At 42.8% G+C, this 545776-nt stretch overlaps 2 protein-coding genes and 1 long non-coding RNA gene across 3 annotated transcripts; 1 reads left to right on the plus strand and 2 right to left on the minus strand.

Annotated features, from left to right (window-relative positions):
• Nucleotides 1-13246: 13246 nt before the first annotated feature.
• LOC131422970 (uncharacterized) lies at nucleotides 13247-31645 on the minus strand. Its single transcript, XR_009224162.1, has 2 exons — nucleotides 31515-31645; nucleotides 13247-13388 (listed from the first exon to the last, which is right to left on the minus strand). It is a non-coding gene; the product is annotated as an uncharacterized LOC131422970 (long non-coding RNA).
• Nucleotides 31646-214646: 183001 nt separating this feature from the next.
• On the minus strand, nucleotides 214647-486317 carry SHISA9 (shisa family member 9). Its single transcript, XM_058570027.1, has 4 exons — nucleotides 485740-486317; nucleotides 472758-472885; nucleotides 243492-243647; nucleotides 214647-217157 (listed from the first exon to the last, which is right to left on the minus strand). Exons 1-4 carry the CDS (start codon nucleotides 486300-486302, stop codon nucleotides 216778-216780), a joined length of 1227 nt encoding a protein of 408 aa, XP_058426010.1. The 5' UTR covers nucleotides 486303-486317; the 3' UTR covers nucleotides 214647-216777.
• On the plus strand, nucleotides 300548-301568 carry LOC131422635 (inositol oxygenase-like). The gene is given in 3 exon segments (XM_058570028.1): nucleotides 300548-300782; nucleotides 300785-301194; nucleotides 301347-301568. Coding segments are annotated over 3 exon segments (855 nt in total). The 5' UTR covers nucleotides 300548-300559.
• Nucleotides 486318-545776: the final 59459 nt, after the last annotated feature.

Consider the following 545776-nt stretch of genomic DNA (forward strand, 5'->3'; position numbering starts at 1 on the left):
TGGCATTCATTGTTTTTAAATCCCACTTTTAAAATATAGCATTCTATTGTAAGCATTTCTCCATGTCATTATTTAGTCTTTGAAAACCTGGTTTTTAATGGCTGCATGATATTCTACCATATGGATGTGCCTCAATTTACTTAACCATTTCCCTCTAAGTTCCTGTTTCCTTGAATTTTATCGAGAGCATACCAGATGCTTTTTAAAATTTTCTTCTCTTTCTCAGTAAATCTTTTGAAAATGTGCACACTTTCTATGCATTTTGAGTGCAATGTTCCATGTTTTTTATGATAGGAAGTTGTTTCGTAGACCCCAGGTGGTTAGCTTGTTATTCTTCTTCTATTTTCTCAAAAGTGAAGAGCAGTTCAGGCAGGCTTGGTATTTGCTGAGAGACAGGTTGGGTGGATTTTCCCCTATGTCCTTAACTGTCTACCTGGGTCCAACTGGACCTCCATCCCTTAAACCTTTTGATGGATGGCTGATTAAAGTACCCCGCTGCCAACCATATTTCTGAAGCCTGGTGGCTATATTTTGAGAGTGGCAGAAGAACAATTTCTGCCCCACTGATGTTGCAGTGGGAATTTATTCAAGGATTATTTAACATAGTATGTAGTCCTTGCTTTGTCACAAGCAGCGCATTAAACACTACCCACAGTACATCCTTTCTACTTCTCCTTCTCTCTCCCCGACTCCTTCCACTTTAGTTCTCACATCTTGCATCCCAGATGGCAATAAGCAACTGCTGTTCACTCTCTCTCTTTGCACCCCGCACCATGTCACAATTCCGGCCATCAAGTGAATATAATAAGAAAGGCATTATTGAGGGGGGATGGGAGTCAATGAATTAGGAGTCATGACCTCATCAGAATGTACCTTCTACGTATCGGAGCCCCATGTGTCTCAGATATCAGGGGTCAGGGAAAATCTATTACCTGTTCCCTTCCTGATCTTGCTGTTCTGCCTCAGGTGGCCAAGAGTGAATTCTTCATGGAAATTTCTTCTGGAGTCTGGCCAGTGCTATTGCAACCACGCATCTTGGGGTGGTTTGAAATTATTTTAACGGAAAAGAGGTGCTGTAAAAATCAGGTGTCTCTAGATTTCCACCCTCATTCCCCAGAAGTCTGTTATAGCTTTGTGAGCTAAGAGAATGACACTGGGGGCATTGCCTTTTCTCCTCCAAATGATGATGACTGTCAATTCCTCAACATTTCATTGTTTAAAAAGTACTTTATATGCATTATTTCAGCTCATTCATCCTGTTTCTGAGCACCTATTATATGCCAAGCACTGGGGACACTGAGTGAATGACATCTTTTTTTATTTTTTCTCCTTTTTTTTCTTTCTTTTTTTTGCTTAAAACTCTTCAATGGCTTCACGTAACACTTAGAATCAAATGTCAATTCCATACCCCCACGACAGGAGCTGGCTCTTTTTGTCTCTCCGTCCTTAACTTCTCTTACTCTCTCCATTCTCCATTTCTCTCCAGCCACAGAGGGCTCTGGCTGTTTCTCAAATATACTCCTTCCCGTCTCACAATCTGTTATTCCTTTCGCCTGAAATTCTCTTTCTTCATAGTCATATAACTTGCTGCTTCTTGTCATTCAAATCTCAGCTTAAATGTCACCTCTTAGAGAGGTTAAAACATTCTGCTTTGAATTATCTAATATTGGAAACAAAAGCATTCTGCCCTAACCACATCATTGCTTGTGCTATTTGTGATCAACCAATTAATTTATCAATAATTAGTAAGTGCCCACTATGAGTGCACTGTGCTAGGCCCTGTGTACCCAGTGGTGAATTGCTGAACATTGGTTCTGACTTTTTGGAGTCTACATTCTTTTGGGATTTGATAGTTTTCAACTAGACCAGACCTTGGCAGAGGATGGACAAAAGAGGTGAGACGAGATGATGTCAGCCTAGGAAGACAGCTGTCAGGCTCTGAAATCCCTGCCAGGAACTCTCATGTACTTCTCCCATCTGATTTCTAATCTGATCATTTATGAGCTCAGATTCTGAAGGAAAAATGATTAATTTTCAAAGTGACCCAAAGGCTCTGCAAGAGCACCATTAACCTTAGCTATTTAGGAACCTGGCCCGCCTCCCAGCTCCAGTGCCAGGAGTGATTCACCCTATTTGAGTGAGGACACAGAGGCCCGAGCACGCCGGCCCCGGTGTTTGCCCACAGAACCTCTGTTTGACTTTTGCTTTTCCCCTCCTTGTGAGGAAATTGACTAGGGCTCGTTGTCATGGTGACGCAGGATGCTGAGAACGTTGCAAAGGGGAGGTTTCCTCTGTTCTTCCTTCTTGATGGAGGAGAGGTGAGATGGGGAGGGCCAAGAGTGGGTTCTGGAATCTAAAACAGGTAGATACCTCAATTCCATAGGCCACTAGCTCTGGTTTAAAATCCCAACCCTGCCACGAACAAGCTATTTGATCCCAGCAGGTTGCTTAATCCTGGTTAGCCTCAGTTTCCTGAAATTGAGTATCATGAGCTTTGTTTTAGAAGGTCTCTGAAAAATAAATGAAATTATTTCTGCTTAGGATAGTAGCTGGTACATAGCAAGGCAATCAATGTTTGCAATGATTACTTTTATGTCTACTGCCATCATCATCATTGCCACCATCATCATCATGGTCATCACCAATAGATCCCAGTAGCATCTTTGTAGAGGAAAGAGTCAAGGCAAAGAACAAAGAGAACCAAGTTAAAATCCTGATTCCACCATTTATCAGCAAATCTATTCATGTATCTGTCTCAGTTTCCTTATCTATAAAATGGAGACAATGAAATCTATTTTTCAGGCTTATTTTTAAGTTTCAGTGAACTTAAGTGAAAGTATCTAGTACATAGGTGCTTAACACAAATCATTTGAACCTGAATTTGAATATAGATCTTGCAGCAATATAGCCGTTGGGTTTAGGATGTCTTTCATGGCTAAAACTTGAAAGGGGCTTAATAATTAAAGAAAAAATAAAAACAACGTTCCCCTTCTCCAGATAGTGAAAACCAGAGAACATCTTACAACCTGTTTGAAATAACAGTTAAGCCTTTGTTAACTTCTCTGACAGTCTGATATTATCATCGTCACAATAGAGTGTTGAGTAGTCAATTGGCTGATCAACAGGCTTGCGGAGCACCTTTGTGTTTTAAGTGTTGTGCTTGGCACTCTATAGGAGGAAGGAAGACACAGAAAGCTTGAGTTAATCAACACATAGATTGCACCACGAAGAAATGGAACAAGGAATAGGAAGATCCTGTAGTTCCCAGAGGAAAGCTTCAGACTCAGTTTTTCCCGAAGACCCCCAGGTTCTGGCCAGTATATGTCTTCTTAGCCACATTTCCTACTGTTCTTCACAAACACTCAAAGCCCCCGCAGGTTGATTGTGTTGTGCACTTTCACATCCCAGTAACTCTGTTCCTGCTGTGGCTTCTGCCTGGATCAGTCTGTCCAAAACCTTCTCTGTCTCTTCATCTTGGCAAACTCAGCAAAGCTTCACATCCACCAAGGGTACCCTCTTTGACCTTCCATCCTGTGTGCCTACCATACTTCTGTCTATTTTCTATTCAGTTGAATCATATGAAGTTGCCATTTTGTAGGTTAAAAGTGGTTGAATATAATCATTTTCATCTGGTTTGATCAAATTCCTAGTATTCTATGTATGACTCTGTGCACTGGTTCCAACCCCAGCTCCACCACCTCCCTGCACTGTGATCTTGGGAAAGTTACTTAACCACTCTGTGCCTCATTTTCCCCATTTGTGAAGTGGAGATAATATAACCTATCTCACAGCATTCATGGGGGATTAAATGAGACTGTATATATAAAATTTAATAGAATCTCAGGCATATAATCAATGATAAATGAGTTAACTGTTGTGTTATAATCATTGCTTTATTTTACTGGGCTCCTCTTTTAGACTATAAGCTCATTGAGGTTATGTACTGAATATTATTTGACCTTGTTCTTCTATTGCCAATAAAAGCATCAATGATAAGTGACTAATAGATGTTTATTGAATAAATAGAGACCTAGGTTTGAGTTCCAGTTCAGGTATACACTAGCTGTGTGATCTTGGGCAAGCCACTCAACCTCTATGAACCTCTCTTTTTTTTCATCTGTAAAATGAGAATGATAATTTTAAAATGACTTTTCTATCTCCCAACATTTCTCTAGCTACCAAATGGCATTCATTAATTCTACAAATATTTTTTAGTGTCTGTTTTGCATGTGCCTGGGAGTATGCATACTGCTAAAATATTTTGGGGGTGAAGATTCCTTGTCAGCTGTAAAACTCTAATCACATGTAAGGGGTTACTTATAGAAACAATCAGCCATTGGACAGGAGAAAAAAGATGTCTTATTGTGAAACTTCCCAGATGATAGAAAAAAATTAAGCATTTATACTGTTTATGAGACTTGAGGTCTGACAGTAGGTCAATAACAGTCCATAATTAGATTTTTAAAATTGTCCTCAAATACACATGTCACATTCTTTGACATAAAATTAGAAATAATTTCTTTTTCTACAACTGGAGGAAGTTTGATGTCCTTAGGCCATGTGTATTTAACTCAGAGGGAAGAAAGGTAGGGAAATAAAGCCGTTAGGGGTTTAAGTGGGAAGAGAGGGCAGAGATGGCTGCTGGGGTCAAGTTTGCTGGCTAACAAGCCTCCCTGGTGGCCCATCATCTTTCTAAAACACCAGATGGAATGGTTGGAATGGACACTATGGTTTGTTACTTTGGATACGAGTCAAATTCAGGTACTGACCTTGTTAGAAGGTCTCTGACCTTGTTGAGTAAGATCAGTTGCTTTAAAAGGGATTCTCCTCCTTCATTCCAGACTATCCCCACCATCCCACGCTCCCAAGAGTATCTCCATTGCCCCAACCCAGACCGTCCCAGCCCAAATGCATATGCAAGCAACGGAGAAGGGGATAGGAGGCATTCATTCAGAAAAGAGATCAGGAAGATGGGCAAGCAATCATTTAGCCTGGTGCAGAACCAGGAAGTAAACATCTCCAGGAGAAAAGGGGTGTGGAGAGAATTACTGTGAGTCCCCGCTGAGTGCCTACTATGTGCCTGGCACTGGAGTAGATGATTTACACACATCCTGCTAAAAAAGGATTGTTCTGGAAAATCATTCTTCTTATATTATAAATGGGCAAATTCAAAGCGTAAATGATGTGGAGTAAAAATGAGTTGGCAGTAAGTCTAAACTTACTTCAAAATAAAAATTAAAAAAAACAACAAAAAACGAGTTGATAGATGTTAATCTGCTCCCTGGATGTTGACTCTTGGTTGCAAGTGATAGAAATCCAATGAGTCTCAGAAAAGTGGAATACTAGGGTGACCCACAGAAGCCAATAGGGCAATGTGACTGGGCCTCAGGTCTAATTGGAACCTGGGTCTTGAATACCCTCAAGATGATCTCTTCTCCCAATCTACCTCTTCTCTGAGTGGTTATTCCATTTTCTTTCTCTCTCTCCCCAGACTGGCTTTCTCCAATTCTTACCAACACCTCTCAAGCTTTCTATAGTCCTGAAGGCACATAGGACTTCCTTCTCAGTTCCAGGTCCTCGAATATCAGAGAAGGAATCTGATTGGATTAGATGCCCATTCATGGACCATCTGGCATCACCTCTATCCAGGAGTGGGGTAATATATTTCTAATATGGAAGCTTCTAGGATAACCCTCTGCATGGAGTGGAGAGGGGTGACAAAGGATGTCTAGGTGGATACTCAGCACGGGGGTGAAGAGGTTATATGGCAGAAGAACAAGGAGTTAAGTGTTGTTACTGCAGCATAACTTGACTGATACACCTGCAGTTGTACAACCAAGAGGCAACATTACCCAACTAGCAATTGCTAGTCTCTGAGGCCTGGCTGTAAGTGTGCTGGGCATCTGATTTGGATGTGGACTGGAGCAATATGAGAGGGAGAGGGATGGAGGTCAATAGTTATGCATGTATAATCTATGTCTTGTTCTAGTGCTTTATATACATACATCTCATGCAGTTCTTATCCCCATTTTGGTGACATGGAAACTGAGGCTCAGAGATTGAGGGGTCTTGCTCAAAATCACAATTTTAATAAGTAGTAAAAACAAATTCTAAAAGCTGTGCAGTTTCCCAAACCTTTATGATGCTGAAATCAAGCTCATCTGTGACTGGTTTTCTCTCCTCGCTGGTTATCTTTTCAGACTTAGAAAAAGTTCTCAGAATAAAGTTAGGCAGCAAATATCTGGTTTCCTTCCAATTTCTGTAAAGCCTTTGGTTCCACTTTGGCCTCAGGGGTGCTTGCCAACATCTCTGAGTCAGTCAAACCATCCCTTAAAAAATAAAAAATGCAACCAACTCAGCCCTAAATGATTCATAGGACCCAACATGCATATTTATAGGCTACATCCAAGAGTGAAATCCACTTGAGGCTCTCTTGTTCACACTCCCACGCATCTGCACGCCTGTATCAGGCACTTGGAAGAACCAAAGACCCTGACACTTATTCACCCACACGTGTCTGTGATGGAGTCTGAACTCTCAATGAACCACCACCAACCCACGGAGCCAAACTCTAAGTGGCCATCTGTGGAAGCGGAGTTCTGAAATGAGAATTCTGCTCTTGGCCCCCAGTAAACATTCTTCTAGTCAGTTTTTCTGCGAGTTACATCTCAAGCTTGAGGCACCACCACTCTCTTCCCTTGGAGGTAAGGGAGCGAGGGCATTGGCATTAGAGTTGGACAGGTATAGGTTTGAGGATCTGCTCCTACTGTCTCGGACCTTGGACGTCCTCTTAATCTCTTTGAGAACTTAATGTCCCCTGTTTAAAATGGAGCTGTTAATAATCTGCACCACGGAACTGTTGTCGTGAGAAATCATGTGGACAGAGGTTAAGGAAACCCACAAGGCATAGCAAATGCCCCTGGGGTAGTAACAGAAGGCAACTGACACTGTCCCAAAACCTGAAAGGGTAAGAGGAAGAGGTGGTTACTGGCATCCAGAGAAGGCAGTTGTATGGAGAGGGCTTCAAAATAGGAACTGTGGTCTTCAGCAGGGTGATGCAGACAGCTCACCCATGGTGACCTGGCAGGGAGGCAGCCAGAGGACTAAATACCTTGACCATACTCTACTCATTCCCTCCAACTTCTGCTGGTGCCTCCCGTTGGTTGAATCCATCTGGAAGCTGGAGGTTGAGAGAATATGTGCAGTCTATACAAGTTAGCATTCCAGCACCCAGAGCAGGATGGAGAGGGGTGGAGAGTGAACTTGGAAGGGCCAATAGAAGACATCCAACTCAAGTACCAAAAGGAGGGAGGGATGCACGTAGAGTGCTTCATCACAGTGTTTGGCATGTGATATGTGTTTAATAAAGAGTGGCCCTGATTATTTAATCAAAGCATGTAGAATTGGAGATCTACCATATTGCGATTTTTTTCTGTTTCAGTTTTGACATTCAATTTTATAGAAATTTGGGGAAGATAGTTTCCATTCTCAGTGTTATTTGCCTTGCAGATTTGCAGATCCTCATCATCCCAGTGATAATCTCTGGCACATTCTACCTTTCTTCTTAGGGAAAGCATTCATTGATTCATTGGTTTATTCATAATGATTTACTCAGCACCTTCTGTATGCCAGGCACGGTACGGTGACCTGAGCCCACGTTGGTGGGCACACACCTGGTCTCAGTGTTTACTGGCTGGCGGAGGGCAGAGACACATAAGCCGTCAATTACAAAACAGTGTGTGAGTTGTGAGACGGGGAAGGACAGACGGCTGGGGGAAGCATGGAGGATGCACCTCCACAGCACAACTGGAGCTCCAGCCTGACACTGTCACTGCTAAACCTTTGAAAAGTGAACATTCAGGGATTAGCAAAGAGGAGAAGCTTTTCAGAAAGGAAGATCAGTCGTTAAACGCAGAGGTTTGAGGATTAGCAAAGGCAGTCGTCAGCTCCAATTTTGGTGTCTTTCCAACTCTTTGGTGTCTTTCCAACTTTGTGGCGGGGCGTGTGTTTAAATGAATAAGTTTAGGGTCGTTTCTAATTGCTTATAGAAAAAAGGCTCTTGTTTATGTGCTGAGCACATTCTTTCCCAATAATTAGCTTGACAAAGCTGAAAAAAGAGTAGTTTCTGACCCTTCCTAGGCAATTAAACATAAGTGTTTTATCCTGTCTACAACGCTTCCACTGCCTTCTGAGTTTGCTGCCAAGGAGTGGTGTGCAAGGAATGCACCCACATATAGTTCCTTTTCCAGCAAGGAAATCACTGTGGCATCAGGAGCTAGAGTCGTGATGGCTGCTTTGCACTATTCTCAGCCTCTTATCTCTGCCTGTCTACAAAAGAAGGCAACTGGCATGAGAGTCTGACATGGTTTGCTCCAGAAGATACTTGGCATAGTGTGGTGGAAAGAGCACAGCTCAAAAATGGCAAGACCCTAGAATGCCCCCTCCTGGGAATGCCTGGGAGTAACAGAGGAGAAATGGAAATGCCAATTGTCCTGAGAGAGATTCTCAAGATTCTGAATGATGGGCATGGTGCAGAGAGCAGGGGGATACGACAGAGTGGGGATTGTTTTGAGCATCCTTCTCTCCCTATTCCTCAAGCTCTGAGACAGAGCAACCAGCTGTTTCTCATGTTCCAGAAAGGCTGAGAGGGACTGAGGCCTGGAGCAGCCAAGGCTCTGACCAGATGGGATAGAGTGCTTCTCAGGGGGTGCTAGCACAGACTGATAATGACAGCCCACATAGACATCCCTTAGCACAATGTTACTCTAGAAACCCCAGAACTTAGCCACAACTCTTTGAGAAAGGAGAGGAGAAAAACCCTGAAATAGTCCAAGATTTAGTTTTCTCTGCTTGGTGGAATTGAAACTCAAAACAAAAATTAAGTGTATTACAGAAAAAGAAAGAAAGTTTCCTTTCTTGCCATCATTCCTTCTCTGCCACACATACACCAAGCAAAGCACAGGTCCAGGAGTCAGAGGAGCAGGGCATAGGGCTCTAGTCTTAATTGCCAGTTAACAGCTGTGAGAACCTATTTTACAGATGAGGAAACTGAGAGACAGAGAGGTTAAGTAACATGTGGCCAGTAAGTGACTGAGGCAGGATGCTAATTCAGGTCAGGCTGGCCTCTGAACCATCTTGTTTTCATAGACATGACTCTGTCCTCTGGGAGGAATATATTTGCATTCCTGAAATGGAGGGTTCCAAGTGACATATGATGCAGGTGATTGTCAATTACCTGGTGGAATATAGATTATTATTATTAGCAAGTATTTCAATGACATCTCCTAGAGTCAATTCATTGGCTCTTAACAAGAGAAAAATTGCAGCAACAAATTCTGAGGGCCTTATATCAGTGCCAGCAAAACCAAGGGAGCATGTGATTGGATAAATAATGGTCCCCAAAATGTTCAAGTACTAATAACCAGAATTTGTGACTATGTTACTTTACTTGGCAAAGGGACTTTGCAGATGTGTTTGAATTAAGGCTATTAAGATGGGGAGATTATCGTGGATTATCAGGTGGACCCAATGTAATTAGAAGAGTCCTTAAAAAGGGGAGGGAGGAGGGTCAGAGACCAATTCCAAGATGGAGATGTGACAAAGGAAACAGAAGTAGGAGTGATGCAGGGCCAAGAGCCAAAGAATTGGAGCAGCTGCTAGAAGCTGGAAAAAGCAGGGAACTGAATTCTTCCAGAAGGAGGCCTTACCAACTCCTTGATTTTAGCCCAGTGAAACTAAACCTCTAGAGCTGTAAAATCATAAATTTGTGTTGTCTTAAGCCACTACCGTAAATTACCTTTATGGCAATTTGTCACAGCGGCAACAGGAAACTATCACAGGGCGTTACCTATGGAAACGTTGGATGCCCTGATGGTGCATCAGAATCACCTAGGCAGCCTGTTAAACGCATAGCCCCCAGCACCACCCGAGACTTTAAGATTCATTAGATCTGAGTCCAGCCAGTGAGTCTGCATTTTTAACACCCTCCCCTCCCCAAATCCCCAGGTGGTTCTGATTCAAGAGGACTGAGAAATACTCAAGTAGAGAGAGGAAGACTAAGAGGATGTGGAAGGTTGTTTTTCAGAAAACAGGTGATGATTTTTGGAATATGTGTGGCAGAATCACTAAACCATAAGTAAGTTATTTATAAAATGCTAGACATCCCTTTCAGGGATGATCTAGTTCAATGCTTGCATTTTACACACCTAGGAATGGATACAACAAGAGGTACAGGGTTTCTGGAGAGTAAACTGTAGAGTCTGAGTCTGGACCAGACTCCAGTGCTGCAGGATAATTCCATTTGACCAAAGCAAGAGGGCAACCTTGGTTCTTTCTAGAGTGTGATTTCTTGTTTTGGGAAGACCACATTTATTTGAAAGTGTATGTTTTTTCATAGGTCTACAGACAGCTCAAGCCAGATTGAAAGCCCATATGCTCATATGTAATTTTATGGACTGTATATTTACATATTATCTTTTCCTTTTTTCTTACATTCTTATTTATTTTCTATCTATCATCTATCAGGCCGGCCCGGTGGCTTAGCGGTTAAGTGCGCGCGCTCCGATGCTGGTGGCCCGGGTTCGGATCCCGGGCGTGCACCGACGCACCGCTTCTCTGGCCACGCTGAGGCCGCGTCCCACATACAGCAACTAGAAGGATGTGCAACTACGACATACAACTATCTACTGGGGCTTTGGGGGAAAAATAAATAAATAAAAAATCTTTATCTATCTATCTATATCTATCTATCATCTATCATCTGTCTATCTATCATCTATCTATCTATCTATCTATCTATCTATCTATCGATTTCCCTGGCTTTTAAGAAAGTTTTCTATTAATTGAATTTCATGAATTCTTATAGGTCACCTTGGGTTCCCAGTGAAATGAAAAGAGGGGTGTATTTTTTAAATTCTTTGAGCAGTTTCTCCAAAACTGGGATAAAAGACATTAAAATCAGCCATGAACATAAAATAACTGTAGGGGGTCCTCCCTGAAATTCTCTGCAGTAGGACCAGGAGCCGACAAAATTCTCAAACAAATTATAGCACAAACACTGGTAGACCAGAACCCTAAACTGGGGCGCTGTCCTCAGAGATTCCTGCAGGAGTTTATATTTCTGGAAAAAAAAAATAACTTGAGAATGTGTGTGCATGCATGTGTGTCTGTGTGTGCTCATGCACATGTGTGTGGTACATGTGTGCTTGTGTGTGCATGAGTTGGAGAGCTAAAAGGATAATGAGAGCCTTCAGGTGAAGAATTAAATATATTTGTCCCTACAAGGTAAAACTTTCAAGGGCTTAACCCAGGAGAGTTCTCTAACATTGCTCTCTAACTCCACGAAGAAGCCCCAAGACTCTCAGCATTGACAGGAGAACTTTGGTGACAGTCCCTAGAACAGAACCACAAGGAACAGGAAAATGCCCCTAAGTGACTCAGGATTCCTTTTATGTGTTTTAAAATATACACAGACAGTAGATTCTGTCAAGATCCTGACATGTTCCCCCTGGCAGGTTCCCTTTTTAGTTAAAGAAACGGCCTGATGGAAGAGGGACAGAAATAATTTCAGATGAAAATGCTGAGATGGCCCCCAAATGAAAGAGGATCCATGATCAGAATACAGTGGGTCCCCAGATAACAAGATGGGGAGAAAACTCAGAAAGTCTGATCTTTTCAATGCAGATTCCAGTTTGCATTGGGAAGTCTTTCCCCTCCTCTTTTATTTTGGAAGAAGGAAATGAGAAAGGGAGAAAGAAAGGGAGGGGGGAGTGTGGGAAAAAGAGGGTTTGTAATGAATTTCACGTGAGGACAGGCTGGGACCCCTTCTGCAACCTCATCTCCTTCCACGCTCTCTTTCACTTTATGGTCCAAGCACATCATAGTCCCCTGAACTTGTGTGTTATTTCAAACACCTGTGATTTTACTTGGACTGCTCTGTCTGCCTTAGAATGCCTTTTCTCTCCTTTTTGTATGGCAAAATCCTTCTCCTTCTCTTAAATCACTTCCTCTAAGAGAATCTTTCTAATTACTTTTTCCCGGTCTGTGGAAGGTGCCCTCCCCTGTGGTCTGATGGTGTCCTGTTCTTATCTCTATCATGACACTAGTTATACTGGATTGAAATAATCGCTTCTGATTCTGTTTTCCAATTGGACTGTGGGCTCCTTGAGGACAGGAGGATCTCGTACTCATTTTTGATTCTCTAGTGACCATCCCACCACCTGACACACAGTAGGTATTCAATAAATGTTTGCTAAGACTCCTGCAATAATCTCCAGTGGAGCATGTGAGGAGAAAGATTAAAGGAAAAAATCCAGAGGTACTTGTGGCTGAGTGACAAACAAGCACAGAACAAGCAAAGAACAAGGTGGCTAAGTGGGATGGCAGGGAGGGTCTGTACAGTTCTGACTCCTGGGTTTCTCCTTTCAAACACTGGGAAATTCAACAACCATAACATGAGGTTAAAAAAACTAGATGAGATTAACAGGAGATTAGTGTGGCAAAAGAAAAGATTAGTGAACTTGAAGACATAGCAATAGAAACTATCCAAAATTAAATAAAGAGATAAAACAGAATTTTAAAATATTAACAGAGCATCAGTGAGCCGTGGGATGAATTCGAACCGTCAAATATAAGCTTAATTGGATTCCCCAAAGGAGGGGAGCAGAAAAATGCTTCAATAAGGGTTACAGAGCCAAGATTTCAGAGCTAGTTTAAATAGGAAAATCTACTGAAAGCAAATTGGAATAAGCAATGGTAGGAGACATTGCTTCAATCGTTCGTATGTATAGGCCAGCAGGTATATGTTTTATAGATCAATGAGCCCATTTAAAGAGTCAAGAGCAGGGCATAGAAGCATAGCACTCAGATTCCTTTTACTTTTTAGGAAGAGTTTGATCCATATCTGCTCCCATCAAATTGGACAACTCCCTCTTGAGCATCTCATTCTGCAGAAATAGGACATTTTCATTCATTGCTTAGGTCACTCACCTGACACTTTCTTCACTTGTCTTTGATGCTCTGTTTGTTACACTGAGAAGCGCAGACAACAGTTCAGCCCTTCTTTATCCTCTCCTGGTTTTTTGATGTAATACCAACTGACACATATCAGATATCCTGTGTAAGGAATATCCTAGAAATTACAATGACCTTTTGCTCCTCTGTGGCTGTATTCTCTAAGGCTGCGTGTTATTCAGGGTAGGCTAGGCTTTCTTGTAATAGAAAAAAAAAAGCCTTAAATTCCAATGGATTGACACATAAAAGCTGATTTATTGTTCATTCAAAATCCGCTGCAGGTCAGTCAGCTCACTGGGGTAGTCCCTTCCAAGATCATTCGGGGATCCAATCTGCTTTCTTCTTGTGGCCATCACTAGGTGCATTCAGGGCTGCCACTGCAAGGGAAGAGAAAGATGGAGCATTGGGCAGAAACTGTTACTACCTTAGCTTGCAGGTAACACACACCACTCTACTCTTGGTCTATTGACCAGGATTAGTCACTTAAAGGGGGCTGGAGAACAAGATATAGATGAGCACTAATAATTTCAAACAAAGCAGTGTTCCTACATTAAATACATAGAATACAAGTATTTTGGATGTTAATAACTTAGAATTCTAAAGTTTTTAAAGATTATATGGTATAGCGGTGCTTGTGATGACCATGTACCTCCCTTTAGCCCTCTGATTTCAGCACTGTTGTAGTGGACAGTTCTCTGCCCCATTGTCAGTGTCCCATATTAAGAGTCATGAAGTCTCTCCATTCTGCTTTTCCCAAAGCTGGAGATGGCTTAGCAACTGATCAACTCAGAAGTACACGAAGGTTAAAGTCCCTTAGGGTAACTTCTAAATAATGAGGGATATGAGTCAGTGGATAAATGCCTAAGCTTTTTTATCCTCCAGCAGGACAATTCTGTGATGCATTCTACAAGAATCTTTAGGGGGTCCTCAGCAAGACTAAACCCCAATTGTCTAGAGCAGTAATGACTTCATTAATACACTCTTGACTGGTTTTCTTCTCTGTCCTGCCTCTTTTTTCCCACTCCCTCACTTCTGTTTTCTGAAATCTCTCAATAAACTAACTATACTCTAGTCCTTATCCTAGTGTCATCTTTTGGGGGAAACACAAATATGGTAAACACAAATATATGGTAAAATAAATTTGAAAAATATTGGGTTAGCTGTAGTTAAACATGTTTTCTGTGTTACAGGAGTTTCAGAGCTTGAACATGCTAATGTTAATTATGACTCTTCAAGAGGAGAATATAGAAATTTGAGCTTCCCAAACCCAGATTGTAAACTTTTATCTCCAAGGCAACTTGCAGAATTAGCACTCCATAAAACACATGTTAAGGATGCTTGATCTAAAGTTTTTACAACTTTTATTATTTTTGAATAAAGAAAAATATTAAAAATTTTAAAAGGTGTAGAAGAATAGATAGGGGAAAGAAAAAGATTTTAAAATGTATAAAAATATGAATATCTCATTTTGTAACACCAATAAGAAAAGAAATATTGGTTACAACGTTGGTACCTGGCCTCAAGAAGGAAATGTCCAGTGGCAGGTCCCAAGAAGCGGCATTAAATGGCCAGATATTCCTTGGAAAACTTCCTGCAACTTCTGCTGGAGGATGGAACCATGTGCTCTTTAGTTGAAAAGAGCAAACTCTTCTCTCCTCCCCCACCCCCCTTAATTACTGTGCTGGATGGTGAAATTAAACTCAGCAGGTAGGCAGCTCCTATACAGATTTCTGGAGCTATCTCATGCTCTGGTTAATTGTGTCAGCCTGTGGAGGCTGATTAGCATAATTAATCTTACCCTGTGATTACCCTGAGGAGGAAGAAGTTCTGAATGCACAGGTGGGATGTGCTGAAAGAGCCACTGTGCCTATCTCTAAGTGACAAAGAAGCATGGGCTGGAAAAGGTATGAGAACCAGAGCTAAAGTCATTTGGGTGAGCATGGAACTGGTCTTCATGGGATAGGAGAAAAGAGGAGAGGAGAGGCAGTTTGCACAGGTTGAGACCCATGGGCCAGGATGTGTCCACATATCTTTATATTTTTGCAGAGTTTCAGATGTACTCTCTGCTAGGAGCTCTCTGAGGACCAGGTCTTTGTCTTCTACATTTCCTAGCGTTCTCTCATCATTTGGTGCGGGGATGGACCTTCTATAAGTTTTGGGTCAAGTAAGATATTTAGGATAAGATGGGAAAAGCAAATAAAAAAGAATAGGATGGAATTTGAGGAAGAAAAGAAAGTATTATATTGGAAAAATGGAGGAAGATAGCAGGTTGGGTAGATGGATGGGTAAGCAGATGGAAAGATAGACTGATGTGTGGCACTGACCATGTGCCGGGCTCTGTGCTATAAAGCAGCTCCAAATCTGCTTTATATATAGGATCTTGTTTAATCATCACAACTCACTACACCCATTGGCTCTCAACTTAAAGATGCATGAGAATCACCAATAATGCTTGTTAAAATGCATATTGGTCAGTTGCACCTAACAAGATTTTAGTTCTATAATCTTCAAATAGGAGCTAGGAATCTGCACTGTTAATAAGTAGTCCAGGTGGTTCCCATGCAGTTGGTCCTAGGACCTCACTTTGAGAAATGCTCTTTACTGAATGAATGAATGAATGAACATAACCTTCGAGGCAGTTATTCTACTAATCACTTTAGAAAAGTAAAGAGTGAGGAGCAGAGCAAGTGAGTAGCTTGTTCAAGCTCTCACAGGTAAGAATTGAGGGTATATATGTCCCATATTTGCCCTCCCTACTGTAGGAGACATTTAGGGGAAGTTATAAAAGAGATCCTCCATGCTCTTCAGCCCATTTTATTAGTGTGGAAAAGGAGGCAGAGGCCAAGGAGGATGTACCCAATTTGAATAATTCCTTCCTTCATTCATTCAACCAACATTTTAAGCATGTACCCTGTGCCAGACATTGAGATTGTGATAATGAACAAAAAAAGACATGATTCCAGCCTTTTTGGAGTTTATGGTCTAGAACAGATAGACACGAATGAGAATAATCTCACAAATACAACCTTCTAAACTGCTCCAAATATTTTTTTACAAATACAATGTTTATGGTGTTACAAGAAGATGTAATAAGGGGCCCTGACCAGGCCTTGAGAGTCAAGGAAGGATTCCTATTTGAGTTGGTGTCTTCAGTATGAGTATGAGTTAACCAACTGAACAGAGTAGGAGGGAGAGCACTCCAGGCAGTGGAAAAAGCAGTTACAAAACTCTGGGAGGAGAGGGAGCAGAGGGCTTGAAAATCTGAGAGGATGCGAATTAGGCTGGAGTATCTTTAGAGCTACATTTCTCGGGAACCAGAGTATGGTCTGGGTAATCAGACAAGGCACATCTCTAGCTAAGAAGGATGGAGACACACTATGGTTTGGGGGTGGGGAAAGGCAAAACTATCTTAAGGCAGGTCTATATGTCAGAGAAACTAAATCGGAAGGAGAATCTGACAGGTCAGAAGCTGGTCTGGAACGTAAGGAGGGTCTAGGAGAAGAAGTTTGGGACTAAGCTTGTGAATGAAGTGAGGGTGTTAGGGATCTGTTTATTTGATGCCAGTTGCAAAATCCAGGGGCTTAAAGGAGCCCTGTGGGATTAAACAAGGCTTTTGAGGGGCACATCATAAAGGAGGACAGAAAGACAAATTCCCGCCAGTCCCATTGTCCATTATAATGCAAACATCTGCTTTTCTCCCCCACCTCAGAGCCTGACAGCCATTTTGGCTAGTTAATCAATACACGAATACTGAACATCCACAATGTGTCAAGCGATATGCTGGGCAGTGGTTATACCGCAGTGAACAGAAGAACTAGCTCAGTTCCCGCCTCCATGAAGTTTACAGAGAAATGGGAGAGACTCTCATTAAGTAAATAATTACAGATGTGATCAGTGTGATGAATAAATAGGACAAGATAATGAGAATTTCACCAGGAACCTCACCTAGCCTGAGAAGTCAGTGGTTGGGAGAAGAAGGGGGTGCTTTGAGGACATGACGTTTAAACTAAGACCTAAAGAATGAGGGATGATTAGGTGGGTGAAAAGTGGCTGGTGGGGTGGGGTAGGATGAGTGCATGTAGGGAATGCACAACTGCATAGCCCCTGTGATGGTAGGTACTGCAAACAACACAAGCAACTGACAGAGGGTGTGTGTGGCTCCAGAGAAAAGGTCCGTTGAGAGAATAAACCAAACAGGTCATGAAGGTTTGGACCATGAGGGGGCTTGCAGCCATGGCTCACTGAGTGACTTTCTTCCAAGAGAAATGGGTGAATATTGACAGATTCACACCAGAAAATGGCAAGAGCTGGTATTTTTATTCTCTAGCGTGCTACATCTCAGCAGAGCATAGGAAAGGCATTCCTGTTCCAACCAGAGGCTGTGCCTCACCTCAAGGGAATGGAAAGTATCCAACAGCTATAAGAAGGAAGAAAATGCACAAGCGTCTGGACTCTCATGCGGCTGTGTGACTCTGAGCAACTCACATCCCCTTCGTCTTTTCCTACAGCCACCAAGCCACTGGGCCCTGTATCAGTATTTGTTGACTCATTGGAGATAAATATACTTGCTTTCCAGCCACAACCTTTCTCTAGAGTGGAGCTATTTTTTCCCCTTTAAAAGGCCTCTTGAAATACTAGAACATCATTTAAAAATGAAATCTTGCTGTAGATTGATATGTTCCAGTATTCCACGAGAAGGGGAATAAAACCACATCCTTTTAAAACCTGAGGGAAGAACAGGGAGAATAAAACTCTCTCAGTCTAACGGTAGGACTGAGGTGGGTTTTGTTGTGATATTAGTTGCTGTTACATTTCTCAGTTCTTTTGAAGGGAAATAAACTACTCTCAAGATTAGCGATGTGTATAAGCGGAGAATTTCTGGAGCATTCACACGTGCAATGTGTGTTGCAAGTCTTCCTTTCTGAATCGTTTTTGCTTTTCAGTTGAGGGATTCTTCTAGTGGAGACAAAAGAACCGAGTATTAGGCGAATAGGGAAGAAAGCAGGAAACACAGCTGGTGACCCATGATTCCACGTGGGAGTAGAAGAAGTGAAATGAGACAAGCTTCACATTGTGCTGCCCCCTTGGCTCCATCCAGCAGTGCAATCACTGGAATCTATCAGTAGAGAACCATTCTCCAAATAAAGGGGCGGGACACTTGTTCAGTTTAAAGGTCAAATAGCAAATCATTTTGGCTTTTGAGGCCATGCAGTTTCTGTGGTTGTAGAGTGAAAGCAGCCATAGGTAATACATGAATGGGTTCGCCTGTGTTTCAATAACACCACTTATAAATACAGGTGGTGGGCCATGTTTGCCCCGTGACCTGTAGTTTGCTGATTCCTACTCTAAATCACCTCAGTGGCGTCACCTTCTTTCTCAAGAGGCAGAGAGAAAGCAGAAAGGACTGGGGGAGGTCAGCCATATGTGGGCTTGAACCTGGCTCTATCTTTAAAGGCTTCTGATCTTGAGATAAATGACTCCAGCTTCTTCAGTCTCTGTGGTGGGCATTTGTTGTAGTTGCTGCCTAGCCTCCCCTCCTCCTTCTTGAGATAACAAGATCACAGGTTTTTATGGGCTGGGGATCTACCTCTCCACCACTGTCAACCCAAGTGGTTCTGGTGAAGAGGACTCCATTCCTGGATCCAGAGGTGAATCATGTGACCTGGGACATAGCTACCAGGTCACCCCATCCTCCTGGCATCAGCGATTGGTTCAAGATGGACACATGACCATCAGGCCAATCAGAGTTAAGGGGATATATTCTAACACCTTTGCTTGAGTTTGGAGGGCAGCATGCTGAAATAACCAAACCTAGATAACCTGGAAGCAATTACTCAGGATCTGCAAATGCAGCCAACACAGAGGACAGCAGAGCCAACAGAGAGAGACTGAGTCCTGATGTCACCATTTGAGTCCTGGATCCAATTGGACTTGAAGCCAAATCTATGGGTGGATTTTTCAGTTTCATGAGCAAATAAATTAATTTCTTTTGCTTAAGCTAATTTGAATTGGATTTTTAGTCCCTCGTCTCCAAAAATATTCTAATCCATAATCTCCTAATCCACCTCAATTTCCTCATCTGTAAAATGGTAAGAGAGATACCTAGACAATACAGTGTGTTCTGATGAGGAAATACATGCGAAGCTGTACATAAAGCATGTATCACAGAGCGCTAAAGGTAATTTGGTGCCTGCAGTGACTGCTGTGGTTTCCCATGAAATCTCTTTCTTAGGACCAAGGCATTTATTCCCCAAGCTGTCAAGAGTTTTAGCTTCTGGGGACTCATAGCTTAGTCTCTGCCCTGGACTTGCCATTGTTTATACCTCCGCCAGGGGTAGCCCACATCCAATAAATGGTCAGCAGGGGCGTGCAAATGCCCAGTCCCTGTGTGTCAATTTGGGACAATCCTGAGGGGGCATCCTAGCTCCACAGCTCCCCATAGTACCACCAGAGGCCTCTGTTGTTCTGCTCAATCCTTGTCTCTTACTCTCTCACGGATGCTGTTCCTAAGGTCACCCCCTCAATCAACCTGGCCAAAGATGGTGGCTTTTTACTTTCATGCCCCACACCCCACTAGAGATCCCGTCCTTGCTGGACAAAATCTTGTGCCCTGGACTTTTCCTTTGGCCTCCAGATCTACCAGAAATGACCTGCACCATGTACATCACCATTTGAAAGATGATTCCTGGGGTTATTCTGTGCTTTAGAGCAGTGGTCCTCAACCAGGGGCAATTAGGCCCCCCCGAAGACATTGGGCAATGTCTGGAAACATTTTTGGTTGTCACAGCTCAGGGGAGGGGATGCCACTGGCATCTAGTGGGTGAAAGCCAGAGATGCTGCTGAATATCCTACAGTGCACAGGACAGCCCCCCCACAGCAGATAATTAGTTCTCTGTCCCCAAATGTTAATAGTGCTGAGGCATAGAAACGCTGCTATAAAGTTAATAGCTAACAGCAGCATTCTCTTTGATAAAAGGTTATGTTTTAGAATGCGGCTTCCATTATCCTTTATAAAAAAATCTTTGATCACCTGGATCCATAAATATCAACGTTAGAAGGAGACTACCCACATATCTGAGAGTTTATGAAAGTCTTTATCTAGATGTAGGACTTCATAAATTTTTTAGGTCCTTATTTTTCTCAACTGTAAAATGGAGATAGGAATAGAACCTACCTAGGACTTTTGTGAGGACTGAAGGATATTTTATGCATGAATCCCTTAGCAGAGTGCCCAGTACCTAGTAGGTGCTCAATTTCAACCACCTTATTATTATTATTATTATTCTTGTTAGTCACTGTGAAAATTTTCCAGTTGCTCTACTAAGGGGATGTGGATCGGCGGTTTGGGGAATAAAGGAGGCAATTTCAGCTTGGACCAAAACAAAATATAGATGAAGTCCCAAGAAGGAGGCTTTAGCCTGAGACAAGGAAGTCTGGTTCAGACTCCAGTTACAGAGTCGAACTGTATATCTAAAGCCTCTGAGCACTTAGACCAAGATGGAGAGACCCGAGGGGGGAAAATACAGCCTGCCCTGGTTTTGCGGGGTTGTGAGTTTTGGGCTAATCTTGGACGAAGCTTGGCAACCATCCATGAAGAAGCCATGGTGAGAAGGATGAAATCTTCCAAGTGCAATTCTAAAACTTTGCAGTCCTCTACTAGGTCAGGGAAGGCTTTGGTAAATTCTTCCTGCAAATGGGGTGATTATTATTTACAGCTCCCCTTTATTAAACCCTCACTAAATGCCAGGCAGTACACTAGCTGGAAAGCTTCTGCTATTCCTCACAATCACTCTCTAAAGGAAGTTAACAGAGTTAATAGAATTATGCCCATTTTACAGACAAGGTAACGGAGGCATGGAAAGTTTAAATGAGGAAACTGCTATGTAATTCTCACAACACACGTATAGTGGAGTGAGCAGAAAGGAGTATGTACTTTGAGTCTGGGAGAACTTAGACTTTTCTTTCTATTAATTAGCGTTCCTTTAGGGCATAAGGTAACTAGGAAAATAAAAATAAAAAAAGAACAACCCTGTCAACTAAATAGTGAAGTAATTAGATGAAAGTCAATATTAACAAGCTTCTGTGATTCCAGGGACCCTAAGGCAAGGATTCAGAAGCCTCTGCTACTTAGCAATTTTGTAGACTTGTGGCCTGTGGGGAAGGGATGTGACATAGGAATCGATTCTTGGCCAGCTGATTAGTTGCTCAATATTTCCTGAGCAGCCAACAGTCCTGTCCCAGCCAGAACCATGAGGATGCTGCAAACAGTAACAGGTTAAATACAGAATCTGCTGAGAAAGCTCTTTTTTAAGGAAATAGAGCCCCCTGCCCTATACATATACACAATTTGCAAAGAGCGTTTTCTCTACTTCTCGACCTTGGCTAACCAAAGCACCAAGCCAAGTAGAGGATCATCACTCTCAGCATAGTTGACATTAAATTCCCTCATTTCTGCAACTGGAGAGGGTAATGGAGCTCAAGGGCAGGTCTTCAGAGAGTAAGCCAAGCTGTCCAACCAGAACGGGCCCAGGAATCTCCCTAGACTCTTCTCTCTATTTCAAGACATTTAAGCAGTCTATCTCCAAGTACTATTGGTTCTACCTCTACTTTCCTTCTACTGCCCACCTAGTCCTCTCCCTCCCCTTACCAAAAGAGTTAGTTCCCATCCTCAATTTCCTAGAAATGTTGCAACATCTTCCTAACTGGTCACCCAACTCTGTGCTCATTCTTCCTGATCCATCTACCCTTTACAAGAAAGCCGCGGTGAACAATCTGCAGTTTTGATTATACCATCGTCCTGTTTAGATGGTCCCAATACAATAGGGTAAAATGAAGCTCCTTAACATGACATAATATGCTCTGAAATCTAGGCCTTACCTATCTTTCCAGCCTCATGTCTCACCCCCTCTTCCTCCAGGCCCCCATTATATTGAGTGATTTTCAGTTCCTCAAATTTCTTTACATTTATACATGCTGTTTCTTCTGTCTGAATTACCTTTTCCTTCCTTCTCCAAGCTGAATAAGATTAAACAAGGTTTAGTTTTACTCATTTTTTAAAGACTCAAATTAAGGGTTAAAAATCCCCTGGATCGAGTCAGGCACTAATCCCTCTGCATTTCTGTGGCCTCCTCTTCTTACCTCTTGTGGTGATTTAATCCTATGTCCACAAATTCTTTGACACGCTTCCCTTTGAAATGAAGAACCTAATTCCCCATCCCTTAAATGTGGACCAAATATAGTGACTTGCTTCTAACAAATACCATGTGGCAGCATTGATGGAGTATGACTTCTGAGGCTAGATCATAATAGATATCTCTGCCCCCTCCTTGCCCCTTCTTGGACCACTCACTCTGGAGGAGGCTGGCTACCATGTTGTGAGGACACTCAAGAGCCTGTGGAGAGGCCCATATGGAAAGTAATTGAGGACTCCAGGCAACCACAGCAACATGTGGGTGTGCCATCTTAGAAGTGGATCTTCCAATGCCAGTCAAACCTTCAGAAGACTGCAGGCCAAGCAGGTATCTTGACTACACCCTCATAAGAGATCCTGAGCTAAGCTATGCCTGAATTCCTGACCCACAGAAATTGTAGAATAATACATTGTGATCTTAAGTCTCTAAATTTTGGGGTCATTTGTCATGCAGCAATAGATAACTAATACATCTCTAGAGCCCAACTGCCTGGTTCAAATCCTGGCTCTGCCTCCAGCTAGCTCTGTGACTTTCAGCAAGTTACTTCATTTCTCTGTGCCTCAGTTTCCTCATATGTTAAATGAAGGGAATGGTGTTAACTGTTTCCTAGAGTTATTATGAGAATTGAGATAACACATATAAACTACTTAGCTCAATTCCCTGCACAAAGTGCTTAATAAATGCTTGATATTATCATAGCACCATTACATTCTACTGTAATTGTGGTTGAGATGTCTCTTCCACTAGAGTGCGGGGTACTCGAGGGCGATGTCTAAATCTCATTCTTTTTTGTCACCTTCTACCTAACACATGGATCTGCACCCTATGTGAATGGTAATAATCAAACGAATGCCTTTCAAATTTCTTTTGGAATCAGGAACCAGTATAGCATTGCAGCTAGGAATTTGGAATCTCAATAGGTTCCAGTCAGGGCTCTACTTAAAGCTACCTCTTGTAGCTGTGTGACGTTAGGCAAGTTATTTAACTTTGCCAAGGTTCTTGTTGCTCATCTGTAAAATGAGGATTATATTAAGATTAATCTCAGCATTTGTTTGGATTATCAATTGCTGCATGGAAAACTATGTCAATACAGAGGTATATTAGTCAGGGTTCTCCAGAGAAACAGAACAAATAGGAGATATAGATAGATGTAGATATAGATATATAGAAAGAGGTTTATTATGAGGGATTGGCTTATGTAATTATGGACACTGAGAAGTCCCACAATCTACTGTCTGCCAGCCAGGGGCCCAGGAGAGCCAGTGGTGTAATTCATTCTGAGTTTGAATGCCCAAGCGCCAATGTCCAATGGCAGCAGAAGATGGATGGCCCAGCTCAAGGAGAGAGAACAAATTCACGCTTTCTTTGCCTTTTTGTTTTATTTGGGTCTCAATGGATTGGATGATGCCCACTCCCATTGGTGAGAGCAATCTTCTTTACTCAGTCTACCAATTCAAATGCTAATCTCTTCTGACAACCCTTACACAGACACACCCAGAAATAATGTTTTACCAGCTATCTGGAAATCCCTTAGCCTAGTCATGTTGACACATAAAATTAACTATCACAAGAGGCTTAAAAGCCATTTTCTTGTGCATCTACAATCTAGTCAGAGATCAGTAGGGAAGGCTTCTCTATGGCTACTCCCCTTTGGGCCAAGGATCTCCTTCTAAGATGGGTCATCCTCATGGTTTCCAAGTTGATGCTGTCTGTTGGAAAAGTTCAACTGAGATGAAAGGCTGGGGACCTTGGTTTCTCCCCATGTAGACATCTTTAGGTGTCCTAGGTTTCCTCACTGCATGATGGCTGGGTTCAAAAGTGACTGTCTCAAGAGAGAAAGCCAGGCAGAGCTGTATCTCCCATTATGATGCAGCCATGGAAGTCACATAGCATTATTCACCATACTCTATTATCCTAGACAGTCACGCAAGCCACCCAGGTTCAAGGGAAGGGGACATAGACTTCACTTCTTGTTAGGAGTGGCAAAATTCTGTAGGGCATGTGGAACAGGAAAATCCAAACTATCATGGCATTATTGTGAGAATTAAATAAGATAATGAATATAAAGTGCTAAGCTTGGTATCTGGCACAGAGTATATATTTGATAAATATTTGTTAGGTGAATGATAGATGATAAATTCCACTTTTCCTAACGGACTAGACGATGTGCTATTTATCTCTATATCACCTGTGTCCAGCACATGGCAAGACACATAGTAGGTGTTCAATAAATGTTTGTTGGATAAATGAACACATCAATAGTCCTGGAACATAGTAGGTACTCAACAATTATTTGTTGAATGGGTAAATACTTTGTCAGCAATGTGAATTTACAGTTCTTTAGAGATTCACTAAACCTGGAGGGTCAACTCTCTTGGGTTCAGCCACCAGGAGAGTGCCTCAGCTAGTCTTTGAGGACATTAAGGACTGCCTAAGAGAGACAAGTGTGCCCAGGTTGAGAGAGCTGTCATAACTCCAGGCTTGGGTTTTCATTAACATTAATGCTACCTCAGCAAGGGCACGTCCTTCATTTGCCAAATATTTTTGGAAAAATCAAAGTTGCCCTGTTGCTCTTTTGTTTATTGGGTAAATGACATAGTGAGAAATGGGTTACTGCCTGAGAGAGCAAAAGACACAAATGGAAAGCTAAGGGTGGCCTAAAAGGAGCAATGAAGACGGGATGGATGTGTTCATGCCACATTGAGGAGCTGATTGGGAGAGAGTGATGGTTCTGGAAAGCAAGTCCAGTTTCTCTGAATGTGGAATGGGATTTACTTCAACTCTAATCACGGTCTGCATCATTATAAATCCAGACCAACTGCAGTCAACCTAAGATAACTCATACCAATGAGAAGATAGTTAATGCCCATAATATGGACCTCACTTACCTTGGGCCACATCATTGCTAGACCCATTAGTTCTCATGAGCTTCTCTTGTTCTCAGATACCTTCCTGATAAGCCCTGTTACATTCTTTTAAGTATCCAACAAGTCTATTGGAACCTATACCATATGACAGACACTGCACTTGTCCCCAAAATAGAAATTACTGGAAATTCATGGGCTTTGGAGGAAACAGTTATTCTTGCATGCCAGCCCTGATCCTGGCATTTACCAACTGTCTGACACTGGACAACTCACATAACTTTTAAAATTGAGCTTTCTCATCTGTAAAATGGGACTAATATGATGGATCTTGGGGACTTGTACAGATTAGAGAAGTGAGCATAAAGTTTTCAGCATACAGTAAGCAATCAATAAATGCTAAGTCTTCATATTATTATTATTGTGACCCTAATGGTACCATTCTTCGCCTCAAGGCACTCACAGAGGTGACACATTTTGAGGTTGTTTATGTGCGTTCTGTTTATGTAACAATAGACACCATCTCCAAGAGGGCAGGGTCTATACCTCTCCTTTGGCATCTTCCATGAATCCAGTGTTGCTGGGTATGCAGTAGACATTCAATTATTGCCCACTGAATATGCAAACATATATGTCTAGGGATCATATTAATAATCATATGGAGCTTGATACTGATGGTAAGGATATCTAAGGACACAAACTTGTTTCTTTCTCCATACTCATTATCTTAAGGTAGAGTAGCTTCCAATGGCGAGATATCAGCACCATGCCTTTCTTTTGCTTCTTTGCTTCTAAGTTAATTGTGTTAGAACACCTCCAGTAAGGTCTCCAGACATGATATGTAGAGAAAATCACAGCCTAATATTAGCAAACACCAGGCTGGAAAAGGTGAAGAAGAATGCACATTTCCCTCTCCTCTGAAATATAAACTTTTTCTATCTGATACATAAACTCCAATGATTTCAGATTTTGATGTATGGCCTGGGGCACCAAATAATCTGGTTATGGCTTATTTGGAAAAACAAAGGAGATAAGGCCCTCTGAAAAAAAGAGAATGAAAAATCAATAGGCTAGGACATCTCCAGGCAAAGGGTGAAGGTTCTACACTAATTTATCTTGTTTCCCTTGATAATACTCCCTTTATATCCTACTCCCCTTGTCATATGTCTGGCGACATGACCATGGTGGAAGGAGGGTGGAATTGAGTGAGGGAGAGTGAAGCTTTGTTTTGCGAAGTCTTTGTAAAATCCTCTCTCCCTGAGGCATGCCTAGACCAAGACTGCTTGACTCATAAGGCAAGGGCGTACGCTAAGAATATCTAAGATCCTTCCAGTCAAAGAGTCTCCATAATTTTTATATCCCATGACCCCAAAAGAACCACAATTGTTGGAAGGAGAGGGTGAGCCATAATAGAATAAGTGTCCTCAAGAGGTTTTTCTTATTATTCCCTGTGTTTCCTTCAGATATGCTTCTTCAACAGGCTGACTGTCAGGATGAGTACATCAAAGTTGGAATATGTCTTTATTATCCATTACTGTATCCTCCGTGCCCAGCACAGAATATAAAATATGATAGGTGCTCAGTAGGTTATTTCATCCATTCATGGAACAAATATTTATTGACCTTCTAATGGCATGACATTGTCCTTGACATAAATGAAGGAAAGAATGAAGGAAGGAAGGAAAGAAGGAAGGAAGGAAGGAAGGAAGAAAGGAAGGAAGGAAGGAAGGAAGGATGAAAGGAAGGAAGGGAGATGACAAGCGAGGAATTTTTCCTAAGGTCTTGCCTATAGGGGCCCTAGTCGTATTTCCTATTTCTCATATGGAACCATTACTTCATTAAATTTTCTTCTTGTTTCTCAGGTAAATTACTTGGACTTTCAGTTCCTGTTTAGGGGCTGTCCTAAGCATAAAGGGTGGCAATAGGAAGTTTTGGAAACTGTTTATTGGTAGCTGAGTAACCAATACAAAGAAACTCAGTTCAAGACGAATCAATATTATAGATGTTAAAATGTTCTGCGTTGAATAAAAAGGACAAGGGAGAACAAACAGCAGCTGGAAGGGTGAAAGGCCAGACAGAACTGGTATCTGTATAGAGAATCAGCCAAAGGGAGGTATTTAGAAGTATGTGCAGGGTCCTTCTTTTTATGTGATGACATGGGGCAGGTAGGTGGCTGCGAGAGTTAGATAACCATATAATTAGAAGGAACAAAGTCCCCACAAGGACGCTTTCATTTCTGACACCAATTGCAAGTTCAAGGGGTCCCCAAAGCCACTCTTAGTTTTGATAATCTGCTAGAAGGATTCATGGACCTCACTGAAAGCTGTTATATTCATGGTTACAGTTTATTGTGAGGAAAAGATACAGATTAAAACCAGTCAAGAGAGGACGTGCATGGGCAGAGTCTATGAAAAGTTTCAAATGTGGAGCTTCAATTGTCTTCTCTCCATGGAGCAAGGGACAGTGTGACTTTCCCAGGACTGATGTGTGACCAAATGCACAGAATATTGTCAACCAATGAAGCTCGCTTGAACTTCTAGGGTTTTTATTAGGGTTTGATCACATAATGCTCATGGGACAGATGTTCTGGAGTTAGAACTGATAATGCGGAGCTTGCCATTAGTCTTCAGTTCCCTCATAGGTGGAACTGATATTCTATGGCACAAAGCCTCCCTTATAAATCACACTTTTAGACCATCTGGTGGCCAGGGTCCCCAGGCAAAGGCACTTCTATTAAGACTGACATTTCAAAAGTCTAGGGATTATATCCAGTAGCCAAGGACAAAGGGTAGACCTCTCCTTGGGTAAGATTAATTCTTCACTGCACAGTGGTCTTAAAGAATAGACATTAGCATCCCGGAATTGCTCCAGTGAATCATTCATTCATTCACTTCTCTCTGCAAAATACTGTGCTGGGCTCTGTAGGGGACATGATTCTCACATTGACTCAGATGTGACCAATAATGGGAGACATGGAGCAGGTGGAAGATGGAAAAGTGACCTAGCTAGCTAGAGAGGGTAACACTAGAGAGGGAAACAGTAAACTTCAAGTGCACAGTCTAAGGGGAATGGTACTCTCAGTTCTTACTCCAGAAGAGTGAGAACGAGAAAGTCCAACCATGTGACCAGGGGGTGGTGACAAATCATTCACATCCATAGGAAACAGGAAAAGAGGAGTCACTGGCCAGATGTTTATCCCATTTTCTTTTCTTTTCTTTCCCCCCCCCCCCATTTTATTTTCTGCCTAGCACTTCTACATCTGAAATTATCTTCTTTACTTATTTTTTTTTTCTTTAGTATTTGTCTCTCAGTAGAATAAGAGAAGATGTTTGTTTGTCTTTCTCACCACTCTATTCCCAGTTCCTGAAAGAGTGCCTAGCACAAGGTAGGCACTCATTATTCATTTGTTAAATGAGTTTTATCCCAATCCCATGCCACAAGAAGGATCTCTGAACTTTCTACCTATGGGGCTTAGGTTTCCCCCGCTAAATCAAAGAGAAACTCACAACCACCAACAGGGTGTCTAGCTCCATATCAACACCCGTTCCTTCTTCCAGCAGGGGAGTGATGCACTGTATTAAGGGAAACAAGAGGCTACTGGAGGTGTGGTTCATTTGTCCATTTAGACCCGCTTGAAAGCTGAGGGGTAATTGTAGATGCAAACCTGCCACCTTTAACTGTAAAAACTCCATATTGAGTTTATAAAGAATCGGGCATTTAGCTTCATGTTTTTACATCAACACATGAAGGCATTTTGCAAGGGGTTGAATGAACATAATTATCAATTTCCACATGTGTATTACAATTCAGCTGGGGTCAGGCAAATGCTCCTGTTGACACAGGCTGTTGACAATGGCAATGAGCACTTCCACTCACTGCTCTCACCCGTGTGCAAATTTGTGTCACTTGCTTATGACGCCATTTTATTGATTTCCACATAAATCCCTGGTGAATGCAAAAGGCTGAAGCTGCACTTGAAATCAATCCAATTGGGGATGGGGGACAAAACGGAATTTGACTTTGCTTTCTGTAGAGGAAATTAGAAGTACATTTTGATGGTGAGGTGTATAAATTGGTACGGAATGACTTGGGGGCAATGCAGAGGTGGGCTTCTTTTAGTTACTGGGACATAAGAAATTCAGACAAAGGCTGGGGCCGGAGATGATACAAAATATTGAATAGCAGAAGAATCTTTTGTTTTGGAGAGGAAACGTGTACTAAATTATGTATATAAAATGAATTTGGATAAATTGTTGATAAAGGTATAATTATGTAGTTACATATATTTGGAAATATTCTGGTGTAGAAATTGAATGGACTAAAATAGCAGAGTTAGAACATTATTTGGGCAGTAAGGTAGAAAAGAGATAGCTGATTACATTTTTCTGGTAGCGATAATGAGGTGAGCCAAGATCACAGGTGGAATTCAACCAAGTGGAGTGGAGAGTGCTACTAGGGGTGAAAAAATAGGTTAAACTCCAAATCGCCTGGCTCTGACAACTCCTTTCCCTCAGGTTAATGCCTTTGTAATGAAGAAAGCCACATGTCTAGAAGTATAGAGTAATCAGGGGCAGGACAACGTGGGTCCAACAGCTCCAATTTGGAAGAAGGTCTAAAGTGGAGTATCAAAGACGCATTCTCCCTCCTTCTGTCCATTCCTACTGATCCACATCCAACGTCTAATGTCACTTAATGGACTACCAGGCACAGTGTGGCTTCTTTTCCTTGAGGCAGTGTCTACAAGGGCATCAGAGAAACTCTGCCTGCATTTGAATCCCAATTCCATCACTTACTACCTGTGTGACTTTGGGTTAAGTTACTTTCTGACTCTTTTGTCCTCTTCTGTAAAATAAGGATGATAACCCACATCTAGAGTTATTGTGAGAGTTCAATGAGTTTGTACAATGCCTGGCATGTAGCAAGCAGTCATCAAACATTTTGTATTATGATATGTAATAATTTTTTTTACGTGAGCCAACACCACAGCATGGCCACTGACAGATGAGTGATGTACATCTGCGCCTGGGAACCGAACCTAGGCTGCCGAAGCAGAGCATGCCGAACTGAACCACTAGGACACAGGGGCTGGCCCATGATATTTAACACTTTAAAGGGAGGACCCACGAATGTGAGTCTGGGTGGAAAGCGTCAGTGAAGGCAAAATCCCTTCCCAGTGCCTCTCATACTTTGCCAATCTCTTGGTCCTTTTTCCTCTTGCCTGAATCTTTGCCCTCCATTTTCTCCTTAGTTGTTTACATTGAAAAAGTTTCTCCTTCAATTCCAGAAACAAGCAAGCAAACAAACAAACACTTATAGGGAAAGAGGGTGTACAATGGTTTTGGAAACTTCAACTTTTATTAACCGTGCATGGGTGGTCAAACACGTCCTGTAGGGGGAGCCATTCCCCTTCCCTCTTGTCTTCTTAGAACCAGGCTCTAAAAGAGAAAGTTCTGCCCTCTCAAAAGGATGAAGTAGATATGGTTGCCATCTTGTTACCTCTCATTGGTACTCCTTGAAGGGGGAAGAGTTTCTTATCTGATTTATGAGATGAGAGGATTATAACATAAGTTGGACCAGCCTTCTCTATTGGAAAGAATTAATGTGCTAAAGGCACCTCTGTACTCTTGATGAGTGAGGTGAGCTATGGTCTTTCATGCAGCCAGTTGGACAACAACCAGTCAGACCTAAACCTTCCCCTACGTGGCCCTTATATAATTTAGCAATTGGCATAAAACAAAGTACCTTAAAGCGTAGGCTTAAAACAACAACCATTTCTGATTTTTTTACATGTCTATGGACTATCTGAGTAGTTTTGCTAGTTTGGGTGGGCTCATTCATGCATCTTCAGTCAGCTGGAGGATTAGCTAGGGGCTGGCTGGTCTATGACGGCCTTGCTCTGCTCCACGTGTCTCTCATCCTCCAACAGGCTAGCCCAGGCTTGCTCTTGAGATGGAGGCAAAAATCTGAGTGAGTAAAGATTTTATTTATTTATTTATTTTCCCCCCAAAGCCCAGTAGATAGTTGCATGTCATAGCTGCACATCCTTCTAGTTGCTGTATGTGGGACACGGCCCCAGCATGGCTGGAGAAGCAGTGCGTCGGTGCGTGCCCGGAATCTGAACTCGGGCTGCCAGCAGCGGAGCGCGCGCACTTAACTGCTAAGCCATGGGGCCGGCCCAATCTGAGTGAGTAAACCTAGTTGTACAAGAGGACAAGAACAGACCCCCACATATTTCAAGCCTCTGATTGCATGAAGCTTGCTATAATCTTATCTTACAAAACAAGTCACCCATCTGAGCCAGAAAACTACAGAATGACAGGCGAAGTGTGTGGACACAGGTAGACCAGTCATTGGGGCCATTAATGCAATCAATTACCCCAGTCCCAAAGTCTGCAATATGGGAGTTGGGATATACACAGGTTGCAAAGGTGAGAACAAACAGTCTTACCTGGGGAGGCTAGGACAGCTTTATAATGGAGGAGATTCTTGAGCCAACCTTTAGAAGAAGAGCATGTATTCTCTAAGAAGAAGGGAGTGAGCAATCCGGGAGGAGAGCACAGCTCACGCGGAAGCTCAGTGGCTGACACAGCTTGGTGCGTTGGAAGAAATGGCAGTAGCTCAGCTGACTAAGTACAGAGGTGCCTCCTGAAAGGTGAGGTTGAGCTAAATAGCTTAGGTTTTACCTTACTGGAAACCACCGGAGGTTTTTATACTGTTGAATGGTGTGATCTGCCTTTTTTTAGAAAGCTCACCCTGTCCAAGGGCTAGGGAGAGGAGGAAGAGCCTTACACTCACCTGATCTATAAGTCAGGACACTTTTGTTGTTAAATAACGCTCTTTCCTCCACCCACTCCACTTTGTTTAGTTCTATTGTTCCTGTCGGGAACACAGCTTAGTGATTTAATTCACAAACTTGGAAGCCAGCTCTTTTCATAGTCGTCAGACAATAACATACCCGGACTCTCGCCACTAGAAAAAAAAGGAAAAAAAGAACACCAGAAATAATGGCTGGAATAAGAAGTGAGGCCCCAGTTCGAGGCTCTTTCTTGCATTTTCATCCTGAAGCATCTATAATTAGACTGGGGAGAAATGATTCCTTTAATTCATGTTATTTCGTGCAAGATCGTTAGCAGTATTCAGTCCTATCTTTATTACTCCTGTGCACGCTACCTCTGTAACAGTTGAGAGCAACAATGGGGCTTTACTTATCTTCAGGAAGCCAGCCCATTCTTTTGATGAAGGAAAAATGGCCCCAGCCCCAGGTTGCCATAGACACTGGAGAAGGCTGTCACCAGAGCCACAGCACACCTATTTCCTGGTGACATGCAGAATTAGAGGTACTGGGGAGTCAAAGGGAAAACTAGCCTGATGAAACAAAGGGTCCCTTCAGCTCCTCCTGACACACTGTTTGCAGAAGCACCTCCCTCCCCCGTGCCCCTTCTCCCTCTCCCTGCCTCCCTGAAACCAGGTGAATGATTTGAATTCCAAGGATGGAGGCAGTAATCTCCACGCTTGGCTCAAATTCATGTACAAAGCAAAGACCTTCCTTAAACCAGGTGAGTGGCTTCCTGCGGTTTCAAACTTCTTGACGTGCCTATAAGCCCTGAGAGATTTGTCACCTGCCTATGTCTCCACACTCCTCAGTCACTCAGCTACTGCCATACTGTCTCCTTTGAGTTCATAAATATGAAAAGCATTTTCCCACCTAGGGCACCTCTGTCCTGTCCCCCTTCCGAAATTCTCTCTCTCTTTCTCTTTGTGTGGATGGCTCATTCTTGCTCCCCAGGTCTCAGTTGGAAGGTTACTTTCCACGGAGACCATGCCAGACCATTATATCTAGAATAGTTCCCCGACCTTGGTTATTCTCTATCATATCATCTGGTCCTTGCCTGGTAATTTTCACAATCTATAATTATCTTTTTTTTTACTGTTTGTTTACTTGTGGCTGGTCTCCCCCACTAGGGTGCAAGTCACATAAAGGCAGGTGCCTGATTGATGTACGTGCTTATCTCTGCCTGGTTTCTTCCCAAAGCAGACGCTGAGGCACGGATTCGAACGTTTTATTTGGGAGATGAAGGAAGTGCAGCTGGGAGGTGGGAGTGAGACAAGGAAGGGAAGGCAGCCAATGAAGGGCTGTGTTAACAAGTTACCATAGACTGATGGCTTATAACCAACTGGAATTTACTGCTCACAGTTCTGGAGTCTGGAGGTTTGAGATCAGGGTGCTAGCCTGGTCAGGTTCTGGTGAGAGCCCTCTTTCAGGTTGTAGATGGTTGACTTCTCCTTGTGTCCTTATATGGTGGAAGGGGAAGTGAGCTCCTGGGGTCTCTTTTATAAGGGCATTAATCCCATTCATGAAGCCTCCACCCTTATGATCTAATCACTTCCCAAATCTCCCAAATACCATCACATTGGAGATTAAGTTTTAACATACGAATTTTGGGGGACACAAACATTCAGTCCAGAGCAGGTGTGTTATCAAGTGAGTTACCATTGGGACGACTAGGGTATAATCCTCCTGGGGATCTCTAGGAGCCAGAGTAGAACACACACCTCAGAGTTGCCCCACCTGAGGAGCGACAGAGCTGGGGTAGTTACACACCAGCTCCCATCAGTCCTTGAGGGCTGTTCCCAGGGAGCAGGAAGTCTCCAGCACTGTCAGCCTGCCATGTCCATGGGCAGAGCAGGCCCTGGTGGCCAGAGAAAATCTTCAAGTGAAGAGTTGTGGATGCTAGTGCTGAGAGTTGGGTTGTGTGTACCACACTGATAAGGTGTAAGAGGAAATGGAGGGGACACTGATAGCATCTGTTACAGTGCTCTATAGTCATCTTTTGAATGAATGCATATTTGCTATGCCTTTTGCTGTGGCTACTATCTGACCCTCAAGAAATGTTCAACCTAACAGGGCAGACAACTAGCACACATCAAAGAAGAAAAAGCACACATTTGGGGCTCAGGCAGAGCTGGGTTCAAATCCAGCTGCATGACCTTAAACAAATTCCATGACCTCTCTGAGTCTCAGTTTCCTCACCTGTAAAATGAGGATAATAATTCCTACCTCACAGGATTATTGTAAAATCATAGAGATGGTGTAAACCAAGTTCATAAGTGTGTCTGGTGTATAATAGGTGACCAATAAATCTCATTCTCTTCACCATGAAATAGCAGCAAGTTCTACATGGCAGTGTGTGGTTAAGGGCTAGATTGGACAACAAAACTAGGAGACCCATGAAAGCCAGAGTGGTCATGAATGGCTTCTATCGGAGGTAGATATGTTTTGAAGAATGGGTGGGGTTAGCATGGATCAATGCAAGATGGGAGACCCTGGCTAAGAATAATATCCACCTCTATTTATCAGTGGCTCATCATGTCTTAGATGGGGTGGGAGGCACTTTGTGTATGTAATTCCTCATCTGCCTACAATATAACCCTGTGAGGTAGGTATTATTAACCCCCTGCCCTCAACCCTGAAGATGAAAAAACTAAAGGATAAGTTACTTATCCGAGGCCACTCAAGAAGTATGTAGCTGAATATGGACTCAAAGTAAGAATTGTCTTTGGAGAGATTTGTAGGCAACCATGTGGTTATTCCCAGAATGTGCCACAACATAAAGGTGGGGGTAGGACATGTGGGTGAGAGCAACTGAACAAGAGTGACAAAAGCCACGTGAAAATAAGGGGCTGGCCAAAAATACTACGGAAGAAAGTCAAGTGTAGGCTTTTTATGATTAAAAGGATGCAAGAGTCAACACGCTGTATTTTTTAAATTGAGGTGAAACTTACATACAATGGAGTACACACATATTGATGCTACAACCCAATGAATTTGCATCTCTGTATACACCCATGTAACCACCACCCAGATCAAGATACAGACTGTTCCAACACTCCAGAAGTTTCCCTCATGCGGCTTTCTAGTCAATAGCTCCTCCCTATCCCCAAGAAATCACTCTTCTAACTTTCATCACCAAAGATTAAATTTTTAAAGTAACATCTCTTTAGTGGTTAAAAGGAATACATGCTTGTTGTAGAAAGTTCCTATAATGACAAAAAGATAGAAAAGAATAAGTTAAATCACCCGTAATCCTACAGCCCGGAAGTAATCACCTTGAACATTTTGGTCTATTCCTTGCTGTTTTTATTGCACATTTTTTATTTTAACTTGAGACCATACCATATATTCAATTTTATATTCTGTTTTTTTAATTAATCTTTAGGACATAAGCATTCTCCCAGGTTAATTACAAATTCTTTGTAAACTTCATTTTACGTGGTTTCAAATATTCCATTGAGGAATTCAGCAAAAAGTACTGACCAATTTCCTAGATGTTGGCTATTTTAGTTTGTTTCCAATGTTTCGCAGTAATGAATGTCTTTTTCCAGAAAGCTGTCTGGGTTTCAGACTGTTTATTAGAATGGGAGTGGAAATACTGTGTTAAAATAATACATATTCTTCAAACCCTTGATACATCTTGTCAATCAGCTTTCCGGAACAGATCAATCTGCATTCCTCTCATCTGGGTACACAAAGGGCACCCATGTGCTTCACACTCACCAGCATTAAGCACCATTTTTTTTTTTTTTTAAACTTGAAGGACTATCTGGGAAAGCTCAGAAAAGCTCTCGAACTAAAAGCTCTCTCTAGTGTCCGCTCTGAAGAACAATACTGGTTTATTTTTTCTCTCTTATTCTGTTATGTTGAAATATTCTGAATAGGTGACCTCAGAAATCACTTTGGCTCAACATCTGGAACCATCAATGAACAATGAGTAGGGAGCACATACAGGGGACATTCGTGGGCTGCCTTGGAGCAGGGTCGCAGATGGCCTCCCGTTATATAACCTCCTTCAGAAGAGTACATTCTGTTTACCTCTTGCTTCATCACAGGCATGGAGAAGGAAGAAGTTGACAGACCCCGTCTGTGACTTGGGCAGCTTCAGAGGGTGCCTTTGTGAGGATGGGAGCAGTGTGAGAGCTGATAATTACAGTGTAGATCACAGCTGAGAGGCATAAGGATCAGGACCAACCTAACATTTAGGTCAGACTTGATAATGGCCTTTGAAGGCATGTTCCACTAGTTAAAATTACCCTCCCATCTCCAGGAAATCTGGCCTTTTGCACTGGAATAAAAGTCCAGGGTATGTGTGTGTGCTCTCTATAGGACACTTCCAAACTTGCTTCCAGGAAAACCACTCCAGTGAATATTCTTCTCCACTATGAGCAGGAAAACCCACTTCTCACAGACTTTCAAAAAGCCCAAAGGAGTAATTCCAATGATGGGGGTATCTGGGATCAAGAGGTTCATGTGATTGGATGGTCTCCATCTAAGCCACCTTGGAAGTACGATTTCCTTGTCTGAGGTTAGATACCCCTGGGCCTGTGCTTATTGAATATAGCTTTCCTCTCCAGGGTCTCCTCCAAGTGACTTTGGATCACAGGACAGCCACCATCACCCAATTACTTTTGCACCTCTATTCTCAAATCTCCCATGTTAAAATGATGGACACACAATGATTTTTGTTGTGAATATGTGTGTATGTATATGTGTCTTTTCCAGGATACATTGTTACATGCTGTAATGTTTATCTACAACAATAGTTAATGACATTTCTGTGACAGTCTTTCAATATCTAGGGGGGGAAAGAAAAAGAAAATATTTTTGCATGTAAACAGTATGCAACTGGTGAGTTTACACTCTCTGAGTCTCCTGAACCCTCACATTCTTGGTTCCTTTGTGTTTATTCTATGATTTGCTGTTTATAATGCATGTCCACCTAACCCCACCCAGAGAAAACGATTCCAATTTCCCTGGAGATTAGACTGGAACTAAAAAGGCAAACGCCTGGATGCTGGACAGCCCAGGAGGCCCAGATTTACCCATAGATGCAGCATCTGTACAGGTTGGCAGGTGCCCTTCCTTCCCCCACCCGCTCCATGTTGCTGGGTTAGCTGCCCCACCTTGTAGCCATGCCATGAGGCCAGGGACTGGGCAACAAGGCACCAACTTTTCTACCCGTCTCTGTCATTCCTCCCAGAGCTCCCCCACCTCCATGGGACACAGTGAACGTGTAGGGTGCAAGTCCCCAAACCACTTCTGGACTTAGGAACCCACCTATTGCTCCTGCGGGTTCTCATTAAATGTATCCAGAAACATCCCCTCTCCTCCAATCCAGATACTCTCTTAATGGATTTTTGAGAATAAAAATCTGAAAGGGGTGTGGTGGTGTCTTCAACTTTTGGCCGAAAACACTCAAGCCAAAGGCACACATATGCCAGGCTGCCTTCTTCAAACGGGGGTGGGGAGAAAACACAAAATATAACACAAAATATGGATGGATTCTATCCTTTCTGATTCCCCCACAGCCACACACACACACACACACACACACACACACACACACTTAATCTCAACTCTACTGTCTTGCCATACATATATGTTCTCTTGTTTAACTCCTATTTATCCTTCAAACCCCAGCTCAGAATCTCATTCTCTGGGACACCTTATTGTCCCACCCCACTGATTCAAAACAAATCGCCTCCCCCTTCTGCTGGCCTTGTTTTACTTGCCTCGCTGAACTCATGACACCAAATTATATTTTTGGTTTTTACAGACTATGAGTGACTTGTGGACAAAGACCAATTTGTTCCCCCATATTTGCCCTCCTAGGGTTTAATTCAGCGCCAAGCACACAGTAGGTGCTCAGTAAATGTTTTAAATTATATTAAATGTTACAGTAAAACTGATCCGTAGTTTGTAGAAATAACAATACTTACAATGACCACTTACCATATGCTAAGCATGATTCTAAGTGTCTCTTTTGCACCCACTAAATCCTTACTGGTCTGCGAGATAATATTATTATCCTTCATTTTACAGATGAGGAAATAAAGGCCCAGAGAGGTTCAGCAACTTGGCCGATGTCAGACAGCTGGTAGGTGGTGGAGTTAGGATTTGAGTCCAAGTCATCTGGTTTCAAGTAGAATCCATGAGTTTATCCTGCCACTCTTTTATATTGTCCCCTGAATAATCACATAGCCTTGTGAATTAAGACCAAAGGGTTCAATTATAGGAAAAGAGTAGTGAATTAAATGATTTCAAATTGACCTAAGAATAACTCTTTCCACTGTCGCTAATACTTATGCCAATATATGTTCATTCATTTCTTCCGTCCTTCACTCCTTCTACAAATATTTATTGACTGCCTACCGTGTTCCAGGGACTGTTTTAGAAACTGGCTTTCAGAAATAGCAGGAAAGGACATAGCCTTTATCTCCAAAAGCTTAGAATATAAATTCATTTCAATTCAACTCTCTTTCAACAACATCTTCTGAGAACCCCCTTTGTGTCAAGATTATGCTTGATAATAGAAATACAAAAATGAATCAGGAAGAAGCTGAGTTCCCTGAAGAACTCATAAGTGGTAGGGGAGACAGACACATTGGCAATAATTAAAATGGAAAAGGGGTGAAAAAAACCAGAAATCTGTGTGAGGGAGACTGAGCCCAATTCTAGGACTCTATGGAAGGCTTTCTGGAAGAGATACAGTTGCATTAGAACCTTGAGGGATCCACCAATGTCAACCAGGTGGAGACAGCTGGGACAGCCCCAGCAAAGGCACAGAGATGAGGAATAATTCTGCATATCTATCTACAAGCAGTTTGGTGCTGCTAGAACAAAGTGAGAAGCAACAACAGGAGATGAAGTTGGACCATAGGAACATGGATAACAGAACGTGCTGGAGAAATAAAGAAAATGTTTCCATATGACCTATGAGTACTTCCATTTCCTAGATCATATGTAACAGAAACGAAAAGGAAACAAAGTGGTCTTCCTGAAGGGGAGGGGAGGTGATCTTCCTTCTAAGATGGTCGTGTAAAACATAGATCTTGAAAGATAGCTATTAGATGGACAATTATTGCTTCTCCAGGCCAAGAATTACCTCTCAAAGAAGTAACTGGACTTCCAGGCTGGAATCCTTCTTGTATGGGAAGAAAACTGCCCTTAAACAAGATTGATGTTCATATTATTCCATAAGCAACAGAAAATAATGTCAAGGGGGAGAAAAATGAATAAAGACAGGCCTGAGAAGAATAATGAAGGGGCATTAGTGGGTGGTTTATGATGCACGGCATTTTGTTAATGTTAAGCTTTCCCAGGTGTGTCATATAGGTCACAGAACAAGGCAATGCATGGAAGTTTTATTTTCTTGTGTGAAACAACGAAACCCTATGAAGTAAATAAAAATATAAGGGCTTGGGTACATGAGGAGTTGATTATCAGGGCATAAAATTGATCAAAGGGATTATGTCCCACCATGTAGCAACAAAAATAACCACTACCACTTATATTTGTTTGCTGCTTTAAGATCATCGGGTGCTTTCACAATGCATTATTTCCTGGTCTTCTCTCAGCTCTGGGAAGCAGAAATTATGCCATCCCCATTTTACAGATAATGGACAATAAGATGGATGGGTCTTGCTCAAGATCTTTCAGCCCATAAGGAGCCAAATTGGAATTCAAACTCAAGTGCACTGACTCTAGAATTCATTTTGTCTGTATAACACCCTCCCCCAAACACCACCTCGTAGCAAACACTCTTTAAAGAAGGTTAGTTAGAACTCCTTCATCTCCCTAGTTCCAAAGTCACATTTAACCATCAACCTTGATAAAATCTCTTCAACACAGGTGAAGGTCATATATTTGGAACAGCTGGAATTCAAATAATATTGTTTTCTACTCTTCTCTAGTGAACGTCCCCAGAAGAAATGGCTTGTTGTCTCAAAAAAAAAAAAATGTGTAATGAAAAATCGTCTCACAGGCAGCCTTAAGACTGTCTGCTCTTGCCTTCGGGTGAGTTATAACTCCAGAGAAGCAAAGCAGACTCTCAAAACTGGAAGAGAGGTGGGTAAATTCAGCTGCCCAACATAGTTTTATTTTATTTGCAGAGTGTGTTATTCTGAGCCCTTTCTTTCTTTCATTTTTAACTTCTTATTTTGAAATAGTTATAGATTCACTGGAAGTTGCAAAAATAGTACAGAAAGTCCCATGTACCCTTCACCCAGCTTCCCCCAGTGGTAACATCTAACAGATCTATAGTACACTATCATTTCAGAGCTTTTTAATTTTTTTTCTGAATTAGTTACCAAAACTAAATAAAAAAAACAAGGAAAAAGCAGCATCAAAACTAGGAGATCTGAAAGTTAGAGTTCTGGTCTTTCTTGGAAACCTGGAAGATCTCTGGTAACGTGCTTCTGCATGGGCACTATTGATGGCTAGGTGGTGGCTGCCCCTTCTCAACAGGCAAGCACCCTTCATGTCTATGAAACTTCATTCACTGGCATTATCTACCTGGCCTCTGGAGGCAGCTGAGTTTTAAATACATTCTTTAGAAGGTGAATGACCTTGGGGCAGCACCTCCCTTAAGGTATGGAATTATACGGCCTCAGACCCAAACATTACAGCTCCGGGGCAGAACACCTCTGAAACTGGGGTTCTTAAACTGGGGTCCACAGATCCCTATTGTTGAGATTTGGTGATCCAAGGAACCTAGGGACATTTTTGTGCCCCTGTGACTCTAGAAGGTTTAAGCATTTTCAGTTTAGAAGGATGTGTGATTGTTGCTTACATTTCGTCTTCTATGATTCAGCTCATGCCTCCCCCACAGACAGATATGGAGTTCCAAGCACATCTCACATATATATTTTTTCAACTTTTATCTTTGCTTAGGTCACTGTGAAATAAAATTTATTCCTTCTCTGCCATCTACTGTTCCTCTCCACTCCTTTCCCAATCCCTACCACTTGGTCTCATTATTGCTGTTGTGAGTTGCATTAATCCCAGGCCTTGGAACATGCCCATACCCCTTCTTTACACAAAATATATGCAGGTTTTAGGCTAATGAAAAAGATGTTTGGAAAGGAAATTCGAAGCAGAAAAAGGGTGACTATGAATAGAAAAATTAGGAGACATGAGAAGAGATAGTTCAGTCTTGACATTTTCAAATCTGGGTGTCTTGTAGTTGCTGTTTTGAAGCCAGACAATGGCAAAGGCCTTCTTTCTCCTTTTCCTCCTCCAGTAAAGAAGCTTAAACTCTATCCCTGATCCCCAGTGCAGCAGGAAACTGGATAGACAGAATGGAATGACTGACACCTCTCCCCCACAGCCAAAGAGAAGAAGAGAGGAACACTACCGGAGAAAGTGAAAGCCTTAAAGGGATAAGGGTTCCATAGATTAGGAACAGGAAGTAGAGGAGATATAAATGAGAGAGGTTTCCATCTAAGGAAAGGGATCCTCAAGTATCTAAAATGAACCCCACTCCCACCCCACCCCCCCACACAATATTAAGAAGCCATCTCCAAACTCATAAATTCTGTGGGGGCATTTGATAGGGTTGTAAGGGAGGAAGGCATATTCCTCTACCCTCTAGGTTCTTGTGGCTGGTCTAAGAATGAAACTGACATGAGACAGAATAACAGGAGAAAACCAAATAAATTTAATAACAGGTATACATGGGAGAAACACAGGAAAACTAAGTGACTTGCTAAAATGGCCAAAGCCACCACCTTAAATACAATCTTCAGCTAAAGACAAAAGAGGATATTGGGTGTAGTGGTTTGAGACTTCAAAGGGGAGGAAGGCAATTCACACGCAGATGGAAAAGCGAATGTTTGGTAAACAAATGTTTGCCATGCCTTGCAGAGACAATGGGACACGGAGAGGACTTTGATGAAATGGGCCTTGCTCAGTTCCTCCCTGTCCACCACACTAGTTCATGTTATATTATAGCTATCTATGGTGATAGCTCCCTCCTGGAACAGGCTTTCTATCTTAAATTCTTTTAGGCAGTTAAGGGGAAGGTCAAAGTTTCTTCCTGAGTCTTTTGTTCTTAAAAATAATCAAGCCAAAGAGACAAATTTTGGGGTGGCAAATTTTGATCCCCCACAGGGTAATAGTGAAACTGGACTATTTACCAGATCTCCAGTCCTCCAATAAGAGAGAAGACTGTGACCCTCCCAGAACACACATCCTCATCTGCTGTGCCTGCCTAAGTATTAACTCAGCCCTTAATAGCATTTCATCTAATCATAGCCCCAGCTGCCCATGCTGGTAAATCGCTGAGATCACTGCCCTTCTAATGGAAAGTTTGGAAGGTCAAAAAAAGCAGAGTTGACTCCCAGCTGGGCTTTTGAAAGCTGACCTTTTATTTCCTCCATGGCTCTGCAGCAGAAGCAAATCCTCATTTCCCAAGAAGGTCCCTGTAATTGGGTTTAACACAATGGCTGCAGCGGAGACGCTTGATGAGCTGGAGACTCAGACTCAAAATCAAAGAATTAAAGATTTGAGAGCTCAAGGGTCCCCAAAAGCCATTTGGTGCAGTCTCTTGCCTTTGGTTTTGACCATTCTTTTATGAAGATGTAACAAGTCCTCCACCTTGGCCCCCACATTCTGGGCATGTCACACCTGAAAGACAGGCTTTCCTGGACAGACAATTCTAGAATCACTTCAGGTAACCTTTTAAGTGTTTACTTTATCAAATAAAAATGTCCCAAGAACTGTGCCTACATTTCCTTTGCCTTCTTGTTAAGGTCAGCTCCTCTAGTTTTCTCATTAGTGGAGATGGAAGTGATGGAAGGCACCTCATTTTGTGAAGGAATGAAGACAGTAATTAAGTTGCCATGTAGTCTTTTCCTCTCTGGGCTAACCAATCCCAAGTATTTTTAACCTTTTCACATGGGCCCTTTTTTCTGACCTTTTAATGAATTTTCACTGCTTACCTCTGATCCTTCTCCAGAGGTTACATATTCTTCACAGTGTGCCAAAACTTTTCAATAGTAATAATGAAATGATTACTATTTTCCCCACAGTTGTAATAGCAGACTCTAGTTTTCTGGAAAATATGTAGTAACGATTATATGCCTAATTTTCTTTTCTTTTCTTTTTTTATAATTTTATTTATTTATTTATTTCCCCCAAAGCCCCAGTAGATAGTTGTATGTCACAGCTGCACATCCTTCTAGTTGCTGTATGTGGGACGCGGCCTCAGCATGGCCGGAGAAGCAGTGCGTCGGTGTGTGCCCGGGATCCGAACCCGGGCCGCCAGCAGCGGAACGCACGCACTTAACCACTAAGCCACGGGGCCAGCCCAATATGCCTAATTTTCAGCTACATTTCTGCAATGACATTCCCACCAAATGCATCAGCAATGCTCTCTTCTTTTACAACTTAATGTTTCATCTACAAAATAAAATGATTATTTAAGGTTTTTTTTCAAATAGTTATTGAGGCCATACTAGGTAGGTGAGAGTGTGTTATGTGCTGTAACAGATAGAAAATAGGTAGCTATTTTGAGATTCTTGTAATATAAGCACCATAATGATGAGCATCAGGAACTGAAATCCATTGAGCACCGACTCTGTGCCCAGTCCATACTCGATCTCTTAATCTTTCTAGAATCTCTGCAAAATGAGCAATATTGTTACCAAACCTCTTAGTCTCAAGTTCTTGTGCCCAATGCCCAGCAAGCCAAACACTGAGACATCAGTGCTTGCAGATGAGAAAGATTTATTCGAATTGGCCAAAACAAATAGGTGGGAGCCTGGGTTCGCTCAAATCCACCTCTCTTAGAACAGAAAGCAGGAGGGTTTTATAAGCTAAGGGACTTGGCAGGAGGGGCTTCAGGGAAACAAAGGGGTCACTCCTGATGAGCCTCTGGGCAATCTGACTTCTGAGCTTCAACAGCTGCTGAGGGCCAGCCATCTGGTGATCACAACCTCCCCGAAGGCATTCTCTTTCACCTGCAAAACAAGCTCACAAATCCTCGAGACACCTGAGTCACCCCTCAAGTTAAACAGGAAAAACAACAAACTGGTTTAATATCTACAGCACCCCTCAGATACCGGGCTTCAATATCATTGCTAATTTCCAGATGAGCAAACTAAGGCTCAGAGAATTTCAATGACTTGCCCAAGTTCTCACGATTAAGTGGTAGAAAATTTCTATAACCCCAGTCTTGCCTTGCCTTAAATCCAAAACATTGAATTTTCAGTGCTTTGGTTGTTTTTGCTATGCTCACATTTATGACCTTAGATCCTTTCCCCTATAAGTCAAGGGTCACCTTGAACAGACACAGCTGATATTAGTACCTGTTATATGTGATAAATGCCATTATCCCCAAGAAGTCAAGGGGGAGTTTACAGGAGAGCATTTAAACCTATCAGGATCTTCCCAATGGAATCGCTGTGACCCTGTTCTTTATGGTTTGAGAAGCAGTACAAAATGGAGAGTAAACACATGGACCCTGGGACCAGGCCGGTTTTCTTCTCAGCTTCTCCACTGACTGACTGTGCAGGCTTGGACAAAATGCTTCACTTCTCTCTGCTTCCATTTTCTCATCTGTAAAATAGAAATATTGACAGTGTCTATCTCATTGTGCTGTTGGGTGTATTAATATGTCTAAAGTGCTTAGAACTGAGCTTAGAATAGATAAGTATTGAGTAATTAGTAACCATCACGATCACAGAAATCTCTTCTCCCCAGGGTGTAGCAGCCAGTAATGTCCATCTTTTAATGTCCATCTTTTCTGGAGCCAAATCATCTTTATGGTAACCATGGCAAACAGCCCCTCAAGACGTTTCCATGACATTATTTTTTTCTTAAGCAAAAACTTGAAAATCTCTTTTCAGAACCAAAGATATCTAATTTTTGCAGGCCAAAGGGAATCTAGCTTTCCGTCAGAGCCATAAAAGGCTTTAAGCAAGGATATGGGGGATTAGACAGGATGTCCGAAAGCAATTAACTACACAAATGGATGAGACAAAAATCAGATCTATCTGAAATACAAGGTCATTATGTTTAAGGTAACTGTAGAAACTTCAGCCGGAATAGGAAATGGGAGAGAATTCTAAAGTGTTTTGCTTACCTGAGTAACTTATTCTTCTCTTTTCTTAAATATAAAATTTATACTGAAGTATAACATATGCATGGGAAAGGACACAAATCTTAAATGAACTTTTACGAAGTGAGCACACAGGTGTAACCAGGGCCCGGATCAGGAGACAGAGCATTGCCAGAACCTCTCTTACCTTATTCCGCTATTAAATTTTCTTCACACAGCCCTAAATAGGAATGACAATTTCAAATATTTAAAAATAAACCATTTTGCTTGAACTGTCAGAAGCTATGGGATGAACTAATCTTTTTTTCTCAGATTTTGGCCAAGGTTGAGTCCGCCAAAAATAATTTTTCAAAGAGTTTGGATAGTTTCTATATTAGCTGCTCATTGAAAACTACCTTTTCGCAGTTATATTCCAGTGAACCCAAAATTGTAAAAAAAAAAAAAAAATTCCCATGGGAATAGACATCATTTTCCACCAAGTTGGGCTCAATCATGCACAGTTGTCTGTCTGATGTTTTGTTATCTAACTGGTGTGTGTGTTTTATCGTCTCTTCTCAACCACATTTCAGATTCCTTAAAAGGAGAGTTCTCGTTGAACTTTTTTGAAGTCTTGGCAGTTCTGAATACTCATGACATATAGTTATCTCACTATATTTACTGAAGAAATGATTCAAAGAATGGGTGCATCTATCCTGTCGGGCAGTATGTACTGTTAAAATAATAGAAGTTCTACTACACAAAACAAAGCAAAACCTTGATACGTTCCTGAAAGCTGGTGTTTTCATTAATTAGCATAACAGATCAAGTAAATAGGGAAGAAATGATGTTTGAAAAAGAATAGATTACCTACAGGGCTGAAATCTTGTCATACAATACATTTGCAGTGTTAGTGTATTTTTCATTTTAAAGAGGGATTATTAATTAAGCCCAAAGGCATTCTCTGTTCACAGTGTTTTCTGAAATGCACCAGTCTCTTTCCAAACAAAGGAGAACAAAGAATCCAACAAAGAATCCAACTACTTTGTAATAAGAAGATTGACTAGTAGACTGGTTGAATTTTCCTGAGTTACTTAGCTAAAGTTCTGCTAAACACCTGGAAAGCCAATCCCCCTTAACTTGCTCGCTCATTCATTCACTCATTTATTCCTCATTCCAATGAGAATTAGTGAGTACCTACTGTGTACCAGGCATAGCTTGTCTAACAAGCTGCCAAAAATCAGGCAATATGTGGTCTGGAACCAAAGCACATAGAGGCTCTCTATCCTGGGGATATGAGGTGAAGTCAGGGGCAAATTCTTCCTCCAAGCTCTGCTCAAATGCTACCACCTTGTAGGGTAGCAAAATTTGTCACCCTGAAATGTGTCTCTTTGGCTTAAGGATTATTTTAGGCTGATTATTTTAAGAAATAAAAGACTCAGGCAGTTTTTCTTTTTTATCTCCCCCTTAACCGCCCAAAAGAATTTAGATAGAGGATGTGTTCCAGGAAGAGAGCTATCACCATAGATAACTACAGTGGAGTATGAAGTAGATGTAGTAGACAGGGAGGAACCTAGCAAAGTCTGTTAAAATTCCTCTCTGTGTCACATTGTTTCTGCACGGCCCAGGAAACACTTGTTTACCAAACATGCGCTCTTTTCATCTTTCTGTGAATTGTCTTCCTTCCCCTTGAAATCCCACACCTCTACCCACTTCTCCTTAGCTCAGGATGGCATAGAAGCCTCAATTGCCTGACTGTCTTTGGGCCTCGTATTCTTATGGAGTCTCTGTACGTATGAAATTAAAGTTGATTTTCTTCTGTTAATCTGTTTCATGTTAATTTAATTCTTAGACCAGCCAGAAGAACCAGAAGAGTAGAGAAGAAAGTTTTTCCTCCTCGACATCCTCCATGAATCCATCCATCTGTTCCCCCTGCATTCCCAAAGTTTTTACCCAATATCTCCATTTTCACTTATTTCCTTTTGTGTTATGTTGTCACTTTGGATGCAGTGAAACACAATGGTAAGAGCATTTTAGAATTTTAGAATTCTACATTTTGAATTTTAGAGCCAGATTGAGATTTGCGTTCTAGCTTTACCCCTGACTTGCTCTGTGTCCTTGAACATAGGAGTGAATCTCTCTGGACCTCCGTTTCTTCATCTGTGAAGCAGGGATAATAAAAACTTGCCCTGAGATCTAATAAATGTAATGTGTTTCATGCACATAGACATGATAGCAATTATAACTAACACATACAGCACTAACTGAATTTCTCTGAGTACTTTCAGTATATTAACTCATTTAATTCTCACAATAACCCTGTGAAGTAGGCACTTCGGTTATTTCAGATGAGAAACTGAGATACAGAGAGGTTAAGGAACTCTCTCAGTGTCTCACAGTGAGTTAAGTTGTGTGTCTGAGTTTTGAATTGAGGGAGGTGTATTGCCTTCAGCCTTCATGACCTTACCACTCTGCTATACTGACTTTTCCAGAAGAACATGGTAGAAATTAACGGTAGCGATTATTATCCTTATAACAAACACAATTTTAATCATCTTTTCCTGCCACTCTGTTAATAACATCTTGAAACAAAAACCATGCCATATTCATGCATCTGCCTTCCTACGTCTATGCTTAGTGCATAGTAGGGCCACAATGTGCATTTGTTCAATTGAATTGAAATACCTTTCCTAAAAACAAAACAAAGCAAAAGAAAACAAACAAATACAAATCTAAGGGATACACTACGTTAAATTATAATTCTGTCAATTTTTTTGGATAAACGTTTGTTCCATGACCCTTGAGACTTGTGCAAAATGCAAATTTTGGAACACGTTAGAAAGTCACCCTCCATTTCAATCATTTCACAGCTCATCAGCTTCCAATTCTCTTCTTCCTCTCTCAACCCCTCACCATAAGCCGTTCTTAGAAAATAATCCTCACCTTCTATTCCAGATTTGCAATTTCTATTCATTTGCAGCCTTGCAAATAGTCACCTGTACCCTGGCCCGGGGGAACAAGCATCTATGCTAAGAGATTTAAAGAGAACACAGATGTCCTACATCTTCTGAACCTGGAAGTACAGAAAAGAGGAATGAGGACAGACTAACCAGCTTTTTCAATTGTTCATACAGCTTTTCGTCTTTCAGAGACTATGAGATAGAAATTTATAACATGAGACTTTACAAGCCTGGGCATAACATAAAGACAAGTTATTTTTATTTTGATATTTGAATTGAGTACCTATTTCCTTACAAGTCTTAATTCCCTAACAGGTCTTTGACCTGAACTCACTGTTAGAAGTCTAGGTCAATCCAGAACCAGTTGTTTAAGCCAACTGACTTTCAGATTGACCAATCAGTGGGGAAAATCATGCCTACTACAAATTGGGTCACTGGGTATGGTGTTGGAAAACAAAAAAAACAAAAAAATAGTGAACTGAATGCTGTTTTTTCCCCCCCTTTCTTGCTTCAAGCTGTTGTTTTGCTGCTGGTTATTCAGCTTGATAAGGCCTTGGTAAAAATAAGCTGGATATTAGAAAATATAACCAAGAAATCATCTCATATTTGAATTGGACGGATATTTATAGGTGATCAACTTCAGCCCCTCCCTAAATCAGAAATCTCTTCTGGCCATTCAATTATTTCTGCCATTTGACATCTTCTGGGTGTTTCCTCAGTTCCAGGTATTATGACAGGCAATGTGGCTAAAGAAGTGAGCAACTGAGTTCTTGTCCCAAAGAAGCTTACCATGTACATGTGGAAAGAGGCAGTTAAATAGGCAACTACTGTGAAATCTTGGGGGGTCAAGTTCAGGATGCTGAATTCAGGCTGGACCATGAAGGTGGTCTGGGCAGGTTTCCTTAGGTAGAGACAACTGAGGTGGGTCTTGAAGGATGTGTAGGAGTTTTCCCTTATCCAGCTGAAGAGGTTTCCCAAACAGCCTCTGCTCAACCATTTCTCATGAGGAGAAACTCCCTCCTTCTCCAGAGGTTAACCATGTTGGTACAGTAGTTGGAAGACTCGAGCCCAAATACGCCTTCCTTTAACACCTCTCTTGTCTCTAGTTCTGTGTTTTGGAAAAATTCTTTTCGTTCTACAGGGTCCCATCAGATGCTTGAAGACAGCCCTTATGCCCCCTGTAACTCCCTCTTATCAAAATAAGCATCTTTTAATCACTCCTCAAATAACTTAATATCCAGTTCCTTCATCTTTCTAATCTCCCTTTGCTGGTAAAAATAAAATTAAATATTTACTGAGTCTTTTCCAGGGCCTATCCCAGCACTTTTCACTTATTATCTCCCTCCTCACAACAAATTCTTTGAGAGACTATTTTTACCGCATTTTACAAATGAGAAAACGAAGACTCAAGAAAAGTTACCTGCTCAAAGTACACACCAGAGCCCTAGCTTTTAGCAGTTAATAATACTGCCTCCCAGATTCCCACTGATTTCATTAAAATGATCAGAGACAAAGACTTGAGATGCCCTTTGCCACCTTTTAGCCGAGGAAAAGCATTATCTCAAAGAAGTAGGATGCCCTGGAACCAATTAGGATATAGAAGTGAAACCTCTTTCTATAGTTGTATTTGGCTTGGCTGACCACGTTCTGAGTAGGGAGGACAATGTTTTTGTTGGAAGAAGTGTGACATAACTATCACAAGTTCGTGGAATCCACTGTCTAAATTGTGAAGCCTATGTCATATACCCTATAAACACAGTACATCATATGCTGAACGCCCCCCACCACATCCACGCAAAGACCCTGACACTGTGGGAATCTGCAGGGCCCATGCCTACATCCCTGTCTTCCTATCTTTACGTGTTTTTATGAGGTTCTTCACCTTCTGCCCTTCATTCTAGAAAATTAAAATGATCATTTACATATTTGATGAGAAATCATACCATAGACCATGGGCGATTTTGCCCATCAGGGGACATTTGGCAATGTCTGGAGACATTTTTGGTTATCACAACTCAGGGTGGGGGTGTGGATGCTACTGGCATCCAGTGGGTAGAGTCCGGGTATGCTGCTAAACATCATGCAGTGCACAGGACAGCCCCCATAGTGCCGAGGCTGAAAAGCCTGCAGTAGCTACGTTAGCTCATTTGTCTCTCATTTTCCATCCCTTTTTCCTCTTCCCATATTTCTCTTTTTTCCTTCTTCCCTTTTGTTTTCCCTTTCCCATTGTCTGTTCCCTCTCTCTCTAATCCTCTCTTCTATTCAACTTCTTTCCCCACTCAATGACAGATAAAATAATACACTGCTTTTCCTCACTGAGCAAACTTTACATCTAAAAACCCAAATGGTAATGTTGCCAAAGGCAAACAACATGGTAGCCTTTAGGATGCCAGGACTTGTGAAAGTGGGGTGCCCCATAAATATTTCTTCCTCTGAGATACAGACCTGCTGGAGTTTGCAAACCATCACATCACTAAAAGGCAGCATGAATCTTGTGCCTTGGCAGATAAGAATCCAGGTATCTGGAAAGACTCAATGTTCCCCACTTCCAAAGGTCATCTTCTGAACTGGTCAGATACAGTACCATAGAGGATCATCATTAGGTTATTAAGGACTGTATTAACCAGCTAGGGCTGCCATAAAATACCACAAACTGGGTGGCTTAAACGACAGAAATTTATTTTCTCACAGTTCTGGAGGCTGGAAGTCTGAGATCGAAGTGTCTGCAGGGTTAGTTCTTCTGAGGCCTCTCTCTTTGGCTTATGGGTGGCCGTCTTCTCCCTGTGTCCTCACGTCATCTTTCTTCTGTGCTTGTCTGTGCCCTAATCTCCTTGTCTGTCTTTTACTTTTTATTTTCTCCAGCTTTGTTGAGGTATACTTGACAAATAAAAATTGTATATATTTAAGGCATACGAAGTTTTGATATATGCATACACTTTGAAATGATTACCAAGCTAATTAACATATCCATCACCTCTTCTTATAAGGACACCAGTTATATTGGATTAGGGCTCACCCTAATGACCTCATTTAATCTTAATTACCTCTTTAAAGGCCCTTTCTTCAAACATAGTCACATTTTGAAATGCTGGGTATTAGGACTTCAAGATAAGAATTTTAGTGGAGGAACATAATTCAGCCACTAACAAGGACATTGCCACTACTCTTTACCCCTTGCTAAATTGCAAATACCCCCATTATATGCTAATATCCTCTTCACCTGCAAACTATCTTAATTCATGCATAATAAAAACACATTCAATTAGTCACCAAGTCATTTTAATTATAACTCCAAAATACCTTTGAAATGAGACCTGTCATGGGTTGAGTTGTGTCCCTACCAAATTCGTGTGTTGAAGTCCTAACCTCAGTGCCTCAGAATGTGACTTCATTTGGAAATAAGGTCATTGCAGGTATAATTAATTAAGGTTAGGTGACACAGGAGTAGGGTGGGCCCCTAATCCAATATGACTAGTGTCCTTATAAAAAGGGGAAATTTGGACTCAGACACAGATGTACACAGAGGGAAGACAATGTCAAGATATACAGGAGAACGCCTCCTGAAGATGAAAGCAGAGATCAGGGTGATGCAGCAGTAGCTAAGGAATGTGTGATTACTAGCAAACCACCAAAAGCTAAGAGAGAGGCATAGGAGAGAACAGTCTCCCTTACAGCCCTCAGAAAGAACCGACCCGGCTGACACCTCGACCTTGGATTTTTACCTCCAGAACTAGAAGACAATACACTTCTGTTGTTTAAGCAATCCAGCTTGTTGTACTTTGTTACAGCAGCCCTAGCAAACTAATACAGATCCCCTCCTCTATGTGCCCATAACCACAGCTAAAATTGAGGTCTTCATCATTTCCCACAAGGTCTATTGCAATCAGCTTTAGGCCCTGTTGCCACTGCAAGACTTACACCCTCTCGTTCCATCCATTCTCCACCCACCTGCCTATGATATTTCTACAATTCAGGCATCCCCTTGTATGAAATCTTCACCATTATCCTCAGGACGTGAGCCAAGATCATGAGACCAGCACACAGAATCAAGGCCCTCCATTAATAAAATCACTTCTCTTCCTGGAGCATCATCTATCCAATTTTTGGATCTCCTAAGTTTCTTCTTAGGGTCAGGATTCATCTGGGCATGAAATGGAAAGGATGACCCACTCTCAGGAAACTAAGTTACCTTCAGGAAGCTATCCAACAGGATTGGAGATCACCAGGGTCTCCCAAGTTGACTTCTCTTTCCTCTCAGAGTGTGTGATTTTGGGGATAAGAAACCTTCCAATTGTTTTGAGCTCTCGGTCACTGTACTTGACAATCCAGCCCTTGTTATCTCCTTGGTGGTCCATCCAAGAGGCTCCCCACTGATGGGATCCAGCCAAGGGTATAGCTCAGTCATACAAGTGTTTTATGACTGCATTTCTTTTTTTTCCTTGCTGGTGATGCTAAGCATGAATAATCGGTTTCATCACGCTGGGTTATGAGGACGCTCTTCCACAGAAAATTACCCACAGCAAATAAAAACAATTCCATATGGCAGCCCCATTCACTGCAAGACTGGTTAAACCTTGACCACACAGTTTGTGCTGGCGTTTCATCTTTCTTATTGTCTTGGCTGTTTGCCAGCATCGTGGTGTTCTGTGTCCTCAGTGACAAATTCAATCCAGAAACTTCCTTGCAAGGTTCTCTTTATCCTTAGATTCCTAGTAGTTCTTTCTGTTTTGTCCTCAGGGCAGAGTTTAAACCTCAAATACACTTCTTCTCCTGGAAATCATTCAATGTCCAACAAATATTTATTAAACTCCTACAATGCTATGTACCAAGCATTCCATAGAACTCCAGAAATGCTATATTTCTATAAAAGATGAGGCTTTTGACTCATTATTGAGTGGGTTTTTGCCTTCAATGCTTTTTCTAGTTGCGAGTATGAGTTGTTCTGGAATAATGCCCTGTTTGCATCTCCTACGGCTAGATCAATGCTTACAGTCTGTCACCAGTCTGCTTTTTACCTCATCTCCTGCTGCAGCTCTACTTATCTTCTCTCAAGTCCCTCTTCACACTCTAGCCACATTGCATTTCAGTCCTGACCTATCCGTGCTCTCCCATCTCTATGCATTTACTTCTCCTCTACCCTGGACCTGAAATGGAACTTCCCATCTTCAAGATCCAACTCAAGCCACATCTCCTCCACAAGGCTTTGTCTATCCTTTTTTAGTTCTTCCACCTCTCAATTCGAATTATTCATCCCCTACAATTCTTTGAGCTTTATTTTTTGTAATTTTATTTATTTATTTTTTCCCCAAAAGCCCCAGTAGATAGTTGTATGTCATAGCTGCACATTCTTCTAGTTGCTGTATGTGGGACACGGCCTCAGCATGGCCAGAGAAGCAGTTCGTCTGTGCGCTCCCGAGATCCGAACCCGGGCCACCAGCAGCGGAGCCCGCGCACTTAACCTCTAAGCCGTGGGGCCGGCCCTGAGCTTTATTTTTTGGTTAAACTGAGATCGCATCTTAAACTATTTTGCATTATAGTAACCTGTTTACACTTCTGCCTCTATCAGAGAGGGAGAAGAGGGAGTCAGAAAGTCAAATCTTGGCTCAACCTTTGATGTGCTCCTTAGCTTCTCTTTCTTCTTTTGTAAAAAGCAGGATAATAATAGTACTTGCCTTTGAACAAATATTTCATTTCTTTCCCTTTGTCATGTGACTCTGGCTGATGAGTTTGGACAAAAGGGACATGTGACGTTTCTAGGCTTGAGTGTCAAATTGATGAAATGAGATGCTCCAGAGCTCTTTTCCCTCTGCAGTGCCAACCAGCAAAGTTCCAGATGCCAATCAGTATTTTCCAGATAATACCTGCTCTGCTGCCTGGTCTCAGAGCAGCAGAGTTTCCAGCTAACTGCAATAGACATGTCGCATGAGCATGAAATATACCTTTGTTTATAAGCCTGTGAGATTTTGGGGTTGCCTGTTACCGCAGCATAGCCTACACTATCCTGACTGATGTACAGGGTTATGATGAGAATGATAAGAATTAAATATGATAATGTAAGTCAAATCCTTGGTGATGCTTGGCAGATAGGAAGTGCTCAATCCTTGCTAACACCATTTATAAAACACACAGTGAAGTAGAGATGATGTCAATTCTAAATCATCTACATCCAGCCATTCAATTTCAGTGTTATATTTTGATGTGGTCTGAAAGTTTCCACAAGTGAAGAAGCTTTATTAGGTTAACTCTGCGGCACTTGATTCCTCCTAATATATTGTTCTGTCTGAAATTCAGCCCTCTAGCCTGTCTTGACCTTATTTACTAGAACATCAATAGAAATATTCATTAAGTGGCCATGGTCTTAAGAGAATGTCAAGAATCTCTATGGTGCCCTTCAGGAGAGGGGTCATTTTCTTCCATCACCTTGGGGGCAGAAGGAACGTACAGAGATAGTGCGTCCCAGGGGGACTTGGTCTCCTAGATACAGAGGCTCCTTGGTGCAGTGGTGAGGAGAATGGTTTTGGAGTCAGAGAGATCTGTGTTCAAAACTGACTCTACTACTTTCCAGCTCTGTGAACCTGTCACCGAACAAAATTGGGATTCTCTGCTCAATGGACACAAACAAACCAATTAATTATGGCACCAGCCTCTGGGGGGAGAAATCAGCTTTTATTCTGCAAGATCCATCTGCAGGGAGACAGGGGGCATGTGCTCTCAGATCTATCTCCCTGATTCAGGGTTTGCGACAAAATTTAAGAGACTAGGGAGAAGAGGCTGGCATGTGGAAATGCTGGTGGGACAGGTTTTGATTGGTGGCCTTTGGGCACTTATGAGAGGGTTTTAAACATTTATGATGGGGTTTTAAACATTTATGATGAGGTTCTAAATATTTATGATGGGGTTCTAAACATTTTTGCCTGAAGTGGGGAAGGAATTTTAACACTGGATCTTCCTGAATGAGGGACCCCTCACTTCTGATAAGAACCTGACTTTCAAGTTCTGGTTGTGTCCTGGTCCTTGGGTTCCTTGGGAAGGAGGATCTTTTGTTCTGAGGTTGTTTCAGGTCATGATTTCTTCTTTTGCACATGCCCTGGCCACACGACTTTGTAATTTTTCTGAAAGACAATCCCTTAATCACTTTGTTGATGAGAGATGAGACTGTTCTAACTGGCTCTAAATGGACCTGTGGTTACAAATCTAGGGGAGCTGACTAACCTCTTGACACTACAGATTTCCTTGCATAAAATGGAAAAAGGAACAGTGCCTACCTCACAGAGTTGTTGTGAGAATTAAATGAGATAACATATATAAAACACCTGGCAAAGTGCCTCGTGTGTAGTAAGTTCCCAATAAATGGAAGCTATTATTATTACAGCAAGTTGCAGCTCAGACTACATTTTCTGCCAAATACTCCACAGAATCCATTGAACTGTGAAGTTCCTATTATAACAGGAAGGAGAAAAAGAAAGAAAACAGTGACCTTTGATGTTGGCTTGGGAAAGAGGAGATAACTCTTCTGTAGTCTGTTTCCCACCCATTAGCTTCCTCTTACAGAATGGCTGTTGGGAAGGAAGCACAAGTAACTTGACCTTGAACTGTGCTTAAGAACTCCATCTCCATCTATAGGATCAGCAAAACAACAATACAACTCTAACTTCCTAGTTTCTTCTTGATCTTTGAGTTGCTTAAGAATTCTGGGAGGAAACAAATGAGTAAATAAACAAAAACAACAACTCTCAAATTGTTTCTTTCCAAGGTGATATTAATCCAGAATGGAAATCAGGAAAATAGAAAGCTAAAACTTTTTCCTGTTAACGTAAATGAGTGGTTCTCTTGGAAGGGAGAGTTTATATGGATGTGATGAAGTTCTTACTTCCTTCTGGTGGCCTGAGACAGGAGTTTCCTACAACCTGGAGGGATAAGGAAGAGACTCAGTTCCAAGAGAATGCGTCACAGCCTCAAGGCTCACAGAATTCGGAGAAACGTTTACTTATGATTATCAGTTTATTACAAAAGATATTATAAAGGATAGAGGTGAATAGTCAGATGAAGAGGTACATAGGGTGAGGTCCAGAAGGGTCACGACCACAGGAGATTCTGTCACCATTGAACTCGGGTTCACCACCCTCCTGGCATATGGATGTATTCATTGACAGCGAAGCTCATCAAATCTTGTTGTTCAAGAGTTTTTAGGGCCGGCCCAGCGGCTTAGCCGTTAAGTGTGCGCGCTCTGCTGCTGGCAGCCCAGGTTCGAATTCTGGGCGCTCACCGACGCACCGCTTCTCTGGCCATGCTGAGGCCACGTCCCACATACAGCAACTAGAAGGATGTGCACCTATGACATACATCTACTGGGCCTTTGGGGGAAAAAAGGAGGAGGATTGGCAATAGATCTTAGCTCAGAGCTGATCTTCCTCAGCAAAAAGAGGAGGATTAGCATGGATGTTAGCTCAGGGCTGATCTTCCTCACAAAAAAAAAAAAAAAAGAGTTTTTATATAGAAAGCTTAATCTGTAAGGCCCTCCCCTCCCTCTTCCCAGTGGACAGTGGTTGGGGTTTAAAATTCCAACCTTCTAATCACTTGGTCTTTCTGTTGACCAGCTCCAGCCTGAGGCTATCTAGAGGCCCCACCCTAGTGACCTCATTAACATAAACTCAGATGTGCTCAAAAGAGGTTCCTATGAACCACAAAAGACACACCCATCACTCAGGAAGTTCTAAGGGTTTTAGGAGCTCTGTGCCAGGAACTGGGGACTAAGACCAAATACATTTCTTATACCACAGCCCCTGCCTAAGGCAAGAGATTACCAGTAAGGGACTTATTCTGAAAGGGATAGTGTTGCTGGTACCCAGGTATACATGATTTCATTATTTCCTGTTTTCTGATTGTCCCAGTTGGTCCTTTCCTCTCCCAATCTTACTGCATCTAAGCATCAGCCCATTGCTAGTGTTGCCTTGGAGGGCTAGGTCTGTGGGGTTGATGCACAGGAGACAGAAAAGCCTTAAAGACAGTGATGATATGGCCAGAGGTAACCAAAAAGGGGGTGGCACTGGAGTAGCAAATGAGAGGGGACTGTCTACAACAAAGTCATTAAATTCAGGAACACTTTGATTCACTTAACGTATGCTTATTGAGTGCCAGCTATGTGCTGAGCACTGTGACAGATTGCTTTCCAGTGAAATATGCAGGAAGGGAGGTGATTTTCTATAATTACACAGAATGGGGGATGTGTGATAAGTAACATACTAAGATGGCCCCAAGATTCCCGTCCTCTCCTGGAAGTCCTCTATATAATCCCTTCCCTTTGAGAGTGAGTGGGACCAGTGAATATGACTGGATATAACTCCCTAGATTAGGTTACTAATCAGTTGACTTCAAGTGAATCAAAAGAGAGATCTTCTGGGTGGGCCTGACCTAATCAGATGAGCACTGAGAAGGGACAGGAGTCTTCTCGTAAAAAGAGTCACAGCATGAGAAGGACTCAATCTGCCCTTGCTGGCATAAAGTTGAGGAGACGGACATGTGAGGAGTGTAGGGCTCCTGTTGTAGCTGAGGGCAGCTCTTAGTTGAAAGGCAACAAGTAAACAGGGACCTGAGTCCTACAGTTGCAAAGAACTGAATCCAGCCAACAATCTGAATGAACTTGGAAGTGACTTCATTCCCACAGCCTCCAGAATGGAGCATGGCACAGCCAACACCTTGATTTCAGCCTCATAAGACCCTGAACAGAGGTCTCAGCCGTATCATGCCTGGACTTTGTTATTAGCTCCTAGATTGGTGGTAATTTGTCATGCAGAACCAATACAGGGGAAATGAATTATTTTATTTGGCTATTAAATGAAAGACTGCTCCCAGGAAACTGAAAGACTTAGGGATGATATGAGCAAATGATGTGTCTCACTTGGATATTGAAAACAGGTCCAGAGGATATAAAACAATATTTAACTGTGAATATCTTTGAGGGGTGGGGTAGATTATGGGTACTATTTCTTCTTTTTGGTTTTCTCTTTATTTGAACGTTTCACTTTTATGATAATAAAGATAATAACAAAAATAAAGAAAATGATTTCCAGATAAACACAAGGTCTCAGATGGCTAGAGGCTGGTGGTCCTTCTGCAAAATGAGTAGACAATAATTTCTGTTCTGCTTGGAAGATCAAAGTCTTCATTCCTCTCAGGCAAACATTTGGATACCTGACCCCTGAGCTCAGGGATGCTGTTCCGAGAAGATACCCAGAGCAAGCCCTGTGCGTCACTGACTCATAAAGCTTACAGCTGATCGAGGCCACTCCTCTCATTTTATAGGTAAAGGAACTGATTCCCAGAGACATTGGGGAGGCTGTGCCACTGACGTGTGGTAAAGTTAGGCTAGGAATCCAAGTTCTCTAACATCACATCCAGTGCTCTTTTCTTTCTACTCCAAAGTTGCCACACTGGACTGACATATTATCAGGCCTAAGAGACTGGTGTACAGTGAGATGGAACAATCTATCAACTCAGTCTCTGGACTGTGAAACTTCTTGAAGTTTCAAAGGTGGGAATGTAGGGGATCAGAATTTTCCACCCCAAAATGTGTCTCTGTGGCTTGATTATTTTTAAGGAAAAAAACTCAGGAAGAAACTTTGACCTTCCCCCAATTGCCTAAAAGAATTTAAGATAGAAGGCCTGTTCTAGGAAGGCACTATCACGATAAATAACTATAGTGTAATATGAACTAGTGTGGTAGACAGGGAGAACCTGGCAAGGTCCATTTGATCAAAGTCTTCCCCATGTCTCATCATCTCTGGAAGGTGAGTTACTCGGTTTCCCTGGGTTTCTCCCATGTGTACGTGTTATTAAACTTTGACTTTCTCTTGTTGTTCTGTCTCATGTCGATTTAATTCTTAGACCAGCCAGAAGGAGCTAGAGGAATAGTTCTTTCTCCCCTACAGTGTCCAGCACTCCTTCCTCTTTACTCAAAATTTCCCACAGGAACATTCGATTTTAGAGCAGGAAGGAGTGAGGCCCTCATTAGACAGATGAGGAAGTAGAGACACAGAATTGGTGAAATGATATCACTAAGCTCTCTCTCCAGACAGTGGAAATTACAGGGTTAGAATTCAGATGTCACTGTGTCATCCAATTGTCTTATATCAACCATGTCAAATGTCATTTTTCTCCAGTCTATTTGAATGTTGGTGGCATTAAGAAACAACATTTTTTTAATGTCATTTTTTAATCTAATGCTTGTAGCAGGGAGAGGAACGTATTTGCCACTTACCTTGTGCCTTAGCCTGGGGGCATAAGTCACCCCCACATACACGTGCCTTTGGTGCCTCCCTCACTTCTGTGCTGGCTCTAGGGGAGCATCTGCAAAAGGCATTTGAGTGTGACATCAAGGGCCACACTTTACTAGGGGGTCCTTCAGAGCCCTCTCTCCTGAGCCCTCCTTTTCCCGTGGCCACAGAAGGAAGGGAAACAAAGCAGCTCCAGTTGGCGGTGGCTCTGCGATCTCAGTCCTATACTAGAGGATAGAGGGAGCAGAAGCCCCATGTTGGGTATAGGGCCCCACATAGGCACACCCCATGTTTGTCACCAGGCGTTTAGCTTTTCCTCTGCATCCTGCCCATCTGACATTTCTTCCAGTGTAACTGGAAAGGATTTGCTCCAACCTGGGATGTCCCCAAGGCATCTGATGAAGTGGAAAATGTGGCCCCTGAGAGGTTTTATGAGATTTCAGACAAGAGTTGTGCAGCAGAATGGCCTGGAAGAAAGGGGAGAGAAATAATATTTGCCGATACCTACTGCATGTCATGCATTGTGCTAGGTCTTTTCCATACAACAAAATACTATAAATTAAAATTTACTGAGTGTTTACTGTGCTCAAGTGGATGAAGTTCATGGCTCAGTCAATTAGAGCCCGAGGATGATATATCAGAATGACACAGAATGCAGAAAGTGCTTGTTGTCAGAAATGACACAGAGAAGAAATGGCGCTGCCTCCAGGAGATCCGAATGCAGTGGACCCTCTCCTACCTGGCATGGGCAAGGGATGAAGACTCTTAGCCAATTACATATTCTCTTTGGAGGGAAAGGCTCACTTCCAAGTGCTCTCTAGGTTTGCATTAATCAGTGCCAGTTTAATCACTGTTGAAATTGATGTGAAAATCTACTCTCTCCTTGCCCAATGTGTGGGAAGAGTAGCAGTTGGATCACTGCTTTCCCCTGAAGCAAATTTTAGCTGATTGGCTTGGAGTAGCCATAATACCATCTTCTCCCGAGTGGAATCAATTCTAGGTGAGAGGATTTCAGTGTTTGTCATCTGCAGAATCTCAGCTGTTTCCAAACAAGGCTGATTATGATACATCCTGATGCTAGAGAGGAGACGAGTGTGTGCTGGGGCCAGGGACACTTCACCACTTGTGTATTTCTTGGGGTAATTCCAATTTCTTGAGACCTCCAGTTTCTCTTTCTCCCTCCCTCTCTCTGTTGCAGCCGTACTGAACTTTCATTAGATTCTCTAATGAAACTCTCTCTCACCTCTGTACATTTCAAACAGCTGTTTCTTCCACATGGAACACTTCTCCTACCCTCCAGAATATCCCTACTTCCACAAACCATCTGTGCTAAGAACGAGATGCTTCCGGTCTCAGGTTAAATGTTGCTTCCTCAGGGAAGTCATTTCTGGCTCCTCCACCCCCTAAGATCAGGTTAGATCCTGTTGCGTCTTCCTTTCTCTCCTCCAGGCTTCTCTCCTCGGCTGAAAGCTCTGTGAAGGGAGGGTCACATCTACCTGTTTAGCATTATATCCTACTTGACCAGCACAGTGCTAAGTACACAATGGACCTAGAGTAAATATCTGCTGGGTGAACAACTTTTGCATCATGTTCTTATCAACAACAGTGAGCTTAGTGTAGATTTCAGTAAACATTCAAAGGATGAGATTGAATGTGAAGAGCAGAGCCCTAGCAAGCTATGGCTTATGCGCCAAATGCAGCCTGCCACTTGGTTTTGTTGGAACTGGTTTTACTGCAACACAGTCATGTCCATTTGTTTACAGATCATCTATGGCTGATCTTGTGCTGCAAAAGCAGAGTGAGTAGTTGCCAGAAAGACTGTATGGCCCACAAAGCCAAAAATATTTACTATGGCCAACCCCTGGTCTAGATTCTTTCCTTTCAATTCCAAGAAGAGATGTAAGTAAATAACTACTCCAAAATACCTCCTCTCCTTTTGATTTTTCAATCCTTTCTTATAACCACATTTAGTTTTCCCATTAATCTTTAAAACTCCAGAGTTCCATGCATTACACACTAAAAATGGCTAAGGTTTAAAAATTAAAATTGTTTATGAGAAAATAATTGCATCTTGGGCCTAAAGTCATTCAAAAACATTTCACAGTTTTGAGATTTCTTCCATTCTCTGCTTCTTCTCTGCCTAATTAAATTTTACCAACTACCAAAGCACAGATCAAATTTTCCTCTTCCAGGAGGCCCTGCTGTTCATTCCAGCTCTCAGAATGTCTTCTTTCTCTGAGGTTATTCCTACAAAACTTAATACGTGAGCCCTTTATTTGGGGCTCCCTGGTGACAGCTCTTCTGTTGTCTCATGCCATTATTTAATGTATATTAATTTTATTTTCCCAATTAGATGCTACACTCCTGAGGGTGAGATCATTAAGTACAAAGCTTGAACTAAAAATGTTATCAAATGTAATCCACGTCTTCACAATCCAGTTTGTACACATGGGTTTATAGAAGATTGAATACCCACATTTCACTAGTTTTGCTTCAACTCCTCACAAAGAACCACCAGGTCCCTGTAGAGTGTCCCTAGTTTATGTCTGAGAATTTCCCAAGAGTTGTCTCATTTGTGCTCATTAACCATGCTGTTAGCTCGGCCACTGTGTGGTATGCAACATGTTCTTTCTCCCCTGCTCTGCCCTTTGCTGTTGATTCTGCCTCTTGGGCTGGCTGAGGGTGTCTCAGTGTGACCATGCCAACTGTACTATTTCTTTTGTTCCCAAGGTTAGATTGTGACTTGCAGGTCTTAAGATGCTTGAGCCATATTGTATGGCTCTGAAATCATGCAGAAGGTGAATAGAATTAGCCCACTCATGTGCTGCTTTACCATCTGGGCCACAGAGCTTCTCTGCTTGGTCCCACATCACCAGAGCTCCTGTAGCTTCTGCTCACTCCATGGGTCCAGGCAGGAGTCTCTGGGTCTGGTTGAGGGATCCAACAGACCTCTTGTGATGCTGTTTATTTCCTCTGTGATAATGAGTCTCCAAAGACGCCCCATCCCTAAGAAACTCACTTGCTGGTATTTATGCCCTTAAGTTGTCTCATCCCACAGTGAATCTGTGCTGGCCCTGTATAACTAATAGAATGCACCAGAAGTGATGCTGTGGGACTTCCAAAGCCAAGTTCTAAGAGGCTTTGCAACTTCCACTGTGGTGTCTTTCAACACTTGCTCTGGAGGAAGTCAGCTATCATGTAACTAGGTTGAGTATCCTGAGACTGCCATATTGTGAGGAAGCCCAAGAAAGTCATATGGAGGGAAAGCAGTGCTGGTCAGCCTGCAAATCTTCTAGCCACCTTAGCCCAGGCGCCAGGCATGTGAGTGAAGTAGTCATCTTGGACATTCCAGTTTCAGCAGATGCCATACGGTAAAGAATAGAGACCCCAGACACACAGGCCCCTGGTTGAGTCATTCCAGCCCTCTCCATCCATTCCAATTACCCCTGGCATCGTGGAACATGGACATGCAGGGTAGCACAAGCTATCCTTCCATGTGCTTTCAAATTCTTGACCCATGGAATCATGAACATATTAAAATGGTAGTTCTTTTATGCCGCTAAGTTTGGGCTATTTTGCTATGCATCAGTAAGTAACTGGAACACCTCTTTCCACTTCCTCCTTGAAAGATCATGCTAATAAACATGTGTAGGTCAATCACTCTAACAGCAAATTAGACATGCCTCAACAAGCCATATTCTCAGAGATGAATATAATCTAATTTAGGGCTAGAGCCTGTATGCCCAAACGTGTCATGTATCTGTTGAATGAAGGAGTAAAGGAAAAAAGAAGGAAAAATTTAAAGAAGGTAGGGAGGGAGGAAGAAGATAAAAGGTTCATGGTTTCAGCAAGAAAAATACAAGATGGGGTTTATGTAGGGCATCATATGGCATTAACCTTCCAAGGTGATTTTCAAAGTTCCTCCAGCTTTACTGTGCCAAAGTTTAAGCACCCTCTATTTGACTCTAGTGTTTGGTGGATAAGTCATAGTGACCATGTTACAGGGCAACTGGACCCACCCTCCTTGCTTTGCTCCTTGGAATTAATCAGCCCATAATTGTCTCCACTCAGTGAAGCTGCAATAGGCTGTTCCTTAAGCAGGGGTGGCCACGCATCTTCCCACCATCCATGCACAGGTTGTCTTTGCAAGGGCTATCTACTGAAGTAGCCTGTGATGGTGAGGCCTGCCCAATGTGTGTGATGCATGTGACTATGCCATTCAGTCAACCTGCTTCTGGTTTAAGAAAAATGGATACAGTAGTAGTCAGTGGGTTGAAAGAGACTGACAGAGAAGACTTGCAGAAAGAAATGAAGACATTATGATAGAAAACCAATCGAGAATTAACTGAGCAAGTAGCTGGTCATTCAGCCTTCTGCTGTTTCTGGCTACTTCTTGGTTCCAATTCAGTTCTTACGAGTGACTCCTCTGCCCTTTAATGGACAGAGCCAGTCTCTGATTTTCTTCTTTGTAACTTAAAACCTTCCAAATAACACAAGTGAGAAGAAGAGAAAGTTGGCTTCCATTTTCACTTTATAAGTGCCTCCACCTCTGAATTCGCCCGAGTGACAAAACATCATAAAACATGAAACATGTACCCTTCTCTCCTTCGGGTGCCAAACATCCTTCAACACATTGTCACGATCCTGTGCTGATGTTAACAGTCCTCTAACTTCCCGAAATGTCTGCATCTATCCACGTCTTCTCCAGTTGCCACAGAGTGATAGAAGCAGTGATTTATTCAAAAGGAGCTTTCGGCAAGCAGAAAGTTATAGCCCTCATAATTTTCCCCGTGGCTGCCCTAAATTTGAGATAAACAGCCTTTCTCCATCTCAGTTAACATTGGATTTTGATTTAAACATTTTCTTTACTTCCAGCACTAACTTACGGGAATTTATCCCAAAATCTTAGGTTTCCAAGTGGTTTTCACAGGAATAAACCTGTGAATCAAAGTGCTTCTGGGCATCCCAGGTCCTCCCATCATGAAACGTGATGTCACATGATGGTTAAGATGTGGACCCCAGAGGCGGGCTGCTATGGTTGAATACCAGCTCTACTGCTTATCTTCTGTATGATCTGGGGTAAGGTAATTAAGCTTTTAAGTCTTTTTTTCCCTTCTAAGAGTGGAGTGACAATTGTATTCACTTTGTGATGTTGAAAGAATTAAATAAACTCATGCATAAAAATATGAGACTCTACTGTAAGCCTATCATAAAGTACCAGATACTATCCTTATCATATATAAATATTTCTAATAGCCTTCATCTAGCTTGTTCTTAACTTTGTGTGAATTTCCTTTTATTTTTTCATGTTTTGAGATTTTATTCACGTATAATAAATCTACAAAAGGGTGCACAGGTCATAAGAGTACAGCCCAATGAATTTTCACGGACTGATCGCAGTTGTGTAACCAGCCCCAGATCAAGAAACAGAACATCACCAGGACCCAAGAAGCATCCACCCTCATGTCCCCTTCTGGTCACTACTTCCCAAGGAGAACTGCTATTCTGACTTCCAATACCATAGATGAATTTTGCCTACTTTTGAATTCTATATAAATACAGTCTTCCCGTATGTACCCTTTTGTGTCTGGCTTATTTTGCTCAATATTATATTTGTGTGATTCACACATGTTGTTGCATGTATAATATCCCATTATATATAATAGCCCACAATGTGGATATACCACAGTTTATTTATCTTTTCTACTGCTGATGAGAATTTGGGTAGCTTCCAGTTCGGGGATGTTCTGAATAGTGCTACAAACATTCTTGTACATTTCTTTTGGTGGACATATGCACACATTACTATTGGCAATGGAAAGGGTAGTTCATAGAGGATGTCTATATGTGGTTTTAGTAGACAATGCCAAACAATTTTTCAAAGCCATGGTGCCACTTTATACTCCCAACAGTTGTATATAAGAGCCCCAGGTGCTCCTCATCATCACTAGTATTTCTGTCTTTTCTATTTAAAGCAGATATGTTGATTTTGCTTTTGAAAATTAGTCTGGCAAAGAACAATAAAAAGAACACTACAGTTTTAAAAAATCTAATTTGAGCCCCTAATTCTGATAAATAAATGGCAAGCAACAGGATATATTGGAGCATATGAGGAAGCCATTTGGAGTAAAACTAATTCAGTGTGAGCTTGTCTTTCCAAAAGGGCTTGTGGCCTTTGAACATGCATTATATATCTGCTTTGAGCAATTAACATGTCCCAAAGACAAGAACAAATGCCTTTAAGATAAGGATGCAACTTCCCCCACATTGGCATTTCCTTAGGGAAAAGCATTTCTCCCTAGGCTAAGATCTGATTGCTGCACTCATTCTGTGACCACCCAACTCGAGACAACAGACCTGCTACCTGCTGTGCCCATCAATCACTGTGCTGGCTGGGCAATCTCATTGCTATTGTATAAGGGACATTGCAATCATGTGTTAAATGCTCTTTGGCAGTGTATAACTGCTCTGTACACCCCACTTCTTTAGTGCCCTTCCTTCCTCGGAGAAGGAAGGCCCCAGGCTATATGGTCCTCAAATTTGGCTCATAATAAGCTCATCCCAATTTTGATTTATAGATTGATTAATGATTATTTGTCGACAATTCTTTAAATACCCACTTCCTAGATGTATGACGTAATGAGTCATTCTACTTCTCTGAGCCAATTTCCTTGTGTTTAAAATGAGGTAATAATGTCCCCAGGGAATTCAAAGCCCTTGTTTCAAGGAATGCTGTGTGGGCATTTGTGTACTCCTACTCCATCCTGTTTTCAAGTCCATTTTCTCCCTGTTTGCTAGAACTTACTCATCCACTGGGGCTGTACACCAGTAACAAATTGTAATCGTTAGGTTGAGGTAGTAATTTCTCTGGTTGGAAAGTCAGGGCTTAATGGGCCATGCTGCTGCCTCCACAGGACTTTTGAATACAAGATTACCACACAGAGAGGTGGCATAGGGTTTGTTTTCCTCCTGTTTACTAAATTAAGAAGTGAAAACAGAACCTGGTGATAATTTAAAACTGTACACATATTTTAGGACGCCAGAGTCTATCTCATTTGTTGGCCAAGTGTGATATCTCAGCCGTGAGGATGCAAAATTTAAATCATGGGGGAAAAGCCACAAAAAGGACTTATCAAGATGATCTGTAAATGTTGGGACTCAGAGAACAGATTAATCTGGTCACAGAAATCACCTGTTGGCTCTGCAATTGCCTTCAGCTCCAGCCATTGCTACAGTTCTAGGATGACCTCAGACAATGTGATAAAATGATTCAGGTGCAGCCTAGGGAAGTCTTGCTGCCTCTTTTTCTCGGTATCCCACTAAATATATCCTAGTAGATACCCAGAGTAGCAACTAGTTGATTCAGACATCTGGTAAACCAATTTCTGCCCACATGTATACTCGCAGACTCCCAAAACAACAATGCACATTTAACTAGAAACTCAGCATCAAAGACCCTTTCATTCACTCTACAAGCCAAGGGTCTTCAATGTTTTCAAGAGAGAAATTTCTTGTTTTTAGAGCTGTAAGGAGCCTCAGAAATAGTTCCATCTGCTTGTTTTACAAATGATAAAAACTGATGACAAGAGGGGATACATGACTTACGCAAGGTTAAATTTAGTGACAGGCCTTGTCTGTCCAAATTTCCAGATTTTAGTTCGTGGAATTTTTTTCAAATTCCATGAGGAAATTTGGAGGTGGGCGTGTAACTGAGAGTAAAGACCCTTGTTTTGATTACATGGGGCTCTCTTTCTGCTGAAAAATGTTACAAACTGCTCCTCATCCTTGAGAGTCAATTTCATTGTCTCCTTTGTGAAAATTTCCCTGAGCTTTCACTTGATCCAGATGAAATTAATCCCTTCTTTTTGCGTGTGCCTAGAGTAATTTTGTATATTTCTCTATTATACCACTTCATTCATTCATCCGTTATGTATTGATTCATGTATGTATGTATGAATGCATTCTCCAAGCATATCACATTTTATTGGAGTTTGTTATATGATTGTCCCTCTCCTCCTTGAATCCGAGAGCTGCCTGAAGTCAGGGATCACAAGAGGTTCATCTTTGCATCTTGCAGAATGGTTATCACAGTGAGACAAAGACAGACAGAGGCAAAGAGAGAGATGCAGGGAGAGAAAGAGAAAGAGAAGAGGGGAGGGAGACAGAGAATGTAGGGAAGGGGAAGGAAGAGAGAGGAAAGAAAAGAGAGAGGAGAGAATGTAGATGTTATGAACATCTGTTGTTTTTGCCTTCTGAGTATCCATATTCCCTTCTTCTCTCTCCAGCATCTCTATTTTTATCTGAGAAACCAGCCTTCTCTACTCCCAGCCCATGTAACTCATGTGGGGCTGACCTCACAGTCTCTAACTCCAGGGATGGGCACACAAGTCAGGCTGTCCGATCTGCATGTTCTACTCTTTGACCATAAGGATGGGCAAGTCAGACTAGTATAACTCAATTCTGGGACTTCTTTTAGAACTACCGAAAAGGGAAACTGTCTTTCCTCTGGGTTCAAGGGAGTGGGTCTGAGTATGCTAGCAGCAATTTTGTCACCATGAGGAGAAGAATCTGCCAGTGACAAAAACATATTCAGACAGAAGCAGAGATGGATAAAGACAGATTCCTGATGCTGTGATTTGAGCCCCTTTATCCAGCTGTGCCTGAAGCTGACATCTTTATGAATCTAGTTACATGAGCCAATATATTTCCTTCTTCCTGCTAAAAAAGTCCAGTTTGAACTAGATTTTTTTTATCTGTAACCAACAGAGCTCCGATTAAGAGTTATAAGAGAGAGAAAAAAGATAAAAGAAGAGGAGAAGCTTTGAGCACCATTGAATTCTACTGGTAGGTCCCCTCCACCGATTGGGTATTCCTGGTCTAACACTTCAACAGAGCTAGTGAGTGGACCTTCCTGTTAGGCAGGAGGGAAAGACCACGGTGGAAGACCCATGGTGAAAGTATGTCTGGAAAATGGCCTCCTTCTCAGCCCTCTGCAAATTACTCTACCTACCTCTACACTTAGGAATCGCATAACCGTGGGCAAATCTCTTTCTTATATACAGCAACTTTAACCATAAAATGAGGGTTTGGCCTATATTTTCAAAGCCCCTTCTATCTCTGACACTCCAGGAGCCTCAACTGGTTCTCCCGAAGCTCCTACTTTGTCTCATTCCCAAAGGTCTCTCTGAAGCCCACTATAGGGCATCTTGGGAGAGCAACCATCTTGGTTTTCTCAAGGTTGAGAGGGATCCTGGGACATGGGACTGTTAGTGCTAAAACTCGGAACATCCCAGGAAACGGGGACAAGTTTGTCACCCCAGACTGACATCCTCTTCTCAGCTATCACAGCCCAAGGGTAAGGCTTCCTCTGACAGATCATATATTAAAGAGCCTAAAATGACTGTGACTGTCTCCAAGCATTTCAGAGCTTTGCAACAGTGAGTGCCTTGTAAAAACATTGTTTTATTTTTAAGTATCATGATGATAAAAGTCAATCATGGTATTTGTAGAAAAGTAGATAGAAATATATAGATAGATAGATAGATAGATAGATAGATAGATAGATAGATGATTGATGATAGGTGATAGGTGATAGACGATAGATAGATAGATAGATAGACAGATAGATAGATAGATGATAGATAAATAGATAGATAGATAGCAGGTCAAATATTTCAACATGTGCTGACAGTTTGATGAGTTTTCCCAGGATGGATATCACTTCTCATTGAGTAGAGGATAAGCTGCTTTATAATTGATAACCCAGAAAATGATTTAATGGAGTCCATTTGTAGATCTCTTAGAAACTTGCCGTTTTCTGCACTTAGAGCAGGGAAGAGGCCCTGTGGGTGCTACGGTGAAACTTCTCCGAAAGATAGAGAATATGGTGTACAAGAGGAGACTTAGGCAGAAAGGATTAACTGGGATTCCCCTCTCAAAATTTTTTTCACACTTGATGACCCTATCATAGATGATAATAACAGCTACAATTTATTGACCACTATATATACTAAGAAGTTTGGATACTGTGACAGTCAGCTCGATGTCTCCCCGTGTGAGTTTTCTTCTTCTTCCTGGCAAAGAACCCCTGCGTTTTAGGGGGGCTTGTAGCCTTCCAGAATAAAGTCTACATGATCCAATTTCTCTTGAGGATATGGGCAGCCACTTTTCTAAGTTCCAGCCAATGAAATGTGAGCAGCAGTGTCATGTGCAACTTATGGGTTGTATCCTTAAAGAAAAGGGGTGTGTCCTTATTCCCCTTACCTTGCCTTCACTCATCTTGCTGCTTGGAATTCAGACGTGCTGTCAAGCCATCTTTGCTGATGCAAACTAGAACAGCCTAGGGATGGTAGAGCAATAGGAGGGAGGAGCCTGGATCCCTGAATGACCTCATGGAGCAGAGATGCCATACTAGCCTGGACGGATTGCTTTGGGTCTCATCTTCTTTATATTTAAGTCATTATTATTCTGAGCTGCTGATACACATGGGTGAACTAACTAATTCACACACATTATTTCATCTGACCATTGCTATAGCTGTTTCTGAAGGAGAGCAGTTAAGTACTCTGCCCTTGACCACGTACCTCTGCTAGTGGCTGAGCTTCTGGTAGAGTCTAGTCCTGATTCACACAAAGTTTGGGCTCCTAATCACCATGCTCTACTGCCATTTCCACTTTTCCTTTAATGTAGTGCCTTCTGGCTTTCAGTATTCTATAACTATTATCTCAATTGAGGCAGGAATTATTACTGTCCTTATTAGCCAGGTCAGTTAGATAACTTGACTAAAATCATCTAGTGAATTGGTGATGGATCGAGGATGAAAATCCCAGTCTCCAGACTTGAACCTTTTCCCTCTTCACTTGTCTCCACCAATATGGCTCTTCTAGAACTCCATCAGCCTCTCCTAATTTTTTTTTCTTAACACTCTAAGCAACTCGTTCAAGTTTTAGGTTCAAGAATACCCATGACAGTTGTTTTCTTTGAATTAAGGTTTGACAGAAAAAAATGAATTTTTTAATCAAACGTAAATTAAGTTATGGTCAATTTCAGTCTCTTCTCCCACAGATAGTATCTTTCTCACTGGGTTTATTCATAATTTTTATCAGTGAAAGGAATTTACTTTAAACACCAGCTCTTTGAGCAAACAAATGATCTAATTCAGGCACAACCTGATAGGCTTTGTTTATTAAGATTTAACAACGGTACATGATTCTTATCATCAATTTAGCATCCTTGAAACAGCTGCTTTTTTCCCCAGTGCTAAAGTTTCTGACAAACGCTCTATTTTTCTTGCATATTTTCTGAACTGTAGGTTCTAATTCTGTGTTCCAGTTAATTAGCACCGTCTGTAATTTTAGACAACCCATATCTGTTAAGGCACCCAAAATTCCATCTTTGTTTCCAAAGGTGGCTGTTTGTTGTACCAGAAGGTGCTTAGCTGCCGAAATAAACAGATGATGTACCACTGATGAAAAGCGCTGCTGCCTCATTGGGCAGATGCCTCTTGGTGATGGTGACTAAATATAGCATGCCGATTTTAGGGCAAAGACGTAATTTTAAAGAGTAATAATAAAACTATGGATTGGAAAGATGGCACTTTGATTTCCTGGTGACCGGGATTATAGAGACAGTCACCCTTTTCAGGGATGGAAATGTTTAACCCCTGAAAACCAAAGCCTTATCATGAACAGATTTCATACTGGAAAAACCAACTTTAAAGGTGTGTCCACCCAGAGGAAGAAAAGTGTGGGTCAAATGCTTGTTTTGGTCCTTTGATTATAGTAATGAAAACACATTCGGGAGACAAAAAAGAAAGTATTGTGGGAGGTACCATCTTAAACAATACTAATACTACTGGAAATATAATAGCTGCTGCCATATTTCAAAGCTCATTATGTGTCACACGCTGTGCTGAGCACTTTATATTACAGGTTCATTTAATCCTCGCAACATGCCTGTGATCAGAGGAGGACGTATTTAATGGGAAGCATGCAAAGCTTAAGTTTAAGGGCCCTCTCACTTGCATGGACCTTTCTAAGGCCCTAGCAATGTGTTCACACGATCACATATTTTCTTGAAAATTTTCAAAAGTCAAATGTTTTAACTGCAATGGTTTGAGGCTGCTAATTCTTTCTACTGGACATTCTCCTTTGTTCCACGTTCCCTCATGTTGCTTGGTGCTAGAGATGCTGAGAGCATTTGGGGATTTGGGATTTGGGATTTGGGATCCAGCTATGGTAATGCATTAGGGTAGGGTTTAGTGGGATATGCTTATGTGGTTCTCAGTCATTTCTGTGTATAGTTAAGTTACTCAAGCTGCCCTAGGATAGGGATGGCTTCCCGGAATACTCCTGCCCCCACTGTGCTGACTCACCTGCTATCTTGATACAGCAGGGCCAGAGGTGTCCTTGCAGTGGGAATGGAAGAAATGAAGGTAACAGAGGAGAAATTAGGTTTGAAGTGTTTGGAGCCAGAAGCTAGTCTTTGGGAAATTCTTCTACAGCATACAACTCGTATATGAAACAAACTCATTAGAGCTTTTCCCAAATTAGATAAAAATCCTAAAAACTTACATGACATTACTAATAATGAGTTGTGAAGCTGAAAGAAAATTTTCTAAGCCATCAATAATAATAATTTTTTATCAACCATGCTAGAAAAAAGTCAGAATTATTTATTCTCTCTACAGAAAATATACATATATATTTTTTTGGTGAGGAAGATTGGCCCTGGGCTAACATCTGTCACCAATCTTCCTCTTTCTGCTTGAGGAAGATTGTCCCTGCGCTAACATCTGTGCCAATCTTCCTCTATTTTGTATATGGGACGCTGCCACAGCATGGCTTGATGAGCGGTATGTAGGTCCATGCCCGGGATCTGAACCTGTGAACCCTGGGCCATCAAAGCAGAGTATGCAAACTTAACCACTACACCACTGGGCCAGCTCCTGCAGAAAATATTTTTCTAAAGTTATTGTCATAGGAAGACAGAGTATGCAGCCTGAATATAAAGAATAAAACTTTATAGAGGTTTATTAGTCAGTTATTAATAGACTTACTAGTCAGTTATTAATAGATTTATTAGTCAGTTATTAATAAAAACTACTATTTAAAAATTTTGTGATGTTTGGGCATTTATCAGCTTTTAAAATTTGGAATCTGTTATGGCTTTCTTTTTCATTCTAAATAAATATTCCTTTTTGACACCTAATTTTTGTATTTTTAATTTTTTATCCTTTTACTTAAAGATTGTATGGAACAGTGTAACCTTCAGATCTCAGAAAAATGTAAAAGTGGCTTAAGCAATAGAGATTTTTATTTCTCATATAATAAAACATCTAGAGATAGAAGGTTTCAGACAGAGTAGATTCAGCGTCTAAACACTAGGCTCTGTATGGTTTTTCTGTGATTTTATTGGTTTTCCCCTTATGATTGCAAGATGGCTGCAGTAGCACCAACCATCAAAAAATCATACAAGAATGTCTAAAATAATGAAGAAAGGAAGATGGGCTCACTCTCTTCTCAAGTCTCTTTCTTGTTGTTAGGGAGGGAGATCTTTCTCCAATATTCTCCAGCAGATTTCCCTTTATATATCATAGTCCAGAAATGATGACACGGCCTAACCCTAAAGCAGTCATTGACAAATGGGAATAGAATTATTATGATCAATCTAGAAATCAAAATTCATCCCCTAGGACAAGACACATTGCCTTGAATGCCTGAAGGTAAACACCACTCTATTGTCAACAAAGATAGAATGACTATTGGTTAGGCAACGATTTGTATTAATAATAGCATCATTGTCCCCTTTTTGTACATAAAGAAATTAGGGCTTAGCGATACAAAGTGATGTGTGCAAAGTCACACCATAGAAAGTGGTGAAGTTAGAAAACCCGTACGTGTTTGACTCTGAAACCCAAATGATGCCTTACACTGTGTCATATATCCTTCCCAACCCACAAGGCCACGCCTCTGGCGTGTACTAGGAAGTTGTGGGACTTTGGGGAGCAGGCCAAGTGCTGAGGAAGGAGTATAGAGCAGTAGAATGCTGCAAGAAAGTCTCACAGGATGAGGGAGGAAGAGGGGTACTCCGAGTCTGAGTCTGGAGAGCAAATTTTAATAGGGACCATTATAGTTACCCAAGATACATTTTATTGTTATTGTTGGGTGAACAGGGAATTTCAGGTGGTGGGGGATGACATACATAAAATAATAGTGGAAAGTGCCTGAGTTGAGGGTAAGGAAAGACTGGGTTTGAATCACAGCTCTACCATTTACGAGATGTGCTTCCTGGTTGAATTATCGGCTCTTGCAATATCTTGCGTTTTCAAAGAAGAGATATCTAGCTCTGGCTTGATGGGGTCAAAGAAAAGGCAGAGGAACCACTGGCTTCATGCCCCTTCCTTTTCAGGAGAGGAAACAGGCCAATAGAGGTCAAATGATTTGCCCAAGAATGTCCACCCAGTTGGTACCAAAGCCCTCATCTACAAAATTAGGTTACTTATCTCTCAACCCATCTTTTCAAGAGCACCATTTTAGACCTCAAACTGCGAAACCATCATTCTGTCCTTTGTTACTTGGAAAACCTACCCAGAAGATGAGTTAATGTTAATAGCATGCTTCTTTTCTTGTGGGAGCGTGTGTATGATGATTCTTAGCTGCACCATCTAATACTGTGATTAACTGCTGCTTTTGAATTACTGTCTCCATTTCCAACACAGTGTTTGGAAAATGTCAAACCAAATAGTGATCAGGGATAATGTTCCACATGGGATTAGCATGATTGCTACTCAGAGTGCATTCTGCAGGGGATGGGCTCTCTCTTCTGGTCCTACAGAGTCACTCATTCATCCATCCATCCATTCATTCATTCCACAGAGATGTACCACATGCCAAATACACTGCTCTGAACTCAATTTAAGATTGCAATCAGAAAGAAAAGAGTTATTTTTTAAAATTAGGTCCTGAAAAGCAGTTCAAATTTATTTCTAGTTTATTTCTGGTCACATAGTAGGGATATGAGAGAATGGACATAGGACAGGTAAGTTTTGATAAGGGGAATGAGGAAAACCTCATGGAGCTCTATGGGTCAGAGTCTTTCTTAGTCTGCTCAGGCTGCTGTAACATATACCACACATGGGGTGGCTTGAACAACAGACATTTATTTACTCACAGTTCTGGAGTCTGGACAGCACAAGATCAAGGTGCTGGCCAATTTGGTTTCTGATGAGAGCTCTCTTCCTGGCTTAAAGTTATTCTTCTTCTTGCTGTGTCCTCACATGGTGAAGAGAGAGTGATCTCTGGTGTCTCTTCCTCTTCTTATAAGAGCGCCAGTCTTATTGGCTTAAGACCCCACCCTTATGACCTCCTTTAACCTTCATCACCTCCTCACAGGCCCTATCTCCAAATACAGTCACATTGGGCATTAGGCCTCAACATGTGAAGGGGGAGGGCACAAACATTCAGTCCCTAACAGGGTCTTTTTTTTTTTTTTTTTTTTTTTTTTTTTGGTTTATAACATTGTATAAATTTCAGGTGTACATCATTATACTTCTATTTCTGCATAGATTACATCATGTTCACCACCCAAATACTAATTACAACCCATCACCACACACATGTACCAAATTACCCCTTTCACCCTCCTCCCTCCCCCCTTCCCCTCTGGTAACCTCCCATCCAATCTCTGTCCCTATGTGTTTGTTTATTGTTGTTATTATCTACTACTTAATGAAGGAAATCATACGGTATTTGACCTTCTCCCTCTGACTTATTTCACTTTGCATTATACCCTCAATGTCCATCCATGATGTCACAAATGGCTGGATTTCATCGTTTCTTATGGCTGAGTAGTATTCCATTGTGTATATATACCACATCTTCTTCATCCATTCGTCCCTTGATGGGCACTTAGGTTGCTTCCAAGTCTTGGCTATTGTGAATAACGCTGCAATGAACACAGGGGTGCATGTATCTTTGCAAATTGGTGTTTTCAAGTTCTTTGGATAAATACCCAGCAGTGGAATAGCTGGATCATATGGTAGTTCTATCCTTGCTTTTTTGAGGAATCTCCATACTGTTTTCCATAGTGGCTGCACCAGTTTGCACTCCCACCAGCAGTGTATGAGAGTTCCCTTCTCTCCACATCCTCTCCAACACATATTGTTTCCTGTCTTGTTAATTATAGCCATTCTGACGGGCGTGAGGTGATATCTCATTGTAGTTTTAATTTGCATTTCCCTGATAGTTAGTGATTTTGAACATCTTTTCATGTGTCTGTTGGCCATCTGTATATCTTCTTTGGAGAAATGTCTGTTCAGGTCTTTTGCCCATTTTTTAATTGGGTTGGTAGTTTTTTTGTTGTTGAGATGCATGAGTTCTTTATATATTTTGGAGATTAAGCCCTTATCAGATGTATGGTTTGCAAATATCTTCTCCCAATTGTTAGGTTGTCTTTTCGTTTTGTTGATGGTTTCCTTTGCTGTGCAGAAGCTTTTTAGTTTGATGTAGTCCCATTTGTTTATTTTTTCTATTGTTTCTCTTGCCCGGTCAGATGTGGTGTTTGAAAAGATGTTGCTAAGACCGATGTGGAAGAGCGTACTGCCTATGTTTTCTTCTAGAAGTTTCACAGTTTCAGGTCTTACATTCAAGTCTTTAATCCATTTGGAGTTAATTTTTGTGCATGGTGTAAGGTAAGGGTCTACTTTCATTTTTTTGCATGTGGCTATCCAGTTTTCCCAACACCATTTGTTGAAGAGACTTTCTTTTCCCCATTGTATGTTCTTGGCTCCTTTGTCAAAGATTAGCTGTCCATAGATGTGTGGGTTTATTTCTGGGCTTTCGATTCTATTCCATTGATCTGTGTGTCTGTTTTTGTGCCAGTACCATGCTGTTTTGGTTACTATAGCTTTGTAGTATATTTTGAAATCAGGGAGTGGGATACCTCCAGCTTTGTTCTTTTTTCTCAGGATTCCTTTAGCTATTCGGGGTCTTTTGTTGTTCCATATAAATTTTAGGATTCTTTGTTCTATTTCTGTGAAAAATGTTGTTGGAACTTTGATAGGGATTGCATTGAATCTATAGATGGCTTTAGGAAGTATGGACATCTTAACTATGTTAATTCTTCCAATCCAAGAGCACGGAATATCTTTCCATTTCTTTGTGTCTTCTTCAATTTCTTTCAGAAATGTTTTATAGTTTTCGGTGTACAGATCTTTCACCTCTTTGGTTAAGTTTATTCCTAGGTATTTTATTCTTTTTGTTGCAATTGTAAATGGGATGGTATTCTTAATTTCTCTTTCTGCTACTTCGTTGTTAGTGTACAGAAATGCAACTGATTTTTGTATGTTGATTTTGTATCCTGCAACTTTACCATATTCGTTTATTACTTCTAAAAGTTTTCTGGTGGATTCTTTAGGGTTTTCTATATATAAAATCATGTCATCTGCAAATAGTGACAGTTTCACTTCTTCCTTTCCAATTTGGATCCCTTTTATTTCTTTCTCTTGCCTGATTGCTCTGGCTAGGACTTCCAATACTATGTTAAATAGGAGTGGTGACAGTGGGCATCCTTGTCTGGTTCCTGTTCTTAGAGGGATAGCTTTCAGTTTTTCACCATTGAGGATGATATTAGCTGTGGGTTTCTCATATATGGTCTTTATTATGTTGAGGTACTTTCCTTCTATACCCATTTTATTCAGAGTTTTTATCATAAATGGATGCTGTATCTTGTCAAATGCTTTCTCTGCATCAATTGAGATGATCATGTGATTTTTCTTCTTCATTTTATTAATGTGGTGTATTACGTTGATTGATTTGCGAATGTTAAACCATCCCTGCATGCCTGGAATAAATCCCACTTGATCATGGTGTATAATCTTTTTAATGTATTGTTGTATGCGATTTGCTAGTATTTTGTTGAGGATTTTCGCATCGATGTTCATCAGTGATATTGGCCTGTAATTTTCTTTTTTTTTTCTGTTGTCCTTGTCTGGTTTTGGTATCAGGGTAATGTCAGCTTCGTGGAATGAGTTAGGGAGCTTCCCACCCTCCTCAATTTTTTGGAAGAGTTTGAGAAGGATAGGTATTAAGTCTTCTTTGAACGTTTGGTAGAATTCACCAGGGAAGCCGTCTGGTCCTGGACTTTTATTTTTGGGGAGGTTTTTGATTACTGTTTCGATCTCCTTACTGGTGATTGGTTTATTCAAATTCTCTACTTCTTCTTGATCCAGTTTTGGAAGGTTGTATGATTCTAAGAATTTATCCATTTCTTCCAGATTGTCGAATTGGTTGGCATATAGCTTTTCATAGTATTCTCTTATAATCTTTTGTATTTCTGAGGTGTCTGTTGTAACCTCTACTCTTTCATTTCTGATTTTACTTATTTGTGCCTTCTCTCTTTTTTTCTTGGTGAGTCTAGCTAAAGGTTTGTCTATTTTGTTGATCTTTTCAAAGAACCAGCTCTTGGTTTTATTAATTTTTTCTATTGTTTTTTTAGTCTCTATTTCATTTATTTCTGCTCTGATTTTTATTATTTCCCTTCTTCTGCTGATTTTGGGCTTTGTTTGTTCTTCTTTTTCCAGTTCCTTTAGGTGCATTGTTAGATTGTTTATTTGAGATCTTTCTTGTTTGTTGAGATAGGCCTGTATCGCTATAAACTTCCCTCTTAGAACCGCTTTTGCTGTATCCCATAAATTCTGGCATGTCGTATTTTCATTTTCATTTGTCTCCAGGTATTTTTTGATTTCTTCTTTGATTTCTTCGTCAACCCAGTTGTTGTTCAGTAGCATTTTGTTTAATCTCCATGTATTTGTGGCTTTTCTGATTTTCTTCCTATAGTTGATTTCTAGTTTCATACTGTTGTGGTCAGAAAAGATGGTTGGTATTATTTCAATCTTCTTAAATTTATGGAGACTTGTTTTGTGGCCTAATATGTGATCAATCCTGGAGAATGTCCCATGTGCATTTGAAAAGAACGTGTATTCTTCGGTTTTTGGATGGAATGCTCTGTATATATCTACTAGGTCCATCTGTTCTAGTGTGTCATTTAAGGCCAATGTTTCCTTATTGATCTTCTGTTTGGATGATCTATCCGTTGATGTAAGTGGAGTGTTAAAGTCCCCTACTATTATTGTGTTACTGTCTATTTCTGTTTTTATGTCTGTTAATAATTGCCTTATATATTTAGGTGCACCTACATTGGGTGCATAGATATTTACAAGTGTTATATCCTCTTGTTGGATTGTTCCCTTGATCATTATGTAATGCCCTTCTTTGTCTCTTTTTACAGTTTTTGTTTTAAAGTCTATTTTGTCTGATATGAGTACTGCTACCCCAGCTTTCTTTTCATTGCCATTTGCGTGGAGTATCTTTTTCCATCCCTTCACTTTCAGTTTGTGAGTGTCTTTAGGTCTGAAGTGTGTCTCTTGTATGCAGCATATATATGGGTCTTGTTTTTTTATCCAGTCAGCCACCCTATGCCTTTTAATTGGAGCATTTAGTCCATTGACGTTTAAAGTAGCTATTGATAAGTATGTACTTACTGCCATTTTTTAACTTTTTTTTTTTTCTCAGTGTTTTAGTAGTCCTTCTCTGTTCCTTACTTCTTCTATACAGAATTGATGGTCACTTTAGTTTGACCTCTGTCTGAAAGCTGTACTCTTTAACTCCCCTCCTCCCTCCTTTTATGTTTTTGATATCATATCTCACCTCTTTTTTGTACATTTGTATCCATTACGTTCTAATCATGGAAATAAATAATTTTTCCTATTTATGGTCTTCTCTTTTCCCCTTAAATCAGTCCCTTTAACATTTCTTGTAGCACTGGTTTCTTGGTGACAAACTCCTTTAATTTTTGCTTATCTGGGAAAATTTTGATCTCTCCTTCCATTTTGAATGATAACCTTGCTGGGTAGAGTATTCTTGGCTGTAAGTTTTTTCCTTTTAGCACTTTAAATATATCTTGCCACTAACAGGGTCTTTATAGGGAATTGAGATAGTACATATGGGCCTTGCTCAGTCTTTCCGCTATAGTGTGGTGGGAAGGGTATGGCTCTGGGGCCAGATTGGCAGTTTGAATCCTGGCTTCTCCATTGTCTAGCTGTATGACATCAGGCAAGTTCCTTAACCTAACTGTGCCTTACTTTTCTCATTTATAAAATGAAGCTGATATCCATATCTAACTCATAAGGTTTTTATGAAGATTAAAGAAGTGAATGCAGGTTAAAAGCTTAGAAGAGTATCTGCCACAGAGGCACTCCACAAATGCTCTTTAATCCTTGGGAATTTCATTACCCTGACAACTTACAGCAATGTTTCCCAAAGTGTGGTCAAACTCTCCAGATCTGGGCCTGGAAATATGCATTTTAGCACATTCCTTAAGTGACTTGGATGCAGGCTTAAGTTGGAGAATCACCAGCTCACCGGCCAGGAGAGAAGTTGGTTAAATTTGTCTGGTTCATCCACACTCTCTTCATTTGGTTCTCAAATACAAAAAGTTTCTTTCTTCCATGGGTTGAAAGAAGTCAGTGTCAATAAGAGAGTGGCCCCCTCACTGCTCTGGACCACTGACATCCAGCCTCCTAGGCTGTGTCCTGCCACACCTGGCTCATTTGGGGTCAGTGCGATCTAACAGCTGGTTGCCAGCATGAAATGGAAACAGGCAAACTGATATGTTTAGACATGGAGTGAGGATTGTTGAATGAATTTTTCACTTGTTACCTGATGGAGGCAGCATTGTGGGGACCCTGGCAGCAACTGTCTCCCTTATTTGAGATGATGCCATTGAGGGGCAAGGAGAGCTGTGGCTGAAGCCCCTCTGCTAGATTCAGTGGGGGATGTCTGGATGTGGCCTCCATGAGCACACTGGGTTTTTTTGAAAAAAAGTAGTGATTTTATGTTATGATGATTTGGCTCTGTCCAAAACCCAGAAATAGCAAAATTAAAACCTCCAAATCGATAACTAGTATTTAGTAAGAGTTTATGGTGCATATAAGAACAGTTTTCAGACTGGGAGCTTTCAAATTTAAAACTGATCTGAAGCTCAGGGGCATGATATTACAGGATGGCTTATAAAGTGAAAATGAGGAAGTTGTTTAACCTTTAGAATCATTGGTTATTATAACGGGAGCCTCCAGATGGCAGGGGATTGGTTAAAAGTGATTATCTTATTCCCTCACATAGGAGAGATGTTGTTTAAGGGCACAAACTTGCAACTAGTAGATAAATAAGTCCTGGGGATCTAAAACATAGAATAGTGACTATAGACAACAATATTATAATATAAACATCAAACTTGCTAAGAGAGAGAACTTAATTATTCCCACCAAAAAAAGAAATGATAATCACGTGACACAATAGAGGTGTTAACTGATGCTACAATAGCAATCATATTGCAGTATATACGTGTACCAAATCAGCATGTTGTGCACCTTAAACTTACACAATGTTCTATGTCAAATATATTTCAATAAAAAATAAATATGAAAAAGTGATTATCTTATATCATTTTTAGGAAGATGACTTAAGTTTCTTTTGATTGATGAAATAAGCTAGATTTAGTTTGGCTTAAATGGTTTTGTCTGCTTAGGGAATTTTCAAGTCCGGTCTCCATTGTGTATTTAATTCGAACAGCCCTAAAAGGAAGGAAGACTTTGGTCTCAGTTTGGTCCCCCAGAAGCAGACCCAGAGGCAAGGATTTGAATGGAAAAAGTTAACTTGAGAGGCGGTTACTGGACACACCGGGTTGGGGAGGGAGAGCAGAGGGAAGTATGACAGGGGAGAGAAGAAAGCCAATTAGTGGCCGTTATCAAGCAAGCTACTAAGGTGGGTCATTGTGCCTCCATTCTCTGGGCGCTCATTTAATAGGTGCCTCAGAGTGATTCTACTGAGGAGGAGGGAGATGGGGCATCTACTTCCCAGTTTCCTGTCCCTCATTGGTTGAAGATTGATCTAGGGAGCATTTACTTTCCAGCATTTCTGGCCTGTCTCACTTGAGGGCCAGTCTTGCTCTCGTGGGCTGGAGAAGTAGCAGGTATCCACAGTTGGACAGTTGGGGTATGTAGAGGTGAGTTCTCACACAGGTAGGCAGGTTACTGACAGTGTCTGCTATGCTCCGAAGTATTGGCAGAATGACTGCCCCTGTGCCAGGTGCCTTAGAGGGGTGAAAATGATAACAGCCAACATGGATTGAGAATTTGCTGTGTTCACTGCAAATATCCTCTACATCCTTGCTACTCAAAGTGTGGTCCATGGACCAGCAGAGTCAGTATCACCTGGAGGCTTACTAGAAATTCAGAATCTCCGGGCCCAGCCCAGGACTGAATCAGAGCCTGAATTTTAGCCGGTTCCCCAGGTGTTTCAGATGTACACAGGCACCCTCCTCATTTCCACGCTGGAGAATCATGGCCACACCTCGCCGGCCTGTTGTGCAGCATGGAAGAAGTGGGGAGCTCCAATGTAAGGCCAACAAGCCACACGCCCATGGAAGGAACCAGAAACAATAGTGTCAGGAGTGACGTGGCAACTGGTCAGGAGGTTATGGATGAGAACATAGATGGACTGGTCTTAGAAGACATGTGAAGCATTCCTGGGGACTCAGAGAAATATTTGCGGGAGACCTTGGGGGAGGGTAAGGTTATGTGGTTCTTTGTTGGGGACAAAGAACCATTGCAATTTAGGTGTTGGTGTTAATTTGGCTCTGTCTGTGCTTAAACCAGGCAAAGCCTGGGCCCTTTAGAATACATCTGTGTATGTCTCTGTACTAGACAGTTAGCACTTAGAAGGAAGGACCCAGATCTTGTATCACTTTGTATTCCCAGCATCTGGTGCACAAAAATGGTGCTCAACTGATGCTTGCTGAAAGGCCCAGTCAACTCCATTCATTAATTTATTCATTCACTCATTTAACAAACAATTAGTGGGTGTCCATTATAGCCCAGGCACTGTGTTAGAATAAACCACATTAGTAGCTGCCCTTGTGAAGCATATAAACCAGCAGAGGATGGACAAGCTCATAAAGTTAATATATAATTGCAAATTTTGAAAAATGCTATGTATATGGTATGTAATGATATGGATTAATGGGGAGTGGGTACGCCTTCAGACAGGGTATCAGAAAAAACCCCTTTGAGGACTGAGGTTTAAGCCAAGAACTGAAGAATGAGAAGGATTGAGCCAAGGGAAGGTGGAAAAACATTCCAAGCAGACATCACAGCATGTGCAAAGTCCCTGAGGCAAGAATTAATGGAGTGGCTACATGACGTATAAGAATTATAAACCACACCCCAGATTTCTGCTCACAGAACAACTATCCTATTTAGGCGACAGAAAACCTGAAAGAGGAGTTGAGTCAAGTCTGTGTAAGAGAAACCAGGTATGTGTGTACCTTCTGGATTGATTTAGTTTGACTCCAAATAAAAGGGGAGCCATCCATTTGGAAAATCCAGGTACCATGGAGTTTGAGATTCTATGTGACATTAGCATCTGGAGCCTCAACATAAAATCCTGTCTTATAAATCCTTCTCATTTGTTACACTTTCCCCCACTCTTGTTCATAGGAGATGATAAGCATGAGTCACAGGATTCAGGATGTGTCATAGTGTTACATTTCAGGGCCGTGTTCCAAATAGAAAAGAATTATTATTTTTTTTTCTGAATATAATGAAGAAGTTCTAGCTCTGCTGTTACTATTTATGCGACCTTGAACATGTTACCTAAACTTCCCACACCTGGTTTCTTCCTCTCTAAAACGTTCATAGTGAGGCCCACCCCACATAGATCACACAGTGTTTAGGAGAATTGGTTCAGTTTAGTTCAATAAGCATTTATCGATCACCTAACAGGCAATCACTCATTTGACAAATATTGATTGATTCCCTCTTTATGTATTCCAGGCACTGAGTTAGGCTCTGGAGATATAAAAATAAGCAAGATAGGACTATCCCAGCTTCCAAGAGCTTAGGGTCTACCAGGAAAGACAGAGGCTTAAAGTGTAGTGGATGTGAATTTAAAACCTAAAGGTGAGGATGCAAGAAATAGTAAAGATATTTATTTTCTGTAAATCAAATGAAGTACCATTCCCTGCCCCCATCATGTCTGGTTGGCAGGGAATTCAGCCTCAGGCATTATTAGGGCTCACTCCCTCAATGTGGGGCTTTGCAAAGGACCTTAATTTCAGCCTCCTGAGACTCTGATCAGAGAACATAGTTATGCTCCTGACCCCTAGAAACTGTGAGATAATACATTTGTGTTGTTTGGAGCCACTAGATTTGTGGTAACTTGTTGCACAGCAATAGAAAATGAATACACAGGTGTCTCCAACCTTCCTTTGGTTTCCTCTGGTTTCTGTCCAGCACCCTATTGTGCAAGCATTCACAGGTCCTGCTGTTGTTTCCATGACACTTAAGAAACAGGTATTCTTGCTGACTGGGAGCTCAGGCATTGGGGCTTAGCCCCTCTTCAGTGCAACAGACCTCCAAGTCCTTGTGCTGAGCACAGGTCCTCATTGTTCATCCTCGCTGTGGGGGAATCTCTTTTTCTCACAGGTAGACCCCAAAGCCACACTTGTCTCTTACCGTTCCCCTTCTGAGATGACCCCAGCATGGCTTAGGATTTCACAAGATACAGAAAAAAACAGATTCTGATTTTGCTTTAAAATGACATGGAAGCAAAAGGTCCTATAGACTCCTCAGAATTAGTGTGGGGGAGAGAGGGAGTGTGGAAAGCAAAACATTGCTGTCTCTCGTTTGTTTTGATCCTTCTACAGCAGTGAAAACAAAACGCAAATAAATATCTCAATATATTTTCCTACCCTACCGGTGATGACAATATTCTGTGACAAGTGCTGTGACAGGAGAAGCACATGGTGCAGCAGGGACTTGTAGCAAGGGCCACCAGCATTTTCTGGTGAGCCTTAAGGAAGATTTACTGGTGGAAGTGGCATTAGACTGAGAACTCAAGAAGGAGAAGGAGTAGCCAGGTGAAAGGGTAGTGAGGTGGGGGTGTGGAGGGAGAGAATGTGTTATTGGCTCAAAGCCAAGCGAGACATCACATTTGAAGAGTGGAAACGCTGAGCATGTAGTGGAAAGAGAAGCGGATGCAGAGTGGGGGGAGATATGGCTGAATACATAAGGAGGGGCCAGGCCAGGAAAGATCATACAAACCCAGTTAAAGAAATTACATTATTTCTGTATCAGTCAGCTTTTGCTGTAATAATTCTGCGTAACAAAGACTTCCCAAACTCACCGGGCTATAAAAACAAGCATTTAGGGTTTGCTTACAGGTCTCTGGAGAGGCTGTGATGTTTCTGGGCTTGGCTGGGATCAGCTAGGTTTGAATCTAGGCTGGGTGTTGGGTCTGCTCCACCTGGCTCCTCATTTTCATTGGACCAATGGCTACGTGCGACATGTTTTTCTCATGGCAGATGGCAGATATGCAAGAAGGTGAGAGGAAACATAATGTTTCTTAAGGTCTCAACTGGCACAACAACAGTTCCATTCAAGTTCTATTGGCCAAGCCAAGTCACATGGCCAACCCAACATCAGTGGGGCGAGGAAGGTCACTTTGCCCACAGTGGGACGCACTGCAGAGGCCCACGGCAAAGGGCATGGACGTACAACTTCTAACTCAGGGAGGGAGGAAAGAAGTGGGAATGATAACCCAACTTATCATAGCATCCTGGGGATAAGAGAAACCTATGCCAGGGTTTCAGGGAGAGCTGTGAACAAAATGATCAGATCAGCAAAACACTATGCTAATACGAGCAGCCACCACTTTCAAGAATCCTGAGGGGTACAGCTCTCCCTCCGTGATTCTTGGTCACACTTGGTTACCTGAGCCCTGAACAAATTGGAATACCCAATTTGGATGGCCAACACAGTCCCTTTCTGCCATCTCCTCCTGCTCTAAATCTCTACAAATGACCAAAACAATATTATTAATAGGAGAAGTTCCTAACATCGTTGGAAAACAAATGAGAAGTGACATTAGTGGAACAGAAAAAATGAGAAATTCCTGTGAGGAAGTAGACGGGATCTGACTGAAGGAGGCAAAGTTGGTGGGAGGCTTGGGGACAGCACTGGCTACATAACTTGCAGGGCCCAGTGCAGAGTGAAAATGCTGGGCCCTCGTTAAAAAATTATTAAGAATTTCAAGATGGTGACACCAGAGCATTAAAACAAGCCCGGGCCCTTCTAAGTATGGGGTCCTTTGCAACTGCACAGGTCATTTGCTCATGAAGCTGCCCACTTGGGGCATTTCAATCCCCCTGATGGTGGATATAGTGAGCAGGAGGGGGTCGGGAGCAACCATTATGGGAATTGGTTTGGAATCAGGTTTGGAACTGGGGTAACTGAGGGGTTCAGAGACCATCTTCTCCCAGGCCTGAAACCCTCCACTTGTTCCAATCAGTGGGCAGAGTTGGTTCTCCCAGGCTGGGGCATTGTATTCATTTGTTAGCACTGCTGTAACCATGAACCACAAACTGGGTGACTTAAAAAACAGAAATTTATTGTCTTACAGTTCTGGAGCCAGAAGTGTGAAATCATGGTGTCAGCAGGCTTGGTTCCTTCTGAGGGCTGCGAGGAAAGGATCTGTTCCATGCGTCTTCTCTAGCTTCTGGTTTGTTGTCAATCTCTGGTGTTCCTCGGTTTATAGAAGCATTACCCCAATCTCTGCCTTCAGCTTCACATGACATTCTCCTTGTGTTATGTCTCTGTGTCCAAATTGCCACTTTTTATAAGACACCACTCCTACTGGATTAGGGGCCCATCATACTCCAGTATGACCTCATCTTAATTGATTACATCTGCAATGACTGTATCTCCAAATAAGATCACATTCTAAAGCGTGGAGGGTTAGGACTCCAACATATGAACTTGACAGGGACACAACTCAACCGATAACCTGTATGGTGGGTGGTTGAGCCAGAGGTGCAGGGTCATGCCCTGACATAGACTACTTCACTCCTAGGAGACTAGCAGGAGACTAGCACACCTCACATGGCAGCCCACTGCTCCTCTTCCCCGCAGTCACAGGCAGCAGATGGCCGTAAACAGACACCAGCAAACCTGGATCATCAAGCACTTGGGGCCAATCAAATGTCAGGTAATGTGATAGTTGCTTTTGAAGAACATCATTTGATTAAACTGCATCACTTATCCGAAACAGATGGACTTTTCATAGTCCTCTGACAGTCCCTGAGTTATTACCTTAATTACCCAACAGGTGCAGTCATTTCTTGAGCTACCTTATCTGCAGTCAGGTTACAGAGCTCAAAACCTTGTGACTTGGCTCACTGGGTTATCAGAGATCAGAAGTTGTCCACCTTGGCTCCACACTAGAGTCACCTGGGGAGTGTTGAAAATACTGATGCCTGAGTCTCACCGTTTAATTGGTCTGGGGTGCAACCTGGGCAAGAGATTTTCCTTTTTAAATCTCTCAGGTGATTACAGTGTGCAGCTAAGGTTGAGAACCACCAGCTTGGAACTCTCCCCGAAGCCAGCCATCTGCGTGACTGTAATGATGCTTATTGATCGCAGACGGCGTTGCATGGGCTTGTTGGGGGTTGTTTGTTGTTTGAGGCTTTCAAATTAAATGCTTCAATATCTGTAGGCTTTAACTCTGTAGCACCATGGGCTCTATTTTCTTTTCTTTAGCCTAACTTCTTTCAGTAGCTAAGGAGACAAATATTTGCTGTATGGAGCTTTACTTTTGCTTACAAAGATAGCACCTCAGCTGGAAACTGAGGCTGGCAGCAGCAGAGTGAATTGGAACTAAAACTGAATTGAGTAGATAATAGGCTTGCATTTAGTGCAATTTTTTATAAAGAGCAATAATGGGGGACATAGCATCTTTTCTCCGAGGATGCAGGTTGATCTTGCTTACTCTATTCAGCGGAAAATGTTGGTGTACGGCTTCTGTGAATCTCTAACAATCTCTCTCCCTCTCCCTCTCCTCTCTCAGCTTCTCTTCCTTTTCCTTTCTCTCTCATTGACTTTCTTTCTATCCTCTTTTATTCTCATTGTCTTTCTCCTCTCTTATGTCGTGTCTCATATCGTCTCTCTCTTTCTTCCCTTCTCTCCTCAAAATTCTTGGTTTCCCAGATTGTCATGGTTAGGTGGAGGGAGGGGGTAGATTCAACAGCCAAAGTGCTATGAGAATCAAGATATGCTATATGCATACCCTGAAATCTCCTGGGATATCTCATATTGCCTCTTGCAAAAGCTGTGAGGAGAAACTGTACAGCCAGGAGAAGTGACCTAGGTCTTTGTGTCTGTTTCCATCAGCCTGTGAAGTCTTTCTCTCTCAGAGTCTTCTCTTTCCAATCTGCTGTGGCCTTCTGTTTGCTGGTCCCAGAAACTACCTGGGGAAGCTGGCTACACAAATATGGGAAATAATAATAGTGAATGATGATAACAGGCTTCTTACGTGCCAAGCACCCTTCTAAGCATGGTTGACAGATAAGGACAGATGCACAGAGACTGGAGGTGATTTCAAGCCCAGGATGTCTGCTCCAGAGTCTGTGCTCTTAAAACTTGACTTTCCATTGCAAGCATTTCAGAAGGAGGCAGTGGGAGAGGGAGCAAGATCGCAGACAGAGAAGGATAGAGAGACAGAAAGAAGAAAGCAGAAAGACAAAAGACAGAGACACAGAGGGACATAGAGAGTCAGCCACCAGAGAACCAGAGACAGAATGGGACCACAAAAACCACCACCACAACGGAGACGAGAGAGAAAGACCCGGTGAACACACTTCATACTGCTCTCTGAATTGGGTAGAACAATTCCACGTCTGGGGTCTCATTTAGATAAGAGACTCCAACTGTATGAAATGTGGGTTTGGTTCAGGTTCGGTTCAGATGTGGTTTGGAGAATATTCCGATGTCATGGTTCACTGGTTTTAGAAAATGTCTGTTTGCTTCTGGTTCACCTGGTGTCTTTTGAAAGGAGAGAGAAAAAATTTCCTTTAGTTTTAGGCTCAGTCCAGAAAAAACAAATAAAAAGTAAAAAATAATATTTAACTTCTATTTAATTCAGTCTTCAGCAAACCAAGGCAAAGCATTCTGATTTTTTTTCCCAAGGTTTATCATTTTCACTTGCCAATTGGGATCTTCAAAGACCTTTTTCTTTTCTTTTTAATTTATTTTTTTATTGCAGTAACATTAGTTTGTAACATTGTGTAAATTTCAGGTATACATCATTATACTTCTATTTCTGCATTGATTACATCATGTTCACCACCCAAATACTAATTACAATCCATCACCACACACATGTGCCTAATCATCCTTTTCCCCCTCCTCCCTCCCCTCCTCCCCTCTGGTAACCACCAATCCATCTCTGTCTCTATGTGTTTGTTTGTTGTTGTTTTTATCTTCTACTTATGAGTGAGATCATACGGTATTTGACCTTCTCTCTCTGACTTATTTCGCTTAGCATAATACCCTCAATGTCCATCCATGTTGTCACAAATGCCTGGATTTCGTCATTTCTTATGGCTGAGTAGTATTCCATTGTGTATATATACCACATCTTCTTCATCCATTCGTCCCTTGATGGGCACTTAGGTTGCTTCAAAGTCTTGGCTATTGTGAATAACGCTTCAATGCACAGGGGTGCATGTATCTTTATGCATTGGTGTTTTCATGTTCGTTGGATAAATACGCAGCAGTGGAACAGCTGGATCATATGGTAGTTCTATCCTTAATTTTTTGAGGAATCTCCATACTGTTTTCCATAGCGGCTGCACCAGTTTGCACTCCCAGAAGCAGTGTATGAGAGTTCCCTTCTCTCCACATCCTCTCCAACACCTGTTGTTTCCTGACTTGTTAATTATAGCCATTCTGATGTGAGTGAGGTGATATCTCATTGTAGTTTTGATTTGCATTTCCCTGATAGGTAACGACGTTGAACATCTTTTCATGTGCCTGTTGGCCATCTGTATATCTTCTTTGGAGAAATGTCTGTTCAGGTATTTTGCCCTTTTTTTAATTGGGTTGTTCGTGTTTTTGTTGTTGAGATATATGAGTTCTTTATGTATTTTGGAGATTAACCCCTTATCAGATATATGGTTTGCAAATATCTTCTCCTAACTGTTAGGTTGTCTTTTCATTTTGTTGATGATTTCCTTTGCTGTGCAGAAGCTTTTCAGTTTGATGTAGTCCCATTTGTTTATTTTTTCTATTGTTTCTCTTGCCTGGTCCGACATGGTGCTTGAAAATATGTTGCTGACACCAATGCGGAAGAGCGTACTTCCTATGTTTTCTTCTAGAAGTTTCATGGTTTCAGGTCTTACATGCAAGTCTTTAATTCATTTTGAGTTAATTTTTGTGTATGTGTAAGACAATGGTCTACTTTCATTCTTTTGCATGTGGCTGTCCAGGTTTCCCAACACCATTTGTTGAAGAGACTTTCCTTTCTCCATTGTATGTTCTTGGATCCTTTGTCGAAAATTAGCTGTCCATAGATGTGTGGGTTTATTTCTGGGCTCTTGATTCTGTTCCATTGATCTGTGTGTCTGTTTTTGTGCCAGTACCATGCTGTTTTGGTTACTATAGCTTTGTAGTATATTTTGAAATCAGGGAGTGGGATACCTCCAGCTTTGTTCTTTTTTCTCAGGATTCCTTTAGCTATTCGGGGTGTTTTGTTGTTCCATATAAATTTTAGGATTCTTTTCTCTATCTGTGTGAAAAATGTTGTTGGAACTTTGATAGGGATTGCATTGAATCTATAGATTGCTTTAGGAAGCATGGACATTTTAACTATGTTAATTCTTCCAATCCAAGAGCAGGGAATATCTTTCCATTTCTTTGTGTCTTCTTCAATTTCTTTCAGCAATGTTTTATAGTTTTCAGTGTACAGACCTTTCATCTCTTTGGTTAAGTTTATTCCTAGGTATTTTATTCTTTTTGTTGCAATTGTAAATGGGATTGTATTCTTAATTTCTCTTTCTGCTACTTCGTTGTTAGTGTACAGAAATGCAACTGATTTTTGTATGTTGATTTTGTATCCTGCAACTTTACCATATTCATTTATTAATTCTAAAAGTTTTTTTGGTGGATTCTGTAGGGTTTTCTATATATAAGATCACGTCATCTGCAAATAGTGACAGTTTCACTTCTTCCTTTCCAATTTGGATCCATGTTATTTCTTTTTCTTGCCTGATTGCTCTGGTTGTGATTTCCAATACTATGTTAAACAGGAGTGGTGAGAGTGGGCATCCTTGTCTGGTTCCTATTCTTAGAGGGATAGCTTTCAGTTTTTCACCATTGAGGATGATATTAGCTCTGGGTTTGTCATATATGACCTTTATTATGTTGAGGTACTTTCCTTCTATACCCATTTTATTCAGAGTTTTTATCGTAAATGGATGCTCTATCTTGTTAAATGCTTTCTCTGCATCTATTGAAATGATCATGTGATTTTTATTCTTCATTTTATTAATGTGGTGTATTACATTTATTGATTTGTGGATGTTGAACCATCCCGGCATCCCTGGAATAAATCCCACCTGATCATGGTGTATAATCTTTTTAATGTATTGTTGTATGTGATTTGCTAGTATTTTGTTGAGGATTTTTGCATTGACATTCATCAGTGATGTTGGCCTGTAATTTTCTTCTTTTGTATTGTCCTTGTCTGGTTTCGGTATTAGGGTAAAGTTGGCTTTGTAGAATGAGTTAGGGAGCTTCTTCTCCTCTTCAATTTTCTGGAAAAGTTTGAGAAGGATAGGTATTAAGTCTTCTTTGAATGTTTGGTAGCAAAGACCTCTTTAAATCAAGTGCCTAACTCAGTATTTTCCTTAGAAGTAAGAGGGGATGATGATGCTTGATTGAGGCGCATTTCTGTGATTTGATCATCCAAAAGCACCCATCCTAGGAAGCGGGTCAGCTCTTTGGGGGCAGATGGAACTCATCAGTGATTACAGCCAGTGGAGATACTGCATTGTGATTTTTATTCCAATCCTAGTCTCCCCATCAAATCAGTTTTGTTTCTTCAATTTCTCAATGCAGTGAGTGTTTTGACATTACAGACCAAAGACCTGTCCTCTGTGGTACATTGGTGGGACCCTGGGTCATTGAGGGGAACTGTTTCACTTCCAAGTGATCTTGGAATGCTGCCATCTATTCATTTTTATGCAGTAGTCACTCAGCTATTAGGTGGAGACCTAATTTATTTCAATAAAAGGTCTACATCCTTCAGGAGGTGAATAGATAAATAAACTGTGGTACATCCAGACAATGGAATATTATGCAGCATTAAAAAGAAATGAGCTGTCAAGCCGTGAAAAGACGTAGACGAACCTTAAATGCATATGACTAAGTGAAAGAAGCCAATCTGAAAAGGCTACATAATATATGATTCCAACTACACGACATTCTTTAAATTTTGCTGCGAACCTAAAACTGCTCTAAAAAATAAAATATATTAAAAATTTTTAAAAAGGTCTATGTATTAAAGACTTAATAATCTCATTTGTTAGGATGCTATTAGACATGGAAACTCCCTTTCCTCCTCTTCTTTTCCACCCTCTCTGGCATTAGTTCCTATCTTTCATTTGTATGGGGTTCTCTCTCCAATCCAAATTTATTCGTTATGGAACACCTACCATGTGTCAAGTTTTTCTGTTTTACAAAGGAGACTTAGCTTCTGAAAGGCTAGCAATATTGCTGAAGCCCAGAGAGCTAGCACGTGATGGAGCCAGGATTTTCAAACACAAGATATTCCAAATTCTGGGCCTTCCCACTGCCTCCCCATCCTGAGAGTTTGCTGAAGGTTTGGCAATCATTCCCATGCAGGTTTCTGTAGGTTCCTATTTGACTCCCGGGATTGAATGCTCCTCATTCTCCTGTTCCATATTGCCATTCACAAAGACTATCCCAGGACTGGTAAGTGGAAGCCACCGGGACTCAAATTTCAACTAATAGGAATTGCTTTGCAGGGTGTAGAGCTCCCCAGGGCAGAATGGGATGCCTCAGGCAGTGTGGACCTCCCCATCACCACAGATATTCAAGTAGACAATGGACAAACAGAAAGACCAAGGATTCTTAAACTGGGGCTCACGAGTGGGCTGAACTGGGAGTCTGAAATTGCCAAATTTGGAGTGTTGGAGATATATATACCTTTTTTTTGGAGATTATCAAACCCAAGTTTTCAAAATTGGGTTTGACCCAGTGGTTGAGAACTGTTGAGATCAAGGGTGGAGGAGAGAATGAAATGAAGTTATGTCTCAAACTTAACCATCTAAGACTCTCCTGTTGAGTCATGTTCATGAGCAAAAATGGGTCATCAAGAATAATACTAATGCAGGCATTAGCTGAAAAATTTGGGTCTTCCCCTGTATTCCAGCATAGGGCTCAGGACTGTCTTGGGGTCAGAGCAAAATATTAACTGTAAATAGGCACAAGGGATCTTACTGAAATGATGGAAATGTTCTAAAAGTGTTTATTCATTTCCTAGGGCTACTGTAACAAAGCCACACAAACTGAGTGGCTTAAAACAATGGAAACAACATAAATTCATTCTCTCACAGTTCTCGAGGTTAGAAGTCCAAAATCAAGGTGTTGGCAGGGCTGTGCTCCCTCAGAAGCCTTCTAGGGGAGGATCCTTCCTTGCTCCTTCCAATTTCTGGTAGTCCCAGGAATTCCTTGGCTCATGGCAGAGTAATTCTGTTGTCACAGGGCATTTCGTCTCTGTCTAAGTTTCCCTCCTTTTATAAAGACATCATTGAATAATGACCACTGGATGTGATCCAAGGACATATGGGATTAGGGACCACCCTATTCTAGTATGACCTCATCTTAAACTTAACTAATTATATCTACAACAACCCTATTTCCAAATAAGGTCACATTCTGAGGTACTTGGGGTTAGGACTTGAACACGCCTTCTTTGGGGGACATAAATCAATCCACAAGGAAATGAACCATAGTGCTGCTTACAAACCTGTGTAAATTTACAGAAATAGATGAATTTTATAATATGTAAATTATACCTCAATCAAGTAATTTTTAAAAGTGGCAAGGAGATTTTTCAAACCATTGCTGGGACCCTGAAATTTATATAGACAGCACTGAATTTTAACATACCATCTGAAAATTTCAAAGCCATATTTAGTGAACCAGCTATTCCACTTCTCATATATAGCTCAGAGCTCACTCACCTGAGCTTAGATATAAAAAAATTAGAAACAATCTAAATCTCCATCAATAGGGAAAGGTAAATAAATTTAAGTATAGCCAACCATGGAATACTTTGCAAAAATTACAAAGAATGAAATAGTTTGATATTTAGTTACATGGAAAGGAACCTAAGACATAATGTTGTGGGGAGAAAAAAAGGCAAATAACAGACTGATACAGAAGGCATGATACCATTTATATAAAACACAAAAATCAACATCAAAGAAAATTATGCTACACGTTTTCTGAGGATATACTTATAATAAAAATAAGATTGAGCAGTTTACTATGTGCCAGGCACTGTTCTAACAGACTGACACATATTAACTTATTAAATCTCAAAACAAGTACTATTATTATACCCTATTTCATGGAAAGGAGGCTGAGGCACAGAGAGGTTAAGTCACTCCTCCAAAGCTACTGAGCGATGGAATCAAAATTTGTATCCAGGCTTGTCTGAATTCAAAGGGCTATTTCTTCTCCTGCTGTTTCATGTGTTCTAGAAGAATACACATAAAAGTAATGAGTAGTTACCTCCAGGGGTGAGGTGGAGGGGAGTCCGTGACTCTAGACAGTAATCAATGGGATTTTAGCCTCTATTTTTTCTTGACAATTGTAGGAAATAATACAGAGAGGTCCTGTGTACCACTTAGTTTCCCGTAATGATAATATCTTGCAAAACTGCAGTAAAATATCATAACCAAGATATTGACATGGATGTAATCCACTGATATTGTTCATATTTACCCACTTTTACTTGTGTTCATTTGTGTGTGTGTATTTAGCTCTATGCGCTTTTTTTAAGACTGTTTTTTGAGCAATTTTAGGTTCACAGCAAAACTGAGAGGAAGGTGCAGATTTTCCCGTACAGCCACACATGCACGGTCTTCATTATCAACATCCCCCACCAGAGTGGTACCCTTGTTACAATTGATGAACCTAGACTGATGCATCTTTATCACCCAAAGTCCATAGTTTACATTACAGTTTACACTTGGTGTTCCCTAAAAATCCTCTGAGCTCTGCATATTCGCCTTCCCCTCCCCCACCACATACCTGGTAACCACTGATCTTTTTATTATTTCCATAGTTTTGCTTTTTCCCGCATGTAATATAGTTTTCTTCTAGTAGTTTTACAGTTTCAGATCTTTCATTTAAGTCTTTAGTTCATTTTGAGTTGATTTTTACATATGGTTTGAGATCAGGGTCCAATTTCATTTTTCTGCATGTGGATATCCAGTTTTCCCAACACCATTTATGGAAGGGACTGTCCTTTCTCCATTGTGTGTTCGTGACACCTTTGTCAAAGATCAATTGACTGTAAATGCATGGATTTATTTCTGGGCTCTCTATTCTGTTCCATTGGTCTAAATGTCGGTTTTTAAGCCAGTACCATACTGTTTTGATTTGTTTGATTTGATTGTAGCATATTTTAAAATTACGTAGTGTGATGCCTCCAGCTTTGTTCTTCTTTCTCAAGATTGCTTTGGCTATTTGGGGTCCCTTGTGGCTCCATGTGAATTTTAGAATTGTTTTTACTGTTTCTGTGAAAAATGCCATTGGAATTTTGATAAGATTTGCATCAAATCTGTAGATCTCCTTGGGTACTATGGACATTTAAAAACTCTTAATTATTCCAACCCACAAACACAGGATATCTTTCCATTTATTTGTGTCTTCTTCAATTTCTTTCATCAATGTTTTATAGTTTTCAGTATCAAGCCTTTTACCTCCTTGATTAAATGTATTCCTAAGTATTTTATTCTTTTTGATGCTATTTTAAATGGGGTTGTTTTCTTCTTTTTCAGATACTTTACTGTTAGTGTATAAAATGTAACCGATTGTGTATGTTGATTTTGTATCCTGCAACTTTATTAAATTCCTTTATTAGCTTCTAACAGTTTTTTGGTGACATCTTGAGGGTTTTCTCTATATAAGATCATGTCATCTGTAAGCAGAGACAATTTTACCTCTTTCTTTTCTATTTGGATGCCATTTATTTCTTTTTCTTGCCTAACTGCTCTGGCTATGACTTCTAGTACTATGTTGAGTAGAAGAGGGGAGAGTAATGTCTTTGTCTTGTTCTTGATCTTAGAGGAAAAGCTTTCAGCTTTTCACCATTAAGTATGATGTTAGCTGTGGGCTTGTCATTATGGTCTTTATTATGTTGAGGTACATTCCTTCTATACCTAATCTGCTGAAAGTTTTATCATGAACCGATCTTGAATTTTGTCAAATGCTTTTTCTGCATCTTTTGAGGTAATTATATGATTTTTGTCCTTCATTCTGTCAATGTGGTGTATCACATTTATTGATTTGCATATGTTGAACCATCCTTGCATCCTAGGGAGAAATCCCACTTGATCATGGTGTATGATCCTTTTAATGTGCTGGTGAATTTGGTACTGTTGAGGAATTTTGCACCTATATTTATCAGGGATATTGGCTTGTAATTTTCTGTGCTTGTAGATTCTTATCTGGCTTTGATATCAGAGTAATGGTGACATCATAAAATGAGTTTGGGAGTGTTCCCTCCTCTTTAATTTTTTGGAAGAGTTTGAGAAAGATTGACATTAATTCTTCTTTAAATGTTTGGTAGAATTTACCCATGAAGCTATCCAGTCCTGGACTTTTCTTTGTTGGGAGGTTTTTGATTAGTGATTCAATCTCCTTATTAGTAATTGATCTGTTTAGATTCTCTGTTTCATCATGATTAAGACTTGGTAGGTTATATGTTTCTAAGAATTTATCCATTTCTTCTAGATTGTCCAATTTGTTGGTGTATAATTGTGCTTAGTAGTCTCTTATGATCCTTTGTATTTCTGGGGTACCAGTTGTAATATCTCCTCTTTTATTTTTTATTTTATTTATTTTAGTTTTCTGTCTTTTTTTCTTAGTCTAGCTAAAGTTTTGTCAATTTTATCATTACAAAAAAAAACAACTCTTGGTTTCATTGATCTTTTCTATTGTTTTTCTAGTTTGTATTTCATTTATTTCTTCTCTGACATTTACTATTTCCTTCCTTATCCTAACTTCACTTAGTTTGTTCTTCTTTTTCTACTTCCTTGAGGTGTAAAATTAGGTTATTTATTTGAGATCTTTCTTTTTTCTTAATGTAGGCTTTTATTGTTATAAATTTCCATCTTAGAACCGCTTTGGCTGTCTCCCATAAGTTTTGGTATGTTGTGTTTCCATTTTCATTTGTCTCAAGATATTTTTACATTTTCCTTTTGATTTGTTCTTTGACTCACTGATTGTTCAAGAGTGTGCTGTTTAGTGTCCACGTACTTGTGAATTTTCCAGTTTTCCTCCTGTTATTTCTAGCTTCATACTATTGTCATTGGAAAAGATACTTGGTGTGATTTCAATCTTCTTAAATTTATTAAGACTATTTTGTGACCTATCATATAATCTATTATTGAGAATGTTCTGTGTGTGCTTGAGAAGAATGTGTATTCTGCTGCTGTTGGATGGAGTGTTATGTATATGTTTGTTGGGTTCATTTACTCTAAAGGTTAGTCCAAGCCCAATATTTCCTTATTGATTATCTGTCTGGATGATCTATCCATTGTTGAAAGTGGGGTATTAAAGGCCATTGGTATTATGGCATTGCTGCCTATTTCTGCCTTCAGAAATTTGCTTATTATATTTAGTATTTGCTTAATATATTTAGGTGCTCTGATGTTGGGTGCATATATGTTGACAATGATTACATCCTCTTGATGAATTGTCCCTTTATCATTATACAATGACCTTCTTGGTCTCTTGTGACAATTTTTGACTTAAAGTCTATTTTGTCTGATATAAATATGGCCACCTCTACACTCTTGGTTATCATTTGCATGGAATATTTTTTTTCCATTCCTTAACTTTAAGCCTATATGTGTCCTTAAATCTAAAGTGAGTCTCTTTTACACAAGATATATTTGGGTCTTGTTTTTTTATCCATTCAGCTACTTTATGTCTTTTGATTGGAATATTTAATCCATTTACATTTAAAGTAATTATTGATAGGCAATAACTTATTATTGCCATCTTGTTAATTATTTTCTGATTATTTTGTAGTTCCTTTCCCAACCCTTCCAGTAAAGTCATCTCAAACATAATTAAACATTCAATGTTTACAATATAACTACTTGTCATTGATAGGTCGTGACCTAGTTAGAATATGTAAGTTCACTGCTGAGTCAAGCAGTATACTTTGATTATTTTTTCAGTTATGTAACTTTATGTTTTCCTGGAGTTGATAATTGTCTCAATTTTTCATTTGCTTAGTTTTCTATGTATAAATTACTTCATACTTTCCACAGAACTCTAGAAATCCATTTAACACTATTTTTCTCACCATCAAATGATTCAGTTATTCTATTGATTCCACTGTTTTCTTGGAGATACTCTATTCCTATCTCTCAAATCTCTCTGTTTTCCTGCTTCAATCTGTTTTAGTTGCTCTGTAGGCCTACTTCCCAGCTGTCACCTAGGGACTTCCCTTCAAAACCATTTTTGAAATTACCTTTGCCTCTATTCTCTGTTGGATCCCTTCCTTAGGAATTTTATTATATTTTTCTGTATTTGGTTTACTTCTTCTATTTGGTGGAACACCTTGTCCAACAGCTTTCTAAGAACTTGCGAATTTGAAAAAAGAAAGAAAGAAAGAAAAAGTTCTCCCTTGTACTTGATCTATAGTTTGAAAGAGTATAGATTTTTTGTAGGAAATCATTATTAATCAGAATTTTGAAATCCTTGCTCTGTTGTTTCCTAGTTTCTAATGCAATTTAAAAAAAAAAAAAACCTCTAATACCATACTAATTTCCAATTCTTTATACATTATCTGCTTTTTTTCTTTTTTAAAGCATTTTAATTTTTTTCTTTGCTCCCTTTGTTTTAAAACTTAATGATGATATGTCTTAGTTTGGCAATATTTTTTCTTCTGGGCACTGGGTTAGGAAGAGAGTGTTTTTCAAACCTGGGAAATTTTCTTGTCTTTTTTCTTTGATAATTTTCCTTCCTCTATAATCCCTGTTCTATTTTTTGAGAACTCTTTTTAGTGAAATATTAGATGTCTTGGGTTGACGCTTAAATTAAAAATATGTTTATAAGTGTCTGTGTGTGTCTTTATCTTTAGATCTTACTTTCTTTGAGATGGCCTTCATTTTATCTTGCAACTCTTATGCTTATTTAGTTCTTTAAAATGATTGGTTATGATGTTTTAATTTAAAAGGGCTCTTTCATACACTCTGATAGTTCTCTTATATGGTATGCTGTTTCATAGGTGTTTCATGAATTATAATATAATGTAATATTAGCAATCATGATAGCTAATATTAATTGAGTCAGGGACTATTTTTTAAGAACTTTACAAAATTAGCTATCTAATCCCCGGAACCACGTTGATTGAGGTAAAGGAGTGGTTCTCCAAAATAACAGAAAGGCATTGATAATAGAAGAAAAGGAAATGGATGTGGAACATCAAAGGTGACAGATCCCATGACAGAATGATTCAAAGCATTAAATGTCTCCCGGGACCCAGGCACTATTGTAGGCACAGGGGCTGTGAACATGGAGAGGGGAATCAGGCACCATCCTTGCTGTGCTCACATCTTTAATATAGTTGGAAGCTAATGTCATTTGCCACTTGTCAGCCCCTGATGAATTCCTCCCCCAGTGCCTTGAAACAGCCAGAAGCTCTGCAGGGAAGGCAGGCTGGAGCAGGAGAAAGGAAGGGAGGGGACCTAGGAGTTTCTCCTTCTTTGTGAAAAACTCTGATGGGAAAATTGTCAGCTGTACTCCTACTCTCTCTGAAAGTCAGTGTGATGTTGCATCCATCTTAATCACCATCAGAGAGAGCAGGCATTTTAATAAGCAGCATTATTCATGAAAACTTTGTTCTCCTTTCCCACTTCCTTCCAAAATAAGATAGACATGAACTTAGAATGAACTCTTCATTTGTCTCCTTCTTGCTTCTTCTTCATATTCAAACCTACTACCTTCTCCTCATGGCCCCCATTCTCTGAACATCTTCTGTGGAATAGGTGAGGAGCAGCTGACCACCTGGGGAGAGGGAAGGTGTGGCTGGAGGTGCCTGGGTCCCTAGAGGGTAGGGCTCGCTGGACCTGCCACAGGGAATTGAGACATGAAGGAGATGGGATCCCTGCTGTGGTGGAACTGAGAGCTCATTCACTCAATCAGTTGCTTATTTAACAAGTATTAATTGGTCACTTAATGTGTGCTTTGCTGATAATAGAATCAGAGATGATTTCCATCCCCAGAGGAACTATCAATTCTTTTAACAAATATTTTTGAGCGTGAGACAGACCCCAGACAGCATCATTAGAATGCATATGGTCCCAGTAATTCATTGCATTGTAGGAACAGTTATTGATCGCCCATATGTTTCAGGTATTATAATAGATACCAGGCTTATGGAGACATAGTATAGAGTCCAAAACCTTGTGCTGCTCAGAGTCTAGAAGAGGAAAAAGTTGGGAAAAGAAATCCATAAAACACATTATGTATTACAGTAAGTGAAATGGATAACAGGCCCATCCCGCAGCTTCACCATGTGGTTCAGGGAGCTGACCCCACTCTACCCTCAGGGATGCGCATGTGAACAAGGGCTGGCCAAGGAGAGCATTGCATCCTCCTGGACCCAGCGATTGTTTCAGAGACAGGTGCAGGACTCAGGCAGGATTAATAACACAACTCAGAAACTTTGATGGGACAATTTGCAGTAGGCACTCTATTTATGCTAGGGTTTCTCAGTGTGTACAGTCATCCTGTTACCACATGGAGAGAGTCTGCCTAAGAATAAAATCAATGCCGAGTAAAGTGGAGCAAAGAGGTGGAAAGAGACCAAGCCCTCATGACGTTATTTGCATGTCTGGGCCCAGGCATACCTAAAGTAGCCATGTCAGGATAATCCCTAAACTGTTCCAGTGTGTGGGTCATTAAATCTTCTCCTTGACCCAAACCAGTTTGAGTGATGTCCTTAAGTAAGATAAGACCTGAGACATCATTTATCCCAACTCTGCAGGCTTTGCAGAATCAGGAAGTGTCACATGTCAGATGTCCCCAATTTCCACAATGAGGATTTTTCTTTATATACAGAAAAAAACTGACAAAACCAAGGCTCAGAGAAGTTAATTATTTTTCCCAAGGTCACACAGCAACCATGTGACAGAATTGAGATTTGGCTTCAGGCTTGCCTGATTCCAAAGAAAAAGCTCTTAATCATCAGGGTGGAGGCCCCACGAAATTTCCACTCAGAAAAGGTATTCTTAACTGTCAGTCACTGGAAGTTTTATGCAGAAATTCTGTGTGTGTGTGTGTGTGTGTGTGTGTGTGTGTATCTAATGCTCACAAAATTTCTATGAACTGGACAACTTTATGCTCACTTTATAAATGAGGAAACTGAGGCTCAGAGAGGTAACTTGGATGAGATCACGTTACCATTAAGAGCCAAATTGTGCATTAAAACCTAAAACCCTCCAGTTCCAAAGGCCCGTTCATGCTCTTTCCAGCAATTCAGTTTCCCAGACTTATTCCACAGTGGCTACAAGGGATCTATTTATATCTCCAAGAATATGTAATCCATGGTGCACATCTGCAGTCCATCTCGCCACCGTTCCATAAGTCTTCACCTAGTGCACATTCCAGACCCCAGGGGAAAGAAAGGTGCTGAATTCTTTGGGTCAAAATGGCATTTTAAAAAGATACGCTTCCTATCTTCACCTTCAACAGTCACAGAGATATCATTGTGTAGTTTACTTTCAATCTGACTTAAAAAATAGCACACACATGGCGAAACTCAAACAATACAAAGATATTTACAATGAAACCTGGGTCTCCCTCCCACCTGAGATCCCAGGATCTCTCTACAGAGGCAGCCGCCACCAATGATTCATATGGTTATTCCAGAAACTATCTGTATACACCAACACCCATAGCTCATAAGTTCCACGCATCTAGAGCAATGGATCTTAACTGGGGATGCTTTTGCACCCCCCTCCCCAGGGGACATGTGGCAATGTCTGGAGACATTTTTTATTGTCACAACTTGAGAGTGGCAGGGATTGCTACTGACATCTAATGAGTAGAGGCCAGGGATGCTGCTAAACATCCTACAGTGCACAGGACAGCCCCCACAACACAGAATTATTTGGCCCAAAATGTCAGTAGTGCTGAAGTTGAGAAACCCTCATCTAAAGGAATCATTTTCTGACTTGCTTTTAACACTTAGCAACATTCGTTGGACATCTCTCCATACCAGCTTATGCTGATATTTTTCAGTGTTTTAAACAGCTTCATGGTATTCTATTATATAGATAGGCCATAATTCATTTAATTAGTCTGCTCTTGATAAACGTTTAGGTTATTTACAGTATGGGGCAGTTGCAAACAATGCAGCAAGGGGAAAGCTGGTCTAAATGTGTCTTTGCACACAGATTAATGTATCTGTTATGATATATTCACAGGGGGTCAATTGCTGAGCCAAAAGGAAAACATTTTTTCTTCATTGTGACAGGTATTTCCAAATTGCTCCTCAAAGAAGCTGCAGTGGTTTATCCACCCACATGGGAGTGAATGCGAGTGTTTATTTCCTCACACTCTCACCCAAACCAGGTTTTACCAAACATTTTAATTTTTGTCCATCTGATAGATAAATAATTGGATCTTATTGCTATTTAAAATAGCATTTCATTAATTACAAGCATGGTTGAACATCTTGGATGTGCCTAAGTTCTCTGAAGTTCCTAGAAATGGCCCCCTGTTGCTACGGGAACAGAAGATGTGCCCTTTCAGAAGGAGGATTTATTTTAACACCTCTTTCCCCAACTCTGAGAGTCTGACTGATTCCCTGGCAGAGCCCTCAGAAAGTGTGAAGACGATGTTAACACACTTATGTTGGCTTGAAGCCTATATATTAGAGCCAGGTGGGGAATCCCAAGCCAGACCACCTACTCCCCGATGTATCCGAGGCCATTCTAGTCCTTACCTCTATGAACAGAGGTGGTTTATCTAGAGAGCCCAGCAGACTTGAAAGCTGCAGAAAATTGGAAGCTGGACTGTGGCTGTGAATAAGCAGATTAATTTGTTTTAGGCTGATTAAAAACTAAATTTCTGTTTCTAGGAGTGGAGCTGAGAGAATATTCCTTATTCTGTAAATGATGAGGTCTCTATATCAAGAAGGAAGATAACCAAAGGGAAAGTAAATCACAAGAAAGCTTTAATGTCCCTTCCATCCTCCCAGGAGGCAGAGGAGAGGGAAGGATTATAACATCTCACCACCCAGCAAGGGCACGATGCACACCAGTGGTGGACTACCTGGTGAGCCCCCAAGAGCTGGATTGTGCCTTGAATGGTTAAGGAATAAGGAGCTCTTCTTCCAGCGTGGACGACAATAGCAGCCCATGAGCAGTGTACCTGTGCTGTTGCTCAGGCTGCCCAGGGGACAGAAAGCTATGGGCTGGCTTTTTTACATGGCAAGCTGAGTATCGAGATCAACTAGGTGTTCAGGGGGATGAGCTGCCCAGGGTCACTCACCAATTCTTTTGCAGTTGTGTTGCCAATATCAATCATTCATTTATATTTCAAACACTAACATTTGCTCTTAATTTTAATGCCTTATAAACTTAAAGAGAGGGGAGGGCAAAGAGGACTGTCCCAATAAATCTATTGTTATGACTAGATCCCAAATCATGCCATCAATCTCTCTGAAATATTGCCTGTGGTATATTTTATAACTGCCCAAATATTCACTGCCCCTCCCTAAGAGAGGGTTATACATTTTTGCCCACTAATATCGGGCTTGGCCATATGGCTTGTTTTGGCAAGTGGAATGTGAACTAGAATGATATGGGCCAACTATGAGCAATGGTTTGAAGAGTCATTGTGTGGTATTTCATCTCCTCTTTACAACACTATCAGCAGATAATGTTCATGGACTTCTTTCATCAGCCAGGATACTTGTTTTGAGTGCTATAGCTTTTTTTTTTTTTTTTTTTGGTGAGGAAGATTGGCCCTGAGCTAACATCTGTGCCCATCTTCCTCTATTTTATATGTGGGTCGCCACCACAGCATGGCTTGATAAGTGGTGCGTAGGTCCATGCCCGGAATTCGAACTTGAGAACCCTGGGCCACTGAAGCAGAGTGCACAAACTTAACCACTACATCAACGGACCAGCCCACTGATTCTTATAACTTTTGAAATCAAGACCTGTCAGTCCTCTAACTTTGTTCTTCTTCAAGATTGTTGTGGTTACTTGGGATCCTTTGCATTTCCATGTGACTTTTAGGATCAGCTTCCAACTGCTGTAAAAAGGGGGGCTAGGATTTTCACAGGCATTGTGCTGAATCTGCAGATGAGTTTGGGGAGCATTGCCATCTTAACAATATAAAATCTTCTCCATGGACACAGGATATCTTTCCATTTATTTAGGTCTCCTTCAGGTGCTTGCAGTGATGTTTTGTAGTTTTCAGTGTACAAGTCTTCCACTTCTTTCATTAAATTTCCTGTGTATTTTATTATTTTTGATGCTATCATTAATAAAACTTTCTTAATTTCCTTTCTGGATTGTTCCTTGCTAGTGTTTAGAAATACAGCTGATTTTGGGAAGCTGATATTGTATTGTGTTACCTTGCTGAAATAATTTAATTTATTAGCTTTAATAGTCTTTTTTTCCCTTGGGATTTTCTGTATACAAGGTCACGTCATCTGCAAATAGATGCCAGAATGCCAGTTTCACTTCTTTCTTTCCAATATGGATGCCTTTTATTTATTTTTCTTGCCTAATTGCCCTGTCTAGAAACTCGAGTACAACATTGAATAAAAGTGGCAAAAGTGGACATCATTGTCTAGCTCCTGATTTAAGGGGCAAGCTTTCAGTCCTTCACCATTAAGCATAATGTTAGTTGTGGATTTTTCATAGATGCCTTTTACCAAGTTGAGGAAGTTCCTTTCTAGTCCTAGTTTATTGAGTATTTTTCTCAGGAAAGAGGGTTGGATTTTCTCAAATGCCTTTTATGCAGCTACTGAAATGATCATGTGGTTTTGTCCTTAATTCCATTACTGTGACATATTGCATTGACTGATTTTTCATATATTCAACCAACTTTATATTCCCGGAATAAATTCCATGTGGTCATGGTGTATAATCCTTTTTGTATCTTGCTGGAAATTTTTTTTTTTAGCATTTTGTTGAAGATTTTTGTGACTATGTTTACAAGGGATATTGGTTTGTGGTTTTCTTTCCTTGTGATGTTCTTGTCTGGTTTTGGTATCAGAGCCTAATATTGGCCTAATAGAATGGGTTGGAAAGTATTTCCTCTCCTTCTATTTTTTAAAAAGATTTTTGTAAAAGATTGTTGTCATATCTCCTTTAAACATTTGGTAGAATTTACTAGTGAAGCCATCTGGGTCTGGGATTTGTTTTGTGTGAAGTTTTTTCTTAACATGATATTCAGATCTTTTTGAGCCAGTGTCGGTAATCTGTGTCTTTCTAGAAACTTGTCCATTTCATCTAGATTTTCTAATTTGTTGGCTTACAATTGTTTATAATATTCTCTTAAAGTTCTTTTTATTTCTGTGAGGTTGGTAGTATTGACCCCACTTTCATTCCTGATTTTAGCAATTTGAGTCTTCTCTCTTTTTGTCTTGGTCAGTCTAGCTAAAGGTTTATCAATTTTGTTTATATTTTCAAAGAACCAAAGTTTGGTTTCATTGATTTTCTCTATTGTTTTTCTTTTCTCTATTTCATTAATTTGCTCTCTAATCTTTATTATTTCCTTCCTTCTATTTGTTTTGGGTTTAGTTCATTCTTCTTTTTGTAGTTAATGTAGAAGGCTAAATTATTGACTTGAGATATTTCTGATTCTACCACCACCAAGGTTTGTTGTTGTTGTTTTTGCCGCTGCTGTTTGTTTAGTGACTTTCTTGGACTAATTATTTAAAATCTGTATTCCTTGCTATGTGTGGACATTGAAGTTTCTGCTTGCTTAGCTTAGCGGTCAGCTAATGATTAGACAGAGATTTCCTTAAATTCTTGAAACCAGTAAGTCAGCCAGCCTTTGTCCAGGGTCTCTCTGTGTATGTTGGGCCACCCCTTCAATGCTCAGACAGGCAGTTCACAACTCTTCCTTAGCGTTCACCTCCTACTTGTGCAAAGCTTCAACATCAGCCAACAGTGAGAAGTTAGGGTCTTCTTAATTCTTTTCTGAGCATGTTCATAGCCTAGGTATGCACACAGTCATATGCATGTGTGTAGCCTTCTAGATGCACAGGAACATATCAGAGATTTTCAAAACCCTCAATGGACATCTCATTTTTCACCTTTTCCTTTTAAGTTTTTTGATCAGCTTTTTGTTTGCTCAAATTTTTATTGCTGCCTTAGGCAGCTGCTATGTTAAACAATTGCCACTGATTGTTTTTGACAAATGCCTCCAGGGAAAGTGTTGTTCACACAGAGAAGGCTCTGAGTTAGGTCAGATAAATACAAGCCTTTTTAGTGGGTGTTTCCAGGGAACTGTCAGACAGGTCAATAATGACAATTGTTGGAGAACAGTGCTTCTGGAGAGCACTAATCTTGCCCTTTCCTTTCCAATGGCTGCTAGGCTGCTGATTTTCACTATGGTTGCAGGCTATTGGTTTTCAAGGCTATCACGGAACTGAGGAGGAGAGTTAGAAGGGAACAAGTTAAAATGCCACAAAGCTCTCTGTTCTTACCAGTATTTAGTTGTTTTTCTTTTTCTTTTCTTTTTCTTTTTTGCAGGGGAAGATTCACCCTAAGCTAACATCTTCCCCCTTTTTTCGCACCCCCCCCCAAAGTTCCAGTACATAGTTGTGTATAGTTGTAAATTCTTCTGGTTTTTCTATGTGAGCCACCATCACAGAATGGCTACCAACAGACAAGTGGTGTGGTTCCATGCCTGGAAACCAAACCCAGGCTGCCAAAGCAGAGTGCTCTGAACTTTAACCACTAGGCCATCAGGGCTGGCTCTGGCTGTTTTTCTTGAATAACTGCTCCCTAGATTGTTGCAAGCCTTTGGTTAATTTCCAGAGTTCTGAAAAAGTTGATTTTTGACAATTTTTACTGGTGTTGTTTACATGGAAGAACAGATTTTTGGAGGTCTTTACAACGCCATTTCCACTGATGTCCCTCTGATGGATGTTAAACCTGAGTCTAAATGCTTTACTTTTATAATAATTTTTTTAAATGTCTCTCTCATTAAACTGAAGTTTCCACAAGGGCATTAATTCAACTTTTCTTGTTTACGATCATATCCCTCTGCCTAGCACAATGCAATGTAGCGAGCACTCACCACATGTTTGATGAATCAAGTAATGAATGAATGAATGTTCCCCATAACCAATCAAGAATTAAACCTAATGAAAATTGAAAACTAATCAGTTACCTTACTCAGGTTAGGTCTTATTGCCGTATTTTCTCTATTCTAAAATGCCTTAAGTTGTAAGATGTACCATCAGTTTAGAAACTGACAGGAAAATTGACATTTTAAATATCTAAATCAATTGTATGTCACATTCCAATTTGAGAAATGTTTTAAAAAATGTGAAAACAACGTGTGCTTTAAATTCGGAAATGTGGCAGTACTCCTTATTTTATAGAAAAGGAAACTGGGGTTCAGAGGTCTGTAAGAATCTTCCCAAGATCATATAACCAGCATGCAGCAGAGTCAGATGTTAACCAAGGTCTGATTTCAAGAACGGCGTCCTTAGCCGTGAATCCGTGGAGGAATTAGTACAGGACGGTAGCCAGGAACACAAACTTTGGAGTCAGAAATACTTAACCATCTTAGGTGGTGCTTAATGAAGGCTATGAACTGGGGTGAATGACTGACCAGAGCCTGCTTCAAGAGACCAAGGTCTGCAGTCTCAATTGTCCCAAATCTCAGCAGTGTGGCCCTCATTCCTGCCATTGAGATGGTGCTGCTTGTATCAGGGTGTCAGAGCAGAAGTTAGTTGGGACATGCCACAGCCCCTTTTGCCTTACGATGAGTTACAATTAGGCCTAAGATTCTGTGTCTGCATCATATTTTCCAGGAAGAAGCTGTGTCATCCAGTCTTATCACAGATAGGGTGAATATAAGCCCCATGGGGACAAGAATCTTGTCTGTCTTGGTCAGCCTTATTTTCCCATGATCTAGCCCAGTGCTCAGAACCAAGCTGATATTTGTTGAATGAATGAATGAAAGACATTGGGCATTAAGAACTCTGAGGTTACCATAAGCCTTCTCCAGCTTAGAGCATCCTACCCACTTGGAGACTTTCAAAAGCTGACTGAAGGATGCAAAATCCCAGGATTCCACAAAAGGAAGGTAGGACCATGATACTCCCCAGCTCTCTTCCCTAAGGACAAACTCTTCGGCAGTGGCAATGTATCAAACCACAGTCAGGCATTTATATAGTCTTTGATTCTATATATCTCCCTACCAAGTTCACTGTAGGTTCTCAGTATCTATATGTTGATTGAATTGATGCAAAAATGAATATACAGATGTCAGGTAAGGAGCAGATCTTGTATCATGAAGGAATATCACTGATCTTACTCCCTTTATCACAAACCTCACCTCATCAGGCGTACTTCAACCATAGGTGTTCACTTATTGAATCAAATTAGAGTAGGGAGGTACTATGGCAGTGGTTCTCAACCTTGGCTCCCACGGTGGAATCACTCAATGGGCTCTACCCCACACCTCATGAATCATGACTCCCTCAGGTGATTCTAATGTACAGCCAGGGTTGAGAATCATGAAGTATAGAAATTACCTCATTTGGAGGGTCTCAAACTTCAGACTCATTGGCTTCGACTGGAGAGCTTGCTTAAAAAAATCCAGATTCCAAGAATCCTCCCCTAAACCTGGTGTCTCAGAATCTGTGAAAGTGAGGAAAGCCATCTGGATATTAGCAAGCCTCCCAGTTGCCCAACCCAGGGGAGAACTGATGATCTGGCTTTACCCTTTCACTGTACACAGGAGGCAGCAGCGGCCCAAAGGGGAAAATGACTTTTCCGGGTCTATCTCTCTCAAGTTTCAGTTCCTCCTAATAGACACAGCGCTCAACCAGAGTAGACACAGCATAAACGTTTGCTGACTGAGTAGTTGTTGAACAGTTTTTACTCTCTTAAGAGAGGAAGTATATCATTGTAGTTAAATTCACAGGATCTAGAGCCAGACTTCCTTGGTTCAAATCCCAACTCTGCCACATACTAGCTTGGTCACTTTGAGCAAGCTACCTAACACTCTGCCCCCATTTCTCATCTATATCATGGGAATTATAATAGAACCTACCTCATGAGGTTGTAAGGATTAAATGGAGTTAATTCACTTTGTTGAGTTGACAGAAGCAGCAAAGAAAATAGAGAAACTTACTTATACTAAAAGATTACCCCTTGTTTATCTGAAATCCAAGTTTAACTGGGTGTCCTGTATTTTTATTTGCTAAATCTGACAACCCTATCACTTAGAGACCTAGAAGAATGCCCAGCAAGTGCTAATAAGTGTTTGCTATTATTATATTTTACTTTTTATTATTGAGCCCACTCTATTCCATGCCTTTCTCAGAGTAAAGAGCCCTTCAGTACCTTATTAAATTGGCTTCCAATAATGTTAATGCATGGCCATTCAAACAGAGGATAGATTAGAGCTTTTCATTACTAAGCAAACACACACTCAAAAATAATGTAAATTTATGTTAAAAACAAGATCATAGTGGGAACACTTAAAATAGTTAACTGAATGAGATGTTTTTGTGAACCTTCACATGTTTGAGCCACTCTCATTTCCACACAATTAGGATAATTATAAATTATTTTGCTCTTGAAAGAAGGTCTACTCAGTAACACCTTCTCAAGCCAGTTCAGGTTAACAGTGTCGCTTCCGGGAAGTAAACCTTTTTTAATAGAACTTCCTTTTATTTGTTTTCAAGATGGTACCAGAAAATCAGCGTTTGAATCCTGGATCTACTACTAATTAGCTCTTTGGGTCAAGGAATTTTGTGTTTCAGGACCTTTGTTTCTTCATATTGGAAACAGGGCCACCTTATCGTGTGGTCTCAGAGATTCCATTAAGGACCATTGCCTCTACTCTCCATTTCCCACTGAAGTCTGTGTGTGAGCAGAAAAGGCAGCCAGCAGGGCAGGTAAGGTGAAGTGTATTTGCAAACACAAATTACATTGGTGGTTACCAGCCCGGAGGAGTGAAATCGGAATCCGTCCTTACAAAGCCCTGGAACACATGTTATAGCCCAACGTTCTCAGTCTAGGCTGCACACTGGAATTGGGAACTTTAAATTCAACACCCATGCCAGATCCCCACTCCCAGAGATGCTGCTCCAGCTGGTCTGGGGAGGAGTCAGGCATACTTAAGCGACCGATGTGTTGCTAATATGCAGCTGGGGTTGGGAACCACTGGCCTAGCTGGCCTCTATGAGCTCAGATTTTGTCCTCTCATATCCCTCTCCAACTCACCCCAAATCCTCCAAGATGAGGCTCACAGGATCACATGTCACATTGCTCCGGATCACTTGATTTTCATTTGCAGGTGGCTCTGTTCATTAGGATGCAACTAGCACAAAGACAGAGCCCCCTACTGGATCAACCCAGAAGTGACGGCGGCAGAGTTGAGTCTTAGCTGTACCTTCTGCTTTGCCAGGCTGAACACCCTGTTATCGGCTCATCTCAGTAAAGCGTCTGCAGCCTCCCCATACTGTGACTTATACGTCTCACTGTCCAGGATAGGTTTTCCTCACCCCACCAATTTATAACATCTCATCTCTTTGGTTACTATGAAATGTTTTGAACATACTGAAGAGTACAGATTCATTTAATAAACTAGCATGCCGCCACTCCCATCTCCCAGAGTGAACAAATGTTAATGCTTTGTCAGACCTTCGTTTGTGGTTTGCCCTAATCTTGTGCCCCTAATTTACTCCCAGGTGTTAACCACTACCCTGAAATTAGTGAGCACCCCTCTTATCCATGATATTATAGCCTTTCTATATACGCAAATGTAATAAACCACATAGGATATTGTTTTGTATGTTTTTTTAAAACCATACACAAATGGAATCACAATGAACACATTATTCTGAAGCTTACTTTTTTCACTTGGCATTAGTTTGAAATTTATCTAAATTCAGTTTATTCATTTTAACAGCTGTCTAGCGTTCCATTACGTAGATATTTAACACTATTTATCCATTCTAGTACATTTTCTTTCTATAAAAATAACATGTAGAATATTTCCAAACACACATATTCACATGTATATGATCTTACTGGCTAAAAGTCTCCTCTCTACCAGGAAAAATGTTTGATTATACACCCAAATGTGTGCGTATTCATTTATACATGGTGCTCTTATCTCACTGTCGATCATATGTTAAATATTTGTAAAGCTTAATCTCTTTCTTAATTTTAAGTAAAAATAAACTATTAGAAGTTCTAATTTTTCTTTCCATATCCCAGTGGGGTTTTTTTCACACATCTTGCTTTGGAGACAATTGCTCTCACCAAATGCATTTTATGTATTTATTACATAATCTAATGTTTTTCCGTCCTCTAAGATAATTCACTTCTGATCAATACAACCTATCAATTTCCCACCAGCTGTATGTGTCTTTTAAAAGTCTTCTCTCAGTGTTAAAACAAGCCCACACTGCATTTCCCACGTTCTTTCTCCCCGTCTATACCACCTGTCCCTCTCCCATCAGGCTTTAAAACCTGTATAATCCAATTAGGTTCCAAGTTACCAACGGACTTGCTCCTGATAGTCTAAGTCATGTTCCCTCCAGTTAGCATGTTTCTGCACGTAGTGGTGATACCGTGTATGTGTGATTTCAGAAACATGTGAGGTTGGTTTCTTATAACTCCTTGGATAACAGTGACAAGTAAGAGTCTACCTGTGCTACCAAAATTCCTTGAAATTCCCCTTTTCCCATATCACTGTGTCAGAAGCCACCTCTGACTCCCCAAGGACTGGAAAAGTCTGGTTGCAAAATCATCCCCATGATTCCACCTGCTAGTGCTCACTGCTCAGATATGGCTGATTAGAAAGGCCTTTGCAGGGGATCTCAGCCCAGTTTTATTTATTTATTTATTTATTTATTTATTTATTTATTTATTTATTTGTGAGGAAGATCAGCCCTGAGCTAACATCCATGCTAATCCTCCTCTTTTTGCTGAGGAAGATCGGCTCTGATCTAACATCTATTGCCAATCCTCCTCCTTTTTTTTTTGTTTCCCCAAAGCCCCAGTAGATAGTTGTACGTCATAGTTGCACAACCTTCTAATTGCTGTATGTGGGACATGGCCTCAGCATGGCCGGAGAAGCAGTGCGTTGGTGTGTGCCCAGGATCCAAACCCGGGCCGCCAGTAGCGGAGCGCATGCACTTAACCGCTAAGCCACAGGGCCGGCCCTCAGTCCCGTTTTAAGGACTTGTTGATTGACTTGGTTGATTAATCACTTGAAGCACAGTAGGGAATTGCCAGTCTGTGGACTTTTTGGAGAAGGCTTTTCTGAATTATAGATGATTGCAGCCATTGACAATATGGATTTGGATTGTAGCTACGGGGCTAATGGCCTGGAAGACTGTGGGATGACCAGGGACAAGTAAGGGCCCATTAGCAGGTCCATGTTCTCAGCCCAAATTTTAGGGAAGGAGACCAAGATTGGCTCGGTCATGTGTGTGTGTCTGTGTATGTGCGTGCCTATTTTGGGAGGGATCTTCATTTTCTCAGCCCATTCTGCTGGTTGTTCATCTTGTTTTAAGATTGGGAGCTGCATTTCCATTCCAAATGATGCAAAATTTGATAGAAGCTTGATAATGAGTCAACATACTTAAGGTTCAAATTCTGGGGTTTCCCACTTAAGAATGATGTGAATTTGAGCAAATGGCTTAACTTCTCTGCATCTTGGCTTCCTGTTCTGAAAAATGGGGACAATGATAACGTTTTCCTGTTATCGTTGTGAGGGTTAAATGGGAAAATGTCTGTAAAGTGCCTGGCACAGCATAAGAGCTTAATAAATGGTACCCATGAGTGGCATCTTCCCTTCCTCTGTTTTATGTCTCCAGTTTGCCTGAATTCAGACCTCAACACGACTGGGTACCACAGAGTGAACTCTGTACGGTGCCTGGCATTCAATAAGCACTCAACACATGGTAGTTGCAAAAAGTATAATCTCTGAGTGGCTGTCGGCAATTATTGTCGGACAATTATTTAGATGTTCACTCTGGTAGTTTGTTTAATTCTTTGAGTTTAAATTTTGTTGATTGGAACTCCTTGTTGCACTAGTTTGACAGTTGAATTTTGAATTTTATTAAGATCTTTGAGAGACAAGAGGAATTATACATTTTAGCTCAGAATTTTACAAACTAGATCCTTGCTACTCAAAGTATGGTGGGGACCAGCAATATTGGCATTATCTGGGAGCTTGTTACAAATACAGAATCTCAGCATCCCAAGACCTACTGAATCAGAATCTGTATTTTAACAAGATCCTCAGGTGATTTGTATGTGCAATAAAGTTTGAAACGTATTTACCTAAATATTTATATTACATATGAAAACATACTTCCACTCTCCTTAGACAGACATGTTCTCTATTTGTGCATGCTGACTCTGTCTATAGAGTCAGAGTCTACAGACTCTGTAACATTATATCTGATCAGAATGTTATATTAAAGCACAACCTGTTGAGTAATCTGCAAGATCTTTTTAAATGACATGAGCTGCTTAAACAAAATACTGGCTATTTTGTCAATGAGTGAGTAACTGCTGGCAGTTTTGTATACACATTTTTCAAATGGCCCTTGAATTATCCATAATTTTCTAGACCCACTGCAGGACAAAATTATCAATATTATACCATGTGATGATAACACCAAAGTAGGAGCTCTATGCCTTTCAATACAAGGCAATCTAGAAGACTTCAGTGGAGCTTTTATCTTCTATGAGATAAAACTTTCCTTAGGGGAAATTTCTTGAGTTATGGAGTCATTCCACTGTTGTCCTCGATTTTTTCAGAGGTTCAAATCTATAGATCGTTCATGAGGTCCTACAAACAGATGCAAACCTGAGAGTCATTCCTGACTCATCACCATCATCATCACCATCATCACCATCACCATTCTTTTCGGAACATAGTTAAGAAGTTCCAAAGTCCTTGTATGTTACCATCTACTTCTGCCTCCTTCATTGTTCTTTACCCCAAATTGTTCAATTCCTCATTCTTACAACCCACACAGGGACTGAATTCCTAACCCTGACATTGCCAGCAACATGCTCAAATGAGCACAATGCTCTGACCAAAGAAATTAACCAGATACAGATTGTTTCATTGTTAACTGTCACTTGCATTATTCAAAAAGTGATTAATGTTCAGAGAAGGAATCCGTTCGGACAGCACAATTCCTTAGATATTGGGCATAAAGCCTCTTCCAGAGGTTGATCAGAGAATAAATGAAATATGAAAAAATCTTTCAGGAGCCTCATCATTAAACTGTCTATTTAATAAAAATAGTCCCCAATGTTCATTATAATTGGGTCTTGTCTGTTTAATATTGTCTATATGGTATATTGTCTGTTGAATAAAAATAGCAAATGGTGTTAATTATATTTGGGTGAAAAAAATCGTCTTGCATATTCATGGAAAGACATAACCACCCAAATTCTCCAAGTTGAGTGAAATATCTTGTGGTGCTTGTTCTAAATTTGCTTCTCTTTATTTTCTCTGGGTGTCTCTTGTCTTTGCGTAATTCAAGGTCTTCGGCAAAGAGATAGTTGCTTTTCCCTCCTCCTTGGAGCATGTGAACATCAGAGACTAGCCTCTCCTCCCTCCCCGGATTCTGGTGTATTTCATATTTTTGTTAAGGATCTAGTGGACACAGGTCTTTCCAAGGAAGCCCAAGCTAGTTCTAAAAAGCAGAGTAAATCTGTCAGTGTGGTGCTAAGCCAATGGCAATAAAAATAAGGAACACCTCTGGAGTGAAGGGTCTCAAACTGAGCTGATCATCAAAGATATGTGTGTTTTTGTTTTGTTTTGTTTTTTAGTATAGATTTTTTAGCCCCACTCTTTAGATCAGGGATCCTCAATCTTGAGCATGCATCTGAAATCACACGGAATGTTGGTTAAAATACAGATTGCTGGGCCCCGCCCCCTGAATGTCTGATGCAGAAGGTCTGCAGAGAATGTGCATTTCTAACAAGTACCCAGGAGATGCTGATGTTGCTGGTCTGTGGACTGCCCTTTGAGTACTTCTGCCCTCAAAGTCCTGAATCAGAATATTCTGAGACTTGAGAATGCACATGTCTACCATGCATGCCAGGGAACTGTGCACCCAAAAGTTTAAGACCACCAATGCAGTGCATGCTTATTCTGAAGCCAAGACTGTGCTAGATCCAGCACAGAGGGTGCAGTAGAGGCTGGGCCCTACTTGTTTCTGGAGCCCTATCCTCCAAGATCCCCAGCACTGCTGAGGTCCTAGCTCTACCAAGCCACTTACAGTTCTCCAAAGTCAAAGCTGTTTGGCACCTTACGTCTTTGCACATGGTTTTTCGTCTGTCCAGAACGCTTGTCTCCACTTCTCTGTTTCATCCTTCCAAGCTCAGTTCAGATGCCGTATTCCTCAGTACCACCCTCCCCTAAGGAGACTTAGTCCTTCTTCAAGGAAAAGCTTCCCTTCAAGGAAATTACCTTACCCTTAAGGAAATCTGGAGGAGGAGTCATGAAATGAATAACTCCAAATTGTAATCCTGCCTCTGCATTTTGCTGGGCCTTATGCATACTTCACTGTTGGGCTTGTGACCTATCATTGCAACAGTTGTTTTCTATGCTTGATTCTCCTCTTAGACTGTGGCCCCTTGGAGGGTCAAATCCACATCTTTTTATCTCTGTGTACCCACTTCCTACAGAGAGTTGGTCACATGGTTCAGTATTTCCTAAATGTTTTTGAGTTCAATACAGCACAGCTCTTCTTCCCAAAGGGATACAATCTTATAGTAACACTAGGGCAGCAGATGTGGAAACCTTAATTATATTATTAGTTGGCATCAGAATTCCTTTTATACGGAATTTTATTTTATTGAGAGGAATCCTTGGAGAAGTCACTAGGGGCTTGAAGAAAAGCTCAGAGTGCCTGAACTTTGGGGAAAAAAATCCAAGTAATGAAAGAAAAGTCTCCGTGGCTCCGTGTGACAAGAAGAAAGGAAGGTGTCTTTGCTCCTGGGGTGGGGAGAGAAGGAATATAGAAAAAAAGGAAAAGAGAATGGGGAAAGACAAGAGAGAAAGAGATCGAGAAAGAGAGGAACTTGCTGCCAGCGAGATGGCGTGAGGCTGAGGCACAAGATGGGATGAAGCGGCACATGAAAATTCTCTAGTCCCAGGATGACCAAGGCATTTCAGTAACAGTTGAAGTTTTTTGTGTAACTTTGATTGGGAACGTTTCTATGTCTGCCCTGTGCACCTTGTAATTTCCAATAAAATTCTCCAACTCACAAATGCCTTCTACAAGTGCTTCTGTTGGTGTTTGCTTTGGGGAATAAAGGAAGAGGCTGAGTTTTGTGTCTGGGTCAGCACAGTGAGGACTGAGGCAGGACTCGTGGAACAACGGCAAGATGATCTGTGAGATGAAGTGATTCAGTTGCTTTAGGACGCCGCTCAGTCCAGAGACACTCACGGAGCATGACAAGATGCTGGACATTCTTCTAGAACTGAGGATACTGCAGTGAACAAAGTGGAAAAGTTTACATGCTGGTGGGGGAGACATTTAACATCCCTGGGTGCTGAGGGCTAAGGAGGAAAGTTAAGTACGACAAGATGAAGGTGTGATGATGGTACCTGGCAGTTGACGGAAGCCTCTTTGAGGAGGAGATGTTAGCAGAGACCTGAATGAAATGAGAGGGTGAGTTGTATCCTATCAAGGATAAGAGACCTCCAGGCAAAGGGAATAGGTGGAAAAGCCCTGAGCTGAAGAATGCTTGGCCTAACTGGGAACGGCAAGGACACCAGCATATCTGGAGCAGAGTGAGTGCAGGGAGGAGTGGAAAGAGAGGAGGTCAACCAGACAGCAGGGGCAGATCATGTGGGCTGTTTAATGGCAAATAATCTGGATTTTACCCTGAGTGGGGTGGGGTGTGGGATGGGGAACCATTGAAGGGTTTGGAGCAGGGAAGTGACATGGTCTGATTTGAGATTTTAAAGGCTTTTTCTGGCTGCTATGTGGAGAATAGACTATGAGTGGCAAGGGTGGAAGGAAGGAGAACAAATGACCTTAAAAATTAATGGAAATTTTGAGGAAGGCTTTGAACTTTCCCTGACCTTGGAATTGAGGTTTATGTCCAACTCTTGCAGATTGCATGTGGTTGGGAGACCCTCATGACGCCTGGATTTAGTACTCCTGCTACTTCTACTATTGTTTACTATCACTAGTAGTAACAGTAATAATATTACTTCTACTACTATTACTACTGCCATTGCTGCTGCTACCACTACAGAATAATAAACATTTACTATGTGGCAGAAACATTAAAGAGTGATTTGCGTATATAAATGATCTCATTCATTTGTCTCAACAAACCTATGGGATAGGAGCTATTTTTAATCCATATTTTACAGATGAGGAAACTGTCAGTGTACCATGTTCAGTGAGTCACCCAATGTCATGTGACTATTAAGTGATGGCAATGGGGTTTGACCTTAGGCCTTTGACTCCAAAGCCTGAAATTCTGTACCCCTCTTCAGTAATGACAAACAACAGTGAACAGTTAAGTGTGAATGCAAACAAGACATATGGGGGGAATAACCGATTAAATAAAGGCTTGTTCATTCAAGAAATCATTTGTGGGAGACTACTGTGTGAAACAGAGGAGACATCAGCATGGGTGAAGGCAGAAGGGAAGAATGTGAGAGGGAGAGAGTGGAGATGATAGAGTGGGAAGTAACAGCTTTGGGGACGCGATGCCTTGGGAGACGTACAGGTGGAAAAGCAGAGTGGCTAAGAACATGAGCTCTGCAAATAGGAACTGGATGAACCCTCCAGGTCCCCAGGTACTCACTCAAACAACTTTGGGCAAGTTCCTTGACCTCTCTGTGCCTTGGTCTTGTCACCTGTAAACGGGGATAAAAATAGTACCATCCCCATAGGGATGTAAATGAGATAAAGTATGTAAAGCTCATAAGATGCTTAGCATATAGCAAATACTCAAAAAAGGTGAGCCATTATTAATTTAGAGAGAAGTGGATAACACTGACAAACACTTAGGGTTTGGTGATTGATTAGAGGATGAGAAGAGGAGGACCCCCAGGTTTCTGAGTTAAGCAACGGAGGGGATAGTGGTGCCATTCATTGAAATGGATGACCCTGGTGGAGAAGCAGGCTTTTCCAAGACAACATAAAAGTTTTGATTCTAGAAAGAGAGTAGTCTCATTTCCCTAAGAATGAAAGAAAGAGAAAGGTGGGCAAAGAGATATAGAAGAAAGGAACATGGTGGATTTTCTCAATCTTTAAGGGAGAAATTGAATCATCCATGAGTGTGGGAAATGAAGAAGGAAGAGTGAGTGTTAGAAAAAGGGAAGAATACGAGCTGGCTTGGTGGTGTAGTGGTTAAGTTCGTGTGCTTCACTTTGGCAGCTGGGGGTTCACAGGTTCGGATCCCGGAAGTGGACAGACACACTACTCATCAAGCCATGCTGTGGTGTCATCCCATTTACAAAAATGGAGGAAGATGGGCACAGATGTTAGCTCAGGGCCAATCTTCCTCAGCAAAAAGAGGAAGATTGGCAATGGATGTTAGCTCATGGCCAAGCTTCTTCACAAAAAAAAAAAAAAAAAGAAAGAAAAAGGCAGGAATATTTCACATAGCTATGGTATTAGTTTGAATCTCCCCCAAACAGAAGCTGAGACAAGGACTTGGGTGCAGGCAGTTTATTTGAGAGGTTATCTCTAAAAGTAGGAATGAGGGAGTAGGGCAAGTGAGATGGGAAAGAGTGGAAAACTGACAAAGGGGGCATTATTGAGCTGATTACCACTGTGAGCAACCAGAGAGAATCCCACTGGGGACCCTCCGAGGAACTGTGTGGTTGTAGAATGCACCTCAGAATGCCCCCTCTGGTGGCTGGGAGGTTGGGGCATTTACCCACTGACTACCATCTCCTATTGGCTGAGGGTTGCCATGTCGGCGTTAACTCCTCAGTGTTTCTAGGCTCTGCCTATGTGTGGCCTGAGTGAGCTGCCACCATTTTGAAAAAAGCCCTGAGACAGAAAAGTGGAGAGACACAGTGGGGACTTGAGGTGGGACACTGGCAGTGAGTGACCATTCAACTACAGTTAAAGTCAGAGGTGGGCTGAGGGAAAGTGACACTGGGCACCAATAACATCTGCTAGAAAAATAAGCAAGTAATAAACCTCCCATCTTACGAAAATCCTGAAATGTGTAAGTACCTTTAGTGTCATTTAAAATAGGAAGACCTGAGATTCAGAAGGTGAAAGTGAGGTGGTAAATTGGGGTGTAAACCCACATCGGATGAAATCGAAAATTTTCACAATTTTCCCACCCACCACGCTGCCAGCCTTCAGCAAAGAACTCTGTTAAAATGAAAATGGCCGCAGTACTAATGGGCCAATTCTTCTGAGTACTAATTATTGGAATTTTGCTGACTTCTTGTTCTCCTGACCAGGACCTAAAAATACGACTTCTTGAGAGACTGGATACATAGACTCTAAAGAGGAAAGTGAGAGCCACAGAGAAGCCAAAATTGAATATTCTTCTCCAGTTGAAGTCCAATGGATGAGAATTGCATTTCTCAGCCCAATCAAGAAATTCTTTACCTCCAGAATATGTAGCATTAAAGTTCTAGGCTTCCAGCCTCAGAGGAGAAATTCCAAAAATTCCATCTGTAATTTGCTTAGCTCAGCATTGTGCCTGGTGAACTGAGGTATTTTTCTGTTTTCCTCATTCTGACAGATACTTCTAACATTGTTTGGTCCTAAAACACCTTGTCTTCTAGGCCTGTCTACCACATCGTGTTCATCTTCCTATGGCCACGTGGAAAATAGCAAAGAAAGCAGGTGTTAAAGCTGCTGTTGAGGGGCCAGCCCCATGGTATAGTGGTTAAGTTCAGCACGTTCTGCTTTGGCAGCCCAGGTTTGCGGGTTCGGATCCCAGGCACGGACCTACACCACTTGTCAACCATGCTGTGGCGGTGACCCACATATAAAGTAGAGGAAGACTGGCACGGATGTTAGCTCAGGCCTAATCTTCCTCAAGCAAAAAACGAGGAAGATTGGCAACAGATGTTAGCTCAGGACCAATCTTCCTCAGCAAAAAAAAAAAAAAGCTGCTGTTGACATCTGGAACTCAGCCCTTAACAGTCTGACGTAGGTCAGGCATACGGTAGGGGAGAGGGTTCCAATCCTTCTCTAACCTGGGACCTTCCACTGCCTGGTTGAAGCACTTCGAATTGTGCTGAATTTGTGAGAGGTCTGAAAATAAAGTTTTCTTATGATCTGTGTGTCCTGCAGGGTGAAAAGCAGAGGAAAGGGGAGAGCAGGGGAGAGAAATATCTACTTAGCTTTTACTTCTGCCAGCTACATCCTCATAGATTATTTCATTTAATTTCCACAAGTTAGTAACAGATCTAAGAAAAATTAGGGTGATTTTTTTTAAGGTTCAAAACCTCAGGCTCAAAGCCAAGATGTGAACTCAGGTGGCTGACTTCAAATCTAGGTGGCAAATATAGCACCTCATGGTGCCACTTCCTCTTCTGCCCCCAGGTAGACATCACTAATCAACCAGGCGTCTCCTTCCACTGAGGTCAGAATCCTTCTCACCTCGGTGTCCCACAAAGTCATCACACCAATCAAGTAGAGAGTAGTAGAGCCAACTGACACCCTTCCCACTTACCACAGATTTGCTGGCAGAAGGAAGACTCTCCTTCATCAAGGAAGGCCATGCCCATCACAGGGCCATACTATTGCCGTCCAGACCAATCTGAAAGATCATCTCAAGACAATACAACAGCACTGACATTCCCACCAGGACCCCCTTTTATAGTAACAAGGAGAGCTGTATATACCCTTCCTTCCATCACCCAACAGCAACCACTGATACCAGGTCAATGCATTTATTTCCAGTCTTTTCTCATTCCAGAAATTTTGCAGTTGACTTGAACTTATCTGTGATCATACTGCAGCTGCATCTCAAATCCTGCCTTCTCATGTACAGTCATGTGCCACATAACGTTTCAATCAACAACAAACCATACGTACGACGGTGGTCCCATAAGGTTAGTACCATACAGCCTAGGTGTGTAATGGGCGACACCACCTAGGTTTGTGTAAGTACACTCTATGATGTTTGCACAATGATGAATCACCTAACGACGCGTTTCTCAGAATGTATCCTGTCGTTAAGGGATGCATGAATGTAATGTCATAACAAAAGCATAAAACAAACTCCTATACCATAATAAACTCTCCATTTGTTAATTTTTATTTCTGCCTCAGATACATGAAATCAAAGAAATCAGACCACGCACTCCCTTCTCCCACTCTTCTGCACCCTGTGGCTTAGAATGCTTTTTTAAGGGAGATATAAGAAATGGGCATTGCTACTCAGCTTGGGCGAGGCGGAGGGTTTGGGGTGGGGGAAGTATGTTTTGGTGTTAGACCTGGAGGAATTCTCCTTCAGCTGTCACTTCCTCCCTCCACACTCACGATTGATATTCATCTCTGCAGCCTCCTTTGACGTCAGCAAAACCATTTTATTTGGGCAGTAGCCAAAAGGACCGTGGCTGATTCACCACCTGTTGTCATTCCCCCCCCTTCTTCCAGCAGTGAATTTAGACAAACTCTTCATAGGAGAGCAGTGTCTGCTGTGGTACCGCTGTTCCCCACGTTTGATCTCAAGTTTCTTCCCTGGAGCTTATATTTCAGACTAGAGTAAATTATTTACCGGCGTTAGCAACCAAGTCCTGTGTTATTCAAAATACAAACCTGAAATATCGGAGCAATCAGACCTCACCAGCTGACAATATTTATGCTTTGCAGATATAGAGACAGATCAAAGGATGAATCATAATTATCCCAACACATCAATTTTTCCAAGTGAAAGAGGGGGAGAAGCCATTTCCTCTGGTGACTATGAACTTGGGCAAGTGTCAACTTCTCCTCCCCAGATCCATTACAGCCTGGGAGGTGGAGGGCAGGGATGGGCAGGCAATCAGGACATGGGGCTGGCTTTAAAACTGTCCTGGCTTCCTTCCTTTGCACTTTCAACCTCCTTTCCACATCAACAGTCCTTGGTTCATACCTTTGCTCATCACAGTGTGTCGTTTTTCTTTCTGTCTCCTTCCTCTTCTCTGCCACTCACCAGTCTAGGAGCTCTTGAAGGACAGGAAACCAAGTTATACCGAAGAAAGTGTTTTATGGAAGCAGTTACCATTTGCTTTTTTGTCCACCTGCTGGGCAGCCTCCTTTGGGATGGAGAAAAATAAGTGGCTAGTGGCAGGCAGCTAGGTAAGTAGCTACGAGACTGGGCTTTGGAATGACATAGATCTGAGTTGAGTTCTAGCTCTGCTGCTTTTTGCTGTGTGACCTTGAGAAAGTTACTTAATCTCTCTGATTCCCAATTTGCTCATCTGCATAATAGGGATTGTTCTGAAAATTGATTGAGACACTTCATATAAAACAATTTATGCATAGAAAGAGTTTAGCATAGCGCACAGTACCTGCACACCAGGGCTCAATAAATGATAGTTATTATTACTGTTGGGAAGACCTTGCAGGCCTTTTTATAGGTCCATGAAGCACTGTTGGTAGAGGATACTGTGGGCGTCATGTTCTCTGGAACAGCTGGGTTCTGTGTAAGATTAAGTCTTCCTCACCCTGACTTTGCCAAAGCCTCTTTTGGAGAATAAAGAGGGATTCTGTGCAATAAGGAGCAACATCTTAAAACCAGCGACTCAATAAGCCATTCAGAGTTAATACTTCATTGCTTGCCCTTTCCCTCACGGCATCTCTCTCTCTCTGCAAAAATGAGCATGGCAGCTTAGCCAAGTCTTGGAGTGACTTGTGCCTCTGGGGCCTGAAGGCACACCTGGAGAGGACCCACTTCTGCAAATGCATCTCTGCCTTTGGGATGCGGAGGCACAAACTGAAGCTCCCAAGAATGGCTTTCAGAGGACCAAGCCCTGAGTCCGAATGGGTTCCAGCCTCAGCTCAGCGGACAAACGTGTGCATTTATCAGTTTAGGGGCCCTTCAGAGAGCTCTAGTAAAAATAATGGACCACCTAACTTCTGCACATCTTCTAAGGAATTAGATCTATCTTTATACCTCCCTTCCAGACCAGATAAAGACCAGACCCCTTATCTGCTCAACTAAACAAAAGTAACCATCCCTACATGAGATTTATTACCACGTTTTCATGATTCTGAGACTCCCTATTTGTAAGACACGTCACTGATTTGACAGCACCTTTCTGGAAGAAAAATACAAAAACAAATGCACACATCAATTTTCAGTTGTAGTGTGCTTTCATAAATGTTACATTGTGGAAAGATGTGCAACTTAGAATAGAAAGAAACTCAGTCATATTAAATAAAAGGGCACTCGTTGCAATAGAAATGCTAGAACTGTCAATGGATTAGAAAGCCCAGCAAGGGCTGTGTGAAATTAGAGTCCCCAGCTGCCCTACCCTCCTTCTATTTCTATCCCATGGTCCTCAGGAACCCTGCACCTGGCATCCAGAGAGCTGGACCTTAACCAGAAAAGTCACATACATATTTGTAGTGTCTGTCCCCATCATTCTAACCTCTCTCCTCATTTAGGCAAGTTTTATATGTCCTGCAGAACTCAGGGCGGCCACTATAAGAGACCCCTGCCCCTGTAACTCACCATGTGTTAATGTTGTGGGTGATTAAGATACACTGAATATCAGCAACAGGAGAATCTAAACTGATGGCTGCATTGTAAATCTCATTGGTATTTTGCTGGTGGGAACTAGAAAGACAAAGTGGGTTGATATTTACCACATATATGACGATCTACATGGGAATTATATGCTTCTTTATTTACCTCTTTGGTCCAAAAAATAGATCTATTTCTTCGGTCACAAAGACCCCCTTACCGGAGTAAAGAATAGAGTGGACACATTAGTTTGGTAATTCCAAAGAACAAATGTCAAGAGTGCAAGTGGGCATGAATGGGAAGTCTTTGAAAGTGTCCTTATGGGCCACTAACCTACCCACGTCAGATGTCCGTTTTGGCAAAGGGGAATTTTAGTCCACATCAAATGGAGAGTGGGAGGGGAGAAGAGCTGATGAGGCCACAAAATATACAAAGGAGGGGACTCTGTAATAGACAGCTTTTGGTGGGATGAAAAGTGGTTCCATGTATCATTCCCTTCTCTTCCCTGTGGAATCTACAGAGGTAGATCGGGCCTCCACAATTGCTGTACATAATCCCTCCTCGCTAAGCATCAACTGCCTAGACCAGAGATGATCACCTGATTCAAACAGGGCCAGTCATATTCTCTCTAACAGAATTCAGAATCCAATCAAGAGCAGGCTTTCAGTCTCTATCTGTGGTTGGCTAAGAGAACAAGTTATGGAATCGGACACTTGGGGTCAGCTCCACCACTTCCTAGCTGCCTTACCCACTGAACCCTTTCTTTCTTTCAATTGAAAAGTCAAGGCAATAATAGTACCCACATCATCTAAGATACTTGGCACATTGTTCTTGGCTGCCAAAAGTGTCAATGTCAAAAGTGCTCAATAAATACTAACATTATTGTTGTATTAGTTTTCTATGGCTGTCATAACATTTTTTTTTCCCCCAAAGCCCCAGTAGATAGTTGTGTGTCATAGCTGCACATCCTTTTAGTTGCTGTATGTGGGATGCGGCCTCAGCATGGCCGGAGAAGCGGTGTGTTGGTGCATGACTGGGATCCGAACCCAGGTCGCCAGCAGCGGAGCGCGTGCACCTAACCGCTAAGCCACGGGGCCAGCCCGGCTGCCATAACATTTTATCACTAATTTAGTGGCTGAAAACAACACTAATTTATTATCTTACAGTTCTGTTAGAAATCCAACACAGGTTTCACGCTTGTGATTATGTGATTACGTCGGGCCCACCTGGATAATCCAGTATAATCTCCCTACTTTAAGGTCAGCTGATTAGCAACCTTAATTCAATTAGCAATCTTAAATCCCCTTTGCTGCATAAGGTAGCATATTCACAGGTTATGGACATTAAGATGTGAACATCTTTGAGTGGACATTATTCTGCCTACCACAATTGTCATCAAAAAATTGGGAGCTCTGGGGCAGCAATAGAACAAGGCGAAAATGGTGAAGAAGAGGAATCTGTTCTGCAGGAGAGTGAAGACAGGCCAGACACCTAGAGTTCTGGGGGTTTCCCAATTGGCAAGTCTAGCCCTCCTAGAGGCCCATCTTAATTCCTTCAATGGCTTCCCTGAGACACCTCCTGATCTTTATAGCAAATTCTCCCCCTCCATTTTTTTTTTTTTTTTTTTTTTTGGCTCCAGCAAGCCTAAGTGGGTTGCTAATACTTACAGGAAGAGGACCTTTATTTCCTTGACATGAGAGAAGTAAGCCTTTATTTCCTCATTCACAAACAAAGCTGGCTGAGTTGGTTGCTTTTGGTGGTCCTTTGTTGTTCTTGAGTCAAGGAATGAAGGCAGAGAATAGGAGATGACCAGAACACCAGAGACCTGGGTGCCATATTTAAAGAGAGCAGCGTGAATAAGTCTCAAAAACCTAGTGCAAGGGAAGAAAAGTAAGAAACAGGATGGGATTTATAGCATAATACCATTCATGTAAATTCAAAACATGCACAAACAAACACCATATTTTTTCAAGGGTAAAGGTATATTTACAATGTGCATAAAATATGGAAGGTGACTTGAAGGATGTATATTAACTGCACTCACATGGATACTTGGTAGAGAAAAAGGGGAAATAAAGATAATACAATAAAATAAAAGAGGCTCATACCACTGGATGATGATGATGATATACCATGGATGGGAGAGTATGTCATTTCAGTTCTTTGTTCCTGACGTCTGTAGTTAAAGACAACAGCAAAGGTCAATAATGACCTTTATACTTCAACTCCTATTTCAAAGGAATTGTCATAAAATGCTACCTTTAATGGAAGAGTTGTATTTAGTCCACAGTGGTGCAGTAGACTCAGAGACCTCCAAGTATTGTAGATAACTGAATCGCCAAGTCTGGACTAGTCTACAGTAAACTAGATTTTGCCTGCGAGCTTGACCATCATGTGCCCTATAAAGCTGTAAGGGTCTTCATCACATGAAGATCTCATGGTATCACAGCTGGTTTAAACTGTCCCCTCATTCACTGTGCCTTTAAATGTACCCAAGCCAGTAGCTGGGTGATCCATTAAATGAGTCACAGCAGAGAGTCACTCAGAAGCTACAGTTGGCTGGCCACCCTCCACTTCCTTCTATATTCTACATGCACTGGGGATACTGCACCCCTTTTGGGACTCAGTTTTCTCTATCTGCAGAATGGACAGAATGTCTTAGCTCTTTCCTGATCAGGGGAGCAAAGAGGGTAATATCCTCTAAAAGGATACCCTCTATTATCCTAAAAGAAGGATACCACCTTTGAGGTCCTTACCATAGTACAATGACCAAGAGAACAGGGATTGGGATCAGGTATCATTGGCTTGAACTCAGGCTCTGTCATTTACTGGTTGTGTGATTCAAAGCATATAACTTCACCTCTCTGTGCCTTCAGCTTCTCCATTTGTAAAATGAGAATTACAATGTTATCTGTCAAAGGTGCTTAACATCATGCCTGGAAAATGGTAAGAACTCAATACATATTGCCATTGTGTTATTATTGTTGCAACTATTATTATTGTCAACATCATTACCATATTATCCTATTTGGAGGCAGATGTGCAAACATATTGCAAGGATCCCATCTTTAGAAAATAATTTTGAAATCTTCAACAAATCCAGAGAGACCTCAGAAGTAAAAAAGAGCATAGAGAAGGAAGAAGGAAGAGCCAAGGAAAGAATGATGGAGCATTTGGAAAAATTTGCAGCACTTGGAACCATTCCTGGTACATAGTAATTTCTTCTCTCTATCTCTATCTATAGATATGTCTATAGATATATAGACTTATAGGTATATATCACATATATTCTATATTCATATACATATGATTCCTTAGTAGATGAGCTACTATACAACGAAGATCTAAATGATGACCAAATACAGACCTGTTGGCTAGGTCTCCAATCTCATCACTCCTCTCCTTGATCGTCCATAAACTCAGAGTCAGGAAAGCTCTGATTCTTCTCTGTGAGTCACACTCAGTGAGTTTCTTGGATGATATCATTAAAAGTATAATAATCACAGGATTGTCTTGTGAATGGAATGGTACATACTGCTGATGAAATTGTCATTTGTCTCTGCCAACAGTTAATGTTTTGAAAGCCATGGGCTATGAGGCTGAGAGTGACCCTAAGGCTGTGGCAGAGAAGGGCATGGTCTTCAAAGCCCTGGACTCAATTTATAAGATGGTTTTTGCTTTTGTACTATGACAACGATGATTAATTTCATTCAAATTATCCTTTCTCTCATTGTTACTCCAGCGTGTTTTTCTAAACGCTTTGCTATGGATTAGTATTGATACTGAGGCTCCTTGGAGGGCCCAGCCAATGTAGCAAAAGCTTTCCAGGATGTTTACTGATGCTCTTCTTCTATTGATCTAATTAAAGATCATGATGCCTAATATAATTAGTTCAGTTGGCCTTTCTGTCAGGATGGTTCTTACACCTTTAGACATGTACACACCACAGCTAAATTGCTCTGGGATAATGAATTGCAATTCTGAAGGAAATGGCTTTCAGGGTACAAATATGTGAATCAACTAGGACTTTAATTATAGGATTTCCCTTTTTTTTTTAGCAATTGATGTTTATTTTCCTCCTAGACTTTCTTCACCTAGAAGCCAGATACCCAATGCCATTTTGTAGAATATGCTTTAAATTCTTGACTTAACGGATTGTCCAGAGCATGGGGTGTGGCAGCCGGTGATTAGTACTTTAGTTCAGATGATGGCTAGAATTTTATTTTATGGGACAAGAGTGAAAATGGGAAAATGTAAAGGTCTTAAGAAAGCAAAAGTATATAATATCTAGATCACACGTTAAGGGATCGACTTTGGGAAGAGAAGAATGAAATCAGTAGAGGTATTGGGAAGTTTGGCGATTTGGTGACAGCAAGATTAGGGAGTTTTCATCTGAAGTTTTGCAGTTTCTCAGTTAAGTATGAGGTAAGCTCATCAGGTGAGAGAAAAATAGGTTAATGACAATGATAATAATAATATTAGCAGCAACAGTAGCCAACATTCATTTAGTGCTTCCCATGCACCAGGTAATATTTTAATCATTTTGCCTACTTCCCATGCACCAGGTAATATTTTAATCATTTTGCCTATATTCACTCTTAATCTTCACAACAACCTTATGAGGCTGGACTGGATCTTGGAGAGCAAGCTCAGTAGAAAAACATCATGGGCTGTAAAACCAGTATCTTGGTTTCATTTTCTCTCTCACGTTTTTATTGGCTCAGATATAGCACAGAGAAGGCAGGTGGCATCCTGCATCTAGGCTTGGGTTTTGCCAAGCAAACAGGGTGGAGAGAGAAAAGGAGTCAAGGATATTGAATAAATGGGCATCTGGAAGCAGGTAATTGCAGATAAGTCATGAAATCAGAATAAAAATGGGAATGAAAAGAAGAAGGGGCTAACGAATGTGGAGAAAGTAATGGGGTAAATGGCTTTGAGTCATAGTAAAGTTGAAGAATTATTGTATTAGAGTTAGTTGCCTTTAGACTGGAAGAATGGGAGTTTGCAGCCACAAAGTAGGAAGCTGGCATTTGTGATCTTTATAGATAGTGCAGTGTTCAGTGATGAGTTCTAAGGCACGACCCTGAGGTGGTAGCTGAGGTATAGAGGAGGTGACATAATAGACATGATCAGATTTGTGCTTGGAAAGATAAGCAATATGGACGGGGCAAGCCTGGAAGCAGGGAGACGATTGAAAAAGAATTCCAGTCATCCTGGGACGAGATCATGGCAGCTTGGCTACGATGGTGGCAGTGAGGGTGCAGGTGATGAAGCAGATGGGTTGGGGAGATAGTTAGCAGGTAGAATGGTGGATGAACTCGGTGGGCTTGACTGACTCGGGGTCAGGGAAAGGGATGAAGCAAAGTGATGCCTTGATTCTAAGTCCTGATTTAGACAACTGGGTGAATGTTGGTCTGGTTCAGTCACAGAAAGGGACTGGGAAGGAGAGAAACATTGAATCCAGAGTAGACATGCAGAGTTGAAGATACTTTAAAAGGTTTAAGATAAACTAAGATTTCTGTGGTGCATACAGACAGGATCCTTAGATGTTGTTTCAATGTTTCATCTTCTGGAAGGAGTTTTGCATTTGACTAGGTTACTAATTAACTCAAATAAGGTCTGAGGGGGGAAAGAGTGTTGAAAATGGAGAAATGAAGATAAAAGTTAGAGAAGGCATTATAAGAACTGAAGATAAGACCCTACCAGAACTAGAAACAACTGATGGGGCACTCCCTGGCCAGGCTGGGGAGTCTGCTGAGCCAGGATATAAATAACAACAAGTGAAAACTACAAACATCTTTTGTGTTTCTCAGAGCTGTGGTCAGTGTTGTTGCCTGTGTTGTGTATCCTCATTTTGAATCATCTTGGAGGAAGAAAACTCTCAGGATTTTCACAATCTCCATCTCCTGATGGCAGCATGAGGGGCCTCATCGGGTTGCAGATAAGAGAACCCCACTCACATAAAGCTAAACAAAATATAGGAATTCAGTGGAAGGATGGTGAGGGCCTTTCATGGAATCTAAAGAAAATGTGGAGAAAAGCAGGCTTCAAGAAGGGTGGGGCGGGTACCAGGACAACTCTCAAATCTCACCTTCTTGTTCTATCCATCCCTGATACTTACTCATTAGCTCAGCAAGTATTTATTGAGCATCTGTGATGGGCCAGGCACTGTGCCACGTACCAGGGATACAAAACTGAATAAAAGTAAAGATGACTCACCCCAATTCAGCCTGGAGTCTGCTGGGAGATATGGTCATTAATTAAATAATCACACATACAGATATATTATTGCAACTGGGGCTAGTGTTAGGATGGAAAGGCACAGTGAAATGAAAGCCCACAGTAGACAAATTTGACCCAGGCCGGGAGGTAAGAGAAAGTTTCCTTGAGAAAGTAAGCACATAAATGGTACTGGTAAGATGAGGAGGAGAGTAGAGGTACTGGTGTTTCAGGCAGAAGGAAGAGCATGTGCAAAGGCCCTATAGCAAGAGGGTGCATGGTGATCTCAAGGGTCAATGAAGCCCATTGTGGCTGTAGCACTAAGAAGAAAGATGAGATGGCATGAGATGAGGCCCTGTAGGTCCATGGTGTCTAAGGCCAGACTAAACAGGTCCTTATCCCAAGAGCAATAGGGAGCCACAGATGTGTTTGAAGCAAGGAGAGGGTGATTGTTTTTCAAAAAGATCACTCTACCTGAACTGTGGTGTAGGGTTTGCAGGAACTCAGCTTCCAATTCTCAGCTCCTCAGAGAATGAATCTGATTGGCCCAGTTTGGATCAGGTGTCTAACCCTGGCCTAATCCTATAACAGGAGGTGGGGTCACATGGCTGCTGAGGACCACTTCAAGGGAAGTTTTCAGAAAAGATGAACTGGATAGAATCCACCAAATAACTATGACATCAATTCACATGGTACCATCACTTTCCATGTTATGAAAACGGAAAGACTATCACTGTCCCCTAAATGTTCCCAACATCCTTTGGCAAAGGCAGCATCTGGGAAGTGAAGAGTGCAAAGGATTTTGGGAAAGACACTTGGCCAAACTATTTGTGTGTCTGTGGGCAGATGGCTGAATCTCCCTTCCTTCCTCCTCTGTAGAGTGACAGATCATCACTACAGCCACTGTCTCCCAGGCTGCTACACCATGGTCTCATTCTAATATCATTTTATCCCCAAAGGGTAGAGATAATCACCTCCATTTTATAGAAGTAGAAATGAAGGTTGAGCTTATTTTAAACCAGGAATAACTTCAAAGTCCATATACGCTTCATCATTTTCCTCCTCAAATCTCATAGCCCTCTACATCAAATGAATAATTATTATTATGATAATTATTATTTTTTTTGCAGGGAAAGATTAGCTCTGAGCTATCATCTGTTGCCAATCTTCCTTTTTGTTTTCCTCCCTAAAGCCCCAGTGCAAGGTTGTATATCCTAGTTGTAAGTTGTTCTAGTTCTTCTCTGTTAGCTGCCACCACAGAATGGCAACTGACAGATGGGTGCTGTGGTTCTGTGACTGGGAAGTGAACCTGGGCCACCAAAGTGGAGCACACAGAACTTTAACCACTAGGCGATCAGGGCTGGCTCATCGTTATCATTCTTAACAAAAATAATAGCAGTATTGAATTAATAATGCAATTTATACTGATAGCTAAAATGTATAGTACACCATGTGCCAGGCACTGTTTTAAACACTTTCCATGTATTCATTCATGTAACCCTCATAACAACCTATGAGATAAAGTATTATTATCATCTCCACTTTACACTTGGGTAACTGAGACACTGAGAAATTAAGTAACGTGAAAGGAGATCGAAACAGTAATCAAAAACCTCCCAAAAAATAAAAGTTCAGGACCAGATGGCTTCCCCGGTGAATTCTACCAAACATTCAAAGAAGACTTAACACCTATGCTTCTCAAACTCTTCCAGAAAATTGAAGAGAAGAGGAAGCTTCCTAACTCATTCCATGAAGCCAACGTTACCCTGACACCAAAACCAGACAAGGACACCAAGAAAAAAGAAAATTACAGGCCAATATCACTGATGAACATCGATGCAAAAATCCTCAACAAAATACTAGCAAATTGAATACAACAATACATTAAAAATATCATACACCATGATCAAGTGGGATTTATTCCAGGGATGCGAGGATGGTTCAATATCCACAAATCAATCAATGTGATACACCACATTAACAAAATTAAGAATAAAATCACATGACTATCTCAATAGATGCAGAGAAAGCATTTGACAAGATACAGCATCCATTTATGATAAAAACTCTGAATAAAATGGGTATAGAAGGAAATTACCTCCACATAATAAGGGCCATATATACCAAACCCTCAGCTAATATCATCCTCAATGGTGAAAAACTGAAAGCTATCCCTCTAAGAACAGGAACCAGACAAGGATGCCCACTCTCACCACTCCTATTTAACATAGTACTGGAAGTCCTAGCCAGAGCAATCAGGCAAGAAAAAGAAATAAAAGGGATCCAAATTGGAAAGGAAGAAGTGAAACTGTCACTATTTGCAGATGATATGATTTTATATATAGAAAACCCTAAATAATCCACCAAAAAACTTCTAGAAATAATAAATGAATATGGTAAAGATGCAGGATACAAAATCAACATACAAAAATCAGTTGCATTTCTATACACTAACAACGAAGTAGCAGAAAGAGAAATTAAGAATACAGTCTCATTTACAATTGCAGCAAAAAGAATGAAATACCTAGCAATTAACTTAACCAAAGAGGTGAAAGATCTGTACACTGAAAACTATAAAACACTATTGAAAGATATTGAAGAAGACACAAAGAAATGGAAAGATATTCCATGATCTTGGATTGGAAGAACTGACATAGTTAAAATGTCCATGCTTCCTAAAGCAATCTATAGATTCAATGCAATCCCTATCAAAGTTCCAACAACATTTTTCACAGAAATAGAACAAAGAATCCTAAAATTTATATGGAACAACAAAAGACCCTGAATAGCCAAAGGAATCCTGAGAAAAAAGAACAAAGCTGGAGGTATCACACTCCCTGATTTCATAATATACTACAAAGCTATAGTAACCGAAACAGCATGGTACTGGCACAAAAATAGACACACAGATCAATGGAACATAATTGAGAGCCCAGAAATAAACCCACACATCTATGGACAGCTAATTTTCCACAAGGGAGCCAAGAACATACAGTGGAGAAAGGAAAGTCTCTTCAATAAATGGTGTTGGGAAAACTGGTCAGCCACATGCAAAAGAATGAAAGTAGACCATTATCTTACACCATACGCAAAAATTAACTCAAAATGGATTAAAGACTTGAATGTAAGACCTGAAACTATGAAACTACTAGAAGAAAACATAGGCAGTACACTCTTTGACATCGGTCCTAGCAACGTATTTTCAAGTACTATAACTAACTGGACAAGGGAAACAATGAAAAAATAAACAAGTGGGACTACATCAAACTAAAAATCTTCTGCACAGCAAAGGAAACCATCAACAAAATGAAAAGACAACCTAACAATTGGGAGAAGATATTTGCAAACCATACATCTGATAAAAGTTTAACATCCAAAATATATAAAGAACTCATACATCTCAACAACAAAAACACGAACAACCCAATTAAAAAAGGGGCCAAAGACCTGAACAGACATTTCCTCAAAGATACACAGATGGCCAACAGGCACATGAAAAGATGTTCACGGGCTGGCCCTGTGGCCCAGCGGTTAAGTTCGCATGTTGTGCTTTGGCGGCCTGGGGTTTGCCTGTTCAGATCCTGGGCATGGACCTCCTCACCGATCATCAAGCCATGTTGAGGAGGTGTCAGGTATAGAAGAGCTACAACTCTACAACTATGATACACAGCTATGTATTGGGGTTTGGGGGAGAAAAAGAAAAAGAGGAACATTGGCAACAGATGTCAACACAGAGCCAATCTTCCTCAAAAAAAAAAAAAAGAAAATATGCAACCAGTATTTAAAAAAGAAATCTGAATTAAGAAGTTTCCTTCATTAAAAAAAAAAAAAGATGTTCAACATCATTAACTAAAAGGAAAATGCAAATCAAAACTACAATCAGATATCACCTCACGCCTGTCAGAATGGCTATAATTAACAAGACAGGAAACAACAAGTGTTGGAGAGGATGTGGAGAGAAGGGAACTCTCATACACTGCTTGTGGGAGTGCTAACTGCTGCAGCCACTATGGAAAAGAGTATGGAGATCTCTCAAAAAATTAAGAATAGAACTATCATAGGATCCACCATTCCACTGCTGGGTATTTATCCAAAGAACATGAAAACACAAATGTGTAAAGACGCATGCACCCCTATGTTCATTGCAGCGTTATTCACAATAGCCAAGGCTTGTAAGCAACCTAGGTGCCCATCAAGGGACGAATGTGTAAAGAAGATGTGGTGTATATACACAATGGAATACTACTTGGCCATAAGAAATGATGAAATCCAGCCATTTGTGACAACATGGATGGACCTTGAGGGTATTATAAGTCAGAGGGAGAAATTCAAATACTGCATGATCTCACTCATAAGTAGAATATAAAAACAAAAATGAACAATCACATAGAGACAGAGATTGTATGGGTGGTTACCAGAGGGGAAGTGGAGAGGGAGGAGGGTGAAAGGGATGATTAGGCACATGTGTGTGGTGATGGATTGTAATCAGTCTTTGGGTGGTGAACATGATGTAATCTATACAGAAACAGAAATATGATGATGTACATCTGAAATTTATACAATGTTATAAACCAATATTACACGCGATTAAAAAAAAAAAGAAAAAAAAAAGAAATTAAGCAACATGAGCAGGTTACGTAAGTAGTAAAGCCATAACTTGGACCCCAGCAGGCTGGCCTCAGAGTCTAGGTGGTTAAATACCATGCTGTTTATATTCTCTCTCTCTCTCTCTCAGTACACACACACACAAATGAAAGGGGGAAAATAACCCGCTATGACTATTATTCATGAATTCTTATCTGAATACATTTAAAAATGAAGTACAAGGGAATGTCCACTTGTGTATATGTGGTGTGTATGGTGTTGTTGCTATTATTATTGTCTCCATTTTACTGATAAGAAAACTGAGGTTCAGAGAGATGAATTGCTTATTTGAGATAACACAGATTGTAACTGGAGGAACCAGGATTCAAATCTAGGTCTATTTGACCCCAAAGCCCTATTGATATTAGGATACGGAAAGAATTTCCCATCATCCTCTGTCTGCTGGTCCATTTCAGCCCTTCCTGAATGAACCTTGGGACCCTTGTGAAAGAATAAAGAAAAAGACCAAGATGGTAAAAAGTGCCTATTAGCCCTTAAGTCATGCCAGCTCCCACTCTGTGACATCCATACACCCATACCAGGCTGTGTCCCCATTTTCAAAAACGAAGTCACAACATGGGATCGATCTCCAGTGTTTTCTGCTTTGGTTATAATCTCTGGCATGGAATGAGTTATTCAGACTGTTAATAGCTAACAGTCCCCATAAATTGCAAGAGGCGGGCCAGCAGGGTAACAGGCGACACTACTTCGCTCTCTGCCATACTGTATCTCTCTCTCTGGTTACAACCCCCCATCCCTACCTCACCGCAATTCCATGTACCAATCGGCCATGAATTATACATTTACCTTCTGGAGTTTGATGAAAGTTCTCCCACCTATTAAATTGCCAGGTTCTCAAATCTAACATAAGTCTAATCCAAACACACTTAGGAAAATATTGTGCCATTTGTTCTTCTATTATTGTGCCTTTTGCTTTATTGTATCATGTATTCAAAGTGCCGGGAGCTTCTGCTTATTATATATTCAGCTGGGGATTACAAACCAGGCAAACGAGTCTGTGACACAGCTCAGAGATGTTAGAAATTCACAAAACATGGCCTCAATCATTCCACCCCATCACGCAGGAGGAAACACCTCCACTGCCCTGGAAGCAACTAGCAGAAAAAGATGGAACCTATAGTAGAGAAGCAGAACTTTGAAATAAAAATCCCAAAACAGAGAAAGCTGGGGCCCCTTCCTAAACTTTTCCTTGGCTTACTATTGCCCATGAGTGAAGAAATAAACTTTTTAGGGAAGCATCCTAGGTTCTTTATGATACATCTTCTTTCTATCTGTGCAATTGCTCTGGCCCCAATACGCTTTCTTTTCCAGCCATTTAAAACTACAGCAGATCCTTGGCATGTCCATATTGAACAATCCTGTTATCAACTATCTATGAATGACTCTGAGGTCCTTATATTGATTAGGATTTTTTTTTTTTTAGTTCCAAGTGAAAGAATCATAACTCAAACTGACTTAAGCAAAGGGAAGATATTGTTAGGCTATACAGTTGGGAAGTTCAGGGATCAGAAGCTTCAGGTGTGGCTGGATCTAAGGGTTCAAATGACATCAACAGGACTCAGATTCTCACCATCTCTCAGTTCTGCTTTTTTCTGTGTTGGTGTCATTTTAGATAAGCTCTCTCCCTAAGAAGACCCCTAAGATTGCTTGGCTCACATCCTATCGCTTTAACCAACCCAAAACAAAGATCATGCCTATTTTTTTTAAATTAATAATAGAAAAGCTTCAAGTACTTACTAAAAACTTGAGTCGAGAAAAAAATCAGAATATTGCACATGAATATTCCAGTTGAGAGAATCTCGAAAAGTCAGATGATCTGGCAACATCAGGCCTTCGTTGGTAAATGGTGACCACGGGCTGGCTGCTGAGAGGAGGCCCCCTTGATACATGGCATGTACTCTCCAGTTTATTACCATCCCTCCCACAGCCTATTGTCTCCCAAACTCTAGAGCCAGGCATCAGTTGTCATTTATCACCATGTTTGCATTGTTGCATTTGTTTTAGAAGAAACGTATTTCTTTGTGGTCACATCTTTAAGTGGGACAATTAAACACTGAGTTTCCTTACACCTGCTCTGCTTTTGTTATGTATATTGCCTACCTGGCTTCTGAGGGCATGGAAGTTTGAGCCTCCATGGGAAAATAGTCCCACTTTGATGGTGTGGTAGGTGGGAGAACCAGGGTCCAGGGGCGGACAAAGCCATGCAGACAGAATGAAAGACAGCACCGGTAGATGTTCATCCACAATTTGAATACTCCACTTCCCCCTCACCCAAAACTGAATCCTCCGCCCAACATTTGGTCCACAGCTAAATTGATGGCTCTTGGCAATTGTCCAAAGGCACGTATGTAGGAAATGTATTTCTCATCTTCCACATTGGTCATCCTCCTGGGATGGAGAGAAAGCCATCTCCAGCTATTTTAAGAAAGCAATGCCGTAGGTTGCTACGTGCCTTCAACAAGGAAGCTTCCTTCTGGGATGAGGATGATTCACTGGGTGCTTTTTGCCTGGGACCAGGAAAAAACATATATCTTTACATCTTTTGTATAAATTCCGGTATATCTAAAACAAGGACTCACGTTCATAATAGGAACCACGAAATGCGCATTTTTTTAGTTATTGGTGGTTTACTTGGATCCTCCATGATCTTAATTGGCTCTTTCTTTGGCATAGAGGCCACTGCTGTTAATCCTTTTTAACATAAGGAAGGACAAGTATTATTCCTCCACTTTTGAGTTGGAGAAAGTTCATTCTGGAAAGGTTAGACAGCATGCCTGAGTGCACCTGGGCAAGTCTGAGCAGAGTAACTACACAGCCTTTCTGCTAACCTCCTGGAAAAGGGGAAACCAAGGGACTTCTGATCTGACGAAGCGCCACGCTGAAAGTCTTCCCTTTAGTATTTAACTATAATTAGCGAGAACCATCCATATGGCGACTCTTCTCGGGCCAGATGGCTGGTTGTCAGGCGGCACATGATCTTTGCTTTACTTTGAAGGAGACATGAGTAATCCTGGGGATATTAACCCAATGAGGGTTATATTTATCTCCATTTGTTGGGTTGATAACACATCTCTATTTCTTCTCCACGCATCAGGGGGTACAGGGCACAAGCACCAAGATAGTCCTGCCCAGAGCCCAAGGAAATAGGCTGCCTGCACTCTGTGGTTCTTGCTTGACTCCACAGACCCATCCTCTAATGGCCTCAGCCACCCTCAAAGGAGCATGGGAACCTTGTCAGACGTCCAAGCCTTAGAGTTTGTCCAGGCAGTATGACAGATGAGGAGACTGGGGTTCACAGAGGGTGTGCAGCCAGTCCAAAGCAAGTTAAAGATGGGACTGGGGTGACAGTCACACGACCTCTCTTCGGTTTTATGTGGAGGTGACATCCCATTTTGCATCTCCTGAGGCAAAACATGAAAAATTATATGGTTACCTTATTTTCATTCTCAAAACATGAAAAATTATTTGCGTATCCTGTTTTAAGGGACTATAGTCACCTTCAAAAGGAGGCAGAGGGTAGGTATTTTCAGCATACATATGGCAGGAGTAGAACCAGAATCAGGATTCAAGGTACTTCTACAAACAACCTATTCCATCCATCTCTCTCTTAGTCCACAAGCTTTCTCCCTAATGATGGCTCTGCCTCTTATCTCTCAACTCCGTTACCCTATCCCTCTCACCTAACTGGTCCTCCTCATATTTTATGGGCCGTAGCCCAGAGGAAGCCAGTCTCATTGGCTCTGCTAATAGCCATCAACTTAATAGGCCATCTTCCTTTGTGGCAGGTGACCTCAAAGGTCATTGGCCAACCATTGGATGAGCTACAGACCCCAGATCCAATCAGAACTGCCCCAGGGAAAGGGCAGCTTAGCTGACTAGGGACTGGGGGTGGGGCCATTTTAGCTAGAAGAAGGTGTTGGGCGTGGTGAACTTTTAGTTGTAAAAAGCAGGGTCCTCCTTAGGACTTTGTTAATGATCTTTCTTAAAATAATAACACACTTTTATTGAGCACTTTCTGGCACCAGCTAAGGTTTATTGCATATGGAAATCAATAGATATTTTTTAGAAAAAAGGTTAGAATAAAGATCTCACATTTGTAAAGGTACATATGAAACATTTTATAGCAAGGACAAAGGCAGTGAGAACGTAATCCACAACTAGGACCAATATCTAAATAAGACTTTATATAAGCTTTACGCTTATTTTCTTATTTAATCCTCACACAATTTTACGCAGTATGTGTATTCCCCATTTCACAGATAAGGAAATGGAGGCCCAGAGATGCTATCATTTGCTTGGGGTGACTCTAATACAGCTTTTAAAATGCTGTCTTGACCCCGCTTTGAGGCCCTGGCTAGAGGCTGGTCAGTTCTCCATCTTGAGCAGACAATTAAGTTCACAACCAACCACCTCCGTTATGGGGTTCCAGCACTCCAGGCCAATACATCTGCCTCATCACTCTGGCGCCAGGTACCGGACAACCTGGGACAGTGCCTATGCGCCTGAGCCTGCTGGAATTATTCGAATTAGCCAATCCTAAACCTGCTTACCCTGCCTCACCTCTGAAGAAACCATAATAAAGGTGCTTTCCCACAGTCCGTCCATGTGTCTCCTCCTCCACCCATGACAGACCTGGGTGCTTCCCCTGAGGGGCCCTGTGTGGCATGCTGTTTCTCCCCAGGGAACCGTGAGTGTAACAAACTGCGAAACTCTTCGTGGTTTCTCTCCCTTGATCTGCACCTGGTCACACCATACTTCACCCAAGGTGATATGTTAAAAAGTGACCTAGCTGGGAAGAGGTGGACCCAGGTTTTGGACCTAGGCAGCCTGGCGTCAGGAGCTACACGTATGATTGTGCTGCACTGCCTCTCATTCACTGCCAAATGCACCTTCCAAGGACAGCTTGTTGACAACCAGCTTGTTGCTCTGTGTTGACTCTGACCTTGACACAGACATAATTGCTATAAACAGCTCCAGCCCTTCCTTTCAGAAGTTGTCTTTGGTATCTTTTACCTCCTTTTCCAGTCTTTTTCCAGTGTAGATATCTATTCAATCCTACCTTGAAGTTCCTTGATATCAAGTAAAAGTTTCAGCCAACATGATTTGGCAAAATTTACAGTATCTTTATTATTTCTTATTGTTGTTATTTTTCAATTTATTAGTAGTCTGGAAAGCCCACACTATCTAAAAGTATGAACTTCGGCAGTGGTATAAAAGAAAAAGGAAAAGACTCAAAACACAGGTAGCACCCCCCTGTGACTTTGGTTAAGTTATTTAATCTTTCTAAATCTCAGTGTCTTCATCTGTAAAATGGGAACGATATTTCCTACTTTCTAGGGTTATTGTGAGGGTTGAATGAGAAAATGTCCATGGAAGTGCCTAGGAGAGTCCCTGGCACCTGTTACTTGCCCAGTAAATATTTATATCCCGGCCCAAATAGTTCCTCAGGCATCGCCACTTAGCTATCTCGTGTGGACTTCCAACAGTCACGCATCATCTTCCTTCTTCATCTTGAAGTCTTTGCCCTGAGTTCTTTCTTTCTCCAGGATATCTGACTATAATTACCTCTGAGTCTGATTCATTACCTACTGACATATTCTCCCATTTGTGACCTCAACTAGCCCTTCACACCCAAAGCCCTACTCTTCCTCCCTACTATGGTCATCAGCTTTTGTGGATGGTTGACTTGCCTCATCTTTGCCCCATCAAAGAGACCTAAATCAGTTAGGTCTTCTCTCTTTTACTGAGCTAGAGATAGCAAATATCTTTCAAACCGAAAGCTGACTGTGATTGTGTAAGGTGGCTGAGTTCTTAAGATTCTAAGTCCATGAATAGATTCAGTGAGAAGGAATTCCATGATTGATAGCAATGTCTGCCTGGGCACAGAGTGGGTTGATTAGCAATGTCTGCCTGGGTCAAACCATATTCCATCCCTACTCTATGCTTACTATACTGATTTGCTCCTAGAATTGTTGGCACACCATGCTGCTGGTCAGAATGCACATGAGCTCATGGGGAAACACTAAATGCATAAGCCTCCACTGTCAGTTGGCAAACCACTCAAATGCTTTCTCTCCTGGTTCATCAGGAGCTCCATTTTCATATACAAAAATGCACGTTGTGTGATTGACTTGTTATTGCATAAGGAAAACAGATCCGCTGAACCATCCTTCCCGGGTAGTTCAGGGAATTAGGCCATTAGATTCTCTCTCCATCTTTTTCAACTGGTTGTAATGAGCCATGGAATTAGGAAAGAAAACTCAGGAGAAACAAGGTATGACTGTTTCATTTTTTTAGGACACAACAGCAATTGCATTATTAGTGCAATTACTCTTTTATTAATTAATTACCCTTTAAAGGATACCCACTACCATCCACCTAGCACTCTGATAAGATACAATCCTTATGACATCTCATTCAACTTTATAACAACATTATGAGGTCAGTACTATTAGTATCTTCATTTTACAAGTGAGGAACTTGTCTATATTCACACGGCAGCTGAGTAGCAGAGCTGGATTTCACCTTGGATGCTGCTTGTGTCCAAAATCTGAGTTCTTTCCAAAATATCATGTTGTTTCTGGGCAAGAGTCTGGAAGTCTGTATCTACAGGTCAGCCCTCTTCACCTAAACATGTCCTTTCCTTATTTGTTATTTAATTGGCATTTGAGATGGAGACTCTTCGTGTGTGTGTGTGTGTGTGTGTGTGTGTGTGTGTGTGTGTGTGTGTTTCTGCAAGCAGCTTGGCTTTCTGCATTAGATTGGATTTAGAAGATTTGGGTCCAAAAGACGAGGCTGTGAAGCATTCATCAGCTGGGTCACAGAACAGAGGCCATGGGAAAAATCTGAATTGGGCCACACCCCCAAGCCAGGAAGCTCCAAATGAGCCCATCTCCAACCCCTGGTGTATTAGTTTCCGAGGGCTGCTGTAACAAAGTAGCCCAAATTGGGTGGCTTAAAACAACAGAAATTTATATCTCACAGTTCTGGAGGCCAGAAGTCAGAGATTAAGATGTCAGTAAGGTCATGTTCTGACCTTACTTCTGAAGACACTAGGGAAGGAACTGTTCCATGACTCTCTTGGCTTCTGGCAGCCTCAGACATTCCTTGGCTTATCGACGCATCACTCTAGTCACACGGCCATCTTCTCCCTCTGTGTCTTATCATCATCTTCCCTCTGTGTGTGTTTGTTTCTGTGTCCAAATTTCCCCTTGTCATAAGGACACCAGTCATAAGTCATACTGGATTAGGGCCCACGTTAATGACCTCATCTTACCTTAATTACCTCTGTACAGACTCTGTCTCCAAATAAGTTCTCATTCTAAGGTACTGTGGGTTAGGACTTCAATGTATATTTTGTGGGGGACACAATTTGACCCCTAACACCTGGGTTCTCTGTATGGGAATCAGAATACAGGAATTAGCTTTGCAGATGGAAAGAATGAAAAGTTACCAGAACCAAAGGTGGAATTCACATAGCCTCTTAGAAGATTTCAGTTCCTAGCACGTAAAACTGGAGTGGAATATCCTGCTCTAGGAGGGGTGGGCAGGGTACATGTGCTGAGTACCTACTATGTGCCAGGCTCCTTGTTCAACACTTTACAGTCGTTACCCTATTTAGCTCAATTAGTAGTGGGTAAACGAGCATTCATATCAGTTCATTAATCCTTCACAACAAACCCAGGAGGTAGGGACTGCTATTGTCCCCATTTTACAGAGGAGAAAAGTGAAGCCCAGAGAAGGGAAGACGTCTCAGCCAGCAGGACTAGAATTCTAGATCAGAAGCAGTGAGATTGTTCTTCCCATCGTTGGCCATATGTGTCCATGACGATTGGCTGGTGACCACCACCGGCTCAGACTTCAGACAATTGGGCCAATGACCACCAAGAGGCAGATTCTTCACCTTAGGGGTGGTGGAAACATGAAAAGCCCAAGAAAGAGGAAACCAAAGACAGAGTCCATTGACCAGTGACAATTGTCCATCCCCAGTGAGGAGAGAAAGGGATTAGATTTCTAGTCTTGATGTTAAACTTCGGCATTAAACTTTGAAACTTGGCCTCAAAGTCCAAAGATCACCAAATATCAGTTTCCTCATCTGAAAACTGGGGACAGGAACATGGCGAGGTAAATCAAATGGAATGAGATATGTGTGAAAACGAAATGACGAAAAGGTTGATCTTTTTTAGTTTCCATGGTTGTAGTTAGAGCAGACACAGACACTAGATAAGATGACCTTTTCTGAGAGACAAGGCCTTTCTTATCCTTTGTGACAAGGTTATGGAGTTTTAACAAGGAAGCACAAAGCAGAAATTATGTCAGCTAGCAGGGGCAGTGGCGAACTCCCCCAACCCACATCTTTTTGCTGCTAAGGACTGGATGGTCACCTTAAGGCCAGGTAGTTTATGTGCCAGATATTCCTTCTGTTCCTAACTATTTTAGGACATCCCTGCTGATCTGCCTCATCCTTGTCTCCCAAACCTTTTAGTGGATGAATGGAAACCTGGGTTATTGTCTCCTCAAAGTTAGACAACTTGTCCTTCAAATGCGTGATGTGGCTCTTGGTTCTGGAAAGTCTGAGATTGTTGGAAGATGTCCAGAAATTCCATTCACCCTGAATTCCATAAAATATACATGGCACTAAAATAGACAGACTTGAAAACCTCCCTCCTTCCTGGATGTTGGGAGGGCAATGTTTACGATCTGTGTGCATCTCAGTCAAATATATGTCTGTGGATGAGCTTGAGACTTATCAATGAGTCCATCAGGGTGATAACATTTCACACGTTACCCAAACCAGCTTCCTCCTTTCCAGATGACCTGAAGAACCAGACGAACCTGAAGAACTTTGCAGCTGGAAGGGTTCCAGAACCAAAACGGTCCTGCCTGCCCCTGGCTGTGGCTTTATTTCCCTTCCCTTGAAAGAGAGAAGACAGGCTGTTTGGTGTTTGGATGGAGGTTCCAATCACACACGTGCGCTGAGGACCCCAGTTTTCAAGGTCCGAGAGGTGAACCAGAGAACACGAGTTCCTTCTCTCCTCTCCAGCGAAGGGTAGCTCTTCCAGACCTCCGGCTTCTAAGACAGACACTGCAGAGGACTTCTTGCTGAGAGAAGAAGAAGGATGAAAGGTTGGATATTTTTAAAAGACAAAAACAGACTTCAAAAGAGAAGTCAATTTGGAGAGGGCAGAACAACTCCTGAGGTAGCTCGGCACACATCAGGCATCCCTGGGAGTTGCTGACAGCCCAAATGCCAGACCATTCAGCACCTCTGGCCCCGGAGTGGATAGGGGAGGATGAGTAACACCAGGACAGCACACAGGAATGCTCAAAGTCAAATGCCCAGTTATTCTATTGTGTCACTAATGATTCTCCTACATGGGGCTTCTGAGAGCCCTCCTGGACCCACACCTCTGTCGGACATTTTCATCCCCAGCTCCTCTTCTTTCTCTGTGGGAAAATCCACCTTAGCTATGCTGGGGCCTCTGAGGATGTCTGAGCAGTACAGCTTCTTTGCTGCTCTGATGGAGGGTTCTTTGTCCTTGTTTGGGGGAAGGATATCCTTTTTAATCAAATTTGAAGCTTCTTTAGGAACACAAATGGATCTGGGAGGGAGGATGGGGACTCGCCCAGCCAATTAGAGCAATGGAATCATTCCATGGTTATCATCTCCCTCACCTCCAGGGTTTTCTTGGGCCAGTATTCTCTCACCTGCCCTTTCAATATTTCTCCAGCAAGAAATGGTGATTACTCAGCCATCGTGTTTACAGTAAGTCCACCCAGTCCTTCATGGGCATTGAAAGGATCTGTAGGGGAGCAGAATTTGTCACCCCAAAATGTGTCACTTTGGCTTGATTATTTTTAAGAACAAAAAACTCAGGAAGAAACTTCGACCTTCCCCCTAACTGCCTAAAAGAATTTAAGGTAGAAAGCCTGTTCCAGGAAGGAGCTATCACCATAGATAGCTATAGTATAACATGAACTAGTGTGGTAGGGAGGAACCCAGCAAGGCTCATTTGATCAAAGTCCTCCCCATGTCCCATTGTCTCTGCAAGGCTTGACAAGCACTTGTGTACCAAACATTTGCTTTTCCGTCTCCATGTGAATTGCCTTCCTCCCCTTTGAAGTCCCAGACCACGATCCCCAACATCCTCTGTTGTCTTTAGCTGAAGATGGTATTTAAGGTGGTGCCTTTGGCCACTTTGGTGAGTTACTCAGTTTTCCTGGGTCTCTCCCATGTATACATGTTACTAAACTATGCTTGATTTTCTCCTGTTATTCTGTCTCATGTCAATTTAATTCTTAGACCAGCCAGAATAACCTAGAAGGGTAAAGGAAAATTTCTTCCTCCTCTTCTTCCTTCCTTCTCCTTCATAACTTCCAAAAGCTCAAGACATAGGGGACCAACATGTCCCAGTCAGTCTGGGTCTCTTCTGGCTCTAGCACTTAAAGTCCCACATCCAGGGACTCTTCTCAGGCGCAGGCAAATCAGGACAGTTGGTCATCCTAGAGGTATGTCCCTGCCTCTTCCAAAGGGACAGGAGTCTTCTGTATAAATACAGAGGGTCTCTAATTATTTTTTTTTCCAGGTGTCACGTCTTTTACTTGAGATCTACCTCTAGTCTTTTCTCTTGATTTCTGGCCCCTCATTATTCCCCCTAAATGCTACTACCTAATTTCTACCCCATCCAGGTTAGCAGGAAGGACAACTGGTCCAAGATAACAAGGAGCATTTTCTGAAGGGTATCAGGAAGGGGAAACAGAGCAGGAAGCCAACCTAATGCATGCCAAGCACTGTACCAGCCACTTAACACACACCACGTTATCATACCAATGTGGGGTAAGTAGTTGTTTCCATTTTCCAGATAGGAAATCAAGGATTAGAGACATTAAGTGACTCACTGGATGTCACACTGCAAACAAATTGTGGAGCTGGAATCAGATTCCAGGTCTTGTCTGGAGAAGAGTAGAGGTCATCCTGGAAAGGAAGTTTGAAATTACAGCTATAAAATTTCCCAAAATGTTGAAGCCAAGGGAAAAAAAATCTACTGTGATGGAGGAGAGCAGATGAAGCAGCAATGTGGGAAAACCGAAATATATGCATTCCTCTTTTTTTAAAAAAATTTCAGCACTCTTTATGGAACTTAAGTCACTTTGTAAGCTTTGAAACATAAAAATGTGTTATGTATAATGTGGTTTGCTCATAAAATTATCATGTTTGGTGTATTTAAAGACGTGAGACCATAGGAAGAAGGAGCTTTTCTCTTTTCTGAGAAAAGTTAAAACATTTTGTAAAAAAAAATATTAAAAAGAAGTTTTCTATCTTTTCAGAAGATGTTCACAATTCCGTTTGCAGCCAATAACTTCTCTCTTTCTCTGTTAACCTTTAGGAATGCTCAGACTGACCCTCTGGGGTCTCCTCACCTGCCCAGGGGCCAATGCTCAGCATCACTATCCCCCCTCCACTCTGCATGCCCTCCTTCTCTCTAGTTGTGGGGTACTTCATGGCTTTGCAAGCCTTGATTTCTCTGGTCCTTCCTCAAGTCCCAAGCTTTCATCCAGCTCTCTACTCAGTAGCTATTACTTGGTCTGCCTCTTCATAATTAACTATTCCTGGTGAGTAGTTATTGTCTGTGATAATTCATGGTGGCCACTGATCTCTGGGATAGGCTAGGTGCCAGGTTCAGAGGACTGCCTCTTTCAAGTGTTTAGAGGAGTGAGGCCAGGGGGCTGCCCTCTTACCACACCTGTACATCTGGTGGATATAGTCCTACATTAGGGTTCCTGGTTTGACAAGTGAAGTATGGGCTTGAGTGTCACTCCCAGTTGGCCTCTTGGCCAAGTGTCCATCCCCAATGGCCCCAGATGAAGCCAAGGTTTTCAAAAGAGTTTGATCCAAAGACTAGAAATAACCTAGATGCCCACAATAGGGATTGCTTAAATGATGATGTATCTATAAAATACAGCTATTGAAATATCAAGACAGAGCTATGTCTTCCCAATATAGTGTTATTTTTAAGGAAATTTAAGAGAGAAAGGCAAAACACAAAATACTTTGGAAATATGCCCCATTTACACACAAAAAAGGGTAGAAATGCGATGGTAGGTGTATATTTGCTTGTATGTCCATAAAATATCTTTACAATGTTTATGATACTCAAGAAGCTATAATAGAGAGATGAAGTAGGAAATTAAAGATAAAGAGCAAGAAAAACTTAATTGTGGCTAGACATCCTTTTATACTACTTATTTTTTTTTTTATCATTTGCGTGTATTGCTTTTTTCATAGTTGGTTAACCAGATAGCTAGATATACAAATAAATAAATGAAAATTTAAAGGTAGTTTGACACATTGTATGCATTTAAAGTATGCTGTAAGTTAATTAAATGAAAAAAAATTGCTGATTGATCAAGTACCACTGCACAAAGGATAGCATGCATGTAGTCCAGTGAATCTGAAAATATTTGTTTGCCTCTTAGAAAGGAAGGTAAATGAACTTGCTGCCTGTCTGAATGTGCCTCTGGATGGTCCCCTCAGTCATTTAGTCATCCTTATAACAAACACTAACCGAGAACTTCTTATCTGCCAGCACTGAGATGGACTCTTGTGCTGCAGAGATGAATATGACATGGCTGATCCATCTGGATCTCACAGTGAATGGGAGAGGCAGACACCTCAATACATCACTATGATACAATGTAATAAATGCTCAACCCAAAGATACTGGGGAATGATCCACTGATGGGATTGTTGCAGTCTGGAGAAGAAATTGAGTAATTTCAGAGCTAAAAGGACCCTTAAGAATCATCTAGTTCAATCCCTTGGTGAAAAAGTTGAGGAAACAGACTTGACCCAAGGTCACACAAGGATAAAGTGGCAGAACTGAGTGTATGAGCCAAATACAAATTTTCAATTCTGCTGTGTAACAAACATCCCCAATATCTCAACAGCATGCAACGATAAGCATTTATTTAGCTCAAGTTCTGTGGGTTGGCTACGGGTGGGCTAGGGATTAGCTGGAGGAAGGGATTAGCTGAGGCAGCTCTGCTCTGCCCCATGTGCCTTTCCTCTAGTGGGCTATCCTGGGCATATTCTTCTCCTGGCATGGCAGAGACACAAGAAAGCAAAGGGAAGCACACAAGGCCTCAGAAGGCATAGTCTCAGAATTGGCATGGCGTCACGTCTGCCTGATTCTATTGGCTAAAGAGAGTCACATAGCTGAACCTGCATTAGAGGAGTGGGAAATTATTTTCTACTCCTTTAGTGGAAGAAAATCAAAGTCCCAAGTCAAAAGCCATGGACAGGAAGGGTGAAGAATTAGGGTCGACAATACAACCTACCACATGGATTTTTACTCATATCTTTGGGTCACAAGCCCAGTGCAGTAGGCTGCCTCTTAGGGAAAAAAAAAATTTCTAACGTGGGGAAGTCTAAATGCCCTGGTGGGTAGGGGTACCTATAGACTGTGCGCACGTAATCACACTGGTATTGTCAAGGGGAAATCAGACCCTTACTAGAAACCTGGCATTTAGGAGTTGATCTTTTCTTCTTTTCCAAAGCTATTCCAATCTATCAAGAATTCTGCAGAGGTGTGCAAGGGCTAGAGGACGTGGTGGTGAGGGGCACCTGCTCCACGCCCAGTTAGCAACTGAGAGTAGGGGTAAGGGGACAGAAGTGTATTTAAAGGAGTAGAAGAGACTGTTGCTTTCCTCCTTACATACCTTTCAAAAGTGGAATCTTTTCAATTATTTATTAAAAGCTAACATATAAACATGATGTTGTTATGAGTATGATGAACTGTTTTTAGATGAGACGAGTGTCAAAGTGCAACCTTGAGGCCCAAAGAAAGGCAAGAACTAGTGCCTTTTTATGAGCTTGCTGATCTGCCAACCAAAAGGTGCAGGCTCAATCCCTGGCCCCAACAGGCCCCGCCCCCGACAGGCCCCGCCTCCAGGCTCCTTTCCTCCTCCATTAGGGCCTGGCTGCACCTCGAGCGCGTTAGGCGGGGAGAAGGGCTGGTAGGACTCTGGCTTGGTGTATTAGGAAGAGTAACCTGGAGTATTACTTTCATGGAGTGATAATGCCTGGTGTTTCCTGGAGGCGAGACTCCTAAAAATTGGTAAACACTATGGCAAGAGCTGAAATAACTGTTATCACACTGTTTAACACCTGAATTGTATATATTGTTGCTAGGGAAGAAGCAAATTTGGCTGGTGGGTGCTGAGGAGGTTGTTTTCAGGATAACTGGGTTGCAAAGACATTCTGAGATGAATCATTGAGTTACTGATAATAAAGCACAGAAGAGGAGAGAGACAAAAATAATAACAATAGCTATCCATATGTGGAACATGTATTATGTACTGGGTATTTCTCCCAGATCATTTTTCTCACTACCCCAATACGGTAGGGACAGGCACACAACCTAATAACCAATCAGATTCTTTCCTGGGACTTTGACTTTTACACGAAGTGATGCAAGGACTGTGGAAACCACTGAGGTTTGCTTATTCCAATGCTGGCACCTGAGTGAGACCACTGTGATGCTTAATTCTATGTGTCAACTTGCCTGGACCACGAGATTCCCAGATACTTGGTCAACATTATTCTGGATGTGTCTGTGAGGGTGTTTCTGGATGAAATTAATTTAAGTGGATAGACTGAGTAAAGCAGATGGCCCTCTTTCAATGTGGGTGGGCCTCATCCAATCTGTTGGAGGCCTGAATAGAAAAAAATGCGGGTTAAGGGAGAATTTGCTCTCTCTGTCTGACTGTTTTCAAGCTGGGACATCAGTCTTCTCCTGCAATGGAGTGGAACTTACACCACCAGCTCTCTTGGTTTTCAGGTCTTCTGACTCAGACAGGAATTACACCACCAGTTTCCTGGGTCTCCAGCTTGCAGATGGCAGACCATGGGACTTCTCAGCCTCCATAGTTGTGCGAGCCAATTCCTTATAATAAATCTCTGTATATACGTGTGTGTGTATATATATGATATATACGATATATATGTATCCTATTATATATCCTATTGGTTCTGTTTCCTTGGAGAACCATGACTAATATAACAATCAAAATCTCTTTATATATCTATATCTATATCTATATCCTTATCTTATTGGTTCTGTTTGTCTGGGGAACCCTGACTAATATAACCATCAAGAGGTTTGTTCCAGGCCTTTTGGAGATGCCCAGACACTTTGTACTGTCTCTTCCTTTCTATCCTAGAGGCTACCCCATAATTTTCTAACTAATTCTTTTTTGCTTAAGCAATCCAGGGCCAGATTCTGCTGCTTCTGACCAAAGAACCAGAGCTGATAATGTAACCCTAGTATATGGGTAAATACTACTCCCCTTTCAAGGTAAAAACAAACAAAAACATGAACAAAAAAACAAAACAAAAAAACCCACAAGCAATTCACAGAGGTGAAATTAAGTCACACAGCTAGTGAGTGGTTGAGTTGGGATTTGAACCCAGTCTGCCTACCCCTAGAGCTGGCGCCCTTTATCATTCTTCCTCTGGGGTTGTTGACCAGAAGGTGGCTGAAAGCTGGGCTGGGATCCTGGTGGTGGCTCTTCACCAAAGCGAGCTACGGAAATTCCCAGAGACAACTGACCTGGCTCAGTTTGAAGCAAGGAAGATGCTAAGAGGTCAAAGATTCATAAACCTAAGGGTGTCAATTCTGATTCAGAGCCAAGTGCCAAATTTGGGGTCTGCTACTCAATGACTGGGGATTCTGCCTCCTGAGGGACCTGGGAGACAAGGTGTATGCATTGGCCCCACTCTGGGTGCAGACTTTGTGACGGGACATTGCCGGCCTGACTCCTGGCCAAAGACTGATCACATTTCATTTCCAAAAGCATGTTTGGTACAAATGGAATGATAATAAGAGCCAGCATTTATTGAACATTTATTTTGTGCTAGGTACTACCGTAAATGTTTCCCGTGGATTATCTCCTTTCATTGTCACATCAATATGAGCAGTATTATTATCTCCATTTAGAAGGGAGAAAACACATAGATAGAAAGTTAGGTGACTTTACTAAGGTCTCAGAGCTGGGATTTGAACCTAACCAATTTGATTTCAGAATGCACACTTTTAAGCAAACATAGCAGGACAATCCTGGGACCCTCAGATGCCTCATCTACCAGGAAAACCCTCCCCCATACATCTGTGTCTTACAGTGGTGGCTCAGCTGCTGGGACATGAATCAAGACACAGACTGGTTGGCAGCATCTTAGATTTTATTGACTGGATGGTATCTCTCATGACATGGGAGTTGAACAACCTTTCAGGCCATGTTTGATCAAAGGGAGAAGATTTCACAAAGATTTTACTGCTCAAAATTACAATAATGCTTCAAGTTTCCCCCACTCCACCCAATTTTGTCTCTCTCGGAAACACAACTTTGCAGCCACCCACATCTCTAGGATGGAATGTGGATGAGGGAGTGGGTAGAGGGAAGCTCATCTGGAGAGGCAGCTATTGTTATTTCCTTATTTTCTGACCTGAACTGCTTCACCTCAGCCTTTGACATTCAAAGTAGGCCTTGACTAGCCTCCTTGGCACTCCTGCTAAACTTCATAAAGCATACAGTCTAGGTTTTGCATGTGAAAAAGAAGGAAACAGGCACTCTCCACTTACCCACCTACAGGCTAGTTTTCATATGGCCCTAACTGGCTCTGAGCCTGGAGCCATATCCATCTAGTTGAATTAGCTGTTAAAACAGGAAAGGATGGAAAACCATTACGCAGATAGTGTCTGGCTACTCAGGGCCTTGTTGGCTCCAGGGTCCTTAGCAGCATTGAGGGAAGGCTGCAGATCTGAAGTTCAGTCTGTGCTCATTTCCAATTATCTTTTCATATTAGACCACTAAATGTCCATTACTGTTATACTTCAACACTGGCTGATTTGCAGATCTAGTTGGCTGAACTCAGTTAAGACACTTAGCTTTTTTGCGTCCATTCCAATCTGTAAAATGAGGATAATATACTACCTAGCTGACAACATCATTATGAGAATTAAAGGAGAGAATATTTATAATGCACTTAATACAATTACTAAGACATATACAATACATAGATGTACATAATATATAATCACAATTCTATTATGTTATTTAGAAAGCATTTCCTGAGTGCCTATTATCTGCCAGGTATTGTATTAGGTACTTAAAAAAATCTTATTTATATAATTTCTATTACTATCCCCATTTCTCAGCCAGAGAATTCTAGAAGGTCAAGTACTTGCTCAAGGTCACATTAGCTATTAATTGGTGGAGATTATTACTATTGTGACTATTATTATTATTTTCGTCACATGGAGCCCAACCCTCAAATAATACATAAATCCCATCTATAGATCTCACACATCTATGTGCAAACGCAACCAGAGATTCTCAGACAGACATACCTGAATACATAAGGCAACACATACATTATACAAGCCATAGGCTACTTGGATTATAGAATTCCCCTCCCTCCATTTGCTGTCAGAATGTTCTTTGTGTTTCTCATTTCAGTGTTCTGCTAATCTGATAGATTAATGCAGGTGGGATTCTAATAATGGCTTTATTGCAATAATTTCCCCAGGGTAGCTGCATCTTTTTTTTTTTTTTTTGATTTTTTGTTTATTGCAGTAACATTGGTTTATAACATTGTATAAGTTTCAGGTGTACATCATTATACTTCTATTTCTGCATAGATTACATCATGTTCACCACCCAAATACTAACTACAACCCATCACCATACACATGTGCCGAATTATCCCTTTCACCCTCCTCCCTCCCCGCTTCTCCTCTGGTGACCACCAATCCAATCTCTGTCTCTATGTGTTTGTTTATTGTTGTTATTATCTACTACTTAATGAAGGAAATCATACGGTATTTGACCTTCTCCCTCTGACTTATTTCACTTTGCATTATACCCTCAATGTCCATCCATGTTGTCACAAATGGCTGGATTTCATCGTTTCTTATGGCTGAGTAGTATTCCATTGTGTATATATACCACATCTTCTTTATCCATTCGTCCCTTGATGGGCACTTGGCTATTGTGAATAACGCTGCAATGAACACAGGGGTGCATGTATCTTTATGCATTGGTGTTTTCAAGTTCTTTGGATAAATACCTAGCAGTGGAATAGCTGGATCATATGGTAGTTCTATCCTTGATTTTTTGAGGAATCTCCATACTGTTTTCCATAGTGGCTTAACAGATGAATTGTAGACCCCATAGTGCAAAAGCTGCCAGAATTATTTGTTCTTAGGGGAATTTCAGGCCTATAGTAGGAAGACAAAAGAAAGAATCCTGGGAAAAGGTCATTAATTCATTCAGTGTAATGTTATTGATCACCAGCTATGTGTCATACACTATACAAAACTCTAGAGAGAAAGCCATCACGAGAGAGACGTGATCCTTGACCTCACAGGAATTAGAATCTGCTGGTGTTACAATTGTTCTTAATCATGCCCTCTCAATGCCATCCATAGATGGATGGAGATAGTCACAGTCTGGGGATTGTAGTTCCATTTAGAACCCTCATTGTGGATTCCCAGAATCCTGGAGCTGTGCTATCCAATATGGTAGCCACCAGCCACATGGGCTATTCATGTTTGAATTTAAATTTATTAAAATTAAATAAGGTTAAAAATTCAGTTCCTGGTTGCGCCAGTCACATTTCAAGCGCTCAATATCTCCATCTGGCTAATGGTTACCTTCTTGTGGGGCACAGATATAGAATACTTCCATCATTGCAGAGGGTTTCATTGAACAGCATCAGACTAGAGTATGAAAAAATGAAGACAGTTTAGAGACATTCATATTCTACCCTCCTCTTTGTACAAATGGTGATACTGAGGCCCAGAGAGTGGTGGCCAGAGATGAGCCCATAGTTAGCCCAGCTATAAATGGAATCTTTCCATTTACAAAAAGTGCCTTTGCCAAATAATATCCCCACCCTCAGCCCTGCCCATCCAGCTTGTCAGCCTCCCTTCCCAAACCAAGGATAAGGAATCATTGACTTCAGATTTGATGTTGCTGTACAAGTTCCAGGGTAAGACTTGGCCTTCAGAAGAAGCCATTCTCCAGAGGTAACTTTGCTATCTCCCCAGGAGGTTGTGTGCATAAATAACTACAAGACAACAAGAAAGAAACCTTCCCTTTATGTGTGGTGAACTTGGCATGCATTACCTCTTTTAAGTCTTCCCCAAGCCCCAAAGAGTTGGTATCATTATTACATTATTACATTACATTACATTATTACACTATTTCCTTACTACGGATAAGGAAACCAAAGCTCAGAAAGGTGAGCGAGTTGCCCGAGGTCACCCAGTTATGAAGAGAGAAACCTGAATGGGAACCAGGTTTCTTGACTTCTGAGCCCATTGCTGTTTGCCTCTGTTCTAATCTACCATTTCATTTTAAACCTTCATTTTAACAGGATAAGAAGCAATTATAATTGCAGATTTTCCTCTTTCCTGGCCTCGCTTCAAATTCAAATATCAAAACAAATGTAAAACCAAAGTTTAAACAAGAACCATCCCCACTGGAAAAACCACACGTGTTCTGTTCCTTGCCCCGTTTTTATCAGCTGTGTGCACATCTCCGCAATGCAGCCCCTGAAAACCTTCCCGTGGGACCCGGAAGGAGCCATAGTTGAGAGACCAGGTCTCCTGCTTGAAACTCAGTACTGCACCTAGTGGTTAAAGGGTTGAAGGGTTAAAACTCAGATCTGGAGAATCACCGCTCCCCACCAACACTCAAACACTCCCATCTCCATCCCGGAAGTCAGGGAGAGAGAAACAAATGATGGGAAGGCTCACCTGAGGTTGGGCTCTGTCCAACCACAGCCTCGGCTATGCCATTTCAAATCTGTGTCAGGCAAGGAGGAGAGTCGGCTTCATTCTTGTGCAATAAAGCGTTATCATCTCTCATTTGTGTAGGGTTTACCTCCTAGTGTCACGACGACTGAAATATTTGAGTTCTCCCGATAGATCTCTTAGGGAAGGAGAAATGCAGCTGGCTGGAGAGCTTTCTCACCAAACAGTTGAGTTTGTTTTGCAAAAATAAATATGGTGAAATGAGTTCCCGGGGAGTGCCTGAGTCCTAATGGGAGCACAAACCTGAGAAAGTAGACTAGACCCATATCTTGTAGGGCTTTGGATGTCAGCTAAGGAATTTGGACCAGACTTAGGAAGTGATAGGGGATGGTGGAAGTGGGTTTTTGTTTGTTTTATTTTTAGCAGAAGATTGCCATGATCTGGGTTCATTTGATCTTTTTGCAAATATTAAGCATGTACTGTGTGCCAGCTACTCTTCTACGCCCTGGGAATTTAAGGATGAACGAGACAGACATAGGCAAGTTCTTACGGAGTTTATATTTATGTAGAATAGTGGTTCTCAACTGGGGGCAATATTGTCCCCTCCCCCCGAGGGACATTTGGAAATGTCTGGAGGCATTTTTGGTTTTCATAAGTGACAGGGAGGGGCATTTGCTACTGGTAAGTTGGAATAGAGGCCAGTGATATTGTTAAACATCCTACAACACACAGGACAGCCGCCCACAACAGAGAATTGACCAAATATCAATGGTATAGAGATTGGAAATCTCTGACCTAGTAAGTCATAAATTCATGAATGATACAGATCTTTTCTCCTTGCATAGAAATCATAGACTCCACCACAGGTCTGGGCACAGAGTGCATTAATAGTGGATCAAATAAAATAAGGCATTTGTGGGATGGCTTTAGAAATTATCTATTTATTTACTAATGCAGATATTAGGTATTTCAGACATAAAAATTTGAGCACCTGGGATTTTTTGTTTCCAAGTGAGAGCTCCAGAAAATTAAACATGAGGCATTTCCAATTTTAGGGATTCCAGGTGCTTCTGGAAAAAATGCTTCATGAAGCTCTAGGTATCAGGAAGATTCTGCAACAAACAGCCATCACCATTGACATTTGCCACGTGAAAGGACGAGCAGTAGCTATCATTTGTTAAGCACTTAATATGTGCAGGGTACTATGCGTTATCTCATGCATTCCCCTAACAACCCTGTGAGATAAAGCTGTCGTGATCGCCATTTTACAGATGAAGGAACGGAAGTACAGAGGGGTTAAGTAACTTGCCCGAGGTCACCCAGCTTGTAGGCAGAGGCAGCATGGGAGAGAAGGCAATTGGACCCCACAGCCTGCACTCTTCACCCAAATTTCCTTTTGGGGGACTCCTACTGTACGTGGTACTGGGGGACCACCAATGAGCATCCCCTGCCATACTCATACCAGGCCAACAGACTCTGTCCTGGAACATTGATTCTTGTACTTTGTGACACAAATTTAGGAAAATTAAACAGCTAGTCGATAAAGATCCCTTCAAGCAGATGTTTGAAGACTCCCCGGCATCTAGACTCCTGGGTCCCACTTCCCTATCCATTCTGCGAGCTGCCTCTCTTCTCACCACTAAACTTCTCCTTCTGCTTATGTAAATCACTGTTAGTTTCTGCTGTTTGCAACCAGAGAATTCCGGTACAAAAAGACCCAAGAAGGGGATTCTGGACTTCCTGGGTCCTACTGGTTTCTGAAAGCAGCTAGGGAGTCAGTCTGTGGGACAGAGAAGGTTGGAAGGTGTGAAGACAGGCCCGAGGCTCAGCTGAGGAATGGTGGAAAGGAAGGATAAGGAGCCATCAGGCCTTGTGCCTTAAGTGCGTGGAGAACAGATGACGTGCAGCTTCCCGGAAGTGCATGGGCTTGCATCGAGCTGCCGAGATTTAAACTTTGGCTCTCTCTTACTGGCTGTATAACTTTGAACAAGTTATTTAACGTCTCTGAACCAGTTGCCTCTTCTTGAAGAGGGTGTATATTAATATCTACTCTGTGGAGTTGACGAGAGGACCAAATGCGCTAACAGGGTATTTCATCACCTCTATGGTACACATTTCCCACGTTCTATCATCTCTGATAATTGGAATGTGGCTTACAATTGATGGTGTATCATAGATTATTGGATGGAGTTTTTTCATTTTTCTTGGTGGTGCATAAAGTAAAAGTGAAAGTTATTGATGTCTTCTTAGATTCAGTGATACAGTATGCCTGGACTGTTGTTTGGGCTTAAAATATTAGGAATTATTGTTCCTACTTACATCATCAGCACCTAGCACATCAAAAGCTCTCAGTAATTGTGGGCTCAAAGAAGGTCCCTCATGAGTTTGAGCCTGACCTGAAGGTGCATTTGAACACCTGAACTCCGTAAAGATCAAGGAGAGGTCCTACGCCCGGCTCCCTTCCTGGGGAGAGAAGTCAACAGAAATCTACAAACAGAATCCCCTAGACGGGAAGAAATCATGAAACTCCGGTTGCAATAAATCACTCTGGACAGGTTCTCTGTGATTTCAGGGAACTTTTGCAATCATGTTTCTTATTTATTCCACAGTTTTCAATACAAAACCACTGACTCCCCCACCTCCGCTTCCTGGCCCACGAACAATCCATCCAGACCTATGGGTGGCAACTAGGGACTTGACAGTGAGTAAGTGATTGCTTTATGCCCAGTCTTTGCCTGGCCAGTGATAAACTCTTTCCAAATGCCATCGCTCGCCTTCAGCTTGGCCACAAAATGGGACATTTGCAGCTCTCTGGTATTGTCCTTGTAATTGTTCAGATCACAACACTTTTTATCAGCTTTTATTTACTCCAATTCACAGATGCAATTGTGAGCATGCAGTTCATCTGGACATTTTTATCAATATTCACTCATGTTAAATAGTTGCCCGGGGAGAGGGGGATTATAGCATGACGATTAATAGAGCAAGCACTGGCATATAATTGCCTGGGTCTTCACTCCTAAATATGTGACCTTCCTCCTTAGGAAAGCTGTCCAACTGCTTTTCAGCCTCATTGACCACATCTGTAAACCAAGAGTAATAATAGCTAACAATATTACGTACTGGGCACCACTCCATGCAGTTAACATAAAATACTTTATTTAATCCTCACAACCATCTACAAGGTGGGTGTTCTATTAACACCCTCATTCTACAGATGAGGAAAAGGGCGCTTCAAGGTGTTACATAACTTGCCCAATTACACAGCTAGACAGTGGCAGACTGTCTGTCTCCAGAGTTTATGCTCTTAACCACAATTCTGTGTTGCATCCCAAACCTGAGAGAAATGCCTCCCTGATGGCACGAGTGTGGGAAGATTAAAGGAAAGAATGAGTGTGAAGCATATAGCTCAGTGCTAGGCTTTATAAACACAATGTTGGCTACTGTTGCAACAGCTTCCACTTATCAAGCACTTATCATGTGTCATACACTGTGCTATGTCCTTGAACGTGCAATCTCTCTCGTCCTCACAATGACCATAGGAAATAGGAATTATTATTACCCTCATTTTAAGGACAAGGAGCTAGGTTTAGAGAGGTTTTTCTTTACAAATTACTATGTACCAGGCACCATTGTAGGTTCCATGCTAGAGGCGATTTGTCCCAGGACACACAACTATTGAATGGACTCTAAGACCCATTCTCTCTCCATTAAACCCATGGCTCCGTCAACAGGTTCTATCTGACAAGAGTGCATGGATCATTTCAAGAGGACCAAGTAAGTCTGGGGTACTGTTATGAACCATGATGACCAAAGAATAGGAGTTGTTCCCAGCCCTGGAATTGATCCTAAGATGCTAGAGCAAGAAGGGAGCTTGGCGATCATTTAGTTTCAGCCTTCTCTTTGCAGTAAGAGGAGGCTAGAGACCTGCCCAAGGAACAAAGCTTGTTAGCAGAGCCAAAGCAAAACCCTTTGGCTTCTGACTCCCAGCCAAAGGATCCTTTTTGCTAGCCATGCAACACAGAGAGAGGGCAGCAAACTGCACTGAAGGGCTTCCATTCAAGTCTTTTAACATGGAGTTTATTTTGGCATTATAAAAGCTGTGCATGTTTGCTATAGAAAATTTGGAAAATACGGAAATGAAGAAAGTTGCGACAAAAATAGAATGATCCTGTTTCCCACCACCCAGAGATTTGTAGATAACTTGGCATGTTTCCTTCTAGGCCTTTTCTTACGCATAGCTTTTTGTTTGTTTTGTTTTTAGTTTTTATATACTTGTGAATGCACTGTGTATACAATTTGTTACCAGCCTTCCCACTTAAATTATAAATATTTTCCCTGTTATTACAGACTCTTCATAAAGTTTTTTCTTCTCAATAATGAAATGCAACAGTCCCCTCCCCTGTTCCTACCCCCCTCACACCCATACCTATTAAGATCCCCTTGGGAACCACTTTAACTGTTTACATTTAAAATTTTTATGAATGTTACCTCTATATGGCTAAATATTGTGTGACTAGTAGATTTCTCTACTTCAGGAATTACCTGTTGATTTCCTGAGATAATAGATGGGAACTGAGTTCATTTCCACCACCACCTATAGATACATCCTTCCCTCTGCCTCTTCTCCCAATAGTTATGTCTTCATTATTTTTTATTCCTTTCTTGGTTACCATTACACTTATAAATGGCATCTCTAAACCTCACTTGCTCTTTCTATTAATTGTATTGATTTTTTATTCAACATTTTGTAAGATGAGGATCTTGTTCTCTTCCTTGACACTTCTTAACTTTTATTAACTATAGTATTTCTTATAATTTGTCAGTTTTGATAATGTTTATATTCTCTCCTGAATCCGTAATTGAGACATTAGTGCTTTCTCTATAGGTTGATTCTGGAACTTGAAAACTAATAAACAACATTTACATTATTATGAAGAATGGGAATATGTTAAAGACTGCATAATATTCCATATTATGGTTGTACAACAATTTCTCTAACCATTATAAATAAAAATTTAGAGGTTTTTTTTTCTATTTTGCTATTATAAATTACATTGTGATGAAAATCTTTGACTTTTCGTGTCTGTGTCTGCTTCTCTGATGATTTCTTTAGGAGCGATACCCAATAGTGGCCAGTATGGTGCCCAATATATTGTGGATTCTTAATATTTGTCAAAGTAATGGATGAAGTGTGGCAGGTCTTAACAGTGTTAAGGCTCTTGACTATTGAAAAACTGCTTTCCAGCAAGTATACTAAATAGACACCATGGAATGACCGTGAAATTCACGATTGAGGGTGGGGATAGGAAGAATAATTTCTATTAGCTCAGTTGAGAAATAAAATAGGAGATTGTGACAATGGAAGTGCTAGAGCAGAGGCTGGCAAACTATGGTCCACCAGCTAAACCCAGCCCACCATCTGCTTTTGTAAATAAAGTTTTATTGGAACACAGCCATGCCCATTTGTTTGTAAATTGTGAATGGCTGCTTTCCTGCTATGGCAGCTCAGTTGAGTCATTGCAACAAAAGCCATAGGACCCATGATGTCTAACGTATATACAATCTGGCCCTTTACAGAAATATTTGTAGATTTCTGGGCTAGAAGGTCTTGAAGAATAAAGCCAAAGGTTAGCATACACTGGTTTCAGAAATTGAGTGAATCAGCTGAAGTGGTTCCTTATCCCTCTTCCTGGACATCCTTCCTGAAAGCCACGAGACATGTGCCCATAGCCCATAGATGTGTGCACCATGTCTATTGCAGGAGAAAAATAACAAACAGTTGTATAGTTGTACTACGTTACAAGCAGGATACTAAGGACTTTACATATTATTAACTCATTTAATTTTCACAACAGTCCTATGAAGTAGTTACTGTTATCATCATCATCTCATTGTTATAGATGAGGAAACTGATGTCAAATAACTCGCACACAATCATAATTCTGGTAAGTGGTAGAGGGAGGAATCACATCTGGAAGTCGACTTCAGAGCCTGTGCTCCTAACTGCCACATTATAACACCTCACAGAGAAATGAGAGGAGAAGGAACCAAATAGAGCAATCTCCACTTGCTTGAAAGTGAAGTAAATACAAATTTTCTGGAGTGGACATTTTGTGTCCTCCCAGCTCACAGTCGCCTTCCTTAATTACTGTCCTAATCCCAGGGGTAGTCTTCTGGTGGCACTGCTTAATCAACAGGACTCAGCCTAGAGCTGTCTAAAAACCCACCAAGGCACTTGACCTGAGCTGGACCAATCAGAGTTTTTTCCCTCGCAGGAAATGAGTGGAAGAAAAAGCCAATCTCTCCATGGGGCTGGGCTTGAAACTCACATCCATAGAAGCTATTTAGGATTGCCAGATAAAATATAGGATTCTCACTGAAATTTAAACTTCTGATAAACAATGAAGAATTTTTTAGTGTAAGTATGTCCAAATACTGCATAGGACACACACTAAAAAAAAAATTCTTCATTTTTTTATCTGAAATTCAAATTTAACTGAATGTCATACACACACATAAGACATAACGTATAAACTGTATTATATATGATACATAACATAGAAAAATATTTTTGTGTATATAATTTTCTTGCTAAATATGGTAACCCTGTGAATACCCTTGTTTTGGAGAAAGCTTGCACGCAAAGCGGGAAAGATCAAGCAGACACACAGAGAGAAGCAGAGACAAGAGAGAGGAAGTGTCTCCCAGACCATGACTCAATCCCGTCCTATGTTCTCGTCCTTGGATTCCATGTGAGCTCCCTCACATACAACCAAAAGCACCCTTAGAAGATAACCCTTCAGTAAAAAATGTGAATGTTGAAGTGTAAAATCAATGCCATTAATTATAATGCAGTGGGGAATATAGACCAAACATTTAAATCCATCTCTCAAATTTTGCTAGTATTCTTCAAGATAGACTGGTTTACATGGACTTACAATCACACAAAGAAGTTTTTCTTTCATGCCCACCTGATTGAATTGGAAGACCTCTATTAAACAAACATGGCTCTAGGCATGATTACATAAAAATCAAGATAGCAATTCTAGGGGTTAAAAGGGGGCAGGATAAGACTGAGGATGGACATGCAAAGGACTTCAATTGAATCTATAGTGTTTCATTTCTTAAATCATGTGATAAATACTTGATGTTCACTAAATTATTCTTTATACATGTTTTATGACCTAACTATTTCATAGTAGAAAAGTAGAACTTTTTAAAAAGCCTGATGGCAGTTTTTGAACGTAGTTAAAACTGTCTACACATGGGTTGGATGGGAAACCTTTAAAATCTCTTTGCTCTCTATTTGATGTTCAAAATCCAAAACTGTGTTTTTTGAGGTTTGGTCCGGAGATCCCAGGAGTGTGGTCATGACCCATTTGGAATCAGCTTTCTCAGTACAAAGGTTTCAGCACCTAGAACAGTGCCTGGTAAATAGAAAGCGTTCCATGGATATTGAATAAATGGATGGCAAAAACACTAAATTCACAACTGGACACCCTCCTTTATGTTAAGGCTTCCTCCATCTCCTGCCATACACCTTGTCCCCTGAGATATGGTTATGCTAGGTGCTATGCTGAGAGTGGGACAGGATTGGCAGGAGGGAATTTGAAGGAGTTATTGTCTTTGGGATATTTAGGATATCTTTTATCCGGTATGTTTGTCTAAGACCCATGCTCAGAGGGAAATAATGTGGCCAATATTGTCTCCACCAATTTTCCTGCCTAAATGTTCTACCTTGAATAATGTCACCCCCAACCCTTGGTGCCATGGTTACAGGAGATGGGATGGAGAAGGACCAGAGACCATTATAGTCTTGTCCTGCCATTCCACCTCAACTAACAATGCCATCTGAAATTTATATGGTGCTTTTCTTCCACATCATCACTTATAAGCACTAGAACAAGATTCTCCCCAAGAAGGATGGGCCTGGAACAAAGACTACTTTGATGAATATAAAAGAACAGTTCATACAATCTGCTGCTTCGGAGGTTAAAAAGTCACAGAACATTATATTTCCTTTCTTCACGGTCCTGTTATTCATGTGGTGCCTCAAAATAATTATTTTCTGAAAGGATCTTAGCATCCCAGATGCACTTTGAATGTCATGAAAGAGCAGAGGAAACATGAGCATTAGACATGGCAAGAGGTAAGAACAGAAAACAAATTGCCCGTGGCCTGTGATGTATGGTGCCCGGAATAAACACAGCGAGTTTCGTGAAAGCAAGTTCCTTTTATTTACAGTGAAATCCAGCTTTGATTGCTGGCAAGGCCATTAATTGTCCTCACCTAATCGTGGAAATAAACCTATATAAATTTTCCTGAAAATCCCAACTCGTTGGGTGGATAAAAAGGATGGTGTTTTTTAAAGGTGAAACATTTAAAAGTCACTTTCATAAAGTAGCAATACCTGCTTTCTGTTCATTTCCTCTCTGTTAAAAGTGTCTAAACAACTTATTGATTCCTATAAACAGAAAAAGCAGAAGAAAAAGATCATGCACAAACCGAATAAAGACTTAGAGGTTTATTATATTAGAGCTATAATTCAAACAGGCTTTGGAAAGAACTTTTGTCTAATTAGTCATTGTAATCAGGTATCTATGGGAATAAGTGTTAATGCTTGGGATAGACAACCAATTAATCATATCTACAGTCAGCATAATGGCTGGCATCAGGCTCCATGCTTATTAAACTCCTATACAACAAGTACAAAACAGGCAGATACTCTGTGCTTTTACTAGAACAGAAGGCACATCCCCTTTCTGCATTGTGAGACCCCTGTGATAGCTCATCCCCAGATGTCTGAATCCCAAAGCCTCAACCAAGAGCCAAGGGGAAAAACAGCAGCAGAAAATACAGGGGAACCACACGAATGGCCAATTCATTCAAGAATGCATGATATTTACAATAAATGACATTTAAAAAAATAATTACCATGTGCCAGGCAGTGGACTAAGTCCTGTGTGTATATTAGATTATTTAATCTTTATAACAACTCTGCTATATAGGTGATATTATTCTCATTTTACAGACAATGAAACTGAGCTTCAGAGTAGTTAAACGACTTGTTCAAGTTTGCACAGATGGAGCTGGGCTTCAAATCCAAGCCAGCCTGACTATAAAGTCTGTGACTTATCTATTTCTTAATATCACACAATCGTGTGTGTAATATGTTAAATGAAATAGGATAAAACCTCTACATGCAGTGTAATTATTTCATTCATAAATACTTATTGAGTACCTACTATGAGCTAGGCACCGGTGCATATACCTAAATAGATATGTATACACTCACATACACGTGTGTGTGTGTGTGTTAGTTTTAAGATATGTCCACAAATTCTTTGATGTTTCTCACTTCTAATGAATAAAATAAAGCAGAGTGACAGTGTAGGACTTAGGAGACTATTATAAAATCACTCTGGCTTCCTGATTATTCTCTTACTCTTGGATTGCTTTGCTCTGGTGGAAATTAGCTACTGTGTGAAACATCTCTTCGGAGAACCTCACGTGGAGAGGAACTGACACTTCCAGCCAATCACCACATGGATGGGCCATCTTGGAAGTGGATCCTCCAGCCCCAGTCGAGGCTTCAGATGACTGTAGCCATGGCCAATGTCTTGATTGCAATTTTGTGAGAAACCCTGAGCGGCTAAGCCACTCTCAGAACCCTGACCTTCAGAAACTTAGTGTTCATTGTTTTCAATAACTAAGCTTTGGGGTAATTTGTTGTACAGCAATAGATAACTAATTGGTGTGTGTGTGTGTGTGTGTGTGTGTGTGTGTAATATCAAATAGTGATCAAAGAAAGCTAAAGAACGGCAGTGTGGTACATATCTGGGACCTGTTCCAAAGGCTCATTGCTTTTTATAATCTTCTTGCGTTCTCCATCAGAGTTGACGGCACGTCCACTCATTTGTTCAACCAAATAAAAAAAACCCAGATCACCCTTGACTCCTTCCTGCGTCTATTCCTCACTTCCTACAGATTGGTTCACCAAATCACGACAATCCCACTTCCTGTATCCTAAATGATCTTGCTTCCCATCTTTTACCACTCTGGCGTACTCATTTGTTCAAAAAGCATATTGTTTGCAGCATCTTCTTAGTGAACTCCTGTTCATACATCAAGGCCCTAGAACTCTTCATTAGTGCTAGATCCTCTCCACCAGCTATGTATCCCATGCACACTTCTAGCTTTCCATTTTCAATTATTCTCTTTTCATGCTGCTAGCCCATGAGTTACTGGGTAGAGACTGTCTCCTTCCCCTCAATGTCTCCTGTCTCTACCAAGGGCCTGGTAAATGCTGTGCTTTGAAAATATTACTGTGCTGATTATCTATTGCTGTGTAACAAATTATCCCAACACTTAGTGGCTTAAAACAACAAACATTTATTATCTCACACTTTGCAGGGGTGGGGCGGTCAGGAATCTAGTGTGATTTAGTTGGGTTATTTGACTTATGGTCCCTCATGAGGCTGCAGTCTTCATCTCAAGGGTGGACAGGGGGACAATCCACTTCCAGGCCCACTCATGTGGCTATCAGCAGGCCACAGGTCCTTGTTGCCATGTGGACTGCTCCATGGGACAGCTTGCAACACAGCAGCTGGATTCCATCAGAGCAAGGGAGAGAGTGAAAGAGAGGAAGAGAGGGTGAGCAAGGTGGGATCCAGAATCTCTGTGACATATTCACAGGAGGGACATCCCATCACTTTTGCCTTATATTTATTAGAAGCAAGTTACCAGGCCAGCCCAGAGAGGTGATTACACAAGTGCCTGAATACCCAGAGGCAGGGATCACTGGGAGACATCTTAGGGGCTGTTGACCTTGAATATCTTGACCTTGTCTCTCAGGACAGGTTCAGCCTTGGGTCTCCTTCACCTTCTCTAAGAGCCATCTACAACTCCTCCGCTAGGTGCCCCTCCTGGAAAACATGAGCTGACTCCTCTGTTCCCTGGCAATCAATGAATGGCAGTTCTTTTCTTAACTCAGTTCATCCATTCATTTACTCTGTATTTCAACCCTCGGCAGTGCTTAACCTCACTAATGTTCCAGCTCCCCACCTGTAAAATGGGATTAATAATAGAACTCATAAGGTTGTTGTGAGGATTAAAAATACACATAAAAACTCTTAGCATGGTTCTCAAAACAATGTAACTGCTCAATAAACAAAAGCAACCCTTTATTGTTGTTGTTTTTATTATTACTATTTTCTCCATGAAGGTCAAGATACCTAGAAGGCAGCTTCCGTGTGGTGGGTGATGAGAAGACACCACTCATAAAAATCTTCCCAGAACTAGAAGTTGAAGAACCTCTCACTTCTAATGAATAGAATAAAAGCAGAAGCGACAGGGTGGGAAGAAAGCATAGCAGCTCACTGGTGCACAGGTTGGATGCTCCAAAACAGAGGTTGGAAATGGATTGAGAATCAGATCCCCAAAATTAAGTATGAACAGAAACCAGGCTGGGGAGTGGGACTTTTTGTACATTTCCTGCTTTAAAAAAACCCAGTTGGTTTCCTAAGCAATTAATGTGGTCCTTTCAAAGTTCAGAATAATTCAGCTAGGCTAAGGGGCCCCAGGGATATGAGCCTTACTGTAGGTGAAAGATTAAGCCTAGGAAGAGGAAGGGAAATGACATTTATTGAGTGACAGTTGTTAAGTCACTCAGTAAATTTGGAGTTCTACTTGCATTATCTCATCATTCTCACCCAACCACGTTAGGTGGACAGTTAGTCCTATACCCCCTCTATAAAAAATTTTAGTGAAATTCACATAACAAAATTAACCATTTTAAAGTGAACAATTCAGTGGCATTTAGTACATTTGCAATGTGTGTAGCCACCACCTTTACATAGCTTCAAAACATTTTCATCAACCTAAAGGGAAACCCTATACCCACCAAGCACTTGTTCCCCATTCCCTCCCCGCCCCCCAGCCCCTGGCAACCACCAATCTGCAGTCTGTCTCTGTGGATTTACCTATTCTGGATATTTCACATACATGGAATCATACAATATGTGACTTTTTGTGTCTGAATTCCTTCACTTAATGTTTTCATATAATGTTTTTGAGGTTCATCCACAGAAATCCTTTTTTTTTTTTCCTGAGGAAGATTTGCCCTGAGCTAACATCTGCTGCCAATCTCCCCTCTTTGTATGTAAGCTGCCACCGCAGCATGGCCACTGACAGATGAGTGGTGGAGGTCCAGGCTGGGGAACTGAACCCGGGCCGCCAAAGCGGAGCACACTGAACTTAACCACTAGGCCACTGGGGCTGGCCCCAGCATTCCTTTTGATGGCAGAATAATATTCCATTGTGTGGATGTAGCACAATTTGTTTATCTACTTATCCACTGATGGACATCTGGGCTGTTTCCACCTTTTACGTACTGTGAATAGTGCTGCTATGAACATGCATACCAGTATTTGTTTGAACACCAGTTTTCAGTTCTTTGGGGTATATACCTAGGAGTGGAATTGCTGAGTCAGATAGTAATTCTATGCTTAACTTTATGAGGAACTGCTTCATATTCTCTTTTTACAGATGGAGAAAATAACATGAATGCTATAAAATGCTTTAAGTATAGAGTAATCAAGGCTCTTAGAAAAGTCATTGCCATTTTCACTGGATCATAGCCCCAGGAGGGAAGGCTTCCTGGAGGAGGTGAGATTAACTAAAGGGAAGCAAGTCACTGCTGGGGGACAGAGCAGAGCAGGAGATGCCAAGGGGAAGGAGATGCTCAGCAGAATGGCATGGCTGAGATTCTCTCCTTCTGGGATGTCCTAGGTTGAGTTTTGTGAAAGGAGACTGGGTCCCACGGTGACAAGAACAGAGGCAGTGGCAGGTGGCTTAGTCTGGTTGCAGCCGAGAGCCTGCTTAGAAAGACCTCAGGCCAGAGGGCTCCATGCATTCCTGCTGGGGTATCTGGCTGCCGGTATCATTATTCACTTCCCAGAGTTGGAGAAGCTGATCTCTGTTGGCTTTAGTCTTAGTCAGAACTAGATCTTCCAGGAGAGGCTTTGGGGCTCTGTCCGCTTTCTAATTTAGACACATGTACTCACACGTGCACACAACTGTGGGCTTTTTTGCTTTCTAAAAATATGGGTTAATTTCCCGCCTGCACACCTCAGTTCTAAGAGGCACAAATGAGAGATTACAAATAGATTGTTGGCTTTTCTGTTTCCCCATTAACAATCACAACACAGCTGGTTGTGACAAAACCAAGAGACAAAAATCTGGGTCCTATTGTGTGATGTGAAAGGAAATGACCAGCCTAGATCATGCCACCCCATTCTCTAACAAAACCTTCTGTGGATATCCGTACCCTTTAAACTCAGTGTGTATTTCTCTTGCCAGGCACTCCAATCTCTCTGCAATAGCAAAATTGCCACCATTATCACTATCATCTCAGTTCCCACCTTGCATCACGTACGTTCCACGAAATATCTTTTTAGCCTTCACAATAACTCTTCCAGGTAGACGAGATTATCTTCATTGTACAATAAGGAAGGTGAGGTTCCAAGAGAGTAAATTTGGCAGAATCATGGTTTGAGCTCAAGTCTTGGCTGAACTCTGAAGCCTGTGCTCCTTCTGCAGGGCTGTGTCTCCCCAACTTCATTCACCACTCTGTAGAGTAGATCTCTAGAACTTATTCACCTTCCACAACTGAAACTTTGTACATTTGACCAACATCGTCCCATTGTCCCCTCCCCCCAGCCCCTGGCAACCACCATTCTGCTCGTTGCGTCTATGAGTTTGGCTATTTTAATAGCATTTTTGAAGGAAGGAAGAGATAAAAGAGGAGAGGTGGAGCCACAGAGTGAAACTAGACAAAGAAAGAAAGCTGACCCAGGAGAGAGAGACAGAGAGAGAGAGAGGAAGGAGGGAGAGGGAAGGGGGGGAGGGGAGTAAGTAGAGGTGCTGAGGAGAGAAGGAGAGGAGAGAGAGATCTTATCACAAGGCTGAGAAGTGCCCCATTTTGTACATTTGGCAGAACCCACATTTCTCCTAAATGAAACCTGGTCCCTTTGAACGATTTCCCCCTGGCTGGGGGCCAGCGGAGGAGAGTGGAGACAGGAGACAGCCACACAAGCACATTTATTGATTCCAAATAGACTCCTCTGGGAGCACATCAGAATGATTTTCAGGATTCAATTGAATTGATGCGTTCTTTAAATTAAATTCTTTCATTGCAGCTCAGCTCCTCAACCATCACCCAGTTCTGTCCTAAGGGGCTCTGATTCCCAATTAACGAATAAGACCTTGAGTAATCTGACACTGCGTTTGGCTGAGGGGCAGACCAGATGACAGAACAGGTCTGGGAAACGCAGGAACCTGTACCTCTCCGGTTTTTCTCCTGGAGGACCCACCTGAGCTAGTTTTGGGGAACGGGGGGGAGGAGCACAGTTACATTTGCAGGGAAGCTCTGAAAACAGGTCCTTGTTCTAGGGGAGCTGGCTTCTCTTTGCAGCTTGTTACAGCAGGAGATCCCACTCAGGAACGGAATCCGGGGGTGGAAGGGGCTAGTAAGTCGGCACATCTTGAAACACAGAATTATTGGAGAGAAAGGTAGGCAAGAACTTGCTAATTCTGGGCTCTGTTTCCTCTGCCTCCATCACCTTGAATTCTTTCTTTTGCTTGGATCCAGGTGAAGTTTCACATCCCGGAGGAGGGAAACTGCTTTGAAATAGGGGCATTGAGATGGAAGTGGAGGCTGAACACAAACCTGGGAAGGTGAGTCCTTTTGGGAAACCACACTCCTACCTGGAGCTCCACGTGCACTATCTCATGTAATCCTCACAATAATCCTATGGAGTAGGTAGAACTAGCACGTGCATCTCACAGACGAGGAAACTGAGGCACAGAGGAGTTAAGGGATTGCCCATGAGCATGTAGTGGGGATGTGGTATAGCCAGGATTTGAATATAGATTTATCCATCTCCAGCTCTACAGAACAGTTAAAAGCATGGATTCTAGAGCCAGCCGATCTATATTTGAATCTGAGCTCTTCTCCCTACCAGGTGTGTGACCTTGAGCAAATTACATAATGTCTCTGTGCATCAAGTCACCTTTAGTAAAAGGGAGATAAGTCTACCCACTTCACAGGGTTGTGAATAGTGAATGAATATCAAAATCTAAATGATCTAAAAGTTCAATCATGTAGAGCAGTGACGGCCTATACAAGTGCTAATGGGAGTTTGGCAATGAATTTTTACATTCTGAGCCACGAAGCAATATTCAGTGAAATAAGAGGGAGCGTCAGTCTGTGGGAGGGTGTGGTTTGGATAAGGGGAGAGGGATATCTCAGCTGGACTTGACTGGATGAGCAGGAAGTCATGGGGCTGCCTTTAGGAGCATCCTTCTGTGGGTCCCTTCCAAGGCAGTCTTTGCCCTGTCCTTGCAGCTCCAAGGGGAGCCAAAGAGACTGCTCATTTCAGCCACGAGGATCTGGGGACAGGCCTCCAGGTGCCCTGCACAGGGAGCTTCCCTCTCTGTGACCAGCACCCAGTGCTGTGCAGGAGGGAGGCTGCACGTGCCCTTCTGACAAAGTGAGCCCTTTCCGTGGCTCTGAAAGCCATAACTAGGCTAGATCTCAGCATGGCAGCCAGGATGTGTTCGAGTTTCCAGCTCTCCTTCCTTAGGGTGTGTTAACTGAATAAACTCTTCCGAAGGGCTGCACATCAGCATTTCACCAGATAAAGTATGGTTGTGGCAGAGCTCCCGCTGTGAGGCAAACTGGAAGGCAGAGTCCATCAGACAGAAGTGGGTTCAAATCCCAGCTCCACCACTTACCAGCTGTGTCCCTGGAGAAGCTACTTAACCATTCTAAACCCTGATTTCTTTCTCCTCCGTAAAATGAGAATAGTAATACTACCAACTTCTTAAGGTTGTTGGTAATGATTAAAATGGGATAATCCAGATAAAGCTTTCAGCAAAATGCCTGGGAGATAATCTCTTAATATTTGTGAATTATTATTTTCATTATTGATAACATATTGATGCTAATAATTAGTAAAATTAATAATGTTAATAGAAAATTAGAGTTTTCAGGTCAGTCTTTCCAGTAGGAGCTTCCTCATCAGTTCCTTCCTGCTTAGTAGGGTCCATCAATGGCTACATCCTCTCTGAATTTAGGAGCCATCTGAAGGACAGGATCATAGCCAGGAAGCCTGCTGAGAGTTTCTAGAAGGAAAGGAGCATCTCTATATGTGAATCAAGATCACCTCGTTTTTTCAGTTGAGCAGCAGGTGTCAATAGTTTGGATTGGTCACCTGAGCATAATTCCCGCATCCTAGCAGGTGCATTGAAGGTAAGTGTTTCAGAAAGCAGTGAGATCAGTGTTGGCAGACAAGGGAGCATCTGAGGTTAAGTTCCCCTTCTTGCTCTGACTGTCAGGAAGCTCGAAGCCAACAGTCAGACGATTCTTCCTACTATTCCTCACTAAGTCAAACCTTTTCCTGCCTAGGGGACTTTGTATCTGCTATATCCTTGCAGGGGAGTCCCTTCCCTTAGGTATGTGTATGGCTCTCTCACCTCATTCAGGTGTCTGTCATTGTCTTAGTTCAGGCTGTTATCCCACAGAATGTCATAGACCAGGTGGCTTATAAATAACAGAAATTTATTTCTCACAGTCCTGGAGGCTGAGAGTCTGAGATCAAGGTGCCAGCATGGTTGGATTCTGGTGAGGACCCTCTTCCGAGTTGCAAACTGCTGACTTCTTGCTGTGTCCTCACGTGGCAGAGAGCAGGGAGAGAAAGCAAGCTCTCTTGTGATTCTTATAAGGACACTAATCCCATTCATGAGAACTCCACCCACATGACTTCATCTAATCCAATCTGCCTTTTGAAGGCCCCACTTCCTAATACTATCACATTGCAGGGTAGAGTTTCAGCATATGAATTTGTGGAGAACACAAACATTCAGTCCGTAACCATCATCTTAGGGACACCATCCCTGACTATCCTATTTCAAATCTCAACTCTGCCTCAGGCACTCTCCAGTCCCTAACCTGTTTTTAACTTTTTCCTAGGACAATGGGAAGCCCCAACTACAGGCTGACATTGATCTAGTCGCAAAAGACCCCACAGTGAAAATTTATACCAATTTCCTGTAAAATTATCAAGAACCTTAAAAATATCCATTCCCTTTGACTCAACAATTTGACTCACAGAAACAGCCTAAGGTAATAAAATGAAATACAAAGAATAGTGGGCAAGAACATTCATCCAAGTAGCATTTATAGAAGTGAAAAGTTGGAAATCACCTAAATATCTCACCATAAGGGAATAGATTAAAATGTTATTGAACATCAGTGTATTGGAACATCATGCAGGCATTTCAAGTCTTTAATACGGTGGGGAAGCCATTAGATGCAAAATAAATCTGGATATTAACATTTACTTACAGTGTAACTCTGAATGGGTGCATGGAAGATGATATTTCAAATCGTTAAGATTATGGATGGAAAGAAATGCGGGTGATTATTCTCTTCACTTTTGTATTTTCTAAGATATGTTTACAATGAATATGCATTACATTTATAATAAGGAAATAATATTGTCATCTACATGAGGGATTTATTTACAAGTCCCATCATGTGTCTCATTGCCATGAATGCAATTGTCAGTCCCATCAACAGAATGTGGCCCCTGCAGGAGGATGTGATCAAGTACATTCCCAGCATCCTGGACACAGTGAGGCAAGGATCTGCTTTTTTTTTTCTTTTTTGTGTGCTGTTCAGAAAACAGCAGGCACAGCAAATAACAACCCTCTAGATAATACAAATGGGTAAATATTGCCAGGATTTGTTACATAAAGTGCTAAAAAATATAACTTGAGGATGTAACCACTTATTTTCCCACCTTCAGAAATCTCAGCATCTGTTCCTGCCAAAAAGATGGAGGGTGGGGAATTTTGCTGAAAAAAAAATTCATAAGTCTTTTCTTTCATACTGACAAAGGAAGAGGTGGGGTTGATAATGGAGGAAAATGCTTCATTAAATAAAATAAGAGATGTGGCTGTTGTCATTACTGAAAGCACAGGGAGCTGGGTTGTGCAGCATGAGAGTGACAGGTGAGACGTATGGAGGGACTGGAGATTAAGGGACACTTTTTAGATTTGCAAGGAAGGTGGGGAAAATCCTTCCCCTTCTCTATCTAGTAGACACACACATAGACACAGGCTCAAGAGAGGCAGGCTGATTCCCCCAAGACCTGTCTTGTGATTTGGGGCAATTCAAGGAAAAGGAGAAAGAAAGTCCTCTCTGAATCGATATTCCTTCCTCTGCATTTTCAAACTTTCTCTTTGGCAACCACAGGCATTGTTCCTCTCTGTGTGCCTTGTGTGATGAATTTTTCATCACTGGTTTTCACATCCGTCTTGCCTTCCTAGGGGTTTTCCTTCCTTTACCCACCTGTCCCCTTCCCCTCCTAATTCTTGACAACAATGTCAAACCACACCTGCCTGGCACCTGAGACAGCACTCACCTGCCCAAGCCCCTGCAGGAAGGTGAACCACTCAAGGTGAAAAGGCTCACAGCTGGCCCCATGCCTGCTCTGCAAACAAAGGCCAGTCTCCTCCCTGGGATCCAGTTCTAATTTCCAATGCCCTTTAAAGGACTGGCCAATGTCAGGCAGTGCCTACCTGACACCCTGGGCTGATGCCAGGACAGGAGAGTCAGCCAGAGTTTTATGAAGACAATACTGGGATCTTGGAGATTGATTTTTGAAGCTTTGACTGAGTTCGGTACTTCTCCGGAAGGGTAGGAGGCCCGGAGTGGCTGGGCAGCTGCCCTAAATTCAGGCTGATAAAATTCTCCTGATCAGACCAACCCTGTAGATTGGATAATGATTTTGTGTGTGTGTGTGTGTGTGTGAGGAAGATCAGCCCTGAGCCAACATCCATGCCAATCCTCCTCTTTTTGCTGAGGAAGACTGTCGGCTCTGAGCTAACATCTATTGCCAATCTTCCTCCTTTTTTTTCCCCAAAGCCCCAGTAGATAGTTGTAGGTCATAGTTACACATCCTTCTAGTTGCTGTATGTGGGATGCGGCCTCAGCATGGCCAGAGAAGCGGTGCATCAGTGCGTGCCCGGGATCAGAACCCAGCCAGTAGTGGAGCATGCACACTTAACCACCAAGCCACGGGGCTGGCCCCTGGATAATGGTTTTAAACTGGAGGTCTTAGTCAAATTCCAGCCCATAAGTACATTTTCCTTGGCCCGCACAATGATTTTTATTTATTTAATTACTTGTCAAGATGTAAAACTTGAATGATCCCATGCGAAAGTCTGCATTTCTGACTCTTTTTTTATAAAGAGATTTGGTTGTAGAGTGTGATGTTGAAGAATGTGAACTTGGGAGCCAGATTTTCTGGTTTAGAATCCCAGCTCTGTGATTGAAGGCAAGTTACCAAACTGCTCTGTGCCTCAATTTTTTCACCTGTAAAATGGGAATAATAATAATAATACTATCTCAAATGCTTGTTGTAAGGATTAAACAAATTAATATAAGCAATGTTTTTAGAACAGTGCCGACCATATGTAAGAGTTAGAACAGTTACTACACTATGTTGCTATTAACAGTGGGCAGACATTCACAACAGTCATCTCCCTCGCTCAAGATAGGGCATAACCTCACCATTTAGTTATGTTTCCCACCCCACTCATGTAATTCATTCATTATATTATCTGTCTGACCTCCGTAAGTATCTGAGTTTGAGGACCCCGGTACAAATGAAGATACAATATTTGCCAATGTGGGACCTTTGTAAACCCATGAGGGTAATACCACCTTGGACAACAGCCTGGAGATCCCATATCTGCATATTTCCTGGCCAGGAAGTCTATGAGCATAATGACTGGAACATTATTTCCTGCTTCTGACTTGGCCATGTGACTTGGTTTGGACAACCGCATGAAACAGAACTGATGATGTGTCGGTTCTGAGCCTAAGTGTTACATGTGTCCTCTTGCATTTTCACCATTGCTATTGAGAAGAAAAGGCTCAGGGTAGATGCTGGTCCCAGGAAGAAGAGAAGTGATACATGAAGCAGGCTTCCCAAGTTAAGGTGACCTATCCAAATCCAACATAGAGTAAGGTCCCAGCTGACCTGCAGAAGTATTAGCAAACCCAGCAGAGATCTGCTGAACCCAACCTACATCAGCCAATCCATAGTGAGTCCACACTCATATGAGATATGAGAATAAATAGTTGTTATTTTAATCCTCTGAGTTTTGGGGTGGGTTGCAAACCCTAGCTGATAAACTGTTCAATGGAACCCCTTAGCCCCACCCAGTGACTGCACAAGGCACTGCAAATTTTTCCAGGATACAGTGATGATGCCCTCTGTGCTAGGTACGACCAGAAGCTCTCTGAGAACTGGGCTGCTCTCTAACTGACATGAAGAGTCAAATATTCAGAAGTCAGGGTGTTGGATAGACAGCTGGCAGTTGGGTGCCCCAACCCTTCAGACAACCTTGGACAAAACCCCAAGACAGAGCAGGATACAACCCAAAGTGCTTCATGGATTTTCTCAGTTCCCGTGACTTATTTTCCCATGGTTCTTGTCATCTCCACATCCTCATCCGTACACACAATGTCACCAAGTTTTTGTTCCTTTGTTTGTTTTGACTATTTATTCTGGCTACACCATGTAAGAATGGACTGATGGAGGCAGAGTCAGGAAGAAAAGTAAAGAAGCTATTGGAGGTGTCCAGGTGGGAGATAGTGTTGGCTTGAATGAAGACTGTAAGAGTGAGGAAGGAAATCAGTGAGCAGATTCAATAATAAAAACATCAATAACAACACTTATCAGGTGCTTGTTATGTGTCAGCCACTGTTCTAAGAGCATTACATACATTTAATCAACAGTCTTATGGATCAGGTACTATTACTCTCTCCACTTTACAGATGATGATGATAACGCCAAAATGACCCAGCCTATAAGTGGTAGATTCATACCCAGGAAGTCTAGATCCTGAGTCTGGGCTCTTAATCACTGCATGATTCTGCTACTGCATTATTTAAAAGCTTTGCAGGTGGTAGAATAAAGAGGACTTCATGGTTGATTAGCCATAGGAGGTGAGGAACAGGGAGTTCAAAACAGTTAAAAAAAAACATAGCCTTCTCATTTGTTCTAGGGAAGAGTGTGCATGTGTGCCGTGTGCATGCCCACTTACAATGACAAACAAGAAAAAGTTCACTCACAGAGTAAGATTTTGATTAAAGAAGAGAAGACTCATGAGAGGATGATTACTGTCACCAAATGTTTGAAGGACTGTGAAATATTTGGTTCTGACTTGTTCATTGGGGATCAAAAAATTAGGATTGGGACAAATAGGTAGAAGTTTCTGAGAGAAGGATTTGATTTCAATGTAAGGAATAACTTTTAGTGGTGAGAACTTTACATGGATGGGATGAGCTGCCTTAGAGGTATGGAGAAGCCTGGTAGTTGTCTAAGCAGGGTCTCAGCATCACTTGGCAGGGACAATGAACAGGAGAATCCAGCAGGTGTGTGTGTGTGCGTGTGTGTGTGTGTGTCAGATAACAAATAAATGATTTCAAAACAATTACAGGACGATTGTGTGAAAGAACTTGTTTTGAAGTTGTCTGCCACAGCTAGGTGCTCATTTCAATCTTGAGGAATAAGTGGAGGCTATTTGAAATCTGTTTGCCTCTCTGATTTTTCCAGTTAATGCAGTAGCCACGACTCAACAAGATAGACAGCAATTTGGAGGGCAAAAAATCTAGGTATTCTTGGCTTTGTCTTGTTCCTTAAAAAATGATTCTAGCTTGATGAGGAGCACATTCCTTCTCTCTAGAACAGAGATCGATACTGGCTTTTCTATTAAAACTACCAAGTGTATTTTCTTTATTTCCAAGAGGTGACTGCTGGGAGCAGGGAAGCAGAGTGTCCTCATTGAACTGGATGCCCTAGAATTTTGCTCTTTAGAAAAACTTTTAAAAAGTGCTTTGTAAGAGGTCACCCTCTAGACAGCCCCTTAGGGCACCATATACAAGGCAGCCTCAGAGTCCTTCACTCCCTCCCTGCTCTTGTCTTGAAGTTAAAATTTCTTTCTGTATGATTCCCCCTTATCTGAGTGGCTGGTGCTATCTGGTATGGACCAGATTACCAATTCTAAGATGAAGAGTGGATCTCTGGGACTAGGACTTAACCACATGATGGAGGCTACCAGGAAGAAGTAGAGAGATCAGTGCAAACTGGATATTTGAGATAGAATTCAAAAGATGGAAAAAAAAAAAACCTCAGAAAATCTGCCACTAGATTTAGTATGAGCACAGAGCTAGGTAACAGAGTCTAAATAAAAATATAAGGGAAATGTAAACATAGGGTCATTCCAAAAGGTGAGGTACAAAGGTAGGAACTAGGAGGAAACCCCAGCCTTTCTTGAGGTCTGAACAGGGACACCCAACTCCTCTGTTGTAGGGTTCCAACTGTTTGATATGAAAAACAGGTTTTTAGGAGTGGCCTGGTTTAGAAGCAGCAGTCAGAACAAACACATACACATATTTTGAGTTGTAATTGGACTCCTGGCAGTCACAGCCTAGAGGCTCTTAGAAATCGAGGTCTCAGTCCGCTTTTGGCTTTTGCCTAGTTCAGCACCATGGGCAGACCACAGAGGCCATGGTGGCTCCACACTTGGTCTCTGTTTTTTCTTAAGATCATATTTTAAAACAAAAATGAAACTGACCATGGGGAACCCCATTTAAGCTACAAAAAGAAAAAGAGGAGAAATTTATATGACTAGGTCATGAAATCCAAGGGAGAGAATGCAATTGACAGGAGGCTCTATCACCAAGAGATGAAAAGTCATTTTCTCCATCTCTCTCTGCAGTAGCCATGTGTCATGTTCTTCATGATGTCTCCTAGGAAGCCCAGAGTCAAGGTGGTAGCTTGCCTTCAAAAGTGGTTAAGGACATAATGCTATGTATTTTTAAGTCGTTTCTGGCTCCATTTTATTGCTCTTCTCTTTTGTTTTTAAATTACCTTGCGTCAGTTTTGAATTTGGGCTTTCTCTTTTGATATTACATATTCTTTTGTGTTATATGAATCTTTTCTGAAAAATAAATGTCAATATCAAATTAAAACACACACTTGAACATAAACTGACATGTATGCATATATGTGATCACATGATCTACATACACATGCTTATATTTTCTCTCAGCACCACCCCCATACACCACCATCACAACAAAAAAATTGAGAGGTGTTTCATAAGCAACATGATCCAGAGAAAATACGTAAAATGTATTTGGATAATGAAGTTAGTAGGGTTATTTTGCTGTTCTTGTGTGGTCTTTAAATTTCTAGACTGTCAGAGATGAAAGATGCAATTTGCAAAGATTACCAAAAAAATAAGTTATATCCCATATGACCCGTGGCAATGTAACTTTGCCACCCCTCTCATGAAGAGCTGGAGTCTGTTTCTTTACATCTTGAGTTTGGGTTAGCCTCATAAATTTCTTTGACCAGTTGAAAGTGGTGGAAGTGATATTGTGCAAGGTTTTGGAGTCTAGATTTCAAGAGGTCTTGCGGTGACCATGTGCACTCTCTTGGAGTGCTTTTCTGAGACCATGTAAGGAAGTAGATCTAGCCTCTTGAAAAATCAGAAGCCACATGGAAAGTAACCAAGGCATCCAGTCAGCAGCCAGCCTTTCCTTCCATAGCAGCTTCAGGGCACAGAGCAAGCTGATGACAGAGGATTAGAACTTAGATCTCCAGGCTTCCAATCTCATGTCCTTAAAGAGCATGTTCAACAGTGTAACTCTCCTCTGTGGGAGAAGGCAGCTGCTGTGAGAGAGAACTCTGTAATACAGTAGGAAAGGGACCACGCTGAGTGTCAAAAGACAGAACTGTAGCCCCAGCCCGGTCAACAACTTGCTGTGTATCTATAAGCAAGTAAAATGACCTCTCTGGGCCTCAACCCCCTCCTCTGTGGGATGAGCAGGTTGGAGAAGCAAATCTCCAAGGTCCCTTTAAGTTCTAATAGTCCCTGATGGTGTGACTCTAACGCATGCCTTCTCAACTCTTTAGTCACAGCAGGAGCTCAGAGATTTTACCGTGACAGGCTGGAAGCCAGCGAGGGGGAGGCAGGGGGTTGCATTTCATTCTGTCAGCTCCCCTTCTTCTAAAGGGTAACATTGTCACTCACAGCTTATCTTGCTGTGAACTTTCCTTAATGGTTTAGTTGGATTCAGGCTCAGATTAATCATCCTGGGCAACAGGCAACATGACAAACTCATCACTAATTAATTGGCAGCAACACAAGATACCACGTTCCCTGGTGCAGAAGGTCTGTTTCTATACCAGCCTCTAGCCTCCTAGGTCCTAACAATGGTGTGCCATTTCATTTTCTGTGTGCTTATCTTTGCTAAAAGCACAGGTGAACGCTCACCATGGGGAGGAATAACAAGGGGAAGATTCAATTCAGGAAAGTGCGTTTCTGTTTACATCTTCATTCCCAAAACCAATGTTGTATTTAGGGGAGAAGTTCTGTTTTGGCTATCTTTTGTAAATAAAATGTTTTCCCTTGCAGTGTTAAATAAAAATTCAATACTATTGCTACACATGCAGTACTATAAAAGTAAAGATTAGGTCATACCATAAATAGGCTCTCAATTTTGAGTTTCAACAGAATTTTTTTATCAAAGAGGTATAATCACACTCAGCTATGCACGTACCATACCACCTATGTTCAATGCTAACTCTCCAGTACATACAACAGTAAATGTTCATTGAAGGAATGAATGAATCTCTCTTACAAAATAACTACACTTTTATCCACTTTCTCACCCTTTATTAATTCCTCAAATCACAGTATTCTTGCTTTTATCTCCATACCAGCAATCTCAGTATTAGTCAAGATTATTAAAAAATTATAGAAGCATAAACACAACTCAAACTAGCTCAGGCAAAAAAGGGAATTTTGGGATCGTGTGCCTGGAAAGAAAGTTGTGTAGCTCACAGTGCTCAAAGGAAAAGATTGGGAAGTTTGGGACTTGAAGATTCATCCCGAAACTCAATGCTGCCAGAAATCAATCAATCCACAAACCAATCCCCCACTCCCCGCCCCCACGTGAGGACACAGCAAGAAGGTGGCTGTCTGCAAGCCAGGGAGCAAGAGGAGGGCTCTCGCCAGAATCCAACCGTTCTGGCATCCTGGTCTTGACCTTCCAGCCTCCAGAACTGTGAGAAAATGAATTTCTGTTGTTTAAGCCACCCAGTCTGTGGCATTTTGTATGGCTGCCTGAGCTGGCTAATACACCAACCTAATCTAGTTTTCCTCTTATCTCTCTGATATTTTATCCTTTTATGCTCTTTTCTTGGTTGATTTTTACCTAGTCCCATGTTTTCAATAATAATTGCCACTTAAGCCTCCCAGATACAGTCTTCAGCTCAGATTTCCCACATGAGCTACATATTAATATATCTTGCTACCTACTATCTAGTTCCACTGGTGCCTCACACTTAGATAACCTAAACTGAACACATTATCTTTTCCCAAAGCTCCTCCTCCGTCATTGTTCCCATCTATACTCTTCATCTCTGTGAATGGACTTGAATTCACCCATTAGCAAAAGGGTGTAGACATTGACGCAACCTTCTCCCTCACCCTCAGATTCTACTTATTATAGCTACTGAGTCATTCTAGAACTCCTCCATTTATCCTCACTTTTGCTAACAACACCTTAGCGAAAGTGACTGCCATTGCTCAGCCGGATTTCTACAACACTCTCCTAAGCGGTCTCCATGATTCCAGTTCTGCTCTCTGTAATCTATTCTACATTCTGCAGCCAAACTGGACTATGCTATTCCCCTGCACAAAATTCAGCACAGATCAAAGATCCTACATGTACTGATTCCCACTTACCTTTCCAGCATTATTTCTAGCTCTTCCCCCCTGCACACTCTTTACTTTAGCTATGTGGATCTACTTACAATTCTTTGGGACCATATCATTCTCACTAATGCCTCTGAATGTTTGAATGATCTCTTTTATCTAAAAAACACTTTCCATTTCCCTTTATCTGATTAACTCCTACCAGTCCCTCTGGTTTTAGCTTAGCTATTCTTCCTTTGAGAAGCCTTCTCTTCCCCCCAAATTTAATGAGGTTCTTATGGGATCTCATAGATCACATTATTAATCTTATTGTAAAACCACTTTACAGTATTATAAATGAAGTGCTTACTTTTTCCCTCTTCTGTTAGACTGTGAGTTCCTTAATTGTAGAACTAGTATTTGGTGTCTGTTGTGGATACTTAATTGATATTTGTTTAATGAGGGAATCAATAAAGTAATGAGTGAAAAAACCTACAAACCCATACCCACACTCCAGTTGCATAGTGACCATAATTCATTCAGCTCAGCTCTTGCTAAAAAAAGAAACCACAAACAAACAAACTCTACAATTTCACCTTTTTAATGAGAATGTTTATAAGATCTCTAAAAAGTATCAGTTTAATGGCTTTATATAAAAGGTCAAGAAGATTATGTGTCCTCTATGCTAATGCCATTACCCTCTTCTTGGAAATCTCTTCTATCCATCAATGTCTGCTGTTCTGGGGTACTTTGAATGAAGATCTGTTTTATCAACAATTGTCCCCTAGTGACAGACACACATTAAAGCTCTCAGAAGGATTTGCAAATGGCGTGTTCCTTCTTGTTACTCTTTTCCCTAATATTGGCTTAATTGTTTTCTAATCACTGTGGAATAACAAACACTGGCTGTTATATTTTACCCAGACAAGTGGCTCACTCAGATCTGTTTGCCTGTTTTATCTAAATTCTTGACTTTGATTTTACATGGGTGTGAATAAATTTAGTGACAAAGGAAATGTTTGGGTATAGGTGGTTACTGAAAAATAGGATATAAAATTATAATCGGAGACTTCTGGTCAAATGTGCATGACTAAAATGACAGAACGTATAAAAGTATACACATATTCAAAAAATTCATAGCAGAACTGGAAAGATGGGAAGAGCACTACCAATACACTATGAAGGAAGAGAAGAGCAGCTGAAAGTACTGACAATGGGAGTAGACGAGATAAAGAACAAATGGCCATGGGTTGTCAGCAGGGTGAGGAATTAAAAGATAGAGCAGTTAAGCCAGGCCCTGAGTATCAGAGTGGCTGTATTGTCCTTTGTCCCTAGGATAATGTTTTGTATACAGATCTTTTACCCAGAAATTCTGACAAAGACTCCCAGAGTGGGATCTATGGCCAGTGCAGTGGGGCTGTGCCTCAGACAACTTACAGCTTCCAGGAAAGACAGGGAGATCCTATACTCAAAATGAAAAACCCTCCACTTACGCAACTTATGGGAAAGCCCACTTAGTCTCCTATCGCCTCCTCCACTCCCTTCTCTTCTAAAAACACCAGCATTAAGGTCTTATGATCTAAATCTGCATTCACTGCCAAGAGAACATGAAATTTCACTTGGACTGAGGAATTACTCCCCAGCTGCCAACATCAATCAATTGAAATTTCATCAATAATTATGAACAGCAACCAATAAATCTCATACATTTGAAGAAACCTAACAGTGTGAAAAAGAATTTCAGAATACAATAAACAGCAAATTAACGTGTGAGGGAACAGTTAACACAATAAACTGAAGGAAACTTATTGAGTTATCACATCAGTAAGAAAGAACAGGTTGCAAAGGAAAAGAAAACACCAGAACTCTCAAAAGCAAAATTTTAGAAACACAATTGCCAAACTAAAAATGAAAACTTAGTAGATGGATGGTCTGCATAGAAGAAGGGATGACAATAAAGACTAAAATATGGACTGGGATACTAAGTTGAGGGATTTGCTCAGAACTGCTGAAAAAATGTCAGACATGGGGGGAAATGTTAAGATATATCAGAAGGTCCAACGTATGTTTAGTAACTGTTCCAGAAAGAATGAGAGAAAATTATCAAATAAATAACAAAGGAAAATTTTCCTAAGCTGAAAAAAAGACTGGCCAGGTAATCAGCCAGGGTATTTCATTTATTCGACAAATTTTTATTGACCACCTGTGTGTCAGGCATTATTTTAAATGCAGTGATAAAGAAGACAAACATCACATGTAAATACGTCCTGGTGAAGTTATCTGAATTCCAGATATTAAAACAAAATGCTAGACTCTCCTGCTTCTGGCTGTGATAGAATAACTGGTACTGAGCTAGTCTTCCCTATGTAAACAACTCTAAAACTAGACAAAATATATGTCAACAGATTTTCAGACAGTGGAAAACAGGCAGCATAAGACAGTGAAATCTGAAGGAAAGGACACTCCTAGTGAGCCCCATGATAGCACAGCTCTCTGCCTGGGGAAAATTTCCCCCGTGTGACACAGGGAACTAGGGTATGAGAAAAGAACAACAGTTCTGGTAAGCTGAGGAAGCATAGGTCAGAGTTTGGGACATCTGAAATGAAGCAGCTTGGAATCTGTTTAATGAATGAATCAATGAAATAACGAAGTAACGTTCGATGAAGGCATCAAAGAGACGGAAGCTGTGCAGAGAGGGAACCCTAGAAGTCCATGCAGGGGGTCCCTTGCAAGTCCACGGATGAGAGCTAAGTTGTCCATTTTCAAGGTGAGACCTCCCAAGTTTTACTAGACAGCATCTGCTGTGGGTTGAAAATGGAATTAGACACTAGAGGTCAAAACCACAATGAGCTATCACCTCACACCTGTAAGAATGGCTATTATCAAAAAGACAAAAAGTAACAAGTGTTGGTGAGGATGTGGAGAAAAGGGAACCCTTATGCACTGTTGATGGGAATGTAAACTGGTACAGTCACTATGGAAAACAGTTTGGAGGCTTCTCAAAAAATTAAAAATAGAACTGCCATATGATCCAGGAATTCTACTTCTGGGTACTTATCCAAAGGAAATGAAAATACCAATTCAAAAAGATATATTCACCTCTATGTTCATTGCAGCATTATTTACAATAGCCAAGATATGGAATATGGAAGCAACCTAAGTGTTCATCCATAGATGAATGGATAAAGAAGATGTGGTGTGTGTATATATATACATATATATATATGTATATATATATAATTCAGCTGTAAAAAGAATGAAATCTTGCCATTTATGACAACATGGATGGACCTAGAGGGTATTACACTAAGTGAAACAAGTCAAACAGAGAAAGACAATTACCATATGAATTCACTCATACGTGGAATCTAAAAAACAAAACAAATGAACAAACAAAACAAAACAGAAACAGACTCATAGATACAGAAAACAAACTGGTGGTTACCAGAGGGGCAAGGAGTTAGGGCGCAAGTGAAATAGGTGAAGAGGATTAAGGGGTACAAACTTCCAGTTATAAAATAAGTAAGTCATGGGGATGTAATGCACAGCATTGGGAATATAGTTAATAATATTGTAGTAACTTTGTCTGGTGACAGATGATAACTAGACTTATTGTGGCGATCATTTTGTAAGGTATGTAAATATTGAATCACTGTGATGTACACCTGAAACTAATATCATAGTGTACGTCAATTATACTTCAATTTAAAAAAGTGCTAGAGGAAGAAGAATGCCAAAAGATGTTGGTGTTCTGGCCCTAGAGTGGAGGGATCTTCTTAACACATCCTTAACACACCTGAAATCCAGCTGAGACACAAGAATGCCTTATTTTATAATAAAGACACAGCCTAGAGTAAGACCTACTCTTGCCATGCCTTAATTAAGCCTAAAAACAAGCCCTACTAGGATCTTCAGGGGAAACAGAGTTTAGAGGTTGAGTTAGAGCTGAGTTAGAGAGGTTTGATAAACACTTTTTCATAGATTTACACCAGCAAAACATAAAGCCAAACATGCACAAGTTCATGGTGATCAGCCAGTAGTTGAACTGCCTACTAGAACAAGAATCAACATTTTTCAGAGAAACAGAATCCAAGGTCTCTATAATATATTAGTCTATGTCCAGTATTCAATTAAAAACCACTAGCCATACAAAGAAACAGGAAAAAGTGACCCATAGTCAAGAAAAATAAAGTTGTCAATATAAACCAATCCCCAGCTTGTCCAACTGCAGGGCTAAGCAGACAAAGATTTTCAAGCAGCTATTATAAATATGTACAAATGATTGAAGGAAAGTCTTAAAAGAAAATATGGCCATAATGAGTGAATTGACAGTAAATCTCAGCAATTAAATGGAAACTATAAGAAAGAAACAAATGAAAAGGCTAGAAATCAAAAGTATAATAATTAAAAGTAAAATAGCTGGAATTTAAAAACTCACTGGAAGGGCAAAAGAAAAAGTCAGTGAATTTTAAGATATATAATTGGAAGTTATCCAATCTAAAAAGTGAAGAGGAAAAAGACTGAAGAAAAATTAACAGGGCCCCAGGATCCTGTGAGACAACAAATGATCTGATATATACTTTGTTAAAGTCCCCCAAAGAGAACAGAGTGAAATTGGAGCAGGAAAATTATGAAATTAATGACCTAATATTGCACTTTATGAAAGCAGAAAAAAAAAAGAGCAATGTAAGTTAAAGGGAAGGAAATAATAAAGAGCAGAAATTGATGATATGGATAACAGAAAAAAAAAGAGGAAATGAACAAAGCCAAAAGTTGCTTCTTTAAAAATATCAACAAAATTGATAAAGCCCTGGCTAGACTGATTACGAAAAAAAGGGAAAGAATGCAAATTACAAAATCAGGAATGAAAGAGAGGTTATTAGCTCCACAGATCCTAGAGGCATTAGAATGATAATAGGGGAATATTAGTAAAGAAATTGAATTTATCAAAAACTTTCCCACAAATAAAATTTGAAGTCAAGGTGGTTTCATTGGTGAATTCTATCAAACGTTCATGGAAGAAATCACACCAAACTTACACAAGCTCTTTTAAAAAATAGAGAAGGAGGAAGCTCTTCTCAACATATTTTGTGCAGTGAGCGCAATGCTGATATTTAAACTGGACAAAGATATTCCAAAAATGAATAAAATCACACATTAAAATCACTCCTGAACACAGATGCAGATATCCATAAAGTATTGCTAAATCAAATTCATATATATGACGATACATTATGATCACAAAAATTAAAAAGACAATGCTGAAATATTGAAGAGAAAGGAAAGAGGTTTATATAAAAAGAAATCAGAACTATGTTGACTGATCGTCTGTTAGAATAACAGAGCAATGTCTAAAGTTCTGATAAAATATGATTTTGAACATTTATTTCTGTATCAGACAAAATTGTGTATGCAGTGCAATTTCAATTATGTAAAAATATGCATATAAAATGTCTGAAAAGAAATGTGTGTTGAACACCTAGCCAGTCACAGTGTTAAGAGTTTTAGAAATATTATTACACTTGATCCTCACAGCAGCCCTATGAGGTAAGGATTACTTTCTTCTTTATTGACCAGTCTCACACAGCTGGCAGAGAAGAGAGCTGACCTCAAATCCTTGCCTTCTGAATAGGAGAATATTTGACTGCGTGTCTTGTCATCAGATTTGAAGAATTTACACTTCACATTGAGCGACAGATATCCCTGCTGCTTCCAATAACCATTGCCCCAACTCAGAGTGGACCCAATGACCAGCACTCTGGGCCAGACTTCCGGTGGAGCTTGGCAATTTGTGCTTGACAAGGGGACAACTAACTGAATTCTCAGCAGTGGCTGATGTCTTTCTGCGGAAGGGGATTAGCAAGGTCTCCCTGAAACCAGGAGGAAATCCCCCTGGGTTTCCTCCAAAGGGATGGCTATCATTACTAAGTGGCGTTTCCAGCTTCAAGGCAACATGAATGACTTTTTCAAGCGTTCTGATTCCACACAGAGTGGGCATGTCATGGAATTCGAGCCACTAGACATGATCGGGAGCTTTCTCCTCCCTGCTCCTTTCAGGGTCAGCCACCAGTAATTTGGCTCCCTTCTGTCTGACCACATTATGTCCACCATGGGGAATTAACAACAACTTCACTGCACAGCTGCTCGAGGCTGGAATCATTAATTAAAATTTAAAATAAACCATTTACAAGCCTTAGCATCCGAAACTATAGGAGTGGGTAACCTCTTCAAGGCATTTCAGCTGATTAGCAAGGGAAGAAAACCTTTTTTTTCGAGAGGATATTAGCAGTATAAAGTGTATTCCTTAAGCATATATATAAGTAATCAAACCATAAAAGCTGACATTAAAGCAGGACAATCTTGGTGCGTATAACAATGGGAAATTTATCCAGAGCATCAAAATGGACTCGTGTGGGGAAAGTGAGAGCTAGGATACTAAATTTAAAACATTGATGAATAAAAGTGGCAACTCAAAATGATGGCCTATCTTTCCTTTTTATCAAGTGCCCCAGCAACTCTGGAATAGTCCAATAACTCATGGGCAAAAACACATATTTGTGTTTTGATTTTATGAGGCTCCAAATGAGAAGTAACCAAGCTAAAGGCACATGTTCTAGATACTTGTCTAGTCAAATAGGTTACTTTTGCCTAGGTGAGAAAACCGGTGTCTTTCTCAAGTCACTAAAATGACTTTCTCAAGGTCACACAGCAAGTGATTCATTCCTAAAAACAACCTCGTTGGAAGAGCCCAGATTCACTTTCAACCTTGGTATTTTCAGTTCCAACCCGCTCAAAACTAATGTTCTCATTGATGACCCTGGGACTGCTAGATTTGCAAGTACTTTCTGATCTCAGAGACATAAAGAGCCACAGACTTAGATAATTCATGACAATCCTGCAGTTTCTTAGTTTTCTGAGGTTTGGAGGCGAGAACAAGAATTCACTGAGCCTCTACACTGTGCCTGGACCTGTGGCCTCTTTGTATAAACAATCTTGTTGAATTTTCATAACTGCCTTGGGCAATAGGCATTCCCATTTAACAGACCAAGAAAAAGTCTGGAGAGTTAAGCGACTTGCCCAGAGTCACACAGCTGCTCAACTGCGCTGAGCAGATTTTGAAATGCCTCCATTAGGATACATCATGGAGATGTCTCACCAGTAGGCTGAGGTCTCTTTGTTTGCACTGGTGTGAGAAGGTGCATAGTTGGAAAGTGGGTGCTTAATAATACTTCTGTAGACTGTTCACTGAAAGCTATGCCACCGGTACTTCAAATACCAGCAGAGTCACCCATGGCGGACAGGTTTCAGCGGAGCTTCCAGACTAGGACAGACTAGGAAGAAGGACCTGGCCACCCACTTCCAAAAATATTGGCCATGAAAACCCTGTGAGTAGCAGCAAAGCATTGTCTGATATAGCGCCAGAAGGTGAGGGGATGGCACAAAAATACCAGGAAGGGATCCGCTCTGCTGTACAGGGTTGCTAGGAGTCAGAATTGACTCAATAGTATTAACAACAACAAGACTGTTCACAGCTGATGATGGGCTGAGTCAGTGTGATGCAGTGAAAACTACCAATTCTGATGGTAATCAGCTAGAGGCATGGCCAAATCACCACCACTGCTGTGATTCCGTGGCTTTCCCGGTTCAGAAAATGAGAGAAAGCAATAGCTTTAGTTCTCCTGAGAGTTTAAAATCCCAAATAAAAACAGAATGAGTGAGAGAGAGGGAGAGAGTATCAGCGAGTCAATCAGGAAAGGCTTGAGTACCGACAAAGGACACAGGTGATTCTAAGGGCGGTGGAGAAAATGAAAATCCCATTCGACACACCTATAGTTCTGGTGGTGAACAATGGGATGGGAGTAGATGATAAAGAAGAAGAGAGAAAGACAATAGGCTTTTCCTGAGGCAGAGAACAAGCGGACTGATACTTATTGTACATCTTCCACCTGCAAAGCCACACTACCTGTACATGTGTCATTTCACTTAATCCTCACATAACTGGTCACAGCTATTCTATAAACTTAGTGTGCAAACATGGCGACATTTCTTTTAAATTTCCAAGTAATCTTCGAGTCCTCAGCTACTAGATTGGCAAGAAATCTGATAGCCCTCTCATGGGTCTCCCCATCAATTTCACACACACCAGAAAGAACTATGGTTTTATGCAGTCTACATGCAATGGAGCCAGCCCTGGTGGTCTAGTGGTTAAGATTTGGTGCTCTCACCACTGAGGCTGGGGTTCATTTCCCCATCAGGGAACCACATCACCCATCTGTCAGTTGTCATACTGTGGTATAGTGCTGGAAGGTGAGAGTGTGGTGCAAAAAGACAGGGCAGGGTTCTGCTCTGGTGTACACGGGGTCACTAGGAGTCAGAATTGACTCTGCAGTATTAACAACAACAACACTTGCTAGAGGGTGGGGGGAGCGGAGTAGTTGTCCAATTTCCACACTCAAACAGGAAAATTCATGGCTTTTAAACAGTCCACTACCACCATTGCTTCTTGCTGCCTCACTGAACTGCTTTTATAAACAACTTTATTGAGGTATAGTTTATGTATCATAAAATTTATCGATTTCGATTGTGTACTTTGACAATTTTCAGTAACTTTACCAAGTGGTGCAACCATCATCATAAATCAGTCTGAGAACATTTTCACACACACACTCCCCCGACAAGACCCCACATCCCCATTTACAGATAATCATTATTCCCACCCCCAGCTCCAGGAAACCACTGATCTGCTTTCTTTTCTATCTTTTCTGGACATTTCATATAAATAGAATTATACAATCTGTGGTCTTTGTGTTTGTTTTTTCTTTTTCATTTCACATAATGTATTTGAGGCTCATCCATGATGTAGTACGTGTCAGTAGTTCATTCCTTTTTATTGTTGAAAAGTATCCCATTGTATGGATAGACCACATTTTCGTATCCATTTACCAGTGTCCACACAGACTTGCACATGGATGTTCATAGCAGCATTCTTTATAATAGCCCCAAACTTAAAACATCCTAAATGCTTTTTAAAATTGGTCTACACCTGTGGTTTTCAAGCCTGGCCACACAGGATGATTTTGATTTAATGGGCTTCAGGTAGAGCTCACAGCACATGCTTGTTTTCAGAGCTTTCCAGGTGATTCTACAGGCCAAGAGAATCACTGTTCTACAGAGTGTAACAAATAACGTTTGTCTTCTCTCTCTACATTGATGTTACAGTTCCTGGATCATCATTGTGTTAATTTTCATTTTATCTCATTCCTTCTCAATTAAGCTTGGCCGAGGATGCCCAGATGTGAGCTCCATATTACAGAACTTCATTTGAGTGTCAAACTTGGGACGTACCCCTGCTATGTCCCATCCATTTCCCATCTCAGGGTCTGAGGTCAGTGGTCAGGTGACTTTTTCTCTTAAACCCTCAGAAACCAAATGCCTTATATACATCTTCTTTCCAAGAGAATAGGGCCACTTGATCTACATCCCAAGTGAGTCTCCAGACCCTACTCCCTATTCTAGGAGATGCTACTTTCAATGGCTCAAAAGTGACTTCCTCCCTAAGGGAGACTCCAAGTGATTCCAAGGCACCAACTACTAAACTTCTAAATAGAGGCTACTTTTATGACTCCAAGGCACTCTGTCCCTCCTCATTTCCTGTGTATTGTACATTTTTCTTGATTAATAAGACAGAGGAAAAAATACATTCACTAACTGCTGTGTCACAACCTGAAAAATCATCGCATTGTGTAAGTTTATTATCATCCTTATTTTCAGACATTGATTCCCAGCTAGGTTAATTGGCCGAGGTCATACAACTGATAATTGCAGATCAACACTTCAACTCAAGTCTTCTTGACTGTGTCACTTTCTAACTTTCTGCTACAATTTGCTGGCTTCTCTCCACCTTGCTTCTTTTCAGAGCAAGGATTTCCACGTTCCCTTTAAAATGCAATTTAATTGTAAATACATTCTTGCAAAGCTCATTCTGTCTCCCTCATTTTCTCCTTTCCTTCTTCACTCTCCTAAGAGAGAGTCATTAGGAAGGTACATTCTGTTTCTGAGTCTGCTTTGCCTTGTACAAAAGGTCTCCTTCCAAAAACCCAGTAGAGGTGCCCTGGAGAGTTGCAATGGTGTCCTTACACCCTCCCAGTTGGGTCTTTAGAATCCTATAGCCTTGAGAAACACATCAGCCCAATGCTATAGAGTCCTAATCCTCGTCTCAGGCAGGCTGCAGCCTACAGACCCTCACCATCAGGGGAAATATAAATTAAAGGCAAACTCTATTTTTCATTGAATAAATAGTTGAATTTTGTTGGAGTCTGGTAAACAAGGCAGGGCATTGCTCCATTTAAGCCCTTATCAGAGCCCAGCAAACACTTCCTCCCAATGTGGCTGGTTTTAAATTTTCTGTGGCAGGCAGAGTGATGATAACTGGGTCAGCCTCTCAGGTGTCTCATTCCAACACCTTTGCATCCAACTATAGCTAACTTCTGTCAAATGTCAGTCTTGCTATTGGCCGGGGCGGGTGTGTAGGGGTTTGGAGGGTGGGGGTGTGGGCAGCTTTCTAGAGGTCAAGTCTCATCAAGTTTATGGTGATTGCAAGGGCATGGATTTTGGTTACCTGGACCTGGGATCAAATCCCAGAGCCCCTATTTATCAGGTATATGGCCTTGGGCAGGTATATCACCTCTCCAAGTCACAGATCCCCACCTACATCTACAGATTTATTTCAGCCATTGCCTCCTTTATTCTTTCTCTTTATCCATTCTTCCTTGAGTATATGACCCCCAGGACCTTTGCATATACTGTTTCCTCTGCCTAGAACACACACAGAACATTATAGCTGAAAGAGGCCATTTTGCCTACTTCCCTCATTTTATAGATGAGAAAACTGAGGTACAGAGAAGGGAAGTGACTTTTCCAAGATCACACAATGAATCAATAGCACGAGAGTATACTTGGCAGAGGCCCACAAGGGAGCAAACAGAGAGGTGTGGGCGGGGAGCACAGGAAGCATAAAAATCTGCCTCTTACGAGAAGTGCGTTCTGTTTATGATCATCAGGCATCTGCGCCTTCCTGGATACGTGGAGAAAGATTCATTCCTGTGTATGCCCCAGAGGGTAAGTAGTGCTTTGCCATTTTCATACGAGGAAAGTGAGGCTTAGAAAGATTGATTAGCATTTTCAGTATATACACTGGTAACTGACGGAGCTAGGATTTAATCCAGTGCTCTCTGCCTTGAAAGCCATATTATGCACCCTAGAAGGACACAGGTGTGCTTCAATACACTACATTGCTTTGCTTTCAAACATCCACAGACTTATTCCCTTGTCAAGGATCAGCTCAAAATCACCACCTCCTGAGCACCTTTCTTGATACCCCTTCCTGAACAGACATTCTTCTCTTTTCTCTGTCACCATGGCACTTTGCATGTACCATTGTGGAGCTCCCCTAACTCCATGTTATAGTTGTTCCTTGACCTGGATGTTTCCACCACTCGATCCTTGCTTATTGAGGACCAAGGCATGTATTAACTTCTACCTCTGTCCACTGCAGACACATAATAGCTACACCTATAACTGGTAATGGGTTTATAGGTACACCTGTTGTTGTGTGTCCAGTTGAGAACATAACGAGTATTCAGCAAATACCTGCTGGATCTGTCACAAAGCTGGTGATGGAGGTTTTCTCCAAGAATTGCTATTTATTCTGGATGCAAGTTGATTTTTTTTAATGAAAAGATTCCCAGGATTGGTGTGAAGACATTTTAGCTCATTGGGAAAGAAATATTGTAAGGAATTGTGCCCACCATAGGAAAAAGGAAAACATGCTGACATTGAGGATGGAAACAAGACCATTAACACTACAGGGAGGGGTTCCTTCACTTGCTCTGTACATGGAGAACGTTATGTGTTGCTAAGCATCATGCAAAGCATGAGTATTTCAAAGAGAAAATTTTTCATCGAACATGAGGAATGGCTTATTCATCTCTGCATCGCAAATGTCTCCCCAACTCCACCCCCTTTCTCGGTGTCTAGCATATAAACATCTATTCTATCCCAGTCGAATTGGGAGAGTTTCAGGAGAGGAAAGATGGGTGGTATGTGGGGTCCTTGAAGCCCTTCCCCATGGATTTATGTGGCAGTTATATCCGGCTACATCTCTCCTGGACCCATAGTCCTTTAGTCTGTTTTCTCTCCGCTAATGCTTTCCTGGTGAAATCCTTTGACCACAGGAATCCTTTGAGTCACAAGAATGTCTATCCCAACACTCGGAAGAACAGTGCCAGGTGCTAAAGCAAGAAAGACTAAGAAACAAGAAAAGCACCCCCACTCAACGTACTAAAAACCGAGCCAAATTCTCACAACCATCCTGCAGGGGCCCATTAGTTTGATTTTACAGATAAGGAAGCACAATCCGAAAAGTCAGCAGCACTCCCTGGGACACAGAGAAGAGAAGCAAGGAACAGACCCAGGTTGGTCTGACTCACTTCTAATGCCTTATAATAACCCAGCCAATGGATTCCATCGTTTACTCAACTATCCCCCCTCTAGTTATACATTTTGATTGCGTTCTCCTTTCCACCGTTGTAAACCACGCTGCAAGGAAGTCTTTTAATACAAAAAGCTTTGGTTGCATTTAGGGCTGCCGCCTTGGAGGTAGAATTGTTGAAATAAGAAGCATGGGTATTTTTAAGGATCTCGATATACATTGCCAAATTGCCTTCCAAAAGGGCTGTTCAAACGCGCATTGCCTCCGGCAGTGCCCGGGAGTGTCAATTTCACGACACCCCCATCAGTTTGGGTATTCTTGTTTTTTGGAAATGTTACACATTTGCTAGCTGAAAATAGTATCTCCATTTTAATTTGCATTTCTTTGATTACTCGTAAGGCTGAGCATTTTCCCGTATGTTTTTAAAGCCATTTTGTTTCTTCTTTGTGATTTTTATTTTCCTGTCTATTTTAGCTTTCAGAATCTTGGTGATTTTCATAATGGTGTTATAAGCTCTGTTACGTTAACCATATCAAGCCTTGGTTTGTCATCTTTGCTTAGAATATTGTCCCATTTTGCTTCCTTTTAACATTTTTCAAACCAAAGACTTCAAATATATATCTAGTTAAATACATCAATCTTGTATTTTGTGATTTTTACACACCCATAGTCCTCTCTGTTTCAGCAACTCAATAAACATTTAATTTCATTTTGTTCTGGTGCTTATTTTTATCAAAGGCTTTTACTCTGTCTGGAAGGTTTATCTTTTTCTTTTTTCAGTGTTAAATCTGATGTGAGGATCAATCTGACTTTTTGCCAAATTGCCAACCAACATTTGCCCCAGCAGTGTGTACTGAATAATCCCTCGGCTTCCCCAAGGCTTGTTATCATTTATTCAAGTCTTATTCCCGAAAGTGACTGTTTTCCTCCTTCTCTGAGCTGTGGCAGTACCTGTGCAAATGTCCTTTCTTCTCTCTGTCCCACCCACCACCACCTACCCGGCGGTTCCTCCTCCAGCAGGGTCCCCAGAGCTCTCTTTGGACTTCCAGCCTCACAGTTTCCTGTCTTGAAAGTTTTTTGCATTTGTAATGCTGGCCTACATTCTGGGAGACCTAGACCACTCTGAGCAATCCCCACTGGGAAAGAGCAACAGCCAGTGCCTGTGGGAAGGCTGCACGTGTGTTTGAACCTGCCAACACCGCCCCCATCCAAGCTATTTCTCTCTAGCCTGGACAAGCCTCAAGGTGGGAACAGCCTGCACGGGATTCTAGAGAAGGATTGCAGGTTCTGAGAATCACAGAACCCTCATTTTGGTCCAAGATTGGGAAAAGAACTCACCCCTATATAAGAGAACTAAATCCTTCTCGTCCCAAAGAAGGAAATCAATAAATAATGTCTGGGAAAAATTAGTCAAGAAATAATAAGATATGTATATTTAGAAATATAGAACTAACTTCCTGGAAGAAAGGGCTAACCATTAAAAATCCTTGCCTTTGGGAAGGTACCCAAGTGGGGAGACATGGGAAAAGAGGACTTCTACTTTTCCTTATAAAACTGAGTGATATTTTTGACTTTGCACATGCGATTGCTTTGATATAAAAATAACATATTTTAAAAAGCATCCACTGAACATGACAATGTAAAAACAAAACGAAACAAAATCTGCACCTACTTTCTTATCTGATGTCTGCTGAGCAGAAGTGAATCTTTCTTAAGATCTTAAGAACAGAAATTCTCACCATCCAAGACTGCAGATGGAGATGAATTAAAGTTTAGAAGATTGCAATGTGAATTGATGGCCAAAACACTTTGGATGTTGGCAATTATTCTTTTAAAAACAAATCCTCTCAAGCTGCTTGCTTTTCTTTGATGATCTTTTGCCCAGAAAGGAGTAATTTCTGTCTCCCATAATAAACTCTGCATTCTTGGAGAGAAGGGATCAGTACCGTATTAGTTTCCATATCCTCAGCATATATCACGTGGTTTGATGATATGGATAAGCTTGGTGAATATTTGTTGAATGAATGATAGGATAGGATGGAATAGAATAGAACAGAATTCCCTTGGGTCTCGGGAAGTCAATGTGTCCACTCCCTTTCCTCCATGTGGAAATACATTAAAACCTCCTGTGACAGAGATATATCTTACCTTTGCTATAGGTCTCTGATTCTGGCAGTGTTTTTCATTTAGATAACATTTGTAAAGTACATGGCACAGATTTGGCCCATCTCCAGATTCCATACCCAGGTCATTTCTTTCCTCATCTTTCTCCTTGATGATAACAATCTCTCAGATTTGCACCTTACTGTGGAGTTTTCGAAGTTCTTTCACGTGCCTGTTTTATGCAATCCTCATGACTCTACCATGAGGGTAATGTTACCCCACTCAATTAGAAGATAGGCATGGAAAGATCACATGGCTTGTCCGAAGTCTCAAAGCTGATAAGTGGTAGAACCAGAACTCAAACTCAGTTCTTCTGTCTCCAGGTCCAGCCAATTTCTGAATCCAACACAGCTGCCACACTGTCTCTTTCACGGGGTAGGATCCACAGGCTGTCATGTTGCCAGTTGGAGGAAGATACCTGGGGACTCGGGGTGGCTCTGGTATTGAGCGCCATGGTTTGCCTACAAATTGTCCAGAGCCTCTAGGACTCAAGGGCTGGAAAGGCCAGTGCCAAAAGTAAGTACTCTTTTCACTCAACATTTATTATTACTCCTAGACCAGGACTCATTGTCAACTCAAACCTAAAGTTATTAAGAGGATACTCTGTAACACAACTCAAAGTATAAGAGTGGGGCCGGCCCCGTGGCTTAGCGGTTAAGCACGCGCACTCCGCTGCTGGCGGTTCGGAGCCCAGGTGAGCACTGACACACTGCTCATCCGGCCATGCTGAGGCGGCGTCCCACATACAGCAACCAGCAGGATGTGCAACTACGACATACAACTATCTACTAGGGTTTTGGGGAGAAAAAGGGGAAAAAAGGAGGAGGATTGGCATGGATGTTAGCTCAGGGCTGATCTTCCTCACAAAAAAATAAAATAAAATAAAGTATAAGAGAAATACTAGTATAAAACTAATCTTCGCAGTACAAAAGATTTTACTATATTTTCGATGCTTCATCCTGAGGTCAGACAACCAAGAGTTTCTTGGTTGTCTGGTTTTCTCCACTCTCAAAATCTAAAACAATCCCTCTTTTCCCCCACCTCCATTTAGTTGTGAAAGTAGACACAGGTGATGGCAAATGACAGCACACAGGGAGGACATACTATGATGGGGGACAAAGGCACTAAGGCTCAGAATTGTGTAAGTAGTTATATCAGTGCTTATAAAATTTTGTGGATCAAATTCCACGTTAAGAAATGGAGGAAGGATATGAATCTTCTCCTTGAAAAGTGAATAGGTACATACACAACATTTTTTTTCAATTTTACATATTTGGTTGCTTCACAAGATTTTTAAGCCTTTTTATTCTAATTTATTTATAGACTCACGGACAAATTTTTGAAATAGTACAGAGAAGTCCCAGGTACCCTTCATCCAGCTTCCCCCAATGGTGGCATTTTACATAAACATAGTACATTATCAAAACCAGGAAACTGATATCGGCACAATCCCACACCAGATCTTATATCCAGTTTCACAGGAATTATGGATCCCTGCAGACTATCTATAAACTCCATGACTATAACTCATCAAGTTAAAAGCCCTTGCGTTAGGTTGTAACAACTCCCCTCACCAGAGGAAATAGCTAAGAGAGACGTTCATGAGAAAGGGTGGTATAGTTGGATTGAGATGAGAGCAGCAGAGTGAAGGGCCTGGAAATGGGGTTTAAGATATGAGACACATTCTGAATGCAAGGAAAAGTTAGTCATGTTGTAAGGCAATTTAATGTAAGTAAACAGGGCTTTTGGTACTTAGATTGGGAGGAGGAATAAAGAAGGGATCCCCATGGATCCCTTGGGAGTGGAGGTGAAAGACATGCATGTACCTAGGGAGAGTGATTTAGAAGGAACAGACTAGAGAGACAGTTAATGTCCCCTTCCGTAACTTAAGGCTAAATGACCAAGAGTTGGCTTTACCTCGCTCAGTTGGATGATCATAGTGAATGTGGTAGACCTCAACCACCATGCTTCATGTTGGGGTGGCCCATCACTTGGGGGGAATGCTAGAATCTCTTCTTTCATTCCTTTCTTCCTTCAGTCATTCAACAAAAAAAGTTTTGAGAACCTGCTACCTGGGTTAGAATAGGGAAGCTCTATTGGTCCTACTATGGGCCAAGTTAAAAAGATAAATACGATAGAATTTCTACCTTTAAGGACCTTCCAGGCAGGTAGGCAAGGCAGCAAGTCAACGGTGTAATACAATCTGATAGGGCCTCTAGTTTAGACAGAGTGTGGTGAGAGCTAAAAGAGACTAGTGTGGTTGGAGAAGGAGGGAGCTGAGAAATGAGGCTGAAATTCATCAGAAGGCTGTGGATTCCAGAATCAGGAATTTGGACTTAAAGTTGTTTCATGAAAACCAATACATTCTAGCTGTGATTACCCGTGTAGGTGTTCAAGCTGCCACACATCAATTTATAGCTGGAATCAACCCCATTCTTTTCAGGCACTGAGCATATCAGGACCAGTTTTCCTCATTGGTTGGTTGATAGCCTGTTTTTTTGCCAGATTGTTTGAGGGCATTCAAAGATGGTGAGGATGTTGGTTTTCTTTCACTCTGAACCTCAAAGGGAACTCTTGGCTCTTATCTCCACTTTCCAGTCTCTGTAGAGGAAGCCCACCTGGGCTGGCTGACTTAATTAATGTCTGTTATCTCTCTGCCACTTTTGAAGCTGTTGTCAGGTTGTTGATGTTAAAGCTGCACAATGACACACCTGTGGGCTATACCTGCCAGCAAACTCCCATCTACTGTCATCCTCAGCCAGAGAACTTAGAGACAAGGCAAGACATGTTTTGATTCCTGAGGGTGTTCATATCTGATCCTGAGAGAGTTGGCCACAGATGTGTTTGAATCTCACAAACGCCCATCTCACAATATTCTTTGTCAAAGTCTTCTTAGGCTCATGAAAGCCATGGTAACAAGCCCATAGCCATTACAGGGCATAGAAAGTGTTCATGATCACGTGGTCTCAGCACATGGCATTTGGTGGACAGAGGACACCATTAATCCACCAGCTTCAACCTATATGAAGTTATTATTTAATATTGAAAACAGTGGGTTTAGATTATAAGAAAGGGCATAGTGAATGTCATCACAGTGCAAGGATTTGGATGCCCAAAATTTCATTTCTGGTCCACTTGAGAATAAATTTTCAAGCTCCATGAGCTTGGAGAAAGCTGGTGAGAGTCTTGGGTTCTGGAGTTAGAAAGAACCTCAGTTTGAACTGGACTCTGACACTTATCAGCTATGAAGACTGGTCAAGTCACTTAATGTTCAGTGCTCAGCACAAAATGTGAGTACTGTCATCATCATCATCATCAACAGCAAAATCGTGATCGCCATCATCACCATCACCGTGACCATGATGATCCTCGTCATCTATAATCCCAACTATAATCTACAAACAGACCCAGGCTGGGTTGGATTCCTCTCCTATGGACTCCCAATGCACCCTAAACTTCCCCATCTTAGAATATATCACATTTTACTACTATACTCCTCAAGGGCATAGGCAATATAGTTTTGGTTGGCATTTTATCCCTAGTTCCTAGGAATGTGCTGGGCACACAGTAATTATTCAATAAATTATTAAATGAATGAATGAAAAAGTAGAAGGGAAGGGAACCAACTCTTACTGAGCACCAATTATATGCCATATGCTTTATAAATTTATTTCTAATCCTCAAAGTAACCTTGAAAGGTTTCCATTTCCATTCCCATTTCTTGGCTGGAGTAATAAAGACCCTGGAAAGTTAAGTGACTTGGCCAAGGACACACAGTTCATAAGTGGCAGTGACACTACTCAGACATATGTCTGTCCAATGATTTTTTTTCTACCGGGATGATTCCCTAATGAAGCAGAAAATTAATTTATTCAGAATCTTCTTTACTTTGACTATTTTAGGTAATCAAAGTTTTACTGTCTCCAAATGGGGCTGTTGGGGTGGGGCACTAAGGTTGGTGAGGTGGATGGCAGATGGCTGAATGGAGTCAGAAACACTAAATTACATGACCTCAGGGCTGCAAAGATTTTCTAGTCAGATTCCAGCTACTTGGAATCAAGAAAATGCACAATTTTTGTCCACTTGCAAAACTATCCATCCATACAGGGCGTGCTGAGAAGTCTGGTTGTGATGTTTTTATTTGCAGAGAGCTGCTTTCAAAATCTCAGATTTCTTTGCAAAGAAAATGGCAAACACAGGTTTAAATCACCAATAAAATTAAGTGTTTTAACTGAGTTTTCCTCCAAAAAGCACATAATGGGTAGATTTCTGATATCATCAGCTTCTAAGTAGCACAGACGGGAGTCTAAAACATTAAGGGAAGAAGAGCATTCCAACACTAAAGGTCAAGTTAAAGGCTTTTGCATAAATGTTTGATCCCAGGTGGACACTCGTAAAGAGGTGGCAACATTAGCAAAGACATCTGGATTATTCCTCAGAAGCACAATACTTAAACTGGTGGAAATGATACCTGGAGGAAATGATATCTGCCCACATCTTTCTGCTTTACAAAAAGAAGTGATCAAAATAAGATGATATTGTAAAGGTAAAGCATCACATAGTCAGACCAAGAGACCTGAATCCTAGGGATAATAATGATGGTGGTGATGATAATGATGGTGGTGGCGGTGGTACGATCGTTGAGTAAGTATCATATGACAGATATTGTCCTAGTCAACACCCTTTGAATTTTATCTATTTAACCCCTTATGGATTTGTTATTATTAGCCCAATCTTAGTGATGAGGAAAGAGAGTACCAGAAATTAAGTAACTTGCCATGTAATTAATAAGAAGTAAGACCGACGCAACTTAGACCGGCTTAATTACTTTTAGTTGCCCTATGCAGTATCTCCAAGAATCAACGAAGTCGCTTTCCAGGGTGATAACAAAGCACCTCATGTCAGTAACAACAAAGAAAGAAAACATTATCCAGGGAAGGTTTCCATACTGAAGGCCAAACTTTTTAGCCAAGAGGAAGTGTGATGTCCTGGGGGAAACAGAGAAGGTACAGAATTCTAATCCCATCTCTGCTCCTATAAAACTTCCTGAATGGACAGAGCATCTCTGGCAGACCATTTGTACCCTGGCTTCATTTCTAGAGATGGAGTTCTTAATACTGGGCTCAAGGGAGCCAGAGGTCAACATATATGAGCATTGGGAACCCATGAATTCCCCACAACTATACCAAACATATTATGTGTGTGTGTATTTCCCTGGGGAAAGGGTCACATCAGATGCTGAAAGAAGTCTAAGACACCACTCACCCCCAGCCCCACCACCAAAGGAAGGTTTTCAGTCCCTAGGTCTATAAATTGTCCCTTGTGCTCAGTAAGCCCTGGACTATCACTGCTCAGAAAGGCAACAAGTTGTAGTAAAAATAGCATTCTTTCATTTACTCATTCATTCATTCAAGTAGTTATCAATTGCCTTACTTTACACCCAATTCTAGAAAATGAGAATTCAGAGGCAAATTAATCTTGAGGACCTGCCAGTCTAGTAGAGAGAAAGGCACCTAAGCAAATGATTATAAAACAGTATGTTACAATTTCAACACTGGAAATTTACCGGCCATGAGGAGGAGCATTTAATTCAGGCTGAGAGGGCCAAGAAGATTTTGATCTGAGTCTTAAAGAATGAGGAGAGTTAACCAGATGTAGAAGGAAAGTCATTCCAGGCAGAGGAAAGAACCAGGCCAGGTGGCAGGAAACAGTATGGTGGATATAAGGGGGAACTTCCAACAGCCTAATTGTCTAGAACATGAAAAGGTAGAGAATGGTGAAAGATGAGTCTGGGGAGGTTGCAGGACAGGTCGTGGAGGGTGTTCTATGACAACTTTGTATTCTACAGGGAAGGGATCCTATTATAGGGTTTAAACAAAATTTTAAGTGATCTGGCTGCTGTATGGAGAGGGAGTTGAGAAAGATTTGTTATATTAACCCAGGAATGAAGTGATGAAAACTTATACAAAGATAGTGGTCATCTCTTTCCCTTGTAGACTGGACTCATGTCCTAGTCTGTCTTTTCTGTCACTTGCCCCAGATCTACTACAGAAATCAACATATAGCAGGTACTCAAGTAGTATATGTTGAATGAATAAATTAATAGTAAAAATAGGGAGGTAGATAACATGTCTGAGAAATATTTAGAGTATTAACTTGGCAGAAACTGGAAATAGTTTGGATGTGGAAGGTGTGGAATAGGAAAATTGAGGCAGCTTCTCACAGCCCAAGCTTTGGAGTCAGCCAGATCTGGGTTTAACTTCTGTCTTCTGAGCTTGAATGGTGTTCGTTTGGGATAACACACACAGGAATGGAAGATGGGGGCGATGGCTTAATGTGGATGGACCTCAAGATAGAATGAATCCTTTGTATGTAGATGAAAAAGAGAAAGAGTGAGAGAAACAGAGAAAAGGAAAAGAGAGACATAGAATTCCAAAGATAGAGAGCAAGAGGGGAGAAACAGAGAGTCAGAAAGAGAGACTGTGTTTTAAAGGGAGGCAGACTTTAGAGGCTGAGAAATGCCTGAAACAAAAAGGAAGAAAGAGATCCAGACAGAAAGAGAATGTTAGAGAGAGAGAGGCAGAACCAGAATAGAAGAGGGAGGGGGAAGCATGAGAAGCCAGGTGTCAGTGATGCTCTTGAACTGGTAAAATCAGGTATACAAGTGTGTAGAGTTATTAGGCAGGTGCTCAGGAGGATGAGTAGAGGAGAGAAGAGGAAGACAGAGAAAGAAGAGAAAAAGCAAAATGAAAGTGGCCCCTGCTGGGAGGAGAGGGAAACAGACCCAGCTCCTCTCTTGCTGTGCAGACAATCCCAGCTCACACCGGATCCTGCGTTACCTGGTATTAATCTGCTGATCCTCACAAGACCACGTTGCCCCTGGGCACACCTGCTCAACAAGACGACTGGCACTTAACAAGCCTGGAAGCAACTGTTCCTTCCTTTGCAAAGGAAGTTCTCTCACTTTGCCCTCAAGGTGTCCACCGAAGATTCACTGGGAAGCCCCAGAGACAGCAGAAGTTTGATGTCACATCAGGAAGATTCGCCCTGAGACTGTGTCAGGTTCTGGGCGAGGTGATTAGCTGGGCCAAGAGGCCCCTTTCTGGAAAGAATGTCGTAGTAGGTGCTGACAGCCCTCTGTACGATGGATGGAATAGTTCAGAAACAACAAGAATAATGAACAAGCAATCCGTCTACTCCAGGGTCTGCTATTACTGCCCTTCTAATTGGGTGCCTCAGGGTCTCTTGGGATTCCCTAAACTAGCACTTTTCCCACAGAGACCCAGGCTGGAGACATAAGAACTCACAACAAACATGCTGATTGGAACTGATGTCCATTCTGGAAGCGGTGACAGGTTATCTTGTTATTTTATCTTCCCTCAAGATCCCCTGTGAAGGCTGGATATGAAAAGTTGTTGACCAGAGAAGAGACTTGAGTTTGAATCCCAGGTCTGCCATTTCCTAGCTGCATGGCTTCAGGCCCATCACCTCCTCAGCTTGAGCCTCACTTTCCTCATCTAAATTTAGGGTTAATAGTTCCCACCTCATATGATTTTTGCTAATGTATGCAAATTGCCTGGCACATAGTAGACTTTCAATAAATGATAGCTATTAGCATTATTATTATAGAGGGCATCTTCGGCCAGGATGCAAAAGACTGACAGCCTGACAAACAAGAAACCAGAGCTACATTTTGAAAACTACCACCGGAGTGTGCAGTAGCCCTAATTAGAATTCTCATTAAGTTCTGATAATGAGAAATGTGCGAGAAGACACTTTTCAATCTCCCAAGAGAGAACAGGAAGTGGGAGGAATTAAAAAAAAAAAGTGAAGAAAAGAAAAGTAACTTTCGATGGCATCTTATTTTTATCTTCTTAATTGTAGTGAGTGTCAAGAGAAATTAGATGAAACCTCTCTTCTGTGCTCACCTTTTGACCGAACGGGGGTGGTTCATAATACTCTTGTCCAAGGATAATTTGTGCCCAAGTGGATGTATAGCCCTCCCATCTCAAGAACTGGTGGACCCTCAAAATAACTGAGTACATTATAGGACGGAGTATGGTGTGAGCAGGTGGATTTGGATAAGAGGTTCAGGATTAAGGTTGTAATTGGCAGAATTGCTCTGGAGAACCCCTTTATGTGAGGTTTACCCTGTGACACAGGTACAAAGTAGATGCTTAAAGGTGGTTATTTTGGGAAGTGATCCTAAAGAAAAGGAGGAGGGGCTGGGAAGAGTGAAACAGGGGAAGAGGAAAGGCCAATCCCAGAGAGCTTTGTGGACCTGATATCCACTGTGGATAAGTGGGCCCCAGCCCGCTAGGACCTCTGAGGAGCTGATAGAATGCACTTAGAATTGCCTGCCCAAGAGATGGAAAGTAGGGAATATGCACCATCAGTTCCCATCCCACATTGGTGAAGGTTTGGCCCATGGGGTGCTAACCCCCTCACACTTCCAGCATTGCACATGCTTCAGAATGGCTGAGCAGGTTCCTGATGTTATCCTACATGATGCAGGCAGGCAGGAAGGTGCTGAGGCAGCAAGTAAGAGCTCTATAGCACACCTGAACCAGGTATCATCTGGGTATCCCTGCTCCGCTGGTTGCCACAGCCATGGCTAAAGTAAAAACAATTGGCCAAGAGGAAGTGAAGTGAGGCTCAAGAGGTATGTGATATAGGAGATAGGGTGAGGGGCTAAAGTGTTCACTAGAATATTCTCTGTCTGAAGTCGTTTTGTCTCTGAGAATAGAGAGGTGGGAGCTTGCAGGTGGTGCAACTTCACACACAAAGTCCACCATCTTTGATTCTGTGGGGCCTCTTAGAGTTTTCCCATCTGCTGTGTCATCTGTTCCTCACAGAAATCCTGCAGGAATACAGGGCAGGGATGAAGAGCCCTATTGCACAGACAAGGAAAGATGCTCAGAGATCTTCCACAACCAGGTTGGAGTACTGGGGGCAGAGCCAAGCCAGAGCCCGGGCGTCTAGAAGCGATTCTCAAACAGTGGTCCACCAACCACCCACATCAGAATCCCTGGTATGTTCCTTAAAATGACAGCTCCAGGGCCCCCAGAGCTACTGAATCATGATATTTGAGTCTCAGAACTGTTTTATGCAAGTCACCAGAGTTCCCTTCTCCATCTGCTGCAGCTGCCCCCACTTCACAATAAAATGGTAACTGGGTTCCAGCCAACAGAGTCTGCTTCCAGGGCCCTGAATCTAGATCTTTCTCAAGCCCAAAGCTAATTGTCCCCCAGAATCCTGGAATGAAAAAAGGTTGGTGGTTATTATAGGAGCACCTAGTGGGTGCCATTCCAAGACTGAGACACAACGAAGGGAGAAATCAGAGATTTTTGAAAGCAGAGCTCCTGGCCAAGATGACCAGAGCAGTTGTTAAAGATCACAGCCTGTACACACATGGGTGAGGGAAATAGTGTCCAAGATCACGCAACGAGCTCAGAACTAGAATTAAAAACACATTTCCTGGCTCCTATCCTAATGTGCTTAGGAGTCCACCCATTGGCAAAATAACAAAGAAATAGCCCCAAAGCAATTAGCCATATATTCTATTTGCTGTTCCCCAGGACTCAAGACTGCTAGTTGCACTCATGCTCCCCCACCACAGACACTCTTCTGCACCCCCAAGCTTTAACTGAAGCTCTGGATGGTTTTCTGTTATCTTCAAGTCACCTTCTGTCACACCTGAGGGTCTGGGTTGAATTGAATTCCCCAGAACTTCATAGACTCTGCAGCCTTCAGAAGGGCCCTCGGAAAACAGCAGCAGGAGGCAGGAACTTGACAAGGCAGAAGGCTGGATACTATCCAGTTGATGTGAAAACTAGGTCTGTGGTGAGGGTAGAAGGATGCAAAGCAGAAATGTAGACAGGAAGAGAAGGAGGAAAGAAGTGAGCTGGAAGGAAGGAGAATAGAAGCAATGGCATCAAAAACAAGACATAGAAAGAGAAAGAGTCAGAGATAGAGAGAGGGAGAATATATGAGGACACAGAGTCTGTAATTTACATGTCTGCCTCCTCCACTAGATGCCAAGGTCTTGGAAGGTAGGACCTGTGTCTGATTTGTTTCAGTGTACCAATGCTTACCCCTGAGCCTGGCATCTAGCAGATGCTCAGTATATATTTGTGAAATAAATCGGTGACCACAAAGACATCTTTGTAGAACAAACCTACAAAAAAAAGTGTATCGTGGGCGTAGCAGTTGGGTGCGCGCTCTGCTTCGGTGGCCCAGGGTTCGCAGGTTCGGATCTCCGGCGTGCATCAATGCACTGCTCGTCAAGCCATGCTGTGGCAGCGTCCCATATAAAGTAGAGGAAGATGCATATGGATGTTAGCCCAGGGCCAATCTTCCTCAGCAAAAAGAGGAGGATTGGCATCAGATGTTGGCTCAGGGCTAATCTTCCTCACACACCCACACAAAAGTGTATCATTATTCTTATTTTATAAATGAGAAAATTTAAGTCAGAGGCTAAATCAGTTGCCCCAAGTGCCACAGGCTATAAGAAAGGGACCGAGACTGTATCTTAAACCACATTGACCCCAAAGTCTCCCATTAGCCATATTTGGACAGGTAAATCCTTCCAACTTCCTCTGCTTATGAACCAAGGAAAATTCATCTTACTTACTGGGGCTAGTTGGGCCAGGGCTAATGTCCCCCAGAAATCAGAAAAGGGAGGTAAGACTGACATAGTTCGTGTTTCATCCAGATGCCCTCATATCCCCTCTCCTATTTTCATGCACCAGTCTTCCAGATTCCATTTGCCTTTGATTCTAACTACCATCACCTGAGACTGTCTTTGGAGGCCTTCCCTAGAACTACTGGCACTGCTTTCCCCTCACATACAGCTAGCCAGAGTGCCTGGGGGTTCCCAGCCCTTTGGCTAATGATGGGCAGGTGTGTAAGAATGAATGCCCAGCTTCCCTGCTTGGAATAGGTGCAGATTCTGAGGAGTAGTACACACCAGAGCTACTTTTGTGGGATGTTACCTGAAACTGCACTCTTGTTTGGCTTCTTCCCCTTCTGTCTAACTTGGGTCATTCCCCTACCAGTTTCTCTTGGGATCCCTTTCTTCCTTGCACAGGAATCCTTGTCTTGGGATCTGTTTCTGGGGATCTCAACATAAACAAAAGGCAAAAACTGAGCTACCTCATTAGCCTGGTTTCCAATAAGTAGGAATCAATGCTAAGCAAATGCTTCGTATTAACAACAGCTCCAGTTTATTGAAGATCCACTGTAGTTAAATGTTTTACATTTCTTATCTCAAATGCTCACACAACATTGCACGGTAGGGATGATTGTGTTCCTTCTAGAGACGAAAAAACCTAGGCTCTGAGAAATCTTCCCCAAGGTCACATAGCTAGAGTGCTAGGGAGGGGATTTGAACCCAAGGTTATCTGACATCAAGGCTTTCCCCTACCCATGATGTCTCTCTGTATGGCACTTGCTTATCCACGTGTCCATCTTCCATCTTCCTTTTTTGGAGAGGAGGGAGAGATAGTGGCAGAGGGACCCTTGTATCCTCAAGGCCCAGGACAACACCTAACACATAGTACATGCTCTGTGTTTGTTGAGTGAATAACTAAAGGAGGTGCTTTGCGAAGAACCAAACACTGAGAAATATCTCTCAATTTTCTCCAAAATTGTGTTGACTCCGTTTGAGAAAGTATGGAATACCCATGCAGCAGATTCCCATGACAAATCATGAGACCCAGGATAAAGTCTTTAAGACCTGCTTGGTGTTAACTTGCGGTATCCTGAGGACTCAACTGACACCAACCTGTAGAATTCCTGTATATTCAGCTCAACCGCCTTTGATAAGTGGACAGCAAAACATGAAAACAAAATTACAGCATCAAAAACAGCTTCCAATTACCAGATAATAAGGCACCTGTGCCTCATAAATTGCTTCTTTAGAATCTTCCCATTTTGTACCTTTTAAGATGAAGACAGTAGAGTGTTCTATTTGGATGTTGAGATTTTAGAAAATGAGGTGCCCTTTTATAATGTTTTAAAAGGATGCATTATAAGATTTGAATCTAACTGAAACCTCTGAACTTGCAGAGAGGAAAAATTCAAGAGGATGTGACAAAATTATTTCTAGCAACCATGACATTTCTTGATGTGAAATGCTTTCTTTGAACTGTACAACACAGCACGAGTTGGAATTTGGAATTTGACAAGAAAATAAGCGAGATGCCAAGCTGAAGATGGTAGACATTCTTCTCCTATAAAGATTTTACCTCCATAACCCGATCATACCTGTAACTTTGAGAGAGCTAAGCGGGATGCTAGAAATGGTGGAACCAGACCATCTAAACCAGATTTAGATTACCACTCCAGCACTTGCTCTCTGACCTTAAGTAAGTCATTTAACTTCTCAGTTTCCTTATCTATTCAATGGAGTTACTAATCTTTTCAGAGTTTCTGGGAGGATTAAAGATCAGGTATGCAAATCTCTTAGCACAGAGTAGATGGTTAGTTAAAATGATGATGATGACAACAGACGACATTTATTCAGTGTTTTTTTGTGCCAGACTCTGTGCAAGATGTGTCATCTGTTGTACTTGTTAAGGAAATTCTAGCTACTGTAATAGATAAACCTTGAAATTTTAGGGCTTAACACAACATAAGATTATTTCTCACTCATTTAAGTTCAATTAGTGGTGGGAATGGTTGTAAGGGAAGTCACTGCTTCACAAAATTATTAAAAGACTCTTTGAATGAGTCTTTGGAGCTGACCAAGACTCTGCCATCTTCAACATATGGTTTCCAAGGTTGTGTTGGGCGTTGACATCTATCCAGCATATAAGGGATAGAGTTGGGAGGATTATCCTGGAGGTTCTTACGGACCAGTTTTGAAAGTGTCCTATGTCACTTCTACCCATATTGTCAAAAACTCAGTCACATGACCCCCAACCAGATGCAAGGGGAGAAGGGCTGGGAAGCATGGTCCTTCCTGGGCAGTCATAACTCTACATTATGTCTTTGTTGGGCATCATCCATTTTGCTGCTCATGCATTCCATAGGAAAGGCCTCACACAACAAACTTGAGGTGTGGGTGCTATTATTTTCCCTATTGTTGAAGATGGAGAAACTGAGGCATATAAAGTAATTGATTTGATCCCAGGTGAGTTAGTTGGCTATCTCTCTGAAAGTGATAGAAATGTGATATTGTCTTCAGACACTTACTACTCACAAAAGACATAATAACTCAGACTTTTGCACTAGAGGGGCCTTGGATACAATCTGTGGCATGCTACTTCTAAAATGGCCCTAAATGAACCGAATCTTATGGTCTTCACAGCCTTGTGTAATCCTTTTCCCTTGAGCAACTTGCTTCTATCCAATAGAATATGGCCATGTTGAGAGGTTGTCACTTCTGTCGTTAGATGACAAGAGACTGTGACTTCTGTCTTGCTAGCAGATGCTCTCTCTTGCTGTCTTTGATGAAGCAAGCCACCATATTGGAGAGGTCCACATGGCAAGGAACTGAGGATGGCCCCTGGCCAAGAGCCAAGTAGGAATCAAGGCCCTCAGTCCAACAATTCTTGAGGAACAGAATCCTGCCAACAACTACATGAGTGAGCTTGCAAGCAGATCTTTCCCCACTTGAGCCTTCAGATGAGACTTCAACCCTGGCTGACACCTTGATTGCAGGCTCGTGAGAGACCCCTGAAGCATAGGACTCAGCTGAGCCATGCTCAGATTCCTGACTCCTGATAATAAATATGTGTTGTTTTAACCTGCTAAGTTTTGTAGTAATTACGTAGTTATGCAGCAATAGACAACTAGTAAACCATCTAAAGCCAAGAGTTCACAATATTTTTTACTACCATGGATCTCATTAATTATGATTTTATCCCCTATAGACCTCTAGATATGGAAAATTCCTTCAATTAAGTTAACCACATTCATTGAGCAAGAATTCATTTTCTTTCCCATTTAAAAAATTCATCAAGACTATATCTAATAGGGTCTGCAGTAAAATCAAGTCTCTGACTTGCTCACAACATTACCAACAGCCTAAGAATTGGAAGAAAAGGCACCACATCAAGTTCAGATATGTCTTACCCAAAGCAAAGAAGCTTAGTGTTTCTTCTAATCTCTTCTGCAAGGCTTAGGGTATGTGACGATTTCTGAATGAGGTTTTAAAATACTGAAGATAATATTATCTGGGAACTGCTCTCAGAGCTTTGTGTAGATTGTCTTATTTCATTCTCATAACAACCCTCAATAGGTGCTATTATTATGCCCACTTGGATTCAGACATGGATCCTCTGACTCCAGAGGTCCTATTCTTATCCAAAAGATTACACTGCCTCCTAGAGTGGGGAAACGACTTTCCCAAGGTCATACAAAATTAAGGCACACTGAGTTACAATTCCTTGTTTCCTGTCTGCTTGCCTCTTCTTGTCCTGCTCTCTTTCCGCCTCACAGACACTAAAGCATTCTGAAGATCAAGTCTGTTTTGTTGGAGAACACTTGATGTTAATGTTGAAGGACATTAACATCAACTGAGGCAGCATTAGGCCAGTTCAATGCATCCAGCTCATGGTAGGAGGGGATACTGACCAGTGGATACTACCTGAATCCAGAAGAGTGTACTTTTCCATGGACTTAACGGTATATCCTTGGAACAATCGGAGTATACATTACAGTTCCCAATTATTTGTCCCAAAAGAAGTGAATGCAGGTGTGGATCATGCAAGAATGAAGTGGACCAGTGTGATAGGATTGGCTTTCGAACTATAAAAATCTGGGTTTAAATTTCAACCCTGCTACTCACTGGATGCATGATCTTGGATGAGTCATTTCACCTCTCTGAGCCTCAGTTTACCCCATCTCGAAAATGGGAATAATGCCTCCTCTTCAGAGCACTGTTGAGAGGAGAAAGTGAGGCAATACACGTACAGTGCCTAACTCAGTGCCGGGCGCATAAGAGAAGCTCAAAAATTGGTAACAGAAGGAATTTATTGCTGTTATTATCACTATGATGAGTATTATCTTTCAAGGCGGAGACTGTCTGAATTTATGAGGAGACTTATTTCGGTCTTAGGTGATGAATATATTTCTAATGGGATTGATTTTTAAAAAACAGAATTTGAAAATTCCGGGATAGTGAGGTCTTTATAATTGAGATTTTCTGAGCGCTGGGTTGGGGAGAGCTTGCTTTGAATGGTGGACGTTATTATTAACTGCCTCCAACATATCTTTGACTAAATAGTCCCCAAACAAATCTGACAAGAGCTTCCTGAACCTCTAACATCTGACTTTCTCCTCGGGGAGGGGTGAAGAATAGGGGACATCACTGCAATCTACCCCAGGGTAGTAGTGAGGACATTTAATATAATTTCTCAAGAAATTTATACAACATGGTGTGTGGTCAAGAGCTTGAGGTTGACTCAGAAAGATCTTGGTCTCAATTGACTCCGCCCCTGACCTGCTGTGCTAATTTGTACAGGTTTAACCTCTCTGAGCCTCAGTTTCTTCTTCTGGGAGTGGGAGATAACAACAATGCTATTTCATAGGGTTATCATCAGGATTCACTGAAATAATAATTATGATAACAAAAGCTAACTCATAAGTGTTTACTGGGAGTTAATGAATGTCTTTTAATCTATTATTTTATTTCTCACAACAGCCAATGATAGAGACCCTATTATTATCCCTATTTTAAAGATGAGAAAATAGAAAGGTGGACAGAATAGGTAAGTAGCTCTAAGTCCTGCTAGTCTGTGGGTGCCTAACCTAGACCCACAGATCCTCAAGGGGATCCATGGATAGAATTCAGTAGGTTTGGTGACTTGGATGGTAAAAAGTAACATCTTCATTTTCACTAGCCTCTAACTGAAATTTAGTATGTCTCTCAGTTATAAATGTAGGCAACAAACCATCATGATATTAGCACTGACCTGGGAATATGTCACCAACACAATCACGAATATTGTCACATCAAATTGCACTTGTAGCAGATAACTCAAAGAATTATCTGTGCTCCTTACTACGTTGAAACCTGTCATTAGATCTTGTTACTTAATGCATTAGTTAAAAATTACACATATTACTATATCACAACTGTGGGTTTTTAAAACATTTGCATCACTGTATTTCAAAATAATAGGTTTCTTTTTAACTCTGTGTATTTTATTGTATGCATTTAAAATCATTATTCTGAGAAAGGAGCCATAGGCTTCACCAGATCTCCAAAGAAGTCCATGGCGCAAAAAACGTTGGGAACCTCCAGACTAGTCCATAGCTATTAGAGCAATGGAAAGCCCTTAGCATAAAGCCAGGTACTTAGCAAGTGCTCAGTGCGCAGAAGCCATTACAATAATGATTATTGTTACACCCAGCAAAATCCTGTTCACCCAGGAGCAAACTTTTGGAAGTGATAAGGGACTCAATCCTGTTAACTATACCAAATGCCACAGTGATGAGGAGGGGGAACACGCAATCAAGTGAGAGAGCAGGATTGAGATTATCTAGCCCAGCCTCCTCCTTCTTGGAATGAAGAAACAGAATCCCCAAGGCTAGTTTCAAGCCCCAAGACACATGGCAAATTAGTGCTGGAATCAATACCAGCAACCAGTTCTTCTGGAGTCAGTTCTCTGTCCATGATAAGACATGACCTTCCAGAACTGGACATAAAGCCAAAAGGTGCAAGTTCCTCTCTCTGGATGCACATACCTCCATACCATTTCCTTCTGCATCCAGGCCCACAGACTGAGTCCACAGATGCTGCATGATTAGCGAATGCAGCATCGTGCAATGCTTCTCCGGGTGTGGTCCGGGAGCCACCGCATTGCGACGAAGGGGTATCTGTTACAAACACCAAGTCCTGGGCCCCCATTCAGACCTACTTCACCTCTGTGGGAGGAGCTTTGGAATTAGCATTTTTATCTGGTTTCCCCAGTATTTACATACTCATCCAAGTAAGAACTACTGGTACATTAGTTAAAGTATGAGATCTGGAGTTCAAATCCCAGTGCTACCGCTTAACAGTTGAATCAGTTGGGGCAAAATTATTCAAGTTTTAGATAGATCTCTCATCTCCAAAGCTAATAGTGCCTACCTTATACAGTTGTGAGGATCAAATGTGGCAATGCATGTAAAGTCTTCAACAGTGTTTGGTACATAATGAAAGCTCTACAAATATACTTTACATGATTGTTGTTGTGTATGAGTTGTAACCAAGTGGCGGCTTTACTAGTGGATTTTTTTTTTTTTTTTAGTGTTTAAACCCCCCCATCCCCAAAGCATGATTCCCTGTCCTTCTACTGCATCCATGGGGCTGTGATGCGTGCTGATTAGCGGCTCTATCCCGAACCATTCCTGAGTACTGCAGGAGCATCCTCTGCCGTCCAGAATTCTCTGATAACCAGAACTCTGCCCCAGAGAGAAAGAGATAGCCCATGGGATCTCCTCTGGGAAATACAAAGTGACCCTGTCACCAATGAAGGATCTCTAAATCCCAGAGAAGGGACCCTTACTCTGATGGCAGATAGTGGTCCACTATCCCCTTTACTTGACATTGACAAGTATTCAGAGAGTGGAAGCTTCATTCCCAGGAGACCTCGGACCTCTGGCTTTGAGCAGCCCCTGTGACTCCTGCCCCATCCCTTGTGTCATTAGGACTTGTGTCCTTAGTACACAATGGCTGACTTCCAATTACTGTAGGTGCATCTCTGTGCCTGGGGCTTTCTCCTACGCCATGGAAATCTCTCTGCCCTTGCACACAACAGCTTGGGAGTGTCTGAACATTATTGATCCCCGAAAGCAATGCTCAAATGATGTCTGATGGGAGTTGGGGTGTAAAGAGCCCAGCTCCATCTCCACTTGGGTGGGATAATTCTGAGTGTGTGATCTACACCCTCTCCCGAAGTTTCCCTGCAGCATTAAACTCCAGATGCTCACAGTGGTAGCTGGCATGATGAGGCGTTCTTTATTGGCTTCTTTCCCTTCCCCATCTCACCTCCCCACCTCCCCACCTCCCCACCAGTGTTCCCTTCAGTTCTCAAATAAACTGCTTGCACTCAAATCCTTGTCTCAGAGACCCTTTCGGGGGAAACATATTAAGGTAAGTTTCTGCCTGAAAATTTCAAACTTAATGCTAACAGAAGCCAGGCAGGAAATAAAATTTAACAAATAGAGGAAGAATCCAGTCTCCTATCCTTTCAATATTTATGTTTTCTACAACCCTTGTCGCTGGTAAAAACAAAAGTGCACATATCAGCAAGATTCTTGACCATTAAGGATAAATTTGTTAGGATAGGAGACCTAGCAACAGTATATTTTCGTAAGGCAGGAAGTGAACTAAGAGATGTGACACAGACTCTTACCAAAAAGGTTTCAAACAAAAAGTCTTTGTATATGTTGCTATTAACTAGAAATTTCCTTTACCTCCAACAATTTCCCACACATTCTGAGTATTATAGATTTAGCCCTCTATGCTAATACTTGAATTGCCCAGTGAAAACTCAGATTAGGATGCAGGGCCCTAGAAAAATACATGGCGACCCCAAGAGCATCACATATAGTCAGTTTTATTGCCAGGTAAGAAATTCATATTAATATAGTGAATACATATGTTTACAAATAAACATTCTTAGAAAACAAACAAATGTTTTTTTTTCTTCATTGTAGGAATTATTATTGGTATCATAAACTCTGCAGTTGTCGACAAGTAGTAACACAGGTTTACTTGCAGAACATACGGTTACTAAAATATTTGCACATAAAATATCCTCCATTTACACAAAAAACTGGGTCAGGGGGGTTAGATGGGGATGCCAGGCAGAGCCCAAGGTGGATGGAGGCTGAGATGCTCTGGGAGGGCAAAGGGATGTCAGACTCTGGTCCCATTGGGTTGGAAGTAAGGGGACAGCTAAAAGCAAGAAGTAGAGGCTCGTTGAGGGCAGGGGATGGGGAAGGGATAATCTTTCCACTTTCTTCTGGTTTCTTCCACGTCTCCTCACTCTAGCTATAGGATCCTTGTTGATACATGACAGTCATAGTTCAACAGGTCATCCTTCATGATGCTCTTTGAGTATCATGAGGTCTGTCCACCCTCCCTAGAAGAGGCCAAAGAATAACTTCCCTGCCCAAACATCCCCCCTCAGTTCGGCTCCCAAAGCCAATTGGAAGGTAATGAGGCTGAGAAGTACTCTTCTTCTCGGGCTGTCATCACTGCTACATTGCTACATCTTATTGACCATGCCGCAACTCTGCTGCCAGAATTATAGCTACAGATCCCAACTAACAACATTCACTGGATGGAGTTTACTCAGAAGAGAAGGAGCATGGAGGATAAATAAAATCCTGTAGATTCAGAGACCAAGAAAGGTCCTTAATCAGAGTTGGGATAGAGGTGAGACGAAGTGAGTTGAGGGCAAAGAGCAAAGATGAGCTAAAAGGGAGACGAGAACTACAGAACTTTTGAGCTGGAGGGAATATCATAGAGAAGCCGACCCCGTATTTCCTGATGTATGGGCTGTGTACCACTAGTGTATGCAAAATGATTTTAATTCGTACATGGATATAGCACTAATTAACATGGCGTGACATAGGAAATGATTCCCTTTTCATTTTTGTCAGTCCATCGATTACTTCAAGGAGAAAGTCACCATTGGGTGCTCACATATCTTTAACAAGTCTTTAACATCTGATAATCTCTTTTTAATAAAAAAGGAGAGAGAGCTCGCCAGACTCTCGGTTCAGACTCTTCCACAGGCAACAGTATCTAGCTAGAACTTAACCATTGCTTTTGTTGCCTTTGTATTTACTTTTATACTTACTTTCTATTTATGATGGTTGATACTGGTTTTCTATTTGTGATGACCGCGGGAAGTTTTCCTTTTAAAAGTTAAATGTGGGGGCCGGCCCCCCGGCATAGTAGTTAAGTTTGCACGCTCCACTTTGGTGGTCCGGGTTCGCGGGTTCAGATCCTAGGCATGGACCTACACCACTCATCAGCCATGCTGAGGTGGCAACCCACATACAAAATAAAAGAAGCTGGGCACAGATGTTAGCTCAGGGCGAATCTTCCTCAAGCAAAAAAAGAGGAAGATTGGCAACAGATGTTAGCTCAGGGTGAATCTTCCTCACCAAAAAAAAAAAGTTAAATGTATTAAAAATGAATCAATTTAGATACAAATATTATAATGGTGATACACAGAGATGTCAAAAGTGCAAGTACCCAAACAAATAACATCAGTCAAGGAAACACTGACCAAGCCCAGTGATGTGTACTCCACACTGGGGAGGGCTGGAATCTCAGCAAAGAGGCTGACAAAGGGGGCACAAAGCCTCCCAACCCTGTTTCGCCCAGCACAGAGCCTTGCTATTTATGTGGATCTTATATAGGGTTTCTGTGCATCATTTCATTTTTTTAAATGGGCAAAGAGCTTGAAAAGCTTGATCTAGTCTCAATCCCTCATGTTTCAGATGGGAGACTAAGGCCCAGAGAGATAAATATCATTGCTAACGTCCCCAGATCAGCCAGGAATGAAAAGAATAAACACTTGGTTTCCCCAATTCCACGAGCGGAGTGCCAGGTGAGGCAGAGTGTTGGAGTTCAGCATTCCAGGAAAGGCTCTGAGTGTTCTTGGACCAGATCATGTGCAGCTTCTGACACCAGAAGAGCTAGGGGTCTCTCAGAGGTTCCTGTTAACTAGCTAAGACCTTTAGGGACTGGTTGCAAACTTCTCACCTTAAATGAACATCTCTTCTCTTTCAGCTCCCCTCTTTGGGCTTCCACTAAACAAAGTGAACTAGTAGGGATGTCTTTGTTGGGACACCCAATGGCCATTGGCTATGAGAATCAATCAGAGAATTCTGGATGGGCAATGAATGCATTTTAGTATCTGGGGAAGTGGTTTGGAGGGATCGTGGGATTTATGGGACCCAGAAATGCATGATAGGTTTGGGGACGTAGAAAATGGTAGGACTCATGGATTTTTGACAGCGTGGGAGGTCTTCATCTTTAGGTACCCCTGGCATTGCAGCAGCCCCCTCAGAGGGTGTGATAGGGTGGGCTCACCAACGAAGGGAGGATGAAACATCTTCTACTACTGCAGAAAAACAGGAGGGAGGAAGGCAAAAAGAACACAGGTTGCACTTAAGAAACAAGACTGTCATTAAACAGTAACACATTGAAGGCACCACCCACGCTTATGACATTTTCAGTCCAAAGCAGTTGAAATTTGGCGGCGGCAGCAGCGGGCTGAAGGGGGAGTCGGGAATAGACAGTTAATAGAGGACTAGTTTCTGTGTCTCTGTCTTATCTTGGAGGCAAGGGGAAAACACCAGAAATCAGAAGCTCTGGGTCCCCCTTTCACCTCTTGTCAACTTTTCAACTGTGATTTTTCTTTTTATTGTTCTTGATGTCACTGTTGATTTCCTAAGTCTTGAAGATTTTGGACAAAAATTAATTTGCTGTTCTTGTCTGTTTCTTAGTGGGCTTATATTTTATTTTTCTCTTTTAAAAAAAGTTATTTAAGACTCTCTGGACCCTCTCCCCACCATAAAAGCCCGTCCCTCCCATTTCCATGATCATGGTCTTTATGGGAGTTCTCGAAAATGTTCTTTCTTTCCCATCAGTGTCCGTGGGTTCAGGGTCTATTTTTTGTGTGTGAGTTTGAGTGTGTGTTGTTTTTTGCTTCCAACATTGATGATATGAAAAAGTTCTATAAATAGAATGGTTGGGTCCAGTTACTGCTCATGCTCATCAAAATTTGTGTCCATGTCACCTTCACCACTTCTTGGGATTAGAAAATGCTTATAATGTGCACAGATTTCTCCCCAAATGGCTCCTCTTCTCAAGGACACTTTTATCCTGTGTCCACCCTCATTCTCTACCCCCACTTCCGGCCCCGGCTCTGTCACCCCGACACAGACAGCCCGTGGCCAGTGGTATATGTGCTCAAATGGGCAATTTCTCTAAATTGTGCTACTTTTTTGTTTTTCATCATGGATTTCAGTTTCAAGGTAGGAGGAAAGGAAAATTAGCCCCATGGTTTGGGCATGTGACTCTGCCACCTTGGGCCTGAAGTCGAAAGAGTGTGCCTCAGTCTCCCCTTTGCTGTATTGCTGAACGTCCATGCTTCGGTCTTGCTCAGCTGCCTGCCGACACGTGTTAGGCATGACCCAGGACAAGCGTGATTCCGTGTCACTGGTAGGTTGGTGTGGAGAGTGAGTGTGTGGGTGGGCGTGTGGGGGGAGGACAGGGAGGGTGTGGGCCGGGATATTTTTTGCCTCTCTCAGTTGCGTGTGGTCTCCAGGATGCTCCCTGTAGTGAAAGCTCAGACAGTCACTTCTGTTTTGCTGTTGGTGATGAAGTATGGCTGTGGGGGTGGGTAGTGCTGGGTGCGAGTTCCCAAGGGGTCACTGGAGCCCGACTCAGCCGTGCCAAGCTTGCTCTTGTTGCCGTAAGCCTGCCGCCGGAGGGACTGCTCGTTGGGGTCCCAACCCTTGAAGTTGGTGGTGGAGTTGTAGGCCAGGGGATGTGGGGGCATCTTGTTGGTGCGGGACTTCTGTCCGTTCTGCTTGGCAGGGCCGTGCTCAGGACTGAAGGCCCGTGGCTCGTCCTCCACCCTTACAGGGTGCAGAGGTAGGTTCCCCTTGGCGGCCAGCTCTGCCAGATGCCGTCGCTTGGAGTAGAAGTCGTCATTGACCTTGTCGGCTGTACAGTGGGACAGGTGGACGGAGCAGGGGAGGAGGGAGCAGAGAGAGGGAGAGAGAGGAGAGAAAGACAGTTAGGGATTGGTAAGTCAACCCAAGAACAGCATCAACGTGGGTCAACAGTCCAAACGAGACACACACTAGAAACTCCACCTGGAACAGACAGAAGGAAGGACAGGGTCATGCCCTTTTCACAAACAAGAGCAGGACAGAGAGAGGCAGGGCACCCCCAATGGAATCTCTAGATTCCCTGAAATAAACACTTCTCCCCCACAGCGACACTAGTACTCTGCCATCCTTGGTTTTCTTATAAAATGCAAGTGTTGTTTCTTCGTTATTAAAATGATGCATTCTTGTTAAAGAAAATATTGAATACATTGAGAAATATTCGTATCTATCACCTACCACTCAAGACAGCTGATATCAACACTTGGGTGTATTTTCTTCTGATCCTCTCAATAAACAGAGTTTCATTTTGGACTTTTATTAGTATGTTTGTTTTTGCAGTTAAGCAGATCTGTGTTGAAATTCCAAATCTGCCACCTACTCATGGTGTAATTTTGGCTACTTAATAAAAGTTAAGTAACTTCTTAACTTCTATTACCATCAGCTTCTGCAGAAGGAAAGTAGTTACAATAAAAAATACATTTCATAGGGTTGTTTGGAGGGTTAAACGATACCATGGTGTCAAGGGCTTAGATATTAGCCATCATCATTATCCTAATTATCATTATAAATAACTTTAGTTTCTTATGTAACATTCTATAAAGCATTTCTCCATGTTGCTATAAATTATTAATAAACAGCATTTTAATGCCTTCATAATGTTTCTTTGAGTGGAACTATTAAAATTAATCAGTCCTCCTATTGATGGACATTCAAGTTGTGCCAATATTTTGCTAATATAAATAAAGCTGAGATGAGAATCTTCTAGACTAAAGCTCCCTTTCTATTTAGAATTTTTAATTTAGAATAATTCTAAAAATATTTTCTTAGTCTACATCAGAGGATGGCAAACTATAGCCCATGGACCAAATCTGGCCCCTGCCTGTTTTTGTAAAGTTTTATTGGAACACAGTCACATCCATTCATTTACCTATTGTCTGAGGCTGCTTTTGCTCTGCAATGGTAGATTTGAGTACATGTGACAGAGACTGCATGGCCCACAAAGCCTGAAATATTTACCATCCAGCCCTGAAATGAATTACCTGAAGTAGAATTATTTGGCCAAAGGGTGTAAACATCATTAAGGCCCTTGATACATATTGCCAACTACACTACAAAAAGAGTAATACCAATTTCCACTCCATTTCACCATACTCTCTCCAGCACTGATTTTTTTCTTTCTTCTTTTTTCCTTTCTTTTTTTCATTCCTTCCTTCATCCCTCCCTCCCTCCCTCCCTTCCTTCCTTTTTCTACCCTTATTTGTTTGATAATTTTATGAGATCTTCTTTTATTTTATCTTACAATTCCTTTATTATAAGATCCTCTACAATTTTTAAATTAATTTCTTAGCAATAAACCTTTGAACTTACATCTGTCAGGAGACTGGAAATATTTACTGCTCTTTCATGCACACTTCCAACACCCCATACTGTTAAATGTGTGAATTTATGTAAATTCATGGAGAATTCATGGAGACCATCACAGTTTCATGTTTCTTTTCTTGTTTTATCCTCTCAACAATCCTGAGAGGTAGGAAAGATGGGGATTTTAACTTGTGCTTGACAGATTAGGAAACTGTCAAGCTCAGACACACTAAATGATTTAACTAAAGTTACCCGCAGCTAGTGGCTGAGCCAGGGTAGGACCAGAGTCCTGTAGACAGTATTTGATGCTTTTGAAAGGCTGTAGAGGGAAAGCTTTGGTTTCAAGACCAAGTGGCCAAACATATGCCCCACTTGTCCCCCCTGAGTCTGTAGCAGACACCAATCATTGATCACAGCACTCTTTCCCAGCAAGATTCCTTCGCAACACCACACCCCAGGAAGCCACATGTTAACTTTCCAGGCTTAAGACAGTGTAAGATGTGTTTCAGTCCCTGTTAAGGTAAATAGCCCTGACTGATGCAGTGTTTCAAGAGAAAGTCCCCTTTCCTTAAATTCTAGAGCTGTCTGAAGATACAGAATGTTAATGCCAAAAGAAACTTTGGAATAGGCTACTGAAGATGTGAAGAGCACACATTCCTGAAATACCCTGCATTGCTTAAGGTGGCATGAGTTAAATTTGAGTCAATATTAGAACCCCATCTTTCTTGCCTTCCAGAGGAAAGTTCTAGGTTTCCAATGCCATGATGTTTCAACAGCAGGATGCTCTGATATTCCCCCTTGGACTTCAAAATTCATCTATCCAGTTACCTCCAGGACAGCTTCACTGGCATCTCTCACTCATGTGGCCAAGCCTGAACCCATTAACCTTGCTCAGATCTGTTCTTCTTCATGCTCTTCCTTCTCTCTTGCATGGGAGTACCAAGGATCTAGTCACTCAAGCCAGAAACATGGGAGCGGTGGTTGACTTCATCTTCCTCTTCTCCTCCAGCACAACTGCTAACCCACGAGGTCCTTCCAGCTGTATCTAACAAATGCTTCTCTAACCTACTCCATTCCTCCTCCCTACTTTGAATATTGCCCCACTTCAGCCACCAAACTGGTCTCCCTGCCTCGAGTTTCACCTCCTCCAGTCCATTGTCCACACTGCAGGCAAAGGCATATTTCTAAAATGCAAAACTGAGCATGTCCCTTGTCTGCCAAAACCCCTTCCAGCAATTTGTTCAGTCATTTAGTCATTCATCAAATAGGATGGGCCATGTGCTAGACACTGGAAATATAAAAAAGAATCAGAAACAGACATGGTTCCTGCCATAATGGAGTGGGCATCCTAGTAGGGAGGGACAGACAGTGGCCAAATAATTCCACAAGTTACATAAAAGTAGAAATATGGTAAGTGCTGTGAAGAGATATCCAGTCTTATGAGTATTTGTAATGAGGTCTCTGAGCTGGTCTGAGAACCAGATGTTGGAGCTGAGGTGTCTCACATCAGAGTCTGCTATTCATCTTTCAACACTCAGCTAAGGTGTTGCCTCCTGAGTCCCCCGGGCTCCCTCAGCTACCCCTGCTCTCTCTATCATTGCACTGACCATGCTGTTTTGTAATCTTCCATTTTCTCCTCTATTTCCTCCTGCTAGACCATGTGTGCTTTGAGAGCAGAAATCTCATCTTTTCATCTGTGTGGCTCAGAGGCTCTCCATCCTGGCAGTACCTGGGGGAGATTTTAAAGCATTCAGATTCCTGGATCCCTCTCCCAAACAATTTAATCAAAGTCTCTGAGGGTCTGGCCCAGACATAGATTCTTTTAAATCCCCATGCCCTCACCCCAGGCGATTCTAATGTACAGCCAGAGTTGAGAACCACAGGTACAGTTCCGGCATCTAGTAGGGAGCCAGCACATAGTTTTTTGTAGAGAACTAAAGGGAAGTGACCTCCCACTCCACTCCTGCTATCCCCAGCTGCCCTCCACCTCCTTAGGTACCCGTCCCTTCTAGGACATCTGACAAGGCCAGATCCCTCCATGATAGGCTCTTCTCCATGGCACAGATCATAGCTGCATTTTTACACTTGTTTATGCAGTTCATTCATTCTTGTCTGTCTCTACCACTAGGGTTCTAAGAGGGCAAAGTGAGGACTGATTTTTGCCTATCATTGCATAAGCAATGTCCAGTCTAGTTCCTGATATTAGGTACTCAATAGATATCAGGTAGTCAATAAATATTCAGTGAATGAATGAATGAACAAAATACCGTGAAAGCATAGAGAATATCAGGGCAGTAGGGGCGTGGCAGCTCTTTTCTCCCTTTCCCTCCGGTAGTCCCTTACTGAGAGTCTCACTCACGCTCATTATGCCCCCAGTCATGATCCAGAATCACTCATTCCCACATCTCTCTTTCCAGACAATGGACTAGTCTAAGGTCTGCTCAGAGTAAGGGATGCATTCGAGGGTTCCCGTTTCTGACAAACCAAGAAAACTGATTATGAAGTAGGTGTCCCAACAGCTGGGTTAGGTGATGTCTTCTCAAAAAGTTCAAAAGTAAAACCAACACAGAGGCATTCAACACTTCCCGTATCAGTGCAAGTGTGGGTAGAAGCCTTCTTAAAGAGGAATCATGGATTCCCACGTGGAGAATCTACACTCTTGTTCCCACCCAACCTTGAGTTGGTCTCTTGATGCGCCAGGCATTGGGTGCCTCCTGAGCACAGAAAGTGTTTGGTACTTGGGGTAAGAGTGGAGTGGACGGGAAAATCTGTGGGCTCTGGAATCAGACACACCTGAGTTGATGAGACCTCGGGAATGTCACTTAACCTTTTGCACCTCTATTTCCTTTGGTGTGAAGTGAGGATAATAGAACTACTCTCAGGTTTATGGTGCGGAATAAATTATATGAGCTGGATAAGCTACACAGCACAACCCTGGAATATAGTAACTATTCAATACGTCTATTTTGTCTATCTCCTGGCTTACGAAAGCAGCACTGGATTAAATCCAACAGACATTTATTGAGTGCTCACTCTGTGCCAGGCAACCTGCTAAGCACGAAGGAGGCATCCATCCAAACCAACCACCCTTCTTGCCTTTCCGCCTTCCCTCTTTGCTTCCCTCCACCTACCACGCGTGTTGAGCACCTAGTCTGCCCTACGAAAGGGCATAAGAGGGGCCCTGATCTGTGTGGGATGAGAGGCTGGTTAGGGAAGGCATCCTTGAGGATGCTCTTTTAGTTGCAATCTGAAGGTGAAGCATAATAAACAGTGTTCTAGGTAAGGGACCATGCGACGTAATGCAAAAACAGCCATAATACTTTGCAGTTCCTTCCATTAAAAGGTGGATTCTGTTTCCTCACCCTCTGAATCTGGCCTGGACTTGTGACTGGCTTTGACAAGTAGACTGTAGCAGAAGTGATGTCATGCATATCCCGAGACTGGGCTTTTAGATAGCTTCTGCTATCAGGCTCTTGGAACCCTGCCTCTGTGTGAAGAAGAAAGTCCAGGTTAGCCTCCCGAAGGATGAGAAGGCTCCAGGCCAGTTGCCCACGCTCACCGCAACCAACAGCCTGCTGACTGCCAGATACCGAGTGAGGCCACCCTAGACCACACAGCCATTAGTTGACCTGCCAACTGACCCCAGATACTGAGTAAGCCCAGCTAAGAACAGTCAATCCAGAGCAAACCAGAAGAACTTCCCAGCTGACCCAGCATCACAGGCCCAATAAATCGTTGCTCTGTTAAGCCACTAAGCTTTGGGGTAGTTCCTTAGGCAGCAGTAGATAATTGATAAGAACAACATTTGCAAAAGCCCTGAGCTGGGAAGGAGTGTGGTAGTTTCAAAAAGCTGAAAAGGTATCTGTGCTGTAAAGGGAAGAAAGCCAGGGGTCACCAGATCATGCAATGTCGTCTAAGCAAGTTATGCCATCCACACCTATCTATTTGTTTGACCATCCTCCCTCCACTAAACTCGGAGGTGCTTTAGGGAAGTGCTGAGTAGACACAGATTTGTTCCCTGGGGCATGAAATTGTCCTTCAAAGAGTTATTTTCAAGATTATTTCAACAGGGATGTGGTTGGTGGCTAGGTGGATGAACTGTTCCCATAACCAGGAGATGCAATTGTCACGAAACCCAGTTTCTGGGACCCTCTGATTTGGATCCAGAGGAGGAGGAAGAAAATGCTTACCCAGCCACACTTGGCTTCATGCGGTGTGGTCCCTGTCTTAGTATATTAAAAAGCTCCTTGTGAAAGAAATAACAGATTCACTGAACAGCCTTGTAAGCCCCATTAATAAATGCATTAACCTAATCAGCCCCACTACCTCGTGGGCAGATGGCTGACAAGCCGACCACGAAACAGATGTGTGAGCCTTTGAACAACACCAGTCCTCTCCGCTGTGATTTTTCTTCATTTAAAAAGAGGACAAAAGAATGAAAAAGGTGCTTTCCTTCCAATGAGCCTAATTGCCTTGAAGGAACCAAGGTTGTAAAATTAAACTGTACCTTCCTCCATCTGTCTCTGTCTTAATTAGCAGCAGACACTTGCACAGGTGTGGGTGGGATGGAGCCTCGCTTCCGTGGAAAGGGAGAGAGTCAAGGTAATAACCAGTTTTCAAAACAAGCTGCTCATCTGAGGGTCTCAGCAGGTGGCGTCCCACCTACCTTCTTTCCTTGGGCCAAAGATACCTTAAGGAGGGGTTCCTACAGCTCATTCTCACTTGGTGATATTCTTGGGTCTCAGGTGATGAATTTCACCTGGTAAGCAATGTCCCAACCTAAGCTTTCACCATTCCTCATTTGTCCCTGTCTTCGTTCCAAGAATATGTCAAAATGGAGTGATTAATCTTCCCATCACACTTAAGAATAAAACCCAAATTATTTGCAGTGGCCCTCGAGGTCTGCATGACCCAGCCTCTCGCTATTTGTTCACCCTCATCTCTTCCACACTTATTATGAACCCATCACAGAGTGCATTCCTTTCCTAGGGCGGCCATAACAAATTACCACAAACTGGGTGGCCTAAAACAACAGAAGTTTATTCTTTCACAGTTCTGCAGGCCAGACGTCCAGAATCAAAGTGTCGGCAGGACCACGCTCCCTCTGCAGGCTCTAGTGGAGGATCCTTCCTTGCTTCCTCCAGCTGCTGGTGATTGCAGCAATCCACAGTGTTCTGTGACTTGCAGCTGCATCTCTCCAATCTCTGCCTCTGACTTCACATGGCCGTCTTCTCCATGTGTGTTTATGTGTCCAAATTTCCCTCTTATTAGGACACTAGTCATTGGATGAGGACGCACCTTGATCCAGTGTGACTTCATTTTAACTTGATTTAATCTGTAAAGACCCTATGTCCAAGTGTGGTCATATCCTGAGATTCAGAGTGGACATAGATTTTAGGGGGACACTATTCACCCCAGTACACACAGCATTCCTTTCTCTTCCTAAACACACCAAGCTTTTCGCCATCTCAGAGCCATTGGACCTTGTCCCTACTGTTGTCCCTCTGCCAAAATGCTCTTCTTTGTCACTGTACATCTGGCTCCTTCTTGCCAATTGGTTCTCTGATCAAAGGTCACTTCTTCAGAAAAATCCCTCCTGATGACCCAATCAAAAGAGAGTCCCCCATGCCCAATTGCTGTCATCACCTCTCCCTATTTTAATATGTTCTTAGACTGTATTGTTATATGAGATTATCTTTCTTAGCTACTTGTGTATTGTCTGTCTCTCTTGACTAGAATATAAGCTCCAATTCAAGTAGAGATCCTATCTGCTCTGCTCACTACTGTATCCCCAACACTTAACCCAGTGCCAGGCACATAGTAGGGCTACAATAATATGGAAGGAAAGGAATGTACCAGAGATATTTCAATTCCAATGACATTCTCTAAAATATTAGAAATGGGCATGATGTTTCATCTTCTCATCATCTAGTCTGTGATGGTTAATTTTATGTATCAACTTGACTGGTCCACGGTGTGTCCAGATGAAACATTATTTCTGGGGGTGCCTGTGAAGGTATCTCTAGATGAGATTAGCATTTGAATTGATGGACTCAGTAAGGTAGATTGCTCTCTGCAATGTAGGTGGGCATCCTCTAATTTGTTAAAGGACTAAATACAACAAAAAGCAGAAGAAGGGAGAAACCACACCCTTCCTGCCTGCCTGCTTGAGCTAGGACATGGGTCTTTACAACAACGGCTGGCTCCCCTGGTTCTCAGGCCTTGAGACTTGGACTGGAAAAATCCTAATACCTAGTCCATATCACAGAAGACTGAGTGACCTGTGCTTTCCAGAGATAGATGTACTGAAGCATGGGTTAAGTTTCTTTATTTCTGGGGCCGGAGAACCAGGCTACTGCCCAGCTCCATACCCTTGGCTGAAAAATGAATATTCTTTAGCAGTCCCAGCTCCGGGGAGGTAGAATGAAGTTGGGAGAAGGAGACAGAGATTGATTAAAGAGCCTGCTTGGGTATAGCAGAAGGCTGAGTATTAACGTGGTCTTCCTCCCAGTTCCCCCATGGCAAACTGAGAAAAGCTCACCTTTACTAAGGATGTGCTCTGTTCGATACTCAGCTAGGCAATTTACATTTGTTCCCCCTTTAATACTCTCGATATCAAAACGAGGTAAGTGCTATTATTGGTGTCACTTTATAAATGGAGAAACTGAGGCTAGAGAGCTTTGGCAACTCATCCAAGTGAGGGAGCTGGGATTTGAACCCAGGAGACCTGGCCTGGAATTGATGAATTTGTGGCTATAACACTCACCATTTATTTAACCACTTGCCTGCTGTATAGAAGAGAGTCTTGTTTCCTTAACAAGGTTCTCTCTGCAGGAAAATATTCCTCCAAAACTAAATAAAATATAGGACAGAGTGAGAATTATGCAGAGAAGATGCTTTTCTTTATTCCTCCTCTCAAAACATCAGGGCTTGGGGTAAACATGTAAATACCATATTCTCATGGTATTTTGTCACAACAGGAAGCATAGCAAAGCCCCAAACTCCCCCCTGAGGCAAAACACGTTTATCCTTTTCTTCTTTAAGGTGGGGCAGGAGAAAGGAGCTGGGGGTGATGTGAGACTCTCCCTGCCAAGTTCTGGTTCTTCCGGCATTCAGGTTGGCTACTGCATTACAAGAGGTATGGGGCTCACATCCTCTGAGGGGCACTAGCATTGGCTGGAGTGCTGGCCAGTCACCAACCGAAAGATGGCCTCCAGTCACAGAGCTGGGTTGGATAAAGAGCTCTATGCCTCTCAGAGAACTGAGAGGAGACCGAGGTTTCTTCATCATCACTCTAGGATAGGCACTCTCCAGATGCTTTACACGTATTATCTCATTTAGTTGTCCCCCCACCCCACCCCAAGCCAACGAGGTAAATGCAGTTGCCTGGGCTCTTCACTCTACATCACACTAATTCCCTCCATGACAATGTAGTGGATCATAATTTGAGATGTTAACCAATATCTCAACATCGCTTCAATAAACGGTGTTGGGGAAACTGAACAGCTACATGCAAAAGAACGAAACTAGACCGCTGTCTTACACCACGTACAAAAATAAACTTAAATTGGATTAAAGACTTAAATGTAAGTCTTAAAACCTGAGACCACACAACATTTTTCCTTGTGCTTCCACTATCCTCTCCCCACCACTCAGAAAGCAGCAATCACTTTTGATGATGACAAAGAGCCAAAGTGTTGGTTTTGAATCTTATAATGGTGGGCTCCTGAGTCTTGAAAGGCAAGACTTCAGCAGTAAGATCTGGGAATGTTGAGAGAGAAGAAAGATTAATAAGATTGAGAGCTAATTGCATCAAGAAGAATAAAATATCTAGGAATAAATTTAACCAAGGAGGTGAAAGACCTGTACTCTGAAAACTATAATATATTGATGAAAGAAATTGAAGATGACACAAATGAATGGAAAAATATACCATGCTCATCGACTGCAAGGATTAATATTGTTAAAATGTCCATATTACCCAATGTAATCTACAGATTCAATGCAATCTCTATCAAAAAATACCAATGGCATTTTGCACAGAACTAGAATAAATAATCCCAAAACTTGTACAGAACCACAAAAGACTCCGAATAGCCAAAGAAATCTTGAGAAAGAAGAACAAAGCTGAAGGTATCACGCTCCCTGATTTCAAACTATACTACAAAGTAATCAAAACTGTATGGTACTGGCACAGAAAAGGACACATAGATCAATGGAACAGACTAGAGAGCCCAGAAATAAACCCACACTTAATTATTAATTAATTAATTAATCTATGACAAAGAGGGCGAGAATGTACAATGAGGAAAAGACAGTCTCTTCAATAAATGGTATTGGGAAAACTGGACAGCTACATGCAAAAGAATGAAACTAGACGACTTTCTTACACCATATACAAAAATAAACTTAAAATGGATTAAAGACTTAAATGTAAGTCTGAAGACTTGAGACCACAAAACTCCTAGAAAACTCCTAGAAGAAAACATAGGCAGTCAGCTCTTCAACATTGGTCTTAACAATATTTTTATGATTTGTCTCCTCAGGCAAAGGCAACAAAAGCAAAAATAAACAAATGGGATTACAACAAACTAAAAAGCTTTTGCACAGTGAAGGAAACCATCAACAAAATGAAAAGGCAACCTACCAAATGGGAGAAGATATTTGCAAATGATATATCTGATAAGGAGTTAATACCTAAAATATATAAAGAACGCATACAACTCAAAATCAAAAAACAAACAATCTGATTAAAACATGGGCAGAGGACCTGAATAGACATTTTTCCAAAGGAGACATACAGAAAGTCAACAGACACAAGAAAAGATGCTCAACATCACTAATCATCAGGGAATTGTAAATCAAAATCACAATGAGATACCACCTCACACCTGTCAGAATGACTATTATCAAAAAGACAACAAATAACAAGTATTGGCAAGGATGTGGAGAAGAGGGATCTTTGTATACTGTTGGTGGGAATGTAAATTGGTACAGCCACCATGGAAAACAGTATGAGAGTTCCTCAAAAAATTTAAAATAGAACTACCATATAATCCAGCAATTCCACTTCTGGGTATTTATCTGAAAAACAAAAACACTAATTCAAAAAGATATATGCACCCCCATGTTCACTGCAGAATTATTTACAATGGCCAAGATATGGAAGCAACCTAAGTGTCCATCCATAGATGAATGGGTAAAGAAGATGTGGTGTAAACAGACAGTGGAATATTAGCCATAAAAAAGAATGAAATCTTGCCATTTGTGACAACATAGATGGACCTAGAGGGCATTATGCTAAGTGAAATAAGTCAGATAGAGAATGACAAATACCATATGATTTCACTTATATGTGGAATCTAAAAAAGAAAACAAACAAACAAAACAAAACAGAAACAAAGTTATAGATACAAAGAACAAACTGATGGTCGCCAGAGGGGAGAACGATGGGGAGATGGGCAAAATAGGTGAAGGGGATTTAGAGGTACAAACTTCCAGTTATAAGTCATGGGGATGTAATGTACAGCATAGGGAATACAGTCGATAATAGTATAATAACTTTATAGGATGTCAAATGGTTACCAGACATCCATGGAAAAAATTTTGTAAGGTATATAAATGTCAAATCACTATATTGTACACCTATATTGTACACTATATTGTACACCAATACAATTGAATTGTAATATAATATTGTATGTCAACTACATTTCAATTTAAAAAAATGAGATTGAGAGCTTGAAGGATTTAGTGCACCAAGTTTATACAGTACATAACAATGTTTGGAAGAACGCACACCTGATTTTTGTGACTGTAAATTCTTCTTTACAATGTGGTAGAAAGAGCATGAACCTTGAGAGTAGGTGGATCTGAGTTCAGATGCCAACTCTTCCTCTTTTAAGCTTGAGATCTTGAGCAAGTTACCTACACTTTCTAAGCTTCACCATAAAATTGAAAATAAGAATGCCTATGTGGCAGGGGGTTGAGGGTATTGAAGAGAATCATGTAAAGTACCTTGTATAATGTAAAGTACAAATGTCCTTGCCTCATAGTAGGTATTTAATAGATGGTAGCTGCTATTGCTATCATTGTTAATACATAAAAAGAATATAAAATGAGGATAAAAAGGTCTACTTTGCAGACTGCTTTGGAGGAGTAAATGAGACAAGGAATGTGAAAGCACAAACCATTATGCATGGCGCGTAGTAGGACTCCTTAAATGTACACTTCATTTGAGACGATGTTGTAGCAGACTGCTATTTGTCTCCCAGATCTCTTATACCTTTTTCACCGGGGGGACATAGCTGCCCAGCCCTGAACTAGATTTCTCCAGCCTCTTGGGGAGCTAAATTTGGCCATGTGGCTGATCTCGCACCAATGGAACATTAGCAAAAGTGATGCATTCGAATTCCACTTCACCTTACTTGCTTAAAAGAAAATTACTCGCCCTGGCTCTCTTCCTCCTGCCCATAGGCTATGACAGCAACCAACTATAACAATGCAGAGGAGGACAATACGATAGGGGGCAGTAAAGCAACAATGTTGGAGGAACTTGGGTCCCTGAGTGATAGCTTGGAGTAAAGCTGCCCCACCAACCTGGACCACTCCCCTTGGGACTATTACAGGAGAGAGAAATTTACTTCTTTCTCTTAAGCCACTGTATTTGTGGGGACTTTTGGTTCAGTAGGACAATATTTACTTTTTACTTCCATAGGAATGTTTTCTAGGTCTCTGGGGTTTTTTTCTCCTTCACAAGCTGAATTAAAAAGTAAAAGGGGGTACAGTTCATGTTGTTAAAAAAATTCCCAGATATTTCTCTCTTCTTTTGAAATATATGCTATAAAGCTGTGCAGGTTCCTGAGGCTGTCTCAGCAGGCAGAAACAAGAAAGGTAGGAAAAAAGCGTGGCTTGTCGGGCAGGAGAGGGCTGGGGAGGAGACGGAAAGACTTGTCTTTATGGCAAATTAGCCCCATTCCACCTGGTTCTGGGCCTTTCTGCAGAGACACAAGTACAGAAAATCACATTTGAACCAGGTCCTAATGAAGCTCAGGGCTTCTGGCTCTTCCCGCAGGGCTCCACATCTTTCCTGAAGTCATAGCTCTCTAAGAGAGAACATTGGAAAGGGGAATCCGGGAGCCTGGTCTTTTGTTTCTTCCCCTGAGGTCTCCCAACAGGAGGTATCGCTGCCTCTGCTGGAGAGGATTCTGAAACAGTGCCTGGGTTGAGCTTTGCACCAAAGTTGTCCAGGCTGCGCCATGAGCCCCTTTGTTGTGGCTGCAGGGAGCCCTCTGTGAGTGTCTTGCTGCCAACAGACCTCTGAAACCTCAAGCCCTTTGTCTCTTCCCATAGGCAGTCCTGCTGTGCAGTCTCCACTTTCTGAAAGGCTGTTGAACAAAGGTAGATGGACTCATGCTCCAGCCATAGCTGACTATACACAGAAGTGTCCCGGATGGAAATTGTGCATTCATTCACTGTCCTTCCATGTATCCTGCATTGCTGCTCCATAAATGGAGATATTTCTTTTCAGAAATTCATTATATTTTTTGTCTTCTGATCGACCTCCCAGCTGGTGAAATTTTATACAACTGGTGGTTTTTCAAATGAAGTAAATAAAGGTTAACTGTCCTTAATCCTACATACCTCCTTCCAATTTGCTGTAGCAAAGGACCATCTCAAAGTAGATAATTCTAAGATTTGGGACCCTATGTTAGATTAATGCATGAATGATCTTAATTCTTCACCCTTCTGTGTATCCACACTCTTTTTATGTGACTTTGAAACTCACCCCCAAAAAGGAGGATCTTGTTTCCCCACCACTGGATTCTGAGTTCACCCGTGTGACTAATGAATGTTAGCAGACATGACACAAACAGAAGTTTGAAAAAGTGCTTGCTGCTCTTTGGTTGCTCTCCTGCACCTCTGCCATCATCATAAGAACATTTCTGGGCTACCCTCTCTGAGGATGAAAGATACCTGGATCAGAGCCAAGTCACCCCAGGCATTCCAGCTAAAGCCAGCCTGGATCAGCCAACATCTAGCCAACTCCCAGATACATGGACAAACTCGGCTGAGACTAGAAGAACCTTCCACGTCAGCACAAATCAGTGGCACACAGACTTCTGATCTAAATAAATGCTGAGCTACATAAATTGTAAGCCACGATTTGAGGTCATTTGTTACACAGCATTATTGTGGCAACAGATACCTGATACAAATACCAATCATTCAGTCACCCTACTTCCAGAAAGAGCCTCAGATTTTCAGGTGGGGATCCACCTCTCCCCTACCCTTAATCTATGTGGTTTGGATGACATACCCCTCCACTCCCCCATCGCCCAGCCATTCCCCAGTAACTACAAACTACCCATTTCATTGCCCTCACCATAAAAATTTGTTCAGAGATGGGCATATGTCAAGGTAAGCCAGTCAGAGCAAAGCCTGGGATCTTTACTTATAAAGATAGAGAGGGCTAAAGAGATCAATGCTCCAAACTTTCCATTTTATAGAAGAGGCAGCTGAAGCCGTGGGCCCAAGGACCCCCAACCGAGTAGAAGCAGCACTGGATCTAGAATACAGGTCTCCTGACTCCCATTTGGTTGATTTTTATGCTATTTCCCAGAGCCTCTTCAGAAAAGACAACAGCATGCTCAATTTCATGTAATAATTTATTAATAAAGTGTATGTCAAGTGTCTACCATGCGCTGGGGGCACTGTGCAAGGTGCTGGGGAAGTTTGAAATGAATGGGATCTAGCTGGCTTAGCTTCAGAGGGACATACTTTCAAACTCATGAAATGTTTATTGCAATCTTGCTGCAATGGCATTTACTGTAAAGCAGAGAACCCTTCACTGGCTCACTTCATGCCCTTTGGGTTCCCAAGGAAGCTCATCAAAACTCCAGTGCTTGCTGTGTGCTTTTCAAAAGATGCCAAACTCAGGAGCTGGTGGGATTTGATTTTTATTAAAAAAAAATCACCTCCCTATCCTCCACCTGCTCTGTACCCTAGTGCTCACCAGCAAGCCAATAACTCAAATCAGAAAACTGCAAAAGCCTGAACTTCATGAAGTAATGTTTTAAGGTTGCTTTTAGGTGGGCATTTCCACAGGGTATGTGTACTCCAACAGAACTGTAACTCCACTTACACATTTTTTATTGCCTTGTGCCTTCTGTAGCATCTCTTGGATGAACATGGATCACTGAGCTGTATCCATCTTCTTAGAAAAAAGAAAGAACTAGAATATATCAAGTACCTACTATGTACTAGACATCGTTTTAGCCATCTCCCATACATTATCTCACTTAAACCCTCTTAAAGATAGGTGACAAATCAATATTATTTTTCCATGTGACAGAAGAGAACTCAGACCCAAAGGTATTGAGTAATTTGACTGTCAGATTACCCTGCCACGGCTGATAAGTGGCAGAGCAAGAAACCAATCCAAGACTGACAACCTCCAATTCTCCAGCTGTAGCCCCAGCTCAAACCCCAACTAAGAAAACAGTTTTATTTCAGCAAACAGCAAAAACACTCATGTTTGGAGGATGCTGGCATGTGAAAATGGTGTTCTAGGGCCAATTGTGTTTGCATATAGGATTTGATCTTAGGAGAAAGTAGGTCCAAACTTTAGTGTACATCGAATTACCCAGAAGGTGTATTTAAAAAATGAATGAAAAATGAAAAAATGTTGAGGCCCCACATCCAGTGGTTCCAGTTCCTTGGGAGTGGGTGGGTCCAGGATTTACATTTCTTAACAAGCATCTCCAATAATTCTGGGTCAAGTCTTGAAGCCATTCTTTGAAGCCTGGGTCCTGGTCCTGGGTGTGATGTAATTTTCCTATATGACTTTGGGCAACCTCCTTTGTCTCAAGGGGACTCAGTTCCCTCACCTGTAAAAGCAGAAAGGCTGAACACAGTGTACTTACTTCATTGTCTTCTTTGAAGTGTATTACTTGCATGGTCTCGTAAAATTACTCCCCCAAACCCGATGGAGTGTGGATATTACCATTGCCTCTGTTTTGGCAATGGTGGAAATGGACGTTCAGAGCATGTGAGTGGCTTGCACAAGAGCACATAGCCTGATTCAAATCACAGTACTATGTTGGCAGTTTCCTCCAAGTTCAGTGCTCCCTTGTTGCACTGGACTAAGGGACAGGTCAGGTTCAAAGACTCATTTTGCAAATTAAACATATTTTGAAAGACATGGCTTCATATTTAATAAGAGAGTCCACTGGGCTTGAGATGGTGGTGTCTTCCATGGCAGGTTATAAACAAATATGCCAGGAGTTCCCAGAGCTGGGCATGGTGGGTCAACAGCAGTGCTCCCTAAGGGGCGACTTGCATGGGAAACCGCCGGTAGTGAAAAAACAAACAGTGCTAAGTGGTATGACCTGTTTGCCATTTTCTATCCTTGCAGGTATGGTTCCTCTCTAAAGTGAGTTACAGTCAATGCTGTGGAAGCAGGAAATGTGTATCTTCAGGGACCCTGTCCTTTCTCTTTTGCAGCTACCAGCCTCCTCAGGTGGCATCTGCCCCAGTGCCTACTTCTCTACTCATGCCCTCTGTTCCCAAAGCAGGCTCCTTGCAACATTCATGCCACTGGATGTTAAGATAAGTGGTTTTCTTGAAGAGAAAAGAGATCAGACGTCAAAAGTGTTTGGGAGCAACTAAGAAGGATGTGCAGCTATGACATACAACTATCTACTGGGATTTTGGGGAGAAAAATGGGAAAAAAAGGAGGAGGATTGGCAATAGATGTTAGCTCAGGGCCAGTCTTCCTCAGCAAAAAGAGGAGGATTGGCATGGCTGTTAGCTCAGGGCTGATCTTCCTCTCTCTCTCACACAGACACACACACACACACACACACACACACACAAAGTGTTTGGGAAATGATGTGTTTTACAGAGTTTGACAGTTTTTGTAACCATGAGATTTTTTCAGAGCCTTTCATTTGCTCACCTGGTAATAATAGTAATAATAATACTAGGGATAGCCTTCCTGTGTTTATCACTTTCCATATGCCAGGCATTGTGACATGTGCTATGCATGTTATCCCCTATTATCCTCACAACATCCTCTGAGGTAGGTGACAGTATCATCTCCATTTTGTAGATCAGAAAATAGGAGCTCAGAGAGGTTGAATGACTCGCTTAAGGAACAAGAGTCCAAAATGATGGGGCCACAATCGGAACCCAGGTATGTCTGAGGCCCATCATACACCTTGCTTGTGTCTCCCTTTCAAGAAGATGGCAGAGTATAGGAGGCGGGGGCCATACAAACTCTCCAACTTGTTATCATGTCTCACGCACACTCAGGTCTGGAGGTTGAGTAGAAAAACTAGAGGAAGGTCAGTGACCCCAGAAGAACTTGGGCCTGGCCCTCTCTGGGACCCCTTTTCTCCTCCCCAGAAAAGACAGGATTCCTAAAGCTGCATTTAGCAGGACAGGTGAAATTAGCCTGGGTTGGGTAGAAAAACAGCTTCCATGCCCTTGCTTTTGACCCGTCCTGAAATATTTTCTAAATGCATCAGACAACAACTGGCTGATACAAGGACAGGGATGCTGACTTGCCTCCAAATGTTGTCACGGGAATCATAATAGCTTTGTTTTTCACAGGGGAGGGAAAAAAAAGTTTATGCCTCAAATTAGTAGGTCTGTCATGTTCCAAATTGTTTGCATTTCTAAAAATGGCCGTTGACATGTGAATAGCTATTATCTAATGCAAGACCCAAAAATCTGCCTCTCTCAAGGCAACAACTGGGTAGTCAAGGGATTCTCATTAGACACGCGGGTCTCAAGTGATCTCTCCCCAAACTGGAATAGAGTGCAGCCCCCTTCCCTGCCTCCTGACCCTCCAGTGCTCAGGTCGTTTCCGAGCCTCTGGGACCTTGATCAAACTCCCCTCTGCAGAACCCTCAGTTCACAGAGAGATACCTAGAGACCCAAGCGAAGGGCCTTTGTTTCCCAGAAAGATTTCTCTACTGCAGTGGTTTTCAAAGTGTGGTCCCCAGACCAGCAGCATCAGCATCATCAGCATCACTGTGGAACCTGTTAGCAATTCAACCCAAGGCCTAGCGAATCAGAAGCTCTGGGGTGCGGCCCGCGAATCTGGGTTGTAACAACCCTCCACGGGATGCCAATGCATGCTCAAGTGGCTCCAATGTGAGAACCACTGGTCAGCCCACTGCTCCCTCCTCCCCACTCACATGCACTCATTCACTCTATTCTGCAGTCTCTTAATTATTCCTCTAGTCCATTTTCTTCTCTCTATCCTCTACCCACCCCAGTTCAGGTCACTGCCCACTTGGATAATTGCCTCCAAGTGGGTGTCCCAACTCTAGTCTACCTCCCCTAATCCATTCTCCATTTGGAAACTAGAGCTATCTTTTGAGAATGCAAAAATGGTTGTGCCAGTATCCTGCCTAGGGCCCTGCAATGTCTTCTCATTTCCCCCAGTTCAAGGTCACTAGAGAGTTCTACCTTCACCTCCTTGGCTCAGCTACATTCTGTCCACCACCAAATCCAACAAAGCATAAGGAGTGAAGAAAGAAGAGAACCAAGTTTCCGATCTGTTCTGAAAAGAGCTGCTCCCATCGCAGCCCAGTGGGAAATAATTTAGGCATTAGAGTCAGATAGACAAGGTTCAAATGGCAGCTCCACCACCTAACAGCTATATGACTTTAGACAAGCAAAGACACTTCACCCATGGTCTCCTCTCTAAATGAGAGTGACAATGCTTTCACAGGTGGGTCACTGGAGAATTAAATGATAACATGACGTAAAGGGCCCGGCACTCTGCCTGACACACAGTAGGGAGTTAATAAATTGGTCCAGTCACCTAGCTAGTTAACTCACAGACTCAAGTTGACCAACTCCTTAACTTTGATGCTCACCATGCTACCTCAGGAAAGTTGAAAATAGTGTTCTATTCCCTACAAGGCTAATCATTCCCCAGAGCCTGGGCCAATAATCTGACTCTGTTGATCTCCCTCAGAAGTTGTGTTTTTTCCGCTGCATTAATTTACCTCGTGTCTTGCCACTTGCCTGTGCAGCTTTCTAAGAAAACCCAACATTTCCCGGATGTCTTACCTGGAATGGTTTCTGATAGTGACATTTTCCTTCAGGCAACGAATATTGCGAAGAAGCAGCAATTCTTCAACAACAGCCCCAAGCGCAGACACACCACACCAGGCCCACACGTACACACACACACACACAACACCTACACGCTGGAACTTAGACGGACTTGCAGGTCCACCCAACGCGGACACACACGAGCACTGGGTCACACACAGACACCAGGACTCCCTGTGCCTTCACTGATTAATGTCAAATCCAACAACACCTGGACAAAAAGGCTAGAAAAAGCCATACGGTACCTTTCGGTGACTTAAGTGTCGCCACTGCCCAGTCACCATCAGAACTTCCTAAAAAAATAACAATCAAGAGATGCTGATCTGTTTGCTGGCTGCCCGTGTTCGCTGTGCCCTCACACCCAGGTGCTGCTGCTGGCAGCCCCAGCTGCAGCCTCCAAGCGGGGCAGGCCTCCAGGGACCTTGGAACAGGCCGAGGGACCAAATGTGCAAGTGCAATTATGTGCACATCTCTTTCTGCAAGGCCTTGAAGCAGTCAGTATCAAGATAACGCCCAACAGAGGATCAAAAGAAGTCTCCTGGAAAAGGCCTAGATGTTTTACATAAGGGAGAGAGAGAATTCTTAGGTGGTGAATCTGGCTCTAAATTTCAACCTTCTAAGAGAGAAAGGAAAATTTAAGTTACATGAGGTCGCTTTGGCTAATGACAATACTCTGTTGACAAGAGATAAATTTTGGTCCTGTTTTACTGCAATCCCCCTCTTGAAAAGGAGGGGTGCATTATTAGCTCCAATTCAAGGCTGGGGAAGGCTCTGCAGACTGCAATTTTAAACGTTTGGTGGCAGGCCCCCATGGGGTAGGGACTGCCCAGCACATACTCTGTGTTTGAAAATTATTGTTGAATGAATGAATGCTTTCAAGTTTCTCCACGGAGTCACTTTTCCTAAGGTACGAAAATTCCCCTAAATGCTAAAGGGATGGAGGTTGTTATTTGAAAATTCCATAATGCCTAGAATTTTGGTTATAAATCAGTTTCTCCAAACTGAGTCTCATTTCAGATGTACTGAATGAGTCCTGGGGGAATCTCACAGTATTAGCAGAACCCCATGGTGACCTCTTTCATAAAGTAAAGGATGGTGAGAATGACCTTGCCTACATCCTACCCCGGTGTCCTTGATAGGGCTTCTCTGTAAGACTGGGTTTTACTCTGGGGCAGGGCAAGCCTACCCACGTATCTGTGCAGCAGCCTCTGCCCATTGGCTGGAGGCCTGACGAATCAGCGTGCACTACTAGCTCCCCTTTCCTTTCTTAGGAATCTACCTGGAAAGACCAAGTCCTCAATATTTCTGCACAATTTCCAGAGACACATCAGGCTGCCAGGGAGGAGACGCAGGGAACAGTCTGTGATCGGAATGATTACAGAGCACAGATCTCGCCCCATTTAAACTTTTCCGGTTGGCCTCCCAGGCGTGCCAAAGGACGCTCAAATCGCCACAATCCCCCTGCGGATATGCACTCTGCACTCTTATCACTCACAACAGAGGAGAAACTGGAGTGACAGGGGAAGAGTGACGAATTTAAAATTCAGTGGGACTCGCCCAGGATGACGATGTTTCTTCTCCCTCTGAGCTGGGGTCATTGACATCTGGAAAGAGTGATGTCGCTCCAGATCTTCCTATGTGGGTGGACACAAGCCCGACCCAGTCACTGAGTCATGGACCCCAAGGAAGCCTTCTTACTCCCTATCAAATCTGTCACTGTTTGCCTTGACGGCAGGAACCACGCCAGGGTTACCTCTGTCCCCACTACCTAAGACAGGGCTTAGCTCTGGCAAGGCAGGAACAAGTTTCATCTCATAAATCCATTGCCAATAAGGTCACTTACTCAGATGCACACATTCTACCAAGTATCTAGTTAAGGTCCTACTATGCCCTTGGTGTCCCTAGTGGACATTAGATAAACACTTGTTGGGTGAAAAATTAAATGCTTATTAAAAGGAGATGAGATGGAATCTAAAAAAAAAACACAAAAAACTGAACTCATAAATAGAGAGAACAGAACAGATTGGCTTGGTGGTTGGGGGGGCTTGGGGTGGGAGGGGCAAAATGGGTGAAGGAGGTCAAAAGGTACAAACTTGCAGTTATAAAATAAATAAGTCATGGGGATGTAATGGTGACTATAGTTAATAATACTGTGTTGCATATTTGACAGCTGCTAAGACAGTAAATCTTAAAAGTTCTCATCACAAGAAAAAAAATATGTGCGGTGATAGATGTTAACTAGACTTATTGTGGTGATCATTTTGCAATATATACATATATCGAATCATTATGCTGTACACCTGAAACTAATATAATGTTATATATCAATTATATCTCAATTTAAAAACAATTTTTTAAAAGGGGATAGGCCTAATGCATTGAGAGGAAGGGGACATGAGGGAACTTTCTGGGTGATGAAAATATTTCTTATCCTTACTCTGATGTTGGTTACCAAAGTGTATGTATATTTCAATAATCACACTATTGTAAAATCACGATCTGTGTATTTCACTATATGCAAATTACACCTCAACTATAGTATACTTTAAATATGTTATACCTCAATTATGCTCAGCATCATGGGAAAACTTTTACCTTCAAACAAAGAAAAACAATTACTACCTTAGTAAGCTCTCCCTTAAAAAGGAGGGGGTGGAATGGGTCTCCCCAACCTTCTTTTTGTCTATATCCTTCTGATGCCAGGAATTGCTCTGTGGAAGATAGAATTATTTCGTGGAAAGAACATGGATTCTGAATCAGGCAATCCTGAATAGGACTCTCAGCTCTGCCATTTACTAAAAGTGTGACTTTGGAAAATCACTTACCTATACTGAGCCTCAGTTTCTCTATCTTCAAAACTGTAGCACTAATATATCCCTCAGAGGTGTAGTGCTTGGGAGTTCAATGATATCAGCTCCCTTTCTGTCATAACTTAAAACAAAATTAAACTAGTAGAAGTCAATCCATGGCAGGAGCTCAGGCATCATTTAGGATTTCACTCATGATTCCCACAGCAAGAGTAAAGAGGGAATTCCCACCACGTTGAAGTGTATTGTTGCTGTGGTTTTAAAAACTGCTATTGGAAAGTGTAACATGGTCTGGCAAAATAGTCTATTGTCTGTCAAATAGCAACAGAGAGAATATTTTCTTAAAATTTTCAATTGAAAACAAAGACACCAAAGCACTTTATCAATAACGCTGGTACATCCTTTCTCTTTCTGTCACTGAATAGCCAAGGTGGCATTGAAGCAGCTCAAGGGCACGTGGTCAGGAACCTTTGGCAGCCGAGGAGTTCAACTCTTAGACACCTAGAGGAAAAGCCAGACATGGGGTCAAGAGGAGATAAATGCCAACATGTGGGCAATTTTCTGTTTGCAAAGCCCATCAGGAATTACACGAAAGGGCGGTCTTTTTCCAATTCTGGAGGCAGGAGTCACTCCTCTCTGAACCATGAGGTGACACTGAGGGATATTTTCACAAACACCTCTGCCTTATAAACATTGACCTATGAGGGAACCATACAGTGGGTTCACATTGTAACCATCCATCATGTGGGTGGCTCAGGCCAGAGAATTTTTGTGTGTAACTGAATTTTCAGGGTACATTTTGGCTCAGTCTATTACACGACACACTTCTCCACTTCAATCTTGGTGGAATATTTCTAAAATGTTTAAACCCACAATTCTGACTTAGTAAGGAGAGAGGCCATTGAGTGAAACGGAACCTTTCTTTGACGGATTGTAGTAGCCATATATCTGGGCATGGGTGTTCATTGTCCATGGATGTTCACTGTCTGGCTATCAGTGGGGAGAGTGAAGAGGTTTGGGCTGCATCTGCTGGCTCTCAGGGCAGCTCAGGAAAGCCATTTGCTGTTTTCTTGCTTGTTTATATAAACAGATTCCCAAAGTGAGTTAGCTTTCATGTATGTCTTTCCCATCAAACTGGAGTGAAGAATATGGATCCAATTCCCCCCTTCCTTCAAAATGAAATCTGGGCAATTACATGTTAATCAAGGTACCAGTGTATCTTGGGGAATCAAGGAAAAATCAGACCAATGAGCAACTCTAGTCTGGAGACTTTAATATGCTGCAGTATTTACTGAGGGGCTGACTATGTGCAGGTTAAGCACTTCCCGTGCACTATATCATTGAATCTTCCCAAACAACCGTTAGCGGTGTATTATTATTATCTCCATTTTACAGATGGGGAAACTGAGACCTGAGAAGGTTATGTAATTTCTGCAATTACTTGATAAATGTCTGGGCTAGATCTTGAACTCCGTCCTGACCAATTGCAGAGGCCATGCTACATTCTGTGGTCTTGCCAATCATCTCATGCTCCTGACTAGATGTGATGGCTATCACCTGGTACATTCACTGGTTTTACAAATATGTATTGGGACTGCTTATTAAGTTCCCCACCTGGTTCTAGGTCCTGGGGATATACTGATGAATGGGATAGACTTGGTTCATGCCTCAGCAGACCTACAATCAAGGGACACCAGGTTAAATGTTTGGAGAATGAATGAATGAATTGAACAAATGATAATTCAACCCCATCACTGCTTCTTGTACAGAATCCAATGAAGTTTATCCTCTGACATTTCCCCAGCATGTGCTGATCTTTTACCCCTAACTGGGCAGTGAACTTTTTGGGGACAGAGACCATTCTGCAGTCACGTGCTTTGTATGACCACATGTTTTATGCCCAAATCCATGAACCGTAGACAGAAAAGAGCTCTCTTTAAACACAAATGAGTTTGATTACAACAAGCAAACTATAAACTAAACTAAACTAAATTAGAAAGGAAGGCAGGTTGGGGAAGTATTTGTCTCAGGAACAACCAACAGCTACCACCCTCGTCTCCCCAGAGTTGGTGGTGAATGAATGGGACATATTTAATGGCCCCCAGGTATTCTAATAACTGGAGTGAGTGGAATTGTCTAATCTTCTAATTTTAAAATTAGAATGGAGCTTGGAAACCACATAGTTTAGCTTACTCATTTTTCACACGAAGAAGCTGAGGTCAGAGAGTTTCAGTGACCGGTTCAAACCAACTTGATGTTCTGGATATTAAAGCCGCCAAGAGAAATTTATTTTCCAGAGGTATTTTTGAACTTTGCAGTTAACCTTAAAGGCTGTCCAAGCCTCCCCTTATTTACTGGATTGAAATTTTTAGAAAATGAGTCTGGTTAGCAGAGATTGCAGAGCTTTCAACAGCAAACCATTTTTTAAACAACTTCTCTCCTGCGTGGTAATGATTTCGTTAATGAAATGCATTTCATCATTCACACCATGGTCACATTATGCCTTAATAAAGAACCCTTGAAAGAACGTTTATTATGATATTTGCATTCCATTTTGTGCAGGCACACGCTGGACTCCTGGGTAACCCTGTGGGTCAGACAGTCCCTCAGTCTGCTCCTCACCAGACCTCCACTCAGTGGAGATGCTCAAGACCTCCATGAGTCAGATAAAGTCCCGTGAACTCCCACAACAGTCAGAGAAGAAGGATGGAGAAGAAGAAGAGCACATCAACCGTATCCAAGGTTGGGGAGAGCTCCCCATGTGAGATCCTTCAGAGTTTTCTAGAAGATTAGGGGTGCCCCCTTACAACTAAGCTATTCTTTGGTTCTTGTCAAAGACAAGCTCATTCATTCATTCAGCAAACATTTCAAGAGTTCTTCCTTTGTGGAAGAAAGGGTTACTCAAGGAGTGTCAAATAAATTTTCATACTGCACATTTAAATCCAAATGCACTGCAGACATTTGCTATGTATAGGCACCTTGCATAAATCCTGGAGAGAGTTAAGAAACTCTGTTGTAATATCCATCCATTATTTAACCAAAGAGCTACTAGGTTTTGAGGGAGAACAAGACACTGGGGCTAAGTGGAAGAAATGAGTTGTTGAGGGTAATGTGATGAGTTCAAAAAGAAAAAGACATCTGGGTTGATTTTTTTAATGCCAAAAGAAGAATCAAATATAACAGTAGACACTATTTATCACCTAAATGCAAAGCTCAGAAAGGGGGTTGGGCCACCAAATAGTGTATGAAGGCTTCCACAGTTACATCGGCACAGATGCCCTGACTCTCTCCTAGGCAACAGCTCTCATCCCTTCCCAGTAATATTTGAGTCTAATTGAACATGCTTAGGATGCATATGCTATGCAAACATGCAGTATGGAATAGAGCGAATCTGTGGTCATGGGGTATGTGTGAGGGTTGAGCTGGGTGTAGAAATTCAACATGAAACGTGGGGGAGTGGTATGCAAGGTCTCATGAAGCTTCAGATTTAGCAAAGCCTGTGTCAGTCAGCACAACCTGTGTCCTTGGTATTATAAATTTGGCTCAACCCCTCTTTGAATAATTCCATCTGGAAGTCCTAAGAGATTGGGGAACTGGAATTTCTAAAGATAGACTTTTGGCTCCAACACTTTCTAAGCTCCCAAGTATTTGCCCGGCCCTCTGCTGGGCACCAATATGCTGTTTTGTGAATCTGATGTTTGTAGACCATGGCTACCACAAGCATCAGAGACGTGTGAGAGTGTCTGTGCTTTGGTTTCTGTTGTTAGTTTATAACAGAATTAGGATATTTCATACTGGAGTCGATCAGCAAGCGTCTCCCATCCCATCTCTAACGAGGAGCTTGGCAGCGGGGGAAGAAAAGACGATGAGAAGCTGATAATAAAGGAAAGCATGTGGTCTGTGAGTCTTCTGCCTGCCCAAAGTTTGACTTTGCTGTGGTCGTTGCTTCCATCCTATAGAATCCTTCCATGAGTGATGTGGTCAGGAGCCTGGGTCACTGTCACTCTCCCTCATTTACGAGTGGGGGAGGGTAGTGGCAGGAGCACAGGCCCTGAATGATAAAGACACAGGTTCAAGCCTCAGCTCTGTCACCCACAGCCTGCTTGATTTGGGGCAAGTTAAATTAGCCTATTTGAGTCTCAGTTTCCTAATCTGCAAATTGGGATAATAATTGTGCTTCCTCTTTGGATGGCTGTGAGATAATGAGACAGTGTGTATGAAAGGTCCAGCGCAATGTCTCCTGCTTGGTAAGAACTCAGTTAGTGGTAGCTCCAGCCTGCCCACCCCAGTAAATGTTTCCCTCCTGAAGAGCAGATGCTGCCTGGGATGGGAACGTGCACGCTTACCGACTTCTCAGAGATGGGACAATGCGCAGATGACAGGTGTTACCCACTAAAGGGCAAGGCATTCAGAGACAAAGTGTCCTGGATTCTATGCCTAGGTTCCCTGGGAATTCGCTAGGACAGATGGTGGACAATGAAGGGGCTGAGGTGTCAGTGGGACCACACAAGCATCCAGCTCCCCCATGTACCCCTCGCCTACCCAGCCTGCCCCATACAGCAAGGTAGGACTTGATCTGGGTCAGAGAGAAAGCAGCCGAGGGGTCTGGTCCTTAATAACCTGTGTCCCAAGTAGAGAGACCCAGGATATATAGAGAGATATAGGGAGATAAATAGAGACAGAGAAAAAAAGAGAGAGGGAGAGACAGAGAGAGAGTGAGAGAGAGAAAAGAGAGACAGATATTTTAAGAAAGAAAGAGAGAGACACAGAGAGATAGAAAAGAGAGTAGAAGAAAAAGTTGGAGAGAAAGATCTAGAAAGAACAGGAAAGTAGAGGAGAGAGGGGAGAAACAAAACCACGCTTACCGACGGCCTTCAAGGAAGCATACTTGTTGAGCTCCTTGCCCGGTGGCTGCTGTTCGTAGGGGTTGGAGATCTGGCCCAGGTTGGGGTAAGAATGTGGATGGCCCATCTGCTGGAGCAAAGGGGAGGTGGGCACTGCGTTGTTCATCTGGGTGGTGTCTGGAAGTGAAGAGACAGAGGGAGATGGTCACAGACAAGGCAGGGCGTTCTACCCATGCCCCCCATTGTCACATCTCTGAAGACCAAAACTCCCCACCCTTTGGGGACACCCTCTGGGGACATGAGAGGAAGAACAGCAGAGGATGAGCAGACACATCGAGGATAACAGACTCATAATCTTCATTGTTGAGCAGCCAAGGATGGATGGGTAAACGGTAAAGGATGTGCCTAGAACTTCTCCACCCCCCCCCAATAAACATAAGGTCCTATCATTGTAGGGGCTATTTTTGTTATCAAAACAATCTATGTATAAAAAGGTAATCAACTTCAGTCATAGTCAAGGACACACAAGTCAGAACAACGAGAAGCCATTCCTTTGGCAAGAGATCGGCAAAAATTAAAAGGATTGCAGGACACTGGCAAAAATGTTGGAGACTGGGTAGTCTCACAAATTGATGGCAGACATGTGATTTGTGATATTTGCAGAAAGGAATCTGGCAGTGTGTATTGAAATTTAAAGTGCATGTGTATGTTGACCGAATAATACCACTTCTAGGGATTGAGCCTTCAGAAATGTAAGCATCAGGATGTAAGGAATTTGTTCAGAGATATTTTTTGCACCATTGTTTGTAAGTGAAAAAAAAACCCCACACACAAAGACAATATGAACTCCTATCAATATGGGAATTCTTAAAGAAATTATTATACATCCATATAATGTACATACGTACATATATATGATGGTATATCATGCAGATGATAGAAAAAATAAGTTAAAAATCAGTTAACTCTATACATGTCAAACAGGACAGTTTTTTATGGTTTATATTGTTAAGAGGAAAAAAGTAAATGTCAAAGTAATACAAATAATATAGCACTTTTGTTAAAGAAAAGAAAATCTATGCATATTTTTGTGTGCTATGGTTTGCAAAGACAAAAAAAAATACGTGAAAACACACAAACTGAATATTGGCTCCTTCGAGGGAATGGGATTTGTGGGGAGAGAGTTCAAGAAGGTTTCTCTGAGGAAAGTCTTTGAGTTGACATCTGGAGATTGAGTTGTCAGTTAAGTGTGGTGGAAGGTAGAGGGTGGGGGAGGGTGTTCCAGGCAGAGGAAACAGCATGGACAAAAGCCTTGAAGTTGAAAGGAACACTGCATTCTCACAAACTGAAAGAATGCCCCCTGGCCTCTAGCCATGCATGGCTGGAAAACAGAATGTGAGGAATGTGGGATGAGGTGGGGCTAGAGAGGCTGGCAGGACCCTGTGGACCTCATTAATGGTTTCCATCTTCACCGTGAGAGCAATAGGATGGACGGACTGGAGGCAAGAGTGAAATAGGACAGGGAGTCCAGGTGAAATCATTATGGCTCAGTTTCATGCCGGAAATACAGTTCTCTCCAGCTTAATGAAGCACATGTGTAGATCCAGATAAACATTGCAGTAGATGCTGGCGGTGCCTTGAAAGATCCCCAGCATGCGCATCCATTTCCCAGTTGCTGTGTTGGCTGCTAATAGCTCACAGCTGCCCCTAGTGTCCTAGTACCTAGTACTCTAGTACCCTAGAGAATTGCCCTTTCCACTGATGGGAGACACCACTCTGGGCTTAATGCACTTAATGCACCTCCCCTCAGCACCTTGGGTGGTGAGCAACCAATGCCCAGCTGACACTAAGGTACAAAGATCAGCCTCTTGCCTCAAGGTGGGGATGACTTTATGGAGCAATGGGTGGCCCAGGGCTCCCATGGAGTAGGACAAGTTTAGAGCAGGGGTCAGCAACGTTTTCTGTAAAGGGACGGATTGTAAGTATTTTAGGCTTTGCAGGCCATACAGTCTCTGTTGCAACTACTCAATTCTGCCCTTGTAGCAAGAAAGCAGCCATAGACATTATGTAAATGAATGGGCGTGGCTGTGTGCCAAGAAAACTTTATTTACAAAAACAGGTGGTGGCTGGATTTTGTCTAAGGGCCATAGTATGACAGCCCCTGGTCTAGATTATCTGAGACTGAGACCCCATCCTTGTGTGGTTCCTTTATCTTTCCTATTTTGTTTCCCTCACAACCTTAGAGGTGTGTGTGTGTGCGTGTGTGTGTGTGTGTTTTACCTAAAGAGCACTGCCTCAGATTCTCCTGCACTTGAACCCCTCTCTCAAACCCTGCTTCTAAGCAATTCAACCCATGACACGTATGGAATTATGCTTGGCTTTAGAAACCAATAAACCCAAATGGAAAGAGGCAGGGATACCACAGGCAGACACAGAGATAAGGAGAGTCTTTTTACCCCTGCACATGCATGGGCCATCACACAAGACCAACTGTCTAATAGGAGTGTCACCAAACACATCCAAGTAACCCAGCCTCTGGCCGGCATCCAAAGAGGCGGATGTATCCTTCTGCCATGATAGCTCTTTGGCTGACATTCAGCTGGGGCAGGGGAGGCCCAAGATTAATGAAGTAACGGTGGAAAAGGGGTTGCATAAGGTACAGCTTTCACTGTAGCCTGGACCCCAAGATCCTCTGACATTTTCCTCTCTGGAGCAACCTGCTGGAGAGGTCTGTCTGCTTCCCCTGGGCAAGTCAGTCCAGACATGTTTTGTGCCTAAATGTTGGTCCAGTAGAAAGCGGTTTGTTGTAAGTTCTCATTGTTTGCTCTTATGTGGTTTTTTTAGTGGACAGCTACTCTTTTTGTGTCTTCAGAACCACCCCTTCTGTTGGCACTGCTTCATCCCCATTTGAGTCATGAATGAGCTGCCAATCAAGGTAACTGTCTTAGTTTGGATTTTCCCAGAAGTCACTGAGATAAGGACTCAGATGCAAGCATAAGTGGGAGGTGATCTCAGGAAATACTGGTAGAAAAGGGTCGGGGAGTGAGACAGGGAAGAGAAAGGAGCAGATAAAAGTGCAGTGCCAAGCACAAGGAAACTCTGGTGAACTGGAGTTTGATCCCACTCTGGAATTCTGGTAAATGGTGTTGAATGCATGTCTCAGAATTCTGTCAGCCCTGGAGCAGGGAGCCCCTTAGTATTTATACACCAATTCCCATTAGTCATTGGTTGAAGGCTGCTTCTGGGAAACAATAATTCCTCAGCATTTGCAACCCACCATGTTCATGGGCAGAGTGAGCTCTAGTGGCCAGAGAAACTCTGACCTAGAGATATAAGAGCTGGCAGTGGAAATCAGGCCAGGAACTCACTCCTCTGACCACAGAAGTGAGCATGTGACCCAAATCAGACCAATCACAACACCTCCTTCTTCTCACAGTGATTGGGCCAGAAGTGAGCATGTGATCTAGGCTGGGCCAATCAGAGTTCTGCCCAGAATTTTTCTGTTTGGAACCTTTGGAGTCAAGGAGCTATGAGGCCATGAATTTAACTGAGTTTGAACCTACCACGTGGAGAAAATGTTTCTTGATTGTGAGGGAATAAGGACAACAGGAGAGAGGCAGAGGGGATAGGGAAGCCCCTTTCTAAATAACCTAGTATGCTCTGGAGTTACTGTTACTTGCAACATAGAGTTCTGACTAATGCATTGCAGTCTGGATTCACTCTGGGAAGCTGGAACTGACCAGAAAGGAGGCTGCTCATGGGGTTATAAGGCAAGTCCTGAGTACTGTGTCAAGATGGAAAAGAAAACATTTTTCTTTTCTATTTCCCCTGGGTTTTCTACAGAGCTTTGGTAGAGATTTCACACAGCAAGTTGCCTTAGTAGTACATAGAGAATGTCCAAGGACATTCATAAACTAATTAACTAACATCTTAATGGCAGGTCTTTTTTTTTCTGGAAATAGATGCCAAACACTAACCTGTCTAGTTAAAGAGCTGACACCTTCCAAGCCCGTCATCCAACACGAGGCTTTTCTCCCATTGTCTTTGCTCCCTCAGTCCCAGATCCCACTCACTATGCTCAAATCCTGTTTCCAGTCCTACCTGGGGAAATGCCACACACTTCATTAAAGAAAAAAAATCTGTAGAGATGTTCCTTACCACTTGGGACAGCCTTTTATATTATTAAACAGAATATTTAATATTCCATTATAAAGCATTTGCTTTTGGATTATTTCTCCCAAGTCCTGAGCTACCTCAAGGGCAGTGAGTAGTTACTTAATGTAAGTGGGCATGACCGAGGTGGCCCACCAAACTGATCCCTCACAAAAGAAGAGACCAGGCTGCCCCAAAGTCACATTCCTGCCATAGGAACCATAGGAAGCAAATTTCTGGCAGTTTTAGATAGCCATTTTGTGCTAGCTTCCAGGCACTGAATATTCAGAAATAGTGAAATCCAGTCTCAGGGCAGCAATCAAGAACTATTAAACAGATATTTGTGACTGGGCTTTTTAAATGTTATTTTCCTTTTACTGAACAGGAAGATGGACCAGACCTGGCAACCCAGTTTCTCTGTGAGTTTTCCACAAATATATCCAGCTAAGGAGGAGAAACAAAAGTGTAGACGGGAGGTCAACCCAGGTTGGCATCCAAGAAAACAGAACAGTAGGGTGAGTGAAGAGTGAATAGTGGGCAAAATCTGGGTTATAATCTGCACATCCAGCCCTTGCCAATTGCGAGAATAAATATAAAGATAGCTAGCTAGCTAGCCAGGTAGATGGATGGAAGGAAAGATTAGATAGATAGATAGATAGATAGATAGATAGATAGATAGATAGATAGATAGATGGACATAGATATAGATTCAAATATATGTAGTATGTGTATTTATATGTATACATGTACACACACACATATATAATATTATATATATATATATATATATATACACACACATATACGTAATTTATTTTGCACAGTCATGACCATAGAGGGAATCCATTAGGACCGACAGTGTCTTGCCCTCAGCAGGATGGTTTCTCTTCTAGACACACCTTGGCCCCAGAGATATCTTACCCACCTCACCCCTGTAGAAAGGTACTTCCTACCCAAGGCCACAAGAAAACTTTCCCTGCCTCATTATAATTTTGCAACTCATTCTGACCCTTAGAAATAACTAGGGACCTGCTGTTCTGTGATGCTGCATTCCTTCAAGCCCCTCAGTCAGCAAACAAGAGGTTGATGATGTCCCTGTGTTCCCCTTCCTAAGACAGAAAAGGAACCTCAGATAGTTGACAATCATTGTCAAAGAAAGTTAAGATACAATTACCTAATTGGAAGCATCTGGCAGACTTACACCAAGGTAACTACCGTGTAAGTACCTTGATGAGGTATATCTTAGTCACTAAAGAGAAATGAAATGAATGCAATTCAGATGGGGTTAGTTAAGGTAAAAATGCTCAGTTACAAACACCGGGATGGGGCTCTAGGTTTCTCAGTGCAGAAGAGACAAATAACAACTATCAGAAACTAGACCAGTTTGGCTCATCTTGGAGGGAAGGTAACAATAGTAAGTCTTTCAAGGCATATTACAAGGAAGAATAGCACAGAAAGACACACGAAGGTCAACTAGTGCTGTTTTATGGAACACATATGATGTGCCAGTCACCTGGTAAAGAACTTCTCATACACTATCCCCTTTAATCCCGATATCAACCCTATGAGCTAGTGCTATAGGAATGATATATCTTTTTAAATAAACTTTTTATTGTAGAGCAATTTTAGATTTAGAGAAATACTGCAAAGATAGAACAGAGAGTTCCCATATGCCCCAGACCCAGTTTCCCCTATTATTAGCATCTTATATTAGAATGGTACATTTGTTACAATTAAGGAACCAATGTCAATATATTACTATTAACTAAAGTCCACAGTTTATTCAGGTTTCCTTAGTTTATACCTAATGTCCTTTTTCTGTTATAGAATCTCATCCAGGTACCACATTAAATTTATTTTCCATATGTCTTTAGGCTCCTCTGGGCTATGACAGTTTCTCAGACTTCCCTTATTTTTGATGACTTAGACAGTTTTGAGCAGTACTGGGCAGGTTTTTCATAGAATGGCCCTCAACTGGAATTTGTCTGCTGTTTTTCTCATGACTAGACTGGGGTTATATGCTTGGGGGAGGAAGACCGTAGAGATAAAGTGACCTTGTCATCCTAACATCAAGGATACATACTACGATGTCTTATCACCATTGATGTTTACCTTTCACCTGGCTGAGGTACTGTTTGTCAAAGTTTCTCACTATTAAGTCACTCTATCTTTCCCTCTCACCACACCAACCTCTTTGGAAGGAAGTCACTACGCAACCCACACTTAAGAAGTAGGGAATTATGCTTCACCTCCTTGAGTACAGAGTATCTACATAAATTATTTGGAATTCTTCTTCGTGGGAGATTTGTCTCTTCTTCTCCATTTAATTATTTATTCAATCATTTATCTATATCAGTGTGGACACATGGATATGTATTTTATACTTTGAGTTATAATCCAATACTATTTTATGTATTATGTATGTATTTATTTTTGCTCAAATTGTTCCAGGTTTGGCCACTGGAAACTCTTTCAATTGGCTCCTATGTCCCCTTTTTTTGAGAACTTACTTTCTGGCAATACAAGATACTCTAGGTTCATCTTGTATATTTCCTGTCTCAGACCTAGAATCAGCTATTTCTCCAAGGAGCCTGGTTCCTTTCTATTGGAGAATGGTGTTAGAAACCAAGATCTGGATGCTGGGTGTGCTCATTGCTTCCAGTACCTCTCAGCTGACAGAGTAAGGAAATCTATGTGTGTATACTAACTCGTATGTATACACATATCTATAATTTTTTATATATGTAACCTATATCTATATCTATATATGTATGTTTTATATATGTAACCTGTATCTATATTAAGCTAAACACGAATTCATCCTGATATCTCCAATTCTAATCCATTATCACTTGGATCAGTCTAGACTCTTCCCCATGTTCATCTGTAACCTCTCATCCCAACAACGAGAAACCTGGCTCCCATTATACACCACCCATTTACTTTGTTTAGTTCCAGTATACATGTCTAGCAATATCAGAATTGTTAACTCATATCCCCATGGGAAACAACTTTATCAACTAGAGTGCAGCCTTAAGGACAACGCGTTTTTCAAGTTATTAATATGTTTTTCTCTTTTGTCTTCCTGAGTATATGAGCTTTGCCCTAGATGGCCCACGGCATCGATATCCCTGGGTGAGGCTGGGAAATTGGGATTTATTACAGAAGGAACACAAAGAAAAATGATGATGATGATATTGATGATAATGATGAAGAAGGTGAAGACACTTATATACATAATAGACATTTATAGAGGTGTTATTAGGTGCCAGGAACTATTCCATATATGACCTAATCTAATCATTCCAAGAATCCCTGTGAGATACTATTATTAACCGCATTTTGCAGAGGAGGAAACCAAGGCACAGAGAGGTTTTGTAACTTGCCCAAAGTTACACCACTTATAAGTAGCAGAGCCATGCTTTGGACCTGGCAGTCCGACCCTAGATTCTGTGATGTTGGGCACTTCCCTACTGCCTATAAGGGAGTTAAATTCAAATTTCTGACTTTCAAAAAATGATTTTGTAGCCAGACAATAATAAAATTTTAAGTCATACTTCTGACTTTGGAAGGTGTTTTTTACTAAATTCTTTTATCTCCACTCTTTAGCATGTTAAGGACCAGACTTGGTTGGCAAGACCACAGAGTTCTTGCCAAGGGTGGAAAAGAGAGAAAAAGGAGTGGGAAGCCTGACTCCTCTGACTCTGGGAGATTGTGAGAATGGAAAGAGAGATATGAGGGAGACTAAGCTCATGTCACTCAACTTTCCTTCTTTGGTCTTCAGATCCAGGTTGGGGAGAAGAATGGTGGATGAGCTGAGTTGAGGGAAATGCTGAGGACAGGGATCTCTTGTCCTATTTCCTTGTTTGGGACTCTGGGAAGAACTCACAGTGAAGAAGCTCTGAGCTGTCATAGAGTAGCTGAGCCAGTTAACAAACAGAGTGGTATGGTCTGACTACAAGATTGCCTAGTTGGCACTCCTCAATGACCCTTATCTACCAGGCCTGAGAGCAGGGGTCCTGACACAGAACCTCTCACTGTGGGGCAATGGGTCTCACACAGTGGTGTGGAGTGAGTTTCCTTCCAGTTTTTTCTACTCTCCTTTCTCTCCCAAGCAGATGGTTAGCACAGGCAACTCAGACAAAAGTCATATACTCAGAAGGGCCAAACAGAAAACCACATTAACCATGTAAAAAATTTACCCGTTTCTCTAAGTATTACGATCCCATTTTACAGATAAGGAAACCGAAGCACCTCAAGCTTTGAGGTGCTTGCTCAAAATCACACAGCCTGTTAGTAACTATCAGAATTCGATCCCGGGTTTGTTTGATGGCAAAATTGGTGTTTCCTCCGCTAAGCTAGGCTGCCCCTAGCATGGACCAGGAAGAAACTGGCGGCTCAGCATTGAGCCTCCTCTATGGAGAGAGATTCTTTGATCTTGAGTATCTTCCTTCCTGTAAAATTTCCCGCTCACACAAGTAAACCACTGGCGAGATCTACACCTTTTTGTTTCCTCTTTCATCCAGAGTAGAGAACTTACTGTTATATCCAGGGAACAAGCAGGCCTCCTCCAATCCTGAGAATCCCCTACTGCCTTAGGGAACCTACCTGTGCTCTGTCCTCTCCAACTTGGCTTATCCACCCATTCCTCCTCACATCTTTGAGTGTCTGTGGTGTGCCAGGCATTGTGCTTGGTGGACAAGTACTAGTCCTTACACCACTTACTAACTAGAGGAATTCATACAACTGTTCCAGAGCTTTTTCAGCACTCAGAGGTACCACATTTTTGCCTGGCCTGCGAGGCCATGTTGGTCCTGCCCAGGGTCCTTCTTCATCCTCTGTCTTTCCAACACACTCTCTGTGCCCCATGTTGTAGCCCCATGGTCACTCTCCACAGACAACACCATCCAGAATAACATAATGAAAGAAGAAGGGAGCTTTGAGTCAGTCAGTTTTGGATTCAAATTCTGGCTCTTCCATTTACCAACAGCATCTTTGGGTATGTTATAAAGCCTGTCTGAGCCTTAGTCTTCTCGGCTCTAAAATGGGACCATAATGGCTTCCTCATGGGGTTGCTGTGAGGCTGCAGGTACACCATGCTTAGCATCACACTGGAAACATAGTAAGCACCTGACATATTGTGGCTAAAGCTTTACTGCTTCCAATAGTCCAGGAAACCAAGACAACATGATGGGGTGGCCATGAGAAGAAGAGGGTGTTAAGTTTCCATAAGGCCCCCTCTGGACTCAGAAGTCTTGGACATATTCCAGATATTCAGTTGTCTCAGAACTGGACAAATGAGAGAGAAAAGGCAGAAGATGTTCCTGCAGGGGCCAATTGCACCAGTAATTCTAGTAATGACAAGAAAAGAGAATAGACCTTCACAAATTGTAACAGGGCTCTGGCTTTTAGCTCTCTTTTCTTTTCTATCCCTTCCAAACCTTTATGCCCAGCATCCTTTTTTAAGAGAAAATCTGAAAATTGTAGTTTGAAACACCATGTAAATTTTTCTCTGGCCACAAGCAAGCAAGCAAAAAAAAAAAAAAAATCAAATCCAACTCAAAATTACCCTGAGTTTGTCAAAGAAGAACATAGCAAGTTAGGCTGTCACAAGAAAAGGTTTACGTAGAAAGAGAATTAAATCCATCCTATTGAATCTTGATGGCAGAAGGATCATCAGGGATTTTCAATGGATAAAAAAGTGGACATATATCATTGCAAAATCTTTGGCAAATAAGGCATTTGTGTGACCCAAGCGTTTATATCTTTAAGCATGCGATTTTTTTTTTATTTTGACCATTTAGGATGGTAATATTTTGAAACTGGAGTTGTTAAATATTTATTTAATGTTCACTTTCAGCCAGTTTTTATGCAGGCTTTCGGCGAGAGAGGTTCATTTCAAATCTCAGTGTTGTGCTCCAAGGAGATGACAGTCTAGGGTAGGAGGCAGATTAAGAATAAGTCGGGTGAGATGGAGGACAGTTGAAATCTGCACAGTTAGTGCTATGATCCAGCAAAACACAGAGTCCCATGAAGGCACAAGGGAGAGGGTATCAAACTCAGCTTTAGAAAGTAGAAGACCTTCTTCAACCAAATTTTGAAAAAGTGAAACTATCCGAGACAGTAACAAGAAGAGAGGGCCATTTTAGTTCAAAGTAGCATCGTGTTCAAGAAACTACAATCTATTGGTATCACTTCTGAAACAGGACATCTCTAAGATGATTTAACTCACCACCGATGGCTCAGCATGATTATAAAAACCAAAGGTTGTTTTATGTTCCCAGCAGCCATTTCCCCAGAAGTCAATTTCATGAACTAGTGCAACAGTGGATGTTTGCCTCTTCGCTCAATAGCCCCAGAGTGCTAAGATTGTTTAGTTTCTGCTCCTTCTTCTCTTCTCCTCCCCTCATTCCATTTATTTAATAGTGTTCTTTTCTCCTCCATCATGGTTAGCCTGTTTTATCAGCCACATGGTGAGCAGCAGCCAGTTCTCTTGGACTTCATTGTTTCCAGTCCTAATGTGTTGTTTCCAGTCCTAATGTGCTGTGGATGAGAAACTAGGTAGCCAAGCTTGTTAGAATAAATTGTAAAGTAACAATTAGCCGTATGTAAAAACACTATTTTCTTCTGCAAAATGCTTTCCTTTTTTTCTCCGTCTTTCCCAAGCTAACTCTGAATCATCTTTCCAGTCTGAGCTTAAACATCATCTCCTCCAAGGGACCTCCCTTGCCCCATCCTATCCTAAACTCTCCTGGAGCGCTCTGTATTCGCTTGCGAGGGCTGCCATAACAAAGGACCACAGACTGGGGGGCTTTAACAACAGAAATTTATTATCTCACAGTTTTGGAGGCTAGAAGTCCAAGATCAAGGTGTTGTCGGGATTGATTCCTTCAAAGGATAGTGAGGGAGAATCTGTTCTACACCACTCGCCTAGTTTCTGGTGGTTCGCTGGCAATCTTCCTTGTTCCTTGGCTTATACTGCATCACCCCAATCTCTGCCTTCACCTTCATGTGTCATTCTCCCTGTGTGCGTGTCTGTGTCCAAATTCCCTTTTTTATATGAATACTAGTCATATTGGATTAGGGGCCCACCTACGCCAGTATGACCTCATCTTAACTAATTACATCTGCAACAACCCTATCCCCAAATAAGGTCACATTCTGAGGTCCTGGGGGCTAGGACTTCAACATATCAACTTGGTAGGGGACACCATTCAACCTCTATCACTCCCTTTACTTCCCTTCTTTATCCATATGAGTTCTTTTATTTACTTTCAACACCTTTTATTCCCATGCCTCTGAGGTCAGGGAAGTTGTTCATCTCTTCCACCCCTCCATTCCAGTGCCTAGTCTAGCTCCTTGCATGGAACTGAATTCTAACATAGGAAAGGATGAGAAAAAACATTTTTCAGGCACCTGCTATGTGACCTAAAAGTCAGCTATTTCTCTAAGAAAAATGCGTTGAATGTTTTGGCTTATCAACAGCCATTTTAGTTGCGCTGAAATTTCTTTTTTCCTTTTGGAGTGTATGTGCAGTGGATAAGTGTTTTGTTTATGGACCATTTGATGCCTGGGACAGCAAATGACAACAACAAAAAAGCAAAGTGATGTAACAAATGAGAAAACTGGGCTCAGCTTAACCAAACATGAAGGATGCTGCATTGCTCAGGTGTGTATCCTTCAGGAGACACCACAGCGCACCTGCCCCATGGATGGAGGATGAAACATGTCCTACACCAAGTCTCTAGTGGAGACGATTCTATACTGAGGTTGGAGGACCCTCTAAACAGTTCCACATCAGGATTTGTTCAAGAAATTTTCAGTGTGTATCAAAAAGGCCTTTTTATTTAGCTCATGCCAGTGCATGAGGCATACTACTCATTGATTTCCTTTTCACCCATTTATTTTGTCTATTCAAGAGCCCACTTGAATTGGGGTACAAATCTCCCCTGCTTAGAGTCTGTCACAAAGAGTATATGTGACATGAGTCTCAAAGTGTTTCATGAATGGTCATGAGATTCACAGCGATGAACACTACTCTCTCTCTCTCCCTTTTCCAGATCTTCTAAAGTTCCCCCAATAGCCTCCTTTGTCACTCAAGATGCCAATCCTCCTCTTGAGAAGTGTTTGAGAGCAAAGTGAGGTGACAGAGAGAGAATAGATTGTTTAGAGACAGGAGACGTGGGTTCAAGTCCTGCTCCAGCAACATATCAGCTGTGAGGCCTGAAGCAAATTAATTGACCCCTGGAGCTTCCGTTTCATTGCACATGAAATGGGGGCAGTGGGGACTAAGCATTACTGAATGCAGCACACACGCCAACAAAAGAATTGAAACAGAATCTCGAAGAGATATTTGCACACCTGTGGACATTGCAGCACTATTCACAATAGCCAAGCTGTAGAAGCAACCCAAGTGCCCATCGACAGATGAGCGGATAAACAACACGTGCTACAGGAGTCCCCCTTATTCATGGTTTTGCTTTCCACGGTTTCAGTTGCCCATGGTCAACTATGGTTTGAAAATAACACTAAGTCACAATGCCTATGTCATCCACGTCACTTCTCATCACATGGGCATTGTATCATCTCACAGCATCACAAGAAGAAAGGTGAGTACAGTACAATAAGATATTTTAAGAGAGAACGTATTTGCATATCTTTTATTATAGTATATTGTTATAATTGTTCTATTTTATTAATTATTGTTGTTAATCTTTTACTGCACCTAATTTATAAATTAAACTTTATTATAGGTGTGTACATATAGGAAAAAAGATAGTATATATAGGGTTTGGTACTATCCACAGTTTCAAGCATCCACTGGGGTCTTGGAATGTCTCCTGCATGGATAAGGGGGGACTACTGTACATTCAGACAATGGAATACTATTCAGCTTTAAAAAGGAAGAAAATTCTGACAGACGCTACAACATGGATGAACCCTGAGGACATTATGCTAAGTGAAATAAGCCAGTCACAAAAGGACAAATACTGTATGATTCCATGTATATGAGGTACCCAGAGAAGTCCAATTCATAAAGACAGAAAGTGGAATGGTGGTTGCCAGGGTCTGGGAGGAGGGAGAATGGGGATTTATTGTTTAATGGGTACAGAGTTTCAATTTTGCAAGATGAAAAAGTTCTGGAGATGGTCGCACAACAATGTAAATATACGTTATGCTACTGAACTGTATACTTAGAAATGGTTAAAATGGTAAATTTTATGTTATGCGTTCTTTACCACAATTTGAAAGAAACAACACCACACACGCCAAGAGCTTTATCCGCACACACATCCTTCATGATACCCAAACCCATTCCATAAGTTAGGCATTACCGTGCTCATTTTGCAGGTGAGAAAACTGAGGTAAAGGGAGGCAATGAACCACTTATTTAAGGTCACATGCAGCAGAGCCAAAGTCAGCTGTATCCAAAGCCAGTGCTTCTTTTCCACACTAACTGATTATCTATGAGAAGATAAAACTAGATACTTCCTAAAAACACTGACCTTAATGTTTGGCATATGTAAGAGTCTGTAATGTTAGATTATTTTCCCCATAACATTTCCATTTCTAAAAAATGTCAAGCCCTAATAAAAACAACCTGAACATTTTTTTCTCTGAGAACGTTCAAGGTGCTGATTGTTGAATAAACCAAATCCTTTCTAATTATAGGTTGAGCAAATTCATTCATTGAATCACCCACTTATCAAGTAATCACCATGTGCCAGTTGTAGGCCAGGCATCTTTCTGGGTGCTGGGGAAAGAGAAATGGATAAGACCCACTCCTGCCTTTGCGAAGGTCACGGTCCAGAGGGGGGACAGATAGGTAGGCAACGTCCCTATAACACATGTGATATTAAAAGTAGGTACAAAGATCAGAGGCAACGTCTTTTCAAGCTGGGACATACGTTATAGTAATCTCTCCTATACCAGATTCCTAAAAACAATTATCAAAATATAAAAAGTTAACTTAAAAATGCAAAATGGAACCAAGATGAGCTATCATTACATATCTACAAGAGTGGCAAAAATAAAAGAAAATAAAAAATCTGACAATGCCAGGTCCTAGTGAGGATGTGGAGCAACTGAAACTCTCACACCCTGCTGGTACATTGTAAATGTCTACAACTAATGGCCCCTTGGAAGTGTAAGCCTTGGGTTCCTGGACAAGCTGTTAAGAAACCACGGGCCATTTGCTTCACAGACTCTTAGGAGAGTTTCCTAACCACCTGATAACTCTCTCAGGTTATAAAGCCATCAATGGCCTGGGCCAACATCAACCCAAATGAAGGACCTAAACAAACATTTCAAGCCTTGTCCCACCAACACTATCCTGCTCCCAGCATAACACTTAACACCCATATCCTTCAGCCAGGGAGAAGTAGCAGAGGGAGGTTTTGGCTATGACCCTCCTAATGGCCTTGTCTCATCACTTCTTTTTCCAATTGGACCACGGATTCTTGGATTTCCATAGTGAACCTCAAAATTATTAATTCATAGAAGAGATAGAAGAAAACCTTCACTTTCCCCAGCCCCATCCTCCTTCCCGGAGGACCATCATGGGCGGCAAGGCCAGGAGGCATGCTTACTTCACAGAGGATTTTCCCTCAGCTACTTGAGAAGGAAAGGAGGAGGAACTTGGGTTTGCTTGGGTGTAAATCCTGGCTCTGCCTTTTAGTAGCTGTACAACTTGGAGTAAATTTCTTAACATCTCTGATTCTCTGTTTCTTCAGCTATAAAATGGTGATAATCATAGTACCCATCTTGTAATAGTGTTGTGAAGATAAAATACGATAAAGCTTGTAAAGATGTTTATGCCTAGCACATAGTCAGCACTCAATAGACATTAGGGAGTTTTTATTATTGTTGCGGAAATATCCGGTCACCCAAAACTTTACATGTCAATAAATGAGATGGGAATAAAGTTTGCTTCAATTCTCAGACCACTTTATATTTAATATCAGGCCTTTCTAGAATTACTGATATTATTGCTGAATAGGGCAGCAAAAATAATCCGGCTGGCCTCTGAGAAATTGGACCTAGAAATAGACCAAGCTAGTTAATGTTTGTCTGGACACCACCTCATCATCTTCTGCTTCTGGGTAAGATTGCTGAGCCCAAAAGTGGCTTCTCTCTAAGGCCTTGTAGACCCAAGGCTGGAGGCTGGCTTCTCTGTTCCACGTTCCCAGGTCCCTGGCATAGACAGAGGCATGGGAGCGGGAAGTTGTCTGCATTGCTGGGGACAGAGAGGGCTCTCCCAGCGTCTCAGAGCTGGATGACTCTGCCACATAGCCAAGTGGTTAAATGTTGAGGGCTGTAAATGAGGCTCATCTGTCAGTCATGGGCAGGCACCAGCTCCATTTGCTGTGTCAGGAGCCTGGAGAGTGATTGGAGGAAGCAACTCATAAAGCAACCCAGGCCAAGATGGGAGGCAGAAGCTTCTTCGTGAGATTGTAGAACTCTGTATCTTGAAGACTCTCCCAGGCCCTTCAAAAGTTTTACAGGCAGAAAAGAAAAACACAAGACCTAAAGAAGGAGTAGGCTTGTCCATGGTCACTCAGCAGATGTGCATCGGTGCCAGGATGTGAGTCAGCTCTCCAGAATTCTAGACTACTTCTCTCCCACACACACACCTGACCCATCTTACACCTAACCCATGGGTGGAGGACATGCTCTGAGCAACTTAAGAAAAAATATCCCAGTTCTTTTCTCTATGCTCACACTTGTTCTCCAAGTTCAAGCCTCTCTTCCTTTCTAGAGAAGCTCAGAATAGACCTGATCACTCACTCATTCACTCATTCATTCCTTCAACAGATATTTTTGGAGTGCCTCTATGTGCAAGGCATCATCTCAGGCATTGAGAATACCTCAATGAAACAAGGGACCTGCCTCTGGGAGCTCACAGTTTAGTGGGCAAGACAGATAGTACACAAAAAGAAAATCACATGAATGGATACAAATATGTCAGGCTTTAAAGAAAAGGTATTGGACACTAGCTGTACCTAATTCATGTGTTATGGGATATTATGAAGAATACTACTTAGCCATTAAAAAAGACAGAATTGTGCCACTTGTGACAACATGGATGGACCTTGAGGGTATTATGCCAAATGAAATAAGTCAGACAGAGAAAGACAAATACTGTATGATTTCACTCATATAGGGAAGATAAACAAACACATAGATAAGGAGAACAGATTGGTGGTTATCAGAGGGGAAGGGGATGGGGGAGGGTGAAAGGGGTAAAGGGGCACATATGTAAAATGATGGATGGAAACTAGACTTTTGGTGGTGAACACAATGTGGTCTATACAGAAACCGAAATATAATGACATATACCTGAAATTTACACAATGTTATAAACCAATGTGACCTCAATAAAATAATTAAAAAATAAGTAAATGAAAAGAGATTACAGAAAAAAAGAACTGACTGCCACATTTTCCCTCCAAACTTCTTTTTATACAGAGACCCTTCCTCATTGGGCAGACGGCCATAGGGCAGGCAGAGTCTTGATGGGGACTTTGCGCAACAGAATCAGACAGCAAAAGAGTCAGATTCCAGGCTTTTGAGCTTCAAAACATAGCACTGATATGGGTGAGCATTTGCTGAGCTAGTTTTTTGTTTCTGGCCCAGAAGATATGAGGAATTCTGGGCTACAGGAGAGGATAAAGTTAGATAAGAGAGTAACTGAGTGAGCCGTTACCGTGTGTTCTCTGAGATGGGGTTCTGTATGCTGCCCATGGTAGAAACAACATGCAGATCTCTGCAATTCTCAGATCCCCAAGCACAACTGAGAGCTTGGCCCTGGCTCGGGGATATTCCCCGCTGGTGGGCTGAGCAGGGACAAGGTGAGGCAGAGAGAATCAGGCTTCCCCCAGGCAGCAAATGAGGAGGCTCCCAGCTCTGGGTCCTCAAAGATCAAAGGCTGGCAAACAGTCTATAATCGGAGTCCTGTGCCCTCCCCAGCCTCGGAGTAACCACACGGATGAATAACATTATGGCTTTCTTATTGTCTCAACAACAGATTAAAAGCAGAAGAGATGTGGGGGATCCAAGAGCTGCAGCCCTATGAGGCCATTATCCGTCTTGAGCTTCTGCCCACTCCACCACCCACTCCTCCATGTGAGGTTATAATATAACAATAAGCCTGCAATTATATTTTACTTGTGAAAAAAAAATGGTGGTGAGTCAAAAAGGCAGCTCCCAGATGTAACTGGCACCACTGGTTATGTAAGTGGGAGGGGGCCAAGTCTTGGGCTGGATTCAGAACCCCCACCGCGTGTCCATGTTCTTGGGTGTGTCTGGCTGCCCTGGGCTGAGCCTCCCAGCGTCTTCGCCCTGGCTGGTATAAGACCACCAGACACAAGAGAGGTAGTGGTTAAGATCCAGGTTCTGAAAGGAGACTGTAGGACTTTGGACAGACCTTGGGGTCAGGACCAAGAGGCATAGCAGCAGGCATGGCACGGACCACATGACTTGAGACTGAAGAAGTAAATGGGCCCCTCCGCAGGTGTAAGGACGGGTGCCTCGTGTCAGCCAAAACCAGACGGGCTGATGCAGCCATCAGTAGAAACCACCGTAGACACAGAATGACCAGAGGCCGGACCTGCACCCCAAATATGCCTGGATATTATGTCAGCCCCTCTGAATTTAGATACAGTCCTAGGGACAAGGGGGCAGGTAGAATAAATTGAGTAAGGAAATCTTAATTGGCTGATGTAAGTTTTTAACATCAGGCAGGATAAGAACATAAAACAGAGATTTAGCTAAGTTATAAATGTAAATATATGTGCATATATGTAAATATATATGTATATATACATGTATTATATACATATAGATATATGTATGTAAAGAAATATGAATATATTTATTTTTATTTATATTTATATCTTAGCTTAATCTCATATATTTATATAATTACATTATATATAATTACAGTAATTATAATATATTATTATATATGTTACTAATAATATATAATATATATTATATTATACATATAATATAATATATATTATATATTAATTATAATATAAATATATAATTATAATAAATATGTATTATTATATAATATATAAACTATATTTGTTTATATAATTGTTTATATAAATATATAATTTATATATTATATAATAATATTTATAAAATGCTTTCTATATTTTACATGTATTTATTTATATTTATGTATATATGTGTATATATATTTACATTTCAGAGGGAGAGAGAATGAGAATGTCCCTCAGTTCAAATCCCAGTCATGCCGCTTAATAGCTTTATGGCTTTGGGCTTAATTAGTTGCTCTTTTGCTTGGTTTTCTTATATGTGATGTTCTAAGCAGAGGGATTCTTGGAAGCATGTGGAAGTGTGGGAGAGGCCATTTTTTATTGTCAAAGTAATGAAGGGGAGGCTACCAGTATTGTGGTTAAAAGTCCTGCAATGTGTGGGGTCCCTCATAGGGGTTCATCGCACCCAATATGCTAACGGCGCCCCTGCTGAGAAACCCTGGAACTAATCCCAAGTCACTTTAAGACAAGCTGGAGAATTGTTTCTAACCAGCCCCGCGTCTCCTACAGGTCACATACAACCCTCACCTTCTGCCTGGCCAGTGGTGGGTGTGAGACTGTCTATGCTACCTCAGAACCCTGCTATGGGCATGTCCCACCCAAATCACTGAACCTTCCAGCCTCCAAAGAGCTCTTATCATCCATTCTCTCATGTACTCCTCACAGCATCTCTGGAACATAGGAAGAGTCACCTTGTTAAAAAGGGAAAAGTGAAGCCCAGAGAAGGCATCCCATGGACAGACCTGAGATTCCGGCTCAGATTATCTCACTCCAAATTTGAGTCCCTTTTGGTGCCCCATGCTGAGGGCTAGGACCGTCACAGATTTCTCTAGTATTCTGGTTGAGGTCTGTTACAAGCACTCAGGAAGTACCTGGAGGTGGAGCATAATGTGGCTTTTTCCCCACATGAGGAGTCTTCCCTCTCTCAGAGCTCCCTTCAGAGACAGTAAGGGAATCCACTTGGCCCCTTTGGATCTCTCGCTCCCACAGGCCTCCCCAACCCCATTACCAAGAAGAAAGAAGGGCCTGGAGCGCCATCTTCATATGAAACTGGCTTCTCCTACGCCTCCCCGTCTTCTGAGAGAAGGGCACACCACTCATCCACTGCTCAGGTCAAAACCTCAGGCCTCCTCCTGGACTTCATCACCTCATCCCCCAAGCCCCAGTAACCGACTGAGTCCTATTCATCCTTTCTCATAAACTTTCCTCAAATTTTGTGGTCCCCATCCCTTCTCCCAGTTCTATTTCCATGTTCCCTGCCCTAATACAGGCCACCACCGTCTCTCCAAAGGGAGGAGATAAAGGCACCAAAGGGCTCACAGCTCTTCAACCCACAGGAGATGCTCAAGGATGGTGACAATGATGGAGGGGAGCTTCTGTGAGCAAATTTGGGGGCCAGATATTCACTTGCATGAGGAGGAGGAATATGTTTGTTCTCAGAACCTAGATAAAAGTCATTTGTTGGGTAAACATACAGTAGGCTGGAAGTTGTCATATAAGAAGGCCCAAAAAAAAAAAAACAAAAACAATAATTGACTATTTTACCAATGGATGCAAGCTAGAGGCACAGAATGATAAACATGGAGTTAGAAAAGACTTTGGAAATCATCTAGTCCAACTCCTCATTTTATGATTGGGGGTGGATGGGTGGGAAACTGAGGCCCAGGGAGGTGATGTGACATGTTTGAGCCAGCCTGTGGGCTCTGCCATGACACTGACTCTCTAGTCAATGTTCCCAGAACATCTTTTTTCCATTTATTTTTCTACTTAATGTCCTCTCACCCCTGAAGGCTCAGTGCAGCCATCACCTCCTCCAGGAAGTCTTCCTTGAACTCCTAAGTTGGGTTAGGTACTCTACTCCTTTGGCCCTGGCAGCCTTCTCAGCTGCCTCTGGCATAGAATCCACTGATCAGACCCTACTGTAATTGCTGGACTTTTCATTTATCTTTTCCACTAGACCCCAGTTTCTTAATCTTGGCACAATTGACATCTTGGGGGGCTGTTCTGTGCATTGTAGAATATTGTAGAGGCCAGCATCCTTGGCCTCTACCCACTAGATGCCAGTAGGAACATCCCCCCAGCCCCCAAGTTGTGACAGCCAAAAATGTCTCCAGACATTGTCAAACTTCCCTGGGGTGTGGGAGAGGGGCAGGAGAGCAAAATCACCCCAGCTGAGCTGATGTAGACTGTGAGGTCTGTGAGGGCAGAAACAGTGTCTTTTCATTCTGCATATTCCTATCACGCAGCACAGGGCCTGGAACATGGGATACATACAATAAATTGAATCTATACTTACGAAAATGCATATATGGGGGGTGTGTGTGTGCGCATGCGTGTGCTTGTGTGTGTGTGTGCATGTGCATGTGTCTGTGGGCATGCAGACATGCACACACCATTCCCACGTTGTGGTTTCCAAAATAAATTGTCAACAGATACAAGATTTTTTGTTCTACTGGGATGCACTCAACACTTCTGTGTGTTTATGTTGCATTGTTGAAACAAAAGTAACAAAAAATGTTGGTGTTAATCAGAATTTAACAACCCTTTGTTTCTGGATTGGTGATTTTGTGTGTGTGTGTGTGTGTGTTCATCTCTTTTGACTGATGACAGTTCCCTTTCAAACAATATTCACTTGGAGAAGAAAATGAATTTTCAGTGAGACAAGAAAACCCTTTCTCCATTCCATAAAAGAGACATTCTCGGGTCATTAAAGCATCGTTATACGTTGAGCTCCTAATGTGCTGATCTTTACTTGGGAGCACATGGCAATCACAAGGAAGAATTTTTATTGCCAGATAAACAGATTGGGAAGTAAGATATTATGAAATATGCTATTAGGCAGCAGATAAGTAATTAGTGACAAGCAAAATACATTATTCGGCATTTCAAAATATTTCCACTTTATCACCAGTTCATTAAAATCTCGCCTCCTCTCTCAGGGCCCACCAGGAATTTACATCAAGATTATTTACCAAAAAAAAAAAAAAAAAATCATCAGGATAAGTGAATTGTGATTAAGTCATATGATTGTTTTTAACACTATTCTATGAGCCTAAACAGGCGAAAACAGGCTCGAATTGTCGCTGGAAGGCTGAGAAATTGCTGTTCTTGCCAGCAAGAAGGTGGTGGTGAAATGCTGTTGTCACTATTATTCCACAAAAAAGTATCTGAGGGGCCATGGATGGTGCCAGAAAAAAGGAGACTAGTCCAAACCATTATGAAGATGATTGTGCATCTTTAAAGAGGCTCCACACGTTCATTTGATGCCGTGACTAACGACTGGACTCAGGAATGAATTCCCTGAGGAAGAGCAGTCAGCGAGTTACCTGGTTTCTGCGCAGCCATCTATTCCTAACGCCAGCTGTTTGTTTCAGTAAGGACTTCTTACGCATCGTGCCATAGAGACGCACGGGTGTCATAACCAGGAAAAACTTGCTAATCCCCTGCTCATCTCTGCAGAACCAAGCAGAGGGTTAGTGCCCACTTCATACTAACTGATTGACCAATTTGATAACCAACTGGCTTAATAAGACCAATAAGCAAAGCAGAGTCCCTAGTTTAAAAAAAAATATCCTTGAGTCCTAAAAGTTAAAAGAAGTAAAATATATTCTTCAGTTAGTTGGTTTTTTTCTCACTGGGAATATTAGCTTGATAAAGGCAGAAGAGAGAGGGAGGGAGGGGTGGGGGGAGAGAGAGAGATGAGGGAAGGAAGGAAAGAAGGAGCAGAGGGAGGGAGAAAGGGAGGACGGGAGCAAGGAAGGAAGGAGGGAGGGAGGGAGGAAGGAAGAAAATTTTCTTACATACATGCAAACAGCATACCAAACACTAGGAGAAGCCTTTGCACTTGGATTATTTCATATAGTAGCTAAATTAAAACTAGAAGTAAGTCCTATTATTAGTATCATTTAATACGTATGGAAAGGATCAGAGAGAGAAAGCAATTAATTCAGTATCCCATAGTTAATGTTACATCTTCGTCTATCGTATGTATGTGTGTCTGTGTGTACATATATTTGCAAACATGATCATGTCACCATCTAAAATGCCCCAATGGTTTTCCATTCTCTTAGAATAAAGATGACAGTCCTTCACATGCCCTCTACAGCCCCTGCCCACCTCTCCAGCCACATATGCATTCTCTCCTAGGGCAGGACCCTTGCCAATACCGTTTCCTCTGCCTGAAACATCCCCCTTCATCCACTCACCCCTACCTAGTTAACCCCCTCCCTTCCTTCACATCAGCTTCAGAGGGAGCCTTTCCTGACCCACCCTGACAACATCAATGGCCTCAGTTATTCACTTTCTCAGCACTGCATACTTCCTTCATCCATTACATCTACCCCATTTGCAGTTTTGCACCTATCTCTGTAATTTACTGATTAATGTATATCCCCTCCATTACACTAGAAGCATCTAAGTTCAGGGACGACTTCATTCACCACTGTATCCTCGGCGGCTAGCACAGTACATGGCATGCAGAGTGGCTCAACAGATATTATCATAGGGATGAATACATGAATATATATTTTAAATGCCTATATTCTTAAGTACATGTGTAAGAATTCAGAACTAGATTCTGATGTCAGCCAGAGACCCAGTGCAACCCAGGAAAGCCCCAAGAGAAGACAGTGATCAGGGCTGGGACACAGAGCATAAGTTTCCACCCAGAGCGATCATCTGTCATCATTAGTTTTGAGGGAGGCTAGAGATAGTCCTACAAAGACTGCGTTGCTCTCTGACTCCTGGCCCAGGCTGCTCGTAATGGTTTTAGAAACCCAAAGCCAGGAATCTGACAAAATGTTTTGTTTTTTTCTCTCTCTTGAAAATGACAGATCAGCTGTTTGATGTTTTTCATAAATTCTTCAGCCAGAGTTGCGTTTTTCCATCCACATTTCACATTAAGGATTCTTTATGAAAATGGCTATAAGAGAGGAATTTAATGAGATTAGTATATTTTTTTAAAGCTCTTTCTCTCTAATTAATACCCCAGAGGGGGAAATTTTTTTCTAACATAATGGCCTTTCAGTGTTAAAAGGGCTTAATATTATGGTAAAATATGTTAACTTCCCTGGCACTCTGACCCAACTGATAAAATGAAAGAGGAGCGCATCTGTCTTCCTGGAGCTTCTGCCACCGCAAATGGTGTTGTTTTCGGTATTTTCATAATGAACTAATCAGCTGCTTACTCACTAATTGCATCTACATTAAAAACTTATTACCCTGAAAAAAGGCTGCACTGTAATTGACCTTCCGACTAGAGCTGGGAGGGTGAGGATCACATGGCAAGCGTAAGACAGAGGAAAGGGCCAAACCCAGGGCAGGACATTTTTTCTACTCTGAGACAGGTGTGAGGTCTTCTGGGGGGTCACCATATGTGAGGAGGTGGAATTCCAAAAGCTGGAAGCTGCTCCCACTTTGCTAAGTAGGGTCCATGCCTCAGTGGGTCTCACTATAATTATCAAGATGATGAAAAACAGCAACTATAATGGTGACAATCACTCATTCAGCAAAGTGCTCACACCAGGCACAATGCACGCATAATCTCCAATTCTCCTGACAACTCTGTAAGGCATGTATTGATGCCCACCCTTACTTATAGAGAAGCTGGAGCTCAGACAGGTGAAGCAACTTGCCCAAAGCCACACAGCTGGTCAATGGCAGAAGTGGATGTGATTCATGCCCTTCTAACTTCACATCCTGGGCTCCTAGCCTGCCAGGCGATGCGGGAAAAATGAGAAACTACATGCTGATGAGACCTAGAGCAAATTTAAGCTCTCTAGCTGCTCCTAAGCTCTCACTGCCTGCCAGCCAGCTTTCTCATGGCAGCAGTTCATAGCCTCTTCAAAGGCTCCCTCCTCCCTTTCATGGTGTAGTATAGAGAGACAAGGCTTTGCAGTTCACCACACCTGGGCACACAGGAAGACTACATTTCCCAGCCTCCCTTGCTGGTAGACTGCAACCATGTGATTAAACGTTGGCCAATGGAGTATTGGCAGAAGTGATGCAAGCCACTTCCAGGCCACTGCTGTGGCAATTTTGGAGGCCATGTGTTTGGATGGCATTGCTACAAGATGGAGGTGGGCTACCCAATAACCAGCAGAGTTTGTGTAAATAAGAAATAAAGGTGTATTGTACTAATCTATTGAGTTTCTAGGTTTATTCATCACTACTGCATAGCCTAGCCTCACCAACTAGACTACCCTCTCAAAGAATAATCATATGTCTCTATTCTGCATTCAGTCAACAGACATTATTAAGCGCCTCCTATATGCAAGGCACCAGAGATACAGAGATACAATGGCAATCAACACAGATACGGTCCTGACTCTCTGTGATGGTTAATTTTATGTGTCAACTTGACCAGGCCACAAGATGCCCAGACATTTGGTCAAACATTATTCTGGGCGTGTTTGTGAGAGTGTTTCTGGATCAGATTAACATTTGAGTCAGTAGACTGAGTAAAGCAGACTGCCCTCCTCAGTGTGGGTAAGCCTCATCCAATCTACTGAACACCTGAATAGAACAAAAGGCTGAGGAAGAGGGAACATCACCTGCCTGACTACTTGAGCTGGGACATCAGTCTTCTCCCCCCTTCAAACTCAAAATGAAAAATCAGCTCTTCTTGGGTCTTGAGCCTGCCGGCTTTTGAATGGAACTTCTACCATATATAGACAGACAAATAGATAGATAGATAGATAGATAGATAGATAGATAGATAGATATCTCCTGTTGGTTCTGGTTCTCTGTAGATCCCTGGCTAATACACCCTCAAAGAGTCTAGTGGGGGTAGAGAGATAGTAAGTAGACAAATGAATGTACAAATTAAATAATTACAACCTATGGTATTTTCCATGAAAGAAACCAACATGTTCACTGATATTGAGAATTATAGGCAGTCAGGAAAGGGCTCTCCAGGGAGATGACATTATTTTAAAATGTAGGTTTTATGATTATGCAGGTATGGCAAGGTCAATAGATCAGGACACTATTGCCATTGAAAAGATAGCTTGTTATACTCGCAGATCCCAAGAGGAGAAGGCACATCACACCATAGGGGCCGCATGAGGAAGCACCAAGGTCACTCAGGAGGCAGAGGAAGGAACAAGGGGAAAACACGGGCAAGAGCCTTTATTGTGGTTTGTGCAGGAAGGAATGGGAGAGGCAGGGTAAGCAGGCTTAGAAATGGTTCCTTTGAATCATTATGGTGGGCTCCGGGGTATAGGATTGCCTCTAGCTGCCTAATACTTAGATGTGGATGATTGGGACAGGAGAATTGTGAGTGGCCTGGAGTGTAAGGACCCTGTAAAGGAGGTAGTTGGGGGTATGGGCTCTGGATTTGGTTGATTTGCATATGAAAGTTACGCTTGAGGTGAGTCCTTTGCTACCTCCAGGAACTGGCTAACCCCAGGATGAGCAGTCCCTCCGGGGTCCAGCAAGGCCCCAAGATATCAAAGCATCAAGTATTGAAACTAGAAAATGTGGTTATTTCAGACATGTGAGCTGATACTTGAATAATGAGAAGCCATTGGCCATGGGAAGAGCAAGAAGACATGCTTGAAGCAGATAGAACAGCAGGGGAAATCGAAGCTATGAAACAGAGAAGGAGTGGGCAGAAATGTAGGGAGAAAACCAAGTCAACGTAGGTGAGAGTTCCAAGAAGAAGACAGTGGTCAATTGTGCCAAATGCTAATAGGAAAGGAAGTAAAATGAGAATGGAAAAGCATTCTCCTAACGAAAAAAACATCTTGATAGGGTATTCTACCCACTGCCTCCTCTGTGTCCCTACTTCCTCCATCATGGTCTGGCTTCTTTACGCAGAACTACCTTGTTAAGGTCACTGGTGGCTTCCCCCTCATCACATCCAATGACCTTTCCTTTGCCCTCATTTTTTTTTTATTGATGTTTTAATGGTTTCTAACATTGTGAAATTTTGGGTTGTACATTTTTGTTTGTCCATCACCATATATATGACTCCCTTCACCCCTTGTGCCCACCCCCCACCTCCCTCCCCCCACCCCCACTGCCCCTGGTAACCACAGTCCAGTTTTCTCTGTCCATGTGTTGGTTTATATTCCACATATGAGTGAGATCATACAGTGTTTGTCTTTCTCTTTCTGGCTTATTTCACTTAACATAATACGCTCCAGGCCCATCCATGTTGTTGCAAATGGGACGATTTTGTCTTTTTTATGGCTGAGTAGTATTCCATTGTATATATATACCACATTTTCTTAATCCAATCGTCAGTCGAGGGACACTTAGGTTGCTTCCACTTCTTGGCTATGGTGAATAATGCTCTTTGCCCTCATTTTTTTTTTTATTGATGTTTTAATGGTTTCTAACATTGTGAAATTTTGGGTTGTACATTTTTGTTTGTCCATCACCACATATATGACTCCCTTCACCCCTTGTGCCCACCCCCCACCTCCACTGCCCTGGTAATCACAGTCCAGTTTTCTCTGTCCATGTGTTGGTTTATATTCCACATATGAGTGAGATCATACAGTGTTTGTCTTTCTCTTTCTGACTTATTTCACTTAACATAACACGCTCCAGGCCCATCCATGTTGTTGCAAATGGGACGATTTTGTCTTTTTTTATGGCTGAGTAGTATTCCATTGTATATATATACCACATTTTCTTAATCCAATCATCAGTCGAGGGACACTTAGGTTGCTTCCACTTCTTGGCTATGGTGAATAATGCTCTTTGCCCTCATTTTTGACAGCTTCTCTGCAACATTTGGGGGAGGTTCCAGGGACACAGCGGTAGACAAAAGAGACAAAAATACCTGCCCTCATGGTGGTGACATTCCAGTGGGGGAGAAAGACAACACAATAGACAAATATATAATGTCTGGTAATACTAGGCCATGGAGAAAAATAAAGCAGGAAAAGAGAGAGAGAGCATGGGGGGAGAGGGGAGAGGGCTTTTATTAAAAGAAGTGGCTAGGGCCAGCCCCGTGGCTTAGCGGTTGGGTGCACGCGCTCCGCTGGTGGCGGCCCAGGTTCGGATCCCGAGCGCGCACAGACGCACCGCTTCTCCGGCCATGCTGAGGCCACGTCCCACATGCAGCAACTAGAGGGATGTGCAGCTGTGACATGCAGCTATCTGCTGGGGCTTTGGGGGAAAAAATAAATAAATAAATAAAATTAAAAAAAAAAAAGAAGTGGCTAGGAAAGGCCTCCCAATCTTGCCTTGTCCACCATTCTTAGAAGTGTGCACTTGATGCTAAAGCAAAGGGGATGTTCTAAGACTGCTAAGCAGGGGAGTGCCATGACCAGATCTGTTTTATCAAGAAGGCTGAGAAGTGAGGGAGAAGTTGGCCAGTGCCTTATAAAGAGGGAGCAGGCAGGAGAAACAATGAGAAGAAAAGCCCAGTAGTGTGAGAGAGTAACATAACTGTGAGGACTGTTAGCAGTCTGACATGGCTGCCGTTGAGAGAGGGGACTTGGAGAAAAACCACAATTGTGGGCAAATCCCTTCACTTCTCAGGACACGGATTATCTCATATATGAAATGGGAGATAATAAACTTACATTTGCATGATAAAAGAGAACACATCTAAAATCCCAAACACAGTCTTCTTGTAAGATTGAACAGCAGGCATTAAAAACATGATAGCAATTATTATGAGAATAATTTCTCATTGAGAATTCTGTGGCTGGAGAATCACAGACTCCAAATGCTGAGTGGCTGATAATATCTGCCATTTTCTTTAAAGGTTGTACTGAGCCCACCTTGTGGGACCAATGCTGCCTCATGGGCCCAATTTAAAAGCTCCTCACTGCTTTTATAAAGATCTGTTGACATGATTTATTGGGAACTGTGTCCATTAACATTTTTAAGTTCTCAATAAATCTGCCAACCACCCTAGGAAATTAATCCTAATAATTCACAGCAGAAAGAACTTTGCTCGCTGATCAGCATATGAGAGTGTGTCCATGCTCCTGCCTGTTGCAGGAAGGGATGGTGTGTATGGAACTGTGAACATTCTGAAGACAGAGAAGAAAGACATTGTAAAGTGCCTTCTCCACTCACAGTTGGAGGAATCTAAACTTCAGCCTCCGTTTCCCCATTCATCCAATGAGATATGGAATGTGATAGAAAATTTCCTAAGCTTATGACACTTTTATAGTTTTTGCCAAATTTTCCCACTACCTATTCATTAAATAATTAATTAATTAAATACTGTTTGTTAAATATTTCTTCCTAAACTCAGGTCTAATATCAGTGCCTTTGCTTTATTCTAAGCAGTGACACCTATAAAATTGCAGATTGATGTGCTAGTTATATTTTTTCTAATAAATCGTGATTGAAATTATAATAAATTCATTTATGTACTCCCTAAAGTCTTCTTATGGGCACTTTGGGACACGTATACTACACTGAGCTGATGTACTAGATAGGCAGTGAGTTGTAGAGGTTATGACTCCAGGCTGTGAAGTCTGACTGTCTGAATTCTTGCCCTACTTCCGTTGCTTTCTCGGTGATTTGGAGCAACTCACTTAACCTCTCTCAACAATACATAAAAATAATACATCATGGCTGATTGTAACGATCCCATGAATCCAAGGTTAGTTTAACATTTGAAAATCAAACAATGTAATTCATTACAGTAACAGTCTAAAAAAGAAAAGCCATATGATCATTTCAGTAGATGCAGAAAAATCATTTAATAAAATCCAACATCTTTCAGCAAACTATGAATAGAGGAGAATTCTTCAAACTGATAATGGGCAGCTATGGAAAAAATACAGCTAACATCATATTTAATGATAAGAAACTCAATACTTTCCCCCTAAGGTCAGGAACAAGGCAAGAATATTTCTACTTTCACCATATCTATTCAACGTTTTACTGGAGGTTCTAGAAAGCATAACAAAACAAGAAAAGAAAAAGAATCCATATTGGAAAGAAAAAATTAAAACTGTCTTTATTTTCAGGTAAGATCATCATCTATGTAGAAAATTCTTCGGAATCTATAAAAATGAAAACCCTATTACAACTAATAAATGACTTTAGCAAGGTTGCAGGATACAAGATCAATATACAAAACTCAGTTGTATTTCTATAGACTAGTAATGGACTATTAGAAATTGAAAGGTGAGAAAAATACCATTTGCAAAAGCATCAAAATAGTAAATACTGAGAGATGAATCTGAGAAAATATGTGCAAGTTCTGTACACTGAGAAGTACAAAACCTTACTGAGAGAAATTTAAAAAGACCTAAATAAATGGAATGATACACTGTGTTCACGGTTTAGAAGACTCAGAGTTGTTAAGATGTGAGTTCCCCAAATTAATACATAGATTCAATGCAATTCCAATCAAAATCCAAGCAGATACTTGTTGTAGAAATGACAAGCTGATTCTAAACTTTGTATGGAAATTCTAAAGATCTGTAATAACCAAAGTAACTTTGAAAAGTAGAGTAAAGTTGGCTTAGAGATGTTAAATAACTTTCCCAAGGTCAAATGAAGATCACGCCTCTCCTCCCTTAAATGACATTTGGGACTTACTGGGTACTCATCTCGCCTCTCTCCCCAGGACCTGTTCTAGGGAGGTTACTTCCAAACACATTTTCTCATTTCATCCTTACCATGACCCTAGAAGTTTAGCATTCTTAGCTTCCTTTACAGACAGGAAGACTGAGTCTCAGGTAAGTTAACTGACTTGCTCAAGGTTACTTAGGTTCTGTCCATGTTCTTTAAGAACATGTTCTTTGAGAAAAAGAAAAAGATATGGGCTGACTTAGAATTTCTTTCTTCTCTCTCTCTCTGCGATATTATGATTTCCGAGAAATATATATTTGGTCATTCAGATGACCAAAATATATATATTTGGTCTTTATCCATGGTTCCTGGCTCACAGTTCCCAAAACCCTTGGAATTTCCTAAGTGAAGAGATTAATAAATGTGTCTTTTGTTATGTTAATGAGATAACTTTTGGACCCCACCTAAGAATGGGGGCTGGTTTCCAGTGGAGCCAACCATGTGATTGAAGGGTTTGAATTTTCAGTCCCATCTTCCCCACTGACCTTCAGAGAGGGGAGAAGGGCTGAAGGTCGAATCAATTGCCAATGGCCGATGATTTAATCAATCATGCCTGTGTAATGAAGGCTCCATAAAAACCCAAAAGGACTGGGTTGGGAAAGCTTCCGGGTTGGTGAACACTTGGAGATTTGGGGAGAGTGGGGCACTTGGAGAGAACAGGGCAACTCCATGCCCTTGCCCCATACCTCACCCTATGCATCTCTTCCATCTGGCTATTCCTGAGTGATATCCTTTTAAATAAACCAGTAATCTAGTAAGTAACATGTTTCTCTGAGTTCTGTGAGTGGCTATAGCAAATTAATCAAATCTGAGGAGGGGGTTATGGGAACCTCTGGTTTACAGCCAGTCCGTCAGAATACAGGTGACAACCTGGGCTTGTGACTGGCGTCTGAAGCGGGGGACGGGGACACATGACACATTGAACCCATAACGTGTGTAATCTGACACTATCTCCAGGTAGACAGCGTTAGAACTGAGTTAAATTGTAGGACGCCAGTTGGTGTCAGAGAATTGCTCCTCGTTAGTGTGGGGAACCCACACACACATTGGAATTGGTATTAGAACCTTCCACACACTCTCTCTCTCTAGCAAATAGAAAACATTGTGAATAATGCATTCACCTTAAGAATTAGGATAGAGAAGAGCAGTCTTTGACAGCTAAGATAACTACTCCAAGGTAATAAAATAAGATGTGCTCAAAACCACTTCCTCTTCCTCTTATATCAGGATTTTTTCATGTAAATGACTAACTTAATTTGCTTTCCTTCCCAGAACACTTGCAAGTGAAGTCTTTTTCAAGTGTTCTGACATCTACTTTGCTGAGATTCTCTCCCATTTTCTCTTACGACAATGATCATATAGCTACATGGTAATAGGCACCTACTATGTCAAATGGCATTACAACAAAATCCTGTGTGTAACACACTGTCAAGGCCCCAGAGTGGCCTACTTATTTCCAAGTCCATTTGCTATAACCCAGTTCTATCACAGAAAAGAATTTGGACAAGTCTTAAATTTGTTTTAATGGAATTTGGTTTATCATTCTAACAATCTGTTGTAGGTATTAAAGATGTGCTCTACACCAAGCACAGTGATTGATGCTAATGCAAGGTATGAAAGAACATCTCTACCTCTCTAAGTGTTTTTCCTTGACAGCCCTATAAGAATCACCTGAAAATCTTGTTTAATTTGTATCTTAATGATTCCTATATCCAAACAAATACCTCCCTTCTCTGTTTCCCAAGAAAGAATTACACCATCCTACATCACTCATAAATCTTAAAAATTCATATTTATTCTCCTCATTTTTCTGGACCAGCTAGGCCTCCAAAGAACCTGAGACTGATATGCATACTCCCTGTCCCCAAACACGGAGAATGCATATCACCACCCCCTTCCAAACACCCATCCTTCTGGCTACTTTTACCAAACCTTATGTTACCTACTTGAGACTGTTGGGGCCCATATGGGCTAATTCATCTTCTATTGACAGCCACGTCTGAGGTCTACCTCTGCCATCACATTTTCCCCTTCCCCAGTATAAAGTCTCTATGGAAGTAAATTTTTAGAAACCCCCATTTCTACACTGGTAGGGAAAAATAATCAGAAATGGGTTTTTCTTATGGGACCGAGTTCAAACTCTCTACCCTCAGCCCACCCTTGATAACTTTATCTTGCATGTAGTGTGTATCCCAAAGGACTCACTGTCTATGAAAGAAGCTGGATGATATAAGAGTCAGAGATGAAAGAGCTAGAATGCAAGACAAGGAAGATAGATTGGTTCATCACTGCCTGGGTCCTGGCTATGGGTTTGGGCCAACATAGGAGACTCAGGATGGCTGGGACAGAAAATTGCTTGAGTCCATGTGGACGTGGCATCTTAGCTGTAGGGAGACAGTTGAGGTTGAGATGGGACAAGTGCCAAAAGTCAAGACCAAAATGAAAGAGTGTGATTAACTGGATCAGAAGCTGGTCAGAAAAACGTTGCAAGATAGGTTAAGTGAAGTTGCCCAGAAATAAGACAGAGCATTGAGAGAGTGTTAGGCTCCAGGTCTGCTGTGGGGCTAGCCACATGAGCAGCTGAGTCTGATGACATAAAGGCCTGGGCAGCTGGGGAAGATACCTTAGGTGATGTCACAAAAAGTGACCCATCAACATAGTAGAGGCCCCTCCTCCCTTGGCTTTTGACCATCCTGGGAGGTTCTACTTTTCCACAGACATCTCCAAAAGCCTGGAGCTCCCCAAAGCCTATAATTCTCTCTGCTTACAACTCGCTGGAGCCAGCCAGGACAGAAAAGTCTGAGAATTTCTATGGCTTCTTTAAAATACATATGTCTTTGGCTCTAACCAAGGTTTGCCTTTTCTAGCAAATTACTTGTAAAGCTCTGGCTCAAACGCCAACCTTTCAATTTCTCCTGTCATGGGGACTGGGGCTAGAGAGAGACACCAGGGTCATTTCAACACCAGTATCTACCCCGAGGCTGAGAATCTACTTGTTTCGTTGAAGCCATTCTGTCTGAAAGGAGAGTGTTGACACCTACCCTGTCTCAGCCAGAGGCAGCGCAACCAGGAGGCTTCAGGGAGACATCACTTCCCTCCTGTCAGAAGGCTCCTAGCAGAAGTATTCTGATAAATCTATGTACTTATGTGACAAGGAGGTTGTTAAGTGTTAGGTTCAGAAGGCCGTATCTTTAAACTGAGCCCAAAGAGGTATAAAAACTGTCCCCACACAGCACACACTAGAATCGTCTCATCAGACTTTGATTCTCATATTCGATGTTTGGGTTTGGGCCTCCTGATTTGATTGCATTGGCAAAACAGGACCCAACTTTCATTATATGCACCCCACTTAACCCTCATAGGACTTCATGATCTTCTGCTTTAGGTTTCGCTATTTTGTAGGACATTATTTGAAGGGCTCAGGACCACCTATGCAGCATAATATGCAACTACGGGAGGGACTAGTGTTACTCAACAAGTGTCAACTGAAGTACCTCTTTGATGAACAGTATACTCTAGTCATAATAGCAGGCAGAGACCAACAGGTAGAAGGCACAAGTTTGATTGCAGAAAACCCAATTAACTAAGCCAAGATACTAAGTACTATTACTCAAACCCTATATACTACTCTCTCCTTCACTCACTGTTCTCTAGCCATGTCAACTTTGTATGTACCCAGAACACACCAGCTCATACCACCTCAGGGCCTGTGCACCTGCGGTCCCTCTAGCTGGAACTCTCTCCCCAGGGTCTTCACATGGCTCACTCTTCCTTAGAAGGGACTTCACTGACATCCATTCACAAAGTTTCCCAACCTTCCCTGATATCATTGTTTGAGTCTTCCTAATAGTCACCCACCACATTGTGAAATTATTTTATTTCTTTACTTGTTTATTTTCTCTCTCCCCTACTAGAATGAACATTCTCTAAGAACAGATTGCTTGTTTGTCTTATTATCTACCTCATCTCTAGTGCTTGGCACATAGTAGGCCCTCAGTAGATATGTGTGGAAGGAAGAACAAGGTAGAGGAAAAAGGGGAGGCATGAAGTATGAGCTTATAGGTGCATTCACAGAAGGGAGAAATTTCTGAAGACTGAATGGTCATAGGGAGCTTCACCCAGGAGGTAGACTTGAATCTGGGCCTTAGAGAATGGGAAAATGATTTAGACATCTCCATGAGCCTCTATTCTCTTCTAAGAGAGGCCACCTATAGGTATCTAATACAGGGAAGGTTTTGGTGACATAGAAATGTAGCAAACGTTTATTAAGAGAAAAGCACATGCTCAAAGGAAGCTCTAATTAATGAATCCAGAGCCACTCAAATCTTTTTATGTCAATCTCCTGAGTGACATTTTACTCATTCTAGGCAAGGGAACAAGACCATTGCCAATGCTGAGCTCCTTCTCAGAACTGGACAGTCCTGGGTTCCCTTCCCTCATATCACACAAATAGCTATTCTCAGGAATTTCCATGAACCACCGGAGGTCTGGAGACAAATCAGCATCATAGACCAAGGCAACCTCTACCACTTACACACCTGGGAAAGGGCAGCCTTCTGGGGACCACCCCTAAAACTCAGGCCCTGAAGTACTTTCTAGAAACAGGAACAAGACACAAGCATTTGTTGAGCACATATAATGTGCTAGGTACTATGCCTAAGCACTTCATGAGGGTTAACACATGTAACCTTCACAATAATTCTTAGAGCTGGGTCTTGTTTTCCCAATTTTACAGAGGAGGAATCAATATTGTAGTTGACAGTGTTAGTTTTTGTTTTGTTGTTGTGTTTTCAATCATCTTAATCACTTCTTCCTCTGTTTGGGGAGCTCCCCACCTTATGAGAGAGAGTCTACCTCCTAGAAGTTGAAAAGACCAGATACTTGCTTTCCCAGCATCCCTTGCTGCTCAGGCAAGAGCATGTGACCTAGGCTTGGCCAGTCAGATGCGTCAGCTGTAGACTTCGCATTGGGAGCTGGTGGCACAAGAAACATGGATGGTGAAGAAACCATCTTGGGAGCAGAAATACGGGGGCAACATCCAGTGTTCTCCGGGGGCAACAGCAGGGTCCTCACAGGAGGGCTTCTGTGGCATGGTTTTGGTGGTGATTCTGGCTGCTGTGTCTCTCTTTGTCTTTGCTCGTTTTCCAGGCTAGTTTCCCAGACACCCTGGAAATTCTACGAGCTCCTTAATATCATTTCAACAAATTAGTTTTCTGCTGGAATCATTCAAAGTCAGGTCCTTTTGCTTGCGACTAAGAACTCAGGCTGATTCAGCCTTAGAGAAGACAAACAAGTCCCAGTCAGGGAAAGGCAGAGCTGGGATGGGGACGCTGGGCAGTCTGAAGGCAAAACTCGTGCTTTCTCCATTATTTCTACTGCTCTGAGGGGGAACACTGGAAAAACTCTGATCCCGTTTTACAGATAAGGCACAGAGAGGAGAGGGAACCACCCAGCCTGGAAGGGACTGGGACCCAGGTTTGGGCTGCAAGCCCCTGGTTCTTTCCAATGTACCATAACTCACCCTCTACCCCTCCATTCTGCACCACCACTTCCCGACATAAAAATCTTGTTTCAAACTGAGGAGCCCATGTTAGAGGGAATGAGACCCTGCAGATGAGTAGAAGCAGGAGCATGTTGAGACCAGACAAACAGAGAGGTGGGGGCTCACTGGACCTTGAAAAGCTATTTCTGAAACTCTCTTCTCAGAACAAGATTCAAATCTGTGATCACCGCCAGTTCTTGGGAAACTGGGAGAGGGAATGAATGATGGTCTGGGGGATGGGGGCGGGGGGTCTCCCTCCTGATAGCAAGCAGCGAGGACAGCTGAGAGGCAGCGACAGTCATCTAGGGGTAACAATGAACTGCTCTGATCCTGTTTTCACATGTGCAAAATGGAAATAACACCGTTAGCTGCACAGATCTGTCCACAAGAATCAGCAACAGCAATTTTAGCAACAACCTATAGCACTGAACACGTGCCACACACTGTTGTAAGGGCTTTTCATATGTGAAGTCTTTCAGTCCTCACCAAAACCTTAGGAAGCGGGTACTTTCGTGATCTCTGTTTTACTAATGAGAAATTGGAGAACAGAAAGGTTAAGTTGTCCAATTACAGCAAGTAATGAGTACAGCTGGGATGCAAACCCAGGTATTCCGGCTCCAAACTCAGAGACCTTCAGTACTGTGCTAATCAAGTATTACAATGTATGCAATAGAGCTTTGCAACTGTAAATGGCTTCACACATATTAGCAAATAACTTACTTGATGCCAGGATACATTAGAGGCTCTAAGAAGAGAGACATATCTGACTTGTAGCTCAGCACCCAGCCCCATGTTTAGCCTACACTAAGCATAGAAAGCATGTTAGTGGAATGAATGAATGAATGAAAGAACGAATGAACAAACACATAAGATGAGGATTCAGATGGTAGCACGGAGATGGAGAGGAAGGAGCCACTTGGAACCAAGAAAAAGTATAATATAAAAATAAGGCTCTAAATAGGGATCGCCTGATGTCTGCTTGAAAAGCCCTCGGCCAAGTTTCCAAAGGAAATTTGCAAATCACATCTATATATCTTTTGTATAAAAAAAAAAACACTCCATAAAAGTTCAGTTCCTCCTCTTTCATGCCTTCACGTTTTGATGGTGCACACAGCATGGAACCGTGTGCACAGATGACAGCACATCTGGTTTTACCTATGAATAGATAGAGGTGTGCATAGAATTCTGTGTATAAACAGAATCCCACAGGTGTGCCCCACTTTGAGTTGTGCAAGGACATAATTTTATATTGTATACAATTGGACCTATCAATGAGCATTTGCAGTATTGGGCGCATATGCACATGTGCATGCAGTTAATAATCAGCTAACACTAATTTGAGTTTACCACGTGCCAGGCTCTGTCTTAAGCACATTGCAAATATCACCGCATTTAATCCTCACAGTGGTTACGGATGCATCCATTTAAGCACGTGCGCATGGCTCAGTCTGAGCTGTGCACACACAGATTTCTGTTAGGTAAGCACAGGCTCAGACTGGCTGTCAATTCTCTGCTGCTTAACTCAAGCTACATGAATAACACCAGAAAGGCACACTTTTCTGGGCTGGAAGGAGTAACAATGAATTAAAAGATAGATCATAAAGTCCTTTCAAAATACCATCCACTTAAGAAACAGCAGACACCAAGCCTGCGTTTTCTTGCTGTGTAAACACGTTCCCACCACCCCACTCACTTAAATCAGGCTCACTCCACTTTGGCATCCCCGCAAACACATTTTTTCTACAGTTTCTTTTTCAAAAACAAGATTGCTCCCTCGGCAACTGTTTCCAAGCACATTCTCTCGTTCTGGGAGAGGGAAGGAAAAAGCAGAGAAAGACTCTTGTTACTATACAGGGAACACAGAACAGAGGCAGGGGGAGAGGAGAAGTAGGGAAGAGGCAGAGAAGCGGATGGTATAGTAAGATGTGCTTCCCCAAAATGGAATTGGCCAAATGCCCCCCTGACCCAGAAATATTTCCCCGGGGCCCAGTGATTGCTATCTGTTTCAAGGCTGTGGTCTAGGTACCCCAACTAGGATTGTCCTTTACCCCCACCGTGTGTGTGTGTGTGTGTGTGTGTGTGTGTGTCTGTACACACGCCCATACTATTAAAGGCCAGGGTGTATCTCTGAAGCAGCCTGGTGGAGCTAATGAGGAGATCAAAATCATTTCCCTCGGAGAGGGGACATCTTTTAACAGCGGCCTTTTCTCAATCATATGTTGACTACTTACAGTAGCAAAAATAGTCTCTGTGGCAGGATGTGGGGGTGGGGTGGGGATGGGAGACTAGAAGAACTCTTTCCATCCCCATCTATTTCACTCTAATCTATGCCTTTAATCCAATAAGTAATTCTGTTCATTCTATCCTATCTGAATATTTCATTCTACGTCATTCCACACATTCCCAAGCTATTCCATTCACAGCCAGTCCTTCCCATTCAAATGGCAACTCATTCCATTTGATTCTAGTTCCATCCATTCTGTCCTAATCTGCTTCCATTTCATCTCATTCCATTGCAACTCAAGCTCTTCCCTCTCAAACCATTGTGTTCCAATTCATTCCATCCCATTCCATTTCATCCCATTTCATTATTTCATTGTCTTCTTAACTATTTCAATTTGTTCCAGTAACTTCCACCACAAGTATTTCGTCAGCATCTACGATGTGAGCAGCTCTGTGTGCCATGAGGGATATGGAGAGAGGGACAGATTCCCCATCTTTGCACTCTTCTTGGGAAGACAGAAAGTAATCCCTACAAGATAATATGAGAACCATGTCCCTATCTGCCTTCACAAACCCAGTTGAATCAAGAATCACAGGCAAAAATTTGAATTCCTAACTCTACACAGATCATGAATAAATAACCAAGACTGCTTTGGTGCCACACAGAGTAAAAGCCAGACTAATAAGGGGTCAAATTCCAGATCTTCTCCTAAGCAGCTGTATTAGACAGGGTTATGTACCAAATAATCTCAAAAATCTCAGTGGCTTAAACAAAGTTTTATTTCTCACTCATGATTCATGTCTCTCATACATTGGCTGGGGGTCTGCTGCATGGCATCTTCACTGCCAAGACTCAGCTGACAGAGCAGCCTCTATCTAGAGTGTTGTCCTAGTGTGATGGAGGGGAAAAGCACATGGCAAATTATGTATCAGCTCTCAAAGCTTCCACCCAGAAGGGATCCACTTCATTTCTGCTCACATTTCACTGTTCTAAACAAGTCACATGCTTCTACCCACATTCAAAGTTCAGAGAAGAGAAATCGCACTTTGGAAAGGACAAAGACTAGGGAAATTCTCATATGCTTGGGTGGAGAACTGGAAATATTTTGTTGACAGCTCTAATGACTGCCACACCAGCTGGGTCTCTATAGGCCCCTAACTTAACTTCCTATAGCCTCAGTTTTCTCACCTGTAAAATGGGGATAATTAAAACCTACTTCTTAGGTCTGTTGTAAATGTTAAATGAGATCGATATAGAAAGAACCCAGGACATAGAAGGCACTTAATAAATATGAATTCTCTTCCCCGAGCCTCTGCATTTATCTCCCTGCCAAACTCCCTGCAAAAACATCAGAGACACAAACTAGATGGCTCTTATCTGGGAATAAAGAGGAGCTTTCAACCTCCCACCCCCATCCCAGCACTCAGATCTGTTGCCTCTTTTTGCAACAGGAGCTTCAGCCACGTGCTTGTTGACGATCCATCTGCTTCGCAAATGTAATTATATCACAACACCGATTTCCGATGGGCACAGACCAATACCCAGAGATGCTTCGTTCTCAAACATTGCAGAAAAAAAATACCATCCTCCCTGGAGCAGAAATGTAATCAAAATGAACGATCGGCAAGTACAATATTTTCTCACACTCCGGAGAAGATTGGCGAACATCCTGGAACATCGGGTTTGGACCCCTCCAGAGGACCACATCTCTCCGCTTGGTGGAGCTTGTAATGGGTGGAACTGGTAATCTGGGGCATGTTTTGGCCTTATGTAACGACCCTGTCAGAAGCAGGGCCTGAGGACCCCCTCGCCTTATGGGAAGTCACACATTGGAGTTCTACCGCAAGGTTCTAGGACAATGGGCACAGGATACCTCTACTATCCACTGAACACCCCAACTGGGAGAAGAGCAGGAAAATTCCACTGCCTATCAATTTATGAAGCCAATATTTATCAAGCAGTTCCTCTGTGCTAAGTTTAGGGACAAAACTATGATTTTCCATCCCTGAGTGGATTGCAACCACCAAGCTTTCCATTAAAAGCCCAACATGGAAACAAACGTTTAGAGGCAAACCCTGTTTTGGACATGTGTTGTTTCCCCAGATTGATATCCGTATCTATTTCCTATTGCTGCTGTGACACACTACCACAAACTTAGTGGCTTAACACAACACAAATTTATTATCTTACATTTCTTAAGGTCAAAAGTCCAAATGGGTCTCACAGCGCTAAAATCAAGGTGTTAGCAGAGTTGCATTCCTTTCTGGAAACTCTGGGGGAGAAGCATTTTTTTTTTTTTTTTTTTACCATTTTCAGCCTCTCTAGAGCCTAGAGACTTCCCTCATTCTTTGGCTCATGGCTTTCTTCCACCTTTAATGTCAGCATTGGCTGGTTGAGTTTTTCTCATAATGCATCACTCTAACAATCTTCTGCCTACCTCGTCCGCATTTAAAGGACCCTTGTGATTACATTAGCCTACCTGGATAACCCACTACAATCTCCTTATCTTAAAGTTAACTGATTACCAACCTTAATTCCATCTGCAGCCTTAATTCCTCTTGCCATGCTCCATAACATATTCACAGTTTCTGGGATTAGAATGTGGACATCTTTGGGGGACCATTATTCCACCTACCATATTATCTATTCTTCTTCTAATGCAGTTTTGATGAATCCATCAAACTGGGTGTTCTATCCTTGAACTGGGTATTCTATCCTGAATATGTGACCCAAGGCAGGCCAATCAGACACCCTGCCCCTACGATTTGAATCTTGCGTTGAGTGACCCAATCATGGAAAATGGCTGAAGTTCAATCATCTCAATGACAGAGCAGGCTGAAAAGACCACTTTAGTTCCAGTTCTCTGAAACTTCCCTGGTCTCTTTCCTTCCTAAATTAAGGTTCTCTAGCATTGCCTCTGATTCTGTGAGCTATCCCACATTTCTTCCAATAGACTATTTATTTATTTAAGTCATCTGGAATTAGTTTCTGTTGCTTGCAACCCACAAGCCCTGAGAGATTCAGACTCAAAGAAAGACATACAGAGATAAGCAGAGAAACCCACAGAACCTAAAGATAAAGCAAACACACAGACAAACTGTCCTAAGTTGTATGGAGGACAGCAGACTTATTTTGAAAAAAAAAAAAAAGTGTGTCTGCAATAAATAGCTCAACCAGATGAATTTATTTCTAGGGAGTGGTAGACTCGTCATATGCATCTCTGGGTATTTTCACAGCTCCATTGTTGGAACTAGCCCCTTTTATTTATTTATACGAAGTGAAAAAAGCAGTATGATAAAATGCACGAAATAAGCTTTTTGCTTTGTTTTCTTCTCTGATCTTTTTCTCACATACTTTAATCTAGGGAGCCATACTGATCCCTACAGGCAAAAGCTGCAGAACTGACTGCTACTCCTGTCCATTCGTTCATTTAAAATAAATTATAACACCTACTCTGTGCCAGGAACCTTGGGGATGTGGAGATGAACAAGTCAGACTCCCTGGGCCCAAGGGTCCTATTTATTCATTCATCTAAGAAAAGTTCCCTGAGCATACCTACTAGGTGCCACCTAACCCGTGGTCCTGTTCTCATGGAAATGAGAGTCTAGAGATAAGGCTATAAAGGAGGCGTGTGCTGATGTGCAGAATGGTCAGCAGGGAAATCTGTTTTTTCTGAATGAGAGAAGTGCGTTTGGCTAATTAATACGCATATAAAACATATTGAGTTCAAGAGTTTGTAAAGGTTTAATTATGCAGTGATGTAAATTTGGAAATATTCTTTACATAACAACAGTAGAGACTGATACTAATTGAGGAGAGTTGAGGGAACATGTCTTGGTGGATAAGATATATAAAGAGGATTCAGCTACAGTCTTTCTATTCTTGAGACCTTAAGAAGAAGCTGAAATCTTTGTCGTTCAACCAAATGGAGAGGGGACACAGTCCACTGAAAAGCAAAGAGATTGGGTACTGCTGTTGGTTGTTCCATTTGTGGAGCTTCCTCTTCATGTTAATGATAAGATAAAAATAAAATGCATATGTAAGTAAATATGCAATAATTAGGGGCAGAGTAACCCATACTCTGAGGGTTTCACCTTGGAAATGCTGGGATAGAGTCTGAGAGACGTTTAAGGTGACAGCAAAGAGGAAGATAATATGGACAAGGATTTGGGGATTCAATCAAAGGGATAGATCAAGGTTGTATTCTTGACTACATCTTGCATACGTATGATATCTACCTGGGGTTTCTTCCATGGTCATGGTTGAAACCAGACTAAATAGATCAAGTGTCCATGGGTGCACATTATTTCACCTGCCCTGCCTGTCACCATCACTGCATGGGGGGAGCCCTAGACAGTGCTTCTCAAGCCTTACTATGCAAATGAACCACCTGATTCTGATTCTGTGGGTCTAGGGTAGGGTTGAAATTCTGCATCTCTAACAAGCTCCCAGGTGATGATGATGACTCCCCAGCACACATGTTGAATAGTAAGGCAAGGAGTAGACTGATCTCATTATTTTGGAGATTGTTGTGAGCCCTCCTTCTTAGCTACTGTCACTATCTCTTGCTGCTGCCAAAGAGGACCAAGTCTGCCACAGTGATGACGGATGGGGATGGGGGTCACTGTGCATAAGGAGCAGTGAGAGAGCAGAAGAAACCTAAGTTTTCCTTGGGGTCTCTGGGAAGCCCATCCAGGACAAGTGACATTTGAGCCCTCACTTGAAGGGTGAGTAAAAGTTTGTCAAGCCAACAAGGGAGAGGACGGCAGTGCATAGAGATGAGACAGTATGAGAAAAGACACAGAGGTACGGGCAAATATAGTAAATTTGGGGAACTAGTAAAAGGTCAATATGAGTGAAGAGTAAAGTGCTACCTTCAAAGGAAAAATAAAAGATCAGGGCTTCCTTGGAATTCAATCTTGGCCAGAGTCCACACACAGAAAACAGGCTTGGTTTAAAGAAAAATGATAGTGATGATGACTATTGAGTGTTTCCTACGTGTTGGGTACTGTGCTACACTCTTTTCTTGATTATCTCTTTTGGACATCACAACAATCCTCATTTTAGAGTTGAGAAAAGTGAGGCTTAGAGAAGTGAAGTAACTTGCCCAGGGTCAAGGAGCTAATAGATGAGGGAGCTGGAATTTGACCCAAGGCAACCTGACTCCAGGCACTATGTGCTTTAACCACTATGCTAACTACCTCCCACCTGGTGACCCAGTGGCCACTCCATCCCTGCCAGTAGGTGGATTCCGGAAACCCTCTTTGACCCTGTGCCCAGTGAGAATGAGCAGCAAAGCCCAAGGCATTAAACTATAGTCTCTCTGCGTGGGACCTCTCATCTCTATTCCCAGCTGCCCTTCAACACTCAAGCTCAGAACTTGTCTGGTCAGCTGGAGTCCCCACTCTTTTGCCCAGACATTTGTCTCACATCAAGAAAGCCCGGGAGGTATGTGGCAAGAACAGACCATTTTTCATATGTTGGTCTTGGCCTCAGTCTTCACCAAGCAGGGCTCACTGTGGTCAGGAAGCTCATCTAACTGGCTGAGGGCATCACTTCCCCCCAAATATTCCATCCCTTAACCAGAACAGTAAACATCTCTTTGCCTAGAACACCTGCTGCTGCTGCTGGTGGATGAAAGGGCTTTGCACTCCCGTCACCAACGGTAGAGCAGGCACTGACGTCAGAAGTCAGAGCGGTTGGAGTTACATAATCCCCGAAGCAGTTTGAGCACGGAATAAGGCCATATTTAACCTCAGGGGAGCTAGAAATACACAAATAGAATTTTATTTCCCCACACAATTTTTAAGCTTTAAATAATACCTTTTTTTAGTGATCCTAGGCGAGGATTGTGTTTGGTCCCAGGCAATTTTTTCACTGTTGAATTATGATCCCTAGGAAATAAATATGGTATATATGCATGGTATAGTGATGTCATATTTGTGTGTGCGTATATGTGTGTGAATGAGGGTGGATGTGTGGGTGTGTGGGTGTATGGTGTGTGTGGATAGATATAGATAGAAATACGGATATGAATATGGATATAGATATAGACATAGACATAGATACAAATATAGAATGTGGGCTGTAGTTTGCTGTGGTGTGGTGGTAGAGGAATGAGTGTCGATGTGACTTGGGTGGGTAGGTGAGTATGAGGTGTGTATATTTTGTGGGTGGGAAAGTTTGGATACAGGTGTGTGGTATATTTCTGTGGCTAAGAGCATGGGTCATATGGGTATGTTGTGGAAACTGTGCATGGTGAGTATAGTGTTAATATGTCTGCAGGGGTGTGTAAGGGTACGTGAACCTAAGGCATAGCATATGCTCTTGCTCACGTGAGTGTGTGGTGGATATATTTTATTGAGTGTGGGAATGTATATTTGTGTGTATTCAGACTGTGTGGGGATGTGTGGGAAATGTATGTCAGCAGTGTGCACGAGTGAGTAGGGCCAGAAGTATGAGCTGAGCATGCCGGTGTGTGCTGGAAGGGGTGTGTGCCTGTTTGTGTGTATGTGTCTGTGTGCATGCACACGCCATGCCCGATGACACCAGGAAAGATGATCACAGAGTCATGAGCACCTCTCTCCAATGTTTAGAACATCTTAGATCTTCCTCCACCATATTTCCAGAGACCTATTTGAAGGTGTTCCCCAGAATGCTGACCCACTGCTTTCCTTTGCCCCTCTGGGACTCCAGCCTCCAATTATCTCTTTGACCAGGCACAAAGTGTTTGGGGAAGTTAGCATTTCTTGGTACTTATGGGCTTCTCTAAAACCCTGGTCTACAGGCAGAAGTTTTCCCACCTGATGGAGTTTGTCAAAAACAAACCAAAAAAAACCTGTCCTGAGCAGAAATAGCCTAGAGTTGAAGCTCAGTTCACATTCTCCTATAAGAATTAAGAAAACACAGTGTGGCTTAGAAGAAATTCTCTAGTCTTAGGACTTCTAGTTTCTGTTCTGTCACTATTCTGTGGTTTGACTTTAGGCAAACCCTTCCTCTTCTTGGTTCTAGAATATTTGTCTTAACTCTTACCCACTCCAGCCATGTATTTACATATTTAACATGTTCAATGGCTCCCTACAGCCCTTGGATAGAGTCCAATCTCCTTAGCACACCATCCAAGACCCTCCATACCCTGACTCTACTAGTTTCTCATTTCCCGATATTCTTCCATGCCACCATATCTTCTAGGCTCACCAATCTACTGACTATTCCTCAAAGGCAATGTTATCTCAGGAAAGAAACACATGTCACTATCCTTTGTGCTGAATAAGTATAACTCTGTCTTACCTTCTACAAAGAGACCAACAAGGACCAGGAAGGACACATCCTGCTATACTCATTCATTGATTGATTGATTCATTCGTTCAAAATATTTTGGGGTAATTAATAAGTTTCAGAAACTCAATTACCTTCTAGAACACAGTAGTCAGCCAAAAAGACATGTTCCCTGCCTTTGTAAGCTTATACATTAAAATTAACTGAAATCAGACATTTCTCCAGAAATCTATTCCCATAACCTGTGCCTGAGTCTGGAGTGAAGGAGAGTTTGAAGGAAAGATTCCATCCATCAAGTTGGTGTCTCATTAGTCATGGCTAAGAGCATGAGTTCAGGGGTAGGCATACCTGGGTTTGAAACTTGACTCTGCCAGTGTTAATATGTGTGGTCTTGGGCAAGTTTCCTAAGCTCTCTGTGTCTCAACTGCTTTGTGTAACAAGCCTACCTTGAAAGGTTGAATGAGATGCTGCCTCATAGTAAGGGCTCAACAAATGTTTGCTTTGAGAAGTATATACCATTTGTCCCAATGGGCTTGGACCATGCTCCTTTCATTTCCTGAACTCAGGAATTTTGATTTCAGTTAAAAATCCTGTCTATTGGGCTGAGGCTTCCAGTGTCTTCTCAACTCAAATAGTGATTTTCACTGGGAATTTTTAATGATGTCCTAGGATGGAAGCCCCATGAGGTTAGGGATTTTTGTCTGTTTTGTTCACGGATATAACTTCAGTGTCTAGAACAGTACTTGGCACACAGTAGGTGCTCACTAAGTATTAATTAAGATAATGATCACTGCACCTGTCAGCAGATTGCAGAAATTAATCTGTCCAATCATTACTATTATTAACAACTGCCACTTTCCACATGAACTGTACAATGTGCTCCACAACTCATTTCTAATTCTCTCAACAAACTCATGAGGCAGGCCTTGATTATCCTATTTTATAGGTGAGCATGCAAAGTAATCTAGGACCCAGTGATGATAACAACTTGCCCGAGGCCACACAATTGCTAAGTGACAGAACTGGGATTTGAATCCAAGGTTGGTTCCAACACTGTGCTGTGCTGCAATCCAGGCAGTCCTGTGGTTTCCTGGGGAGAAGCAGAGAATCTTCCTTCCCTCTCCACCCTCTCATGGAGTCACCAAACTAGATGGTGAAAAACACAGGGAAAGAGGCTGGCGTTAAGGAAACAATAGGGCTGAAGAAACTGCATTGTCAATAACTGCCGAAAAATCATGACACTAATTAAAAAAGATGCTCCTTGTTCTGCCAAAAGCTCTATCTTCTTGCAGGGATCAATAAATCAAAAATAATTGTTTACTTTGTCTAGGCTCTTTCCCTTCTCTTCTCCCGGTATTTTTTTTCCTTCTTCCTTTGTATAACAAGAAAGTTGATAAAGGAGCCTCATTTTCACTAATGAAAGAAACTTAATTTTTTTGGCACTATATCCTTCATTAAGAAAAGCAAAATCCACTTAGTGGTGGCTTCTGCCACCTTCCATTTGTCCAAACCAAGGCCCAAGATCAGCAGAAGACCAGTTTTAGCATGAAATTTAGGCTTCCTTAAAATCTATTTCTATTGTTTTAGGGAAGATATTTAATGATAGATGTTAACAGCCACTAAAAATGGTAACAGCCCTCTCCTCACTCTTTTTCTCCAAATCTCTCCACTCCTTCCACACTCAATAGTGTACACAAGGCCAACAGTGAGGTGGCCCCAAAGAACCTGACATCTAGAAACCAGGTTGTCCACTGAATACAAGACAGACACCAGAGTAAAGCTAAGTAATATAAACCTAAAGAACTAGTAAAAAACAAACAAACAAAAAAACCCTCCCAGACTAGGACATAACAGCAGATCCATCCATCAGAAGGGTTCTTGCCCAGCCACACACACAAGGAGAGTAGAGGAAGAAGACATTGGCCATGCCCTTCTCAGGACTGTTCAGGACTTGTCCAGGACTATCCTACCAACTTAAATACATTTTATGGCAGATGTAATGGTCAAGTGGTATGCTGGCAAATATTTAACAAGATTTCTGGGGGAGAAAAGAGCTCTAATTTGTAACATTTGCTAACTATCTTGGTGTAAATATTCCCACCATGGCCAATGGCAAGCAACCAACATGAATGTTGGTTTTGGGAAGAGATGTATGTGTACAATTCATTGAATGTGGGTTTGGGAGGAGATGTGTACGATTGGTTCTTGTAGGTCAAAACAAGTAGGCTCTGGCATCCCCAGTGATACTGCCCTAGGAATCCTTTGATTGTAATTTAGCTTCCTGTGTGGTTTGGCCCATGGGGGGAAACTCACTTATCTGCTTCAACAGTGTGTGCTTAACGGCTGACTCTTTTCGTCAGTGGCTATAAATACATTTTCTTGATGGATTACAGATCAATCTAGTGAGAGTCACTTGCTGGAACCAGACCACACCAACAGAGCTAGCCAACAAGGCTGGGGAGCAGAGCTGGAGCATGGTGAACAGACCACAGTATGGCTTCCCATTGGGGATCACTGCAGCTGCCCACTGGCCTTCCCTCTACCTCGTCTGAAATCCTTTTCACCCTCTATTGTGCCAGTTTGCTTCCTTCCTTATCAGTGTCTTCCAGTAGCCTCTGAATTCCAGAAGGATAGGTATGGGGACATATTCATCCTTCCACACTGTGGTGTTGAGCTGAAAACTTTCACTAATATGTTAAGTGACCAGGCTAATTAGAGTAAAGGAAACATCTATTGAGGACCTTTACCCACCTCAACATGCTGCTAAGTTCATCCCCACTAACTTGAATATATCTTCTTCCATAAGACATATAAAAAGGGAAATTAGGGAGGGCCTTATACACACTCTATAGCATCTTGAATCACATCCTCTCTAAAAAAATTCCTAAAGAGTGTGCTAATGTACTTTAAATTGGTTCAAAGTAGTAAGGTTTCTGCCTCATCATGGAAACATCCCCCTACTCAGTAAAATAATGAATGGTAATAGAATATGAACTTGGGGTAAACAAGAGAGGTCCCTTGAGCCAGAGGATGGACAATCGAAAGGACTATTTGGCAATGCATTGTCTGCAGACTTCATGGGGCGGGGGCAAGATAACTTGAACATGTATAACTCTAATATCAAGACTTGGAGTTTGAGTATTTGAGACTACTGGTTCTACTTGGAAAGTTCCCATTGCAGCTGGCCACAGAGTTGGAGGATAAATTGGGTTCTGATTACCTGCATTTAGCCAGAGTGTGAAAACCAAGTGGAATCTGGAGAAACTCGGAAGCTGCAAAGAACTAAACTGCCTGGCTCAGAAGTATAGTTTGGGGACTTACACTGTATAACTACAGAAGGGAATATGTGCGCTGTTATTGAGGTGGAGTTGGAGAAGTCCTAATAAGTAGTGTGGCTACACTATTCAGCCCAGTCATGCTGGACATCCCATTTATACTACAATTATAATGATTCCTGGGCTCCTACTTCACCTAGTCCACACCCAGACAAGAAAGACCTAGAGTCAGACCCAGCAGAGACATCTTCAACTGGCTATGGGTTCAGGTATGAACCTCAGAAATGTTCCTAGAATGGGAATGCTTTATTTCAAGTAGAATAAAAAGCTATGTTTAGTTCAGCTTGCGTGCTGAGGAATCTTTCTACCATCTGAGTTAATTTCCTGCCTCAGCATGGAAGATCTACAGATGTGTCCCTCCAGGGTTATCAATGTGAGCTCTCATTCTCAATGTCCAGTATGACAGCTGTAAACGATATGGGAGGCAATGGGGAGGCAGCAACTGGCCATTATGTTTTTAGACAAATTCCTGTGATTCACCTACTTTCTTATTTGACTAACAACAAGTAATGGCAATAAACCTCAGTTAATTAAAAGGCTTTTAAATGGGAGACATCTTTGCAACTTTTCTATAAATCTAAACTATTCTAAAATAACATTTCAAAAAACAAAAAACCACTAAGTAATTTCCAGTGTATTGAGATGTTGTGTAGGTTTCATAAAATGGTTGCTTTCCTGTTTAAAACTCTACATGGGTATTATCACCACTACATTAAAAAAAGACTGCATAGAAAAAAGACCAGAGAAAATAAGCAAGAATTATAATAATGTTTGCCTTTGGAGGGTGGGCTTCCATAGGTAAGGTGGAGGGTTTTTTCCCCCACTTCTTTAATTTTTCTTTGTCTTCTAAATTTTCCACTATTACTTTTGAGGGAAAAGGGATTTGTAAGAAAGCCTTCACTGTTGCCCGACCATCTACAAGGCAAAGCTTCTTAGCATAATATACCTTCATTATCTGGCCTTGTTTCTCTAGCTTCATCATCCACCATTCCCCCTCCTTCTTGAGACACCAGAATTTCTGGATAATTTTAAATGCACACAGCTGTCCCAGACATGCTCTGGGACATGGTTTCACAACTTTGGGTCTTTGTGCATTTAATTCTGCAGCTTCACATGCCTTCCCTACTCCCCAGTCCAATTTTTGGATGTTTCCTTCAAAACCCAGCTAAGATATCATCTTTCTTGGGAAATCTTCCCTGACCCCACCAGGCCTTCCCTACAGAATTCACACTCTCCCCTGACTGCTGTACACAGGTTTCTATCTCTGCACTTGTCACTCTGACTGGTATTGATCTGTTTGCATGCTAAGCCTGACTAAGAGATCACTGAGGGCAGGGCAGTGTCCGATGTGTTACTGCATCCTCAGGACAATGACTGGCATACGGAACTCACTGTAATAAATCTTTGTTGGGTGGATTTAGTGAATGGACTCACGAGCATATGTTTGGCTACCTACTCCCAGAAGGCAGCACCATCTACTTGTTAAAGAAGACTTGACCAAGAGCCAAAAGCCAAAGCAGAGAGCCAGAGCCAGAGCCAGGCAAGGAAGTCTGGTGAGAGGTGGGTGAGACCATGACAAAGGCACAGGGATAGAGATGACCAGGAACCTCATCTGAGTCCAGTGTGAGTGACTCTGAGCAGCAAGGGCTCCCTCTCCTGAGGTCCCAGGGTGAGAGTCGTAACGTTGCCTTGCTGCGAGATGCCAAATAACAGATTCTAACCTGACTTGTCTTGTTTACTCACATGTATGTTAAACTGTTAGGAACAAAATACGCATCAGAGATCATCAAATCCAGTGGTTTGTAAACTGCATTTCCCAGAAATCTGGGATTCTGTGGAATTATTTCAAAGATAGGGAAAGTGGGGAAGACTGGTGTTGCAGACCACGTCACGGGCACTTCAACTAGGGTGGCTCCATTTGTAACTGGCTTACATATTGGCACTCCACAGAAAATTCATGAAGAAATGGTTCTGCTGATAAAATAAAGGAAGGTTTGGAGGGAGGGAGAAAGCAAAAGAGAGAAGGAGGGAGGGGGAAGAAGAAAAGAGAAGGGATGAGAAGGAAGGGAAAGGAAGAGAGAGGAAGAGAGATGGAGGGAGGAAGGAACAAGACGAAGGAGGGGGAAAAGAGTAAAAGAGAAAACTAGAAAGAAAAGGAAGTAACTAAGGAAGGAAGGAATGAGGGAAAGGAGGTAGGGAGGGAGGGAGGAAGGAAGGAAGGAAGGCAAGGGAATAATGGAGGGAGGAAGGTTAAGGAAAAGAAACAAAGGAAGGAAGAAAACAAGCTACTAATACAACCCAAGCCTGAGAAAACAAAGAGTCAGGAGAGAGGTGATGTTTCTGAAGTCATAGGAAGGAAATGGCACTATCATGATGACAAGCCTAGTCCTCTCATTCCCAACTCAGTACTCCATGTTTGAGGACAGAAGTTCCATGAGCTACTTCTTCCTCCCCTCCACCCCACAATGCAATAGGGTGCCCTAATAGATGCTCCAAGCCCAGGATGCCCAACAAAGTGAAAAGCAAAGGTGAAGGTGGGTATTATGGAATTAAAAGCTTTAAATAGGAAATCAGACATTCTAGCCATCTCATGAGCCATGAATCCTACAAAAAGATGTTGCCAAATAGAGAATCCTCCTGACCTGCTCACATGAATGGGGGAAATGATTCATAATTAGGGCAGCAATTGTTTGCATGTAAATAAGAGCTGATGTGCCTGGAAATCCCTTCTCCTAAATGGCTCAAATACTTCCCTTGTGAGGCATCCACAATCCTGAATCACTGAGAAAAATCTCTCTTCAAAGACCGTACAAAAGAGAACTTGAGTGAGACTTGGAGGGAGGGTTGGTGGAGTCTAACGTCTGGGGGCTGCCATATTTGTTCATTCAACATGCACTTTCTGAGGGCCTCCTATGTGCCAGGTACTGTCCTAGAAGATGGATATACAGCAAGGAAGATGCGGTCCCTGTTCTCAAAAGCTCCAAGTCTAACAGGTAGACTGTTCTGATTATAACAATGTGTGATAAGGTCTATCAATGATGTAGGAGAGGGATGGTGGAAGAAAGTGCTAGCACTATCTCAGTAAAGGAGAGTCAGAGAAGAGTTCCCAGACCAGTGGTTCTCAAACTTTAATCTGCATGTGAGTTACCTGGGGATCTTGTTAAAAGAAGATTCTGAGTCAGTAGCTCTGGGATGGGGCCTCAGATTTTGCATGTCTAACAGGCTCCCAGATGATGCTGATGCTGCTGTTCACAGACCACACAGGTGGAAGCAAGGTCCTAGGATACAGTCACTCAAGACATGGTCCATGAGCAGCATCACCATCACTTCGAGTTTGCATAAACGCAAATTCTCAGGCTTTACTCCAGACCTACTGACTCAGAATCTCTGGAGGTGGAGCCCAAACATCTGTAGTTTACCAAATTCTCCAGGTGATTCTTATTCATGCTAACATTTGAGAAGCAGCATCTTTGGCGATCTACTTCAATTGAGTTCTAAAGATAGAGGTAAGACTGCCATGTTAAGAACCTCATACAATAGGATCTACTATAGATTCTACTGTCTGCCTCCCATTTCAGCTCCAACAAATATTTTTCATTCAATTCCATTTGGACAGATAGAGAAGGTCAACACCATTGCAAAGGCAAAACTGCACCTGACTTTCCATGAGCTGAGACAGGCTTGAAAACTCCTGGAGGGGAAAGAAGGATACACCGTGTTGAAATACCACAGAGATCACAAGTGTGTGGCACGTGTGCCACCACTTCCTAATTCTGTTCCTGTAACAGACGTCATTAATCAATCCCTGTTCGTTATCCTGTTTAGCCCAGATACTATCTTAGAAACCTCAACCCAACTCTTCAGGCATCTCCTACTGACTGAGAGAAGCTTGTACCTAAGAGGAAACCCTTCCAATCCTTTAATTCATCACTGACTGAGAATATTAGTCAAATAAATGTCTTATCAGGTACAGGGATAAAAGAGCCACCATCATTTTTCTTCATGGTGTGGATTTCCCATGAAGAGGAATCTATATTCCGGGGTCATCAGGTGGAATGACCAAACTACCTATTCATCAAGAGACTTTTGCACATCTCATCCAAGGGGAAGACGAGAAAGGGGGAGGAAATGCACATTTACTGAGCCCACACTATGGCCATGCACCTTCCTAAGAACTTCACATACAAAATAGTTCACCTAATCTTCACTATAACCTTGTGAGGTAAATGCTGTCATCTACATTCTATAGAGGAATTTCAGAGCAGTTAAGGGACTTGGGTGATGTCAAACAGCTAGTGGAGATCTTGAATTCAAGCCTAGGTCTCTCTGGCTTGAAATATGGATCATTCTCCAGTACATTCTAATAAAGAGAGGCATTACAGATATGGTGTTGATAAAAAAACAAGACCACAGAACAGCAAGGGCTTCAGGATGGCTATTCCTAGAAAGTTCTAACAGCTAAAAGAGGAGTGGGTTCTCTTAAAGGGCCATTCTTGACCCAGAATCTCTCAGTTTCAGATGAACTGGGACCCAGATTTCAGCTTCAGAATTACCTGATAGTGGCCGTGGAATATTTACCCCAGGAGTGCAAAATCCTTAAGGAACAAAATGGTGGCTTTATCAGACAAAACTCAAAGGAATGAACTGTTGGTTTAATTACTAATTCTGCGACCTGGTTTACTTCCCTTTGTTGGCCCTCAGTGGGAAGTATAATGAAATAAATATAATGAGTACATCAATCTTGTTATTGATATTATTGTGTATTATAATAATAATTACATTATTATCATTGTTACTGTTATAACAATGTCACAGTTTGGGTTCTCCAGAAGTAGATGCTGAGATGGAATTTAGAATGCAAGATGTTTATTGGGGATCAACATCTCTGAAGAGAAAGGGAAACAAGTTTGGCCAGAGTGAGAAGTTGAACTGCAATCAGGCTTGAAAAGTCTGGGACACCCCAGCAAGGAGCTCTGGAACGAATGTTGTTCATCAGGGTTGTTGCTCTTCAGGCCACGTGGTCCAACCTTTATATGTCTGCCTTATTCCATCACTAGACGCTGGATGCTCTGGGAAGAATGTGATGAGGCAGCTCTCTACAGCTGAGGCAGACCCTGAAGGAGCTGAGAGCTATAGGCTATCTGCTGACCACACTCCTTGTAGCTGGATAGCAAGTCCTTCTTTGAAGGAGGGTCCAGATGGTGCATCTCTATTTACCAAAACTAATGATGACTGCTGATATTTAAAAGGGGCTTTACAATTTATGATATTTTCATATCTGTTAGCACACTTGCTCCTTGCAATCCAGATCTAATCATGGTGTGCTGTAGTAGATTCTGTTGTTCAAAATATTTGCTGTTCTTCCCTAGGGAAGAATTACTTCCTGCCCCATTGACATCAGGCTCAGTCATGTGACTTGCATTGGCCAATGAGATATGAGTAAAAGTGATGTGTACCACTTCTGAGCAGAAGTTTTAAGAGATTGCGTGTGCTGTCATCTTCTCTTTTTTTCCCCTCCGCTAAGAGTCTAGAATGTCTCACACAGGGGCTGCTCCTTCAGCCTGGGTTCCTGAGTGAAGGCACATGGAGCAAAAGCTGTAGGCTCTCCACAGTGGATATGCATGTGAAATATAGAACTGTGCTGTTTCAACCCATGAAGATGTCTGGGGATGTTTGTTACCACAGCATGACATAACCTCCTATCACCTACAAGACATGAAGCCCAAGCTCTTCAGCAAGGCTTCATATAATCCAGCCTCTGCTCATCTCTCCAGTCTCATCTCTCACCATGCCTCACCTCCATGCTTTGCTCCAACCACATCAAACTCCTTTTTATTCTTGAAAAGATATTACCCCTTCTCCAAAATATTCTCTACTCTATGCAATTGTTCCTCACTCCCTCCTCCTAGGCAGAAATTACTCCTCCAATATTTCCCATTGGCCTAGGTAGAAATTATTTTGTTAGTCCCTTCCCAGTGCCTGGAACAGTGTCAGGCACTCAGCAGGTGGTCAACAAATATTTGTTGAAATAAATCATAACTAGTGTATACTGAGGTGTTAGTGTGTCCGAGGCACTATACTAGTGCTTGATGTAGATTATTTAATATAACTTAACTTAAATTAAGGTAAGTATTACTACCGTTCTCCATTTTACAAATGGGAAAACTGAGGCCCAGAGAGGTTAAGTAGCTTAGTTGGTACTTGGCAGTGACAAAACCAGGCAGTCTGGTTCTACTACCCACTTCTGAACCATTGTGCTCTTGTAACAAGCCATGTGTGCCCAGATTCTAACAAAGTTTCTCACATTGATAAATTGTAGCAGTGGTGTATCAAGTCAGAACATTTGGAGGGATCTGCCCCTGGTGCAGGCATAGAGAGAGTACATCAACTGTAGGAAATTTAAAAGCAATAATAAAATCAACTAAAATTTGGTCTTCTTTATTTTATCACCATGCACTGGCAATTACAAACAATGTCAGTGATAAAATATTCTTCCCGGCCAAGAGGATCATTTTTATCCCCCACCCTCCTTGATACAACACTGAATGGTTGCTAAATGAATGAATGAATGAATGAACTAGTTGATAGAATTGATGATAATGAGAATGACGAAGATGTAGCAGTTGACAGAGAACAAGCCAATTACTTCCATGACTCTCAATGAAACCAAAGCCCATCACCTAGTTCGACAAATTGAATGCCTTGCGTAATGTGGGTGAAATTGGGGGAAAACCAGCCAACCCAGATGGATGAGCCTGGCATTCCAGAAAGATGAAAACCATCCATTTTGCAAATCCAAAGGGCCTTGCATCACCCAGCAACCTGAGGGGTGGGGACAGAGAAATAGCTCACCTTGGTGCCCCACCTATGCCACTGACCAGAGCTGCAGAGATGCAAGTAGGATTCAGGAAGGAATCTGGAACCTGAATTTGTACAGACACTATTGGGCAATGACCCAAGTCTCAACAGCCCATTGCTCACCAAACTATTATTCATTCCATCAGGAAAAAGAGAAATGAAAATCATGGACATTCCTTATGAGTAAGTTCTGTTTCTTCAGCCTTTGATGATAATTTTATGGACATTTTCTCATAATAGAGAAGGGGAATTTCAATATTTCCACACTTCCACATCATTGCAGAATTCCCTAAGATTTGGGAATATCAGGGAAACCAAGGTCCAGAAAAATAAAGGATTTGTCTAAGATCCCACCTAGCTCTGTAGTCCCAATCTGGGAGACTGCTCACTTATTTGTCTACTTGTTGTCTCTTTGGCTAGATGGTGAGTTTCTGGAATATGGAGAAGCTATCTCACTCTTTTTTGCTTCCTAAGCTATCAAAGTAGCCCTTGGTTTGTGTAGTGAATAAATGATGACTTTGCCTCTTTCTGTCATGGTCTAAACTGGTGACTCTCTCTTAGCACATCTTCCTCAAGTGATTGACTCAGTTGAACAGAATGTCCTCCCCATTCATGGAAAGGACCTAAGGATCTGGGCCAGGGGACAAATCTCAAAATGTTTGGTTTCAATCAGACATGCTTCCCATAAGCTGCTCACTTTCTCCCCAAAGTTTTCTCCAATGACTTTTAACTGATCCTATCAGTGAGAAGGTCTCAATTAGGGGTTAATTGCTTTCAATACTTTTTCTTAACATCTGTTAATTTCTCTCTTCATGAGGAAAACACATGTCAGGACTTGCCAAATAGTAATGAGGAAGAGGCAGTGACATTGGAGGAGTAGTTCTCAACTGAGAAGAGATTTTTGCCCCCAGGACCAAGGGGACATTTGGCAACGTCTAGACCCCTTTTTGGCTGTCACAACTGGGGGAGGAGGATGCTACTGAATCTAGAGGGTAGAGGCCAGGGATAATCCTAAGTATCCTAAAATGCACAGGACAGCCCCCCACAGAAAAGATTATCCAGCCCAAAATGTCAATAGTGCTGAGGGCAAGAAACTCTGTGTTAGGGGCACTGGAGGTTAGAAAGAGTAAATGAAGGAAGTCACAAATTCCATGCCGGGAAAAATAATAATGATGATAATGATAATAGTAGCAACAGCAGTAAACACCTATTAGGTGACAGACACTCTTTAAATGCTTTGCTATTAAGTACTTAATAAAAGTTTCTTACACACATAGTGGGCACTTGATGGGTTGGATGAGGATATTTCAATCCTCACCCAATAGCCCTTTGAGGCAGGGACATTACTATCCCCGTTTTATTAATGAGGAAACCGAGACACCCAAAGTCACCCAGCTAGTATGTATCAGAGCTGCTATTCCCACTTCAGCTGCCTGGCTCCAAATCTGTATTCCTAACCACTCTGGTGTATTGGAAATCAGGGAAGTTTCTGTTCTGGCTTCTGGATTCATTTCTTTAGGAAAGAGACACAGTGTCATGTGCTTGTTGCTGAGTTTAGAATGCAACAAAGCAAAGCATTTGCACTTCTGTAGTTTTTGTGGAAGGAAGGCATCAGGACTGAGGACCGAACAGTGACTAATGTTTGCAGTTGGGGGGAACAAATGGCAAATCCATGAGTCCGAGATCGGTTTCTATTTCCACCATAGTGGTAATGAGGGAGGTTGTTGTCGTGGAAAGAACATTATGTCAGGAAGCAAGAAACGAAGATTCGGGGCACAGCTCTGCCACAAATATGTTGTGGGACTTTGGGCAAGTTTCTTAAGCTCTCAAGCCCGATTTTTCTTTTTGGCATTTTCCATTTTAGCTCTTCTAGTGGTTGCGTAGAGCAGGAGATAACAAACTATGGCCTAGGACACATTAACTTGCTGAGTCCAGGAGGAGGGTGGATGGCCACTCATTACTGAGGGCCGAGGCCAAGGGGCTGGGTGGTGTCTGGTCACTTATGTAACCTGTGGGCATATATGGGCACATGGGCCCATGGGACTTGCCCACCTACCAGCTCTGCTCCTCTCAGGATGAAGGTGGTTGTGGGCCCAGACCCATCCCTGGTCTACCGGCCTGATATGGATCCAGAGACAGCCAAAGACAAGGGCAGCTTCCAAAACTACACCTCCAGCCCGCTCCTGGACCGTGTCTGCGCCACCTACAAGCTCATGCATACATGGCAGACTGTGGGCTTTGTCAGGAAGAAGCACGCCCAGTTTGGGGGCTTCTCCTACAAGAAAATGACTATCTTGGAGCTGTGGACATGCTGGACAGGCTAGTGGATGAGTCGGACCCAGACGTGGACTTCCCCAACTCCTTCCATGCCTTCCAGACGGCTGAGGGCATCCGGAAGGCCCACCCTGACAAAGACTGGTTCCACCTCGTCAGGCTCCTGCATGACCTGGGGAAGGTCCTGGTTCTGGCGGGGGACCCCCAGTGCGCGGTCGTTGGAGACACCTTCCCAGTTGGCTGCCGTCCCCAGGCCTCTGTGGTTTTCCGTGACTCCACCTTCCAGGACAACCCCGACCTCCAGGATCCTCGATACAGCACAGAGCTCGGCACGTACCAACCCCATTGCGGACTCCAGAACGTACTCATTTCCTGGGGCCATGACGAGTACACGTACCAGGTGATGAAGTTCAACAAATTCTCCCTCCCCCTGGAGGTAGGCAGGGGTGAGGGGCCAAACCAAGAACCCAGCTCAGTCCAGCCCAGCCCAGCCCAGCCCAGCCCAGGCCAGTCCAGCCCCAGGCCAGTCCAGCCCAGCCCAGCCCAGCCTCCAGCATGCTGGGTGGTGTGCCTTCCTCCCACCCCTAGGCCTTCTACATGGTCCGGTTCCACTCTTTCTACCCGTGGCACACGGGGGGCGACTACCGGCAGCTGTGCAACGAGCAGGACCTGGCCACGCTGCCCTGGGTGCAGGAGTTCAACAAGTTTGACCTCTACACCAAGTGTCCCGACCTGCCGGACGTGGACAAGCTGCGGCCCTACTACCAGGGGCTCATCGACAAGTACTGTCCGGGCATCCTGAGCTGGTGACCGGCCTGCCCACCCCGCCCAGGCCTGGCCAGGTGCTCCATGGCGACAGCCACTGTCAGACACAGTGATGACCCACCCCGGCCTCCCTGGAGCACCCCACACACCCACCTACAGTCAGCACTCCCCTCCCTGGTGGCCCCTCTGTCCAGTGGCAATAGAGACCTGCAGCAGCTAAAAAAAAAAACCAAAAGACAAAAAACCAAACTATGGCCTATAGGCAAAATACAGCTGTCACCTGTTTTTGTCAATAAAGTTTTATTGAGACAGGGCAACACTCATCTTTTACATACTATCTACAGCTGCTTTTGTGCCACCATGGCAGAGCTGAGCAGTTGCAATAGAGGTTGTATGGTACACAAAGCCTACACTATTTACTCTGTAGCCTTTCACAGGAAAAGTTTGCTGAGCCCTAGTGTAGAGTTCTCTCTTTGTGGATTTTCTTTCTAAATCTATGAAGTAGGAAAATAAAAACTCACACCTGTGCTGCATACTACACTGAACTATCATGATGCTCTAATGAAATGACATATGTGGAAGTACTTTGAAAAAGTCCTAAGAAATAGATGCATCGTGGTATTAATATTAAATGATGGGATGCAATGTGACATGGTAAAAAACAAATGAGCAAAAAAGCAGCAAGGGATTTGGAATGAAGCACACTTGAGTTTGAATCCAAGTCCAACCAATTATTACTGTTGTGATTTGGGAGTAGTTATTAAATTCTTGAGTCTCAGTTTTCTTAACTGAGGATAATATTATTAAACCGAGGAGGGGGAATAAGCCATAATGGGGGTAATTATACTTAATTCCTAAGGTTGCTCGGAGTATTAAATAAAATATATTCAATGATTTATTCATTTGTTCATTGAATATGTCATATTGGTGCCCCACTGTGTACCAGGAGTGATGCTAATCACCAGATGTAAGCTGTGCTCAGACAGCCACGGTCCCTGTCATCCTGGCACACAGAGTCTAGTGGAATAGACAGACTTTGAGCAAGAAATTTCAGCACAGGAAAGTTCACTGAAAACTGGGAAGGCCATTCGAATCAAGTGGTGGCATTACTAGGACTGCTACTAACGACTGAGAATTTTTCAAAGGTACGAGAAATTATCTGGGTTCCCAGTTGTGAGGAGCCTTTGAGGGGTGGTGGAGGATTCACAAGAGTGGGAGAGCTTAACCCAGGGAAAGGAGAAGGAAAGATGGTACACAAGCACAGTGCTATATAGATCTGAGCACTGGCTAGGATATGGGGTAAGAGATGGCAAAGGGAGAGACAAGAGAATGTGAACAAGACAGGCTTAGAGGTTAAATTCTCCCTACTGAACATCATGGGACCAGGGATAACAATACACATCCACCAGGGATGCCTCCTTCTCTTGCAGAAAGTAGCCCCTATAAGCCCCTCCAAAGAAGCCCATGCAACTGCAAACACACAATACAGCATGGCACAACCACACTCATGTACACAGTGGCAGACGATGTATGCATTTTTACTAAACTGGTTCCCTTTTCTTCCTGGGAAACTAGCTACATCATATTTACCAGCCTCCCTTGTAAATAGATATATCTGTACAATGGTTCTGGCCAATGGAACAAAACCGATAGAAGTCATGTTCTCAAAGCCTATCCTAGTAAAAGCCTCCCATCTAGTTCCCAGTCTCTCACTCTCTCCTACTTTGCTGGTCAGATGCAGAAGACTCAGTGGAGGACTCCAAAGCCCTAAGAGAATGGCGGAGCCAAAAGATAGAAGAATCCTGGGTCCCTGAATGACTGCATGCAGCAGAGTTCCCTGTGATACAAACAAGAAATAAACATTGATTATATTAACATTAAACTGAGAGTTTGGGGTTGTTTTTCTCCTTCATAGCCCTAATCAATAAATACAAGTCTCTTATTTTCCCTTTATACATTTACTGCCACTGGAATGGAAGCTTCATGAAGACAAGAACTCTGTCTTCTTATTCACTCCTCTGTCTAGAACAGTCTGACATAAAGATGCTCAAAACATTTGTAGACAAAAATATTAGCAAGTCGAGGCTATATAAAAATGGCAATCAATGACCAGAGTCATTGGAAAGAAGAAATAAAAGCATACACACAAAACTGCTCTTCTGTAAACAGCAAAGTTTTGTTCAGATATCAATTTTTACCCTCACCACACTGAGTTTGCACACACCCAGGCATGGAGCACGCATAGACTCATAGTCGCACTGAGTTCTTACAGCATTCTGGTGCAGACACAGGGACACAGATGCAGCATGGCTGAATTCTTACAGCATGATGAGAACCAAAAGTGCTCATGTCCTAAACAGAATAAGGGACTTCCAGACCCCATGTTCACGTGGGACCCATCTCCGTCTCCCAATGGGACATAAGCTGGGCTCACAGAGTCAGACCAAGCTTAGGCTTTGGGCCCAGATAATCTGGGAGAATAAGAATGTTAACTCACACTTACTGAGTTCTTTGTAGCTGCCCAGCACTGTGATAACAGTGTAATATATGTCCCATCTTACTTAATTCTCTGATCAATCCTACATGGTAGGTACGTATTATTATTATCTGCATTTCACAAGTCAGCAAATTCAGGCTTAGACAGCTCAAGGCCAGTGGGGCTTCCTAGATGCTTGACCCAGGGCACATGCCTTTACCCCTTCACCACTCTGTCTTCATTTGTAAAACGGAAGCAACAACACACACCAATAAGTTTATTAGGAGGATGAAATTAACTCAGACAATGCATGTAGAATTCCCTGCAGATCACCTGGCATTTAGAAGGAGTTCAGAAATACACCACCTCCCTTCCCCTCCTTTGCCCAGGAGAACCATTTCATCCTAGTCAAGGTTCTGGGCTCTAAAATGCAGCAGCAAGCAGAGGCTGCGTCCCGAAATGACTCCACCACCAGGGCCGGCCAGTGTGCACCAAACCCTCAATAGTATTTAAACTCTGTCTGGGTACCTAATTATCTTAATTATGCAGAATTCAAAATAGCACAGTCTGTGCGCACCCCAGGAAAGGTCCCATTCACAGACATGGGCCTATTAAGCCAGAGAAAAGTATCTAATAAAAGAATTTAATGATTGCAGTACTTAGAACAGGAAAGGTGGACAGGTCATCGTTGCTGGAAGCTGGGCTCTCCCCGATGATCCCTCCTTCCCCTCTGAGCTTCTCAGGATACTTCCACCTCTGAAGTGCCGCCTCTTAGCATCAGCCTTCCAGGCTTCCAGGGCTGGGACTCTTTTCTCTCTTTATGTAGTTTAATTCTCACAATAATCGTGTGAGGCAGACGTGGTTAAGCCCATTTTACAAACAAGGGGACTGAGCCTGACAGAAGGTTGATTCTTCTGGAACAAAATTCCTAAACTCACCCTGCAGCCTGACCTGCTGGAAAACTGGTCACACTTACAGCTTAAGAGTTCATGTTTTAGGGAAAAACAGGGGCCAAAGAGAAATCCCTTAAAAGTTGGCCTGTAGAGTCCGCTCTTCCTTCCCCTCTCTCCCTCCCTTCTCTTCCCTCTTCCTCCTTCCCCTCCTTCCTAACTTCCTTTGTGCTTTACTTCTCTTCCTTTATTCTCTATTCCTCCTTTGTTTTCTCTCTTTTCTTCCCTCCTTTCCTTTTTTCTCTCTCTCTCCCTCCTTCAGTGTCTCCCTCTCTCTTCTTCAGTGTCTCTCCCTCCCCCGCCCTTCCTCAGTCTCTCTCTCTCTCTGTCTCTCTCTTCTTCAGTCTCTTTCTCTTTCTCTCTCTCTCTCCCTTCCTCGGTCTCCCTCTCTCCCCCCTCCTCAGTCTCTCTTTAGCCCTCTCATTCTCTCCATATTAATTAACTACCTACTCTTGGCCTGGTCTTATGCAACACGTTGGGATCATGAAGATCAATTAGACATTGTGTCTGTCCTCAAGAAACAAACACTCAGGTGAGGAAGGGGGACAAAAAGCAAAACAGACAACAGCAGTGGTGAGGTAAGCATTATTATGGAGGGAATCAGAGGAGCTATGGGAGTGTGGAGTAGGCTATGGAGAGGCTTTCTCTTCAAGGCAGCCCCTACATCACTGTCCAAACTGCTGTCCAAACTCAAGATGTTACCATCTGCACACATGAGGCTGTCAAGGCTTTGTCAGCCTCTGTAGGTCATTGAGTTCTCAACTTGTGCAATAAGATGCTTAAGGGCTCTCCATGAGTGAGGATATGTCATGGAATTGGACCCTTTCTCACATTCTGTCAAGTTCAAATAGGGCTGGCCATTGCTGAGAGAGTCAAACTCATTGTTAAGAGAAGAAGAAGGTAGTCTGCTGTCTGCCTGCTCTCTGTGCCAGGTAATGGTCAACAGTCAGGCAATATCAGACATCAACCAGCTAATGTCCAACATTAGCTTCAGAGCTGATCAATGCTCAGTGTCTATGAGAACAGATTAATGAACAATAAACACATAAATATTTTTCGAGCAGCTGTTATGTTTTTGCACTAGACTGGGTGGTTTCACAATCAGCAAGTGTCTCATGTAGAGGTAGTCTTGTGTAGACGGGATGAAGTATCACATTTGGAGTCAAACAGATATTGGTTCCTAATTGTGGGGTCCTGGATGAGAAACCTCAACTCTCTAAAGCGCAATGTCACATTTTTACAACGTGGATAATAATACCTACACTGCAAGACTGTTAATCAAAATGGAGACTAACTCAGCGTCTCCTCCATCAAAAAATGAGAATGTAGTAAATGATACTTATGATTTCTAAAGGTCATGACTATGAGTCATCATAATGGTTCTGGGAGACAGGTATCATCATCCTCTTTTCAGTAAAGATGCAGAGACTCACAGAGGTGAAGCCATCTACCCAAAGACATACCAATAATAAAATGGAGAGCCATAATTTGAGACACGATCCTTCCACCCAGGATATCCCATCCCATCAGGAAAGTTACTATCAGGAAATCAATGGCGAATTCACGCATCAAGTTGGTCCAGATTGTGATGGACACCACTGGGTTTGGTTTTATTAACCTGCCCAGAGCTGATAGAATCTGCGGTGTACCTGCCCCCCTTATCCCAACGTTCCCTGGGAAGTTACCAGGTAAACTGCAAATAGAGAAAGGTTCCAAATGCTTCCTGCTCTAACAGGTCCACTCTCTCTTGGGCTTGGGGAACTGACACTTCTTCTCTCCCCCGCCCCACTCCAGCCAACAACTTTGGTCATGTGGCAAGGTGTCTCCAAAGCCTTTCTTTCCTCTCAGCTTGAGAAAGCTCCAATTTGATGATTGTTCATTATCCCCCCATTTAGACAATTTTGAACACACAGTGGAACCTTTAAACAGTGTGAAGAATGTTGTCAATCTTTCTGCACGCTGCCTCTGCTAGGCATTAGGAGGTAAATTGACTGTGCAGCGGGAGGGGAATTAGGAACACAATTTCCATTAATAGTAATAGGGGAAGCCAAGTGGACCCTGACGTTTGGTCACAAGAGGGAGGCATTAGAGACACCTGTACAGAAGAGCTGGACTAAATCTGAGTCAGGATTTGGTGCCCTCCCATGAGGCCTTTCCTCACCAAGGAGAGCATCCCCAAATGCAGGGCACAATGGTGTGGGTGGAGAAGAGAACAATTATATATTGAGTACCTACTGTATGTAAAGCACTTTAATAATATTATCTCATTTCATCTTCAGAATAACACCAAGATTTGAGAATAGTCTTCATATTTTTGGATGAGAATATAGAGATAAAAACCCAAAGTCACACAGCTCCTAAGGGATGGAGACAGGATTTGAAATGTGGTCTGTCTAGCTCCGAAAGTCCCGTTGCTAATAACCACTTTACTATGAGAAGGGCTTGCTTCCTGGGTTCTTCCCAATGTCTCTCTGTTGCCCAGATTGGTCTGCTTCTCTTGGAGACAGTTGAAGAGTTATAAGTTCACTATCTTCTGTTGTAACACAAAATGAGATCTCTGCCCATTCTCATTGGATTCTCAGTTTCTGCCAGCTGGGCTCACCATCCACCTCATACCTCTGTTTTTACAAAGATATAATTCATCTGCCCTTATCCGTGCCATTCAACAGAGTACTTCTCCTGTATTACCCAGAATAGCTACTTCTCTGCTTCATGAGCAGGTATCAAAGAAATAGCAAATGAGCCACTAATCCCCCATCCCACATCCATAACAGGCATCAATAATCAATTTCCCACTGAGGAGCCACTACCAACGAATCAGATTAGGCACTTGAGGTTTAATCCATTCACCATCCCTGGCCTAAGCCAATCATAACTCCTAACTAAATGAATAAATTTATCCTTTTTGAATAACAAAATCTCTAGTTTCTTGCCTCACTTCCCAAGAGAGCAGAAAACAAAATTGGCTATATTCTAATGTGCACATTTACAATCACATGTCTTTTATTTTTCTATCCCCCACATACTCTCCCAAAGATTTCGATCCAGACAGATATCCTAGTTCTCAAACCCTAGTTCCACCACATTCGTTGAGTTATACAACGTTAGGCAAGTTGGCTTCTTCATCTATAAAACAGGCATAATAATGTCATCCCTGCAGTGTTGTTTGAAGATTAAAGGAGAAGTCATACACACAGCACCAAGCACAACGCCCAGAACAATGGACATTCCATAATGTCAACACGCTTCTCCCTTTTCCCCTCGTAACCATCAATTAATTACACTTGCCTATTTGCTCCTTATAGAAAACTGGTGCTGAATAACACTGCAAGCCTGTAAACCCAGGTGACTCTACATATTTCTCTTCCAACTTCTTGAGAAAATGCCCCAACATCTTAGGGATAGCTCCTTCTTCCTCCACTGCCACAGCCTGGCTGGTTTCCTATGTTACAGAGATTTTTCTTCCCACTCCCTCTAGCATTTAGGAAGGACAGGACTCTCAAGTCAATATGAGGATAAGCCTTTGCCAGAGGCAGAAACAATTGCTGGTGGTTTGGCAAGAAATGGCCACATCCTCAAGGGATCGCAGAAGAGGACCTTTGGCTGAGCAACAAAATTCTGCAATGGCTGGTAACCACCTTCAGCTGCATTGCACACAGGCTGAATTTCCATCTCTCCAAATCAATGTCAGTCGCAGTGTATTTATTCCTTCAGCAACAACAACAAAGGCATTGAGCCCCTACCATGGGCAAGGCATGTGCTAGCTCTACTGACCATCACTCCATGCACTTCTTCAAAATGAGCCATTTACTGAAAAAATAATAACAGCATCTGACATGGATTGAGAGCTTCCGATGTGCTAGGCACTGTGGTTTTTTGTTTTTGTTTTTTTTGTTGTTGTTTGGTTTTTTGTTGACGAGGAAGATTGTCCCTGAGCTAACATCTGTGCCCATCCTTCTCTATTTGGTTAGTGGGACATTACCACAGCATGGCTTGATGAGCAGTGTGTAGGTCCGAGCCTGGGATCCAAATCCATGAACCTGGGCCACTCAAGTGGAATGCACTAACTTAACCACTACGCCACTGGGCCAGCCTTTGGGCAATGTGGTATTTTATGTGGACCGTCTCACTCATCCTCAGAGAATCCCATGAAATGAGACTTTTATCATCATTTTACAAAAGATGAAACTGAAGATGAAACAGAAGGATGCTGAACATGCCTGTTATATAGACCTGTCTTCTGTGTGTGTGTGTGTATGAGTGTGTGTATGTGTGTTTAATTTAGTGATCTACTATAAAAGTCATAATGTTTATTGTAAAAATTTTGAGCAGAAATGGACAAAATGAAAGGTAAAATTGCCCATTTCCCTTCCTGTCCTCCCCCAATAGGATTAACACTGATATCATTTGGTGTAGATACTTATGGACATTGCCTAAGCCCAAAAGGGCAAATTAAGTATAATTCTTCATATATTACACCTCTCTTCTATTATAGTTTTTGTATTACTATCTTTAATGTTTATATTTTTAGTTTAAAAAGTCATACATGATTATTATAGAAAATGCAGAGACAGAGTCTCTTAATTGCCCATCACACTACTCGGCCCAGACCTGAACTGGGTTGGGCAAGTGCAGTATAGTGGAGGAAGACCACTGGGCTTGGAGACAAGTAGACAAGTTGATGTGAATGGAATCCCAGGTCTCTCCCTTGTTAACTGAGTAACTTGAAAAAATTCCTTAACCTCTTAGACTCTTAGTTTTCCTATCTGTAAAATGGGTTATTAATTCCTACCTCAAAGAAATACATGTGCTTAGCAAAGTGTCTGTCTTACAGGTATTAAAAATATAAATAAAAACTGTCAATTCCTTTTCCCTCCCTAAAGGCGTTATTATTTGATTATCCCTGCCCTCCACACCTTCTTTCTCCAAGAAGGCAGCCCTCCCACAGCTCAGGGCATCCTTCATGTCTCTCTTTCCTTCTTTGCCAAGCTTCCAGGGCTATTTCTCTCTCTCCACATTTTCCTCTTTCATAAATATTTGCAAAAAGTCAGGCTGCTCTGTCTCATTGTGTTTTCACGCCTTGTTTTCCCACCTTCTTAGCAGAGCTGATTTGACATAAATATTTATGTGTAAAAATATGTTTTCCCAGTCCCCAGTGTTCTCTACCCTACGTGCGGGCATGGGGAGCCTTGCGGGCACTGCTAACACGGTGCTTCCATACAGCCTGGTGGAACGCCGGGGCCGCCAACCTCATCCTGAGTCGTGGAGAGGAACAGACGCTTGGTCAGCAAACCCCTGTTAACAGGTCCCCTGGTAACAGGTCCTCGCTGATAAGCCAAAGGGCTCCAAAGCTCTCAAATGGAATTTATCTGCTTTCACTGCATTAACGTTAGACAGTCCCATGGGAGTTCCCTCAGTGGTGGGAGTAACTCTGCAATCATACTAGCTTGGCCAAAGCTAGGAAGTACATATATCTAATTGTACATCTGCACCCTTCCTTCCTTTAATTCATTCTCAGTGCTGCCTATAGACACACCTACACTAGCTGTCCCCTCCTGTGGCCAACTATAACCACACCATTTTTAAGGCCACGTTAGCTGTAGTCACCCCATTCCTACCTGTCCTCTAAGACCACACCGTCTTCATTTCTTTACATCTCTCTGTCTTCTTCTCATCCTCCCTAGAGTCCATTCTCCTCTTCTAAGGTCACTCACCATCCTTCTTCCAAAAAATGTACCTCCTGGCTATTGTTGCTATTGAAAGCAGACTCGCATGTAGCATAAATTTCATGGAATCCAGAACAGCAACAACAAAATGTCAGCCCCTTTTTAATAGTCAGTACTAATCTGATATAACTAGTCATCCAAGAACTCAGTAATAGCATGTTTGCCTTGAGCTAAGCTCAAGACCCATAGGATAGTCCTCCAGGGCTCTGATCAGGGGGAGAGCTGTTTTGGGTGCAGCCCAGTTCACCCCCAAGCCCCACTGGATCACTTTAACTAAAGGAAACAGCAAATAGGGAGACTGCTGTCCATGCCTTGTGGGAGGCTATGAAGAGAGGCAGCTTAATTATAATCAATTTAATTATGAATAATTAATGATTATTATTAATAATTATTTGATACTTATATAATATAATTATTTAATAACATATAAATAATAATAATGATTACTAATTAATGATAAACATGCACATTACATCAATAAGTGGAACCAGGATATAAACAATCTATTAAAAGAAAAAGATTCTCAGACTAGGTAAAAAAAGATCAAAATCTAGCCTTTATTTGTATGTCATAATGAAATTACATGATGAATTATTAAAAAGAGCACTGTATTCAAACCCAGAAAACCTGCGTTCTAAAATCAACAGTACCATTCGAGGCTGTGTGTCCTTGGGCGAGGCACCTCCCCTCTGCAAGCTTCCGGTTCCACAGCTGCCAGTCAAGAACCTGGCTAACTCCAGGGGAGGCTCAAATGTGGTAAGGAAGGGGCAAAGTTTTGTCAACTTCAGAATACTCAGGGCTTGCTCCTCAAAGTGTGGTCTGCAGACCAGGAGGCTATGAGGGACAGGTGATGAAGGTTGGACTCTAAGCTCAGAAAACGTGATCTAGAACCCTGGCATTCTCACTCACTAGCTGTTTGGCTGTGGGTAAGTCACCGAATTTCCCTAATCTCAATACCCTTATCTGTGAAATGAAGATGAAATGTGCTATCTGCATCATAAACTCGCTACGAAGATTAGAGGAGATATCGTAAAACGTGAGAAATGATAAAGGTGTCATAACTACAGACACAGCTGAGACTAGAAACGTAATAGGTGAATATTATTTTAAAGTTTCACCATAAGTTAGACATCTAGTTGAAATGGTCATTGTTTCAAACAAAATTTACATTACCCAACTGACCCAAGAAAAAGTAGAAAACCACAGAAGACCAAAAGCCATTTAAAAACTGAAGAAGTAGTTTTTACTGTACTTCTATTTCCATTTTTCTGCAAGTCAAACATTTTTCAAAATTTCAAAATCAAAAGTCAGGGCAAAAAATACACTCACACAAAGGCGCTATCCCCAGATTGTTTTACAGTCAAATTCTAGCAAACCTCTAAGAAATAGATAACTCTCATTTAGGCAGACTGTTCTGGAACATAGAAAAGGATAGGAAGTTACCCTAAGTCACTTTGTGACGCCAGTTTAATCTTGGTACCAAGACTGGACAAAGACTGTGAGAAATGAATCCTAACCCAACCTCCCTTATTGGACAAAGACCACACGAGAAAGCCAACCTCCATTGTAAGTGTAGATGCAAAACAGAATGAACGCACCTTAAATGCCTGCCACCTGATCAATCACTGGCTTCAATTAGGAAGATGTCATGACTTACAGATAAGGATGGTAACATGTCCTAGTATATGCTATTATTATTATTATAAAAATAATAATTTTGGGGGCTGGCCCAGTGGCACAAGCGGTTAAGTGCACGTGCTCCACTGCAGCAGCCCAGGGTTCGCCAGTTCGGATCCCGGGCACGCAACGACACACTGCTTTGCAAGCCATGCTGTGGAGGATTGGCAGATGTTAGCACAGGGCTGATCTCCTCACAAATAATAATAATAATTTTGTGTCCATCCCTCTAGCACTTTCAGCTTCTTCAAAGTGCTTTAACAAAGGAAACCACTGATATATAAAATTAAAGCTAAACATCTCTAGGGAAAGAATGCAAATCTTACAAATCTTGAAAGAAAAGTCAAACAATACAGGGGCCAGCCCGGTGGTGTAGCGGTTAAATGTGCACACTCCACTTCGGTGGCCCAGAGTTCGCAGGTTCAGATCCCGGACGCACACTGACGCACCGCTTGTCAGGCCATGCTGTGGTGGCGTCCCATATAAAGCGGAGGAAGATGGGCACGGATGTTAGCCCAGAGCCAGTCTTCCTCAGCAAAAAGAGGAGGATTGGCAACAGATGTTAGCTCAGGGCTGATCTTCCTCAAAAAAAAAAAAAAAAACAATACAAAATAAACACCACCAACAAAAGTGAAATCAGTCTACAGGCCTGAGACACACACACACACACACACACACACACACACACACACCTCAGAGCTTACTAATTAAATTGAAGGTGAGACTTGCTGGAGCAGGAGGGATAATGGGGAGGTGTATGTGTGAGTGAATATCCACATTTTTCAAACTTTTTCACAATAAAGAATTAAAAGATTCCACTTAAATTTTATTGTTAAAAAATGAAGAAAAAGAATTAAATGTACTGGTTAAAAATATAAAGATGACCAGCAGAAGCACTTTAAAAATGACTATAGAAATCATAGAAATAGCAGGAAGGGAGGAAAAACTGAGGCCAAAAAAAGATCTAAATCAGTGGTGCTCGTTAGAACACCTGGGGAAGGTTTTAAAAATGCTGATGCCTAAGCCCCATGCCACAGCAAATAAATCCGAATCTCAGGTGGGAGCCAGAGGTTGGAATTCATTAAGTTCTGTTTGTGATTCCAGTGTGTGGCTGACGCTGGGAAGCTCCAACCTACAGCAAAAGATACAGGCAGGAAAGGAAAGAAAACAGCAAGGATGTGCAAAGAACGAGAACATTACCAAAAAATGAAGACAGAATTAATACTAAATGTGCACCTTACATCATTAAGTGGAAATATGATAAAACAATCTACTAAAGGAAAAAGACTCTCAGACTGGGTTTAAAAATCAAAATCGCACCTTCGTTTGCATGTCACAATAAATTGCATGATGAGTTATTTAAAAAGGTGATGTATTCTAAGTCAGAAAACCTGAGCTCTAAAATCAAAGATATCATTTGAGGGCGTGTGACCTTGGCCAAGACACCTCCTTTCTGCAGGCTTCTGGTTTTACAGCTGAGGACCTGGCTATCCAGGGGAGACTCAAATGTGGTAAGGAATGGGCAAAAGTGCTGCCAACTTCAGAATACTCAGGTCTTACTCCTCAAATGTGGTCCACAGATCAGCAGCATTGGCATCTTCTAAGAGCTTGTAAGAAATGCACAATCTGTGGACCCACCCCAGATCCACTGAATCAGAAACTGCATTTTAACAAGATACCCCAGATGACCCGTGTATCCCTTAATGCGTGAGAAGCACCACTCCAGGTAGCTATGTGACCTTCCCAAGAGTAAGGACGACAGGAATTATTGCCTGCTCTTGCTGTCTCATGCCCCTGGTGTGTGATTCCCTCTACTGAAATGCCCTCCCCCTTCCTTGTCTGGCTGACTCCTTGATCTCTGGGGCACTCAGATAAGCTCCAGAAACACCCACACACATACCTCCCTGCTGAGTTACCTGCCCTTCCTGTGTTCCTTCTGTCACAACGTTCACCTACTATATTGTGTCATTGTTGGTTGACGTGTCACCTCCCAGCAATAGACTGTGAACTGTTTAAGGGCATTTCAGTAAGCACCTACAATGTGCAAAGGTTCTGGCATAACCAGAACTTAGCGCAGAAACCACCCGTACCAGTTTCCTGTGGCTGCTGTAACAAATTACCACGAACCTGGTTTAAAAACAACAGAAATTTATTCTCTTGCAGTTCTGAAGGCCAGAAGTCTGAAATCAAGGTGATGGCAGGGCCATGCTTGGGAGGATCTGTTCCTTGCTTCTTCTGGCTTCAGGTGGCTCCAGGATCTCCACCTCCGTGGTCACACTGCCTCCTCTGTGTGTCTCTTACGAGGACACTTGCCACTGGATTTAGGGCACGTAGATAATCCAGGATGACCTCATCTGAAGAACCTTAACTTTATTACATCTGCAAAGACCCTTTTTTCCAAATAAATTCATATTCACAGGTTCTGAGGATTAGGACTTCGCTATATCTTCGTGAGGGCTACTGTTCAGCTCACAGCACTATCTCAAAATAGGTATCCCAAAAAGTCTGCTGTATGAATGCTACCCACTTTACAGATGCAGAACCCGAAGCTGAGAGTGTTTAAAAACAAATAAACAACAACAAAGTCTTCCTAGTATCACACAACTGAAATAGCTTTGGGACAAATACATACGTCTGTCTCCTGGGTCTTTGATCCTAAGATACACAAGAGCCCTAACCTATATTAAGTGCAATGCGTTTATTGCACACACTAAGTGCCAGTAGTTGTGTTAGGCACTATACATCTATGAAATCTCTTTGTCCAACAACAAAGGTAGACACTATTGTCACCATTTTTCAGATAGGGAAACTGAGATTCAGCTCAGGTAAGAAACATGTCCAAAATCTCATAGGTGACAGCCAGCATCAAAGTCAGGATTTGAACACAGAGCCATCTGGCTCCATTCACACACACAGCAAATATTTACTGAGTAGTGCCTAGCACGTGCCAGGACTGACTGGGTTCAAGATGAACTCTTTTCCAGATGCTTTTCTAAGCATAGGCTCAGAGAGGTCAGTGTCTAGCTGCAACGCCAGTGCTCTGCTCACTGCTCCACACTGCCTGGCTCTCAAACACCACCTGTACTCCACCTTCTCAAAGCACTTTTCACATCTGAAACGTCGGCTCCTTCCTGAGCCCTTTAGCAACGTCACTCTGCCATACCATAAACCGTGTTGCTCTGACACGCTCCCTCATAGCCAAGGACCATTAGAGCCAGGAACATCTTGGGAAGATCCTGTGAATGAGAAGCCGAGGACTTGACATCTTCATATTGTCCAACACACACACACACACACACACACACACACACACGCACACGCCTAATGCCCCATGCCAAGTAGGCTCCACCATTAGTTCTCTGCCAACCTAACAAGTGTTTTAGAGTACCCAGGGACCAGCTGGCATGTATGTTTAAGTGAAAGGTGGATACAAAATAAGATCAGATAGATGAGTAAGCACAGTCCCAGGATCAAGGAACTTACAGTACACTGGAACATTCAACCCATGGACAACACTACAGATATAATCTCAACTATAAGGCAAGGCAGAGAATAAAAATTTGTCTTGGAAATCCTAGAGTTATCCATGCAGGAAGCGGTATTTGAACGTGCCTTAAAAGGCTGCTTAGATTTCCACAAGCAGAGTTGAGGAAGGAGTGTTGGTCGTCAAAGGGGAGGGTGTTTCTGAGGAAGAAAGTAAGAGGATTTTGTTCATAAGAATGTCAGCACTGGAAGGAACTGCAAGTAGCGTTAGTTTAGGGTTTGCAAATGCAGGAGCATCCAGGTAGGGTTATTGATCCATTGGTATAAACCAGTATGACAGATTTATCAGTTATTCATGGCCAAATTTAGACTGATTGGGCCATTACAAGTTTTTATTATCTGGTGCCTGGGGCATATGGATTGTTAAATATTTTGAGTATCACCCCTGCTACATGAATGAGGCAAGAAAAATGAGTGAGTGGGTGAAATAGAACAGGTGTAAAATAGCTAGACAGCCAGCCAGAAAGATGATAACTAGGTAGATACATAGATGATGATGATAATGATGATGATGATGGAGGAGGAGGAGATAGAGGAGAAGGAAGATAGATAGATAGATAGATAGATAGATAGATAGATAGATAGATAGACAGATGATAGATAGATAGATAGATAGATAGATAGATAGATAGATAGATAGATGATAGATAGACAGACATGATAATAGATAGATAGATAGATGGATAGATAGATAGATAGATAGAAAGAAAGAACAGCTGACTGGCTGGACGATGGATGGAATGGATGGATGGATGGATGGAGGGATGGATGGAGGGATGGATGAATGGATGGATGGAAGGAAGGAAGGATGGAGCTAGGTGTAACACCTAGCTAGATAGCAATGCATATAAAGCCTTCAATATTATGACTTCGCTAATTGCTAAATCTCCATGCTATGGCAACAACAGTCATTTATTTCTAGGAATATTTTAACCAAAACAGGTAATCTCCAAAATTTTTCCAGGCACAATTCCAGGCTTACAGCAGGTAAGTATTTGCTGAATGAGTGAATGAATGAATGAATGAGTGAGTGACCCCTGCTAGGTAGTTAACAGCAGAGGCTACATTGACTGGGAATCAGATTAAACGTCATCTTGACTATGGCCACAAAACCCTTTCCTCTCCATACTGGCACTGGCCTTTTTCCAGTTTCCACTGTGTTCACCCTTCCTCCTCCATGGGTTCCAAGAACACAGCCCAAGAATGCAAACAAATGAGCCAGTAATTTTCAGGACATTAACAATTCCTTGGCTGGGTCCCCACAGCAACTGAATATTACGCATATTAACTCTGATCTCGCTGCCCAAATTCCTTTGTATTAGATGTAATAATAAGCCTCTCAGGCAAGACAATTTTCCCAGGGCTTCAACGTCTATTCCTGTCCACTGGGTGACACCTACAAGTCCTCATGAAAGCACCCAATGAATTCAGAGATGCTGCACCAAGCAAAGACGACCATCGTCCACGCTGTGTGATAGGAAGTTTGGATTAGGTAACCTCCAGGCTTGATCAGGACGGGCACTGCCTGGAAAAAAAAGATCTCTCTAACTCTACCCTAACCCTAACCCTAACTCAACAGGCTGTGAAGCCCTCTTACCCAAACACACAGTAGATGCTGTATTATTGGTCCCTTGGGAACCACCACCATCACTACAACTACTGAAAACACTTTTGGTTTAGACCTGAAAATCAGGAAGAGGTGTTCACATCTGTTGCTCTTACCATCAGGAAGCTGAGACGGGATAAAGGTGAAAACAGACCCTGGTTCCAAGAGGCGCAGGGTTTGGTTGAGGGAAAATGTCAACCTCACACACTACTTGGCCTTCACAAAGGCAAGCTGGAGCCGTGACCCAGGGTGCCCTTTAGTGGTCCCTGAAAGGCACCACTGAGAGTCTCCTCCCAACGCGGAAATCATTGGGAAATGTCCAGATGAGAGACGGAGCCACAACCAACTCAGACCCACAAACCAGAACAAGTCATTTGCTAAGCCTCAATCGATCCTAAATTTGCTTAAAAACAACCAAACAAACAAAAAAAACTGCAAACTCACAGTTTTCAATGAGAGTTACAATTTAGAATCACCTGTGTTCGTTTGCCCAGGACTGACGCCAGAGATACCAACTCGGTACGCGCGGGGTGTGGCCCTAGGGTACATATTTTGAAAATGTTCCTCTGGAGATTCTAAGTCATAACCTGGAAAAGTCCCATAAACTTAATATATTTCTAAGGTATGCCTCATGAATGAAAACCGAAACCTTTCCTTTCCTTCCTCCCTTCCTCCTTCCTTCAATTCAACAAATATGCATTGAATAGATCTTGTTAACCAGAACATCAGATTGCTTTCCAAACCTAGCAAAAAGTTTTATTTGGCAGATGATTCAAGTAAGCCCTCAAGACTTTCTCTGTCCAGTCACGGGGCAATCATAGACCACTCCCCCCAAAACCCTTTGCCTTTTTGTTTTTTAATGGTGTGACCATCTGGACTTAAGGTGGAGAGGGCTCTGGGGTTATTTTTAGAAGACAAATGGAAAAGAGCAAGGGCCCTTAAATCAGACAGACCTGGTTTTGAATCTCAGATCCATTTCTTATCTCTGTGTCTCTAGGCAAGTTTCCTAACCTCTCTGGGCTTCAGTTCCTAAATCTGCAAATACAAGATAAAATGGACCTCCATGATATCAGCCTGGACAGATGATAACTGAAGACCAGATGGCCCCTCACCTAGCCAGGGACGATCACACTTTCCCTGCTTCACATGCAACCTATTTACAGAATCAAAATCTTTGGGGTAAAGCAATAATGAATTGCCTGGGTTTACTTGGAATAGACCAAGATTCAATTTTGCCCACCTGGTAAAATAAAGCCTCAAAATAGAAAATTACTGGGGCCGGCCCTGTGGTGTAGTGGTTAAGTTCGGCATGCTCTGCTTCGGTGGCCCAGGTTCACAGGTTCAGATCCTGGGCGCAGACCTACACCACTCATCAGCCATGCTGTGATGGCGACCCACATAGAAAATAGAAGAAGACTGGCACAGATGTTAGCTCAGGGACAATCTTCCTCATCAAAAAAAAAAAAAAAAAGAAAGAAAGAAAAAGAAAATTACCCTAGTAATGAAACAAATTTAAAAATAATAGTAGTTAATGTTTACTATGGTCTTTCTATGTATCCATCGCTACGCTAAGTGTTTTACCTAGATTATCTCAGTTAATCCTCAAAACAGGGAGGTATTATTTTCAGTCCCATTTTACAAAGGAGGAAACCAAGGCACAGAGAAGTTAAATAAATTACCCAACGATCTTCCACAACCAGGGTTTGAACTCAGGCAGCCTGATGCCCGAGATCACCTTCTTAACAAGCAAGGAAGGCACACTTCTTACACCCTTGAGCTTGCAGGCTGAGCTACAGTGAAATCTTGGGAACTCAGTTTTTAACTTTTTTAAATCACCTTCAGTCCCGTTAAGGGAGGACCTGTTACCACCAAAGAGCCCAGTACCATTGGCATCTGTTCAATTTAAAAGGATCTCTTGTCTCTCGGACATAGAAAGGTTCAATTCAGTACCGTCTGTTTGAGACTAAATTCCCCAGGTTTCCACGGGATGAACGAGGCCACGTGTGGCTCTCTGATCATGGGTTCTCTCTTATCACAGCTCCTTGGCTGGCTGACTGGCCTCACTGACCCGTCACACCACCAGGAGACCGTCTCCTAGTCTCCAGCAGCCTTTGATTCTTGCCAAAGTTTCAGGTCTCCCCTCTCTGTGCTTTTGGATGTTGAAATAGACCCAAGCAGTAGCTGAGGCTGAAAAGGGACTGATTCTCAAACACGACTGATTCCTCCCAGAGAAATAGGAGCAAACATCGCACGCTATTCATACCAGCTACTGAGGTTCACCTTTCTAGCACAACATTCATCTTTTTTGTCTGTTGCATGAAAAGCTCTTTTCAGCAGGGAAACATTGCAGCTGCTTTTACAGGACCGTACCGGTCTCATCTAGAGAAAAAGCTGAGTTCAGACAGCCATAGCTGTCTTTGTGTTTCCTCTTCCTCCGGGTTGGCTGGGGCAGGCAGGGCAGGCATGAAGGAGCGACTGGGGGGTGGAACTGCTCCAGCAAATGGCAGGGACGTGGAAAGTCCTGCAAATTTCTTTGCAAACTCAGCGCAGTCACATGTGGAGAGCATCTGGGGTGACAAAGGATTCTCAGACACCACCCTTTTGATGTGGCCAGGAGGATATCTCAACGGGGCTTAAAAACTAAGCCATTAGTTTCTTGAAAACTTCAATAATAATCTTACGATATGACCCAACAATTCCACTCCTAGATATCTACCTAAGACGAATGAAAACTTACATCCACATAGACTTGGATGACAATGTTTATAGCAGCATTATACATAACATCCCCCAAATGGAAAGAGCCTGGATGTCCACCAATGGATGAATGGAGTCGTCTCTGCATATAATGGAATATTATTCAGCAATAAAAAGAAATGAAGTACTGATACCTGCTACAACACGGATGAACCTCAAAAACAGTATGCTAAGTGGAAGAAGGCAGACACACAAGACCACATATTATACGATTCCATTGATATGAAATAGCCAGAATAGGCAAATTTATAGAAACAGAAAATAGATTAGTGGTTGTCTGGGGCTAGGAATGGCAACAAGAACAAGGATTTCACAGGGTGATGAAATCTTCTAAAACTGGATAGTGGTAATAGTTGCACAACTCATTAAATTTACTAAAAATCCCTAAATTGTACACTTAAAATGTGTGGATATTATGCTATGTAAATTATACCTCCACAAGGTTGGGTTTTTTAAAACTCATAAAACATTCAGATTTTTTTAAATTACTGAACGATGTGTGTATCAGACACCTTGTGAAGTTGCCACCATCACCCCATCCCTGAGCATAAGGAGATACTCGGTAGGGAAGGAGGCCAGCGTCGAGTTACCCCAGAAGGCTGGAAATGGGATATGGGTGTCTGATGCCCACAATACTTGGTATCTCAATAAATAAATAAATAAAATAATGATTTGATTTTTAGAATCCTGAAAAGCTCATAAATATCAAATGACCCTGGAGCCAAGAGATCCAGGTCAAAATGGCTACCCTGAATCATCGTGTACCTCTCACAGGTCTGGAGACAGCAGTCTCATCTGTCCCATTTCACAGGATGCTGATCAGACCACCCTGGGAGGTTTTAGCCAGCTCAAGACACTACATTTTAGGAGGACCCAAGTTTGTATGCGACTTGCTTAAAAAAAAAAAGGAAAAGATTGGCTCAGATTCAAGATTTCCCCAGCGGTAGAAGCAATCTACTCTACCCCAATCTGCTTTCTAGTTCCTATGCTGATTTTTTTCCCAGAGGTTAGTAAACACGCCCTCCCATGTGTCTTGAATTTAAGGTGGACTTCCTTATCAACTTTCCTGGCCCACCCTCCTTTAATAGCACCTCTTCCCTGACTCCCTGTCCTCCCACTAAATTTGTTCTGTCCTTAGCTCTGATCACCACCTAAAATATTACATACTCACCGCCTGTGAGAAATGCCCTTTAAGATGTCCGGGACTCTCTCTTTATCACCAGCCAAATCCCAAGTGCCTAGTGCACTGCTTGGCCTGTGACGGTGCTCTATGAATACCTGTTGAATGAATGAGTGAAGTGAATGAACTTAGGATACTATAGTTGACAAGTTCATTAAAAAGATGAAATCAAATCAACTTTCATCTCCAGGACTCACCACATGTAGGGCTTGTGCTATACCCTGGTTTTTGTGCTACCAAAAACCAGACTGGACCCTACTCATGCCCTCTCCCTAGTCTGGTCTTTGGTGACTCAAGATTAAGGACTAGACTGTGTGCCTCAAACTCATTGCCACCATCTTCGTTCATCCCCATTCAGTCTCCCAAATAATCTACCGGAATTTGGTTTCACCATCTACCATTTATTCTCCAACCCGATATCATAACATTTAAGGCTCTTGATGATGTGGTCCCAATCTACCTGGTCAGTCTCACCTGCCAACCTTACTGTGGCTCTCATACAAGGAAACAGCTAAACCTTAACGCCCTGCTTCCTACTGAAGAACCTGTTACCTGTCTTCACCTTGCCTGCCTATCTAATTATTTGATCTTTGCTAAATCTAAAATTCAACTCTGATAATTTTACAAGTATATATTATTTCATTCACTCCCTCACTCACTGAGCATTTAAATAAAAACAAGACTCGCCATTTTAAAATGCCTACTATGTGAAACAGAAATTTCACTTGCAAGTGACAAAAATCAACTTAAGCCAGCTCAAGCCAGACAGAGAGAGAGAGAGAATTTATTGGTTCATGAAGCTAGAAAAGTCCAAGCATGACTGGATCCAGAAACTCAAACCATATACCCAGAACTCTCTTTCACTCTCCTTTTCTTGATTCTGTTTCCTCTGGGTTGGCTTCATTCTCAGGAAAGTGCTTTCCTACGTGGTGGCAACATAGCTCATTGTTTATATGGCCCTTAGTGCCCATCATCTCAGAATTATGAAATGTGCCACTTCCTGGTATTTCTAGCCAAAGTCCCAGAGAAGGCATGGATTGGTCCATCCAGGTCACATGTCCACCTTTTAACCAATCCCTGTGGCCCGGGCAATTCAGCACTCTAGCCAGGACAGCCATGGTCATGGCACCATCTGGGAGCTGGAGATTAAGCTAACATCAGCTGAACTGAGTGGGCTGAGAATGAACAGGACTGGGAACCCAAAGGAAAACAAAACTGTCCACCACACCTCGTTAGCATCAGCCTCCACGCATGCATCACCTCACCAAATCTTCACAAATGCCCTGGGTAGGTATTGTTATCCCCTAATGGGGAAACTGAGGCTCAGAAATCTTAAATGAGTCACCCAAAGCCACAGAGCTACTAAGTGGTGGAAGTAGGGTCTCACTCAGGAACTTACACACACCAAACTCACTCCTATATGTCAAGCTCTGTGCTGGGCCCAGAAGATACAGAGACGAAAAAGACACAACCTGTGCACAAGGGAGACAGATGTACAGCATACAATTATGATATAATGTGATCACACATGCTATAATTCACACCAAAATTTGGGAGGTGACAGGATTTAGTAGCCAAGAGCTTGGGCTCTTGAGTCATTGAAACCTGGGTTATAATTCCACCTCGGCTGCTTACGAGCCGTGTGACCTTGAACAAGTTGTTTGATCTCTCAGGCTTAATTTACTCACCTGCAAAAAGGAGGAGAGTAGGGCTGCAGGGACAAAGGCAAAGAGGTAGAGGGATAACAGTACCTTGGAAACAGGGAGACCAGGGCATAAGGAGGAGACAAACCTGGGTGAGATGCAAGAGTGAAGGGTGTCCATGGTAGAAGCCAAATGATGAAGACTTCGAACGCTAATCAATCATCCAAGATGGTGCTCTAGACTTCAGTTCAACGTTTCCCAGCCTGGAAGCTCTATGTCCCCCACCAAGCAGTGCCAAGTTTTCAGAAAACCCCAGAGATGCTGAGGGACATGTAAGGATGGAGTTTCTCAGCCCCTGGCAGCTCTCTTCAGCAGATGAACTTGATTCCTCTTGACGGCACAAGCAACTGCCAGGCCCGAAATGAAACTGGCTGCTTAGAAAGTTCAGCTCCCTTTCCATGCTCTATTTTCTCTCTCCCCAGACTCGCAGCCATCCTGCTGGCACGAGCCCAGACCTCCCTCCTCCAGAGTCTCCCCACAACTAGTCTAATTGAGAGGCTGCGGGAAGCCCCGTGGAGACATCCTGCCCATCCTCCTTCTAAGCCTCCTTGCAAGAAGCTTTGCAAAAATAGGAAGCAAGAGCCTGGGAGCCAGGGGAGACTGGAAGACTTATGGTAAGAAAAAAGGAAGGAGGTTGGTGCCCTGGAATGCAGTTCAGACAGGACCCACTTGGGACTGAACGCGGCAGGCAATAATGTTAATGTTGCATCTCCCTCAGTCTTAGACACCTTCAATCCATGGATGCACCGTACATTCAGAAACATTTTCCAAGATAAAAGAAAGCCAATTACATTGCTAGCTGTACACTCCTAAGATACATTTCAAAAATGTTAACAATATAAAGAATGTCTTAGTATCAAGGAAAGATAACAATAAAAGTGAACTTTTACTGAGCACATAGTATATAAATGTTCATTTTTCATAAATTTTAATCTTTTGTTATTATATTTTCTTGATGCTAAGCACTTCTCATGCTCTAACCAATTTTAAGCCACACAATAACCCAAAGAAGTAGTATTTATGCCCATTTTATGGATAAGAAAACTGAGGCTCAGTTAAGTTAAGAAATCCACAGCTAGTAAGCAATGGAGTGGGAACTTAAATTAAGGCCCATCTGATTCAGAGCCCATATATTTTAAAAAAAAGTTATTAAGATATAATTTACATACCATAAGATTCACCCATTATAAGTATACAATTCTGTGATTTTTAAAATTAAATTTATAGAATTTCAATTATTACCATTCTCCAGTTTTAGAAATTTCCAGCATCCCAAATAGTTCTCTCATGTCTATTTGCTATTAAGCCTCGCTCCCATCTCCAGTCTCAGACAACCAGTAAGCTACTTTCTGTCTCGACAGAGTTGCCTTTTCTGAACATTTCACAATGAAATCCTACAAAATGTAGCCTACACATCTGGCTTCTTTCATTTAGCATGATGTTTTGAGGACCACCCATGTTGTAGCAGTTATCAGTATTTCATTCTTTTTTTATTGCTGAATTATATTCCACTATATGGATATACCACATTTTGTATTCCATTCACTGATTGATAGACATTTGAATAATTTCCACTTTGGCGCTATTATGAATAATTCTTGTATGAATATTCATGGCTATGTCTTTGTGTGAACATATGTTTTCATTTCTCCTGGGTAGATTCCTAGGAGTGAAATTGCTGGGTCGTATCGTAAGTTTATATTTAACTTTTTAGTAACTGCTAAACTGTTTTCCAAAGCTGCTGCACCATTTTACATTCCCATCCAAGCTCATACTATTAAATATTACCATATCCTACCTTGAAGCCAAACTGAAATTCAGACATGTCTGAGAGTGTGGAGGAGTGCTGAGCTGAGCCCCCTGGGACAATGCTTTTACATGAGTCCATTGCATGCAGGCATTGACTGGGGATGAAGAAGAAGGCAAGAGGCTTTGATATGCCAAGAATGGGAGGTGGGGATGGAGCAAGAACCAGGTACGCGGCCCCTGGAGCAATCTAGAGAGAGGACGGATGGAGACACCAAGGGCTGTGTTTTCATGAGACACTTTGGTGCAAAGCCCAAGCAGAATGGCTTTTGAGCTTAGATAGTACAGTCTCTCCCAGAGTAAAGGGAGAGATGGTTTCTTCTCATTGCTCTGGAAACTTTAGAGTTGGCACCTTTGTGAACATTGTGAGACAGAGCCCATGGTAGGGTTATACGTGGGCACCAACACCACGAAGAACCCTCAAGAGCTTCTGAAGCTCTGCAAACATTGACAATGAGGCCAAAGTAGAAGAAAAAAACATGGCAGACACTGTGAGATGAATGCAGTGGACAAAAGCAAATACACAATGAACCCGCTGTAAGAATTCTAAGACGTAATAGGGGGGATCTTTTCATGGGAAGAAGTCCTGTGTGTGTAAATGACAATAAAAGCCAGAAAATGTGGGCAATCCTTCCCCATGTGACTCCATCTTGCCACAGGCTGAGAAGCCTGGGAAGGCTGGGTTACGGTGTTCAAGAGCAGAGCTGAGTCTCACCTGAGACTCCTCTTGCTCTGCAGATGCAGCCTTGGCTTCCTTCCCATCAGCCCCTGCTTCTCACCCTCACCTGCTCATGGGATGTTAAGGACACTCTGTGACCTCAAAGGTGCCATAATTCACCCCCAAAACATGATCACATCCCCCCATTCATAACCAAAACTCTATAAATCAGGCTTGAAGGAGAAAGCTATATCATCAAACTCATACTAGGAGAAGAGTTTTGAGAAGAGGGCTTCTGCCCTGTCTTGGGAGATGGACAAGGATGAAAGGCAGGGGCATGGAGGTCCCAAGGGGTCTCTTCTTTAATGCACAGCATGGCCTTTGGAGTCTCACACATTCGAGTTCCGATGCCACCGACTAGTTATATGACCCTAGGTAAGTCATACCATCTCTTTGCCTCCTTCACGTTATAAATGAGTAAACTACCTCACAGGCTATTGGGAGAACTAGAGATAATGTAGCTAAAGAAATCCGCGCTTTGTAGGCCCTCAAGAAAAGTAGAAATAAGAAAAGATAAAAAGGATACTGCTATATGAATAGACTATCAGGAATTGTCACCTCCCTCTGCAAACTCATGACCTGCCTCCCTTAAGAATGAAAAGTCTGGAAGTTGCCTTAGTAATTTATCCTGTAAATTAAGACAACTTTTGGCCTAGGCAGAATAATAATTATTTTTTCCCTGAACAGTGACTACATTGGATGCCACATATTGATTGGGGATTAACAGGCACAAAACAAGTCATGGAGAGTGAATTCTCCCCGAATGTCAAGGGGAATCAGTGAGCATCCTAGTGGCAGAAAAATGGGGAAGGGGTGGGGGGAGTCAGGAGGGAGGATAAAAGGAGGAAAATCAATTACAACTTCATGGATGAAATGTTTCCCAGGGCCAGCTGCGACCCTGACTTTGCTGTGTGATCAATTGCCCAAGAAGGCTGCTTTAGGGCATCAGATAGGATAGAGAGAAATCTGCCGTCTCTCTCTTGCCCCTCAGTATTTCAGAGGGGCAGCAATGGCTACCGTGGCCACACTCAGAGACGATGGACTACCTGGGCCAGCGGGTGAGGACAGAAGGATCTGGCAGAGGTGAAGAAAGTCTACCTCTGGGACACACGGGACAGATCAGAATTCTGCCAAAATCGCAGACCTTAGCCTGCTTGTAATTCCTTCTGAAGCTGCCGTGGCCTGGATGTTGAGCCCGGAGCACTCTGCTTCATGCTTGGGGATGCAACAACAGAGAGAATCCTAACTGGTCAGGCACGTGAGGTTCCGAGTCCTGGGGACAAGCACGGAAGATCTTGCAGAAGGACATAGCCCCAGGTGGCTCTCAATCAGATCTGTAGCCCCAACTTCAAGAGATTCAAACTCAAAAGGAGGAAGGAAGAGGGACAGGCAGGGAACGTAAATGAATAAAGTGGGCCTGGACTGGGGGTGTGTTGGGAGCACATACCCCAGCTGAAGGAGGCAGCCCTCCTCAGCATCATCCAATCACCCACACGGGAATTGGGGCCTGGTGTGGCCAGATTCTCCTGATGGTCCAAGCAAAGCCCAAATGTGGAATTTACTGTGAAATCATTTCATTTTCAAAAGCCAGCCACTAGTTTAAAACAGTTTTTCTTACATACATAATTGTGTAACCCAAACAAAACATGACTGTTGGCCAGGTCTGCCTGATGGCTCCAGTTATGTGACCCGGCACCAGCCAATATTCTCTGTTTTTAAGGACATTTGTGATACCCTTTCTCCTAGAGTGGAAACTTGGGAGGGCAAGAGCAAGCTTCCAGCCTCTCAGTCTCTCGCACAGTCCTGAGCACAGGGTCAGGCCTGGAGTGTGAATGAGCCGGGCGAGCATCCATCACTGTTGTACAAGTTACACCCTCAAGGTAATAGAAGCCAAAAAGGGACATTCAGACTCAAGTCCTGGTGCGTCCTGTGATGCCAACCCACATGGCATGCCACCCCATAGGGTCCTATCTGTGTTCTGGTTCCTGTTACAATTCACCGGGGCACGTTTTTAGAAACAACAATTTGCTGATGCCAGGTCCCAATCCATCCACTCGAAAAAACAAAACCAAACAAAGCCTACAGCCCAAATCCTTGTGGAGATTCAGTAAAACTAGGCATATTTGTATTTCTGCTGGAAAGGTGCTGCTGATATGTTTCGTTGGGCACAGTACTTAAAAAGACAAGTTGAATTACTAGCGAACATATAAAAGCTGGAAGATTTGATATTAAAATCCACATTTCTGAGTTCTCTTGGGGAGTTAGCTCTGGGGACACTGAGCTCACGTTCCCATATAGTGACAACCGGCTCGAGCTGAACAGAGCTCCACTTAAAGGGCGGCGTGTTCTTCACTGTGTTACGATCTCCGCTTCCTGTTGAATCACACCCGGCCTGGCCCCAGTTGGTTCTCGACACCGTCTTCAGGTGTCAAGGGAATGGTCAGGGATGGAAGGCTCAGAGGTCCACGTGGAGACCACAGGCTCTCCAGGCTCCTGGATTTTGCTCAAGCTCAAACACGGCCATCAGAGTGGGACTCATAAAGTACAAGTCTGATCATGTCACTTCTCCACTCAACACGGCCCAGTGCTCCCAGCTCACTCAGCAGAAAAGGCAGAGTCCTCAGAAGAACCCACAAGGTCTGAGACGACTGCCCGCCACCCTGAGACAGGGCTTCTCAATCTCTTGCTTCTCCCCACTTCTCTCCCCCTACCCATTCTGCTCCAGCCACTGGATTCCTCAGTTTTCAGGATGCACCAAAGCACACTCTTGCCTCAGGCCCTTTGCGCTTGCCATCCCCTCTACCTGGAACGCTCTCCCCCTAGATATCTCACTGCTCATTCTTTCACCTCTTCCAAGTCAAGGCTGAAATGTCACCAGTCAAGCTGGCTCTGGCCAGCCTACTCAAAATCACAACTGTATTCCCTCCCCAGCATGCCCTGTCACCCTCCTCTGTTTTATTTTTCTTCATTGTTCTCACCATCTTCTAATATATTATAAAATTTAGTTATTTATTTGGTTTATTATTTGTCTCTCCTCTCCTAGAATGTCCCACTACATAAGAAAAGAGATGTGCGTGATGTTTTGTTTACTCTCTAGGTGTCATTACCTAGATCAGGGGTCAGCAACCTTTTCTACAAAGAGTCAGAGAGTAAATGTTGTAGGCTTTGTAGGCCACATGGTCTCTGTCACAACTACTCAACACTCTCACTGTAGCACCAAGTCAGCCATAGACGATACGTAAATGAATAGATGTGGATGTGTTCCAATAACACTTTCTTTATAAAAACAGGCAGCAGCTGGATTTGTCCTGCGGGCCGTAGTTTGCAAACCCCGGATCTAGAACAGTGCCTAGTAGACATTATGTACTCAATAAATATTGGTTGAATAAATTCAGCAGCTTTAATGTCAGTCCCTTATATATATATAAAACACTTTCTTTTAACTAACTACTCGTTCTATCATTTGCTCTTCACAACCACCCCACTTTGCAGATGAAGAAACCAAGGCTCAGAGAGGCAAAGAGCTGTCCAAGGTCACAGAGCCTGGAAGGGGCAGAGCCAGACCTATCAGCACCAGGCATCCGTCTGACTCTGGAACCACCCAGCCTCCTTGCAATCCCATTCAACTCAGCACTGAGCTCCCCTCCCAACGTAGCAACTGCCACATGCCCAGAGTGGACAGGAACCCAGAGCTGGTTCTTGAAGAGAATCTGCACATTCCACCCCAGAGACTACTCAAATCCTTTGGGTTAATTCCAGAAGTCACTTGCTCTGAGCCTCCTTCCTTTCTCGCTATAGCCTGGAAGTGGCTCCTATGCTCCACAAAGAGAAAAGGCCCCCCTCACTTGCAGAGAACGGGATTCAGAAATTCAGAAGGCAAAGCGAGAGCCCAGGGCCAGCAAGTGAGAGGAACACAGAGACTCCCTGGTTTGCTGGGACTTTAACGAGTGTAAGGCAACACAGAACAGCCAACACTGAATTAGCTAAAGAAAAGAATAGCAGGGGCCGGCCCGGTGGCGCAAGCGGTTAGGTGCGCGCGCTCCGCTGCGGCGGCCCGGGGTGCGCTGGTTCGGATCCCGGGCGCGCACCGACGCACTGCTTGGTGGGCCATGCTGTGGCGGCGTCCCATATAAAGTGGAGGAAGATAGGCACCGATGTTAGCCCAGGGCCGTCTTCCTCAGCAAAAAAAAAGGAGGAGGATTGGCGGATGTTAGCTCAGGGCTGATCTCCTCACAAAAAAAAAAAAAAAAAAAAAAAAGAATAGCAGGCATTAACTATAAGAGCTGGCATTACGGACGCCAATTACACATCAAGGATTCACTCAGCACTTGACGTCCATTATGTCTAAATCTTATGATAATCTGACAGGGAGTATATTTTCACTCCATTTCCACGGATGAGGAAACCAAGGTTCAGAGAGGTTGTCACTTGCCCGAGATCACACAGCTCCTGTGTCACAGTCAGGATTTGAGCCCAGGTTTGTATGACTCTTCAGCATCGAAATTAAGGGCGCATGCTCTGGAGCAAATCAACCCTTGTTCAGCACCTTGGACAGAGGACTTCCTCTCTCTGGGCCTCGGTGTCTTCCAGGAAATGGGATGATAACAACAGTACCTAACACACAGGTTGTTGAGAAGATTCTGCATGTAAAGCCCTAACACAGTGGCTTGCACAGTGAGCACTCAGTTAACGCTGACAGCAATCACCATTAGCACTACTAGCACTGGGGCTGGGGTTGGTACCACAATCACTAGCAGCTTCTTTGCTCTGACTCTGAGGACTACAAGGTTCCCACCCTCGGCCAGGGGCAACCTGGTGAAGCAAGATGCTGTCTACCACCATATTCTACTGTACCCACCTCAAAACTCCTTCCCTCTCCACCCCCAGTACCCAGTGCTGTTGAGCTGTACTCTGTATGGGAAGGACACCCCCGCCAAAGTCAAAGTCCTGAAGACTGTATGGTCAGGCAATGCTACCATAACGTAGGCCTTCCCACCACCTAGTGGCCCAGCCCATAACGGGCCTGTTCTCTGTTTGGGCTAGAAGAGGCCAGAGCACTGTTCTAGAAGTCAAGGGTCCTGGGTTCAAGGCCAGACCTAACACCAACTCACTGCGTGGCCTTGAGAAACTTCCTTCCCCTCCCTGGACTTCCATTTCTTCCAGTGTTACATAAAAGAGCAGTCTGTAAGGACCTTCATAGGGCTCTCTACAAGAATTCACTCACTCATCCGTTACCTCAGTTACTCCTACGTTCATTCAACAAATACTTCTACATACTAAGTGCTTAGGGTACAAGACAGACACAGTCCCTGTCTTCGTGGAGCTGACCTCTAGTGGGGAAGATAGATAATAAATGAGTAAACAAATATATAACTTCAGGGAGTGATATGTGCCTTGAAGATAAATAAAGCAGAGTAAGAATATAGCGAAGGGAACAGGGGGTTACTTTCAAACAGGGGTTAAGAATAGCCTCTCTGTGCAGGTGACATGAAGGGAGAGAGTCATCCATGAGAAGTCTGGGGCAAAAGAGTTCTAGGTGGAAGGAATAGCACATGCCAATGCCTTGGCTGAGAACAAGCTTGGGTCTCCATGGAACATCAAAAGGCCAAAGAGGGTGCAAGTGAGCAGAGGACGGGGGTCTATGCCTGATAAGGGCTCATGAATTAAACTTCCAAGATAGGACCTGCCTTGACCCCAAGGAATCACAGTAAGATTCAAGCACCATGAAAGGCCTTTGGGTATCTATGAGGACACCAAATGGGGGATTCCAACTCTACCCAAACAGTTTCTCTGCCTGGAACAACCTCCTCCACCTTCTCTACATTTCCCAAGATTGAGTTTGGGCACCAGCCCTGCCCAGGGATTCTTCTCCGAGCCCCTAGCCCCAGCTGGGTTGGGTGCCTCCCTCTGTGCTCCCACAGACGCCTACATCTGTCACATGTGGTCATGGTAGATAATTATTGGTTTAATCGTTTGCCTTCCCCACTAATCCATAAGCTTCCTGAGGGCAGGGACCATATCTTGTGTCTCTGCATTCCCCATTGCCTAGCTCTGGGCTTTGTGCACAGTAGGTGCTCCGTATATAATCAAACTAGCTTCCATTTATTGAAAGCCTACTACAAACTGGGTCTATGCTAACTTTAGGTGCATTCTCTCATTTAATCCTCTCAACCACCCTACGACATAGGCATTATTATTCTCATTACATAGATTTGGAAACTGAGGCTCACAGCAGTTAAGTGACTTGCTCAAAGTCACCCAGCTAATACCTAGTAAAGTAGGGATTCAGACTCAAGTGTTCCTGGCTTCAAAGCTTTCACTCTTGGCCACCTGAGCAGTCATTCTCAAAATGTGGTCCCTGGGCCAGCAGCGTTAGTATCACCTGGGAACCTGTTAGAAATGTAAATTCTGGGGCCAGCTCCGTGGCTTAGCGGTTAAGTGTGCGCGCTCCGCTGCTGGCGGCCCGGGTTTGGATCCCGGGTGTACACCGACGCATCGCTTCTCCCGCCATGCTGAGGCTGCGTCCCACATACAGCAACTAGAAGGATGTGCAGCTATGACATACAACTATCTACTGGGGCTTTGGGGGAAAAATAAATAAATAAATAAATAAAATTAAAAAAAAAAAAAAAAAAGAAATGGAAATTCTCAAGCGCCCTGCCCCAGACCTAAGGAATCAGAAACTCTAGCTGGACGGCTCAGCAATCTGTGTTTTCACAAGCCCTCCAAGTGATTCCAACACACGCTCAAGTCTGAGAACCATTGTGCTAGTGTTTATTGTCCATATAAATCCACTCACTATTTACTGAGTATTCACTACGTGTCAGATAGCATGGTAAATGCTGGGAATACAATGGTGAGAAAAGACCATCACCAGCTCTTGCCTTTATGAGGCTAACTGTCCAGCATTTGTTGAATGAATGTTATACTCTATGATGCTTGGAACCCAAAGCTAGGGATCTGTAAAATACGGACTGTCTGGACCACAATCTTTTTCCTTGACACATGGCGAATATTGTGCCAAAAGTCCATGAGAGCTAGAACCATCCTGAGGAGGATGCTGACAGCCCCCCAACACTTTCTTTTTTGGCTTCCCTTCCCTGGCCCAATGAGGTAGCCATACTCATATCTGGGAAACTATAATTTGCCTCTTTCACCCACTGCCTCTTCCTCATTTGATTAAGACATGCAACCTCGGCAGAATGTAGGGGATCAACCAAAGCAGAAACGAAACAGCAAAGCTGACCACTTCCCAGCATCCTTTGCTTAGCTTGAAAGCGCAAGGGCAAATTGTGTATTGTGGGCTAATGGTCTGGTTGTCCCCAAAGCAGAAAAACATTTCAAATGGGTGCCTGCCAGTGTCCTGAGAAACACGTTCCAAATACAAGGTGCCTGCAAGTAGGGTCACAAATCATGATTGCTCAGAAAGTTCTGCTCTTCTCTCTCACAGTTATCCCTGGGGCCCAGGAAGTATTTGACAAACATTGAACCCAGCAAGTCTGCTCTATCAAGGAGGTGGGGGGGTACTGATCACATTTAAAGAGAAGAGGAGAGGAGAAAAAGGAAGGAATATATCTTTACCAAGCATCCATTGTGTGCCAGGCACTATACTAGCTGCTTTATATACATGTTATCATTAATTTTTCTGACACTCTTACACAGTCAAATTAATATGTCCATTTTAGAAGAAACCAGGACTCAGAGAGGTTAAGTGACTTACTCAAGGACACACAGCAAATACGGAGGAAAACTTGAATTCAACCCCAGCCATGCTTGACCACAAAGACCATGGTCTTGTTGATTATATAAAACATTACTTCTCGTTTATACCCAAAACAAAGTCCACAAGCCAATTAGGAGACAGGCCCAGAAAAGTCCTTCACCAGGGAAAATCTATTTCATCCCCAATTTCAAAAGTACGAATCTCATTTAATAGGGGAAATGACATATGTGGTGTTGACACTGAGACAAAATGGAATTAAAGTTGGCTTTCCCTCTGACTTTGAGAAAATATTCTGAGTATGTTTTTCTATTTTAGGCACAGTTACAACCCGAGCAGTCAAAGTGAATTAGTTTGGGGGATATTTTTTTTTTTTCATTTTTGCCTAGTCATCTGTAAACAAGATCTATTAAAATAATTAAATGCAAATTCGGTAATTTCCGCAACATTTAACTCAAAAATAGCAGATTTTATAAGAATGGGTATATTTAGCACTAAATTGGCTCTTAGCTTACTTTTGTCTAATGGCCTATTTTAAAGTCATGTTCCGAGGATGGGAAGTTCAGTGGCATGTTTTGTCAACGGTTGTGCAGTTCCCAGGGGGGGAAAAATGCATCTTCTACCCTCATCCCAGATCAGAGGAGCACAGTTGGGGAATCTGTCATATTTTACCTTTTCTCCTTTCTTGTGACAATGACAATCTTTTCTTTCCCAGAATTCCTTTTGCTGGTGCCTTGGTAAAGGACAAAGAGAGAATGGAAAAGTACCAACACCTTGGAACCTGGGCAGCCTCTTTGAAATGGGAGACTTGTGAATGAGCCTGCTCCTGTGGGGCACTCCTTTATGGGGTGGGGCCTGGAGCTGGGCAGGGTGTCTGCAAAAGGCAGAGGAGGCAGGAGGCAGACAGAAAGGGGAGAGAAAGCCACACCTATTTAAATCCTGGTGCCTCCCTCTTCTGCTGGAGGAGCAAAGATCTGAGTCAGCGACAATTTCGTCTGACCTGGTTTGACCTCCCGCTGTCTATATCCCCCACAGTACAGTGCCCTGTATATGGAGAGGCCTGTCACCTCGGAAATCCCAAGGGTACAAAGGCTGAGTGGGGGGAGGCCAAGGAAGAAAAATACCAAACTCCAAAGGAAATTCTCAAAGCACACCTGAGACCTGGAAAAAAAAATCCAAGTTTCTGATTTCTCATCTGCCTGCTCTCCCCATCTCCCACATGCACATGTCATATCTTGAATTTTAATAAAGTCGCTCTTTTCAGATCCTTACCTGGAAATCCAGGACAGCTAATGCTCCTGGGTCCCCTCATATGTGGACCCTTCCCATCCTAAGTTCTAAGCTATACTCAGAAATAGTCATGAATAACCACCATTCTGCTAACATTTACCATAAATTTTACAATGAATGTGCCATTTTATGCATTATTTAGTTGATCTTGTCTAAAGCTTTGCCAGGTAAGTCTTATTAGCGTCTCCACTTTACAGATGAACAAATAGAGGTCTAGAGATGGAAAGCAACTGGACCAAGATCACACAGTTAGCTAGTGGCAGAGTCAGGTTTTTCTGACCCCTTTGTTACAGTGAGAGGCAGGATCTACAATAGACGTTCCTCCCGCCTAAGTCGTCTTGTCTCTGAGGGTGAACTCAAGTCCTGGGCCAATACCCAGAAAAAGAGAGGTCCAGCCCCCCAGGCTGGCTGTCCCTTGTTCCCCACCCCCTCCAACACTGCTGCTGCCAACCAGATCCAGGACTCTATGTCCCTGGTGAAGTAGGGGACGTAGAGTCCCCTACGTCTGAGGGGACTCAAAACTCAAAGTCTTCACAACTCAAAGTTGCGTCCCTTTCCATCCCAGCTCAGTATTTCCACAAATGGGTTTTGGTGTCAAAAACAGCGAGATTCATATTCCATCCCTAACATTCATATAGTCTCTCTAAGCATGATTCTTAGAAAAAGAAAATCTTTTAAGGCATGAAAATCAGCCTTTCTCCAACTTCCATCCATTGATCATTGTTTTCCCCTCAGAGACAAGCACATTCTCTCTGCCTTAACATATTCTTTTTCTCAATCCTGAAATACACAGTATGCTAAATTTCATTCTAATCCATCCCCTTTTCTCCATTTTCACTAGCACCACTTTGCCCAGGACACCACAACCATCTCTTACCTACACAACTGAAGGATCCTCTAAATCTACCCTTGACTTCTTCCAATCCACCCTCAACTCCATTGTTCTGCACTCTGGATAGTTTCCTCCAATCTATCTTTCAATTCACTGCCTCTCTGAAGCTGTGTCTAATCTGTTGTTTAACTCTGAAATTGAATATTTAATTGCAGGGATGATATTCTGGATTTCTATAAATTTTAGTGGGCTTTTAAAAAAACTTCCTCTCTTTTTCATTATTGTCTTTCATCCTTCTTTTATCTCTTTGATCATTTTAAACAAACTTATTTTATAGTCTCTTCCAGATAATTCTAGTGTCTCAAGTTTTTGAGAGGCTACTTCTGTTTATTGCGCCTGCTAACTTTCCTTTATGGAAAATGCCTAATCATGTGGCCTGTAATTTTTTAATTATGAGCTCATCTTCAACAGAGATGCTCTTATTCTGTAAAACTCCTGTGAGCCAAGGGATGTAGAAGTTACCCTATAAAGTGATGGGGGTGGGGGTGAGTCTTGCTGTCCAGGTATTTCCTTGGCCCTAGATTAGTTTATTCCTTAATTGATTATGTTAGAATTTCTACACCAGGTGAGTATACTCACACATGACACATGAAAGATTTCTCTTCTCAACATTCAACTCTGGGCAGGCAAGGCAACAATCTTCCTTGGACATATGGACAGAGTTTTTCTAGACCCTTAATAAAGGAGGCAGAGTTCTAGCCTTATGTGGGGGGTGTCAGTTGCAACTGATATATATGTGTGTGTGTGTGTGTGTATATATATATATATATATATATATAGTCTCCAATAGTCCTATGTGTTTTGAAGTAGGGAGAGAGCTATGCCAGTTGAGTCTGCCATATTGCTAAGTATATTCCTCTAGGCCACAACTACCAGAATGATACTTCTAAATCACAAATCTTATCCTGTTACCCTACTCTGACACACACACACATACACACACACACACAGCCTCAGTCCTCACACCCACTCCCGCTTACCTTCATTTAATGTCTTCCCCTTGATTAAAGAGCCAAATCTCCATCCTCAGCTCTCAGCAAACCCATTCTCACTGTACTCTCCAGCCACCCTGGTGTTTCTCAAACAAACAGGTCTCAAACAGACCTTCCCACCTTGGAGATCACGCACAAGCTGTTCCCTCTGCCTGGAATGTTCTTCCACTCCCTCCCACAACCCCCATTCCTGTCTAATTTCTCTTCATCCTGGAGATCTCAATTTTAACATGACTCCCGCAGAGAAAAGCTTTCTGGCCCCACACTAGGTCAGGTCGCTTGTTTATATGTTCACACGGAACCCTGAACATCTTCATAGCATTTACCACAATTGTCATTTTAATCACATGAAGAGTAGTTTAATTTTTGTCTTTCCCACCAGACTGTAACCTCCAGAAGGAGGAACCCATCTGGATTGTGCACAATAAATATTTGTTAAATAAATGTGAGCGCCCTGGCTCCAGCCCTCCCTGTCATCCTCACTAACATGCACCTGAGTTCACTGCATTTTCCCACAAGCCTCTTCTGAATCAAGGACCCCATTGTCTGGGAGGCTTCACCATAGGATCGAAATGTTTTTCAAGCAGTGGGGGGTCATTGAGTTCATGGGGACATATTTCCACAAAGCAACAGCAGCTGCCTTGGTTGCTTGTTTTCAAAGAGAAGCAGCCGAAGGAGACTGGCTGGGTTTGAAAATGGCTATGTTCATGCAGGTTTGGTCTTAGGTCTGCCCTCTTCTCTAGATGAATTTGGGTTGCTTGGTTTTTTCTGGGCCCCAGTTTCCTTGTTCTTAAAATAAAAGGGCGGGTCCAGACAGACTATAAGAAACTGTTCTGCTGTTTTTGAGAAAACTGATGGCAGGAATAACCTCATTGCAAGAGGCAAGAGCTTTGCACCTGTATTCCCCTTTTAATGCCTGCTGGCAGTGTGGGCTCACTTAAGTCCCTTGATTGCTGTACATCAGTTCCCATGTCTATAAACTAGAGGTAATCACAGGCCCTATCTCCCTCACCCTTTGTCACCAGATTATGTCCAGCAGGGTGTAGTGGATGCCATTGGTGCCCCATCCTGATTTGCTTTACCAGGAGGGACCCCATCCCCTAGCTGCCGTGAATGATAGTTGCTAAGGACTCAAGCTACCCTCTTCTGCAGAAAATTGGCTCCAGTTGCATGGGAGCTGCCTCACCAGCGAGGTTACATCCCCCAGCCCCTTGGAGCAGCCCACAGCCAATGAATGAATAACACAGGAGCACAGAAGGCCAGACCCCTTGCCTTAAAGTGGGACCAGCTCTGAGATGCAATTGATGCTCCAGAGCTCACCATGGGATCAGGACGAAGACCAGCTGAGACCACCACATCCCTGCTAAGCTCTTTCTCCTGCATTATCTTACCTTCCTTGCTACCCTTCTCCGGAAAGCATCCCTCAGTAAATCACTTGCACAAGAATCCCCATCTCAGACTCTGTTTCTGGGGAACCCAATCTAAAACACAAAGTGAGGCACTCTTGCTTTACATACGTCATCTCACGAGATGCCTACAATAATCCTCAGAATAACCCAGTCATATGACCATTGTATAGATGAGGCATGAGACCAAGAGAGACTGGGCAACTCGTCCAAGCCTGAGTCTAAACAAGTTCCTATTCTGTTCCCTCACCTGACCCCTGGAGGAGCCAGCATGAGCCCTATGGAGGCAAGGAGAGACAGAGAAGGAGCAATAGCATCTACTTCTCAGGTGACTCCTTTGCCAGCCAATGGGTGGCCCCCTTGTTGGCTGCCTGCCCCTGAATCCTTCAGTGACGGGGAAGCTCAGGTGCACTTGGCACATCAGTTCTGAGCCAGGTACACACACACACTCGGCAGGGTTGTTAGGGGGGCAAAACTCCAGGCAAAGCTGGTGGAGCAATCCAGTGGAAAAGTTGGCCCAAACCAATTTCCACATCAAGAGGCAGTGAAGGAGGTGATGGACTCTCTTGAGAAGGGAAGAATTTTCTCTGAGACATGCACCTGATAGCCTCTGGACATAATTTTTCACCTTTTCTTTATTGCTACTTTATTTAAGAAATAGCTTTTAGGACACAGACTTGAACCCGTGACCCACCTACACACTCACAAACTACCATTGCCGAGAATATTTTTTATTGCCTACTCAGCATCCATTCCCGCCTCTCCTTTCAATCATACCCCACTTCTCATTTGGGAAATTTACCTCCATTCCCATCTCATTTGCATGGTTTGGGTGGAAGTGATCTTTCCCTCAGTTCTAAGGATTGACCTCCATACCTCCCCCAACCAGTGAATGGTTCAGAGAAGAGCACGTGACCCAGTTTGGGACAAAGAGAGAGAGAATACTAGGACTTGAATAGGTCGTACCTGAAAAGACATTCTCTCTTCTCTGAAAGGTGTAGACTGAAGATGGAAAGTTTGCAGCTGTTGCAGCTGTTTTGGGACCAGAAGAAAAGAGGATGGAGCTACTGATGACCCACAAATCGGTGCCTGAGGATGGAGCTAGGACCGTGGAAAGGCAACACAAGAGGAAATAAGGTCTTTAAACTGCTAGATCAAGCCCCACCTGAATTGAGCATCATCTCTTGACTCTCCTCTTGCTTTTGTCAATAAGTTTCATAAATTGTTTAAGCCAGAGTGATTTGTGTTTTCTTTTTGTATACAGTGCAAAAAATCTTAAGTGATATGTAGCTATTCTGCGTGTTCTCAAGGGAATGAAACACTTCCAGGTAATACCTCACTTCTGCTTCAAAGAATTCACCTCACAAGATTCCCTGTCCTTTTTTTATCCCCCTTGGGATTTTCTGTTGTTGTTGTCATTGTTGTTGCCTTGGCAATTACCTAATGAGTTGTCAGTGTCTCCTAAGTATGGCAAAATATGGAAAAGATATTTGGTGCAGCCTCTGTCTCCACTTACAATCTCAATTATGAATCTAGATTATAGGAAGTAAATTGTATCATCCCCCCATTTTCTAATCTACTTGATCAGTAGAGGCCATCTCGAGTGCTGGATTGAGAAACACCCTGAAATCCAATCCTGCCCAGAAGGAGTGCAGTCATGGTGATATACATCATTGATGTAGAAATTAGGGGCTGAGGGTGGGGCCGGCACATATTGGCCCCTTCGGGTCAAAACCACACCTTGAAGACCTGCCACAACGTCTTAACGTTCCTTGCAGACAGAAAGGCCTTCCTCGCATTCTACCTAAATAATTCATATTGCGATTTCAGTCCAGCTTTCCTTTGCCTATTCAGAGTGGCCGTGAGGACTAGCTTGTCAGCCTCGTCTGACCCTATTACATTCATGATAAAGAGTGCTATAAAGCTGCCTTTCCCATCTCTTCTTCTTCCCCATGCTAAATGATCCCTTCCCACAGCTTTGGGTCTAAATCTAGACGAGGCACTCCCTCTCCATTTAAAATGACTGCAAAGCCCAGAAAGCTAAGAGGCTCCGCCTCTGGGGATCACATTTTCCATCCATCCTTGGGTACAGCAAAAACTGCCTGAATTAAATCAAATGAGACTAGGAATGGTTTTGAAAATCCCAATGCTCCATAGTCTAGTGACTCCCTTCTCCCACAGCACGTCTCTCTTATATCTCCAGTGATAGTCAATACATGGCTAAAGTTGGACATTAGTCAATAACTGCAAAGCATTCATTGGGATTCTGGTAAACGACAACTAAAGAAAAGGAGGTCCCATTTGTACAAATGCACCATGCCCCCATTCCTGTCACACCTGCTCTTCTTTCCGGAAATGTGCTCTTCCCCAATGTCTGTGGTCTCAGTGAAACTGTAAATCACTGGGTCTCACCTTTGTCTACCCAGCCAAGGGGCAGACATACGATCCAAGCTAGACTAAGAGGACTCTTCCTGGACCTTACCCTGAAATGGAACAAAACAAGACTGAGATCAAGGTTGGAGCCGATCAGGAGGTGGTGTCTAGACAAGACTGTCCAATTATCCTGCTTCCTCCACACCTGGATGCCCTGGTTCCTGTTTCCTAGCCTTCCCTTCTCTTATCCATTCAGTGTATTCTCACTTCACTTACATTAGCCAATGTTGGTTCTGCTGCTTGCATCAATGAACGCTAATGTGTAGTGTTAACACTCCAAGAAGGTGTTTCCTGGACTTTTAAAACCTGACTATATATTTAAAAAATATCCATTTCACACTTGTTCTGGCAGTACATAAGAGTTTGGTCCTGGAAATCAATGGCCAAGATTCTCTGTATATCAACTGAATAATGCCATGACAACAGGATTTCTGTCAAGGAACGAGAGTAATCTGAAATTACTTTTGTGATGTTGATCTAATGCCTCATTAAAATTAGGCAAATCAGGGTGAATGCAAATGCCATCAAGCTGAGTGAGCATTGTCAGGAGAAAATGGATCTTCCAGGAGAAATGAATTGTTTATGGGGTGTCAAGATTGGCACAAGCGTCCTCCTCTTGTTACAGCACTTTTGCAAAAAATTTGAGTGTAATTTGCTAATTGCACAGTGCAAATCACTTAACAGTGGGATGGATTTTGTGCTGTTATTTTTAATGACCCACCTTTTTCTCTGTGTTGCTTTAGTTCATCATCCTCAAATGCTGATAACAGTAACAACAACACCCAGTAAAAGGTTACATTGTGTGAGACACTGTACTAAGTATCTTGACTGCATTACCTGAATCCTTCTTCACAAGACGCCATGAGATAGGATCTGTCATCACCCATGTTTTCCAGAGGAGAAAATGGAGCTTAGTGAAAAGTAATTCCAAGTGTGCAAAGCTGGTAAGGTACACAGCTGGAATCCAGATCCTGTATCCTCAATCACTATATCATAGCCATCATTAAGTGTCTTCTACGTGCCAGGGGCTGTGCTAAGCATTTCACAGAGGTCCTATGTCACATTTAATCCTCACCACAATCATCTGAAGTAGGTTTTATTATCTCCATTTTACAGAAGAGGAAGCTGAGATTCAGAGAGATTAAGTAACTTACACAAGGTCACTCAGCTAGATTCAAACCCAGGTTGTCCAGCTGCTACAGAGTCCCAGCTCTTAACCACCCTGTGATGCCTCCTCTAGAGAAGGTTAGGTGTGCCCTCCCTCTTTATCCTCCTCATTAATTTCAAAAGTATTACTGAAGAGTTTGAGAACTACGCCCCCCCAACCTCCAGTGCCTAGTACTCGGTTTCACATCCTTTAGAATCTCCATCATCAAGTTGCTGCAGGATTAAATGAGTTGATACATAACCTATCAAATACTTAGAATAGTGCCTGACACACAGTAAATGCTATATACACATTTGTTCTTTTTCTTTCTTATCATTATTACTTAAGAGAATCAAACAACTACCTGTTTTCATTCCAACCACTTATGTGTTCATTACAACCATTATGTTTTTATTTAATAAAGCAGATCTCTTGGGATTTCTATTGCTTAGGCTTCTATTTATCTTCCTTGGCTTCTTTTTACTTGTTTTTGCCACATTTTGATGATTATAACTTGTTGTATGTCCTTACAAGTAATCAAAACAGAGGGATATATATATCAGGCTTTTCTTTAATGTAAACTGGACTTCCGCCCCCAATTAATCCAAATTGACTAAGACTGGCTGTATTTAGAAGTGGCAGCAGTGGGCATGGGAAAGATGCGCTCCTCCAACGTCTCTTCAGGGCCTCCTTCCAAGTCTTTTTGTCTGGTGTCCACCTGAGGCTGGAGTGACAACACCCAGTTCTCTCATCTTGCAAAGATTCTTATTGACTACTTGCCTTTTGCCAGGCTAGGGGGAGCTCCTACTTCTCAGTTGGGAGGAGAAAACGTAGTAGAGGACTTTGGGGGTGTTTTGCCATCCCCTGCCTTCCTAATAACTGCTCACACTCATGGAAATGGACCTATGGGGTCATTTTTATACTAAGCAAGCCCTACCTACTTCCTGGCCATTCCTGATTGGACCAGAGATGATCATCTGATCCAAGCTGGGCCAATCAGATTCTTTGTCTTGAAAATTTGAAATTAACAGAGACCTTCCTTGGTCTGGGCTTGTGTTTGAACCAAGAAGTCAAGTAAATGCGGGGGTCAAGATTTCAGTTTTGAGGAGGTCATCTTTTGCCATGTGGATAAAGTGGAGAAAGCTGATCTGGACATGGAGAGGGAATGAAAAATGTCAGAAAGAGAGGAGATAGAGAAAGATGAATCCAATTGCTGAACAAACCTGATAACAGAAGATGTTCACGCAGAGAGGAAGGCAGATAGTTCTGAGGTGTTAGTTCAGAGGTCTTTCCAGTTCCTGTCCCTGGTACCTCATGAAGATGGGCTGTACTTCTGCCCTTGGAGGCTGTGAGATGTTTCTGGGTCTTTCCAATAAATGAACTCCCCTTTTAAAAATTTTTTTGATGTCATATTGGTTTATAACATAATGTAAATTTCAGGTGTACATCATTATATTTCCATTTCTGTATAGACTGCATTGTGTTCACCACCAAAAGTATAGTTTCCATCTGTCACCATACATATGTGCCCCTTTACCCCTTTTGCCCTCCCCCCACCCCTTTCCCTCTGGTAACCACCAATCTGTTCTCCATATCTATGTGTTTGTTTCTTTATCTTCCACATATGAGTGAAGTCATGTTAACTGTCTTTCTCCTCTGACTTATTTCGCTTAGCCTAATACTCTCAAGGTCCATCCATGTCGTCACAAATGGTACAATTTCATCTTTTTTATGGCTGAGTAGTATTCCATTGTATGTATATATCACATCTTCTTTTGCTTTATCTGTCTTGAGTGGGTTTCTGCTTCTTGCCTCAAAACCAATCATAACCAAGGCAAATTGTCACTGACACTAAGAGTTACTGAATGCTCTTGTGATTTTAATTTATGCAAATGACCTTAAAAGTGATTTATTCATTAATTCAACAAATACTTACTGAGGGCCTACCAGGCACCATGACAGGCATGGGGGTACAGTGTCAAACACACTAGAGACAGCTATTAATCTTTGGAGATGACAATCAAGTAGATTCTTGGAAAAGAATGGAGATACAGTAAAAAAAAACAATTATTCCAAGATGTTATTGCTAATGCCACACAACAAGGCTTCAAGAAGCCCATCCAGTAACTTACTTAACTAAAGCCCATTCAGTTACTGTTTGACCTTAAACCAAGTCAACAAACCTTTATGTCATTCCACACCTCTAAAATGTCAGAGGAGTGTGTGTGTGTGTGAATTTGGAAGAGGGGTTAACTAGAAGATGCTGAGATTAACAGATTGTATCATATATGACTTTATACCCTGGTGCCTCAAACAAAGGTGCTCAGATTTGGAATGTTTGCCGAGGAGGGGTTAGCACCTTAGAAAGAACACAAAATCTGAAGTTAGACCAGTGGTTCTCAACAGGGGGTGATTTTGCTCCCGGGGGACAGTGGCAATGTCTGGAGACATTTTTGGTTGTCACAATTGGGCGGGAGGGTGCCACTGGTATCTAGTGGGTAGAGGCCAAGGATGCTGCTAAACACCCTACCGTGCATAGGACAGCCCCCACAACACAGAACGATCTGGCCCAAATTATCAATAGTACCAAGGTTAAGAAATGCTGAGTTAGGGGCCGGCCCGGTGGCGCAAGTGGTTAAGTGCACGCACTCCACTGTGGCGGCCCGGGGTTCGCCGGTTCAGATTCGGGGCGCGCATTGACGCACCACTTGTCAAGCCATGCTGTGGCGGCGTCCCATATAAAGTGGAGGAAGATGGGCATGGATGTTAGCCCAGGGCCAGTCCTCCTCAGCAAAAAAAAAAAGACGATTGGCAGATGTTGGCTCAGGGCCGATCTTCCTCACAAAATAAAAAGAAAGAAAGAAAGAAATGCTGAGTTAGACAAACCCCGGTTCCACCTTACCAGCTGTGTGACCTTTGGCAAGCTTTGTTTTCCTTGGGCCTCATTTCATCTTCCGTAGAACGGGAATCAATAACACCTTCAGTAGAGAGCTCTTGTGAGGGTTAACTGAGATAACCTATGTGAAGTGCCTTGCATAGAGGAGACAATCAATGCCCCCAACAGATGTTATCAAGTGAATGGGCTACTCCTGCTCAGCACCTCCAGAAGTCTCCAGGCTGAGTTTCCAGAACCAGAAGGATCCCTTGGGAACCCCTCGCCTTAGCCGATGCTTCTCCCAGCCCAGCCTGGCAGGTCCCCCATCTTCCTGTCTCTTGCAGGCAGCAGGCACAGCAGAGCCCCTTGGATTCCAAACACCTTTGTAAAGGTTCAAGCCATGAGGACGTGTTCAGGATCTCTTGGCTTTACGGCCTAGAGAGCCAGGCGAGTGTCTCTTGCCATCCAGGCCCTCTGTCTCCAAAAGACGGACACCAGATGCTGGAGATCAGCACATGGTGAATAATGGAAACTTCTCAACTATGTAATTAGGTGGCATGTTAACTTTATTACACCATCCAAGCAGATGATTAGGAAATTTCCACGTCCCTGCTCTGCTTCCTCGGTGGTCCTGCCCCCCAGATGTGGATCAGGGAGTCAAGCCTCATGCCCGTCAGCTGTGCTGACCTCCCATCCAGGCCCTGTTGATTTGTGCAGCGTGCCAGAGTGCATTATGGTGCGGGGCAGATATACGGTCCTAAATGGGTATGTGCGTCTCTATCACAAACAAGATTCACTTTCCTCCCTTGCCAAGTGCAGAGAAGCAGAGATAACTAGCAACAAAAATAATAGTAATAATTACAACACTAAAAATAACAATGTTCCTGCACGTTCTCTAGCCAGGAAGCTGGCTAGAGAAGGATATCTCTCCTTTGGCTTGGCATGGCCAGACAGGGAAGGAAAGACAAAAGGAATTTACTCTCAATATAACACTCCTCAAGGCTAAACACTTTCAATTTTTAGCATGCATAAAAATCACCATAGAGGCTTGTTAGAGCATAGACATCCTTGGGCTGATTTTGATTGTTGGGCAAGGAATGGGGCCTATGTATCTGCACACTCGGAGAGGTCCTCCTCTGAGCCAGGGGGTCTCAACTTTAGTGTGCACCAGAATCACCTGGAGGGCTTTGTGTTAGTGTCCTGTGGCTGCCATAACAAATTCCCACAAAGTGGGTGGTTTAAAACAGAAATTTATTCTCTCGCAGTTCTGGAGGCCAGAAGTCCAAAATCAAGAGGTCTGCAGGGCTGTGTTCCTTCTGCAGCCTCTCAGGGAGAATCTGTTCCATGCTTCTCTCCTTGCTTCTGGGGGCTGCCAGCAACGCTTGGCCTTCCTTTGCTCATAGACACATCCTTCCAATCTACGCCTCTGTCTTCACATGACCTTCTTCTCTGTGTGTCCTTTCCAATTTCCTCCTCTTCTAAGGACACTTATCAATGGATTTAGGACTTATCCTAATTCAGGATGATCTCGTCTCATAATCCTGACCTTAATTACATCTGGAAAGACCCTTTTTCCAAATAAGGTCACATTCACAGGTTCTGGGTGAACACAAAAATCTTTTGAGGGGCCACCAGTCAACACAGATTGATAAGTCCCACTTCCAGAATTTGCATTTCTGACAGGTTCCCAGGTGATGCTGATGCTTCTAGTCCAGGTACCACCCTTTGAGGACCACTGCCCTAGGAGAAAACTCCACATCCAAAGGATTTGATGTTCTGGTATTTAACAAGTGTCAGATGTCCACACTGAATACAACTATAAAGATGGAAAAGACTTTTTGCCCCCATCTTTCATCCTCGACCACTAATAAGTCCCTGCCCTGACTCCCTAGTGACCCCAATTAATCTTCAGGAAGCAGTAAGGCCCACTGCACAGAAAAAGGGGCGTTGAGCTGAGTCAGACATAGCTCTGCATCTTGGCAGCTGTGTGAGTTTGGGCAAACCATTTCATCTCTCTAAGCCTTAGTTTCCTCCTCTATAAAATGGGGATAAGAATCTTGACTGGCCCAATAACAGTTCTTGAGAGGACTGAATGGACCATATATGTAAATATAGCTAATGCTAGAGCTAAAAATCTCAGCAAGCCAGCAGTCCTGAGAACGGGCCCAGATGCTGATGTGGGATGGGCACATGGCAGCAGGAAGGACTCTGGCTCTAATTTGGCCATATTATGACCAGAATGGAGCGTGTCCTGCCCCATCCCTTCCTCTCCTGGCCCCGCAGAGCTCCTAATTCCTCCCCTCCCACCAAGCTACCGCCCGGCCACGTCTCCAGACCCGATGATGACCGGTAATCACACGAGATGTGGCCACCTCCGCTGCATTTCCCTAGGATGTGCGTCATTAGCTTTGATCTGGCTGCCTTACCTGCACTGGGTCCCAGGTTTATTTCCAACCGCCGCTTCGCTACATCACTGAACTGCCTTTGACACTTCGAGGACACTGGGGAGATGGCCTGGGCCAGCCAACTGCCTGCTAGGAGACGGATGGGCACTCAGGCCTTCAGAAAGGACTGAGCTGGAACCAGGGACAAGAGACCGTCTAATCTCCCAGGACTACAGAGAAGCAGGGCTCTCTTGTTGGCATCCCCACGATGCTAAAGCAGTGAGCAAGGCTCACGCAAGTCAGGAGGCGTTATGGGGTCGGAGAGGCCTGGGTTCAAACCAGGGCTGCATCAGTAGCTAGCCGTGTAAACGCCAGAAACTCCTCAACCTCTCAGAGCCTCAGCTATTTCATCTGTAAAATGGACATAATAAGAGAAACTGCCTCTCAAGGTATAAGGAGGATTCAATTAAATAATCCACATTTATGTGTTTATCAAAGTGCCTACCTAGCGTAGAGAAAGCGCTCAAAAGTACCCTGCTGGCTGAGTCTTCTCCGTTACCTGGGAAAAGCACAGGGCCAGAATCACAGGTTCACAAGACCCCAAGTGGATGGACATAGAACCCTTGTCACTCTTTTTTTTAAATATACATAACATAAAATTCGCCGTTTAACCGTTTTTAAGTGTACAGCTCTGTGGCATTAAGTAGATTCACACTGTTGTGCAACCCTCACCACCATCCATTTCCAGAAGCCCTTGTCATTCTTGAAAGAGGAGTAAGCACGTGTAACGTGTTAGTTCTGAGGACTGCGGGGCTCCGGCAAGTGGTGGCTATCGACTCAAGAGAGAGAAGGACCAAATAAAAGGGTGGGGGTGGGAGAGTAAGAAGGTGGGATCTTGAGAAGTCATCTCACCCACCCCCTGCCTCTGTGAGCACTGATCCCACATCTGCCATCCCTTCTCTCACGTTCCCAAGGAAGGCGGCTGTGCAGACTCTTAATAACAAGACACACCTGGGTTCAAATCTCAGCTCTTACCAGCTGTATAGCCTGAGCCAAGTTCTCTCTCAGCCTCCCTCTCCTGATCTGTAAAATGGGGAGAAAAATATCACCTACTGCATACGTTTGCTAACGAGCTAATGTATATAAAGAGCTTAGCAAATAGTGACTGATGAGCAGGTGATAGCTATTATTATTAGAGCCCCCTCACCCCTACACCCCCGCCAAAGCCTCCTGCATGCGTGCCTTTTTGGAAATTTGTTAGTGTGGCCTCGTTCTGTAACTCTGAGTCCTCATTAGGATAGGAAGTCCTTCCCCAGCTGAGGACCTCTGCCCACCAAGGCACACTTGGGTTCCTTTCATGTTCCGGGGAATGTCCCTCCCCCAAAGGGGATTGAGGATGAGAATCACCCCAAAAATCTGCCCGCCAACCCAGAGGCGGCCCCAGCCTGGCCAATCAGATGTGCTCACCCTGCAGTGGTTTCCTAGGTAACCACTACTCCTGTGCCAACACAGAGAGACAGGGCACTGGGCGAGGGGGGACCTGGGGAAGACACAAAGAAAGACCCAGGAGTGGCAGACTGACAGAGAAAGGGTCAGAGACAGAAGGGGACAGAGGACGGATACAGTCATGGAGACGAACTGACACAGGCAGGGATACAGGGGGATGAAACAAATAAGGGTGGAAGGAGGGGAAAAAAGGAAATCCCATCTCTTCTCCTGCTGTTTTCTCACACACACGCATGATCACACATACATACACCCACATACACGTATACATACACCCACATACACGTATACATACATACACAAATACACATATATATACACACACATAAATATGCATACAAATACATCCACATATACACATATATACTTACATACGCACATACACACATTCACACACAAACACACACAAATACAAATTCAGACACGTATACACACATTCACATACCCTCACAAACACACACATACATATATACACACATTCATATGCATATACACACATTACACATAATAACAAATACATATACACACAAACATATACACACATATACATATATACACATACACACATAATACATACACACACACATATATACACATATACACGGGCACACATATACACACATACACACATTCAAACAAATACACATACACACATATATATACACACACAAATCACCCACATACAGACACACACACACACACACACACACACACACACACCCCTTTTCCCTTTGTGAGTCACAGGGAAGGCGGGGCTTCCTAACGGCCCACTGCAGTATTCATTGGCATTCGGGCAGGCTGTCAAAGCCGTGCCTCAAAATCACTTTATTTATGGGGTGAGGGGTGGAGGGAGAGCCTGGGGAGACACCAGGCCGGTTCCCATCTGAAGCAAGGCCGCTCCTCAGCTGGCCTAATGGCTGCACAAGGTTTGGTGCTGTGAGGGGAGCACCCCAATGTCCCTTAGTAACAGGGAGAGGGGGCATGAGCACACGGGTGTCTGTGCATGTGTTCACACGCCCTTTCATGAACCTTTTTATCTTCAGGTCCACAAAACACCAGGAAAGTGGTGAAAATAAGCACTATGTATAAAGCATTTTCTATATACCAGGCACTGTTCACACGCATTGTCTCACTTCATCCACAAAAACAACAGCTGTTGGCCCATTTTTTGGATGGGGAAACTGAGTTACAGGAAGGTAAAGAGTACTGTCCAAGGGCCCACACCACAGATGGGGAAACTGAGGCACAGGAAAGTGAAGAGTGCTGTCCGAGGTCTCACACCTCTCAGTCACGGACCCACACGATTCCAGCCCAGGGAGCCCAATTTCAGAGCCTATGTGCTGAACCACTCAGCCACCCAGCCCTCTCAGAATAAGCGCCCCATCCCAGCCAGCCTGGTACCGACTGTGTAGTCAGTTAATGCCAGTGTCTGGGGGTTTGAGGAAGTGACATCTAAAGTGAGATCTGAAGGCTGAGGAGGGGTTGGGGGAGGATGGAAGTCGGGGTGGAGGGCAGGAGCGAGGGGCATGCCAAGCAGGCTAAGAAATGGCGTGGAGGCCTATTACGAAGGCTGGTTGGAGTCAGGCTGTGGCAGGAGCAGCGGGTGCAGGTGGAATTGGAAGGATGAGCGAAGGCGGTGAAGGCAGGGCTAAGCTGCAATACAGAGTTTAGACCTACCCTGAGGGCAAGGCCAACCCATTGATGACTTTTCCTTTAGGAGAGGAATCACATGATCAGATTTGCCTCTTAGAAGGAACACATTGGCTTCAGCTATGAGAACAGATTGAAGGAGGTAAGCGTGGCTGGAGTGACACAGAATCTCATCTGAGTCTCCCCAGAATGGCAGGTGAGGAAACCGAGGGGAGAAGCCATTTGCCCAAAGTCACTCATCTGGAAAGTCGTGGAGCCCAGATTCAAACTTGAGATCATCCAACCCCAGATCCCAGCTCCTCAGCACCTACATGAGCCCCGCACATCTGGGTGTCACTTGTAGGCTCATCAATCTCTTGGCCAACAAGAATCTGTAGGAGATTCCACCTTTGCCAATTCTCCTGCATCAGGACCAGATTCCACACCCAGTACTTAGAAAGAAAAGAAGTGTAAGCGCCCATTCTGCCTCTTCTGGGAGTTTCCCACAAGAAAAGTCTAATTCTCCATGTAGTGTCATTACTTGTGTCCCTGGAGTCCCCACAGGCATTATCTATTCCTTCCTATTTGAACATCCTCCCCATGACCCAAAGCATGCAAAGATCTAGGGGAGCGTTGATTGTGCTCCTGCCCAGTGTTGGAAACATACTTTCCCCAAATTCCGTGCCCAGCCTGTGATCTAAAAGCAGACACTTATAACAAGACTTCTAGAGTCTCTATAAGTGAGGACCCTGGATTCTAGTGTAACGTGCCACCTATTTGCTGAGAACCTTCGATAAGTCTGGGGAACAGTGTAAAATAGATCTGCCAGATGTAACTGACAATAGATGCTCCATTTTGGATTCACTGGATTGACAATTGTTACAAAAACAACAGCACATATTTATTGCACACCTACTATGTGCCAGGCATGGTGCAAGGCATTTTCTAGTCATTACACTTTAATTCTCAAAACATCCCTATGTGGCAGGAATGGTTAGTATCCCCATTTTACAGATAAGGAATGTGAGGCTCATAGAAGTTAAGTGACCTGACCACGTTAACCAAATTATTAATCAATTCATTCAACACTTATATTGAGTGCTTGCCATATACTAGGCGCTCTTGAAGATATTGGAGTTACTCCATAGAACATGAACAATAAGAATTGGTTCTCATGGAACACGTATTCTAGAGAAAAGAGACAAAATAAACAAACATAAAAACATAAATAAGCATGATGATGGTGATAAGTGCTATAAAGGAAAGAGAAAAAATGTAAAGATGATATTGTATCAGTCAGGATCCATTAGGTTATGTTGCAGTAACAAACAAGCCCCAAGTCTCAATGGCTGGTCCATCTCTCAGTCACACTACATGTCAAATGCAGGTGGGCAGAGAGATATGGTCACTGTAGTCCCTCAGAGACCCAGGCTGACGGAGACTTCATCTCAACGTATGTTCCATCTCAGTGTGATTTCCACGGCAACAGAAAGAGGAGACAGAAAACGACACACTGGTTCTTAAAGCTTCTACTGAGAAGTGACACATGTCACTTCTGCTCACATTTCACTGGCCGTAGCAAGTCACATAGCCACCCCTAACTTCAAAGTGGGTGGAGGAGAGATCCTACCCGGTCCCTGGGAGATGGAGAGACAGCATTGTGGTCAGCTCTCCTCATGTCTCCCTCGGGGAGGGATGGAGAGTAATTGAGGGGGCTGTTTGAGTAAAGAGATCAGAGAAGGCCCTTTGGACAGCAAATTGCAGAACTGGGATTTGAACCCTGGTCTTTGACAAGCCCACACCTTCGCACTGGGCCAGGCTACTAGGATGAATTATCAGTGGACCCTGGCACAAAAGACAGCTCATCCGCCACAGGTACACAAGACCAAGACTTGCACATTGAGCTGTGGGAGTCAGTGCATTGTCAAGGTCTAGTTCAGGGTGATGAAAGATCTGCAAAGTCATCCTGACAAGCAGATATTCTAGGAGCTCCAGACAACAGTCACCACTTCGGCCTTTCTTGGAAAATTCAAAGGACTTATACCTTGGTTCCGAAACTTCTATTTTTCTTTCTCTATTCCTTTCTACAGCAGAGCTGTGGTGTGGAAAACATGGCAAGGCTTCTAACCCTTCCATAGCAACAGAATTGTTAAATTAGGCAAAGAGCATTAAAAGCACTTAAAAAGAGAGGCAGTCTCACCTGAGAACTAAAAACATGGGTAACAGGCTACCTGGGTGCCTGACGTTCCCGTTTTTACATCAAGTGCCTAAACAAATGTGTCCTTTTCATGTGAACAGAGGTAGTTCCAGTTGGTTGTGTCCTGGACATGGTTTTTGACCTTCAATTCTGTCCTTTTCTCTGAAAGCTTCACTGGTCCATTGCTTCTATGTACACCCAGTCATGACCCTAACGATGAGCTGGTGTCCAGACCAGGGCCCGACTCACATGGTGGTGAGAGGATGGGTTTGAGAGAAAGGAATAAAAAGGGAGGAGAAAAGAGAGAGACTGAGGGAGGAAGGGAGAGAGAGACAGAGAGAGAGATGGAGGAAGAGAGAGAGAGACTGAGGAAGAGAAAGTGGGGGCAGAGAGAGAGAAAGAGAGGGAGACTGAGGGAAAGAGAGACTGAGGAAGAGAGAGAAAAAGAGAGGGAGAGAGAGAGACTGAGGGAGAGAGAGGGAGAGAGAGAGAGTGGGGAAGAAAGAGGGATGGGGAGAGAAGACCAGTGTTGATAAAGTGTGCTCATTGTCAAGGATGCAAATGGAGGACCAGAGGAATCACGTGGGCGAGTGCAGCACAGACATAACGGACACTTTTGTGAGATGAGGACCACAGTCTGGGAGACCTAGGGGAGATAAAGGCCACACTGACCACATTAAGGGAAAGGAACTAACGTTTGCCAAGTGTCCACTCCTCACGTCCTCCCCCACTGCACAGGTGAAGATGCAAAGCTCCAAGAAGAATGTAGTTTGTGGTCCATCCGGTCTCAGCTCAAAGTCACACCTCAATGAGGCTCCCTCATTTGAGTACCCACCTCCCCATCACCCTCGCCCTGGGCCCTGCTCAGTTTCCTTCCTGCCAGTGAAGTCATCCTGCTGGTTCATTTCTTCTCTTGTTTCTTGCCGGCCACCACAGTGAGAAGATAAGCTCACTAAGTGTGGGGACCTGTCTCTGTTCATTGACTCCTGCATCCCCAGCATCTACAGAAGTGCTCAGCACATAGTAGGTGCTCAACAAATATTCATCGACTGGGTAAATGAATGACTGTGAGCTGCCACTACCCCTCTTTGAGTCTCAGCAGGAGAAGTTGAGAGTCCAGAGTCAAAACACAGGAAATAGGAGGGGGAGGAAAAGCCTTGGGTCCAGACACAGAGGTGCAGGAGGTCCTGAGCCTCGAGCCAGCACAGAGCCTGCCCCAGCCACGAAGCCTCTAAAGCAAGTCCCGGGCAGGGCAGAGCCGAGGGCTGGGGTGGGGGTGGGGGTCAGAGACAGGGGCTGAGCCAGGCAGAAATGGGCCAGGGCTACCCCAAGAGTGGGCGCTGGGGAAACCTCTGCTTGTTCCTGGTGCCAGGACACTCAGGACCCCGAGTTTTCAGGGTCCTGGTCACCACACCCAGTCTCCCAGTTGGAGAATTTCCTCTGGCCTCTGCTTCTGGGTCCTGATTGTTGTCTCTGGTGTAGCCTCTAATGCATATGAGCCCTCGGTTAGAAGCCATCACCGATGCTTGCTGGAAAGTGACAAGATATAAACAAAAATGCACAATAAATAAAAATAATCTGCTTTCCTGGTGTGAAGAAAGGAGAGGATGCTGAAGGACCCGGCACTTAGACATTCTGCATAATTATCGCACGGATGCCCCACAATAAATCATTGAGGTAGAAGTTCATGTCCCCATTTTACAGATGAGAAAACTGAGGTTCAAAGATCATAATGGGGACGGTTAATCTGTTTTGAACACTTTGTAAATGCCGGGCACTATCCTAAGCACTTGACGTGAACTTTTTTTCACAACCAACTTTGAGGCATAGTGCTTTTATTAAACTCACTTTAAAGGTAGGGAAACTGAGGCACCATGAGACAGGGTCACTCGGCTAGTAAGCAGTAGGTCTGAAAGCACACCCAGGCAAGTGTCTGGCTCCTGAAACTGTGGTCCCTCCATCAGGAACCAGGACGAAGGGAAGCAAGTGAGCCACTCTCCTTGGGTGCAAAATATAAGAGGGGCATCAAAAAACTGTCATCAAGATAAATAACATTTTAGTGCAAAAGTTTTAAAAATCAAAATTAATTTTAAGGGGGCCAGCCCTGTGGTGCAGCAGTTAAGCGCGCATGCTCCGCTGTGGCGGCCCGGGGTTCGCAGGTTCAGATCTCGGAGGCGGACACACGCACTGCTTGTCAAGCCATGCTGTGGCGGCGTCCCACATAGTGTGGAGGAAGATGGGCACGGATGTTAGCCCAGGGCCAGTCTTCCTCAGCAAAAACAGGAGGACTGGCAACAGATGTTAACTCAGGGCTAATCTTCCTCGCAAAAAAAAAAAAATTAATTTTAAAAAATGCGTGATGAAAAAATATCAAAATTTAAAACAAAGGCAGAATCACTAACTGTGCTGGGCCAGGCCAAATTAGAGCCTGAGGCAAAGGAATAATCAGTAACACCCTCCTCACCCTAGTGCAGGAAACTCCTGAGTAACCTGGTGTCATGGGCTCAGAAGGGACGTCATAACTCACACCCTCAAATAATAAAAATCCCAGTACTCTTCACAGCACTTTAGCAAACATTCTGCAACTGAAGCCTCAGTAAATCCTGTTGAGGTACTCAAGACCCAAATTAGGGTCTCTGTTTTTCGGCTGTGGCAGCTGGGACACAGAGAAGTTAAGCAACCTTCTCTAGGTCACACAGCAGCATCGGCTGCACTTAGACACAGGCCTGGTTCTACTCCATAGAACTTCCAGGTGCAAACCAAGCCATCATCTTTGCCCATAAGATTCATCTGAACACTTCCGCTCTCTTCCCAGTCTGCACGGAGTTAGTTGATCACTCCAGCTAAGGTTGCCGGATTTAGCAAATAAAAATACAGGATGCCCAGATAAATTGCAATTTCAGATAAGCAATGGATAATTTTAATATAAGTCCCATGCAATATTTGGGACATACTTATACTAAAAAGTTATCTGTTGTTTATTTGAAATTCAAATTTTTCTGAGCATCTTGTATTTTATTTGGCAACCGTAGCTGCAACTGACTTGGGATGACAAAAACAATCCGGTAATTAAAATAATCACTTATTGGACACTTACCTGCCATCACTTGCTCCCTCCCTCCCTCAAGTCCAGCCCCATTTTCCTTCTGTCTGTCCCTCAGGCACAGCAAGCTCTTTCCAACCTGAAGGACCTCGCACATGACCGTCTGTCTGCTTAGACTATTCTTTCCTCCACTATTCAGTGGCTCGGTCTTTTCTGTCCTTTGAGTCTCGGCTTAAATGCTTCCTCCTCAGGGAAGCCTTCTCATCACCTTATGTCCCATGTCTCCCACTCTCTCTGCTTCTTGTTTGTTTGTTTTACAGCAGGAATCATAACTTGCAATTTTATTATGTGGCTGGTTACTTGGTTTGGGGCTTCCTTTCTGCAGTGGATTGCAAGCTCCAGAGGGCTGTGGCTGGGCCCGTCTGGTCCTGTCTCCCTCCATCCCCAGCACCTAGCACAGTGCCCAGCACACAGAAAATGCTCCATTGATGTGTTGAGCCGATGTCACCATTGGGCACCCCTAGTCCAGCAGCATTTTGCCTGTCCCCAAAGCATCCTCCCAAGTGACCTCATATCCACATCCCCTGTAACCCAGACAGTGTATAAACCTGCCAAGTTCAAAGGCTTTGCTCATATAGAACAGTGCTAGACCTTGGAACTCACCAACTCTCAGATTACTTCCCTTAACAACAATAACAACCAAAAAAAAAAAGTATTATATAACTCTAGATGGGGGAATAGTCATCAAAAATATTTCCCTGCCTAACATCATCCTGTTATTATTTTGACATCTGTGTAGGCTGCAGAATGATTCTTTTAACGCTGTGTGTGCGGCATATTTATATCTCTGGCTGCAGCACAGAGCATATGCAAAGGTTTCAGAAGCCTATTCTAGTAGCTCCTGCTTGTAGCTGTATCAGGCCCCGTGTGGAGGGGGTGAAAAAGTGTCTCTGTGTTTACTACAGTTAAGGGGATTAGCTTCCAAGTGGCAGGGGAATAACCAAGCCCTGCTTTTTCTGTATGCCAGTTCCTTTGGTCCCGATGGAGACAGGAACATTGGGAACGAAAGGTCTCCATCGCCCATACCAAGCACCTGACTTGAAGGGGACCCATCTGATTCCAACTAACAGCAGCAGCAGCCCCCATCCACTGAGGGCCTGTCACACCCAGCGCTGTGCCAGGCTGTTTCCAGGCCTTATTTCTTCCAATCCGCACCATCACCCTCTATGATCAGTTACACTCTCCCCACTTCTCAGAGAAGGAAACAGGCCCAGAGAGAGGTTTAAAAAGCCTGCCTTGTGTCCTCCCATCAACAAGACGCAGAGCAGGGTTTCAAGACAGACATGCCTTCTAGGGACAGCCTGGTCAATATGTAACCGTCCTCACCAGCAGCCCCTGTCAGAGGAAGGAGAGAAAGAAGTCTGAGTATTTTTCCCAGGGATGATGACTGTCCAGCCTAAATAAGGGGGCACAGTGGGGCCCAGCGAGGGAGCGGAGAGAACTGGGCCTTTGGAGTCAGGCCACTCGGGGTTCGGGGGGCCACCTGCACATCACTGTCCTGCGACCCTGGCCCAGGGTCACGACATTTATGAATCCCGGTTACCTCACCTGTAAAATGGGGATAATAATACTAATCACGACCTGCTTTAGTTTGCTACGGCTGCAGTAACAAAGCACCACATTGGTGGCTTACACAACAGAATGTATTCTCTCACAGCTCTGGAGGCTAGAAGTCCAAGATCAAGGTGTCGGCAGGGTTGGTCCCTTCTGAGGGCTGTGAGGGAAGGATGTGTCCAAGCATCTCCTCTTGTCTTATAGATGGCCATCCTCTCCCCGTGTGTCTTCACATCATCTTCTCTCTACGCACATCTCTGTGTCCAATCTCCCCTTTTAGAAGGACACCAGTCCTGTTGGATTAGGGCCCACCCTGTGACCTCACATTAACTTGACTGCCCCTGTAAAGACTCTGTCTCTGAATAAGGTCACATTCTGAGGTACTGGTGCTTAGAACTTCAACATACGAATTTGGAGAGGGGACACAATTCAACCCATTACACAACCTCATAAGAAAGTTTTATTGATGAATACAGAAAATAGATACAGAAACATCCTCCCAAACGTCCATCCCTAAACACAGCCATCACATACCTCCGCCAAATGGTCTAGGATTACGTAGTGCCCTTTCATGAGCTGCTTGGTTAGTTGGTAATGGTGCTAGTGTGTATTGGTCCTGACGTGGATCCCCCACACACATACACTGGCCAATGGCAGGCCAATGTCATGGTGCCAGCATGGTGTACGGCAGCCCTGAGTATGTGCAAAAGCTTTCAACAACCCATCCCTACAAGCTTATACTTGCAGCTCTATCGGCCTTGGAGTGAACGCTTGGAAGAGGATCTTTGTGGCTCTAGTATTTTATTCTCCGCCACTTCCCAGCATCACAGCTTCCTCCCTCGGCCTCAACTTTGCTCATCTGTAAAATGGGGAAGATAATGAACACCTATTATGATAGTTGTGAGAAAAAATAAAGGAAGGAGTGTCAAGTGCCTCACAGCTCGGGGCAAACATAGCAGGTATTTGTCAATATGAGGTCCCCTTGCTGAGGCCACCAGTGAGCCTCTGAGTACCAGGCAAAGGGCAGCACGATGGGTCCCAAACTTAGCGGATGTTAGAATCACCGGTTCCCCTAGGGATGAATTCAGTAACTCCAGGGCCAGGCCTGTGGACCTGCATCTCTAGCAAGCGCTCAGGTGTTATTATCACCAGACAATAAGTCAGTCAAATTGATATTCACCCAATCATTGGAAAAACTTTTGTTTTTCAAAATTCATATGCCTGGGCCCTGCCTCACCCCCAGCCCCACTGAATCAGAATCTCCAGGGGGCCAGACCTGCACATTTATATGTAGAAACAGCTCCCTGGGAGATTTTGAGGTGCACTCTTGATTAAGAATCACTGGTTTAGAGGAGCGATTCTCAAACTGCAATGTATCAAATCCCCTTGAGAGTGTATTTAAAATGCAGACTCTAGGGTCCTTACTTCCCAAACTCTGATTTTTGGGTCTGTGGTGAGGCCCAAGAATCTGCATTTTTAAAAAATTTTTATTTACTTGTTTGCTTATTTTTATTGAGTTCACATTGGTTTATAATATATAAATTTCAGGGGTACCTAATTATATTTTGACTTCTGTATAGACTACATAGTGTTCATCACCAAAAGTCTAGTTTCCATCTGTCACCGTACACATATGCCCCTTTACCCCTTTTGCCCTCACCCCACCAACCTCCCCCCTGGTAACCACCAATCTGTTCTCTGTATCTATGTGTTTGTTTGTTTCTTTATCTTCCACATATGAGTGAAATACCATATGAGTGAAATCATATGCTATTTGTCTTTCTCCGTCTGATTTATTTCACTTAGCATAATACCCTGAAGGTCCATCCACTTTGTCGCAAATGGCCAGATTTCATCTTTTTTTTATGGCTGAGTAGTATTCCATTGTGTATATATATCACATCTTCTTTATCCATTCATCCATTGATAAGAATCTGCATTTTAACAAGCTTCTCAAGTAATAAGGATACTGGGAATCTGGGACTCCCTGCCTGGAAAATATCACCTCCTAAACTAGCTGGATCCTACGAAGGACTCGGGGTGCTTGTCTCCATAAACGAGAGTCCCACTCCATGCAGGCTGCCTAGTGGAAGGCAAGGGCAGCTCATGCTCACAATATTCCACTGACTTGTCACTCTGGGAGCCTCAGCTGAGAACAAGGTGGCAGCCCCAGGAAGAGCATTACATCCTTGTACTCAGTAGCGCCCTCTGTTGACAGGGCCATACACAAAGGCTGATTCCTTGGACTTCCGGTTTGCATTTTCCCTTGGCAACTTGTTTTCTGTCCCCAACCCTCCCAAAAATCCATAGTCCCCTTTGCCAGCCTCATAGCTAATGTACCACAGAGGCTGTCTTCAACCTAAACTTACAAACCTGCCAGACTCACTGTCTCCCCAAACCTCTGTATCTACTTTCTCTCACTTCTTTCCCATGGTACTGGAGGGTTAAGCAGTCCAGAAAAAGAAGCCTTTGTTGCATTAATTTGAGTACTCTTTTCCCACCCTAGTAAGCTGATGCCTATACAGCACTTGTGGCCGTGCTTGGTAGTCTTCTAAGCATTCTGTGTATGTTGACATTTGATCCTCAGACACAACACTATGAGCAGAAGGCATACTTTATAGTGGAGGAAACTGAGGCACACAGAGGTGAGGTAACTTAGCTAAGACCATAGAGCTCATTAAGGAGCAGACCCTGGAATTGAACTCAGGCAGTCTGGTTCCAGAGCTTGCTATGTGCTACCCATTCAAATCTGCCATCCCATAACTGATTGTGATCTAGTCTTCTCTTTATTCGTTGTATAGGAGTCCCTCCCCAGACCTAATGGTGGTCTACATGAATAACCTTGATGTCTATAGATGATTCCAACATAGATGGACCAACACAGATCCCAATGACCATGAGGAGTGGATTTAGGGGGTGGGCTTTTATCTCCTTGCGTTCAGGCTCCTATTAGGTAATTGTATCTTTCCGTAGACAAAGCCTGGTTTGCCTCCACCCTCCTACCAACACCTCTTCAATCAGAGTGAACATCCCCCTGCACACCTCCTGTCATTTACTGCCGAGTAATGTGTGCACGTTCTCCCTGCTCTTCTGATGCCCTGGAACAAAGAATTCAGAAGTCAGCCCATTTAAGCATCTGACCGCCATGTCTCATGCATCCTTCTGCCCATATTTCCTGAGCTCTTGCTATGTGTCAGGCCCTGAACTGTGCCCTGGGGAGTCCATGCTGGGTCTTTACCCTCCCAGAGCTCAGGATCTCCAAGGGAGACAGATCTGCAACCCATTAAGTACATCTGTGTCCCAAGAATCATGCAAACCCCATGTTATGGCATCAGCAAGAGGCTAGGTCTAGATAGCAACCTCTGTGGGCTCCACTTAGCAGGGACTCATTAGCTGTTACCAAGGACAGTTGGTAGTTTTTCAGCCACTGTCACCTGAGCACAAGAAATGTTTTTTAAGAACACATCTTGGTTCACAACAAATAACAAAACATCAACTTTGCTGCACCCTCGATCATTCTGGTGATTTCTCTGTTGCCCAAGAATGTATTTCAGTGTTTCTCCAGGTGGTGCACAGCCCCCAGAGTGCTGGGAAGGAAGCAGGGGGTGGGCATGAAGGGTGAATGTAGAATCCTGCTCAGCTACCTAAATCAGAGTGGGACGCTGGCTCATTCTTCACTGGGTCCAACAAACTCGCATTACAGTTCTCATGAAACTGGGATTCAAACTGCGAGTCAAGAGACCTTCCTGTGATCGTCGCCAAGACTAAGAAAACAGAGGTCCTGGGGCACAGGATCAGAGAGAGAGCCGTTCATTCATCCCCCAATACTTAGGTGGAGCCTGCTGTGTGTCAGGCCCTGTGCTAGAACTGGAGAGACAGTAAGGAGCAAAAATCAACATGGTCATTGCTCCCACTGGGCTTAAAGGAAACAGGACGGCAGAGTGTTGACAAGCACAGACTCTGGAACAAGGAAGCCTGACTTCTAATCCCAGTTCTATTTACTTAGGTAAATCACTTACCTTCTATGTGGTTCAGTTTCCTCATCTGTAAAATGGGGATAATCATACTGCTCACCTCATGAGGTGGTTGTGTGGATTATATAAACTCATACAAGTGCAGTGCTCCGAACAGTGCCTGGCATAGAAAAAGAATTCTAAAAGTGTGAAACTATGATGATGATGATAAAGATGGCCAAGTTGGCGGGAGGGCTATTAATTTGACAATGATATATATAAATGGAAACTTGCATCTGTGATCATTGAGACACTCTGAGAGTATACACTTAAGGGATTTGATTTGGAGACATCAGGAAAAGTTTCCCTAAGGAAGAACTGTTTGAGTGGAAGTTTGAAAAACAAGTAAAAGCCATCTCAGGTTAGACTAGAGAGAATAGTGAATCAGAGAGAGGAAGCAGCATGTGCAAAGGCTCTGTGGCAAGAGGGTGCATGGAAATTTCCAAGCACTAAAAGGAGGTCGGCGTGAATAGAAGGCAGAGAGTGAGAGGAACATAGCTCAAGATGGGGCTGGAGGTGCAGGCAGAGGCCAGAGATAGGCAGCCCATGTTGAAGATGTCTCTAATCTAAGCATCTGCCTCGAGGCAAGTCTAAACCCTCCCCATACCAGGTGATTCATTATTTGCCTTTTTATCAACCATCTCCCAAGGAGTTCACAAACCCCTTTAGCAAAATCCTACAGTTGCCCTGAAAGTAAGTGAAATTTGTCAGCTATTTTTAAAAGGAGGTTATGACGGAATGTTAAAGGCATTCTCCTTGATTCGCCAATAAGAATTTCCATGGCTGTGTGTGTAGTCAAACGACTTACGAGGCTCCTTGGTTCCCAGAAATATCGAGGAGTTTAAAATAGAACAGTCAGCATTTGCTGCTTGGGAAACTTCAGTGTTACACGAAAAGATGGAAACACGAGGAAGGGAGTAACATCCATTGAGGGCCAACGGTGCGTGGGGCTGAGCCGGCAGTGGGCTCCACACAGGTATTTCTTATTTCGTCCTCATTCCCCCCGCCCCGTAAGGTAAAGATCATTATGACCCCCACTTTTACAGATGACACAACTGAGAGTCCTCAGATGGTTTCCCTAAGGCCAGTGTTGAAACCAAAAGCCAAATCTGTAGCATTTCTACTACCTTGATGAGAGGTCAAGGTGGGGAAGAAGACAAAGCAATGGTCAAAGGTTGGGTTGTCAGGTTAGCTCGTCCTCTCTCATTAGGGTGACCAACTTGGCTGGTTTGCCTGGGACTATCCCGGTGTTAACACTGAATGCCCACATCCCAGGAAACCCCCTAGTTCCAGGCAAACCAGCATGGCTGCTCTCTCTGCATCCCGTGCCAAAGCAACCAGGAAAATCCTCGCAAGGCAGGATCCTGAGCAAATTTTGGAACGAGTAATATTGCTGGACATGGAGGCACCTTGTTGAACGGCAAGCTTGCTCATACCCTAAACCCCTATAAACTTAAATAAGAGCAGGTGAGGATAAAGGATTTTAAGAGCTGATGGCACACAGAGCGACCATGTTTTCCAAACCTAAGAGTAGAATCATTTATTCCATGATCAAACGACTGTTGAACTTGGACTAAGTGCCAAGCATGGTTCCACGTGTGAGGAACACGCAGCTATAATCTGTGCCCTTATGGAAGTTACATTCTAAGAGGGAAGACATAAAATTAAGCAAACCTATATGTAAAGTAAATAATTTTACCGATTGATATGGGCTTTAAAGAGGATAAAATAGGTGATGGGAAAGAGAGTGACTAGGGCTGAAGTGGCAGGACATCTCTGGCTGGGATTGTCACAGAGGGCCTCTGGGGAGGTGACACTTGACCCAACACCTGGACTGTGAAGCCATGTCTGACATCTGAAGATGGAAGATTCCAGACAGAAAGAGGAGCAGGTGCATATATGCAGTCACTGAGGCGGGAGGAGCTTGGCGGGTTTAAGGTTTATGAAGAAAGATGAGGGAGGCTGAGGTCAGCGAGGATGGGGGGGGTGCGGGTCAGGCAAGGGGAAGTCAGAGAGTGAGGTGATGTTTCATCCACGTGGACGGAAAACCTCCGGAGAGGCGCCATAATGGAATGATATAATCCAATTTACTTTTTAAAAAAGAACACTTGGACGGCTATATGGAGGATGGGTGTTAAGGGGCTGGAATGGCAGCACTAAGACCTGTTAGAGGCTCTGGTTGCAGCTCGGGTGACAGGCGATGGAGACTTGGACCAGGGGAAGCAGCGGAGACAACCGGAAGTGATCAGCATGACGGAAGGAAGTGATCCACTACGTGATGGAGGCGAGATGCCAGCACCTGAAGGACTAGATGCGGGGAGCAGAGAGGGAAGGGAATCTTAAAGGATGTCTTGATTTCTCATAGCTGTATCAACTTGAGTCACTCACTTAAATTCTCTGAGCCTCACTTTCCCCAGCCATAAATGAGAATAACCATGCCACAGTGTGAGTTACTGGAAGAACCTAATACACGCCGAGCACGGGGCCCAGCCCAGGTAGCATTTCAAAAAAACAAATCTGTCTTTCCATTAGCGTCTTGGAGGTCTGGCTGCCACTGGAAAAGAACAACATATGGTTAAAGAAACTTAACTTCATCCAGGAAAACAGAAACGACTCTCCAGCAACTTGGAGCCATATGGATTTCTTGGTTCGGTGAACTCATCTGAATAGGGTTTTTACACAGCCTCTGTTAGTCAGTTGTATTTTTGCCATGGATGGGTTCAAGAGTCAATTATTTCCGTGCAATTGGCAGCCTTGGGTATTTGAGAGATGTGGTTGATTCATTCCTCATCAACCAGGGTGGGGCAAGGGAGGAATCTCTCCTAATAACGACTGTTTGCAGAGCTCTCAGAAAACCAAGCCCAACAAAAGGACTCCTTGGCCTTCTTTCTTCGCTCCCCCACACATGACCTTTAATCATCCTTAGAGCCAAACAGTTCTGGTGACATGTTCACCGAGAGTTATTATAGAAAAACTCTTTCATTTACACAGCCCCGGAGTCTATGTCCGGAAAGAGGGCAGCGGGGGGGACATCTCTAAATCACTAATGGATGCATAAAGCCCTTTGGAGACTGGGTTCCAATTTGGAGTGTTATACAATATTGCTTGTTTCTTCTTTTCTTTTCTTGGTTTATTATTATTTTTTCATAACTGGGGTTTCTAGTGTCTGTGGATAAGCTAGATTTACTTGGTCTTTCCTTAAGGATTTAAGACTTACAATGAGAAGTATTAAAAGTCTAAAAGTGCTTTAAAAACACAAAAACTGTATGAGGGCATGATGGAGGGCAAATTGGGATCTGATTCAAAGGCGCCCTCCCTCTGGAAATACGGACTAGCTGCCAAGAGTGACTTTTATTAGCTCACTTGATTGTTTAAATCCTGTTGTCCTAACACAGCTGCTGCTCATGCCACTAAAAAATAAATAAAATAAAGAAAGAAGGTGGGTAGTAAGGGCTAATGGCATAAGAGTGATCATATTTTCTGAACCCCAAGCTGTAGCGTGCAGGGCACACAGAAGTAGCTAACATGTATTCAATAGGTACTCTGTGTTAAGCATTGTTTAGAGGCATCGTCTCACAAACACTCTCTGAAAAAGGGATTATTATTAACCCCATTGTTCAGATGACAAAACTGAGACCCAAAGTCACACAGCCCAGGAGCAGTAAAACAGAACTCTAGAGCACTCTAAGTTATACGCTTCTACACATAAGGGTTCACTCATGGGAGACACATGGCAGAATATTTGGGATTTTCCTGGTGGATCCTTCTTGATGAATCTTTAGGAGACAGGATGTCCCATGAAAAGAGCTTGAGAATGGAACAGCAAGACTGAACTCTACTCTGTTACTGGATTGTTACGAAACTAAGGAAAGACAGACGACATTTCCACGCTCTGGTTTCCCCACTAAGATTGTAAATAATATTTACTGTATTTTTTGTTACAAATGTAATAGATGCTTACTATAGAAAATTATAAAACAATGTACAAGTATAAAAGGAAAAAATTAAACATACTCATAATATTTCCACCCAGAGATTAGCTTAAGCATTCTGTTATATATCAGTATATCTATATCTATATCCATATCTCTGTCCATATCACAAGTAAGATCATATTATTCATATAATCTTGTTACCATGCTTTTTAAAAACTTACCAATACATCCTAGACATCTTTCCATGTCAATAATTATTCTACATCATCGTGATACGGTGTCATAATATTTCATTTATGTCACATGCCCTTTGTTGGGCATGTAGTTTGACACCTCCAAGCTGATTTCCTTAGGATGAATTCCTAGAAGTTGTGCCTGCTTTTGAGAAGAAGATGCATAACCTGTATCCTTGAAGACTTTGAGAGGTATACGTAGGGACAAATGAGAAAAATATCAGGAGTGGGGTTCCACGTGCTGTACCAGGCCACAGAGAGGGAGGATCTGATACCCATGTCATCCTTCTCCAGTTTGAACATCACACAAGGTAAGAATCATCTGGCAGCATAAGAGAGTTGGGGAGAGGAGAGTACAGCCAGGACATTCTGACTGCACTGCCCCAGGAGGGAAAGCAGCAGGAAGAAAAGAGGTCTCATTATCCTTTCAGAATTTTTCCTTTGTCTAATTTTCCCCTCTTGACAGGGAAGATTTAAGCTATGGCTAGAGAAGAAATTCATGCTGTCAAGAGCTGTTCCTGTCTTAGTTACAACACACGAAGCTAGTCCCACCATCCCCTGCTCCCTCGCCACTATCAACAATTCAGTGGGGGCAAAGAACAGAGGGGACACAATTTCCTCCCCAGTGTATGAAGAGCAAAGCCAAACTGGGTCATTTCTTGATGAATCCTCATTTCAAACCTGGAGCAAGAGAAGCAAAGGAAGTAATTCCCTACTGAGAGCTGACCACGCCAAGCACAGGGCTGAGTACTTCACAGGCAATCGTAAAACAAAGCCTAGGTCATCTGCTCAACCTGCTTATTTTACAGCTGGGGAAAGTGAGACTTAGAGACGTTCCTCAACTCACCAGAAATGGCACAGTTGTTAAGGAGCAGGGGCATCCCAGGGGCCAGGTATGTTAACTTCTAACCCAAAGCAATCTGGGACCATTCATCAGTGTTGGTTTTCTCCCCTAAGCTGTGAGACACTTCCATGACTCTTAGAGAGCTAGCCGGCAAAATACCAAGAGAAACGCAACACACACACACATAGACACACACACACACACTCTCTCTCTCTCTCTCCCCCAACCAAACATTCAAATGGCTGCTCAAGTCTTAGGATTTGCCAATAATTCATGACTAATGCCTGCTGAGCCTGGAACAAAAAGGAGATTTCTTCTAGGGTTACTCTTCCTTTTGGAGATTCTCACACACTGGACCAGAAACGTTTGTTGAATGACTAAAGGGCTTAATGAGTTGAATGACAGAATCAATCAATAGACAATAAGAGAAATAACATATTAAATGAATGAGTGAATGTATTTAATGGAATAATTAATCCACGTCTTAATGGTCTACTCAATGAAACCCACACATATTTGATCAATTAGATCTCCTGACCTCTGACCACTATGGAGTTCTCTTGAAGTCCAAAGCTTGTCTTAGAACAGAGCTGCCTTTCTAGACTCCTAGACCCATAAAGCGCTTTTTAAAAATGCTGTTATGTCCGTAAGCCATTTTCAATGGCTCAAAAAGCTTATTAGAAATTGCACACTCAAGAGATGCCCGGATTTGCTCTGGGTTACATAAATGCTTGCCCTCCTTAGCACACCGATGGGAAGTTCTGAGGATCCATCTGATTCTGAGTTATGCAAAATGAAAAAATCAAAGAAATTACTTGTTACTTCATCATCATACTTTGTTTGAGATATGCCATTTATCAAAACAACGGAGTTTGTGTGGGAAAACAAATAAGAAATGAGGTATGTGGTATGCAGATGTTGGAGACACGCTACCTCAAAGCTGAGCCTTCTGCATCTAGCTCAAGAAATTCCTGGTGTGGGGGCTGTCTCCTGGGATGAGATCCTTCAGAAAGCCTCAGAAGGCTGAGTGATCAATTCAGTTAACCACGAAGCAGGACTGCTGGATGCTGAAAATAACACGAGCCTTGGAGCCTGCTGGACGGGGTTTGAATCCACTTACAGACAGTGTAAACCTGTGCGCCTGTCTCCACTTCTCTGAGTTTCCATGTCCCTCTACATGAAGGAAGATTAATACCTACTGCTTTACAGGGAGATGGTGATGGTCCGATGTGACGATGCATTTTAAACACTCAGCATAAGGTCTGGGACATAATAAGTGCTCAGCACACTTCAGCAATTTTATTATTAAATATTATTAGTAGGATTAAGCCCATAGGGTAGTGTGAGTCTCAAGTGAGACAAAGGATGTCAAGATTCTAGCACGGATTCTGACACTCAGGGTGAAGCTGATATACGTTTATATCTTGTCAATTTTTCCAGATGGCCCTATTGGAGAGTTTCTGTATTTAAACTTTTTCTGAAGGGCAGAACCGTTATGCGGTACACATCTCGGCACCCTCCAGATAGCCACTATCACAAGGCTCATTCCCACGCCCTGGGCGAGCAGACGGACTGCAACTTCTCTCTGTTGCCTAAGTGAGTTTGTTTCAAATAAAAGCTGCAAATCTGCCACACTCTGGGGCTGAATATGTCCCAGCATTGGAAGCCACAGCTAGAGGCCCTGGCCCTGGCCCCAAAGGCTCCAAGAAAGTTTCCTGATTTTCCCCATGATGGATGAGGCACCACAGACGGATGGTCTGACTGATGGAGGGACAGGCAGCCTGCTGGCCAGCGGCAGGGAGTGAGCTGGCTCTCTTCTTCCCGTGGTGGGCAGAAGGGGCAGGGAAGGATTTATAAAAGCTCTGAGGAAACCACCAGAGTAAGTCTCAAAACACTAGTCCCAGAGGCATTAAATCAAGGCAAGGATGAAGAGTTGGGAGTTGGGGAGATCTTCATGGAACAAACGTCTAACCTTCCTCAGTTTATCTTTGCAGAAAATACCAAACCAGACCCACTGGAGAGAACCGCAGACTAACCATCATCTTCAACATTAATATCGCCTGGCAGGTTTCTTCTCTGTGTCCAGCACTGGGCAGAGCAGCATGTGAGGGGAGAGGGGAGTGTAATAGGAACATTGAGCAGGGAAAGCTAATCTAACCTGGAGGTTCCAGGAAGACACCCTGGAAGAAATGATGTTGCAGCTGGAGCACCTGGAATTAGCCAGGTGAAGTAGTGGTATAGCATATTTTAGGCAGAGGAAATGATATGAAAGACTTGGAGGTGAAAGAGAGACTAAAATGTCTAAGGAGCTGAAAGTTCATGATGGCTGAAGTCTGAGGGAGGAGGGAAGTGAGAAGAAGTCAGAATAGACCAGGACCAGATCATATAGGCTGTTACAGGCTATAGAAAGGAGTTTAACGGTCCTTGTTAGAGCCCCGGGGAGCCATGGAGGGCTTTAGACAGGAGGAAGCTCAACTGAATTCCCTTTTATGAAGCGTGCCCTGGCTGCCTTGGAGGGAATATCGGTTCTCTCAATAACTTGCTGTGTGATTATGGCTTATTCACACCTTCTCTGAGCTCCTTTTTCTAGAAAGTGAGAAAAGAGGACTGATGATACGAAATCATAGCAAGAATCTGTCATGGCTCCCCCCACAGCAGGCCCAGGAAACCCTCTGTGTCACACAGCCCCTAGACATCCAGAAACTCTGCTCTCTGGGAGTCTGGTTCCCATATCCAGAATGCCTCTCACACTTAGAAGCAGCTCAAAAATCTTCTGTCAGCCCATATAGGACCTGAACTTAGGTTCAGAAAATACAGCATCCCTCAATAAGGTCCCTTCTGGCTCAAATACACTATGATTCTACATTCATCTTGGACACAAGAAGACTGTGTACAATACACAGCCAGAGAAGAACACTGGCCTCTCCCCAGGAGTCGATGAGATATCTGTCTGGCATCAGCATCACCTCCGGACCACAGCTTCTTGGTGATGCCTGATTAATATGCTATTGCATTTGGATAAAATTAACAGGCTTTGATGGTTATTTGGAGTCTGCCTCCTCAATTCCACTGCGAGAGAGTTATGAATTTAAACAAACATTGACATATAATAAATCTGTGCTCTGCACACTGGTTGGAAGGTCTGACTTAATAGGCCTGACCATCTTGAAATTTGGATTGAATTCACAACGGTGACGTGGCCTGGCTTATCAGGGGAGACAAGCCGCAGCTGGGAAAACAACAAAAACCTTCCTTTCCAGGCACCCGGTGGCCTCTCCCGCAGGGGCAGCCGCACGAAAGCACACCAGTCACTCTCTATCCCATTATCCGGCTTTATTTTCTTCCCGGGACTTATCTGGGTCTGAAATTATCTGGTTTATGTCTTTGTTTACTGACTTATCTCCCGTAGACTGAGGCTCTGCAGAAGATTCACTGTTCACCATTGTAACCCCAGCATTTTCAATGGGGCCAGACACACAGTAGCTGCTCAATAAATACTTCTTGAGTGAATAAGTGAGTGAATAGTCTTTCATGATTCATGTCATACCCATGGACCATCTATACTATTTAAACCAAGATGGTATGGTGTCATGGTGAGTGGCGTGGGCTCTTGAAAACCAGCATTGTATTCCTTACTCTGCCATTAACTGTGTGACCCTGGGCAAACTACTTATCTGTCTGCACCTGTAAAATGGGTTAATAGCACCTACGTCATAGTAAGCATACAGTGAGATAATACACATAAGATACTGAAGACAGCGCCAAGTAAGTACTCAAAGTTGGCCCTTACTAACTTATTTTTATAGCAACTCACAAGTTTGACTTAAATACATTTTTAAAACTTTAAATTACTCCCACTAATAATAATAAACATGTTGAATCTCTATAACAACCCTATGAGGTAGGTAATGTTATTATCCCCATATTACAGATCAGGAAACTGAGGCACACAGAACTGGCATGAGAACACAGAGCTATAGGAATCGCAGAGCAGGGATTCAAACAGTCAGCGGTGTTCCAGAATCTATGCGCTTAACGACCACACCGGGCTGCCCCATGGAGTACTCACGTGGCTTTTCAAATAGGGACTATAAGCATCCACATAAATATTAATTTTTATTTGACTTTTTATGATAGAAATATTTAAGCATGCAAAAAGTGGAGAGAATATCATTCAAAAAAGGTTTTAAGTGATCACTCAGCTGCCACCCTAGGATCATCCTAGGAGCCACCAGTGTGTCATTCGCCACATGCCGGGAAATTGTAGTGGTTCTTTTAATCCGCCAACAACATAACCAGGTCCCCCCTACCTCTGGGCCTTCACACATACTGTTGCCTCTGCCTGGAATCCTCCCGTAACCCCTTCTTCTGGTGTATTTTGCTTGCCTTCCAGTCTTAGCCCCACAGCGTCCTGAGGACACCTTCCCTTGAAGTCCTCTCCTTGCACTGAGACCAGAGACCTAATTGTTAAAATCATTGATTCACTGCACCTAGTCCCTAAGGTCTACATCCATTTCATTCACTCCCATATAGCCAGCACCTATGTCAGTGCTGGCACTTAGCAAGCACTCAGTAAACATTTGTTCTGTTAAAGTTATCATTTTATGCATGAGAAAGCCAAGGTTCAGAGAGGTTCAGTAACTTGCTCAAGGTCAGACAGCCAGTTAACAACAGGGCTGAGATTCAAACTCGTGTCTTTCTGGATCCAAGTTCTTCCTGCCGCACAGATATCCACAAGTGCCAGCTGAATTTGACAGTTGTCTGTCAGAAATTGGGGAACTAAACTAGATTTCCTCTAGGACCCCTTCCCTCAACCAGATTTTCAGATTCCGCTCCGTAAAATCACAGGTTGAGTGATCACAGGTTGAGTCTGCAAAATCCTGTAAGCCAGCTTCCAAGCAAACTCTAAATAAGGCCCTCTCCTCTAATTCGGGGACCATAAAGACACATTTCTTTGGCCAGGCTAAGTTCTGGAGCACGATACAAAAAGAAAAAGTATTTTATTGTCTAGGAGGAGACAAGTGGGGTAAACAAGGGAGGACAGGGGGAGGCACAATGAAGTGATACAGAGAAGCAAGCCGTGGGCTGCAGGACCCCACAGGGTCGGGAACTGGTTCCACTGGGAAGGATGCCTAGGGGGTTTCTTGCAGGAGAGGAATTTGGGGCTGGGCCTTGAAGGATCAGTCAGCAAAATTTCAATAAGCCTAAGCTAACCAGGCATTCTTGGCAGAAAGAACAGCAAAAACCCTGACATGCAACGTCTGGACTATGGAGCATGGGTTCAAAGATGGATGCGGTGTTTGAAGGGCTGTCAGGACAGTGAGTTCAGCTCGTGGAAGGCTAAAGAGTTTGTACCTCCTGCTGTAGGAAGAGAGATGTCAACTTTGGGTCCGCAGAGAAACAGAAGCACGTTAAAATCCAATTCAGGGGTCGTGGAGCAACCACAAAAGCCCCTGTGATAAGCAATGGGTAGCTGTTTACCAACCCCATGTCTCTTTCCTCCTGGGTGGACAGCTATGCATTTCCCAGGCTCCCTTGCTGTTATAGGTGGTCATGTGACTGAGTTCTGGGCAACAGAATACGGAGGGAACTGATGTACCCACTTCCAGGTCAGGCCCATTAAAACCTCCTACAGAATCCTCCACTCCTCTGCCAACACCCCTCTCCACCACCTAATGTCTAGGTATTGATGCCCAGGCCAACCGTGAAAACCACATGATGACGTTGGAACTTGCTTCATCATCCTGGGTCCTGGAGTGACTGCATGGAGCAGAGCATCCTATCCCTCCCTGGAATACATAATCAGACTTTCTGTGAATACAAAATAAATTTCAGTTTTATTAAGCCCCTGAGATTCTAGGGCTCATCTGTTCTGGAAGCATTACCTTAACCAATATACCCCTTGAGTTAGTTCATTCCACAAATCTTCTTTGAACGTCAACTGTGTGCCACAGATGCTTGTAGGCATTAGTGATACAGTGGTGGATGAGAAAAGGGCCCTGCTCTTACTCAACTTTAGTGGGAGGAGACAGACTGTAAATATGTAAGCAAATAAGATCATTTTAGACTGCAATAAGAGCTATCAAGGAAATAAAACAAGATGCTATAACTCCAGAGTAGGGAGCAGGGCACTTACCCTGAATAAGGCAGTCATTTCCCTCCGCCTTTTTTCTGAAACATCAAACTCGGTTTCAGTACCCACAAGCATTCTAGACACTAGAGGACCAGAGAGCAGTCAAAAAGGGGGTTACTCTTGAGATCCCCTTCAATGAAAAATTGGACATCCAACTCAGTGGAAGCCAAATGATTTTGGCTTGGGAAGACTTGGATGAGAGCAATTGAGGCATTCGTTCAGAGCCTGGTCGGATGCTTACAAAGAGTGTCAATGTTTGGGGAGTCTGGCTCAGCTACATTTTGTCCTATAAATTGCTATTGCATTTCCCATTAATCACAGTCAAAGCAAATCCACCATTTCATTAATCCTATATACCAGCCCCCCGAGGAACAAATTCTGTCAATGAGCAGAAAGCAACCACAAGGACGGAATTAAAACTTTGCCAAGGGGCAGGTGAGAAGCCCCCTCCAGATGCTAGTCACTGTGAACACAGGGTTTCAGGGTGAAGAGGAGGTGGTCCAAGACTCCCCGTTTTCCTTAAACTGTGGGCTCAAACTGTGTTCTGCCCACCTTCTGCCCAGCAGATCGTGAAAGAGCTTGGCAGTCATACCAGTTATTAAAATACAGAAATATTTCCATACTTGTCGGTAATAGCCACTGCCCTGAGAACCCTAAATATTCACCTGATTATCCAGATGCTGCACTCCCTCTCTCAAAGCCCCCTAGACCTCCTCCCCATCCAGAAACCAAAAGATCAAGCCAGGCATTTGGTGAGCGGCCGAGGGGGAGCTCCACGGTCTTGTTAACTGGATGCTGCTCATGTCGTAACATGTGTTAAATATTCTTGATGCTACCCCTGGACCTACATCAGAATTCCCAGAGTTTGTTAAAATTGCAGATTCCTGAGTCCCACCAAACACTTACTACACTGGAATCCACAGAAGTGAAGCCCCCAGAACTGATACTTCATCAAGCTTCCCCAACAAGCCTCGTGCACTCTCAGGTTTGAGAATTGCTGGCCTAGGCACTGCCTTGACGTTTTGCTAAAATGAGAAGAAACTGGTTTGTGCATTCATTTGATCTGATCAGCGGTTTTGAAACTTGATTAGAGCCTCAGGACACTTCCTTAAAACAAACTCCTCATCAGGATTTCAAAACACAAAATAAATCAGAGTAGATCTGCATACAGCCCCTTGTCTGCAAGCCCAGGGCTCAGGATGGCTGGGGAGGGTACAGCGTACACTACAGAAGTCTTATCTGGGGCCACCCGGCTCCAACAGGGAATAGAACAACCAAAGAGAGAACAAGGCCTGACGGTGGACGTGAGGGAGGAGCCAGGTAGGTTGCAAAGCCGGATTATGGCAGAGCAGAGAGAAAGGGATGGGCCAAGCCCAGAGTGGAGTCAAAGGCCAGAGTCCTCAGTCTGGATCTGCCGTGATGAGCGCTGGAGCCCAAGGCACAAAGGGAGATCAGGTGTGGGACAGAGAGCGGCAAACAGGAGACCAGGTTGGCCGAACAAGCAGATTCCATTCGGCCAGAGTGGAGATGGTGATGAATGGGAACTTCTTTGGGGGGCCTGCACTGCTCCTGTGGACAGCTACACTGCTCTGATAAAAGTATCAGCATCAGGACAGCACACCCGGCTGTGAGCTGTTGGGAGATGTATGTTTTGTTCGATGCTGCATGCCGGGTATCTCTCCTAGCACTTGCATAGAGTCTGCCCTCAACAACGCAGTATTTATTGCATGGATGGATGGATGGATGGACGGATGGATGGGTGGATGGATGGGTGGAGGGATGGATGAAGGACTTTGTATCTGCTACAGGATCCCTATTACTCACCTCTGAAGCAAAGGTGCACATTTCCAGGTTGGGGGTCACTTGGGTGAGGTCCAGGACCCCACACATGCTCCCCACTCCAAGTACCAGAAAAGACAGGTTGGCTCTGGAAAAGGGGCTTGCGAAGGTCAGTAGGGCATCTTAAGACAAGCAACGTTTGCTTATGACTCTTTAAAAACATATGTTACTCACTTGCACCAAAAATCTACCTCTAAGAGTCCTCAGACGTTAGCATGATAGGAAGAAGGAAAAGAAGCTTTTCTTCACTGAGTGACTCCTTAGTATTTTTAATTCAAAAATTCTATGGGATGTTTTATGTATCCGACACTGTATAAGGCACTAGTGATAGAGCAGGGGGAAAAAATAGGCCATATCCCTCTCTCTTGAAGTTTACATTCTAATGAGAGAGTCAGGCCATAAACAGGAAAACATGCAAATGAATGAGATCATTTGGAATGTGATCAATGCTAGAAAAATTTTAAACAGGGAGATGCAAAAGAAATAGACTGGTAGGGTAGGAAGAAAGGAGACCATTTGTAGAAGTGGCATTGGAGCTGAAGTCTGAATGACAAGAATGAGTTGGTCATGCAAATCTTAGAGACTGCAGCATACCAGGCAGTGATAACAACAAGTACAAAGGCCCTGTGGCAAGCATCATATATTTGAGGAATAGAAAGGAGGCCAATGTGATTGGAACTGAGTAGTACAGGCATAGGGAGGGGTAGATGAGCAAGGAAGGGAGGCAGAGACCAGATCGAACGTGTCTTGCAGGGCACAGTGAGCAGTTTGCAGGTGGATGGGTTGATGATCTGATTTATGTTGAAGGACAATTCTGGCTGCTATAGAACTGACTGTAAAGCAAGAGTGGAATCGGGGAATCCTGGGAGGAGGCTGTGGCAGTCCACCAGCAGCAAGAGGATGGTGGCTTGGACCAAGATGGTGCCAAGAAGCAGAGAGATTCAGGACCCATTATGTAGGTGGAGCTGACAGGAGAGAAAGGAATCAAGCAGACCAACAACCCATGGGGATGATGAGGAATGGCTCATCCCCATTTTTCAGATAAAGAAACTCAAGTCCAGGTCACACAGCTGGAAACTGCCAGGGCCAGGATCTGAATCCAGGTCTCCAGCGCCCCCTTGTTCTTTCCCCTCTGCCTTTTTTTTTTTTAGAATGGAGCATCTGTTCTTGTGGTCACTGCCAAAGAACAGGTGTGTGGGGTTTGTGTGTTCCCCGTATGCCAAGCGCTCTTCATTTGGGGAGGAAAAATGAGCCTCGCACTAGTTAATACCATGCGGCTTATTGATTTAGGCAAATGCTTGGCAGCTCCACTTCATCTTCCAAAGGGTAATGTAATAATGACGTGCATTTTATACAGTAGCTTTCTCTGGGCTTGGAATATACCACCCTCCTTCATCCCACAATCTGCTCTATGAGTTATGGAAATAAACAAACCCATGGCATTGACACATCACCCAGGCAGGTCTTTCTCCAAATAACAAAGCTGGGGGTGAGAGCATAGAAACAGCTGGAGGTAGAGGTTCTAGAATAGCTGTATGACCTTGTACAAGTCACTTAGCCTCTCTGCGCATTGAGTCATTCAACAAACATTTATTGAGCTTCTTCTATGTGCCAGACACTAGTTATTGAGTGGTGAGGAAAGTAGACATGACATGTGGTCTCTGCCTCTATGTTGCTTATAGTGTAGTCGGGGAGAGAATTAACAAATGATCATGTTAGCAAACATATAATTTCACATTGCTGGTAAATGTGTTTAAAGAAACATGCAGGGTAAGATTAAAGCTCAGAGAAGGCATCCCAGGGAAAATGCTTGAGCTGGATTCTGAAGGATGAATAGGAATTAACTATGAGATGGGCAACTATGAGGAAGGGTGAGAGTGTTCCAGTCAGTAGGAACAGCATGTGCAAAGCCCTCGAGGCGAGGAGTATGGTATACATAGGAGGACCTGAAAAAAAGCAGGGTATTTGGAACAGAGTGAACACGAGTTGGGGGCTAGGATGAGTTGAAGCTGGAGTGGCAGCAGGGGCTACATTGTGCAGGACCTTATGGGCCACAGTAAGATTATTCTAGTTGCTCTGAAAGAAATGGAGGGAAAAGAGAGAGATGGAGAAAAGAAGGCAAACTACAGAATGATTAAACAGACTCATGTATTACCATGTGAAAGTTTTCATACAGGATTGGAATAAGGATACTGTAGAAGCTCAGGGAAGGGGTCTCTAACCCAGCTGGAAGTGTAATGGGGGAAGAAAGACAAGGAAGACTCTGAGAGAGGCTGACAACTCAGTTCTTGATTTAAGGATATTTGGGAGTTAGAGAGATGGTTGAGGCAGGAAAAGGCATTCAGGTAGAGGGAACCACATAGGCAAAATGCAGCACAGCATGATGCATTCAGGGACATGTGAATCATTCAGTAGGATGAGGACCAACGGTGCACAGGAGCAAGGAAAGAGCCTGGCGTAGTAGTTAGGAACCAGATTTTGAATGACACTAGATGCTTATGAGGAAGTTCCGTTTGGGAGAAAGTGTAATACATTTGATAGAAGACAGTGAAACGATCAGGCATACATGTCTCCAAAGCTCTAGGGTCAAGGCAGGGAAAGTGGGAAGACCAGTTAGGAGGCTACTTCTGGAGTTCGGGGCAAGAGATGGGAGCTGGATCCATGGGGATGACAGTGTGGATGGGAGGTGATGCTGGCAGGCAAGAACCCCAGGTTTGAGCTCCTGGCTTAAGCCTTTGCCCAATCTCCTATGAGAAGAGTTCATCTCTGTCCCATTCTCTCACCCAGCATCCTGCCCAGAACCTCAGCCTCCAAAGCTCTCTTAGCTATTACTCGCATCCTCCCTTGCTGCTGCCCACCCCCCAATCTTGGTCAGATGTTCTGCAAAATCAACACTGCTGATGCGTGTTATGTAATGCTGTTGTTTCTATCTTATGAGAACTACAAGGAAAAAAGTCTGCCTGACAAGTAATTTTGTATGTAAAAAACAATCTGCCAGAGGCTTGGGGAAATGCACCTATAGTTCCTCCCCATGTTGGCACGTACACTTGCTCACCTGATGACTGCTCTGCCTTCAGACTCCTTAGAAACAGAACATGATTACACAAGAGAGGCAAAAATGCCATTTCCCCTTTCAAGACCTGGGACCAACATTTTCAAGTTTAATCTTGTGTGTGTGTGTGTGTGTGTGTGTGTGTGTGTGTGTGTGTGTTTCATTGTTCCCTGCTTCCCTTTTTCTTATAAAATTGCACTGAGGAAACGTTTGATGTCTCAACTGCAAACTGAGGATAATAACAGTGGCTGGTGAGAATAAAATGAAATACTGCATATAAATAGAGTCTTACATGATACTTGGCACATAGTAGGCATCCATTAAAGGGTTTTTTTTGAACTGCTTACTCTGCTGCCAGGCTCTGTGCTGCTTTACATCATGGAACACTGAGGCGCTGTCCGTGGTTCTGAGTTTACTTTTGCCGCTGGGAGCTTTTTCCTCCTAATTTCTGGAAGCTGATTATGCCACACTCTCCACCATCTCCCAGGAATTCCTAACCATATAACTTTCCGAAGACATAATTTACAGTCTCTTTGGAAGTCAACTTTATTGAGTATAATTTATATACAATTAAATGCACCCATTTTAATTGTCCATTTTGATGGCTTCTGACAAATTTATATACCAGTTTAACCATCACCACCACCAAGATATAGAACATTTACATCACCCTCAAAAGTCCCCTTGGGTCCCATCTTAATAAATTCTCTACCCTCAGCCTCACCCTCAGAAAAACACTTATTTGCCTGCAGTCACTATAGATTTGATTTGTGAGTTCTAGACTTCATATAAATGGAATTATATAGTATGTATTCATTTATATCTGCCTTCTTTCTCCCAGCATAAATTTTGGAATTCATCCATATTAATGCATGTATCAGTAGTTTATTCATTTTTATTGTAAAGTAACATCCCACAAGTAGTTTGCCTATTCACCTATAGATAGACTCTTGAGTTGTTTCCAGTTTACGGCTGTTGTGAATAAAGCTGCTATGAACATCAGTGTGCAAGTCTTTGCACAGACTTGTTTACATATATCTTGAGTAAATACCTAGGAGTGCAATTGACGAATCACATGGTAAGTGTAAGTTTACCTTTATAAAAAAACCAGCCAAACTGTCTTCTGTTGTACCATTTTACACCTGCAATGTATGAGAATTCTAGTTGTTCCACATTTTCGTCATCACTTGATATCACCTTTTTTAATTTAGCCATTCTAATGAGTGATATCTTATTATGATTTTAATTTGCATTTCCCTGATGACTAATGATGCTGAGCATCTTTTCATGTGCTTATCAACCATTTGTATATCTTCTTTGGTGAACTGTTTGTTGAAATCTTTGCCCTTTTAAATATGATTTTAATATTGCCAACAAATCCAAGATCTTTAGGGTAGAAGTTATTAAAACTGAGAATTATGGGAAGATATAATCAACCTCAGGATACCACAATCCATGAGAATGTTCCCTTTACTCTGAATTATTGAGCTCTTTGGACTAACAGCCATGGCCAACATGGGATTCTGGGTGTGGATACACCACAGAGAGGTAGAGAGATTGTCTTGTTATCTCAGACCGATTCCTTACTAGCTGGTTGGCCCCATGTAAATCACTTAAGCTCTACAATTCTCATCTCAGTTATCTACAAAATGCAACCTTTTTAAATGTGTTGGGGAGACTGAAGCCAGTGTATATAAGGTGTCTGTTGCATAGTAGATACTTAACATACGGAGCTGTTAATTCTATCCCAAACACATCAGTTTTCTGTTGTCACAATAATGATGCTTAAGAAACTATCCTCCAAAATACTGTAGCTTTAAAAAAAAGGATTTATTTAGCTCTCAAGTCTGTGATCAGTGACTTAGGCTAGGACTGGCTAGACAGATCTTCCAGTCTCAGCTCAGCTCATTTACGTATGTAGGATTGGCTGATGTTGACTAATCTAAGATGATCTCAGATAGGGTAACTGGGTGCCCCAGCTCTGTTTCACATGTCTCTCATCCTCCAGCAGGCTAGTCTGGGCATGATCTCTGGGCAATGGTGGAGGTGCAAGAGAGCACAAGTAGAAATACATAGGTTTCTTCAGCTCTAGGCTCAGAACTAGCACATAGACACTTCTTCCATATTCTATTGGTCAAAGCAAATCACAGCCCAGATCAAATTCAAGAGGTGGGTAAATAGCTCTACCACTTTGATGATAGAAACTGCAAAGTCACATGGAAAAGAGTGTGAATGCAAAGAGAGATGAAGAATGGGGTCTCTCATTACAATCTGCCACACAAAACAATCTCCAAGTGGATCAAAAAGATAAATTTAAATTACTCCCTGCTCTCATATCTCACTAACTCTGGACCAAAGCTGAATATCTATGATCCAATTTCCCCCATCCCAGAAAAAAGAACACCCCAATGACCTGACTTCTGTAAGATGTGAGTCAGCCTCACTGTTCATTAGCAAGTCTAGCAGGGCCAGGAGGTGAAACAGAAGCTGAGAAGTTGGGTCATTAGTAAGGAGACGCTGATGGTGCTCATTGCCCCTCCCCTTCCCCCCACCAACTTCATCCCTCTGTGTTCCCCTCTATCCTACTAAATGGGCTAGATTCCAAGGAGCCAAGCAGACTACTTCTCTGCCTGGGGGAGGTGAAGACTCTGGCCTCAGATAGAGGTATCTTAACAAGCCTCCTTCACTTTATCAACCATGGGCTAAGCCATTTTGGACTTGAATGGAGGTAGACTGGAGCAAGTTGAGAAGCCTTGCCTTGTTATGGACACCTGTTGGATAGTCTGACCAACTCACAGTGACCATTCCTGTCGGTTTCTCCATCTATAGACATAACAGTGGGCTCTTGGCAGTCTATTTACACAACAGAACAGCAACACTCCCATACCTGAGTCAGGTGATTTGAAGGCAACTGGGCTGCTGATCCAAGCTGGGCCAGAATCCTTCCTTGAGAATTTTGAATTGGGATATTCACTCCCTTCTGGTGGCTGGCTCTGCAATAGTTTGGGAAGTGTAGGGTTGGCAGATTCTGCCCATTACAAAGAGCGTGCGGATCAGACAGAGCAAAGAAAGAAAGGTTTCAGAAAAAGAAAACAATGAAGCACAAAGTAGGAAATAAAATCTAAATGGCTTCCAAATCCTTGATTTGGGTAACTTCTTACAGTGGAATTTTGTTGTTTTAGCCTGTCTAATACTCATTCTTCCTATTCAGGTACCAGTACTTTGAATTTCCTTTGAAGAACCATCCTTTTCCCACTCTCAGTCCAGGCCATTTGCATAAGAGCTGACCACACCCTAATCCAGGGGAGGGTATGTCAACCAAACCTGGCCAAATAACAGCCCTGCATCCCTCTGGCCTCAATTATAATTTCAAGGATGGGAATATGACCCAATTAGAGCCAGTAAATCTCAGGATTTAGGCAGATAAGACTAGAAGAAAGAAGCACTCTCTCTTTTCTAATAGACTTGAAGCTGTGTGGCTGTGAGCTGGGAACTGCCAGCCACCATCTTGGCACCTCAAGGAGAAAGCACCCCTGAACCAACACAGCAGACCACAGAGCTGAGCCATGCAAACCACAACCCAGTGACATAGCATGGCTGGAGTTCCTCGATCAAACTGTGACTGAAGGAAGTCTTCTGAGAACTTTTTAGTTACAAGCCAATAAACTTTTTTTGTCTTAACAAGGGCAAGTTGGGTTTTCTGTTTCTTATAACCAATGGTCATAACTATGACTTCCCTGAAGCCATGTTACATTCCTGTCCATGAGATATCCCTATAGACTTCGAATAAATTCCTCTTTTCTACCTATAAGGCTCAAGCAGTTTCTCTTACTAACAATCCAGAGTCATAATTGAGGTCTTTCTACTTTCCATCAGATGAGGGTACTGTACTATTTACTCTGTACTATGCACCATGCCAGGCACTTCCCTGTATTATATAGTCAGTTTTGCTATAGCACAACAATGCACTCCTAAAAATCACTGTACCACGCAAGATTGTGCAATAAAAACCACAGAGTTTATGGAGAAATGAGCTTGGGGCACGACGCTCTAAAATTTCATCAGCGACACGTATTAAAAACAGAGGAACTTAATAAAAATGGTAGTACAGTTTTACACAAATGAAGTGGTTTTTAAATACATACATACTACAATAAATATGACACCTTACCTTGGAAAAGATGTGAAGCTGGCTTGTGGGGTGTCAGAAAGACAGCAGCTTATGCGTTGTGAAGTAGCAGAAGCAATATCAGTTATCTGCAATCAGATGGGAAGTTGTAACACCAGACGTGGCTGGGGATGGCTCATACTTTAGGTGTCTGGTAACTGTTTGAGGTGTGTGCACGTGTGCATTTTGTGTATTCCTACGTGGCTCAGTTCACTGAGTGCAGTCTTCTTTATTCATCTATTGTTTCTCGTTGATGAAACTGCACATAAGCAAATGTGAAACTAGCATTATGTTCAAATTTTTCCTAATATATCGATCTCGTTGGAACAAATTCGTGTTTTCAGGACAAGAGTTATAGCAGAACTAACTATCTCATATGAGCCTAACCTTAACCGTATGATATAGATGTTATTTCTCCCATTAGAAAAGTGAAGACATTGAGGTTCAGAAAGCCAGTGAGCGGCCAAGCTAAGATTCAAATCCACATCTCTCAGCCTCTAGTGCTCACGTGCTTTCCACACCGGCATGCTCCATCTGAACACCAGTGCTTCCTATGATACATGTATAAGTTGCTTTATCTTTTGCTGTCTTCTTGTCAGGTCTCAGGAATTACACAAGATTCTGTATTGAAATTTCAAAAACTTGGCACAGTATGTAGTGACTGCATCATATTGGTGGCTCTACCTCAGTCATTCCATCTGTAAAATGGGGCAGTGCCTGTTTGCTACCCACCCACCTCATGGAGAAGGTGCAATGGCTGAATACACTATTGACAAGGCAATAGCGCTGATATGGCTCACGAAGCATGAACAACAGCGCCCTCTTCATTCAACCCACTCCATTTGACAGAGGAGAAAATTTAGGGCCAGAGAGAGCAGAGGACTCATCAAGGTCATACAGGAAGGCAGTGGTGAGAGAGGGATTAAAATCTGGGACAGCAGATCCCTAGCAAAGTCATTTCCAATATGTCTGGAGTAAGACCCATTGCAACCATGGTGCCCAGTGGCACTTGCTTTAGCCATTGTTTGCTCAAACTAACCCCTCTCCATCAATGCAACAGAGCTGCAGGATGGCCAAGAAGAGTGTGTTCAGCCTTTTGAGACTTGCAATCCTGCAAAGTCACTTGGCTGCACATAAACCCAGACCTCATTATTCTGACACTGAGTAATCGCCCTATGCTCGGAGCCAGGCTAATCAATCACTCTACCAATATTTACTGAGAACTCCCCTGTCAGTGACTCCCTCTGTTTTTGCCATGAACAGGTCCTTTGGGATTCATTTCCCCCATCGCATTCCCCTCCTATAAATGTTTTTATAGTTTGCCTACCTAGAAAACTGCATTTATTAAAGAATAATTAATTCTTTTATATCTTATTTTATTCACTAAAACCTTAAAGAGCTGCCAGTCAATGCCTCCAGCCTGCAGGAGATTGCTCTTCTAGACTATGACACTATACAATGTGGTGTGATTCCAGCCAAGAGCAGAAAAACGTGATGTTTCAACTCACTCATGGGGTCTGGATCTCAGGCTGGGTTCCCTCAAGAAGCAGTCTCTGACATAAGGTTTGAATGCAAATAGTTTATTTAGTAGGTAGGAAGGAACAGGGAAGTTAGACAGGAAAGGGGTGTAAGCCAATCCAGTGTTGAAGGGCATGTACCTGCAGGGGGAAACTGAGCTCAATCTTGAGGTGGGGGAGGGGGAGCCCCTGGGAGATGCTGTAGAATGTGCCCAGAGTTGTCTCACTCAAGAGATGAGGAAGCTGGATATCCATCACTGGCTGAGGGCTACTCCCAGGAGCAACAACTCTCAGCATTTCTAGCCCACCTCACATGCAGGAGAGATGTCAGAGAAAGCCCTCAGACAGAATGAGTGGGAGATTCTTGTAGCAGGATGGCATCAGTGTATGTGGGAATGAAGAATTCCCAGGGAATATGGCAGGGCACCAATACATCTGCTACACCCAGTCATAGGTAAATACTCCATTCTTAAAATATATTAAATATTAAAAACAGTAATAATAGATAATATTGATTAAGTGCTTACTGTGTGCCAGGCATTATGTAAACACTTGATATGAATGATCTCATTTAATACAGTAGTGTCATGGAGTAGATCTTACAATTATCCTCCTTTCACAGATAAGGAAATTGATTCTTGGAGAGCTTAAACATATTGCCTAGGGTCAAGTGACCAAGAAGAAACAGAACTGAGATTTGAACCCACATGTGTCTGACTCCAATGCCTTTGTCTTTCTGCTACTCATGCTGGCAGAAATCACAAAAGTGATGAGACAGAGGTGGGTCTGTCTTATTCTGGAAGATGAGGGGTCTGAAAGAAAGATGGGTACCCAGCCAGGAAGGTTATGTCTAGGGAAAGTCTATGTAGAAGACTTCTATTGCATTCACATCCGTTCCTCCACCTTCTGGTGGAGCACCTCTACTTTCCTTCTAAAGGAACTCCTCCTCCATTCACACTCTATAGTTTTGAATGGGCTGATCCCACCCCCTAGCTCTAGCACATGACCCAGGCCTGACCAATCAGAAAATTCCACTATCATCCCCAGAGAGTGATTGGTTCAACGCAGGTGATATGACCCCAGCTATTCCAATGACAATCTATGCCACAACTTTTATATAGGAAGAAGCTCTCTTTCCCTTGGGGTTGCTGAACCAGGGGACTCACACTATTGAGGGCTGTCTTTGCCACCACATGAGGAAAGCTTTCCTGAGAATTAAGCCACATAGAGGTAGCAGAGCCTAGAGATAGAGGCAGAATTTTTTATATAAACTTCATTGAGGTATAATTTACACGCAAGCAAATGCACCTATGTTAAGTGTACAGACTGATGAATTTTGACACATATTTACAGTCAAGTAATCACCATGGCAATCAAGAGACTGAGCATTTTCATCACCTCAAAAACGTCTCTCACATCTATTTGTAGTCAATTATTCCATCCCAACTCCAGGCAACCACTGGTCTACTTTCTATCACTGTGGTTTTACCTTTTTAGAATCTCATATAAATAGAATTATACAGTATGTGCCTGACTTCTTTCACTCAATATAATGATTTTGAGATTCAACCACATTTTTGCATGTATCAATATTCATTATTTTTATTGCTGAGAATTATTCCCTTGTGTGAATATACCACAGTTTGATTATTCATTCTCCTGTTGATGAATATTTGGGTTGTTTCCAGTTTTTTGGCTATTATGAATAAAGTTTCTATGTACATTAGTATAGGTTTCTTTGTGTGGACATAATTTTCCATTCTCCTAGGTAAATATATAGGAGTGGAATTTCTGGTTTCATGTTAAGTGTCTGTTGAATTTTATGTTTCACTTTATAAGAAACAAAAGGCAGACTTTAAACAACCTCTTTTGAGCACCTGTGTCTAGCTGGATTCCTGGACTTTTTATTACACGACCCAACAAACACCATTAATTGCTTAAGCAAGTTTGAGATGGGTTTTACTGCTATTTATAACTGGAAGAATACTAGTGGAGACTGTCTTCTAGGTAATAACATCCATAAGTGTTGGCCAGTTTCCAAAGAAAGCTTGGAATCTTCACCCAACATGTGACAACCAATAGTACAACTCAATATTGACAACAGAAATCTTGGGGATCCCAAAATGTTTTACTGATTAATAGATGAGCTATACCCCCAAACTCTGGGGTACAATGGTTGAGGTGGGCGGTCTCTCTGCAGGTCTCTTCGAAACCACAAAACTCCAGGTAGTTATGGTGCCCTGAAGGCATAGCCAATGACTTTCAACCCTATCACCTAAAGTTTGGACTCTGATCCGGGAGGGGCACTGATTTCCTCTTTCTTTGGCCAAAGTCTCTGAGCTTCACATTCTTCTCCAATAAAATGGAGATAACATGAATTATCACAGCTAATTGGAAGTTTTCCATTGTGTCAAGTCTTTATATGCATTACATAGGTCATTTACATAAACAATCTTATGAGAAGATTCTCATTATTACTCATATTTACAGATAGGGAAATTAAGACTTAAAGAGGCTAAGAACTGATCCACAGTGAATGTAAAATGGTATAGTCACTATGGAAAACAGCAGAGTTTTCTCAAAACAATCAAGAATAGAATTACCACATGATCCAGCCACCCCATTTCTAGGTAAATAACCCAAAAGAATTGAAATTAGAATCTCAAAAAGATATTTACCCTCCTATGTTCATTGCAGCATTATTCACAATAGCCAAGACATGGAAACAACCTAAATATCCATTAACAGATGAACGGATAAAGAAAATATAGCATATACACACAATAAAATGTTATTCAGCCTAAGGAAATCTGGCCACATGCGACAACATTGATGAACCTGGAGGACATCATGCTACGTGAAATGAGTCAGTCACAGAAGGACAATACTTCGTGATTCTACTTATATGAGAAATCTAGTCAAACTCATAGAAGCAGAGAGTAGAAAGGTTGCCAGAGGCTGGGGGAAGGGAGAAACGGGGAGTTGCTGTTCAATGCATATATAGTTTCAGTTATGCAAGATGAATAAGCCCTAGAGGTCTGCTGTATAACATAATGTCTATGTTTAACAATACTATATCAAAAATTGTAAAAATTTGATAAGAGGGTAGATCTCGTGTTAAATATTCTTACCATATATATATTTTTTAATTTGGAAAAAGAAAAGAACTGACCATGGTGAGGAAGAGGGAAGTCAGGGCGTCATCTACGTCTGTTTGACTCCCAAGCAGACACTGAACTACCATGTTCTATTCATCAGTAAATGCATGTAAAGTACCTATGAGGAGCGAGGCTCTATGCTGGTGGTTCTCACCCCTGGCTGAACATTAGAATCCTCTGGAGACTTTAAAGAATCCCAATGCCCAGGCTACACCCCCCTAAACAATTAAGTCAGAATCTCTGGAAATGGGATCAAGTCATCACTATTTTCTAAAGCTCCCCAGGGTTTCCAGTGCAGAGTCAAGTTCGAGGACAGTGGTCTGGGGCAGTGGTTTTCCAACCTGAGCATGCATGAAAATCATGTTGTTAGCACAGACTGCCCAGGCCCATGCCCAGAGTCTCTGATTCAGCAGGTCTGGGATATGTCCTGAGAATCTGCATTTCTAACAAGTATCTAGGGAATGCTGATGCAGCCGGTCTGGGGACCAACTTTTGAAAACCATTGGTCTACGAAGATAGAGAAAAAGAGTAATTAGCCCTTGCCTTTAAATTTGTCCATATCTAATAAATAGACAATTATAATACAACGTCATAAGTATTATGACAAACGAAGTACAACAAAAGAAACTCAGAGAAGGGGGACATCATAAATGCTTTGAGGTTCAGAGAACTTTCCAAGAGGAGATGATGCTGTGCTGAGTCTTAAAGAATCCTCTTAAAATGCTGATGTCAATCCCAAGGTGACTATGAGTATAAACGAGATGGGTAGTACAACACCAGCACCGAGCACGGCTCATAGTACGTACTCAATAAAAGCTCTCCCAGGCCAAGTCACAAGGCTCCCACAGTCTTCCACCCAGACATCCCTTCCCCAAGACCTGCCCTCTTTCCTCCGCAATGATGCTCACCGCATCTGCATTTGACAGAGGTACCTGGCAATGAGGTACACTTCCAGGCAAGCAGAGACCTCACCCCACAGACAGATGCTAACCAGGTATCAGGAAGCATCGCAGAAACCTGCAGATTCAGCCAACCAGGAACTGTAAGAGTCTACTGCATAACAGGCATTGTTCAAGATGCTTTATGTGCATGACCTGCAAAGATGGGCATTATCACCCCGAGTTTAGAGTTGAGGGAGCCAAGGCTCAGCTGGAATAACTCGCCTGTGGTCACATAGCCCATAAGTGGCAAAGGTAAGATTTGAACCTGGGTCTGTCTCGGTCCAACCTTCTCTTCTTATCACACTGCACTACCTCTCTCAGAAAATCCTGCCTGGCTTGCTCCAATCCCAGCACCAGTGGGAGTAAGGAATCCAAACCCTTTCATATTTATCTGTGGGACTGGCTCCTCTGTAGCGCCAAGTGGCCAAGGGTGCCAAAAAGGGCATTGCCTCTGTGCCAGCCAAAATCTGCCTCTGTACCCCTGCCTCAGGAGGCTCCGGGATGACTGGGCTGTCCAGCACCTGGGTTCTGGCTGCCAAAGGCAAGCAGGTCAACGCCAGCTTGGGGGAGGCCCAGGATGAGCAATGATAGCTTCTCTGTTGCAAGATAAACGTTCTAGGCTTGGTCTCTCCCTACAGCTGCTAGTAAGAGGCCGTGCAAATGCTTCCTTTATCCTAGAAATAACATGGGCTCTAGAATCCACAGACTTGCATTCAATTTCTGTATGTGCTCGAGCTACTTGTTTGCTTTCTCTGAGCTTCTATGTCCATATTTAAAATGGAGATAAATCCCTGGAATAAACCAATCCACCAAGTATTAGCAAGGATTAATGGATATGAGAAATGGAGAGCTTTAGCCCGGTTCCCGGCACATGGTAGATGCCCTCTTACTGCTACTTCTGTCTTTCTCAGCCTCACCCTTCCCTGAATTTTAGGCAGTAAATCATATTCCATGGTCTGTTTTTATTCCCTTCCTTCTTCATGTTTTATCCCCTTCTGTAGTGGGTTGGATAACACCCCCCCTCAAAGATTGTCTAAGTCCTAATCCCCAGAACCTGCAAATGTGACCTTATTTAGAAAAAGGGTCTTTGCAGATGGAATCAAAGTAAGGATCTCAAGATGAGATCATCCTGGCTTACCCAGGTGGGCCCTAAATCCAGTGGCAGGGGTCCTTGTAAGAGAAAGGCAGAGGGAGACGTGAAACATACAGACTCAGAGGGAAGAAGGCCAGGTGGAGACAGAGGCAGAGTTTGGAGTGACACAGCCACAAGCCAAGGAATGCCTGGAGCCACCAGAAGCTGGAAGAGGCCAGGAAACATTCTCCTTATAGACTTTGGAAAGAATGTGGCCTACAAACACCTTGATTTCAGATTTCTGGCCTCCAAAACTATAAGAAAATAATTTTCTGTTGTTTTAAAGCCATGCGCTGTGTGGTAATTTGTTACAGCAGCCACAGGACCCTAATACACCTTCTCTCCCCACATTTCCACCTCAGCCCACAGTGAAAAGAATGGTCAGTTATTCAGGTCTCCATCCTCTTCCTCCCCACAGCTCCCAGTCTTCCTACTTCCTACGGGAAGAGAAGTTGCTCATCTGAATGTTCGGAGTTAGATGATACATTGATCGAGCCACATTTTACTGGTGGGCATGATAACTGAGCTTTAAATATCAGAAGCCAACCTCCCCCTCCATATTCCACCTTCTGCCTTCACACATGGAAGACTGTTTTGCAAACGTGCCCTCAGCAAACATGTCCTCAGCAGGACCACTGGAACAGAATTTCTCAATGCCATCACTACTGTTTGGACTGGATAATTCTTTGTTATGTGTGTGTACAGAGGGGAGGGGGTCTTATGTATTGTAGGATATTGAGCAGTATCTCTGGTCTTTTCTCACTAGATGCCAAGAGCAACCACGCTCCTCCAGTAGTGGTGATCAAGAATGTCTCCAGATATTGCCAAATACCCCTGGGGGAGAGAGGGGAGAGGCAAAATTATCCCTGGTTGGTTCATCCCTGCTCTAGAGGAGAGGCTAGCACACATGAGCCTTGTCACAGGAAGGGTAGGAACACCCCACCATCTTTGTCCATGAGGTTGAATGAGCAAGTCCAGCTTGGCACACCCAGCCCTTCTGGATTCAAGAGAACCAGGAGTAGAAACCCCTATTTAGGTTTCTGGGCTTCAGCCTCTTGCCCCAGAGAATCACCAGAGAAGCCCAGGACTGGGGAGATATTAGGTGTTTGCAGCTAACAATAAAAGCAAGACTCTGTGTCCTTGTGCATAATTCCTTCAAAGAGGGGTGAGAGACTGGGTATCAAATTCACACTGAACACCTGACAATTATAACTGCAGAGGTCTGGGAACCTATCCCTCCAACATATCAGACTGCTAGTATAGTTTGGTACACTTGGACCATGTAAAGCCAAGGGGAAGGGATAGTGGCAATGTGAAGGATATGTAGGAATCAGGTCCCAAAGAGTCTTGAGCGCCATGCTGTCATGTATTGAATGTTATGTTCCCCCATAACTCATATTTTGAAGCTCATATTTTCAAGTGTTTAGAGATGGAGACTTTAAAGGAAGTAACTAAGGTTACATGAGGTCATAGGGGTGGAGCCCTGATCCAATAGGAATGGTGTCCCTCTAAGAAGAGACACCAGAGAGCTCTCTCTTTGTCTCTCTCTGTCTGTCTCTCTTCTTGCACAAACATCAAGGAATGGCTATGTGAGGATGTGGTGAGAAGGCACCATCTGCAAGCCAGGAAGAGAGCCCTCACTAGGAACCAAATCAGCTGGAACCTTGACCTTGGACTTCCAGTCTCCAGAACTGTGAGAAAATAGATTTCTGTTGTTTAAGCCACCCAGTCTATGGTATTTTATGATGGCAGCCTGAGCAGACTAAGACACATTCAAAGGAGTTTGGACTTTGACCTATAGATCAAAACTTTCCAAAGTTTGGCTCCTGGACCATTTGCATCAGAATCTCCCAGAGGCTCTTACAAATAGAGATAACCCACATCTACTGAATTGGGTGCTCTGAGGGGCCTAGGAATCTGCATTTTCACAAGCTCACCAGGTGATAATGCACATTAAATTGTATAACCAAAGCTGATAGGTGACTGGAAATCAATAAACGATTTTAAGCAGGTTTGTATTTTGGAAATATTAGCAGCTGCAGTGTGTCTCCTGGACTGGAAGTGACTGTGAGGGAGGAAGAGGGAGCACTGAGATAGCTCCACGTATCCTACTGGGGACTCCTCTCTCTGCTACTCTGAAAATTGCCTTCATGCCCATGGAAGCCTCTCCTCTTCCCTCACCTTGCTCAAGGGTATAGCTCATAAAGGATGACCCATGGAGTGGAGGATCTGTGTGCTGGGCAAATGCTGGGAGGTAGCATAGATGGACTGAGGATAGGAAAAGAGAACAAGAGAAAAGACCAGGAAGGAAACAGGAAATGCTGAGAAACTGGTCTTAACTGACCATTGTCAATGGCTTCCTCAGGAAGGGGGGCCAACTGACATGAGACTAAATTCAAATTGGAGGCCAGATCTCTCCTGCCAGATTTGGGGCCAGGGCTTTGGGTGCAGGGCATGAATGATACGGAGAGCCAGGCCAGCACTAGCTCAATAAGCCCTCCCCACAGTAGAGTTCTGCTGATTGTGAATGCTTTCAAGACAGGCATAAAGGGTGGAGAGCAAAGGCTGGCCTGGGCAAGGGCCCAGCCACAGCTGCCTCTGTCCAGCCAAGGGTTGGGGCTCTGAGCCAGCTCCTCAGTGGGGGACAACACAGAACTTAGGGAAGACTGAATGGTCTCGGCTGGTATAAGGAAGAAGTCCAAGTCCAGGACCTTCTCCTTTAAGTAGCCAAAAATCTCCTTTGAGAGGGGAATATGGGCATGAGGTGGTTTCCTTAGGGCCCAGCTGATTCTTTGTTGGATGAAGGGATTAGATGAGACGGCCCCTAAGGCATAGACATTCTGGATGGAACGCATGAATGGGTTGGTATGACTTGAGTAGGGTGGAAGTTAGCCGAGTTCATATCCCTGCAGCAGTGGTATCACACAGCGATGTATTCAAGCTCTTTCTCTGGTATTTACAAGCTGGGGAGCCAGTTATTTAACCACCCTGAACCTCAGTTTCTCTTATCTGTGAAGCAGGGATAATGTATAACCTACCTCGTAAGGTTATCATGAGGATGAAATGAGATAACCGGCAGAAAGTGCTTACCACAGTGCCAGGCACATAGCGGCCAAAGACATCATCGACTGTCATTACTGTTGCAGACTGAGTTCATTACTGATGTTACGACTAACATAACATCATGTTGCTGTTGATGATGTATCATTATTTTCAAAGAATAATAACTTTCAATAAGACAGATCTAAATGGGAATCCCAGCTTAGCCAGCAGCCATGAGACTTTCGGCAAATTGCTTAACAATTTTGAATTTCAGTTCCCTGTTTTACAAAATAGGGGTAATGATTCCAACATGGAAAGCTGCTTATGTAGCTTTGATGAGATAACGCACAGAATCCCAGCTCCCATCCTCTCAGAAGAGCAAGGGTTCCCACTGCTCAGGGACCCCCGACACACACACACACACACACACACATTCACAGAGTCCTGCTCCTCCTAATACCATGGAATGCTCACTAGGTCAAAACTGCCTTTCTTGGTGACTGTGTTCTTCAATGTTTCTGACAAGACAACCTGTCCCTGGTTTTCCAAGATAAGTCTTAACTTCATGTCACTTCAAGTTTTCTACAAAGTCCATTCCTTTAACACGTGATGTAATGCTTTTGTAAGACTTTCGATATAAAGATAGTCATAGGTCCAAAAAATAAATAAAATGAAAAGTGCTGATTTTGAGTTTGGTTATTAGCCTTGTAGGATTTCCCTAATATAAATGTAAGTGGTAAAGACTCCCCCTCAGCTGAGTCTTCTTTCCAGAGACAAGAATATTCTCTGCCCTCACCACCTCCCATTACACAACCAATCACATGGACTCATGCTTGTGAATTGCGTTTACTACCCACCCCGTCCTCCCCTGCGTAGATAAGTCACCAAAGATCTAACAGCCCTAGGAATTCATGGTGTGGAGAAAGACTGGGAAGGCTTTCCAGCTGAAAGCACTAGGACTGTTGAAGCCATCAGTGGCTGAGAAGCTAAAGAAATTTATTTGTCTTTGTGGAATTGGCACCAGACTTCAAAGGTGTTGATGAGTCAGCTGCTTCAGCCACCTTTGATCTCCAGGAGGAAATCTGTGTATCTGTGCAGAGAGTGACAGCCCCCTCCAGCTACAAACTACCCAGGCAGCCTGCCTGCCTCCTTAGGAGATTTTTAGGCTGGCAGTGCCCTTGCAGCCCCCAGGAGAATCCACCCAAGATGCTCAGAAGACTTGGTTCAGAAGTAAAGGTGAAAAAATTCAGTCTGTTCTCAATTTTCCATGGTATTGAGGAACGGGGAGCATAGTGCAAAATAAAGAGCATTAGCTTTAGAGATGCAGACCTGAGTTCAAACCCTGGATCTACCACTTATCAGTTGGGCAAATTGTTTAACCTCCTGGAACCTTGGTCTTCTCATCTGTGAAATGGGAATGTTGTCTTTCCAGGTTGTCACAAGAATTAAAAGAGATTGTGTATGTGTATAAGGCAGGCGTCAGCAAACTTTTTCTGTGAAGGGCCAGAGAGTAAATATTTTAGGCATTGTGGGGTCATATAGTCTCCATCCTAACTGCTCAGCTCCGCCATTGTAGCACAAAAGCAACCACAGACAATACACCAATGAGTGGCCGTGGCTGTGTTCCAATAATGCTCTATTTAGGAAAACAGGCAGCCAGCTGAATTTGGCCCATGGCTGCAGTGTGCCGACTCTTGGTGATAAAGCATGAAGCCCAACATCAACACATAGAAGACAATCAATAAACAGTGACTTTGACAATGCTGATAGCTATGCTGATGAATGGGAAAGAGTCACCAACATCTATTGAGCACTTCTGCGTGTCCAACACTCTGCTAGACATGGAAGAGAGAAATAGCAGGCATGTAGGTGAGGCCCCTACCATTGATGCATTGTCATGCACCAAATAAGTAAAAAATGGGTGAAAAGGAATGCAGAAATGAAAAAATATCAGAGGGATGTCTTTGAGTCCTGTGACTCCATAATATTTTAACAATAGGACAAAAGCCCAGTCAGGATGTCTGTGTGTGTGTGTGTGTGTGTGTGTGTGTGTGTGTGTAACAGCTTAATTCTCGTTCAAAAGACAGCATCACATCTCAGATTGGTGCAAAGCAGTAATCCAAGATGAGATTCTCCTTGAAAATGCCCCTCTTGGCCTTCATGTTCTTTCTGGAGTCAGAAGGAATAACCAGGGATGTGATTGTCAAAGCCCTCCCGTTGGAGCTATTGCCAATATAAGGAAATAAGCACAAATGAAAGAGAGTGAATTGGATTAATTAAGGACCTTATCACTTGCTCTTTTTAATTACCTCCTAGCAGTCGTTCCCAAACTGCTGTCAGAAGATGTTAACAAGTGTGCCCAGAAAACAAGAAAGAGAAGGTCAAATGATTTTAGGAAATGCATCCCCTTTTTTTTGTTTTGGTGAGGAGGACTGGCCCTGAGCTAACTAACATCCACTGCTATCCTTCCTCTATCTTGTATGTGGGACACCGCCACAGCACGTCTTGTTGAGTGGTGTAGGTCTGCACCCAGGATCCAAACCCGCGAACCCCAGGCCCCCAAAATGAGTGCACGAACTTAATCACTATGCCACTGGGCTGGCCCCAGGAAATGCCCCTTCTTAAGACTCACAACTCCTACAAACCTATCAGAGACTCCTTTGAATCCTGAAGCCAAGAATCCCATTTAAACACGTTACCTCGGGAGTCAGGCAAACCCGAGTTTGAATCCCAAATCTGACACCAGCTGTGTTATCTTGCACACATTCCTTCAACCACTCTGGGCCTCAGTTTCTTCATCTGTGAAATGGGGAGAATAAAATTACCTACTTCTTTTAAGTTGATATGAGGATTAAATGAGATGGTACATGTGGCTCATCTGGCACAGCTCCCATGTGGAGTAAGGGCTTTAAAGGTAACTATTCTTTTCCAACCTTATTTGACCACATTAATATCCAGATCCAGCAAACTTAGGCAAAGCAGGAGGAAATGGGGAGATGTGAGAAGGAGTGCCTTGTGAGTTAAAGAAGAAAGTGGTTTAGAGCTGGACTTCTTACAGGCTCATAGCAGGATGTTTGGTAAATAAATGCTTGGCATCTCTAAGTGCTAGATGCTGGGGGACGGGGTGAGAAAACTGGATTTCATCTGAGGCCACTCGGAACTTAGAGTTGAGTGGGTTTCCACTGGTTCCACAGCCCATAAGTCACTTCCAGCAGCCACTGGCCACATGCTCCAGGCAGATAAAAGCTAGCTTCCTTCCAGGCTCTGAACATCACAGGCAAAGCCTTCAAGACCAACACAGCCCCAGGCTAAGAAACCAAGGGCTGCCAGCATCCTCGTCTCTGGGCTCATCATTCCAGAGGAAGCTGGTGGTACCCAGCCCCAGCAGAGGACACACAGCCTGCAGGGAATGTGTTTCTGGTCAAAACTGTAGCCTTCCAAGCTCATTAGCACCAGGCGCGTAGAAGCCTGCCAGCTCTGGGGTCCCTGATGCGGTTCACAAGGCCCACCTCATTGCCAGAAAGCCTCCTCTGATCCCAGCACGGAGCGTGGGAAGGTCCTGCCTCCTTGGCCCTTGACTGCTTAATCAATAATAACTTCAGACAGGGAGAGACAGACAGCAGAAAAAAGCAGGTCCCCTTCTCCCTGTCTCCCACCACTCCCTTCCCTCCAGGATGCTGAAAATAGCCTAATTAGATTGTCCCCCTGCCTGGGTGCCGTGGAGATGGCAAGCACAGAGGCTATGACAGCTTTCACACACCCTTCTGAAAGTTGTCTCTCCTCCCCGTCTGGCCGTCACTGATGGAGAGCCAGGGCCCCAGCACTGCAGGACCAGGGAAGAAAGGATGTCACAGGCAGCGGGGATGGGTAAGTGGTTTAAGTCTAGAGGAGGATGCTTGCAAAAGCATTAAGGAAAAAAGACTGTGGACCCTTGTATGATGCTGTGGCCAAGGGCAGTGCTAACCCCCACCTTGTTCTCTGCATCTAAAAACACTCAGCAAGCATGGACGACGTGTCCATGGGCAGTGGGTTAAACACAGGAGTGCTGAAAGTTTCTCATTATTTATTTCAAAGGAAAAGAAGGTACACTCCTGCCCAGCTCAGTGGTCTCATCTCCCCCTATTCTTCCTCCCACTCACTGTGCTGTGGCCATACCAGCGTTCTTCCTACACGTCAATCACACAAGATTGTCCCTACCTCAGGGCCTTTGTACTTGCTGTTCCCCTGCCTGGAACTTTCTTCCCCCAGATCTTCCTATGGCTGACTCCTCTGCATCAGTCGGGTCTCTTCTCAAAGGTCACCTCTTCAGAGAGGGCCACCCTGAACACCTGGTTAAGGTAACCCCATCTTTTCACCCCACGATGTCACTTTCTTAATATTATTCTGTTTCATTTCTCCTTAGAAATGATCACCGTCTAAAATCATCTTTTCTGTGTGTTTATTGCCTGCCACCAACGCAGGAATGTAAGGCACTATGTCTCTCTTGGTCCATTGATGCCCATATTAGGTGCTAAATAAAAATATTTTGGAAGAAATGAACGAAAATATCGGGGTGGGGGTGTTCATTCAGGCAGATACTTGGCAAGTATATTTATTCAACTAGCATTTCTTACAGGCCAGATACCTGATGTAGAAGGCATCTGATTCCAATAATGCTCGATTCTGAGAATTTAGAGGTTAACGAGTAAAGATTCAGACTCAAAAAATCTATAATGCTAATGACTCTGATTTTCTAGTTATATAATTCTATGTACTTGAAATCTCAGCTAAAATTCTATGTCTGTTATTCTAATGATTCAATGTGCCAAGTACTAAGAGGTAGTTTTAAGTCTGAGAATCCACAACACTAACGATTCTGAAGCTAAGAGTCTCTTCACTTCTCATTATTTATTTCAAACGGATTCTGTCAAGCTGAGTACAATATTCCATTGTCTAGGGTGGAGGGTCCTAATGTGGGGGCTGTGAGCCGAATCTGATGCACTAATACATTTTGTTTGACCTCCTCAACGTCAGCCTGCAAAGTGTTTTTTAAAAATTAATTTATTGCCAATATTTAAAATTTGGGAAGTTTCACCTTTTAAGAATTGGATTTCTGGCTTCTCTTTTTTTATGGAAGGGAAACACTGGCCATGCTGAGCCCCCACTCCCACCAGGCAATGACGGGATGCAGCTGGGTGTTGCCTGCCTCTTCCAGGCAGGACAGAGGTGCTGCCGTTTCCCATCTCACACTGGGGTGTTCCACTGCTCACCCAGGCTGCCTGGCCCTTGTAGGTATTATGAGTTTGCAAACTCGGATATGAAGCTCCAGGATCCTGTGATTGTGAATCTAAGTTCTAGGGTCTGTTTGAGACTCTTGCAAACTCTGACTATAAATAAGGAAAGTTATAGAAGAGAATCGGCCACTGCTGCCTCTGCAGCCAGGTTCCTCAGAGGTTTCTGATTACAGTTCTTGGCTCTTCAGCCTTCCCCACATCCTCTGGTGCTGAAAATAATCTGGGGGACAGGGGAAATGGAGGAGGAAATGAGATAGTCGCAGAAGGCAGGCCTTCCTGCAAACAAAGACCCCCCCAAGGCGTATGACCCTGAGCAAGACGTGTGTATTCTCGTCTTGCTCCTGCTGACCTGCCTTCTGGAATGTCCTTCCCAAGACCCAGATCAAATCTCACCATCTCTTCAGGAGCCGACTTCCAGCTCCTCTACCTACAGCTGGGAAGTCTTGGGCTTAACCCTTCTGTGTTCCAGTTTACTTTCTCATTGGTAAAATGGGGTTATAACAGCACCTACTACGAGTTGTTATGATGCTTAAACGAGAAAAAAATACACACAGACACACACCCTTAGAACAGAGCCTGGGACACGGTAAATGTTCATGGTGTTAGCTTTTATTACTCCCCATCCTCGCGGGGGTCCTTCTCCTCTGATTTACAAAGGCTTTGGAAGTATTGATTGTTTATTACAATCTGTCTTGTGTTGCTCACTTACTGTTTAATGGATATTTTATAGTCGTTGTACTCATTTAGTCAGTCATCAAACATTTCTTAAGGCACCATCTTAGTTGGGTTCCTGCTGAAGCAGACACTGAGACAAAGATTTGGGTGCAATGGTTTATTTAAGAAGATGAGCCCAGGAAGTCCCAGTAGAGGAGTAGGGACATGATATGGGGGAAGGGTAGGTTAAGGAGCAGGTTACCACTGACCCAACTAGAACACAGTCACAACGGGGACCTCTGGAAAAGGGTGTAAAAATCATCTCACAGTTGTTGCACCCCAGGAGTAAGGAAGCTGGGCTGTTAATCCTCCAATGCTCATCCTTATTTAACACATATTTTTAATTATTATTTATCCACCAATGTTCCCTAGAGCATTAACTCCCTGGGATTTCCATCCTGCTCCATTCACATCCCAGGCACGCTCCTGTGACCAGAGAAAACCCTCAGGCAGAGTCACGGGTGCTTGCAAGCTTGTATGGGAAAGTGAAGGAATAAGGGCGGGGCACCAATAGTGCCTGCGACGGTCACCTGCAAGTGCCAGGCACCGGGAACACTAAAACACTGCTCCTTCCATTGTAGGATTTAAAAAGAGAGACATGTGAACAAGCAGGCACCATTGGAATTGCAGGAGTGGAGACAGATTACAGGGCACAAGAGGGGTTTCCGAGAGGGAGAGGCCAGTTCTCTGCAGGCAGGTCTAGGAAACAGCTGCAGAGAAGACAGACAGACATGGCAAACGGTTGCAGGCTCATGCTCAAACTGTGAGCAGACCTGCATGGGCCATGAGCTGAGGCTGGGGAAGTGTACCGAAGAGGGCAAGTCATGATGGGCCCTGCAGGCCTTGTTAAAAAAGCTTGGGCTCCCGCCCTAGGGCAATCAAGGCCCTCAAGATTTTTGGTTTTTTTTTTTTTTTTTTTTGAGAGGAAGATCAGCCCCTGAGCTAACATCTGATGCCAATCCTCCTCTTTTTTCCTGAGGAAGATTGGCCCTGAGCTAACATCCTTGCCCATCATCTTCTACTTTTTATATGGGACGCTGCCACAGCATGGCTTGACAAGCAGTGCATTGGTGCACGCCCGGGATCCGAACTGGCAAACCCCAGGCCGCCGCAGCAGAGCGCGCACACTTAAATGCTTGCGCCACCAGGCCAGCCCGAGGCCCTCAAGTTTTTGAGCAATGGAGAAATGTGATGTTATTGAGATCTTAGATCTCTCTGGCTGCAGTGGGGAGATACGGTGGAAGGAGGCAAGAACAAAGGAAACCAATATGGCAGCCATGGCAATAAATACAGGCAAGAGAGAAACAGCAGTTGTGGTGGGAGGGTGGAGAAGAGGAGGCTGATACGAGAGATCCTCACAGAGATGTGAGGATACGGGAGCTACAGGACTGGGGACCTATCGGGTGCGGGAGGTGTGGGAAGAGGGAGGAGTCTAGAATGAGTCCCTGTTCTCTGGTTTGGGAACTTGGTGGTGGAAAGAACCATCTGCTGAGATCCATAAAATAGGAGGAGGGGCTGGTCTGGGGGTAGAGATGATGAGTTTCTCCTTGGATGTCTAATAGAACGTCAGGTATACATTTGGCTACATGAGTCTGGAACTCAAGAGAGAGTTTAGAGTGGGAGATAGACGTCCTCTGAGGGCAAGGACCTGATCTGCTGTTCATTGTATTGTCTCTAGCATCTAGAACAGACTGGCACATGCATGGTACCCCATAAATATACGTTGATTGAATTAGGGAGTGATTTGGGGGGCTCCACAGCTTTGATATGGCTCTGAGGCAGCAAGTGTGGAAGTGATGAAAAGAGAGCTGAAGACATCTACAGTTAGAAACAGGCAGGAAAAGGGTAGCCTGAGTTGGATGGTCTGAGAGATGGAAGGGAAGCAGAGAAGAACATTGAGCCTGAAAACCCAGGGAGGCGTAAGTTTCAAAGATTAGAGAGTGGCCAGTAGAGTCGAACACGAGGTGCACCCGAGTGGGCTGGAGGAGAGTACGTCAGACTCGGCAATGGGTGCCTATGTTCCCCAATGAGCTGTAAACTTCTGAAGGCAGGTCCCCAGGCCTTTCATCACAGGGCCTAATCCAGTTCACTTCCTCATTTCTTCCCTCACTTGTGCATCCAACAAATATTTACTAATGAGCCAGGCATCGTGCAAGGTATTGGCAACATAATCATGAACAAGGCAGCTAAAAATGTCTGATGAGTGAATGAATGAGTGCATGAATGAATGAGTGAATCAAGTCCCCAGGTGACTTGCAAAGTCCTTGAAGACAGAGCTCTGAGTCATGCTTCACTGGCATCTTCTTTGCCCTCCACCATAAGTTGGAGAGACAGAGAAGGTGCTGGATAAATATTGACCACGTGTCACGGGCTGACTGGTGTGTTGATGGGTGGCGGGGGAGTGGGATCCTCCCCCTGATCCCGAGACTCTCACTGCTGATGACTTGTGGTTTGACCTCTCCCATTCCAGGTTTAGAGAACAAACAAAGGGACAGGTGCTCAGAGCAAACACACCCACCCAGGCTGCTGAGGTCACTCTGGCCCCTTCCAGAAGGAAGGAAAGAGTCTGGCAGGCTTATTTTTCTTCCCTTAAAATGATGCAAGTGCTCAGATGTGAGTCTCTTCTTTGCACAGATGATATGCTAGCTAATAAAAGCTCGTCTCAAATCAGTCTCTCGGAGCGTGTGTGTGTGCGTGTGTGCGTGTGTGTGTGTGTGTGTGTGGTTTCACTGCCCATCTGTAGCCTGAGCTGCAGGGAGACATATGCCTTTGTGGGTGACTTTGCAATTGAAAAGGACTCCAACATTCTGTGCTCAACTCTCTGATATAAGAGCCTCCCACTGCTTCAGACCTTCCCTGGTTCGCAAGCCAAGGTCACCCAAGAATCACCATGTGGCAGCAATGCTTTTCCAAACAGGCAGCGGTCCCTGGGGCACTGAGGCCCAAGGGGCCAAGTATCTGTTTGCAACAAATACTTGATCTTTGTCCCGCCAGCATCCACTCCCCCTTCTTCTGGTAACAGCTCCTCCCCTCCCCCACTCTCCAGCCATGTGGTCAGTGCCCAGTTTCAGGGGTTGGCACTTGTCCCAGGCCTGGTCAATCAGAAGGACCCCGCTGGCCTGAATGATGGAAGCAGAGATGAGAAAGTACTCAAATTTGTCCAGTGAGAGTCAATCTCAAGACCCTCATGGGACCTACTGAGTGGGAGGAGCTTTCTTTCTGGAAGCAGAAGAAGGAAAGACCTGGATTTAAATTCCACCTCTGTCATCACTTACTAGCTGCGTGCCCTTGGACAAACGACTTAACTTCTCTGAGCCTCGTTTTCCTCATCAGCAAAACCGGCGTCCACCCATATGGTACTTGCATGGTGCAAGATGACTTGGCACATAGTAGGTGCTTCATAAATGTTGGTTATCCCTCACCTATACCCCCAGACTCTTCTCCTTCTACACTTCCTTAGTAGCTGATCTCCTCTGTCTTGTAACCTTCCAAAACTCCCAAATTTAAATCTCCAGCGCTGGCCTCTCTTCTGAACTCCAGGCTCATCTATCCAACAGCTGACTTGAGATCTCTGTTTGGATGTCTCTCAAGCGTCTCAAACTTAACAGTGCCTCAGACCAAGCTAAGGAGCCGCTCTTCTCCCAACCAACTTCACAAACCAGTCACCTGCATCTCAGGAATGGCACCTCCATTGGGCTTAAGCGCCCATCCTAGAAATCCAGCAGGCATCCTTGATACCTCTCTCCCCCACCATCTTAACTAAACCATCACCAGGTTCTGTCGATTGTATCTCCTATATATTTCTTGAGTCCATCCCCTTTTCACCATCTCCTCCCTCCCACCCTAGGCTCAATCACCATCATCTCCTGCCCAGATGAAGGTGCCGATCCACTCTAGACCACGCATCTAGAAATCTCTTTGTAAAATGTAAATCTAGTCAAGTCAATCCCCGTGCTTAATGCCTTCCAATGGCTTCCCAGGGCTCTTCAAATAAAATCAAAATCCTTACCTTAGCTCAAAAAAAGAGCATAAACTGGTCCAGCCCAGCCCTCTGGCCTCACCATTGACCATGCCTTTGGCCCTGACTTTGGAGATATTTAACACACTGACCTGGCCATCAAGCAACCTGGCTTCTGGTTCCTAAACTGTCACGGGCTTCCTGCTGAGCCTTGACGGCATAACATCCCTCCTCTGGGTCTGTTTAAAAGGGACAAGTTGGTCAATAAGGATCCTTCCAGATCTGTCAAAAGTTGGGCTTTTTCCTAAAGCCCCTTTGAAGCAGGCTTAAGAAAGAGACCCACAGTCCTCTTCTCAGACACCTTCTGAACACTTAGACAGCAGAGTGTCAAGAACATGCAGAACACCCCCACCCCAACCTTCCCTCTCTGCGTTATTTCCTCCTGAGTCCAATACATTGCTCTCCCGGGACACCCTGTCACAGAAGTCATAGAGAATGCATGGCCAGTACCGGCATGTCCAACATCCATAATTAGTCCTGCCACGCGGAATGTTATGGATGTTGTAACTTCCGATTATTATTTGTTGTTGCTAGTGGTCTTTGCAGGTTGCTTTTATGCCCTCTGCCTTACGATGGAGCTTGCCATTCGAGCAGGTTGGGTTTTTGTACATGGCCAAAACAACTAACTCTTAAAAATACACGAGAGTTTGAAGAGTTCGGAATCCCATCAAGTTTAGGGAGACAGTGTAGAGAGTAGAACAAAGACTTTTGAGGGCAGAGAAATATGGGTCCAATTCTGGATTTGGCCATTTTCTAACTTATGTAACTGGAGCAAAATGGGTCATGTTCTTCCAACGATTGAAACCCTTCCACGGTTCCCCAGTGACTTAAGGCTAAAGTCCCAAGTCACGTCTGTGGTGTTGAAGACCCTGCATGATCTGGCCACTGCCGACTGCTCGGATCTCATCTTGCACCATGCCCCTCCCATGTCTCACTCGGCTTCAACCACACCGGCCTTCTTGCCCCTGAAATCTTTCCCACTTCAAAGGTTCTGCACATGCTGTTCTCTCTGACTGGAACATGCTCCCTTTGCCAATACCTACAATCTCTGGAGATTTCAGCTCAATGTTATTCTCTTAGGGACGCTTTCTTTGATGGCCTCAAGATTCAGTCATTGATCCTTGGGGATCTTGGCCATCCCCAAGACTCAGTCTAGTGTCCCTCTTAGACGCATTCATAGCATCCTCTAATTCAATTTCTGCAGCATATATCACGATGGTCATTCAGTACCTTGGACAAGGATGCATTTACAAGCCTACCTTCCTACTAGAGAGTAAGTTCTATGAAGACAGGAACCAATGGACTGTCTCACAGTGCATTGCCAGCTCCTAGCACAGCACCTGGTAGATAGATTTTTATCAATGGAATGAATAACTGATTAAGTGATTGAACCTCTTTGAGCCTCTGCTTTTGCACAATGAGGATAATCATGATTAACTCCTAGGATGATTGCCGGGAGAAGCAGTGAGATTCTGCAGGCTTATTATCACGCCTGGCACGCATTAAGGGGATGAATAAAAGGTCACAGTTTAGGAACACGGAGCATGGTGTTTCCAAACCTGGCTCTTCCAATTAGCAGCCATGTGACAATGAACATGTGGCACTTCTGATCAGTCAGATCTGTTGTGAGGATTATATGAGATCCCGTATATGAAGGTCCTGGCATATAATAGGCACTTTATAGAGTACAAATGCTATCAGTCTAAGTTAGGTCAGTGGTTTTCCATCACAGGGAGCTTCATAAAGTGCTGATGGCCAAACCCCATCCCAGACCAATGAAATCCATTTATCTGGGGGAGGGTCCTGGGCACTGACACTTTTCCCATCATTTTTTTTTCTTTTTTTTTTTTTTTTGGTGAAGAAGATTCACTCTGAGCTAACATCTGTGCCAATCTTCCTCTATTTTGTATGTGGGTCGCTGCCACAGCATGGCTGACAAGCGTTGTAGGTCTGTGCCCAAGATCTGAACCTGGAAACCCGGGCCGTCAAAGCAGAGTGCACCAAACTTAACCACTATGCCACAGGGCCAGCCCCCCCCCCCGCCGCAACATTTTTATTATGAAAATCTTTAAGCACACATAATAGTTGAAAGATTTTTACAGTGAACACTCATACATATACCCACAACCTCTCTTCTACATTTAACATTTTACTATTCTTGCTTCATTACATATTTATCCATCTATCCACCCATCAATTCATACTAATTTTTTATGCATGTCTTCTTTGAAATTGCAGACATCAGTATATTTCCCCATAAATACTTCAGCGTATCTGTCAGATCATTAATTAAAGTTCAATATTTGTTTACATTTTTTCTGTTTTGAGATGAAATTTCTTTAGAATGTAACACAGATCTGAAGTATACCATTTTATGGATTTAACACCCAGGAAACCCCAATCTCTATCAAGATATAGAACATTATCAGTATCCAGAAATTTCCTGCAGGTCATTTCTCAATCAATCCCCACCTTCACTCTCCAGAATCAACCACTGATTTTTTTCTACCATAGATTAATTTGAGGCATTGCAATTTTAAATGCTCTACAGGAGAGTCTTGTGAAGTCAAATTCAGAAAAAATGCCTAGGTAAATGCACCCATCCTGTGGATCTCAGGAGAGGAGAGGGGACCCAGGGAGTAATAGAAAGGTCTCTTGACCCTTAGTCAATGGGCTCTTGGGATTGGCCAGCTAGAGGAGGAGGAGAAGGAAACGCTTGGAACTGCATATGCTATGAGTCCATTTACACAAGGTTCAGGAGCATGCAAAACCACTCCACGGTGACAGAAATCAGCACAGTGGTTTCCTCGAGGGGATGGGTGGGGCTGACTGAGCAGGGGCATAGGGGAATTTGGGGGGTGATGAAAAGGTTCTTCATCTTGATAGGGGAGTTGGTTACACGGGTATATGCATCTGTCAAAACTCATTGAATTGTTCACTTAAACTATATTCAGCTCCCTGTATGTAAATTATACTGATTAAAACAAATTCTAGGCTAAGGATTTGGCGGTTGGGGTTTGCAGAAGCCAATTACATGCATGCTGAGCGGTCTGATCCCCAGAAGACTCAGCACTGGGTGCCTTCTATAGAGCTAATTTTGGCAGTCATCTTTTTCAACTTTTCTTAGCCACAAAACTTTGTTTTTTCAAAATCAAAATATTATTCAGCATTCCAAAATAATAGACCAAAAGGAAGCTTTTCTGTTTGAAGTGGAGATAAGCAATTGAAGGTCCCTCAAAGGCCCTCCACCTCAGGGCCTCTGCTTCCACCCTGCAAGACACTTGAAATACATCCAAAGACCCTTAGGGATCATGGATCCCAGGTTGAGAACCACCGATCCAAGGCAGCCAGCAGGACTGCTGAATTCAGTTGCACAGTTGAGCACTGCACAACTTCAGACTATGATGTGAATGGCATCCCTTGGAAGTGTGCAATGCAACGGCCCTGGGGGCCATGCTGGTAACACAAGCAAGTGAAGAAGGCCTGGAAAAGATGATAAATGGTAACTAGCACTTAGCCAGAGCATCAGGCTCAGAAGAGCGTGGTGGGGCTTGTAGCAAACTGGTGAACACAGCCTCGTTAGAAGAGGACAGCTGCTACTCACCTCCAACTGATGGTTGCTATGTGGGAAAGCCAGCTCAGCACTGCCAGATCTGAATTTTTTCAAGCGAAGCCAAAAATCTGGATCCTATACGAAGACTCCTAGTTCTTAAATGCTGAGAATTAAATTGATTTAAAAAATATTGTGTAGCCCAAGTCAAACATATCTACATGACAAATCCACCATTCCAGGTCACCAATTTGCAACTTTTTGTTTAATACGTTAAGCAAAAAGTATCCGAGTTCTTGGCAACAAATAAAAAGAGGCATGTATGCATCACCCCTTTGTGCCCTGGATACATCCAGGGATTGGAGCTGTCTGCCTTCTGAGAGTCAGGAGACTTCCGTTACACCTTCCTGCAGTTTCCAAGGAATTATGCAATCGGCATTATCAGGGACACAGGCACAAACCACAGCTCAAGACGCACAGGAAGCGCTGTGGATACTGCTTCCTGCACGTCTGTCCACCTCTTGGTCAATGATGCACTTGAGTGACCGCCATGGTGAAGGCGGGAATTATGAGACTGTGTTACACAGAACCCAACTCAAGCAGCTCAGCATAAGTACGCTGTAAATGAATAAACAAGGTGAACCTGCTTAATTAAAATGCTTATTAGATCATCTAAAGGCAGGCTTTTCCTTATAAATAAATCAATAGAAATTAATGCAAATATCTTATTTCTCTTCAAGCCCTTCTTCCGTATGATTATTTGAGAAATCCTCTGAGCCTTGGCGTGAAGGTGGAAGCCAAGCAAAGGAGCAGTAGAGAGCAGGAATAAATTCAGAAACCAAGCACATCGCTTTTGTTGGGCTGAATGCCAGATGGCCATTCAAAAGACACTCTTGTTTGGATTTGCGACATCCCTACTCAGGCCAATGTTTCTCAAGTGTGGTCCACAGACCTCATAGAATCACCTGGGTCGATTCTTAAAAATTCAAATCCCTGGGTCCTACCTGATGCCAACTGAGTCAGAATCTTCATGGGCATGGCCAAGACACCTGCTTTCCCAGCAACCATGCTCAAGAGACTCGGACACACACCCAAGTTCAAGAAACACTGGACCAAATGATCTTATCCACTCCTGTGGCTTTGAATATTGTTTACATGCCAGTAGAAAAAAAAAAGCATATCTTTATCCCAGAACTCTCTTGTAAGAGTTCTCACAAGACACATAAGTCCATCTGTAGACTTGACATCTCTTCGGCATCTCACAGGTATCTCAAATTAGCAAGAATAAACCTGAACTCTTGATCTTCTTAATCTTAGTAAATGGCACCTCCATCCATCCAGCTGCCTGTGACAGAATGTGGGCATCATCCTTGACACCTCTATTTTTCTCACCCATGACATCATATCCCTGACCATGATCCATTGATCATACCAGATCTACCTCTGTCAGGGTTGGGTTTTGCTGCAGTAGCAAACAACTCCAAAATCTTAGTGGTTGAAGACCACAGTGAGTCAACTAGAGCTCTGCCTGACCCTGCTGGGCTTACTCTCAAGATGCAGGTCAAGTTCAGGTCTACACCATGTGTCTCCTCATTCCAGTACCGGGATGATGGAGCACCACCACCACCACCAATCTGGAGCTTGCCATTCTCATGGCAAGTGACAGGAACACAAGAGGCTGGTAGACACATACCAGTCTTCTTACAGCCTCTTCTCAGACTGTACTGTGCCAGTTCTGCCCATATTTCACTCACAAAGCATGTCACACGGCAAAGCCCGAAATCATAGGAGTGAGGAAGTATATTCTTCCAACGGCAGAGAGGAAAGCAAATATTTGCCGAATAATGATATAGTCCTCCGTGACCTCCAAAGTATATCCCAGATCCATCCACTTCTCTCCATCGCCATGGAGAGAAGTCACCATCCCAGCCTGGTCCAAGTTACCATCATCTCTCGACTGGATGTCCACACAGCCTTCCAACTATCTCTCTGCCTTCCGTGGCTCCTCCAATCTGCTCCCCAGAGGAGCCAGCGTGATCTGTTGACAGTGTTGATCTGCTCATATTGAACTCTCCGATGGCTTCTCACTGCACTCAGGAAAAATTCAAACTCCATATCCCGATTTCTAAGGCCCTACAAAAGCTGTCCCCTGATGACCCCCTAGCCCAGGGACATTTAGCCTTGGGTACATGGACCCCCATTGGGTATCTAGTTTCATTTCCTCCACTTTCTGCCATCACTCATGCTGTAGTCACCGTGGCCTTCCTTCAGGTCCCTCTAACTCACCACCCACTTTTCTGCTCCCCAGTCGTTCCCTCCACCGGGATGCCGTTCTAGATGCCATTCTCTCCACCTGGCACCCCCTCTCCATTCTCCTTGCTACCTGTGCTTCCTCCTACTCACCTTGCAGATCTCTGTTTAAAATACCCTTGCTCAGAAAGGCAAGGGATTGCCTAGTCTAAATGGACTCCTCGTATAGCTCCTTAAATAACCTGTATTTATTACAAACTGAAATTATAAGTGGAGTAACTATCGACTTGATGTCTGCCTCTCTGCTGCAGGGTAAATTACACGGAGGCAGGGGCCGTATCTATTTCACCCACCACCAAGTCACCAGTGTTGGACACGGCGCACATCCTAGATGCTTGATGATTGGTTGTTGAATGAATACCCAACTCTCTTCTACTGAGCATCTTGGTCCTTCCTATATTGTTTATTTCATCCTCATGCCTGATCTAGTTATATTAACTCAAGGACTGAGGCTCAGAAAGGTAATGTGCCCAAAGTCACATTGCTAGGAAAAAATCAAACCCAGATACGAATCCAGTTGTGTCTATTTCCGGGGTCCACACAATTAACTATGTATTGTGCTATGTTGCTTCCTCTAGAGGAAACCCAAAAGGAATTTCTTGGGACCTGTCACAACCTGTCATGCCCCTGTTCTTTGCAATCTAACCCAGCCTCAAAAAAGAAGAGAGTCAGCTCCTTCTCCCTCCAGAAAACACTCCTGAGGGTAGGCACAGTGGGGGGCTCATGGAGAGACTGAGGCTGTCTCATTCTCCTCTCCTCCCAACGCTCACCATGAGACATGTAATCTCTTTTAGAGAAGGAGATATAAATACACACAAAAATGAATTTCTTAAGAATCCAGGATGGAAACAAGGAGTATGTCACAGGCAGTGCATGCATGAGGCCAAATGGATGTACAGACAATACAATTAGAAGTGTGATGTAAACTTTCTGTGCCTCAGTTTTCCCTGTTGTGAAATGGGATCATAACGATAGTACCTACCTCATAGATGTGGGGGGAGGAAGCAAAGAGCTAAAGCATGTGAAGTGCTCAGTTTTGCCTAGTATATGGTGAGCATTCAGTTACTACCCCTCGAACGCATGCCCTTTGCAAAATGTAAGACACCAATTGTCATTTTCCAAAGCAAAAATGACACAGTGACAGCTGTAGATACTACAGTTACAATAGTGAAGAAAGAGATTCCATGAGAAAATTGCTGAAAACAACCTTTTATTATGGCTAAAAGAGCACTGATCTCTGAGACAGAAAAACTGGGATCTAGCCCAGATTCTGGGTCTTACCATGTGACCTTGGGCAATCTTTCCGTTCCTCTGAGGCTTAGTTTTCTTGTCTGCAGTCAAGGATGTTAGTAGCGTTATTTCTCAAAGTTTTCATTCTTTTATCACCTTTGGTTTTTAATCTACATACCACCGATTATATTACTTATTTAATTTTTTTTATTTATATCCATTTACTCAACAAATATTTGTTGAGCACCTACGATATGCCAGACACTCCTCTAGGCATGGAGGCACTGTTCTAGATGACTCTTTTGTGTTACTTAACATCTACTTTACATCCTAAGCAATAATATCCATGAACTCATGGGACTGATAAGCTAATGTAGGTATTTTTTCTAATATACATTAAAACAAATGCCTAGGGCCGGCCCCGTGGCTTAGCGGTTAAGTGCGTGCACTCCGCTGCTGGTGGCCCGGGTTCGGATCCCAGGCGCATACCGACACACCACTTCTCTGGCCATGCTGAGGCCGCGTCCCACATACAGTAACTAGAAGGATGTGCAACTATGACATACAACTATCTACTGGGGCTTTGGGGGAAAAAATAAAAAATAAATAAAAATAAAAAGTAAAACAAATGCCTAAATATTAAAAGATGGGCCCATTAATGTTCACCTATAATCTCAGGTGCTACCAGTGACACAAGGAGGGTGCTTTGGGACACACGGGCTTGGGTAATATCTAAGATCCCTTGTAACGCTCAAAATTGTACTGTTATGAATTCTTCTGAAGAGAAGATTGACACAGCTGATCTTCCTCTCTTCCAACCCACTCTGCTAGAGCGATGTAGAGAGTGACGTTAATTGAGTAATTATTCAGCAATTGCAAGAACTTTCTTTCTGAGCCGAAGACTAGGGCTTTGTCAGTTTGAGAACATGTTTGAACTTCTTGGTTTTCTGTTTTCAATTCACACTCCAAACTTCAGGCATCTTCATCTCCTTCTCTTCACTTACATAGGACGTTCGTTTACACCCAGGCAAAGTTTTCATCTTCAAAGAATATTATCAGCTTTCAATGACTTCTCTATATCTGACAGGGGAAAGGCTCCAAGAAACCCATAGTCATCCTACTAGACAGCTCTTCTCAAACAATGTTTAATAAGTTATGCATAATGAGTCAAAGACGTATGTTCTGAGTTGCCTTTGAAATCCAAAAAAGATTAGAAAAGGAAAACTTTCCCACCAATCAATTAAAAACCCCTTAAACTTCAGTAGAAAAGTGGGCTAAGGACATGAACCGATCGTTCACAGAAGAAGAAATACAAACAACTAATAAGCATATGAAAAGGTACTGAACTCTTTCACAATCAAAGAAAATCCAAATTAAAACAAGAGAGCATTTTGGGGGGTTTCAAATTAACAAAGGGTTATAGCACAATAATTTTCCCTGCAAGCTCAAGTGGGGTGAAATCAGTACTTGTGTTGGAAGAATGACATTTGTACATTTCTGGAAAGAAATTTGATACTATGTTTCAAGATCCGTCAAAGAGGTTATAATCTTTGACTCAGTAATTCCCCTTCTAGGAATGGTAGGAATGAACCATAAGAAAATCATAGAAGATCTGTCTGCCCAACATGTTTGGTTTGATGGACAAGGATGTCTATCATGGTAGTATGTCTAAGATCAGGGTTTCTCAACCGCAACACGATTGACATTTGGAGTAGGACAATTAATTCTGTTGTAGGGGCTGTCTTGTGCCTTGTAGGAGGTTTAGCAGCATCCCTAGACTCTACCCACTAGAGGTCAAGAGCACACCCACCCACCCTCCGTTATGACAATCAAAATTGTCTCTAGACAAATGTTCCCTGAGGGACAAAATCCCCATTGAGAACCACTGATCTAAGAATAAAATCTTTTAAACTACCTAAATGTCCAAGTACAACAAAATGGTCAAATAAGTTATAGTCTATTCATACGATGGAATATTATGTATTCACTTAAAATGTTGTTTTTAAGAAGTATTTAATGACATGGAAATCTAATCATAATAAAAGAGTATGTGAACAAAAGCAAAGAATAAAATTATTTAATTAGCCATGTATTCTTAGAAAAACAACCCAAATGGAAATAAAGCAAATGCTCATTGCAACTATCTTTAGGTAGTAGGATAAAAAAGCAGTTTTCATTTCCTTTTTCAAAACATCTCTTGGTTCTATAAGCTCAGAGAATGGATTGTAGCCCGGAAAACCTGGCTTTACATCTCAGCACTGGCACTTTCTACCTCTTACTGACTCTTACTAACTCTTAACCTCCGAGTCACTGTGACTTCATCTACAAATCGGGGATAACCATGTGCCCACTGCAAAGAGCGGTAAAGAGCAAATGAGATAATGCATGTAAAGTACTTAGCGAGGTACCCAGTAGGTTATAAGTACTCAGTTAAAGGTTAGTTTTCATTAAGAGGTACTACCTTTTTAATTAAAATCTTTTTCTTAAAAAGAAAACAAATACGCAACACCAAGCCAGAAGGAGCTTGTCTAATTTCTCTGGGGAGACACACTGTCTGAGAAAGAGTGATTGCCGACGGTTGGGCATTTGGCACTTGGCAGTATTCCCTTAGTGGGAGAATGAAGACAAGGATGAAAAATCCACCTGATAGAAGGGGACGACCTGTGGGAAATCGTTATTTGAATTGGACAGGACGAGGAGAGAGCTTCAAGTGAAAAGTATTGAAGTGTCAACAGCCATGAAGAGTTTAACTGCCTAACAGTTTAAACTACGTATGAAGGGCCTTACAAAGAGGCATTGGGAATTGGATCTGGAAATGTTACTGCGCATGCTGTGGTCCATTTGGACTGGAGCCTGGAGGGGCAGGAGTCCCAGGTCCTTGGAGGAAATCTAAGAGGGCAGTGGGTGCTGCCATTGGGACACACTGAAAGTATCTGGAGATGTGGCTTCAAGATCTTGACATCTTGTCCTACAAGCTCCTTTTCCTCTTTGGGCCTCTGACTACTGATGTATTTAGACAAATACAATAAGAATAGGAAAACTGGAGACTGACCTCCTAGAGGTGAATCCTGGGTCCACCATGTACTAGCTATTGTAACTCTGGGCAAGTTACTTACTGGACCGATGGATCTAAGCCTCCATTTCTGCATCCACAAGAGATGGATGACAGTATCTGCAAGTACTCAATAAATGGCAGCTCTAACTGCTTTCTTACAAAGTTACTCCAAATGGAAAACTAGAACCTTCCTCAAAGTGGAATTAACCCTTTTGAAACTTTGAACATGGGGTAGATCAGTGAACAGATGCACAAAGGACAGAAGGCAACAACTCTCCAGCCCCATCAAGACTTCTCGGGTGTTCCAGGGCTTATCACAGGGCTTCTGACCACAGTTCTCTCTTCTCTTCAGCTCTTATTTACCTGTGCTAGGGCCTGGGCAGGTACTGGGGCTACTGGAATGGTCAAGAAACAGTCCCTTGGCCTCCAGTTGCTTAGAATCCAGTGGCGAAGACAGATACAGAAGAGACAGATAAACTTCATTTGAGTGTGATACCATCTAGTGAGAAGAGAAGCAATATCAGGTCATGGTTAACGTCAGGTCCTGGAGCCACACTACCTGGTTTTAACTCCAGGTCTTGCCAGCCATGTGAACGTGGACAGGTTACTTTGCCTCTCTAAGCCTCAGTATTTTCATCTATAAAATGGGGATGGTAATAGCAGTGCTTCTCACTCATAGGGTTGTTGTCAGGACAAAACAAGGGGAAATCCTTAGAATCATGCCTAGGACATGGTTAGCGTTTAATAAATGTTAACTGTTACCACTATTAAAATCTGGGTGACTAGACGTAGGGATCTGGGAAAGACAGTCTGATTCTCTGACCTGCAGAGGGTTGAGATCCTCCCAGTGAGATTCAGTCATCCCTTCCATATCTGGTCTGGGCAGACCTCAGTGCTCGTGATCTCACAACACCTGAACTCCCCCTCAGCATCACCACATAGATCCAGAAGAAACTGTTAGGAGTCAAGATGTCCACTTTCGTTGTTTTAACCACATCCCAAAAGACCACAAAAGCTGCAAAAGTAATTCATCCATTTTCTAAGTGAAAAGGAGATTCCAAATCTCTTCTAAAAACAATACTCCACTCTCCCCATCTCCACACATACACACCAAAAGTGGCAGAGAGAGAGGGAGAAAGGCAGAGGGAGGGAGGGAAGGAAGGAAGGAAGGCAGGTAGCCCTTTAGCAGGGCAGGAATGAATGATGAGGAAATAATCGTGGGCGGGGCAGGACTATCTGAGGATGAACAGGGGCTGGACACCTGAGCACACTCTCTCCTGCCTCACCTGACAGAGCAGACAGGTGACAGGTGTCTGCTCTGTGACTATTCCACCTGAACACCTGATTACCCAGAAGTCCTCTCGGGTCACCCTGGGTAATCCTCAAATTAAATGGACTCATGGTCTCATGGTGATTTCCAACAGAAGCCAATTCTTCCTTTTCCCTGGCATGAGTCTGGACATTTGGGCAGACAAAAATTCTTGAGGGTTTTATTGAACAAGGGAGGCATTGTGATGTCTGGGAGAAATGCCACTACAAAATGATAAATTTGGGCCAGCCTGCCCACCATTCTCAATTCCTGATACACACCACACACACACACACACACACACACACACTTCTGAGTAACCCCATGTGTGCCTGTTGACAGGGTGATAGACAAAATATTAAACAACTCTGACAGTGCATCTACTGACCAATCAGAATGGACCCTGACCATAGCTTTGGAGAACGTTCTGGAAGTCCCCTGCTGTTACCCTTTTAGTTAAAAAATCTTGGGAAGATTTAGGGGATCCAAGGGAAGGGCCAGGGTGGCAGGTGAGCTCTTGAGGTATCAGGGTGGTGGCTATCCCCAATTGGCCTGGAAGTACTTCAATATTTTAATATCCACTCTGGCTATACTGGTGCATACCAGCTACCCTAGACTGGGTTCTCTAGAAAGTAGACTCTGAGATGAGGATTTGTATGTGGGTGATTTATTAAGACACTGTTCCCAGGGAAAAAAACAAAAACAAACAGACAAAAAACCAGTAAGGAAGCAAGTGAAGCGGAACAAAGAAAGAAAGGAAGCCCAGCCAGGACACAGACTTTAATCAAAGTCTCACAGATGGTCCCTCGACCTGATCCCACAGGGGAGTCTGCACCGTAAATCAGCCCCACTGTTGGCCCGATCTAGGGCAAGAGAGCCCGGCTTACATATTCATGCCCCAGGAAGTCATTAGTTAAGGGCTGTCCTGGGAGCAAAGCAAAGCAGTTCCAGTAGCTGCCCGGGAAGTCCTCTGCACAAGAGCCACTGGTAACGCCTGTCGGAAGCAAAAACATATAAAGTCAAGCCTGGAGACCATGAAAATGGTAAAAAAAAAAAAAAGATTTAGTGGATCTCAGTGGAGTGCCAACATTGTCCACAACACCATCTGAATGTTAGCCCAAACCCTTTGATGGGGAAGGAATACATACAAATGATGACTATAGTGCATATAGTAGTATGGGGACTTGGTCAAGCGCTCATCATTTCTCTTATTAGGCAATTCATTTCTGGATGAACTCCCTGCCTCCAGTCTCACCCCCTTCAATCCCAAACAGTCATAAGAGCTAAAATGTATAGAGTGCTCACAACGGACCATGCAGATGACATGTCCAACCTCATAACAACTTCTCGAGGTGGTAATATTCTTCCCATTTTACAGATGAGCAGACTGAGGCTCAGAGAGTTTAAGAAACTTGGAGAAGGTTTCACAACAAATAGGTGGTAACAGAGAAATTCCAATAAATCTCAAGTCTGCCAGACCCCAGAGCTTACGTTCTTTCCAGCTCCCATCCCCACCCAACGCCACCTCCTCTGGATGCAAACGTGAGCCAGAAGCAGACCCTGAGATGAGGATTTATGTGCAATTCAGGTAACGTGCAACACATCGTGAAGGAAGTGCTCAAAGAAGAAACCAGTAAGGGAGAGCAAGAAGCAAGACAGAGAAAGGGAAGAAGGTGAGCAAGGGGTGATTTCAGAGAATGTGCTAGCCTCAGCCTGATCCCATATGATGTGTACATCAGGCTTCAGAGTTAGTTCCACCTTGAGGGCGAGAGAACTGGGCTCTTGTATGCCTGCCTCACTAGGCACCCAGAGCACGCAGACTTCCACGTAGAACAGCTCCAGTAACGCAAAGGAGTCCTTCAAAGGGAGTCGCAGGAGCAGACCATGAGAAGCAGAGCCGACAGAAGCAGGCCCAAGGAATCAGAGGAGATCTGGACGACACACGGGCATCCATCACTCTTATCCAAGCCCGGCAGTACTTTGCCAAACCCTAGGCTTTACACCCCAAGAACCAATTTCCCCATTATCTGGGGAAAAAAGTCTCCTTTCTTGATATTCTAAAGATCATCTAGAAGACCATTTTCAAGAGGTGATTACCCGAGCATGACTCTAACCTAAGGAAAGTATCCATTTTCCCCCTCTACAGAGAGAGAGACATAATCAAGTCACTTGTCCCTGGATCTTCAGCTTTATTCATTCAGATATCAGTAAATAAGAGAGAAGGTGACTGTTCCCAGAACTTCAGCAAATTGAGCTCATATTTGGTGGCTACATAAAAGGCCACTGAGATTTAATATGAAATCCTTCTACAAGGAAGATGACTGAATACATTACAGGGGCTTCAATTTTTACCATGGCAGATACTGAATGCGCCTTTCATTTCTTTCTGCCGCTCAGTACCTCTGCTCGTTCCCTTGATGCTTGAGGCTCCGATATTAAGGAAGCTTAAAGAGATGGGAATCCGTGTATTGGCAATAGAGTGACAAGGGCAAATTAGTAGGAAGGACAGGGGCCCCAGGCTGGAAAAGCTGGGAATGCCAGATCCCACATGTGGAGTCCAGGATGGTCTTGAGCTTCAAAATCAATGTTACCTACCAAGTATTTAAATAAAAAACACCAACAGCCAAGTGGAATGGATGCCAATATGGGAGTCCTGAACAGGAGCCAATGCCGAGAGCCAACAGGCACTCACCATCTTCATCATGTCCCATTTGGTTATAAGAAACAGAAACCCACTCAAACTCACTTGAGATAAAGGGGGCTTTAATTGCAAGAATCAGTGGTAGAGAATAGAGCTCAAAAGGGTGAATAACCAGAAAGTTAAAAACCGAAACCCACTCTCTATTCTCTGACACCACATTAAAAAAATATTGTTTACTGAAGCCCTACTATACATCAGGCACCGTGTGAATGTTTTATCTGCATTATCTCACAAGTAACCAACACAGAAACTCCCTGAGGTTCAAACATCCTCCATTTTCAGATGGGGAAACTGAGGCTCCAAGAGGTTAAGGAAACTTCTCAAAGTTGCACAGCCTGAAAGCTGCAGAATTAGGATTCAAATTCTGTCCTCCAAACTACTGCCGTCTGCCACCGGCCACATAAACTGTCTCAGCCTCCCTTTCTCTGGGTCTATTATGTTCTGAATGCTTCTCTCTGCAGGCTGGCCTTTTCTGCCTCAACAGGCTTGTGAGATGGCAAAATGGCCACCGCAAATCTGGTTCTAAATGGCACCAAAAGGAAAATACCAGGATGGGGGACTTGAGCCCACCCAGATCAATAATTACAGTCAATGGCACCCAGTGACACATCATGAGAGTATCTGTGTCTTTTGGTTCAAATTCTCAAAGAGTCTAATTGGCTTCTCATCTCTTTAGCTATGATGATGGGATGGGCAAGATAGCATCTTATAAAATGAGGGCAGCTAATGCGTAGGGTGTCAATTTCTTTATGAACTGGGTGTGTGAGTAACGAAAATGGTAGGTACCTCTAATGCCCTCATTTATTCATGCCACACTTCTTGAGAGAGCATCTCATTCTTCCCAGGTACTTTGCTAGGTACCAGAGCTTCTGAGACTAAGAAGTTATCATACCTGCCCTTAGGGGGCTCATAATGTCTGAAATAGACACATAACTAAACCATTGCCATCCAGCAGGATAAGTGCTGTGGTTGAGACAAACAAGGAGTACTGCCATCTTGCAGAGGAGGCATACCTGGTCTGGCCCAGAAAGTTGGGGAAGAGCTCCTGAAGATGGTAATACACGAACCCCGTCTGAATGGATGAGTAGGCGTGACCTACTGCACGAAAGTACAGTGCATGCCTGAAAAGCGTGACTTGCTGGAGAGCTTTGGAGAATCGAGTACAATGGAACGGCAGAGAGTGTGAAGTAACAGAAAATGAGGTTACAAAGGTAGGCAAGTGCCAGTCCATGAGTGACTTTCTTGCTATGAAAAGAGATGTGACCATTTTCTCAAGAGGCAATGAAATTGCCTCTCTAGTGCAGTGCTGTCCAATAGAACTTTCCATGATGATGGAAATGTTCTAAATCTGCACTGACCAAGATGGCAGCCACTAATTGCGCACTTGGCATATGACTAGCATGACTGAGGAACTGAATTTTTTATTTTACTTAATTTTAATTAGTTTAAATTTAAACGGCCACATGTGGCTAGTGGCTGCCATATTGGACAGCCAAATCTAGCAGTTAAGCTGTGGGATCTAGAGGCAGACTTAATGCTGGCTCCAAGCCAAACTGGCTGTGTGACTCTGAGGAAGCTCCTTGACTTCTTTGTACCTCAGTTTTCCCATTCATAAAATGGGGATAGTAATGTCTTTCCTAGGAATGTTGTGAGGATTAAGTGAGTCGTCCCCTATCATTGCCCTGGGGCAAACAGTGCCTAACTCCACAGTCCAGCTCAGACTTCTGGTCCAGATGCTGTCAGGGATAAAATCAGGGCAGGGTAAAAGCTGTGTGCTTGTGTGGTGCTGAGAAAGCAGGTGAGGACTAACTGACCTCGGGGAAGTTGACCTCAAAGAAAGGTAAGGATCTCTCCCCTCTTTGTGGCCCCAAAGTGTCTCCTCTTAGTGTTGCTTCCCTTGCAGGCAGAAAGTGATGCCTGAAAAGCCGTTCTGAATGGTGAGCAGTGATTGACTGTGGGTTCCTGGTGTCTGGGGCTCTCCATCCTAGGGCTCATCCACCTCCTACCCTCTGAGCCCACTGGAGCCCACATGGGCGTCTGGCGTTCGCCCATCTACATTACCCATCAGAGTAGCCCAACATGTCCAGGGTAAAATGAGCTCACAACCCAAAATAAGAAGACATTTGAAGAGTACAACCATTTCAACAGAAAAACAACACACTGGGTTACAGATTCCAACAAAAGCAAAAATATTAGAACAGATGGAATTAGAATTTAAAATTAGTCTTTTATTAAACATATTAAAGAGATAAAGAAGATATTAACAATATAAAACAAGAACAAGAAAATATTTGAAAGAACCAAGTTGAAATATCAGACGTAAGAAATGTAATAATTGAAATAAAGATTGCAATGGATGGATAGATGGACACAGAATGGATGCAGTTGAATAATGAATTAATGAACTGGAAGACAAGATTGAGGAAATATTCTAGAAGGAAGAAGAAAAGACAAAGTTTTTTTAAAGCTAAGTGATATGGAATATAGAAGAGAATCACTAATAACAAAATAATGAGATTCCCAGAGAGAGAAATAAAAGTGGAGAGGAGTAAATATTTGAAGAAATATTGGATACAAATTTCTCAGCATTAAACAAAAAAGGGGGTCTACAAAGTTCCAAAGAGGAGAAATGAGGAAAATCCCACATCTAGACACATTATAGTAAAAGTTAAGAAAATATCAAAAACAAAGAGGAAATTCTAAAAGCTTCCAAATAGAAAGAGATAACCACATTTTTAAAAAGAAAGATCGACGTCAGAATTTTTTCATCACAGCAATACTGGATGCAAGAATACGGGAAGTAATATTGTCAAGGAATTAAATGAAAAAAAAAATAGAACTTACAATGTTATATCCAATGAAAACATTCAAATATAAAGGTATAATACTCAAATATAAAGGTAATATATGTAAAGGTAAAACATTCAAATATAAAGGTATAATACAAAATATTTTCAGGCATAGAAGACCTCAAAGATTTGCCACCCAAAGCCCCACATTGAAAACAATTTTGGATGAATTACCTAAATAAGAGGAAAGACATATCCGGGAGATGGTACCAGACGTATAGATGTAGGTCAGCAAATGCCTTGATTCTGTCTATAAAAAACAGCTAAGACCAAATAAAAAGAGAAATTATACCCATAAAAACACAAAATGAAAACTGTCCAGAGCCTACTCAAAGTGTGGTCCCTGGACCAGCATCACCTACGCTTGTTAAAAATGCAGGAACTGAGGCCCCACCCACAACCTACTGAAACAGATTCTGCATTTTAATAAGATCCCCAGGCGATCTGAATGCACATTAAAATTCGAGAAGCATTAGTCCAGATATTGTTAAAGTAGTAGACGTAACGGTGTGGAGGGAAGAGACAAAGGGATGAGAAAGCATAAGTTCTTATCAGAGGAGAAACAGAGATATCCGCTTTTGAAAAGAAAGCAAGGATTAAAAATAAAAAAGTGAGACAGACTGAAATAAATTAAAATGGATGAACAGCAGTCAAAACAAATGAGCTATAGGAACACACAACATTATGGAGGAATCTTAGTAAATGGAGGAAGAAAAGGAAGTTCCAAAAAGTTATATACAGCATGATACACAATTTACAAAATTAAAAGCAACCAAAATAAAAATATAAACATTTAGGAATATAAATAGAAGGAATAAATACATCAAAAGGAAAGTTAGCAAATGATGACCGAGGACTGAGAATGGTGGCCTGGTTTGGATGGAGTGGGCTGATAGAGAACCATACTGTTAGATGCGCATCATCATCAATATCCTAGCTTTCACTGGGGCATGAGTTCACGGGTGCTTATTACATTATTAAAAATAATAAACTATAACCATTAAACATAATTAACAAAACAAAAGCAAGTCCTGCATGGAACAATGAGAGAGTGTTATAAGCCAAGGATTATGATCAATCCAGTTTTGTGGACCTGAGGTCCACAAACAAAAATCCAGCATCTGGCACAGTGTCTTGCATATAGCAGATACTCAAAAGGTGCTTAATGAAGAAATAGAGGACTTTGGCAGCAGTGTGAAGGATCAGTCAGAGAGCGATCAGATAAAGACCAGCAAAGAGGGTGTGGCTGTGTAACCCAGGCAAGAATTAATGGAGGTAGGAGAAATGAGAACAGGTGAGGAGAGGGTGTTATCTGAAGATTTAATGCAATATAGAATCTACAGGACTTGGCTGATTAGATACGGAGATTGAGAGGGGAGGGGAATCAAGGTTGGCAACCAGGTTCTGGGATCCCAAAGCTAGATCATGAACAATCCCATAATTCGAAGAGACTGTGTCTTGCTGTTTTATTCCTCCAATATTTTATTACGGAAACTTTCCAATATGCAGAAAATTGAAAAGAATTGGATAGTGAACACCTACATACTCACCACCTAGCTTGTACAATTAATACTTGGATATGTTTTCTTTCACACACATCTATCATTCTACCCACTCTCCAGCCAACTACCAACGCACCATTTATTTATCATTAATTATTTTTTAAGGAGAGGGTTTTCTTACAGGTTCTGTCACATGCGATGGGAAGAAAACAAATTTAAAAGAAAATTTCTCACCTCATGAAACATGGAATGGTGTGCATGGAACGGTCTGCAATGATCTCAAACCACCACCCCCCAACCCACCCAAGGTGGCTGCACTCCTATGGGGCTGTTTATAACGTCACTCACATTAGATATTAAACAGATTACTCTGGAAACAGATACTGTTGTCCTTAATTGTTCTTTATGGGAGTTTTATGGAAGTGGCAGTTTGCATCATTGGCACTGGACTGGGGTTTGGAAACAGACTCATTGCCTAACATTTCAAATTATTTACCATTACATGGAGCGTAATTCAATTCTGAGTGCTTCAAATAATACTCAGACGTCAGTTACAATCAAAATCGACTCCTTGGGTTACATAGTGCTCTCCCCTCTCCATATACATCAGCAATCATAATTTGATGAAATAGGGCTGCACTTATGAAAATTCTTCCCCAAGGGGGAATAGAAGTCAGGCTTGTTTCTTCCAGAATAAACAGTGAGCAGTCCAATTTTCCTATAGCAAGTTAGTGGTGCCATTTTGGTTAATGAAAAGTGCAATCTAGATGTGGGCCAAAGGCAGGCTTCCATTTTATTTTCTGGAGGACAGCATCGTATCGCTGTGTTATCTGCCCATTACCAATCACTCTTTTTCTCTCTTTCTCTCTGTCTCTTCTCTGTCTCTGCACCACCTAGTCCCTCTGCAAGCTTCCTCCCCCGATCCCCCACCCTTATTCACATAAGGTGAATAACTCCCTCTCATTCTTCACAACTTTGCTCAAGTGTCAGATCCAAGAAGCCTTACCTGACTTCCCCCAAGTTGGACCGTGTTCTTCAAGACACCATATGCTTCCCTCTATCATGAGTTCCTGAGGGCAGGAGCCATTTCATTCATTTACACGCCCAGTGCCTGGTATAGGATTATCCACCACGGTCTTTCTCATCTCATCCATTCATCAGATATTTGTTGAGTATCTACTAGAAACTTGTCTAGGCTTTGGGACACAGTGGTCAATGAGACAGGAAATGTCCTGCCTTCATGGAGCATATAGTCCATTGGGAACATCACCCGTACACACACACACCCCCATGACAGAGCTGCCATGTTCCTGTAAGGGCCCCATCTCCCTTTCAACTGGAAAGATAGAGCCTGAGCTTTGATGCAAGAGAAATCTGAGTTCAAGTCATGAATCTAAAACTTACTAAACATGTAGCCTCAGGCAAATTTAAATTATTAGCCTTTTGGGACTTCAGTTTCTTCATACATTAAATGGGTGTGATAAAAATCTACCGTACAGGGTAGGCTATGAAGACTCAATTTCTAATGCACGTAAAATATGTATCCAGTCCTCCGTATGTAGCATGTGCATGATGATTTGTACCTATAGCTATAATTATCATCAGTCACCCCAGCACAAAAATCTTTAATATCTCCTCATTATGTAAGACTACAAAACCAAATGATTCCAAACCAATGTCATAACTCTGCTTGTAGTCATTCCTTCCGTACGTTGATATTTCCCATCCTCCTCCTTCCAGGTAGAATCAGACTTCACAACCCCCTTGAAGTTAGGCATAGACATGTGACTTGCTTTTGCCACTGACATGTGAGTGGAAGGCTTTAAGAGCCGCTGCATGACTTTCCGCATTCTCTTCCGCCTGTCTTGGAGACTGGCAACATTCCAGATAATGGAGGCCCTGAGAAGCTGGGGTCCTGAGTGGGTACACTTTGGAGCAAGGCCTACCTGAAGTAGACTTGTAGCATAAATAATACATCTTTTTGTTTTAAACCACTGAGATTTGGGGACTGTTCGTTACTGCAGCATAACCCAGACGATTGTGACTAATACACGTTCTACCAAGCCCTGATCCCCAAGAAAAGCCCAACATGCTCTCTGCTCACACTGCTCCCTCTTCTCCCACATCACTCAAGCTCACCATGTTCTCCTCCTCCAGAAAAAGTGTGCAACCCTAGATGTTCTTTGATTCATTTTACGTGCCATCTCTTTCTAAAAGCCTTCACTGGCTCACCTTCAGCCACTCTCCTCCAAGGTCCCTGATACATGTGCCCATTTCTACCATGCTATTTCACTTTCTCTGCCTAGGGTGACATTCCAGGCAAAGCTAGGCTTGGAACCAGGGTAGTCTGACTCTCAGCCACAGGGTTTTACTGTCTCTCACTGTAACACTCACCTGCCTGAAAACCACTTGTTACTTAACGCCTGAAAGGCACTTTGCAGTGGAAAGCCATAGCGATGCTTTAGCACACCTGGAACACTTCAGAAAGATTCTGAGAATAGGGAAAATATCTTTGGTCCGAACATACAGGATAACTGAATTTTGGAGGAAGTGAGCATCTTTCCAAATCTCTGTGATTCAGTTAAGAGGGTAGCAGAATAAGAATTATTCTGCAAGGGTTGCTGAACCTCAAACCTTTCAAGCTAAGAGATGATGCACCCATGGCAATGACCACAAAAGGACAGAAGAAAATCCAAAAGGCCACACTCTTCAAAAATTAATGAGTTTCTTTTCTTAGAGCAATCAGTGGGGAAGGCAACTCATGATTGGTTCAAACATGTTGCCAAGTGAAACTAATTGAGAATCACAGTCCAACTTTGATTAGCCAGGATGCTCTGGGTCATCAGATTTTCTGAGGAATTAAAGTTTAACTATAAATTTCTATTGGTTTAATGTTCACTGCCAAAAACGCGGCTCAGATAAATACAGCTATTATCCTTCATAAGGCAGGCCACTGAGTATGACTTCAAGTCCCTCAAGGATGGCCAAGAATCTTGTCAAATATCTAGATCATCATCCATCTCCTGTCAGTCCCTTCACCCACAAATTCTATCTTAAACTCACCAATTCCTAATTAGGCCAGGCCTATTCATAATACCATGCCTTTGCCCCTCAGTTACCGCTGCCCGAATGCCCTTCCCTGGTCATCACTATGTAAATATTTCTAGTAATCCCTAGACACCCAGCTTCCCTAAATCCCAACTGTTCTGACAGAGGCAATAGCTCTAAAATCTGAGACCCTCAAAACACTTTGTTCATGTGATTGTAATAGCTTTGACCACAGTTTATGGCAATTCATTTGTTCGCTTATCTGTCTCCCAACCCACTCACCACCCTACAACAACCCACACTTAACCAAAACTCCTCAAGAGCAGGGAATGTATCTTATATAATTCTGAGTTCATAGCACTAAACACAGTGCTTTGCCACAATAGGCGCTCAACATATATTTGTTGGATGGATGGATGGATGAATGAATGAATGAGAGTATTGTTCATGCATGTTAACAATGTAGAAGAGTTTGAATCTCAGCTGACTCTGTAGCAAACCCGAAAGTTTATGTAAATATATAGAGAGATATAGATACAGATGTAGAAGCAGATAGAGATAGAGATAGAGATAGGGACAGAGATAGACATAGCTCCAGGTTCAGAATAATTTTCACATTGAGTAACCTGAAGATGCCAGTAAATTGAAGATTCTGATTAATAGGGATATCACTTAGAGTTAGAAGTCACTGGCTAGCACAGTCAATGTATCCCTGGCAGTTAGGTACATCCTTAATTTTCAGAAAGTAGAGTCTGTGTCTTTAGGAGACCTTGGTGACTTTTGCCTGCCTGGTTTCCCTGCCCCCTACCTCTGGTAAGTTCCTTTAAGAAACTACCTCTCTCCCATTGGATACAATTTTGCAGGACTATCAAAATGTATGCTCTCTCCTGGCCAAGAAGCAGTCCAAGCTTGTCCAAACATATGCTTTCTCCCCATAATTTGAATCATGAACATGTGAATGCAAGGCTCAGCCTGGATAGGTCTTCACTGCCATCCTCTAGATACCCTGGAAGCCCCTGGTTTCTGTCCTTCTGAAGCCTCATACTTCAGCCTTTCAGATGGCCAGAATTGATCTCTGTTGCTTGCCACCCAAGAATCCTGACTGTGCTAATGCTAGAGACCCTCCTCTAAGTCTTCACCCCTCCCTGAGCCCCACTCTCAGTAATAACCTTGATGCCACTTATGCATAAGGAAAGCAAGCACACTTTTATGCCATAGGCTGCAGAATCCAGACGGGAGGTTGGAGAACACTTTGTTAATCCCCTCCAAATAACACCGGGACACAAGAAGAGCCTTTCCCAAGGCCACGTAGCCAATTGGTAGCAAAACTGAGACTAGTACACTGACCTCTGAAGTCCCAATCCACAGTTCTTTTCACTTTACCCAAATCATTGACGCCATCCTTACCTCTAGAGGTCTTAAAACAAATATTTATATCTCAAAATTTATTAGGGATCTATCATTAACAGGTAAAGTGGTTGTAAAAATTCAACGTGTTACATATACCTAAGTTGCTTAGCCCACATGTACTGAAAAAAATGCAATATCATTAATATCTGCCGATTTTACTAAGTGCATTTTGTCTACAAGAGGAAAGGGCAGTGATAGGCTGAATTAGTCTTTTCTTGCCAAGTGGCCTGACAACTCTCTGCTCTGAAATCAAGATGTTCCACTCACCCAGTGATTGCCCAAATGGAATTAACTAGCTTGGTCCGTAGCCCATATCTCCATGGGAATCAAGCATCTCTTCCCAAGTACCACGAGAATTGAGCTGTCCATTGAAACACAACGCACACTCCCTGTGACTTTCTACTTTCCTAAAGAATCAGCTCAGTCCCGATCCCATATCCTTCCAGAAAAGCTGATGGCATTTGAAAAGGAAAATAAGTCCAAAAGGAAAACTTTCTTTGAATATTGGACTCAGCTGCCAGGCTCTTCAGGGAGAGGGAATGAGATGTAACAGCCTCCAAAATGGGCCTTTGCTTCTACTTTTGCCCAGAAAAATCCATTCACCAGAAAAATATTACCCAATTATATCATTCCACTGATCAAAACCACTCAGTGGGTCCTGAGTCACTCATAACTGCACTGTCCAATATGGTAGGTGATAGCTGCATGCAATTATTCTAATTTAACTTTGAATTAATTAAAATCTGATAAAATTAAGAATTCAGTTCCTGAATTGCACTAGCCACATGTGTCAACCACCCAATAGTCACATATAGTTAGTGCCTACCATATTGAATAGAGCAGATATAGAACATTTCCATCATCACAGAAAGTTCTATTGGATAGTGCTAACTTAGAAGAAAGTCTAACCTCCTTACCGGGGTCTCAAAGATTCTATATGAATTCACTCCTTCCAATATCTCTCACCCCATTATGTGTCACCCTTGTTCTTGTTCCCTTGGTTCCAACCACACTGGACTCGTTTGGTGATAGACCTTGCCAAACTTTTTCCTGCCTCAGTACCTTTGCATCTGTGGTTCTCTTTGGCTGGCAGACCCTTCCACTCTGCTCTACTGTTTCTTCTTATCTTTCAAGTCCTAATTCAAATACTGCCTTTCCAGAGAGCCCTCCTTGACCACTCTAGCTATGTATCCCTCTAACATTTTAATATCAGTGCTTACAACTCTTAGTAATGTTCATACTTATTTACTTGTTTCTTCCCCATGCCTCCCAATGCCTCCCCCCTGACACACATGCTAAAATATAAATTCCAGGGGAGCAGGGATTTTGCCTAATTTATTTACAACCACATCCCTAGTGTCTAGAAGTTGCCTGGCATAGAGTAAGGGCTCAAGAGAAATTTTTGTGAAATGAATAGACTAAATACAACGCGAAGACAGACCAGGATCCATGGGCAATCCCAAAGAGAAAGCTAACATGAATAACCCCGTGGATACCACTAAAATTGAGCTGAACGCTGAGCTTGAAAAGGAGCTAGGAAAGTCTGCCAAATACCAGCTTTCTCCATTTTTACAGGATTTTCTTTACTTCGGCTGCTTTGATTAATTGCCTCACAGATCCACCCGAAGAACAACGATGATGGCATTAATAATAATGGCGATCATAGAAATAATCGGGTACAGCGCGTGGTTTTCAGTGCTCATCCTCCTAAAGGGAGATGATCCACACAACAGCACAGGGCAAGTAAGTAGATGCATGAATTTTTTAAATGACAGCATCCCCAGAGCACAGGGAGAATGCTTGCCTCCCCAGTTATGCATCAAATTAGGCCACAGTTCCCCCCACTCCCTCACCAAGCTTCAGAGGCTGACTCATGCTTCATGGGAAGACTTTTTCCCATTCAAGACCAGGCAGCCAGCCAAGAGACAAGAGGATTTCTTGTCTCTTGCCTCTCCAACACAGCCGGGCACAGCCTCGTCTCCCCCATCACCTCCTTCCCCATCAGTGATCAGAGGTGATCTGAGCCTCCTGGCTCCTGACAAAGGCTTCAGGATTTGCTAGACAGCCCCGAAAGCAGGTAAGCTGAGGGGTCCTCACAGCCTTCCCTGCACAAACTTGGAATTTGGAGAGGACAAGGTCAGCAGGTGTCATCTTTTAAACATTTGCCCCTAGGTTTTGATCTTGCCATTTAGGCTGGAAACCAGTACCTTGAAGATTGGGTAAATGGGGAGCCCCTGGCAGTGCCCATCTTACTGCCCAGGTCCCATAGTGGGGTCTTAAGAGAACGTCTGGTTTCCCTTCTCTCCAAATTCCCACGACATCTCCAAACTGTATTCTTCAATCGATCTTTAACTGCCTTGTGTGATCAGCATTTCATTCATTCATTCAACAAACGTTTTGTGAGTGCTTACTATGTATCACGCCCTGTTCTAGGCACTGGAGATGAAAAAACAAATTAAATAGATAAAAGCCACTGCCCTCATGGGCTCACATTCTTCTGATCCCACTTTAAACATGTGTCCCTGAAGAATTGGCATATTATCTGCTATTCATTTTGCCATTATCCTTGAATATTTGAACACATAAAAAAAATAAAGGATAACATGATAAAGCCCATTTTTCACCACTCAGCTCAAGAAATAAGAAATTACGACTACTCAAGAAGCCCCCTACAGACCCCTCTCCATCCCATTTTCCTCCTCCTCCCACCCCGAGGTCTCCACCATCCTGAACTTGGTGGTTATCATCCCCTTGAACATCTTCTTCATCTTAATCTAGTGCATGGTCTCTGAACAGTTTATTATATGGTTTTGCCTATTTTACATTCTGTGTGTATCTTCCCAAACTCACTTTTTGGCACATTATTATTTAATGCATATCATTGTAGTTCGTTTGCTTATTTGCTGTGTCTAATGCAAACTTAACACTGAAGCATAATGCCACACAGAAACACGTAGACAGCATGAGTGCACAGAATGATGGATTTCCACAAAGTGAACACAACAGTGTAATCAGCACCCAAACAAAAGAAAAAAATCATTTCCTGAGTGTCAGCAGCTGCCTTCCCATTCACCACTCTCCCCCTAGGGTAACGAGTTTCATGATAGTTCCACTAGAGATTAATGTTTCTGGTTCTAGAAGAGGGATCAGCAAACTATGGCAGACTGCAAATGATGGGCCTACCACCTGTTGTTACAAATAAAGTTTTATTGGAACACAGCCACTCTCACTCGTTTATATATCGTCCGTGGCTGCTTTTGCGCCACGATGGGTGAGCTGATTAGCAACAGAGACCGTATCGCCCACAAGTCTGAAATATTTACTGTCTGTTCCTTTACAGAAAAGTTTGCTGACTCCTATTCTAGAACATCACATACATGGAATCATCCAATCTGTCCACCTTTGGGTCTGGCTTCTTTTACTCAACAGTCTGTGAGACTTACACAGGCAACTGTAACTTGTTCATTCTCGCTGATGTATGATATTCCATTTTACGATCACATTGCCATTTATTTATCCTTTCTACTGTTAATGAGTGTTTGGGTTGTTTCCAGTTCGGGCCATTAGGAATTAGTGCTGCTATAAACATTCTTGTACACGTCTTTTGGTGTAGTTCATTCATTGTAATTACAGCAAGGTAATCCATTACATGAGTATGTCATCATTTATTTATTCTTTCTCCTGATCATGGATATTTAGATCCATGGTTTCCAAACTAGTCTGCAAACTGGAATTATCTGGGAGCTTCAAAACATGGTGACAGCTGTGTCCCACCCCCTAGAGATTGTGATTTACTTGATATGGCAAGTAGCCTGAACTTCAGGATTTTTTAAAGATCTCCAGGTGATTCTAACATGCAGACAAGTTTCGGAACCACTGCATTAGATTGTTTCCAATTTTTTCACTTTTACCAACAACACCGTAATAACTGTTTTTCGCATGTCTCTCTGTGCCCATGACAACAGTTACTTTAGGATCTACACCTTAGAGAGAAATTGCTGGTTCAGAGGGTATGAGCATCTTTAACTTTCCTAGAAGTTTCCAAATTGGTCTCCAAAATATTTCCACCAACAGGACCATATCTTATTCATTTCTAGACCACCAGAGATTATCACAAGTCCTGGCACACAGGAGGCCTTCAGGAAACTTCTGCTGAACAATTAAAATCAGGAAAGAATTCAAGAGATCATCTGGACAGCAGCCTTCCTTCCAGAAGAAGGATATTTAACCATTCTGGATAGATCTGAGACTTTCCCAGGTTCAAAGGCTTGGCAACCACACCTGACAGCCTCCTCTGAGACTTCTTCTTTTCATTCATTCATTCAACACATATTTTTATGCACTTACTATGTGCCACGCACTGTGCCAGAAATGAATGAGATAGGAGCTTCCCAGTCTTCAGAGCAATTAAGCTGCGTGTACAGATCCCCCCAGTGCCAAGGAGAAAGGGGTCTTCACAAAGACTGTGGGGAGTGGGAGAAGCAGCCTAAACTCTGAAACGCACAGATAGGTCCTGGCTCTGCCACTTACCAGCCGTGTGACCTCGAGCAAGTTACACAGCTTTTCCAAGCCTTGGCTTCCTAATTTGTCAACGAGAATAGCGAGGCCTTCCTGGCAGAAGGACTATGAGGGTTGTAAAGCACAGACCTGGTACAGAGTTGGCACTCATTGCTGTTATCATACAAGAGGTAAAGTGCTGTAGGGATCTGAGATGGGGAAGCTCTTTCAACAGGGAAGATCCAGGAAGGAGGTGACATTGGAGCTTGGCCTTGAAGGCCAATGGTGGAATTGGGACATTGTGGAGCGGCGGAAACGGAAGTCCCCAAGGTGAACAAAATCACAGATGCTGGAAAGCACAGTGTTCCTCAGAGAACACTTGAATATTCCATTTTGATCAGTGGTGCCCAAGTAGAGGCTATTTGCCCTCCAGGGGACATTCGGCAATGTCTGGAGACAATTTTGGTTGTTATAACTCAGAAAATGCTAGTGGCACCCAGCAGATAGGGCCCGGGGATGCTGCTACACACCCCACAACAGAAAGGAAGCCTCCCACAACAGAGAGTCATCCAGTCCAAGATGGCAACAGCACCGAGGTCAAGAGACCCCAGTTTCAATGTTGGTAAGAAAATGTTCCCATTCTTCAATTCCCGAGATAAGCACTCCATCTCTTTACTATTTTTTCAATAAACACCATTTTTTTCATCATCCATTTCAAGCACAATGTTGTTACCATTTATTGAGCTCTTACTCTGTGCTAGGTGCTCTGCTAAGCACTTTACACGCATCGTCTCATTTTATCCTCAGAACAACCCTAGGAGGTAGGTGACGTTCTAAGGACGAGAAAACTGAGGCTCAAGTAGACCAAGGCCACGTTGTGGCAGAGGGACTAAATTCTGCTCCACCCTATACTCCTCCTCCTGAAAAGGCAGTCACCTCCTAAGTGACACTGGCGGTCAGCCAGGCCCATTCATTTTTTGCCCGAGTAATTTAGGGTTTGTTCATCTGATTCCAATCCAGCTGAGAGAATTTTCTTATTACATCTCCAGCACCTGGTAGAGTGCCTTGCACACAGTAGGCACTAAATAAAAGATAGACAGAAAGGAGATTAGTGTCTGTCAGGGGCTGAGGTGAGGGGGAATGGGGAATGACTGCTAATGTGTTTCTTTTTGAGATGATAAAAATGTTCTGGAATTGGATAGTGGTGATGGCTGCAAAACTTTGTGAATGTACTAACAACCACCGCATTGTACACCTTAAAAGGCTGAAATGTATGGTATGTGAATTGTATCTCAAATATATATATACACACACACATACATATTTCAAACAGACTTCAAACAGGGCTGCAGTTTAAGCACATCACCTCTTAAATTTCCTAGCGGCTGAGTTTTTAAGACAAAAACAATGATTTGGTGAAATTGCTGGATCAAACCTTTCCTGAAGGAGATATATATATATATAATATATATAATATATATAATCTCCCCCATATATATATATGATGAATAATACGAATTTTATATATATGTATGTAACATATATAAAATAACAATCGGTTAATTCCCATGATCACTAATTATAGTTTCTTATTTGTATAGACTTCTAATAGATATCTTTTCTCAATTGAGCCTTTTGATAACCCCAAGAATTAAACAGAAATTACTACTCATGTTTACTGTGGGGAAACAAGGCTTAGGGGGCTTTAAACAATTTTTTTGAGGTTAACACAGCTAGGAATTCCCTCCATTCTCTGTCATGTTCTTAAGTTCTGTTGATCTGCTCCTCCGTACTTCACAAAAGCTTGGCAGTCTGGTGAATTCTTTCCATCTCAGACCAGATTGTGTGTCTGTAAAATATTACCCTTGACCAAGCCACAACATCAGACTTCAAACAGGGCTGTCATAGAAACACATCCTGTCTTAAATTTTCCAGGGGCTGAGCCTCCACAACAAAAACAATCACCTGGTGACATTGGCATTGCTGGATCAAACCTTTCCTGAAGGCCACTACACCATTGGACATTTTAGTTACATAGCCAATAAATTCTCTCTGTTATTTAAGTCAGCTTGAATTCTGTTGCATAAAAAAGCAGAAAACCCCAAAGTCTTGATTTATATACCATCACCCCTTTGGCTCATGTTACACCCATGGTGCTCCATAGAATTACCTTTGAACATATTTTGTTTGTTCAGGCAATGGATATTTATTGAGTACCTGCTGTATGCCAAGATCCTGGACCTGAGGACAGGAGATACATTTTCGCTTCCTCCAAGAACAGCTCTGTCTGTATCTTGGCTCCAAGTTCTTTTCAAACTCAGCATCTCAGGCCAGATCTGGAAATGGCCTGATTCTTAACAGATCCAGGACAGACCTGGGGCCTGGTCCAACTTCAGCAGCAATTTGTTCTAATGAAAATCATGATGTGTCAGTGTTATTAGTCTGCAAGCAGCAGCCCTTTGAAGATTCCTTGTTTTGCAGAGAGCTTTTCATTTAGTTAATTATGAAGCTGTGACTTGAAGGGCCCCAGAAGCCCCCTTGGTGAGGACCGGAGGGAAAGGATTACATGAATGATTCTCTCTCGGCTACAACATCCAGAACATGTTCAAAAAAAAAGAAAGAAAAAAAACTCATTTTAATGCCTTCTGCCTAAGGTGAGTATTCTCTGGCTCTGGGCTACATTTTCTCAGCCTGCCTTTCACAACTCAACTCAAAGTCCCCACCCTCATGATATCTTGTGAGAACATGGGCCCAAGGAGCTAGAGAGGGGAGGATTTAAATCCCACCCCAGCAACATCCCAGCCCTATAACCCTGAGCCAATTATATAACGTCTTTATGCCTCAGTCTCCCCATCTGCAAAATGGGAGAAATAATAGTAGTGACCCCCTAGGGTTATTATGAAGATTAAATGATGTAAGTACACAAAACATTTAGTAAGGCACTTGTCACATAAGAAAGATTTTAAAAATGCCACCTATTATCATGGTTACTGTAATTATCAACTATCCTACACACTGATGCATCTCTTTCTCCTCTGAATCCCCGCTGCCCATCTTGTCTCCCTCATGCCCCTACTACATTCCCCTTGATATGGTTATTTATGTCCCCGTCACATCCCTCCTGCTACACCGTGAGCCCCTGAAGCCCAAGGCCACGTTGCGTGCACCTCTGACCCCCATGCCCAGCCCGGGCTGGAGGAGTGGGGCCAGACTGTTGTCTTATTGATGTCTCCCTCCTCCCCAATCTGTGCCCCGCAGAGACGTGCTCCGTGCTCCTCACCTTGCCCACTCATCTTGCTCAGAACATGCTCACACTTTCAGCTGACCCTTAAAAACAAATGGTATTTAATGTGTATAAAGTTTAAGTTACGTAAGATGAAAAAGTTCTAGAGATCTGCCGTACAGCAGAGGGACTAGAGTTAACAATAATGGACTGCACACTTAAAAATTTATTAAGAGGGTATATCTCTCATGTTATGTGTTTTTTTTAACCACAGTTGTTAAAAAAAGCAATGAAGTATTGATACCTGCTACAACACGGATGAGCCTTGAAAACATAAGTTTAAGGCGCCAGACTCAAAAGGCCACATCTTGCGTGATTTACATGAAATGCCCATAATAGGAAAATCCATAGAGATAGCAAGTAGATTAGTAGTTGCCAGGGCTGAGGGGAGGAGGAAATGCGGAAGAACAGTTCATGGGTGTGGGTTTCTTTTGGGGGTGAGGAAAATGTTCCAACAATGAGAGAGGTGACGGATGCACAACTCTGTGAATATACTAAAGCCAGGTAATTGTACACTTGAAAAGGGTGAATTCTATGATATGTAAGTTAGATATCAATAAAGCTGTTTTTAAAAAAAACAAATGGCACCAGACCCAGGCTACCACTGTCCCTGGGCATCTCTGGGTGCAAGCAACAGAAACAGTTGTGGTGAACCCAAGCAGAAAGGGACATGAGTGGACGGGGAGCTTAAAGAGTGGATGAGAAGGCTGAGGACTGGGCTTGGGAGTAGGATTGGGATCAGGCGACAGGAGCCACACTTTCTCCCTGTCTCCCTGAGCACCCCCGAGGGAGGAGTGTGCTGCAAGAATTACCGCAGAGGCCAGGCCCCGGGAGAAGAATTCTGATTGGCCTAGAGTGGTCACAAGGTCACCCTCTGGTCAGTCCCAACAAGATGCAGCTAGTGAGGGGAACGTAATTCTCCAAATGGAAATCGAAGTGCGTTAAGGAACGGGAAATAGATGCAAGTTGTCTTCAACAGCTCAGTCTGCCATGCAAAATACCACAGACTGGGTGGCTTAAACAACAGACATCTATTTCTCACAATTCTGGGGGCTGGATGTCCAAGATCAGGTGCTGGCTGATTTGGTTACTGGTGGGGGCTCTCCTCCCAGCCTGCAGACACCTGCCTTCTCCCTGTGTCCTCACATGAGAGAGAGAGAGCTCCAGTGTCTCTTCCTCTTCTTATAAGTGCACTAATCCCATGGTGGGGGCCCATCCTCACGAGCTCATCTAACTCCAATCGCCTCGCAAAGGCCCACCTCCAAACACCATCACGTGGGGCTTCAATATGTGAATCTGGGGAGATGCGAACATTCAACCCACAACACAAGTGAAGATGGTAAGCGTCATTCTCACACCTTGGGGACTGAATAGTAACCGTGAGGAAGTCAGAACACCCAGAACTGACGGCGGAGCAAAGACCTGGGGTCGCATCCTGACCTGGCTCCCACGGTCCCTAGGCAGGTCCTTGAGCCTCTCTGAGCCTCAGTTTCCCCCTCCTGCCTCCTAGGGCCATTGTCTTGAGAATTCAAGGGCATGTGTGTGAAACGACAAGGGCACGGCACTGGTACATGATGGCCGGGCAGTGGAGGGCTCTTCCTTCCCGCCTGGCTTGGGGGGAGCTTGGCCGGAGTGGAGAAGGCAGACAGGGCGCCAGGCCTCGGGAAGCAGGTCCAGCCACGGCCAGAGGCCTCCGTGCTGAGAGCGCTGATGTCCCTGTCACCGCAGGGACGACTGATCCCATTTTAATTACTCTTACCAGGCCTAGGGTTCTGGCCCCGTGGTTCTCGGTCTCAGGCATGCTGGAAGGTGTGACTCCCCAGCAGGGACAGGCCGGCTCCAGCAGGTATGTGTGATCACACCTGATGGCTGCCAGGTGTGCAGGGCTCGGCCAAGCCTGACTCTTCATGAGGAACTCGCTGTTTCCCGGGGGAAGGCTCTAGTACGTGTGTTCCTGCGGCTGATTTACAGGTTGCTCTTGGCGGGCAGAACGAGCTCTGGTTTCACCAGCATTTTGGAATAGGATGATGTCGCCTCCCTCCCCTTCAGTCTCCCCTCTTCACCTTGAAAACACCCTATTTGGCCCTTCAGGGCTTGGTTCCCGGGGCCTCCCTTATCTCTTCAGCCTTATCTCTGGTCCCTCCGCTGGCTCCACATACACACTTAATGGCATCATGCCTCTGGGCCTTTGTCCCTGCTGTCCCCTCTGAGGCCATCACCAGCTCGTCCCCCAGCCAATTCCTCCTCATCCACAAAATCTTAGCTCAAGGTTCACCTCTTCCAAGAAGCCCTCCGTGAGCGCCTCCCATCTCTCACTACATGCCCCTTCTCTGGGCTTCCTTGTATTTATTAAGCCACTTATCAAATGGAAATTGTCCGTTTCCATGCCTGATTCACCCAAGACACTACCTCATCATTTTTACCCCTAGTTCAGAGGCCGACACATAGCAGCTGCTCAGCTAAGTGAGGGAGGAACCTTGGGGGCTGAGTACAGACACATTATAAAGGCAAAGGGACATCCTCACAGCAGGGAAAGGTGCACATCAGAAGTGGGTTGGCTGGAGGAAAATGACCTGAAGCCCAAGCAGAGCATTCAAGGCCCTGCATGGTCTGGCCCCCACCCTCCTCTCTAGCTGCTCCCCCACATAGGCTCCACAGCACTCACATTTCCCCTGTCCTGACCCACCGCTTCCTGCCTCCATGCCTTTGCACATGCTGTTCCCTCTCTCTGGAATGCCCTTCCCTCAAAATGCTCTCCACTCTCCACCTACTTGTCAAACTCCTCCACATACCTCAGGACCCTGCTAAAGCATGCCCTCTTCTTCCCCGAAGCCTTCCCTGATTCCCTTCCCCCATGTCTTCATACTGCACTTGGGTCTTGCACGCATCTGGCTTAAAGCCTCTGTCACACTGTATAAGGGTTATGTGTGGAAGTCCTATCCGGCCATTCTGCTTTCTGTGAGGCCAAAACCTGCTCCTGATTCATCGGCATATTCCCAACACCTAACCCAGTGCCGCACACATAGCAGGCACTCTGCACACGGCCATCAAGTTAATAAATGATCCATCTTGCCCTCCACAGGGTCACCTCCAAGAGTGACCTTGAGGGAATCACCTCACCTTTCTATACCTCAGTCTCCTTGTCCCCAAAATGGTGGTGACAGGTTGTTGTGAGAGTTAAATGTGACAATATAGGTACAGCACTCTGTGTCCGGCATACAGCACGTGCTCAACAAAAGTTAGACAACGTTACCCGCCAACGGGGGCAACTCTTCAACAACTGTCAAAGGTGAGAGGCTGATGAATTACTGTCATTAAGACGAGAGTCTTGACAGAGGAGGAAGTATGAGATCAAAGGGCTGTGGGTTCAATAAACAATTAAAACATCATTATTGGACTAAGATGTACCCGAAAGGAGAATGGGAGTTGAATGAGGGTTTCCCATCGAGAATCGAGAGCCCACATCCCATTAACCCTGCCCCACCCCCAAACTCACACCATCGCTGTTAGAGCCCAGCTCATGCCATTTTATTCAGTTTTTGAGGAATAAGCCATACACGTGGCTCAAAAGTCAAAACCACGTGAAAGGCACACATGGGGAAGTCTGTGGCCCTGCTCCTGTCCCCATCCATCTTGCTCACACACAGTACACAGCCGTTTGTGGTACCCTTTTCTTCAACCTCCCCATATTTCCCTATTCAAATACATGTAAATTCGAATACTATCTAGTCTCATCCCCCTCTCTTTCTGACACTGTTCCGACCTTGGTTTTTGCCATTTAACGTGATATTCTGGGGACCTTTCCATCTCAGGATACAGAGGTCATCCTTTTTCTTTGTTATGTCTGCAGGGCACGCCATTGTGGGGACACACCACAGCTTATTTAACCCACTCCGTCGATGGAGCTGTCTACACTTCGGGCCTACAGTGACCTTCCAGAAGTGGAATTCCAACTGTGTTTTTCTCCTGCTTTACCCACTTCCGTGGGTTTCTGTCGCTCTCAAGAAAAGCGCCAAAATCTTCCCCCTGGCCTCTGAGACCTCGCCTGATCCACGTGTTCTCCTCTCCATGTCCCCCTCCACTTTCCCTGCTCCGGCCACAGAGGTCTCTTGTCCATTCCTGCGAAGACCCAGGCCACTCCGCACCTCAAGGCCTTCCCAGAGCCATGCAGTTCCTTCTGCCTGGATTGCTGTTCCACACTCTCCTCTCCCTTGGCCAGACTTTCCTACCCGTCCTCCAGGTCTCAGCTCAGGCAGCAATTCCTCAGGAAAGCGTTCCCTGACCCCTGACCAGATGCTCCCATCTCATGCCCTCCTGTCGTCCATTCTTCACTCCACGTGTTACCAATGTAATGTCACGAGTGGTCGCACCTCTAGCTCTTTAGTGTCTGGGTCTCCCCAGCTAGACTCAAACCTTCGTGAGAGCAGAACCTTGTTTACCTTCTTCATCACTGGATCCTCGCTGCCTATAAAGTGCTTGGGGAGTGAGACGAGGAGGGAGAGAGGGAGAGAGGACAGAGGGAGGAGGGACGGAGGACAGAATGAGGAGGGAGGAAGGAGGCAGGGGTTAGGAGGGGTTGGGAGGGAAGAGAGAAAGGACAGGAAGGGAGGGAAAGACTGAGGAAGGAGGTTAGGGAGAAAGGGAGGGGAGGGGAGCAGAGGGGAGGGAAATAAAATGGATTTATTATTAAGCCAACTCCCTGTACCTGGCACTATGATAGAGACTCTGATAGAGGGAAAGGAAATGATAAATAGAAAAAAAAAAAACCTGCTTGCTGTCTGGCTGGATATGATTCATTTACACAAGAAAATGTAACCAGAGTTCAAGGCTACACAAGATCAGGGCCAAATGCCAAATGAGCACACCAGGCAAATAAACACATAAGGGCTGGGAGGCCTGTTGTGACCTATTTATAAAGCATTTCTTCAAAGGTTCCATAAATACGTAGTCCCCAATACTCTATAATTAGAATCCGTAATTCCTACTCCTGAAGGAAACCTTTGCACTTTTAACATTTCATTTTAAATGTAAACTATCTTTATGGGGTTGGTTTTTAATCAAAAAAGCATTTTAATTCAAAATAAATATTATATGCTTCCCCCAAACTCACACTGAGAGTGTTTAAACTGCTGGCTTAAAGGTGAATGTGGGGGGCAGTGTGATACAAAGAGGCCCAGGCAGAAGCGGGGGTCTGGGGTCTACCTGGCTGTGTGCTCATTTGCTGGGTCATCTTGAGCAATCAGTTCACCACCCCTCCCCAAGGCCTCAGTTTCCTCTTCCACATAAGGAGCTCAACGAAATGACGAAGAAAGCGTGTTCCAGGCCTGACAATGGTTGTCTCCCTCTGCCTTGCTTATTTGACTCCAACAGAGAGGACTCTGTCTCTCAGGAGTCTGAGCCTCTTTTCTTCTCTAGCTCTCTGAGTTCTTCCTCCTCAGAAGAGGATAGTGCAGGAGATGAGGCCAGGGTTTCATCTGAGGTCTCTGCAGAGTTTGCAAAGTCACAACCTTTCTTCTGCGGGTGTGGACACCCCAGAGGAAGCCCCTAGGAAATCATTTCTGAATTAGTAAAATGAAAGAATAAATGAATAAATAAACTAACTAATGGATCTTGCCCAGAGAAGCCAGCCAGCTGACCAGCAGCTTGCCCGGTATGGGACTATTCCCAATTCCTTGTGTCTTGCACTGCATTGCTTTCTCTGGGAAGCAGGTTCATTATTAATCCAATAAAATATTTACAGGGCATCTATTATGAACCAGGCCTTGAAAATCTAATGTTGAACAAACAAGTCCAAGCAATCTTTGAAAACATAAATTGGATCACATCACTCCCCAACATAAAATCCTTCAATAGCTTCCCATTGCAATAAATATATGATGCAAACCCCTCACCACGGCTTTTAAGGCCTTGCCCACGTCTTCCCCTATGATATTATCTGGTGTCACCATCCCCTTTGCCCCTGTGCCCAGCTACACTGGCCCCTGCTGAGATCAGCCAAAGCACAACCAATCCTGTGACTCAACTGTCATGGGAGAAAGTTACCTCAGTTACATCAATAACTGTTGATGTAAAGGACTGAGATTTAGGGGGAGCAGTATTTGTTATGCAGCATTATTGCAGTAATAGCTGACTAATACAGAGTGCCACCATTTACTAGATACATAATCTTAGCAAAGTCACTTAACCTCTTTGAACTTCGGTATGCTTTAAATTTTTCAAAGATATATTCATCTCTTTCCCACTTACCTCATGGAGTGACTGGGATAACAGATGAAAAGGGCTTTATAAACTGTAAAAGATGATTGCAAATATAAGAGAGCATCATCAACATCAGTCTTGCGAGCCCAGACCCAGGGGAAGTCTGTGGCTGTCCTGACAACAGAGCATGACTCAGCAGGCCAACGGCAGCCGTCTGTTATGAAGACATATTGCGTCCAGCACACAAACACTCAGAACCAAGGCCCACACTCCTGGCCTGCCAAACAAAGATGTGGGCTTCAGAGGGAAATTTCCACCAGCCAGGAACCAAAAGATATTTTTACTTCTAAGGCTTGATCTGAGGGAAACGATCACGGGTACGCACAAGCGTGGAAGTACACAGATGTCCATTATAATTTTGTCCACAATGGTGAAAAATGGAAAGCCATCATGACATCCAATAGGGAAATGGATACATCCATACAATGAAATAAAATACAACCACTGAAAATAATGTCAGATGAGGAATTTTCTTGCAAACAATCCTCCTTGGAAACCTAGGAGATCCACAGAGGTGATTCAGGAGCCAATCTGGGCAAGAGAAGACAGCAACTGGGCAGAATTTCATTTCTTCTATTTCTGCTTCAGTCAAAGAAGCTCTGTTTTTACCTCTGTTACAGACTGAATGTTTGTGTCCCCCACATTCGTGTGTTGAAGCCCTAACCCCAACGTGATGGTCTTAGAAGGTGGGGCCTTCGAGAGGTGATTAGGTTTGCATGGATCACAAGGGTGGAGCCCTCGTGATGGGATTAGCGCCCTTTAAGATGAAGAGACACCAGTCCTCTCTCTTGCTGCCCTGTGAGGACACAGCAAGAAGGCTACCATCTGAAAACCAGGAAGAAGCTCTCCCAGGAACCAAATCAGTCGGCACTTTGATCTTGGACTTCCAGGCTCCAGAAGAACAATGTCTGAAAAATAAACATCTGTTGTTTGAGCTACCCAGCCTATGATTTTCATTATAGCAGCCCCAGCAGACTAAGACAATCTGTCTTATACACTTCATTTCCAAAGCAGCTAAGCAAGTTGGAAAACCATCACTGGAGAAGAATGTCAAGGTGCCTCTGTCGAACTCTGAAAGCGAAACGACCAATTACAAAATAGCATTTACAGTCTGATTTCATTTTGTAATAAAAAGGAAAAAGAGAAGGAGAGAAAGGACTGGATGACTACTCTCCAAGATGTTAGCAAGGTTTATCACTAAGTGCTAAAATTAAAGGTTACTTTTTATTCCTTCTTTTTGCTTATCAAAACATTCTAAATGTTTGGTGATGAAGATATATTACTCTAGGAATAAGAAGCAATATGCAAATATACCTTTTGTGTGTGTCTATAAGAAATAAGGCATGCCATCACGAGGAAAAGCGAACTCAGGGGGACCTGAGCTGGTCACTGGGAATACAATCCATCCTCCCCTCCCCGGCACCCCAGTGGGAACAGACACTCAGAGACACACGTCAGCCCGCAGCCTGGAGGGGCTGGTCATTCTCAGAGGTGTGATGACCACCAGGCTGGAGAGAAGGCTGCTGATGGAAGGGGTCACCCGGCAAGGAAACCAGGAAGCAATGACATTAAGTGAACTGAAGAGGAGAAAAAACACTTGTGAGCTAGGATTGATGGCAACCCGACCAGTCCTACAGTGGCCACTGGCTAGAGTGCTGGGTAATCCCAAGGGAAGCAGAAGTAGTTCAAGACACGGAAGATTGAGAAGGCAGCTTATGAAGCCCTCAAGGAGAAACCACGGGAAACACTAGACAAGAGAAAAACCTCCTGGCTTCAGCCTTCTCATATGTTAAAAGCAGATACACTGGGGGGCCCGCCCCGTGGCTTAGCGGTTAAGTGCGCGCGCTCCACTACTGGCAGCCCAGGTTCGGATCCCAGGCGCGCACCGACGCACAGCTTGTCTGGCCACGCTGTGGCAGCACCCCACTTACAGCAACTAGCAGGATGTGCAACTACAACATACAACTATCTACTGGGGCTTTGGGGAGAAAAAGGGAAAAAAAAGGAGGATTGGCAATAGATGTTAGCTCAGGGCCGGTCTTCCTCAGCAAAGGGAGGATTGGCATCAGATGTTAGCTCAGAGCTGATGTTCCTCACAAAAAAAAAAAAAAAAAAAAAAAAAAAGCAGATACACTGGGGCCAGCCCAGTGGCGTAGTGGTTAAGTTCGTGTGCTCCGCTTCAGTGGCCCAAGGTTCGCAGGTTCAGATCCCAGGCGCAGACCTATGCACTGCTCATCAAGCCATGCTGTAGCGGCGTCCCATATACAAAATAGAGAAAGACTGACACAGATGTTAGCTCATTGACAATCTTCCTCAGCTAAAAGAGGAAGATTGGCAAGGGATGTTAGCTCAGGGCCAGTCTTCCTCACAAAAAAAAAAAGAAAGGAGATATATTGCATCAGGCTGTTAGAGGAAATAACACAAATAAGACGTGCGGAGCTGTCCACCATGCACCGTATCGAGTGCATAGTAGATGCTCAGTGAGTGCATTCGTTCATTCCCTGCCCTCTGGGTGTGGAAATAAGACATGTGCTCGTGACAAGATGGGTGAGGAAAGCATAGTACTTTATGCTGTGGTCTCTGGAATTATGATCCCTGGGCTGTAATCCCTGCTCCACCAATCAATGGCTGTGTAATTCGAGATGTGCCATTTAACCTTTATGACCCTCAGTTTCTTCATCTGTAAAATAGATGTAAGAGTGATATCTATTTCATAGAGTGTTTTTTTAGGATTAAATAAGACAAAAAATGTAAAATACTCAGCATAGAATCTACTCAGTCCTTAGTATGTGCCCAATAAGAATTAGCTACTATTATTATTCATTAAAATATACAAGAATTAAGGAGAAAGTTCTATTTCTACCGAGCTGACAGGGAAAGTGTCAAGAAGAACTGAGGGGGGAACGCATCCCCCCTCAAACCACCAACCACCACACTCATACACACTGCTATCCACGTGATCTTCCAACAACACAAATCCAACCACGTCACCCCTTACTTAGAATCATTCAATGGCTCCCCATTGCCCTCAGGATAAAACCCAAGTTCCTTAGGCAATCTGAACTCTGCCCACATTTCCAGTCTCATGAGCTGTTATTTCCCCAGGTCTCCTCTATGCCATCTTTAAGTACTTCTACTTCCCCCTGAGCATACCGTGACTCTATGCCTTTGCACAGCCTGTTCCCTCTGCCTGTCATGCCCTTCCTGACCTCTCTTTTCCCACTTTCTACATTTCCAGGCCAACACTGTCTTCCTGAAAACTCATCCTTCAAGTCTCACTTCATCTTGTCACTTCTTCTGAATGGTCTTCCACAATCATTCCTCCATTGTCTCAGGCTGAGACAAGATCATGTGCTCATCACTTTTATAACAGTTCTCAGCAAGCCTGAGCCCCAAGGCTGTCTCTACCCTGAGGCAGTAAGAGAGAAATAGGTCTTACTTATGTCTACTTGGCCCTCTACATTAGGCCCTCTATGAGTGAGTGATTAGAATAAGTCAATGAAGCAAATATTCCATAAACCAATGTCCTAACGCTTCCTGATGGTCGGGAGCACTTGGAGCCAGGGGCCTGGGTTCAAACCCCATCCCACCACTGATGAAGTTGGCATCCTTGGGCAATGACTTCATCTTTCCATACTTCAGGCTCTCATCTACCAAGTAGAACTCATCATAGTTCTATCTCTTTGCACTGGCATGAAGATTAATCAGGCAGGGTCTGTGAAGCACTCCACTATATAAGCATTGGCTGGTTTTATTCTATTTTTTAGGCCTCCTTTCAAATGCCACCTCTCAAAAAGACCTCCTCTGCCCCCGCTATCCGAGACACCCACAGACACCATCCCTCTCCATTCCCTTGCCCTTCTTTATCTTTTTCACAGCCCTCACCACTTCCTGAAGTTGTATTATTTACTTATTTATTTACATATTTAGTATTAGTCTTCCCCACTAGCAACTAAGCCTGACTTAATACACGGTGCCTAGAACAGGCTTGACACATAGTAGGTTTTCAATAAACATTTGTGAGAGGAAAAGAAGTCAGGAAGGAGGAAGATGTCAATTCTGCCTTGAAGGAACAGGATTGTGATAGGAGACTGAAGACTGGGGAAACCATCCCAACATATCAATGGGTAAAGCAAAAATGGGAAGAATCTATTGCAAACCAGCTGAAGGGACCTCTAGGAGATTCTCAGCATTTACAAGAAAGGAAAGGGCCATGAGGCTCCTGGAGGAAATGCACAGAGCCAGGGAAGACATTCAGGTCCAGCCTAAACAGGTCACAGAAAGTTCTCTGGAGGCCAAAGAATTATTTTAATTGAGAGATTCCACCTTGGGAAACATGAGTTGCAGAGCTGCCATTTCCCCAGAATTTTGTATTAATTATTTCCCGGCCTCAGGCATTCTATGTTAATTGCTTTCAATTGAAAAACTCCATGTTTACGTTTGTGTTGGCAAAAGCTGCAGGGGTGGGTATCACTGAAAAAAAATCACTTAAATCCCTAAGATGACACTGCCTCCACCTTCCAGGGTAGACCAGTTGCACAGACCTTTGGAATACGAAGTAGCATCTTCAAATGCCATATTGACAGGCATATGTTTCTCTCCTCTGATTCTGAGAAGGAAATGAATGTTTGGTCTTGTTTTTTTTCCTTCTGTGTATTTCTCCATCTTTAGCCTCTGATGCAGGAGAGTTTCACAGTCCAAGCTCCCTGAAGTAAAGTTTCCCCTAAAAGCTTCCTCCTTTAGAGACAAAATATCTAGAGGTCAGTAGTAAAGGCAGGGTAAAATCATTTGGGAAAAGAATTCTTTCCTAACCAGGAGAGAAATGGGACACCAATAGTCTCACTCAGATCCCCTTTACCAGACTGGTACACCCCTCTGCCACCACCACCCCCGGCTGGCATGAGCCCTGGCTGCTACAAGTTCACAATTGATTTTTTTTTATTTAGCACAGGGCTCAGAAAACTACAGCTCATGGGTCAAGCCCACCATCTGTTTTTATTAATAAAGTTTTATTGGAACACAGCCATGCCCATTTATCATTTCTGTTTTGTCTGTGTCTGCTTCCCTCTACACCGGCAGAGTTGAGTAGTTGCAACAAAGACCATATGGCCCACAAAGTCTAAAATATTTACACTCTGGCCTTTTGCAGAAAAACTTTGCCAACCCCTACTCTAGAGCAATGTTGTCCAACAGAAATATAATGAGAGCCACAAATGCAAGCCACACTAAAAAAGAAAAGAAAAAGAAACAAGGGAAATTAATTCTAACAATATATTTTATTTAACACAGTATATTCCAAATATTATTATTTCAACATGTAATCAATTTTTTAAATTTTTTAATGATGTGAACAACTATTTTTTCATACTAAGTTTTTGAAATCTGGTGTGTGTTTTAAACTTGTAACACATCCATATCACAATTAAGACCAGACACATTTCAAGTGCTTAATAGCCACATGTGGCTAAGGGCTACCATATTGGAAAGGACTGCTCTTGAGAGTCTCCTTTGGTTGAATAGGAGATGCCTCACCTAGAGGCATGAAATAATTTACACCTATGAAATAATAGAAAATATATATATTGGTCTCTGCCCCCAGTTCCTGGCACAGAGCTCCTAAAACGCTTGTAATTTCTTAAGAGATAAGAGCACTAGGAACATCTTTTGTTCTAATATTTGGACTTTGACCTTAGTTCCTGACAGAGCTCTTAAATCCCTTGGAATTTCCTGGGTGATAAGAGTGTCTTTTGTTCCAAGAAGGCAACTCTTGGTGGGCTCCCAGATGAGGGCTGGTCACCAGAAAGACAAAGCCATGATTAGAAGCTTGGAACTTTCAGCTCCATTTCCTTTCCTCCAGGAAGGAGAAAAGGCCTGGAAATTGAGTTAACGATCGATCATGGCTACATGATGAAGTTTCCATAAAAATCCCAAGGGTATGGAGTTCAGAGAGCTTCTGGCTTGCTGAACACTCAGAGGCGCTGGAAGAGGGGTGCCCCCAGAGAGAGCATGGAAGCTCTGCGCCCCATCCACATTCCTTGCCCTATGTATCTCTTCTATCTGGATGTTCATCGGAATCCTTTATCATATCTTTTTAATAATAAAATGGTAAACATAAGGAAGTGTTTCCCTGAGTTCTGTAAGCCATTTTAGCAAATTATTGAACCCAAGTAGGGAATCCCAATATATAGCCAGTGAGTCAGGAGTACAGGTGACAAACTAGGACTTGGAATTGGCATCTGAGGTGGGGGAAGGGGGTAGTCTTGTGGTACTGAGCCCTTAACCTGTGGGGTCCGTGCTAAATCCAGTTAGTGTCAGAACTGAATTGAATTGTAGAACACTCGACAGATATTACATAGAATCACTTGACGTGGGAAAAAAATCCACACATCCGGTGTCAGAAGTGTTGTGAGTGTGGTAGCAGCGTGAGAGTAAAGGAGAAACACTCAGGAGGAAAAGGAAGTCTTTCCTACACAACACCACAGCCCATGACTGCTAACATGGAGATATAAAAGGTCAACCCCATTGCCTCAAGGAGGGACCAGCTCTGTGGCGCAATTCATGCTCCAGAGCTCCCCACGGGATCAAGCAGTGGCTGGGCTCCAGGGCAGACCACGTTCCTGCCTCGCCCACTGCTGCCGCCATCGCTCCCTTCCAGATCTCTCCTGAGAGCGCCCCCACAATAAACGACTCCTGCAAGAATCCCCATCTCAGGCTCTGATTCTAGGGAACGTGTCCTAATGCAGACAGAAAAGAGTACAAATATTTATTGAGTACCTATCACATGTCAGACACTTAATAACCGTTATCTCATCTCACCACGAAGCTACGAGGCGGGAAATATTAGCCACATCTTACAGATAAAAAAACTAACGCGGATGAGTACATCCAGCCACACAATAACATATTGTGGAGTTATTTAAAATTATACTTACAAAGGTACATGATAACGTTTAAACGCTTATGGTATAATGTTGATTTGGAAAAATAAGACAAAAATGCATTGTGTGAATATAAGTGTTTTTTAAATATGAACATTTAAAAAAAGACAACAGGGATATATACCACAAGGTTATCAATAACTTACTTTGGGCAATTAGAATTAACGGTTGCTTATTTTTCTTCTACTTTCTACCATCGTGTATTTTCCAGTTTTTCTAAAGTGAGGAAGGGCTCCTCTTCTGATGAGATTTAACTTGCTTTGAGGGCAAGTGGAGTGTAACAGCTTGGTTTGGTTTGGAAAAATCAAACCAAGGTTCAAATCCCAGCTCCACCACTCCCAAGTTCAATGACCTTGAGCAAATGAGTTCATGTCTCTAAACCTCAATTTTCACATCTGTAAAAGGGGGACAATGACATATATCTCATAGGGGTTTTGAGAGGATTAGAAGATTCGTGTTTAAAGTTCTTAGTACATTGCCTTGCACATAGTAGGTTCACAGCAGATGGCAGAGCCACAAATGGAAGCTGTCTGGCCCCAAAAGCCATGGCTTTCACCCTACCCCATGCTTCCTCAAATGTAATCTGTCGCTCCCCATCATGATCTTCCAAATCCTCTCAATTCAAGTTGCCCCAGGCTTTCCAGCAGAACCTACAATTGGCAATTTTGAGTCAAGGAACAGTCCCCACTCAGGCGGATCTCTCTCGCTCCCATCTATGCATAATTATGCCACTTGAGTTCCATTTCTCAGGGGAACCAGGCCTCCATTTCACAGCTGTACACGAATAGCTTCAAGGGGCAGGGACTTCTTTCCCCCTTCTCCTTCATGTGATTAATGAGACTTAAATTGGCCCAGTGATAGATGAGTTATCCTAAAGGCATCGAATATTTAAAACTGAATTCTCCCTTGACAAAAATAGTCCCTGGGTTTCAAAAGCTACTGGCCCGATGTCCCCGGTCGCTGGCACGTGATGTCTGCCGGTGCTGAATTCATTCTAAGCGTTCACCAATATCAAGGACCGAGATACCCTTTTCTCCTTTTGCTGTTCCTATGAAGGCAAAGTGTGTGCTTTTCATCTTTATCTTAAGTGACCAGACTTGTTTATAGCTGCTCCAAATAATTACGTGGGAATGCATTTGCGTTTAGCACACCCCAGACCGTGCACTCCTCTGATTAAGGGTTTCTAAATGGAATTCTTCCCTGGAAACGAGCCTTAAGTGGATTTCTTCACTCAAACAAGCTACTGTCCCAGATATCCAAGTGATCCGTGCGGAGAAGTTTCTGTACCACACCATGCCCCCTTGGTACTGTCTTCCACATTTTTTGGGGTGTATTTGCTTCCCCTGGACCCACATCAACCTGCTGGTCCTTGAAGGTCTTCCAGATGCCTCATCCCTAATCCAAATCTTGCCCTTCCTCCAAGTCCCAGAGAAAAGTGACCTCCACCATGGGGCCACACGGGATTACTCTGAACTCCTCTCTCTTCTCTGAACCCCTAGACTAGTTGCTGGGAATAGTAAATATATTGGCTTTGAAGGCCATATGGTCTCTGTCACAACTACTCAACTCTGCTGCTGTAGCACAAAGACCCATAGACAACATGTGAACGAATGAGCGTCGCTGTGTTCTAATAAAACTTTATTTACAAAGCAGTGGAAAGCAGCATTTGGCCCGTGGGCTATAGTTTGCTGACTCCTGCCCCAGAGGCTTGTAGTGGCCACTCTCAGTGCCTTGCTCAGATCCCCTTTACCAGCTGTTAATGGCTCACAGCTGCCCCCTTCTCCACCTTGGCCATGGATGCCGTCTCTCCTAGAAAGTTGCTTTTCCCCTATATCCTTCCAGAGGGCAGCCAGAGCTCATGAATGGCTGACCCATCCTGAGATAAGACATTAAAACCCAATGTCGCGCCCTACTGGTATTCTCGTATTTCTTGGCTGTCTTATGCTTCCAAGTTATATCTTTCCCAGTAAGACTGTGAGATTCTTGGACGGTGGGGAATGAAAAGGAGACTATATCTTCAGCACAGTGGTGTAGGACAAAGAGTACTGGCTTTTTAGTTTAACAGACCTGGGTTAAAATCCCGGCTCTGTCACTGGCTTGGTTTGTGACTTACAACAACAAGAATAACAATAACAATAACAGCAGTAATAGCAGGGACCACGTCTTGGGCAGTATATTATATGACAGGAACTACGCTAAGCACTCCTGTTAGTTATTTCAGCATCTTCACAGCACCACAATTAGGAAGGTTCCGTTGCTAGCCCATTTGTAAATGAGGACACCTAGGATCAGAAGGTGCCCGAGTCACCCACTTTGCAGAAGCGAGCAAGAAGTGTTACTTGAAGAGTTAACGGTGATTACTAACACAAAGGTCAAAGTGCCTAGCAACCAGCAGATGCTCCAAAAATATTTCACTTTATTATCAGGTCTTACTGTTATTTGACTTGTATCTACACAGCAGACATTCTATTTACTTGACTTGATCTTGCTATGCAAAATTTACATCCCACATCCTCTCATAGTTTTTCACTTTTAATGGGACAAGGAACTCTAAGATGAGAAAATAAAGCTTTATGATGAGTTTCAAGGCAGTCTAGCCTCCCCCTACAGAAATAATCTGAATATCCTGCAACGGGAAGGGCAGTGCACCACATCTACTCATGTATTTATTCAACAGATATTTAATGAGTACCCACATACTTGCCAGCTAAGGGCGGCAGCCAGCCTCCAAGATGGCCCCCAGTGATTCTCACATCCTGGAATTCACACCATCACCAAGAGTGCGCCATCTTGAAAACGGATCCTCCTGACCCAATCAAACCTTCAGATGATGGCAGCCCCAGCCAACATCTTGACTATGACCTCATGACAGACCCTGAGCCAGAATCATCCAGCTAAGCTACTCCTCAATTCCCAACTCATAGAAACTGTGTGAGATAATAAATGATTATTGTTGTGTTAAGCCACTAAGTGGGATAATTTGTTATGCAGCATTAAATAACATAATATAGCACTCAATGGAACATTACATGACAGTTTAAAAGAATGTTTATGAAAAGTTTAAGTTCATAAGAACAGGTCAATGAAATACTTCTTAAAAAACAGACAAAACAAAAAAGCAAAACAGGACACACAAAAAGATAATACAAAGAACTTTAATTCATGAGGACAAGTTAATAACATTATTCTCATTTTAAAAAGGAGATGAATTTGTATGTACCATATGTAATGAGTGCTTACCATAAACCAAGTACTCTACATACATTAACTCATTTAATTCTCAAAACAACCCTCTAAGATATTATTATTCCCACTTAACAGTTGGGGAAACTAAGGCTTAGAGAAGTTAACTAACTTATTCAAGGCCACGTACCTAGTAAGTGGTGGAGTTTGATTTCAACCCAGGACTGTCCGACTTTTAACCCTATTTTTCTAACCATCACTTCTGCTGCCTATGGACAGAATAAAAAGGAAATGCACCAAATTGCGTTTTTTTCAGGAATTTTTTCTCATACTTTTCACATTTTCTACAAGGAACACTTATTCCATTTATGACCGGAAAAAATAACACTTTTGTTTTTATCAATAAAAATAAAACAAACAAAAAGGGTTCTCTCTTCCAGGAATCCCAAAGAGAAAGGAAATATCCATTCTAGTTTATCACGTTTTTCAAAGGCATGTCTATTGGCATTCAGGGTGGGATAATTCTTCCTCATGAGGGTCTGCCTCATGTGCTGTAGGATGTTTAGCACCACTGGCCCCTCCCTGTCCACCAAATGTCCCAGAGCAGATACTGTCTACCCTCGGCACCCTACCAGCTCAGGGCTCACCTCTGCACCCAGCGCTGCCAGCTGCAAACACCAGCAACTCTGCCTGAGAACTTTTGTTCTGGCTGGAACACACACTTGGTCCCCACACAGGGCAAATGAGAAGTGCCAGAGCATTAACGCCTCTGGAAGCAGCCCTCAACCCATGTTGAACTAGGATGGTGGCTCAATTCCCCAACTTCCTTGTCCCTCAATTGCAATGACGGAGGCACGTTCTCCTCTCTCTCCCAGAGCTCCCAGCAGGACTGAGCTACAATTGCCCAGGTGGTAAGTGGCCTGATATGACACCTTTTATTGGCATCCCTATCATGCTTACCCTCACCTCACAGCATTTTCTGGGATCACCTCCCAAATAAACGACTTGCACTCAAATCCTTGTCTCAGGCTCTGCTTCTGCGGGAATCAAACCAAGACAGTTCCCCAGGCATGCTGACACTGAAAAAGTGCCTCCACATCTCCAAACACCCATCCTGAAGCATGGGGGTAGGGGGCAGTACTCGCCTGCATAGAAAACATTTAAGTTTCACAGCTGTTTTCTAACTAGAGACCTCTGGCTCTAAGAAAAGCACATGGCAAAGTCATTCACAGAGAACTATCCCCCAAAGTAGTATATTTAGCACAGCCTCTGTGCCTGTTGCCGCTCTCCCATTCTCCAGCTATTTCAGGCCGGTCCCTCCCTGCAGTTGAAGAAACAGCAATGATTTTTAGTCCAAAATAACCACACAGCTTTGCAGTATTCCAGGAAGGAAATAATCAGAATAATAGTAATGCCAGGAGTTGACATTTATTGAGTGCTTGTCATGTACCTGAAAGAGGTGAGACTTCACATAAATTATTTATTCTAGTTCTCCTAACAAGAAGAAATGTGGCTGCTTAGAGGCCAAGAATGCCTAGAAATCAGGCTTCAAAGCGGGCCAGCTCATTTAGTCAACAAAGATTTACTGAGCATCTACTAAGTTCCAGACAGTTTGCTAGGCAGAGGGATTAAACAGGGGCCAAGTCACACAAGGTCCCTCTTCTCTTGGAAGCCACATTCTGATAGAAGAATGGTTTTCAACCAGAATGAGTCTGCCCCCCAGGAGACATTTGGCAATGTCTGGAGACATTTTTGTTTGTCACAACTGAGAGAGGGGGCTGCTACTGGCATCTAGTGGGTAGAGGACAGGGATGCTGCTAACCACAGTGCACAGGACAGCCCCACAACAAAGAACAATCTGGGCCAAGAAGTTGAAAGTGTCAAAGTTGAGAAACCCCATAATAAAGGAAGGAGAAGACAGAACGACAAAAAACAAATAAACCAAGAATTTCAAGATATGAACCCTGAGCTAATGTCTTCCTCTTAGCTTTTGTTATCAGTCTGTTAAATGATATTTACATTTTATGAGCCCCTCACCAACATCTACAAATGGAGGCAGTGTCATTTTTTTAACAGCTAGGCCTGGAACAGTACAGAAGTCTTGGCCATACGCCGTGGGTAATCAGAGACAAGGTTTCCACCTCCAGCACATTCCACAGCTCAATCTGGTACTGAGTTTGCTGACTGTTATCTCTAATCAACTCCACCTCCTTCTGTAAGGAGAGATGCACTGATGTGTCTATTCAGTCTGTTTACACATCTTATTTATTTATTCTGCCTCATTTCACAAAGGGTTTAAGGCAGTGAACTAAAATATAAATAAACCATCAGACATCAAAACCAGAGACAACATAAATTAAAACAAGCGGTGTGCAGGGTTTTTTATGATTGATTGTTATCTCTTTGGAAATTCCCCCTCAAATACACCACGTGTTCACACACACACACGTAAATACACACAACTTCTCTGTTCCACAGTGATCCCATTCAGTCTGTGAGATTTGGATGGAGCTGACTCCACCCACATCCAACCATGGACACATGATCCCAGACTGACCAATCAGAGCACCACGCCCCCTGGTTAAAGTGATTGGTCCAGGGATGGGCATGTGACTTATCAGAGACCAATCATAGCCCTCTCCAAGGTTTTTTCCAAAGTTGTAGAGAAATACGCTCTCTTCTCCGGAGTGTGAGGATGATGCTGGATTAGGGCTGCTGGGAGCCATCTTGCCACAACAGGGAAAGAGTCTGTCTGAAATTTAAGAGCAGGGAGGCAGACAAATTCTAGAGAGGGATTGATAATCAGAGCCCTGAGAACATTTGCTGAGACCTGGCTATGACCCTGAAGGTCTGTGACATGGCTCACTAAATTCCTCTTTTTGTTTGCATTAGGTTTCTGTCACTTGAACCTAAAAGATCCTGACTTAGTACAGGGCATATGCCAAGATGACAGCAAAATGGAAACCAAGGAGCAGGAGATGAGGGTCCATGCAGGTTTGAATTTGGCTGGGTGCTTCTGAGTAAACAAAGTGAAAAGGGAAAGCTGATTAGTTACATCATTCTCATTATGCTGCAATGAGAACATTCAAGCTTCTTAGGAGAGGCAAAGCTATTTCCTAGCCCGGGCTTCTCAAACACAATGGGCTTTGTGGAAGAAATACTGAGAAATGAAGGATGGTGTCCTCATTGATTGCCACCCTTTAGCGAATGTAATAATGGGACTTACAAAGTTGCTACTTACAGACTCTGTTATGAATGCCGAGGGACTCACCCTTACATGGTTGGTCAACTTGATTCTGTGGGATCGGGAGAGAAGCCATGTGCTCTGAGTATGCACGTTTCTGAAGGTTCTCTTTGCACATGAACATTCCTGGAACTGTTCCAGAAGATTTTAGCCACTACTAATTCTCAAGCCCATTTCTGCGCTTTCCTTCTCAGAAATAAGCTCATTTGTACCAACTTCTGAGGTTCCACTCTCCTCCACCAAGGAGGGAAGTTCAAGAAAATTAGAACCTCCCACCCTTCGGCCCTGAGAAAGACTGCACCAAGGTGCCTGTAGATGCCAGGGGCTGTCCTCGAGAGCTTCCCTCTTCTTCACCTCCTGTCTCCATGATTAAGTCACGCTCTTGGGATCTCACCTTCCCATCAGGCTGTCACCACACTGAGGATCTCCAATGGCTCCAGCCCAAGTAACAGATTGTTCCAGGCTCCTTGTCCTTACAAAGCAAAAGAATGCCACTGTGCCCCTAAACTTGTCTTGGGGTGGTGATGCTCTGATGAGGCATATTCTAACCATATGCTTCACTCGAGTACCATGGACAGAGGCAGGTCTGTAGCAAAGTTTTGTAACTGTGACACTAGGGAAGATAAGGTTTGGTTGTTTTGTTTGTTTGCTTGCTTATTTGTTTATTTTCGATAACCTAGGAACTGTGCCAAGGGTTTTGCATGCATTATTTCATTTCATCTTCACAGAAATCCAAGGAACTAGATACTAACAACACCATTTCCTAGGGGAGGAGGGGGAGGTTTTGTACTTTGCCCAAGGTCACACCATTAGTAAGAGGCAGAACCCATGAATTTGAACCCATGTCTAAAAGACCCCCTAGCGCATGCTCTGGCCTCTGCCTCAGACTCTGGATGGTGGGCACCATGGAACCACAAGTGAGCAGAAGAACACCTTGCCCCTGGGGTTCCTCCAACCAAAAATGCCTTCCTTCCCATCAGGACCACATGTGAATCACATCATTGAATACAATATCTGGGAAAAGTCAACCTTTAATTGAGTATCTACCACCTACACCAGAGTAAGAATTCGTTAGCTGGATAATTAGGACTCTTAAGACTGTATTTCTCAAAATATGGCCCCAGGACTATCTACATCAGAATCACCTGGAAGAAAGATGAGCCTGTTAAATAGGCATATATCCCAGTCCCAACCCCAGACTTGCTTTCTCAGCATCTCTGCCCTAAGAGAATGAAGCTTAGCTGAGGGAACTTATACCAACAAGCACTTGCAGAGAACCTGTTCTATGCTGGGTATATATGCTAGGCGCCTTATCATTTCTGTGATGTTTCATCAAATATCACAATGAGGGCAGGGAGAGGCAGACTGGGAAAAGTTGATGGGGTGGGCAAAACACAAGCCAGGCAGATTTAGGGATTCAAATCCCAACACAGACATTTGGACGACTAACAACCTCCCTGAGCATCAGTTTCCCATGGGGTTGACTTGAATTAATACGTGAGCGCTGTGATTGGTGCTCAGTAAATGATAGTTCTCCGTCAACTGTAGGACCCCATCCAAGGTGTTCTTCTGTCCACTTGTGGTTCCATCCAAAGTAGAATGAAAGATCTTGTGACCAGAGCTTAAAAGATGTGTTTTTCACCACCAACAAACCTCTGGGGTGGGAGTGGAGGGAGTGATTATGGGGCAATCAGGGATTTTCAAAACAAAACACTTCCTGATAGAGCTTGTTCTTGAATCTTCACCCAAAATATCATATGAATGTATTAATTTATGTATCACCCCAATGTTTACTGAGAGCATGGTACACACTAGGCATGGTGGGGAATGCTTAGAAGTGTTTACTCGAAGAGCTTTTAGTCTAGTTGGAAAAACAGATACTCCTACAGAAGTTAAATTACACCACAAAAATCAAAGTCAAAGGCTACAAAACAGGAAAAATCAAAAGACAGAATGAGATTTAGCACCTGGGAGTCAATAAATGTAAGCTGACTTGGAGAGATCAGAAATGAGCGAGGCACTAAGAGCCTTGTTGTTAGTGCCATCAGGTTGATTCCAACTCCTAGCCACCCTGTGTACAGCAGACTGGAACCCTGCCCGGTCTTTCTCTGCCATCCTCTCACCTTCTGGCGCTGCATCAGACAATGCTCCACTGCTATTCCTAGGGTTTTTCAGGGCCAGTTTTTTCTGAAGTGGGTGGCCAGGTCCTTCTTGCTAGGCTGTCTTAGTCTGGAAGCTCTGCTGAAACCTGTCCACCAGGAGTGACCCTGCTGGTGTTTGAAATACTGGTGGCATAGCTCTCAGCATCACAGCAACACACAGCCGCTGCAGTATGGCAACCGACAGACGGGCGGTGTGGTTCCTTGACCGGGACACGAACCTGGGCCGCGGCGGTGAGAGCGCCGAATCTTAACCACTAGACCCCCAGGGCTGGCTAAGGGCCATGAGAGTTGAGGACAAAGCCAGATTGATTACAAGGAGCTGAGCTTTGCCTTGAACTACTCAGGAGGTGGGAGATTCGCCAAGTGAGAAGGAGAAGGGCATTTCAGGGCAGAGCTGTAGGAGGACATTGGCAGCCGAACTATGATCTTGATTTCCCCAATGTACTGAGCTTCTGGAAGACTAAGACTTGACCCACCCCAAAATATGCATATTGGGGCAAGCTTTATTCTGCCTCTTCCTGAGAAGGGCTCCCACACCTGACCTGGGCTGTCCCTCTCTCACTAACCCCAGAGGAGAGCTATGGCCGCATAAGGGATCACAATCCATACTAAAAGTATGACCTCAGTTCATCTAGGACAGAATGGTGCCCGCCTGCTGAGATCCCTGGATGCTCCTCAAGGGCGCCCATGGTTAGATTTCACCCACCTCTCTGGGTCCTCTGCTCCCCACCTTCTAAGATCACGTCTGCTACCAATCCTCCAGGCTCAGTTCACAGCCCCCAGGATGAGCAAAGATGAATCTGTGTCTAAACATACCAATAGAGAACAATCTCGAATATCCACTGTTATGAAATGAATGTTTGTGTCCTCCTCAAATTCATATGTTAAAGCCCTAACCCCTAAGGTGACTGTATTTGGAGATATGGCTTGTGAGGAGGTGATAAAGGTTAAATGAAGCCATAAAGGTGGGGCCCTAATCTGATAGGGCTGGTGCCCTTTTAAGAAGAGGTAGAGACACCAGAGATCTCTCTCCCTCCATCTCAGTGAGAAGGTGGCCGTCTGCAAACCAGAATGAGAGTTCTCGCTAGGAACCAAATTGGCTGGCACCTTGATCTTGGACTTCCCAGCCTCCAGAACTGTAAGAAAATAAATTTCTGTTGTTTAAGCCACATAGTTTGTGGTATTTTGTTATGACAGCCTGAGCAGACTAATCCATCGACTATTAAGAGAAATAAGCAAGGTGCAAAAGTGTTTATAAATGTTAATAAATACGTAGAATATCTTTGGGAGAACAGACAATAAACATTACAGTGGTTGCCTCTGGGGAGGAGAACTGGGAGCTGGAGGATAGGGGACACCTAGTGTTTACATCCTTTTGTACCACTTGATTTTTTTTCTCCATGTACATATTGACTTATTCAGATGGATACATTAATTTTATGTACTATATTTAAATGGCAAAAGACATTGCCCAGAGGCCTGGATAAGCTGTCCTTCTGGAAAATCCTCAGCTCCACAAACCACCTAAAAATCCATGCCTAAAATTCCAACAATGATGCCAAGCCAGGGCAGTGGTGGGCTTGCACAATACAGGGGGAGGGGCTGTGGTTCATGAGAGCACTGGCTAATTGTATGAGGGAGGTATTTTCTGCTCCAAGTCATAACAGTGATCTCAGAAGAGACATCATTGGGATAAGGAAAAAATAAATAAGCCTCACTACCCCCTAGCCAGTCTACACTGTGCCAAGGGATGGGCAGGTCAGTAAACAGGCAGTTATATGGCATTATCCATGGGAACAAGTAGGGGTTTCATGGAACTATGCATTAGAGTCCTGTCTTGTGCAGGGATCTGAGGCCAGAGGGAGCAGCTAAAATTATATTCTGCCAAAATTACCCATGATGACTGTTTCTCTGGTTGAGCACCAGATGAAATAACTGGCTTGTGTTTGGGGGCCAAGTTATATGAAAAATGCATATCTCTAAATGCTAGAATCACACTCAGGAGAAGCTCGTGGGAAGTGAGTCTGTCGGAGGCAAAAGCAGACTCATGTCTCCCATCTCACTTTCAGCATATGCTCATTGTGCGGAATGATGAACAGCAATCCTTACATTATTTATGTTGTGCGCTCTCTCTCCACCCCCCACTTGCCCATTCACTTCTCCCCGTCCCTGACCTGAGATCACGGAATGGAATTCACGTGTCTTAAAGGCATGTCTGCCTCACTCTACTCCATAGTAAGGTGAAAAATATGGCATTGGACTGACCTGGCTCCTCCTCCCACCATGGGAACTTAAAGAATTATTATAATCAGATCCCAACTGCTCAAGCATCCCCAGTTTCCTAGCAACCCTCAAAATGCTTTGGTGAAAGTTTGGAACAAGGACTTCATGGTAAGGTGGTGGCAGCTGTGTCTGAGATTGCTGGAGAGCTTCTCCAAATTGTCTTAAAGGCCTTTCTCGTCCATCATCCCAACAACCCAAGACACCTGTTAGTCAGAGACATGATATAAGGCAGGACATCTACTCAAGAACACCCAGAAGCTCAGTTCCCAATTCTCGAGCCTGGACTTCGAGGCCCTCCATTCACCAGGCATCTTCAGCACTGCATCACTCCAGCGGCAGCCCCTCGGTCCCAGGAAGTCTAGTCCCTTTCCATTTGCCTTAGCAGCCCTCTGCGCATGCACTCCTTGATCTGTCCATGTTTCCACTCACATCTCCTTGCTTACCAAGCACATCATCCTCCCCTCACTGCATCCCACATCTCATACCTCCCTTCCAATTACTTGAAGTCCCTCCCCCATGAATGATCTCCCCATGATCACTTATGCTGACTTTTGCTGGAGACATTGGATAGGTTTCATTATTATGCTTAACTAGAGACACAGGGCAAACACATCCCACAAGAGCTGAGCCACAAGGAAGGAAAACAATGCAGGAGAGATGGCCAGGCAATGTCTGGATGCTGGTAGAACTAAGTTGTATGGAGTGGGGCGTGGACAGGGAGCAGAGCATATATAAATCCAAAGGAGAGATCAGGCAGAAGACAGGATTTGTTCAGACCTTTGGAAGTTTGTTGGTTTCTCTGTTTGAATACTCAGCGTCCATTCCCTACTTCTTCTGCTCAGCATCTCACTCTCATTTTGGAGACTTTCCTCTCCCTCACTATGTGCAAACTTGGTGAGACCGTCAGTCGAGGTACTTGCCCTCCTTAGCCAAGGGGCAAGCATGTGACTCAGTGTGGGCCAAGCAGACCCTCCCCTAGGACCATAAATCTAAGTGGAGTGGGCACAAAGAGAGAAAAATGGTTAGATGATTCATATCAGCAGAGGAGTTTCGATAAAACCACATCTTAGCTCATGCTACCAGCTCTGGTTAAAGCTGCCCTACTTCCTACCGCCCCAAGCATTGTTCTTCAGATGTTTCTTCAGTTCTATGAACCATGCCATATTCTTCCAAAAAGCTCCCTTTTTCTTAAGTCACACAGCACTGATTTCCATTGCTTGTAACCAAAACACTCTGATATGGACTATTTACCCTGAGCCTTGAAGGATGGGAGAGACTGGCGGGCACAGAGAGGAGGAAAGAAAATTGTTAATAGCTTTGGCCTCCTCTTCCTTTGTTGGGCTGTTCTAAGGGGCTTGGCTGATAACTTTGGAATGGGCATAAGGCACACGCCTATCAATGAGGGCTGGCTGAAGGCAGGATGGATTGCCTTGGGAGATATTCAGTTTACCACCAAGGAAAGTGATTAAGTAGGGCCAGGTAAACATTAATCCAGCAGCATTCTTCAAAGTCAGCTCTCCAGAATATTATTTCCTCTATCTATCAATAATTGTTACACAAAATGATGCTTAATAGATATATCAGTTTGAAATGAATACAATTGTAAATGCCTTTATTACATTTACTCTCAGAGTCTTCAATATGCTAATATGTATTGAAAACCTCCAAGAGGTAGAGAGAGCATGTAATTTATTTGGCCAAGAAACTCTAATTTTTCAGACCATCTCAAAGGACTAATGTTCAGCAGAACATCCATTGGGAACACTATTAGAGGGACAGATCAATCATTAAGACACAATATAACAGATGTAAAGCGCCTAACATAGTGCCTAGCACACAGTAGGTGCTCAAAAATTGTGCCTATAGTCTATAATTAGTATCTCACTTTGTTCCCATTTCTGAATAGCATTTCTTCACATTTATTTATATAACCTCTTCTTCTCCCTCACCAGACTCTAGCCCCCTTGGGCTTCCTTTATTTCCACAAGCATGATGAAGTACTTTCCGGCCTCAGGGCCTGTGCACTTTCTGTTTTTTCTGCCTAGAATGCCATTTTCCCCCCCCTCTTCACTTGGATGGTTCTTTCTCATTCATCCATGGGTCTCACATTAATTGTCACTTCCTCAGTGATGTCAGCCTTGTTATTCTTTATCCTATCACCTTACTTGTTTCCTCTCATACTTATCACGAGTAACGACTCCGAAATTTTTTATCTATTGGATATGTGAGCAGTCTTCCCCTACTCAAATGTAGCCTCTAGAGGCCAGAGACCTGGCTTGTTTTTTGTTCCATTTGCACAGTGTCTAACTAGATAATGCAAGAAAAAGACTTGTTGAATAAACGTGTAATAGAGAAGTCTTTCTCTACATAAAGGATATTGAACAACATAATATGCCCCATTTTCAACAGCAGGTTTACAAGAATGCAAATCCATTCTTCAGGTTGTCCTTTGTTATATCAGCCATGATTTTGTTTTTTTTTTTGGTGAGGAAGATTAGCCCTGAGCTAACATCTGTTGCCGAGCCTCCTCTTTTTTCTGAGGAAGATTGGCCCTTGGCCAACATCCGTGCCCATCTTCCTCTACTTTTATATGCGGGACGCCTGCCACAGCATGGCTTGACAAGCAGTGCGTAGGTCCACGCCTGGGATCCAAACCTGTGAACCCCGGGCCACTGAAGCAGAGTGCACAAACCCAACCACTACACCACCGGGCCAGCCCCAACCAAGATTTTTAATTAAAAAAAAATCAAGGATATACTATTAAAATACAGTTTGGGGTTGGGAGTCCTATAGGAAACAAATGAATGGAGTTCAGCTCTGTAGTTTTATGATGGTCTGACTTGATGCAGATAAAGAGCTTAGAGAACCTAGGAGAATAGAAGGTTATCATAGCTCAAACTATCCATTCATGTATTCATTCATTCATTAAACACAGATATGCTAATCACCTACTACACATCCAAACACCATATGTTAGGCACTACGCACTTGAGGCCTTCCCAACCCTTCAATTGGGTTTATATTACCTCACTTTATGTTACATTTATCTTCCCTCGTTTACAAAATCATAAATCCTTTGAGGGGTTTTTATCATAAGTGTAGCAGAAATAGGGGTGTAAATATAAGCACACAAGCTCTACTCTCCTATCCTTTCTCTCACAGCAGGCATGATTAATCAATCTCAGCACTCATGCCCGCTGAGCTTGAATACGGCCTCAAAGTCCCTTTCAACACTCCACTTCAGGCAGCCACTTCCAGTCATCAGTGAGAGCACCAAAAGGAAACCGACGTGCTCCTCTGGGTGGAAGGACGAGCCCACGCATTGGAGTTAGACCACGCTGTATCTGAATCCACATATCAGATGGACAGCCTGTGCCTGTTCACTCTGCCAGATATGGATAGTCCCACCCACTCCGCAGGGTTGTTAGGAGAAGTACATGAGATAATGTATTTGAAACACCTGGCACACAGCGGGTATCCAATAAATGCTAACTATTGGTGTTATTACTTCTACCCCAAGTCAGCCTCACAGAGTGTTTCACAGACAGTGATTGCTTAATAAACTGGGCTGGCATAAACAGAAACCTCGCCAAAGTAACCACCATGGGACACAAAGATCGAAAACCAGGAAAAGGTAACCAAGAACGACTTCTTCCCTCACCAGCCCTCCCCACACACACACACAACATGATACATCCCATTTTCCTCCCGTACTTTTACTAAAAAGTATCCTGGGAGGCAAGGGATGCTCAGAACATTTGTGATTGAAAATCCACAGACCGCATCTTTTGTTCCTAAGTGCTTTTCTTAGCTTGACCTGATTTTGCTCCAGGGGTGAGGATTATAAGATCTCGTGGCATATTTGGGGCGTTTTGGGATTCAGAGTCAAAGGGTAGGTACATCCTTGATCTTAACCACAGATAAGCCAGGGTTTAGGGCTTGTTATTGGATGATTGCCCAATTATAGGATACGAAATGGATCTGTGGATCTGTTATGTGTTTTTCTTCGTACCCACCACCTCTTCCCTCTGAGTTTTAAGACTTCCTTTTAAATATAATAATTAAATGTGGAACATAGCTGTTGGAGATTTGATAGTCTACTTGGCAATATCTTCAAATCAATATTGTGATCCTAAGCAGGGATTATTAAGGTTATTTTGCATCACCAGAGTTAAGTTTCTTTTTTTATTATCCATATCAACACAATATAGTCATTTCATAAATATTAAACACACCCATTCCCTTCTTGGCTTGCTTTCGTGCTAATGAAATTGAGAGCCAGCATGGATAGAGACATTAGGAGGTAATCTATGGTACAGAGAATCCAATAGAAATGAAATGGGGAGAATGCTATTGAAAAAAATCAATTGTGATTAAATTGGTGGACTGGACTTTAAAAACATTGCCTTTGTGTGACATTTCATAATTTCCAGGTAATACTGGAATATGTATTCATGATCTTTTAAATGTATGCAGTTTCTCTTGGCATGTAATTTGGCATTGGCTAAACTCTGAAAACAATACTGAAGATATCGTCCACAAGAAATAAAACCCTGGTGAATTGACAAAGAAAAAGTAATAGTAGCAATTACTTGAGAAAATGTGCCCAGTTATTGTATTGTGACAGCATTCATTCAACAGATTTTTATAGAGCACCTACTATGCACCAGGCACTGTGCTAGGCACTGGGGATACAGTGGGGAACAAGACAGACAAGGTCCCTGGTCTCATGAAGCTGAGATTTTGGTGGGGAAGTTACAAAAAAAACAAGTTAACAAGATGATTCTAGGTAGTGATATGAGCTATGATGAAAATAAATGGTGACCTAATAGAGAAGGATGGTGGTGGGATTCTGTACAGAGGGTGGGCTGCTTTCTGTAGCGAAGGCTTCCCCGAAAAGGTAACAGTTTAGCCAAAACCTAAAGGATGGGAAGGAGCCTGCACTGCAAAGAATTATGGGAAGAGTGTTGCAGGCAGAAGGAAGAAGAAAAGTAAAGTCCCTAAGGTGGAAGAAACCCTGGCTTGTTCAAAAAAGAGAAAAGAGAGCTCACTGTGGTCAAGTGGGTGCGAAAAGCTTGGGCCAGACCATGTAGGACCTTGTAGGCATGTGAGGAGTTTAATTTTTTAATTATTATTGCAATGGAAATGAGCAATGGAAAGCCCGATTGGAGAGTTTTAAGCAGGAAAGTGATGCAATGAAGTTAAGGTGAAGACCCAAATGTCACTACACCCCCAAACTGCCTGATGCCAAATGGAAATTGCAGAAGCAAGGGCACTAGATCTGCAGTTTGGAGATTGGAGTTCTGGTCCTTGTTCTGCCACTTAACTAGCTGTGTTCGCTTACACCCGTCACAACTAGTTAAGTGGCCAGGCTTCATTAGTTTATTCACCAAACATTTACTAATCGTCTACTGTGTGTTCAGGTCTAGATGCTGGGAATAGAGATACATGGAAAAGGATGCAATTCCAGAACTCAAAGAGCTCACAGTCTAGTAGGATAAAATCACAACAGAGTCAGCACATTTATGGATAGATTTGGGTATCCCTGGCTAGGAGGCTATAGTCCCAGGTGATTTTTGTAAGAATTAAATGAGAAAACATATGCTTTGAAAACTGTGGGTAATTTAAAAATGGTAGCTTTTGCTTATAGAAATCAGCATTCTTTCCATTGCAAGTGACAGAAACCCAACTCAAATTGATTAAATTTGAAAAAATTCATTCTCTTAAGTCACTGAAAAGCCCATGGCTTCAGGTATGGCTGGATCTAGGAACTCAAAACAATATCGTCAGAACTAAACTCACTCTCTCCACCTCTCCATTCTGGCTTTCTCTGCAATGGCTTTATTCCATGGCAGGGTTTTCCCCCTGTGGTGGCAAGATGGCTTCCAACAGCTCCAGGTGTATATCCTATCCTCCTAGCAACCTAGCAGTAAGTGATTTTTCTCTCCAACAGTTCAACAACAAAATTATGGACCTAGTTCTTACTGGGGAACTTTCCCAGTCTTGAACCCATCACTGTGGTCAAAATAACACTGAAAAAAAACAACAAAGTTGGATGACCAACACTATCTTATTCCAAAAATTAGAATACACTGGGGGAATAGAATACACTTGTTGGCTTAGGACCAGGTCAAAAGCTCACCCTTGGAGTAGAAGGATGAGATTAGTTCCACCTAAAACATGGATGAGGAATGGTTCCCCCATAAGAAAAATCAGGATGCTTTTGCCCAAAAAAAGAATCAACAGATATTAGGCAAGTAAAAGTAACAGACAGTTATTCAGTACTGTAAGTAAATTAAGGTGACCAGCTAAATACTCTCTGAATTTCCTTCTAGAGCCAACATTCCATAAAGTCACTAACTCATTCAGCAATAGGTATGGAGCACCTACTATGTGGCAGGCACTGAGGACAGAACAATAAACAAAGTAAATGAAATTTGAGTATGTAAACCATACATGGTACATACATATGGAAATAAAATGAAATATTCCAGTTTACATGGAATTAATAATTATATGTCTTGAGATCACATTTGTATCTATAAAGAGGCTATTATAAATGACAGAAACAAAGTTTTCAGTATCATCTTATGTGAATACTTTTTATTATATGTATGTATATAATACTTACATAAGTAAAATAATAATAAATACATGTTTTAAAGAAACAGTACCAGCCTGTGAACCTAGCCACCTCTAAGCTGATGAGCAGAACAAAAATGTTCATAAGGAACAATCTTTTTAAACATGTTTATGCAATGCTTTTGTCAGCTTTTATCAAAGAATTATTTGATTGATGACCTTCTTTGACTTTGAATAGATGCACTAAAATTTTTAAAATAATGCCTCTGAAGAATGTGGCGCTTCCTCCATTCCTTGATAACTACTCAATAAAGGAAACCAAATACCACACACTGCCCTTGTGCAACTTCCAATTATGGACTTCAGGCAATTCAATATTTTGTTAAAATATCAAGAATATCTGAATATTTCAAAGAGCTTCCTTTGGATAATACGTAAGGAATCAAACTGAGGCAGTGCTGCTCCAACAGCTATGAAGTCTATCCCTCCTTTCACATTCTTAAGTCCATCTTGGAGGACTGCCAAGTAAACATGTATTTGTGATCAGTAACTGTGTCCTAAATATTCACTAATATTTTCGAAACAGTATTAACCTGACAAGTTTCATAGATGTGTAACTTTAAGAAAACCCATACCTTTTCCTGGCCCTCAGTTTCATTATTTGTAAAATGCAGAGAATGGACTGACTATAATCACTATGAAGTCACATATACACATATATGTACGTGTATAAACCTATATTCATACACACATACATTGCCAATCTCTGTAGCCCTAGCACCAAGCCGCAGTGCCTAGGATATCGTACATACTCAATAAATACTCATTCAATGAGTAAGCCATTTAAAGAATTATCAATGATTCCCAAAAATGCAAATCCATGTTCTCATTTTCAACTAATCTAAAGCAAAAAAAAAAGAGAAAGAAAAAAAATAAGGACGGTGGAATGAGTCTTTCATGAAGCTAACTTCATTTGCTTTAGGAATTGTATTTTATTTTGAGAACTATTTCTTACCTAAATTTTTGGGGTTAAAATGCCCATATCATTTATGAAATGATGGTGATAGTATTTAGTAGTGACTTTTTACATAATTTCCTTTCTTGGCAAAGTTGAAAATTAGCACAATATGTTGGTCCCCTGGTTCTCCTTTTTTGTTTTTTTTGTTTTTTTTTTTTAATTTTTAGCCATCTTTGAAGCCCAAAGTGTGGTAAACCAAAGGCAAAATAATTCCTGAAGTTCCCTCCAGCTCCGAAATTCTATAAGATGAACTTTTCTCACTGGGTGGTTTGAACCGAATAACTACGTCCAGGGCGTGATTCAGCACCATGGCCAGATCTCCAAGGTGTGGGCCCATCACCTTGGACAAAGGGCTGGATTTCAATGAGTAAGATACAGTTTCTGTTTAGAGCATGGCAGTCTTCGTGCACGTACACAACTCCAGGCCTAATACCTAAATTAATGAGTTTAAGTCTCCATTTAATGAAATATTCAGATTATGATTACACTTAGTTTCATTAACTGCATTCTCAGACTAATGGGATGGGATTTCCTTTTCAACTTGTAATTAACTTTAGTGAGAATTCTTAGTGGGATTTTTCAGGCAGCTTCCTAATACCTTATTATAAATTATTTTAATATATGTATTATGGTTTTAAACTATGTTGCTTAATTTTATATTGGCTGTTATTTTTAAAAGAAGAAAAATTTCAATGCTAATCTTCAAGAACGGCAGAGTACCCTGAAAAGAATCTGTATTCAACTCCTAACAGCTGACCCTGAAGTTTTGGTCTTCCCATGTCAGATATGGCATTTTTATTTTCCCACCAAAAGCAGTGTGACCCTAGCCAATCAAAATCCTCTTCTCCCTTTATACAATTTGTATAAAACTAATCAGACCTGCAAGAAAGATCTATATTCTAAGACTGATGGTCCTCCTCTCAATCAAGGGTGAGAAAAGTCAGTACATGAAAATTTTCTGCTTCCTTTCACTCTGATTCGTGGAAAGTTGTTGGGAGTATTTCTCTCTCCAGACAAAATATCAACCTCTCAGGAAAATATCCTAATCTCTCTTCCCTCTCCTTCAGCCCCGATATTTTGAGGAGGCCTCCTGCATGCTCCCACAGCATACTGTACTTGTTCCTATCATGCTGCTTTGCAAGCACCTGCTTACTCTCCCATATCCCCCAGCATCAGAAGCTCCAAGAGGATATTTGCCATTTTTGTCTCAGTCATCCTTGTACCTCCAATTCCTAGCACATTTACTGACACATAGCAGGATTTTATAAATATCAGTTGAATGTTGATTGATTAAATGGAAATATCAATGACAGGAAAGCAAGCAATTAGCTAAAATCTGAGTCCTCCAGGACAGAAATGGTGACTTTATCTCAGCTGGCTCACTTTCAAACATGAGTGTAGTCTAATACAGTGATTCTTAGCAGGAATGAATAAATAAGAAGAAAGAGAAGAGATGTAATCTGGTACATCACCCAGTGCGGGTCCTTGGAAAAGTATGAGAAAGATCATGAATAGAGTTCATGTTTGAACCCATATCTAGGGTCTGAACTCCTTACCAAATATCTCTGTGGCTTTGGGCAGGTTACTTAAACTCTCTGAGCCACAGTTTCTCATCTATAATATGTGAGTGCAATACCTATCTCGGTTATTTTATGGAGTTGATGTGAGAAGTAAAATGCATGCAAGTGGTAGGCACAGAACAAAGGTTATTCTGTTTTATTATTACTCTTTTTTTATCCATACTAAGTGTCAACCACACAGTAGGCATTTTGCATCATTTAACCCCAATATGTAAATAGAAATGTTCTCCCAAAGGAACTGTGTCCAAAGATAGGCTTTCCCTGGTATGGAAGGAACAAAACTTGGCATCTTTTAAACTAAACCAGACACTGTGATAAGCACTTAGACTTTCTTTACAAAGAGTCCTACAGCTGGTTGGAAGCACTCTGGAAAGGCAATGTAAATCTAATTAGGCAAAGCCATGTGGCCGGCATTAGTATCAATTTTTGAAAAACGCCCAAGAGATGACTTACAAAAAGTGGTGATTCTTTTCTTTTAAGGGCTCTGTTTCTCTGTTGCTTGCACACGTGCACACACACACACATACACACACACACCCTCACACATACACGCAAGCTAATTTCCAAGTGGAAATATAAGACAAGTTTGGGGCCATACAGATTCCTACTGGCCTGGTCTGCCAGTGTTAACAAAATATTAAAATCAATATTCCTAACAGAACAAAAGCCCCTGTGTTTTAATGAGAATAGAAGAAAAACATAAGACGGGAAAAATGGCTAAGAATGGGACAGCTGCTCCATCCAAGCTACTTCCTTGGGAAGGAATTGACAGTTTCTTCAGTTCTCATTTGCATCAAAAACATTAGTAGTAACAAACACACGCACACACGCAAATTGTGTTATCAACTGGCACGCAGAGCGAAAACATTTTCACTGTGAAGAAAACTGCACAATGAATTCATGCTGATGAGTGTCATTGTCCCCTAGCGAACGGACCACTTTCGCACTAATGTTCACTCATTCAACAAATAATAATAGTAACAACCAACATTTTTGTTACTAGGCATTATGCTAAGTTCTTTGTATATGTTAATTTGTTTAATCCTCACAACAATCTTGTAAGGTAGATATTATTTTACTCCTTTTATAGAATGGGAAACTGAGGTTCAGAGAATTAAATTAATTTTTCTAAGATTGCACAGCTAATAGGTGACAAAGCAGATATCCAGTCCAGTTATGTCTACCTCCCAAGCCCATATCCCCTACTCCCTCATTGCACTCTCTCAAAGGCATATTAGCTGTGTTTAGTGAGCTTCATCCACATGTCAGAGACTCACCTATAATACTGAATACTTCAAGAGAAAACCAGAACACTTGACCTAAAACCACACAAAGTCAATTCAGGCTACTGTACTGAAACTACAAGTGTTTTTAGCTGAGCCAGTATAGATCCACCCTCTGACTCTTATTAACTCTACAATTTACTGACCTGTGTGTCAAAACCATTACAGTCATAGATCTTAGATGGAACAGCCAGACTGCCCAAGTGTGGAAAGGAATTTAGGTTTCAAAAACAAGAGTGTTGGCAGCTGTGGCTTCATAGAAGAGAGTTAAAGCTTCACATGAGTTGAAATTAGCCAAGTTCCCTCAAAAACCAAAATCCCAAGGCTCCTGCTAATGGGTTTCACTGGGCTTCTTATGGAGCTTGGGCTAGAGATTCATTCACTGATGCCTGTATTGTTCATTCAACAAACATCTATTGAACACTGTAATTTCTTAGCACTGGAGATACAAGGGTGAATAAAACTAACGCCATCCCTGCTCCCACCCCAAGAAAGCTTAAAACAGCTATCTCTCCTCCACTTCTCAAGCATGGCCTTCTTGGAGAACCTGCCCCACTACAGTCCTGAGAAGGAGCCCTAAGATATTCTCCACCCCACCCAACTGATTGAACCAGAGTCAGACAGGTGATCCAGGGGAAGCCAGGCCATTGGCTGGTCAGAAACCAATCACATTTTCTCTCTCTGGATAATGTGAACTGAGAGACACAGTGATTGAGAGCATGGGAACAGGCAACACAGCGATGCTTTACTGGCCCACCTACTGGAATCCCTGAGGTGATCCTGATTCCCACCCTTCCTGAGCCTGGATATTCACCAGAAGATAACCCGTGTGCGTGCACTAAAGTTCAGGCTATGGAGTCAGACAGATCTGAGTTTAAATCCTGGCTGCTCTATTTATTAACTATGACATCATGGACAAGTTCTTTAATTTTTAATTTTATTGTGGATATTTTCAAATACACACAAAGACAGAGAGAACAGAATAATGAACCCCCATGTATTTGGTTATTTTCCACATTTTGTTTCATCTACCATCCCCCACAATTTTATATTTTCCTGATGATTTTTAAAGTAAATCTCAGGCATCACGTTAGATGAGTTCCTTCGTTTCCATCAGTCTCAGTTTTCTCCTTCATAAAACAGGAATAATGATACCTCTTCTATAGGCTTTTTCATGTGTTGAACAAAAGTTTATGGCACTGCTGCCATGAGCCAGCCCAGTTCCTTCTACGAGGGTGCAGCTGTGACAATACAAAGCATTTGCTCTCGTGGAGTTTACATTGTAGTGGAAGAGGAATAAAGAATGAGTAAGATAATTTCAGATAGAACAGAAGTTATGAAGAAAATAATGGGGAACAGTAGGTGACATGGGGGCCAGAGGTAGACAAGGAAGTCCTCTCTAATGAGATGGCAATGGGAATAAGATGTGAAAAGGAAGAGGCCTGGGAGTGGTGGGCTGTAGGCAGAAAGCACAGCAAGTGCAAAGGCCCTGAAGCAGAAATGAGCCAGCCTGATTGAGGGTTGTTTTGAGTATGAAATGAGTTACTACATTCAAAGCATTTAGCACAATGCCTGGCACACAGCCAGTACTTAAGAAATGGTAGTTATTATTCCTCCTAAGGGAGGACTCGTCACAAAACAGTACATTGGAGTGTATTTTGGAAACAGCTCTCTCTCCTAGAATGCCAATTTGTGTGTGTGTGTGTGATGAAGATCAGCCCTGAGCTAACATCCATGCTAATCCTCCTCTTTTTGCTGAGGAAGACCGGCTCTGAGCTAACATCTATTGCCAATCCTCCTCCTTTTTTTTCCCCAAAGCCCCAGGAGATAGTTGTGTGTCATAGTTGCACATCCTTCTAGTTGCTGTATGTGGGACGCGGCCTCAGCATGGCAGGAGAAGCGGTGCATCTGGGATCCGAACCCAGGCCGCCAGTAGCAGAGCGCGCGCACCCAACCGCTAAGCCACGGGGCCGGCCCTAGAGTGCCAATTGATCTTTCAGGTCACTTAGCATATCCTTTAACAAAGTCTACCCCTGTGGGAAGACTTCCCCATTCTGTAAGCACTGTACCACAAGGAGAAGTCATGGAGTGTAGTGGTTAAAAACACAAACCTTGGAGTCTGACTGGCCCCATTTACATTCTAGCTCCACATTTCATAGTTGTATGAACTTTGGACAAGCCATTTAACCTCTCTGAGCCTCAGTTTCCCCATCCTTATGATGGTGAAAATAATAGTACCAACTTAATAAGGTCTTGAGGATTCAACGTGTTGGGGATTTAGAATGCTATCTGTGTGAGTTACCGTTAATATTACACCATCTCACGTATTTTTTACTCCTATACACTCGTATCTATACTTGCCTTTTTGCCTGCCCTGGTCAGGAAATTCCCCCAAATTTTTCTTAAATATTTGGGAATATCCCTACCAGTATCTCCAAAAGTCAAGTATAGGACATTCCAGGTGCCATATGCACAAGTGAATGGAAATCCATTCGGCCCTAGACATGGGCTGTACAACCTCTTCAAAAACTAAACCACGAATCCACTTTTCATCTGGTTCCTTGTAAATCCACTTGGGAATGTCCTGGGGGAGCAGCGGGTGGGGTGAGGCTGGCATAGGAGCCTGGTCTTCCTGATGGATTCTGTGTCCTGAAACATCAAGTCAGTATTTCTCCTCAGTTTGGGATGAGATCTAACTTGCTCAGATTATGCTATAAAATAAATAGTGTAACATCAACCCAATTCCACCGCGGGGCTGCATGTTTGTATGGAACCTGAGGGCATTTTGTCCCATGAGTATATGTGGCAGAAGTCAGGACAGTGACTGGTTCCATTCCAACACCGACCAGGTGAATAATTTTATGTGGATGTTTTTATAGACCCCAGGAGACACTTTTTACACTGTGGCAATAAAGGCTTTGTAATTGCTGCCAACTTATTTAGCATTGTTTTCAGTCTTTACCACATCATTAAACAATCCTGCACAACCAAAATTTTACTATCAAGTTTGCTGTACTAGATACAATGTAGTATCCTGGATCAGATCCTGGAACAGAAACAGGAGATTAGTGCAGAAACTAGTGAGATTCAAACAATATCTACAGTTTAGCTAAAAATAATGTAAAAAATAATGTTGATTTCTTAGTTTTGACGGGTGTACCACAGTAATGTCAGATGCTAACATTAGGCGAAGGTGGGTGAGGAGCATACAGAACTCTGTGTACTATCTTTGCAACTTTTCTGTAAACATAAAATTATTCCAAAATTAAAAGTTTATTTCCAAAAAAGTGTGCGGTTAACACAAACGAGTTGAGAAATGTTGATCCAAGTCGTAACCTTGTACCCACAGCCCCTCGCTCACATCTCCCATCCTTAAGACTAAAGGGAGCTTGTATTTACCCTGCACTCCCAAAAGGGATGGAGGGTGTCATTGCAGGCAGGGAGGCTGGGATGGGGGAGACAGATCACGTTCACAGCACTTGAGGACAAAATGCGCCATCAAAAGCAAACTATAATTATACAGAAGCCGAGAAGCATTTGCAGAAAACCACTCTCTCATCTGAATCTACATCCTGTTAATCAAAGAGGTCTAGGCCCTTCTGATTATCAGACTAAATATTTTTAGGCAGTATCACTGAATGCCTGGAAAGAACATGAACGGCATCAGCTGAAGAAAAATCCATCTTCAGATAAAAAGGCAAGTCCTTCATATCACCGGAAAAATCAACCAGAGAAATTTATAAAGAAAAGTTGGCGAAAATGTCCCCGTATTGAAGCTTTCTCCTCTCTATCTACCTTCTCCCTAGTCCTTCTCCACTCCCATCCTTCCAGATATCCAGATTTCTACACTGACTGTTGATTTCTCTTAGTATTTGACCAAAGCACAAGGGAAAGATCAGAAGGTGATCTAGCATTAGTATTAAGATAAGGAGAGAGAAATAGATGGAGACAATCATTCTCTGAAACCAATGTCAAGTGGATCATTGAATAGAAATGAAAATGACATTCAAGTTGGGACTATTGAATTCCTAGTCAAATCTGGTAACTTGAATGTTTAGTGAACACCCTAAAAATGGCAAGATGTACCCCTTCTTAATGTATCACAGACAGATGCATCTTTCTTTCCATTTTTTGTAGTGGCAAATCTTTGTAGCTCCATAATGTCCAGAAAAGGGTTTTATATTCAATAGGTGCATTCTAATTCTGGCACCAAGAGCTGTTTAACTTTCCAGTTATCAGACTGGATTCCTTCTCTCCTAGTTCCCTATCCGTCAAGGTGGGCTGTGGTGATGGCTTGGCTTCTTAAATCCCTAATAACTGATAAATATCAGTAACCTAGTCCTATCCTCTCAATGAATCCCCTAAATCATTCCTTCTTCTGAACAGGCAAATTTTTCCCTGTGTCTATAATATATAAATAGCTCCTATAAATCAATAAAAAGACAAGTCATTACAAGCAAACTTATTATTACTACCGACCACTGAATTAATTTGTTATATAAATTAAACTTATTAATGTAGACGTGTGGAAAAGCTGTATGCTTCTTATTTTCCAGGTAGTCCCAAGAATGCCAGGAAGTAAGGATTGGACCAATCTAGCAGGATTATATGAAATTAATATCTGCGGTAATTCTTGCGAGAAGGTGATGTTTGTGACATTACACCTGGAATTCTCCCCTGTAGTTTACCAGGAATGCTCTGGTGTAATTCCACCCAGTAGAGCATTACAAGACATTTTTTTTCTTGGTATAAAAGATCACTGATTACTAAGACACAAATATAGACTAAAAGCACGAATCACAAATAAACCAAATTAACCTGTCACAAGAGACTTCTGGATTACTTGGTACCTGGAATCCATCTCCAAGAAGTAATTTATTTTCAGTATACCTTTAAACAAAAGTCCCTTATTCAAACAAGCTTCGTTAATGCTCCCTGCTCTTTTGCCTGATGGAATGACAAAACTTGGGTGACTTCATTAAGTTTGTTATTCCACTTGAGTGCTGATTCAAAATCATCCTAAAAATTGAAACTTCAAATGAGAAACTAGTTAACAGTCACCATTTATAGCCAGGGACTCAGCACCATTTCAGCCTTCTCGACTCCATGATCACATTCAATCACTTATGACGTTTGGGACCCACATACGTCTAGGTTCAACTTATCTCCCAGCGCCAGCTGAATGAGAATGTGCTAATTTCCATCAAAGCCAGAAGTGGACACAGCAATTGGGGTGTCAGAGTCGGTATGACTGATTCTATCTTTCGGGGCTGTGAGATTTGGTCATAAAGCTTCCACTTGCTGCTGTATTTTTCTCTAAAATATGGCTATTTCTCGCACCATTTTATGATCCAGTTCCTAAATAAATAATGTGGAATTACTTACTACAATGAAACTTAAGACCTTCCACTTGGTAGCCCATTTTCAAACCGTGTAAACATTGACTTTGTGAACATACTGCCACATTTCCAAGGCCGTGAAAAATTATCACCACGTGGAAACAGAGAATTTACATCACCGATGTCAAATTCCACAAGCTTATTCCTCTACCTGTCAAGCGTAAAAATTTGCAAGCAAACAGTCAAAAACTATGATTCAGCAAATAAAACACCAATGCATCTCCTGGAGGAGCTTCAGCAAAGGCGACCCAGACTGAAAAATGTGCAACGCCAGAACTGTTTCTGTTGTTAAGAACCTCCAGCCACAACTAATGCATCCTTTAAATTGTCTGGCTTTTGTTATTTTAAACCAAGCCCTCCACATTACTTTAATGTGGGGGTTACTTGAAAACGTAATTGCTAGGAATAACCACGGTAGTACACGGTTGTCAAAAGCTAAACAATCTTGTTTTTCCCCACTCCCATTAGTCAGTGCATCAGCTCCATAATGTATGTTGTATATACAGATCTTTAAAAGGAAAGCAAATCTTTGGGAACACACCAAGATCCCCAAGTATGCTCTATCCACTAAAAAATACCTATTGAAACACAACGGTAAATGCAGCTCTTTTTTCATGGCAGCACAATGGAACGGAATTTGCTATTGTTGAATCACACGTACACACCGCAAACCAACAAAACCACAAGTCAACACACACGTGCAGAGTACTTTGTGGATTATTTTTATGAAACTCTAGTTTTATGAAAAATAGATCTAGTTCTTCTAACCTAGGATCTGTTCATTGAAAACAGTATGAAACCTAAAAGTCACAAACGGTCCACCTCAGGAGGCAGACAAATAAGCAAATGGACCATTGGTTAACAGATGACCCAATCAAGCTGAACCAACAAAATGGGTTATTGGCTAACAGATTAACTATTTAAGATGAACCAACCAAGTAATCCATTGGTTAACAAAGTACCCAACCCTGATGAACCAACCAAGAGGGCCATTAGTTAACAGATCCACCAAGATGAACCAACCAAGTGGTCTACTAGTTAACAGAAGAACCAACCATAAGAAACCAATCAAGTGAATCATTCTTTAACAGAGAAACTAACCAAGTGGAATCCAATGACTCCAAATGCAGCTTCATCCAGGAGAGATGGAATAAAACTTCTAATTAGACAACTAAAGAAGCTCTTAATGAACCCACACACACACCATGAAATCTGGAAGTGTGACCCCTGCCTGGGTCACCATGCAGGACTGGAAAAGCATCGTGCGGCTGTACTTACGAAGATTATTTATGGGGGTTCTGGTGTCCATGTTCTCGTAATGCTGGACATGGACCACGATGTTGAGGTCTCTCTCCATGTGGTCAGTGTTGCAGTGGCCCTGTGGCCTCATGACATCCGCGAGGGCCCTGAAAGGAGAAAGAATTTAAATCTGTTCATTCAAAACAATGATTGGCACATCCTGTGCTGCAAGCACTGAGCTTATGAACAAAAGACAAGGCCTTTTACTCCACGGAGCCGCCATTCTAGTTGGCGGTGGGGAGTCGGGGAGAGAAAAAATATAAGTAAGTAAGATCACTGCAATTAGAGGTTATATAAGGACTTCATGCAGAACAGTTCACCTGCTTGTCACAACAGCCATGTAATAGCAGTGTTACCTATCCCATTGAGTTGTTGGGAGGATTAAGTGATGAATATATGTAATTGTCTGCACCCCATAGATTTAGTCCCCCCAGATATCTAACACTAGATACCAACACTTCATGTACAGCAATGGCCCACTATTAGCAACAAACAACAATCATTGTGTACTTACCATAAGCCAGGCACTATGCTAATCACGTTACATGCCTTAATTCAACTAAGCAGCATACAGACACCTTATGAGGATTATCACTCCTTCTTTGCAGATGAGTAAACAAAGGCTCAGAGAGGTGAATTAACCTGCTCAAGGTCACACAGCCAGTAAGCTGTAGCACAGGAATTTGAACGAGAGTCTGTACTCACAGCTGTGTGCATTGGGTTTCCTGTACTATGGAGGATTTGGTGTGATCTGTCCACACCCCATGCTGGTGCCCCTCTTAATCAGTAGCTGGGGATGGAGGGAAAGCATAGAACCTGGGTCACCAACTGTGTTTCAGGCCCTTTCCATTTATCATCATGTTTAATCCCCTTGACAACACTCACTCAAGTTGAATCACACGTGCACACCGCAAACCGACAAAATCACAAGTCAACACACACACGCACGCATGCACACACACACAGAGTAGTTTGTGGATTATTTTTACAAAACTCTAATTTTATGAAAAGTAGATCTAATTCTTCTGAACTAGGATCTATTAACTGAAAACAGCATGAAACCTAAAAGTCACAACTGGTCCACCTCAGGAGGCAGACAAATAAGTGAATGGACCATTGGTTAACAGATGACTCAATCAAGATGACCCAACAACATGGGTTCTCAGTATTATTTTGCAAATAAGGAAAGAAGTTGAGAGGTGTTAAGTGACTGTATTAGTTTCCCAGGGCTGCTGTAACAAAGTACCACAAACTAAAGAGCTTAAAACAACAGAAATGTATTGTCTCACAGTTCTGGAGGCTAGAAGTCCAAAGTCAAGATGTTAGCAGGGCCACGCTACCTCTGAAACCTATTGGGGCATCCTTCCTTGCCTCTTCCTGGCTTCTGGTGGGTATGGTGGAAATCTCTGGTATTCACTGGTTTGCAGCTTCATCACTCCCATCTCTGCCTCCATCTTCACACAGTGCTCTCCCTGTGTCTCTCTCTTCACATGGAAATCTTTCAAGGACACCGGTCATATTGGATTAGGGGCCCACTCTTCTCCAGTATGACCTCATCTTAACTAATTACATCTGCCATGAGCCTATTTCTAAATAAAGTCACATTCTGAGGGCCACAAGGTTAGGACTTTAACATATTTTTTGTGGGGGACACAATTTACCTATAACAGCGACCTTCACAATTACATGTAAACTTAGGAAAGATGCTCAGTGTTTGCATATAGAAGAGAGCAGAGATAACTGTCAAACAGATATCACACCTAAAGTTGGACCTCACCAACATGTTTTTTTCTCTTTATCTACCTTCCATTATGTGTTTATTTAGATATATGATTACCCTTGAAAGATATATAATATTGTAGGTATTATTGTAGATGTATGTATCTTTGACATAAGTGGTGTTTTGACCATAAACCTCATTCTGTTTCTTCCTTTGTTTGCACAACCTGAGAGCTAGCCATGTTGCTGAAAGTGAATCTCTTTCCTTTCTTGCAACTGCCGCATAGCATTCCAACACATGCAGCCCCCAGATTTCACTTGCTGCAGAGATGAGAGTCTCAATATGCAACACCCAATATGGCGGAGGAACTGACCAATCAGAATGAATGCCAGCCAGAAACATCCAGTTGTTTCATTGCAAACCAGCAGAAGATCAGCCCGGCTTATCCATCTCCCTAATTAGCGACATCTAGACGGTCACCATTCCCTGCCCCTATAAACAACGCTGCCAATACACGTCTTCATACATGCCCCTTCTTGGACCAAGGAGACTTCTCCAGGGTACACACCCACAAGTGATGCTGCTGTGTTTTAGGCTATATCAAGATGCTCTTAACTTACCAGAACCCTCTGAATCCACATCAAGGGAGACAGAGAAGGAAGATGAGCTATTTGGGTGAGGCCCACATATACCACCTAAGAACTCAACGGACCTAGCCTGTCTGCTGATATTTACCCCACTACAGCAATGATTCTCAAAACAGTGGTCTGCCAACCAGTGGCAGGAGCATCACCTGACAACTGGTTAAAATGCAAAATTTCAGACCCATCCAGATGTACTGACTCAGAAACTCCAAGGATGGGGCCCAGCCATCTCTGTTTTCACAGGCCCTCCATGTGAGTCTGCTGCACATTCAAGCTTGAGACTGTACTAGGGTAAAAGAAGCCCTGAGCTCATGGGACAATGGGCCAAGGACCACAGCTGGTGAGAAGTTTCAGATGTTGAGACACAGGTCAACACAGCAAGAGTCCCACATGAATTAGAGGAGAAGATTGAGTCTGCTAAGAGACAAGAGAATAACAGCAGCTCCCATTCGTTCATTCATTCATCCACTCAACAAATATTTATTGCCTACTATGTGCCAGGCACTACTCAAGGCCCTGGGAATACAGCAGTGTATACGATGGACAAGATTCCTGCCTTCATGAAGCTTATATTCTAGGGAAGAGGATAAAAAAGTGTACATGTTAAATAAACAAGCAAGGGCTGCAAAAATGAAATAAATAAAAGTATGACATGCTCAAGAAAGACTGGTGCATAGCAGCATTATTCACAATAATCAAAAAGTGGAAACAACCCAAATCAACTGAGGAATAGATAAACAAAATGTGTTATATGGGATGGAATATTATGCAGCCATGAAAAGGAAGAAAGTACAGATACATGCTACAACATGAATGGAACTTGGAAACATCATGCTCAGTGAAAGAAGCCAGGCACAAAAAGGCACATATTGTATGATTCCATTTATATGAAATATTCAGAATAGGCAGATCCATAGAGACAGAAAGTAGACTAGTAGTTGCCAGGGACCAGGAAAATGGGGAGTGACTGTTTCATATATATGGTGTTTCTATTTGGGATAATGAAAATTTTCTGGAATTAGATAGTGGTGATGGTGATATACTAAAAAGCACTCCATTGTTCACATTAAAATGGTCAAGATGGTAGATTCTTTAACAGAAATGTGAAGTGACTGCTAATGAGCAAGGGGTTTCTTTTTACAGGGATGTAAATGTCCTGGAATTAGATACTGGTGATAGTTGCTCAACTTTGTGAATATACTAAAAACCACTGAATTGCATACTTTTAAAAAAATTTCTAAATAAACTGAGAGAGAGAGAGAGAGGTAGGGTGATCAGGAAAAGCCTTCCTGAGGAGGTGACATTTGAGTTGAGCCCTGAACGATGAGGAGTTGGTCACGTAAAGATGATAGAAAGAACATTCCCAGCAGAGGGAGCAGCAAGTGCAAAGGCCCTGAGGCAGGAAAGAGTTCAGATATTTGAAGGACAAGCAAGAAGGCCAATTAAGCTGGGAAACCGCAAACAAGGAGGGGAGTATTCCAAGGTGAGGATTATCATACCCATTTTACAGAGCAAAAAACTGCTCATGTTAACCCAGCTAATGAGCGGAGGGGCTGAGATACAAACCTGAGTGTCTTTGAAATCTGAGCTCAGGCTCTTTCCCACCTCTGTGCAGTAAGGACAGTCTGAAACTCAAAGGGGCTGCATGGAAGGAAAGTTTGAGGCAAAGGGCAGAAGCCTTCCAAACCTAATTTGTCTTTTTCACTAAACAGGTTCTTCACCACGAGCTCCAGGGGATCCCCGAGCCCCTCTGGAATTGAATGAAAATTTTGCTTGTGCATTTTTCTCAAGCAAGAAGCTATAGCTTTCAACAGATTCTCTAAGGAGTCCCCCCAAAATTCCAAAATATTCAGGCTTTCAAGAGGATAGCAAAGGAACCAGGATGGCTATCCACGAACTTTGTCGGCACTGCCATCTGCAGATCCTCTGGGCCTCTCCTGAGTGCAGAAATTGGTGAAAATCTGCAAAACTCAAGGACACTTCTCCCCAAGGCAGCCCCTCCCAGAGCACGCAGTGGAGACGAGGATTCTTGGAGACCTGCATGTCCCGGACAAGGAGTCTTCAAGGTGTGGTTCATTCACTCCAGGGACTGCGTAAAACGATTTGGCATGGGGGAAGGAAATATGAGAACTTCTCTGTACGGTCTGCAGTCAACAAAAATGAGAAATCGATTAAACATGTGTATTGATGCTGGTGCCCTCACTTGGAACACCCGTGTCAGATTCTAATAATCAGGAAGCTTGGACCAAGGAGGGTGGCTGGCAAGAGGCACCATCACTGGGGTGCACTGCCTGTACTGCACTCACGTGAACCCCTAATGGAGGTATGCAGATAAATTATCTAACTAGGCTAACCATCACTAGGGAGACATGCAGCTTAAAAATATCCCCCATAACAAAACCACAGCCTAAAGAAAATACTGATAAAGGAAGCACAAGAAAACTGGAGGTGACTCTCCCCTTCTCTTCAACAGCTTCTCGCAAGGTTACAACAACGATGGTCTATTCAGATGAAAAAAAGTCAGCCAAAAATGATCAAAATTCTCAGGAGCAATATTAAAAATGCAATTTATTAATGATGAACTTCATCCTCAATGTGCATCATGCTTTGAGAAATTAACTAATGATTGCATGAAGTCATTATGATTAGCGACAAATTTTAAAACATTTATTTCACCTTTAGCTCAGTTTAAAATTTCTGTTCTTATGTATCTTTATAATGTACCCAATAATTGATCACTGGTATGTGCATATAGTTATTAGTGAAACAAATGTGCATATATTGGGGTACATACTAAAAAAACATGTTACAGGGGCCAGCCCCACGGGCCAGTGGTTAAGTTCGGCGTGCTGTGCTTTGGCGGCCCGGGTTCAGTGCCCGGGCGTGGACTTACACCACTGGTAGGCGGCCATGCTGTGGCAGTGACCCACATACAAAATAGAGGAAGATTGGCATAATGTTAGCTCAGGGCGAATCATCCTCAGCAAGAAAAAAAAAGTTACAAATAGGGATGTGTCAAAAAAATTTAATGAATTAGACAGCGGAAAGAACCAACTATGTGTACAAGCCAAACAAATGCCCGAGCATTTGGCATTTATTTGTGGCACATAGTTTGGGCGCTTCTCAAACTTTAATGTGTATTCACGTTACCTGGGAGTCTTGTTAAAATGCAGATTCTGTTTCAATATGTCTGAGGCAGAGCCTGAGATTCTACACAAGCTCCCAGCTGATGAAGATGCTGCCAGTCCACAGGCTACACTCTGAATAGCAAGATCCTAAAGGTATTGTGATGGTTAATTTTATGTGTCAACTTGACTGGGCCGTGGGGTGCCCAGATATTTGGTCAAACATTATTCTGGATGTGACTGTGAGGGTATTTTTGGATGTGATTAATATTTAAATCAATAGACTAAGTAAAGCAGACTGCCTTCCATAATGTGGGTGGGCCTCATCCAATCAGTTGAAGGCCTGAATAGAACAAAATGCTGACCCTCCCCCAAGTAAGAGAGAATTTTCCTGCCTGATGGCCTTCAAACTGGGACGTCAGCTCTTCCTTGTTCTACAGCAGCCTATTAGCCTTTGGACTTGAACTGGGACATCAGCTCTACAGATTTTGGGCATGCCAGCCTCCATAATCGCGTGAAGCAATCCCATATAATAAATCTCTTTACATATATCTCTCATAGGTTCTGTTTCTCTGGAGAATTCTGACTATCACAGGTACCTTATTGAAGAAACCACACTTTCCTTGATATCCCTTAACTCAGTTCAAAACAATTCTGTTGAAACATTGACATATTTGAGGTCAAAGATGATTGAATATTGGCAATTTCATAAGGTTCAACTTAGATCAATTTATGTGTCAATTTACTTGTATGTTACTCGTCTCCCACCATTTAACTGTTAGCTTTGTAAGCGCAGGATTGTGTCTGCACTATTCACTGTTCTCTCATAGCCCACAGCACAGTGCTGGGTATACCATAGGTACTCAATAAATGCCTATTGAATGAATATATGAATGAGCGAATGAATGAATGAGGAGATGCTTTCCTACGGCATGTAACCTAGGATGTCAGAAACCAGAACTCCTATGTGCCAGGTACTGTTCTAGGCACTCCGGATACAACAGTGGAGGAGACAGCGCCCCTGCACGCCTGACTGTGAACAGCAACAAAAGGAGACGGATAATAAACTAGCAAACTGGTAAATTAGAGAGTTAATTTTAGACCATAACGTGAAATGAAGCAAACAAGACTGAGTGAGGGGCTGGAGGGGGCAGGGGGTGGTGGTAACTAAGTCTGGGTGGTCAGGTACAGCTTCTCAGAGAAGGTGACATTTGAGCTGAGACCTGAATGTTGAGGAGGGGCCAGCCGTGCGAGTCTGATGGAGGAGAATTTGAGCCAAGCCAACACACAGCTCCGAGGTGGCAATGAGCTTGGCATATTTGAGATACAAAAAGGAAACGCTGCATCCCTTTTCTTTCCAATGACAGTGAGCACATAAAAGACCCCACATTTCCAAACAGAGCTCAGAGTCCCAGCGTCTTGCTTCAAAGCCTCCAGGGGTCCCAAGGTCTAAACTATGTTCTGACTTTTAAACACTTGAATAGGATTCCTGAGAATTTCCTCTTGCACCAGCAGCCTCATTTATTTTTCAAGAACGCAGGAGCCATGGGCATAAGGTACCTTCCGGAGCAGTGGTTACACAGGTGTAGACATTTGTCAAAGCTCATCAAACCGTACGCTTAAAATGTGTGCATTTTATTCAGTAAACTACAGCCCAATGAAGGTGAATTTATAATGCAAAAACCCAGTGCCCAAAGAAAAGCAAACATACCCTGCAAGAAAAAATAATTTAGAGACTTTTCTGTGGCCAACAGTACATGCATGCATGGGCTTCTCCAGACTGGGGAGCTGGTCGAAGCCACAGGATGGCCACAAATGTGTAGGAAGTAGGGGAGGTGGAGGGGAAGAGAGAGAAAAGGCAAGAGAAGGGGGGACATTTATCACTTGATGCCACTTCTTTGCAAGGGACTCCAGCCCTTCCAAAGTGAGTTTGAAAAACACGCAGGATACTGTGCTGTGTAATTTGCCACTTGGATTTCTGATTCTCTTTGAAGGTGGGCAAAATAATGACATGTGCTCCCTACTGGCTTCAAGTGTAGAGAGCTTCAAACACATGTTCCTGCCCCCAAGGTCATTTCTCACCAATGTCTCCGCCAAGAGACGGAGGGCTGGCCCTGCCGGGGGCAGATGCAGAAAATATTCCTAGCCGTGATCTTACAGCGGCTCCTTGAACTGGCCCCTATGCACGCGTTGCTATTTGCAGGGCATTGAGCACTTCTTTGTGATCTGAGAAGACTGAAGTCCTGTATGTTTGTGCTCAGAGGCAGTGCAGCCTAGTGGTCAAGGACTTGTGCTCTGGCCTCAGACTGTCTGGGTGTGAAATCCAACTCCTCCATTCACCAGGGCCTTGTTCATCCTCTTGGAAAGCAATCTGTGCTTCTCAAAAGGCAGATCATCATAAGTCCTACCTCACTGGGGAGGGACACGAAATTAAATGAGAATTTACACCCAAGCTTACAGCAAAATAGCAAACCCAGCAAGGGTCCTTCAACATCACCTAGGCCAACCATTTGCCACGCATTTAATGTAGTCATACATGGATCTTCTCTCCTATTCTGAACTTGCCACCTCCTCCTGCTAAGATTAAATGCAAGTCTGGAGAAGTTACGAGACTTGGCCATCGTCACACAGCTAAATAGATGTAGCAGAGCAAGGGCTAGGCACCAAGTTCCAGACTATAACATTATCCTCCTCAGTAGATAAGGGGTAGAAAAGCCCAATAATAAAGATGATGATAAAAGGGTAATAGTTTCTGAGCAATGACCATATATAGGCCCTGTGCTAAGAGATTTCCAAGCCTGGTCTCAGTGAATCTTCACATGAGCCTGTGACATACAGATCATCATTATCTTTACAAACAAGTACCTAAGACTCAGAGAGGTGATATTTCCCAAGGTCACACAGCTATTAAGTGGCTGAGCTAGGATTGAATCTCGGGCCATCTGACTTAAGCCCATGCTATTAAAATCAGCCTGAGTGCCTCTCCAGCGACTGTAGGTAAGTAACATAACTGAATTGGGTGAGGATGGCAACTGAGATGAACTTGAGAGCTTCCTAAAGAGGGCAGTCATCACTCAGCAACAACCAATAGTTGCCATGTGAAAATGCAGGTCTGGTGTTGCCAGACCCACCAATTTCTCAAGAGAAATCCAAAATCTGGACTTCTGTGCGAAACCTCTCAGCTTTTAAATGTTGGCGATTGGTTCTAAGTTGGTTTTAAAACACCGGATATAATAGAGACTAAAGAGATTTCACAGCCAGATGCCATGAGCCTTGACTGGATCCTGGTTTGAAAAACCAAGCTCTATAAGACACTTTTGGTATAACGGGGAAAATTTTAATATGGTTGGATATTTGATGATATTATAGAATTTTTGTTCATTTTCTTGGGTGTGATACTGGAATTGTGTTATGTGGAAGAATGTCCTTTCTTAGGAGATCCGTGCTGAAGTATTTAGGGACGAAGTGTTATGTTTGCAACTTATTCTCGAATGCTTCGGCCAAAAGAAAAAAGAAAAAAAGAGAGGGAAGGAGGTAGAGAGGAAGGAAGGAGGGTGGGAAGGCGGGAGGGAGGGAGAGACGGAGGGAGGGGGGAAGGAAGGAAGGAAGCAAGGGAGGGAGGGGGAAAAAATGAATATATGGTGAAAGAGGGAGAGAGAGAGCAACAAAGCAAATATGACAAAACGCTAATAATTGTTCATTCTAGATTAATAGTTCCCAACTGGGGGTGATTCTGCCCCTAGATGACATCTGGCTGTGTCTGAGGACATTTTTTACTGTCACGACTGGGTTGTGGGGTAGGTGTTACTGGTACCTAGTGGGTAGAGGCCAGGGATGCTGCCAAACATCCTACAATGCACAGGACAGCCCCCACAGCAAAGAATGATCTGGCCCCAAATGTCAACAGTGCCGAGGGTGAGAAACCCTGATCTAGACGAAGGATATCCTGGAGTTCATTTATATTACTCTTTCAAGTTTTTTTGTATGTTTAAAATGTTTCGCAATAAAAAATTGAGGAATACTTAAAAATAAGAATAAGAATACATAAATAGAAATACTTTGCAGACCAAAGAAAACGTGTCCGCGTGGTTTGGTGACCATAGCTGGCCACCATTTGCAGTCACTTCTTCCAGTAGAGGTTGAATGCAGCTGCTGCTGCAGCTGCTGCACAAGCGGCTGGACAGTTCTTACATCGCGTGCAAGGCCCCCCACACCCTCCTGGAACTACTGTCCTTCTCCTGTTTTCAGTCCTAATCGGCCCAGTGGGAAGCAGGCAACGTGCTCAGAACACTGAACCTGGAAACTGACATCATGGAGGCCTCTTCTGGGAAGACCCAAGAGCTCTGATCACCAGGAGCAGTTTGTGACATGGGAGCAGCAACGTGCTGTAAGTCTTTGAAGGGAAGGTGCTTTCAGATGAACAGAACAAACCCCTCATCTCAGGGACCCTCACAGCCCAACACAAAACAAATTAAGAGGCTGCGGCCAGGATGTTAACTTCACCTGGAAGCCACCTTATAGCCTCTCTGACGCCAAGCTTGGTGTGCCAGCCCCACCCAAGCATCCCTTACCCCCTACAGGCAAAAGCTAATGAACCCACCTACGGCTGGGACTCAAAATGATTAACCGCATAAGCAGCCCATGATGCATCTGGAAGGTACCTGGGGCAGCCCCCAGCACCACAGGGATACAGATAAAGGCTACAAACATGGAGAAAACAAGCAACAGAATGCAAATAGGAGTCCCATTGGATTAATTCATCCATCCCCAACCCTATAAAATATTCCCAAATCCAAAACTAGTCTTTCTCCAAGTGTGGACGACTTTATAGGAACCATTCAGGGAGGTTGTTAAATGCAGAATTCTGGGGCCCATCCCAGACCTATTAATTCAGAATCTCTGTGGACAGAACTCAAGAATGTGCATTTTAGGAAGCTCCCCCAATTCTGATGCTCACTCCATCTGAAAACGTCTGCCCAGACACAGCTGAAACCAGGCGACAACGGACTGCACAGTTTCCTAACTGTGTGACCTTGGGCAAGCACCCAACCTGAGCCAAGATTTTCTCGTATGTAAGTGGGAATTCAAACAGCGCCTGTCTCATAGGGTAGGTGTGAGAAGTAAATGAGGGAATGTTTACACACACACACACACACACACACACACACATACACACACACAACTAGTACAGCGCCAGGCACCCAGAACTGGGCTCTGCAAATGTTACTTCCTTTTGCTTAGCAGTGATTGGCTGAACACTGAATAGCCTGCAGAGCTTTGCAAAAGTACAGATGCTCAGCCCCACCCTATAGATTCTGATTTAAATAGTCTAGGGTGGGGCCCCTGGCAACTGGATTTTTTAAAAAGCATTCCAGGTGACCCTAAGCAGCAGCCAGAGTTGAAAACCATACCTTAGAAGCTGCCAGGAAAAACCAACTATTCTTTGTCTTCAGGAGTATGCACTTCCACCCCATTCTGGAATTCCCAAAATGTCTACAAGGAGAGCCTGTGTTGAGACTCTGCTACCAGAGGACTGGGTACCCCTAAATCCCGCCTCCAAGCAGGCCTTTCCTGGTACCTGCAGAAGGCAGCGGCAACCCACTGAGCCGGGGTGATGCTTTTTCCCCTGCAAGGGGGCAGGACCAGGAAGTTGAGTCACTGCTGGGCCCTCAGGTACCTGGTGGAGTGCAGTCTTAACAGGCAAAGCCAGATCAAAGAGGGTCAGAAGCTAGCATCGCTTTCTCCCACCGGCGTCCAAAGGTTAGCACCTCTCCCCACCGCTCACCTCCCACTCCTCCAACGCCCCCGCCTCCCAAACACCGAGGAGGGCTCCTGTAAGCGCTGGTTTGCCAGAAAAGGGCTCCGTGGAGATTTCAGCAGAGGAATTAACCCGATTCTGCAAGGCAGCCTACCTATGCCTGGGTGAATCTCTCCCTACCAGGGCGACACCCGCTGCCGCAGTCCTGCTTCCGTATCTCACCCTCGCCTTAACACAACAGACCCCGGGGAGCAATAGGGACAGGCGGCGACTGCGGGGAAATGAAACCCCGGCCGGTGGGGTTGGTGACAGGGCACCTTGGGGGTGCAGGAGGTGGGCGGGGCCAGCGCTTTACTCTTTTAGTAGGTCAGGATTTCTTGAATCCCCTCAGAGCTTACTTCCGTGGCCAAGCCCTCAGCATCCATCCACACCTTCCTCCTGACCCAAACCGAGAGGAACTTCCTCATCTCTTCCCCCCAATCCTTCCCCTCTGGAAAAAAATCGTCGGATACCCTGCGTATAAATAGAAAATAATTACTAGTGAGGTGGTGGTGTTCCTTCGCCTATTTTTGGTGGGTGTCTTTGTTCAGAATTTTTAGGCAGCGCATGGAGCGCGTGCATACACACGCGCACGCAGGCCCCCGCCGGAGGTGTGGGGGGGGTGTGAGTGTGGGGGGGGACACAAGGCGACTCCGGTGCCCATACGGAAAAAGACAAGGCTTGCGCCCCAACCATCCAGGCCGCCTGTCGCTCTTCAACCCCGCCCGCCCGGCCGTCACACCAACCCCTGGCCTCTCCCGGGTCTGGGGGCTGCTTCCCCGCGGCTGCGTCCTCCGCCTCCAAAGTTACTGGGTTGTGCGAATCAATTTAGACACTTGAAAAAAAAGCAAAAGGCAAATAGCTCCATTAATCCCCAAATGCTTTCTCCCATCTGCTGCAACTTGCTCGTGCTGAGACTTGCATAATGAAGAAGGCAAACGGGAAAGTTGACGAATCAGGGTGTCTGGGGGGTGAAGGTGCGCGGGGAGAGGGCTCCAGCCCTGGGAGTCCACGCCGCCCGGGCAAGGGGCGCAGCGGAGGCCGCTGCCCCCGGCAGGGAGAGGTGGTGGCAGGAGAAAGGGGCTAGGGGGTTGGGGCGGGGGGGCAGCCGAAGTCCCAATTCCAGGGACCTGGCAGCTCCAAGCAAGGCTTTTGTTCTCGCCCTCCCCTCCCTCTCCGCCTCCCTCGCCTCATTTTCGCGAGCCGTACGAGTTGCAGGCGGCACACACTCCTCCCCTCCCTCCCTCACACACGCGCGCGCGGGCTCACACACGCCCCCCTTCCTTTTCGGGCTCGCGTGCCCCTGTTTACCTAGAGGCTAGTATCTGGAATCCGAGGAGTGGACCCCTCCCCAAAACCCAAGACTTCGAGGCCATGGGCTCCCAGGCTGTATCTCAAGTCTGCTTCAATCCTCTGCGGGAGAGGGCAACAAGAGGGCGACGGGGGCAGAGACCCCCCCCACACACACACACATACACACAGGCTCATATATATCCACACCTATGCTGAGCCCAGCGCCCCCTCTCCGCGCTCCGAGCCGAAGTTGGCTTTCCGGGTGACATCCTCCAGCGGAGAGGCTGGGGTAGCGGGGAGCGCCATTGCCAGGGGGAAGGTGGAGAGGGGAGAGGAGGGCAAGCGGCCTCCGCAGGGGAGGGCAAGGGGGGAGGCAGCCCACCTGGACATGTGTTCCCTTTGGGGCCGGTGCGCTTTCTCCAGCCCCAGCTTGGTGAAGATGCCCACGAGAACCATGACGGCCACCACCCCGCAGATGATGTAAACGATCAGGTTGGTCTTGTCCTTGGTGGGGTCGTGCAGGGGGTCGTCCTTGCGCGCGGGGGGCTTGCCCGTGTTGAGCCAGAGCGGAGTGTCGTAGTTGGTGCAGGTGCTCTGGTTCAGTCGCCGCTTTTTAAACGTGCAGCAGAACCGGAAGCCACAAGTCCCGCAGCAGAAGATGAAGTCGCCCGAGCTGCAGTTGAACGGCGGGTCCCACTGGCCCATGACATCGAAGTAGCCCCGGCAGAAGTCTGGCGTGGGCGCCCGGGTCGGGGGCGCGTCCGAGACCCCCGCGCCCTCGCCAGCCTCTCCGGAGGCGGCCCCGGAGCGGTTGCCCCCCGCCAGCACCAGCACGCCGCCCAGCTGCGCCAGCTGCCCGTGCCCCGCTCGCTCCTGCGCCCGGCACACGCGGGCGCACAGCTCGGTGAGGAAGCAGCCGAGAAGCAGCCGGAGGACGCGGCGCATCGTGTCTCCCAGCCCGGGCTCGGCCGCTCGGCCGCCGCTGGAGCCGCTGCAGCCGCCTCTCGAGGCGCGGCCGAAGCTGCCGAGGCTGCTGCCAGGGGCTGCGAGCCGCCGCGGGCCGCACATGCAGGGAGCGGCGCGGGGCGCTCGGTGGTCTGCGGCCACTGCGCTCGGCTCAGCCCGCGTTCGCCTCCAGCGCGCCGCGCGCGGAGGGGCCGGCCGGGGAGGAGCGCGCGGGGCCGGGCGGGGGGAGGATGAGCGGGGGCAAGCGCGGGGTGCAGGTCTGGATGGCTACAGGGGGAGGCGGGGGCTGGAGAGCGGGGGCGAGTCGGTCTGTCCGCACCTCCGCTCGGCCGGCGGCTCCCGACTCGCCGCCCCGCGCCCGCTCGCGGAAGCCCTCTCACCTCTCCAGCTCGCCAAGTGCGCTGGAGAGAGCGAAGCGACACTTGTGGAATGAAGGGAGGGCAGGAGGGAAGGGGGAGGGGGAGGAGGGCGGGCAGAGGAGGCGCGGGAGGGGGGGCGAGCGCGAGCTCGAGAGGGGCGGGGGCGCTGGAGAGGTGACTCGGGCCGGCGGGCGGGAGCGAGTTGGGGGGCGTGCGGAGCTGAGCGAGGCTGGCCGGCGGGGAGGAGGGAGCTTCGGCAGCCGCCGAGGCCGAAAGAACAGCTCGGATTTCCCGGCAGGTGGAGGACGGCGGCGGGACCTCCCGCGCCCTCTCTGGGCGGGAGGCGCGGCTCCGACCTGCTCAGGGCGCAGAGGCGGCACCGCCCGTGGCTTTTACAGGGGTGCGTGCGCAGGAGCTGCGGCTCGAATCTGCCCACCAGGGAAGGGGTGACTCCGGGGGGATAAGGACAGACTAGGTGGCTTCCACTCCAAGACAGACTGGGGCGCAGTCTGATCAGGATCGCCCCTCCCAGGTGCGCGGGGCCGTTTTGCCCTTCCCCTTACTGCGCCCTCCAGCTAGACGCGCATTCCAGCTGGCTCAACTCCGGGGGCCGAGGCGAGGACCAAGGCTGAGCTGGCAAGGAGAGGTGGCAAGCTCCTGGGCCTGGGTAAGCATCCCCGGGAGAGGAGCTTGGGATGAACTAAAGTCAAAGAAGCGCAAGGAGTAGGGAGAGGCAGCAGACAAGGCCGAGGCAATGGCATGTCCCGGAAGGGCTTTCCTTGGGACTCTCCCAGGCCCCCAGACCTGCCACTTTCTGTCCCTCTTCGCCCTCGCAGCGTTCCCTGCGCTCCACAGGAGGGCACACCGCGGCGCCGCCTCTGCGCGCCCAGATCTGGTGCAGCGCAAGGCCTGAGCACTCAGCCCCAGCCGCCCTCCCGGACCTGAAGCTCGCCCATCGGTCTCCGGAGCCGGCTGGCCCCTGTCTCCACCGAGCCCCCCGGACATCCTCACCCGGGGCTGTGGAGCCCGGCCTTGCTTCCTCGGTTTCCAGCCTCCCGTCGCCTGTCAGCGTTTCCAAATCTGCCCTTGCTCCACTCAGCCGATTCCAGCCCTCCGTCGGCCCTCTCCCATTTCTCCCACTTCTTCCTCTCCTCTGCTTGAATTTGACTCCAGTAGCCCCCAAAACAGGATTTGTACCAAAGCTGCTACACCAAATTTAGATCTCCACACGCCCCTGCGTTTTGTTTTTAATTGCATTAACTAAGTATACACTTTGCAGCCCGCTAGGCGGTTTGCATGGAAATGATGTTTCCACCGCCTTCCTCTCCGTTTGGCTTCAGTCGAGGGCTTCTCAGGGCATTTTCAAAGAACCAATATGGGCCACATATAAAATGACATACTGGGGTCCCCATCATTGAAAAAACATGGAGGGTTTTATCGGGACTCTATTGAAAGTTTTCTCAGAAGAAGAGTTTGTGCCTTCTCTTGGAAGAAATTTCACCTACTGTCTCCCCAAAGACTTGCAAAGAATGACCCTGTTCCAGCAAAACACACCAGGGCAACCTTGATGGAGCATATCCAGAAGTATCCAGCCCTTGTAAGACTTACTGAATTATGAGCTATTTTATGTCCCAAACCCACCTGGACAAGATATGAGATTGTTTAATGCAAATTCATCCAATTCCTTATAATGGGATCCCCCAAACAGGACAGTATGGCATGTCTGTCCACGCACACCCACCACACTGTGTGAGTGTCTACAAACACAAGCATTGGTGTGTAAGAGCTAGTGATAGCTGACATTCATCCATGCTTGCAACATACCCACTAAGCTTACTTTTTCTGAAATCACCTCCTCACGGATGCTTCGAGCAGTGCCTAGCATCTAGTAGACAATCTGGGAATATTTGCTGAGCCACTGAGTGACTGATCTCGTTGAACTCCATCCATCAGGTAATATTACCAGGCCCACACAACAGAGGGAGAGACTGAGGCCCAAAGCAATTAAACCGGTTGCCCATGGTGGCTCAGCAAGGAAATGCCACAGTTGGCATTTGACCCAAGAAATTTGACTCCAGGGCCTGTGTTCCAACCACTGCAAGTAGTGCCTTCCTAAAATAGGCCTCCAGATTCTATCCACCCGACATTTTCTTATGTATTTGTTTCTTGTCTGTCTCCCCACATTGAAGTGCAAACTCGTGACAGAAAGGGTCTTGACTTTTGCAGAGTCCCCCAGCACCCAGAGCAGTGCTGGACGTGGGAAGCACTCAAAAATACTTAACGAGCTGTTTTAATTAACTAATTAAGATCTTTTATGCAAGACCCTGTCTTAAACCAAGAGAGAAAAGAAACACTTAGGGCAGGCACAGACGATGGAGTTTCTGCCGTCATGACACATGCCGAGGGGTTGGGAAATTTCTCCGCACTAAATCAGAATTGAAAAGGGCTGCTCCAGCAGGATGCTATGGTCCAGGAAGATGAGGCTCAGAGAGGTTAAGGGCTTTGTCGAAGGTCACAGGGCCAGCACATGGAAAGCCAGGGCTGGTTGCAGACTGCAGACTCCTAATCTTGGCTGGTCTGCCACCCCACCCCACTGCACCCCACCGTGGTGCTTCCCAGCAAGATCAGGGCTGAGGGCTAGGGCAACAGCCTGGTAGAAGACTGGGTCACAGACACCTTTCCACGCGAGTTGAGATTTTAAAGCACTTCTAAATTTGATTTTAAGGGAAAAAAAAAAACCTTAGCGAAAAGAGACAAAATCTAGACAGAAAAGTCCATTTCAGAATCTGCCTTCAATTTCGGTAAAATATTGCCTGTCACCAGGACGTTTGAGTATGGTCCTCAGAGGAGACTTGCTCTAGCTGCTGCTCTGGCTTTAATTAACAGAGACTGCCCCCTGTTTGTGACAAGGAGAGTGCAGGATCCTGCTTCCAAAAGAAGCCGACCTGATCCACCCAGTCTGGTTTATTTGCCAGGTCCCAAACCTTAAGCCTCCTATCCCAGTGAGCTTGGCTCAAACCAAATTCCCTTCCTGCTCCTGCCTGCCGCCGCTGCCGCTGACCCCTGGAATATTGCTTGAGCCTCCTTCCCAAGCCTTTGAAAAATATTTAGAAGAGGGAGGAACCATCTTGGTTCATTTCACTCTTCAAAGGAAGAAAGTCGATTTCCTCTGTGTATGTCAAGTCAGTAAATAGTCCCTACCTCCTAATAGATGTGTGATTATTGGGAACATACGATTGAGAAGGTATTTCTTTCAGGGCTCCTGGGAGGGTTTTATAAACTTCCTAATTGAAATACCTGGCAAGTTCATGGAAGATGGAAAATCATCATCAAATTTCACCCCCCAACACTACCCAAATGAATACATGCAAATGTGTTGAAATTAAAATGCAGCTCTTAATGAAAGTGCTTTCTATGAAAGAGATGATGACATTATTATTTACAACACAGGCACTTTTAATATCTAAAGAAGCATCTCATTTGCTCCCGCCTTAATTATGTCTGACTGCAGGGCGTGCTGCAAGGAGAATGAAATTGTACTCCTCAAGATGAGGGGAGGGACAACGTAACAAAGGATGCTTGCTCACCAGGACTTGCAACCAATGTTCATAAACCACTCAACGAATTAGATTAGTTGCGCTGCAGCCCTCACTTGAAGCAGTTATTTGTTAATTGTCCTCGTCAGGTGGCTTTTAGGGTTTCAAAGAGGTTTCTAAGCAACTGTTAGCCTTGAGAAAAAGAGAGGAAACAGAAGCTGTTAGCTCAAAAACTCTGGAGATCCCCCCGTGAAATTCGAAACTGGCCCCCTACAAGGAGGGCAAGGAGACAGACAAGGAAGAGGCAGGGCACTCCAGATGGGTAGATGGCAGGTGTAACAAGCTAGGGAACTCGCATACGAGGCTGGTCTTGGGCAGCCGCCAGAAGAGTAGATCTCTGCACCTGCCCGGCAGCATCTGAAAAATTTGTATAGAAGCCTTAATGGGGTTCATTTAACGTCTGCAGTCCAGATGGTCTCAACAACGTCTTATACTCTCAAGGCTGCGTCTTTGAAACAGCTGCTAACTTGGGAACGGTGGGCAGAACGTTTATTTCAAGGACAGGGGAGGGAGTGAGGAGCCTCTGATTGCCCAGATCAAGCTGGCAGGTCCACTCACAATGACCTCCTCCAATAGAAGCCAACATGTGGCTAGCAACTTGCCAGGTTCAAACAACACACTGATTTGATATATTTTATTCTCTTCAGAAAAGATAAGGGAAGCCTTATAAAAGAAATGAAGTGGGTGTAAAGTATGGTTCCCCCAGACCGGAGGTGGTATGTGAATGATTTTTGGTGGCAACTCAACAAAGATTTTTTTTTAATGGTTTTATTTTTATTTCAATGTGTGTCAGGAAAAAAATGACGATGCATCAAACACATGGCTTCATGGGCGTAAATGTTGAAGGTGTAGTTTATTCTTTCAAGCCCATCAATTTAAAGTCAATTTAAGAAAAATAATAAATGCATTATAGTATTTATAACAAAATACAAATAAAGAAAAGAATATGAAGTGTCTGGTACTGAAAACGGAAGTTGAGGAACATGGGCTTTGGTATCAGAACAGGGCTTCTCCACTTCAGCCCTGTGGACATTTTGGACTGGAGAATTCTTTGCTGTGGGGCTGTCCTGTGCACTGGAGGATGTTGAGCAGCATCCCTAGATGGACCCACTAGATGCCAGTAGTATTTCCCAGTTGTGACAACTGAACAATGTTGACAACCAGACATTGCCAAATGTCCCCTGGAGGGCAAAATCGGTAGAGAGCCACCAAGTCGTGCCTATGTTTAAATCCTGGGTCTTTCTCACACAAGGTTCATGACCTCAAATCAGTCACTTAACCTCTCTAAGCCTCAGTTTCCTCATCTGTAACGTGGGGATAAGAATGGTGGCTCTCCCCAGGAATGTCACACACTCCGTACCTTGTGTCAAGCGCTTAGCACAGCGAATGGAACCTTGGCAGTGCACTGTAAAGAGTCCCTCATTACAGTAAACACCACAAAGTCAGGCCCTGCACTGAGCGTTGGGGGGACAGGTGACTGAAATAAGATCCTTGCTCTCCAGGATCTCAAAGTTCCCAGGGAGGGATAGAATATAGAGGCAGGGCAGGCGTCCTGGGCATGCAATCTGTGTAGTCTCGCAGGGCCCCATGCTAAGGAGGGCCCCGTGCTTGGTTTAATGCTCTGCACTTGCTTTCTTGAAATTCTAAATGATTTTTGAACAAGGGGCCCCACCAATTATGTAGCTCATCCTGTAATAGGTGAGGCAACTCCAGCAGAAATAGAGGTCAAGCTTATGAGAACTTAGAGGAGGATGTTCAGCTCCACCTACCGGGGAAAGGAGGGCTTCTCGGAGGTGGTGACGTTTGAGCAGTCCTAAGTTAAATGTATGTAAGCGTTCTCAGAAACACAACAGGAAGAATTTTGGTAGACTCTCTTTAAAAGTGGTTCTCAAATGCTAGTCCACAGAATAATACTGCTATGTGTTGAAGTTTTTAGTGTTCCATAGAAAATGGAGAAAAAGCAAAGCTGATGAAATAAGTGTTCAATAAACACTTCTTTTAATTGTTGTATGTTCTACTTGTATTACAATTCACTTTCTAAAGTAACGTTGGAGTTAGTAGATGTTAGTCTTAAATGTATCGTGTTTTTGCATGTGTATGTGTGCATGGTATTTTTAAAACATTTCTTTCCAGAGAAAAACTGGCAAACCTATCCTTCCTAATTCTGGGTCATTTTACTATAGATGAAATCCCAACGTCTGGGATGACTAACTTAAGAACAGTAGCTTTTGTTCACAAGTAAAGTGGTAGGTTGAAGCAATTATCTGAATAATTTAAGTCCCTCCAACTGTACTGTGAAACCAAAATAGGTTTTGAGGTCATGCATTTTCCAGCTACATTGGTTAAAATAACCAGGTGTATCCCCAGGAATCAGCTGACACTAGATGAAAACCCCACAGTTGTTTGGTCCCCAGACCCAGTCTTTCTGCTCAGACAAATGCCTATAAGTACAGATTGTATCAGTCAGTTTTTGCCATGTAACAAATCATCCCAAAACTTAGTGGCTTAAAACAATGACTATTTATTTAACTGACAGTTCTGTGGGTTGGCAACTTAATTTGGCCTCAGCTGGGTGGTTCTTCCGGTCTTGACTGGGCTCACTCATGTGTTTGCTGTTAACTGCCAGGTCACCAGGGTGCTGGTTGGTCTGGGATAGCCTTCAGCTGGGACAGCTCCTCTCCAGTCCATGAGATTTCTCATAGGCCATCAGGCTAGCCCACACTTTTTCACATGGTGCCTGGGCAGCATTGCTAGAACCTGAGAGCATGCAAGCCTTATTGAGACCCAGGGTCAGAAGAGGCACATCACTTCTGCCACATTCTCTTGGTTCAAAGCAAGCCGTAAAGCCAGTCCATATTCAAGGAATAGCAATATAGACTTCTTCTCTTGATGGGAAGAGCTGCAAAGTCGCATTGAAAATGGATACAGGGTTGTGTGAATGACTGTAGCCATTTTTTATAACAACTGTCTTAGTCTGTTTGGGTTGCTATAACAAAATACCATAGACTGGGTGGTTTATAAACAACAGAAATTTATTTCTCACAGTTCTGGAGGCAGGGAAGTCCAAGATCAAGGCACGAGCATGGTCGCATTCTGGTGAAAGCCCTCTTCCTTGTCCACAGCCAGTGGCTTTTCACTGTGTCCTCACATGGTGGAAAGGACAAGGGAGTTCTCTGGGGTCTCTTTTATAAGAACACTGATCCCATTCATGAGGGCTCCACCCTCATGACCTGGGCACCTTCCTCATTCTCCACATTCTAATACCATCACATCGGGCAATAGGATTCCAACAGACGAATTTTGGGGAGACACAAACATTCAGACCATAACATCAAACTACCTCCCAGCTCAAATTCCATCACTACCTACCACAGTAGAATGAAAATCTCCATATCACCAAGACTGCTCAGCCAACAATATTCAAGGAGAAGCATACACATGAACTGTACTGCAACCAAAGAAGCAACAGTCACATCAAGCTATATAAGCTATGTTTTCACCTACATATTCAGAACAACCACTGGACATTTGAAAGTTCAGTGCACCAGTATCCAGCCATGTGTCCAAACCAGTAAGCTGGGTATTCTCTGATGCCATCCTTTGTCTCAACTTCCATATCCTATCAGTCACCAAGTTCTGTCAATTGTCCCTCTTAAATAAATATCAAATCCTTCCTTTCCTTTCACCCTCATTGTCACTGCCTCGGTTCAGCCCTCATCATTTCTCACAGTGTCAATCACATGTCCCCTAGTTTCATGTAACCCCCATGTCCTCATCCTGAATTGCCTGTCATTCGCTTAACAAGTCTTTACTGAAGATTCACTTTGTGCCAAGCACTGTGCTAAGGATGGAGAATCTAACAGGAAATAAGATAGAGCCTGTAGTTTGCTAAAGAAAAGAAACAGGAGGGCCGGTCCCAGTGGCCTAGTGGTTAAGTTCATTGTGCTCTGCTTTGGCCAGCCCCTTCAGCTCCCGGGTGTCAACCTACACCACTTGTCTGTCAGTGGCCATGCTGTGGCAGTGACCCACATACCAAAAAAAAAAAGAGAAATATTGGCAGTGATGTTAGCTTAAGGCGAATTTTCCTCAGCAAAAGAAAAGAAAAGAGAAGAAACAAGAAAACAAATTTATTAGTCAGGATAAGTCATCTGCCATAATATACAATCCCGAAATCTCAGTAGCTTAACATAGTCAATGATGACTTAGGAATCCAAGTCCCTCCTATCATGTAGTTCTGCCATCGTGAAATCATTTCCTTCTAGCCATGTGGATGCCATGTGGATGCCATGTGGAGCCATGTGGATACCATGTGGATGCCATGTGGAGCCCTGTGGAGCCCTGTGGAGCCATGTGGAGCCCTGTGGAGCCCTGTGGAGGCCATGTGGATGCCATGTGGAGCCCTGTGGAGGCCATGTGGAGGCCATGTGGATGCCATGTGGATGCCATGTGGAGGCCATGTGGAGGCCATGTGGATGCCATGTGGAGCCCTGTGGAGCCCTGTGGAGCCCTGTGGAGGCCATGTGGATGCCATGCGGAGCCCTGTGGAGGCCATGTGGAGGCCATGTGGATGCCATGTGGATGCCATGTGGAGCCCTGTGGAGCCCTGTGGAGCCCTGTGGAGGCCATGTGGATGCCATGCGGAGCCCTGTGGAGGCCATATGGATGCCATGTGGAGGCCATGTGGATGCCATATGGAGGAAAGAGCAGAAGGATCTAGTGAGACAATTTATGGTCATGCCTGGAAGTGGCATACATCATTCCCATCATATTCCATTAGATGATCTCAATCACGTGGTCCCAACTTAAGCACAAAGGAGGCTGGGAGATGTAGTGTTCTGCTGTGCTCAGGGGAGGAAAGAGAGTTGGTGAGTCTATAACCAGTCCTTGCCTCAACAGACAGTTGTAACGCATGTAATAGATGCTATGATTGGAAAAGTATAGCATCCTGTGGGACCCAAGGGAGGATTTAATACATTTGATATATCTTGAAATTCAAGAAGGTAGAGGGTGGACTGAATAATGGCCCTGAAAGAGATCCAAGTCCTAATCCCTGGAACCTGAGACCTAGTACCAGGCAAAAGGGACATTGCAGATGTGATTATGTTAAGGATATTGAGATGGGGAGATTACCCTGGATTATCAAAGTGGACTCTAAAAGTAATCACACGTGTTCTTATAAAAGGGAGACAGAGGGAGATTTGACAACAGAAGAGGAGAAGGAGATGCGAAGACAGAAGCAGAGATTGGAGTGATACTCTTTGAAGATGGAGGAAGGGTCCACAAGCCTGGGAGGCTGAAAAAAGACACTAGAAGTTGAAAAAAGCAAGGAACAGATTCTCTCCCGGAGCTTCCAGAAGGAATCAGTCCTGCTGACACCTTGATTTTAGCCTGTTAAGATTCAGTTTGGACTTCTGGCCTCCGGAAGGGTAAGAGAATACATTTTTTGTTTGTTTTAAGACACTAAATTATGATAATTTGTTACAAGATCCAGAGGAAACTAATACAGGGAGTAATGCCTACACTGAGTTCCAGATAAGGATCTCTCATTAGCGAGCTTGGCAAAAAGACAGGAGGGCGGGGAGGGCATGGAGGTGAAGGCTGAGAGGCAGCCAAGGTCCAGATCAAACAGGAATTGGAGCGGAGTTTCAATTCTAACCTGAGGGCACTGGGGAGGCATTGAAGCAGGTGTGACCTGACCAAGATTTGCATTTTTTAAGGATGACTCTGCCCGCTCTGTGTAGAACAAACCAGGGGAATCAATGCTGGAGGTAGAAGGCAGTCAGTTGCTTTATTCCAGGAGGCAAGTAAAGAGACAATAATCCACGGTAATGCCAGAGAACTAATTCAATACGTTGGTGGACTCAACAGGACTTGGTAACGGACTGGCTGGGCTCCAACTGTTGGCCAAGGGCAAAAGGGGCATCCACTCCATCATCAACATCAGCTGTACCAACTCTGATGGTCAATGGTGCCTGAAGAGGCCACGCCCAGCTTAGCCACCTATCCAGGACAGAGGCAAAATAGGGAGGTCGGAAGGAACAGGGAAGGTGCCTGTGAAACCCAGCTGCCACCCCTTGGATGTCCTCCTCCAAGTCCTATAGCTTACTAGGGCCACCATGCCCTTTGTGATTAGAATGAAATAGTTCAAACGCCATCCCTATATAATGAGAAACCCACCTCCACCCTACCCCATGATCAAGGGATTTACATTTCTCCTAATCTCTTCTGACTCCGATTTCCTGCTTCTGCTTGTACAGTTATGCAGATGTGCACTCCATAGAGACGCCCAACTGATGGGTCAGCTGGGGCTGAAATCCAGCCTGTACTGTACTGGCCAGGTTGTGTACTCTTGGTGTCTATAGAAAACGATTGGATGTTTGGCATGGCCAAAACTTGGAGTATGTAAGCAGAAAAGACTGGAGATGAAGGTCAAGTAAAGAGTCAAAGGGTTTCAATGCCTTGCTAAGGAGCTCAGACTGTTTCCTATAGTTGATGGTACCTTGTCAAAAAATGTTAAGTAGAGAGAGACAAGTTCAGATTTGCATCTTATGTAGATCACTTTGCTGGCTAATCTGGTCCTCATCACCCATCTGGGACGGAGGAAAAGTCAACCAATCCGGGCTGAGAACCTATATACTGGAGTCCTGTGGGAGATCCCTGTCTGCCTCCACGCACAGAGAGGAGCAAAAAGACTTAGGAAGCAGAAAGGGAAAATGGCTCCAATTTCAGAAAGAAGCAAAAACGAGACAAAAGGAGACTTGACTACACTGTTGATGGCTCTCTGGATCCTGAGATTTGTGGGTTCTATGTGATACTCTTGAATCTTCCAATAAAGTCCTCCTACCTTCCTCCTGTTTTTGCCTAAATTAGCTCAAGTTGATTCCTGTCGCAGCTCTGACCAAGATATTCTGTCTCCAGTTTCTCCATTCAGGCCTCCATCACATCACCGCCAGATGTTACATTTTGTTTCTCTCTTCCATGATTCTGTGAGTTGGCCAGACGGACAAGAGGAGGAGAGGGCAAGAAAGGGCAGGGGAGAAGGGAAGCAGGAAGCACAGAAGAGAGGAGGGGAGGGGAGGAAGGGGGAGAAAAGGGGTGAGGAGTAGAGGAGAGGAGAGGAGAGACGTGCTTGCATACATACACAAAGACATATGTGTTCTTTATGGCATTGTTTGTAATAGCAAAGGTTGAAAACAACCTCCACCAGTGAGAGACTGGCTCTGACTGATGATCTCAGTGAGTGATCCCTCCATCAGTGAGATATCAGCTAAATAATTTTCGTTGCTTTCATGTCGGAATACTATACAGCAGTTACAAAGAATGAGTAGTTAAAAAAAATCTGGGGGCTAGCCTGGTGGTGTAGTGGTTAAGTTTGCACACTCTGCTTCGGCAGCCCGGGGTCGCGGGTTTAGATCTTCGGCACAGACTTACACCCCGCTCATCACGCCATGCTGTGTTGGCATCCCACATACAAAATAGAGGAAGATTGGCACAGATGTTAGCTCAGGGCCAATCTTGCTCACCAAAAAAAAAAAAAAAAAATCCTGGATCTCATTTTAGGCATTACCGCATTACTGATCCCCAGGCTGTGTTATATATATATATATATATATATATATATATATATATATATACACACACACACATTCTCTGTGTGTGCGTGTGTATATCAAACAATCTTCAAGATGTAGTAAAAAAAAAGCAAGGCAAAAATAGAAACACACATCATTAGAATATACAGATTATTTCTTGAGAAATATACTAGAAGCAGTGATGGCCTCTGGAGACAGGAACTAGAGAGAAGGGAGAATTACTTTTCTCTGTATACTTTTGTGTACTATTTCTTTAATCATCTGTATACTTTAACTATCCAAGAAAAGTGATTGATTAAAGTGTTTTTAAAAGGAAAGAAAAAGAGGAGGAATGGATGAAGGGTAGACAGAAAGGAGAAAGAAAAGAAAGAGCTTCCAACAGCTCAACCAACACCACCACTTGAGTTCCATCCCCAACTCCTCTATGACGGATCCTTGACCCTGACCAAATCATCTCCCTTCTTTGGGCCTTGGTTTTTTCATCTGGAAAACAGGTCAGCAGAATTCAAATGCTCTCTAAGGTCCCAACTCCAAAAATCATCTGCAATATTCACTGACAGAGCTAGCTGCTCAGGCAGAACTTTCTTTCAAATTAAAGCAGCAATTGTCCTGGCTTCCCACTGCAGCACATGATGATACCATCATAATGTGAAATGGCTTTCTCTTTATTAGAGTCGTCTTTGGAATCTGGCGCCTTCAAGGATATAAAATGAATCATAAATAACATATTTGCAAATCATGTAGAGTAAGGATGATTTTTCATAAGAGGCACATTTGGGTGCCTAATCAGCCCTTAACCATCTTCAGAGAACAGACTCTGCTCTCCCGTCCCCTGTAGCCTGGCTAGAGATGGACCCAGATACCCAACCCAAAAGGATCTAAGCAATTAGAATACAGCCCCAAAGCCAACTTGATTTCCCCTCAAGAACTTGAACTAAGACACACAGATCGGGGGAGGATGAAGGTGAAGAGTCCCATTGCATTAATGCTTAGGAATCAGATTGCAAGTTGCATGAGGGCAGAGATTGTGAAAATCTTGTTCTTTGCTGCGTGCCGGGTGCCTCCAGCCATTCTGGCACAAAGTAAGTGCTTAATAAATGTTAGTTGAAAGAAAAGAGTAATCACTGGAGGGAAGGTCCATAAACTCTTACAGCTGCAGATTCCTGGTATCACCCACCTCCTTTCCTTTTAGAAAACCAAATTTCCAGTTTTTCTGGAATTTTGTGGGATTTTTATCTTTCTTTAAAAATCCACTTACTCCTAAGCTAATTTGAACAGATTTTGGTTTCTTTCATCCAAAAGAGCTCGAAGACAGGTGTCACATTTTTTTTTTTTTGGATATACAAATTGATTTTTTTCCTAAGATTACTTTCTTTGAATTAAATACTATCAAAATTTATAGTAATGTGTTCTATGGTTCAATTCAATTTAGCAAACACGTACTGAGCCAGGAACTATGGGGCAGCTGAAAGATGAATAGGGCAAAGTCTCAGCCATCAGGAAGCTCACACTTGGATGGGAAAGATGGGCACACAGTTAAGTCATTCTAACAGATCATCTGAGAAGGGAGGTTTTAACAATGCGCTGTGGGTATAAATGGGAGGAACAGATTAGTATCAGGGAAGACTTCAAAGAGGAGGTGATCCTGAAGATGAGCTTTGAAGATGAGTAGGGTGCCTATTCTGGGCAGAGAGTATTTGAATAAAGGCCTGGGGCCAAGGAACGTGGGGAGTTAGTGTGGCCGAATGATGGGCTGCATGGCAGAATGAAGTGGAAAACTACGCTAGAAGCGTAAAATGAAAATATGAGAGTGAACCACACTGTCTTCTACCGAGACCCTAGCTCAGTGTTTTAAATTAGTCAGGCCAGTAGGGGTTATTAAAAAAGAGTAGCACATTTGGCAAGTCTCCAAGTGCTGAAAGGAACACACTACTTGAAGTTCTAAAAACTCTACAGTACAAAAGAAGAAAGATGATCAGACCTCTAATCTCAATGATGGTCACTTTTTCCACTCCAAATGTGTGTTGTTCCTTCCCAAAACATCCCACAAGCAGCGGATGCTCACTTAGAACCAACAAAAGTGGTTCAAGATGGTTATCTTTTTGAGGTAATGAAAATGAGTGGTGATGGCTGCACAACAGTGTGAATGTCTAAAAGCCAATGAGTTATGCACTTTAAAATGGCTCACGAAGAAAAGACTCAGTCCTTAGCTTGGGCAAGTTTATATTCTAAGACTGATTATACTGACAGGGATGAGGCTTGGTGGGTGAATGCTAAGTTTTATGTACAGGAGTCAATTCAATAAATATGATGCTATATATGGATAACCCTTCTTTTTTCATTTACGATTAAAATAATCGAGGAAGTGGGCACTTAATCTATGTTGGTGGGAGTATACATTAGTATCACCACTTGCAGGAGGAGGGTGACGGTGAGCATTTGACTCCATCTTTTTTTTTTTTTTTTGAGGAAGATTGGCCCTGAGCTAACATCTGTTGCCAACCTTCTTCTTTTTCTTTTTTCTCCCCAAAGCCCCAGTACATAGTTGTATATCCTAGTTGTAGGTCCTTCTAGTTCTTCTATGTGGGATGCCGCCTCAGCATGGCTTGATGAGCGGTGAGTAGGTCTAGGCCCAGGATGCGAACCGGTGAACCCCGGGCCACCGAAGCAGGGTGCATGAACTTAACCACTATGCCACCAGGCCGGCCCCACTGACTCCCTCTTTTAAAATGTTTAATTGCAGGAACCTTGGAATCAACAATCCTCCTTCAAGGAGTCATTCCTTATGCACAAGATACTTGTGTCCTTGTATATAATACTACAGAAAAGAAACTTAGTTGTAATATTGTAATAATGAAATATTAGAAACAACCAAAATATCCATAAATAGGAGACTGGCTAAATAAATAGAAGGAGAATAAATAAATAGGATAAATCACTAAATGTGGTTACCTCTAGGCAGTGCTACTTAAGAGAGAGATTTTTCCATTTTGTTTTTTCATTTCTTATTTGATTTCTTGTGGCCTGCCTTACTTTTGTAATTATTTTTCTTTTTGGTGAGGAAGATTGGCCCTGAACTAATGTCTGTTGCCAATCTTCCTCTTTATTTTGCTTGAGGTAGATTGGCCCTGAGCTAACATTTGTGCCAATCTTCCTCTATTTTGTATGTGGGACCCAGCCACAGCATGGCTTAACGAGTGCTGTATAAGTCCATGCCCGGGATCCGAACCCATGAACCCCAGGTTGCTGAAGCAGAGCACATGAACTTAAACACTAAGCCACCGGGCCAGCCCATTACTTTTGTAATTTTAATAAATCCACAGGTTTTCTTTAATCAAACATGGCTTTATTGAGTCCCATGGAAAATAGGTATATTCTTCAACTTACTTTATTGAAAGGAACAATGTTAGTAAACAAACAAAGTCTATGCCTATTTTGTGCACATTTGGAGCACAAAAAATTATTAAGAGCTGGGCATGTTTCAGAGATGGCAACCTGAAGGATACTTCCTAATCGCGCATTCTGAGATTAGATCAGGGCCGTGGTCAGGGCCGTGGTATAGAACCAATGTCTCCCATCCACTAGTTGTCCACTGGTGAATTCATAAAATGCATAAAAATTACTAGATTTGCAAGTCAGCAACAAAATCAGTGTTATGGGACCAGTCACTGTTGGTGCTCCACCCAGACCCCCTTGGGTTCCTTTGACCCTGTCTTGTGTCCCTCACCTGCTCTGATATGCTTTTGCTTCTGTTGTCATGCGCAAGTAAGTCTTTAGAGGAAGAGAATGGTCTCAGGCTACTGGAGCAAATTTGCTTGGATGCTCCAAACCAGAAGTGCTCGGAGGTTACATCCCTCCGAGGAGCCTTTGGTCAATGACTTCCGGGTGCAGGAGTACGAAATTCCCCCTCTCTTGCCTCTGGTCAGAACAAGCTCTGCGGGATATCTTACACCCCAGAGTCCCCTGCAGGATCAGGCTGGAGTTACCCTCTGTGGAACTTTGCCTGAAATCACACTTTTGCTTGGTTTCTTGTCCTTCCCCAATGGGTTTCTCCTACAAGTGCTCCCTTAATAAATCAGTCGCACATGAATCCTCATCTCAGGGTCTTCTGCGGAATTCACTCTCAGATAATCATTCTTGTAAGCTTAAACTCAAAACCAGAAACAAAAAGCACAAACATCATTAATCCAGGACCAGCTTCAGAAAGGTCCGGTTCCAAGTTTTCACAAAACAGGATGATTCAAACCATGGCTGATGTAATGACAGTTTCTCACAGCTTCAGTTCTAGTATTTACTACTCAGACTCTGTAACCTGCTAATGATTCTGTCTGTTGAAAGATGCATTATCTTCTCTTGCCCACATGAAAAAGACGAGTAGGTTTCACTTAAGAAATTAATTAAGTTTTCCTAATTATGTGTAACCTTGGAATTATTAACATCTGGATAGTCAATGAAAACTTTGTGGATTCTTTTATTTCTTGCATCTATCTGTCCTTATTAAACGAGTGGAATTGCTGTTCTACTTCTATCCAAAATCATTTTGCAAATCTAAGGTGAGAGAGCTTATTTCTCTTTTGGGGGACCTCACCAGGTCGTTATGCGGATTAAATGAAGTAGGTAGAGAACCTAGTCCAGAGCTATGGCTCATGGCCGGCACCCAATCAATTAGTCACCTTCCCACATCCTGAAGCTGTGGCCTATGAGGATATTCTAATTCTGTGATTCCCAAAGTGTGGCCCTCTGTCAGAATCATCTGGAGTTCTTACCAAATGCAGATTTCTGGGCTCCAGACTTCTGAATCAGAATCTCTGGGAAAGATCCATCAATCAGCATTTTGTAAATCCCTCTGTTTGAATTTTATGGATTCCAAAGTTTAGAAATCACTGTCTCTGATTCAGTGATTTCTGACTAGCATGATAGTAAGAATACACACGTGTTGGGCCGGCCCCGTGGCTTAGCAGGTAAGTGCTCGCGCTCCGCTACTGGCAGCCCGGGTTTGGATCCCGGTTGCGCACCGACGCACCGCTTCTCCTGCCATGCTGAGGCCGCGTCCCACATACAGCAACTAGAAGGATGTGCAGCTATGACATACAACTATCTACTGGGGCTTTGGGGAAAAAAAAAAAGGAGGAAGATTGGCAATAGATGTTAGCTCAGAGCCAGTCTTCCTCAGCAAAAAGAGGAGGATTAGCATGGATGTTAGCTCAGGGTTGATCTTCCTCACAAAAAAAAAAAAAAGAATACACATGTGTTAATAAGTATGGTTTTGTTTGAAAATGACAGAAACTCAAGTGAAACTAGCTTAAGCTAAAGAAAAAAGGAATTGAGAGGATTTATTCACAAAAGTAAAAAGTCCATGTTAAGGTTTAGGCCTGGCTAGATCCAGAGACTCAAATGCTGCCTTCAAGATTCGCTCTTTCCTCCATCTCCTCGTTCACTTATCTTCCCATTTGGTTTCATTCAGGGGCTTCCCATGTGACGAAATGACAGCCACCAGCAACTCTGTTCTTACTCTCTCTTTATGTTAGTGATCCTCAAAGATAGCAGCATATCTCTTTCTTAGTGGTTTCAGCAAAAGTGTTTGAGAGATAACTGATTGGTCTAGCTTAGGTCACATGCTCATCTTTTAACCAATCAGTAATCAGAAGGATATAGTGCTCGGATAGGTGAGATCTGAGTCACTGTGTCCATCCCTGTGGCAGAGATATCATAGTTGACTCCACCTACATCATGCAAATGGATTTCCCCCAAGAAATAAATGTTCTATTGCCAGAAGAAGGGAAGAGCACTGTTTGCCCAAACAGATCTCATATTCACTAGCACCGGAATCTATGTTCTTTAAAATCCTCTGAATGATTCTGCTGATCACCTGCATTTGAGGACCAGATGTGGCTGGTCTCATGGTTCAGCAGGAAAATGTCTCTCATCAATATTGAAGGAATATCATGTATGTCTGTTGTTTTTAGTGCTAATATAGCTAAATGTATGACTGTGTGAGTGTCTGCTTTCAAGGTAGTAGACTTTTTTCCCCCGGTAATGAACAAGGATGGTTGTGGTAAGCTCCAGGGATGCATTTACCGTAAAATGACTCAGAAAATCTCAAAACCACTGATCCGTCCTCACTGGAGAGTTCAAATCTTGCCTCTCCTGTCTAGGGAGATGCAAAAGTGATGGACTAAAATGGGACACTGGTCCCTCTGGTTCAGCTGGGGGTTAATCTTCTGTAAACCTTGTTAGCCAGAGAATGCAAACCTGAACTGTCACCACTTAACAGAGAGCAAAAAGGTCGGCATTAGAAGGAGCTGCGGAAAAATGTGTCTGCTTATCCTCCAGGGAGACAACAGGTTAGGGTAACATCTACCAAGCAGACGTGCCGACAGGTACAGAAGCTGGATGGCAGACTCGTCGAAAAGGGAAAATCCAATTGTAATGTGGATGATTTCTTGATGAAAAAGTATTACAGTTCAGTTAGTATTGTTAGATTTCTCCCTTGATATTTGTCAATGGAGGAGAATCTTTTTCTTGAACTGGAAAAAAATCTTCTCCATCTGTATGTGCTTGTTTACATCAATGCCAGGGAAGGTGGGAAGAAGAAACATCCATGAAATAAACCCGGTGTCACCTCGCACAACTAGCCTGCCCAGAATCATGACGTTCCTACCACTGGAGAAAAAAAAAAATTCAAGGCAGGACCCGAAAGGACTTGTAGTCTAATTTGAAAAGTTCATCACGACGTTGGGAGAAGAAGAGGGGAAAGTTGCTGAGAGAAGGTTCTGATGGTGTCTTTTGTGGCCGGTTTGCTTGCATCAGCATGTCATATGTAAAGAGCAAAACACCATCTCATTTTAATAACACATTTAACTGCCTACACATACACAGGAGATCACGGCGTTAGCCAATTAAAAAAAATTTAATCTCAAATGCAGGGACAGCCAGCCAATATTTTCTAGACCAGAGAGCTAGAAGAAATCTGTAGCTCTTAACACAGTATCTGAGCCATTAAAATAGTGTTGCAACAAAGATAATGATGATTTGGTATCAAAACCACATTTTGGGGCAGGGTGTGACAGGAGAGGATGCCTAAAAGAGGACCACTCAGCATCTTATGGGGAAGTGTGGGGGACTGCAGGAAATCAGTGTGTGTGTGTCAGCTCCTCCCACACACTTCATTCACCTAACAGAAAACTGGCCTCTTTAGTGGTGGTTTTATGAGTTTCATCTTGTGCAAGATTTAAACTCTCACCAGACAGGATTATTGTTCGGACTTGCTTTTGTTTGCCCTTACTGTTTTTAAAGTTCCCCCTTCCACATAAGAATGCCCTTCCTCGGTGGATGTTAACTAAACTTATTGTGATAATTGCTTCATAATATATGTATGTCAAGTCATTATGCTGTACACCTTAAACTTATACAGTGTTGGATGTCAAGAATATCTTAATAAAACTAGAAAAAAATGCCCTTCTTCTCTCGTATGAATAGAATTGCATATTCATTTAATCATTTATTTAAAAATATCTATTAAGGGTCTACTCTGTGCTGTGCACAGTATTAGGCACTGAAGACACAGCAATATAAAAAACAGAAAAAAATTCTTATCCCCATGAAGCTTATGTTCTTGAAGTACACTGTCCAGTATGGCAGCCATGAGCAACAGGAGCTATTGAGAACTTGAAAAGTGACTAGTCCAAATTGAGATGTGCTGTGAGTGTAAAATACAGGATTTTGAAGGCTTAGTACTGAAAAAAGAATGTAAGATGTTGATTTTTTATATTGATTATATATCGAAAGTATAATATCTTGGATATTATTGGGTCAAGTAAAATATGTAATTAAAATTAATTTCATCTATTTCTATTTACTTTTTTAGTGTAGCTACTAGAAAACTTAAAATTATATATGTGGCTCGCATTATATTTCTATTGAACAGTGCTGTTCTAGAGCAGTTGCTCTCAAATGGGGGTGATTTTGCCCCCTCTCCCAGGGGACATTGGGCAGACATAAACAAATTTTCCTTTTATAGCTCTGAACGTATCATCACTTTGGAAGTTTGAACTTGCAGGACCAATCTTTGAGAGGTTCTTGGGTACCATGCCTTGAAATTCATGGAGCTGCCCCCAGGTGGTGTCTAGATTTCTCTGCATAGTTTAAATAGCTGAGATTGCTACACACCTAGACTTGAGTAGCATTCTGGAACCCACAGTTCTATTTGGGGCGTTTGCATGTGCGTGTGTGTGTGTATGTGTATGTGTGTGTATGTGTGTGTGTGTTTTAAACAACCTTGAGGAAGAAAGTGCAACAGCAAAATAAATCACTGATTATAAACAAACGTGATGCAAAATTTTAAGCAAGACTTAAAGTTACAACAATGCCTTGGCATGTATATCAAATCATCATTTTGTACCCCGTAAACTTATACAGTGATGTATATCAATTATTTCTCCATAAAACTGGGGGGAAAAATTGCCTTGGCATATGGTGGAATTTTCCTCTCCTGACATTTTTCTCCTACTCCTACTTTATTTCATTTAATGTGATCAAAATTTCTTTACTTCCTTTTTTAATCTTTTTACTATGGAATAGGAATATACAAGAATAGAGTAAAAATCATGAATATATGATGTAACAAATGAATAGTAAGCAAGTATTGATATAACCGGCACCTAGGTCAAGACTAGAACACTCCCAACACTCCAGGAGCCCTCAAGCGCCTTTCCCCATCATGACCCCTACCTCCTTATTGGAGGAGGTCATCGAGAGGACACGACAATGTGACCCGTGGTTGACCCGTGAGCTGGTCCCAGGCAATTGGAGACTCCTCACCCCCTCCTCTGTCCTTGGAATGTACGCTCTGCCCACCGTTCCCACAGTGGGAGCTGTTCCAAGGATGCAGTGTTGAGAGAGCAAGGTGTTGTCAAGACCGTCTGGACGGTACACGTGGCTAAACCCTGTTAAGGCATCTATACAAACTGTTAAGATTCTGGTGGGGTTGGGAGGGGCTGTGGAGATCTACTCATCTTGTGGCCTCCCAAGACAAGCCTGGCATATAAGTTCCCTTGCTCATTAAACCTGCCAACCTACCAATCTGGAGTGCTCTGCGTCTTCCTTCGGTCTCTCCTCGCCCTCTGTGTATGGGGCCAGTTTTCAAACCAACGCTCCCCCTAAGATCTTGAGGTATGCCTTTCTCGCCTTCCTTCATAGTTTTACAACCTATAGTTACATCCCTCAACAATATAATTCCATTTTGCCTGTTATTGAGCCTTATATAGATGGAGTCATACTGTATGTATTCTTTTGTATCTTGCGTCTGTTGCTCAGTATTATGTTCTTTAGATTCATCCTCATAGTTGCCTGTAGCTCCACTATGTTTATTTTCACTGCTGTATAGTATTCCATGAATACACTATATTCATGGAGTATACTTCATGGAGTAATTTCATGTAATAATGTATTATTACATGAATATACAATGTATTTATCCAGTCTACGGATGACTGTTTAGTCTTTTTCCACTTTGGGGCTATCTTGAACAATACTCCTATGAACATTTTAGAACAGGAATTTTGAGGTCATGTGCACAGGTTTCTCTAGGGTATGTCCTCAGAAAATTTCAATTCAAAAACCTCTGAAGAATCTAATTCTGCATCTATGTCTGAGGTTGAATAAAAACAACTCTTCTGAATCTCTTATTAGAGTTATAAAATCTTCCAGAATGCACCTAAACCTCGATTCTAGCTCAAAATTTTAGCATTCAGTGCTATTTGAGATCAAAGCCCTGAGACTCTGTCCTTAACTTTCCCATTCTTCCCCATCTCTTTGCATAAGGGAAGAAGGGGCCTTCTGTTTCCTGTATAGGCTTGCACTTCACATTGCAAGTGATTTAGTTAAAAGGAAAATCTGACCCATGTTTGAAACCTTTCTTTGACTCCCCATTACCTTCAGGATGAAGTCCCAAATCCTTACTTAGCATCAGGGTCCTCTATGAGCTCCTCAGTCTGATGGCCAGTCACACAGTCCTACATTTCCCTTTTTGAGCAATACCAAAGGTTTTACAATTCCCACTACACTCCATGATTTTTCACAGCCCCATGCCTTCAGCCATGCTGTTCTCTGCTGGAACAGCTTTCCCAAATCCTGTTTTCTGCATAAACTCCCACCCATCCTTTAAGACTCAACTCAAACATCATCTCCTCCAGGAAACCCTGCTTCTTTCTGCTCCCCCCATCCTTGGCCACGCTGAGTACTCTTTGCTTGTACCCCCATATCACCAGCACTTCTCTCCTTACTAATGAGCATTACATTGTATTATAATTGTCAGTCCTCCTCCCCATTCTGCTAAGAGTTCCCTGAGATGAGGGACCCTTCCTTATTTATCTCTGTATTTTCAGTGTTAAACACAGTGCTGGACCCTTGGTGTGATAGTTAATTTTATGTGTCATCTTCACTGGATCACAGAGTGCCCAGATATTTGGCTAAACATTATTTCTGGTGTATCTGCGAGGGTGTCTTTGGATGAGATTAGTTTTTGAATCCATAGATTGAGTAAAGCAGATTGCTCTACCCAATATGGGTGGGCCTTATCTAATCAGTTGAAGGCCTGGTTAGAACAAAAATGTAGAGGAAGGGAGAATTCACTCTCTCTCTCTCTGCCTGACTTCTACAGCTAAGACATTGGTCTTCTCCTGCCCTTGGAACAGGACTTACACCATAGGTGCTCCTGGTTCTCAGGCCTTCAGGCTTGGACTGGAACTACATCACTGGCTTTCTTGGATCTTCCCTTCTCAGCCTCCATAATCAAGTGAGTCAGTTTCCTTTAATAAATAAATATAAATAAATAAATAAATAAATGTCCTATTGGTTCTGTTTCTCTGGAGAACCCTGACTATACACTTGGTAAGTGCTAAATAAATATTCTTTGAGCTCAACTGAAATTGGCATTTGAACTTGAACATGGCTTAGACTAGAAGAGCCTGCACGGTGCAATGCTAAGGGATCCCATTCACTATGTTGCAAACAACTGTGTCACAAATAGCCTCTCCTAGAGTGTGCAGTATGGAAGTCCTACTAACCTCCACCCCATTCCTCTTGCTGTTGTTGTTGTCTAATCAAGAAAAAATTTTCTCCATGTGACCTACTTCTCTTCCTGATTTTTAACCTCCAAAATCTAGAGTTGCTGTCTAGAGCTAATCAGAACCAAACACTTTTGAACCACCTAATATCACTGGTAAGTAACTATATCCTTAAATGTATGTTTCCTTCTTATGCAAATTGACTCTCAGGCAAGAACATATATTTTCAACAGAACACAGCTTGGTGTTTATACAGATATACAGGTCATCCTTAATAATTCAGGACTTTGCTGTCCCTCAGGATCTTCTTTCAGAATATAAAGGAAGCCATGTACAATCCTCTAAATAAAGTGCAGGGTATGAGTTTAAAATTTAACTGATTTAACTAAAATTCAACTGATAACAGCTGAACAGAAATGTCCTGGAGGATTCTCTTTTCAAATATTTGATATGTTTAATTTTTCTTACATGCCTCTGCCTTAAAAGTCAAAAGCAAGGCATGAAGTCCAGTTAGTTAAAGATTTCAGCTAGTTGGATATATGAAAACAAAAATTTTATTATAATATGCAGAGAAAAGTGTGGCAGAGAGAAGTCATATATGCAGTGTGTCCTCCTTCGCTCCTCCCACACCTGTGGCAGACATCACTAATTGATTCCAGCACTGATATCCTCTGAGGCTGTCAGAGACTCAACGTCCTTTTGGAGACAGCACTGCAAGCAGAATTGACCCAACAGGTGAAACATATTTGCTATTTCAGATTGAAAAGTGCCAAGAAATTTTTAGGCAAAGGGTCGCCTCTTGATTTCCTAAATTGGATACGAGTATATTCTAGGTGATACCGAGGATGGCCCTAACATACTGAATGTCAGGATGAAACTGAAATGTTTTTCTCCCACACTGGTCCTGACCTTTCCCTGAAGGTCTTCCTGGCTTCTCCAGCCTAAGCTGGTTTTTCTCTTCTCTTGTTGTCAACGGTCCTTAGAATTTGTGCCAGAGAGTTTAGCATCCGAATAGACTGCTAAGTTCCTTAGGAGCTGGGGCAGCATCTCAACTTGTGGTAAACATGGCAGGATGCTGAGCACATTCAGCATTCTTAGATGCTGGCCCAAGTATTCCCTCTTTTGACTGTTGATGTACCAAGAGAGGAAAGGGAAGGGTTTACCCTCTCAATCAGTTTCAAGGAAAAAATATCTACATAGAAAATTTAGATGAGAGATTAAACTAAAACAGCAACAAAATATTTCCCCTACTCTTCCAAGTCTAACACCTTCAAACTATTTATAGTCAAATGATGGAGGGAAATCAGAGACCACACTATCCAAAATTCAGAAGATGTTCTGTTAATGCTGGGTTTAATAATTTAGTATTTCAAATAACCTTTCCACACCTTGTGTCCAACGAGATTATTAATGCTGAAGCTTTGTAACACTCTGAATTTAAAATTCCGCCGCAGCCCTTCCCTGGAACACACTCTTCTGTCAATGAAACTACTTGCTCTTTTTGAGGTTTGCTTGTTCTTCACCTTTGCTCAAGTGTTCTCTCCAACTGAAATTCTTTTTCTCTTCTATTGCTAATTCTCCTGATCCTGCCTAGCCTTCGAAGTCAACCCAGGGACTCCCTTTGCCATAACACCTCTCCTGCCTCTCCTGTAGAATGGCAAGGCTCTCCCTCTGGATGTCCATGGCACAATTTCTGCACCACACTTGGGTTCTGGATCCCACAACACCCGAGAACATGGGCTTAAGAGTCTGGCAGACACCTGGGTCAGAATCCCAGCTCTGCCGCTGGCTGGTTAAGTGACCTCAGGCAAAGCTCTTATCTTCTTTAGGCCTCATTTTCTTCATCTATAAAGTGGACATAAAAACAGCCCCAACCTCAAAGAGTTCCTATGAAGACTAAGTAAAATAACGAATGCAAAGCATTTCACAGCCAGGCACATAGTAAGCACTTATTTAAATATTAGTTATCATTATTATCATGCCATCTGATATTGGTATGTAATTTAAATATCTGGCCTTATGCATTACAGACTTTTTGTGTTTAAGAATGTTATCTCCTCTAATGAACTTTAAGCATCTCAAGGACATTGGTGAGTTCATCTTCCACACCTGTATCAGTTAGCTTCTGCTGGGTAACAAACCACCCCAAAACTTGGTGGCTTAAACTAACACCATGTATTTAGTTTAGTGGTTTTAAACTTTAGCATGCATTGCAATCACCTGGAGCGCTTGTTTAAAAAGGTCACTCAGCCCCACTCCTAGAGTTTGTGATTCTGTAGTTCTAAGGTTAGTCTGAGAATTTGCATTTCTAACAGGCTCCCAGGTGATGCTGATGCTGCTGGGCTGGAGAATACACTGAGAATCACCGCATTAGCTCATGATTGTGTGGTTGGCAATTTGGGCTGGGCTCAGCTGGGTGGTTCTTCTGGTCTCGGCTGTGCTCACTCACGCGTCTGTGGTCGGCTGCCAGTCAGCCACACAGCTGTCTCTGGGGGTTGGCTGGCTGCCAGCTAAGGTGACATATGTGACTGGGCCACGCGTCCCTCGTGGCTTGGCTGATCAGCCTAGGATTGTTCCCTTGGAGCTCATCATGTTCCAAGAGAAAGCAGAAGCAGCAAGGCCTCCTGAGGTCTCGACTGGGGCTCTGTCACTTTTGTCACATTCAGTGGATTGTTCTAAGCCCAGCCAGCCCAGATTCAAGGGATGGGACCACAGCCTCCACCTCCTGATAGAAGAAGTACAAAGTCACATTGCAAAGGGGTGTAGCCAAAGAGAAAGGAGTAGTTTGAGACCATATTTGCAATCTGTCATGCCACCACTGAGTCTAATACCTAACTGGTGTACAGGAAACCCTCTCTGAATGAGTAAATGATTCTCCTAGCAACTGAGTATTAAAATTTTGCAAATGGTATCAATTTATTTGTGCATTGCAATCTAGCCTAGCATGCTTAGAGGACTGCTGATAAATGCTAGATCTCCCACTTACTGGCTGTGTGATCTTTATCCCTGAGCCTCAAGGTTTTCATGCATAAAGTGGAGATTATAATTTTCATCTCACAGAGTTGTAGTAACTTGAGAAGCAGTACAACTTAACCTCTCTACACCTCAGTTTCCTTATCTGAAAAATGGGCACAAATCATCCCCATCTTACAGGGCTTGGGGGAGGATTCAAATGAGATAGTGTGTGCAAAGTGTTTGCCTTAAGAAGTGCTCAAAATTATTTCCAATTGGATTGCATTGTTTAGCACAGTGGTGGTATTACTCAGTAAATGCTGAGTACAACATAGCACTCTGGCTATAGAAATCCCAGCTTCTGTTCAATTTGCTGCCCAAAGAGCTGCCCTAAGTTCCTCCAGGTCAAGAACTCCAGGTGCATGAATGCTGCCCATGGCGCCAGGGTTTGAAAATCTACACCTGTGAGCAGCCACCAGCAGCCCAGTCAGATAACCTGTGGAGTCCCACAGTTCTTGGCAGCTGGACGCCTCTGCCCACCTCTCTCACTCATCTAGCCCACAGTTCCATGGCCCCCACTTACAAAGTGAGAGTAGGTCACCTCGATATTTCAGATTTTAGGGGCAGGTGAAATACTAGAGAAAGGGATGGAGTGGGAGGAGCCAATAGCCAGGGATAAGAAGCAGAGAGTTGGAGAGTTCATAGATCTCTTGTAACTTTCTTAGACAGGGAAGAGAGGGAAGGAGGAAGGAAAGAAGGAAAGATGGAGGCAGGGTGGAAGGAGTCTGGTAGGCAGATGTTGATTTGCAGGCAGCAGGCAGTCGCTGAGAACCTCTGAGACCGGAGGCTGGAGATGCCAAGTGAGCAATCTTGTCTGCAGCCCATTTAATTGCCTGGGGAGCCAGCCAATGGAGGAGGCCACGTGCTCTGCTAAAGCTTTCAGAGTGGTCCCTGGGGCTTCCTGCCTCCAAGTGACTCCCATTTAGGCCAGTGTTAATGGGTCCCCTGCCAAGAAGCCCTTGTCGGACTGTGCAGTTAAAAGGACTTCATTCAAATAATCACCATCAGAACCAAAAAGGCCCCCGGGCTGGGAGGGTGAGCTCAGGCTGCCCTTGCAGGCAAGCCTGGAGCGAGGCAGCTCTCAGCCGTCAGCCGCGGCTCTGCTCGCCCTTCTCCAGGGGCCAGAAGGCTGTGCAGATTCAGGGTTGTGCTCTGAATAATGCTCACGTGGGGGCAGGGTGTTTAGTACAAACCCAAGATCAGATTTCAGATCAGGTCCATGATAGCAGGCGGGAGTGAGGAAACGGGAGGAATCTAGAATTTCCCCCCAGGGAGGCTAAAGGCAAATAAGTATGGTTCACTTACACTGTACCAGGCACTCCTGCAAGCGCTGGGGATGCTGCGGTGAGCAGAATGGGCAAGGCCCTGCTCTCAGGGAGCTGAGGTTCCAAGGAGGGGAAACAGAGGCTAAGGAAACCAGTGAGTAATTAGAATGATCTGAGAGAGTGAAGAGAATGGATAGGAAGAGGTGCTAATGATTGGCCTGGAGTGGGGGCCACCAGGAAGAGCCATATTAGTGTTACTGCACAAAATTGGGGTTCTCTTGCTCAATGTGCATAAACAAGCCAATTAATTACAGCAGCAGCCTTTGGGAAAGGAGATCAGCTTTATTCTGCGAGATGGATCTGCAGGGAGACAGGGGGCATGTGCCCTTAGATCTGTCTCCCCAATTCAGGATTTGGGGCAAAATTTAAGAGGTTAGGGAGAACAGACTGACACACGGAAACTCTGGCAGGACAGGTTTTGATTGGGGGGCTTCAAGCATTTATGGTAAGGTTCTAAATATTTATGATGAGGTTCTAAACTTTTACGGTTAGGTAGGGAAGGAATTTTAACACCGGATCTTCTGGAATGACAGACTCCTCACTTCTGATAAGAGTCTGACTTTTAAGTTTAGGTCGTGTCCCAGTCCTTTGGTTCTGTGGGGAGGAGACTCTTTGGTTCTGAAGTCATTTCAGGTCATGATTTCTTCTTCTGTGCATGCTCTGGCTACGTGACTTTGCAAATTTTCTGAAAGACAATTCTTAATCACTCTGTTGATAAGATAGGGTTAGTTGAACTGGTTCAGAGGTCCCACAGTTACATTAGAATGATCAGGAAAGACTTCTCTAAGGATAAGACCCTTGAGCCAAAACCTGAATATTGTGATGAAGCAAAGATCTGAGGAAAAGGTATCATGGTGGAGGGAAGAGGAGGCAAAGGGCCTGAGTTTGGAACCAGCTTAGCATGTTAGAAGGACAGAAAGAAGTTCAGGGTGATAAGCCCACAGTGAGTTCTTAGAGACAGAATCAGAGAAGTTGGTCATTGTGGTGGCCAACCTCCAAAATAGCCCCCAGTAAACTTGGAAGACTGAGTCAAGCTCCCTGGCTCACACAGCGGGTAAGGACTTGAGCCTGGTACTGTGAACTGAGCAGATTTCTCAAACTAGAAAGCAGTCAGACTTTCTGCACCATCATGCTGTTCCTGAATCTTGAGCTTCTCTTAGCCTGGAAAGGATACTCTGTTTCTTAATGTTAATGGAACATACTGATTTCTTCCAGGCACAAGGACTTTCTGCATATTTCTGACAATTTAACCACATATTCTAATCAATGTCTTTTCCCCAACCCAATTTATTCACTAATGAAACTCTGTTCAAATGAGCCATCCTTGCATCAGGTCGTGCCCTCACTGCGTTTTACAGCAAGCTTCAGGGAGGTTCCTGGGGAATGTTCTTTCTGGTGGTGCTCAGTTTGGGGGTGAATATAGGATCAGTTCCTTGTACTTCCTAAAGAATGGGTCAGGCTGCCCCCAAACAGGGTCGGGCAAGGGTCTGATTGAGTGGCTGGCAGCACTTGGTGTCAATGACCTGACGTGTGCCAGCGCTATGACAGGCAGGAGGAGGGAGCAGATGTAACAGCCCGAAGAACCCACCATAGAAGAAGACAGCCCAGGTTCTAAATCCAGCTGAGCCTCTAACCAGCTGTGTGACTGGGAGCGAGTTAGCTGATCTCTCAGAGCCTCTGACGCTTCAGCTGTAAGATTTGTTTCATGAATTTCCCTTTCTAAGGAATATGGGGGGGGGATTAAATGAGATAATGAATGCATCTCAGAATACCAACGACAGTGCATAGTGAGTACAGTGAGGGTCCTGACCACCTGGGGTCACATCCTGGGGCTTCTCTTTGCTGCCTTTATGGCTTTTCACCAAGGACGTCACTTTTCTGTACCTCCGTTTTCTCATCTGTATCATGGAGGTAATGACAGCCCTACCTCATTAGATTGTTCTCAAAATGAAATGAGATGGTAGAGTAAAGCACTTAGAATGTGTTTGGAACACATTAAGCACTCAAGAAGTGCTAGCTATTATTATTTTAATGTGCTAGAGTTCCTGAGACATAGTCTGCACTAGATACACAGCAGATGCCATTCATGGAAACAACCAACCAACATGCAGCAAACACGTCTCAACAGTCCTGGGAGAGATGCTGTCCCCGGAGTTCTCCTGGGGGCCACCTCCACTCTGGACCATTAGGTGTGGATTGAATGCAGCTGTTCTCGCACTTGAGCATGCGTTACCATCCCCTGACGCTTCTTAAAACACAGATTGCTGGGCCTCACTCCCAGGGTTTGTGGTTCAGTGGGTCGGTGGAGGCCTGATAACTCGCGTTTGTAATGAGTCCCAGGAGAAGCTGGAGCTGCTGGTCCAGGAGCACACTTTGAACCGGTGATTTAATAGTCTAACCCTCAGGGAGCCATCTCATTTCCAAGCTCTGGCCCCATCAGCCACCCATTAACCATGCTCACATATCACTGCCCCATACAGCCCTCTCAATACGGCCCCTGGAAAGAGGCCACCAGAATTCCTTCTCCCATCCTCTCCTCTGATGCTTAATGCTACCCTCTCACCTTGCAAACAATCACCAGACAGCCAAGGAATTAATCTAAAAAAACCAAGCTCTTCCCTCCATCCCTGAGCTGAGAAATAGACTTTTCCAGCAATACTTTAGCATCTGTTCAGCCTCTGGCCACTTCTGGTTCAGAAAGGGTTAATGACTTTTTCGTTTTACTGGACCCCAAATGTGAAGGGGTAGCAGTTCCTCTGGTTCCTTGCCTAAAATTAAATCAGTCTTTCTAGGGAAAGGTGGGACTAGAAAGATTCGCTAAAAAAAAATTCCCTTCATTCCGAATTTCATTCACTTTATGTTAATATTGTGACCAAAATTAATTTTAGACCAAAGTCAAAGCCATTTTCCTTAAAATATATTTTACCTTCAGAAACTTGGCAAATAGGAAAATGAAATTCACAATTAAAATGGGCCTCGCTAATTTGCAGTGTTATCTTTAGAGAAGTGTTGTGGAAAAAAAGAAATAACACACAGAGAATTATAGAGAAAAACTTGGAGAAGAAAAAACGAGACTAGCACAAAAGAAAAAATAATGTCGCAGACCTAAAGGAACGGTTGGATTTTTTGTAAAAGACCACATAGTAAATATTTTCAGCTTTGTGAGCCGTACAGTTTCTGTTGCAACTATTTAGCCCCATCCTTGTTTTGTGACAGCAGCCCTAGACAATATGTAAATGAGTGCATGTGGCTGTGTACCAACAAAACTTTACTTAACAAACATGAAATTTGAATTTCATATAATTTTTCCGTACCACCAATATTATTTGTCTTTTTATTTTTTCCCAACTATTTAAAATGCAAAAACCATTTTTAGCTTATGGATTGTACAAAAAGATGATAACTGGATTTGGCCCCAAAGTTGTAGGTTGCAACTCTTGACCTAAAGAAAACAGACTACTTTAGGCATCCTCTCTGCTTTCAAAAATGCTATCAGTACTTTGGAAATATTAGACAGGCTTGTTTTTCTCTTGCCTACACGATGTGGTCATTAAATGGTTAAATAACCCCATGGACTGCCAGGAAAAGAGATGGTTAAGGAGAGTGGGCAGCAGAAATAAGAAGGAATCTATATCTCTGCCCAATGGGAAATTTCTTTTCAGTCCAGATACCAGTCAGGTAGTGGCAAACAAAAGATGTCTAAAGGCCTTCTTCTGGCATTTTGTCATTCCATGTTTCAATGCCAAATGAGCATCTCCGTCGGCCAAGTGATCTCATTTCTAGGAATTTCCCCTAGTGATGTAAGCAAAAAATATTTGTGCAAGGATATTCCTGGCAACATTGTTCGTCATAGAGAAAAATTGGGTGCAACCTAAACATCCACATACAGGCACTACTTAAGAAATTTATGGAACATTCGTACCATGGAGTAGTATGCAGCAGTTAAAAAGAATGATGTCAACTTTTATAAACTGATGTGGATCAATGTCCAAGATGTATTGTTAAGGAAAAAAAAAGTAAGATGTAGAGTAGTATGTTTGGTATTATTCCTATATTTACATATTTGAATATGTGCAGTAAAAAGTGTCAAGAAGGAAAAATCCCATAAACAGCAAATATCTTTGGGAAATGAAGCTAAAGGATGAAGATAACAATAGGCTTTAATATTTTATTTTAAACATTTCTGTATTCCAAATTTTTTGCAACCAATTTTTTTTTTAATTTTATGCGATGGTTAATTTAATGTATCAGCTTGGCTGGGATATGGGGTGTCCAGATATTTGGTTAAATCTTATTTCTGGGTGTATCCATGAGGGTGTTTCCAGAGGAGGTTAGCATTTGAACTGGTGGACTGAGTGAAGTGAATCGCCCTCCCCAGTGTGGGTGGGCTTCATCCAATCTGTTGAGGGCCCGAATAGAACAAAAAGGCAGAGGAAGAGGGATTTGCTCTCTCTCCACTGACCGAGCTGGGATATCAATCTCCGCCCGCCCTCCAGACTCCTGGTTCTCAGGCCTTCAGTCTCAGAATGGATCCTACACCACTGACTCTCCTGCTCTCAGGCCTTTGAACTACACCACTGGCTTTCCTGAGTCTCCAGCTCGTAGATGGAAGATTGTGGGACTTCTCAGCCTCCATAATCACATGAACCAACTCCTTATATCATAAATCTCATTCTAGATATAGATATAGTTGTAGATATAGATATAGATATAGATATAGATATAGATATAGATATAGATATAGATAAGATATAGACATAGATATAGATTTATATACCTATAAAAAGAGATGTCTATATCTATCTATCTATATATCTTCTATTGGTTCTGTTTCTCTAGAGAACCCTGACTAATACACTTTGGTAATAAAAAATTAATTTTAAAAAATATCCCTCTCCTCAAAATAGGGGTGGAATCAGGGAAGGGCTAACCCAGAACCTGCATAATTTTGCTCAAAATTATTTGTTGAAATAAAGAATGAAAGAATCTGAGTAGTTACTTTCTCTTTACTTTTTCATCCAGTCAATATTTATTATACAGTTGTATAATAGGGTTATTGGGTATGTTCTTCAAATATATTTATTCTTTCAGTCCACATTTACTATACAAACATTCTGTATTAAGCATTGGATTTTAATTTAATGAGATTTATGTGACTTTGAAGGAAGTTTTTTAAAGAGTTGTTTCCAAAGATGTTTGAATGTGTTGGAAGTTATAGTGTAAGGTGCACATATCAGGATTCAGAGTTTCATTATTTTATAGATATACTTCATGGAAGTTAGAAACACAGCCCATAATAAGCATAAGAGCTAGGTGGTATCATCCTATTTTTAAGTTTTAAAGTGGAGGCTTAATTGTGTTATGTTCACAAGGTCACAATTAGTTAAGTGCTAGATTTTAATCTAGATGTGTGACTTTAAAAACCATGATCTTTCTACTAGTGGCAGAGACTAAGATCCCTTCTCCTCTTTTGTCATGGCAATAAAATCTCAAATTTTTACCTAGGCATATACCCACCCAGAATAAAGATTACACATCCCAGACTCCCCTGGAATGAGGTACGGCCATGTAACTAAATTCCAGGTGTGAGAGGAAGTAATCTATAGCGGCTTCTAGGAAACCTTCCTAAGAGATAGTTACCAGGTACCTTTTGCCTCCTCTCTTTCTTCTTCCTGCTGGCTGGAGCACCAGCAGCCATCTTGAACAACAAGGTAAAAGTCTTGTACTGAGTATAGAAAGATCATTAGTCCCTGAGAACTACAAAGCTGCCACACCAGCCTCAGACTACCTGCCTCTAGACTTCATTTATATGAAAAAGAAATACATTTCTACTGCTGAAGTCAACTTCTTTAGGGTTTTATTGCAGCTGAACTTAATCCTATTATACTATTATAACACAATGCTTCCCAGTCTGTCATCTCTTTTGGAGAAGAAGTCCTAAAAGTACTATCAATAACAATTTGACCACAAAAAATCTCTTGGGAATCAGGTTGCATAAGGCAATACCCATAAATAGATAGCTTGTTCAAAAGGACTGTGTAATGGAATTCTTCCTGAAACAATTAGTGTTGATCTCTGTTTTTGGTCAACATTGAGATTCAGTGCTCACCAAAATCAAATATTGACTTCTTCACTTTGTTCAACATTCATGCTCAAAGCAATAACCTAAGATGGAATGTGGGGAAGAGAGGTCAGGAGAAAGTGCTCTGTCTGCTCCTCCATAAGTCCAGTGCATGGGTTAGTTCTTAACAAATATCAGAATTGAAGCAAAGGAAATAGTTTTGGATTATAAATGTATTGAGGACACACACAAAATGTCTTTTATAAACTTTATTTTAAATGTATTATATTTATATAGTATTTACTTAAAACTGTATTTTCTCCTCTTGAACTGTCAAAGACTTTCCTAAAAATATTCTTTTGTCCATTTTAGATAAAGATAAACTTATACTCAGGAATTTTTAAAGTAAGACTAACTTGGAAAAACAAGAGAAAATCTGAGGCTTATAGCCTTTCTACCTCATTCAAAATCCTAAAAAAAGTACCCTACGTGACATTTAGAAAATAGAGATATAATATTCTAACATAAATGGACAGTTCCTACTAAAATGTTTTAAAGGAAGAGACAGCATTTCATTATTATTGCTTTTGTGCTGATTTTTTAAATTATATTTTCATTATCATGTTCTTTTGCTACAGGAAATAGCATCCTGAAATATAAAATTAACATTTAACTTTGAAATTTCCTTTTAAAAAATTAAATAAAAAGATTTATAAAAGCCAATAACTATCTACTTTAAGCTCTACATTCATCTCTTAAGCCTAGTTCTTCCAGCAATTCCTAATTAGTGATGACCTCCAAATGGGTCATTTTGGCTTAATTTAATCTCAATTTTTTTCCTTTGTGACACTCGTTCATTTTCAGTGTAACTATGGGAAAGAAGAGTGACTTTTCGACAACAGCTAAAAAATAGAACCAGTTGTGGGCCTACATATTTCAGAGGGCCCCTAAACCATGTGCCCCAGGACTGGATCCAAATACCAGATCACATCAGAGCTGTTCAGTCAATTCTTGTCATAACGGCTCTTGAAAAGTTACGCTGTTGCTTTTGGATAACCACCCTTTTTTTTTTTTTTTTTTTTTTTGGTATAGCAATGTTTTTGCCCCAAAACACATTAGATAAATATGCTATAAGAAGTGATAGTTTGGCACTATGGTTTCAGGCAAAGACACACTCTCCAGTTTACCCAACACAACAGTTTCAAGTCAGAAAGTATCAAGTAGAACAAATTTGAATTCCAAGAAATGTTTGGATGAATCCAAAAGATTTTGCCTGCGTATATACACCAAGAGAAAGGGATGAAGAGGCAGCGTCTCACATGTTTAGGTTTGTTTTGTCCTAAACGTGCTTATAACTCTACTGTTATGTCTTTTGTGCAGTTTGAGTGCAAGATAACCAACCCACCAGTCCCCAAATGGTTCAGAAATTACTGGAGAAAGTGATGCAGAAAGAAAAATGCACCACTCAAAGAATGATTAACTTGCATGCCTCCTCCACAATTAAGTCTTACCTTTCTCCTTTGGCAAGTGCTATAAACCTTCTTTGTATTACATCTTCTGTACAAACTGTATTTATTTACTTTCCATTTTTAATTATTACTTATATATGTAAACTTGTGTTCATTGTTCAGTTGATATATTTTTCTATCTTTGAACATTATGAGGATATTTTGGATTAAGATGGAATGAATCATAATTTTCCCATTAAAGGTAATGGAAGTATTTTTTCCATTTAATGGGATTTACTTAAGCAGCAAAGTTTTCAGGAATGAATGAAAATCATTAAACAAGAGATAGGTATATAGATTCTTCCCCACGCAGAAATAGGACAACAGTCTTTCTCACTCACTTACTCTCTTTCTTACTTTCTCCCTATGTGTTTGACAGAATCTTAATATGGACCCCAAGATTTCCTGCCCCTCTGGTATAAATTGCCCTGCATAATCCCCAGGACTACAAAGATGATGGATTTCATTCCCATGATCAGATTGTTATGTGGTTAAGATAGGAGATTATCCCGGTAGGAATGATCTAATCACACAGGCCTTTAAAAAGCAGAGAAATTTCTCTGGCTGGTTATAGAAAAGGAAGTCAGAGAGACTCAAAGAATGAGAAAGATTCAATTTGAGGGAGATTCTTGGTTGCTGAGATGGAGGGGGCCACGTGACAAGAAACTCTGAGATCAGCCTCTAGAAGCTGAGAATGGTCCCAGGCCAACAACTAGCAAGACAACAGGAACCTCAGTCCTACAACCACCAGGACATGAATTCTTCTAATGATCCAAGGGAGGCTGGATGTGCAACTTTCCCTAATCAAACATCCAGATTAGGATGCAGCCCAACCAACACCTTGATTTCAGCCTTGTGGCATCCTTAGCAGAGAATCCAGCCACACTGTGCCAGACTTCTGACCCACAGAACTGTGAACAAGTAAAAGAGTGTTGTATTAAGCTGCTAAGTTTATGGTAATTTGTTACACAGCAATAGAAAACTAATATACCCCATATCAATCAGGATAGACCAAGTTATAGTACAGTTTAAGAAAACATTTTAAAAACTGCAGAATCTCAGAATCATAAAACAACCAAGCCTTACTTCTCATTCACACAAATATCTGATGCTGGTCATTTCTGGGGCTCCTCTCAAAATAGTCACTCAGGGATCCAGGATGCTGGAGGCTCCTTTTTAGGACGTGCTTCCATGATTGCTGGGGGAAGAGGAGAGCGAGGGGCCTGGGAGTGACACCCGTCCCTTCCGCCCACAACCCATTGACCAGAACTAGTCACATGGTTTTGCCCAACGTTAAGAAGGCTGAGAAATACGATTTCCTTATACTGGCAAACAGTGGTCATTTCTACCATGACCATCTGAGGCTGCCGTCCTCCTTTCTCCCCTTACTTCCAGATGTCAGCAGATTCTACCAACATGTGGGGCTAGATTGAAAAGCACGTCCATTCAGACGTCTCAGACTAGCCATTTACAGGACGAATCAAGCCCCCAGGCATATTCAGTCAAGCCTCCACATTATTCTTTAAAATTTTTAATTAGTTGCCAATATTTAAAAAATTGGAACTTTTCCCGTAAAAATCTGAATCTAAGCCTTCTCTCAAAACATTTGGAAGATCTCGCAGTGATCCATTTCGAAGAACGAAGTGAAGCTATGTAGCCTGACCTACCATGTGTTCTAAAGAGCATTGTTACATGAGAAAAAATCAAGTAAAACTTTTTTATAGTATATTTCTACACATGAATGCATAAAAAAAGATCTAGAAAAATATATACACCAAACTATAAATTGTAGTTACCTGTTGGAAATGGAGTGAGGTGAGGAGATTCCACAGCAGCCTAGAATTTAACTGAAGTGTTTTATCTGGCCATGAAAATTCACCAAGTTTGGGTTCCATCTTAATAGAGGTGAGAACAAGTTTATGCCTTAAATTGAGAGAAAGTCTTACTACCATTTATTTTTAAGATGTTTTACTTTCTTAAACACGGCAGAATAAAATGTCAATGCACTGGTGCCCTCACATAATCATTTTTATGAATTCTACACTCTACTTTTACAAGAAAAGGACAAACGACAAGAAAATACTTAGGCAGGAATTTTTTTTAAAACTTCAGGGTATTTTACAAGCCAAGACAAATTCATTTTCACTTGCATTCCTGTTTAGTACACGTCCAATTGATGGTCATGGTAAGGACTGATCTTGAGACACTGAAAGAGCGTGAATCACCAAAGGGAGATTTAGCTGTGATTTTGCTCTGTGGTAGATAGCTATGGTTGTGTCCACGCAGAAGAAACTGCCATCTTCTGAAATGACTGATCTCCCCATCCGTCAAGGACTTTTGTCACTATTAGCCACTCATAAATTATTCCCTCTTTTCCAACACTCCAATTTCCTTTTGGATATACCCCTCACTCCTTGTGTTCAGAATTAGAGGTTGGTAAATCCAGGTATATGCCCTCTTATGGTAGGCAGAATAATGATTGCCCTCCCAAAGATGTCCATGCCCTAATCCTCAGAACCCATGAATATATTATGGTACATGGCAAAGGGGAATTAAGGTTTCAGATGGAATTAAGGGTTGCTAATCAGCCGACTTTAAAATACGGAGATTATCCTGGATTACGGGGAAGGGAGACAGTGTAATCATAAGGGTGCTGCAGAATGGGAGAAGGAGGCAGAAGAGGAGAGTCAGAGGGAGAGGTGAGAAACAAACGAACATTCAGAAAGAGATGTAGTCTTGAAGACGGACGAAGAGAGCCATGAGCCAAGGAAAGCAGGTGTCGTCTAGAAACCGCCACAGCCAAGGAAACGGATTCTCACTCAGAGCCTCCCGAAAGGAAGGCAGCCCTGTTAACATCCTGATTTCAGCCCAGCGAGACCTGTGGCAGATTTCAGACCTCCAGAACGATAAGATAATAGATTTGTGTGGTTTTAAGCCACTAAGTTTGTGGTCGCTATGGCGTGGTCCTATGGCTGTTACAGCAGCCAGAGGACACTAACGCACTCCCTTGCAGCTGGAGAAGCCAGGGCAGTCTTTTTGGCAGATCCTGCTTCTTGTCATCCTCAAATGGAAGCTCAGAAGCTTTCTCTCAGTTTGATTCAAATTTTCCTTCTTTTTGTGACTCTCCAGTGTCCTTTTAGTAAATGTATCCTTTTGTTTAAGCTGATTGGAGTTGTGCTCCTGTCACTCGCAATGAAGAGTCCTGATCATATTTGCTAAATCAGGCAAAGGACTATTTTTCAATAGATTTTTCATTTCTCAGGATTATAATAAAAAGAACTGAAGTATTTATTAACCCTTAGTTAACCAGTTAATGACAGTAGTTATAACCCCCTATAGGTAACCAAGATTTGAATGGACGAAACTTATTTTGTAGGATGTCCTTATTATCCCATTATTTCTCTGAAAAAAAGAAAGAGTAAGGACAGGACAGTGTGGTAGATAAGATTCTGGGGTCTGGAGCCACACAGATCAGGGTTCAAATCCCACCTCCTCTGCTTACAAGCTGCATGACCTTGGACATAGGACATGTTGGGAGGTGACCTCCATCGACTTGGCCTCCAATTTTCCACATGGCATTTCGATCTCTGTGTTTCTGACTCCTCTCCCTGTTTCTCGATTTGGTCCAGGAAATCTTATCTATTTCTCCCTTAAGACTGTAAAATTTGAACATTTTCTAGTCTCAATTTCCTCCTCTGAGAAATATGGATGATGTCACACAGATTTTGAAGATTAAATGAAATAATCCGCATAAACAAATTATACAGACCCTGGCACATAGTGTGTACTCAATAAATGCTACTTGACAACATAAAACCAAGGACAAATGAACCTCTTTGGGCTTTAGCTTTCTTGTTTATAAATGGGATAGGCATATTTCTCACATGTACTGTTAGTATTAAAAAAGGTGGAATATTTAAAGGGCTTGGCTGGTGCAAAAATTTTGGTTGCCTTCAGCCTCCTTCTCAGAGAAAGATACTCGAGGCAGCGTCAACATGAGTTGGTTCTTTTCTTCCTTTTGGCCTAAGAGTATCATCATTCTGTTTCTGAGACTATGGCAAGACCTGAGTTAGGGCTGTGCTCATTTCTGAAGCTATGTGCCAAGTACAAGATCAACTAGTTTTGGTTAATTCTGTCTATAGCTGAGGAACCTGAGGCAATGAGCATTTTCTGATCTTTCCAGAAAAGCAACTCCTCAGAACTGCTCTATTCCCACAGCCCTCAAAAAGTGGAGCAGATGCTTGTATGTATGCATGGATAACTGCTCGCCTGAGTGGGGAGAGGAGATGTTAAGTACCTTGTTTGCCAATCACTTTTTTGCTGAAATCCATATAAACAATAACTAGGAAATTAAGGGCAAGACGATTTAAAACAAAAAACAAAAGATTCCCCATTGAGATATACATATTTTTAAAAAGAAATTTTTTTGTGTTACTACCATTTTTGCTGGCACATAAGCCATGCAGATATATAAGATATATATCTCAATTCTACATTACATTTTGGGGGGAAAATATAAATATGTTTTTCATTGTACGTATATTGAAAGTGATTTTAAAGTAATTTTTGTTGGAGGGAACACATTCCTCTTGGTTGATTTAAGTACATTTTGCTCTGTATTAAAATCTAATAGAAAATTATTAGCTCTAGATGTGCTATAATATCATGCTAACCCAGAAAAAAAGATATAAAATCAGCTAAAAGAAATATTTTGATATCAATGATTAATGTTCCATAGCGAAGTTAGAGTAATCATAAATTTAAATCTAATATATTAAAGAATTAACCTTACTTTTCCTCTGATAAGCCATGTGGTCTGTGGCTTATTATTTTTGTTAAGAAATCTACCTTGAAGAATATCTGTGCTGCGATGGTTTCTATTGCAGAGTTCTGCCACTAGGGGCAGCATCATCTATTATTTTATGTTGATTGCTGGGTAATTCAGGTGTACATTTTGCGTTTGTAGGAAAAATACAGTAGCGTGCTTTGTGGCTCTGGGAAATCACTTGTCTTCGGGCCTCAGTTTTCTCAGGAAGGATTTGGACTAGATGAGCTCTGAGGTCCTGATAGTTAAAATTCCATGGCTCAATGATTATTATTTTTGTTGTTATTAAGATGGAGTGGTAGAGAGGAGAAATGAGTCATAATTCCAGATAGGACATTATTTTCACTCTATGACTTGGAGAAAATCAATGCCTTTCACTGGTTCTTAGTTTTCCTAATTTGAAATGAGATGAAGTTAGTATTTCCCAAGTTCCTCTTGCTACTATGCAAATACTAGTTTCTGGTCAAGTAGTTTTGGCAACACAGGGCAAAGCAAGTCGAAAGGGCTTCTTTCTGTAGAACTTCACAGACTCTTTTAAATAATAACATGATCAACTACTTAGATACTGGGAGTTCAAAGACTGATTAGATGATAATGACAATTGTATTAGTTTCCTAGGGCTGCCATTACAAATTACTACAAACCAGGTGGCTTTAAAACACAGAGATTTGTTGTCTCATAGTTCTAGAGGCTTGAAGTCCGAAATCAAGGTGTCAGCAGGACCATCCTCCCTCTGAATGCTCTAGGGAAGAATCCTTCCTTGCCTTTTCTAGTTTCTAGTGGTTGTTAGCAATCCTTGGTATTCCTTAGCTTGTGGCCACATAATTCCAATCTCTGTCTCCCTCCTCCCGTCGCCTTCTTCCCCATGTTACTCCTCTGTGTCTCTATTTTCAAATCTCTCTCTTTCTCTTATAAAGACCCCAGTCAGTGGATTAGGGCCCATCCTAATCAAGTATGACCTCATTTTAACTTGATGACATCAGCGAAGACCCTATTTCTAAATGAGGTCACATTCAAAGGTCCTGGGAGTCAGGACTTGAATATATCTTTTGGGGTAACACAATTCAACCCATACGGTACTTTTTACAATACTACACTCTACCCTTGAGGGTTTCAAAGTATGATAAATGCATCTTCTTCTTAGATTTTACCTCCAGAAAATGATAAACCAATTTTTGCCCAAAGTGGGACACGTACCACTGTTGATTTTAAGTGATACAAAGAATCAGGCTACATGGGGGGACAGTCCTCCCTCAAAAAAAAAAAAACCAACCTTTTATTTTGAAATAATTGTGGGCTTACAGGAAATTGCTGCAAAAATAGTACATAGAGTCCCATGAACTCTTTGCCCCACTTCCCCCAGTGGTGACATCTTATATAAGTGTAGGCTGTTATCAATGCCAGGAAATTGACATTGGTACAATATTATTAACTAGGCTACAGACCTCGTTCTGATTTCATCAGTTTTTACGTGTGTGTGTGTGTGTGTGTGTGTGTGTGTGTAGCTGTATGCAATTTCATCCCTTGCATAGCTTCATGTAACCACGACCACAATCCTGATACAGAACAGATCATCACGAACGCACTCCCTCATATGTATTCCCTTTTCAATTCACTTCATGACTTCAGGGAGAACATCTCCATCTGCAGTCACTATTTCTTTAACACCTAACACTTTCCACTTTTCTTCTTAATCAGAGAGATCACAAATCCCAGCCTCAGAATCCTCAGCAGACAATACTGTCCAACAAGCATCGATATTATTTCATTTTCCAACCTAATTTTATACTTATCTATTTGTGGCAGGAGATACTGGCTTACCAGAATCATGAGGAGCAAGATAAAATTTTTTTCTTTTAAACAAAGACATTTGAGGGACAAAAGTGAGTTACAGTAAAGAAAACTAGGAAGTAAATAATAATACAGGTGGCATGCAGACAGGGCAAAGGAAGTGAGAAAAAACAGTGTACTAATGCTTGAAGTTTGCAGAACACTGGGTTAAGAAAACTTTGAACCTAACTCAGATGCGAGATGTTTTATGACAGCCCACAGGAAGAAGAAAACTCAGGTGTCGTCTGTGGAAATGCAGAGCATGCCCACTAAAACTGGAAATTAAAGGAGCGTGGTTTTTTTTCCCAGCATTTCAAGGCCTTTTGGTGAAAGGAGATTTCCACTTGGCTGGTCACTCACAAGAGTGAGTCATCCAGCCGAGTTTTGTGTTCTTCGTGTTATTAAATATTGCTGCCACAGGGGCGGGTGGCACACCAGGGCTAGGACACGGCAGCAGCTTTGTTCAGAAAGACTGGCAGGTTCTGACAAAGGCTCCTGATCTGCAAGGAGTTGATGTCACCAAAGGGCAGGTCTGCAGTTTTCTCCAACGAGCTGGGAGGGAAATGGAGAGAAAACTCACGGCGTCTGTCCCCAGAAGAACCAAATGTGCACTGAGGCTGGGGCTGCAGAGGTGACGCTGAGAGGCAGTCGACGCAAGGGGCTAATAGAGATGGCTCCGCTAAGTGTTGAACTCATTATTCCAGCCTTCGTGTCTCTTATTGTTAGAGTAATTCACAGAATACATTACGGCCCTTTCAGATAAATGGTTTAAACCCACACTGAGTGAGTCAGAAAAATCAATTAATTTGTAAAACTTGACAGCTGGAAATAATGTCAGGTCCGTCCTTTTCTGGGCAGCGGATTTTTCAAGGTGATTTGGCTGATAGTCCTTGAAGTTTCAGGTTGTATATGAAATGATAGAGTTGGTTCGTTTGCTTACATCATTCACTCATTTCCTGATTTATTCTGTAAATATTTATTGAGCCCCCTATAATGTACCAGACAAAGTTCTAGGCACTAGAGATACAGGGATTGAATAATGCAAGTTCTTACCTTCTTGGAGCTTACATTTCGTGGAGGAGGCAGAGAGTAAACAGATGAACACATCAGATCATGCCACATAGTGATATGTACTGTGGAAACAAACACACAAATATATGGCAGAAGGGTGAGGAGAGAAATGAGGGCCCCTCTCGGGGGAGGACAGTAAGCATTTATTGAACACCTACTATGTGCTAGGCATTCTTTGGGTGATGGGGGAGGAGTAGAGGAAATAGAAAGACTTATTGGGCACCCACCTTATGGGCAAGGTATAAATCACAAAAACAATGATTACAAAGGATCGGGTACAGCGTTTTCCCCAATATCCCTCCAACATGAGTGTTATTCTTGTTTTACAGGGACTATTTGGAGATTCAAAAAATTTTAATTGCTCTTCACAGCAGAAAAGTTCCAGCACTAAGAATCCAGCTCAGGTCTGTTTGATTCTAAAGCTGTTTCACTCATACCGTGTTCCCTTCTCTGTACAGACAGAATTGGAGAAGGGATTGATGAATTAAATACCCTTGGTGCCACCATACATGCCATCAGAGATCACCAACTCTCAAATATAAACTAAAACACAGGTGCTCCTAACCTGATTTTATTTCATCAACGAATCAGAAGGTATTTGAGCGTCTTATGGGTCTTGGGTTCAGCATGCTGAACATCAATTATTATTGACGATAGATACATGGAAGTATTGATAAACAAACAAAAAAGTGGTAAATATGCTTTTGAGTAACAGAAATCTTGACTCATAAAAATAGAAAAAAAACTTGAGCACTTTGCAGATATCAACCCAGACCTCTTTCCTGTGTTGCAGATGCATCTATCCAACTGTCTGCTAATATCTCCACCTGACTTGGAGTTCTGTATGTTTATTTGTTTAACTGAGAAAGCCTGTAACAGTGCTGTATGAAGAGTGAGACAATAGGATTTCATTTTTCCAGCGAATCTGCTCTGCTGATCGCATGCATGCTAGGGATCCTGAATATCATGCCGATAACCCTGGGGGCTGGAAATAGAGTAACTATGAGCAGTTACAAAGTCACAGCTTGTCTGGGGCATTCTACAATGTGAACAGCAGCTGGCTTGTCCCACAGGCAAACCCTCCAGGATAGGACAGCTGCAGCCCACGTCACTTCAGAGGAGTTCTGATCTGGTTAGAAAACCTGACAAGATGTTGCGTTTTGCATCTTTTTTTATTTCCTTTCCAGAGATGAAGACTGGGCACTTTAGTGGCTAAAATTCTGCTGTAACAAAAGTCTATATCCGCCATTGCATGCTGGGGTCAATGACAGAGTAGCAAGAGGGAGAACCACTCCCTACAGAGCAGGTGAGAGGGAATAGAATGCCATGCACAAGGTAACAGGCCTCTTGTGAGTATCACAGTCTGTCCCTACATTATCATTGGAGGGAGGGAGAGGAGAAAGTGGTACAGATGCAGAGAGGGGTAGATGTGGTAGCTGGAAGAGGAGGGGCGAAGATATGAACCATTGTCTTGGAGAGTAGAAAAGAAAACTCACCAGGGAAGACCGGGAGGGGTGTCCTACTGAGCTCAAGGCCAATTCAGGTGCAAAGTCATGTGTGTAAAGTATCCGTTGTAACAACTTTGTTTAAAAACAAATACATCAATACCTAGAAAATAAAACTAAAGAAAATAAAGCAAAATCTTAACTACTGAAAAAAAAAAAATTAGTCTGTCGACCAGCGTTAACTGAGTTTTTCCATGCCTGGCTTGATTTTTCTCAGTTCCTCAGACGGCCTTGAGGAGGAACAGTTGATGATGGGCAGCTCAGCTTCCCCTTACTCCCTGTGTGTCAAACAGCCAGAGATGCCAGGACAATGCCTGCTGAAGTTGGAAGCCTATAAAGGAGAATCATGCCAACATGTGTCAACAGCCTTGAAAATGCCCAAACTTTTTGATCCAGTAATATCACTTTGGAGTCTTTATCTTAAAGAATTAATCCCCAACTACCCTAAAAGCTTCAAATAAATGGATGTTAACCATAAAACTGCTGCATGGATAATAGCAAAAATTTGGAACTGGTTCTTGTGTCCGATTGTAGGAGAATAGTTAAGTAAACCAGGTTGTATCCAACTGTGACACACAGGGCTCAAAATATATGTATATTGATATTTACTATAGCCTTGTTTTTCAGCAAGGAACAAATTGGGAATAACCTAAATATTCATAAATAGAAGTATGTTAAATAAATTGTGGTACATCCGTATAATAGAATAATAGGCAACTGTTAACAATAATAAGGTCAATATATATGTACAAACACAGAAAGATATCCATGTAAATAAACTCCATTGAGGGTGGACTTTTTTTTCTTTTTTGTTCACTGATATAGCAGTAATATCTAGAAAAGTACCAAGACATAGTGGATGCTCAATAAACAACTTTTAAATAATAAAGATACTTCTTAGCAAAAGAAAAAAAGGCTACAAAAGAACGTATACGCTACAGTCAATTTGTGTATGTGTGTATGTATATATGTATTTGTACTTATACACATATACACACCCATATATTACCCTACTCATGAGGAAAAGACAGGTTATACTGTTGTAACAGACAACCCCTAAATGAAACAATCCGTGTTATTTCTCACTTATTCTACATGTCAATCATGTGTTGCCTGGGAGCTCTGCTCTGCATCACTTCTCTCTAGCTGATGAAGCAGCTACTAACTAGAACATTGCCAGTTGTCATGGCAGAGGGAACAAAAGCCATCGATAATTAAATACTCACAACTCACTGGCCAGAACTAGTCACATGGTCTAACTCAAACACAAACTAGCCAGCAAGTGCAATCGTACTGTGTGCCTGGAAGACAGAGAACTAGAAATATTTGGCAAACAACACTGCTGACTACCACGAACACCATATTGGAAGATACACATGGAATTGTAAAAAATAGTTACAACTGAGGAAAGAATTTGAGGAGTGAGGGGTTAATTTTTAACTTTTATTTTGTGTACTTCCATATTTTTTGACATTTTGCAACTAATTTCTTCTATAATGAAATATTTTTAGAAGTGGGTATAAATTTTCAAAGTATACGTTAATATAATGAAATATTCTCCAGTCCTAGAAAAGCTTAGGAAGTATTTTTATAACATGGAAACATTTTTATGCTATGACGTTAAGTGGAAAAGGTAAGGTAAAGGATCTTTATATAGTATCATTTCAATTGTCTAAATAAATGCTTAGAGAATAAATTCTAGGAAGAAATATGCCAAAATATTAATAGTACCTTATTTGGGTATATTTGAGTGATGAGTTTATGCCTGTTTTCTTCTTCTCTTCCTCCTTTTCCTGAATATTTCTTTAGATTCTGCAAGTTTTCCACGATGATTAAATGTTGCTATTATAAAAAGAAAAAAAAAAATAAACTAAAAAAGGCTGATCTCCAGGAGAAAGATGGTCTAATATATCAACATTAACTCTTAAAACATAACTGAACAAATATGCCCATAACCATAACTTTTCAGGAAAAAAAAATCAGTAATAAGTGGACATTTTCTGTCTCAGAAATTGAATTTTATAAAACCTCCCTCCCTTGAGTTTTATAAAACTCCTGGAAATAGGGATGGAATTATAGCACAAATAGTTCCTCTCTAGAGTTGTTCTTTTAATATTAAATGGAGAAAAAACTAGCTTGTATAAGGACTACTTTCAACTATTGTTCTAAAGTAGGATTTCTACAAAACTACAAATAACAACAAAAAAAAAGGAATTCCATTTTGCCAAAATAGATCACTGTTTTCACCTGGTCTTGATGAGAATACTCAGAAACAATGTTCATATCTTTCTTGTCTCATATATGTAGATGTAGCTAAGTTTCACATTATGTTGAATCAGAGAATTTTAAAGCTGAAAGGGCTCTTAGAAATAACACATTGATTGAAATGGAAGCAAGACAGGAAATAATAACCTCCAGCATTCATTGGGCACTAGGTCTTTGTGAAGCACCCACACAATAGGATTTATCACTCTTGGAACTATTAATATTTGAGGCCAGATAATTCTTTGTTGGGGGGACTACCTGTGCATAATAGGATGGTTAGCAGCATCCCTGGACTCTACCCACCGGATGCCAGTAGCAACTCCCTCAGTTATGACAACCAAAATGTCTCCAGACACTGCCAAATGTCTGCTTGATGATGTTTGAGAACCACTGCCATGCAACCTTTTAAAAAATCCCTCATGGCAAAGGAGAGATCAGGATGCCCATTTTACAGAGAGGTAAGTACTTTGCTTCTATTCTCAGAGCTAATAAGTGACAGAACCAAGACTCAAATCTGGCTCTCCATACCTCCATACAATAATAATGTCAACTACCAATGAGTCAACATTTATCTGTAACATCAGGCATCATGCTAAGCCTGTGCTAAGCCTATACGTGTATACCCTCATGGAATCCTCATATGAACTGTAAGAAGAGGATACGCTCATTACTCCTGTTTTATGCAGTAGCAAACTGAGGCTTAGCAGGGGTATATGACTTGGTCAAGGTCACATAGCTGAAAAGCTGCCAGGCTGAATTGGAATACAGCTCTGTTTGACTTCACAGCTCACACTCTTCACCTTCAGCCTGAGATTTTATTATATCACATTTGTTGCCAAGGGAGTGTGGGAGAGTTGAGAAGATATGACTTGCTCATACAATCTGAGGTAAGGCCTGCTGTAATTGAGCTCATTGGTCATTCATTCACTCACTGCAGTTGCCCAAACACTGGGGTCGCAGTATATCATAGTCTAGAGAGCACAGTCTCAAACCTTGTCCCACCAATTACTAGATGTGTGACCTTGGGCAAGTTGCTTAAGTTCTCTGAGCCTCAAGCCTCCTTTTCTGTAAAATTGGGATAAGCACCCGTTTTTTAGGACTATTATGAAAAGAGAATGAAATAATGCATGGAAAATGCAGAGCATAGCATAAAACACTGTATGTGACCGATAAAATTTTTTAATAAATGTGATTATTGTTGTTGTTACTTCCCAGAAGGAATTGAGCTGGCTAAGTTCTGAATGCATGCAGAGTTGAGTAATATGAAAACAGCCAAAGAAAAATCATCATGCAAGGAAAATGCAGTTGAAATGCCAAAGCAATCCCGAAGCAGTTTAATATGCTAGCATTTATCTGCTGTTCTATAAGTTATCTTTTGGGAAAAAAAAAATTCACATTAACCTATGTTTCTCATTAAAATTAAAAAGAAAATATTTTGGGTTTATGTTGGCAAATGCAATGAGATATCTTTACAACACAATTGCACTCTGAAGAAATTAAAACACATCTACAATTTTCGAGACTTCTTATCATTATTTTGCCTGTTTCTACTTTGAGGATTTGGGGGCGAAAAAGAAAACAACTTCTGTTGCTAGGAACATTTCAATAAATGAAGTTATTTCTCTGCCCACAATGATGCCCCCATGAACCAGTTCTCCTGTTCTCCCCAAACCAAATTACACACAGATGTATGGCTAAGTCTGAAGATGTTTATTAAGGCAAGTCATTTCAATTCTGAATTTAGTTACAGATTCAAGACACCAAATGGGAGGGAAAAAAGATTGGATGAATAATATAACTTCTTTCTCCCAGGGAAGCTTTGCTTTATCTGTTTTGAATCTAATCATCTGCCCAATTTGTATTTATCCATATGCAAATTGGTCGGATGTTCTAAAAATTATATGAGAAGGCTAGAACTAACATCTAGGGGTCATGATCTAGCATTGGAAGTCTTGTGGTCATTAGTCTTACTTTCTAAAGTTACCTCTAAATAAAATCCATGGAACTAGTTAATTCACCCACCGTGCATGGAGCTTTCAGCTTCCCACTTGAGAGATTAAATTTAAAAGGATAATACTTTTGGAAAAAGACTACAGTCCATATTAGAATAACCAGATTAATCTTTCTGAGATGCAATCAGGTTAATTTGTCTAGGAAGGCAGTAGAGCATAGTGGTTAACTGTGGGGAGCTTCAGAGTTTGAAAGGACTGACTTCAACTCCTAGTTCTGCTTTTTAATTGCTGTGGCAGGCAGAGTCTATAACGTCCTCCAAGGATTCTTCCCTCCTGGTACTCGTGCCCTTGTGTAACCGTCTCCCTTTGAGTGTGGGCTGGCCTGGTGACTTGCTTCTAACCAAAAGAATATGGCAAAAGTGATGGGATGCCTTCTATGATGAGGCTACAGAAGATGTGATTTCTGTCTTTCTAGAAAATTCTCTCTCTCTTACTGGCTTTGATGGAGTAAACTTCCATGTTGTGAGCTGTCATGTTGGAAAGAACATGAGCCAAGGAACGGAGGGCAGTCTCCAGCCAACAGTCAGCAGGGAACTGAGACCCTCAGGCCAATAAGCCCGGAGGAACTGAATCCTGCCAATAATCTATCATGTAACTGAGCTTGGAAGTGGATCCTTTCCCAGTCAAGTCTTCAGATGAGACCCCAGCCCTGGCTGATACTTTGATTGCTGTGAGTGTTCATGAGCAGAGGTCCTAGCTAAGCTATGCCTGAACCCCTGACCCACAGAAACTATAAAATAATAAATATTTATTGTTTTAAGCTGCTAAGTATGTGATAATTTATGTAGCAATAGAGAACTAACACAGGGGCTACTCCACCTTGGGTGAGCCACTGAACCTCACTGAGCCCAAGTTCCTCATCTGTAAAATGGGGGTGCCAATACCCACTTCTACCAGGTGACACCTGCTTCTAGGCTCTGGTAAACCACCTCTTCCTTCTGTCCCCAGCCTAGGCGTGGGAGTGGTTTCTTGCTGTTGCTAATCTCTTGTTGCCTCACTGATCCCTTCTCAGCATTTCCCTCCCCTGAGTAATGAATCCCCTGCATTAAATTCCCTCTGTTGAGGACACTTGGAGAGCCCTGTTTCCTGGTTGGACCCTGACTAACAGACACCATGATGTTAAAAAGAAGAGAAGAACCAGTGGCACAAAACAAGTCACATCACCACTCAGATGACTCAAAGATGGTCTGAGATGGGATAATACCACCCATTGTCAATCAAAAAGGGGAGAAAAAGCTGGAGTCCTCAGAAATTATTCAAGGTTCCATCAGAAACTAGATGTATGGTCACCGACCGGAGACCTGAAGAAGCTTCCATCGGTTGTCTTTTTCAGCTCTATTATCCTTCATGCACAATGTGCACCAATTTCTTCCCTGATTTCTTTTGCCCTCAACCCTTGGTGGTTTATGTTCTGTCCTTGAGGACTCCCCTTGCTTGAAAATGAGTGACTTGTTCGGCTAGTTGTGGATTTCCAAGAATTGATGGGAAACACCTTATTCTATAGGACTTTGAGAAGGTTATTCAAACTGTCAGAGCCTCAGTTCCCTCATTTGTGAAATGAGAAAAATTACAGTACCAGCTCAGTGGGTTGCTGTGAGGATACAATGAACACATGCAGATGCTCAATGTATCAGCCATTGCTATGGTTATTGCATTGTCGCTAGATTCCCCGAAATCTCTCTGACATCTACTCCTTCTGGAGACTTCTTTGTCTCCATCACTCTGCACTCTCCCTATCCACCTAAACTCTCCTTTTCCATCTCCTTTAGCACCTTTCATCTTCCTCCTGTCCTTGCGCTTGACCATCTTTAACCATGGGTGAGTATCCTTTGCTCTTAATTCTTTATTCTTGTTTTTCTACATTTTCACCCATGATGTAGCACAAGGGTTTAACTGTCACCTCTACTCATGCAATTCCCAGATCTGTACCCTTAACTCTGACTTCTCACTGGACTTGTATTTCCAACTGAATATGGAGGTAAAATATAGACTTACTGAACTAAAGTCTCTAAAGGGACTTGAAAGAATGTCTAATCCAGGGGTCTCAAACTCAATTGCCTAGGGGGAACCATGAGGGTAACTTAAATGTGTGAAGCAGCCTGGGTATAGATGACAAATGGCAACTGATACTTGGCCTCAGTGTCAGGAAGACCATAGGGCATGGTGGGAAAACTGGGGAACATGTCTGTGTCCAGTCCACAGGGCGCCATTGACGCTTAGCTTCAGCCAACCACTGGAAACAGAAATCTGGGCTTTTGTGTAAAATCTCCCAACTTTGAAATGTTGGTAGCTAATCAAAATGTAAAACCCTTTGTAGAATGAATAAGCCACATCTGCCACCAGTTTGCTTACTCTAGCCTAATGCAGTGCCCTCAGTTTTTAAAGATAAGTGACTGGGGCCCAGAAGACTTATGTGATGGGTGCACTGTTAACATTGGGCACAGCCATAACCAGCATCCAGCTTTCCTCACCCCAAATTCCACTTTTCAAAAACTAACTCATTATCATTTTTTTCTTCCCCAAACTGGCAGTCTCTGTTTCTGGGAGCAGACTCATTTTTTTAATCTATTTTCTCAGGCACAAAACCCAAGCCTTTGATTCCCGTCTTAGAGTCCTTGTATTCTTGCTGTCAACAGGTCCTCTTCTCTCACAGCATCTCTGTCCTTCATTTTTTCTTTTCCACTGTGACTGCCAGAACCTTACACCTAGCCAGGTCAGGTTTCAGTTGCTCTCTTCACGTGCAGTTTCTTCCAACCACAGACAGAACCGTGGTCTGTCTGTCTTAACCCCTCTGCCTATCATTCAATGTTTTTCTTAATCTGGCCGCACCTAACCAGTCTTACTTTCGGCCTAGGGATATTTCTTCCCTTGTCTTCTCCCATAGTTTGTTACCCACACTCAGCTCTAGGGGGAGCTCAAAACCCTCCTCTCTTTCCTCCAATGGGCTTTGTTTACCACAGAGGATTGGGCCACACGAAGGGGTGAAGATTTAGCACAAAATCAAGAGTAAGTTCTGATTCCTCCTCCTTTTGAAAGCATCCTGGCAGATTCATCTATTATTAATACAAATAATAATGACAATCATAACAGGTACCATAGTTGAGAGCTGACCACATACAAGTCAAGGTGTTTTTCCTACAGTTTCTCGTTTATTTTTCCCCAAAACACATGGAGTATTCTGTTTTGAAGATGAGGACACTGGCTCAGAGAGACAGGGGACTTGCCTGAGGTGATAGGGCTAGTAAGCGGTGGAGTTGACATGCCACCCAGGACTGTCTCCTCCAGGCCCACACTCTCAATTCCCACATGATGCTTTTCCTACAGCCCTGGTATAAATTTTGGTGGCGGGACCCATGTCTAACTCCTTGTATCCTTCATCCTGCCTCAGTTTTCTCATCTGTCAAATGGCAATAAGACAAATCTGTATTCGTTTCTAGGGCTGCCATAACAAATTACCACAAACTGGGTGGCTTAAAACAACAGAAATAGATTCTCTCTCAGCTCTGGAGGATAGAAGTCTGAAATCAAGGTTTCAGCAGGAGCATGCTCCCTCAGAAGGCTCTAGGGAAGAATCCTTCCTTGCTGCTCTCCTGGCTCCTGGTGGGTGCCAGCAATCCTTGGTGTTCCTTGGCTTGTAGCCGTGTCACTCCAATCTCTGCCTCTGTCATCACGTGGCCTTCTTCTCTGCGTGTCTCTGAGTGTCTTCTTCTCTTCTTATAAAGATACTAGTCACTGGATTTAGGGCCCATCCTAATCTAGTGTGACCTCATATTAACTTGATTACGTCTGCAAAGATCCTATTTCCAAATAAGGCCACGTTCACAGGTTCCAGTGGACATAAATTTTGGGAGGACACTATTCAACCCAGTGTACAACGTCTCATGATTGTGGTGAAAATAAATAAGACCCCATATTAAAAGGCTCATATCCCAGAGAGCCCAGTGACTCAGCAAATGTTACTGCACTTCTCTCATCACACCTGCAGCAATAGGCTGTGATGTTCACTTGCTGTTCACCTGACTCAGGTAGGTGGCCTCATCTTAGAGTCTAGACAAGCACTTCGCCACCCCAGCTGCATATCAGAATCACCTGGGACATTTTTAAGACCAATGCTCAGGCCTCAGCCAAGACTTACCCAATCAGAAACTCCAGGGTGAAGTCTGGGGATGGGAATGCTTAGGAAGCTCCCCAGGTGATTGACTGTAACGTGCAGCCCAGGGTTGCGAACCACTCACTGAGACTAATGTGGTCAGAGTCCCAAGAGAGAAAACCCAGAATCGTGCGGCTGGAGTGCCTCTGGACACAGCCATTATTTCCAGAACATTAGCTCAATAAAAAACCAGGCTAGTGCTTTGGGAAAATAAAAACCAGTAAGACTTATCAGATGCAGACTTGTGTGTAGTTGTTCCTTCTTATAGGAAACAAAGCATTGTTATGACGTTAGCAAACACAGGATTGGCTTTCCATCAGTGTCCAGCAGGGCGAAGATGGAAAAATAAAACAAAAGCAGAGGAAAGACCGGGTGTGTCTACAGTGTTTTCCAATGAAATCAGTGGCTTTCAATTTGGTCCTGAGCCCCCAATGGTGGAAATGTCATCCAGAGAGGGCCAGGAACCAGCTGCAGTTACTTCGCATGGACACATGACAAATGAAAGAAAAGCACAATGCAAGAGGCAGGCTTGAAGTATGCAGAATTTTGTTGTTGTCATCATTCATTGCAAACTTATCCAATACCGATGCACACGGAGAAACTGAATGGAATTTGACATCTGCCTTCAGGCCTCTCAACACTGGTGAGTAAGTTTAATTGAGAAGCAAATTCAATTCAACTCAACATGTATTGAGTGAGGGTTTCCTATGTGTCAAGTCCTATGGAAACTTCGTATATTCCAGTGGAGATACATACATATATATATATACATATATACATATATATATAAGCCTTGGGGAGCTTATATTTCTGCAAGAAGCTTAAATTGTACACTAAATGTGCAATTGAGTTGCGAGGATTGAAGCTTTAAGGAGAATCCTTATTCTTGCTGAGAAAGGGAAAAAAGGACTTTTCACAACCCCAAAGTGAGTAATTGTGAAATATATAAATGCTTCGGGAGGCTGAGTTCACTCTTCAGATAAAGAAAATGAAGATTGGAAAATAAGAGTAAGCCACTCCAATCATGCCAGAAGGTTATTTACAAGGGGTGTTAGCAATGTAGGGGAGACGGAAAAGAAAATCAGTAGAGGAACAAAAGCCTAAGTGAAGAAATGAAATTCAAGTATCGGGATGAAAAAGAATTGGCGTTAATTAGTATTATCTGCTTCAGAGGCCAAGAACTTTATTATGGTAGTTAGGGATACTTCTGGCTGTGTGTGCTCTGCATGCCAATCTTGTGCCATTGGGCAGCAGAACAGAAGTCTCAGACAGGGGTCATTAGCTACAAGCTGCTGATTGAGGTTCTAAAGCAGTGCGGTCCAATAGAAATTTCTGCAATGATGGCAACGTCCCACTTCTGTGCTGTCCAATATGGCACCCACTAGCCAGATAAAATACGGATGTCCAGTTAAATTTGAATTTTAGATAAACAACAAATGATTTTTTCATATAAGTATGTTGAAACAAACTTTATCTGAAATTCAAATTTAATTGGGTGTCCTGTATTTTTTATTCCCTAACTCTGGTCACCCTAGCCATACGTGGCTGTTGAACACTTGAAAGGTGCCTAGTGTGACTGAGAAACTGTCATTTTAATTTTATTTAATTTTGATTAATTTAAGTGGCCACATGTGGCTACTGCATTGGTCAGCTCAATCTGAAGAAACAGAGTACATGAACGGACTTCCGCCAGCGTGAGATTGCATCGGGATGGTTTTTGAACTCAAATTCTCCCTTCCAGGTTCTGAATGTCAGGAAACCCTGCCTCAGTGCACTGCCTTGCTGGGAGGTCTTCAGTGGCTTCTCTGAAGTAGTAACAACCACAATAATAACAAGCAATTTATTGAGCAATTATTATGTGCTGTGATACACACTTTTAGTATTCCATGTCACTGAATCCTGCCAACAACCCTATAGGTAAACATGATCATCCCCACTCTATGGGTGAGAGAAACAAAGCTCAGAGAGGTTAAGTGACTTGCCTAAGAGCACAGAGCTAGCAACTGGTATAAGCAAGCTTAAATTCAGGTCACGTGACTGACCAGCCTAGCCTCTAAATGATTATGTCTTATGGGCACAAGTTTTCAAAGTCAAGACTTGAGAACTCTTAAAGCCAAGTGGTAGGTAACAAGGAGGATTAGCATAGGTCTAAAGAGTACCACATAGGCATGGAAATTGACCACCAGAGGCAGAAAGAGGGTGGAAAGAGGAAGCCTGGCTTTGCCACTTTGGGTAAATGGTGGGATGACTCCAGCCAAGTTACTTAGCTTCCTTGAGGCTCTATGATCTTGATTTTGTTTGTTTTTTGTTTTTTCTGTGTAAGGAGGATTATCCCTGGGATAACATCCATACCCATCTTCGTCTACTTTATATGGGACGCTGCCACAGCATGGCTTGACCGGCAGTGTGTCGGTCCGCGTCCGGGATCCTAACCTGCGAACCCCAGGCCGCCGCAGTGGAGTGTGCTTAACCACTATACCACCAGGCCGGCCCCTATGATCTCGTTTTTAAATGAGGTAAAACTTCATTTTGTTTTGGGGATAAAAGGAGAGAATGTGCATGAAATGCCTTGGCAGACACTCATAAAGAATAATTATATGTGGTAACAAACATAATAGTTATATTTTATTTCTAAGAATGAAAACAAAATTTGTAAGCTGTACAACTCACCTAGAGAGTTGCAGTGAGGTCTAAGAGGTCTCAAAGATATGAATTAACTTTCATATTGGAAGACACAGGTATACCTGGAACATTGCAGAAATTTCTCTAACATCTTGAAAAGGGAAAAAAATTGTGAAAGTCTTGTTAATACCAAGCTTATGACGATATCAGTGAAGTCAATAAATTTTTTTAAAAACCACTCATTTTTTGGGTCTGAAGTACACATGGCATTTTGATCTGGTCAAAGCTATTTATTTTCAGTTTTTAAAAAAATGATCAAATGTGTAAAACTGACATCCCCAGGGACTTGCCTTTACCCTGGCCCCTCCCATCCCCTAGTCCATCATTCCTGAGTCCCAGCTGAAGAGGTTCAGGTCAGGACTAGCTCAGGGGAGGGGCATTTGGTGCTCACATTGCTTAGTAATGACCTTGTGGTTCCACATTTCCGTATATCTCAAATGTGCTGCGTCAGGTTACCATCCTGCATTCCAGAATGATACCAACCTGAATTATGAGCCCAGCTCTGGGACTCTAACACTTCCAAAGAAGACTTCTGATAGCCTGTATTAGTCAGGGTTCTCCAAAGGAACAGAAACAATAGGATGTGTACATATCTAGGAAGAGATTTATTTTAAGGAATTAGCTCATGCAGTTAAGGAGGCTGGCAAGTCCAAATCTACAAGGGAGGCCAGTGGGCTGAAGACCCAGGGAGAGCCGAAGCTGCAGTTCAAATCCAAGGGCCAACTGCTGGCCAAATTCCCTCTTGCTTGGGGGAGGTCATCTTTTGTTCTATTCAGACCTTCAACTGATTGGATGAGGCCCACCCACATTATGGAGAGCAATCTGCTTTACTGAAAGTCCACTGATTTCAGTGTAAGTCTCATCCAAAAAACATCCTCACAGAAACACCCAGAATAATATTTGACCAAGTATCTGGGCACTGGGGGCCAGCCAAGTTGACATATAAAATTAACTATCACACAGTCTAGCTAGGAAGGACTATGCCCATTAAAATAAAGTCCAAGCACTTTTCTCTAAATGAGGCCTTGGGCTCTTGGGCCAAGCCGCCCGGCTCAAATCTGGAGGCCAACCTGGCTCATAATCCTAACAACCTTTGTCGTCTGGTTTCACAAACGTGGGCAGGTGAGAAAGAAGGGAGGGAGGCAGAGAAACGTGAGGACTTGCTAGAGGCTGACAGTGAGAAGGGGCAGCTCACAGCCTGACAGTGAGGAGGAGACAGAAGGTCTACAAAAAGTAGGCAGGAGAACTATACAAGCTCAGCTGCCCAGGGCCTGTGAGTGCTAGGACAAATTGTTCCGCTCTCTGCATGGAGCGAGGCTATAATACAGCCCAGCACAGCAACTGATGTTCTTAACAATATACCTGGTCTCTACATAACGCATTTGGATTAGCTGTTGCAAGGGGTAGGATGGAACAAAATGGGCAGTTTTTAAAGGATGGGGAGGGACCATGATAGTCATTAGCTGATATACTCTCCCTCCCCTCCAACCCTCACTCCTGCATGGGGAAAGTGGTGGATTATCTGTTGGCTCTTTTTTTTTTTTTTTTTTTTTTGATTAGCCTTTCTCCTTTTCTAAGGGCAATGGTGTCCAGATCTCATTTTAAGAGAATGATGCTCTCCATTCTCAGGCACGTGGTTAGGTGAGACTGATACCACTCCTTCTCCAGGGGTGGCCCTGAGGCTTAAGCCAATCTAAACATGCCATTGACTCTTCTGACCTTGCTTCAGAGAGGAGCACACATCCAAACTGGCATTGCAGTGATGCAAGGGGATGTTTGCTGGGGCTTCTGAGAAACAGAGACTTCCTTCTTCTCCCCACTAGGTGGTGTCTCTTGAGGGTGTGGTCTAGAACTGCTGTAGCCATTCTGGTCCTGTGAATGGGGTGCCTGGAACTTCCAAGGGATGAGAGGGATTCCTCTCTGTGGAGACTGAAGATAAAGCCAAAATTACAAAAGGCAGAGAGGATAGGTGGAGAGAAGTTGGATGCTTTAACATCATATGGAAAACTGGATCAAACCTCACCTGAAGCTGCCTAACGGTTTTAATTTATATATGCCAATGAATTCCTTTTTCTGATTAAACCAATTTGAATTGGCATTTAGTTTTTTTGCAATGAAATGATACCCGGCTGATGTAAGAGGTGACACCTGAACAGAATCTTGAAAGAGGAATAGAATTCTGACTAGAAAAGAATAATTTGAAGGGTATTCCAACAACAACAATATTAACACTATCAACTACAGCAAAATGTATCAGGCACTTAGTATGCTCGAGAAACTCTGCCTAGAGCTTCATTTACTCCTCACAAAAACCGTATGAGGTTGGTGCCTTGATTATCTCATTTTAGATGAAGAAGCTAAACCTTAGAAAAATTAAGTGACGTGCCGAAGGTCACAGAGCTGGGAAGTGGACTGAACAGGTCAGCCTGCTGCCCAGGAATATGCTCTTCTCATGCTGCCTGTCTGCCTCCTCTAACCTTCCAGGCAGACAGCTGAAAACAGGAGTGTATGGGCTGAAAGAGCACAGTCAGTGGAGAGTGGAACACTGACCTGTACAGTGATGAGGGGAGGCTGGCAGGCAATGAGGCTGAGAGGTTGCTGGCCCACTGGTGGACAAGGTATCGTCGCAGCCCTGACTGTCATCCGGTGGCACCTGTGTAGTTCTGAAGTTACTCACCATCACTGCCAAGAGAGCTCTGCCCAGCCACCGCCCAGGTTCAAAATGAGGTTATCTTGCCAACATATTGATAATCCATTTATTTATTCATGCAACAGCCATTTGAGTCTATGCCTCAAGCACCCTGCTTGGTGAGCAAGACAGTGAAGCTAACAGCCCTCGTGGACCTTACAGTGGAACTGGGAAAGATGACATTAATAAGGTAACAGCCCTCGGGGACCTTACAGTGGAACTGGGAAAGATGACATTAACAAGGTAACAGCCCTCGGGGACCTTACAGTGGAACTGGGAAAGATGACATTAACAAGGTAACAGCCCTCGTGGACCTTACAGTGAAACTGGGAAAGATGACAGCAAACAAATAGTTACTCTGTAAACATATAATTACCAACCGTGCAGAGGGCTACGCAGGTCAAGAACAGAGTGCTATAAAAAAATTAGGTAGACCTGGTTTAGATCTGAAGAGTGTGTGCAAGTGTGTAGGGTAGGGCCTCTCCATGGAAGTGTGATTTAAGCAGAGGCCTTGATATCTATCTATTTTTTATTTATTTATTTTTTGTGAGGAGATCAGCCCTGTGCTAACATCTGACAATCCTCCTCTTTTTGCTGAGGAAGACTGGCCCTGAGCTAACATCTGTGCCCATCTTCCTCCACTTTACGTGGGACGCCGCCACAGCATGGCCTGAGCCGTGCATCGGTGAGCCGTGCATCGGTGCGCGCCAGGGATCCAAACCCGGCCGCCAGCAGCACAGCGCGCGCACTTAACTGCTACGCCACAGGGGGCCCCGCCCTTGATATTTAAATGAGCAGATACATTCTAAGCAGAAGGAACTGCACACTCGAAGAGGGAAATGGATTTGCATGTTTAAGGAACCAAAAGAAGACCGTGGCTGCCAAGTTAGCGGGTGAGAGGCTGGCAAGGGCTGGATCTTGCAGGGCCTTGAGGCCACTAGGAGGACTTCTGAGTCTCATTTACTCATTCCCTCCTTGAACATTTCCTGAGACTCCTCTGCTGGGCCAGGCCTTATGCAGGGAATAGGGATAAAGTGATTAACAATAATGATAACAATAATGGCTAATAGTCCTTGAGTACTTGTCATTTGCTGTTAGAACTATTGTTTTAAGCACTTTGATGCATCAACTCATTTAAGTCTCTCAGCAACCCTATGACCTAGATACTACTGTTGTTCCCATTTGACAGGTAGGGAAACTGAGGCATGGAGAAACTAAGTAATTTTCAAGATCATAAGACCAGCAATTGGTCACAGGCAGTCTGACTCCAGCACTCCTAGGCACTTTGTGTGTTTAACCCCTATGATTTACTGCCTCTTGCTTAAGATAAGAGGACAGTCATCCTGGTCATTTTAGCCACCCAAACAGTGTTCAGATGTAGGCAGCTAGTTAAAAAGAGAATTTCCCAAACTTGGCAGATCATAAGAACTCCTGGGGGGGACTTAAAAACACACCAGGAGACTTAGATTCAGTAGGTCCACCCCGGAATTTGTATTTTTAGCAAGCTTGACAAACGCTGGTTTAACAGCTCAGTGCAATGGCTTTTTGCTGGATAGATCCTAGTTTGGGTCGGATCCCTAATTTTCTAGGCATGTGTCACCTTGTGCAAACCTCTCCTCCTCTCTGAGCATCAGTTTCCCCATCTGATAAAGGCAGCTAATGACAGCCCCATCTCCTAGGGCTGTGGTGCTCTTCAGCGAGCTGCACGCCAAGCTTAGAGCAGCGCCCGATGCTTAGTGAGCGATGAGGATAATAAAGGAACGACGATGATGAGGACTAGGAAGTTGAAGAGGCTCGGGGTTAAGTGTCACAGATCACAGCTGGTGGCCTGGAAGACTGCCTGAGGCAGGGTCCGGTCCTTTTCACCTTAAGGTGGGGTTTCCAGATAAAATACAGGCCCCCACT

This window comes from Diceros bicornis, chromosome 26, assembly GCF_020826845.1.
Source record: "Diceros bicornis minor isolate mBicDic1 chromosome 26, mDicBic1.mat.cur, whole genome shotgun sequence".
Classification (NCBI taxonomy): Eukaryota; Metazoa; Chordata; class Mammalia; order Perissodactyla; family Rhinocerotidae; genus Diceros; species Diceros bicornis.

Bases quoted from the DNA above. Each gene is read 5' to 3' on its own strand.
- SHISA9 (XM_058570027.1), bottom strand. From the start codon at position 486,302: ATGCGCCGCGTCCTCCGGCTGCTTCTCGGCTGCTTCCTCACCGAGCTG. The intron at 472,886-485,739 runs GTGGGCTGCCTC...TTCTCCTTTCAG, and splicing joins CAAAGGGAACACATGTCCAG to GGCCCTCGCGGATGTCATGA. The intron at 217,158-243,491 runs GTAAGCGTGGTT...CCCACTGTACAG, and splicing joins TGCTTCCTTGAAGGCCGTCG to CCGACAAGGTCAATGACGAC.